At 47.4% G+C, this 576,716-nt stretch overlaps 8 protein-coding genes across 28 annotated transcripts in view; 6 read left to right on the top strand and 2 right to left on the bottom strand.

The window, feature by feature from the left end:
- LOC143425435 (uncharacterized) overlaps positions 1–14,709 on the top strand; it is a 105,590-nt gene extending 90,881 nt beyond the window's left edge. For all 4 annotated transcript variants that reach the window (XM_076898204.1, XM_076898205.1, XM_076898202.1 and 1 more), the window contains exons 18-21: positions 1,858–2,021; positions 4,113–4,314; positions 11,444–11,823; positions 14,340–14,709. In XM_076898204.1, the coding sequence (XP_076754319.1) occupies positions 1,858–2,021; positions 4,113–4,314; positions 11,444–11,823; positions 14,340–14,631 (1,038 nt within the window). In that variant the 3' untranslated portion in view covers positions 14,632–14,709. The remainder of the gene's footprint in view (positions 1–1,857; positions 2,022–4,112; positions 4,315–11,443; positions 11,824–14,339) is intronic.
- An 11,749-nt stretch (positions 14,710–26,458) lies between these two features.
- LOC143425440 (protein trachealess-like) lies at positions 26,459–148,985 on the top strand. 5 transcript variants are annotated; one of them, XM_076898215.1, is made up of 14 exons: positions 26,459–26,833; positions 55,765–55,797; positions 65,971–66,018; positions 74,122–74,151; positions 136,198–136,436; positions 140,993–141,069; positions 141,385–141,474; positions 144,046–144,235; positions 144,545–144,666; positions 144,885–145,078; positions 145,218–145,324; positions 145,409–145,556; positions 145,679–145,803; positions 145,940–148,985. In XM_076898215.1, exons 1-14 carry the CDS (start codon positions 26,517–26,519, stop codon positions 147,226–147,228), a joined length of 3,009 nt encoding a protein of 1,002 aa, XP_076754330.1. In that variant the 5' UTR covers positions 26,459–26,516; the 3' UTR covers positions 147,229–148,985. The 5 variants fall into 5 exon arrangements, with proteins under 5 accessions (XP_076754330.1, XP_076754331.1, XP_076754332.1 ...); XM_076898216.1 differs by lacking the exon at positions 74,122–74,151; XM_076898217.1 differs by lacking the exons at positions 65,971–66,018; positions 74,122–74,151.
- Positions 148,986–150,260: 1,275 nt separating this feature from the next.
- Creg (Cellular Repressor of E1A-stimulated Genes) lies at positions 150,261–152,677 on the top strand. The gene is made up of 5 exons (XM_076898238.1): positions 150,261–150,784; positions 151,279–151,433; positions 151,592–151,711; positions 151,781–151,862; positions 151,947–152,677. Exons 1-5 carry the CDS (start codon positions 150,496–150,498, stop codon positions 152,168–152,170), a joined length of 870 nt encoding a protein of 289 aa, XP_076754353.1. The 5' UTR covers positions 150,261–150,495; the 3' UTR covers positions 152,171–152,677.
- Cog3 (conserved oligomeric Golgi complex subunit 3) lies at positions 152,584–155,515 on the bottom strand. Its single transcript, XM_076898221.1, has one exon. It carries the CDS (start codon positions 155,343–155,345, stop codon positions 152,946–152,948), a length of 2,400 nt encoding a protein of 799 aa, XP_076754336.1. The 5' UTR covers positions 155,346–155,515; the 3' UTR covers positions 152,584–152,945.
- A 444-nt stretch (positions 155,516–155,959) lies between these two features.
- Rpl36 (ribosomal protein L36) lies at positions 155,960–156,619 on the top strand. Its single transcript, XM_076897513.1, has 3 exons — positions 155,960–156,116; positions 156,247–156,381; positions 156,473–156,619. The coding sequence occupies exons 1-3, from the start codon at positions 155,991–155,993 to the stop codon at positions 156,557–156,559; spliced, it is 348 nt and encodes a 115-aa protein (XP_076753628.1). The 5' UTR covers positions 155,960–155,990; the 3' UTR covers positions 156,560–156,619.
- Positions 156,620–157,470: 851 nt separating this feature from the next.
- Positions 157,471–160,381, top strand: Glyrs (glycine--tRNA ligase). The gene is made up of 4 exons (XM_076898224.1): positions 157,471–157,752; positions 157,991–159,671; positions 159,755–159,942; positions 160,024–160,381. The coding sequence occupies exons 1-4, from the start codon at positions 157,510–157,512 to the stop codon at positions 160,132–160,134; spliced, it is 2,223 nt and encodes a 740-aa protein (XP_076754339.1). The 5' UTR covers positions 157,471–157,509; the 3' UTR covers positions 160,135–160,381.
- On the bottom strand, positions 160,350–164,067 carry LOC143425686 (uncharacterized). Its single transcript, XM_076898687.1, has 11 exons — positions 163,916–164,067; positions 163,778–163,858; positions 163,616–163,696; positions 163,453–163,542; positions 163,262–163,372; positions 162,464–162,598; positions 161,950–162,264; positions 161,329–161,492; positions 161,088–161,246; positions 160,571–160,735; positions 160,350–160,504 (listed from the first exon to the last, which is right to left on the bottom strand). The coding sequence occupies exons 1-11, from the start codon at positions 164,065–164,067 to the stop codon at positions 160,350–160,352; spliced, it is 1,608 nt and encodes a 535-aa protein (XP_076754802.1).
- Positions 164,068–205,144: 41,077 nt separating this feature from the next.
- On the top strand, positions 205,145–576,180 carry LOC143425434 (agrin). 14 transcript variants are annotated; one of them, XM_076898188.1, is made up of 29 exons: positions 265,456–265,646; positions 323,737–323,796; positions 326,512–328,064; positions 340,818–340,853; positions 378,587–378,619; positions 467,081–467,290; positions 543,183–543,419; positions 553,493–553,708; positions 554,358–554,599; positions 555,325–555,511; positions 558,317–558,414; positions 561,863–561,992; positions 562,184–562,417; positions 562,670–562,966; positions 563,315–563,464; positions 563,621–563,881; positions 564,068–564,214; positions 564,562–564,798; positions 569,122–569,316; positions 570,208–570,381; positions 570,759–571,098; positions 571,289–571,516; positions 571,606–572,210; positions 572,323–572,734; positions 572,847–573,100; positions 573,182–573,275; positions 573,486–573,593; positions 573,935–574,109; positions 574,199–576,180. In XM_076898188.1, exons 3-29 carry the CDS (start codon positions 326,741–326,743, stop codon positions 574,454–574,456), a joined length of 6,882 nt encoding a protein of 2,293 aa, XP_076754303.1. In that variant the 5' UTR covers positions 265,456–265,646; positions 323,737–323,796; positions 326,512–326,740; the 3' UTR covers positions 574,457–576,180. The 14 variants fall into 14 exon arrangements, with proteins under 14 accessions (XP_076754311.1, XP_076754314.1, XP_076754313.1 ...); XM_076898196.1 differs by lacking the exons at positions 265,456–265,646; positions 326,512–328,064 and adding an exon at positions 205,145–206,573; XM_076898189.1 differs by lacking the exons at positions 265,456–265,646; positions 323,737–323,796 and adding an exon at positions 206,440–206,573.
- Positions 576,181–576,716: the final 536 nt, after the last annotated feature.

Raw genomic sequence — 576,716 nt, 5'->3', positions numbered from 1 at the left:
TTCCTTCCACCTCCTCGCGTCCATCTCCGTCCTCTCCGTCTGGTGGTCTCTTTCACCTGTGCACCCGTCTGGACTGGACGCGGACGGAGTCTCACGCGCGCGTACCGTGATCCAGCCGCTTTTCACGCGTCTGACCTCTTTGACAGCATGCCCGGAATCGCGGCTCCGTGTACGCCGTTCGCTCGTGCACGGATTTGCATCGATTAGCGGGCGACCGCGAGGAATATCGATTGCCGGCTGCGTGTTTCGATTCGAGAGACGGGCTGGAAGGAGGATCGTCCGCACGACTGCTTCTATTTTGTCGCCTCTCGACAGCGCGAGAATAATCGTTTGAAATGGCGGCACACATTTGACGATGAACAATGATGGTTCGCGGTCGGAGTAACCAATGAGGAATTGAACGACGTTCTTATCGCGCAGGGGTAATCTCGAAGTTATAAGATATACCAGCGACACTGTAGTGTTTCATCGACTTCACGATTTATTATGACAGCCCTTTGTCGATATTTCCATTCATATTTGTCATAATTAGTATATAATTTTCTGTAATAGTGTCCAATGCCTCCAATTTAATCAGTTTCGAACATAGAAAGACGTAGATGGTAGTTTTTTGGTGGTCCACGAAATGCTTGTCTCGTACTACTTATAATCAGAGGCAGTTTAAGTAGAACAAGTCGCCAAAACTCAGACCAGCCGTCTCCTTAACTCGCGCGTCTTTGGTTTGTTTAAGTAGAACCGTCCAAACACACAGACTGTGCACACCCGTCTATCTCTTCTACTTTTACGAATTCGTGCAAATCAATGTCTCCTCATTCTCCTGTATCCTCTATTAAAAAAAAAAAACAATTTCTCGAAACCATCTATTCCGCCAACTTTCCATCGTCGTTCGAATCGAGTCGCGAAACTTTCAATTTCCATCGTAGGAAACCAGAGAGACACGGGAGACTTTACCAGCTCCCGGGGATAGATTCCTAGGTGGATCGCCGTGCAATATAAATGCAAGAGAGACGGTGGCGGCGACGAATTCCTTCGTTTCGACGACAGAAATTACTCTGTAGCGGCACGAAGGTGGATGATACGAAACGTGTGTAGTAAGGAGGCGAAATGGTGGATGACCGCAAGGAGAGAGAAAGAGGGAGAGAGAGAGAGAGAGAGAGCGGGTTTACGAGCCGCTCTCGAACTGCGGTGCTCGTCACGCGGGAGAAATGACGCGCGCGCGGGGTAGAAGGGCCGCGCGAGGGTGCGGTTGGTGGACGGAAGCGGAGAAAACGGAGGGGCTCTCGTTTTCGTTCTCTTACGGGCTTGCGTAGCCGTCGTAAAGCTGGGTTTATTTATGCGGCCCTCGTCGGGTCGCCTCCTGCAGTAGGACGACGGGGACGTGACAACGTGACGTGGTTACTCCATCGTCGTCTACCTTGCGCTCTTACAACCCTTATAGTTCGGTTATGTTCTTCCTGATAAACTTGCGCTTATTTCGCTCTTGATGGCGTCCTGCGCTCGATCTCGAGGCCAGGGTTCCTGGATTAACTGGCTTCTTCCGCTTGGTCGCGGTGGCAGGAGATATTCTTAACTTGAAATTTTCATTCCGGATTCTTCAATCGTTATTCTCTTATTCGTACAAGTGGAACAATAGTCGTAAAATATCTGTTGGTGTAGTTCTCTGGCCGAATGATAAAGCATTCTTTATACTTGTTGCAAGATATACAGCTGGCTTCGCTTGGTCTACCGCTGTGACCAGTTTATACATCACCCGCAACCCCAAAGCGGGCCCCCAAGCGCTCTAGCCGCACGAACGGGGCAATTCGTTTGAGTTAGCCGAAGAAGGCAACCACTAAAAATGTATATTTAATGTTACAGACCCAGCTGACTGCGTTGAGGGATCGCAAGCCGGCGATGCTGTCGCTGAACGTCTCGACGCACAGACTGATCACCGATCTCGGTAACTCTGTCTCGTTGATCTTCACGGCGCTAAAGGAAGGCGTGTCGGACTTGTACCACATCTGGGACGAGACCTTCCAAAAGTGAGTAGAAAGAAATCGTGAAACAATAATTCGAGAGAAAGTTAAGCAAGGTAATGTCTATTCTGTGCTCGAAGCGGAGGAACATGCGATAAGGGCGGATTAGTAGCTACAAAACGGCGAGATTAGGCGCTTAACGAAATTTACAATTCCTCGTGGCGTTCTTTCGTGTCGTGAGTGTTCCTTTCCCCGATAAAAGGGGGAGGGTACGAGGTTATCGAGTTTCGGAGCGCGTGGAATAGCTGGTTTAGGATCATCGACTGACCGTTCGCTGGCCGGCGTGTGACGTTGGGCAAATATTATGAGAGGCAATGAAGCCTCGAGAGCAAACACAACGGGAACCGTGGACGCCATTGGTACCGGCGGCGAGGGCTCCTCGGATCTTCGGGATTTCGACCCGTGTCACGGGATTACTAGTTTTAACCGGGATCGCCGAGTTTAATCTCGGACATCTCTAAAGTGACCGCCTGCTCGAAAGAAACGTCTATTTGAATTCTACTTCTATCCTATTACGTAATGCTTTGCGACAATTAAAAACACGAGGATGACTGACAAATTTGTAACATTACCTATTTTAATTCAACGTATTTTTTGTTAATGACAAAGAAGAAACACGTACAATTCCATTTTTTATATGTACTTGAAAGAACAATTCGCAATAGACTCGCTTAGTTTCGAAATTGCGATGCAATCGAGTGATCGCAATGGCTCTAAACGCAGGGGCGTTTCTCGGGCAGGTCAAGCAAATCACGGACCTTGAAATTGATACGTGTCCCGGGCGAGAGGCACGTCGCGGTGGTCCGAGTCGCGTTTTAATTGCCGTATGAGCACTTGATTCCCCCGTCTGATAGGGGTCTGACCCATGCAAAGGGGTTTACCAGTGACCCACTGGGCTTTTGCAAAGGTCAATCCTATCCCTCGGACGCTCCCCAGGAATTTCGCTATTCTTTGCACGACCTGGCGCGCGACTCCTCTGTGCAACGTACAAATCGACCGGTGACGACCAACGCCACGTTCCTCCAAGATGGCTCTCGTACCATGTCCGTCCTTATTTCGATCGACACGATTCGGAAATCTTGATTAGCGTTGCTCAATGGAAATTGATGCACAATTTTTTGAATCTCTTCTCGTTAGAAGTCGCTGAAATTTTTGGATAATTTCTCTATGAACTCTCGATGGATCTGTGCGATTCGAGTTAGGGTGGAGGGTGAGTTTCAGTTCGACGAGAGTGGCGCAAGCGTGCCCACTTCGTCATTTTTATAGTCGCACGCCAATGCGGAAAGCAGACGAGACCAGTCTTCCTGGTTTTATTCGTTTGCGCGTGCCTAGGGCGCTCGGATTGACCTAAAGTGTTCCTGTTTGCTGATACCGGGATCGGGGAGATCCGCTAATAATTTGACGTCTTACTGTTTGCCAAGAGGCTTCGCCCTCGTTCCACTTTTTATTGTGTTGACCCGCCGCGTGATTTTTCCATTCAATTTCTCGCAGCTAAGCTTTCAGCGATTCCGTAAACTGAGAACGACCGGCATTCACGTAGGGTCGCGAGCCGTTCTCATTCGAAAAGGAAACCGTTTGTCCCCAAGTCTGTCCCATCGAACCGCGAATGATAAAATTTATCGTAAATTAGGACGCATTGATTGGCTTAATTCCAATCAACTCTCTTTCCTCCTCTTCTTCGCTGTTGCCTCGCTCCCATGCGCCTTCCCCGCTCCAATGTCTCTGTCAGTTCAAACGGATATGCTTTGTTAACGCTTCGTATAGCGTGCTCTTTAAATATTTAACAAACAGACCGGTTCAAACTTGGGTAGAACGCTTGACACGAATAAGCATTACAGAGTGCGCATAGAGACTTCATTACGAGAATCCAGAATGTAGGCGCGCTTTCTCAATTTTGAATATAATTTCAAATCACCGTTTCGATTCTAGACATCAGTTGTACTAGTCGACAGGTAGAAATTTAATGGATGCCACGCGTGGTAGACCCAATTTCTGTTCAGGTATAGAAGAATTCCCAGGTTACTACCGCGAATCCAGCCCCTAATATAATATACCCCCTCCACTGATGTTGAACCTGGTTCGAACCGTGATTTACAGGGGCAACCAACAATTGTGCGCTCTGCAGACCGTCCAGCAGTTTAGTCTACGTTTCGAGGAGCTCCAGTACGCGTTACGGAAGGACAAGGACACGCTCGCTGTTTTAGACGTGGCCTTAAAAGCCGGTGCCACGTCGGAGGTCGCCTCGTCCGTTCGCCACGTCGCCAGGCTGTTGTCCGAGAAACAAGACATCAACTGCCAGGTAAGATGGCTCGAGCCACTCTCGCAATCTAATTAAAGCCAATTATTTCACAAGTAACATTTCTCGCAACTGTTTCGAAATTCGTTTCATTTGATTTCGCATGGTTTGCCCGATCGTGCTTTCAGTTCCATTTCGTTGCTCGAGAAAAAACAATTCGAGGTACATCTAATACTTGTAAGGGTTTGTTAGGAGGCCTTTTTTCTGCTTTACACGAAGGAACAGTCGGATTAGCAGCAGCGTTCCAACCCGTTCTCATCGGCACAGCGAATCGTTTTACGCTCTCGCGGAACGGGTATTTGTAGAGTACCATTCGATTCATTCAATGGCGCGTTGTAAGCGTCGCGGGAACGAGTGAGGCCAGTAATCGTGGAAAATGGTCGGACAATAAAATTTTTCAGTGCCGCGTGAACAGCGTCGAAAGTGATTTCGCTGAAACTGGGAAATATATCGTAACGTTTTATTTCGCGAACATCTGGGTCTCGATGGTGGCCAACTCAGACATGTAAACAGCCCGTAGATACCCAACATTCTCCATTACTCCCTGTGTTACACGCATTAGAATTAAAAATGAAATCAAGTTCGAAATCAATCGATCGCAAAATGTTCTCAAACAATTCTTTCAGAATTAAAAAAAGAAAAAAAATATACATATATAATCAATTAATACACCTCGAATCTGATATCTCTCACACTTTATGCGAACCCTGAAATCGCATATCCGACGGAACGAACGCGATATATTCATCCAACGGAGGGGAACACGTGCTACGTCGAAAGTTCGCCGTGGATCGGGCAGAAAATCGTGTTCCATTGTGCCGATACTGCGAGCCGCGATCGAATCGGATATTGTTCGATTCCATTACGACGTACGTGGTACGTCCGTTACGTGTGACGATTAGAGGCATTGAGACTGGCTAAAGAGAAGCGGCGAGATGCGAGCGAGGGCCCGCTAAGTGCGCGTCGGCCCCGCCGTTTTGCATCGTGATCCACGTCTTCGCCCTCGGATAATGGTTATCCTCGAGTCCACTCCGACCTCCTCCTTCTCGTCGTCGCTCCTTTTCTTCATTTTCTCTGCAACGCTACCATCCTCGACCCTTCTCTCTTTCTCTGATCGAAGGATCGTCGACGGAATCGCGTTGAACTTTGTTCACCCACGAAACTTACGTACAAATGAATTCCACATAGTTTCTGCGAACATCTGGCAACGTTTCGCAGTAATTAAATTAAGAAGAAATGGGAGAAATTAAGGGTGATTTGAAAGAGGTATTTTTTAAATTTGCAACCCCTTCTGCAAGGCCGCTCGCTGTTTCCTAACCCTCGTTTAGCTAATGGTAACGTTATCAACGGTTATCGAGAGTAGTTGAAACGACGAAATCGTGGTTAAATCGTTTAGCCGATATTCCCACGGCATCCTTGATTTTCAATCGGTTAGATAGCTGGCTAGCAATTATTCAACGTCTTTGGATGGGGTAACGGTTCCCGTGGGCATCACTTGTGTGCATAAGACCATTTCCCCGCTTAGATTGCCTCGCCGGAAGAACTCTGGGGATTCTGTGGGAGGTGAGATTATAAGGCGAATCATGTTTATTGGTTCGTCTTCTGCTCCGTGGAATAGCTTCTCTCCAGCTCTCTGTATCTTGTACTGCGACTCAATCGTCATCATTGCGTTCGTTTTTTCATTAATCGAACGCATCATTCTTAAATGTTGCAATATTAATGTGCAACCAGGTGGTTATAAAAGACGCGATTCGCAACATCGAGCCTCGCGTTTAGTTTCATTCACGCGTAGTCGTTTGATCGAATAATCAAGACGATAGAGAGGAGGGAAAGGAGAGCGAGGAGATCGAAGGGGTGGGCGCCTCGGTAATAAGTCGAGCGATCGCGCGGAACCAGTTATTCTAATCGCGTAGAGGGCAGGCGAAAAATGAGGGACGCCGACGTGGAAATATCGCGCGGCGAGCGGCACGTTTCCCTGACAGGCGGAACACCGGGCCAGGCCAATCGGAAGTCGTGATAACAAACCTGCCACCTGCTTCACCTCGAGCTACTTTTCTCCTTAAGTCCATAAAAGCGCGGAGCGGACGCGAGGAGCCGACCTTGCCAAGAGATTTACTTTATATGCAAATGCAAGACGGATACGGTGGAAATAAGGGGGATGCGATGCCGTTTAACCGAAACACGATATCGACAAGTGTCATCTGTCAAACGTTACCCTCTAATCCGACCCCGTATTTCCCCTTCTGACGGCTCCTTCCGGAAAGTATCACCTATTTATAGAGGCCTGTCTCTCTCTCCTATTTCTTTTTTTCTTGTCCAACAGTTTTCGTTTATTAAGGAAGTTGTTTCTATCTCGACTCGAATCGGCTTTCAACGATCGGTTCGCGATGGATTTTAACGTCGGGAGTGTCTTTTGGAAATACAGGTAGTCCTTGGTTTATGTCGCAATACCGCTGAATCCGCGCAATATTAACCCATATTTACAGTAAGGTATAGGGTTAAATTCTACGTAAGTGTAATATAATACAAAATACATTGTATTATAAATTTAATTTAAAAGAAAAGTATCCAGCTTTAATTCATTAAGAATTTCGGAGAATATACTTGAATGGATGCGAGGGTGGTTGTCGAATAAAAATCTTCGCTTTAACGAATGCACGACGTCACCACTCAGTAAATATGTCAACGTTGAAACGAAAATCAGTCTAGCACAGGGAGGAAACCTAAGAAAGAAGTCTAAGGGCTACCTGTACATAGAAATATCTTAACGTAGAAAAAGCTTTTTCACAGCTACCGATATTATTTATCATCCGCCATCGATACTTAAGCCAGCCAATAAAAAGAAGAAATACTTCCCACCCTCCTTCCCTCGCGAAATCTCCAAACGAACGAACCGACGCAGCCCGGCTACCCACGTGAACGGGATGAAAGGAGAGAAACGACACAAAGTCGAGGAGGCTGTTGCCGTCGTGTCGCAACTTCCAATTGTCCCCGCGCTTATTTCGCCTGTCCGGAAGACGTATGGCTCGCGACGCGATATTTTTACCCTAACAAAGGTAAGAAGGAGCGTCGCTCCAAGCCCGGCTACCCCCGCGGACGTTAACAGCAGGCCCGCAGCCGGTTCTTCCGCGAGCGAACTCCGCTTCGAGCGTATTCAAACTCCCGTCAAGACTCCCATAATCCGATCTACAACACTCGTGGGGATAATTTCATGCACTCGACGTTACGCCTCTCTCTTTCTCCTCGTCCCGATACGACCCTTTACCCGGAGACGCGTTCCGCTCCTCGACAAAGTGCTCGGCATTACGAGCTCGCTTTCTTTCTGCTTCGCACCACCACCCCCCTCCCCAATCGGTGAAGTCTGTTTTTTCCTCGCGTGCGCGAAACGAAACACGTGGATCACGGAAGGGGAGTTTCGAATTGGAGCGATAAAACCAATTCTACGACATGTAACAGCGATGGCTTTAATTTTTGTTACGATTGCCTTTGCGATTTCAACCCTGTTACTAATTCTCACGACGCTGATTCGGTTTTTCTATAGTTTCTCGTTTCTACATTTCCTTCCTTTTCGCTTTCGTTCAACCGTTCACGTGCCAGAATATCCTCGATCGTCTGAAATTCAATTTCAACCCCTTCCCATAGCGTAGCTTGCTTTAAACTAGCGACATTAAAGAAGAGAAACCTCTCCATTTTCCTCGAACACTACGTTCGCGATACATATTTAATCGTTCGGAGGGAGAGGAAGATCGCATTGTTGCACGTTTTTGACCGGAAACGAGACCAAACACTCGTTTTCCACAGGGGGGATGAACATTAAATTCGCTGGTAAACCGTTCGCTCGGCGAGAAATCTATAAATTTTGATAGGCGTTAAATAAAATATTAGCGAATAGGTAGGTTTCCAGTCGACGGAAGGGTGGAGGCGAGTTTTAGGATCACACACGACTCGCCATCCGGGCGGAGGCGGCGTTGGCTACCTCAGAGCCAGCGGACTCCCTAGGGAGCCCGGATCGTTAATCGCCCGAACGATTCCCTTTCGCCTCACGTACGGGAATGGCCCGTGGAATCAGCGTAAAAATACAAATTTAATATCGCTGCTGGATCAGCCGGCTGACCAGTCGTAGCCCGCGGATGTACCCGATGTACGCTTGTCGACGAGCACCGCTTTCCTACGTGGGCTACAAATTAAGACGGCGGTGGGTTCGTTGATTAGCACTTCCCGTCGAACGAATTTGTTTGTTTCTCTTGTTCACTTTCGAGGATTGTTTCTTTATACCTTCCATTTCGATCCTCTGGCGAATCGAGACTCGGTTCTATGGACTTCGATATTGTTACCGCTTCAGCGTATCAAGCATTAATTTAGTACGGAAAATGGTCGATTACAGTTTGCGTCGACGAGTGATAAATGAATATTCGTCGATTTCTATCTGTACAAATCGGAGGGCAACGCGATAAATATTTCCAGTGCGTTCCTGTTAATGATTTATCGCGAAATTTCAGTTATGCCTTGAAAAAGGCACCGGAGAATATTCATTTAAATAGGAGAAGTTGCCTTGAGAGGCCGAGCTAACCGCAAATTTATGTAACGCGATATCACGAATTAACAGGAGACAGGAAAAATTGCCGGACTCGTTGCGTCGTCCAATTATCTCCGTAATTCCTAGTTTTACTTTTCACGTGCAATAACTCAGACTCGCTTTTATAGTCCGGCGATCCCTCCGTCGGTTTCTTCGTAACCCCGTTCGGGATATCGATGCCCGGCAACGATTTTATCGCGCGCCTCCTCTTTTCTATCCGCCTGCCCTTTAAACCGTTACATTAGTTTCATTCCAAGTCGCCAAGTCCTAATTATACGCAACGATCGAATTAGATGGGTCTAATTATAAGATCGGATAGACACAATTCTCATAGCTGGCCGCAACGTCTCGATACATATTATTTCTCCGCTATACATTCAGTCCCAAGACACCCATCCGAGAGAAATCTGATCGATGTTTATTCTCAGAATACTCTACGCTCCTTTAACGATAATTCTATCTGAATTCCATGCTTCCGTCGCTGCAGTTTACGTTGCATTTGCAACATAATCTTGAACCGTGTCGCCATCGTTCAACCGATCACCCTCGTAAGAACACTTGATCGCAGTGCACAAAAGAAAATCACTCGATGAACTCATCTCACAATTTATTTTACAAAAACGGACCATCTTGACGATTGTACACCCTGTACTCAAAAATCTTGTACACGAGCCTCTCTGTGCAGCAGAGATGTCACGCGATATATCCCAAGGTTAGCCGTGCCGTTGTCGAGGAGAGAAAAAAGGGAGGAAGCGACGGCTGGGTACACCGGTACGTCCTACTAGACCAGCCGGAAATAAGGAATTCTCGCAGTTTTCTTCTACGTGATTGGTCCTTCGGGCAACGTGGATTTCTGACTCGAGACTCACTTCGTACCTACTATCCGTTATACAAGAGTGTACCGGCTTATATATAGGTTAGCTCGAAGGTTGCTACTTGGTATGCGGATCGCGCTTTTCATTACCGGAGGCTCTGCCCCTCCGCCCCACGGCCCCGTCGCTGCAACAGCCTAAACCAACCCTCTCCTTCCTCCCTCTCACCGCCGCCACCCCTTACCGCCGCCCCTTTCGCTCTCGCGTCTTCGTTCCCGTCTCGCAATCCTCCGCACCCTGCCACTTTTTTTACTATTACCACCGCTGTCTGGCATCAACGTTTCGTGTCGCGGCCTGGATCAACTTTTTCTCTTTGCCTTTCCTCCATTTTCCGATTTTCCTTTTTTTTACCACCCTCTCTCTCTTTTTTGTTTTGGTTTCTGGAGTCACTTGGAGTACACGAGTTTGTGTCGTGAAACTGGAACAGATTGAAAATCGAATCGAGAAGTTCGGGTTTATTAATTCTGTGATTTCTTGTTTAGTTGAAGTTTCCTCTTTTTATGTAGGTTTTTTAGATGCTTTTGAATTATTTTTTGATTATTGCGAAGATTGTTGAACGTAGCAAAGATGGCTGTAACGAGGCTGTTGAATTTTTTGTTTACTCTGAAGGTAACTTTTAGCTCGACAGATGTAAGTTAAGAGCAATCCCAACGAACACTCGCAACTCATGTATCCCTTGGAAGATTTATTGATTCTCGGTCAGAAGCGAGTGATATATTTCAACCCCGATAAATCCTTCAGCTTCCACCCCTATACGTTAGAAACACGCGATCACAATCTGACGCCCAACATAACGTTGACAAAGTTAGCTGTTATTTTTTCCACGCTGTCGCGTTCGACTAACTAAAAATCTTGCGGAAGACTCGCTTTCAGGTGAGCTTCCGCGCCCTTACGGATTTAATCCGGCTCCTTTCTGCTGCTCGTCTCGACCGTGCTCCCTTCTTCCTCCGTATAATCGTCTTATATACCTTCCGGTTGCCCAGCGGCAATAACCAACACTGGATTATGCAATATTCGATATCGTATTCTCCCGGGGTGTATTTATACCTATCAGCATCCCTCGATCTAATCAGCAGCACTGCTTAAGCACATCCTTTCCTGATCTCCTCTGTTATCGATGGTGCTAGGGAAATTCGTGGCATCGACCTGTTCTCTGATCAACGATAGACGAACTGCCACTGTTAAATTGCTATTTATTAATTACGAAAGCTACAAGGTTAACCTTTCTATAACGCGAGTAAATCGTATATGAAAGCTGTGCTAAAAGAAACTCGGAAGTAAGTGTAAATATAAATCAGTCTGACTCGTTCTGACTTTGGTACCCTGAATAATTTCACTCTCAGAGTACCAGGTTATGAAATTTGATAAATACGAAAAGCAAGATACAACTTAGTACGTATATCAAAATTAGGAAGGCACTTGCAATTTTAGCTACGAGTTAGATGAAGAACCGTGTTAAAAAAGTGCAGCGTTACAGAACAGTCGACTCTATCGAGTCCAATTCTGTTAATCAATATCTCTGCTTCCCAATTACAACCCCGTTGCGTAACCCAAAGTCGCCGCGCCGACGTTCTTTTTTACCCTATCGCGCGCTCGCAACTATATCCGACGGGGAATGCAAAAGGGAGCAAGCGACCCACCCGGCCACACGTATCTCGAGCCGCTCGATTCGTTCCTGTTGCAGAACGGGACGGTGCTGAAAGACTCGACCACGGAGGAAGCGAGCAGCGGGGCGTCGGCGAAGTTCGGCGACTCGTCGCCGATCAGTCTGACGCAGGAAGGCGGCTCGCTGTCCGACAGCGGGATCTCCGACAGCGGCAGCGAGCAAGAGCTGAGCGAACGCGAGCGGAGGCTCGCCGCCCTTCGTCGACTGATCAGGAACCTCGAGAGCCAGCTCGCGCCCGGCTGCGAGGCGCTCGCTGAACTCTGGAAACGCGTCGAGGACGCGGAGACGGACCTGAAGGGCCTGCAGAAGCACTGTCGGGAGCTGATCGTACGCACCGCCGCCAGCGTCGAGGCGCGGACCGCGAAACGAACCGGTGGTCTGGTTCACCATTGCGTCGAGTGAGTACTCTTTTTTTTTTTCTTTCTACGTGTAATTTCTGGTTTTTTACGTTTATTTTGTGGTATACGGGATGGTAGATTTTTTTATGGTAGTTTATTGGTGTTCTTAACCCTTTCACTGCGACACACTCGCAGATTTATCGATATACAGGTTTCTTTGTACAAATTAATTGTTAAATCGGTTTTAGTATGTGTATTCGTTTGTATTATTTTTGTTACTATCGGTAAAGCGCAAGTGAATTAAAGATTGCTTAGAACAACACTTAAAATAGATCATAAATTGGATAGTTTTAATTTACTTGTAATTATAAGCTTGTTGAACTTCTTGGAATGCTATGAAATCTCTGGATACCGTTTTGGTTCGTAGTTGGTGAACCAGTTCCAGCTATTGACATGTGAATATCGTGGCATGCGTATTGATGTCTCGCTGCGAGAGCTTGCCACAGTGAAAGGGTTAATTGAAAGTAATTTATTGTTAGTTCCGTACATCATGAATTACTTACATTACTTCTTTTGCGAGAAAATATATCACAAGGTAACTAATGGTAGAATGAAGTTTAGAAAGAAATAGATAATTGATATATGTGACGGACGATGACAAACATACTTCACGTCAATTCCTCAGAATCCAACAATTGCATGCAACGTAAAACCACTTTGATCCTGAAATTCAATCCACTTGGCGCAAAACGTGAACGCATTCTTTAAACGCATCATTAAAGTCCGTAAATAGTGAATCGAGAAAAGCGACACAATGTGCAACGTGTTCAGTCAGAATTGCTTTCGAAGTCGACAAGACAATTCCCTCGTACGGCGAGCCGTGAAACGCGCGTAGACGCGAGGAGGACAGTACTTTCGAGGTAAACGTACAGTCGCGTGGTTTTTAATTTATTCAGGCGTCCCAAGACTTTCGAGGGAATAAAGAACGTCCTTCTCGACGCGCATTCCATTTGCATAACGTCGAAATGAGAGGCGAAGAATGAAGGCGTCTATTTAGACGCGGAGACAGGAGCCCTTTCGTTCATAGTTCTACTCCCATAACGCGCCTACTCATTTGAATATAAGAAGTTGGCTGTGAATGAACGCCTCTCTTCGACGTTCCCTAGCCACTGTCTCGTTGAAACTACCCCCCGAAGAATTACTCGGATCGCCTCGTTCTTCCTAATTTCTTATCTTGCACGCGAATAATTCCCAGGCAATTCACTGTTACCGATATTTGCGAGAGCAGAACATCGAGGTTAGAGATGGTGGGCATTAAAACGGTTGCCACCCTGTCTTACGGTTTCATCCCCCAACGGAACCGTTTCGAGAGCCGCGCTTTCGATCGCAATTACTCCGAATTCCCATTATCACCGGGCCACCTTATTTAACTTTGTTTGAAGGATGCTTTTTTTATAGTCGCATTTAATCACTGCACGGTGGCAAAGGTAATAGGTTTAGTTTTCGCGGGCATAGAATGCCGTGGCCATATTGCATCATAAAAAAGGTTGTAAAAGCTCCCTCCCCGGCGTCGATTCGTATTTTTCCTCGCCTTTCTCCCGGTTCAATTCTAGAGATGTCTCTGGTTCCATTAATTTTATTTTACTTCTCGACATTAGCAGCGTTTCATTTGTTCTGGTACGAGTATAAAAAAAAAAAAGAATTGAAAAATTTGTCCTCGTTGCTTGAAAGAGTATTGTAAAAGTATCCTCGCTTAAAGAATATTGTTGCCTATTGACATTTGGGGGAATCGTTGTAGTTGTATTCACTGGAAATTCGATCGCGTCGTGTTACAATTAAATACTGCGTGCGATGGTAGCACTAAAAGTTACCTGAAACGCAAGTTCCGAGACACAGAGACGCGCATCCGATTTGATTCCCCGGCGAACTTACCTTTTACCAATTTCGTGGTCTGACTTTCACTCGTGGGACGGTGTAAATTAATTTACGTGATCACTGGATTACCTCGAGGTCCTTCTAGCTACCCGTAGTTCGCGGTTAGTCGACTTTAGGATTAATTTAATCTCAAACACGGAAACTAATCTGATTATCACGTATCCAGCGTCTACCTCGCGATCACGGCGTATGCGTTCATCTTCCTCCCTATATAAACACAATTAACTCTTCAATAAAATGTCGAGCACGCTAACAACCTTGCAACAAGACGTCGTCTCACCGACGATCCAAGTTCCTGAAACCCTGCACCACCTGCAACAAAGCATGCATCGTCCAGCATATCCACGTCGTCCATAACAATCACACCGCTAACCAGAAGATCCATCCTCCTCGAACTCTTCAGCATCTAATACAAACGAAGCGTACCAGTCACCAGACCTTTCTACGAAACACACATCGCCTATCATCACCTCCAACACGCCATCATCCATATCGAGAAGATATCCACCCTTCTCGAACTCCTCAGTACAGACACAAACTACAAGACTGGAAACGAACCGATGTCAGAAAGACGACGAAGACGCGCGTCCAAGCTCGCATCTAAACGAACTCGATCTTCCTTCTGCCCCCCCGTTGTGCAGCAAGCGCAAGAAGGCCAGCGTCGCGGAGATGTCGAAGGAGGGCGCGGAGCGGATCGTCGCGAAGGTCGCGAAGAGCGGCGCCACGGATGGCGGTGACCCGGACAGCGAACCAGACCTGCCGTACAGCCGGGTCTGGCGCATCGTCAAGGCGGTCCTCACCTTCCAATTTTCCGTGTTCGCCGTCCTATACGCCGTCAGCTTCCTCGAACCCCACTGCTGCGAGGCGACCAACACGTTGAACCTGTCGCTGACACCCCAGCTGCGTTACGTCAGAGGGCCGCCGCCTGTCTGAGCGCCGCGACGCGGACCCTTCGGTGATTAAGCCTGACGCGGCGTCGCGCCACCATGGAACCTCCACGGAAGACATCGCTCGAACGAGGACCAGTCGAAGATACCCTCAGTCAAGGGCCATTTGTGCCCTCCACCATTCTCGCTGATCGTGCGTCGCGTGCACGCGCGATCTCGAGTTTTTTGTAGGTTTCGGTAGGTTGCCAGGTACAAATCGTACCACAGCGCACGAGTTTCGGAAATTCGTCGAAGCGAGATCGATTGCCAATGATCCTGTCCTGATGATGTCGAGGTGTTTTTTAATTTAGATATTTAGATTTAAGGAGACTATGGTCACGTTTGGATATGACTGGACTATGTGGGTTCTGTTTCGTTTTTTTGGAGACTAAGTTGGATTTTCAGTTCACTTTTTTGTAGTTATGAACAAAGTATGACGATAGATTTGAACGTAGAATTGTTTTATTGAAGCTGAGATGGTTTGTTGGGTTGGAACAAGTGAAAGTATAATAATGATAATTTTTAATTTTTTCTTGCAATGTTTTTGTCGGAAATAACAGTTCTTTAATTTTATATTACTTTATATATAATTCAGATTATTTCGACCCTACAAACCATCGATACTTTTATGCATGAAAACTGAAAGTGAAAAGGACCTTTGTTTACTTTTCTAAAAATGAATATTCCTGTCGAATGCACAAAAATATCTATCACCAGACACTCGGACTAAACCTTACGGATCGTTGGCACAATCGTTTCTCATTTTATCTCGCGTCTTTCCAAATTTCTATCCTTGCACTGCCATAAGGGATTTCGAGTCAATTAACACGAGAGCTCAAAGTTACGTCGAGACTGCGAATTCGTCCACGTAGAAACATTTCAGACTGTAGTTCCTCTTTTCGAATCGCGTGCGATCGCGCGAACTGAGTCGTACTTAGCGAGAAAATGTGCGCTCGTTCGATGCAAAGAAAAGGAAAAAAAAAGTAAAGAAAAAAACGGAGAAGAGGAAGCTAGAATAAATAAAATATAGATATGACTAAGGCGCGGCGTAGGGAACCAATGAGCACTACGTCAAAAAAAAAGAGAAGTAAAAGAGAAAAACATTTTTTTATACGATTTTACGAGTGAATAGTTAACTGATTAGAAAGAAGGGGTAAGTACAGCTCGTACCACCTGCTCTAGCCACGCGCAAGAACCAAAATGGACGAAGCTCTAGAACGACGATGATAATCATCGAATCGGATGATGAGTCGAAACCTCTTAGCATAATTTTGCGGATCCTTCGAGAACGACGCAAACCTCGAAGCACAGAGACAACGATACGACGATTATTCGGGAAGATAAAGTTAACAGATATTTATAAAAGGAAAAACTTTATCTTTCCCCCAAAGGATTTGCAAGCGAATCGATGATGATCGAACGAATGATTTTTACTCGCCTAGTCGAGTACGAGGTTTCGACACTTTGTTATATAGTATAAATATTTATTTATATATATATATGTTGCAAGTTATATATATATACACATATACGTATTATTGTTTGTAATTTAATGTCGATTGAAAGAGACAAATTTTATGATGATGTTTCCTCGCGAGAGAGGATATAGGAAACGACACGTTCCACGTGTGAACGCTTTTTACGAGGCATCGTGCATGCCAATGTCAAACGACAAAAGTAACACCATCGTTTTATTGTTTTCAGCGATTTTGTTTTCATTTTTTTATGGCTACTCGTAGCTAGCGAGAAAGCGGTTGGTAGCATTGGCTGATGGCCGAATGCTACCGCGGAGGATGCGGAGGAACTTCCTTTGCTGAAATTCTGAACGAATTCCGATTTCCTTTCCGTTTGAACGCTTTTCCGTTCTCGTGTCTCCTCGACGACCCACTGAGAGGAACCGAGTTACGAACAAATCGCGAATTCGCGACTGTAATTTCGTTCAAATTTTGTTGCGCACTCGGAATAACAGCAAATGGACTTCTCTCGCGTATACAATTCTTCAGATTCTCTTTTTGATCGTTCCAATAAAGAAAAAAAAAAGAACGGCTGAAAGTAGCCGTCGATTCAAGTGGAAAAAATGGCGACGCCGAAAAGAGGTCTGAGAAAAGAGACAAGTGCAGCCAAGGCACAGGTTTCTGGAATTCTAATGAAACTAACATCGCGGTCCGACTACGCACACCCACGCGAACGGTCCCCGTAGGTAATTTCATTAAAATGCCAGCGATATCGTGTTTGAGAACCGTAGACGCGGGGCACGGGCTCGTGCTCCCGTGAAATAAAGTCGTCCCGGCTGTTCGCGAACATCTAATTTCGGAGAACACCGAGACGCACTTCTACCACCGAAGCTCCACGTAGAGAGAGCTTCGTTCATCGTTTTATCGGCGCCACGTACGATCGATACACCCACCAGAAAAAGGAGATCGCGTGGACGTCGGATGGTAAATCCTCGTGGCAGAAATCGCTTCGATAAAAATTCGTCCGTGTCGCACGGACGCTGAAAGAGAAGGGGTCGAAGTTGAACGAAAATGCACCCTTAGGCGAGTACGATTCGTCGCTATCGCGATCGTGCCTCGCGCTGATCGGCAGCCATGCTTTGCTGCGCGTCGCTTGACGACTGGAGAAAAAAAGTAGATTCGTGACGAGACGATGACGAGGTGGAAATAAAATGTTCGCACGACGAGAGGAAACGAGTGTGGCCTTCGAATCGAAGAGACTTTCGATCAGGATTCGAAGGTTGAATGTGCGAGTTGGAGTTTGGGAATGATTTTTGTTGCTCGTTCGATGGGGAACCCGGTTCCTCTTCTGTTCTTGCCACGCGCGAACAATGGAATTAATCACCGTTGGACGACCATTCCGTCGATTCCAACGCGAACTGTTGCGATACGTTGACACGGTACAGTTTAAGGAGACCAGGTGGATTTTTTATACATATTGTCGTTGCTTCTATAATTGTCGCTTGAATGACTTTATCTTTCTTGCTGTACGATCGTGGAGTGGATCGTTTCGATTTAATGGCGCGTGTTACGAGGTGTTTCATTTTGACCGAGACAAATCGCATGGAAGAAATTTTGTTGTGAATTAAATGAGGAATTGTTCTTGCACAGATCAGTAAAAATTTCAAAGGAAATTGCAAGTTCCTCTGCGTCGACGTTCGTTCGATTTTTTTCGACTTTGAAATGAAACGCTTCTTACGCGCACTTGTAAAAAAGAAATTGAAATCGAGGGTTTTCACGTTGTCGATGATATTTCCTGAATATTAAACAGTGTAATTATCTCGACTCTCTTCTAAGCTAATTCATCTTCGATAGGGGTAGTCAAATTACATTTTCGTCACACAACCTTTAATTCGATCAGCTTATAATCGATCGCGAAATTTGTGTGACCTAAAGTAATCAGTGGTAAGGAAAAAGTAAAAAAAAAAAAATGGAAAAGGCAAAAAAATCTTCAACTTTATTTTTATACATCCTAGGAGTAATTATTATTTCGTAATAGCGGCGAATGCTTCGCAGCATTTTCTATACGATAGTAATTTTCTAGAGAGTTGCAACAGTTTTCGTGCCACGCAAATTTACAGTCACGAACGACTTATCGAACTAGACTGAATATTTTCGAGCTCAAAATTCTTTTTTAAATTACACTTCGTGTATACTTGTTTGGTATTCCATAGATTTACACGAAAGTAGGACGACTTTGCACAGTTTCGACAGAACTCGTAGAGAGTAAATTTATAATTAGACATGGAATTAGTAATGTAAATACATAAATGTAAAAAGAGTCGATCGCATTAGAAGATCGAGCGATATTTTTTCTATAAACGAAGTTAGAAAGCGAATTCACGCATCTGTTGATTTTCGTAGAGGGGAACGGAATTAGAGATGTCTATTTTATGAAATATTTTGCAAGGGAGAGGGATTTCGTAGACAATAGGGACTTCAATTTCGTTAAACCGCAGTGCAGTTAATCTCGTGCTTCGACGTGAATCGTCCAAATCGCTCTGCATTTCCAATTAGCAACGCAACCAAAAATGAACCATTATCGATCAATTGTTTGACCTGTACAAATTTCTTTGCACCAACGAAAAAGCCGCGTTGCTCACTGGAAACTGAAGCGATCGTGTTAGAGCTTCTTCTTGTAAACTAAAACTAAAAAGAGAAGAAACATACGATTGGTAATCAGCGAGCAAGCGATTCGCCAGAGTTTGTGAGTTGAACAAAATTACGCACCGTGCTTACTGTGTAAGCGTAAGACGAGGTTGGATGAGTGTGTTTGCATTTCGTGGTAGATCGATACACCTCTGTCGAGATGCTGATCGCAGATTTTTCACTTAGGACCAATTGTTGCTACTAAGAAAAACAAAAAAGAAGAGACAAGGTCCTCGAAAAAAAAGACGATTCCAACGCGTCTCGCAGACTTATATAACGTTAGATTTCTACGATTGCACATCGCTGATATCGAGCGTCGATTTTCGAGCACAGTTTGTGTGTTGCGTTAGAGTTTGCATGGGTTTGTTGCGAGAGTAGCGTGATAGAACGTGGCGAGAGAACGGAGCCTGGAATCAGGCGAATCGTCTTGATCGAAGAGAACTGCACATTATAAGCTTGCTACATAATAAGATAAAGAGACATAAAGGCATATCTCGATAAGTTACGAGGGTGAAAAAGAACAGAACGAAGAGAAAAGAGTAAAGGGTTGCAGTGGACGTGAAACGAAGTACACTTCTTTCGATGTTTCGAAGATTGTACGAATTGATTTAAGAGCAAAAGCTCCACGATGCACCCTTCGCATATTGTACTTACGTGTTCACGATGGCGACGACAAACGGTGACATTGCACGTCTACAGACACGCATAATACACACAATTATCCACACACGTACACGCAGAGCGGAGGACTTAGAGAAGACCAGTCGGTCGTGTTCTCTGTATACTTGATTTTTTTCTTTTTTTTTTTTTATTAAATGGATCACCCTGTGGGATCACGTGAAAGTTTTCATTGAGATCCGTTAGACGACGACACCCTTAGGGGTAGTTTCGCGTCAAGGAGGAAGCTTAAATGGCGAAAACCGAGCGATTTTCGTCGGACCAGACAGAGTTCGTCATAATTCTTTGGAATATTCATTGATTCAACGAATTCTTAGTTCGTTCAATATTTACATTTCCTCTGAAACGGTGGTTAAAAAGTTTTCTAAATTTCTCACCCCCTTAAATTGAAATATTGATATCTTTAACTATATTGTGTAAAAATAATTCTGACAGGGATATGAAATTGTAATAATTTAACGAGACAGTAAAGGAAGTTGTAGTTCATAATTCAGCCATCTGACGATAATAATCGCCCAGTTTCCGCCGTTGCAGTGCTCTACATAATAACGCTCCCTGCGGGATCCGTCTCAAAATGTGCTATTTAAACGAATTCGCGATAATATCTATGCATATCCGATCCAACGAAACGATTTTAATCTACCCTTAAATACTACGTTTTGAGGCGAGCTTTGCAGCAACGAGAGTCCCTGTTCATCGAGTTTACGTTTTGCAAAAGCGACGTCGGCGTCGTCTCGACGGCGCGTCGAGCGTCGGAGACTCGAAATGGAAAACTGGAGTCGACGAACACGAGGCCTCCGCCTCGCCTGCCTTCTTTTTACCTATGGTAATGTGTATAAAGTACCTGAGAAATCAAAATATTACTTATATATCTATACGTATGCATAAACATGTACGATTACGAGAGGTATCCACTATTTTTTTTTTTTTTTTTTTTTTCTCTCTCTCCGTTTCATCCATGCATTGTCGTTAACGTCGAGAGCGTGTCTCTGCCCCCGCAGAACAGATGGGGAGGAAAGAAAAGATCAAAGGAGAACGAGATCGTGTCATGCTTTTGTACAAGCTTGATTTGTCGCGAATTGTGTACTCACCTTTGCGTTGCTGTAGCGGCTACTTAGATTATACATTGCATGCGGTTTTACTTTTAACGAGAATCATGACGTACGGCTGCGCGTTCGTCGTATGTCGGGGGAAAAAATGTTAAAAAGCAAAAAAAAAAAGATGTAAGCGAAAGATTGACACGTTTAATTGCAGAATCGAGAGAGACTCGTTCGCAAATTGTGTTATGATAATCGATATTTTAATGGCAGCCTGCAGTTTTGCTTAGCTGATTCCAGTCTTGAGTGTCAGTTGCGAAATTTAAAAAGTTTTATTTTTTTTTTCTTTTATTACTTCTCGTTTCGATTAGTTTTTGATACGAAGACGAAAGCGTTGGAAGAGAGAAACTGCGGGCTATTTTGCGACAAAGCTATCGAATGTATACCTTCGAGAGTATGATGCGTGTTTGTATTAAGTTTTTACTTAAACAAATGCAAGTGAAATTAACCCTCCGTGAACCTACTTCGTTTTTGAGTCTTTCGAATAGTATTATGGATCAGTATGATTTTCGTTCTACCGTCACAAAAGATTTTTTTTTATTTTATTTTTTTTTTTTAACGACAAGTTTTGTGTTCATTTTTTACAGCATTGCGTGATAAAAGCGGACGTGGTTCATGGAGGATTGAACTTGATTTTAGTACTAAGATTTCAATTGAATTCCTCGAAAACGCGATCGAATTCAAGGATCGCGTACTAGTTCTGCGTTATCTTATTATTTGGCGCCGTAACGTCGAACATAAACTTACTAGATGACCATTGGTCGCTCGAAATCAAAAATTTTTTTCATTCTTTTCGAGTTCATCGTCAATTCTCTTTTATGAATTTGTCTCGTAGATTGAGATTATAAATTCGTCCATTACAGCGCCGAATTTATCGACATTTAAACCGTGAAAAAGACACGTTCGTTCAACTGGTAGTATTTGTTTTTTTTATACTTCAATTATTAGTATTTTTGTCGATTTGAAAAATTCATCGGATAATCTTATCGAATTTTTAGTTTCGCAGAAGTATATGAATGATTTCGTTTACGTTGAACGTGTTTTTAAGCGGCGTTCTTACCGTCTCTTATTTCTTTCACTACGTACACGTACCGTTTATTTTATTTGCTCAGACTTGTGCGATTTTGCCATCCACATGATACGCCCTCCCCATTTTCAACAAATTCTCATGCCATTCAATATTCATCGTTCTCACGTCATTGCGTCTAACATGTATACTTATATCCGAACAATACCGATAATATTTTCTACGATTATGGAGTAATCTAGTGTATTTTGGCACTGTGGAGAAATAAATTACAGTTTTGGACGAACGCCGCGTCTACTTTCATTCGAGAGACATTCACCATTCCGCTGATCTACACACTCTTCCTTCATTCACTCGATCATTAGGAATCCAAATGAAATTGAACTCCATATATCCACAATCACGATATTGTACAATTAAAAAATGTATACGATTTGTAGATAAATAAGAGATTACGAAAAGGTGACGACGGACTAGATTTAAGGTTTGCCAAAATTTACAAATGGGACCAATATTGATAGAAATACCCGCAAAATTATTTCACTAAACGTGCTTGAGACAAATAAAATCAGACTCCATATATTCACAATTACAATATTAAACAATCTATAGATAAATAAGAAACTACGAAAAGGTACGATAGGCGAGATTTAAAGTTTGTTAAAATTTACAAATGGCACCAATATCGACAAAAACACCCGCAGAATTACTTAACCGAACGTCTTTCAAACGAATGAAATTGTTGAAAGAACAGAATCGAGGGTGGAAAATAGGAAAGCGAGACTAGAATCGCAGCGAAAGAAGCGAGCATTCCTCGAACCTCGGCGAGGAGGACGCGCTCGAGAACGTGCGCGGTGCCAAAAGTGACGGCGGGGAAAGCGCGATGCTAAGTGTATCCGCAATAATGATCCGCTGGCGATTGATACAGAGAGGCAGAGGATGATTGCGGTGTACCTGGGGCCGATTGTCGGCGGCGTTAGTGAAGTCTGTACGAGGATAGGGATATTAGAGGTTAAAGGGCGCGGCCGCTATGTTATTACGACTCACACCTGTACCCACCAGGTAGGCGAGAGCTCTTGGAGAGGAGGGCGCGCGCTCGCGCTCGCTCGCACCCCTCGCGCAACTTTTCTCCGAGAATTCTACTTTAATGGTTCCAGGATATCGTAAGTCGGAGCTGTAAATAAATTATTACCGCGGCGGTCTTTAATCGGACGCGCATAGATATACCCTTTAATCGCGCGACGTGTGACGTGTTGCAATTTCGAGACGAGATTAGGAACGCGTTCGATTATTCGATCCTTATTGCTACGAATCTATCGACTTTTAAAGCACCAAATCCGTGGCGAACCATGTTATTTTATAAAAAAACTCGTCTGCGTTGCTTTGTTCCCTCTTTTGGAACAATAGAATAATTTTTTTACAGCTTAGAAAATTAGTGTTCTAATGAATCGCTCGGTTTTGTAATAAATTTGATTTTGTACCGAGACTTTCTCGTTTACTGGTAAATAGTAAAGTTTGTCCATAGTCGCGACTTTGGCGAGTATCGTTTCAGTATTAGATTAGATTAGGATAAAGATAGATTCGTTTTTTTCATTGGCTTATCGCGTTGGCCTAGAGACGATACTAAAGCATCGAATAATAACGCGCGACGAACCATAGGCTGGGTCAAATAAATTCTCGTTCGCTCAGAAGGAACAACTTAACAATTCATAAATCGCGATTCGTAATTCACGTTCTTGTACAATTGCACGGCTCTTACCGCAAGATTAAGGTAAAATGAAGAATAACCATGATATTCCTCGAAAGGAGCGATTGAGATAATTCCCTTGAACGCGTCGGTTCTCTCGCCGCGACACACGAGGAACTGGCCCACCCCTGCTCGAGCGTTCAAGACGGCACGTCGACGGGTTCTAATTTGTAATTTACGAGGTGGCGGCGGGTGGGTCGAAGCGAGAGCTGCCCGCGGGCTTAACAGCGGCAAATGAGCGAAGACAAGAAGTATTATTTTTTACGGGGACGAGCCCCGAGCGAGCAAATGGCCTGTGTCGCAGCTACTCCACGACTTCCTACGGGGTTGTTCTTTTTCTCTCCATCGCCACGTGGAACCTCCTCCTCCTCCCCCGAGTGCCTCGCTTCCTTCCACCCTCGACCAGCGAAAGGGTTGGGCCTGGTCGAGCTGTAAATTACCAAGAGGGCATTTTGATTAAATTTTTTATTGTAGCGGCACGGTTACAAACGGGGTGCTCGCGATTTTAACCCTCTCTGCTGTTTAACCTTGCCGTTTTTATACACCCCATTCGCGTACCCGAATCTCTGATTAGAAGTAATAATTCGGGGCTGACGAGCGTCGTCCGCGATAAACGAAAGACCACCAGAGGATGAGAGTGTTCTGTTGCGTTTGGTCTTTGGAAAATGGTGCATGAAATTTGGGTACTTGTCTGGTTTTTCCTTTGTTCAATTTATCGATTCCACTCGCGTCTGTCAAGGATCAAACGAATTGTCAAGGCTGTCGAAGAAACGATATATTCCTGACAGTTTTGGGGTAGTAGGATAGGATTATGAGAACGTGCTCCGCCTCACATATTTCACGTATTGTCCCCAACAGCTCCGTCTGTGCGCGCTGCAATATTTATTTTACCCAGCTGGGGATCTGTGTTGCAGGGACGTTAGACTGCGACGAGTACTGGACGATCCTTCATCTTCTCTGCATTCTTCACCAGGTATCGAAACAAGTTACGTTTTTCATTATTTCCTTGAAACAGTACCTCGCTGTTTCCATTTTCCAAAAGCGTTCTATATATTCTCCTAAAACACTCGAGTTTATTATTTGAAGAACGCGTCTTTCGTCTCAAAAGTGAACAAAACTTAACGATAACAATCGTAAGGGTCGAAGTTACCAACTCTATCGATTTGGTACTTGAAATTCTTTAAGCGCGTTTGATCATCCCCTACGCGAAGGCTCGGAAAGACGAGCATCGTAGGCGAGCACGAAAGTTATCCTGCGAACCGGTCCAGTGGCTGATAACAGAAATTCCTTCGCACATCCACGAGTCGTTTACGAAACGTCCACCGAGGGACAGCCGCGGGGGTGGTGAATCGGCTCAACAAGTGTTACGTCAGAACGAGCTTGCGTCTACGGTTCGGTCGATTCGCGGGGGTGTCGACGTGCTCTCTCGTCCCGCGCCTCGTGATCGGAGGCGGTACCTCGCGGGTTTAGTCGCGTTTCGCGCGTTCCCACCCCGATGCATCCTCTTTTCGTTTCAGTTTATCCATCTCGATCGAATTGTTCTCGATATCATTTTCCACGCGGCCGACACGCGAGAAACTCTGGTCATTAATTTCGAATCACGGTGGAACGGAAAGAAATTGGCGACTCTCGAAGTATACTCGCGAGTATCGTAAAACTCGCAGCAAAACAGTGCATAAGCATTTCATAGGGTTAGACAGTATTGAGGATAATTTGATAATGAACACAACAACAGCGGGAAATGTATAAACCCGCTGATAGATCATTACCGCAGGAATGCGATAAAACACTGTACGCGTCGAGTGAAAGGACGAATATCCATAAGAAGTTTCACCTCGTTTATGCCTGCTTTTTATCAGCCTCGTTATGTACCTGCCGTTTCATACAGAATACGTTCCATCAATAGCCATCGAAGTACCAACAATCCTATACTTGCAGACACCCCTATTAGTTTCAAAAACGTTCTCCAAAATCCATACTCGTCCATACCCGTCGAAAATTCTTCCAAAGAATTACTAGTATACGTCAATATTCCACGAACGATATGCAATACCATAAAATCGACCTAGATAACATTTTGCACCCCTAAAAAGAGAATCATACTCATCGACCTTCACCACTAACGCGTTCAGCAGTAAAAACCAGCCATCAAAACCACCATCCACTGTCCTTCGAGTAACATACGTATACTTTGGCAGCCGAATCGAGGACGGTGTCCAGGTTGCAAGCTTCTGCAGCAGCAGCAGCGGAGGCGGTGGCGGCGACGGTGGTATCGACGTCTGGTGGTGGCGGTGGGTACACGGAGGTGGCTGGTGGAGGCAGCTGGCGCGGAGAGCGTGGATCGTGGTAGCCTCGGTAGGGAGGGTAACGCGGGTCGCTTCGCCAGGAAAGGAGGAGGGCCGTCCGGTGTGTACGGTGCCCGTGGGATGCAGGGGGAGGCGGTGGAGGCGGTAGGTGTCACGTGGTCGCGGGCAGGCCCCGCCTCCGCGAAGTAGCTCGAGGTACCGCGCGTCATTCATGGCCGAGCTAAAGGCTGCGCCACTCTCCGGGTCCGTCCAGCTGCAGCGGCTCGCGAGAGGAACCCACGGGAACACCTGTCTCCCCCGCGTAACCGTGACCATCCGTCGAGGACCGCGGCGGCGACGACGACGACGTCGAGCGTCGCACCCGGGTCGAGCCGCGCGCCGAACGACCGTACGCGACTTAACCGGTTCCACCTCGGCTGGTGGATTCGCGAGAGTGTCCGGTGAGCCGTGTTCCGGGGCCGGTGGCAGGCTCGCGGAGAGGCCGCCGGCTCGCGTCGCGCATGGGACCGAGATCATGTGTCGTCGACGGTGTGTCAAGTGATTATCGTCGCGCGTTACGGGTATTGGTTATTCTTGTGGGTTTGCTGTGTCGAGCGCGGGTAAACAGGAACAACCGGCCCGCCCGAGGAGGAGAGCCGCAGGAGGATTCTGAGTAATCGTTCCCAGGGAGGTGGGAAGGTTCCGCGCGCTTAGAGGCGCGAAAGTGCGCTCCCTCGAATTTCGTATATGAAGTAGAGTGGTGTTCTGTGTGAATCGGATCGCGAGTCAAGCACGACGCGTAACTTGGACGCGATCGCAACGTTAACGTCGTTCGACCTTTTTAGTAACGTACACGGTGTGACCACGGTGTTTCGCAGCACGGACAAGATTGACGTTCGTGGTGGAGGGCTGGCTAATGCACCGCGGCGGCGGTGTCGCCGGGAGCGGTGCTGGTGGAGCCGGTGGTATCGCCGGTGGATCGGCCGGAAGCGCCGCGTTACCGTCCACGAGCCACCGCGGCCTCGAACTGGAACATCCGTCGGCGATGCCCGGTGCACCGGGTTTCCATTGGGGCGCGATGCTCGCCGGGCACCACGCGGCCGCCGCGGCGAGCATGATGCAGCCACCCCTGTCCGCGGCTGGTGAGTACACACCCGCCCCGGCGCACCACGGGCCCACGCACCCGGCTATGCCCATGGACCTTCACGTTCACCAGGGATTCCCTTACTACAGGTTAGTCTATCATCGACTGCTACGACGCGTCTCCTTTATCGCGTTTCGTCCTTTCTTTTAGGGGGTTGTTTTGGTATCTGTTGTTGAGACTGCTTGGCTACTTCTGGCTGCGTTTCGAAGCAGTTCACTCGTGTAGGGGGCTGTTGAAGATTTCGTGGAGAGAATTGACTGAATGGCATTTGTAGATTCTATATTTGTTGGAGGAATACTACATTTTTTTGTAGATGTTTCTTAAAAGCAGTTGCGTGGATGTACGTGTTCATTGAACGACACAATGTACTATGTAATTCGTTCGTTGAGTATGTCTAATATTTCATTGAGGGGCAACGCGTTATTTTCTTATTCGATTCAGACTTTGATCTGAATGGTACCCTGACCTAGTTCAAATCTTCTAGTACACATCTTCGAGGTTGTATTGTAATGTACATATTTATTTCCGTATGTTCCTCGCTTATCGAGCGATTCTTCAATCGATTTCCTTGTTTCCGTATCGGACTCGATGCACGTTCGAGTACACGGGGTGGGCAGTGTCACTCCTCGAAATTTACCTTGTAAATATTTCTTTGCTAAACGAATAGGTACTCCCATGTTTGCCCATTTCGAGCAAACAGCTTGCTTAAATATCCGACCGTCCCTCTGGTCTCTAGTAGACGACCGATCGAGTTCGTTGACGTCTCCCTGATAAGCGTCCGCTATTTCCTACATTCGACTTTGTGATTTACCTAATCTTTTTCACCACAGTCGATCGTCGACACGTAGATTATCTAAACATTGTAACGCACGCCACAGAAGATTCGTAGGAGCCGAAAATGACTAGTTGTAGCTCGAAACTCGAAGAAACTCGCCGCGATCGTCGAGCCTCTGACGATCGTAAATCGCGCGGAAACGTCCGCGGGAATAATTAGACGCGTTTGTTACCCCCTTCACGTCCGCGCGATAAATAATCCTCGAAGATCGGCAAACGTCAGCCAGCTGAATAATTTATGAGGCCAGGATACAATAATTAAATGACCAATAGCTGGTTATGTAGTTCGATGCGTGCCCCGTCGTTTTCACCCCTCGCCCTTCGCACGCGCCTTCACCCTCGCGACTCCTCGCGTCGGTGACGGTTTAATGAAACACGACCGCAAACTTTTCGTACGGTTCCGGGGATGATTACGCGGAATAATATGTCGCTTGTTCGCGCGTAAATTACGCGAAACACGGGGAACACAGTCCCTCTGTCTGCCGGTTTTATTTCGCGGTTGCGCTAAACGAATCCCGCGTCTACCCACCGAGTATGCCCGACACGTAGAGGGCTTTAATGTAATTTGGCGCGCGGCGGAGGAACGCGTACTATACGTAGGAGCCTGCTGGCAAAAATGACGGAAACGTCGCGTTTCCATCGAACCTTTCGCGTTCCTTTCTTCCTTTTGCTCTTTCATCTCTTCTCCTTTCTTCTACGTTCCGTTGGATGCGCTTTATTCATTCTTCTCGCGCATTAGGCGTTGCACACTGATTAGAGAACGCTTAAATCGCGAAGGGTGGACTTATTTGGATGATGAAACATGTGGTATCAAGGAAAATAAATGGCAGAAGAGGTGTTTTTTAAACAATATTGGGGGTGGTACACTTTCTAGAGGTAGAACGCACCCAATGTCTGCTGCAATAGAATAAAACAGTAGAACCAGAGACTAAATTTTCTTCAGTTCAACATGGAGTCTCTCGAAAGACTCTCTGCTACCTGCAAACCACCTTGGAAATACACTATCCACCCTCGATCCCTTAATAAACCATCTTCTACAAGATTAACAACGAATCTACATAAAAAAGTACTTTCCTTCGCCAGAACCCACCCCCTACTCGCTCGAGGACGTTTCGACGACACGTGGCGACCGGATTTTTCATGAAAGCGGAAACGTTCGCGAAGCCGCGTGCGCTGTTTTGAAATGTTTCGAGGACCAGTCGCGGCTTCGACTGGCGTAGGCACAACTGGTTCGCTGATAACGCGACCGCTCGCGGCGAAACCAGTTCGCCGCCGCGTACGCGTGTCCCGGCGTAATATTTGTAGAGCCGATTTCTTCTTTCCCCGAGCCGCGCGCGCGTTAATAAACCCCGGCAGGACAAGTTTATCCTCGTGCTAACCGATTCTATCGGCCGTGAAGCGTTTATCGTTGCTCGCGTGGCGTCCGTCCGAGGATTCAATTAGTTATGACAACTTTAGCGGAGGACGAGCGAGCTCCGTGTGAATTGGAGCGAGGATATGGGGCAGCGGAGGATTTCCTCGTGTACTTTCGGCTCGAGTGTTTCTTTCACTCGAATATTCTTTATTGGACGCATCAGTGCGAAAGCATCACCGTCTACAACCCTTTAGAGGAAGAATTCAAACATTCTCAGCTATCCGAACGATTAATCTCCTGTAATGTCCGCAAATCTTCCGGGACGAACAATCTCGGCGCGGCAAGAATCAACCAAAGGGAAGAGTCGACGCTACGAGCCAACGTCCAGCAGCGGAACGCGGGTTTCAATTTTCCCGCCCCGTAATAGGGCGTTCCGACCGCCGGCACTTCGGTCCGTTATCAATTTTCTAGATTGCCCTAGGAGCGAAGCACGCGAACGATATCGAGTATTGCCGATTCTCCTCCGTCAGCTCGACCAATTACATTTTTCCCTTGCACTTGCTCTCTACACCACCCTCCTCTCTCTCTCTCTCTCTCTCTCTCTCTCTTGCTCCGTTACGTTACAAGCACGCATACACGAACGCGCATGGCGACGTCGTACGTACAATATCATTTCGCGTGGGACGCGTGTTCCACGTAATTTACGCGGTCCCGATATACGATTCCGTGTAATTGACAGGTGGATCGATGGATCCGACGCGAGATCTAATCGAGATAGCCGCCACCGCCTCGATACGAACTCTGCCGCGGACGCTTCCCCTTCGCCGCGCTGCTTTCCGCGGTGGCATCCTCTCGAAAAGTTCTCCGCCGCGGTTCTTCTTTGTTAATCGTCGCGCATCCCCCAACGCCCCTCGCGCCCGCTCGTTCATCGGTTCCACTCGTGTACCGTAATTATTCACACTCCATAACGCAGCGCACGGCGATACGTTAATCCCTGCCGGGGCCCTGTACAGGAAGCGTACGGGCCCCGTTCCCGTGTAATTATACACTCGCCGCGGCTTAATCTCCTAGCAAATTGTATTAACATTTTTTACGGATTTTCGCGCGTTCCGTTCGCCGCCGTAAATCCCTTTCCCGCCAGTCGAATAGGATACGCGGCACGGCGAACAGGCCTCGGCGGTATTCAATGCCCTCGCGATTAATCGTTCCTCTGCAGCATCCTCTCGCCCTTTCCCTCCTCCCCGGCTTTTCATTTACCTTTTTAATCGTCCCTTTCCCAGTTCCTCCTCCTTTTCTCGGAATCGAGGAACCCGCGCGTGATTTACGGCGACCCGCGAGCAATCGGACAATCGCAGGGTGGAGTCGCGAGGTTCCTCCGTCGAAGTGGAGGAACCAGGGGTGATTTCGCAGCGACGCGAATCGGCAGTTGTTGTACTGGCGGTAGTTTCCAGCTGCGTGGCTATTAGGTTCAATTAGAAATTCAGATGATTTCTGTTTATGACGAAGATTGTTAATGTCTAGTGAAATCGTGGATGAGATTCTAATTAACCTGTAACGTCGCTCCAAAAATCCACCCTGCAACGTTCAATCGGTGGAAAGTTAACTGCTCGCGCTTCCCTCGTCTTTCTCTCGACTCGTCTCTGTCTGTACAAATCTCTCCATTATGCGGTTAAAAAGTTCCCTCGCGATTAGCACCGCGTTCGTTATCGCGTTCATGAACGTACGAATTGAATGACTAAGTAATACCGGTTGCCAGGATTTCTTTTCTGAAATCGCACGAACGCTCGAGCGCCGTGATGTCACGCTCTCTCTCGATGGAGTAGAAATTTCAACGAAGCAACTCGAAAGCTGACGTCACTTGAAAATACTCGCTCGTCGAATCGTAAGGTTTTGGCAATATCTTTCGAAATATTAGATCGAAGTGAATTCTTCTGTTCTCTCGACGGCGGAGGACGAATTACCGTTTTAAACGCCTCGTGCGATCCCGTTTCTCGCTGCTCGTAGGGGGTGTAACGAAAAAGCAACCCTTCATTTGTTATACTCCGCTTGGTCGATTAATTAGCATCGGTGCGCCGAGCTGACAGAGGTGATCGGCTGTGACAGCGTTAGCGAGAACAGCGGAGGCCCTGCAAGAAAACAGGCGCGCAAGAAACTTATTATAATCCGAGGCTCGTCCGGGTTATTAGCATTCCGCTATCAATTATCCGGCAGCTACAGACGCTCGGAATAACGAGCTCTCTCCGTTCACCGGCGTTCTTTTCTACGCTCTCTCGCCAACAACGCTCTCGTCCCTCCTTTCTTTTCACCGGCGATACAATCGCGTCGTTTAATCGATCGATACGCTACCTCGATACGGATCGTCGTCCGTCGAATTTATTTCACCTCGAACGGTTCCGTTGGGACAGCCGCTGTCATTTGGAACTGTCTGCGCTTCCGCGTAGCGACAGTTCGATTCGACCGTTCCACGCGCATAACAATGATATCGCCTGGAGAACACTCGCGAGACGTGCAGCGTTGCGATGATTTCAATGAGGATCGTAAGGGGGAACGAAACGATTCGCGTATCCGAGCTACGTCGAGATATTGGAACGAAATTCATCCTCGTACGCGGGATGTTCGGTTCGAAATGTGGCGCGGAGGGAACAGTCGACGGATCTCCGTGGTTTAGCGATCGCTGAGACACGTCTATCTCCGGTGGTTCGAGGTAGACCGTGTTCAGGGAACTCGGGCAACATTTGCCTTTCCCGTAGTGTGCTCCCCGGCGATGTTTGACGGACAGAATCGGAGTGGTGCTCGAAGTATAATGTCACAGAAGTCTAGGCCCGTCTTGGACGCACGAGAACGAGAGTACGGCCGGACGAGCGTGTTGACCCAGCGGCGCGTCGAGCACCACTTGTTGCCGTGTCGTACCTCGAGTACTTCTGTCAGCGTGCTCGACGCTCCGCCGCGTACCGAGGACGGCCTCGAACCTCTATTGACAGATGCAATCGTCCGGTATTTGCATTAGATTAAACAGTTCCGATAATCGTTGCCTGCCCCGGCTCGTCCTAATTGGATTTATCGTGTCTCGCTTGCGTGTACGCGCGCGGATGTTTGAAACACAACCTGCCCCGTACCATCCGACCGCTTCGAAATTCCGCTCGAACGATAACTGTGCGAGTCGGATTCGTTTCGATACTTTACCAGTTGCGCGTTTCAGATTTAAGACGGTGGGACGTTCTCAAGCTGGGACATTTCTGTGAACAAGTCGCGAAAGGGATTTGTAAGGAATTGTAAAAATGATTATCGTGGAATCGATGGTTAAACGATATGTAGACGTGCTGGAGTACTTTATTCGACTTGTGATCGATTTAAGGGTTCGTGCAATAATGCCTTCTTAGGTCGTTCGTATCAATCTCGAGGATACCCCTAACGCCAAGGCTCATCCAAATGTTTAGACAGAGCTGCAGGGAGGGGCGATGCGGTGAGGAAATCCATATGGCCCTCTTTGACCTCTCACTCACTCTGCCATTCGATATTTCTTACATCTCAATGATTGAATCGTCGAACGTTCGAATTTTTTAATTTCCTCGCTTTTAAACGCCTCGCTGAGGAATGCGTCTGGTACACCTGCGTCTAAATAACGTCGTGCGTGGTTACATCTCAACAGAAAGTGACCAAGTCGGGTGAAATTAGCACGACAGACACTACCTTGTACCGACGGTTCATGTGAAGTTGGGGTTATTCCGCAGGTTGTCAGCGAGAAACGGAGCGATTAAGTATCAGAAGTGGTATTCTTGTATCTCCACTCGAGATCGTTAATCATCGTTTTACTTGTAGCCGCTGGTGAGATCTAAGTGGGTCAACGTATGACGAAGTTCATTAAAGTTAATTGTAATATCCTAATGTAGACACCGAGCCCTTCCAGACCTGTTACAGTTTGTGGGAATATCACGCGGCGCGGGAATTGTTGCGGCCATTACGAGAGTACGCGTCGAGAAGTTCGTCCCATTTTTCGTTTACGTTAAAGGTTACGTGTCGCGTGACCAACTCTCTGATAACATTGACAACGCAATAGAAACTCCTTAAGCCATTCACTGCCAGGCAACGAGACTCATCTGTCATATAGACTCGTCTACCAAATTCCAACTCTTCTGGCTTCCTGTATCCACTTGCTCGTTCTGTCCTCTAACCACTGTATTTCAGCTTACCCAATCATACAAATATACCAAGTAATTTCCTACATAGCTTTTAGATTACCATAATCACTAGTAGCGTGCGGAACCTGTGCCAAAATAAAACCTCTGAAAGTCTCTTAATACGTGTTACACCTGATTCCTTCGACTCTATCTAGCTCGGAATCCAACAAGCAAATTATAGATTCATCGTGACGCATCGAAAATAAATACTTGAAACAATTCGTCGTAGATCGGTTGACCTCGATGGTACGATTCAATGATATTCACGCGTGTCTTCAGATAATGAAGATCGAGCGGAATCGGTCTTTTTCCTCGTTCGCCAGGCATTAAGGATACCTTCGAAGTTACACACGTCCGACACCTCATTGTCGCGAAGACGTGTAGCGCTACTGACCGACTTGACAGGCTACTTTCCACTGAAAACTCGAGTAGACCGGGTTTCTTTGATCTTATCGATGATGATGTTACACAGAAGCGTGGCAGGATGTCGAAACCCCGGGCAGCGGTCGCAATGGTAGCCGCGACGTTTCGAGTAAACCCGATTGAGCAACCAGGACTGTCGCTCGCCATCTTCAACGCGATTATTGACTCCTCGACGAAGAATATCCGCGTAACAAAAGTATCGTACGCTCGTTACGTATTCCAGGGCCGTGGGAGGGCGCGAATAATAAACGAAGCAGCGGGGAACGGTCCGCTTCGCGACTCGCTTAATTGCCACGTTGTTGTTCGGCGAGATCGGCGGTGGTTGTTTTCACGAAATTTGTCGAAAAGCGTACACGAGCGAGAACCGGTTACACACGTGCCGACAGTGGCAAAATGATAAATGCTTGGGATTTAATCAGTATTATAAATCACGGTAGTAGCACGCGCAATATCGAATCCGCAATAAGAGCGAACGACCGCAAAACCATCGTCGCTTTGTTCCAGGAGGAAATTAATTGCTCCGCTCGCCTTCTGCAAGTATAATAATCCCCGCGGCGAGATTTTACCTCGCGGTGACACACGGGAACGTCGATAAAACACGAGCGGTTTTTCAATCGGCGCCGTTTCCGATCCCCGATATCAGCGCGCCGATCGATCGGTAATTACAACGCAGTGGGAATCGTTTCGCGCGTACCATCGCCGACCGATCCCATTACGGAGCGATATCTCTGCTCGTGCGTGTAATCGAGCGACGCGGATTCCGAGCCGATCGGCCGGCTGGAAATTAAGATACGCGAGACGTAAATCGTAACCAGACGCACGTAATTCCGGGCGTCGATCGCCGTGCCGCGTTGTTGCATCGCGCGCCTCGAGTCCGGCCGTCCTCGGATCGCGGCTCTTTCGCGCGCACAGATGGTTTCGCTCGACGATGGGTTCGTCTGGAAATTGATGGACGGACCGGAGATATAGCCGCGTTCAATATCATCCGCGCCATTCAACTGTTATCTCTCTCTCTCTGTCTCTCGTCGCGGAAGAAACTGAACCGTTATTTATTAACACTCTCGCGAAGCAGCGATAACGAACCCTCTCGCTTCGCAGCTCGCCTCGATCCTCCCGAGTCGCGGCGGTTCGGCTGGCGCGTTTCGCGCCCAAGGTGGGATTTATTAATAGAAAGGAAAGCTCGCGCGAAAAACGCGAACGGGGGATCGATCGAGCGAAACTGGCGCACGATTATCAGCGGGCACGACGACACGCGCGTCGGCCGCGCACGTACACCGTGCACGCGGGAGAGACACACGGTCGCACAGGCATTGAGAGCGTTATTGAATGATGGCTCGTCCGACTGCTAATGGGGCCGGACGCTCGCGCGACACGCCGTGCAGAGAAAGAGAAAAAGAGTCCCGGGGCTCCTCTTCGAACGGCAGCGAACGCCGCGCAAACGTGACGGAAGGGCGAAGGAGTTGGCGGAGACTGTTGGGGCGTTGGTATGGGGGGGACAGGAAAAAAGGGTTGCGTCTCGTAAGAAACACCCCGCGTCTCGCGCCGTTGTTGCACCGATGCACAACCGATGGATGCATTCTTCCGTCGTTCCTCGAACGATTCGACGCCGCCGGAGAGGAGAACCGAAGAACCGCGAGATACTCTGCCAACCTGGCTTGGCTTGGCCTGGCCTGGTCTGGACCGACTTCTCCTCGCTCGTCTCTTTCCCTCCGACCAGCCGAACGATAGCTTCGCGAGACTCCGAAGGCGTAGCCAGGCTGGCTGCTGACCAACCGATAAATAAAATAACTCGGTTGCGTTTTTATCCAGTCGATGCTGCCCCATCTTCTGTCCCTCTCTCTCCTTCTCTCTCTCTCTCCCCCTCGCTCACCGTTCCTTTCCGTCTGCTTCGAGGGGCCCGATCTCCGCTTCGGAGATTGGAATACGCGTGGAGAACGGCCCGTTGCGAAGTTTGTGCATTGGCGAACCCGGCGGTGCACACCCTCTTGTTAGGGGAAAATCTTTTCATCTTCCGGTGGGAGGCTGTTTTTCTTGCCTGGAGTTTCGCGTGTATCGGTTTTATTGGTCACGGTTTTCTTTTGTAGGAAGGTCTCGAGTCGGTGATCGCGTCGAGGATTCGTAGCGTTACCGATCAGTCGTTTCAGTTGTTTCTTTTTTTCTTTTTTTTCCCGAGGAACGGGAGTTTCTTGCTACTTGGACATGGTATTTAACTACTGTTGCTTACTTAGTCGGAATTAGGATAACGCTGTTCAGAGTTGTTCCTGTTTTTGGATGGCACACAGCTTTCTTTTTCCAACCCTCTCTCGTCTTACTCTCCGAGCTGCCGCGACGCTGTTTAACTACCATCTAATTAGGCTTGTACCGACACGTTTGCAGCACATCGAAAATCGTTGTTGCTTTTGCCGTGTCAATATTAATGAGACTCCGTGCACCAGGTGTACCCAATAAGAATCCATCACACACGCCTGGCGCGTGATACACGGCGAGCGCGTTGAATAATAATGCGACACATTCCCAAAGAAAAGTGTAGACGTCTCGGAAGGTATCAGTCTTAACGACACGGTGTAATAGAACGCGTGAGGCCGGCATCGGATGCATACTGATCCCCGGTAGTGACCTGCCACTCGTGACCTCGCCGCCAATAAACTGTTACCCCCTCGCCCATTAAGGACCAACGCGCGGCTCCAAAGGCAATATTTCATTTCGAATTTTTGTCCGTCCAACCTCCATTATTGAATTAAATCGGCTGAAAAAAAGGACGAAACGCTGAATGAAATGCTGCGCGTACCCATTACTCCTTAACCTCTCGGTATTGCGCGCAATATATACAACCATCCGCGTCTAAGCCGGCGCCACGTTGCGACACTCCGTTACAACGGTTTTCCTCTAATCGACGTTAATTACGCCACCGTACGTACCGTCCCCGTTCTTAATCTCGCATTTTTAGGGCGATACGCTATCACCCACTCGCGGTTAGCCTGATATCGTACAACAGGTGTCTCGCGATCACAACCGGCGCGTATCGTCGCGTCCGGTTCGCCAGTTGTATCCAGGAGCTATCTGAAATCGATTAACTCTGAAAATATAAAAAAAAAAAAGAACCAAGGACGACGGTAAAAGCATCGAGATAAGATATATTCCCAGGGCTAATCTATTTCACGAAACGCATCCTCGGATCCGTGTACCGCGAAAACAAATTTGTACGCCTCTCCTCGTCCAGTGTTCCCATCGCTGTACAGCACTCTCCACCCCAAAATTCGGCTCACCCCGGTGGTTCGTTCCCCTCGGTCCCACCGCGCTTCTTGGGCCCAGCCGTGGTGCCGGGCAGCCCGGTAGTTGGAAGCGCGAACTTTTTTCTCAGCTATCGGGCCGGTGGATCGCGCTGCGATCCCGGACTGCAATCAGAATTGATTATAGCCTGCCGAAACTGCGCCGCGGCCCGGCCGCGTTCATATTATACAACTCGCCCGCGGCCCGCTCGGTCCTCGCGCTCGCACGCCCGCCACCGTCGACCCGATCTCGGTCCCTCGCGCGGGCCCCGGCTCCCCCTCGAGTCAGGATCGTTCGAGGAGAGCCCTGCAGGCCCCCGTTTCTCCCTCGATATGCACGCTGCCCCGTGCCCGACGTCACTGACCCACTCGTGCCGTGCCTCCCGAGGGATCCTCTCCGTCCTTTGTCGGATCGTGCTCACCGACCCCGCGCCCACCCCTTCGCTTCCTTTTTCCCGAATTTCCGAGACCGCCACGGTGAAAAACGCCCGCGGGAGGAAATCGTGCGCGAGCTGTGATGCGAGCTAAATCGGTGGAGATTTTCTTGTTTTTATCCAGACTTGAAGAAACGTTCGCGCGTATCGTTTTTGGGAGATCAGCATCGCGAGGGTTGTTGTTAGCCAGTTTCATGTGTTCTTCTCTTTTGCGACGTGATTACCGTGTTAATTATAAATCAAGTCCGCTGCGAGTGTTGCTGGAAGGTGGTACGTAGTTTGCGGGGTTTTTTGTCAATTTTTGGCTACCTGGCATCCAATCAGAGAAATATCTCGAGAATCTTGGCCGGGGTACGGAGGCGAGTAATATTCTGCAGCATCGGAAACGTTAATTAATGGGTCGTACGTCAGTGAAACCGAAGGGTGTGTGCCGCAGAAGTGATTTAATATCCGCTTTAATTAGTTTGAAAAACGCCCATTGAGAAAAAGGGAGCCCTACGGGTTGCACGCTACTTTGCTACGTTTTATTTCGATGCACTCGGCTATCAAGGCCGCGTGCGGTTTAGAGTTCAGTCTGCCGTTTCAGGAATTCCTCTTAAGGGAAAATTGTTCCCTCGCAATAATCTGTATACATCGATCGCGGTATGGAGTAGAATATTTACAGTTAATTTTTTCTGCAAAATTAATCGATAATAAAATCACTTTTCATTCCTTACAAATTACGCGTTCTACGTTTACGCGCTCGCTTTACATTTTATTCTCGTTTAATTCGCGGAAACCTTTAAAGTGTGCCTCGAAAAACTCTGAAGAAACTGGACCGTTTGAGTCGAGGCTACTGGTATTCCACGGCTGGTTATGTGTAACGCGGACAAGAAAACGAACGTGTAACCGAATAGAGCTTTTTTTACTTTTTTCGTTTTTCTTTTTTATCGCAATGGCCACTAAATTCTCCGATGGAATGCCAGCGGTGTTGACTGGCGATCGTAGCCGTGGCACTCGATATTTCACGTACATCGAGAACTATATCCTGGCCGAAGTCAAGGTCCGACATCGTGGAATGCAATAACGCCGGCGCGTATTTCGCAAACGACCGGGTATTAAGTTTGAGCCACAAAGTACCATATTTGTCGTTATTCGCTGGAAAAGCAGTAAAAGTGGACCCGTGTACGTGCCGCGATGGACAAGCGTGTATTTTAATGGCGATGTAAAGCCACTGTCTCTGCTGTTCGAAACGGTTCCACGTTCACTCGATCCGCCGCGTTGTAATTCGCGTTAAATAGAAATCGATCCGTGGAATTGCTCGCGTAAATCCTTTCGATAGCTCGAACATTTCGAAGATTATTTAATAACGGGAGATCTACGTTTGTCCACGATCGATATATCTATCAACCCACTTCTCGAGAGCAAACATCGTAGCTGGGTTATGACAACGTCGCTTAACCGTAGAATTCTCGCGATTTTTTTCTCGCCTTTTTACGCGTAAAAGTACGTCGAATGATACGCGCCAGCTATGAGCAACGAAACTTATCGAAGCGTGAAACGTTGGTTTTTATCAAACTTTCGCGTTGTGCTTCGCGGCGTTTGGACCAATACCCTTTTTCTGGTCTCATTACGTCAACCTTATTACAGCTTATGCAACTAACGATAGAAAATCGCGGCTCGATATTGCGGTGCGTAGCCGGTCGTTAGTAGAAAGTTCGATCCATTTACGTTACATGAGAATAGCTTTGAGGATCACGAGTTATGAACGCTTTGCGCTCGAGAGGACGGTGATTTTCCTGATATAATCGGTGGTGCTCCTCTGCCTTTTCCGACCACCAAACGCACCTCTATATTTATCTGTTTAACAGTAAAACCCATTATTACTCTCCTCCTGCAAGCCTCGTTCAAAAAGAAAAAATGATATTCTATAAATAACTTGGCGATACTGCAAAGTTCGTTCTTTTTCACTCGACAATCAATTATATTTAAGTAAAAAGAAAAAAAAATGTCACGGGGAGAGAATAAACGTGAAAGAAAATATTGTCAGATCCGGACGATCGCGGGGGTAATTTCTCGTTCGGTCGCCTATAAATCGCGACCGAGCTTTAAGACTCGTTTAATTCTTACACCCTGTTGAAAGTTAATGGGAAGCGGCGAAGGAAGTGTGTAAGTGGCCGATGGGTGTTGCCAGACGTAGTTGGGCGCGCTCGTAGGGGTGGAGGAGGGCGTGAAGAAGAAGAAAAAAAAATGTTTCCGCAACCCCTCGACGGTTCTCGCTGACTCCCTAAAGTCTTCGAAGCGTAACTTAGCATACTTTATTTGATTTTTTGTATTGGATAATAGTCTCAGGTAATAGGGTGGCTGCGGAGCAACCCGGAGAAATGGCAGGGTCGCCGAGCGAATTTTCACGCTCTCCCACCGGCGTTGCATTAACAAATTTACATTTTTTAAATGGAAGGGTCGCGCTCACGGGGTGATAACTCGCGGCCCATTTGTTCCTAGGAGAAACGGAACCGCCTGCGACGTTTCGTCTTAATAAAGAATCGAACTCGTACTCTGCTCGCCAACACGCGACATCTGCTTCTCGATACCTCCCCGTTTCTCAGATGCGGAATTGGAAAACCGTAGTCGCTGAACGAACTCGGTAACGGATTAACATCCGACGCAATAAATTGTTCCCCACCCTGATAATCGCAGAAAAATTTGTAACAAGCAATTAAATCCAGCGGGAACAAACGATTCGATGAGGCCTCGAGAAGGAAACGAACGATCCCGTTCGAGGAGCCCACCGATGACAATTTGCTACGCGTCCCGTTTTCTTTTGCGCTCGCCTTCGCGAGCCACCAGCCGCAAACGAGGCCTCGTTTCGCCGAGTCGGCTCTCTTCATAATTTGTCCGCCGTTGCTCGTCCGGCTCCTTAATGTCCGCGCATTATCTCGCTATCATATTAACCTTTTCGTTTAAAGTACATATTGGGCTACCACCGGTCCATTAGCATTACATGAAACCGTGACGATAAGATCGGCCAGCCCTATTCTATGCGGGTCCCGATACGTTTATACCGGACCTGGTCGACGTCCAGTCACTCAGGCCTCCAAACACGGCCTCATTACCTAATGATTGACTGACTGACTGGTAGCGAGCCGAAGTTAATCGACCTGGAAATGTCAGGGGGGTAGGGTAGGCGGTCCGCGTTAAAAAGTTAAATCATACGGTACATTTTTCGTGATTATTCGCGGATCCAGACTGCGCCATCGGTGGGATTATTACGCGTACCATGGAACCTGTGAATTTCATTGTGCTCCTCGTTGCCTTCTCCTTCTTCCTTCTCCTCCCGTCGTTCGTCGTTCCTTTTTTCTTCGCCTTTTCGGCGCAGAGAGGCAATTACTGAATTCAGGGTAACCATTTATAATGGCTGTTACAGTTTATGAGCGTTATGAGCAAATTGCCCGGTGGGACAAAGGATGCTTTCCGCTCGTCTTTATCTCTCGCGTATGCATTATCGATACTTCAACCATCAAACATCACCAGAACTCCTTGGAACTCTGACAGAACGGTAACTCTCGCTGAGAAAAAGAAACTCACCCCCTCTCGCTGGCTGGTTCCAGCGGATCTACCGCAGCGTCGCGCCAGCTCTAAATCGCGACTGGGCCGCGTCGAAAAAAAAAAGATGATAGCGGGCCACGATATATCTGTCCCGCGGCGTGCAATCTTTAAAACATATGTTTTTCGTAATCGTTCGCGCGGTTCTATTATCGATGCCTCGACGCGCGTGGGGGACGAAACGGCGAGGGACGAAAGGGGGTGGCCGTTGGGCTGGGAGACGGCCGAATCCGAGGGGTGGGAACACGCTCGGGGCGCGAATCTATACATATTTAATGAGAACGCGCAGTTGTAAAAAGCAGCTGGCGAATCGCTCCCCGGCGGAGTGACTCGGCCAGATACTTTTATTCAAATCTCATAGCCGCCGCGCGCGGAGACGCTGTACGCGCGGGAGCCCGCGAGAGAGGCATATCAAAAGAAAAATGCTCTCGCCGCCTTTCCCGCATGCATAAACATAATCCCCCGCATAATGTATATTTCAAAGTCTTCCGCACGGCATCACTGCTCATTACTATTAGATTGATACACAGGCCGGGATCTCCGCCACCCACCCCTCGCGGTTTGCCACCTACCGCATCCTCGCGCCTCGTCCTTCGGCCCCTTACGATCCTTCGGGGCTACTCCACGGTTTTTGTCCTTTCTGGGATCGATGGAATTTTATTTCTACTTGCGTACGTCGTATTAGAGAATTGATATTGGAATATTGGAGCAGGATGCGAAAAAGTAACATTATCGTTTGCATAGCATTTACAATTTGCTAATAGAATAAACGAAGCTTGTGATTTTATGTTATAAATTGATAATTGTTTCCATTGAGGAGTCCTCGACGTTGAATTTATTTTTTAATTTAACATTATCAAGATTTTATATTGCTTGAAATCGGAAGGAAGTGCTAATAGTAGTACCTCGTATTCGATTCTCAATATATATTAATATGTTACGAGGATATCTGATAAAATAACTATTCTCGTTCAATAAATATTCGAACGGGCTGATCGGAAACCAATCGGATATCTCCGTGTACATTCGGAAGCTTAACATTGTTTTAACTTCGGATCGTCGATCGGTAGCAGGTCAAAAGCGCGCAGTTTTGGTACGGGCAGTGTTCCCTCGGTCGCCGTATGACGCGGTTAGCCATTAATTTTCTCGCGAGTGCTCAGCCGTCTGTACACGCTTGTCGAATCTGTTTAACGCGTAAGTGATATGAATCGCAAGCATGATCGTGTTTGTGGTACGCTTTCGAAGTTTCCTTTCTCCCTTTCGAGTGGTGGACGTGAACTCTGCCGAGTTTCCAGTCGACATCCACCACGATGATCGAGTAACCTTCGATTTATAGGGTAAGACTACTTTTACTCTTTGTAAGACGTAATTGAGCGTTGATTGCGTAACATTTAACGTTGATAAAATCATTTCGAATGTTATATCCACGATGATATTTTTTCCTTCACTTTGTGTCGTGTACGCGTGTTCGTTTCACGATTCCATTTGACAAATCGATACCATACATATGTACGATTAGATCCTTCGTTGATAAGCTTTTATAGAGGTCGAGAATTTTAAGATAAGCGATTAAAGGATATATGCACGACATCTCGAGCAACGAATCAACCAGTAATAATACGGCAAAGATGAATAATTTAGATAAACTCGAGATCGAGTAGTGATTACGACGATCGTGATTACTTAATTAAGATAAATCGTTAATAACATACAAAGTAGTCTCTCGTTGTACGATGTGAACAGTAAGAATTCCTATCAGGTAACCAGTTAAACTTTTATTATAACATGTACGTACATACAATGAGTAACAAAACTATTTAATCTTTAGTAATCGATCGACCCTTTGCGCTCGAAAAAAGGAGTAATAACGTTATTATTGAAATAACACGTGATTACGTGATCTGCTAGCAGAATGAATAAAATTGTTATGATATTCTGTTACGAATTGTAAATTATTTGCATCATCTCCATTGAGCAGCCCTCGAGCTTGAAGACAAACTTTAAATGGCTTCTCTCCCTCGAGTGTAATGGATTAACAGGTATAGAGATAAAAAATCAAAACTACTGATTAAGATAACATTAAAAAGCTGGAATAACGATTTTTAAATGAAAATCGTATCACTTTCGTTCTTCGCGTTACGTGTTACGAGGGGGACATTTCTTGAAAAAAAAGGAAAGGGAGGGTAGAAAAAGATAAGAGGGCAAATCAAGAGCAAACGATCGACAAATTTATTTGACAAGTTTTTCTCCCGGCCCGATCGAGAGATTTAGTTAGTCGTGCCGGTAGAACGGGAACGATTTGACGAGCCGAGAATTTCAAGTGTGCTCGGGTGCACCGCGTGAGACGCTCGTGAATCACCGAACAGAACTTCGACATACATAAAAATGAATTACTCGCGCGAAACGAGATAATAATGAGACAGTCGGGGCACCGTTCGACGTCGCCTCGAACGCATACAAATCCGAGAGCACGCTTCCCAGCAGGAGTTGTCGCGATATTTCACGTGACGGTACAAACAAGGGCGCGAGGATTTCTTCGTTAAAACTCGATTCCAACCTGATACCCCATCCCTCTCCCCATACAATTTTACTTCTCCACTGCTCTCGAGACATTAAAAAATGTCAACTCTCGAACCAAGTTATTTCACATTAATTTAAAATTAAACGACGTAATCGATTATAATCGAACGATTACAGGAGCAAACTATTCGATTCCAGCTGTCTCGTGATCGCTTCGAAATTTATAAGAGCATTGCTCCGACATTAAGCTATCCCATTCGACGGCAATCTCCTCGGATAAGTAAACAATAATTTCCAACTGGCGATACTTAAATCAGCAAGTAGCAATCGGTGGCAGCCTCGCGGGCGAACCCGGCTGCGGTTCCTCCTCGCGTTGCACCCCTCGATCGATGCCGGTTCCATATTTATTCAGACCGCGTGAACCAAGAGAGATACGTATTACGGGGCCCCGTGGCGAAACGGCGGAACGTGAATGTAGGTAAGCGGCGCGTCTGCCTTGGAGCAGCATCGGCCCGACACCGGTTAGGTCGAGTTGAATCGAGTTGATAAGGTTAACTGAGAGATACGGGGGCGTAGGGAGGTCAAGTGACTGCGTGGGCGGCGGTGTTCGCCGAGAGCCACATACCGCCGCGATTAACGTCGTGTACGGCCGTGTACGTGCTGGTCCGTGTAAACGCGCCTTTTGGGCGGGAGCGCGAACCTCTGATTAGACTGAACTTCTGATTAAACTGTCCCGAGAACGCATTTAACACTCCGTTCTCGTGTCCTCTCTCGCACCTATACCATCTCGTCTGGTGAATTAGAATAAGAGAGAGGGAGCCTGTGTCTACGTGAGAGAGCGTTTCTCGTTTCGTTAACATTTTTTTCATCAGACCATCGCAAATTGTGCGCTAGCGCTTGTAGATTATTTGCAGCGTTCGATTTGCTCCATTCGAATGGAAAAAATGCGATTTCTGCATAGCAATCACGGTTCTCGTATCATTAACGAGGGTTAATATCGCCAAATAAGAGGTCGGGTATGCACAGTTCGCGATTCACCGGTGCGTAATTAAACTATGTTATACTTGGAGTTAATAATGTTCTTTGGACGGTGAATAAAATAGCAAATTGAATCATAGAAACCTGGGCGTGTTTGTTAGATCTGGCTGGTTATCGTCAGCTGATTCATCGTGGATCCGTCGTGCACGCTCTGAACACGCCGTAGGTTTCCGTGTGAGCGCGACTTAATCGCGAACAATTTTAAACAAGCAGCGCCAATTGAAAGGATGACTGTGACCGAGTTGAACAAGGGCTCTCTCGGCACATCCACTTGGCAATTCTCCGCTGAAAAATGACATTTCCTTATTTAACCGAACGGCTCCGCGGCTTTTGCCCAAAGTATCGAACGAGCCGTTTCGTAAACGCGAATCTCGTCGCCCGTCTTCCGCTACCAGCGCAGCCAGTGGGTCAGTAGTATTCACGTATGAAGTCATTAAGCAATCAGAATACCTATTGTACTTAACGTTGATTAACAACAGCGGTATGGTAAATATCGCGTTCAATGAATACTAATCGTTTCAAGAGTTCATGCACCGTTTATAAATCGCTCCTGCGCTCATCGAGAGACGAACTACCGCTCCTCGTTGGTCCTTTCTTTTTCATCGCGAAACTTGCCTCTTCCTCGGATCCTTCGATTCACCCGTCGATTTATCGACGATCCTCGCGTAATGGAACGTTTTTTCATTCGTCTATTCGCAGTAAGCCAGTGAATCGTAGCGTGGAAGAACTCGTCTCGAGACTGATAATCGAACGACTGCAATCGATCTCTATTTTTTCTCCTCTTTTTTTACCCAGCTTCATTCAATTTACTTTTCTTGCTCTCTCGTAGCATTTAATTCGATCTTTACGATTCTCTATTCAGCTCGTACGTTGTTTCACAAATCGCCTTATCCATCCTTTATGAAAAAGGTCCCCTATTGTATATTGGAAATTTCAATTTCTCGAGCTGAAAATTTACAATAACAAAATTTTTCTATATACATATAACGAATGCAGTGCTAGACACGTAACGCCTCTCAGTCAAAGCAAACTAGTAGATTTATTTAATAAAATTGCAACGATCGATCGACGTCATCCCCTCTCCATCCACCTCGATCTCCTTCGACCATACCCACGGAGTACACAAACGACGATCGAGAGGATCGCATCGACGGATCGACGGAACCGGAGCGCACGGTACGGTTCTTTGCGAGTCTCGCTACCCGCTGCGCGCACCCGTCGTCGATCGGTTTCAGCCAGCGCGGTGGTTGCGCCGCGCCGATCGTTTCTTGCGCCGTGCCAGTCGCCCGTTCCCTGAAGGGTTGATAATTCGCCGATTAAATTGAAAACGGCGAGGCTAATTGCGCCGCGGGCTGTATTATTCATTGGATCCGGCGGGGCCACCGGTTGGTCGCCGATACACCGTCGCTCGGTACACCGCCCGTACGGTATACACCCGAGTACCGTACGCGGTCGCGACGATTCTTTTCATTTTTATTTTTTATTTTTTTTGAAACCCTGCCAGAACACCCCGCCGAATACGGGTCTCCTGCTCCCGCTGCCGCGTTCTTGCCAGCCGTGCACAGCGTTTTCGGCTCGCCCCGTAATTGTGCGCGGTTTTTCGTCCGACCGTCTGCGGGGGTTCACCTTAATGCCGTTGGAAATTTGTTGAGCCCAGGGGCGCGGTGTATATGAGGGAATATGAGCTATGCGCTTTTTATTTGGACGTATTTTATGCCTGCCTAAATAGGCAGAGTTTTGCTCGAGGGTTTTTCTCGTTACACTTCGATTAAGTTGGGATATGGTATCGATCTGACCCGTATTTGTCGCGTACCTATGTATGGTTGTTAGTTCATTGCGTTTACTATTTAGTAATTTATCGTCCAGTGCGAGGGATCGTTTGTATCGCTCGTTTCGTTCGCTTTCTCCGAGAAAGAGCGGGGGAACGAACGAAGAAGAGCATAATTTCACACTTGAGCTTGCAGAGATGCAACGAGACGAACATCACGGTCCCGTACGTCGTATCGAACGGTTCTAAAATACGACAACGATTATCGCCCCTAATAACACACAGCGAACATCAGCTTTAAAACATCAAAAACTGGGGATTACAGTGTCGTCTGGGTAGAATGGTGTGCCCCTCGCAGTCTGCTACATTGAAATCTTCTCGCGAGCCACCGGCAGCAGTTAATTCCGATACAAGCACGCGGTTACGATCGGGAAACGGGAACGCGGACGATGCGACCTGCCGCCACTTTGCATCGAAACGCGCGTCGAAAGACACTGAATCACGCGTCGAAACGAGCCTGTACGCACCTCGTGACGCTAAAACATTTTGTCAGCTATTTTATTAAACGATCATCTCGATGGCTGCCCTCCCGGTTCCCTTCCTCTTCCTTTTTGAGACGCGCCTCCAGTTCTCCCCCCCGTCCGCGATGTCCCCGATGTAACAGGGTAGGCGAAAAATTAGCAATTTCAGGGGCTCGATGGTTATTTTTTTCTTTTTTTTCGAGAGAAAGGCCCGTTTCGAACACCGATACGAACTGTCCGGGCGAACGATGATCCGTTTTATGCATAATTTCCGCCGCGGCGAGTACCGAGAGATCGTACTCGAGATCCGATAAAAATTACATGATATAATGTGGGACGTCGGCAGGGGCCTCGTAGCCCACGGGTGATCGGCGTCGATTCGTATCGTGCCCGTTTTTATCGGGGGCCCCGACGAACGAAACACGATTACGCGGTGCGTCGTGTCTTTAAGCCGCGGTGCCGACGATCTCCTCGTGCCCCTTTCGACGCGTCGCGAGCCTGCCCCTCGTGCCTATAACGGTGACCATAAAAATTCTCCGACCGGATAAGAAGACCGTTAATGGACGCATCGCGGACAAACGTTTTGCAAGAGGAACCGCGAGAATCGAATGGGATCGCGAGGCGATCGCGCGCGATTTTTGGAGCGAGGGGTGCGCTACTGGCGAACTTAATGGCGAACGAAGTTGGTCGACGATGATTACGAGAGACAAATTGAAACGGATGTGTGTGTGTACGGTGGCAAGATTGCGAGAAGTATGAAGTTTGCGAAAAAAGAGTGGAAGAAATAGTAGGTATATCGTTTCGAAGGTTCAACGATGGAATATGCCAAGTCAGTAGGTTTTCAATGGTTTTTCAGCAGCTGAATCTTAGTGTACGGTGTTGGAATAACTGTGACTGTGTTTCGCTGGTAAATTGTTTTATTTCTTGTGGTCTGGCTTGGTATGCATTACCAGAGCGGATGCATAAACGTGTAATTTTTACGCGTTTCTTCGTCGCTTTGTAAAAGCACGGGTTTTTTTTTTATTTGCTATGTTTGATTAGCATAACCAGTGCATATGTTCTTTAGATTACAATCGTTTGTCCTAGGCAACAAAAGTAACACGTCTCCCGACGAGATTGCTTATAATTATTTTAATAAAAATCGCAGCCGTTTGAATTTGGATTACAAGCTTTTCCGACTGATAAAATTAGGGCAATCACCATAAAGCATTTTTCGTGCTGCGTCGCGGTTACATTCTTCGGTTTAGAAAAATTTGTATACGCGATTACGAGTTTTTGTTCTTCGCCCGATAACATCGATAAAATAATAAACGGAAAGTACACATACCATAACTATTCTTCAGCCGTGGTTGTTAATCCGTTGATTATACGTCCGCGAACAATTTGTAAGAGTATTCGTCGCATTTAGTTATACCATTGATTGAAAATTACCCGGTGGGAACGTTTCTTGCGCCAACGGCACGATAGTCTTGCCTTCCTTTTGCATTATTGATGAATACATTTACCCGACCCCAGAAAGTGTCCTGAGAAAGTAATTTTACTATGTGCAACGTGCTCGTTAAGTATTTCAACGGCAATTCTCCCCCCTCGGTGAACTGGATGCAGTTTATGCAATCTCGTTTCTTGCGGCGAGTCCAGCCAGAAATATATAAGAAATTCGCCGGATAGCCGTACAATAAGCCGCTCGCAAGAAACGATATTTATAAACGCGAGAATAAAAGGCGTCGATCGTGGGGAAACTGAAAGAAATAGAGACGTAAGATCGCCGTTGAATATTTATTTTTATGCGACACGGAATGGTAATTAAATCGGCGGAGGTGTCGGCGACGGAAGGATTGTTTCGCAAGGAAAGGCGTGTTTGAAAGGTATGGCGAGAGCGGGAAGAGGGTTGTCTCTCTTATCGGAGCCAGTCAGAGACGTGGCTCGTTTATTATTGCGAAAGTATGTTATCCGTGGAGTCAATTCCATCTCGAGTCGGGAGAAGTTAATTAGGCATCGGCAATTATGCAAAGTGTCGCGACCACTGTCCGGCCTGATAAGTTAACGACATCGATTGTCGCTGTTACAAGATACTTTAAACGCCCTGTCTTTCCATCTCGCATCCTCGCCCCTCCTTTCGCTGCCTTCTCTTTTTCGCCCGATTTCGTTTGCCCGCCTTCAATTTCGATCTCACTTTTTACCGAAATAACGTCGTTTCGCTTAATTAGTAGGCTACCTAAATGAATTCCACCCCTGGTGAAATTGTCGCTCGAGAAGCTTGCGATTATCTTACTCCAGTTACGTCATCGACTTGCTACCCTTATAAATAATCTAATTTTTATCAAGCACCTGTTGCTCTAATTCGAATATTAGCGAACAAGCGAACGCTAAAGTAACAATATCCCTTATTAGTCGAGCAAAATCGAGCCCAAATTCCACGCCATTTCTCACCGCTCTATATATGATACATAAAATACCATTGAACCTCTCGCCAATCCAGAGAGGAGCCCCGGAGAAACGCATTAAGAGACAGCGTCCGTGGAAGGCCGTGGTGGCAATATCGGGAGCAGGATAGATAAGGGAAGAAGAAGGGAGGATGGGTCGATGGAGGAGGAGGATCGAGTCGGATGAGACTGTCCTATTACCGGGCAATACGGTAATGAATCCCGATCGGATGCAAATGAGCTAATTCTCCGTGAATACGGTAGGAGTAGGTCGGAGTAACGCGGTTCCGTCGAGGGCCCGTCGGTGTGCGTCGGCGCGAGTAAAGGGCCGCGGCGGTGAGGCCCCCGGGGGCACGTGCACGCACGCATACATTAACACGCGCGTGCTGCTGCTGCCGCCGCCGCTTCTACCGCTTCTGCTGTTGTTGCTGCTGCTGCTGCTGCTCGTGGTGCTGGTCCTGCTGTAGCTGGTTCTGGTGCTGCTGATGCTGGTGGTGACGGAGCGGGTCGCGAGCGAAACGGAGAGCAAAGCAGCAGAGGGAGAGCCGGGGCGGATCCGAGCAGGCACAACACACGCAGACGTTTTGGCGCCACGGCGCGAATCGGGAGAGAAGCCAATAAATCCACGCTGCCTCATTACTAAGCTTGTCTCTTTAATTGAAATCTCGTGTTTTTCCAAACGCACGACTCCTTTTTGCCGATCGTGTCCCGCACGAGGTACCAACCTCGAACCCCTACCCCAGCCGCGCTGCAGGATTTCGTTTGAAAAGTCTCAAAGCGAGGAGACACCTCGCGATATCTTCTCGAACGCGGTCGAATCCTCGAGGCGTCCCTCGACCGGCTCCTCGTTCTTCTTCGTCGTCTTGTCGTCCCCGCGGGATCCCGCGCGGACGATTTATGCGTCTCGTTTCGATCCGCGGTCTACGCGGCGCTCCGCGATCCGATTCATCGTCGCGTCGCCTAATCGCTTCGTCACGTTCAGGGCGCGCGGGTTTTTCAGCGGGACGCGGCACGCCGGGGACGTCGAACGGTTTCTCCTGCGAGTAGGGTCACCACGCCGCCGGTACCGATGCAGTTCTTGCGGTTCGATCACGATCGAGCCCCGCTCGTGGGATGCTCCCGTTCCGCGCCGTGGGAATAGCCGCTCAGGTTGTTTAGACGCCCGGGAAAATCGTCGTTACGCGGGAAAACTTGTTCGTTTTCTAGCCGCCTAGTTCGAAGAAGCTCGCGTCCAGCCGATTCAAGTGGCGACGATTTGCGGCGAACTTGTTTAAAGAAAGTAGTTTATAGACTTCCTTTATCGTTACACGGGATACATTAGAATTGTCGGTTTAATTTATCGCACGAATGCTTCGAGGACAATTTACACACTTATACGGATACTCGTGTTCGCGAATCGATCTTCGTCCAATTTATTTACCCCGAACATCTCGAAGACACCTGGCTGAGGTTAACCGTCTCCCGTTATTTCGACAAAATGCCGAATCCCACGAACCGTTGTCCCGCCCACGAAGCGCTTCGAGGAGAACCAAGGGTGGTCGGACGACGCGCGTCCATTTTTCCGAGTAACGACGAGGAGTAAAAAAGCTTGTCCGATTAAAGCGTGAAGGTGCGCGGCGGTGACGCAAGTCGTAAGGGGAAAGCGGTACCATTATCGAACGGAACGAAACGGAACGGCACTTCTACGAGCGCTGCGAGCATAGTCGATCTCGATACCATCAATTTTTCTATCACGGCCGCACGATTTTGATCGGCCCAACGCGTGTTTCGCAACTCCCCGGTCCCGGGGAATGTCATAACGCGTGTCAATCGAAAACGTTTCCACGATAGCCGATCGCGTTCGAGCGAGACCGTGGCTCTTTTTATCGGCGGCCAGCGGAGCGTAATCTTAACCAGGTTAACGTAAAAAGACTAATCACCAGGCTGCGAGCCTTTTTCCGTGCTCGGAAAAACGCGCACCCGCGGCAACGCGCCGTGGAATTGGACGATTTCGCGGCGCTGGATTAAGAGCGATACGTTTTTCCGGCGATCGTTGCGTCGATGCGGGGTGAACGTGCGCGATGGAAGCGTGGCCCATTACGCTCACCCTCCCCTGTTCTACGTCCGCGCGAGGCGCGACGACGCGTCCGTCCTTGCACGAATCGTTCTTCGCCTCGCCATTGCAATTTCTTCACCCCTTTTCTTTCACGTCCAAGCGTTCCACAAGAAATTGCAAACTGTAATCGAGTTCGTCCGAGCTTCGAATCGAGGGATGAAAGTTATCGCAACAACCGAGCCATGTGTAACCATAATAATTGCTCAGCAATCGTGTGCGTGTCTTTTTTTAATCGTAAGTTTAAGAGAGACAGAGACAGAGAGAGAGAAAGAGACAAATCGACAGAGACACCCCCGAACGCGGTCGGGTGGTCGGATAAGAAACGCATTCCGGTTTTCGTCCGAAGAGACATCGGCGGAACTGGAAGGCCCCGGGCCCGATGGTATTGGTAGAGTTTTTCAGCGTGCCGCTCGTGTCTCTTCTCCCGACATCCGTGCGAACGTAGGAGCGCAGGGTGTGGTGTGTACCCCGAGTAGGGGCAAGGCTGCGCTACTGGTTCCCTTGGCTGTGTATACGCGGCCGCAAGAATGTCCCCCGTGTTGGTTCGATTAATCAGTCGTTTTTCGTGTCCTCGCTCTGGGCCAATAGAGCGAGAAAAACTTAACGTATGTGATAATGCGCGCCAGCTATGCCTCTCCGCTCTTCGTTCGATCCTGCTGCCCCTACCCAACCCCCGCCACCGAGCCATCGTCTCCCTTTCACTCTCTCTCTTCCCTTCTTCCTTAACCCTGCCCTCTCCTCGTCTTCAACCCGTTTACCGTTGCCTCTTGCTCTCTTTCCATCCACGTACCTGTGTATACATACGCATACACGCGCGCGCGACCTGGAACGTGGACCACGCTGAATATATACGTGCACGTGTGTACAGACGTACGCACACCGAAACACGGCCACGGCCAGAGCCGACGACGACGACGACGACGCCAGGATCACTGACCGGCCGGGATGCTGTCTTGCAGGGGACTCAAACTTTTTTCAACGGCGACAACCACGGGGACACGTAACCAGAAGTACGGCCCTCAAATATACCCGAACGGAACGGGGGACGCGATATTTCAGCTGTGATCTTTAACGAGCGCGCCGCGGAACGCATCGCGAGGAGACGTACCACCAAGAAGGGAAGACGGAAGGAGAAGGTTCGCCTCGCTGGGGCAACGACGATCATTTTCCGATCGGATAAATTGATATGGATCGCTCCTCTCTGGCCTCTCGGTTTTTGCTCCTTTATCGTTATCGGTCGGTCCGCGACGGCGGTCTCGTTGCTCGTTCCCCTCGGTACAGTTTCTTGGGTGGTTCCCGTTTGATTCGGTCGACTGACAGCTCGAGTATGATGACCGGAATTCGGGCTTTCGGCGACTGTTTTGCGACTACCATTGGAATATCTTATAAAATCGCTGTTCCCGTGGATATGTTCCGTGAGAAGATCCTAGTAAAGTATTTCTTTATTCAATTGTACGAGGTAATCATTCCAGAAAATAGATGCAACATTCGCATCTCAGAAAAATCACTCCTGTATAGCTGAGGAAAGGAAACCAATCTTCGCATCAGGGATGAAAAGGAAAGGAAGTCGACTAAAAAATTCGTGTCCCTCGATTTCGCTCCTCGTACAAGGTGTCGCGAGCACGAATGCCACTTGTTATGCCGACACATCGCCCGGTTATTACACGACGCGTCCTCCCCAGCAACGGAGCCGTCGCGCACCGCTTCAGCCGGGGCGTCGTTTCTGCGTTTCACCCAGCGCGAAACTTTCAACCCCCTCCGGAAGGCGGCCTCTCCGGGCAGACATTCCGCGCAGCCGGTGTTAGGCGAAGTTAAAGTTTACACCGGCTCGGATCGAGTACACGTGATCGCGCCATGTGTGGACGCGAACCTCTGGCCCCCGTCCACGTATTATGGCCGCTCGTGGGGCACGTTTGCGGTACGCCCCCGTCACGGAACTCGTCTTCCGATCTGTTTCGTCTTATCGACACGTGGCGCGAACGGGTGATTCCCGACTGTCGGGCTGGAAGTGGTAATTTACAGGGATCGTTTCGAAACGGCCCCTTTCACCTCTGACCGTTGCTTTCTTCTCTATTTTTCTTTTGGCTGTTGTTGCCTCGAAGGGGTGGAACGTAGAAATTTTCTGATGAAATTTAATTCTACACGAAATTTCGAAAGGCGTTGCAGAAGAATGTTAATTGATATTAGTTTTTGTCATCGTAATTCGTAATTTGTTTGATATAATGATGGTTTGTATAAAGTGAAGAATATTCCTGCGCACCGTGTAAAAGCAGAAACGAGCACGATTGGTCGAGCGGTTTGTGTCCAGCCTCGCGCATTCTTCGGGATATTAAATGCTCGGCAATTTTCGGGCATTACCCCAACTGGTTAATTCGTGTTACGTGAAGCGGGAAAAATAAAACCCAACCGCCTATTTCACCTGGGAATCATTTGCATTTACTTGGCGGCGATTACGGAGTTCGTGGCTAATAAAATTTGAGCAGCTCGAAGACTTCATCATCGATATCGCACGCAAATCTACGCGTAACCTTCAATTTGCTGCACGCGATGACGATCATCAGTGTGAATTCTGGTTTCGCCGTGCGAGCAACAAAACTCTACGGGAAACCAGCAAATTTTTTTCTGTAAACCTCGCGAAGACATTTTGTCCTCGAGTGTCCCTATAAATATTTGTCGATCGAAGGTGACTATCGCTAGCAATTTTGCACCTATAAAACCTATAAAACGTTGACGGAAACTCGAATGAATTACCCCTTCCGGGTTCTAAAAGTTAACATTGTAATAAAGAAAATGGTCACGATCTCGATCAAAGAATTTTACCACTGGATGCTGCCACTTTGCTCTTGCAAGTTTTAATAAATATTCAATCCGCCTTCCATCGCGTAGAAAAAAAACGTGAAAATGTATTTAAAAATATTTAATAAGCTAACCCTTTGCAAAATCAGAATATAAAATATCCAAATACTTCCGAAGAAATCGAAACACACAAATCCTACGCAATTCTAACAAAACCATATACCAACCCCTCTCTTACAAACCGCTCTAAAACCACCTAAGTAAGAACACCAAAAACGAACTATCCAAATATTCCAACCGGCGAACCCCAAGTTCCTATCACTTGAAGATGCACGCCACGAGCGATCTACGATCACCAAGCCTTAGCCAAGGAAGGGGTGGCGCGAGCGAGACCGATTTAGTGACATCAAAGTTTAATAAGCGCCATAAGCCGATCCGAAATGCGGCTAAAACTCGTCGAGCAATAAAACCGGCAATAAAGCGTTCGCCTTTCTCACGTCCCGTGGATGGAGAATGTACGGTAGAAGAGAAAGAGAGAGACAGTAGGGTGGGTGTGGGTGTTCCGAAAGGAAGCGTGGCTCGCTTGCATGGTGGTTAACCGAAAGGTTAGAAGGGCGGGAACACATTAGCGGTGGAAGGTGGCGCGCTCATAGAGACGTCCGGTCGCCCAATTACTCCCGCATTAAATCAATGTTCCTTCGGGGCCTGGGCCATTCCGGCATCCCGGTAATAAACCGTGGCCAACATATCTGCACGACTCGCACGGCTCATCCCTCGCGCGCCCAGCCGCCTCGCCACGGCGCAACGGTAGGGTGAGTTCGGGACGGGACGCTCGAGAAATGTGCTTTCTGTCGTAATATTTGGCTTTAAATCATGTCCCGTTGACAGGCCCCAGTTTCTTCGCGCCTTCTGATTCATCCGCGACACCACGCGCAGTTGTTGATCTCGATTCTCTCTTCGTCTAACGGGCTCGCTCCCTTTCCGTCTCCCTTCCGGCGAGATCTCTCTCCCTGTTCATCGTGAATCGACAATTTTCGAGTTCGAGCCTCCTGGAGATGAGGATGGAGGAGGGGTTGTTGTTTTATTCTCAGACTGAGACTTTCGTTTAACTTTTTGTGACTGGTGAAGCACGCAATTTTCTGTCCCGCATGTTTCCACGCTTCAGATTCTAATTGCGAATGTCTTCTGATCGCGATTTCTTGATATTTTAATATCATTCGACGTTGCAATGATTTTTATGTTGTAGTTCTCGACTGCGTGCTCTTAATTTCACCCCCCAAACGTCTTTCTAGCGTTACTATATTTCGGGGACAAAGGCTATCGCTGAGTTGTAGGGGATTAAAACGGGAGCAACCGTGGAGGATGGAGAAGGTGAATTGAAAAGCTTGCAAATTCGTTCGACAGAGAAGTTCTTCGGGGGTTTTCACACGGGGCGAAGTCAAACGGAGCGAAGTCTATGGCCGCGTTCAACCGTGAGATTAGCCTCGCGTACAATTTACGGCGGCGATCTTATTCAGAGCGTAGGCTTTCATATAAAAGCTTTTTCCTGTAAGCTGCGATACGTCGTTTCGACCGTCGAGGCTACTGCAGAGGGGGAGGAGGGATTGCGTGGAGATCGTGCACCATAATAAATTAATACCGTCGATTCTGTTGCACTCGCGGCGATAGCGTTACTCCAGTCGAGCCTGCATCCACAGACTTTTTCTTTTTCGTTGCTACGATGCGCGAATTCTTTTTCAATCGAGGAGTAACTAACAAAGAATATTCTGTTCTCTGTTTCAGGTATCGAGATGACGCTCTCTGTTGGACAGACAGGTAAGAAGTCTGACGTGATTGTCTTATTCTACTTGCGATCGATAAGAAAAATGACTCCGACTTCTTTAAGAACTTTAATTGTCCATAAGGCTCGCGTGATAGAACAAATATCGGTTTTTCTCCACACGTGACCCACTTCCACCAGGAATTATTCCCCCCAAGAGCGCGCGCTCTTACGTACTTTCGTAATACCCCTCGCAAAAAGAGAGCACGCCGGATCGCGACACGTATCGAACGTGGCCCGCGAAACTCGCGTTGCCCAAAACTGATCGAACCGTCTCGTACGCGCACCACGGCTCAATTTATTCGACGCTCGTACCTCGTCCCGTAAACCTTTTCGACAAAATGACAACGCGGTCCCGTTCGGCTGACGCGAACCACCTTGAACCGCTCGGGAGTATCGTTACAGTCGGTATCGAAGACACGTGCCAGCCGATCGCACGCGTCGATCGATCGATCGACCGATCGATCGACCCGCCCCGCCGCGAACCTTGAAGCGATATCCGTGAAATTAGAGCGACCCGTGTGCTGCGAGGCGCTCGAAGACGCACACCGTCGAACGAAGGTGTCAGCTACGAGGCGATGGAAAGAAGCGTGTAACAGCAGCTTCACGAGCGCCCCGCGAAAGAAGCGAGACGAGAAAGAGAAGGCTGGTGGAAGGTTCGGAAACAGTGAACGACTAGAAATATAACGGTGGACAGAAAAAGAGGAGCTCGATGGGTTGCAAAAAAAAAAAAGAGCAACAGGGACCAAGATCGAGAAAGGGGGGGACGAAGGTAGCGAGAACGGGGAACAGCTAGGGTTGTATAAAGGAGAGCAGGAGCGAGGTGAATAATACAGAGAGATTGACGTCGCGACGCAATTCCATTGTTCAAAGTGAGCAGAGAAGGAGAGGGAGAGAGTGAGAAAGGGAGACGAGAGAGGCAAGGAACGATGGAAGCAATGAGCAAGGCAACGAGCCTCAGCTACGAGGTTCTTGCCCACCGGTATAAATCAACTCGCGAGCGGCCGAACCGCTCCGCCGTACGATCCGCCGTATACACCGGCTACATCAAATTAGCGACACTTCTTTCGATCGACATGTCGATGCCGGCTTTTTGCCGTCCAGAGCGGAATACTTTCTCTCCGCTCTGACTATTCGCGCGCCGCTTCGAATCGGCTTCTTCTTCTTCTTCTTCTTCTCCTTTTTTTTCTCTACCCCCTTCCGCTCCTCCGCTCATCCAGGTTAGACGGTCCGCGTTGCGCGTCGTTACGCTCATTTGCGTGTGTAATGCGGTTTCGAATAGGGAAAACAAGCGGTCCACGAGGTGTAACGACGACTGCCTGGCAAGTTAATCCCACGTGGTCGACGACGATCTGGCGCGCGAAAGGTGAGACGGCGGTTAATGGGATCGAGTGTTTGGATAAGGCGATTGATAGCTGGTAGGCTTGTTAGAGGGGTTGTAAACGGGTGTTTTACGGTTCTCACCAGGCACTTGTGCGGAGAACTGTTCAGTTTGAGGTTTGTAGATTGGTACGCGGTGAGGTTTTAGAAATTAGCGTTCGCTTTCTAGATTTCTCATGTCAGGGAGGTTTATATCGTCCTGCGATGGTTTTTGAAGGGTAAAAATGGTGTATCGTACGATCGAGACAGCGATATCGTAATTCTTTGGTCACAGATCTTTTACATATCCCAACCGATATGATCAGCTTTTAATTACGATCGAAGGGATAAATTTCGTTGAAGAAAATTGAAAACCACCCCTCGCTCGTTAAACCTGAATTCCACGGATGTAAATTCGCGAGCCACACGTCGTAACAATGCGAGCGCCATCGTGCATCGCATAATAATTAGGAATTCCCATCGGAATGGAAGCGCGGAACGAAAATATCGGCGAAGGCACCGTCGCGGAGCGGAATAATTTACGAAACCTCGAAGGTCGACCGTGTAATTTGCAACAGCGTGGAAGAATTCCAGGCGATACTCCGGGGAAAGCCATTGTAAATGAATTCAACGGACGATGGGAAGTAATTAATGACGACACTAGCCCCGACGTAATTAACCAAAACTGATCCACCGCTAATTGCGAACAGCCGGACCCGCGGTAATTAATAACTCGCACGCGACGTTATCGGCATACGGGAATCGTATCTTTTCACCCTTCTCTGTCCTCGTGCGTGGAATGCACGAAGACCACGTTTAAAGAAAAGTGTGGCAATAATTGATCCGGTAGGATCTATCGTTGACGTCGTCGCCTTCTTTTGAGATGGTACAAACTTCGCGCGCGCATTGCTACGAAAGTAGTCGAGTATCGATAAAAGTTCGCCATAAGAGGCTGATCGTCTAACGAAATACGAGCGCGTCGCTCGGGATTTACGTGCATGTACGCGGGTAGCTTGCACAGTGGAAATTGATACATTATTATAGACTGACGCAGCCGGTTTTCCGCGACAGGGAACGCAACCGTCCGTCGATCAATCGTGGAGGACGACGAAAATGGTTCGTTTATGATGGGACAAGGACAAGATGGAGGAGTGTACACGTACGATCGGACGATATCGTTGAAATATCGTTGGAATAATTTATACGCGTCGTTAATGAGCCGTTCATCTGAAAGAGATCGTTAGAGACAGGCAATTTATAAAGTCGCGAAACAAAACTATCAGGATGGGAATTCGTAAAGCGGGCAATCTGCTCGGGCCCGTTCCTCTCCCGGGCAGCAGTTAATAATTATTGAACTATCGATTAAATGCATCGGCGAGCTGATTGATCAGCGTTTATATCGCGAATACATCGGCCACGTCCGCTCCCTACAATTTTAAACCGGGCGCCCATCTTTCAAGCGCATCGCGATCCTTTAACTCGTGAAGCGCGCGCGAGTAACTCTTCTGTCCGGGCCTAATGGCGTTGTTCGCCGGAAATTATTGGTAATGAATAAAAAACGTGTCCGGATTACCGACTCCCCGGACGCGGCCTTCACCCTCCGATCAGTTTTTTCTTCGGTTAATGGTTTTAATTAATGCCCCCTAGTCGGACCCGATCGCGATACCGAGGATGAGATTCGCCTCGACGCGGACCGCGCCTAAGTGCTACCCCTGTTTGACATCTCTCGCATCCACTCTCTTATCACCCCTTCGCGCGAACTTAAACTGAGATCGAGTAGACAGCGATCGCGATCCATCGATTCTTTCGAGCCGCAGTTGGCAAAACCTCGATCACTTTTTACGTAGACTCGTCTCCCTCGACGCACGAGAGTAGCTGGCTCGTACCCCGCGATCGATCGCGCACCGATCGAAATCGTATCGCAATAACAGATCCCCGGATGGGTCGTTTGCCGGAAGCCGGATCGTCAGCCTGGGCTGGTATACCCGGTACCAGCCAGGTATAGGCTGTTCTCTTAAACAACCGCGGATTTTTTTGCTGCCGTTCGATTTAACTGGATGTCGTTACTACGCTCGGCATTGTTGTCCGCCGATTCGTTCATCGATTCATCCTTACTTTCCGGCCGAGCGTTGCCCCATCCTCCTCACTCCTCCTCCTTCCTCCTCCTCCTCTCTTTATTTCTCCCTCGGTGTCCTCCTACCGCCGTTAACCCCCTCGCCCGTATCTCCGTCCTCGTCCAGCCTGGCCTGCCGATCCGATCCGATCCGATCCTATATTTATTGTATCGAGGAGACCAGAGCCGCCGCATTCCACGCGCATGCGCCGCCCGTAATGAGCGGTCTCCAGTCCTGTCTGTCTTTCCATCCCGTCCGTCCATGCGTCTGTCCAGCCGACCGGTCGTAGCCCCCCTCGGTCACCCTTTCACCCTACTACCACCGCCCCCACCTCCGCCATGGGCTCCTCCGCCTCCACGCATCTCGTCCTCCTCAGCTTCTTCCTCTATCTTCGTTCGACCTTCCGCAACGCGAATGGTACCATCTCTTTCTTCTTCTACTCCTTCTTCTTCTTCCTCTTCTTCTTCTTCGTCGTCCTCGTCCTCTTCGCCTTCTTCGTCCTCGTCTTCTGTTTCTGCTGCGCGATGCTGATGCTGCCGGTTGCCGTATACTACGGATCGATGGCTTCTGAATCCTCCTAGCGCGTCGAGGAATCGACGATCGCAGGTTTGCGGAAAGCGGCGTTCGTTGGCCTGCTCCCGATCGCTGAGAGGGTCAGGGATTCTTCGATTCGACGGACGACTGTGTGCTTTCCTTTGGGGAGGAATCGAGTTCGTTTCGAGGTTCTGCTAGTTTTTCGGCTGGTTTTAGGGTTGGTTTCAGATTTCATAAAAATTTGATTTTTCGGTATTTCTTGTATTCATTGCAACTACATAGTAACAAATGCTTTAACAGTGATTGCTTCTCACTTGTTCGTGAAATTTTTGGAAACGATTCGTGACTGTCGGTCTTTGGGAAAAGAGTAAAGCAAAGCATTGTTCTTAAGAGAGAAAGACGAATTTCTTTTTCGGGTATAAAATGATGTATTTTCATCCGTGGCGACGGTCGTTTAAGTTTATCTTGAGCTTCGAGCAGGGGGATGAAAAAGGGGGCGAGAGAGTTCCAGTGGCGTCGCGCGGTTAACGCGGCAGCGGCCAGGCCAATAGTAGAGATTCGCTTCCGTGGCTTGCTTATCGATTCAAATCGCGTGCAGCGTGTATGAATGAAGGAATGAGTGGGCGAGTCGAGCCACCGGTTGAATGGGAAGCCCCACGGGTGACCACAAGGCACACGCGCGCGTACAAACTTCTCTCTTTCTTTCGTTCGGTTCTTTTGCACGCTCTCCCTCACCCTGTCTCGCTCCCATCGCGCGTTTCACCGTACCGCCCTCTTTTTCTTGCTACCCGCCGTAGTCTTTCATACGGCTACACTTGACCCTCGCGGCGAGGAACCGATGAAATCGTTGGACGGTATCCACCTTCGCGCTTTCACCGCCGCGCGTCCGCTTTCGTTCGTCCTCGTTGAAATTGAAACGCCGCGATCGAACGACTTTATTGCGAAACAACGGTTCGACGAGCAGCTCTTTTTCTACTTGACAGAATGTCGTCGCACATGTGACGAAAACTAATTTCATCTAAATTACTACAGCTGCCGGACAGTTTCGTCAGTTAATCTCGCTATGCACAAAAAGTGTATTCGATCAAGAGAGAGAAAGAGAGAGACGAGTCGTTGGAAAAGATCTTAGCCGTGAACAGTTAAAAATAGAACGAAACCTCGAATAGAACTACGTTTACTTGTGAGGAGGGAGAAACACGAGTATCTCGGTCCGAAGAAAACACACACTTGACACGGCAGTTCGGTCTTTCCTAGGGAAACGCGAAAATCAGCCGAGCCGATTCTAACCGAGTCCGTCCACGTGCGCGATCGTACACATTTACGATCGTGTAAACGAAAAAATCGTTAACGGGCGTAAAAGCGGTCTTGTTCGGGCCGCGAAACTATCGTTACGAGGGATCGTCCCGGTACAGTTTCCGTTTCTTCTGACAGTTAGCCGGGGCGACAGTTTTACATCCGTTCGTTCGTTCATTAATTCAGAGCTCGTCCGCGCGACGTCTTTTATCGGATCGCTGCCCGATCCGAGGTTAACGATTCCACGTAAGAAACCCTCCTGTTCTTCCACCACCTTCCCCGCCCGCCCCGCGCGCCCCTCCGCTCTAATAGCTTGTATCGGCATTCCGGCGATTCAAAAAATGTGCCAAACCGCATCCCTCGCCCCTACGGCTTTTGCATTCCTGCTTTTTTCGCCCCGTCATCGATATATATTTGCTACGTGGCGATTTTCTTTTCGGTCCGCGCTGGTTTCACGGTATTCGCTAATTAATATAATCGCGCGCCGCTCCTCGCTCTTCTTGCCCTTCGCGCGCCTTTAATGGAAAACGCGCGGCGCGCCACGCGGCTCGGAGGGGCCATCGTTTTCATCTGTTCGCGGCCACACGATGGTTCGTTTCGCGATAACGGTAGACACATATACACGACAAAAACGAAGATCGCGTCCCATTTATCAAAACGAAACATCAAGTAGCGTTCCAAGCCGTCGTCGATGCGTGGAGGTGTAAAAAAACCAAGGAACCCTCCAAGAAGAGAACCGTACGCGATCGCACTTCCCGTTTAAAATCGGGAACTGGCGAACGATAGGGACGAAACAGCGATCGACGCGAGCCCCTGATCGAGAGCGTGGCCAACGTGTGGTGTGCAGGGCGAGGGGGGGTTAAAGGCACACGTGTATCGCGGTTGAAGCCAATTTCGAGATCGCTTTGTGCGGCACGCTGCTAAAAATGCGTGGCGAATCGACAGCGAGGATCACAGGCTGACGAGGCAGCTTCAAGATCCGTCCCGTCCCGGTAGGATCTTGAACGAGGATCGGATCCGGTCAAAGCATTCCATTGTAGTGGCCGTGCTCTTCTAGAAACGATTCCACCGATCCGCTCGGATTCGTGTCTGTTTTTCGCCATCCGGGGCCGGTGCAGCAGCCGCAGCCGCCGCCGCCACAGCCGCCGCAGCCGGTAGCCGCGTAAAGATCCCCCTATGATTGGCTTCTTCTCATCAGCGTAAACGCGACGCCGTTTAACCGGCCCAGAGGGTCGCTTCCTCTTGCGCCCCCATGCGTATTCATGCCAGCGTATCTACGCGTGTATTAATTGACAAATAACTTTTTACGTTCCCACCCTCCACCGTATACGGGTCGCGTTGTCCGCGATTATGTACACTCCTTTGCGCGAGCTTTTCGTCTCGCGTTCTCCTTCTCTAGACACAGCACGCTCTATAGGCGGGTAGGTTACTCTCCGCTGTTCCCTTTTTGTTTCGTTTTTTCGTTTTCTTGATTCTTTTCTCCCGTGTTTTTCTTTTTTTTTTTTGCTTTTTGTTTCCTTCGCATCCCCCCGTCGGCTGGTCGCGGAGCGGCAATGAAATGCTGTTTTCCGAAAATGGCGCTGGAATGAGGACAGGTCTCCGGTAGCGGCGCGCACGACGTCCTATCATTTAATTTGGTATCGGGATACTTACTTCTCTGGCCACCGTTGGAACCCCCTCGGCTTAAAGCCTTTTCTTCTGCGTCCTACCCACACGCGCGCGATGCCGTCCTCCGCGAACTCCTGGAAGGCGCTTCTTTTGCCGCGGCCACACCGAGCCCAGAAATACATTTTTGCACGAAGCGCGCTTAGAGAGAGGCGTTGGGAGGGTTCTGGTACGAACGTCGCGTTTACTTGAAGGGGTGGGTGTAAGTAGAGTTTCGAAGGGAGAATGCGGCTCGAGGATGGAAACGTTTAAAGGTGAAATCATCCGCTGACGCATTGCTCGTTCTTATGAATGGAGTCGCGGCTCGATTATTACGTCTTAATTATCAAAACGCGGAGAAGGGGTAATTATGTCCGCGCGGTGAACGTGTTTACCCGGGACTACTCATACGCGTCCACCGACTTAATGCGGGATTACATTCCGGAATTTATTTGCAAATTTATACGTCCACCGCGGCTACGCACTGGCAAAAACGGCCACGTGCGTCTCGCCCAATTACATATCATTAATATTTGATCACGTCAATTCGACGAGTTTAGTATCCCGCTCTTCAACCTTCCAGCAGCATTAAATCTACATACTTGCACATCTGTATCTTTGAAACCGCGGACGTTCGCGCGTTCGAGCGCACTTTAGACGCGCAAAAACCACGAAACGCGTGCAATATGCAAAACGCACGATGCACCAAAGGGTAACGCGCGTCTTCTGCGCTTCTGTTTCTGCGGTTAAGCTTTGCAAAAGTGACCACTCGGCGGCCATTCGCGGGCAGAATCGCCGCCGCTCCGATCGAGAGGCCGCGAGTTTCTCCGAACCGGCGGAGAAAAATTCCATTACGCGGGGTCGTAGTAAAAAGCAATTAGCCTAATTCGCTCGGTCGAACGTCGTCTTTCTTCCGACGATATCGGGGATATTATTAACGCGGCACGAAATTGAATTGAATCCGCCTCGTTAAAATTCTGCTCGGGCGTGTGATCGATGCCCGATTGAAATCAGAAAAGGATGCAAAACGGATAGAAGAAGCGGCTCATTAGCACTTATACAGCGCGTACATCGTCGGTGGCGATGAGCGTCATCGTGTCGTAACAGCGGACCGCAGGAAACGTCTTCGTAAAAGGTACGCGGCCGATCGGTTAGGCTCGAGCGTCCCTCGTAGACGTCCACCAGCCGGACTAGTTACCGGTTAAGGCGCTATAAAATCTAGCGTAACCAGGCTACGCTTCACTTTTTCTCGCGCAGGAAAAGTATCGCGAGCTTGCTAATGAATCGTTGCCGGGCAATGTCTCGTTATTAAAACCGGCGAAAGTTTTCCATATCGTTCGATATCGATTTTAGACGATTGCTCTTGCTGCTTGGTTTCCGTAAACGAACAGAGACATTTTCATTATCGAAGGAGCAACGATCACGAATATATCGGCGTGATATCGGTTTGTATAAATTTGGCCGCGTCGATACACTCGGAGGATATAATCCCATTGGGTTTTAATCGGCGATCTTCCCTCCTCGACGTCGAGAAGGAAGTTTCGGGTCGAAAGAAGGGGCGACGTTTGCGGCATGGACGCGGATACACAATTCACCGTCGAGATAGGCCGTTTTATTGGCACCGTGGCCCTTCTGATCTCAGGCAAATGAAGATGGAGCACCGACTTCTTGCCTGTCTCGATCAAAAAAACATGATCGCACAGCTTTTCGCCTGGAACATGTGGCAACTGCCGCTCCAACTTCTGTTCTTCATTCTTATTGCGCAAATAAGGAATAAAGAAATGCAAGAATAAATTTAGAGAATATATTTAGTAAAATTGTAGGTATTTAAGTATTTATATAACGAAGAAATAAGTAATGTGGTTTCTTTGAACTGTTACTAAAAAATGAAGTGAACTCCGCTCGGAAATGAGGGTAGTTAAGTCAAAGGTATTAAGCATTCGGTGACCCTTGTAGAGCAGCGGCAAAGAGAACATCCTTGGAGACACGTTAGGGCGCGAGTGGCTAAGGGGTTCGCTTTAACCCCTCTATCCATAGATTAGTACAGCTCTTTTCTCGCTGTACGGAGATAATGCTCTCCCTTCCCTTCGCCCATTCTAACTTCCAACCAAGCGAGACTCTCGAAAAACCTTCTTAACACGAAAATAATCCCTCGAGCAAATCTTAATTCCCACTGCTCTAAACGTAACCCATTCACCTTAACGAAGAACACAAGAAACGATGTTTCTTCTTTCGAACAAATTACTATCGAGATTTAATGAGTATACGATACTTCCTCTTCTCCCTCGTATCCTCGACTCGCTCTAGGACCCACCCTCTGAGTGCCTACAGAACACTGTGTCTCGCTTACGTGGCTGAAACGCGCGGTGAAGGCCACCGTCGACGAGCAGCGGGGGCAAACGTTCGCTCCAGAACCGTGGAAACTCGTCCAGGGGTTAAACAGCCCCTCCGTCGTAGGGGTAGGAAGCGTGGCGCGCGCGAAAGCCGCGCGCAGCACGGTTCTCAGGCTGGTGGGGGTGACGTTTGACGGGGGTGGCTGCGGCAAGGCCGAGCATGAGGCCGACACGCGACTCCACTCGATGACACTTATGCACACGCCCTCAGACCGCGTGCGTGTCGCGCCTGTCAAAAGTCGTGCGGCTCGCTCGTCCTCTTCTTCCACCCTTTCTGTCCCTCCTCTTCCGTCGTCGGGGGTTGCGCCTCCGCGGCGGTCCTGCCAACTCGGTACCGACTCGTGCTTGGACCACGTGCCCGTGACTCGCGCGTGAATCCTTTTGGGACAAGACGACGTAGAAGTTTCCTCGTTTTTATCTCGATTCGATTTTGGTGGTTGCTAGTGATTTTTCTCCAACGACGAATCGACTCGTCGTTCCTCGTCGTGCGAATTGTTCCGCGCGTGGATCGTGACGCGTACGTACGAGGTCTACGTCTCGATGATCAGCGATACTTGTCGAGATAATTTTTTGGTCGAACTGTTCGAATGGTACAATTGTGTATCTCGATTGACGTTTGGCGAAACTCGGGTGTGATTAGAATGGAATGGGGTGTGATTTCGAGGGGTCGGTCTGTGTTTAGGACTGAATAAAGGGGCGGATAAGAAACGATGGACGCGCAAATGTACAGCAGAATGTGGCAAACACCAAATCTGTACAGCACGTATAAATATCCCGCTCTAATGCAGCTGCAGCCGAACAATAACGAATTTCATTCGTGGTTTCATTCTAGGAAACCGTCCATGGACGACGTTGGAAATCCTACCTCTGTCAACGCTCGGTGAGTACGCTTTACTATGATGAGTAATTTGCCGCGAGAATGATTAGTTACCGACGATGTTGCGAACTCGTTGATACGATATCTCTGTTTTAAAAGTTTTAAGAATAATTTTCTGTTTAAAAAAAACTTTGTTCCGAACAACATCGGGTAACGCGCATTAACGCCTTCCTTTTTCACTTGCGAGTTCACAAACAACGTCGACTGAATAAATCGTGACAATTTTAATCGTACGTCAGTAATACTAAGTCGAATTCACCATTAATTTATAATAACAATTCCTAGTATATTAACCTTTCAAACGTTACTTGAGTCGATATTTCATTTCACCTACGCTTCCATAATCATTCTCTTTCAAAATTCTATTTCTAAACTATTCCTCCTCTTCTATCTTCCCCAAAGAATTAACTGCGAATCATATTATTACACATCATATTGACACTAAGTGATTGCTACGTTCCTACTTTCATTAATTCGCTCTTTTTCACTAATAATATGTTCCATGGGTTACAAAGGGTTGGTACACTTCGAATTGTATCAATTAGAAAACAGCGATTAACATTTGCCAACTGAAATTTGATTGTCTCGAACGATGGCCGCGAATATTCCGACAAACAATCCCGTGGACCGTCGAAATGTCGATATCGGTGTCCATCGGGGGCGGATGAGACACGATGGGGCAGGTAAAATCATCCTAGCCGGTGTTATCGGTCGCGATCATCTACCCTCTCTAGTCGGAGGCATCGAGGACGGCCTATCTGCCGCCGTAACAATTGAACCCGTAATAGAATCACATTTATTCTTATTACCCGACGAGGTCAAGCGACCAACGAAACGCAGTTGCCCGATCCGAACTCGGATCAGCTCTTCTCTTAAGGCTATTTCCACAGCCTCTGTTATTTCTCCCTGGGCTCGACCGTAGTACGCACACCGTCGCCACTCTTCCTTTCACCCCACGGTTCAATCCTTCTCTCCTTCTTTTCTTACCGTCTCTGTTAAACCGTGACGACTTTGCTTACTTTCTTTTTCTTTAAACACATCTCGTGGTTAGACAAAGTACAAATTTTTTATTCGTTGAAAGGTAGACAAAGTATTTATTCGTTTAAAAAAGTATATCAGCTTGATGATTGGGTTATTAAGAGACGATTTAGTTAAGAAATTTTTGTTTAATATTCAGAGCCAGTTCGGATAATCGGGTGTAAGGAAATGATCCAGCAGGACAGGTGTTCGGTGGTAGAAGATAAAGCTGTTTTGATTTTATTACAAAATTTGAAAATATCACGGTGGATATAATGTGCCCTCGTGCACAATGCGATGTTCACGTTTCATTCCGTCATTAATTTAAATTACATGATAACCCCTGCGAGTATCAGTGTAAGCCTAATCTACCCCACACGCGTTTAAATCACGAAATTAGCATACCCTCGTACGGGTACGCTCTCAGCCTCGAACACCGGCAACCGGAATCTGTTCCTCAAAAATCTGTTCCCCGAATCAGATGAGTATCTCGCGCAACATCTATAACGTGGAATAAAAACATCGCAAGACGGAGATCCTCGTCCTCTCGTTATCGGAGAACGGTGTACATTTCGCCTTGAGATCATTTTTGCATCTCGTCGCGCGAGGAAAGCTGTCGAAAATTTTACAAAGAACGGAGAGATGGGAGCTCGAATCGGGGAGCTCGTTTCTCAGAGCGAGATAGATGGAGGAAGATCGTAAAGAGAGTTGATTAATAACGAGTTCAACGGGAATAAAGTTTGCTCGTCCCCGCGGCAAGGGATCCTCGCCTCCTCGTGGTTTGTTTAATTAATACGAACGGTGACTCATACACCTATGCGCCACGGTGCGCAACAAAGCATCTGCCACGGTGTATCTTGTCCTCCATCTCGCCACGTTCTTTAGGACTGAACCTACAAGACTATCAAAAACCTTTGCTCGCGTTATGAAGAGATGCCGCCTTGTAGATAGATCTATATATACATATATATGAAATTTCTGCGGAAGGTCCTAACCCATTCTGATGTTGACAATAATTCATCAGCCCCGTATTGTTGTAAACTCAGTGGAGGCTGCCCGGACGACGCGGTTTCTCCTCTTATCTCGCCAGAGATTCCGTCAAAATTTCCGTCCTACGTTTCTTCGCTTGTAGATCATTGTCTGTGGTCCGTGGCGTTGCCGGAATCTCTGTATCAATCCTATTCGTTGCGACGATTAAATTCGCCAACAGATGTCGATCTGATGTAAACAGCCATCTCTACTTCTCTATATTTTATTAAAAAACGGTCTACTTCCTTCCTTATCGCTTTTCATTCATAATTATAGCAACGCTTTGTATTTAAAAAAAAAAATATCGCACGGACGAGAGAATAATTACCAGAAACTCCGTTTCATGGAACGATTAAAATATCTCAGTGAATGGATTGGACGTTCGCACGTACCTACTAATGGCGGTGGAGCAGGTACGGCTGAACGGTTGAACCGCGGAGGCTCGCGTAACGCGGCGTAACGTCGGGTAACCGTGAAGGTGCGATGATAAAGGAAAAGGTACCTACGTGGGAGTAAACGGGCGGCGACCTCGGAGGCGTAGCCAATGCTCCAGGCGACAACCTTATCGAATGGCAAGTATGCCTCTGCTTGGGCTGGCGATCTAACAAGCGGTCGGCTGCTCCCTTTGTACAAGCGGAAACGAGACCATGTCTGGCAGAAGTGGATAAGAAGCAGTGAGAAGATTCGCGTGTTGATTCTCTACGTGATCGCTGAAAGTGGGAGAACTAAATTGAACGTCTCGTCAAGCTTCTGGTACATGAATTTCGCAGGTGTCGAGACTTCCTCTCGCGCACGCCAGTTTTCTCAAACAGAACTCCGTCATTAAAAAAAAACTGTGCAGAAGAACGTGTCTCGCACCGCGAGGAAACGCGGCAGACAAGAAAAATCGGTCGAAACCACACGCTTCTTTCATCGCCAACGCGTCGAACAATCAATTCTTCCCACCTCATTAAAACTGACCCGACACGATCCAGCGGCCAAACAAACCAACCGACAATGAAACGAGAAAAAAGAGGGAAGGCAGAAGGAGATATGGGAGAGAAAAGAAGAGAGAAAAAAAACAGAATGTTCCCGCGAAGCTCGAGATTTCGCCGGTCAGCATCAGAGAGAGCTTTCCTGCAGGAGCGGCTCACCTGACTCCGGCCACCGTTACGGGAGGACTCCTCCGCGGTGCCACTATTAATATTAATGCATTCCGTCGTTCTTGCGGCATTGTACTCGCGTTGACGGTGCTGCTCGTCCGACGTCCAACCTCGTTCTCCAACAATATCCACGCGCGATGCCTGGCCCGCTACCGAGAGAAACACAGAAGGGAGCCAGAGAAAGAGAGAGACCCCAAAGAGAAACTGCGTACGGTGTTTCCGTGCGACGTACCAAGGAAACACCACGGCCACTCGCGCCTCCTTCGCCCCCGGGACCAACCGGGCACACCGCGCGCGTTTCGCCTGATTGTGTCCCGACGACAGTTTTGTCCCGTGCCTCCGCTGAATATTCAACCGGCCGATAAATAACGCTGAAAGGAAGAGGAACGTCCGAAACAATGACGCGGAGGATTTTCACTCGCCACGATACGTCGCGGTACCACCGGCACTTTTCTTCAACACCTTCCACCGGCTCGTTCGTCCTCTGTTAGCCGTGGTACCGGGTATACCCCCTCCATCCCCCGCTCGCTACCCATTGTCGCGCGCGATTTCCTCCCCGGTCTTATGAGACCTCGACAATGCGCGTTTCTACACGCTCTCGCCTACCGTGACCAATTGCCCCGCGTTACGCTCCGGCCCGGTGATCTATACCGAGCATTCTTCTCGCTTCGTCCGTGTCCCGTGCTAGCGGCCACGGACACCGAGGCTACACGGAGTTAGCCTCTCTACTCTTTCCTTTTCTCCCTCCTCTCTTTGTTTTCTAAGCTTTTTACTCTTTGTGGTTTTTCTGGGTTTTTTTCCTTTGGATTTTTTATTTCTTCTTTTTTTTTCGAACGAGTGATGGAAGGCTCTTTAGAGAGGGGCCTCGTCTCTCGATGATGACGAAACGGTTGGGAAGAAGCGTGGATTCGTGATGGGTTTGGCTTAGTCTTGACGTTCTGCGTTGATCATTTGCAGGTTTATTAATTTTATATGAATTTTTGTCTGGAAGTAATCATGACGTATCGATGGATGTCTGTGGGAGATTTTTTGGTGAATAGCGAAATTGAAGAGCGTCGATTTTACGTTGAGTTTTGGTGAAAAAAGTATTCGGAAGGTGTTCCTTTTAATTCTCGACTTCGTCTTTTCTTTCAACCTGCTATTCTTCTCGATCTGTTCTTTGAACGTTTCTTCGAGTTGCTCGTTCACAGTCTGTTTACCGATTTCTAGATTTTACGGAGGGAGTTTGTTCTCCCTCGAGTATATGGTACGCGTAACGCTTAATCATTCGTTTCTTACCTTTCTTCGTCCCCGTTTCTTCAACAACCTTCCCCGACAATTTTTCTGCCAGTTAGACACAGCGATTACTAGCCATTTACACCGCTCGGAATATCCGTTTACGTTGTCGAACGATTTCCATCGGATTCCTCGCGCAGTGAAAAGTAGAACGGAGAATGTTCGACGATACCTTTTTCTTCGTTCGAAGTTCTACGCGTGATTCGTGTAAAAAGAGAAACGCTGGAAATTTGGCTGCATTGTTGCTGAAAGGGGGATAGCAGTAAAAATGGCGCAAGATTTAGAGAGCTACCAAGGGAGAACGCACTCGTAGCCACGGGATGCCGATGCTTCACCGCGAACCTTTTTCCCTTGATCGACCAATATAAAGAAAGGATTATGCGAATATTCGGCTACGATATCTATCATCGTGAATTATCACGCCGTACGTTAGGACATTCGCGGAGACTTATTATCCGACGTGATTTAGGGCTGGCTGAAAAAGTTCCCGCCACGGCCACGAAATAATACGCGGCACCCGCATATTTTTCTGGTATTATGCGATATACCGCGAGAGTATCAATTAAATGATAATGTGGTGATTAATAGCAATGATGCAGCCCGCTGATCGCCCCTACCGTAAAAAACCTACGCCACGGAACTAACCGTTACCAGATTGAAGATATCCCCGATTAAAAACAGAATCGTAGCTTTCGAAGCGGACACGTCGTTCCTAGCTGGCCATGCATTAAACATTAGAGGACATCGATACGAACAGGTGAACCAAAAGTGTATAACGTAATCACCAAATGGTATAAAGAATAGAAGATCGTTTATAACGTTACTGTCGTTACTGCAATTCGTAAATTGCTTCTTTTCGCCGCCATGACGACTATCCGCATGAAAACCAAAAATCCACGCGTTGATCAATCATCGCAACACCCCACGCGAAGACCAGAGCGCATCCACGACACCCGCAGCACCCACAGCACCAAAGCATCGAGAGGGTGAACCGGAGCGACCCGATTCGAACACAGACTCCGTAGACCGGGTGTACGTGGGTTTAAGCAGTCCACCGACGTCTCGCAAATTATAAGAACGTGCGTCCGGCGAGTGCACGTGGCGGAGCCGAATTTCTGCACGTGGGACGGAGCGGAATTCCTAATAAGTCAGCCGACTAGACAGAAGTCGCGCGCGGCCGTGCCCGTGCTCGCGCAACGAAAGGTATCGGGGCTCGTGCAGGTTGCCGCGCGAGGGCCCCGAGATATAGGGGTGACGTCACGGATACGTGGGATTCCTCCCGAGCAGCTGGATCACGTGCTGCCGGCAGGACGTGAGGCTAACTTAAATGCGGATCAGGGAGAAACCGTTCCGAAACCGATCCCCCGAACGAATGCAACCGGCCGCGATTCAAATTGTTTCCACGTCCTACCGTTCGCCCGCGGTATCGACCCGCTTCCGGTTCGGTTCAACGAAGCCTCCTTCGCCCGTTTTTACGGCTTCTGGACGTACTCGAGCGATCCGTGCCTCGAGCAGACGCCGCGAATCGAACTCGAGGCTTTCCACCGCGTTTCCGGGTGTCTTTTGCGAACTTCGACTCGTCAGATGGAATTTTGTGGTCGTCCAAGGATTAAATTGGAAACTTGATTCATCTTCGTTCTTGTTGCTATTTTATTTGGTATCGTTTCTGTTCGACGATAGAGGAAACGAGAAATGTTTTTTCGCCTATAAAATGTGCGTACAATTATTTTTCTTGAATCGAAGTTGTACAATAGATAGGCTGAGGTATATATCGTCTTGAATTCTTCGCCATCGAAGACCTCGCCGTTATCTCTTGGCGGTCGGTCAATTTACAAGGTATTAGGGTCCGCGTAAATAGAGGCACGACTGATTTAATTTCCCGTAATGGCAATTGACTGCGATTGTCGTGGCCCTCGACGCTCCCAACGGGGGCCACGGTTCCTCTTCCGCGGCGAAGCACCTCATTTCCTCGCCATCGAAACCTGTACACCCCTAAATTATCCACCACCTAAAGTATCGAACATTTCTGCGCGCGACACAGAACCGATCACAAGATCGCACGCAGAATCGACACGGCTGTTTTCAAATATCTTTCAACCCCTGAGAACACCCCGCCCCCGTCGGACTCTCCTCGACGTTCGATAGAAAAAGAAAGCGAGAACCGCTCCGGTTGGCAGTTTTCTTTTTTCGATCTCCTCGAATCAATTGAAACGGATCGAGCTCCAAAATAGGAGAACGCAAGTACACCGAACGGTGAAAGGGAGGGGTGGCCAGTTGGTGACGGGAAAAAGAAACTCGCGGTAATTACGCGTTCAGCCTAATACGTCCGGCAGTGAAATGCCGCGCGAGGCCGGGATACTGGGGGCCGAAAATTTCTCGGCGCAAAACCGGCCGGTTAACAATGGGTATTTTCATTAGCCGGGGCCCTGGGGCCCAGGAGCCGAACGGGTCGGATATTTGATTCGGTTTTTATCGGGTTTCGGCCGGCATTCCGGGCCGGGGGCCCCGAGTATCGGAAAAACGACGCCCCCGGGCCTGGCCCCCTCGATCGCGATATCAGAAGAAGTTCCATTTAGGAGAAAAATAACATTGTAAATGCGGCGTGTCGCGGGGTTCGGTTTGTCGCGAGCTCGGAAGTCTCGCGGTGGCAAAAACTTGCCGATCCGATCGACGATTTGCCGGGGTTTGCAAATCGTCGCGAGGAAATCGCGCGGGGTTTGTCACGCGTTTCCTCTTATTCGCACGCGGCTATTCGAAAAGTGTGGATACGTAGATGAAAGGTTGGTGTTTTCTTTTTCTTTTTTTTTTTCTGGAATTCAACGTCCTGGCCATCGCGCGGCATTCATCGTCGAGATTAACGCGATCGATTTAATCCGTAACGATCTTCCCGGGCGACCAACGTATCATCAAACTTACGACAGCCATAGACGTTCCACAAATATGCGGCAAATCACATAGATGCACGCGCAGATGCCTAATACAGGCCCAAATACTTCCAGTCGGACAATGGCCTGGCGCAGGCTTTAGGGGCTGCAAGACTAAACGGGGCCGGTCTTATCTAATCTCAATATAATTGCGAGTGCACGTCATAAAATTGCTTATTATACTATGGAAAAGTTGATTCGGGGACCATAATACGGGGTTTGGAAATTAACCTTACCCGTCTGCCTACCTACGCTGGTGATGATTATGTCTACTTATAGGTATAACTACTTATGTGCACCAAACTACCCGTCTACCGTCTCAAATAATCTTCGCGGTTCTCCTCTCTCCCTCTCACTCTTCTTCTTCTTCTTCTTCTTCTTCTTCATCTCCTTCTTCTTCTTCTTCTTCTTTCTCCCCTCAACTTTTTATCCACCTGAATCTCCATCCAGCTACCCTTCACTTTTGTCCTCCCACCCCCTTCCTTCCTTCCTTCCTTCCTTCCTCCACCTCCTCTCTGTCTTTCTGCCTTTCTTTCTTTCTTTCTTCCCTCTAAACGCGGTTACATCGTTCTCCCTCGCTCTGGAAAGGCTGCTCTAAACTAGTTTATAAAACGGGTCGGGCTAGCACCAATGGCTTTTTTTTCTGATCGAATGACCCCCCGCGCCGGATGATCCTGTACCAATGCTGTGTAGTGACGATGCTTGTTTATGTGTTACAGATTTGACGAGAGACACTACGCTTTCGAAAGGTACGCTAGCATTTCAGTCTGAACGCATGCCGAGTCTCTTCTAGCTTGCTTCTCCATCTTAGTTAGTTTAGTTTTCATTCCTCACGTTTGGTATTGGTTTCTATCCCCCTTGATTTTCCCTTTTCGCCTCCCTGTTTTTTAAATTGCTTCCGCTTGGAGAACGTTCCTTTTATCATAGTCGTTGCTAGATTTCTTTCCGCAGGATTTTCTCTGTTAATCATAAGAATGGACACGGTTCGATTACTCGAGAAAGTCGAGGGAGTAAACGACGTGAAAACGCTTTCGATGTGTCCAGACGACGAGAGTCAACCAGGAAACAATCTAACGCGGGATGACGAACTAATAGCAATTATGTTTTCAAAATTATAATCGATTAAATCGGATTCACGGAATGTCGTAAATCTCGATCGAACTCGTATAATACGTAATTACTCGAGTGCACCTAGTCGACGGTGGTGGACGCGCGAGACGAGGAGCGGATTCGCGGTGCAGCCGCCTAGGGAAGACCCCAGCGAAAGTAATTATTGCGCTACACGACGATTAACTTTTTTTCAGAGCGCTCGGCCCTCGCGCGCCCGCTCGCTGCTCTATGATTTCGCAGCCTGTATCAGCGGGATAATAACGTTCGAATATTCCCGGCTGAAACGGAGCGTCGGGACGGCGTTAGGCCGGGTGCACACGAGCGGCACGTGTCCTTTTTGCGACACTTTTCTTCTAGAGCAAACGCGAACGATCGTACTTGAATTAGTTTATGATCGCGTTAACGTTACGGTTATTTAAATTTTTAATTTAAAATTTACCTCGGATACGTATTTGGTACTGCTGATTATTAGGATTTTAGGCGAAAGAAAGATTCTTGTTAGTATTTAAATGGGAATTTGAAATTAGTTTTCCAGTCTTTACCCTATGAAATACTATGAAACACTGAGTGACTTTTGAAGAGTTCACTTGATCTTTTCTTCACGGGATTCCTCGTCTCATACTCCTAGACGCATTTTATCTAAATCTGGAGTGAACTCACATATTCCTGGAGCAATTCTATGGTTTGATCTGTCTTATAATAACAGATTAATTTTGCTTGCTCTAATACTAATCGTGGGTATCATCGCGTTGCATTCACTTTAGAATTAACCTCGCTAATATATGGTGAATGCATATTCATCCTCGAAAGAGAAACCTCGAATGGCACTTTCATAATTCCTCATTTTCATTCTACTTTGGTATCCTAGAATCGCTTCCTACGATCGTAGCTACTCGCAGCTAAACAATTTCCATCTCTATGTAGACATCAAGTTCTCGTGCGACATAATCTTCACCAGCTATTTATTTCACCCCACGATCCACATCGCCAATCGACTCAGAACACAATTTGCTCGAGCAAATTGCCAGACAATGTGGTTGAAATTTAAAGACAAGTGGATCGCGATGTGCACAGGGCCTTAAGGGCCTCCACCTCGAAGCGGGGAGCCAGCGTTAGCGAGCAGCATGCATTTTTCCTCCGGGCCTCTCGATGGCCCCGAACGAGTCCAATTAGCCGGATAAATCGCCACGATAACCTAATAATGATTCTATTAACAATGTAAATGGGACCAAACTGCGAGGGGGCGCGAGTCGGGCAATCGTGCCGCGTCGCATCGTCGATAATGATCCCCCATCGCCGAAAATTTTCGCTCCGCTCGAGCTTCACTCGTACGGTTCCTGCCCTCGTCACTGTAACGCGTGGTTCCGTCTCTGCGCACGCATAATACAACGCACAATACTCTTCCTATGAATCTCCATAATGGCCGGTTCAAAGACGCCTCGCGGACCACCGTGGTCCAGGCCAATGTCATTGTCGAGCGATCGTTGCTTCAGTTCTGGTTCGCTCTTTTCTCATTTCGCTTGGATCCTTGGAGAGACAGGGGACAAATCGAATCTCGTTGGCAAATTTAATTAATAACGATAACGTGGAGGACGCAGCGATTTTTTTTTCATTATTTCTGCGATGGTTAAGATTAAATTTTTTTGGTGTAAAAGTTTGGTGAGAATTGTGGAAATTTTGACGGAAAAATGCTGAGAATTCTCGAGCAACGTCCTCTAAATTACATTAGACAGAAAAAGCGGAGGTAGTGAAATCGGACGAACGAAGAAACTGATCAAAGCACCGCGTTTTACAGATTTCCATAATGCGCGTGGATTATAGTGCGCCGGCGTGGCCTGCTCAATTATCGTATAAATATTATCCGGCTTTGAAACGCGATTATGTTAAAATTCGAGGTGCAGAGCGGAATTGCAAAGCAGCGCGATTTTAAGTTGCGGGATATGTTTACTGTCGTTGTATTATAATGCGGCGAAACGAGCGCTTTTGTTTCCCGAAGGACCGCTTGGACCCCCTTGTTCGTCTTCCTTTGGGTCGCGCGATGCTTCATTTCCACCCCCAACCCTCTGCACGTTCCCTACCTCCTGCCAATTCGGATTTTCTCTGCTTTCTATTCTTTGAATTATTAAAAAATCGAATAACGATTTGCAACAGTCGTCGACAAAAAATTTTATATTCACAGTTTATCGAAAATACTTGAACAGAAAAGTAGAAATGCTTCTAACATTAAGTGCTAACGTGGAAAAGTTGTTTAATTCGACGATGTAGCGAGAGTTTTTTTTTTCATATAAAAATATCTCCATTCCACTTGCGTTTTTAATGTATAACGAGCGTTACGCTGAATTAAAAGGGAAGCAGAAGACTCGAGCATTCGATCGAAGGGGGCAACTCGAATATTGCTCCTTTCGACGTCGTCAAATCGAGCACGGCTCGTTGCATAAGTATAGACACGAACACGTCGACTTTCTTATTAAGGTAGAAAGTAGGAATGCAACTTAACGGAGCATCAGAGGGTACGGGCGTTGAACGTTCGATTCAGCCGGGCACAATTCCACCAATCCCTACCTAGCTTCTTAAAAGGCATTTTAAATCGGCGTGTCGTGAAAGAATCTCATAGAGATGCGCCGTATAAAGGCATTCCACCAACCCTCCTATTCTTTCCTTTCTTCCTATCCTTCTTTTCTTTCTTATTCTCTCCTTTTCTTCCCTTTCTCGCTTCTTCTTCGCTCGTCGTTCATCGTTTCGATCATCTTCGAGAGCTTTGTCGAGCCTATTCTCTTCCTCCTATTGTACTTAAATACTCCACGGTTTATTAGAAGACAGACGAGATAATTTCAGCGGCTATCGAATTGTTTCTATGCTGTTTTCGATCAATGAAATTTCGTCAGTAGACATTTTTCACGCTGTTCCTGAGTCGTTCGATTGTAATTCCCTTCGTTCGTCCGTGTCGAAACGCTCGAGTCTCCATGGTCGACGCTTCGAGTTTCCTCGAAGACGCTGGCAAACGATACCGCGGCGGAAGGCCAGGATAATGGCGCGGTGGTTGAAGTTCGACAGAGGGGTGAAAATGGCTACAGGCCATGAACGCTCTCCGCCACCGCAAACCCGAGATTCGATAAGCCGACTATGGTCTTTTATTAGGATCCACTCAACGCCGCCAGCGTAAACTCCGCACCCTGTTAGGCCACTCTTTTCAGAAGGCATCCCTCTGACTATATTTCCGCGCTCGAAATTGCCCACGACGAAAGAGGCGATCGTTGGAAAATCTGACTGAACCGATCCGATAATTTCCGTGGAATCAACCAGACATAACCGTCGGAGATGCTTGAATTTGGAATCGACAAGGGAAAATCGAAGCCACCTCGAGTTTGATTGCTGACAAATTTCAGAATTTCTGCTCGCAGTGGTAGCATTTTAAAGGAGACCACCCCCGATTCTAGCCGAACTTGGAAAATATTTATACACGCGTACAGATTCGGTATCGCGTGCGGTGGCATTAATAATAGAGCCAAGGAGAAGAACACATGCACGTGGAGCGAGTGCCACGCGCGCTACTCATTTATTCCATAAATCTGACAATAAATAACGGACATATTGGGGGCGTTGGGTACCGTGGCCGCTTATCGTATCCCGCAAATGCGCCGGAACGCATTTAAAATGTATTGAACTGTCACGGGGCAGCGGTTTTCCCGGATTTTTACATTTTTCATCGCCGCCCGGGACAAGCAGGTCCGCGCGGATTACTGAGTTATTGTTGTTCTAAGTGTGTCGGTCAACGGGGGTAGGAAACGTTGAGCCCCGATACGCGTCGACCCCGTGGGTAATCCTGACCATAACAGTTGGAGGGCCCACCCTTGTTCGCCACCCCGACCTAAGTGCGAGCAGTGGACGAGCGAGAGAAAGAGAGAGAAAGAGAGAGAGAGAGAGTGAGAGGAAGAGGGTGTGGGGTGGAGGAAGCAGCCCTTGGCTAGCACGCGTCCCATGCCAAATAGCTGGTCGTTACGAGGCTTCTGGGCCTTTTACGTCCACGGCTGCATACTTGTGCATCCGCAACTGTCGTTAGTCTTTAAACGACGCGATTCGCCACGGATCCGACGTGCCACGAGCCGCCGCGTACGACATCTGCGGATTATACGACTCGAATTTCTCTCGCCCTCGATAATCGCTACGATGCCGGACTTTGAGTTACGATTTACTGCGGCAACGTGATCGATGCACTTTCGCTAGGATTAGAAATAGACCGTTTAATAACGGTGTATTCGACAGAAGAGGAAACTGATCGGAAACCCCGTCGAGAAGAGAGAGGAAGGGTTGATAAGAATCGCGCTGTTAGAGGGTGGAAGAATATCGGTTTGGGTACGGTTGTACGTTGCAGTGAAGGCGACAGATATGGAGCTTTGAATTTGTACCTCATTTTCATGCATACACGTTGCCATGGCGTTTACGGCGGATTCTTCCGTACCTCTTACGCGATTATTATGTTAAATAAATGTCTGTCTGAACAGCTTCTATTAACGAGAAACTAAAGATCAGGATCTTGTCGAAATTATGAAACTACACGAATCATCTACGTTGGAAATAACTTTTGATTTTCAATTTCTTACGTTCAAAATCAATTCAGTTTCGTACAAAGAATTAAGGAAGAACGCCATATAAATCACAATAGGAACGCAATGGATTCCGTGAAAATCCCAGGAAAATCGAGATCGCCAGAGTGGTCGATTCGCAAAGAATCGGTCGCGAATCGAACTAGGGCCAATTAATCTCGACACGAGAGCCAAGGCATCGACGGCGTAAATCGAGGGACGGGGACGGACAGAGTTCTATCCTAATCTGCATCGGCAGATTGCTCTGAGAATTGACACGGAGGACTTGGCCGGCGCCCTTCGAAGTAGCTACACTTGACGTCTCATCTTAAATCACACCGTCTCTCGCGGCCACAGCTCCTTAGAGTCCCTCTCGCGGCTTCCTCTACGGGACACAGAACTCGATGCATACATTAAGACCGCTTTAATTGAGAAGACTTCCCTTGGATAGGGCCGCTGGCTGGGTGATTGGTTGGTAGAAACGATCACGTCGAATCATTTCCGTGGTCCGCGGCGAATACTTAAACTTAAATTTGAGAAAAATTTTGATTTCATTCGTGCGAACTCTTGTCTCGAGTATCAAATATATACAGTTACGTGTAGCCACTTTCCTCGAAATCTGATTTTTATTTGTTGCCAGGCAGCGTGTGATTATTTTAATAGCGTTCTACCAAACATAGAAATTCATGATAGATATCGTGCACATTTTTCGAATGCGAAAGTGCGCGTATCTAAATGATACACCGTGTTACACGCCGGATTATTCGCGGAACTGTCGAACATTATTACGGAGCGCTGCTCTATAATATACGAGAGGCGGCACTATTTTTTCAATTACGAAGAAACCAACAGAATAAGACAAATCGAATCGGCTGGCAGGGCGATCGACCGTGTATCACGGCGCCGGCGATATTCTAATTGCATAAAAACGAAACAGAACGCGGTCTGCGCGCGAGTAAAAGCAATTAAATGCCTAGCCGTGCAAGGCAAACAAACTAACCCATAAAATAACCGCTTCTATTCAGCCCATAACGCATTAGCAAATCAAATTCATTAGCCATACATTGTGTTCAATTTCCTCGGCTCTATAATTATACCGCATTACGTAACGTACGCCGCGGCTCCCCGCAGATATCAATTTCAGATAACACAGTTATCCGACGAATGCGAAAAGACCGGTGGACAGAGAAAAAAGGGAAAAAGGGCCGGGGAAAGCGTGCATCGCGCGAGCGTTTCAGTGTGTTACGCGCAACATAATAACGTGTCTAGCCGGTAGCTAGCCGATTCACCCGAGCAAATTAGTTTACACGCGAGATACGTGTTCGGCAAATTAATACACGGTCCCGATCGTTTCCCTCCCGGCAGGCGTCCGTGCAATCGGCCCGTGTCGTTCCAATTAAAATGCCTGCTGGCTGCCGAAAAAAAAATTCGAGCCGCGGGTTGAAGCGTGGTGGAAACGGAGAACGAGGAGCGAATAAAGGAAGACGGGAGGGGCGCACAGCGACGAGGAAAATCGGGCGAAATCTAGAAAGAGGAATCGGAGATCGCGACGGGGCGAAATTAAAAGTACAAGGGGGTGAACGCGAGCGCGGGGGCTCCCGCTATGGCGGCAGGAGGGAGTGGAAGCAATTTTCTCGCGCTTGACAAGAGCTAACGACGATTCGAAACGAATGGTTATTAAAACAAGCGCCACTGCCGATTGTAACTTTCCGCGTTCTCCAACGGCCCGCCGGTACGAACCATTTCCACCCCTCCCGCGCGTTCTCCAGCCCCGCGGCGAATTGATAGCGAGCCTGCGTACCGTGAATTTGACAGACGATTAAGCATCGAAGACCTGTAGAGCCCGACGACGTCACTCTGCCTTCTACTTAGGGACCACCGAGTCTCATCGAATTGAACGTTTTGATGCCCCGTTGGAATCTTTCTCCTTTTTTTTTCTCTCTCCCTCTCTCTACTTTCGTGACCCTTCTTGATTCTGTTCTTTCTTCGGCGCCAGTTTGCATGACAATGCGCCCGGCTACGATGCTCTGGCTTCGGGAAATTGTTGACGTACGATTGGGGCGGGTGCCTCGGTTTGTTTGCCGGATTAGATTGGAAATGGCCGAGGTGGATGAAATTTCGAAAACGTAACGATGGTTTCTTCCAATTCGAGATGTTCACCTTTTTCTTTTTTTAATGTCTCTGTTCTGTCGTATAATAATAAGCGGCATTCGGCAACTTTTATCGCTTCGCATCCAGCTGGAAAGGGAACCAGGCTGGTCGTTTAGCAGTGAAAATCGACGTGAAAAAGGAGCATTGTTAGCGGAACGTTGACCGATAACCGCTAATAAGCCTCCCCGCGCTTATTATAACGACAGCGTCATAAAGAGATGCATAATAGAATTGTAAATGTATGGAAATGCTTTCCCGAGCTTTTGAGCGGTCCGACGGGGGGGCCACGTGCATTTTTCTTCAATTGCATGCTCACCTTTTGAATAGAGCAACGCCGTCCCGGGGACCAGCGCGCACACAACCGTGTATTCTTATGCGACGCGGCCATTGTATGTGTATTAACACAATGCAGAATAAACTGAGCGACTGAAACGGATTACACTCTTCCTCCGCGGAGGCCGGCCTCAAAAGGATATGCAAACGACGCGTACGCTCGCGCGCTCAGAATCGGCGTTCGTTCCTCGTTGAAGAAACCCAGCCTCGCCACGGAAATTCTACTCTCGAAAAGTCTCGTCTTTGTCGAACGTCAGCCTCTGTCGCGTCGCTCGAGTTTTCATTTTAAAGACAGCCCAGAGGAAGCTAGAACCTTATTGTTTTAGACTTGTTCGTTACGACCAGTGCCCATATCACCAGTCCACACACGTAAATACTTAAGAGATATTGATTTCTGAACCTCGAAGAAGCTTCGAAACCCAACGCCACGCGTGTTTTCCCGAAAAATCGATTATTTTCAAGCCAACATGGTTAACGGACGCGCACCCCTCTCGAACGCGAAAGAAAGAAACGAGGGTCCGGGTATCGGAGCTTTTAACGCGCTGAACGTTCGGCATTCGAAGCGTCCCGTTTAATTAGCGGGCCGCGCGTTTTCTCGCAGCTCGTAAACGAACGAAACGGACCGGGCAAAGGAGCGGTGTTCAGGAGCGAGTGAAGGAAAAAAAAAATGTCCGCCCGTTTCACGGTAATTAAAAATGTTGTAATAAAGCCCCGGTTGGTTCTTTTAATTCGTAACGGCTTGTATTTATAGCGTCTTGGCGACTAATAATACGCCCTCCCTCGTCGCTCCGCGCACAACAGGTTAGGAGTGCCCGTGCAGCACGGGCCACGCCTCGAGATTCTACGGTTACGCGGTTAATTACCCATCCTGATATATGACCGCGATCGAGAGCGTTTATTAATTGCCCTGCGACTTATTATTCCTCTTACTCGACTGCAGTATCGCTCCCCGACCCTTTAATGAAATCTCGCCGCGACGTTTCACGGCCGTGGACCGCAGCATCTCTCGCTTCGCAACAACGTTCTGTTCAACGTCGAATTGGCGAATCGTGGATAGCTACGAGAACGAGGAACACTAGCCGCGTTGCTCTTCCTCTCAGGTACAAGAGTTCCCGTCTTTGACCGATTTCACGGGGGGGTGGAATACGAATAATCCGGAATGTTGGCGGAAAAAAGAGAAACGACCGCGATATAAATTCCACTTCGGGCCTGGGTTATACGTATGCGTTTCGGATAGAAGCGGTTATTCATAAGCAATGGAGCATAAATAATACAGCAGGCCAGTGCGCCCGTGAAACATTGAAAGTCCTGTAAATATTGTATCGGTTCTAGGGTGAATCTGCATAGTTATCTCCCTTCTGCGGACTCCTCGTTTCCGTGCGGCCATTTTCGGGAATCTCGTTGCAACCACCGCTGTTCTTAAGAAACACAGGATAAAATAAAAAAACGATACACCGCAAAATGCTAAAAGTTCGCGTAAGAAGAGATAAACAAGGTCCAGAAGATAACTATCGCAAAAGTATAAAATTGTAATACCTTCTGGAACCACGTCGAGGCATTAATCAAATATAAAATCGAATTTACGATCACAGGTGCCGCGGCCGTGTAATCGAATTTGCCTCGTTTTATGCAGCCGCGGACGCGTCGCTCGGCGAGCCACCCTTTTTCTTTTTCTTTTAAACGCGGCTGATTTTGCATAAACTTTTGTCCGCGCGGTTACGCAACAGCGTAACAGCGATATTACATCGGAAGTGGTGTCGCGTCGCCGCGGTTATGGCGGGGTGAAAGTAACGAGGGATATTTAGCACATAATGTTACGGGAACTCATGAATTACAAGTGCCCTGTATTCGTTACGGATACCGGGAGACGCTGCTCACGGCTCGGACAAAGCGTGTGCACGCGTACGCTCGCCGTTATAAATTTCGCGTCTTAAGCCGCGCGGCGGTATCATTTTAAAATAGAGGGGAACGCCGTAAATAATGACACGCGCCTTCGGAACGAGTCGCCCCGGTCTCCATAAAGAGGACAATAAAAACGCGCCTCACGCCGCGGACATATTGTTCGGCGAATTATTTAATATCGTTTGCGGATGGCAAAAAGCGGTCGCGTTTGCGGCAGAAGTTCTCGATTGACTATTCTCGATCGTACAGTGGCTTCCTTTAAGTACGGAACTTTTTCGAAAATAGAAAGCAGAGAGCAACTCTATTGCGTTCATTCATATTCTAGTTTCACGTGAGGAGAAAAACTAGTGGTTCTATAAAATTAATAGAGTTCTTTATTCTTATTTCAATCTCGGTTCGATATAACATTGCTCTCTTTTATATCGTCACCGATGCCTCTGAGACTCATTCATTTACTCACTCACACACTACGCCAAATGTTTCGAGGCTTCACATTCTTCAAAATTCTTTAATATTTCAATGCGTCACGCGACATCCAAAGAGTAACGTCTGCATAGAGTATAAAGAAGTTGTAGCTGTGTCGATAAATTTCCCCTCGACATAGTAGTACCAGCGTTCCCAATAATTTCCTTGGGTCTCCGAGAGAGAAAAAAGAAAACGTTCTACATAATACACGAGAAGCGAATTGAATTCGCCTCGATCGATTTCGAGAGGTTCGTTTTAAATCGCGGCGGCGCACGGCTCGCGATAACGCCGAGGGGCATTAATCAGATGGAGAAATGTCATTAGACGGAGCGGTGTTCGCGCGGCAATCTTGTAAAACATTATTCTAACTAAACTGTCATAAACGGGAGGAAATGAAAAGAGCTGCTTAATAGCTTATGTATGCAAATGCGGGACGGCAGATTGCGCGGAGTGCTCTCTCGAGTGAGAGAAATAGCTGGGCGGCCGTGGAAAGCGGTCGAAAGGGTGACTCTCGCTCGCGACTCCCTTCCGTTTCAGTGCTCCTCCAGCTTCCAATGCCGAGACTCTGCCCGCCCGACTTTTGCAAAACTGCTTGCATTTCGTCTAAAACGATCCTTGTACCCTCTCAAAAATCGCTATCGATCAATATCGCTTGATAATACCGTTAAAGTATTTTTTTATTTATTTCTTTCCACTCGAACTCAGGTTTCGCTATAAACGTCTAATAGGTTGGAGTAATGAACGAAGGGGAGGACTCTCCGACATATTTGTAACATTAACATCGAGACCGCGCGACTTTGAATAATGATCCGCGAAAGATATGTAAATTTCGAGCACGTTCCCGAGGTATTCACGGCGCGCTTCTTCGTTTAACGAACGGGCCGGGGATTCAGTTAATAATGCAAAGTTTACATTCGTCGCTGCGCTGTTAGCATTCATCGTCTCGAACTACAACCCGAGCGTTAGAAACCGATAAATCACTTAGAACGCCGCGACTCGAAGCTGATTGCCTCGCGATCTCAAAAAATCCCATCCAATAAAACTGACTCGAGCGAGTCTTATTGGGATCGGCGGAGTTGCAAAAATCGTGGCACGGTTTCAATTCCGATTTAACGACCCACCCATTACGATCCCGCGTGCAATTTTGTATTACTAATCGTTCCTGATCGACGATAATTACACGATCACCGACAGCGACGTATTAACGACAGTTAAGACGAGTAACTATCAATAAGTCGTGGACGGCCTTACCTTCCATCCCCGTCGGTTTCGATTACTAATTATAAACGTAAGAGAAGCGAGCGAGCCGGTCTCCTCGGGATGAATATTCATGCGGCGATCACCGCCTCCTAAAATTGTCGTACCTCGGTTTACGCGCGATCCTTATCCGCGAGATTCATTATAATACTCGTCCGCGGCGTGCAATTTTTCCGCGGACGTTCTCCTCTCGTTCACGACGCTGAAGACGCACCGGCGATTAACGAGCGGAAAAATCGGCGGGATTTTCAACCAGGCCGTTTTTAGGCCGAATTATGCAGATCGGGACGCAGCGAGCGTACAATGTTTAAGAGCCTAATTTCGCCGATCAGCCGACGAACAGAACGACGTCTCGCTCCTTTCACGGAAAATCGTACGCGACTCGCGTGACGCGAGACGGTTATTTACGATAATGATTAACATTATTGCATATATGTCGCCTGGCCTGGGCGGAGCCGTGTTCTCAATTAAGGGACTGGGAGAGCACGTCCGGTTTGATGCCGATGTGATCGCGTGATTGGCCACCCTAGAGACAGGAAAAGTGGACGCGGACAGGATTCGAGACAGTTGTAAAAATTTGTAAACAGTGACAAGAAATATTGAATGTCGGGATTATTTTATGGGAGGTGTAATTCGCGCGTCGAATGGAATTTACGGGGTAAACGATCACCCGTGGAGCAGAATTTTGCTGTAGAAACACAGCGATGTACAGGACGTTAATCGTTTTTTTGGTAGAAAATCTCTTATCATCGGTGTCCAAGTTCCCCGCGAGCGAACGGATAATAATTGGGACGCGTCCCGCGGATTGTATCGCTATTATTGCGACATGCTACGGAACCCGAGAAGCATAATTAAACTAGGGTCGAGTCCCTCGTTGCACGCTGTAGGAGGATCGCTCCTCAATCCGGCTCCTTGATCCAATTAACGCGACGGAATTATCCCCAGGTCCTCGGTGGCTGTCGGCCCAGGTACCGTCTCGACTTCACCGCGGGCCGCCTCTCGTCTTAAACAATTTCATTTGCATGGCAAATAATCAAACAATTCGCTTTGACATTTAAATTAGCGAAAGAAAAGCGAGGCGGCCGCGCCGCGAAACGTCGCGTGGCCCTCTCTTTAATTCTCGAAGACAGCCAACTAACCGTTAGTAATGCCTGATTTACATTTCGTTGCGTTTCAACCGATCCTGCGACGCTGGACAAATTAACTCTGTCAAGGTATTCATTTTTTCTTTTTTTTTTATCCACGTTCGAACGGAAGTTTGCGAACGACGAACAGAATCAGCTTGAGACCAACGAAACGTTGTAGACCATACGATCATAAGGCAAATCAAGTGGTAGATCTGCTAGAAGTGAAAGCGACTATCGAGAAGACTCTTTTAAAACTGAACGAAGAAAAATGCAATTATCCACATCACAGCCTACGATCGATCCCGTCTCGAAACTCTCGTCCCCCACGCGCGACCCTAAAAAGAACTAGCCGCCTCTCTAACCTACCCTTAGACGCGTCCACCTCCCTCCGACGAACCCGAGGAACCATTCCGGGTGAAATTGAAGTTGTATCTCGGCCGAGGAAATTTCGATACAATTGAATGCTGATCCGCCTCGTAGCGGCCTGGTTCTTACGTATGGAATCCACGCGTGCACCACCAAAGACGATGGAGGAAGCACCGGGGACGACAGCGACGCGACGCTGGCCGTCGTATATAGATATTACTGTTATTGCAGCGTGTAAGCGTCGTCCGCGCGACTAGGGTGGCCTCCGGGGGTTGGACGCGCGGCTCTCGACGCAGGGTCGGTCCGCGGCGTCTACTTAGCTACAGGGGTGGGACATCGAGGCAGTTATGCAAAGGAGATGGTCAGCCCTGTGATCCGGGGATACCCGGCGCCCGGTGGACGTCGCATTCCGGACATCTTGCGGAATTGTTTCTGCGAGATTGTCCGCGAGAACCGGACACGGCTCCGGCCGAAAGTCTGACGGATGTTCCGTTATATTGAAAGATATATCTCACGTGAACTAGCTGGACGGCCGTAATGGGCCCCCATCTCCCTTTCTCTCTCTCTTTCTCTTCGTTGCTTCGCGACGAATTGCTTTTAAGGGACAATGTAGCGTGAGAAGGGACACGAGGATCTTTCTGTCCGCGTGGATCGTTCGCGAGAATGGCTTGTTCCATTTTTTTTCTCTTTCTTGGTAACTGATCTTGAAGTATGCAGAGATTTTTATAGAAGTTTGAGTATGGTTCTTTATTTCGTATAGATTTATCAAAACTAAGAAACGTCCTGATATATGTCGCTTCGATTTTAATAAGAAAAACCAAGGATCGCGAAGCTGACGCGAACGGTGTGCCAGCGATCACGGAGAAAGCAGCTCGAGCAAACCCATCGGAGGTCCCATGTGCGAGAACGCGAACGATCAGTCGGCATCCGCGCTGCTAGAGCCTCGATCGATCGGATTTAGCGGCTTAGCCAAAGCACCGATAGAGGAACGCCATCGTGGACTTAGCGCGGAGTCGTAAAAGGTCCGCGCGATGATCGCCCACGCGGTGGCTGCGATCGGGGGCGTGCACCAGCCCCCGAAAGAAACACACGTACCGATATCGAGTCGTATCTAACGTATGGATGAATCATTTATCGGGTCCATAACCCGGGACGGCCCCGGCGAACCGGTCAGTTTTATGCGGCCGCAGTAGAATTTGATCAAAGTTCGTTTTGCGGCCACTCGGGGAGCAATAAGAGGCATCTCCCCTAAAACTACGGCCCCGAAGGTCTCGTACCTTCCGCACCGGCGACGAATCAGCCGTCTGCCCCGCTTCCCCGCATCACTACCCGCCATTTCTCCTCGCGAAACGACGGACCGCATCAGCCACGACCTCGTCATAATTACCAGAACTGTGACACCCCTGTTTCGCGTAGAAGATCTTCGTCTTCATTGAAGAGAGTTCTTAGTCTTTATTGAGGTTACCAGAACGTTGGAACGGTGGTTTTGAAATTGCAAGTGATAGTATCGAAGCAGTAGATACGTCGAAGACACTGGAATGTCTTCCGTGAACCAGTGATAATTTCAAACCCGTATTGTGGTGTCGAATTGGGAATAACAGGAAGCTGAAAGTTTGAAATTGGCTTTCGAGGCTGATACGTGTCCATATTTGATAAAAGTGTATCTTTGAGGCCGAGATGAGAGTTGGGAAAGTTCGCCAGCGCCGTGCGCTATACCCGGAATCTGATAAAACTTCGGAAATGGGACGTTAAGGGAAAAGAATAGAACATAACAGAGGAAGTTGGAGAATTAATAAAATTCTATCGAGTAAGCTCCCCTGAAGAGTGGACAGAGTCGAGCTACCTCGAGACAAACAACTGCGCTCTCGCTGGTAGCTGGAAAGTTTCGAGATATATCTCGAGGTCTCCTCGCAAAATCAGTTTGAAAATCGGCAAAGTTCACCCGAGGAGACCTTCGCCAGTCGTCGAAACAAACTCCCGCGAGCCTTCGGAAGTAACTTAACCGGCTTTAAACTTTACCTCCGTTTTAAAGGATTTCGTTTTTGTAAATTGCCCTACGTCTTCCTCCTTTCGAAAAACTCACCCCCTCGTAATCGCGGGAAGCGGTACGGCTTTTTGTTCGTAGCCGCGTTCATAAAAGATTCACTGCATGTATTGTGGGACGAAGGTGGGTCGTAAACCGGGACTGTGGACGATTCCTTAATTTGTTTACACTGCAAGCGAGTCGAAGGGGGTTGATCCTGGTCCCTTAGAAGTATCGTTTCGCGCCCCAAGGCTGGGCATACGCGACGTAAAACCGCGATAAAAAAAACTTCCTCGCTCGTAACTCGAGCTTATATTCATTCCCGCCGCCTCTGCTCTACCGATCTTCGCATCACGGCGAGTCTCGCGAAATTTTCCCACTTTAGACACATCGAACTCGAACGGAACAATTTTTTATTAAAAATCGTTTACCAGAAGAGCCAGAACTGGAGCTGTTGATCACAGGAAATGAAAATGCTGAGGCATATGATTATAATTTCTTTGAAATTTCCTACAAACTACCCCCTTGCAAATTGAAATTAAAACTCTTTCCATTATTATAATAAAAAGCAACTATTCCATGTAAATGTATACAAAAATACATTGGTAATAAATTACCCCAACCTGAAATTACGAAGAAAAAATCGTTAATCGAGACAGAAACAGTAAAACATGATGCCCAAGAGGAAGAATAGAAAACAGGATGTGTCTCTTGGCATGCACAAGTTCCTCGAACGATTTCGAACAATTATCCCGTTCCTCGCCGTTCGGACGAGTAAGGAAAGGGTTCATCAAACTATTGCGTTTCGCGGAAACGTCGAGAAAAATCCCGATCTGGCAATTACCAAGCGAACGGGAAAAGGAACGTACAGAGAGGAGGGGGGTGGAGAAGGGTGGCGGATGGAGAGGCTAACCAGGGTATCGAATTAAAAATGCAACCCGAGCGCGCATGGTTTCTCTCTCTCTCTCTCTCTCTCTCGCGCGCGCGCAATCATCCGCGCGATTGAATTATTGAGAGATTGCGCGCGGCCACGTGTAATTACGATGCGAAAAGTGATTCCGGGGCCCGGGTGAACAAGTGCGTCCGAGATAAATGAAGTCAAAGAGCGCGAGGGGCTAGGGGGAGGGAGGAAAAGGCGCGCGAGGTGAAACGTTTTTCGCTCGGGCCGCGTTCACCGGAGTAAGATAGATGGCGAACACGCGCGTATGTGTGCGCGGACGAACGAAGAGGAAGAAGAAGGAGCTGATGCTGTCCGTTCCGTACAAACTCATAAATCTCGTGGCAAATAATTACCTGGCTTCGCTCCGCGAGAGTCAGATCGGTGGTGTTGATTTAGCGGTGTTCAGAGGTCACGCGTTTCTCGGCCACGATACGCCGCGATGCGTTCCGCCGGATCGCTCGGCCTCGAACCCGTTACCCCTTTTAAAGAATCCTTTCCGCGGCGGCTGCGCTATTTGTTTGGTCAACGCGAATCGCGGGTTCGAGGAATTAAGCTCGTGGCGAACGTAAACTTTCCAGTGGAATTCTTCTCTGAGACTTCTCGCGATCGTGAGAACCATCGGGGCAAGTTTCGCCATCTTTTCCGAGTGGTGAAAGTCTGGTTGGCACGGTATTGGTAAAATTCACTGGGATTCGACGTATCGTCTCTTCACGTTTTTTTAGATTAGATAGAATTTAGAAAAATTTAGTTCCATTTTTATATAACGCTGTGTCGTCGAATGGAAATTCGTTGATTAGTAGAATAATCTTAATTGTCTAGGCGAATGGGTTGTTCTAATTTCATGTTCATTAATCTTACGGTTACGAGCGCTATAAAAAGATGATCGCGAAAGGGGTGGAAAGGGAAACAACGTGAGAGTGGTCATGGTCGGGGTCGAGGGGGTGATTCCTGAAAATTTCACGCCGTTCCAGAGTGGAACGGGCATACGTCTTCTATGAAATACGATTTCTGAATTTCGCTGGATGGTTTCCGAGAAGCGGTAGCCACAAAGACAACGAGCTCACCACTTTCCTCCCTGAGCAAAGTTTCCGAGCCACTGATGGACACTTCTGCCGCGTTCTAAGAAACGCTGTCGGCCCGGTAAGCGCACTGTCCTCGGTCAGGGACAAAAAAAAAGGAAAAAAAAAGAGAAAAAGGCGCGAGCCAGTCCGTGAAAGTAGAGATGGCATCGAACCAGGCCGGGATCCGCGGGATTTTCGTCCATTTCTTACCATAAACCATAAATTTCCCATAAAAGGAGAGACATTCACTTCGTACCGATATGGAATCACGTCTATCAATTAAATTAATTAAAATATTATTGGAAATAGTAAAACAGTAGATAATAATTGCGATTATTAGGAAATATATGTGTGTATACACACAGCATACTAATTTATATAAAAAATCCCTAATTATCAAATAAGATTTCTCAAATTTTGCAATGGCGTGCATGAAAGCTGTAGAAGAGCCACTTCCCTAGTATTTTCACCATTTTTATTCTCACTTTTATCATTTTTGTATTTGTTTCTAATTTTGATGGAAATACAGCTTCCTTATCAGCAAATATCATCGCACACCACTGAGATTCAACGATTATCCTTCACGAAATAATTAAACGGAAGTCGATAAGTTATCACGATCGAATCAACGTACGATCATAGGAAGGGGCTCAAGTATTAATATTGATGTACAAGCGAATTTCACGCCGTTAATACCCGTCTCGATTCCTCCGCGCGTGATTGTTCGTACCAGCCGGGAGTCGTTCGTCGAACACCGCGCCGACAAGTTCAATATTTGTAATGCTCGAGCGCGCTTCGCACACATGTCGCGAAAATGGTCGAGGGTATTACGTGTCCCCGTGGCGTCAGGGTACCTGAGAATCCGCTGTACTTCGGTAATCGTAGGTCGAACACGGATCTTGACTCGTTTCGTTGGAAAGCAAAGAACTTGCTTTCGATGTCCAGACACGCGAGGAAGATTCAAACACTCGAAGGTATAATTGAAATGTTCGATTTACAAACGTCTGGCTTTCATCAGCTTCGCCTCTAGTTAACAAAATGATAACGCGTTTGCTTAAGAAATTTTATATTTCTTCCGATCATACTAGTTGATTTTTTAGTAACAAAAAGTTTTCATTTATTCAATGATATGGAGTTATCATAGTTTGCAGACTAGGAAATTAAAGAATGTTAGAGCTCTGATTAGTTAGTATTTAAATGCTGAGATGAATATACATAATGGTTCGCGCAAATACTTTTTGTAGCCACTGTAGGTCGCCAGGATGACAATAAGAATTTCAATTCTATTTTCTTCCTTTCTTTCCTTTGGCACGCACATATTTTGCCCACTTCATTTGTCCCCGAGGGAGCATTTCAGCCTATGTTTACCTTCAGGCGACATTGCTGCCTGGAGACCCGGCGTAAAGTGAAATGCAGCCTCGTCTCCGAGTGCAATGGAAAATTTAAGAAACTGCGATGGCTCATATCAAGCCTTCGATAAAGTATCCCTCGAGGTAATTCCTACGTTTTTGGTTAGCTCGTCCATCTGTTAGGAAAAAGTATCAGACATCGAACTAGAAAAAGACAAAAACTGTAATAAATAGCACACCTAAAACGCTTTGCAATTTAGCGGTCGAAAATCTGGAGCAGTGACGATCGATGCTTATAAACGATTGATCATCGTGAATCTTAATTAAACTGAATTGCATTCGCATAACCCAATATGCATGTGAAAATACGTTCGTCTCGATGTAATATCGGAGCTTGTAATTAAAAATTTCAACGTAAACCGTAAGTACAAATTTCTTCTGTTAATTTATAGTTTAAAGGAATAGCTTAATTGGAAACTGTGGCGCGCGATATTCCTGCATCCAAATACGCGTGTTCTCTGGTGAAAAAAGAAGGGAAGAAAGAACGAAAAAAAAAAATGAGAGATGCAAGAAGAAAGTGGAACGTTATTGCATATTCAACGCTTTCACCCCCCTGTCGTGTTACAACCATGCAACCCCGTGCGCGTAAACCGCCCGCGACTTTACGATCCCATATACCGACGAGTTTATTCTTTTATTACGAACATCGTGTTTCCGTCTTGCCACGGCCATGCATCACCCGTTATATTACGCCCGCCTGTCTTCCTTTTGATTTGAATATTACTCGGAAATACACAATGTGTCTTTACGCGGGCTTCTCCGTTCCTCAATAAGTCACACCCTGTCTCGTGCAGCAAATCAGAATAAAAATTTCCCATTTTTCGCCAAACATTTCTGTCATCTTCATACGAGTAAACCAATTCGAATTTTACTTCAAGGTCTTACATCGAAGTTTTAAATTTAAGTTCGAGAATAAAGGGAAAGCTACGTCTTTCCACTTGTTCACGCGCGTTGCACATCTCGAAAGAATACTTGACCAAATATTTCTGTTCTTCTACGTACGAGTAAACCAATTCGAATCTTACTTCGCGGTGTTACATCGAAATTTCAAATTTAAATTCGAGAATAAACGAAAAGCTACGTTGTTCCACTTGTTCACGCGCGTTGCACATCTCGAAAGAATACTTGACCAAATATTTCTGTTCTTCTACGTACGAGTAAACCAATTCGAATCTTACTTCGCGGTGTTACATCGAAATTTCAAATTTAAATTCGAGAATAAACGAAAAGCTACGTTGTTCCACTTGTTCACGCGCGTTGCACATCTCGAAAGAATACTTGACCAAATGTTTCTGTTCTTCTACGTACGAGTAAACCAATTCGAATCTTACTTCGCGGTGTTACATCGAAATTTCAAATTTAAGTTCGAGAATAAACGGAAAGCTACGTTGTTCCACTTGTTCACGCGCGTTGCACATCTCGAAAGAATACTTGACGAACGCGTAGCGGTGATAAGAGTCGGCGCAGACGAAGCCCTCAGTCGGACCGGTATTTCTTTCCCGTGCTAACGTAGATGTCAGCGACGATATCATCTGCCGTGCGTTAAAGTCTCGGGTTACCGCTGCACCGCATGTTGCCTGGCCATTGGGGCTGCGTTTCATCGGAAACCGGGGGCCCCTGCGCTTTTGCTTTCCTCCCTGCATGCCGGCGCAAACGGCGTCGCCGGCGATTTTTATCACCCGGCTAATTCGCCCTTTGATCCTCGCGATACGCGCTCGTCTGACCATTCGAGGTCGCCTCCACTGCGACCGCGTTCACCGTCATTCAAATCCGCGTCTATCACGCGAGCGTGTTATTGCAACGATCATTGCTATCGACTACCATCGAGGCTTATCGCTTCGAGTATTGAAATTAGAAAGTCGAGACGAGAAACAAATTATAGCTGTTTGCACGGCGAAATCGCTGAAGATGTCCAACGCGTTTCAAACGAATGGCTGCCATTTTTAACAGCTAAGTAGGCGAACGTATTGCGCGATTTATCTTGCTCGTGATGGTTCGGAGACTGATTGGTCCAGGAACCGAAATGTTTGACCGTCTCTCAGGACGTTCACATTCAAACAGCTGACAATAAGACAGTTTCATTTTCACGGAAAGATCGCGCGGCCCCGTCCTCTCACCCTTCGTCTCGATTCGCCTCGTCGCCTTCGAGGCAGACAAAAAGATCGGAACACCACGGGTGTTTTCAATCGATCATCCGCGGGGCTCATTAACCAGTGAACTGGATTCGTATCAGTGACGTCACAGGAGCCGTGAAATCGCTGCGGAAGTCGTCTCACGTACCGGCCAGTTCATTCTTCACTCGTAGGCAGACTGGTCGACGTGGTGACGCCCCTTTTACAAAGCTTGTCCCACTGCTCCCTGCGTGTACCTGCACCGTTGGCAAGAAGAGGGCCCCGTTGCCATAACAGGGCCTCTTCTCGGTGCCTACGCCGCAACTATTCCAATGATCATTCACCAATCTCGTCTCTCATCTTCATCTTTTTATATCATCTCCTCCACGCTCGCCCCGGTTCTTCCTAACACCCTCTTTACCCCCCACCCCCTGGTCACCGTTTCAGATCGGATTATCTTCTTTTTCCACGTGCACCTTCTTTTTTTCTTTCCCCGGCCCCGCGGTCTTCCGCGCGCGATGCTCGCCCGATGTCCTTCCAGATAGACCGTCTCGTTTCTCCTCTGCTTCCTGTTTTCGAGATCCGCGGTGGAGGTCCGCCTTTGACGAGTACGCGCGACGTGTTTTTCACCGCCCTAACGAGTGAAACGAGTCATTTTTTCTTTTCTTTCCTGGCTTTTAGTACAGGTTCTCGAATCTCTTCTAGTTCGAATAATCGATCGTGGTATTCCTCGCTGTCGAAGGAAAGTCGTTTCGAATTCCAGAAGTTTGATCCTCGAAGGTGCTTCACCTTTGCGTAGGAATAAGGCCGTGAAATATCGTTCGCCAGTCCCGATGAATCCCGCGATTAACGTAGTTTTGTCACTGTCCGCGTGTGATGCGAAGGGCGGGACCGGTTGCGTGTGATTTAGAGGTTAATATCGCGCATCGAGCGATGACCGCAGATGAGTTTTACGAGCTGCCACAGCCGTCGAACCGTACATTTCAAATTACGCTTTGTAGCGTGAACGTGCTGTGCGTCGTGCGCGCCTCCGACACATTTGTCAGGCAAATGATAATCGCAAGAAACAAGAAACGAACCCTTCCTCCGATTCGTTTTATCTTATTTTATGACTGTATCGGAGCTTCCGCCGAAATTAGAACGCAAACTTTTCGTTCACCACTTGGGATCCATCCGAATAAACGGTTCGAAACTTGGACGAATTCCCTTCGACGAGCATCCATCGAGGCCCCATTAAAAAACACTTACAGCATCCTTAACACCCCTTTCCAACCCCGCAATCGTCCGGCGGTGGAATTAACTCCAGAAATAGAATAAACGTTGGAGCGTGAAATTTAGGGTCTTCCGTGACCGGGACTATCCCATCGGGAATGCATCGAGCGAACCGTGCACGTGTTCATCCTCGCGGAGCGGAGCCTCGCGTTGCATGTTATTATCAGGCCCTATCGAGGTAATGATCAGCCGATCGTCCCGCTTTGTTTATGGCCCGTGGTCTTGCTCGCGATCTTTGCCTCCGCAATTAATTTAACCAGCGCGTTTTCCGTCTATTCCATCGACCGCGCACGGACGAAACGGCGAACGGGGCGCATCGATGGGAGGGCGAGCGCGCGCGTGAATGTGTTCCGCGCCGCGTATGAACGCGCGCGAGATGCAAACCGTTGATCAACCTCTCTTATTCTCTCTCACTTTCTCGTCCGCGTGGCTGACTTACGATGATGCACTGCCTCTTACGCGAATTTATCTGCCCTTTCGCTCCTTACCAAGAAAGAAACTATTAACGGGGACTATCAGCGTCCGACAGGTGAAGTATGAACGCGGCCGCCGAAGGGGGACGGTTACGGGTAGCCGTGGATGAGCGTTCCCGTACCTTTCGGGGAAAAATCAGAAAGCCAATTAGCGGCCCGGATAGTTTGCGCCCGAAAATAGATGTTCCTTTTGAGAGGCGGATGTAAATCAGCTGCAATTAAATTCTTAATCAAGACCGGCCACTGCGCCCGGCCGCTGATGAAGTTCGCAATTAGGCGAGGACCTTCTCCTCTCCTTCGGCCCCGTTACTGCCGGCGATTTGTTTTTTTCTCCTGCTTTTTTCGATTTTTTCTGCTCGCGAAATTCCGAGGGTGCGCGGCTCGCGTCAGGGAAAAATGGTAATAATTAAATACGACGGAGCGCGTAACGTGTGTTTACTTTCGAAGATTGCCAATTCCAGTTGCTGGACGGTATTATCCCGTGTCCAGCGCTCGTCGATGGACCTCTGGCTGAAATTACAACCGCGCGACTCGCCACGGTGGTGCGAAGTGGATTCAAGGTTTCTCCCCAATTTTCCGCGATCTTTCGACTCCGCGTGTTTCGTTTCGTGGCGGAATTAACACGGGGTCGGGTCGCACGTAGCGCGAAAGAGAGCCAGGCGACGATTAGTCACGAGCTATTAACGAAGTATCCGGCTTGTAAACTAAATGACCGCATTACGGGGTATTCTTATATCACGAAGTTGCTGGCGAGGCGTGCGCGGCTGCGCTCGTTACCTAAATCCGGGCGGCGGGCATTAAAGTCTCGGCCCGGCTTAAACAGCGTATTAAAGTTCCCGGAACAAGAAACATTAGTGAAAACTTGCCGTTTAACGGACCAGCCAGCCCCTTGCGCCGTTCCGTCCCTTCCGCTCTCTGGTGTACATCAGAACATTTATTCTTCAACAATTATTATACGCTCTGAGGTCTTTCGATTCTTCTTGGTTACACCATTTTATGTACGATTCGATAATTAGTATTCTATGTCTAAAAAATTGCCATTAGATTATCAGGTAGAATTCGAGAAATTGCGAATAGTCAATCGAAAACTACCCTCTATCGCGAATTATGACGTACCAATGCAATGCGAAGTACGTCGTTGAACGGAACGCGTGTCATTTTTGGCGAGGAAGTCGAAGGAGAGGAGTGTCAGAGGTGAAGGCAAGCGGGGTTGTAGATACGTCGCGTAATTTCGTAGGTATCAGCGGGACGAAGGGTACGTTGCACTATCCAAGGGTCGCTCTCCATCTAATCTAGTAATGCGACACGCCTAGGGACAGGAAAGCGTGTCCAGACGGTGCCGGGACGGAGGGCCCTCATCATGGAATCACTCCAATGGGAATCATCGCGTCGCGTCTTTCCACCTTCTTGCTTAGTCATACTTATAACTTTCTTGCCTTATTGTTCTGCACCTTCGTCCCAGAGGAGCGTGACAGCGCGGCACGCACGCGGTTCGTTTCTCTTGTACCCCTCTTCCTGGTTCTCGTGAATTTTACCGCGAACGTAACTACGTAGAATTGGTTACTCTTGCCGGTTTATCGACCTTTCAAACGCGATCTTATTTCTCCACGATTTTGTAATTACCTCGATACATTTTACTAACAATTATTTCGTCATTGTTCCAGGTAAGTCCTATGTCCGACTTTCTTTCATTGATCTACGGATTTGGTGAGTAATTTCGCAGTTCCATTTCTTACACGAGATCCCACCAAATTTTATAAAAATCTTACGATCCGACTACGCGCCATCAGGTTCGTCCAGATACGGCAACGGTAGTGGAGATTTGTCTCGACGGACGTCTCGCGTCGCGATACTAGTCCGAGCTTGCACCGAGGACCCCACGGAGAGCTGTCGTCGCTATCAGTGACAAGACGCTCGTTTGTATTACTTAAATCGCGATGCACCTTCCCACATACGTGCACAGACGCAGACGCGCGTTACCTGTTCGACGATCGGTCGACGCGGCGCGGCGAAGGCGAACGAATGGACAGGACGAACGTACAAGTAGACAGATTCAGTGAGCGAGCGCGCGATGCCATGCCGAGGCGAACCCGAGCCGCCCCTGTAATCACAATTGAAGGCTATTTTCTCACCGCTCTGATGATGCACTCTGATGATGCCTACCTCTCCCATATAACCTCATAGGATCATCTCCATGGCGAGCATAGAGAAAGAGAGGGACGCGTTGTCGAAGTGTTCGTAACCGGTATATAGACGTAACGGGGTGGGCGGCGAGGAGGAGAGGCGGTGGAGGAGGAGGAGGTCTCTCTGTGTGTGGTGGTTGCGAGAGCAGAAAATAAGTATAGAAGATGATGGACGCTCTCTCCGAGTAATTCCCTCTAATAATTGAAATGTGCCCGCCAGACCGCTTGCCCGGGCCCAGTTTGCGGTGCATGCGTATGGGTTGATACATAATTGCGCGCACTATCAAGTCGAAAACCAATTTCGATTCCGTCCACCGCGCAAAAAGAGCAGAGGATCCAGGCCGGGTATTCCGCTCCGCCCCCGCGTTTCCGTACCGGCTTTGGTCTTCGCGCCAGCTCTCGCGTCGCGAAATGGATCCCAGTTAATCTCTACGCCCTGCGACTCGAGGAGAGAACACCATCCACACGATTCGCGTTCGCGAGACGCAACGCGAAGACGGTCCAATGAAGCTGGTCGCTCGAAAGTCCAGATTCCGTGGTGAAAAACGGGAGCGACGGACGGGAGAGGACTCGTAGTCCCGAAACGGGAACCGGTGGAAGCAGCTGGCGCTGTCTTGTCGGGGGCATTAATCATCGAAGTATCTAAATGACGGGATTCCGATGTATTACCATATAAATGACATCATATTTCTGGTCAGGTTTCCCCAGTTTGTCGGGTCGCCCTCGCGTGATGTATGGACGACGGCATATTGGCGGGGGCGATCCACCCGCTACCGTCACCCCTATCGGCTCGGACTCTTACACTATCGTCTTTCCGATCGTGCTACGTTGTCCAACCTTTACCAAACGCCGTCTAACCTTCCGCCAGTTCCACGTTCCACGAGATATATATATCTATATTGGACGAGCGAAACGATCTGACGCGATGAGAGAACGTCCTTTGCCGTTATTATGTACGCGTCGTTTATTGACTGGAGGATGATGAGGAACTGAATGGTATCCTGGAATGGAGTACTTGGGAATTCGAGTTGGCTAGGGGATGGCGGATGAAAGGGTTGGTGAGTGATTTCGCTTGGTTCCATGAGTGTGTAAGTCTGTAAGTCTAATTGTGCGACCATCGATTCTACGTGTATATAAATAGATAAATTGGTAGAATCGTAATTCATCGACTAAAATATAAGAGAAATTATCATTAAACGCATACAAAAATGATTTTGGAAGAAAATATTTGTGCAACGTGTGTGCTAACTCTACTCGACGACAAAAGTTATGACTTTCTCCACTCAATATATATAATAATTTCTCCACTCAGTCTCACGACGCGTACAATCGTACCGTCATCCCCGTGTGTCCATCAAGCATCAACCGATACCGGAATCGGAAGGCAACGGTGAATTAGATTTGGTCCCGTGCCCAACACTATCGAAAAGCCTAATTGACAGGAATGACGAGACTCCGACTGATCGATCGTCCTGAAAGACGATCGGCCACGATTTCTGTTACCCTTCACGGAACTCGTAAGCGTGACACCCGCTCCACCCTCCATTGGTCACCCTCGAGTCGCTCGATTCGTACCTTTGCCCGTCTTCGCCGTCTCGGCGACGAGCGTTATGGCACCGGCTCATTGGTATTCCGTGGAGGTCGCGGTCTTCGCGGCACTTTGCGAAAAAATTCGAAGTTAATAAGAAAAGCCGGGATGGCTTTCGCCGCGCCACGACTTGCCAGGCCCTTCTGCTCGTGGTGGATGGCTCGTCGCGAGATTTCTCGCCCGCTCCCGTGTCGGGGTGCATCGCGAAAGATTCAGGGGGGATTTGTTGCTATTTTTTACGGCGAAGGGAGATCGATGCCCTCTTGACAGGGATGCTTTGTAGTTTGCTCTCGCGAATGGAGGTGACTGATGCGTTTATGAGTTAAAAGTCGTTTTCTTATTGCGGAATACATTTTCAGTACTGAAATTTTTAGTGAACACCAGAGAAAGTTTAGACTTCTAGTTATATTTTTAAGAATTGTTTTAAATTGTGTTAAACACATAACAGCAGTCAATGGCTCGTTCTTCTGTGATCTCAGTTTTACAATTCTTCTCAGAACAGTTAGTGATTCTTCATGGAACACTATGTTCCGCTGAATACAGTTCAGGAAATGTTGATTTATGAAAATCACAGAATTTCTATGTGAACCTAGCATTGCATCTATGTACAACGAAATAAGTCAACGCAACCCTGGTTTCAAAGTAGGAAACACTGCTTCGAGCGTGCAGACCGATTAAACGGCCATCAAGAGCTTCCCCAAGTTAGAACCACCGGCACAGTCCCTGCAGAGACAGGGCCATTGAACAGGTATTAACGAGGTGCAAAAAATATTATGGCGGCCGTTATCGCGGGCATCGAAAGGCTCGGAAACGGTGAGAAACGACAGTGGCGAAGTTAGCGGGTAATTGTGCGGTTAGGACCCCTCTTGCGGCGTAATGAAGGAGTCGTCAACGAGGCCTATCTGCACTCAATTAGCGTGATTACATGTTCCCTCCTTTCATCGTCCGGAATATCCCGTCGCGACATCAGCCACCACCGGCCCGGTGAGGGGTGTAATTGCGCGACACTTCCGAGATTGAGCTTTCATAAAAGTTCCCGGTCTCGCCTCGCTCTGGTTGACTGCCTCGTCTCCGCTCGGCGTGTACGCGCCGAGAACGGGATCCTCCGCGGAAAAATGCGTTTAACAGCATGCGGGTCATGCGGGTCATTTATGGAACATGTTTGTTTAATGGACCTTAGCTGTAGTACACGTTCGAGTAAATGAACAGGATCATGCGATCAGGGGTAAAGTGGTTAAGCGAGGAGAAGGAAAAATGTCGTGAATAATGTGTAACGTCGGAGGGTTTTTAATGAGAACTTTCTCAGGATCGAATTAAGTACCTCATGTTATAAGTAAGTCATCAATTTGTGTTCTCCTTTTTCAAATTTCCGATAGAATTTATGCTTACGGGGAACGGATTGTTTTTATTCTATTACATTCGATTAAATAGCAGTAGAGTGGAATTTTTTAGTGGAAATTGTGCTCAATATGTTCAGTATGAAGTGGGGTATGTGTATAGTTGTTTTTGTCGAATAATCGCCAAAATTTTCATTGTTTTCGTAACATGGAACATGGAAATGCATTCGAAGAAGTCGCGGTACCTTTAGACTGTAGAATTATCCGCCATCGCACGGAGGGAATCGGTACTCGGAGACTTCGCTGCGATCATTTCGTCGGTATTGCAGGTTCCTTTAAACGTTCGACACCCCATACAAACACACTTATCTTAAAATGTTCAATAACATTAACAGAAACAACATTTATCCATTATAAATGAGAAACAAAAACAGTCCATTTTAATATTTTATTTAAACAATATTTTTTACCATTTTTTTAACGATCCGCTAACACATCATTGCTATAGAAGTTGCACTGTTCAATATTTCTGCAAACTAACAAATTATATACAATTCATAGTCGCGCGTCTTCAAACTGGCACTCGACCGACTGATCAAATTAAATAGCTAATTGAATTGAAGATAGACTGAAATGAATTTTAATTAAAGAACAGGATACACAAAAGGAAATATTTCAATTTCATGTATCGTCTCCTTTAGCGTGATTCCTTTTTGTTACCCTTGAAATCGAATCGAGGATCGAGCACTTTGCGCGAGCCGCGCGAAGCGTCTCGCGCTTCGAAGTCACGCTCTGTTTCTAGACACTTAATTTTCTTAAGAAGCGGCAAAAAAAATCAATCGGCTCCCAAACCATAAACGGTGCGTGCGAAGCCAGCAACCGAAGCGATAAATCGATGATCCGATGTCCAGGGCTGTCGAGTGACGAAGTCGGCTGCGGAATGCGCATGAAAAAGTAGCAAACCGTGATGAATCGCTATCAAAGTGTCACGCTGTCTGGCCACGGAGCTGTCCCTTCCCCTTCGCCCCCCTCGTTTTCTGACTCCGTCGACGTGCTGCGTTTACAACCCGAGTTAGAGCCGAATTTATGCCTCGCATCGTGCTGATTTCTTCTCGAAGATCGTGAAAATCCTGCCAGTGGGAAAAAGGGGTGCAGATCAAGCTGTTTACGGACAAATAAAAACGAAGAATATGCCACAGGGGTGTCCATCGGGAAAAAATAATACTTCTCTTGATATAGAATACTTTTCGAAAGTTCCTCTAATTTTTTAGAAGCTACAAATTAGTCTCTTTACAAACAGATGAAAAGAAAAGACACGCGATAGGGGTGTTTATCAGAAAAAAAATACTCTTCGAAAGGTTCAATGATTTTTTGTAAGTTATAAATTCGATTTGAAAAATAATTACAACTGCGCGGAAGAAAAATGAGAGGACGAAGGGAGGTCTGAAATAACAGGGTTGGTATATAGACGTTCCAAAGCAGTGTCACAGGACGCATTAATTCAACGAGACACGTTTCTGATATTAATGCCGCGCGCGATACAGAAGGGTGGCGACGTATTTATGACTACTTCTTACCTACCACCCCACGCTTCATTAAGATCTTCGTAAATCCTGTTAGGAGCTGACAGACGCGCAATATCGCCGATATTTGCTCGGCAAAGTCCGGCATATGATTCCGGAATTAGCGGAACAATGTAATAAATGATTCTGGATAATTTTCGGGGCCAACCGTCCACATAGATCTCTATTTGGTACCTTTTATTATGATTGTTAGCAGCCTCGGATATTCGTCGATAAATATCGTCTGGCTCGCTCATTCAAAAAATAAACTATATATAAACTTACTATATTTCATCCAATTCAAACCATTGTATCATTGTATAAATTATTAATGTCAAATGAAACTCATTTTCTATATGTAAAAGATAAGTGATAAGTAAAATAACCAAACTTAAATGTGACTGATATCAAATGTTAAAAGGAAGAAGCAAAAAATTCAAACGAATCGCGTCACCAATTTCTAGAACGAATTTGTCACAATGACGTTGTATCTTCCCCTCTAACAACCCCATAAGACACTCGTAGCACGCTAAAAAACGCGAACGCGTCCACGTTCGAAGCCGTATTTATGCGTTCATAAATATCCGCCGATTCTAAACGATGGCACGCGAAACCAGGACGCGCCCCGCGACAAGATATCGGTCGGGAAATACGGAAAGGGCCGTTTTAAGACTGTTACTGCCAGGATCAGCGACGAGAGGGTGTCCCCCGGCGCGTTACATTGGCCGAGCAGTTTAAAAAGCCATTCCGGCGGCGGCCGGGGGTGCATCTGTTTTGAGAATCTCACGATTTTAAAGAGAGAGAGACACGGGCCGTGCCCTCGGGGGAGGACTTGTCAGTCGTTTAAGGGCTCGCGCGGTCCCCCCACGAGTTCACCACGGAAATCGTTGCTTTTACAATGCTCGTAGTCGCGTACGTGTGAGTCCGTGTGGGGTTTTTCGAGTGGTTGCGTCGGGACCGCGAGATGCCAGGAACAAACTCTCGTTGCACGAGCGGGAATCGTCTTTCTCGCGATCGAATCGAGGGTAATTGAAGCAGAAGTCGGAATTTGGTAGACGTTCAGAAGAGGGGTAGTTTTTACGGGAAAGAGGATTGCTTTGCGCAGTGTGAATCGCCTTGAAGATGTTAGAATTTGTTTCTGTAAACTTCTGCTTTGGTATCTATCAAGATTCGTACACAGTTCAATCATTTTCTTTTAAAAAAGGTATAAATTAACATTTTTGAGAGGACGAGGTCGTTACTCCCTCTGTCCTTCGAAACTTCCCATCCCGCCTCATCCGTTGCCTACCATAAATCCACTTTCGATTATGTTATCTAATAGCAGTATTATGCGGCGTGATTGCTGGCTTTAAAGCGACGCTGGGGTGGACTCGGTGTCTTGTAAGAATCATGTATCCATTACGGGGTAATTAGATGAGCAGGAAAAACGGGGAGGGCGAAGAGAAGGAGATGTATGAAAAATGTTGCTACCTCTCGAACAGAAAGTTGAATTTTCCAATGAAGAGATAAAAGCACGATGCCGTGGCTTCTATACTTTACCCTAGACCTTCAATTCGTAGCAACGTTCACGCGCGCAAGCGGAACCTGCATACGGTTCGACGCATACTGGCAGACCTTCGATCTCCTCGTTCTCCCTCGCAACTTTCGAAACTCGACCCGATCGAAAGGTTGCATTCCTCCGCAGCCACGACACCGGGGACCGTATTAGCCAACGTTCTTACGCCGCGATCACCCACGATCGTCGAGATCGAGCGGATCGTCTGCCCGCCAAATAAAGGGGTAATGGCATACTAAATAATGCATACGCCCTGTTCAACCCCGTCATTAATAATCAAGACAAATCGCCGGCTGCGTAACACGTTGCACAATCCTGGCATGCATTCCCCTTCGTTACGCTTCGGACACCCGTGCACACTTTATTGGGCAACTCTCATTCACCGATTCGACGGGTTCGACCGGTGTGGGTGCGCGATTGTTACGATCGATCCGTCGTCTCTTTTCGTCCGGCAGCCATCGGGTCCTCGCTCCTCGTCCCACGCCCTCCCTTCTTCCATCGCGTTCTTCTTCTTCTTCTCTCGCCTGTCCCGTCTGCTATCGCTCCCCCTTTTCCGGTCAATCGAAGCCAGCCGTACGTGTCGTACATTTACGTACTACTAATTTTCTGTTATTTATACCCGGCGAGCTGATATCGCCGTCGATACCTGGTGGGGAGGGCGGTGGCTGTTGAACTTGGGCTCGATGCTGGGCTTTCGTTCAAGTTTTCTACACGATCGACGCTTTGTCTTTATTCCTCCAACTAATTTCGTTGTTTATTCGAACTATCGAGCCATGCTTTCCATATTTTCTCAGATATTTCGCTTTGCGCCATTGCGCTTTTATTGGTGAGATTGAGAGATACGTTTCGTGCATGGACAGACGTTGAATAAAGAAAATAGAAGATGGCAGTGAAGGGGAATCCGCGAGATGGTAATTGAAAAAAGCAACGAAACCAGGACTCGCGACGGCGGTTCGCCTGGTAGACTTAATTAAATGCGCGCGTAGATGTCCGCGGAGCATATAAGGGAGGAAGTAATGCTTATACGTGGATTGAGATTAGCTTGAAGAATTATGAAGCGAGTTAAATCAACTGTGAGATTAGATCGGTAGGTACTGTTATCTACCGCGTTCACCGCCGGTCCCTCCAGTTATTTGCTACATTAAGATAAGAATTCTCTGGCTAACATCGAATTTGCAACAGGCTCGCGAGTGCAGCAACAAGACAGAAGTTAAGGGTGAAACGGGGACAGGATACGTGAAATCCACGACAATTTTTCAATCGTTTCTGATAAACGGACAGTTCTCCATTCCGTTTTGCGAGGATGTCCGTTCGATAATAATACGTTCAAGCGAACAAAAAATATATTCACATTACAGGTAGTTAAGTATACTTAATCGTATCAGTCAGAATGGTTTCACAAAAATGTTACAATCATTCACATTCATCTATAAACGATTCACGATAGCCATGAGTCGTAAATGAAAAAGAGGAGACGAAAACGAGAGTTCACGAATTTGATCAGAGGGACGAATATTATTGTATATGACACCGCTTTATCTACTTTATCGCGATTGTCCCTCATTCGTAGCGGACACGAATAACTCGGAGAATTCCCGTAAGGTCCAACCCTTCGCCTGTCCGGGGATAAATTTCACCCTTTTAAGACCGAAACTTCAATGGCGATAAGTAACTCCAAGAATGATGAAACTTGTTCAAAGATTGACAAATTTCAAATTGATTCCGTGTACATTTTCTTACGTGGCCTCGAAAACTCACCCCATTCCTGAAGAAGATCGGTTCGAAACCCGACGAAATCAAAGCACATCGACGTCCTCCGCGGAACGATCGATCGAGTGGAATTACGATTGGACGGACGGTTGCTCCTTAGTTATTCGGGAAAGGGAGGAAGCCGGTGGGGTCCATTCACGGCCGGGGTAGAAAGGGCTGGCCAGCAGGGCGTCCGAGTGTAAAGGTATTCGAAACGCAAGCGGAACGGTACGGGTGGAAACGGCGCGCGAAAAATCCCCCAAGGGGTGCTGCACGGAGACGCGGAAGGACCCTTCCGGCTTCTTCGCCGGGATAGCTGGCTGCGACACCTCATTTCCTTATCTTTAACAGGCCGTTACGTTTCCTTGCCTCCGTTCACGGTACACTTTTATTTTTCATCCAGCGTCCATCCATCCTCTTTTCCCCGCGAGAGAAGAAACAGTTATCGTATCTTTGCGAAGAAGAGGAACTCTCTGGTCGAAATGCTTCCACGAAGAAATGAGAAATTTAATTTCTCTTTGTCTCAGGCATGATCTACGTATCTGTATACGAATGCTATTGCATTAGGAAATGAGTTTTGGGAATAAAACCAATTTGAAAGCGGTGGGATCAGGTTTCTGGGTAATCAAAGTGAATACCTTTGGAGAACAACGTTTCATTCCAAGTTTTATCACGATTTCCTTCGTGGGAGCACCAAAGTTTGATTATGCCAGCACGGAATGCGGAATTATAAACAGGACGGTGTCACGTGGAGACGTACCTCGTTACTCCATTAGACTCTGATCGCTCGCAACTCGAGACAATCTAAATTATTATACCAGCAAGTCATCTAAGTTACCGAAGCTACGTGGTTTTAAAAAATCTTTCGCTCGTGGCTAATCTCGAGAAGGCAACGAAACCAAGTCGAGCCAACGGCAAATCTACGTCCAGACTGACCTCGAACAAACCTGACAACCATAGAGACCACCTCGAATCTCGATGACAAACCACCGTTTAATCGCAATGGGTACGAAAACGCGGGAGGGTGGAAGAGCAGCAGCTATCCCGTATCGAGGGTTGATCAGCATACAGAGAGCGCGAAAGAGAGTCTCGTAGCGGACGGAGAGCGAGGACCATCAGTCAGGTCGAAGGTCCTCGGGAGGGTGATGTCCGTTTTGGTCTTCAGCCGCCGGCCAATAACGCCGGGCGTCGTTTACCCGCTGCTCCTTCACGGCGTCCCCGTAACCCCCTGGATCCAGAGTCGCTCGTGAAAAATGATCGCCCCTAAATTGCTTGCTTACATGATAAATATACTGTTGGTCCGCGTGCATATTGGCCGCGCGCAGATACGTGTGTCGCCGGCGGTGTGTAACTTCCTTGTAAATTTGAACGGGGCTGCTGGTGGCTCCTACGACGACGTTTCGCGTTCGACTGCGACGAAGAAGCTCGAGGGTTGTCCGAGGGGTGTACTTTGGTGTGCTTTTTACGCGCGTTCTTTTTGCGATGCGGCGATGATAGTGAATTCATATTCTTTGAGAGAGATCAGATGGCTCGATATTCGAGAATATAATGAGAACTGCTGTGGCAACCTCCTACTGGATAAGGACCAATTAAAATATCTTGGATTGTAATATATTTGAACTCTACGTTGAACTCTGTGTGATATATGTTATTTTTATGACAGATCGTAGTACATCGATATTTTCTTCAAACTGAAACTCACTGTCTACGTACACATTCGTTCATCGAGCACTCTAGATCGTTTCATCCGAATTTCCACGCGTTCGCGAACATCGAATTGGCGAAAAAAGTAGACACATTCTACGAATAACATATTCCTCCAGATCCCAGACGATCTCTCCTAATTCCGAAAACAGTCTACCACAGCAGAGACTGACTCACCGATTCCTCCCACCGCGGAACCAAACGGCGCACCCATGCCACGTGCTCCCTTTGCTCAAAGTCTCCACGTGCATTCCGCGAAGCGCGCGCAGTACACGCCATCGAGAACATCATCGCCCGTCTTCGCGAACTCTCCCACTACGCCCCGCCCGATCTCTCTCACCCTCGCGGCGCCGTGAATCAATTTCACCGGTTCAAAAAGTGAGACGGCGGAAAAGCGCGATCGAAGGCGATAGAAAGGCGGCGCGGGATCCAGGAAGCGGCCGCCATCGGGGGTAACAGGTTCAGGTGGCGGACGGTACCGTTAACGGTGAGAACGCTGCGAAGGGGGTGGAACGAGGAAGGGCGAATCTCTGCTCCGATCTTCGGTCGCGCCTAACAGAGACGTTAGGCTCGTCGCGCAAAGTCACGGGTGTGATATATCGCCGGACACCGGTTACCGTTACCTCGCCCTGCGTCTGCTGAAAAATCGAGATCGGGCCATAGATTTCGCCCGGAGCCGTCCGCGTGCCAACCGGCCAACGCTCGATTCCGAAGATCCTCTCTCGCTTTGTCTCCTCGTCCCTCGTCTTCTCTTCTTCTCGCCATCTCGCTCTCTCCGAACTCTACAATGGCCCGGGAAATATACAGTGTCCGGTGTGTTGTCGTGGCTCTGTTTACACGGCCGACTCGATGAAAGATAGGGGCGAGAAATGGTGAATCGCTGATCGAGGACGGCCCTAAGACTTTGCCACGCGTGACGACACTGTGCTTCCTAACGGGACTTGGCTGGTTCCGTTTCTGTCTTAGGGGTTCCGTTCGTATCGTGCGTAGAATATTTTGGGTCACTGTTTTGGGGTGTCGACGGGGGTGGTTGCAGGTATGCGTGAAGGCGTGGCGCGATGTTTGCGGTAGTTAGATTAATTGGTCGGTTCGTGTTGATTTGTAGCCGCGTTCAAACGGTACAGTCGCTACTTTATTCGAATACCTAAGCAACTGTAGCAGCATCTCGTGGTACTTATCGATAATTAACGTTGCAATAAGTCGATCTGCGTGCTGGAAAAAATCGCTCGATCATCGGTAATTCCAATCAATCGTCCGCAGCTAGCAGAAAAAGCCACCGCGAAATCTCAGCGAGCAGAATCAACATAATCAGCGATGCTCCAAAAGGAGAAAAGTAAGAGGGAAGCACGGCCGCGATTGCGAAGTGACCGAAAGGCTCGTCAGACCACCGGCTAGCAAAAACCGGGCAGGACATCGGTTTCTCGGAAGCTGCAATTACACGCAGTCGTTCCCTCGACCACCGTTTCAATTAACCACGGCGAGAAGCTGGTGAGACCGGGATAAACTCGCGCGAAAAGGAGCGAGCAAAGGAGAGGAGAGCAAGGCGAAACGAGTCGAGCAACAAAAGACTGGCAGTCGAACTGCTAACGTTATTTACAATACGTCGAGAGGCGTGAAACGAGGGAAGAAGAAGATGATGACGAACGAGGACAACGACGACAACGACGATCCTCGCGCACCACCCACAAGAACCGCGTTGGCGAGCGCGTCTTCTAGCCAAGCGCGACTCGATCTGCATACCGGAAGTCCGACCAGGAGAAACGCGACAGTCCCACGAGATGCGAACCAGAGAGAGAGAGAGAACGGTTTCGCGTCGAACACGCGTCTAACTCGTCGTCCATTCGGTTCGATTCGAACCCCCGGATCGATCGATCCCTACGGATCGTCGCTCGCCAAGGATGGCCAGCGAGGGTGGCAAAAAGGCCGCGAGCGGAGACAACCGATGGACAAAGAATGAATACGAGTGGTAAATAGAGGCGGTCACCGATAATCTTAATATATAGATGCGAGCAGTGGCAGCAAAGCACCACTGTGCGGTCTGCGGCTGGACGGTCCGATGAGCGATGTAACGAGGGAGCGCGGCTGCAATTTGAAGCCACATACCAACGAGAATAACGCGGTCTCGTAGCCGCGAGACCGCGGCCGGGACACCGACGCGAGAGATGGCCCCCATGTAGATTCTAGTGTGCTTTGTAATTCTCGATTTCCTGCCGGTGATGCGAGCACGGAAACGCGCGGCGTTCATCCCGTTCCACCACCCGCGGCCATCGCGGGCCCATTATCGTTCCGGGGCTACCGATACGGTCGCCTTGTCACCCCTTTTTCGTACGATTCCCCTCGCCCTTTTTACCCGTCTCTTTTCTTGTTCGTCGATCGCGAACACACCACGGGACGTTGTTTGTCGCTCGTGTTACCTGCACCACGCGGGAAAGTTGAAAGTCGATGATCGTCGGCGGATCGACGGGCTCGGCGAGACCAGTAGCAATTTCGCGATGGTTTCGTCGGGGGTGTCTCGTGGGTGGGGAATGCGGAGTTGCTGGAATTCCTTGCCGGTTCGATGATCGGTGAATTACATAGCTTGTAGGATTCCTTGTTCGATATATCAGGGAGTTAATCGTTCGTTTCTTGTTATTGGAAAGTGTGTCGCTAGGAATTTACTCTAGAAAGTTGCCTGAAAATCGCGAGTTCATCGTATCGAGTTATTCTATAAGGTAGTTGAGATAACGATTGTTACCGCAACTGTTAACTAGAGGAAATTAAATGTTGCAATAAATTAAGAACTGAATGTTGTGTACGACTATTTCAGCATCCGAGATCATCTTAGAAAAGCTTGTAAAAATCACACCAGTAACATCCTCGTTCATAATAACAATTGTTCGACAAATTAGAATGATCCTTATCGTCCACAATAAACCGTATCCTGTCGCGTGATCGAAAAACAAGGACAGGAGTAGCTACGCAAATCGAAAGATCGCAGGAATCCGTTCTCGGTCCTCGAGCCACGTTTCGAGGCGGTTTCTTCCGTCAGCAGATTAGTTACGACGAGTCCCACCCCCGTCAGACTGCGAAAATAATAATTTCACGATTATCTACGATCTCCGCGTCGCCCCGGTTGGTATTCCGTTATTTTCAGCGAAAGAAATATGCACCGGGTCTTACTGATAACTTCCCGGTACACGAACGATAAAACGTCGTAATTTAAGCACGCTGAAAGTATCGTGGACCGCCATTAGCCGGCGAACTCTACGGCGATGGGGTTGCAGGGGGTGGCGCGAGATGAATTACAATCGTCGCGACGTTAATTGCGCCCTCTGACGTTTCGATTTGCACGTGTATCTTGAGTCATTAGCGAAACCAATCTCTCTCTTTCTCTCTCTTTCTCTTGCTTTGGTGACAAAATAGAAGAGAAATAAAATGTGTTACACGCGCAGCGGTGGATGACAGTAAAGCGTAGCGACGAAAGAAGGGACTGACGACGCGAGGAATATCGCGTTGAGATATAAAAAAAACCAAGTAACATATTGGATTTTTCTTGATAATTGGATACTCTTTTCACGATTTGTTCCGATTTCCCTCATGGATCGTACGAGATTTTCTTTTTTTCACCCCCGCGCGATGATCATTTGTCTTCGTTTGGACAGTCAGCGTGGATTGTCATTCGTTCAGCCGGGACTAAATTCGGTGGCGGTGTCCGAAAGATAATTTCTACGGCTGAGATGAAAGAATATCGGGGAATATAAAAAAGCAACGCGGAGAATTGTGAGAAGAACGATGGGGAGGGGATGATTAAAGAACGGAGAAGGACAGAAGGGAACGTGACGGGCATGGGACGTAAAAAAAAGCGAGAGCAACGGAGAGAAAACTTCATTGAGCGGGGATCAAAAAACAAACCTGGCGGAATAAAAAGAAATTAAAAAACCGGCGGCAAAACAGGACCATAAAAAAACTGCGTCGCGAGGCATCAATAAAATCCCTCCCCCGAAAATTCAGCGAACTACGTGAACCAATCGCGAAACAACGCATCGGGATTTCCAATATGGCAAATAAAATCGACCGAAAATGCTACCAATCGTGCGATATCGAATAACAAGCCAGGACAAACGACCAAATCAACCGCGCGTCGAAGCGGGTACCAGTCGGCTCGACTTCTAGGTCAAAATCGAATTTTCTGACAAGCGTCAATTATTACCAACGAACGTAGAAGGAGGAAAAACTTTTCTATTAATAAAATATCACCATCTACACTCTTCCAAAATGAATATAAGTCATCCGCGCGAAAGAATGCGATTCCGCTTCGGTTCCCATCAATTACCATGAAACTCAAATAAATTACGAGCGTGGAAAAATCGAAAGGGGTGTCGAGGAGAGGGCGGAAGGGGTTAAGCGCTCGCGCGATGTACGTGCGAGCGTAGCGCACGTCGCGCACACCGACACGGCCGTACAAGCTCATAAACAAAACGGCCGCGTTTTATTGGAATGTCAAAGCAGGAATATTGGTATTCTTCGCGGGGACTCCCCAAAATATGTACGCTCGCGGGTTGCATGTTAATGGCTGCGAAGCCAGAGGAGGGAGGCGAGCAGAGCGTACCCGTGTACCGGTCTCTGTTCTCGCATCCGGTTGTCAGCACCGGTCGTTAGATCACCGGCGCCATCGTCACTCGATAGAGACGACGAAGCTCGGCCTTACCGTTCCACGGTCAGCTTTAAGCGTTGCGGGAGCTTGATTCACGAACGCGACGACGCCACGAGCCTTCCTTTTTCCGCGTTCGCCGACGGAAATCGGCCGTTACAGTTGCCGGCGACCCAGTTAAGATCGAAACCGTGTCGATTTCGAAAATCCGCCGCGACGACCGCGCTGGACGACGAGCTGGAAAAGTACCGCTCGTGTCGTGGGAAATATGGGAAGGCGGGGGAGTAGAAAGGGTGAAGGCGAGAGCGAGTTGGGAGTGAGTCTTTCGAATTGGGCGACTGGGAGATCGATTCGAGGCTTCTTTTTATAGATACAGATAACTTTTGATGGAATTTTGGAATTCTTTGACGTTCCGATTCAATCTTTAAAAATATAAACGTAAAGCATGAAAGATGGAAGAATTATCATAGATATACGATCTGTACGTAGTTCCGATATCTCGTCCGTAGTGTTGAACGTTGTTTAAAACGAAATTTCTCGAATTTACGCATAGAAAGTCGACGGAAATCGCGACGACGGTTAACATCCCCGTGAAGAATGTATATGGTAATGAGCATCGATCGGGTACGATCAGCTGTTGTCCTAATAGCCGTCGTGAATCCTCCCCGAGCGAACGGCACAGATAAACCGAGCCTCCCCCGTCTCAAGGGAACATTCTGCCAGGCTCGTTCTCTTATAAATATTGCAAACGCCTAAATAAACTGGAAAACTGCCGTACCGCCGTATGCCAATCTGCGGATCCGACAAGAGTTGCCGATGCTCACCACGCGAATCCCTAATTCTCCGCGATCATTCACGGTACCATTTCGTACGATTTATCGCGCGAAAAAAATGCCCCCGCCTCTGAAGAATACGAATCGAAACTGTTCGTAGAAAATTCTTACCCTCGAAACATTCAATCGACCACAGCCGAATGTAAATTTTCCAATTGTTCGCGGTTTGAAATTTCCTTTTTTAGCTCGTTCGGAGCGCGAGTCGGCACAAAAAGCAGCGGCTCAGGCGTAAGCGAGGAAAGGCGCACTTATCGCGACGCTGTTAACCGATTTAGTTGGATAGAAGATGTTCGATCAGCCGCGAACGAGGGCCGACGAGGCATCGGTTCGACGGGCGGGATTCTATTAGCGGGTTGAGTCGGATTCGAGCGGTAAAGGGTTCCGCGCGGGAACGGCACGGATACGCATGAAAGTCGCGTCGGAATTCGTAACTCGATTTTCGTAACCCGATCCCGTATGGTAATGCGCGCGCCGCCGAAACCGGGTTAACGTAGGCGAGAGAATGTTTAACCTGGCCGACGTAGGATGCGTATTGTTATTTTAATGGGCATTATTTGATTTTAAAGTTCAGTGAATGCCGGTGTGTTGCTGAAGGGGGATTTGATTGGTTCGCCGATAAGGGTCGTACCCTATTATTTCGTTCTCCAATCCCTAGCTCGTGGCTCGACGAACGCGGCGACGACGACCAGGCGTTTCGCACATTCTGAAACGGCTACTTTTCCTTTAGCCACCCGGAAGGAACGTCGACGCCAGTCGATCGAGGGACTCGAGGCTGAACTTGGTACGACGACTTCGTGCCAGTAGGCCTGCAATGGGGTAAAAGTTGGGGAAAATAAGTCGAATCGAAATCGCGAACTGTACTTTCTGAAGAAAGATCGAAGGTGATGAACGCGTATTATCCAATTTCGAATAGATAAGAGATTAATTAATGAAATCTTTGGCAATAAATTTGAAGCTTTTGACTGTAACGATTGATGTGATCGATGATGGAATGATACACGTCCAACTTATTTCGCTGAAATCGTATCGAAGGCATGGTTTCCCCTTTCCTTTTTTATTCTCATCAAAGGCATTACACTTGATCGAATGTAGCCGCATTTCGGACGGAATTATCGGCGCGCTAGGAAAAACGCACCCGAAGAAGCCAGTGCCTCTGTATGCCGGTTGATTTCCCACAAAGGGGACGAAATAGACTAAAGGGAAGAGGGGTTGAGCCGCTAAACTCGCCTCCAGTAAATAGAGTCTAATCAACTGCGGGCCTTGGCCCGATCGGCCAGATTCCGACCTAAAATGGCCCCATTGTAACGAATTCGTACAGTCCACGCGCTGGTATTTCCGTCTGCTTCGCCTACTTTGTTAAATAACGGCACAGGGGAACGACTTTCTCTTTCTTCTCGAACTTGCGGCTTTTTATCGAGCGTCATCGACGAAGAAAAAAATTGGCTCAAAACACGACCGTATGCAATTTGAAATATGCAAACGCTTTACTTCGTGTCACAATTATTAACGTAATCATTTGCACAATAATTGTAAAATAAGCTGACGAGAAAAATTTTCAACGAATATATCGAACAGTAACCATCATGTCTTAAAATGAAGATAAAGATATATTTATCCGCGTGTCAGCTTTTTCTGGTAGAGTCTAGGATGTTAACAAAATCCTCGGTCCTAGACAAATACCGAGTCGACGATAATTTCAGAGCTGGGGTCGTCGCGAGGCTGCGAAACGAAGTTAGACCGATCGGCTCCTTGCGGGGCGGACAGAGCCAGGCGAAGGATAATTAAGTAACGCAGAGGGATGGCTCGTTGGGGGTTGCTCTCGTGGAGACGCAGCCACGGGACTCCCCGTCTCCTCGAAACTTTTTTTTCACTTCTACTCCCGCCTCTGACGACGTGGAAAAAAAATTACACGATATGTATATCGTGCCGCGCGAACTGGAGGGGACAGAGGATTCATCTTGCTAATCTGTTTCGACGACAGGCGTAATTGGAAAGAGAGTTGATGAGAGCGGTCGCAGTTTGGGAGAGCGAGATAAATTAACGCCAATTTCAAATGAAGATAAAAATGTACAAATACTTTGAGCGTTAAATTAATTGTTTCAAGAGGGAAGTGATGTTGAGTTGGTTTCTGTTTCCGTTTAAACTCGGAAACGGGTGGTTCTCCTTTGCCCTGCGAATTCAGTTGGTAGAATTACATCAAATGATGCTTGGAAAATGTAAATGCAGAAGGGATGCGTGGGTAAATATGCTAATAACGTGACCTATCTGTGCGATAGTCCAGCATTAAATTTACCTTACATTCCCCTGCGCGAAGGGATGTTTAGTAATTCCCTGTAATTCCTAGCTTTCCACGTAAGTGGAACAATTTTTAATTTTCATTTTAACAATCAACAATTAATCGAATTTTCAAAGTTAATAATTTTACACCCGTAAAGCAACACGAAATCAAGATCCTTCTGCAGGACAAAATACTCATCACAATGCCCATCATCCCTTAAAAAGAAACTTAAAGCAACCACTAAACTTCTCTCAACCTTCGTCAAGTAACATTCTTCCCAATCAAACTTGTCTTCTCCAACCCTTCTATCTAGCTGGTACCTCTTTAACCCCGTTTCTTTCGCATTGCTGTTATTATTTATCTGCAGACACGCGGAAGAAAAAGCGCGAGAACGCGCACACCCTCCGGCTAAAGAAGAGCGACGCGCTTAATTTCCAAGAGGGTGCCGGGTAATAATCGCCGACAATAAACGCGAATCGCACTTGATTATTATGATTGTTCGACTCCTTTCTGCAGAACCCTCAAATAACTTCGTTTCTCGTTAGTAGCCGGCTGCCACCCCTTGTGTCGGTGAAAACGTAGGGTGGATCCGTGGGTGGAAATGGGGCGGCGGACGAGGGCAAAGTGGAGGCTCGCCGTTTCCGTCCGCGGGGGCAGAAGGTCGGGGGTTCGATGCAATTTGAAAAATTACAGCCGCCAACGCACCCCCACGCACACGCACGCGCGCGCCCACGGACGTTTGCATTCCTCGTGGCAACGAGGCGAACGTTTCGATATAAAAATGAAAACCATTCCAGCGATGATTCGCGTGGTACTAGTCTCGTACTGACTCAAAATTGAATGACGACGATTTTGAATTTCGTCCACTGTAGATGTTAAACCAAATTAAGGATTGAAAGGATATTGGAGATTAGTCGAGGTTGACAAAAATGTAATTCTCTTATTAATGTAAATTATTTAGTAAATTGGGTTAATTGTTTGCACGGTTTTTCATTTGACAAACAGGTGTCGAATGTAGTCTCCAGTGACGAAGCCGCGTTCAACGTGGTACCCTAACTGTAATTTTACGGGCAATCCCCGATCAACTCAACACCGTCGTACCGCAACCCTCGTATAATCAATCCGTTTAATCGGATTAATTTGTTAGTCGAATAAGACGCAACGATCCGGTTGTTTTCACGGGATCGCTCTCGTCCCTGATTCTTGTTTGTTTTTCCTATAACTTGGTTTGAATAACCGTACACCCTCTCGTGAAATGTCTACAGATACGTTTCCTAATTTGCTCTTGATTTGCCTGACAAGTATCGGACGCTCGTTAAAATATAGAAAACTATATTACTATCAGTTATACCGTACGGTTATTTTACGGAATACGTAAGGATATTTATAACAGTACCAACGTGAAATTTGCATTTCACGATGAATTTTTAAATACGAGCACGGCGTCCTCGTTAAAAAAATTTTACGTCAAACCTTCCACGAGAGCTTCGAAAGTATCTCTTTATCTGTTAGCCCAAGGTACAAGCAAGATTCTTGTTGATACACTTGACATTTCGTAGCAATTATTATCGCGTTGTCCGATCTTGGCCCGAGCAACGAGACTGTATCATACTTCACCACGAAACTTTTACTCCACTCTTCATGGAAGCACGCCATAAATCTGTACGGTTTCCCGATACAGAAGCAACTTTTCTAAAACAACGACGGCAAACTAGTACCTGGAACTTAACCCTTGTCGGGTCACGCTATCGATTGGCTGGCTCAATTTACTAGGATCCTCAAGTGGCCCGATACAATTTTTCATCGCAAAAGTATCTCCAGCAATCTTTTCACCGTTTCAATTACGTATCCTTTCATTTACACGGTGGCCACCCCAACGCCCACTTTTTCATTACCATTCCACGCAACTCGAACGCACCCTCTTTACGGATCCCCGTCGCACCTACCAGAGAAAGCGAATCTTCACCCAAAACACCAGCTTCTCGCTGCGAAAAATCGACGGTAAGTAAAAATTTTCATATCGAGCAGGAGAGCGGTCGCGTCGCGGTCGCCCCGGGAGGACACGTGCGGAAGCGTAACGCTTGTGTTCCGATGGGCCGATCGCAATCTCGGCGATGATGCCGGGACGAAGAGTACGGCGGGCGCAGCGGGTCGCGCGGTACGTGTTTGTCGGAAATTCTCGATTACGCGACGGTGGAGGGCCGGTTTATTACGAGCACGTGGGAGGACCCGCCGCGGCACGTAACGCGGTAGGTAATACGTGTTACCGCGGCTTGGTGGAGTTGTTCGAGCACACCGGCTCGTCCCTGCGCTCTGCGTTCCCTGGGAACGGGCGTAAGATAGGGGTCCTCATTATTGTAGCTGCGGTGCCGTTCGCTAAATTGCCGCCCTAGGCCGACCGTGGCGCGGGGGTGGTTTTAAGCGTCCGCCGCGTTGGCAAACGGTCGGCTCCTCCGCGCGCGACTAAACCGCCGGACCAATTAACTTTCAATTAGAGAACGGAGATAACTCTTATCGCGTCCGCGAGGGCGGATTTTATGGGCCCTTCTTTAGCCCCCGGCCGACGTTTATGCCCGCGCTGATGCATGGGCCACGAAAGGGTTAGATACGGATCGGTCTACGCGTAAAACTGATGTTATCCGAGATTCAAGGATCTAGACGATCTGGTACGCTCTGGATACGATAAAGGGGATCGTGGGTGAATGGATATTTAGACGGGTGGGTTTGGGGGTGTGTTGTGTCAGCTCGATACCACTCTCGACCGGAAACTCCGATAGAAAAACGAAGAGGAACGAGGGAATTTGATTAAAAAAAAATTGGACGTCTCGAGAGAATAGAAGCTGGTACGCTGCCCCGTTTGCTGAACGCTCGATTCTAAACCGCGCGATGGCGTCGGGGAATCGAGCCCGCGGCGTCCACGTACGCGATCGAGAATTTAGAAAGCCCGTTCCCTGGAAGCCGTTCTTCCCGAACTTCTTCGAAACAGCCCCTGTTCCGCCCATATCGTCCTCGCATACCGAATTAACGGGCGAGACCGCGGCGACGCTTAGAAATCGTCCCGTTTTCCCTCGTTACCGATCGCCGTAGCCGCCCGCCGCGGAACAATGCGCCTCGTTCGTATTGTTCACCGCGTAAACAGACACGACGCTGGTCAAGCGGGAGACGACGACGACGACGACGACGACGACGAGCAGCTAGGCGTACGTACACCGGGATATCCATATGTATGATTATGAGGACGGGAGTTATCACCGTACGGCCGGTAGAGAGTGAAAGAGAGGTGGATATAACTACGAGACACGAGGAACGAGCCCGCAGCTAAGTTCATATTTGTGCATTACGCTCACGTGCAACGATACAATAAGGAATCCTTCGTATCGGGGGATGCATGCTAAGTGCCGGCCGCTCGTTGCACCCAGCCAGGGACCTCTGCGCGACGCACCACGATTCTTTCTCGTGCAGAGGCCGCGGACGATCGCCGGTTCCCGGGAAAAGGCTGATTGGATGTTCGATGAATTAATTCCCGGCTGCACGAACCCCTTAACGACGGGACGCTCCCTCGACTCGATTGTTCGCCGCCGATTGAATACCGTTTCGCGGGAAATCGAGGTGCTGAGAAGGTGTTCGTGTTTCCGAGGGTTGTGAATACCAGATGTATATATAGAATTTTCTTCCTAGCGAAAGGAACTCGTACGGGCGAGCTTCTGGATGAGTCATTCGAAAGACAAGTTGATTGCAAATTTTTCAACTTCTTAGCGCAGGATATGATTAATGCTTATCACTCTCCGGAAACCAAATGACTAACTTTCGTGCAGTTGATGAGTCTGTCTTTCGAGTAGTTCCTGCGTAATCCTAGACTGGAAGTTTTAAAGGGTAGAGATTGTTGCGAACGAGGCGGATTGTCTGAAGATTGAAAGGGTTCGTCATTCATGGAAATCAGAATGAGATTTTCATTTCGCTGAGTGATTCGTTTGATAAGAAGACTGCAACGCTTCGACAAGTGTTATCATGTCCCGTAGTAAAGTGAGGTGAGTATCGAGCAGTTGTAGTTGCGATGCGATTAAAGAGAAACATGGCGACCGACAAGGGTGTGGATGGTGCAATCAATTGCACGCGCAATGGGTCCCCCAGCCAGGTGACAGAGGTGCCAAATAACGACGACGTTCGCTATTTTCACCAGTGTCCGACGAGGCGATTTTGCTCGCTCCGTGGGTCGCGTTTCGCGTCGATTTCTCGGCTATTTTATTACGTGTCGCGCATTCTCCGGCGTAATTGCATAAAGACGCTGCGTGAGATAAATGAACGATCGGGGCGGCGATTGAGTAATAGAAAAAGTCGCGGTCTATGAATAACCATGAGACAGGCGATTCGTTGTCTTCTGCCGTTTCACGGCTACCACGGGGTAAACGGAAATAACGACAGGCGTTATTTCTAGCGCTCGATTGCGTTTTCTATTTTCTATTCGACAGCCTTACGGTTTCTATTCCCTGTGCGTGGTGTTGGAAATTTAATAAAACGCGTTGGGATCGTTGCGAACGCTACCGATAGGCGCATCGTTGAGCAATATTTTATGTAATAAAATGAACGACAAAGTTGTTTTGCAAATAAATGAAACAGGTTAATTGCAAATTACACGTGGTCGATCCGATAACAATTAAATTGAACCCGCCGTAGCATTTCTTCGAACAAAAGTCAACGTAACTGGATCCATAATCTTCGGCAGAAGGAATCGAAACGGATCGGCATAAACCAGCAGACGCTTTCAAAACGAAAAGAAAGTCCGGCCGTGATGCAATTTGAGCATCGAACAACTCCCACGTGACAGTTTTAGTAATAGTAGCTAAAGAACCGCGGCCAAAAAAAAAAGAAAGAAAGAAAGAGAAACTACCACGAAAAAGCACGTGATGTCCATTAAAAAAGAAAACACCGTAGCGACACCCGAAAAGAGATCCCGACGCTTCCATTCATCCCCGCGGGGATCGATACGAGCCGTCGAACACCATCCCCGAGCAACGCGAATTCGATTATTCCCAGCCGTTTCTGAAGTCTCCGGTGAACGAAAAACAGGCAGAGACGCGAAGGAAAAAGGTGGCAAAAGCGAAAACAAGTCGGCGAGGGAGGCGAAAACTCCATGATGCGGCGAGGGTTAAGAATCGGCGGGCGCGCACGTGGCTGAGTTTGCGGGCCACTTCCGGGGAACGTCGCCCTTGGCTCGCGACAAGGTAGTAGCCTCTCTCCCCGGCTCGTAGGTGTACGATCCGACCTCTTAACCATCCGGCAAATGTCATTAGCAGGTATGGGCGGGGCTTACGCGGGTGCAGCGGCGGTGCGCGGCTCTCTGCCCGCCGCACGGCCGATCTGTCTGTCAACAAAGGGTGCAAGTGACGCAAGCAGGTCGCCGTAGAGAGAGTGCGCGGCGTCGGCGTCGCGGCGGCGGGTGGTGGGCGTGGCGTGCGGCGCGCGACCCTGCCGTTCGATTCGCCGACCCAGCGTGTCGCGGGCGTGGCCGTGAAAGGCCGCCGTTCGGCGCACGCTCTCGCGCCCTCTTTCTCGCTCCTCTTCCCACCAGCGGGTGCTGTCTCGCTCCCCCCGACGGGAGCCGCGTTGCGGCTCACGTTACACGGCCGGTACAGTCCGGTCTAGTCTGTCGTTCGGTCACGAAGCGGCCGTTTAGCTGTCTGCGACCCCCACGTCCGCGACGCACATCGGGCGCGTGATTCGACCGATCGAAGGGACCCGACCCCGTCGACGGTGGACCCGTAACAGCTGGTCCACGACGCGAGAGTCCGAGCTCCGGAGTTGTTGACACGCACGTGCGCGCGCGTGAGCTCTCGTGTCTAGCTCGACGCGTATATATACGAACGAACCTACGTACGTACACGGTGCACGCACACACGCACACGCGCGCATACGCGCACACGTTCCCGCTGGTGTTTCCACGCGTTTTCTTTCCTTTTTTCGTTTCGCGCTATCTCGGCTCCGTCGGTCTCGTTTCGATCTCGGGTCGGGCGTCGTGCACGCGCGAGGACGCTCGTCGATGCCGGCTAGGTTTCGGTGCTTCGACGAGGATGACGCGGGAAGAGGAGGAGCCGCGCGCGATGGACGATGATACGCGATAAATTATGACTGTTGTTTTGGTGTGACCGTTTGTTCGGGTTGGTGTTGTTCCGGGAACCGGTTGTTCGCTCAGTGGTGCACGCGACACGGACGACACGCGGCTCGGTGTTACGAGCAAACAGTGTTCACTGACGTTATCGACGAGAAACGAGGAACCGCTTGCGTCGAGTGACGGAGAAAGGAGGAGGAGATATTTAAGAGGGAGAGAAGGAAATTTGGAGAGAGGAAGGAAAAGAGGATTTAGAGGAAAAGAGAGAAAAGAGAGATGTTGCCGTATCAGATGGCCATGGATTATGGGGGCTTTCAGCGGCAAAGCCCGGTCGGGGTCGGTGTCGGTGTCGGCGTCGATGTCGGCGGACCCCATCAGGGGGCCGCTGGGGCGCTCAACATCAACCCCGCGTTCACGCACTCCTGGTTCGTACCGGCGGACCTCTGTGTCCCGTACAAACAGAGTCAGGGTCCTCTCCTCGAGCCAGGGCATGTTGTTTCTCTTATACTTATTTCTCTTACTATCGTATTTTAAATAGACTCTATCTCTCTTTCTCTTACATTAGTAGTTAACGTTAGAAATCTGTTCTAATCTGCTCGGCCGTTACGATCTACCTAGCCCTTTCGATGCGACCGGTGGTGTGCGGGGGAGGGCAGTTTTCAGTTTTCGCGTGGCTGGACGAACGACAGGGAGTTATTGAATCTCTGAAATCGGACGACCCTTTGCCGTGGTTGCTACCGCGAACGGAAACGGGGTCGTCGCTCGGGCTGTGATCGTCGTTACTCCCGGGGATGCGAGAGGGTAGCGACGACGTGGATCCGTTCGACGCAACGAGTGGTAATTCCGACGAACAAGAGGGGAAACGTTGTTTTCGATTTGTCGCTTCGCAAGTGACGAGAGCATTAATCGCGAGAGGGGTGAATTCGTGCGTCTGTGTTCGCGGAGGAGGCGCGCACCCTCTCGGTGCAGGTTCAACCCTTTTGAGTCGTTGACGAAGATGTTGGCGGTAGTTTATCGCTCGAGCGATGGGTTTCGTGGATAGAAACGACTCGACACAATGTACTGATCGTGTAGAATTACGTTTCGGTAATGGACGATGGATAATTGCTTTGAATATTCACTGTAAACTAAAGCTTTTAATAGATCAGTTGTATCGTTGATTGTACGACCGATTATACGTCCAACGATCGCTAAAACATTCTTAGAAAGTAGCGTAACAGTGGTTCGCTGCATAGTTGACATTGTAGACGATTATAAATTGTAGCATACACTTGAACGATTAAATTTCCCAACAGTAATGGTAGACCGACGATTCAAGTGCAGTATGTCGCATAAAATAAAGTTTCTCGAGCCTTTTATAACCGCGTCTTTGACAAACGGTTCTGCGAAAGTTCTAAACTGATTTATCGCGTATGATCCACTGTATTTCATCGGCGAGATTATATTTTACATTTGTATTCACTGGCCCCTCGAGGGAAACGCTCGTGTAAACGGGTTATGTTTGTCAACGATGCAAAAGTATTGAACCCCGATTTCTCTCAAACAATTTCGATAAATTTGACAAAAGAAGTATCGTTTAATTATCAACGCTCCACTTTTTAATAATAGACGAAACTTTCTTCGAATAATTATTTATTTGTCCAAACAAGCACCGCTTTAGTAATCGGTATACGTTTCGATGGATAGAAGTATTCCCAAAACAGCGTGCGAAGTATAAAAAAGAGCCTTCGACAAAAAATTCTGTTAGTTCGTCAGGAAATCGTACGATTCATTGCTTTCCAGCAGCGAAAGGGCTAGAGATGCGTGGCAAAATGCTCTCTCGAGGTAGATCGCGACGATTTACTCGATCACTTTAATCATATACTATAAAATACTTCAAGTAACACAAATTTTTACCTTTTTAGGAGAAAACACGATCGTGTCTAAACGATCTCAGCGTAACATATACCTACATACAAATAGAATAACGATGGCGAACAGACTGCTTCCGGTTTCACAAGTAGCCACCGTTCTCCAGACTCTGAAAAATGTACAAAATACTACTTCGTCTCTGCCACACTGATAAATAATTTAATATTAAGTCACGCGAACCGTCGTCAGATTACATTTACGAGTTGTCCGATGCGTTCTGAGGCATGTGGAATACCGAAACCAGAAGCACTTTGTCCCACGTACATCGGATCGACTGAAAAAAATTTCCACTCGCGTCCAGCGCGCGAGCAATGTCTTCCTGGGACAATCGATTTCCCCGCGAAGCGTTCACCTACGTCTTCGAGCATCGTCTCGACGTTACGATTCAAAGAACGGCGGGCATTAATATGTGACGTACGTAGATCGGCCGATGACGTCACTCGAGCCGAAGCTGTAAATAGTGCGCTGTAAAGTTGATGTTATAACTGTAAATCATTCCTCGCGCGCAGGATGTCGAATTTTTATCAGGCTATCAATCACCTTTTTCATTCGGGAGCTAGCACCGTTCGTGATGGCGTTCGAATGTCTATATATATATTATTTTTTCGCTCTTTCCCTCCCCGGCTTCGATCGAACGTTCCGGTTCTTTATTGTCGCCGGGAAAAGAAACGACGGAGAACGCCGGTTAAACAGCAGCTAACTGAATAACGAAACGGCGTAAAACCAAAGGGAAGAGAACTGGTAATAACGAAGGTGAATTTTGCAACGAGAATCGAATATCCGTGGTTTCGTTGCCTCATCCGCCAATTTGCATACGTATCGCTCGTTCTTTTTTTTATTGCCGTACGTGTACCATGATTTCTTGATGGCGGTCGCGCGACAGACGGACGGGACAAAGGAGTACCAGTAAATCCAGTTTTCACCTCGATTAAACGGAATTGCATAACCCCCGCGGCTGCTCGTTCGTCGCGTCAGCGACGCACGAAAGTCGGCGACGGACTCGTTTCCTGTTGGCCCGCGAATTAAAACTCCGCGATGCTGATTAAGGGAGTTGGAGACCGCAAATTGGGGAAGTTCGAACGGCGGGACTGGTTTTCAGATCGGGAACCCGCGAAATTTAAATCTTGATCCGAGAAGTTTGAGAGACTCGATTAGATGGAAGATTCAAGTGCTCGGAAGTTTTAATTGGTGCGAACGTTGTAACAAATTTTGGGGAATTCAAATTGATCTCTACAGTGACGTGAGTTATAGTTGCGCTCCAAACTTTATCCATGATCGTTCGATACTTTTCACCCGCCATTAAAAAGTGAACGTTAAACGCGTTAACATAATTTCAGTCATATCTTACGATGATGCCACGGTTAGCGTATAAAGGCAGTCGCATAATTGGACGGTTATTACCATAAAGCCAGTCATCCTTTTTCCTTACTAATTGGCGGCACGATCTCCGTATAAAGGACCGTGTTTAATATCTCTAAAGCGTGGAAAAGTGACGCGCTCTCTCGATCCCTTAGGATCACAGAACGCGATCTTTCGAAGATTCAGAAATTACAAGCCACTAGCTATTAAAGGTAACTTGGACGGCAGTAATTAATTAGAATTGAACGGTGGACGTTTCTCGTTGGTGAACGGCTTGGATATGGGTTACGAGGAGGGAACGAGATCTCGATTACATTTCGTGCGTACGAACGATTGTAATGAAGCTTTACGACCGTGTAAAAGTGGTCGGAAATATCAGCCGCGTAAGTTTTTTGCCGGTCGAGATATGATTTTATAGGGTAATATTCGCTCCCCTTGTGTTCTTTCGCGCGACCATTATCGAGTCAATAATTCAGGAACTGGCGAGCGAGAGAAAAGCTGCCTCTGCTGCAGCTTGTCTCGCGAGCTACTCAAAAAACTTGTCGTTCTTGTAACTGGAACGAATAAAATGAATTAGACGGGTGCAATTTCAGTCGAATAGATGACAATGGGAGGAAAAAGTGATCGATACGATCGTTCATTTGTATTTATCGAAGAATCATTCGATTGATGAAATTAAGGGGTGGAAAAGATTGAAAAATTTAGAGAAATAGGTGATTCGAAAGGTTTCCACATCGTGCCTGTTTTGTCTCGATCGAGTAACAGACAGGTTGTAGATTCACTCTTCGCTTATATGTAACATGTACAAGAACATCTGCACCGTTTGAAACTTACGGATCGAACAATGAACGATGTTATTTGTATTCAACAGACAAACGGAGTTAATAGGCTCGCGATAAAAAAAAAGACCAATTCAAAGTTAACAAAGTGAAACATGTTACAGTTTTAAGAGATTCAAAAGTGCACGCTTATTTCATCATTTGAAAGCCATTTCATCTCTAATTAACAATGAAATTACTAAATACTCACGGGACTTTTAAACTCAATACGCTACGTAGACACGTAACTCAAGAAAGCAAATTTTACACAAGAAATTCAATTCCAATCGTAATTATTCCGAACGATGTTCAAAGGTCAAGTAGTCACGAATCCTGGAATCAGTCCTCGTCGATCCCTTACTCGAGCTCACGACCATTCCTTCAGTGAACGGGGTCACGTCGAGAGCAAGGGGAAGGATCTCCGCTTTGACGCGTCTCTGTCAAAGTGGACAGGGTGGTCAGGTACATACGTTCCGAAGAAGAATTCCCCCCGATCATCCCGGTGAAATAGCGTCGCCGGTAGCTGGTCCCCGGGGAGCTCTGTCACAGCGAGTGGATAATGGGAATTGTGACGGGCGGCGGTGGTAGCGGCGGCGGCGGCGACGGCGGCGGCGACGGCGATGGGTACAGAGGGTTGAAGGCTGGTAAACCGACGGCACAGATGAGTACGTCACGCCGCGGTAGTAAACCCGATACGATTAGAGAGGAACGCTGATGCTGACGGGGCATCCCGGGGAGCCGTCAACACTACCTTCGTATTTTCAACCCCGCCCTCTTTCCATTATTCCTCGCCGACCGTTCCGTACGGATCCGATCGCTGCGCTCCGTCTCCTTTTCCTGGGCCACCTTCGACGATCGCCCTGCTATTGCGAGCGTAGTTACACGCTGCATTGGACACAGGCGGGATGAAACTGCCTTAATATCGGCCGATGCTCGTCAAGGTTAGCGGAACCGACGCGGCGGAGCTTTCGTTTTGTGGTTTCAGTGGACGTTGGTTTTTTTCCAGAGAAGTTTCAGTGGTCTCTTCGATACCCTAAAGCGATTGGTATCTAATGGAAATTGTTCCTTGGTAGTGATGGTAGAGGGGTTTATCGAAGGCAATTTTTTTAGTGGATTGTAATTGGTATTTTACTTGTTAGATGGTGATTTATTAGGAATGCGATGGGAGGATTGTGGTTGATTTATAGGTTGGAAGTAATTAGGAGTGACAAGTTAAAGATCAATTATATTAATAAATTTAAGGAAGTAAAAGTTTTCAGTGACGTATCCGTATAATCAGATGTGCACATATATCCGTAAGACCAAGTTTAGAGTCCTGTCTGACTAGGTACTGTCACGTTTCACTTTCATATTCCACGTTTACAGAATACCAGAATCGAGGAGAACTACGGATGGCCAATCATTACTACATTCTCTGCCAGTCTCTCTCGAGTCATTCATAAAATCATCGTGAAACACAATTGTCTAATATTTCTTTGTTCGTTTCTTTGTTCATTGCAGTAATAGACGACGACTAGAAAGTAATCTTCGTTCTTCTTTACTCGTACTTTACGAGTTCTTTTAAGAAGCAATTTTTCACGTGCGCGTTAATTATTTTACAGTAGCACACAGAACGAATTTGCAAGCTCGTTTCAGGTTGTTACGTAGCAACAATCGATGAGTTTGTTGTTATCAAATAAAAGCATAGTAGGACAAAGTGCAGTGACCGCAAGCTGTGTCTGGGTTTGGCGAGGGTGTTGCCGTTACGGGCCTCACGTTCCCGGAAGTAGGGACATGAGAATGTCCGGATGCAAGTTGTGAACGTGAGACCCCTAGGAGGCTAGACTCCAGCTTTCCTCGTGCGTCAAACTGTCGATGATTATTCGAGGCAGGAAGTCGAACAGGATTTTTTTCGCATGCATTACGACACTTTGAATTGCTTCTACGATTGCGCCGGCATTTCCATTATCTGAAATCGATGCCGTTCGTCAACTTATTCTTCCGCGTTCCTATATTTAGTATACTAAGAATTCGTCGTAACATTAATATTAACTGCTCCGCGAGCTCTACTCTCCTCTTTACAAATCTTCACGTTTAAGTTCCTCGGATTCTAAAAATATATTGAAAATCCTTGAGTGTTACAAAAATTTGTTTCAATTACAAACAGACTCGAAGAAATCCCTCGAGCACGCTCGATACCAACAAAAATCCTCGATAGACCAAAACAATATCAAAACGTGTAACATAAAGTACCGACGCTGAGACTACACTTGAACCGCTGAACGTACATTTCCTTTCAATCAAAACGAAACTCAACGCGGACATTTCCCCCTCATTCCTTATCGCTCTGATCTCCACCTGAGACCCAAGAAAATCCTCCACAGGAATCATCTCGGGTCGAAAAACCCGCGACAACCCCCGTGATCGCCGGAAGTGACGAGTCGATGGCGGTGGCGGTGGCTGCGGCCGAGTTTTCGGAGGTCAGTGCCGGAGGAGCGATTAAAGCATATCGAGCGTGTGTCAGGCCGGCGTGGCCGGGCCGCTATCGAAAATGCAAAGGGGGTTCTTCCGGCTGAGGGAAGCTACGGCTTCGTCCGCGGCCCCCGAGTACGTTTACCGAAAGTTCTCAGGCTCGACCTCCGCTCGGACACATCGGGAAGCACATCACGTAGACTTTAAGCCCTCCCTTATCTACGCGTCATCAAGAACCAACTTCCCTCTGTCTCTCTATCCGGCCTCTCCGTCTCCTTTTTCCCCGCCGTATCCCCGTTTCTCTACGCGCTCTCCCGTGTTTCTTCTGTGTACACACGCGTCCCGTGTAAAACCGTGGTACCCTCGGCGGTCCGCGCTTTTTCTGTCTCTCGCCCGTACCGCCTTCTCCCGATTTCTTTCTTTATCCTCGCTTGTCTCCTTCATTTTTTCCCTTCGTCTCGCGTACCCTATCCCCGCTCGTCCTTTACCTCCACCCTGGCCGGCGCGCACGGAGTACACATGCGCGCGACTCCGTGATTTACATCGCCGGATGTGCTGGGATAATTTAGTGGTTATCGTATTGTCTCTTCCCTCCCCCCTGTTCCTCCTCCGCCTCATCCACCGCAAAAGGTTTCTTCTACCGCTTCTCTCCGGCCTTTTTCCACGACGACCAGTCCCAGGGACTCGCCCGCTTTCTTCGCGGCCGCCATGGAAGGGTTTCATTGAGACACCGCCACGCCATGGACGAAATATTTTCCCGAAAACGTCGGGACCCTTTGCGGCTATGCTCGCGTGAATACGTTAGAGCCCCGACGAAAGGAAGATTTGCGTTTCCTTGCTGGTCGTCGCTGATTTCTGTCGGCAGATACGTTGAAGGGGGTTGTAGGACGTTACGATGTCGCGGCGGATGGTTTCGCGAGTCTCCGAATTTGCTTCTGGTGCTGTTGCAATCGATTCGCTGGCGAATTGTGTGATTAGGTATAAATTATTGTACGTATATGGCGAATAGAGCTGTTCTGCGATAACACTGCAAACAGTCCAAGTTAGGAGGCACCTATAAGTTCCATCGACGCCGTCCAAATCGTCGAATTTTCCCTCGTTATCGAGCCGGGCACCGGAAATGACATTTTCTTTTGTCGAAGCGGTACAAAAGCCCGGGCATCCGATAGCCAAAAGGGCCGCGAAAGAAAATTATGTCGAAACTGGAGCCGTAACATTAGGAGCATTGTATTGTAGCGCGAGGCTACGGCTCCCCGGGGAACGGGTAAGGGAGCGTTTGGTCCTTCTCCAGCTCACGTTCGCTCCTCCATATCGGCGCACACTCGGACACGGGGGGTGCCACACGGACGCGGCGCAATCGAGAGAGAAGCGCGGACGGGAATGGGACGTGCCCTCAGGTGGTGCTTCGGACCGGCAAATGAATTGTTTAATTGAATTAGCCGACGTACTTGAGCCTACCGCGCCCCCGCCGTCATAATTCCCCCGATGCCTGCTAATTGCCGCCTCTTTTCCGGGATTATTATGTATCGAACCGCTTCCGCGGCGCAGTTTCATTGGATTCCGATGCGTTCGGGGTGTTGACGAGCATCGAGGGCGAATCCCATGGATTTTGATGCTCGTTGACTGCGCCCTGATGAAACGTCGATTACCTTCCGAAATGTGTTACGAATTACTTTAGATTTGTTAGATAATTTTGTTATATTGGAGAGCAATTTTATTGCATATGATTCAAAGATGCTAGAATTAAGGGTTGCTGCGGTATAAGCTGGTTTTAAAAGGGGTCAGTAGGCTGTCTAATAGCGTAAGAGCAAGAAATTGTTTGACGTTCCAGATTGACTGTTCAAATAGAGGTTTGCTTCGAAAGTGATCGCTCGCTTGAATAATTGATGTGTCAAAATGTATTTATAGATCGACTGTCATAGTTTTATGCCGGATCTCGGCAAATAAACTAGGCTTCTCAGGGCAGACACTCTGCAATGGAAAAATTCTATAAATTAATTAGACGGCATTAAATTTAGTTACTATTATTCTATTTTAGTTTTCCAATCAAATCTGCTGACCTACACGTATCATCTTTTTTTCAAAAAATTATCACTCTGATATGTTTGACTCGTACGAGCCCCCCCCAATAATCGCTCACTCGATGTCTGACCAATGATGGACCGTTCCACTTAAAATATCCACATCGCGGATCATACAACCGGCTATACACGTTCTCTTGCAATTTCAATTGCAATAACAACATCTTGGAAGTGATACTACGTCTGCTAACACTGTCATCGCTCAGAATACAATATTACTCGATATTTGAAACCACAAAAACTAACCCAACATCCCTCGCGCACCGACAACCCCATTTCTCATCGAACAGCCCAGCCATGCCACAAATTCCCAGTCAACACCATCGTATTTTAAAAAGGACGAAGCCGCACCCCTTTCCATCCAAGCGTCTATCCATAATTCCCGTGGCGGCTAGAAATCGGCGTACGAAGAATCCAGCGGCGCCTCGATCGAAAGGATCGCCTCGATAACCTCGTCAGGGTCCGCTGCTGAATTATTGATGGCCGGCACTTAGCACGGTCGAGGCACGAGGATCCTTATGTGTCCAAAGGCGCGTTGCCACCCTTCAACGATATGGCTACGGATATAGCGGCGCGCTAGACGCAGGGCAAGAGGGCAGCCTCTATCCCGTGTCCCGTGGGAGCCGCGAGAGCCCCTGCCCCGGCCCCGTTCGCCCAATTTCAACAAATTTCACCGAAAGTTCCGCGTAATTTTATTTTCGCACGTCTTTGCAGAGACGTCGGCGCGCGGGGGTGGTTTTTCTCTCTGGACAGCCGCTTGCTTCTCTCGGGATACCTCTGGGGAGAGACGAACGCGGTGCCCTTGTCCGCTGCCCGTCTGTTCGCGGCCCACCGTCCCTTCGTTTCCTTTATCTTTGCACAATCAGCACCGGAAACCGTCTCTAATCGCACTTTGGCCCGCGTTCCGTGACCAAGCTCACCGTCGATCGCTGGAATCCTGTCGCGAGCGTTCCTCGAGCCTGTGGATTCGTTTCAACCTCTTTACTGACTGTCTTAACGTAAGATATCATTGAAATGAACTGTTGTAGAAAAGAAATAGTTGTTCGTACGACTAGTAAGTGCAGTGCAGTTTATAATTGTTAGGAAAGTATCTGCGGTAACAGTGATATAAAGATCTTTGTATAAAAATCAGTTGTCTTTCGTATCGATGTTTCTGTATAGTACACGTTGTATATAGAATCTCTCCGACGTTTGAGTGATAATTATGAACGGTAGCAAGTGTATTTGTTGGTGTTGAAATATGGTGGTCCCAATTTGGCGCGTGAATCACGTCGAATCGCGTTGACATTTGAAAGAGCGCAGAATTCCAGAAGAGATATAGCAAATATTTTTCCATTTATGTCTTCTTGGTATGTGTCAGTCAAAGTCTCAGACTCCTCGCTCGCAAAAGGTATCGTTCATTTCGTTGCATTAGCACACAACGAGCCGCGGTTAAGGCTGCAGATTTTTTTGCAATTCGAATGCAGGCAACAGTGTTACCTTGGAAGGTGTTAGAACTGTGAACTACGTTTAAAATGAGTTTCGAATAAAATAAGTACGCAGTTTTCAAGGATGAGTCACTTTGGTCTGACGCGACGTTCTAATCAACAACGCAAATGCATCGCGGTTGACAGCATAATTTGCATGATTGAAAAATAAAGCATCAACCGATCTGACATAAAGAAATTATAGTCATCGACTGAGCACGAGCAGAAGCGTTAAAAATATTGTGACAACGCAAATGTCACAACTGTATACATTGCAAAAGCTCAAATTAATTTTCGTACCGTTCACGTGTAATTTAAATGATTTGTCCACGTGTCAAGTATGCTTCCTCCTACTCCATACCGATTCGACGACGTCGAGAAAGAATATAACCCGCATGGAAATGACAGCCTTTCTCATTTCCACTTTCCAATTGATTATTAAAGACGTAGAGAATTTCTCTTCTATACACAATTAGCTGTACAATTACTGTACGATTACTGCATGATTGCTATGCAACGCGTGTAGGCGACTACAATAGAGACGTCTGACAATATATTGTAGCGTTTCACCTGGAAACAGGGGAAAAGTAACCTGAATTGCAGCTCATCTGGAGTATCACGAATAGAGGCAACAGCTTTATCGAGCTTCTTGCTTCGCGTTCGAATGATAAATTAACAAGAAATCAAATTCATGAATCTCAACGATCTAAATTAAAATTAAAAACGTACAGTGGGAGTTCGAAATCGACGGGTCGCCTGAAAATGATGCGTCGACCTCCGCCTTCGAATTTCGAACGCATTTTTGTCCAACTTGATAAACCGGGTCGTTCGTTGAAATTTACAAGCGTCAAGAGTATCGTTTCACAATTTTCCACGGGCAGACGGCTGGAAATTCAACAAGGGACGATCAGATCCGTCGAGGAGCCACCGTTTGACGTAACTCACGACGTACTGCCCGCATTTTAGTAAGCATCGTTGCATACCGTCCCGTATGCGATGCACGTAGAACGCTCGTTTCTGCATTCGCCGTCGTAAAAAGTCCGCGCGCGCGACCGTGTTCCTATCCCAAATTCCAACGGAACCCTTGAACCGATACGAGCAGTAAAAAAAATTCTGCGTTCGCTTATTGCCCGTCCGACAGGCTCGTTTCAACGGTAAAACGATGGAATTCCGTATTAACGAATGATACAGTGCAACGGTGCAGTCGCCGGACACTTCGAATGCATTTCGGTGCACCACGAATTTTAATAATACAGCGAATTTACGTTTACTGCTGTTACATGAAAGAATTCTATAAGCTTTCTCCTCTTTTGTGATTGTTTTAGTTGTTTCTACTAAATTCAATAATTTTTACTACTTTTTCCATTCTTCATTGGTCGATGGATAATTTTCATATCTTTTTATCAAACGATTGTGATTCGAGTGCAATTGGAGTTTCTTATTTAACAACGAATTTATTGTCCTGCACGTCGCAGTTCTCCACCAAACCGTTTCACAGCCGTGAACTGTAATTACGACTAATTACTCCATTAACTCTAATAACCGCAGCCAACTCGACTCAATGTTCTACAAAACTCTCGCAATTCCTCCCTCTTTCATACCTAACCGCTGCGATCTCCCATCACAAATAAACCCAATGAATACCTGCCCAGCCCAACCGAGCCACTTTGACACTCTTTAACTCTTACTCCACCATCGTTCCGTCAATCCAGCCCAGCAAACTCGAATCGCAACCCCATTCTCGATGGAACCTCGCCTCACCCCTCAGGTTGAAACTTTAAATTACCACTCGAGCTCCTCCGAACGCAGAAAAGAATTGCCTTGGGTGGCGTCGATATCAAATGAAATCTCCCCGTGTTTTCGGATTCGCGTTCTCGAGCCATCCGTCGCGTGCTTCCGCGGAGCAAAGGGTGGGGCATCCGTGATTGTCCCCGCGGGACCGGAAACGAGCGGAGCGTCGTCCCGCGCGAGTCTCTCGAGGGCGCGGGAACGGTGGAAAGTCGCGAGACGCTTGTAAAATGCGAAAACAAGACGGTGGCCGAACCGCTAGCCCCGGCTCCTTCCCTCTTTTCCCACTTTTCCCTGGCTCTTTACGACTTTCGAGAGCCGCGCGCGGAATAGACGGCCGTAATGGGGCCGCGTCGCGCGTCCCGGATGGCGTTCGCGCGATCAACGCGCAAAAGGGTTGGGACGGCGGTGCCGTCGTTTTACAGTCGTTAAGCGCGATAGCGGCCTAATAAAAATCCCATCTTGTTTGCAACCCTTCCGGCCGGCTAAATGGCGCGTTTAATTGGCGCGCGTTTCTTCGAACCGTTGATGCCCGTTTCTTCATTAATCGCTTGGGATTGGTGTCCTTGGCGTAGAATACTTCCTCTTTTACTTTTCAAAATCCCGTTCAATCGATGAAGTTGTTTCATTTATGGCGTATCGATAGCTCTGGCGATGCCCAGGATGGTTTAAAATTTGATTTAATTATGAGTTTGTATGCGTGGCGTTATCAAACTTCCATATCAATGTTACGAATAGATTATCCGCGCACCTTTTCGCTGGTGCTTATATATATGATCAATTACGCAATGAAATCTAACGACGAGGGGCACGTGTAAATATTCAGTTTTATGTGTGTCAAGGTGGTTGTTAAGGATCATTCAAGGCTCCAATTGGATTACCGCCCCATGTTTAATTCATTTGGCCGCGCCGGTGGCTCATAAAATTATGAAATTGCAACTTCGTCACTTTTACACCCGTAACAGCTCTTTAATACTGAACTGTGCTACGAGAACGTCTTCTAATTCCTTTTAAGTTGATCGCCAGCCAATGAATATTTACATACATCAAAATCAAATCGGAATGAGTCATAAATTCTTGCTAACTTTGAACCATCGTATTTTATCGCCCGGTCATTTTAATTAAATAACGCTACTTGCACGTGAATCGCATAATGATTGGAAGCACAATTTAATATCGTAGATCAATCTACGTTTCACCTTCGAAAACTATTATTGAATAAAATTACAGTCTCGAGAGATCCAACAACAGTCGAATCGTCGATTGTAAAATTCTCGGAAATTCGAGTAAACCAATCCAAAATTGAATTAATCGTTTCGATAACAATTTCACCTACTCCTGGGCCACCGCCATTTTCAACCCCCGCCACGATTAACGTCAAACCGACGCTCGCCTGTGCCAACGTGAATTCCGGGCGGTTGGAAATTTGGTCGGCGCACAGGTCGATCTGTACACGGGCAGACCTTTTCCTCCCTGGTTAACAAAAGGTTAATGACCGTGACTAGTAGAGGGAGGAACGGGTTTCGAATAATGCGGATTACCTTCCCATTGGTCAGCGTTTAATGTTTAAATGCAAAACCGGAATCGAGGGGCCGTCCACGGGGGCGTGGTTAATGTTACGTCGACATTCACCCAGATACATTCGGCTGGCATGTCAGCAAACACAGGCATGATAGCGTTTGAATAATGTATGCCGGGCCGAGCGGGTGGCCGCTTTTGCCGCGCGTTTGCTCTACGCTCGTGGCCGCTCATCGCCACGCCTATGACTACTGTCTAGCTGCGAATTATCCATAGCTCGTGGATGTAATTAGGTATTTCACTCGAACAGACGCCGATCTAAAATTGATTAATCACCCGTAGAAATGTAATAGAACTGTTTTAGGAAGAGTTGTGTAACTCTGTTGGACAAAATCTCTCTTTCAAAGTGAAATCCTATCTTTACAATTATCTCATCTCTTCGTATATCTATAATGCGTACTGGGATTTTCATAAAAAATTCAACGATGACAAGTATTTTGAATGTCTATCAGTTGAAAATCCTGTAGAATTCATCTTGTAGAATTTCCGCAGAAAGCGTAGCGTAGTTAATCACCTCTGGATCTAGGTCTGGATCTGAAACGTATACGCGCGATCGATTAACCTACATGAAGTTACCGTGGAATCGAAAAGAAACAGTCACCCTGGGGTGCTACGTACTCTAGGTCAATAGCTGTAACGCTGATTCCGGCAGAGCGACTAATTCGTTGCTGGCATATCAACTACGGGGAGTCCTTGCGGAAGGACTACGCGAAACGAATATCTTAAACTGCCAGCAAATAATATAATCGAATTTCGAATCGTGATCGGGGATTGTTTCGATTCTGAGCGCGTGGACGGTTACGCGTTTCAATTTGTCGTAAACTTGTAAAAACACGGAATTTTAAGAACGTTGCGAATTATCGCATTCTGTAAACATTGCGCAGGATTTACTCATCCTTTGCGCTGTATTTATGATACAGTAAAGCTACCATTTTATTTACAGTAAAGCTACCATTTTCTTATATCATATTAATATTTAAATAGATTCCTTGTAACGCTTGAATATCAGAAAATCAATACCAAAATAATTTTGAACAGCACATTTTCACAAAAAGATATCTCGTTGCAAAATTAAGGCTCGCACCTTTCGTTCTACGTCGACTATAAACGAACGTTTTGACACGATCGAAGTTGCGAGACAAAAAGAGGAATAAAAAAATGAAAGGAATTAGGTTTATCCACGCCATGAGATTCCTGCCCGTCTAACCTCCGCTTCTTTTCTCTATCTGTTACAGTATCCTCGAGCTGCGCAAGGAGAAGAGCAGAGACGCTGCCAGGTCTCGAAGGGGGAAGGAGAACTTCGAGTTCTACGAGTTAGCGAAAATGCTGCCATTACCGGCGGCTATTACCTCTCAGTTGGACAAAGCCTCTATAATAAGGCTAACCATCTCGTACCTCAAACTTCGGGAGTTCTCGGGTCACGGAGACCCGCCATGGAATCGGGATGGGCCACCGCCAAATAAATCTGGCAAAGGTAAGGAACTCATTATTAATCCATTGAAATCGCGTCATGCGAAATCTTTGACGAATTAATAAATATCGTCAAAGGAAAGAAAATTTTGCTAAAATTTTGCTATCATCGTAGCTCGTATCAGTTATTTCGATTATCTTGGAACTCGAAAAGAAAGATGATATTCACGGTACCAGGCATGAAGACATCAAAATTCCCAGCATCGATTCTGGATTTAATTAAATATTATCGACTGTTCAACGAACAGGAAAAACGCGATTATTGTCCCTGAGAAACAGATACTCCTTCAACCCTCCTTACGTCCACCAATCCCTCTCCTAACGCGACTGCAACGTGGAAACAACACAGATGATTGGACCCCCGCTTATTAGAAAGTGTATCTGCTGGTGATATCTGCTGATGGATCAGTATTTAACCCCGGTAGGGGAGTCGATTCGCTGTTGAAGATCGACGAGCATAAACTCGCGCGGTGAAATGTCCTATTCGGGGTGAAAGCCACGGGAGAAAGCGAAGCTTTTAACAAAACTAATCTGCCATCAGAACAACTAGTCAAACCATAGGAATATGAAATAATAAATTTCGTTTTCTCATGTTTCCCACTATTTACTTATAATTTTCTGTACGAGTCAATCGTCGTACGGTAGATCAGGCAATACAAATCGAACGGCAAATTCACCATTCGCTAAAATTACTTTACACGTTAAATAAATTTCATATTTATAATAATATTACTCGTCGTAAATCTTTTTTATTAAAAATATAAAGAATTCTAAGAGCAGTAAAAGCAATTTTCACAGCGTAAAATTAACTATATATACGAAATAGAACTACAAACAAGGAAGCTATTTTCACAAACGTTACCATTTAATCAGAGCACCGAGCAGACCGATCTCAGCAGCGTCTCAAATTAATTGCAACGGAGTCGCGCGCTTGAATCGGTCTTCCTATCGTCCGGTCCATCGCGACGAAGGGGGTGAGGGTGGAAGGTTGGACGTTGAATTTCGATGGAAATTCACGGTACACCGGTATCGAATTAACCGGACAAAGGTCTCCTTAAGAATTCGCGTAAGCGGACCGGCAATAGATCGAGCCCGGTGATATCCTTTATAACTGGAGAGTGACCACGCAGCCGGCACGAGATTCCCAGATACATAGTAATAGAGAATTGTCGGCTATAATCGAGCGATACCATCGCCATTGGCTTTCTTCATTTTCGTGGTTCATTTAACGGAAACGGGAGGGCCGGTCATCTTTTCGCCTGGACCAGAGGAACATTGAACCGCCAAAAGAGCTTCTTCGTACCAGTCAATGATCAGAAAGCCGACGGTTCGCGTGTGACACGAAATATCGTACACCTTTCGAATATAGATCCGTATTCTTCAACCCTTCGTAACAAACGTGCAAACATCCTGCCTCGTAACACAATTTCTATTCGATTCTACCACTAATAAAACAATCATCGATCCCAAAAGGAATAACACATAATCTTCCACGAATTCACCCCTTTTCCATCAATCCAATCGTCCAGCGATTCCACAATCGCCACAATGGACTCCAAAATTTCCCCCTAAAAGAGATCCTTCCCGGTTGTAACCTTAATCCACGCTCTTTCTGAAAAAAAATCGCTATCCCCCTTTTCCCATCAACCGTTCGCCACCTCGTTACGACGCGATCCCCCTGGTTCACCTAAAAATTCCACCTAGCCGAACGAATCCCCGCTGCAACGATGCGGAGGAGGAGGATAAAGAAGGTGGCGGTTGTCTGGCGAATTCACTTATTCATCGGCACTACTTTCGGCGAATCTGAGGAAGGGGTGCTCGAGTTGAGTTAATATTTGTCGTGGCGCTGGAGAGAGACAGACGAGAGAGGGTGAGAGGGTGGCGGGCTGGGCGGGCTGCATGTACATATAAAGCGGCAACGCGTAAAGGCTTAGGCGGGTGCACCACTACCTACATGGAAATCTAATCACAGCAACCCCTGCGCGGGGCCTCGCGTTACCAACCGCCAATGTAACTAAACTAACGAAATTGAGTTAGGCACCGTCCGCACATCGCTGCCGCAGCTCCTCGTCAAACTAAATCCACCGCGGCCGAGCTCACCCTCGCCGCATGTCACTGGCACACAACTGGAACGAAAGGCCTCTCGACTTAACGAAGTAAAATGCGTTAAAGATTTCCAGACACGTCGGTTGATTTATTTCCTTTCTTCCCTGTCCGCTCGTTCGGGGGAGGGTAGCAAACTGGCTACGTTTTATCTTTTCCCTTTCTTTTACTTTTTTCAGACGGGAGACGGGTGTCTTTGCGCTTCGTTTGAAGAGGGTGGGAAAGGTATAGCTCCGTTAAAGCACGAAGGTTGGCGTGTAATTGTTGAATACGTGGTATTAACTATTTTGTAGTCGTTTCACACCGAGATTCAATTGCTTCACTCGTTTCAAACAATAACACAAAGACACGAGAGAAACCTGTAGATGGTAATTTCACTTACCAACAGCTCTGATACAGCTCTGTCTCGTTTCCAGTAATAGCAGCCAAAAGTTGGCAAAGCGATCTGAATTGTCGGAGCACATTCTAAATAGAGTGCGTTTTAAAACCTTTGGTCATCACGGAATAGCGAGTGGAATTTTCAATTGATTTTTACACTCCTTGCCTTTCTACAAACCCTTGCGATTTATCTTTTATAATTATTATTACGGAGTGCACAGAACTTAATCCACCCTTTGCTTCGAGAATCGATTCCTTAACGTCGAAACGAAGTTTCGTGCAATAACAAAAGTCGATCGATGCATCGTTCGTTCAACACTCGTCGCCGTGGAAGAATAACGCATTACCAAGGTTGATCTTCGCTAAATTGATCGCGCCGGGAGCGCAGATATTTTTCCATCATCCCCAAGGAAATATCCGCGAGCCAATGTGCCGAACAATCGAACAAATCATCCCCTTAGATATTTATCAAAATATTGTGACGGCCAGGTAACTCCTCTCGAAGGAAAATTAATCTTCCGCCTCCAAATACCGCTCCATCAAATATTACGCAGAAAAATGGACCTTCTTTATCAGAATTCTTCCTTTTCTTCGGAAATCTCGTACTCTCGCTGCGTGACAACGTTCCGTTGCAACAGTTCGTTCGCTCCCTCTGAAGCAACCCTATCGGTTCCACGAATACCAAGGTATCCCACGTTTCCACATATACGAACGTGCGCGAGCCAAAATCAAGGGAGCCCGATCGGTAAAAGTTTAATCAATATTCACGGATCGTCGTCGGAACGAAACGAAACCAAACGAGACGAACCCGTCCGCGGTGTCGTGGGTACGAAGGAAACGCTTTCGTCAGACCGGCGAAAGTCCGGCCGGATTATTCGGGGATCCGGCTCCGAAATATCAGAACGAACTTGTTAACCGAATAGCGAGAGCCAGAGGCTGATCAATCCGACCAGTTAGCTCGGCCACTTGGACTCGTTCCTCGGCTCCGTTGGGGCTTACCAGATTAAGCGGTTCGCGTCGAGTTTGATCGAGTCTTCTAAGTCTTTCATTACTACGTCCTGGCTGCGGAGCGGGTGGCTGGGTTTATTATTACGGGCAAGAACCAGGAGCGTCTTGTTTGTTAAACGAGGGGAGAGAAAGAAGACGCAAAGGGGTCACCGGTGGCACGGTTAGAAACGCTATCTTCGATAGGGGTTTCGGACGTAGAGTGAGTCATAATGGTCAGAATAAACCGTAGGTAGCGAGAGAACGGTGGACGTCAATCAATTCGCTCGAGCAAACGTCTTTATTAACTCTTTGCCGAGCCGCTGGCTAGGATTCTTCGATGAGGGATCATCGGGGAGACTTTTGGATAGCCGTAGTGGTGGTAGATGGTATTAGAATTAGGATAATGTGAGAATTGAGGGATTCTTAGGGTCATAAGGGTATATTTAGCTCGTTTCGCTTTTGGAGAGTTTTTTTTTTAGTTTATGTTTTATTTTTTCGACACGGTTCTCTAATTTCGGAAATAACGTTGTAAAATGGGTTACGTCGAGAGCGGACGGTTTTCAGGTTGAGGTGATGGCTCTTCGTACAAAATAGATGTGCATAAATTTTCCAACGAGGAATCGTTTGTGACGAAACAGTTGTTTGTCAAGTGAAGGATTCATAGAAAATAGATTCACATAAATCTTGTAAGGAAGAATTTTTCGCGATGAGACAATTGTTTGTCGAGTTGACGTAATTTTTTTAAACAAGGTTTATGTCAGAAAATGATCGAGAGGATGATCGAGAGGGAGCCCCATGGAATTTTGATTTATCGAGTTCCGTTTGTTCATTACTATTCATCGTCCGCGATATGCTCGGCAATATGCAATTTGACGCTAGGCGGCGAATACAAATTTATCGCTAACACACATATCGTCGCCGTATTAACTATGGATCTGTCATATTCTTTACGGAAGCGTCTATATTTAGCCGATGAAAAATAGAATAATAAAATCCCTTTGAACTAGGCGGTCGAATCGAAGATCCGCGTATTCGTCGGGGTGTTCAATAATGCAGAATTCACGTACACGATGGGAATATTTCTGATTCCAGGTGCAAATCGAGTGAGGTCATCAGCATCCATTGCGCTGGACCATTTCGACGTACATCAAGGCACCCACATACTTCAAGTAGGTGTACAATATTGTTGAGATATTTTAGTCGTGCTCAAAACACATATAAAAACAACGAAACATTAAGAGAACTTTGATTTTTTTCTATTACCATCCTATTCTAAATACGTAACTACATTGAGAGAAATAAATCCAACGAAGATACCAACGTAGCATCCCGACATCCAACAGCGGGGGTTGAAACTGATCACTTGGATAACAGGGATGCTACGATGGTCTCAGCGTCGAGATGGGAGGAGGAAACTAAAGTAAAAAAAAAACGGGAGATAGAAACAGCCTGGAAAGCGATTGCACCCATATTTTTCGTTTCAGTCGCTGGACGGGTTCGCGATGGCGGTCGCCGCTGATGGACGGTTCCTGTACATATCCGAGACCGTCTCAATTTACCTTGGACTCTCACAGGTGAGTAGGTGCAGCTCTCTCGCAGTACGTTCCCTTTACGAATCGTCGTTGTAAGCGTGACTCGCTCTCGGGGATGTTGATGGAAGCTAGACCAGGAGGAGTCTAAGGTGAACCTATAGCCGGTGAAAGGGGGATAGAAAGTGAGGAAGGGAGGAAAGCGGTGCGCGTCGCAGGGTGGGAAAGCCAGAAGACGTACGAACGAACGAACGAACGAAGCTGGGGCGTAGAAGAGATAGGTGGTAGTTCTGGGGTGGGTGAAATGAAGCGGAAGACATATAAGACACAGGCATGCACGTGAGGCTGGCACGTATAAGCGAGCCGGAAGGGCAAAGATAGCAGCATAGCAAGGGAACACGGTCCGTAAGGAAAGGAAAAAAAAAGAGGAGAGGAGAGAAGTTCGATGAAGAGGAGAGGAAGGGTAGAGGCGAAGGCGGTGGCGCGAGCGGAGGTGGCCACGGCGAACGGCGAAAAGAAGACAGGAGAGAGAGAGAGACAGAGAGAGAAGGGAAAAAGAAACGAGCCAGGCTGTATGGTAGCGTGGCTGTGAAAAGAGGAGGTGGATAAGGACGAAGGAGAGAGAGAGAGGAGGAGGTCAAGGGAGGAAAAGAGGAGAAGGTTGTATGAGTTGGCGGCCATACTGGCTGGCACCAAGCATGATATAGACGAGAGGGAAGGGTGGGTGGTTGGGGGCGGGGGTGGTCGCATGCGGCTCACGTAGCCTCTGCACGGCGGCGTGTTCGCCATTCCTAATGCTCTGCCGGTGAAGGTAGATGGAGAAAAGAGAGAGACAGAGAGACTGTGAGAGGAATAGCTACCAGAGAGGGAAAAGGGAGTGGAACGGAGAAACGGAGGAACAGAGATCGACAGAGAGAGGTAGACGAAAGAAGAGAGATAGATAGATAGAGAGAAAGAGAGAGAGAGGGGGAGAGAGAGAGAGGAACAGGAGGTGTACGGGAGGTGACCGGTGTACCAGCTCGGTTCTGCGAGACTCGTGGAGCAATCAATAGGGTGTTTCGGGGATTCGGGAAACCGGCGCCGACGTTGCCACAAACATGGCCGCCGTGGCAGCCCCTGCGTTCCGGAGGTACGTTTCTTCTTACGAGAGAGAACCGGCCAGCGGAATGCGTAGCCAGAAGAAGACGTTGTTTCCGCCGTGGATATGGAAATCGTTTCGCGTCTACTCTTCGAATCCTCGCGCAGGAATGGTACTGCGTTTTTAGGTACCCTCCTTTCCTTCGCTCGTAAACTGCACCCCCGCGAGGAAGGTAATACGGTTCCATGGCATTCTGCTTGGTACGTTAACGATCTTCGAGTCTGGTTAGCGAGGTTGATTTTTAATGGGTCTGTTGGTCTCCTCTGTTGGCTGGGTTACGAGGGTACTGGTTTTAGTATTATTATTATTCCGTCGAGAAGTTCGATTGAAATTAAAGTTTCCGCGCGCGATGAAATTGACTCCGCCGCTTTCTCTCTCCCTCTCTCTCTCTTCTCTCTCCGTCTTTCACACAGTTGGTTAAGAACTTCCCCCGATTGGAAACTGTGCCCCTCTGAGCTAGTAATCTACCTCGCGGGATTTACATACTCTTACGTGCTTTGTCTTTGCGCGAGCTCCGGGAATCTTGGAATTGAAGGGTAAATCGACGTGTCGGGATTACGCGTGTTTCGATAAGTCCATAGGATCTATAGAGAGAATGCATTAAAGGTAATAATTATTATACGATCAAAAAAGGGACGATAGCTGATAAAATAAAAAGCGTCCTATTATATAGAATACATTTGTACGTATTTACATAACATTAAATAGTGGGAACGCGATACCAGTAAAAAGAAGACATCGTTTAGCTTCCCGTTTCTATTTGCAATGGTCAATATTCCGTTCCCACTTTCACATACAGTTCCAATAAATTGTCAAAGCATTGCTGATATTCAAACAAGCGTCATATGAAGAGAAGAACAATGCTATCGATACAATATCTTCCTCTACTTCGAACCCATTAGAAGAAGTTTAAACAGCCACGTCATAGCATCCACCACATGTCAATTCGATTAAGACTTCAAAGTATAGTTTTTGAGAAACATAACAAAGAATATTATTGGGGAGGATTATACTGTCGGAAAAGTTTCCCAATTCTTAAGAGAAAATTAATCTCAAAAAACGGTAGCCATTCGCGCCGTACGAAAGAAGGCTGGTTCGGTCACGTCGAAGCAGTTTTTCGTGGAAACTATCATATTAAGACCCGCAGAGTTTCCCTGCAGTGTCGCCTCGAGAAAGCTGTTCCCGTCTGCAGTTTTTCCACTAATTAAGTCACCTTTCTGTAACTTGTCAAGGAAACTATTCAAACACACATTTTTCCTCTAAAGTCACGTTCACTTCGTATTCGAACGTATTTTCAAAAAAAATCGTGCAATTATTTCAAACGTAATTACGATATTTTGCAAAAGATACAGAATATATCTAAGAACCAGATCTTTGTTAAATGATAATTGTATGAGTTACACTGCGAGCAAGTTTAACGAGCTTCCCACTTTTCGAACCAATCTATTCTAATTTTAATTCTAATCTTTCGATTCCAGGTAGAAATGACGGGATCAAGCGTTTTCGATTACGTTCATCAGCAAGACCACGTGGAAGTCGCGGAACAATTGGGCCTCGGGCTGACTTCGAGCAGCTCTTCCGGTCCTCACTCGTCCAGCTCTGGGCTGGCATCGCCGAGTAGCGCGGCGTCCGAAGAACACGGTTCGTCTTCCACTGCGAATCCCGACGGTGAGTCCTTCGTAATGTCATTTTTCGCATGGTTCTCGTCGAGTGAACGAGCCGCGATGAGATCATTCGCGTCCAGATCGTTCGTTGATAAACTTTGAGCAGCCGTTAAAGAATTTTGGGCAGATCTGTCGTTCTTGATAGAGTAAGAAGCTGGAGACGTTAAAAGGCAGCGACAGATGTCTGGCCTTTGTTCCGCGATAATTTTGTCATCTTATTTAAATTTTTATTAGCTTGTCTCGAAGACTTCTTGTATACATATGCGCACGTAGATGGATGGTTATTTATTTGTTGGTTTTCATTGAATTGCAGTATCCTCGGTAATGTCGTTATCAGCGACTAGTGTTTACAAAGGGTACGATCGAGCGTTCTGCGTCCGGATGAAATCCACATTAACGAAAAGGGGTTGCCACTTTAAATCTTCTGGTTATAGGGTAAGCATCGTTTCTTTTAGTAAATCGTACAGTTTCTTGAAATAATACAATGAGGGACAGTGTGTTTTTTTTTATAATATTAGAGAGAAAGGTACACTCTTGTGATTCACTTTGCTATCGTGTACTGTGTATTCTCGACTCCATCATTGTGGTGTTTCATGAATCAATCGCGTTCAATCAACGAAACCACAGGTGTTAATAAATGATTATGAATTCAGGTCGTGTTGTTGCTGTGCCGTTTGAGACCGCAGTATACGTTTAGCCATACAAGAAAGTCCGCGCCACCGTTGATAGGCATGGTCGGCCTGGCGATCGCACTTCCTCCGCCGAGTGTGCACGAAATTCGCCTCGAGGCGGACATGTTCGTCACGCGAATCAGCTTCGATTTTCGGATAGCACATTGCGAGCCTAGGTGAGCATCACGAACGGCGATGACCATTTTCAACCTGTTCCATCAGACTTTCGATCGAATCCATAGCCATTTTTAAATGTTTATCTACTTCATATGAACAATATACAATAATATGTTCCGCTTTTATGTCGATTTATAGAGTATCCGAATTATTAGATTATACAGCCGACGAATTAACGGGGAAAAATCTTTATACGTTGTGCCATGGGGAAGACGCGAATCGTCTTCGAAAATCTCACATTGATTGTAAGTACTTTTACCGATTTCCTTTATTAATGATACCAACGAAACGGTGGTCGTTGTTTTATCGGGACGATTTATTTGTTTCAGTGATTAACAAGGGCCAAGTGTTGACACATTATTACAGGCTGATGAACAAAAGCGGAGGGTACACGTGGCTGCAAACGTGCGCCACCGTCGTGTGCAATTCGAAGAACGCCGAGGAACAAAATATCATCTGTGTCAATTATGTTATAAGGTAATAAAATTAAACGCTCCGTTTCAGAAGCATTTTCTAGCGATAAATATAACTCTAAGTTTTCAAACATCGACAGGCAATAATCATGAAATATAAGAAACTGGAATTACCCTTTCTTTCAGCGGTCGTGAATACGAAAATTTAATCATGGACTGTTGTCAACTGGAAGAAGGTGTCATGGGTGTCAAGCGAGAGGATGCTGCTGGAAACGATCCAGAGAATGGATCGCCGGACGCTGATAGAGGAGGTACAGATCATAAAATATTTTACTTCAAACGTTTCCAAATTGTCCAGTATGTCCTGCGCTAATGATAATTAAAGTCTTTATATTCGCCAATAATCAATCCTCTCCATAGTTAAACTGTTGTTATAACATATTGCAGAAGGAAGAAATCACGGCGGGCCATCTAATCAGCACCAGGAGCACCCACACAGGTCGCCACCGGAAGATCGAGAGGACACCCGCGGCTCTGAGAGCGAGAAACGGGGCAGTCGACACCACGACAACATAGCTCAGTTGCAACAAGAACCGCAAACGGCTGTTGGAAATATCAGCACGCTGGTGGTAAAATTGCGCGGTCACAAGCGGAAGTTGCACGCGGAGGACGATAGCAGTTCCAACGAGGAGGAGGACGAGGAGGACGATGCAGCGGTGAAAGCGACGAGTAACGAGAAAACCCACGCTCTGAGTCCAGCACCATCAAACCATTCCATTTCAGGAGGCGAGCAACAAGTATTATGCTCGACCAGTCCGAAATCGAGACGCGTCGAGGATAGAACAAGCAACGCCGACAGTACCGGCACCTCCGTGAAAGATCTGGAGCAGGCGATGTCCAAGCATCTGCCTGTACAAAGTCTGAATAAATCCCATTCACCGACCTTGCATCAGCCCACGGATTTCAGTACCGACGCGTTACTGAAACAGCAACAGCAGAGGAGCACGATACAGTGGATCGGTGCGCATCATCACTTGGGCCATCTAAGCCCACAACAGTCGTCCACCGCGCCATTACCAGCATCCGCGCTTCTGCGACAATTGTACGCCAACAGGGAGAGCGTGATACGGGCCAACGTTCACGGGATCACGTCAAGCGGTACCACGAGAACCCCCTCTTCCGGTGGGACCTACTACGCTGGGGACACGACACCCAGTGGCCCGCTACCTACTCCGCCTGGCTCGGAAGGGTCCAGTACCTATGGCGAACATCAGTTTGTATTAGCGACGCACAATCAGAAAGGTGCCACCGGAACTAGTTGCGCGGAAGCGTTCACCAGCCTGGTCTCCTCCTATTCCACCGCTGGTGGTTACACGGTTGACTATCACTCGGCCATGACACCACCGTCGTCCGTTTCGCCGAGGGACAAGCAACAGCAACAACAACAGCAACAGCTTCATCCGGTGAACGTGATAAGCAGCTACGAGGGCTCGTCCGCTTACACTGACCCTGTGTTACGACATCAGTACGAACCGGCGCAACCGTTGCCTTTGAAACCGCAAGTGTACTCGGCCGCGGTTCATCCAAGCGCGTTGGACGCTGCCGCAGCATACGCCTCGGCTGGGTTAAGCGAGCAGGCGCAATTTTACCATCACCCGGCGGCCGGTGCTGGTTTCCACATTTACCATCCGACGAACAAGTCGACGACGAACGGTTGGTACAGTTCGACGTCCTAGTGGCGTGCGCCGGCACGCGAGAGACGTGTACTTAAGTAACTGAAAATTCTGAGCCCAAAGCCCCCCCCCCCCCCCCCCATCCCCCCTACATGCATATCAGTGATATTCGTATTTCACCCCCGCATCCTCTGTACACCGATTCTCACCCCTTTCTCCTTTCATCTGAACATTTTCTTCGTTCTCGTTTCATTTCGTTCTCTTCCGTTCGCTTTTTTTTGTAGTAAAGGGTACCGATGTAGGTAAGTTGAAAGCACCCTGGCGTTTTTCGGGGATCCAAAACTCTCTCAGACGCGTGTACACTTAGTACCCTGTACTATATTTCCTTCTTTACTTTCACGCATCCTTTCTATACCATATTCCAAGTTAGTCTCTCCTTTCTTTCTTTTTTTATTTTTCATTCTAGTGTCTTTTTTCCATTTCCAGGCGTTCTCCCTCTCATCCCCTCGAACCCAGCGATCGTACGCGCGCATACGATGTGCCAATTGAACTTGTAAAAAATCGCTGCTCTCTATTCTCGACTATGTAGAACGACTTATTGTAATATAACAGAATAAATTATTATGTATGTTGACATTTTCGGAGATATTCGCGCGAGTAAACGGAGGGTAGGAATTTCTTAAAGAAAAAAAAAAGGGGAAAAAACGAGGGAAAGAAAAAGGAAGGGAGGGGAAAAGATGAGACAGAGTATATTCAGTGCAAACGCTCAAAGGGCAAACACGGTGAAACTCGACGACGTGGCGGCTAATTGATTTGCGTAATTAGTCGTCAAGCGTGACGCGAGAACGGCGCACGGATGGATATGGTACACGGAGAAACGAACAAAGGGTTTAATCAGCGTTGTTGCTGTGACGAAAGAATAAAAGACGCTGGCGTGATTGTTGGCGTTAAATTTACTCGAGAAAGCCGTACTTGTCGTAAATTTTTTATACTTGTAACATTTTGTTGCGTAAATAATGACTTTAGTGAAGTCGACAGTGCAATCGTTACACGTTTTTTAGCGTTAATTTAAGAAGATCGGATAGAGAGGAATAATGTTTACCTTTTTGCTTATAACGTAAATGAAACGAACGTTGTTTTTGTACGAACGTGGAAAAGAGAGAAAGTGAGCGAGTGAGTGATTAAAAGAGAGAGCGAGAAAGAGAGAGAGAGAGAAAGAAAGTATGTAACATTTCACGAAGGAAATCGCTATCTCTATTAATATAGAAAAGCGTTTTAACATTGTTAACTTATTTCATTAGTTGTTCGGTTACCTTATCGGTCGTTCTGAAACAGAGTCGCGTTAACTTTTTATCGGTCAAATTCCGGCGTTCGTTTACCGATAACATCGTTCAATACATATCAATTTGTCTGATAACGATAAATCACTGCCTTACTGATTATATATAAAAATAATTCTAGTTACACAACGAAATGAACGCAAGAAAAAAAAAAGTTAGGCTCTTTGCTTTATAAAAAAAATACAAATTAAATATATGCACAGCGCATTCTTTGTAAAGAAACATGGTACATATATGTTGCTAGAGGTAGCGAGTTCTTTCAGAGAGATTATTATGTTTTGTTGTAAATTGATGAATTGTTTTTTGACGAGTACACGTGTAAATACAATTTTATGTGCTGTAAGATTCACCTGTTGAATATTTCTATTCATAATTTCTTGGAACATTTCTACGAAATTTATTTTCGTTGAAGAAACATTGTAAGGCAGTGACTTAAGCATTAAAATATATGCATAATGTCTCCATCTTGGTAAAACGAAACCTTATAATTCAGTACAGTTTTCACCTGTGTGATTTTTAAAAGAAGAAAAGAATAACCATCTACGATTAATAAGGCTAACAGTACAATAATTAATGTCGCAAAATTCTAGCAAAATCCATCATTCTACTGGTTTCATTGGATTTAAAAGGCAACAATATGCGATACATTATAAAAATTCGATTTTGTTGAATTCGTTTCTTGTTTATACTTCTGTTCACAACTTAGGTTTAAAATACATACACAAGTTATATTGTTTTATTATTATTATATTTTGTAAATTTCATTTCATCCTCTGTAATTAACATTTATCTTGGTAATTTAAATTACTCTATGTATATACTTGGAACAGTGTGTATAGAAAAAAAATTCTAATAATAGAAAGTACTTAAAATTGGATGAGAATCAGCTTTTGCCAAATAGCGATGTTCCGCGTATAAATACAACAAATTGGTTTATGTGTAAAAATACTCGACATACATATATATATATAGAAAGTACTTATATTAATTGACAGTCTAAAAATGGGAAAACTGCAATGCACGCAAGAAAATATGCCTTATTCAAATTGTTCTTGGAAAACATACAAACAGATAAAATCATGTGTAAAGTTTATAAGACTGATAATAAATTTGCTTATCCTGTTTTATTGTCCAAGCAAAGGATAGCCTCAATTTAAATTCCACTTAATATCATCGCAAAGGTATTTCATTTTCTGCAGAAATTTTACATCAACTGTGCGTTGAGTAATAAAATTTCAAGCTTTCGTTGTTATAACCATAATAATTATTATCAACGTACTTCATTTATTAGTACAAAAAAGAATGACATTATTTCTTTAATCTATTCGCGTTAATTCCATCATTTTCTAAATTAGATAAATTATATGAGACATTGCTCAGCATTACTACGTATGTAAAATGTTATAATAACCTCTTCCCTATGAAACTCATTACTTTGCTCAAACTTCAACATTTGATGTCAATTTAAAACATGAATTGAAGCAAACAATTATAAAATTACATCTAAAGTGATCAATTTATCGTACTGATAAAATGTTCGAAAACATTAGAAAACCTTTAAATACCATTTGAACCTTTAACTACATTATATTGTATATATATATACACTATATAATAATGTTCAATATTAATATCCAAACAACATCCATCAATTAATGAGTAATGAAAAGACGACACATGTACCTCTTGATGTTTCGCAAATATTAGGTTAGCTTCGACCAGCAAACAGAATCGAGCATTCTCACGTAGCTCGTGATACAAAATGGTTCGATGTTCGATATACTAACCTCGAGCCAACGTACTCGACAGTCATTGGAGCTCGAACGCGCTCGTCATCTCTGGTAATTTTTGCAGATGCACGGCTATATAAGTGATAAATTTCAAAAGAAGAACCGCAAATGTGACGTTACTCGATAGGACACGCCAGAGTGGTCTTCATCGGCTTTTAGTGAACGTTTATCGTCGAAGCGAACGATTACAGACACGAACCATGATTTTGCGATTTGCAATAGTCGTCGGTCTTCTGGCTTTTATGATCGAGGCGAAGAATCCGCAGTTTTCGGCCGAGGAACAGTGGCAAGAGTTTGAGGAGTTTTTGAAATGGAAGAAAGCGAGGGAAGTGCACGAGGACAAGTCGCGAGAAATCAGAAGCGAGAAATGGTATCATGAAAATCACGATATGTACAAACCATCTGAAAAGAACCAGCAAATTCCCGTGGACGATCCTCCGCCTATCGATCAAGCGGCACTAATGGCAAGATACATCGTCAATCAAGGCGGTAAGGAGAATCTGTTTCTCATGGTAATAATTACCTCAATTTAAAATAATCGAGATTACTGTTACTTTGTTCGTCGTGCAACGTTTAAATTGCGCAAACATTTACATTTCAAACAAGGACATCTGATGAATGTCAGATTATATTATGATTCATGTGCTAATAAACGGAACAAGTGGAAAAATAATACTGAACTTCATACTTAGATACGCGTTTAGCGATTATTATGTTCGACGAAAGTTGAATGTTAGGGCCGTGTGCACGATATTGGCGATATTCCAAATTTTCAAAGTGGAATCACATGTGCATCGTTTAAATTTGAACTGGTTGGACTTAAAATCTTCTGATAATATAAAATTCTGGAAATATCGAATCGTAGTTTAATAATTACAAATACATGCGCATTATATGTTATCAATTTGTTCTGCTCTTCGCATACTAGCGAGCAGTTGTATAAAAAATGATGAATTATTAATTTTGTCTACATTTATGTCTAGACTGGGTACCCGTAGCGACAATAAGTACAAGAAAGGACGTCGAGTCATTCCCAATCGCAACCTTAGTATCTTACGCAGACGGACTGTTAGGAAATGGATCAGGGATTCCATATCTCTACCTCACTCCTTTGGATTTTACAGCTCAAGATCTCGCAGTAAGTATCACTATAACTTGTGTACATAATACAATATATATATACATATAGATATTTGTTAATATTACCACCATGTGATAAGATAGCAAGGAATATCGGATATTGATCGTATCGATCGAATAACATCGATTTAATCCTCCTTTTTTTTTCATTCGCAGAAAGATAACCGAGCCTCGTTGTTGTTTAGTTTAGCTCAAGGCGAATATTGCAAAAACAAACGGTGGGATCCTATGGATCCACGATGCGCCAGAGTTATTCTGACCGGCAAAGTCAAACCGGTTAGTAAATTTCTTTATCTAATTTGTAATAGATTAATTGCCAGAACTATCGAGAAAGTTTTTTTACAGTTAAAGAATGAAAGTTCGGAATACGTGATAGCGTCGAAAGCATTTTTCCAACGACATCCAGGATTGGTTAATATGCCACCCGGTAAGAATTTCTCGGATAAGTGATAACACTTGATAAAAAGCGCATTAATTTCTAATTAAAGAGACATTCTGTTTAATGTTACAGACCATCGCTTTTACTTCGCCAAACTGAAAATAATATCGATCGTAGTACTGGACACGTTTGGTGGGCCGAAATATGTTTCTGTAAAAGATTACTTGCACCTACCAGTTCCTAATATTTCCGAAGAATTTAATCGACACTTCCCCTTAGAATCCACCGAAAATGAATCTCAGGAAGAGAAGAACCCAGTTTCTAACAGATTGAACCCTTTTGTCCGTATGGTATAAATTAATGAGAGAAAAGTAACGTAATATCTCAAAATAGTTTTCTATTCGATATTTTGTCGCATAAAGATGCAATATTATTTCAGATCGATTGAGTTGCATAATTCTTGAATTTACTCGATATGTTATCAAATTTAATGACTATCATATCTTCTTTCATAAGTAAAGAAAAAGACGGATTGATACGAATTTTCACGAAGTGGAAATAAGTAGAGAGTTTGAAATGTACATCATTATCATTTATATCTATTAATAGTTAGTTATATTTTCAAGTACACCCGTTAATATATTATCGAAATATGATTCCGCTATATGCTTTTGCTACAAAAATATACAGCTTTATTCATTTCAAACTCATGACAATTTCTGTAAAAATTTATTCAAGATCATAAATCCCGACTAAAGGGGCGTACAAATTTCGTGGTAGTAACTTAATTTAATATTTTGAATATGTACACTTCGTAATATAAAAATTACGCATTTTTTAAAATACATTACAAATGATTAAAATATCATATAATATTCTTTAATACAGGGCGATAAAAATTGCAGCAGCTTTTGTAATTTTGCTTAAATATTCGAACTACTGTACGCGCAGAATTTAATCGTTTATATACATTTTGCATAATTTACTTAAAAGTATAAAATATATTTGTTATATATATATATATATCTATTTTAACAACAAGCAATTGAAAAAATAATAATTTGGCTACGATTCACAGAAATAGCGTTAATGTACAATACCTAATTACAAAAGCTTGCTAATTGATTTTGGCTACGTTTTCCTAACGGTAGCTTGTGTACTCTTTCCATGAGTAAGACTGGACGAACTCAGCATAACTGAAATTTGCTCGGGTAGTGGGCACGCGATCAACAAAAGTTCCTCGGTATTGTAATACTTACTCAATATTTGATATAGTTGTGTAAATGCAGCACAAACATTATTTTTTACCGGTCTAAACAAAATAAACTCTGTCTCCTTATTAGAAAGATACAATTGCATCAACTGTTGAATTTTAGGGCACTTAAATTTAATTATACGCAGTACCTCGCTAATTGCTGCTGCGACATCCTGAGGATTTCCAAGCGCATGCGCTTGGGCTGCATCCGATGCATTACCCTCCAGTTTTTCCTTTTCGAGTAACTTAAAAATCGGATGTATTAATAAGAACGTCGCGTGTTGTATCAGACGTTGGCAAGCGTATTTCAATTTATTATCCACGTGTTTCCTCGAATCGATCAGTTGCTCCTTCATCTGAGGGGCACCCTCCAATAGAAACTCTAGCAGCGCGTTATTCGATAATGTGAAAAGCCTCGAGCTTTTCTCAAACAAGCCGAACGCAGCCGTTTTAACTTTGGAAAAGTCCAAACTGTATTCCTTTATAGTGAAGTCAACTTGAAACGGCGCGATCTGCTCGCGTAATATGAGCAAGTGTTTTATCTGAAACAGTTCCGCGTCCAGAGACGTCGCCTTCTTCTCGATCTCATGTTTGGCATTCTCTATGCTTTGAACGCAAAGCGATATCGCTTCCTGGCTGAGAGATTGAAAAACAGATCTGTCTACGCATCTGTACAATCTTGATAAGCATACCAATGTCCTACGCACAGTAGGATACCACATCCCATGAAGATCGGCCGGCGAATTGCCCATATGCGTTTTCTGATAGATAGAATCCATTTCTATATGATTTCTCGATACTGGTTCCAGGATATTATCATCGTTAGAAGATACGGATATTTTTTTCATCGTTGTTTGTCTGGTTTCCTCTCTTATCGATTCCGCGATGTCCTCCATCATTTTCAGTTTCTCCGGGTACGCCAAATCACCCGGCGATGGATTATAATTCAAAACGTCCGACTGCAAATAGAGATGCGCGCGGAATACAAGCCTCTCTTGTACATCGTGCAGTAGCTGCAGACAAATGTTCCCAAACCCTTCCAAAGGTTCGAAATTATTCTGTACGTGTTCGTCTAACATTTCGATTCTCAATATGCAGCATATTTCTGCTAACGTTTCCAAATGATTAATATGAATTATAAAAGGTCTTAATGTATCGTACAGGGATGTACATAAGCTTTCAAGATACGCCGTTAATCCACTGGATGACTTGGAGAAGAATTCGTAAAATAATTTATACTCGTCCATCGACGCGTGTAGCAACAACGCGCAAGAGTTTCGTACCAAACTACAGTGATCTCCATTGTATTTTTCTTTTACAGACATTAAAGACTTTTGTACACTGTTACCTAACACCAATCCCCTTTGACTCCAATAATATTGATGGCACTCGGACAGCAAGCTGTCGTACTCCTGTCTCTTGTAAGATTTTGATTCGATCTGTTCTATAACTGGTCTAACTTTCGACAAAATTGTTTGAAATCTGCCATAAAAAAGGGCCAAGGCTGCATCCGCATTATCTTGAGAGTCATCATTGTCCCTCAAATTTAAGATACTCTCCGTAGTCTTGCTGAACAGATTAAAAATATAATTTTGTATCATAGATATCGCCTTGGACTGGCAATGCTTGTATTTGATTAAGTAAGTATTGCTTTCTTTAAACGATGGATTATTTTGAACAAAGTCTATGTTGGCGTCAATCTTATCCAGTATGTTAAAGAACATCTCGCTATTAACCGATAACGTTGGCGCTTCTAACTTTTCCATCATCATATCGATATCCTTATAGTACTTCACATATTCCGTAATATTCTCTACAATGGAATTCAATTTCCTTTGATCTGAGTCAAGCTGTTCGCTGGCGTCGTAAAGGGACGTCGTTTTATCTGATACCTCGGAATATTGTTTGTACAACGTAGCAAAGTCTTCCAATGCGTTTTCTATTTGAAGACAAAGATCGTGGCACTCCTGTCTCCGAGCTTTAAGTTCCTTAAGGTACAGTATGTACTTTATGTCTTTCCTATCTATACACTTCTGTTCTAGTCTGGCGTAGTGTCCTAGTAGATCTTGACACCTTTCTATTTGTACTGATTCCGTGATCTCATTGCTCGCAGACACGGTACCCTCCGTTTCTTCAGTCTTGAGCCTGCTGTCAGGGAACAATTCTTCTTCTAAACTTAATAAACATTCTCGTTGACAATTGGTTAAGGGCGCCAGGGAATCCTCTGACAGATCCCATTTGGTTAAGTTATTCGGAATGTTTTTCACTTTCGACATGATCTCCTGTCAGCGAGAACGAATGTTACGAGGCAGACGGTTCTCGAAAAAGTGGAACGACGGCGTACGTCACGCACATACCGTTTTTCAATATGAGTTTGAAAAATCCCTTCGAAAAATTGACACCGCAGCAATTACGAGCCGTAATCGTGAAGTTGAACAAGTTCGTCGATCACGGTGCAGGCTGGCCAACGAACGGGAGACTAACATCTACGCAAGACGCTAATTTCTTGAACGAACGATCAAATGGTATGTATATGTATAATAATTATTATAAAAAATAAACAAAATTACCATAAAGCATGAAACAGATAACCGCGAGGAAATATTTCCGAGATATATTTGTAAATTGGACATGCTGATTTTACAGCGCATGCGCATGCAGAGACTCAAATGTACCATTGAGTACAGGATCTTATTTTTCTTTCATTAAAAAGTAGCATCCAAAACGTGAAGGTCTGTGTCAATTAAAATCTTATAATATTTGTGCAATCTTATGAAAACAATAGTGGTTTTACCGTAATAAATGTTTCTATAAGTCAATAGAGTTGAATACTTTCTATATTGTGATGGAATATGTGAATACTATCGTATTGATGTATTTGGTTAACTAACCTATAAAAGTGATGATATTATTTTTGTAGGATGGCTCCAAGGTACGAATTGGCGGTTGGCCTTAACAGAGGTCACAAGACAACTAAGATCCGCGTGGCTAAAAACAAAAATGAGAAGAAGAAGACGGTGTGTGTTCTGCCAGCAAGATTAAAGGGGGTTAGTACATGTTATTGGAAAAGGAATGTGAATATTTTGGACATTGATACGTTCCTTTGATTTGTATTTTCTAATCAAGAAAACGATGAGAAACAATTGACTTTACTTTAAAATGTAAATATCATTTTAGAGACAAACGAAGCACAGTAAATTCGTCAGGGATTTAATCCGTGAAGTGACTGGCCATGCACCATATGAGAAGCGTGCTATGGAGTTGCTGAAAGTTTCCAAAGACAAACGTGCGCTGAAATTCTTGAAGAGGAGGGTAAGCATGTTAAAAAGTGTTACTTTGTTTAGTTTGTTGCTACGTATATCATGGATCAGTAATAATATGCGTGTATTTAATGACTGTACAGTTGGGTACGCATATCAGAGCTAAGAGGAAGCGTGAAGAACTTGGAAACATCCTTGTCCAGATGAGAAAGGCCGCTGCTCATCATTAAACAACACATTAAATTACATTTTTACAGTAAGTACATAATAAAGATATATGAAAAAATAAATGTTGTTTAATTTCAAAAATATCCTTCACACATTTATTCTTCCAAATGATGTAGAACAAGAAATAGTTAATAGTAAACTTATTGATAAATAAAATTTTAAGTTGATACAATAAGGATTTTATTGATGTTTGTACATGGCTTGGGCTTAGCTCAAATGTAAATACAGGATGGATTTTAATGTATTTTTCAATTCAAGATAGAATTGCATACATAAGAACCCACAAACTGTTCGCCACATATTTATCCATCTTATTACCTTCTGTACTTCCATCTTTATTATTTTCTTAGAAATTTAGTTCCATTTCTCTTCGAAGAGACGGCGCTCCTAGTTACTAGATAGTTTAATTTACTGGTGGCACCATTTCTGTGAAAAGTGTCTTACTTCGCTGTCGATAACGATGTGCGACCAGTTTGAGCACTTTTCGCAGAGATGACACCAGGGGTTCTAGAGTAGGTCACCATCATCTGTCTCACTCTTTCTTATAGCATCTTTTGTTAAAATCGTATATATACATTTTATTGTTGAAAATATTTAAAAATATTCTTTCAAATTGTACTTAACATTCACTTTCAGTTTATTCCAACAATCTGTGTACCTCCTCCCGTTTAAAACTCTTAATTTTTCAAATATTGCAAAAGATAGTTCAATAATGAAATTGTATACTTAAATATTAGCGAAATGTTAGCTATATGCTTAAATTCATAAAATTGTTTACAGGTAAATAATTAAATAGTATAATTTTGTCATTGTACGATTGATATTTTCTTTGCAGTTCGTAGGATGCGAAGTACGTAATATGATTGGTTCATTGTGTACTTTGCTTGTGTTTGCGGTGAACGGTGTGTTAAAGTCGGGCGTTTGCAAGTCGGTAAAGTGAAAAGTAACGCGAATGCAGTTTATCTCGCAGAACTTATACTTTCTTTGCAAACGAACTTCACGAAGTGCATATAAGTATAATTCAGTTATTAAACAGCTGTTTCGAAGATTTACAGTCACCACTAGGTTAACCGATTTCAGTAAGTGGGGTACAAACAAAAAGGATCGAAAAGTACAAATACGGATTATTCAAAACATGTGGGATCCGAAAATCGAAGAAATCTTGTCTCCTCTTCGAAATAGTGTTAAGGAACAAGTGAGTACCATATGGATTAATTATTATGCATTGTGAAATCTACTTACATGTATGACAGGTTTTAACACGTTGTAATGAATGTTTAAACATAAGTTTTGTTGTTACGAATAACCTGCTAGTGAATTTCTTAACTTTATTTTCTATTGTTCTTATGGTTATTGTCAAGCTATTTTATTTAATGGTAACATTAATGTATATTGGTATTGCATCATAATTTTCTTTCGTTTGATATTTAAAGGGCGATTATGTTCGGAAACTTAAATCTGATGGAGCTCCAGATTTGGATGTCAAGAGAGCAGTTGCTGAGCTTAAACTCAGGAAAAAATTGTTGGAGGATAAAGAACTGTCTTTATCGGAGACCACAACATTTGACAGAGCAAGGATGGAAGATCTTTTAAAACGTAGATTTTTCTTTGATCAATCCTTTGCAATTTATGGAGGAATTACTGGCCAATTTGATTTTGGTCCTATGGGTTGTGCATTGAAAACAAATTTGTTGAATGCATGGAGAAATTTCTTTGTTTTGGAAGAACAAATGTTAGAAGTAGATTGCTCCATTTTAACACCAGAACCTGTACTTAAAGCATCTGGACATGTAGAGAGATTCGCCGATTTAATGGTGAAAGATGTAAAGACTGGAGAATGTTTCAGATTAGATCATTTGATTAAATCACATTTAGAGAAAGTGATCGGTGATAAGAAAACTGATGAAAATACACGTGCAGTGTGTAGAGATATTATTATTAAATTAGATGGAATGACTAAAGATGAAATGGCTGAGGTTCTGTCCAAATTTAATATAAAGTCCCCGATTTCTGGAAATGATCTAACAGAACCAATAGAATTTAATTTAATGTTTGGAACACAAATAGGGCCCTCTGGTCTTGTAAAAGGATTTCTAAGACCAGAAACTGCACAAGGTATCTTCGTAAATTTTAAACGATTACTTGCATTTAATCAAGAAAAGTTGCCATTTGCGGCTGCTCAAATAGGAAATGCATTTCGCAATGAAATTTCTCCGAGATCTGGATTAATCAGAGTAAGGGAATTTACTATGGCAGAAATAGAACATTTTTGTGATCCTAGTAACAAGAATCATTCTAAATTTGAAACGGTTAGAGATTTAAGCGTATTACTGTACTCTGCTTGCAATCAAATGGATGGAAAAAGTGCAGAGTACGTAACTTTAGGCGATGCAGTGTTAACTAAACTGATAGCTAATGAAACATTAGGATATTTTATGGGTAGAATTTATTTGTTTTTAATTAAAGTTGGAGTTGATCCAAAAAGATTACGTTTCCGCCAACACATGGGAAATGAAATGGCACATTATGCTTGTGATTGTTGGGACGCAGAATGTTTAACATCTTATGGTTGGATTGAGTGTGTTGGTTGTGCAGATCGTTCTGCTTATGACCTTACACAACATACAAAAGCTACTGGTGTAAAGTTAGTAGCAGAGAAAAAGTTGCCAGAACCAAAAAATGTTGATGTATGCGAAATAGTACCAAATAAAGTATTAATTGGAAAAACGTTTAAGAAAGATAGTAAATTGGTTCAGGATGCCTTAGCAGCATTAAACGAGAGTAATATCAATGCTATGGAAACTGCACTTAATGAAAATGGAGAGACTGAATTAATACTCTCAAATGATGTAGTAGTAAAAATTACGAAAGACATGATTCAAGTAAAACGGTATCAAAAGACTGTGCATGTAGAAGAAATAATTCCCTCTGTAATAGAACCATCTTTTGGTATTGGTCGTATTATGTATGCTGTGTTCGAACATAATTTTAAAGCAAGGGAGGGAGATGAGAAACGAACTTACTTTAGTTTGCCACCAGTTGTGGCTCCTTTAAAGTGTTCAGTGTTACCACTTAGTGGTAACGACGAATTTGTACCATTTGTAAAACAGTTGTGTATGTATATTGGAATTCTCCAATTTTATTAATTTTTAAGATATGTTTAGAGTAGTTATTTTAACGTTGCTTTATACTTACAGCTCAGAATCTCACAAAAGCAGATGTCTCGCACAAGATAGATGATTCTTCTGGTAGCATCGGTCGTAGATACGCACGAACAGATGAAATTGCAATACCATTTGGTATCACCATAGATTTTGATACTCTGAAAACACCTCATAGTGCAACACTCCGTGAACGGGACAGTATGGGCCAAGTTAGAATAAGCGTAAGTAGATATTTAATAGAATCTACAATACAAATATGTTATAAGATTAGCCAAGAATAACAGCTATTATTTCAATTTCAGCTGGACGAAATTCCTGGTGTAGTAAGAGATCTATCTAATGGGAAACTTACATGGACGGAAGTGGAAGACAAATATCCAAAATTTGAGCAGCAAGAATCAACAGAGGCATAATAATATATTTAATAATTAAAACCACTAACTTATTTGCAATACAAAAGTATGAATGAATTGCTACAATGGCAATTTTTATTTTGCATTGGTATAAAATGCATTTTTGAAGCATTTATTTATATGCTGTTTTGCATGGATAATAATTTAAGTGAATAAGTCGGCGAAAATAAAATTTCGACTTTTGGATCTGTTTCGCAACAACCCAAGAGTTTCGATCAAGCACAATAAAAATCGACATCAAACTTGACACCTATTCTGTCAAAATCACACTTGAAACAAGCCATCAAACACCTAATGCTCTTCATCCATCTCTCTCTATCCAAGTTACTACGCATAACATCCTGAAGTTGCATATGTACTCGACAAACATCTGGAAAACATAAAAGCCGATGACCATTGTCACATATAATTTGTATCGCACATTAAAGATAATTACTGCATCTTCCGGATCGTATTTGGCAGCACATGCCACAAACTGTTTTTAACGACTGAATTTCGCCGACGAATTCGAAGACTCTAAGGGACGGTAAGTACAGAAACAGCTTTTTCAATTGATTGTCTAAATGCTGTCGGCTGTGCCATACTTGCAGGCATAAATATACTATGCAATGTAAAAAATGATTATTTTGCACATTGTAGATTAGTTGGAAAATAATCTATAATTCTTGTTTATCTTATTTTTACAAAAATTAAAATATATATCTACGAATATAATTTTATATGATTTGGAATTTAAATAATGCATTATCGATATTAATAATCGAAAAATCGATTATCGATTGAGTTAGTACGTCTAACCATTTATAGGTGGCGCAAAACAGTGATTCACTTTTGAAATTTTAGTCGCGACGGTGACGAACAAAGTTCCGATATAAAATAACAAATATGCGCAAAAAAAACAAATTATTTATAATTTTATACACGTGTTCGCGTTTCTTTGTTACTTTACTTACCTAAAGTATCCGGATACCATGTGCAAAGTGTTTTAATTGTGCAATCGAGATACCATGGTTGTTGGAATCTTAGATCGATACCCGTTGACAGTGTAAACGTATGCACAGGGGTGTTTCTTGTAAAAAATTTCTTGTGAACGTCATATTGTGGTATTCCGACTGAAAATATAGGTAACAAATATTTCTCGCCCCTATTCAGTTTCAGATATTATCGAGGAATGGTTATCAAATTTTCTCATACTAATAGCGTATTGTACTTTCAGTAGTGGTGCCCAGAAATGTACTACCCGCCATGCTTTGTCCGGTATCAAGACTTTGTCAACAATAAAACCATATTCAGCTTTTTCTACAATTTCTTCCTTTAAACACAGCAGCTGCAACCAATGCCAATTTCTTCCAAGTTTTCTACAGTCGTAGAGTAAGTAAATTTCAAAGTCACCCTTAACGATATAATGGGTTATACACAAAAATAGAAAAATCTCATGTCCTTTGGAAGACTATCAATTGCCAACAATTTGCTGTTTGCAATAACGTAAACATTTTACACATGGTTGCTTTTTGTTATATTATATTTTATGTAGTACTTTTTACTTTCTTTATGTTTTTATATATTCCATAGTTTTTCGTTGTTCAAAAATCGGTTCAGAATTGTGGTACGTACAGGATGGATCTTAAAAATTGTAGTACAACCTGTTTGTACGAGAACGCAGAGTAAGATAATTTTTTTTATAGGATGCCTCGTTTTCGAGCAAATTAAGTGTGAAGTTTCGTACCTCCTTTCGAGTTGTACCACGATTTTTGATACACTCTGTACATGGTATGGTACATGGTAATATAGAAAGGGATTAAGTAGTCAATATACTTGGCCAAACTGACGAGTAGATCTCCCGTGGGTGTAGCTATATACGCGTAGTTTACGGACAAGATGGTGAGAAACTCCAAGCAGCCGATCGCGCGAAACCAGTCGCATTTGTTGATTCTTTTGTCCGCGTAAAATCTTGATTCGACGTGACGGTCAGCATCCACCGCGAGGCCTACCATTTTCTCGAATGCACGCCAACAATACACGTATCTCATTGTTTTACGACAGTTGTACAATGCCAATAGCAGCCGTACACCTTCGTCTGGCGTTAATGACAAACCTTCCAGACAAATAGATTCTAGGCTAGTCTGTTTACTACAATGTACGACACGCATATAAAATAAGTCTCGTTCTTTCTGAATATAAATCATCTACTTTGTCGCGTTTTACGATTCTATTCGTGCTGTTGTTCTACGATAAGGTTACACACTTCGAAATTAATAAAATTTAACGCCTCGTGTTCGTCAGATCGTAACTTCGATTTTTGTATATACGTAATATTGTTACAGCTTACGAAATAAGTCGTTCCAGATGAGTTATCAAATTCTTTCGTCCAATTCGATCGAATGTTTGCAAACGTATCAGTTGTTCCCAAACGTTAATACCCTTTTTTCGTCTTTGACTACGTCCAAGTCTAAAAATGGAAAAATTGATTTACCAGAGATATGCCACGAACAAATTCGCAAAAATAATAGATCGAAGAGTAGATTTGCCGTAAACTGTGAAAAAGAGAAAGGAGCAATTTAAAATGCTACACCGCTATTTCGCGGGCTCAACCGATTTTCTTAATTAAGTTCAAATCGAGCCCGATCGTACCAATTATACAAGCATTTAACTTCTCCGATCGAGAATTACGTAATATCGTTGCGATCAAGTCGCTATTAAGATTCTTACTTGGCCAGCGTAACGAGCAGAGCGTGATTCACTTGTTTCTGGTAGGGACGCGAGTTTTTCATTGCGGCCGAGTACAAGTGCCAGTAGAAACGGGCCTGGGTATAATAACTTTTTAATTACCAGCCACCGCACGTTTCCTACCGACCGGCATCCGTAATTGAGTTTTAGCCGTTCGGGTTAATTGAGTTCTCGGCTTTTGAATTCGCTGGGTTTCCTACGGTGATATATACGTACCTCCCTCGAGGGCAGAGGCAAATTCGACGCCGCCCTTGGAAACGCGGCCCTCTCGCAGTGTAGCATCGTTTCCCAGTATCCGTGGTGCTCGCGTCCTGTTCTATGCACCGTAATCGTGCCTTTTTTTAATTCCTCTCCAAACGCTATCGTTCTTCACGCTTCCTTATCGCGATGGAAATATTACCTGGGAAGCTGTTTAAGTAGCTCCTCGACTAGAGGATCCGATTCCTCTACTATGTTGTAACACGTTGAGGGCGGCGTGCAGGTGCATGTTGGTGGTTCATCTGTTTCACAGCTTTCCATACAAATAATTGGATAGATGAATTTATATTGGTTTTTTTGTTAATTTTGTTTGTTACTAATTGTTGATGTTACATTGAGTCGTCTTGTTCAGTGGAAGGTGAACTGGTTTCATTTGATACACTGCTATATACTGATGACGAGCTCTTCTCACAGGTTTCATCTCTGTTGTATGAAATTATGAGAAATGCGTATCACCCTAATTTTGTTTAATGTTGCACTGTTATAGTATCGTTACTTGGTGCAGGGCTCTTTTGGGTAATCAAGGGCGTTGTCACATATTGGTAATGAGTCCACGTTGCAAAGGCAGATTTGACCTCTGTTGAAATATGAGTTAACGAGGAACCATATTTTTCGTTAATTATTGCATTCGTAATGTATTATATTGTGAAAATGTTACTGAGTGTATGGAATTTGTGTGTTATCCCAAATTTTGTCATACACGGACGATGGCTCCTTTTCGCAGACGGAATTCTGGTCTCTGTTAAAATATGAGTTACTAAGAATATGGTACAATTTTTTCAATTATTGTACACACTGTGAAGCGTTGCTATCTGAATTGGATTTATCTGGTTTGTTGTAACAAACAAACTGATCCACGCATGTATTTCTCATACTTGAAAAATCTGATTTCTTTATTACGAAGCCACTTAGTACGTATCCCGAGTATGCAGTCTCACGGGTAGCCATCTTTCGTTCGAAAGTAATAGGTAATATAAAAAAGTGTAAAAAAAATGGAGGTTAGAGTATATTAGATTTATACTTGAAACTATCAACCATAACGTGCCGCGACTGTTTCTTTTTCCAAACGAAATAAATGAACAGATGTTTTTTTATCTGTATAACGCGGACGATCAAATTATTTCAACTTCGATAGCGCCATTTTCACAGTTCTCTCTGTGTTTGGCATTGCACGATTTATCGATGAATCAAAGTAATGCTTTAAAAGACCCTTAATAGGCTAAAAGTTTATCGGCTACATATGTTCCATTATCGTTGACGCTGGAATGTTTCGTGCATTAAAGGGAGCAAAAGACGAATCGACCCGTTATTAACCGAATCTCGCGCAGGCCGATAGAGTGTTACTCACACAGCGACGAAAGATTTTACATTCGAAGATGTAGACGCGCCGAGAGTGTATTGGTGACCCCTTATTTTTCATCTAAAAGGGGTACCCGTTTGGCACGAGTATCGGGCGAAGTGCCGGCACTTTGCGGACTTTTTCTCAAATCTCACGGACCACCCGTGAGTCCCCTTCCAAAGCAAACGCAGAACGAATGACGAAAATAATTTTCTTGCCCGTTTGAATACAAAGGACCTCTATTTTGAGGAGCGTCGCGAGCGCGCTTATTGTTTCAGGGTATTTCGCGGTACCGAGAAAGGACGCGAAATAGGGGAAAAGAGGCGAGAAAGGAAGTACGAAAAAGCGAGACAATCGCGAGGGCTGAGCCTGGACCACGGAGTTCGTGGGTGCGGTTCCAATTATCCACAGTGGCTCTCAGAAAGGAAAAAGGACCAGTGTAGCCCCTAGGCCGTGGAAAGGGTGGGGTCCTCTTACCGTTCCCCTTTTCTTCCTGTTTCTTCGTTTAACCCTCTCGGAGAACGTGTCGAATCGATTCTCCTCGACTCGTTTGCAAGCCGTCCGGCGAGTGACACACCGGATATACGCGGTTGCTGTGCATTATCGTTTTTTATTCCCATTGCGAATGTTTCGCATACTTTTGATCAATCTCATTTCGGTGGACGTTTTCATTCCGTACACAGGGGCGAGACAAAGACTACGTACGTATCTGGATATATACGCGATGGCCTCCAGCGCCAACAGAGGGGACAAGATTGATTTCCACTGTATCTCTTTCGTCCCTCGATTCTGGGTTAGAATAACACCGTTCTATTTCCCGCTCCCTGGCACACGTACCGGCACGATGGTTCTGCTGGGTGTCATTCGGAAGCTTCCACAGGGAATTGTTCCGTTTCCTCGCTTTTTTCTTTTTTACGCGTCTATTTCTTGCTCGAGGCTCATTCGAGTGCAACTCGTCGATAAAACAGTCCGCATCCTGTTCCTCGTTGAAAAAGGAACTCTTTGCTCGCGACGACCGTCCCGAAAATAACTCAACCAGGAAGAAGATCGTCTCTATTTGTGGCGCGACAGGTCCGCGATTTCGTTATTACCGTTAGACGAGCCGTTCTACGCCCCGATGGGACGCGGACGACGTTTTCTCTGGTGAAAACGGTTACTGGAGCGTGGTTAAAAGACTGATTGTCGGACAACCGCTGGTTTGTAAATGAAAAGTCACTCGGCGAGAGTGTCCGGACACGGTCACGAGTTGGAATCCCGGTCCCGCCGAGTTACAGGGTGCAGCTACCTGCGTAGGTGAGCTAGGGATCCGCCGATGTACGCTTCTCGTTTTAAAAAAAATTACAAGGGACCCCTGAGTGGTTCTCTTTTTATCGCGTTTCCCCGCGTTTGCCTCGTACACGTGCCCCTGCAAATTGTGAATTATGTATTAAACAAAAAAATGCGTCACTTACGCGCAGTATCGTTGGAACTAGGCGTGGATCATTCGATATCGTTTTAACTCGGATACGATTATCAATATCGTTCTCCAAATGAACGTTGGAAGAGATAAGTAAGAGATCGCTCGCAGCGCTCCATATTATCGTGCATATGGAATTCAGATAAAATAAGTACTGTGTACTTACAAATTATATTACCACTCTCCACGTACCAACCTCTCCGAGCATTCGAGATTGTATATTTCTTTTCATTAGCATCACTTAGAATCCGTATCGGTGGAAACGAGAAAAATCAATTATCTCCCCGATGTAACGAGTGGCACCGCGTAAGGAACGGCGAGTATCGAGAAATAACGTGTAACGTGGCATTTTTCATTTTCCTGCGGGGAATAACATTATCCACGAGCGAGGGTATCGGCGCGTTCCAAGCCAATAACTTGAATCGAAGCAACACGACCGCTTCGACTCCGAACTCGCGAACGGACAGCGTGCTCGGATAGTTAGAGTAACACCGGCTCTCGCGATTACGAGTAACGCGCCACGAACTCAATACTTAATTCGTCGTGGAGGAAAGAGAGAGAGAGAGAGTGCTCGCGCGGGGGAGAAAAATCGATCGCGTTATCTGCCGCGTACAACGTTCGCAATTAAAAGTGGCTTCCTAGACGCGGTTTCGCGGGAAGCGAAACGGCAACCGTTTCCCCGGTTTACCAGGGGAGCTCGTACGACAGATAGTAAAGCGTACGATAACGACCAGGTAAATTGTATCGGCGAACGTTCTACGCTTTCATTTGCATAAATATTCTTCGGTGTACGCGATCTTATATGACTTTGAGAGCCGTGACGGCCGTTACCAGCCAGCCGCCCGTCCGTTTCCCAACTATTTATTCGGCTCGGCCGCGCTTTTTGCTTTTTACCCGCCCCGTGCAAGAATCCCATATTGCGTCATCGCGTTCGCGCCCCGAGAACTTTGTGTAGGATTTTACGACTGGCCGAGGTGTTCTAAGGTTGCTCTATCCGGTTTCGCCAGCCGTAAAAAACTATTAAACATCCCAGCTCATTAAGTGCATTCGCTTGTAGAAGGTTATCGAATAAATCGCCGATAAGATGATGGGAGTAATTAATGGCGGTATAACCATTATAAATAGTAACGTTGATTTAATTCGTGGCATTTCCGTGAACGTAACCGCCCGTCGTTTTCGCGTGATCCGAGCACCGAGGGCATATTTCTCCCCGTTATGCCGTGATACGTTCTATCCGTCCGTCCCTCGTTCGAGCACCGCGTCGGCTATTAAACGTACACCGCGCGCAATCTCCGCGGATTTCCGAATTAATTGAAAGCTACGTCGTTTACAAGGTTCCGAGGGCATCCAACGGAACTCTTAACTTACCGAGCGGAGTCCAGGCTCTCCGTCTCTAAACGAGCGCGACGCATTCCTGAAATTTTATCGCACCGTCGGAAATCCTCTCGTCCGGTCGCGCGACAGCCTCTCGATCGTTCCCGGTTCTCGTTACCTTTTTTCTTAACCGCGGAACACCGATCGTGGTGTTCCGTTCCGCGGAGGCCGCGCAGATTTATAGGTTTTAATTAAACGCCATCCATTAGGGACGGCCGCGCGAACTTGGTAGCCGAAATTCTCCCGGAACGTCCACGAAAACCACCGATTAGGCTGGGTCCCTATCGTGTTCGTCTCGTTAGGCCACACAGGTAGCCCCTTTGGTTTTCGTCAGCTCGTCAACGACAATTCCGCGCGCATTTCTGATCTGTACGATTTTATCGGGGATCCTTCTGTCCCCTTGATACCCGTTTACGTGTAGAGGTATACCTCGTGAATCGTAATACGAACGCGTTACCATCCTCTTCGACGTTCGCCGAGAAAAATCTTCTTAACTATCATTATTCAATTCCGGGCCAGTGATTTTTTGCTAAGCCGCATTTATCGGACCGGCGTTCGTTGGCCAGCCACCCTTTTATAACTTCTCAAAATGTGAGCTCGATGAAGCGGTCTGATTAGGCAGCTTGATTTATCTTCACCGTCCGCTGCGGCTATAGCTAGTGGGCCAGGTCGTCGTTCCTCGCCGCGTTCTCTTTCTCTCTTTCTGCGGCGTGCAATCTCGTTAAAATTTATTCATGATTCGGTACCGGGGACGCATCTTTAGCGAGACCCCACCGGGGACTGGTCCGACTGGTCGACCGCGGACCAAATATCCGTCGGGACGGCCTATTTTCCGCGTAATGCGATAGGGGCTTAATACCAATCTCGAACCGGTCGCGAGCACTGATTTATTGATCGGCGGTATCGACTTTGTTGTTGCCCCGGCTAATCCCTCGCGTTCAGCCGTTCTTTCCTTCGCGGCGAACAAGGCCGCGCGGCAGGCTCTCTTATTGTCTCGCCGACGCGACAGCGTCACTATGAATCTTAAACACGTTAATGGTAAAATTAGGGTTATCAATAAGCTGCTGCCCGGGAGAGACTGATCGCCTTAATGATAGACCGCGCGCGGACGCGAGAACGTCTGCACTAGGAGCGAGCGGTTTAAATTAAATAAGTAATTTTCGGCGGCGGGTAGCCGAATGCTCGTTTCGTCGGGGAACACGGTGAACCGTGGGGCGGTGTTGCGCGTCGCAGGGGAGAGAACGAGCACCGGGCCGTGTCCGAACGAGAGACGGTGGTGGCGTGGCACGTTACGGTGTAACGGGGAGGGTCCTGAATTAATCGCGGTGAGTCGGGAAATTCGTTGTGGGATTTTTATTCGGGGGAGCTGTTCGCCTTCCAGACCGTTTCGTGTACACCAGGAGTGATGCGCTGGCACCTTGTCAGACTTGTAGGCGTTTCGCCTGCCTCGCTTCATACCTTCAACTTGTACAATGGGGTACAACGACGCGGAGAAAGAGAAGGAGGAAGGAGCATGCTCGCCCACTGGCCGAAACTAATAAGTATTGTCCATCAGGAGCATTGTTTCGATGCCCACGTAGGCCAGCCGACACGTTCGGAACAAGTTACAGTTTAAAGTGCCCGGGTCGTTAGTTAGGCAGAGGGTGACCGTCCGCTTCGTTAGTGCGCGTGCACTCGACTGGGACCGCTTCGTAGGGTGTATCGAGATCTGGTTGCCGTTTCACGAGTTTCAGTCTACCTCTGATGTCGTTTCAACGGTGATTCCATTACGTACACGTGGATGTATCGCGTTCGGAATTCGATCCTCGATACGCTACTCTCGTTTATCAATTACTTACCCCCTTTGTCAGCACTGGTGATTTATTAATTTTTTGAATAGCATAGGAACCCGCTGTATTTTCTACGAATGTATTTTAAAGTTCGCCTCGTGAAAATAGTCAATTTTTCTTCCACAGTTTACATGGACTCGTAAACTGACAACCCTTTAATTACGTATGCATTCTAATCCCATAGTGATTATGCGTTTCCATCGCGGTGTCGTTAATCTTACCCCGGAATATCTCCTCGGGAAACGGGTTCCTTCCCTAAACAGACGCGTTCCTCCGGGCACGAAATATTCAATTGTAGTTAGTCATATCGCTGGTCCCAGGTCGGACAGTCGTTGTCCGTTTTCCATTGGGTCCTGTATTTACATAACACTCGTAAGCGCCACGTTAAGAACCCCCGTTTAGATTTAACTACCACTTCGGGAAATCATATTAACCAAATACTGCAGTCGTTATGCGTGGATCCCGATGCGCTGGAAATAAATTACCGAGGCACCCTTGGAACCTGACTGCGGTGAATGGGACGTAGGTAAGAGAGAAAACGGCCCTCCGTATTCGTTTGCCCGAAGACCCACCGCGCTTCGGAATTCTTTACGATTTCTATTCAAAATCCCTTTATCGAGTCCCTTGACTCGAGAATTCCATTCTCTGACTTGTGCTCGGCTGGTCGTTGACCGTGCTCGCGTTTCGTCTTGCTGGCCATTCTTAATTGCATAATAGACTCGTCATTCTCATTTTCTTTGCGCCGCAGCTTTCGTTTCGAGGTACAAGGTGAGGAAGGAAACGGCATTTCAATATTTTCCCAATTGTTCGACGCTCGTTTCGCGTTTTCGAAGCTTCTCGTTGACGAACTGGCTCGGCAAAAAATTGTAAATTATTCCAAGCAAAAGAGAACCAGGTGGAAACCGATATCGGGACAAGTTGAGAAGTTATTAAACTCTTTCGTGGATATTTAGTCGCCGAGAATGAGCAGAACGGCTCGTGGATTAGCCTCCCGATGTTCGGCATTGTTTTCGCGATAAATCCAACCATTGTACAAAGTTATCGTGTATAAATTTCGCTGCCGTGTTGCGGACTGGTCGACTGAAAAAGGAAGGGTACGACGAGTCGAAAGGGGGATGGAGCGTTTCCTCTCTCTCTTTCTCTCTCTCTCTGTCCCCCTTTCGTTGGTGCGCGTGCGAAATAAATTGGCCTTTATATTAGCACGAGTCGCGGCATAAATCCCGGTTCTCATTGTATCGGCCCCCGTGGGTGGACGACGCTGCACGTGGGCAAAATCCGCTTCCCTCCGCTTCGAAAGTGGCGCGCGTACGTGGGGGTGGAGAGAGAGAGAGAGAAAGAGAGAGAGAGAGAGAGAGAGAGCAAGAGAGAGAAAGAGAGGAAGAAAGAGGAATACCACCGGCGAAGTGGGGGTTCGTAACGCGCGGCGTTAACCCATCGCTGGAGGAAGTCGCCGCGACGAAACTCGTCGGGGTGAGACGCGCGTGTATCCCATGGCCGATAAAACAAATCCGCTTAGAGCGGAATCCGGGGTTGCTGGTCGCTCCGCACGCGGTCCATTTTATAGAGCTGGCTCGCGATAAAAGGCCCACGCTCGCCCGGGAAATAAGAAATCGGCGTAGGAAGCCGAGCGGCGAAATGGAAGCCGAGAGGGCCTCTCGGCAGGTGCGTCTGTTATTGCGACACCGATCGTTTAGATTTCGCGTAGCCACCGTCGTACTCTGCGCTAGCAACTGTTGAGATAGACGGGAAAGGAACCGGGTGCAATTTCTGATAAACGTTCGAATTCAACGGACCGGTCGAAGTGTCGGTGTTTTCTCAGATTTCGTTTAGCAGACGCGAAACTCTCAATGTGCATGTAAGGGACATACAACGAGCAGATAAGCCGGGAGAAGAGAAGAGTATGCGAACGTAATTATCTGTTACCAGCAACGCGACTGACATAATTGTCCGCGATCGCAACAGTCATATTCGACAAAGATACCGCGTAAACGGCTGTATCTCTCATTTTGCGACTTAACGACACCCGGCAACTTCACTCTTGCTCAACCAAGCTTAGCACCTTAGAGGCGTGCGGCTATTTAGTCGTTCGCTGCACACACCAGCGCAACGTTCAGGATCGAGGATCCCGCGGATCGAGTTTATCGGACGAGGGAGTTCGTTTGCGGGCGCCGTGTACGGAATTATGCGTGGAAAATTGCGATTTAAAAGCTGGTGGCGCGATTCGCACAAATCGTTGACGCGGGTGCACACGACCGGTGGCCGCACACGGTGCACCACGTCGCCCCGGATGTACATATGCAACCGCAGTAGGCGGCGATGCGCCCCGTCCACGCGTGTACGTCGCGCGACACGCCGTGAGAATGTCGATTTATATCCAACGATGAATCGCCGCCGTGTGCTCCGGTGCCTGGCGAGCCTGCTCGAAGAAGGGTGATACATGCCACAGCTAGAGGTGGTTTCTCGGAACCACGTTCCCGTCGCCGCGGTCGCCCATCGGGGCGGGAATTGAATTCGTCGGGCATTAAAGCCGCGCGTTGATACGCCGATTTATGGAAATCTTTCGTAACTGCTTTATAAATTGTGCTTGTTATTGTCATTATTCTGGTATCGCGTGTATCTCGGCGTTGTTCTCTCCAAGTTACGTCGATCGGCTTTACTTCTTTCCCCGTCGATTTTCACGCCTTCGAGGCATGGGGGAACAGACGGTGGGGAAGAGAGAGGGAGAGAGAGTGACAGATAGAGAGAAAGGGGGAGTAAGTTTCTAATCCTTTCGCGGGGTGATAGACGCCGACTTGTGCTCGTGGCACGCTTACCACGACGTTTATCGCTCACCTCTGGTTAATACAACAGGCTTAACTTAACGAATCGACAAGATTTACGAAACGTATGTGGCTTCGCGAAGCTGATCATATTTCTTCGTTCACGTGACTCGGCGCCGGTTGTACGTGGAAGTAGTCGTTGTATACTTCTTGATAAATCGAGGCACGTGTATGACGATAAATCTTAGTATACCGCATTAGTGCCGCTACTCCGTATTTGTCTCCATTCCTTTAGTATATTAATAAGTGATAATATATTAGACCGGTGGTGTACAAAAAGAGCAACGCGTTTCATAACGCCGCGGCGCGCCCAACATGGTCACGGTGGACTCGTGTCCGTTGGTTAATTGTTCTACTCGATCCTGTTTCCGTCCGATCGGCACGATGACTCCGGCGGTCGTTTAAATCGGTGCCCGTGGCCTCAGGAACCAAGGAGCCATAGACCAGCCACCGTAGGACGCGCAATCGCATTTACGACAAAGTAATTACGCATTTCCTCGTTACTCGTGGTCGTGTTGTGACTGTTTCTTCACCACGGTCGATGTGAGCGATGACAAGGAGTCGCGGTCCCAGTGGGAGGTCTTAACAATGACCATCCGCCTCCGACTCGGCTACGCCGCTACCTGGAGAACCTCGGCTCGTGGCTCGGCTAACGATGGCTTCCAATCGCTTTAGAGTATCAAACAAATCTACTGGAAATACTTTGTATTGGATGTTATCTCTCGTTTACAAATGTTCATCATATTTCTTCGATTCACGCTCGAAATGTCGTCTTTGTACGTTACACCAATTTCTAGTGAATAGTTTTGGAAACGTTCGATGTACACCGTGTTCATTTACACGAGGTTCGCAGCCAACCCTAGACGAACCGTCTATATCCTCCGCGCGTTTCTCCCGGCGAGATTGTTTCTCTTTTCAATTCATTGGTCTACTCGAATTGAACTCTAAGCTGTTGGTCGTGTTCAAACGAAATCCAAGTGAACTGCTAGCAGTCCGGTCGGTTCAAGCGGTGAGCTCTCTTCTCTTGAAGCGAGACAGACCTCCTTACTGATCGTAGGTGGTCCTCTTCGTCGGGCGCAACGATTTTAAATTAAAATTAAAGTCAAGCGATCTTACGGTTCCCGTGGCCGAGAACGCCGCCACCCGCGTAACAATGTTAATAGCTCCGGTGCTGAAATTGCGGCCCCTGCCGTTCCGAGCCGCCAAAATGCTTGTACATTCTCATGAAAGTAAACCACCGCCCCAAACATCGACCATACCCGCCGCGAGAACGAACGTCTACTCTTTTAAGGAATGCCGTCGCATTCGGGCTCGTTATCGAGAGCATTTAATTGTCAGCATCTCTTATACACCCATCGTGTTACTTAATTTTCCAAGATTTTCTTAATGCAGTCGACCGTTATTATTATTATCGGTTAATTACTTCGGGATACGAGGTACAAGTTTCAGCCTCTTTATTGTGGATAATTAAGAAATCTGGAAATTGGCAAATTTTTATGCCTCGCAGAGGAAGAGAGAGAGAGAGAGAGAGAGAAAGACTCAAGGATGTAACGTTCTTTGGAAATGGCGAAAGTTTTTAGCCGACCTCGAATCGACCACTTCTCATGGCAGCGTTGATATCTCAAGCGTAAGGTGTTTTTATAAGGATCCTCGAGTAATCTTAATTTCACGAAATTACTTCCCACTCGCGGAGATTAAATTTGATGAGTTTATTAAATATTTAAATAAGCACGGTCCATACCTATAGCGTCTTACTTCGAGTGTTACAAGCAGACGTACGATGAAGCGGAATAAATTTTGCGAATCGAATGGTGAACGGTAGCTTTGATGAGCGGAGGGAGGAGACGGAAAATATCCCTCGGCGTTTGTTTTCAGCAGGATAATTGAATCGCGCGAAGAACCAGGGGGGTGTGGTAAACGGTCGTTTAATGAGAAACGGTGATCGTCGTCCGATGCTTAGAGCATTGTAACGGCGTGTCTCGTGTAACGCATTGTTTCTAAATCCAGGCTCCCGGGTCCCGTGGCCCATTGTTGATTTTTGCTCATTGTTCGTTGCGCCGTTCGCGCAACGGCGAGCACTTTATGAGACGGCGTACGTTCGTTCTCACCGGGCGGCAGATAATTGGCTTCGTGTTTTTCGGAGTGTTACGATGTTTATACGCGCGCCAGGCTCGTATCACTATTTCATAATTAGCAAGAAAGTTATTGTTCGTGGAGCACGGCGCGGGTCACGCTGAGAGAGCGCGCGTGAAAAACGAGCGAGAGACCGCTTCGTTATTATTTCATTAATGTCATCCGGATACCTTTCCCTCTGACGCGTATTGTCCGATCGTGGCCGTTATATATTCGCATAATTTATCGCCCGTTCTCGTTTCCGGCTAGTCGAGAATGTTTGCGGCCATTACGTACGTCGACGGAACAGTTTGTACAACGCGCCCCGTGTTAAAAGACGCCGTGTCTCTGTTTCCTGTTTCTTCTCTTACTTCTTCTTCCCCTCCCCTCCCCCCCACCCATTGGCGATTTTTCGTTTGACGATGATCACTGGGAATGTAACGATTCCACGGCTGAAATATTTTAGCCTAATAATCCTGATAACGACCACGCGACACGGACGTCTCGCCGACAACGCGGAAGCTTCCCGCGAGTCCTCGCTCTCTGGTTAAACTCGTTCCCCGTCACGTTCGATCATCGACGCTCGCCTTTTTTCCATTTATACGCCATAAACGCACCTTCGATATGAGCATCGAATCTTTGTTTTATTGCGGACATCAAATCCTGGCCGCGATACCCGGTTCGTGTATCAGAAGAACCGCGGGGCCTCCTAATTGGCAATTAATTTAATAAGCTTGATTAATCATCGAGCCGGGTTCGAGCGTAACGGGAACTCGCGGACGACGAATGGAACTGAGCGCGAATCGGAGGGACGACAAAGTAAGAGAGGGACGCGAGTGGTCGTCGGCAGAGTTTCGAATAAAAGAAAACAGCGAGGGATGAAATGTGTCGGCTGGTTGAAACGTTCTCGCGTATTTCTCCGTGTAATAGTCAACCGTCCCCGGATTTTCTACGGTTTTGAATCTTAAATAAGGTCGAGAAAGCACCGGGTTCGGTGCTCGTCGCTCCTCTTAATCCTTTCTTTTCGTTTTAACGCGAGGATATGCTAATTCGTTGGACGTACAGGTGGCGCGTCAATTTTCTTCCCCCGCCGCGCGATTTCGATGCCGTAAAAATGCCAGCCTAGAATGCCTGGTCCCGGGGGATTCGCGGGTAATGAATTATCTTCTCGGTGGTCTCTACTGATTTTATTTTGATGAATTTCGAAAAGTGGCCCGCGGCAACGAGGCATTAGTCACGGTGTAATTGGCGAAGGGAAGGTTCTACACACGTGGCCTGACTCCTCCGGGAATTTCCACCAACAGGCATCGTTTGGCTTGCCCGAAACCTTTCTTGTAACGAACCGCTTAAATTGACAGGCATTATTAAAACTTTCTCCTTTTTCTCTGAGTTCCTTCGTACGATACAGTTTCCTAAAATTGTTCGCCATATTCAGAGTACACGGAAGGAGACGTACCCAGGGATAGATCGGCACCCCGTGAAACCAAGCGGGCGATCAACTACGACGTTCCAACTCTCCCTTTCTCTCCGTGCACGCCTCGTGAAAAGCGATTCGATAGCGATCCAGCGGTTGTTTCTCAGGAGAACTGCGAATACCGAATAGTCGGCTTCCTGGTCGTAATCGCGGGTACGATGCAATAAATCAGAATGTTTTTAATGAGCGAATTCCAAGGGGGAAAGAGGAGGAAGACGCGCGTATCGGTGCGTATGGTACCAGTTGTTTTGTAACAATAGGATGACTCCGAATTGGATGCTTTCCGATAGTTGGTTTGCTAGACGCAAGAGATAATCGGATAGCTACGAGTAAGGTTCGGCGTGGCATCTCGCGAGAGCCGAAGCGCAAGTTTATTATCATTGCGGAGGACGATGTTCGAGGATTTAATTAGCATAGAATTATAAAATGTCAAAAGGTAGGCGTTTCACGTGAAGAGAGAGAGATCTGACTCGGATCTCCGCGGAAATATTGCACCCGCGGGCAATAATCTGTCCCGTTGGATTATCCGTGCGTCGGCAATCGCGGTTGGTCGTTGTATTTGCATACACGCCCAATATATTTGTCGATTACCTTCGGAACGTTTTCTATCGGTGTTTACATCGTATCTCACCGGACGCGAAAATACACGGTCGTATCAATTGCGCGCGTGTGCAGCTTGTGTTGAGGTGAAATTAACGAGATACGCGCGAAAAAGCAGCAGCGGGAGGAGGAGGAGGAGGAGGAGGAGGACAGAAACGAGAGGAAAAAAGTAAGAAAGAAGAGGAGAGATGCTCGACTGGTAAAAATGTCGAAGTGGCGCCACGATGTTCTCCGGAGCGGTCGATTCTCGTGGAGCCGATCCACGAACGCGAATTCCACGTCCCACACGTTTCCATGGTTTTCAGTTTTGCCGGCGGTGGTCCACGGTCCACGTTTTTTCCGCAAAACCTTTCTTCCTCGTCTCTCTTCCTCTTCTCTCCGTTATCCCTTCGCCTCCTCGGTTCTTACCTTATCCGTGGTTCTTTAATTCGCACGCGTGGGCGCGAATGGACCGCGAAGAACCATTCTGTCCTTCTCCGCGGGCGCAACCCCGCCGATTTCCTCTCTTTTCTTCCCACGGTGGTTCCCGGCGCGAGCGCCAAAACCACGCGCTTTTAAACGCTATAATCGCGTGGCCCTTTGGAAGCTAATGCATTCGATCGTTGATTTATGCACTATCCACGTCGAATATATTGGGACTCACTTCGTGTATGAAATTAATTTCGTACATGCCCCGCTGGCCTCGCGGTCGTGTAACTATCAATAATAAAACCTCTGGGGCTTACATTCTTCTAAGGATCTTCCTTCGACGGCTCTCGCCTGTCCTCGTCCCGCTGTCTCGATTCGTTTTGCTCTTCCCGTCCACCTATCCATCCCGCCATTCTTTTGTAGTTTCATCTCCAATTATAAACGTCGGTTTCTAATTATATTTCACGTCTTCCTTAACGCCGACAAGCCTCGAAACACATGCCACGTAACGTAAGGGACAATGTAAAATGTATACCCGAGAGCGCGCACAAGTGGTACCCACTGCACCACCATACCACCGCGAGTGGTACCTAAAAGAGGCATCGGTCGGTGATTAAGATTAGCGATTAGAGGAAATCTGGTAAAAATACCAGAACCCCGATAAGGATACCGTTGGTTCGCTTCCCACACGGGCGAGGGCAACGAGACGCATAAAACCCGGAGCCCGCGTTGGAGACGACGGGAGAAAGGTTGCGCGGCTCGCGGCGGAAGCATCGAACTTCCACAGAGAGCCGATACACATGTCGCGTTATTAATATTGGCTACACTCCGGCACCGTCAGAATTCTCGATCCCCCCTTTCTCGCCTCCACCTCTCCACCCTTTTCCCCCTTTCTTCCTCTTTTTACGCCCTGGAATCTCGTCCCGAAGTGTATAATCTTGCACGCGAAGTTTGGGGACACGCCGCCACCCGGCAATCTGCATATGCTTATGCCGCTACGCTCCGACACCCGAAATCCCGCCGCGAAAAAGACCAAACAGGGGAAGCTCGTCGATAACGCGGAGCTGTCGTCGGCCTTTCTTCTTTCTCGTAGGAGAACGATCCTCTTATTTTTTTTTTTTTTTTTTTCTCCGGATCGGAAATTCGCCTCTGCGTCATTTAAGGGGGATTCGGATTGGATCGGGTCCGTGATTGGCTGCCGGCCACGGGAGTAGTGTAGGCTGTAACGTACCGACTTGTGGGGTCACAGCTTGACTACGGATCGGTAATGTTTAAAAGGTACGCGTGAAACTATTCGCCCACAATGCATCTCTCTATATCGGGCACGGATCAACTTGTGTTCCCGGCTCGACGTGAAAACGTTCACCACTGATTAATAGAATTCTATTCTTGTCTCGAGCTTGCGGTTGCGAAAGCAAAATGACTTGGAATATGGAGTAACCATAAAAGGAAGATGTTCAGTTTTACGATGGAACCGTCGAGTTTAACGCTCTTCGATCTCCTCTTAACGGCATACATACTTTAATTAAAAGAACATTGTTCCGTTACGAGACGCAGTATCTTTCGTCTGTGTATAATTAAAAGAAACGACTACCTCCTGCGTTACTATCTAATATTTTATACGCGATCGCGCAATTAGTATTTTTTCTCGTGTCAGGCCTCTCGTCAGGATCTCCTCGGTATAAACATTATGGGTTATCGTGTCACGTCCGCGGAGAGCGTCATAAAATAACCATTATCCTTGCTGGATGACCCACGATTCGATCTCGCGATATCTTTAAAAGGGATATTCACGATCGTGCAACGAGCATCAGATCACGCGATACCGTGTCCACTCCGACCAGGCAAAAAGTTTCTCTCACGAGTATCCAGTAAGTGTCGATTACTCTTCACACTCTTTACGTCATGTTCGAGGATCGAGTCTCCCCTGTTCTCCGTTCACGCTCCTTAACGCCTCGTTATCGCGCCTGCGAATGAAAACACCGCCAATATCCAGGAGATTCCACGCAAATCTGAACCCGCAACAACATCTAACTCTGGCCGATTCCACGAAAATATGGCCACCGCTGGTTACGTGGAAAACGATCTCCCACGAGCCGACGCGTTATTAATTTTTCCCACCCTCGTGGCCGGCTGCCTCGGGTCTTGGAGATGGATCAGAAGAGGTCCGAAGCACGGCGAAGTAGGATGTTTTTCTCATGAGCTCACGATGCATCGCGGAGACTCGTTTGGATCGCGTTTGGGAGACTTTACCTCCGCCTTCCATATATGTAATGACCAGGCTCCAAGGGAGACGAACGAGCGAGTGAGAGAGAGAGAGACGGAGAGGGAACCAGAAGTGGAGAACAGGAAAGAGAGAATGGGAGTGAAAAGACGGTTTGGGCCCCCTGGAAGAGCGATCGAGAGGAGACGATAAAGGAACGGTCGAGGAAAGAAAGCGGGAGAAAAAGACGGAGGCTGCGAGAGCAAGACCGAACGACGAAGGGAACACGAGCGGTGAGGCCCGGGAGTATGGGCCCCACCTAGACGCGTGGGACCGACACCCACGATCCTTGCATCAACGTACCGACTCTCATCGCGCACACGCGGCACTTACATATAGCAAGGTTTTACGACGGGGAGACAGCCTGTCGTAGTAATAAGAGGGGCCCTGGCCACGCGCGCCAAGCCTGCCAACCACTCAGAATAGAGGGCCGATCTCCTACGTTCCTACGAATGTTGCTCTTTCGTTTCTGATCTCGCCGATAAGAGGAGCCGATCCGAGTACCGATCGGCTGCTCGCCGTGGAAGATGGATTGCCGGCGTGGAGAGTCGCTCAATTTCCAAACGAATCGAGGCTCCGCGGAGGTAGTTCGAGGAAAGAAAGCTAGCTTTTCCATTGTTCGTTCCTCGTTTAAATCTGTTGTGTAACGAACGATGGTATACACGACGGAGGATCGTGGAAACGTAGAGAGTCGTGTAGCAGGGTTCTGACGAACGATCAACTCGAGGAACTTCTTAAATTTTGGTGTAGGAGAAGAGGAGAGGGTGGCGACTGGAGATAAATGTTCAGATTGCCACTCGGGATCCGGCTATGTTACACCTTCTCTCGTTACACACGAAACCTGGAGGGTTCGATTCGATTATTTTTTCAACGTTTTTCCGAGGATCGTTAGAATTTACGTCGGCTGTCAGCCCGGACGTCGGGGAAATTGCCGTGACTCCGGTAAGAAATTGGAACGGCACCAGAGCGATCGCCGATGGAGTGTATCGGTTTTCCGTTCTCTGAAATTCCTGCGGTGAAGTTCTACTTGACGTGTGCACCGCAACACTTATTATTCAAGCCTGAAAGCCGATATTCTGGGTCTTACACATGTTACCTGTTCGCAACAACGAGCTTCCTGATAGGCAAGATAGATCGCCGCGCGAGAATCGGCGGTGAATTTACAGGAAACGAGTAGGTGGTGGACAGTGGTTGCGGACATTAGAAAGGAACGATTTCACGAAATAACATCCCGCCCTATTAGCAGTACGGTGAATAATCGCGTTAAGGAAATTGCCTGTTAATTAGAGAATAAAGGGGTGTAATGATTAATGGTACGGAGGTGTTAAGTCGCATCGGTATGTATCAACCGGCGATGGTAGTTTGTTACGTTATCGGCGCGTCGTTGCTCGGGCTCATTTTTAAAAGCGGCGACAAGTCGACGCGTAGACAAACTCCCTTTACGAAGGCATAATTATGCCGTTCGATGGACGCGTCGATAAAAAAGCCACATTAATCACGAATCGTACTCCAACACGAGTGGTTCTAACTGGCCGTCGAAGATTTATTTTCTGCTCCTAAATGCGTACGCGGCTGATTGATCTTAATCCTGATCCCTCGCATTTTGTTCCCCTTATCTGCTTTTGAATATCTCACGACCGCCCAGCCGCGCCGGCGTCGTTCGGACAACTAAATTTGTGCTTCGAGAACAATTTCACGTTGCCGGATGATATAGCCGCGTTACGTTCGAAAGAATGCCACTCTTCTCTTCGTGGAGAAGAAGACGTCTCCCTCCCCCCCTCCATCAAGGCATTTACAGATATAACGTATCGCCAATAAATCGATGCGAGTCGGCATTTTTCGGTGTAAAATCGACAATTTATGGAAAGGGGTACACGAAAACGCTTAGATACGACCACTCGTATATCATAATTAAACGCCACGGAAATGCGTCGACCACGGACATCCATAACTCTCCCCGTGACTTCGAAAAGCGAGCGACTTGTTCGCTCCACCTCCGCAATCGTGTTTACGTGTCGCTTCGACTTTTCGAAAATTATTAGATATCGATGTATTACCTGCTCGACAGATCGTAACGGCGCTACGTGCAGATCGCGCGTTCGTGGCGCGTAGGGGCGGACAGAACAACCCCATTAAGCGCGCGGGTGACGTCGAGGTAGAAATGAAAGGAGAAAAAGGAGGAACAATCTGGTCAGGATAAAGTATAGGCTGGTAAAAAAGAAAGAGGAGAAATGGCACGCAGCGTGTAAACAGTAGGCAGTGGTGTGCTTGGAACTCAGGCAACAAAGATGCACCCGGTGTTCTTGAAGGCCGTTCTTACAAATCCTAACACCAGCTCGGACCAACCAGAAGAGAGGACTGATTCACGCCTGTAGATCCCACGGTCAGATTATTCATGTAGTTTCGTTTCAAACCCCGAGGAAGCATCTCGATACCGCGTTAATAAATCTGCCTAATACAAGGGGCGCGGTCCTCGGGGTTCCACGGCTCTAAGGGCTCGTTCGCACCGCGGATCTCGGTGCACGCGTTTTATCGCGTAACCTCGAATAAATCTCGGCACGCACGTCGATTGTGCCCTCTTCTTTTCATCCGGAATCTGCTGCCTCCTCGTCCTCCGTCTGCTCCTGCTCTACCCATCGCCTTTTCTTCCTCCGCTTCTGTTTCTTCCTTTTCTACCCGAGGTTTGTTCATTGGACAAGATCCCGGCTTGTTGTTGCCGAAGATGCGCCACTCCGTGCACAGGCTCGAGTTTCCGGTTCTCCATTGTGCACGCCTTTGCGTGCCCCTCCTTTTCCCTTGTTCCGCCGTCCTTCTGTCTTTCGTTCTCCGCCACCATTGTCTTTCTCCGTCCAACTCAACTTTAGCTCCCAACGGAGGATTCTATAAAGACTAGACTGTAAGCGAGACGGCTCTCTTGTATCAAGTTGTTCCTGAATGCGTGGGCGCACCCCTTGTTCTTTCGCATTGGCCCCTAGAACAGTGTTTCCCAAAGTGCGTGCCGCTTGGTATCCAGTTACCGCCGCTTTTTCATCGTTTAGGGCCAATTTATACGTGTAACGTCATTTTCACTAGATCCTCGCGAAAGGACGCGTTGAATCGATCCTGGCAATTATCATCGGGAGACGCGACGTTTATCTTCGCATCGCGAATCGCCGCGATCATTCGCCGACTTTTAACACTTTCGGCAGGGAAGGATGTGGTGGGCGCAGAAATTGATTTATACATTTTGCGCGTAATTGACGCATTAATCTCTTCGCGCGATTCAAGTTGGAAGACGTGTAAATTTCATATTTTGATGGAAATTGATGGACCGTTGGAAACGAACGAAATTGGCCAATCGAGAGGAACAGAACGAAATCGTAGTGGCTGAAATACACGTTTCTGCGTTGGTCAGAATAAGAGGACCAGCCAGTCGGGCGTACTCGTTTATCTTGAAATACTTCGGGCTGAACAGCGTTTGTTCGCTACCTCGTTTCTCAGAGCCTTATCCTTTTGTTTGTCGATACGGTATCGGCATGGCGTCTCAAAGAACCATTTGAAAAATCCTAATTATTCTTCCCTCCTATCCACTACTATTATAATACAAAATTTTATAATAGGCCCTTAACGCGATCCCTTTTTTCCTTTTCTGGAAAAATCCAATTTTCAGGTTTAACAAGGGCTACTGTTTCATCGAGGCGACGTTCTTTGCTCGAGCAGCTTCTCCAGAACGTTCTTTTGCAAGTCCCTCGATTTATCGTTGATCCTCCGGTGGCTCTCGAAGAAACGACCTTAAAATATAGTGCAGCCGTCGAACGCGTCCGCGGGCTTGACGTATTTTCCGAAAATCAATTTCGCCGTCCCTCCCGGGCAGCCGCGTTATTACCTGGCGAATTTCTTTTCCCGCGTCGGCCACCGAAATCGTCCCCTTTTCAGAATCGTTTCGGCCAGTTAGCGCGAACAGCCTGTAATCTGCGCGCACACGAAGACGGGTTAGGTTTCTTGCACACGATGCCCAATAAATATCGCGCCCACTCTCCTTATTAGCGCGGACCACCATTTTCGGCTTCCTCTTTCGGACGGCCGATTACCCCGTTGTCATCTTCAATTCGTGAACTTTGAGTTACGCGACGTCCCCGTGTCCTCGAGGTAGGAAGGAAGCAGAAAGAAATTTTCTAATCAGCTCAATTCGCTTTGGTAGGACGTGGCTTTAAGTAAAGATTCAGTAGGCGGGATCAAAATGATTTATAGATGCAGCGATTTCAAATTGCTCTGCCCAAATTGTACGACGGTCGTTCGCAGGATGCATAACGAAAAAATTGGATTTGCAAATTGCTAACGTCGATATGAATTTCCAAAACTCGACTGGATCGACCGAACGAAAGCACAAACGATACTCATAATTTTCATCGCGCGACTGACAACCGAACATCGAAGGCGATCCCGCGACGAGCCAGAGTCGCTGAACCGCAGAGTTGCGACGAATATCGAGCGGTTCGAGGCACGAAGACGATACCGTGGTAAGAAAAAGCAGAGTACGAGAGAGAAAGAAGGTGAATATAAATAAAGAGAGGCGCGGCGTCGTTCGCAATATGATTAATGTGGCCGATCGACGGCGAGAGAGAAACAGAACCAGTCGGTCCAGAAAGCCGCCTTCGGCTCGGTTCTTCATGGTGGCTTTCAGTCGAACAGGGAACGGAGGAATCGATCGATTGGGGCGCCAGTCGGTTTCTCGGTTCTTCGTCTCTCTGTGTAAGTACGTACATCGGTGTGTGGAAACGTCATGGATGGACATGCAAATGCTGCGACTTTATTCTCACAGTGTGCGATAAATTTTCAGCTGTTCGACGAGCGACAAATTTTATCGTGTCACTTAAGGCTAAAAATATCGGTACGACTTCGTCGGGGTTTTTGAACGCACGGCAGGCGGACACCGTGTAATTGTTACAACAATTACGCGACGCCTCGATACGATTTCCTGTTTAACGAAATTGATCGTCAGCGTGCCTCGGTTCTATATTTAGCTCGGAGGCTAAAATACAAATCACCGGTTGAACCTTTCTAGGTATCCAGCCCCTGTCATTGACGGCGATGTCCAAGTATGGCGGTTGTAGGGGCTGAGGTTCTCACAGTTCGCCAGGTTTGCTTGTCGAAGCTGGGTTTTATTTGGTTGGTGGATCAGCTCGCTCCTCTTTCTCTTAATCCTCTCTATCCTCGAGGTCCGGCTCGTTTGTTCGCATCATTAGAGGCTCGCGTGCGGCAATTTGCCACGCCCAGATACAAGAATTCGCACCTTCGACCGGCGCGGATGGACCGAAAAGGAAGAGTTCTCGTGACGCGCGGGGTCTTTTCTTATCATCCGCGTTGAAAGAGCACGGGGCTCTCCTGCCCGTCCCTGGCCATCCCCGAAAAAGTTCGTTCGTTTCGAGCTTGCCTTGAATAATGTACCACCGGTGTCCCTTGACCTTCTTGCCGCGGAACGAACCGGCAACGAGATCTCTCTCGGAGTCACGCGAGCCGAGCGTTTCAGGGCGACGCATCGAATAGGCGGCAACAGAAGGTTGTGATTTCGTTGTCGTTCCCAGCCGTGGGCATCCTCTCGTCTCGTTTATAGACGCTCGATTGAAATTGAATGGCGGCAACATCGAAATATCATTTTCATCCAAGACAAAGAGTAATGGCTTTTCTTCGACGGTTTCTTCTTATATGGCGCGACGGATATTTCCGTTACCTTTACGGGGACCAACGATTCCGCCTGTTGGGTTTCACCGTTTACTTCGTCGCCCACCCACGTGAGCCACGCGAGAGAAGCAATTATCCGTAGTAATTCGTCTACCATAGTCGGTAGAACGGGAATTTCATCGTAGGTACGTTAAGTGATATCGTACGGTCGAATATTAATATCTTTTTTACGATCGTTACACGCCTCTCCGCCGCGACGAGATATAAATATTCGATAGCCGTGCATAATAAATCAGTTTCGTTCGGCTCCGCGATTTCATCGTTACCTCGACTCGCGTCGATCGATCGCGCACCCTCGTCGATGCTAATGAATTTTGAGTGGCATAAAAATAGGCACCGCATTTGGCCGGGCACGTCGATGGAAACCGTACAATGTCATTGGCTAATTAATTCGTAAGGTTTATCTGTCACGGGGACACATTAACGATAAAATGCGTGTTCTCAATATTTCGTTATCGACAGCCAGATTGAATATTAATTCGCGTTCGTTCCGATGGGGAGAGTCGGTTCGAAGAAATGGCGGACCGGATCGAAGATCGGCCCGATCGGGTTCGAGCGCCACGAATTCCCGATCATGCGAATCGAGCCATTGCGAAACGTTCCTCAATAATTATTCGTCCGGTTTACCATTTGCATACGTATTTATAGATATTTCAAGTTCTATTTTTTCTTTCTAGCCGCGCTGTCGGCACCTAATAAAAATGCAGTTATTTAAATTTACGTTCCTAACGGCGTTTTTCCGTGGGCAAAGCAACAGACACTTTCTCGAAACATTAAAGCCTTTTATATTTCGTGATAGCGACGCGAGGAATTTAAAGATATTTAGAGTAACCTTTAAAGACGAAGGGAACGATGACGCTGGAGGGGATACCAACCGAGCGAATGTTTATCAAGGATAAGTCTGAAGCGATCCGAAAATCAGCATCCGCAGGGGTGGCGTTCGATCTCTCCTTTTCGCTTTGTGTATCCGTGGACGAGCGTGCAAATATTTGCTCGCGAGAGCAGGATATACTCCTGGCAAACTGAACGCCGCACGGTGAAACCAATAAAGCGGACGAAAAAAAAGGGACGAGGAAACCGAAATCGTGGCGCGGGCACGTCGATGAAAAATTTGTCGGGACGTAAATACGGGAGGGGCACGAGAGTTGGGGAACCGCTAAATGGGAACACGCGATTCACGGTTCACGACGTGAAGTGACGGGAACACTGGTTCCGAATGGCCAGTTCGGGCATTTACCGTCATTCCCGATGTTTGTATTTCTCATCTACCAGTTTCGCCACCCACACTCCGGCGCTGTTGGAATTCCTCATTCTTTTTCTCGTCTTTCGTCCAACGGTGACTAACGTGCCGTGACGAAATGAAATATCTGATTTACACGTCTGATGCCACGGCGTGTCCCGAGTTATTCCGCGTTAATGACTCCACCCCAAAGCCGGACGGGAAGACCAATTCGAGTATTCGGTCGATTCGCCGGTAGAAATTGCCGCGATCAACATCGTCCGTCGAACGCGACTTTATCGTTTCCTGGAGAGGAAACCTCGCGCTGGTTGAATTCCCTCGATCGAGGTAACGTGCTAGGTAGAGCGGATCGAAATATTTTTGCGTGGCTTGCTGTGGGTCGAGGGAATTCTAGGGTAGTGAGACCTAGGTTGTTCGTAAGGCGAACACCTGTAGCGAAATCTCTATAAACCAGTGACACACCACAGGAAACAGGATCGCGTTACGTCCACGTCCTTGCCTTCCTCTTTCGTGGCTTTACTGCCTTCCCTGTTGCCACTCCAGAAGCAGTCCTAGAAAAGGCGCTATCCCACCGAGCGTAACAAATGTTCACGATTAAAAGTCGGGTTGGCGTGGATACGTGAATGGCGTTATTCGATATCCCCGCAGGACTCAACGTCGTTTTATAGTTTCACGGTGCCACGAGGTCCGCTTCGCTGATCCCATTAAATCTCGTTGAGATGCGCAGATAGGGACTCCTTAACGAGGATGCTCGCTTAATCAAAATTAAAAAGGTAATTGGTGGGAGCTGTTACCCTGAAATGAAGTAACACACGCGTGGAACTGAGAACAACTCCGCCTGGTAAAAGGACCAGTTGGTACCGCAGGTTCTAATGTTATTTATGCATCCATCGCGGTATGCTTCATTGAAATTTACAGTTCTGCATTGTCCAGAATTTTTCATTTTCGCCCCGATACCTAATACATAATTGTTCCCTCGTTTATCACCCGACTCGCGCAGTCCGCGTCATAGCCGAGCGAAGAAATAATTCATAGCCTTTCGATCAGCATTCCGTGTGGAATTTACACCTATCCATAATCAAGTATTTATTTTGATCTTTAAACGCGTACCCAGTCAAATCTTTCCTTCAAGTCGATCGATATTTAAGGCGCTTACGAGCGATATCAATCAGCTTCGCTATTTATAAATTTCTCGATCTTATCGTTCCCGTCAGAGCATATGATTAGTGTTCGACTTTAATTACGCAACCCTTTAAGACGCGAGCCGTTCGTTTTCATAAATCGACGTAACGCGGATACCTGGAGAACGTGTTATCGACAAGGCTATACGATTCAAACATTGCTAAAAACTACAAGCCAGAAGTAGAACCCAATCTCTCTCGAGATTCAATGGAATTCCAGTGAACTCGGAAGAGAGAAAGCAAGAGATGTAAGAAAGAAAAAAAGGGGCGGATCGCGTAAATTTGTCCGACGTATCGTCGCGAAACACGAGCGTACAGCGGATACGTTATTTTGACAAGGCGCGCGTGCAGCCGCGCGGCTGCGTCGCGCGTGGACGACCGGAAGAGCGTGAATATTCAAATGCCCCGGCACGGGCATCGCGCGAGTCTTGTCTCCTCGCTACGTGGTAGTCACGAAGCATCCGTGGCTCGGAGGAACGGACACGCAGGAAACCCGTTCGGTCGCGTGGCTCGCCCACGCGTTGCGTGTGTGTACGCCGCCTTACGCCGCGCTTCCCTCGGGTTTCTCCGTGGCGGGATAGCTCGCAAGGTCTTCGATCTTAACGATGAACCACCGACAGGACCGTGTCGATGTCTCTCGTCGTCCGTGGCCCGCCCAACGGTGTATCCTTATCTCCTCCGCGCCGATGGACCTTATTATCGGCTGGCTGCTGCGAGGAGCCGTCTAATGCACTGCCCGATTGGCACTTACGTTTCGCTGCCGTTCGGTACGGCAAGGTGCGATAATACGGTAGGCGGCGTTCGAACGATAGAGTTGTATTCACGGCCGTGTCCTGACGCGCTCATTTGAATCGGCTCCTCTATTCCCGTCCCCGAACGCTTCCTCTTTGCTCGCTCGAACACGCGATCCGAGCGGAGATTCATCATCGGTGTTAATTAACGAGATCATAGACGCACATTTCGAGCGTCGATCAAATTAATTATCGCGGCAGGCTCTTGATCGAGCGATTCAATCGGTGGCGAAACAAAATTCTCGTCTTATCGACGACGTTGGCTGCATAGAAATTATAGGGCTCTCAGACTTGCGAGTCTACGCGATATCCATCATGTGTTCTCAACGAACGCATCACTGTGGATATTTGATACCGCTCTTATGACAACGCTTTTCGAGTTACCTCTGCTTCTGTATCGTCTAGTCGAGTCTCGAAGTTGAGAAATGAGGTCTGAATTTACTTGAGGAAACGAGGACGCGAGGATTCCGCGAGGAGTAAGTAGTATACGTCGACGTAAATCAGTGGAACGAGAAGAAATTGTTTCAGACGCGGCACCCGAATCGATCGATTTTTCTTCCTCGAGCATTGCACGTACGCAGAAGTGATTATTCGTCGAAACGCGACGCGGTTGCCGCGCAATCACGTTCGCGTGGATCGAGCTGCGACAAACAGCACCGTCTGGTCGTTACCAGGTGACACTTACTGCTGGAATGCATCGTTTCTCAATAGGGGACCACGGTGGCGGGAGCTCGAATTCGCCTGAGGTGAGCTCGGCGTCGGTGAACCATACAAGGGCTCGTCGATAGTTATACGAACTAGGGTCCCCCGGGTTGCTCCATATAGGAAAACGATAAACAGTGATCTTCGCGGCGGCAATAAAATCCGGCAGTATGCACGCCGCGCGTACAGGGGCGATCATTTTCGCGGGGTTGATATATACTGGTACGCGGTTTACTACCGCGGTAGCAATATTATAGCTTATAAATTCCTGCGTGTACACCGCTATGCTCCTTGAGATATAAATGGGCCACTTAAGCTGAATGTCGTTCGCACGTAATGACGCCTTCGGAGCTTACCTACCAGTGCACGAGATCTTGAACGTGTCGCTCGAAAAGTCGCGTCGACGACTTTCTCACAGTTTCCAAGCGTACACGCTCGCGTTAAAGGGTGACCACGCGTCGCGTCGAGCTTTCCCTTTCCGCGTACGCGTTGCACAGCTTTCTACGCGCGGAGTTCCCAGTAAAGGTTGGCCAACGAGCGTTGGTCCCGCGGGTTTTCGTTTCAGCCTGGTGCCTCGTCGTTCCGAGTCGAATAACAAACACGGTCTCGACCGGTGGACAGTGTACGCTGGCATTTTTACGAGTATTGCTTTACGCTTAACCGAAGACAATCGGCGCGTCGCTCTGGGGCAGAAGCGTCAGCTTTACGACGGAGTGGGATGGAGACGCGCTTCTGTCGATCGTGCTCGCATAGAGATGATCATTTCTGGCAACGAACGGGCTCTCGTGCTCGTGGCGGTGGAGGAACGGAGAGAAGGAAGGAGCGCGAGGCGCAACAGGCAAGGGAAGTTGGCTGCGCGGGATGGAGGCTGGGAAAAAGAAAGCGAAAAGCAACGCGAGCGGGTCCGTTATCCAAGAGCCGCGTCGTAAAAGACACAGGAGTTACGACGCGAGCTCTCGCGTCCAGCGACTGGCCAATTGGAAAACTTCTTTTTCGGCCTTGCCCATCCTTCTCGCTCTGTTCCACCCTGGCTCTCGTACGTCTCGTTGTTTCATTCTTGTCGCCTCCACCCACGAAACGATTTACGAGCGAGGTGAAAGACACTCGTCTGTCCGTTGCCAGCTTTATATCGAAATAACCATACCCGCGACGCTACTTTACATATTTAATGGAATTCCATGGACGGATCTTTTCCACCTTCGAGCAGCCACCGTAGCGACACGAAACACGTGGCAAACCCCCCGGTTCGGAGATGACGAAAAAATGTTTCCACGTTCCGTTCGTTCCGATTTTCCATGGTAGATACATAAACCGTGTTCGAGGCTCGACGAGCTGTAAAATCGGCTCTCGCGCGCGACCCTCGTCCTTCCATTGTCCGTAAAACGGGGTGGGTGCACCAAAATACCGGGGGATCCAGGGTCGATCCAGAAATTATTCGCGGCCTCGATCGTATCTGCCGGCGTTGGGAAATTTACGGGACGATCGCGCGGACGGTCGAGCTTGAATGTCTTCATCGGGTAGGAGAAGGCAATCGGCGCGGCGTGAGACGATACTCGATCTCCGCGGATGCAACGGTTTCTCGTTCTCTTGTATCGCCGTGAATAAACGACCGGTAGTATCGTAGGACGCCTTGATAAACGGGACGCCTGTACCAAATGCGACGGTTAGCTCGCTAGCCGGCCACCATATCGGGTAGACACGCGTCGTTTACCAGCGCAATTTTGAGAGAACGTCCACTCGCCGGGGAATGTTGCGCGGCGATCGGCGATCGCTACTTTTTCCTTTTCGAAACCGCCGTCCCGGCTCGGTTCCGTGTAATAGGCGTTTATATGTTTTTTAAACGACACGGCCGAGTGTAAAAGTTTCACGGATCCCGGCGCGGAATCCACGATACATATGTTGTTTACACGCTCGATCGTTTTAATTTTATGTCGACGGTACGCCAGCGGAAATTAAGGGCGGCGAGATTCCTACCGGATACTCTGCGCGATCGCAACGATCGCAATAAATTGAATCGCGGAGGGGAACTTTCTCCGCGGGGGTACGCGTAGGTGGTTGTCGAATATTGCTTCGATACTGGTTTGAAACGAGCGGGAAGCGTTCGTTTCGAATACGCCGCGTCGATTTAAGCTTCTTTTTCGAATAGCGCCGCGGCCAACACTCGCGGGCCTCGCTCGTTTCCGTTCGAGTTCAACACGAACGGCACGAGGAGAACGGAGGAGAAAAAGAAAAGGAAATAAAAAAAAGTAAAGGAAGCGGAGGCCAATCGGAGAAACGAGACGAGAAACGAGAGGAAAAAAAGCGGATACAGATATGCTCGCGTTTTCATAAATTTCACGACAGTTAATGTCCATCGAGAGACCATTTGGAAGCCGTACAAGAACGTTCGGACGATGCTCGCGAGAAATTGTTGCGACGAGCAAAGTCTTCCGGGCATCCGGCTCGTGAGCCCACGAATCAGATAATTTCGTGCGCCAATTACGTTATCGTAAAAAAGGTTGCGGGTGCGGGGAGCAAGAAAAGTTGAACGGGACCAGACCCTCGGTTCAAAACTTCATCGAGAGGGTAGAAAAATGTCGGCAGATAGCCGCGGAGTAATAGAGTCGTGTACTCCTTGCGGACATTATCTGATGAGAATTTGCATCCACTCTGGTTTCTCGGTATAAATACTTGGCGTAGACTGCCGGTCCGGACTTGGCGCTCCCCTCTCGGACGATCAGTCGATCGAGGAGTCGATTCTTCGGCATTGTATACCCCTTTTTCCGCGCGCGCGCGCGATCCCTTTTAGCCGGTGCGTCTGCGCGAGAGGACGCGCGCGAACGGCACCGCGCAAACGACAAATTATGTACTCGCATTTGCATATTTGATACGTGGCTACAACGTCCTGGAGGAAACGATCCCGGCACTGAGTTACGTTACGAGGCCGCCGCGATCGGTTCGTGGCGTTCCGTTTCTCGTTCTCCGCTCGAGCGTACACCGCGCGGCGCACGGGCACAACTTTCCTGGCCGTTCGAGCTCGTTAGTCTCACCGGAATCGAAAAATCCGATCGTTCGCGGTCGTTAATAAACCGTGCGGACCGCTGGGTTTCACCGGCGGATTAACCGGTGGACGAAATTATTGAAACAGCGACACACGAATGACTTATGTAACGACGCGAGGGGTACGGTTGAAAAGTTCGGTTCGATTCGTAGATACGGTATCTACACGTGTTTCGCTTGTACCACCTCGCCCCGCGTCTGGTATCGATTAATTTTCGTGCTCGCTTCGGTTCCAGTTAATCTGGCTTTCTAGCACCGCGTAAATGCGGACGGGCTTCTCGTCTCGTTAAACTCCGATTATGTAATTACGTAAGCCGCGGAGTTGTCGCCCTGTTCCTCGGTTAGGCGTCGCGTTTACCAGCCCGCGGATGATGCACTGTAGATTACGATATCGATACGGAATCGGAACTTGTAATTCAGGTAGCCGATCCGTGGAAGCGTGTATCTTAAGTCGATCGGTGTCGTTTCGCCGTCGCGTTTCACAAATGGACGGTCTTAACTCCGCGTTTCCCTCTCGACTATCGCCGATCGGCGGCGATACGCGGGCATTTTTTCCCCTCGCCCGGTATAGCGATCGCCGGTGATCTTAAACCGACAGCGGTCGCGAGAAAACGACAAATTGTACAACGGCATTTGCATATCGAACGCGTGGCTGGCTACGGACACTTTGGAACAAACGTCGCGACGCGAATCGCGGTCAGCGGACCGGATTAGATCATATTTGGAAAACCGGTATGGAACGGTACCGCGGAGGAACGTTATGCGATCGATTCGAACGAAACGTGGTTCCCGCGAAACGACGAGACTTATGCATTCGACTCGTGCGCATAACGTTCGACACGTGGGACGTCGGGTTAAAATACGCATGACTTTCGCGGCCCGCCATTGTACCCGTCTCTCTTCCTCTTCCCGCTTCGGATGCGGCCAGTAAAAAGGACAGATCATACGGCCGCATTTGCATAATTCACACGTGGGTACAGGATGCGCGGCGGTTCGCGAGAGGGTCGAATATTATTTTTCACGTTTACCCGCCCCAACTCTCTCGCAGCTCCGTTTTTTTCCTCTTCTTTTCCCTCCCCTCCCAACTTTTTGCTCCCCGTGTAACTTTGCATTGTTTAACATCGCCGATACCTCCTTCACGATACGCTAACCCGAGGGTGGAACTCGTCCGACTGGACCGCAATGCTCATCGATTCGCCGGGAAGAAACGTAGCCCGTCCGCCTCCGTTCCTCGCGCGTTGCCCCGCGTCTTTAGACAGCCACCCCTGGCCCCCCGAAGTAATCGATGTCCGATATTACGGAAGAAATTCGCGTGGTCGTTAAGGCGCGAGATTATCCTTCTTATCACTCGTTATCGTCCGAGCGTTGCTCCATTATTGCGCGGGATCGTTGTTACGATCGGCATTATTAATATCAGTGATACCGCGTAATATTCGTACTCGTTAAGTTCGGATTAGAGGCGGGTTGCGCGACCAGCCGGAGTGTATTCCACGGTGTAGCGTGAATATACTCAGATAAATTCAATCTCGAGAATCCATTAAGCGCGACGCACTTCTTGGGCCCGCGTTACCCTACCGTGCGTGGGTGCCCGGTAATGGGAAGTGCACATAGAAACCGTCCTGCCCATATTTGTCTACCATTCGTCTTTTTCAACCTCGGTCTCCTTCGTCTCTTGGCGCGTTCGCCACGAACCAAGGATTTTCTGTTCCGTCCTATGCCTCGTCGTCTACCTTCTACGCAGGGTGAGCGCACAGGAGCGCGTGAGACGCGCGGCACGTGTGCGTAGGTCGTGCATTCCTGAATATCCTTCGGGAGTCACAGTGGCATCGGTCCTTTGGGACACCACGGTGTCTGCGCTGTGTCCGCACACGCTCGTCACGTATTACCAACGTGACGAATGGGTACCAGCGATCACGACGTCCGATAAACATATTAAGCCCCGCGTTAAGCTTTCCTACGGGGTAAACGGGGCGAGATCCGAATCGATTTCACCGCAGGCTATCACCTCAGCTTTGGAATTTACTCGATTTCTTCGTCGACTGTAATCTGCCTAGCGGGACGGGCGCACGGTATATAACCTACTCGAATCCGTCTACGCGCCGATCGATCGTATCTGTCAAATTAATGCCGTGTAATTTTAGACACGGTCACCGGAACATCTGCCGTGACATGTATATTAGCCTGGTGAAATCCTCGTTCGAATGCGATTGTACGTACTCCGCTCGTACGTGTTTCCCCTTTATTCTATTTTCAATAGCCAGCCATCCTCGAGCTTTTATTAAGTCCTCTTACGATCGATGCGAATTTAAAGTGGCGATGAACGAGTGTCATACAGCGACTCACTATAAATATTGGCTCAGGCACGCCGAACTGTGCCTGCTATACGTAAACGTTTGCGATTCGAGCACGGCCGACGGTATGCACGACGCGGCAGTAAATTTCGCGTTAAGCCGAAGTCAAGGTGGCTGATTTACGTGAGTACAAAGAGAAAGAGAGAGAGGGAGTGAGAGAGAGAGAGAGAACGAGGGCGGGAGGGTTCCCTTGCCTCGAACCGTCAGCATCCGAATCTTATTGGCTGTCCTTTAGTTTTATGAATTTCGGTTTGCCATACGTTGCAACGTCGAAATATTTCAATCAAATTAAAACTCTATTCTTTATGCCCGCCGTGGCTCCGGGATAGGCGATAAATTCAGTATAATTACAGTTTTAACGAGCACGGGCGTAGTCGGTAGACGCGACACGAGCAACGCAGGATTACGCTGAATTCGACGTTCTCTGTGTAATCGTTCACGTTTCCAAGTTTGGACGCGTCGTTAAACTCTTGCTACGTGTATCCAGAGTATCACTCATCCAACTTGTCAACATCGAGACACTCCTCTGCGTTACTACCGAAACTCGACAAGTCCGACTGTCTCTGTTCGCGGATAATGCCGTGTACCCTTTCGTGAAACGCGAGGAAGTAAGGAATAGGGATAAAGGTGCTAGTACATTTGCCACGCAGCACGCGACGCCTTCGTAACAATAGGATTTTAGTATGCGTGGGTCGGGTGTACGTTTATTTCGCGCAGGACAGCGAGAAATCCCTTGTTTACAGCCGGTCGGTCTTGGACAATCGTGTCTCCTTTAGGCTCTATTCGATTCTCGCTCGATCATTATTTTCACCCATCAACATCCCTGACTTCTTTTCCCTCGACAGGTAGAACCGTACACGTCTCCGCGTTGGTTCCACTGAAATTCGAGACTCGAACGTAAATCACTGAAAAGCTGGACGTAGAAGCAAGAACAATGTCACGGTCGGAACTTGCCACCATGCGTCTTTCTTAATGGATCCCTGTAAGCAGGATCATCATAATTTTCAGCGGCTATAGTTCTTGGTTAAACCGGAAACGTATGTCTAATCTTGGGTACGTTGCGTTGCTCACGCGTGCGATTTCTCTGGCCACCCAAAGAAGCCCGATTCAACAAATACCTCCAGGAGAAATCCTTCGAGACTATCGTGGCGTGCGTTTTCAACTATAAAGAATCAATCGTACGAGAATATTGGATGTTACACGAATGCCAGATTTTCGAATAAGCTTCGATTATTATATGGAGAGACAATGTCGAAACGACGTTTTTATGCCCGCTCCGCGGACTGACAACGGTCGTTGGACGATGTTCGACCGTGTCTGCTTGTCAACTCGCGTTAATTTACGACAATTCGAAGCCCGATTGATTTCGTTTTACAGCTTGAAAATCGACGCGTGTCTGGCCAAGCGACGCGACTTCACTGTCGGCCGATCCCTCGAAGAAGTGCCGCGCGAACCGGAGTCACCGTGGCTGGCTCCACTTCACCTACGAACGATCTTCTTATGAATGCCGCTTACTGTCTGTAACAAGTGCATAATCAGCGGGCATTTGAAAACGACCTCGTTATCGTTGGATCGCGTCGCGTCGTGTTTCGATCAGATTCGAGGACACGCCTCGATTCGTCATCGTCTGAATATACCGGTTCTTAGCGTCGTCCTGGGGCGCGACGAGCCGCGTTTTCATGTTTATTCCGCTGTAACAAGGCTCGTGAAAAGCGTTTCGCCGCGTATAAAACACGAAAGCGCGCATAAACTCGAATTCGTGGAATTTAAAACAGAACCGAACCCGCGCGAGACACGCTAACGATCATTGTCTCCGGCGAGGGGGTGTTTCCGTGTTAAATGTCGCGTCGACGTGGACTCTCGTAGGATCACCTTTTGTTCGGGGGTTCAACGAAGGTGTACGAAATTTTATCACGCAACGGGAGATTTTACGGATCTACGGAATCCGGTTAACCCGTCGCGCGTTCCTAGGTCGTTCGCGTCGGGTTGATTTAAATAAATTGCCCGCGACAGGCTGTCGAAGATCCGTTCCCTGCAATACGAGGCCTTTATCGCGAAGCGTACGGAGTCAGGCTAGACGCGAGGGTACACGCTGGTTTCCCTCGCGAAATTCCTGGCGCTGGGCAATATCAATATTTCACGAGAATAATGCAGTTGTCCTTCGCCGCGGAACGACGCGTTCCTCATACGCGTGACTTTTTTGCGTTATCCGCGCGCGAGGATGGCGGAAGATATTGTTCGAGAACGAGGGTGTGCACACGTGCTGTCGCGAGAACCTGGCCGATAGTTCCTAGCGGCGATCTATATTTTCGCGCGCGAATCGTTCCCCGTTGAAGTTTACGCCCTGCTGGCGTATTTATTAAACAGTCCCCGGGTATCGTGTCGCGCGGGTAAGTGACGTTGGCGCGAGGAAATCGTCCCCTCGTTGTGCACCTGAAAACCGGTCGCATTCCGCTAATTGGTTAAACAGTGTAACTACCCCGACTTATAGTTCGATTTACATCGGCCATAAGAAATTTGTAGTCCCGCTACTTGCCGCGGCTGGTCATAACGTAAGCTATTACTTTAATAGAATGTCGCCGCGCGAAAAGGGGCAGGCGAGAGGTGCGCGGAATCGCTAGGCGTTCGCCGGTGTTCGGGTTCGATACGTCAATCGTTAAAGGAACGTGTTTCCGATCCCCTAACGACTCGGCATCGGTGCCTTTGAGCAACCCCGGCCGTCGTTCCGCGACCGCCCCCTTTGCTCGCTGGCTCGTTTCATCTATAATCCCGCTCCCGCCGTTCAGCCATTTATTAGTTTTCCAATAATATCGACCCGCTCGAGGCAATTTGCAGGCGCAGCGCTGTTTTAGACGTGGTAAGTGTCGCGCGTTTCGTTATTGGCTATCCGTGAAACGGATAGCGGTATCCTTTTAAACGGGGTACAAATTTCACGCCGTCCCGATGTAAGTTAAGACTACGCTATTAGCTGCGAGTAATTGTTTGTCGGTTTTCATCATCGTTGAACAGGCGCGGGTAGGCACGTCAATCGCCGTTAAGGCGATCGTCGGAACGCGGCTGCTCGGCTTGCTCGTGTTTCGTTTCGCAGTTCATTAAAGGGATTTATAGATCCCTGGAGCCCCGACTCGTAGACGCATATTGTTAGTTCTAATGAAGATCTAATCGAGAAGCGCGAAAGGAGCGGAGGAGGAACGGGCAGGGCGCGGGATTAGTTGATCGCTCAGGGCTGACGTAGTTCTCAGCCCCACGAGGATAACACTATTCTATTAATTAGCCGTGTCGAAGCGTCGGGGCCGATTAAATCGAAATGGCGAGCTCGTTCCGCGGAGGCGTTTCTTCGGTCTGTTTAAGGCCGCATTAATTGCCCGTGAAAACGCCCCCGCGCGCGCGCACACGAGACCCGGTTTCGCCACAGTTCATTAAGGTCTGCGGCGCGGGTAACTCCGGTTGAATCTGATCCCGCGAAAATAAATCCTCGCGGATGGACGCCTCTGTTCGTTCAACGAGGCGCCATCTTGAAGGGTAAAGAGAGACCCACGCGGAAGTTTGCCGTGTACCATCCGCTACCATCGCCGTCCCGCTCTGTTCACCGCGCGGTTGTTCAGCTTCCTCTTCTTTTCGCCACATTATCACCGCCCATCCGATCCGCGCGAGAGATCGATTCTCGTCGACGATACCACTGACGCTTCAATTTTCGCCCAATGGCGTAGGCTTGGGCGGTACCGCTCCGATTCGAGCGTGTTTAACCTTTGAAATTCTTTGAGAACCGTACTCGTCCTCTTCTTCTCTAATCGAATGCGGAGAATCGTTTGAATTTGCACACTCTTAATTATTCGTATCCATTTTTCGACGAGATCTGCTACTTAAACTGTAAGAAATGATTGCCAAAATGTAAAGCGAAGTATAAACTGCACGGTTTCGTTATCCTATGCGGGGTACGCGTGTACATTTCGGGAGTAAAAAGTCGAGCGATTCAAATTAATAACCGTTTAACCATCGGCTCAAAACATTTTGATTCTACGTCTGACAACGCGGCGTGAAATAACATATTCGATTCGTTTGAAGCGGTCGCTGCTTTATCGCATTCCGATCACAATAAATTAATAAACGTCCTTTTTTTTCCCCCGTTCGCCAGCGCCACGCGGAGATCGCTCGGCTGCGATATTAGCGGTTTATTAATTTATTTTTTCTTTATTAGCCGGACGAGTCGCGCCCACCGGTAATCAGGGATCTGTAATTAGTCGAACATGCTGTCTGTCCATAGCGATTTATGCCGTGCCCCCGGGGATAACTTCCCCTTTCCCTTTCCCCTTTCGTTCGCCCGTTCCTTCCCTCCACCGACGCCTCTCCCTTCGATTCTCCCGCGACGAACATCGCCGTTTCGCTCGCCCCGGCTACCTTCGTCATCTTCGAATCTACCTCCGAGGAGAGATGAATTCCTCGCCTTCCAAGCATCCGCGCGGCTTATCCCAGAACTCGGTAATTGTTGGTTTTAGACCAGGAAACACGCCGGCGACGCCGGCTGATCGATCGGTCCTTGCATTTTGTTGCCGCGAAATATGCTTCGTTAACGTGAACCGTGCTGCATAACCCGGCCCGAAAATTACACGTTATTCCGCGCACGGATATGTAATTATATCGGATCGTTCGGTAATCACGGATTTCGTTATTCTTTATTAAGATATAACCAACGACGACCGTTTCTCTCTGCGACAGAAAGGTGTCGGAGGATCGACCGCACGGTAGACACTGGTCACTCCTGATCAATTATTGCCTCGAAAGGGAACGTAGATGGAATCGTTCGTTCGTCAGGAAGCCTGAAGGCTTTTGGCGCGTTACTTCGCTTTGCTCTTGTCCCTCTTTCGCGGCTATCCTTAACGATCACCGTCTCACGATAAATACACGCGAGATAAGGATCTTCTGGCGGCAACGTGTTCGTCTTTTGACTAAGTGGTTTACAGGATACGACGAACGCAGACTTTGTCCTGGCGTCTGTCCCTCCGCTCGTCGATGGCAGTCGATGGTCGTCGATGGCCGCGTCTCTACCCCTTTACAGCGTTCCGTTTATTCTTCACGAATGGAGCCTCCTCCCTGGAGGATTCCATCGCTTTCGACGAAAAGCGTCGCCACGGAGAAAAGAACGTTGTCGTCGGACAACGAAAGTTGAGAAAAAAGCTGGGTAATTACACGCTTTATCCGGCGGGTCTCCAGCGGGTAAGATTCGAGGCATCCCGTCGCGTGATCGTTCGATCGCTCAGCAACGGGATCGTCCGCGAGACGTTCCGCCACGGTATTTACATTTCTCGTCGCGCGTACCTCATCGGCCGCAATGAAGGTCCGTGCAATTACCCCTGTGCATTTTTCTTTCGTGAAAGTTTAATTCCATCTTGTCCACGTTTCCCAACGCTCGTTCACGGTTCACCGTTGCCCTAAGCACCAACGCAGCTTATCGTCCGAATGACTTATCGCTTAAACAGCGCCCTTTTGGTCAGCGCCAGTGTACCGGGTCCCACGTAACAACCTAAATTAAGTCCGCGCGTTCGCCTCTCACCCGTATTTCATTTCCATCGGGACGAGCGCGTGCACGCTCGTTTTCTCCGTTCAAGATTACCGCCACGCTACCCTGGCGAACGGCCGCCATTAAAAGAAGAGGGCTCTACCTCGACCACCGTACGACGTCCGCCGTATCCGGCGACGTCGGATATGCCCGTCTGAATATCTGTAATTGGCGCGGACGTCGATTCTAAAACGCGCGATAGTCCGGTTCCGGTGATGGTTTTCGGTCAATCATCCGTTCTTGTTTCCCCCTCCGTTTACGACAACCGTTCGCCTCGTAAAACGAAGGGATCCAGTCGAGGCTAAGAACTCCTCCGAACGGAGCCGCTTCGCGGGTTCGATAACGCGGTATAACAGCGATAGTCGCTACGCCGAGATATTTCTCAAGGGATCGCATTAACATTGAATTGTGGTGCGAACGACCGGAATTTACGATCAATATACGGCTCATTACGGTGAAAAGTAACCATTTACGACAACTATGAAACGGTTTCGAGTTCGAGTTATTTACGGTATCAGCGATCCCCATAGGTGTCGGAGTTAAACTCGCCCGGAGAATTCTTCTCGAACTTTAGCCGATCAAGCTTCGTTTGCGCAGCATTCTGCGTAGATTTATGCAACTGCGCGTTTAATTTCGCGCGCCAGGGCGCGAGCGTTGTTGTCCCCCTCGATAATGATACCATGGAGGAAGGAACGTCAGGGTTAGGCGAATAATCGCGAACCTAACCCAGATGATACGACACTATTTTAAACAGGAAGCGGTTATTTATGAATTACATTGATCCGGTTTAAAAAACGTTCCTCTGTCCGTGTCTGAATTTTTGGAAAAAAGGCGCTGCTCGACGTAAACTATTCGATAGGCAGGCGTATCTCTCGCAAAATTCAGATCGCTACCAGCGATTGATAAGATATTCCCATTTCGTTGCAATGGCTACGTATGATCTTCTTCCCAGGCGATATTCGCTGTCGATAGGGGGCATCGAGAAGATAGAACGCGCATCATCGTTCCACGCGGCACATTGTTCGCACTCCATAAACGCGAGGAGGCGTTACAACGAACGACGTCTATCAGGTGCGCGAACACTATACGCCGACGGTGGGTCTCTCGACTACGTCGTTCGTAGCTCGAATAGACCGTTAATTCCATAATAAGGTAGAAGTGATCGGCAATTCGCGCGACGCGTATGGGTGTCGCGCGCGCGCGCTGTAATTCGCGGGCACTCGAGATCATAATCGGCCGATCGTACGCCGCTCGGCCTCGAACTTTGCCACGGCGGACACGCGCGTCCCCCGGCGATTACTTCGTTATCCAGCAGGGTCGGGCCAGGTGCGCGCGTGTACCTGGAAAATGAAAATGACGAGGAAGAAATAGGAGGCAGAGAGAGAGAGAGAGAGAGAGAGAGAGGAGGACGAGGGAAGCCAGAACGGGTGAGGCGGTCTTTGGGTTGGCGCGCGTATAAGCGTAGCCGGCATGAAATACGATGAGAGAGTGCCTCGGGTGCGAGACTTATGCTAAGTACACGCACACCAGGACGACGGTTGCCTGTGTGTTTAATGCTGGTACCCGCGGCACGGTCCACCCGTTCTCGCCTTCTGTCTTCGTCCAGCCGCAACAACGCTCGACGTATCCCCGTGGTTACAATGTCGTTCGCGGTCGTGTGCGTGCGTGGTCGCGTGTTTCGCGCGTTTGCGTTCCGCTCGCCACGGCTCCCGAGTTCTACCTGCGCCGAGGCCTTTATATGGGATTCCGCGCGCCACGCTGGACCACGGTAGTACCGCTCGCCACGGCCGACAGATCATCCACCTCGAACACGCTCGACGTTCGTTAAATGTCGCTGGGGTTCCTTCGGCTGGCGAATTATCGTGCTGGCTCGCGGTCAGGATTGCTCGGGACGGTGTTAGCAACTCGTACCGGTGTTCAGGACTTTGATTTAGTTTCGTGGACGAAGATTGATCCGCGGGCATGATTCCCATTTCCTTCTAGCAACGAACGCGCCGACGTTTCGTTCGATGCCCCCTTAGAAGGGGTCAGGTCGTCACCCTGCGATGCGAAGTGTCTCGAACGGTCCTGATAATTCGACGACACTCGGACGCGTGGCAAATTGGCTCGTGGTGGTTCGACATCGGTCGAGTCCTACTCCAAATTCCAACCAGTTCGCGTCGTGTCGCCTGCCGATCTCGATCGCTCCTCGAACGGCGGACGATCGTATCGCCGCGCCGCGTTATTACTCAACATTGCTCTTGACAAACACATAAAGGGCCAACGACGTTGGCATTACGGCGTACGCGCACGCGAACATTTATAAGTTGCCGGTGGAACAACGCGGCGGCGGCGACCAAGGGTGGCTCGAGATTGTAACGTAGAGGAGCCAGAGGCGACGCTTGTCATAACTCATCTCCGTCGTGCCGTCATCGGGTCGGTTACTCGCCCGATCTACGGCTCGCCGCTTCGAGATCCGTACATAGCGTGTATACGTATTCTCTGGTTCGGTAAATAAATTCAGCGAAACCTGTGATGGCGATGTAAAGCGCGAATAAACGATAAACTGGACGCTGCTGGTCCCTCTCTCTGTCTTTCTCTCTCTTTCAGCCTCTCGTTCTCTCGCCTTCCTTGGCGAGCGGTGAGACAAATCCGTGGCGTGCAATAACTTCCGATGCTACCGCTCGTTGTAAGATGGGAGAGCTTATAAGATTAGTTTAATCAACCGTACACGTACTTAGCGTCCCGATGGAACAAGGATAATCGGAGGAGGACACGCTTACGCAGGGAAAAGACGAGTTCCAGAGGGTAAACGAGGCTACGAGAGATCTGGTTCCTCTCTTTTTGTTCGTCCGCGACAGCCAGATCGCGGCGAGGTCGTACGAAACAAAGTGGCACATTAGTGTTCCTTACGTGTATTGTTAACGAGCCAGGCAAATCGATCCATTCGTTAGCTGGCGGATCAGTCGGAGCGGTAGCTTGTCTCGTCTTTCCATCGCCATATTTTACTCCCATCGGCCGACGATTTGTCTACTGCGCGGCCCGTGTACTCCGTCTATGTATACACACAGAAACAGGTTGCGTTCGAAAAACCGGGATCGTTTAACGATCGGTTAACGCGGATGTCTTTAACGTTCCCGAGCGATGCGAGCTACGAATTCCCATAACTTATAACCTGTCCGGAATCGTTCCACGTATTTCGCTAGATACGAAACTCACCGCGACGTCTTCATCCTGTAAAATTGATCGGCGCGCTAGGAGAGGGCGCGATAGCGATTGCTGCGATACGAATGGAAAAATGGCGAACGACCGCGGTAGGCGCGTGAAAACGGGGCGAAAGTGTTTGAGGAATGTCCATAACTGTAACGAACAATGTGATATACTCCGGCGGCGAATCGAGTCGTTAGCACTTCGCAGGATATTACGCGTTCGAAAAGTGACGATTCCGATGGAAGATACGGGACAATCCGTGGCGTAACGTCGACACCACGCCCTCGTGGATACGATTCGCAGATGCGGTAAGGACATAGACAAGGACACGACACGGGGAGCCGGAGAACGATCCGCGGTGATATGTCGCGGGAGAGCGTGGGCATCGGCGTGCGATTCGCTTTGCTCGTCGGTGATCGTGCCAGGCCGCGCGTACCCGGGGGACTTAATGCCCCCATAGAAGCGTTTCCAGAGCTGTTCCTTTCGAAAACGATCGCGTGCCAGGGCTCGCGGATCCAGCCCGTTTCAGCCGGACGAGAGAGATCTCGTTTAATCGCCCGCGATACGGTACGGATCTCACCATAAGGCATTCATTAACGTCACCGGTCTCTGCCTATTACTATCGATGCATATTCCTGCAACAATGCCACTAGCTGGGCCCGCATTCCACTGTGTCCACGTGGGCGAACGTCGGCCAGATACGGATCTCTGTTTCATTATCGCATCGCGATAACTGCTCCGGTTCTCCCTCTCTCTCTCTCTCTCTCTCTCCCTCTCTCTGTGTCTGTCTGTGGTGTTATTCAGGATTCCTGACCTATCGAGGTGCCCACGTTTCCCGATGCCCACCGTCCCCAGCTCGTATCGGGCTGGCTAATGAACGAAACGGGGAAAACAAATTGCCGTTTCGGTCGCCAGGGGAAAATTGCTCAATTATAGAAGGTATAAGCAACGAATCATTTTACGACGCGATAAGGAAAGCGCGTGGGTGTCCGGCCCGTTTTTCTCGTCAAAACGGACAGTTCTAGTATCTACTTCCAGGATCGTTTCTGTGAACGTTCGAAACTCGAGACCATATCTGGTTGGCCGGCCGGGAGACAAGAATCTCGTTCCATCCACGCCCAGCTCGCGGTGCTGCATAACATTGTACGCGAGCGTATAAATATCCGCGGAAATTATGATGTACCATAACTGACGACACCGTAGATCAGTCTTGGGTACGTTCCGTTGCACGCAGGGGAAACTATTATCGTAAATAAGCGCGCAAGACCCGCGCCACTTCCCTTGTACGGTGTCACGTCGAACTCGACCCATTAACTTCTTCGACGGACTCGTTAAAGAGGATTCCCACCGTTTCGTGGGTGATGCGCCGTACCAAACCCCCGAACCGACCGCCTGCTATTATCGATCGCCATCAATTACAAACCGGCCGAGATTGTACCTCGTTAAGTCGATATAGATTAGATCGTTTCGTCCGTACGCTCTCCTTCTTTTCTCGTTTTCTCTTCTGCCAGCCGTCACCCACGTTGTCGAAAACCGTGCCCGTCAAGGAGGTGTTAAAACGCGTGGGCCGCACGCAACGGCCACGACGGCCGACTTAAGGGTTGGTACCCTAATACGTCTTCCGGACAGAAGGCGCCTGGAACACGAGGAATCGCGTCCTACGTCTGACATTGATCTATTTGCACCGTCGTTTTCCAACATTTCCCCCAATTTCACACGACTCGAGTCCTCCGTCGGTCGAGTCCTCCTCCACGAGCATCGAACTCGTTCGCGTGTGTGCTTCGTGAGCGGCGATTACGTACGTGAGAATTCTGCGCCGGTATAAGTATAAGTGTGTCAATAGCACCCACATATAATACGCATCTTTGGGTACTCACGTGGTAGACGCCGAAGACGAGGCTGTCTTGGTAAGATTTCTCTCTTCTCTGTCTCCCTTGCTCTCTCTCCCCCTCCGTTTTCCTCGTGAGCTCGCACCGAAAGAGGTAGGAGTCCGTACGGTTGTGTACGTGTGTGTACGCGAGCAGCGTGTGCATACACACGCCCGGCCGGTCATCTCTCTCTCCCTCTTGGGTCCCTTGGTCTAAGGCGACTTACGCCTACACGTTGTAGTTGCAGCATCCACACTTAGCCCTCCTCAGTCCAGCGCGTGCCTCCACGCGACCAACCACCACCTCAACCACTGCTCTCTCACTCTCGCGCAGGATCGCGAATAGTCGTTGGGGCAGTCTGAATCTCGAGCGTGCCGCTAATTTCGCCGTTGACAGTGCTTTTGGCAGCGTTTAATCCCGCTGGTCCGACCGATTGGTTCGACGCGTCCGTCAGAATTGCTCGGCTCCGGTCAAACTCCTCGTCCATCGATCGTCATTCTTCCGCTTCGCGTCACCGAACCGTCCTCGACGTCGTTCAATCATACACGGATGGTACGACGACTCGATCGATACCCCAGCCAATCGCGAGGTATAATGTTCACTTTGTCAGTGGTCAGTGACAGTTGTCGTCGAGTGAGCTACCGAACGTTTACGAAACGTTAAGTGTCTCGTTTTCGCGAGTGTTAACAAGTGCGTCCGTCCGTCCGTCCGTCCGTTCGTTTCCTTTTTCGGCCCGAGGATGTACGAAAGAACTGTAGACGACGGTGAGAAAGTACGGTCTGAGTGAAAGCCGATCGACCGTGTCCACGGACGAGATCGTTTTTCCGAGTTTTCTATCCAGAGTATCGGCTATCAGGGCTTGGCCAGCCGGTCGTTCTCTCAGTTTTCTAAAGATCGAGCGAAGCGGACGGAGGAGTCGGGATTGGCGGACATAAATTGCGTGTTATTGCGCGTTCCATCGTGGCCGATGAATCCGGTAGGACGGGTGAAATTGTCGAAGATCGTATATTTCGTAACAATATCGCGCGGAATCGGCCTCTAGCCTCGTCGGGCAGACGATAAAACGGCGCGAGTACGGCTCGCTGCCGAATCGGCAGTTTATCGATCACGCGATCGAATCTCGAACAGTTTTCGCACTTGCCGCGTCGGTAGAACGGGAAACGAGTCACGCGGATTGGAAATCGGCGAGCGTGGGTCGACACACGGCGCCAACCTGTTGCTCAAGATCACACGCCTCGTAAGATCGGACTCGTTTCCATTTAGAGGGCTCGCGGCTCGAGTGGCCAGGTATCTTTCGAGAAAACGATGCCACGATCGACAGCCGGGAACTAATCAAACCGAGGCGCGGATCCGGGCACGGAGGAATCGTTCGATCGACGCACGGATTGCTCGTTTCTCCTTCGAATGTCCACCGATATCAGTTTCCAGGTATCACAGGAACTTTCCGAACGTCATCCATCATTTCCGTTCGTTCAGATCCCCGATTCCGATTACGTACCACGGTCCGGCCAGGACTTCACCGTGAATTGATCGAAATAATCGATCGAACCGCCGCTAATCGAACCATGAACCGAACGAGGCCGATCGCGCGCGAATAATTACCGGCAATCGAGCACGCTGGCGAAACATTTATAGCGTTTACGCGTCCGTTACAGGTGGATGCCGTGAGGTGATGCTCGTTAACGCGTGACACGGACATAGGAACAAAATGGGCGTCAATTTGAACATTGTATTTCTAACGCTGTGGGCCAGCGCGACGCTGTCCCTCGCGGTCTCGTCCACCAAGGAGCTCCTCGACTGTCGAGCGAATTTGACCGCGGCGATTCGAAACGACACCACGTTCATGAGGAAGGTTCGCCAGGCGGACTACATCTTCACTGGGAAAATCAAGGATCTGCGGCACGGACAGTTGCACGTGCGCGTTAAGAGAGCGATCAAGGGTGTGCTGAACGCCACCCTCGATCTCACGCTGAATGACACATGCGGCCACTACATACGCCGCAGTTACACGGGCATCTTCATGGCGCGGCGCGACTTTGGAATCAACGGCGATCTTCGACACGTGGACAGGATCGTGATGCACTTCGGGCCAGTGCCTCTTACCCTCGCCAATCTGGACAGGCTGAACGCTGCTGTCAGAGGTGAGTGTCGCCCGCGCGTACGCGCCTACCGGGCAGTTTTTCTCGCGCCCGCGCGCCGCGATTTTAAGAAGTCGCGCGGTTCCGTTCCGCGTTAATTGGATAACTCGCGACAATGCGCCGCGCGGCGAAACAAACGCATAAACCGTGTACATAAGTATACGCGTAAAGTTGCCCGTCTATTTAAGTAACGGCAAACAGCCGTGTTCGAGAGAGATAAACTTTACGACCCCCTCCGGATTTTTATGGTGAATCCGTTGCCGCGTTCTGACGCGTTCCTCTGCTCCTTGGGGTAGCGAGCAGCCGGCCGATTCGCGCGACATTTTCGCGTCCATGAAAATTTGTACCCGAGCGACGTTTACTCCTGTTCGCTGTCCTGTTTGAGATCGTTCGGCGAGCGAAGGGCAACCGCCGCCGTCGATGCAATGCACGCGCGCTCCCGAACGACAAGTATCGCCGGCTTCAAGGCCTGCCGGACGGTGTCTCGTGACTAGTCGTCGAACAACGTAACAAAAGTAACGCGACCTTCTATTATTAAAACCGTTACGGGGCACGGCGTTAGACGCGTCCGTTTTTATCGACAATTTACGGCCGTCCGTTGCGCGAGCTTTCGAGTCTCTCGCTCTCTCGATAGGGGAGGAGGTAATGCCGGTTTCGAGTGTCCACGTCGTCGAAGACAAAGCGGTGTCCAGGACTATTAGAGAAATTAATGTAGGAATTATAAGATGAGACTCTGAGATATTGGCCGGACGGCGTAAAGGGTCCAATGATTTATTTAATAAGAAGGGGTTAAACGCGGAGCCGACGGCGCGGCAGTGGTTTTACTCTTTTTCGAAGATCGACTTACAAGCGAAAGACTCGACGATGTCAACGGCGAGGGGTGTCCCCGGGGGACTTTGACGAATAAAAGCGGTCGCTGTTACCACTGGCCACCAGCGTTAGGGATAATCGTTCGATCGCGATAAGTTACGGTATCGTCTATCGACTACGACTGCACTTTATCCCCAGTAATTTGCAAGTCGATCAACGTGAAACGTCGTCCGCGTTTCCTCGAAACGGGTCGCGCAGGGTTGCGCGGGTAATTTGGCGTTTTTCTCGCGGGACGCGCCGCGAGCGAGAATTCAAATTGGTTCGTAGGCGCTCAGGTTCCCGCCAAACGTCAATCAACCGATACGGAAGAGCGTCCGGTGGAAATAATGAAAGGGTTCGGAGCCGACTAGGAAAATCGCCACTCTCGCGCGCGCGGAATGCCGAGCGGCGGACAGGATTGATTAACACGGCTGCTCCTTTCCGCGCGTTTTTTCATCACCGAACTCGATCGTTTTTCTGCCCGGCCGGCCCGTCAATCCGGCGCCTTCGCTAATCACAGTGTCGTTGGCTTTCTGAAACGTTGCCACTGGGTAATGAACGCTCGCGACTCGCGCGACTTGTAACGCGTAATACCTTCTCGGAAGATGAATTTACCTAACGTAAGTACTGGTTAATTAGCGTTTCTCCGAGGGAACGTCCGAGACGTTGAGAAAGAGTCGGCCATTAAGATGTTACTAATATTTGCAAATTAAAAAGGGGAATAGACGTTCGTTCCGCGCTCACGGTAAGCATTAGTACCGACAACCGACGCCTTTTACCCGCGCCACGTCTTCATTCTATCTCCCGTACATGAACTTCGGAGAAGTTACTCTTATCTGCTACCGCAGTTACAATATCGCTCTTCTCATTTCCTGCATCTCTTTACGCTATCTTCATCTACTCCTGGAAGGAGTATCATTAACATATGAAAAGCAAACACGCGAAACAAGTAATGCGCAGCTTTTTAGGAATCGAGTTAATAACGACCGTTCAATACGCGGATAGATACGGGCGCGCCGCGGAATTCGAATCGAAATAAGCAGCACTTCCCGCTGCAGATTGTATAATGCAAATTGACGAGGGTGATTTGCAATTTATAGAAAATCAGTCGAATCGTTTTCAAACCGATACAACTCGTGTTACATGCTCGCTGCTTCTTGCGTAATTGCCTGCCGATAGAGCAGACAATTTTATACGTCAGACTCGATACCATATTTATCTCGCGTTCGCCAAAAATTACCTTCGATCAGGATACAGGCGCGAGACCTGTTCGTTAATTCGTACATAAATCGTTTCATCTAAATCGTATCGCAACATATCTCCCTTCTCCTGGCACTTCCTCGTCAACGCAGTGCCGCGCTCGAGCTGTGCAGAAAAATCTCGTTCGTCGCCGTTGACACGATTTCCAGCGACTCGCGCGGCCAATTTCCTCGGACCTCGCGGCTGAACCGTGGGAATCCGCGGCGGTGGCGGCGATTTTTCGCGGTTCTCGCGTGTCCCGCGTAAATGGCAACCGCTGGCTACCTGCGACACCTGGTCCTCCCGTTGCTCTATACCGTTCGCCCACGTCTACCTATGTACGCGTCACTTGACGCGCGTTTTCAATGCGACAGGCCACGGTATTTCTGCGTGGACCTGGCGAGCGCGCGCCAGCCGCGGCTCTGAAAGTCGATTCGTGGCTCGCGCGCGAGCTCGCCGCTCCGAGTCACTCGGGGGATCAGCATAATACGGGGACGGCCTACGCGTTTTGCCAAGCTGTGCCAACATCGACACGCCCTACCTACATAACGCGGCGGCCCAGGTGTGCCCGATTTCGACCATTTTTCCCAGCAACCCCGCTTGCGTCGCGTACAGTTTCGCCAGGGTCGCCGCCTCTCCCACGCCGCGGATATTTTCCGGGCCGCGACGGGACCCGCGTGAAATATACGCCAGGGGCACGCAACGAGATCGTTACGCAGACGAAACGCGCGTTTTCTATGCGTCCGCGGAACGGCACACGTCCGATAATTTATCGTCCCATCGACGATCGAACGTTTCGCGCGAATCGTAGAAAGCGGTTGTTGCACGGCTCGCGAGCGGACTGTTTACGATAGAATATTGATTATCACCGGTTAGAGCCGCGAGATTCGTTTCGGATAGATCGTGGAATGTTAACGAGGCGCGTTGAGATCGATGGAGATCGGCCGATACGTCGAGAGAGTAGCCAGAGGTAAATAAGTCTGATTGAGTTTGAAGTGATTGCTCACTAGAAAGCGAAGGAAACTGTGCATTTTGGAGCGCGAAATTCCTCCGTGAAAGTGTACAGAAACCTGTGTGCGAAGGAACGCCCGTCGTTTCGAGTATGTTGGTCTTTACTTTGGTATATAAATACCAAGAGATAAAACTCTATTCTGTTACTCTTTTTTTCGTTTCCGTAACACATCGCTCGAGAGAAAAGGGCAGTCAAAAAAAGGACCGTGAGACGTTCAGAATACGAACGCCACGAATGAGAATAATGATTTCGAAGTTCTCTGAGCTAACTGAGGAAGGGAAATACTTTCATCGCGTATTAATTTATTCAAATCGAATGAAAGTACGGTACCCCGTAGCTCCTTCTGGATACAGGATATTAGTCGGGGCAACGCGCATACAATTTCGTGCAGAGTCATCCTAATATGGGGGTTAGGGGGGTGTAAAGGGGAACAATGGATTTTTTCTCGCCGTCTTTCTCGCGTTGTATCTACGATTGAAAAGAAACTGGACAATGAATCGTGTGGATCGGTTTTGCGACTATTGTTGGGACGCCGCGCGGCGGCTCTATCAACGTCCGCGCGTACATACGATTTCAAAACGGTAATTATCTTGCCGCCCACGCACAGGCCGCCACCGGCGCGCGTATAAAATAGGCGGCACGCCGCTGATGATGATTTCCACGATCGATATCTGGCCAAACGGGGAGAGCCACGGACGGAAGCGAGACGAGTTGATCGAATGCGGTTGCTTCCGAGGCCGCGTTCCGTCGAGCTGTTACCTCGCAAACGCACCATGAAATTGCCGCGTTGTAGATTATGATGTATAGTTCGCGGTTACTGCGAAATGGATAATCGAGCGTTGCGCGTGATACAGCTAATTGCACGACTATCCCTGTAAACGTTCGCATTGTCGCGCGCATTACACGAGGGGGTAGTAACGCTAAAACGTTACAAATACTTTAGAGAAATCACGTCCGCGCGTCGCTTTGGTTAATAACGCGCGACAGGTACGGAGGAGAATTTCAATCGAGCTAGTGACAGAGCAATCGAACGATAGAATTGGTAGGAAGATATACTGGACGTATCACTTTCCCTGTAAGCGAACCAGGACTTAAGTTTCACGCGGCTCATGGCACAAGGGACACGCGTCGAACGTTCATCCTCGTGACACGCTTCTCCGTTGAATTACCGGTAACGCGATCGATAAATTTAGCCACAGATCGAGCGTTTGAATAAATTGGCGATCCGGCCGGTTAGAGGGAGCACGGGTGGTGCGTGGTGCACGCTGCTGGAATCCGTTTTGACAGGCGCGACCACGCGAGGGAAAGCGTATTGGAGCGATGCTGTTCCACGGGCCGCGTAGATCGGTAATTGCAATTTATAACCGCTGGATCTTAATGGCGCGTGTCATTTGTCGTTCGGCTGGTAGTAACGTAACGTTCGTGCCCGTTCGAGATCAAAGACCGCCGTGCACGGGCGTAAAAATCGGGCCCCGTTGCTAATCCGATAACCGAACAATCATCCGTGACAGGGAATAAATGTATTACTTTCACCGCGGAGAAATAGTCGGTTACCATTCGGGGTATAAATATTGTGATCTGGATTTACTCCGGAGGATCTCTGATCGAGAGATTGGAGGCGAGCTGAGCCTCTCTTCCGTGTAAGCGCTCTGTAATTTTCTGCTGACGGAACTTTTCGAATCACGGTTCCATTTTATGCGATGCGCCCCTTCGAAATTGTTGTATCGTTTTTCACTTTGTTACAAATTTCACAACGCGTCGAATAATTGATACGTTCGATGCTTCCTTTGAATTCCCGCGTGTCCAGAGTTGTACGAGTAACGCACACCAAAATGTAGCTACGCGCGAACGCAGCGTTGACGATTTAATCCCGGGCGAGAAACTCTCCGTACACAATAGTCGGAGAATCGTGCGTAATAAACGGTTATCACGTCAGCGCGGTAATTGGAAGGTGTTGCGTGATTTTTCCAACGCGAGGACGAGCCGTTGATTAACATAACACCTCGTCTTCGCTCCTCGTGAAAGCGTCGCGATGCTAACAACGTTATTAGATCCAAATGATCGTCTCGAAAATAATTTCTTAGGCAGATTGCGACATGTAATGCGCGTTTTAACGCGTCTGTCACTGCACGACGGTGAGAAATTAGAGGGGAAGGGGGAGGAAGGAACGTGTGTGTACGGAGGCCGATTCCGAGGGATTAGTCGTTGGGTTGTTGCCTCGGTACGGTCTACCAGTATCGTCGTGTTGCTCGTGGCCGTGGTAGGCGGTTGATTGCCACAGCCACGAGTGTGCATCCAGGCCGCGTATTATGCACGCTTTGTAAGGCGAGCTGCTGAAAAATTAGTCGCGGCCCCGCTCCGTTTCACCAGCTTGTCCACCGGGCTAACTTAATACGGGGCAAACGCCGCGTTCGTCGCGAAATCGAAAAAAGAAGCGGACCGTCGCTTGTATCGGGACGAAATTAGGGTAATTTCGTACGAGAAACAATATTTAAATACGCCGCTACGGACATCTTTATTCGACTCGTTTGCATAAGAATCCGACCACAGAGAAGATTCTCCCCTCGCCGTCGTGTCCCTCGGTCGGTGATTCTCACTCGGCCAAAGTTTAACACCATTCCACCGGATGATCGTTACGTTCGACCGGTCGTTTCATCCCCTGCGCGGCATTTTATCGTCGCCCGTGCGTTTCCACGATTATTTTCTCAGCCAGCCGCGAGGCCTGCGACGATCCTCGTTTTCCCTGGTCGTGTGAATGAACAGAGAAAAAAGGCGAGCTCCAGCCACGCGTTTCCGGATGTGCCGGAGTCCACCGTCCTCCCTTCGACTAACCGGGCGATAAAAGCTTTTAACGATGCCACCGCGACCATTCGAGGCGCCGTTGAAGAACAAACAGGTCCGTGGAAAGAATTTCTCGCGGCTGGGCCTGCGCGCGTATCGTCGCGACCAATTTTCAACCCCCGACGACGATAAATCTCGAACGTTTTGAATTTTCACGCGCCACATTCGAACCTGTCCGGACTTGACTGTAATTTACGATCGAGCGAAATGGGTCGTCGCGGCGTTCCTCTCTTTCTCCCCCTCTTTTTTTTTCGAACCCGTGCATTTTGGGCCCGATATCGCGCCATAAATAGAAAAGGCACGTATCGTTTCCTGCCGCATGGCCCATGACGGGTCGGACCGTGGTTCAGGATCAACGAATTGCCCGAGGGCATGGACCCAATCTCTTCCAATTTGCCCGGACTCGAGAAGGACGAGGGGCAACTCATTTACTCGAGCACCAGAGGCAACGTATGGCGAGATCCCCCTGGCTCGAATTGGTCCTAATTAAAAGATTTCACTTGACGCCCGTAGACGTTTCTAGACTTTCTCACGGGCAGCTGTTCACGCGTTCCTTCCTGAAACGGTCAGGCGCCACTCGTCGAGTGAAAGAAAAAAGAAAACGCTCTTGAGACTACTCCTGCAAGCGGTACGCGTGTATTTCTACGATAAGGTTCGCGCGGGGTCCTTGTAAAGCTTCGTAGAATTATCGCGGCTTAATTCGTTACTTCCTGCGAGCAGCGATCGCGCGTACGAGTTCTAAAGTGGCTCCTTTCATATTAACAGAGATTCCAGCTTCGGAGGGCGCGCGGCGATTAATTAAGATCGGTAGATAAAAGTATCGGGGATTTCAATTAGAATTGGTATAAATCGCGCGAACAAGATCCCCAGCAATTAAATTTAACCCCGTAAATCCCGGCGCGGTAGAAATTTCAATTTACTCGTACCCCTCCGCGGCGTGTGCGAGATCCACCTATTAATTTGCGCCGCGTGTCACGGTATTTAGCGGGGTTGCGCCAACACGGATTCCTCTTCTTTTTCCCGTGCCCGGCGTCAATTAGTCTCTCAACGCAACCGAGCTGTTGGTTACCGGCGTGGCACGCTCGTTCGCTATACGTACGCCACCATTCTTTTTCTTGCCTCGACGCCCTCCTCGGCTCGCCGGCCTTCTTCTTCGGCGCTTCGAGCTGCCAGCGCGGCTCGTGTTTTATTTCAAGCGCCCCTTTATCTTCCACGGTGGAACAGCCGTTGCGCCTGGCTCACCGTGACACGAGAGACCTCTCTCGTTTTTCCAGCCACCACCATCCGAGCCAACCAGGCTACCGATCCTTCCTTCGCCCCGAGATCGGTGATTATGTCCCTTCGAGCCGACCCGATCCCTCAACCCGCTCGTCGAAGGTCAAGGAGCTGGAACCTCACCCGCTCCCACCCGATACCACCCCAGGTGCTCATAAAGACGTTATTGCTATTATTATCGTTATTGCCGTCATTATCGATATTATTGTCTCGCCTCGAAGATAGCCTCGTGCCGCACGACCGACAGGAGGGAGAGCCTCGTGCCTCCCTTGTTCGACGTCCACTCGCTGGCTCGTTCTCCAATTGTCTTTCGCGTTTATCTGTGTATCTTGGCTTAACCAGATCCATCCTTTTCTCTTCTTTCGTAATAGCGAGTGATACCTGTTTGGCGAGCAGCCTCGTAAATAACAAGATGTAGGATATCGTCGGTTCGTCCGTGGTTCAGGCTGGCTTCCCTTTCGCGCTTCCTCGACGATAACGAAATATTGCGAGACATCGATCTAATTATCGAGTCGGCTCCACCGTGAGCGTTTGGCGTCCCGCGAGAATCGTCGGAGCGTGGCTACGAAAGGCGAAACGGGGGACGTGGACGGAAAAACACGCGGTGAGTTACGATCGAGCGTACGCCGTTGTTGTTGCTCACCGATCCGGGATATCTTTTTGTTCGCGGTGGTCGATCGGCAAGAACGATCCTCGGTGTAATTTACGAGCTCGATGCCGTACGACCTTCCTATCGTTCGCCACGATTCCGATCGGAATTCCCCGCTGCGGGTTTCGGACACCGCGGAGGGGCAATTAGACAGATCGGAATCTCGTTTTCGCGGCAAGGATCGTTAAGGATGCAACAACGCGGCGGCCACCGCCCGAGGGATGTGGCCAACGGCGGGTTTAACGACGATTTTGATGAATTTAGTCGGATTTAATTAGGAGGCGCGTATTTTCGTGCCCCGTTACTTAAGGCCGGCCCATCCGCGTCGGAGGACCTTAAGAATCGAGTTTTGCATGCCTCGAGGACAAAGCCATAAAATACCAAGCGTAACAGCTTTCAATTACAGGTCCCCGCGCGCGTATGAGCCGCGTATACACCACCAGGCACCGCTCGTCTCGCCTGTCGAGCGGCGGCCGTGGAAAAAACGGTCAAAGGGTGGGACGGGGCTGAGAAAAAGAGGCACACGAACCGAGAAATTCCCCGGTACCCCTTGAAATTGCTCGGTCCTACCGTTCCCGCCAGTATTTGGACCTTCGTACGTGACTGGCACCGATTAATGACGAATCGTATGGTAATCGACGATCGAAACCCCGCCATTATGACACATGATCGAAGCCGCCGAGAGATACGTGTTTCGCATCCGTTAATGCCTTCGATACATTTTTTTCAATGTTGCACATATATAACCGGTCGTGTTCTCACGGTACGATGCGGCCACTTTCACCAGCCAGCATAGACCTTCGCAAAGAAACGGAGTTGTTACACGAAATTTGCTCGGATAAAACGAAATTCGTATCAATCCTCTACCCTTGCTTCGTCGACCCATGTCGCGAACGTTGCGAAGCGGCACAGCCAGCGATGATAGCGAAGAAAAGAGCGCGCGGTACGGGTTGTACGCGAGTTCGCGCGTGATTACCGCGTGATGTATTGTCGCCTGCAGCGATCGTGGACTTTTCTACGAACAGACGAAGATATTACAACGTGTGCAGCGTGCTCGAGTATGATTGGCGTCACCAAGGTTGCCGTGAAGCCGGCGGATGAGAAACGTTCGGGGCGGAGGATGGAAAAAGGAACGCGCGAGTGACGGTTCGTATGGTAATTGGCGATTCATCACGGCGTGACAAGCCACGCGGTCTTGCTCACCGTGTTGGCCACTCGTGGGGACACGGGGACGAGTCACCAGCGACTACGGCCACCGGGAACCCTCGGAGCACCATCGCCGACGAAAACGTTTGATGAAGATAAAACGGCGAAAAAGGAACGCCGCAGTCGGAGGTTGTTTTCGGCCGATGTTTACCTCGGGACATGACTCGCCGTTCCTCTCGCGACATCGTAATTATTTCGTAATTACACGTTCATTACGCGGGGCCAGGGATGGAACGTCGAATTACTCGCGAAAAGAAAGTTTAGAGCGGTTCCGCGCGGCCGGTTCCCGAACGATCGTCGCGTCGCAACGAAAAACGCCGCGGTGGTTTGCGAAACGTTATTACGAACGCGCGTGCTCATATTTGGCGAAGGCGCCAGTTTTGTCTCCCGCGATTCGCTCGCCTCTGGCGATCGTCCGCTTCACCTCGTCGAGGACGTTGACACACATATGTGTACGCTTAGTTTTTTTTTTCTAAAGTAAAATTGTTTCCTACGAGAGAAAGAACGAGAATCTGACGAAACGCTCGTTGTATCGTGGACACAATTTGTACGATAATCCGTTCGGTGATTGCGACATTTTTTCTTTTATTCTCAAACATTCTTTTCGAACATCATCTTCTTGTCACGGTTTTTATGTAACGAATAAAACGACTCGGGTAACGCCACACGCGAGGCGGGACGAAAGGCGACGGCGGGACGATCGTCGCGCAGCATCGAAACGATCGCTTGAGAACCCACCAGTGAGAAATCGCTCTTACGTGCACGGGGACGACTGTGGACGTCGAGCGATTCCGTTGAATAATAATAAATTAAGATCGCGATGAAAATTCATTAGTCGCGCAGGACTCGTCAACTGTTTCAATGGACGCTAGGGTGGAGTCGGAGCAGGTTTTACATTTATTATACAAATCAGAAAACGTGACTAGAAGCGATTGTCGGAGTCACGAACCGATCGATCATCGGAGCCTCGAAAACCGTACGTAAAAGGAACCACCTCTTCGAGTTTCCTGCTCGTGTTTGCCTTCGACACGCGTCATTCTTTTTCACCGGGAACAAACCAAACAGTGGGTGGAATGTCATAGACACATTCGAGGCTCTTCCTCAGCCGAACTTCGAGTGGGTGGAATGCCGTGGATGCACCCGGCTCTCTCTTCCTCCTCGCCATCTCGCCTCGTCTCTCTCCGGCCTGTCTCCTTTCGGCGGCTCCTATAGCTGGAAGAACCAGTTTTTGTTTTCTCGAGAAAATTAAAATTCCACTCGCCGGAATATAAAAAAGCGGCGGTTTTCATCTCGTACAATCAAGATGTGACGTTTCCACGGCCTCTCTCTTTGTCGTGCGAGATGCGCGGAAGAACGAAAAGACGAATCCGGGCCTCGCGAGCTCCATTTCGCCAGGATCCTTTATAGCGTACAATAGGCATTGGCGTAGTCTCGGATCGGACGGCTCGCGCGCCACGCGTATCCTCCGTTTCTCACCCGGTGGATAGCGTTCGTTAGAGATGTTTCTCGATCAAAGGTGGAAGGCAAAGATAGAACGCGTCTCTGCTCACCGGGGCTATTATAAACTTTTCAATCAAATGGCCGTCCACGAAATTCCGTGTCCCGATGAAATCTGATGCAACGCGAAACGTGGCTATCACAGAAACGGGATACCCGAGAGAGTCCGTTCGACGATGGTTAGTTATCTGATTGGGGGTGGCCGCGGCGAATAAAAGAATCCTACTTACGCCACTGATAAATCATTTCCATATAAGGCCGGTGGAAGCGCGCGGTACACGTTACAGATTCAAATTAAAAGCTTGCTCCCTTAAAGGTAACCCGAGCTACGGGGCTCCATTCGGAGAGGTTGGAGCCGCCGCGCGACTCGTGCGCGCCTCTCGAATCCCGAATGAGATATAAAACGTATACCTAATCGGATTCACAACTCGGGAGGATCACTCGGACCGACCGCGCGAGACGATTAAGTGGCTCGCTGATAACCGGCCTTTACCAATCAGCTTTGCCTATATCAAAGGAGATAAGCTAATCGCCGGCCCTTTCGCTCCACGGCTAAACGTTTCCCTCCGTCGAAGGTCCTTCGAACGGGTACCGGTTGCGTCGCGACTGGTCCCACCTGTACGCGTTGACACACGAATCGCTCGATTCCATCTGCATCGCCGATTCTCACCTTTTTCGTTCTAACGCGACGCATCGCCGCGATACCGTGGGAGAGCGATTAGTTTTGCAACCGAGCGTCTTCGCCTCGCGCGGTTACGCTTTCGCGTGGGGCGCGAGGTATGCGGACGATTTCAGGAAGTTCCGGCGCGAGGCTCGCGTGAGAAAAAGTTTCGCGCGATTCGTGACGAGGAATTTCGCGTGCGGCGTTACGAAACGAGGGAAGCAGAGACGCGTACGGTGTATTAGGATTGTTTGCTCAGAAATTCCTTCATTCTTCACATCTGCTCCGAAAAAATACAAGTATAGTACTCGTGATACTTGTATTGGCTAGGTTTATTTTTTATGTGTATCTATACGTAGATATATGGAAACAAAAGAAAATAGTATAGTTTATGAATATTCGTGAACGAGTATCTGCTGCGAAATCGAAGAGTGTGAAATAGTGGACAGGTTAAATTACACTTGACCTCAAAGAACTATTCGAAAGGCCATCAGGAGTACTTAAAGGACGTTTAGTGGTTAGTAGTCGAGGTATTCTTCATTGGTCGGCCCAGGCAAAGGTCAGGACTAATTTATGAAATATAAATCCAAGCGAAACCAACCCCCAACAAATTTGACCACACCCCACCACGCCTCCTCGCGTGGTGATTTCGGCTTTGTCCGCCGTTCAACCCTTCCCTCCTTTTTTCACCCTCTATCCTATTTTCCTGTCTCCGTCTGTTTGCCCAACTCCGTTCGCGTCCTCGAGTTTGTATGCCAGGAGGGTCATTAAAATGGCGGTGCCCGGAGCCGGAGCGAGTCGCAGCGTTGAAAAGGAAACCGGGGGATCAACAGCTGCTGGAATGTGTAGCGCGTAACTGAGTCATTTGTTTGGTGAATCGATTTTCGAGTCTCAAGGCCCCTTCCCTTCTATTCCGGTCCACTGTACGCATCGAAGGCCATCCCTTTTCCGCTTCTTCCCCCCGCTAATTGCCTGCTGTCTCGCGTCCCGTTGCTCCTCATTTTAAAACTTATTCGGTGTAACGTTCGTTATCGGGGATGCCTTCGTACCGAGACGCCTCGGTTGCGAGGCGTATCGCGCGAATCTCGCTTCTATCTCGCGTCGTTCAAGTTTTACGGATTAATAATAGCCATTTTCGAATTCGTAATTATTTTCTGCGGTCGGCAAGAATCGAGCCTGGGTGGCGGCGCCTTCTTCGTAGGAACGGTCATTAATTATTATACCGGACAGAAGAAGGAAGGGAGGTGCGGTGGAAGTAGGAGTGGGTGGAGGAGGACGAGCGGTCGAAGGTGAATAGAAACGAAGAATAACCGTGTTGGATGTAAGGGACGGCCGTAAAAGTATTCGAGGACAGATCCCTCGTATTAGACCCGTCTTGCTCCGATCGTTCTTCCGTCGCCTGCAGAGGACGACCGTGACATCGGGGAGACGTTCGATCAAGAAATTCACGGTTGTATCGTTTAAAAATAATTGAACGTTTCACGGAACGGTACGGAGGATAGCACGATGGTTTTATTTGATCCGGTACCCTTTCTCAGGCTGCAACGCAAATATCTGGGATCGTGTTCCGACAAAGGGGACCCGGGGGCTGATATTTTGACAGACGTAATTACACGGTCCAACGAGCGGCCATAATCAAATTCAATTCGTCTTTATCGCGGTATCTCGTAGCGAGAGTCACGTAGTCCGCGTATAGTTTTCGATTTATCGTAAGATTCCTGGACAGACAATTTTTGGCTGCCTCCTTTCGTTACGCTTTTCTTCTTGAACAAATTTCGATTAACCGGCTTCGGTAAATTTATCCGTTGCTCTCTATTCCGCGATACGATAATAGCTAATGTCGTCGGGCAGTCTGCGCGACTCGACAGGGGATGTCTCGATAATATTGCTGTCAATCTAGCTGTCGTTCCGTCCCCGAACGGTGCGCGCACGCGGGTTATGAGTTTACGCAGAGTGTTGGCAGCGCCGGCGAGAAGCGGAACGCGCGGTATCTCGATTCCTCGAAGAAACTGACAGATCGACAGGTGAATATACAGATTACAAATAGTCCGCAACGAAATTATCGACGAATCTGACATTCACGGTGGCCGAACGGTATCGTCGGAGCCAATCGACAAGAGGACCCACCTCCCTTTCATGAAGAGATCAGACGAAACCAGTTGGCCGTCGCGAAACTGAATCACGGTCAGCCATTTTTTCGCCCTTTTTCGTTCCGCGTCTCTCCATCTGAATACACGTGTTTACCAATACGTCCGCCCGATTTATTTCCAAGCGGACCTCTTTCGTTACGCTGTTCGATTACATTGATTAACGAGGATAACGCGTCGAGATTATTCAAACCCCGCGACGTCCCCCCCTCGCTGTCTCCCTGGCTCGTTCGTCGATGGAATAATGGGAAACGAGTCGCGGTGACGGTGATCTCCTTATTCAAATCGCGGGATGAATTTCAAAGTCGACCGTTGCGATCGAGTCGGCGATGCTCGTAGTCGTGGCGAAAGACGAGGGTGGATCGGTTACCGCGGGGAGAGACGGGGGATTTATCACGGGAGAGAGACGAGCGTAAAAACCGCGAGGAAATATTTTAACAGGGGACACTTTAAACGGGGAACAGGATCGCTTTTAGCCTTATCGTTCTAATAGGACACGTAAGGCGGTCGTTTAACGCTCGAAGGCCGAAACTTTGGAGATAAGCGTTACCGGGGGGATAAGGGGATCCCGTGTTCGCCACGAATTTTTGAATAATTATCCGGATGGTGTTCGCGCGCGGGCGCGTCGTCGGTTAACGACACGCGTGGAACGAAGCGGCGCGCGGTCGAAGAAGTTCAGTGGTACCATCTCCTGTTGGACGGTATAATACGTACGTCCGAGGGCCGTTTCATTCGCGTGGCCCCTCTCCGTTCCTTTTTTTCTTTCTTCGTTTCCATGGACGGCCGATAATGACGTGCTTTTCGACGACTCATTTCGCCGTTGATGGTACACGAACAGTGTGGGACCAAAGGACGCGTACAGCCACCCAAGGACGGGCGAGGTCCTTTACACGTGGAACGGGACAATCTGCCCCGTATGCAAATGCAATTTCGTGGCCCGCGGAGCCGCGCGCCACGTCCCTTACGATTGGCAATATTTCGGGAGTAAGAAATGAGAGGCAATCTATATGTAAGTAAGGCTCGGAAACTATAACGGGGCGAGGCGTCCGGCGAGCCACTTTCCTCCTCTACAGCGGAAAGATACGAAAAGGCAGCCATCGTGAGATAACATCTGAGGGATCGGTAGCCGGCAGAAGCACGGGTATAGATCATACTAATGGCACTCATACTCGAGCAACGAACAGGGTACCCTCTCTATACGGTACCACGGTACCAGGGGTACCGCCAGCGACTGTCGATCGCTATCGATAGATCGTTTGTACTTATGCGTGCACGCCGGTTAGATCCTTTCTGTTCTGACGTTTCGTGCCCGGTGGATCCTCTTGCACGGAACGAGGTCGTGTCGTATTTAGATTGATGATCGGCCCTCCTGTCAATTTCGATATCACGAGTCGATCCGGAGTGCCGGGCTTCCGTGTGACCGGCCCTCCTAATGCCGCCTGACGAACGCAATAATGCGATTACGAGTTATGCAAATGGACGATTCCTCGACGAAAATCGCACGCGTACAGTTTATGATCGATTATGTACGACGGACCGTGTAATCGTTCCGTTCTTTTCGTCGTCGACGGGGAAAAAAGAAAAGAGGAACGGAGCCGGTGGTATACGCAGGAAGAGCCAGGCCGTGCGCAGCCTCTTCCATCAGTCAGATCGGGGCGACGAAATTGCCGGTGTTCAGCGGCATTCGATTATGACATTACCGTTCATTTGTTACGACTGTCATTAAGTCCGGACCTCCGACCTCAACGAGGCGTCGAAGGGGCCGGATCGATCAACTTCGATGCCCGTGAAAGATTCCCGCGTGCCACCGCCTCCTCTCGAGGCTCCCAGCTTGACGGCGGCCCGCGAGGGATCGCTCGAGGGAGGCCGTAACAAATCTCGAAACAAACAGTCACCGCTAGATTCGCCATTTAAAATCACAGCGTGAACGACCCTGCGCGACCCGCCCGCTCTGGCCCTTAATTTGGAAATATGTCGAGCGATTAGAGCTCTCAGAGGGGGGTGTGGTTGCGCACGAACGGACGCAGTACGCAGCCGACCCACCCCATCCGCTTTCCGGAAGGATAATTTATACGCCTCGGGAATTTGCCCTTTAAACGCGAGCTTAATAACGGACTAAACTGTTTGTTAATCTTAATTAGCTGTAAATCAGCTGAGCGACTCTTGCTCTAACCTCGCCGCGATATTCCTGCCGGATTAACCGTCACGCGTAATATTATCATCGGTAATAGCGTGGTTCAGAACGGAACAATGCTCTCGCGTTCGATGCGACGTGGAAAATGAAATTCTTCCAATTATACTCGCAATCTCTGCGTTACAAGGTGCATTCGAAAATTGCCGTGCAACGTTCCGCGAGCGTCTCGAAATAAGGAGGAAAAGAGGAGAAAAGGGTGAAGTATACGAAGCGATCGGAGGAACAGCACCGTGTCGAGCGGCCGCGCGATGTCGTCCATCGATGTCGTAGAAAATTTTTACTTCGTTTTCTCTTCGATTATGGCGGAATCTGGGACGCAGGAGGTAGGATTTTCAACGATCTTGCTCGACCAGAAAGTGCAACACAATTACGGGTCGATGACCGTATTATTCATGTCCTGTCGCGGACCTGTAGTTAACTTATCTCATCTACATAACCTCTTCCCCGGCACCTCGTTCGAAAATTTCACTCGCGGGGATCGAAAAACGTGGCTGCGGCGGTACGCTCGCCGCGTATCGCTCGCTTCGAGACATTATAAATTCATTGAAACCCGAAGCCTCTATTTGCGCGCGGGATTCTCGAAATGCCTGCGCTCCACGCCTGTTTCCGCGTGAACGCGAATCTTTCATCGAGGATAAATACTATAAATCTGCTCTTTGTCGAGTTAATCGCCGCGGCGCGAAAACAAACAAAACCGTTAATTGCCAGCGCGAAGTGAAAGCAACGCGATAAGAATGCACGCGCGCTGGCGCATTGCAACGGGAAGTACTGGCAACGTTAGAGCCGATATTCCAATAGCGCAGCATCATTTTTAATCTGCCCGCAGAAATTGCTCGTAACGTCGTTCGCGTTATCTAGTCGCAATTACTTTCAACGTTCGCATTTTATTATTTGCCTCCGATAATCGTATAGTTATAAGTATTCCGCTCTAGGTCTACCGCTGTTTTTGCTCGTGGAGATCGGAAAATGGGTCAAATTAGAAACACGCGAACATGTGGCTCATTTGCATTTCCTACCATGTCCGCTTAATCATCCCAGTCCCCCTTCTCCTGTTATCCACAGCTTGGAAATTCAGTTACCTCGGACCGACGTATCATCGACAAACGATATCTGGCAATGAAACGTTAAAAAGTTATCGATTTCAAGCGTAACGAATCACCCCGTAACTACCCTTTAGCTTCTTTGAACCGCCTTTCTCAACTATCATCGCGTATATTCGATTACGGAATTGGGATCGTAAAACGTCCCGGGGGGACGTTTGACGCGCCGCGTAAATAGCTGGTACGATAAAATATTGTAGGTGCGATCGCGATGAATGACGCGCATCGCGTAAGGTCAAGGCGTGTCGGTTCTCCGGTTCGCCGGATACGACTTCCCCCGTGTCGTACGTCAGCCAGGAGCGTCTAGTTAGCTTATCTCGCCCCGTAGGCCGGCGAGACTCGCGGATCGCGAGCGGTGTCGAGGCGTCGCGATAAATCCCGTGGTATTCGAACGGGTGTACCGGTGATGCGATCGTGCGGCACGCCATAAGTGCCTCCCGATGGAGGCCCGCGGATGAGGGACCGATGTCGGCGCCGCTCGGCTATTACCAGTTGTAGAAGCAGCAGCGACGAGAAGCCGGCTGTTGCCGTTAGCCACTTTTACGCGAACCGCACGCCTCCTGATTACGTATCGCCTCGTGCGTTATTACATGCTCGCGCGCAACCATAAAGCCGCGATTGCCCGCGTAACCGGGACTTTAAATACGCATCGGGGGCTGCCGCAGCCGCCGCGAGGCGGACTTGCACGAAACACGGAACGTTACGTTTTTCGCCTCGTTCCTCATCCTCCGCCCCGTCGATTCTTGTAATTTTCGCCAAGCGAGCCGCGCGATCGCTCATTTGCGCTCGATACGGTTTGTTGCGCGGATAGGATGCGTCCGCGGTATACGTGTAATTGATAGGAGAGCGGCTGGTTTAGTGCCAGAAACGATTCGATACGGTTGCATTAAACGAAAGTGATTAAAAGAGTCGGACGAGCGGGAAACGGAACGAAGGGAGCGTGGAGAACGCGCGATCGCTTTGGCGGCGCGCAGGAGGAACGCCTCCGAGGATATACAATTATATTGCCGCGTTAAAACCACCGTGGAATTCGTTTTGTCGCTTCTAATCCCTGGTGGAAATTTACGAGTGGCGTACCGCCTGTCGCGTGCGACCCGGCGTCCGCGTACGTCCGCCTTTACCGTGAAACCCGGGAAACGGATGAAATGGAATTTCATGTCCCATTACGGGAGCGCCGAGGGTGTCGTTCGATTAACGACACGGGATTTCCCGCTATTAAACTTACCAGGGGTTTGTAATTGAATCGAGAGCGCTCGAAAAGTGGCCTGGAGGATTGGTATTGCTCGTTGACTTTTGGCTCGTCGTTTTCCTTCTCACCTATCCTCGGTGTTTATCATCCGTTCATCGAGAACGAATTGTTCGAATGGTTGTCGTACAGACGTCCCACGCGTGACGAAATGTTATGCATAAATTAGCAATCGTGGGAATTGTAACGATTAAACATAGGTACCTACAATATTTCCATACGCTCGTACACGCGCGCACGCACAGGCACGAATGCATGATAAACGTTTCCACTTTGTGCGCGAGAAAATTGAGGCGTCCTTGATGTTACGGACACTGCCGACCAGTTCATGAATATTGCCACGATCGCCAATGGCTGAACACTGTACATACTGGACGTCGTTCTTGTACTCATTCAACCGCGGATGACGCTGTCAAGCGATCCGATTGTATGTTTTTAATACAAGTAATCAGAGCGGCGTCGCGCGCATTCGCTTCCTCGAAGGAATCGAGCGACACGAACGTTCGTTAATTATCGACCGGTCTTATATATACCCAAAGGGTTTCGTGTCCATCGAAGACGTTCCAGCTCTTTCGGTCCTTCCGCTTAATAACGATAGCGAAACCCGGAGGATCGTCCTGTTACACGATCCGTGTCCGTGGTACGGGTAGTCGTAACTTGTTGGGCCGCGATGCGTTAGCTCTCAGGATGAGTCCGTTTCGACGTTAGACAGCTTGTTACTTCATTGCCTCGCACCGGCACACAATTAGCATAGCGTACACGGTTGATTGGCTCTGCCGGAAAAATCCACTAATATGACCGCTTCGCTAATTAATTACCCACTTACCTTGAACCTCCGAGGGCTGACCACTCGACTTTTATTGCCTACGTTTAGCCGATGCACAATGGTAAATAGGCGCGCTCGTCAAAGGCGGCGTTAAGACGCGATCATCCGAAGATGAACACCGGTGGCTGGTGCGTTGGTTTTCAATTAAATAGACATGTGACTCGTAGTTTCGATTCGCGTGTCTCTTAGTCTCCTCTGTGAGATTAGACACCCGACAGGGTACGACAGGGTGCTGCTCCCTCGCAGCGCGGTGTTCGCAATAGGGGTGGGGAAAAGGGTGTCCCCGTACGAAGAAGAGGCATAAAGATAACGCGACACCCGGGCGTTTCTTTAATTCGTCGAGGGAGTCGTTAAAGTGGCCCGAGTCCGGCTGAAAATCGCTCTTAAAAATTCCCGCCAGCGATTATCGGGCGCGATCTGTCCGCGCTGGTACCCGCTGCTCGGTGACAACATAATCGCCACGATAACCGAGATATTCCGTTGGAATTGGTCGTTTTGCAATTAACAGATATATCCACGTCGGGGCGATGCCAGGCTACGTCCGCCGGCACGGTTGTTTATTCACCGCGGGAGAAAAATCGTTCGAAATTCCGCCGCCACGTGGTATATTTAACCGGGCATAAATCTTTTCGGACCGGCCCGAACTTTCGTATAATTCTCTCGTTCCCGGTTCGGGTTTAAACTACGAGTTACCGGTCGTTTATCTACTCGTTAGCGGGCCCGCACGATTTCTGTTTGTTACCGTTAACGATACACACCGGCTATTATGAATCGCGCGGGGACGTATCGGCGCGCAGAGTCGCCGGGGCACTACCACGAGCGGCGGTGAATTTTGCGGCGATAGCTGGAACCGAGGCAGCCCCGCGGACGGTGCCTCTCTATGTAAATGAGGGGCCGCAATTAACCGGGAGACAAGGTGAGATGAACGCCACGAGGATCGGTAGAAAGCGACGTCTGTTCGCGGAATTTATCACGGGGCGAGCGCGCGGCACATTTTTCACCGCGTCCTCCTGCCAATCCCTCGATTCGTTTTCACCCTCCGCCGCGCCATCGCTGTTTAAATTAGCCATCCAGCGTCATTTGGAACTTCGAATTCCGATCGTTTCTTAAACGGCGAAAAAGTCGCCTTCGCGTACTTCGACGGTGTCGAGCGAATCGTTTTCCAGATCGACGCGTGTTTCTTAACCGAGTCGTTAAAAATATTAAAGGACGCTCGCTAGGAACGATTAATTGGAAGCTTTTATTGCGCGATATAACGTACGATCGTCGCTCGCGAAATGCTCGCCGAATCGTTGATCAGACATACGAACCGCGTAATAAATAGCGAGGCTCGTGATAAACATCGTAAACATTCTTTATTACAATTATGTAACGTTCTGATGCTCTCGAATGGGGATGTGGATGCAAAGTGAAATCGCTTATTCGCGCGACCCGACAAATTATGGTCGCCGGCCGGTGTGATTAAAACGGTAACGAAACGACTCGATATGTAAATGTATGATAATGCGAAGCAGTCGCACGCAATAATCAGCGCTAATTTATTATTGTTTTTCGCCCGCTGTTAAATCACCGTCGACGATGACCGCTTCGCCGGCCTTTGTATCGCGAAATTAGTTTTTACACGGGGCACCAGCGATCGTCTATGCTAATCGCAGGGTTAACGGCCCCACTCCAGTAACCTAGATGCACGCACGCTGCGTTCTAATTGAAATATCAACGCCAGAGCACAAAGGTGGGAGACGCGAGGGCGGCGCGGATGTCTTTTGGACGTGCATTAATTATGAATAGTTAGGAGGGAAAGGGGACGATCGCAACAGGGTTGCGCGTCCAATTACACCGCGATTGTCTTCGCATACGCGGGAGATTCGTGTTCGCCTGTGTGTGCGTCGCGTACGCGTGCGCGCGACTTGTTAAATGACTATGTTATTATCGTAGACGGTAATTGCGAACGCTCGCAGAAGTCACAGAGGGAACCTGCCGATGGTCGCGTGTAATTAAGATCTGGCTTGTCAGAGGTCCTCGCTTGTTTCTCGTTCCCTTCTACGTGTGTACAAACGCGCCGCTAACGCACGATCCTTTCACGTTCCACGCGTGCTTGCTCGCTCCTTCCACGATTACGGTTCACCCACCGCGGCATTGCTCGACGTTGCTTAATCAATTCCCCAGCCTGGATTCCCCAAGTTCCTACCGAGCTTCTGCTCGGCTACTTGTACGACTTGGGTTCTACGCGCATTTGATAGCCGTTTACCGGTACGCTTGTACAAAATTGATGTACCGTCGACTGACATAATGGAATGATCGAATAACTCGATAACTGACAGTTTACGAGCGTCTATGACAGCCAGCACACTCCTATGCAGCTGCTTACATGGCACCGGTGTACTTATTCAAAATTGACGTATACAGGCGACTAACATAGTCGACAGTTTCATTGCGTTTCGATCAGATGTTACTTTTTGAAGTTAGCTTCGTCTAAACACTCTTACGGTCCCGAGTTTCTTTAGACCCGTACAATATCGCGATTGCAAGTAGCACCATTGGAATTATGTCAATATTTACCTATACCTTGCGTTAGGTTCGAGCAATCCGTGTACCTATTCACGTATCTCGAACCATCGTTCCCGGTCGACGTCGATCGCGATGTCACGGCGTGACTCTGCGCGATGGCTCTTCGAAGAGGGATGGCACGGGCACGCAACAACCTTTAACCTGCCACTGGTGCCGACGCGAGTATCTGTTGTCGGTTCCTGCCACTACCGATCGGCACCGATTTCGTCCGAGCCTTCTTCTTCGACGCCTCCTACCCGATCCTTCGGTTTCCCCACCTGAAAGATGCCCGTCGGCCACGCCAGCCACGGCTCTACCTACCACGGTGGCAACTACCACGCTTACTTCGGCTCACTTAACGCCGTGGTCGCGGCTTCCATTTGTATCTGATCTGTTACAGATACCGAGCGCTGCTTACACGCGCGTGAGACACTTAACTCACGGCCCACCTGACGGTCTCGTTTCGCGGACCGCGCTCTCTACTCGCCAACGAGACACGTATCCTATCGAAACGGCCCCCAGCTATTTTCTGACGAACATTTCGCTCGATCCTTGGCTACGTGTTCTATGAAACAGGATTTTCCAGCGTCAGATTCTTTCTCACGTTTGAAAGAATTTGAAGATATTGGTTGGTGTTAGTTTCTTGCTCCAGTATAGGGCAGTCTTGAAGAAAAGTCTAGCAGGCTTTATTCTGAAATTCGCTGGAGGATCGCATTTATAGAACACTTGGAGCGAATGAGTCTGATTTCCTGAAAATTACTTATCTAGCACTCAGATTCAATGAACCCATTAATGACTCATCGACAAGAATAGTAAGTCTGCAATATCCTCTTCGCAACTACGACCCGGCAAGCATCGCCGTTTCGAATGTTGCCGTCGATGTATATGTCGGTCTCCAAACATCCTGGTTCGAATCTCGATCTACCAGTTCGACGCCGCAATTATCCTCTCTCGAACGGGAACGAAAATCGATTTAACGAACCGGGAAGCGTGTCAGCGATCGAGGCGCCGCTCGCGCTGTCGATGCCCCTCCAGCCGAAGGATTTAAAAGGTACAAATTATTTGGATGGAACGCCAAGGGGGAGGCGTACCGCGAACGCAAATAGGGGAGGGCTGGCTCTGAACGGTCTCGAGGAGCGACGCTTCTCTGCCTCGAAGTAGACTATCGTTTCGTGACCGAGTGGCTGTTTACTCAGGAGGCGAGTTCGTGGTTAAACACTCCAGTAATGCCCCGCCATTAATGCGGGTTATATTGCGAGGATGTCCGAGCGACGGTGCGGAGCGTGCGTTCAACGCCTCGCGACGTAATCCCGGAGATGGAATTTCGCATCCATAAATTGCGACCTATGCCCATCGTGCATGTCGCGCCGTGAACAATGCTCGCGCTAACCTTCGACGATCCCGTCTAACAATCGGCGATTTTTCCGACGCGGTCGTACGTACAACCATCGATGGTCTCGTACCGTGTCGAAGCGTGGTTGACGACTCAATGACGAGGCCGATTGATGTCTCAATAGGGCTGCTCGTAGCTGGGCCCGCGTTTAACCCTGGCGTCCCGCATTGAAAGGGTTAAAGCGTTCCGAGGCACGTATCGAAGACGACCGTCCGTCCGATATTTTATGGTTTTATGGAACCCGGTTATGGATGATGGATGGAGCGTTCATACGTATTTATACTTGCAATAAACTGACCTTCCGCGGGCCTCTTATGTGGACTCCGATACTTGGAAGAGAGTGGCATAAAGTAGAAGAATTGATTTTCGTCGCTGCGATGGCGAATCGCGGGTACGATTGACGCGAAATTTTCAGCGCGACAGTTCGGTGCTCGAGGCCACCGGCTGGAACCAGTCGCGGGAAAGACTCGGGTTCGTGCAAATTTATAGTTAAAAATAACAAAAAAACAAAAAAAAAAACGATCAGGCTGATGACACTGCTAAAAAGCAGCTATCAAAGTACGATTCTACTGGCCGAGGAGCAACAAGAATCTGGTCCCTGAACATTGTAATACGAAGAGTCCTCGTTTCAGTGTTGTAGAGGGGGAAGTTTTCGAGGCAGCCGTTCGGATGGAACCGCGACAAGAAGAAACGAGTAGGTGAGAGGGTTCACCGTCGATACGGCGGGAGAGAGACGGAAAATATAACGTTGTCGTAGTGGTCGGGCAATGGAACAGGTTTCCACACGCGTGTCATAAAAATATATCCACCAGGCGAAGGCCGCATTGGGCCGACTGGTGACTAATGGGGGGCCCGGGGGTTGCTTTTATCCTTTTACGGCGAAAAGCCGGAGTAAAAAATCGTGTACCCGCCGGGGATTAAAGGTCCTTACTTGCCCTAATAGCCCGTAATTGAAAGGGCCTACGTGGTAGGGAAGATTCTTATTCGACATCTTTATGCAACGTAACGCGACAACCGGACCGTTTCCTTTCTCTCCGTAATTGTCCCGCGGAGGAATTTTCGAACGGATGGCAAGAGGGACGCCAAGTGGACGCTACGAACGCGTAGACGTAGAAGACGCTCTGTTAGCGATATCTCGAGTCGTCCGCCACGCTTTCGATCGCCTCGTTCAATCTCCCGATTATAAGTTGCCATTAATTTGACGAGCAGTAAATCAATTCGCCTCTTCTACGTCGTGCTGGCGTCTCGGGGCGAACCGCGTGATAGGAAGCGTGCGCGAGTCCGTTGGCTGAACGAAGAGGCGAACGATTCCGTGAATAAATCTTCCCGATCGCTTGTGCACTCGGAGCCTACCGTTCCACGTGATTTATGAATCAATCATTATCACTTTCGAGATTTACGCTGAACGGCGAGAGTAAAAGGTTGACGGTCGATCGGCGATCGAACGATTTCACCGGAACGTCGCTGGTTCTCTGTCCGTTGGCTCGTTTCCCCGCGAGTGTCATTACGAAAACGAGCCAACCGTGAGTCACCGGCGACGTATTATTCATTCACCGCATCGAGCCACTCGAGATAGAGGCGCGCGTACCCGTTCGCGATGGCTTGAACGGGCCTCTCTGTCCGGTGAAATTTCCCTTCGGTTGAGTCAGTCGCGCGTCATACACGCCAAGGGACGATTACTTTCAGCGCGCGAGCAACTAAACGCGAAATATCTGATAGATAGCGGAAACGCAGTCCTGTCTTTACACCTGATTTCACTTATTAGTCACAGTCTCGCGATATTAATGGCTGATTCTACTCCTATTTCTCATCCGTTTCGTATCCGCTTATTTCACACGTTTTCCCCGGCGTTCGTCCTACACCGAGTTTACGAGGGGGCCCCATTACTCAGCCGCGGTTCGCTCCCCTTAAATCTCGCGCGGTACAGATACATCTCGGAAATGGGAGTAACGCAAATTGGAAGCTTAAACAGTTTGTTGTAACGATATTGTAAACACGAAGCGAGCGTGGCGCGTCCCAAACGACTTAATTAGCGAAGTATTCCAAACGCGATACCCCGAAACACGCCTCGGGTCTATCCATGAATCCTACTCGAGCACTTTCGTTTTCCGTCCGCTCGTTAGGAATTCTCCTCACGCGCGTTCCTCTCGTAATCTCGAGGATGGACGGTGTCCTCGAGCATCGGGACGGTGAAATAAAAGAGAAAAGGATCCCGGTCGTACGTTAAGCGTGCCGCGAAGGCGTGGACGAATACGAGGGATGAACCGGGTGGACGGTTCCGAGACACACGTCGATAGCGTCCGCGCGGGAAGCCGCGCGACGATCGGGTTTTAATGTAGCTTTTACGATCTGTTAATTTCAAAAGCGTCTTAAACGCCGCGCCCCGCGTATTAACATATTAAACGGCGTATCGGTTCGCGGACGTCGGGGCGGCACTCGCCGCGTCCGCCGTTACGCGCGGCTCGTATTTCAAAATTGATTACCAGAAAAGTACGGGAGCCGCGCTAATAAGAACGCATTCGCCAATAACGTAATTGCGCATCGCCGCGTTCGAATGTGTCCGTGGCGTGGATCTAAACGGGCGCCGGTGTAATCGTTTTAATGCACGATCGTAATCATCCGACGAGCGCAAAACGGAAAACCGTCGTTACCATAAATGGCGGAGGCGGCGGGGACGCGGTGGATTCGTCCTCGTTCAGCTTCTTTTCCGCGGGTATAAACTCGAACCGGGGAGAGCAGGCCGTTCGAGCAGGTGTGTCGAGGAAATCGGGTTCGGGTAGTATTCATGGGTTTAGTATCTGCGTTGGTATTCCGGCTACGCCGACAAAAGCGGGTAGTATCGCCGGGACGATACGCTATTATTGCTTCCATTAGTCGTTAATATATGCAAAATATCCTTATTATGTCGGTCGAGTGTGCGCGTGTAGAAAGCGCGCGCCTCGGCTCGCGTACGTACACGATACGAATCTGTCTGGGAACCGCGCCGCGGCGCGCTCGTATCACTGCCCGCGTCAGCCTTGATCGAGTTAAGGCTCGTCTCCTCTAATTATTTCGTGCTCGCCGGAGCTCGTTGGTTATCTGCGAAATTCCCATTGCCACGGTAATTTAACGAGCCGCCGCCGCCGCCTAGGTATCGTGCTTTTCGTTTCCCACCGCGGAATCATCGTCGCCGAGTGATTCGATTTAAAACGCCCTCCCTCCGCCTGCTCTTCCCGTGGCCCGCGAAACGATCCGCGCGCCGCTACACGCTTCCGCCCACCCCGGTTTCTGCCCCGCGAGCGTGGCGCGGCTTTCTTAAACGGGATTATCCGCTTCTACGAGCAAGACCGCGGGGATTTTAATTAAGCCGTGACACTTTCCGCTGACGTACCGTCGTAATAATTTGTCCTTATCTCGGGGCTGAAGCGAGCCGAGCTTTGCGGGTGGCAAGACGGCTTCAGCCGAACGGATAAACGAGACGTTCGATAGAGATTCGATTCTAATGGCGAACAAAACCGACCTGTCGCCGTATCCGCGAAAAATCGCTACCACCGTGTCTATGAATCGGAATGCGCGAACGAGAGGCACGTGCTGTTCGCGTATCAAGACATTACTCGTTTACGACTTAATTAATAGCCTGCGAACGACCGCCTGATAGCGGAGTAATAAAACGGAGTTACGAACGAGTATGTCACTGTGATTCTCGAATTGAAATAATCATTAACTTTGCGGTACCCTCGGAATTACACGAGGCGGCACGCTTTGCTGCTGACGCTCGTTGTAACTAAGGATATCGTGAGCAAACCGAACTCTGAAACGACGTATCCACATTTTTATAGGCGAAACACGCGGGTGCTGTTTCCTATAAACGCCTCGGCCGTGGTGGACGCGGAAGGGCCGGGGATTTCGTGGCGTCCCGCGGCGCGATACAAATACATGAAATACCGCGACAGGTCCGGTGAATAGAATTTGATTTCGTGGTACCTACGCGCTCCTCGGACACCTCGAAGCGCGCACGTTCGCGCCACGGCGCGCACCGCGTATCGCCGGAAAAAAATAACGGCCCCTCCGGTTTAGGGTGCGCGCGGAGGAATTACGAGCGGGCGGAACGCGCGATCGGCTCACCTCGAAGCGCGGAAGCGGACACCGGAATATTTGTGACCGTGCCACTGTCCTCCTACGTGCCGCCATTCGAACGAATGTCTTCCTCGCGACCGCCATTAACGCAGCGGACGCAACCACGCGATGCATTAGTATCTATTGCTTTCTTTGTCTCCACCCTTCGATCATTCCCTCGCCGTTGCTATACGATCGTACCAGCGACCGTAAAACATCGTTCTGATAGATATAGGCGCGTACAGGTACAATGGTTGTACCTCAAACCCACCCTACGTTGTCGACGAGAGGTTTCATCCGCGCACACGTCAGGTTTTTAGAGTATCGTGGTGCCTTGGGACGATCGGCTGTTTGATGTTATTATTCTGTGTACCTGTCTGTTGGTATTCGGTGGTTCGCTTTCCTTGCGCTCTCGCGCGTAATGGATGGACGTTGTAGTTCATAACGCTGTTAATTAATGCCCAGAGCAGTGCGAGCCATTACAAACTAGATACTCTATGTAGCGAGAGTTGAACGGCGCAAGGGTACTTCAACAAGGCGCGGGTATAATCAAACACAATCATTTACAAGGCGAACGTTTAGAGATTCTCACGGAGGGATTCGTCTATCGATTCGCCAGACGGTCGGCTCTCGGTTTATGATCAATAGCGTATATATTTACCGGGTGCAACTTTGCATCCGTACCTGCGGTGCTCTGGACTGCCTGTAACTTTCTATATATGGCGGGTTCGTAAAAGCAGCCGAGCAATAGTCGGGCGAACGTTTAAGGCCTCGAGAGCGTATTGGCATAACGGCACACGAATCCGTGTTGCCCTTAAAAGGTTTAGGAGCAAACGATTCGTCCGCGACCGCTAATCGACGCCTTTTTTTTACCCGCTTTCTCGCTCGTCCTTGCGAAGGAGCCGGTCGATTCACGATTTCAATTTTCCATTTCCCTTTTTTTCTCCCGTTCCGCGTAACCTCGGATGAATCTGGACGAGTGACACCAAAGAATGTCTCGTATGAAATCAAAGCCACGATACATCCTCGTGGAATGAAAATAAAGGGAAAAAAAGGGGACAAGCGAAAAGAGGTGGGTAGAGCAGTTGGTATGTGGCCGGTAGAAGGAGACGGTAAAACGGCAAAGGAATAAAAAGGGCGAGCGGAACGGGAGAGGCTATCTACCGACTGTACGGCCTCGCCCTCGCAAATCACACCGGTGTATGCATTGAAATGCGAAATGGTGCAGACCGCCCAGCTACCATAACTCCGATTAGTTAAGACGCGCTTCGGCAATGTAATGCATGTGCGGGCCCGACCGGCAACATGTGTTATATCCTGTGTCGTCACATATTTACGAGGGCAACGCGTACGCGGCGGTAATCCGAGTCGCGGGACCGATTCTTTTCGGAGCAGTTACCTGGGCCCGTTTAATTAATCGTAGTTCCCACTTAATATACGACAAATATTTACATACATATCGTAAAGCAGGCTGCAATTTTGTGATAGCTTCCACCTATTCCTTAATGTTATTCCATTCTTACGATCCCTCGATATCCTTTAATTGCGCGATGTTGGAATTACGACCGACCGCGTTTAATGGAATCTGTACTAATTATTATTAGAATCCGTCAGACCGTTCCGGGGCTGCGCGGAGAACGCGTTCCTCGAGTTAATTGGAAAATTTCGTTTCTTTTGCGATCCTGAACAGTCGCTGCGCGTAATCGAATTTTAGTTTGTGCTAATTCCGTCGTAAATAAACCACCCGATGCTAATCGGACCGTTATCTGCAGCGGTGAAATACAACAGCGTGACGTTTCTTAAGCGAAGCATCCCTCCGCTGTTCGAAGCTCATCGACAGCGCGTTCTCTCGTTGACAATGGTCGATGAACCCCAGAGAGGGGTTGTTTTTTTTCAAACAACACGGAGAGCCACCCGTGCGGCCTCTCGTCTTCTGCGGAGGCCCCGTACGCCTCCCGCCTCGCCGCTTTTAATGTTCCATAATTGCTTTCCGTTTGCGGCCTGCGGCGAAATATTACATACCGCACTAAAAGGGAAGTAGCAGCGGCTGGTCCGTCCCAGAAGAATCGTCGCGGTCGAGCCACTTGAACGATTCGAGCGGATCCGCGGCGGTTCGGCATTTTTGCCGGCGCGTAAATTCCGAACACGCGATACGAGCGACGACGCGACGTCACGCGGTGATAACGTCGTAAAACCGTTATCTGAAATCTTTGGCAGCTCCTGGCCTCGCCGTTGATTCTCGCTCCGTACGAAGCCACCACGTCACCGTCGTTTCTCACCCGCGATAACGTAATTTCGACGCCAGCTATCTTTATCGGCGGCGAAAATTTGTTTAAAACGCTTCCCACCGATACGCAGGTGGCAAAACACACGCGTACCATTCCGCGCCGTCGCCGAGTCGCGCTTCAAGCCCGTACGAAGGCCTCGATTACACCAACCACGCGCGGTTTATCCTCGCGCTCGTCTGTCATTATCTGCGAACACTTGTGTATCGTTTCGTAGCCGCTGATAACATAATTTCGCGCAGGAGTTGCCGAGGTATTGACGGCTCGCGGAATTTTTTCGCAATCTGCCCCGTAAATTTCGGGCAGAGGGCGCTTGCGAGCGCGGTATTCCTGTCATCCAGGGTCGCTGTTGCTACACGGCCAGGGCACACGGCTTTATCAAATATTTCGTGAATGCCCGTTTTATCTGTCGGTTATCCAGGATTCACGGTACAACGGTGGGAAAGATAAAGGCTGGCCAGAGCATGGAACGGGGGGAGGGTGATGGGGTGGACGTTTTTCCCGTGTCGAAAGATCCCCGTCTCCTCGGGCGGCGCTCGAAATGTGGGTTGCCGGGGGATACTTATGCGGCATAGTACGTTTATAAGGACGCGTGGTCGTTGTCGAATTGTCTCTGGCCGAGATAAAAAGTTGATATGTGTACGTTCCAGCTGAGAGGACGCAGATAAAGGGAGGCCCGTGGAACGTCCGGCGACGGTTCGTGTACACCGCGATCTTAAATTGGTTTTACAAATTTATCACCCCGACCCGGCCCTATACACGAACCCTTCCTACTTGTTGCTAACCGCTCGATTTCCTAGGAAACGCTCATTTTCTTTCGAACCCTCGACCGTGAGATAGGAAACGGCCGGATTTACGATGCGATCGCTGATATCCCTCGATCCGTACACACCGCGTGTACATCTTTGGGAACTAGTTTGAACGCGAGAGGACGTATTCGAGGGACGCGTAGTCGCGTCACGAAACTTTACGCGAACCTCGACGATTTTCGATTTTCAAAGAACCACGAAAGGGTTTTCCAAGTTGTAGCTGGGAAAGTGGAAAGCGTTCGAGTGGAGTTTCATACGTTTACTCGAAATCGTCCCCTTTTATCGACGGGGGAACGATCGAGGACGAGGAAAAGGGGGAAATAAGATCACGAGGCGTGTTGTATCTTCTTCGCGCGACGATATGAAATATTTGAAAGATGTCTTCATCGGTTACAAGGCGGATCGTCGCGGATTTGTTAGGCGAGGCTCGTTTATAGGAGATTTGCTCGGCCGATCGGTTTTAAGATTGATAAAGTCATTCTGCAACTGGTTCCGCGTCAGATTGATGTCGATCTGACATCGAGATCCTCGTTGGCGCGGTGGAACGAGGGCGCGATCAGCCTCGAGCCAAATTCGGCGACACGTCGATTTCGTCGTGCGGGGAGGAAAAAAACGAGAGCGCAGCCGAGGAGGACAAGGTGTTGCGAGGCAGCACCGCGTATGGCGCGGTTGGAGGAACGGTTGGTCGGCTGCTACGTCGTTGGTTAAACATCCAACCGGACGTAAATGTAATATTATCCACGCCCAACTTGGACGCTCTTGGTTCCGCTTTGAACGGAACCGGCGAAGGCTTCTTTTGATTTGTCTCGGGGGGGAAAAAAGTGTTCCACTCCCGTTGGAATCGCGGGAGGCGATGCTTGCAGTAGAAAAAGACGCAACGCGACAGACCGCCTCTGGTCGAGAAGGAGAAATGGGATAGAAAACTGGGACAGGAAGGATCGCAGCGCTGGCGGTGGTAACTCGAGGAAAAGAATAAAACAAGAAACGATCCGTGGAGAAACGGGCATAAATATTGTCCACGCCCAACCGTTGAATTCGCAGCCTTGCCGAGAATTCTCTCCTACCATCGCGGCTTTCTTTCCACGGTCCACGGGCGAGAAGACCCGTGGTCGTCCACCACTACCTGCGCCGTACGCGACCACCGCCACCGTCCTCGTCGTATCACCATCACCGTTGTCCACCGGTGTTTACCACCACTACTGTCCACGGTGTCGATCGTCATCGCCACCATCGCGGACTAAGACCGCGATCGCCATTGCGGCGAAAACCGAACAAAACAAAACGAAAGGAAAGCGACGACGAACGAAGACGACGGCGACGGCTGCGATATGAAGTGACGTCGATGAACAGGGCGAGGCGAGGTGTATAACCGGGAGAAAAGAGAAAGGCCACCGATGGAAAGAGAAAAATCGAATGAAACGAATCGAGCGAGAGGAAGGGAGTTAACCTGCGCGGATGAGAGAGAAAAAGAGAGAGAGAGAGCGTGTTTGGAGGTGGGGGCTGAAATTCTGCCGCGACGGGGGCGAACGGTGCCTTCCGTTGGCGTGGTCCCTATTGAAAGGCGAAGGTAAATTTACAGCCCGGGTGGGAAGGGTGAAAATTTACTACTGGTCGTGGACGCTCGTCTACTGGCTCGCGGACCGAGCCACGGACGGTAAAACTTCGCCGAAAATCGAATAATGATGCACCTCGGACGGTCCGCGGCGAGAAACAGCTCCGTTTGCATTAAGTGAATAAATAACCATCCTCGCGGTCGAACCCTTCGTCGTCGATAGAACCGCCGCGGCACGAAACGATAGGGCTGACGGGGGGGAGGACCCCGGGCCGGGACCAGGGGGCAGATATTTATTTAAATTTTTACTACCCTATAAATAAGGGCTCCGGTATTGTGCGATCGTTATTGCACGACCGGCGCCGGAGATCGACGTGGGATCTGCACACCGCGGCGGGTGAATCGCGCGAATCCACGGTACCAACGGCCGATTATGACGTTCCGTTAAAGAATGCGAACGCGCGAATAGATTTTCTATCACGGAATAGAGTTCCATGCGATTTTCATTACCAGTTTTATAGGCGATTCGACGCGGACGCTTAAAGAGAGTTTAATAGCGCCGCTAATAATAGTCGTGATATCTCGCGTTATCGTTGAAAATAACGATGGAATTCCGTGGCGATCGGTTACCACTCGGTATCGCGACCTAAGGAAATCGTAGACGTTAATATACAACCGTGTCAGTAATCGAATGATTTAGCCGGTTTTCTGGCATGCCAAAGGTTAATTTAAACGTCGATATTCGGGAATTTATTGGATGGCGTAATGTCCGTGTCACAGATTTATCGGTCCGTAGACGCGCATAAATTATAATTTTCAATAAATCCGATACCCGCGCGCGTAACTCACGCGTGGCGTCGTTGCTTGTCCTCGGTGGTTAATTATTTTTTGAGGATCGCGCGGTGTCCGACGGTGTCGCGTGACGAACGCGAGCTCGAGGATATCGAAACCGATCGTTCGATCCTTACCGCGCGGCGGACACTTTCCTCGAGTTCTAAAAATCACCGGCAGATCGGTATCGCGCATACATCCGATACTGGCCAGGGCGTATACAGCATCGATTACCTAATTGGGTAAAAGTTAAACGCGAGTGGAAAGATCACGCGATGTCCTGGAGATCTTAACGATCGAGTCGCTAACGAGATAGGCCAGTTCTAGGTAGTGCCGCGTTAACGACGGGCCCCCATCGTCCGAAATATTTTATATCCGAGATACCTTCGCCGCACCGGATCCACCATTAATTTCCGAGGCACCGTCGTTTCGCGCCTAATAAATGTTCGCTCGAAAGAGTCTTTGGGATCGTCAACGCGCAGTCGATTCGATAATTTACTATTTTAGCCGCCGTAAATAAGCGCATCGGTTCGCGTTTATGTAGGTGTGGGCAACCCCTGTAGAGTGGATCCTGGCGACTCTCGAAAGGATTACCGTGAAATAAGCCGGAATAAAAGCTCGAACTGGGCGCCGTCCGATTATGTCGGTCCCTTTTGCGCGATTTCCCTCCACGTTGTCGCCGTCGTCGCCTTTCGTTGCCCGCCGCTTTTTCTTGCCCCGTTCGTCTTCCCCCGAGAACCCTTTCTTACGCGCGGAAACAAAACGGTCGAGACCGCGTAAAGGATGGCCCGACGATACCATCTTTGTTAGCGCGGTTGACGGTGAAAATGGTAATAAAATGTGCGCTAGGTTCTTTCGTGGCTCCGCGGTGAATTTACGGCCAGATCGGTTGTAAAATATAAGTCGGGGAACGATAACTTTCGATTCGGATTACGTTCGGTAAAATACGCGGAAGTTCCCGTGTAAAGTCACTGATTAACGCTGGCAAAAAGGCCGCTAAGATGTCACGCTTGCGTTAACGATCATTGGTCTCGTTAAGCAAGAGGTACGCGTTGGATCTAAATTGAACACGATCTTTCGGACAAGGCGCGATCGAACTTTCCTTGTCTTTCTTTTCTTTTTTTTTTTTTTTTGTAAATCGTAGTTTTATGCCGCTCTTTAACTCCAGCTTTTTATGGTTACAGTCATTATCCCCCTTCGTATCGTCGGTAGTCGTTAATTCTAACGCGCGCAATGAATCAAACAACGCCTCGTCTCTTACTCCGTTTTATCAAATGTTTGCAATACCGTTACTCGAAGGGATATAACAGTATTACTGGCTCGAACTTTATTATCCTTTAATTATGTCGCCCACAACGGCGATCGTAAATTTCAAGTTGCAGATCTGGTCGCACTCGGATTATACGTTCAACGAGTAAATCTGGCCATACTGGTTTCTGGAAACCACTTAATAAATGAATTACATCGCCGTTCCGTGTTCATTTATTTCTCGTTTAGTCTTTACGAGCTTCGGCGAGGGTTCACACGGGGTTCACTCGAGGTGTTATCGGTCGAGAACGCGGTGTTCGTCGACTCCTCGATACGCTATCGTGAAAATGGAGAAACTAGTTATCCACGGATGTTGGACCCGGCCCGTTGCGAGACGTGATCTTCGTGGACTTTCATAAGTACCCGCCGTCCGTAACGTAGCTGTTTTCAAGCGGTAATGCAGATACCCCCTTTGCCATCGATAGGGAGAACACGAATCCGACGCGGCTCCAAATTTAAAAAAGGGAATTCATTTTTTTTATCGCCGTGAACTTTGCAGGTGAAACAATATATTTTCATTCGCATTATACCATTTCTATTGGAAAAATAATACGCTCTTCTTTCATTTTCGACACTGTGCGCGCGTATAAATATATTTGAACTTTAATCAATCTTTAATCACATATTTAAGGAGTGTACTATAATCACGGCTATTACAGGTAGCTCATAACACGGTTTCGCTTTAATGTGATAGAGCGAACTTATAACATGGTTTCGCTCTAACACGAGAAGAAAATTGCAAAAATCCAAACGGAGAACGTATAGAATAAAAATTGCAAAACGAATTTGTACAACACTGTACTCCTACAGCACTAGATTACATGATTTTGGTTTAATATATTTAAAAACTAAATAATAATTTATTCAGCTTAGCTTTGCTTAGCTCTATTCCGATATTATAGCGGAAAGCGTCATATACAATTTACACGCCATCCGTAACGAGACTTGTTGCCTCAGAGGTACTTTCATATTTCTAATGAAAATTAAGTTATATGAATTATGGGAGGGTTACCTATAAAAGGAGAGCACCCATAAAATCAAATACCTACGAATTTTTTCATTTAACTTTAAATACAAAGAAATAAATCAGTGCGTCATCCACGATTCCGCGTTTCGTATTTACGGTGACGCGTCTCGATATTCGTGAGCATCGATAAAAGCTTGGGTAATCGGTATTTCAATGTTGATACGAAATACACGACGAGCGGTCGTGTTTGCGTTCTATTCGAATCCTTCCGAAGGAGGAGGATATCGCGAGTAACATTCGTTTTGTTCGTATTGACCTGAACATTTATATAAGCCGAAATCGCGCGTGGCCGTTTAGTCAAGTGTTGTCGGTCGGGCTGGTAACAGGTTTGTTATTGGGGCGGTCGCTGCGTCGTTTCGTGCGCGAATTTCGTATCGCGTTGCTTCACTTTGTCGACTGTTGCGTACGGCTCAACGTGGAAGTAATGCAATCTCGCGGCATCCTTCGTCCCATCGAAAAGTGCAGTTTGATGTGTGTCAAGTGCCTGTCTTTAACATCAGATTCTGGCTGAGGCAACGACGCCGTCGCACGACGGGAAGGTATTTTCAGATTCAGCTAAGAAATTGACTTTACTAATAGCGTCCCGCTTTTATGCGCAAGTATACTGCGTTTTCGATCAGTTAAATATACAACGGCGATATGTGGGATAAGTTGAGCAAAGCTGTCGAAATATTTGATTGAGTTAGTGGGAATTAACATATATGCGTAGCGTTTGTTAAGAATATATATGGTGGATTTCAGTCGTTTGTATTCGTATCCCCATTAGCTTCGACAATATAAATAAGTATTGCGAGCAAGAAATTATTTCATTAAATTATCGGAGCTCGTGAAGAACAGATCGTTCCTCCTCTCTATTCGTGTAGAGACAGAGAGAGCAGATATAGGATATTATAAAATAATTTTCGATGGAATTTCGATACGTCCATATTTCGTATATTAATTGAACAAATTTTAGTTTCATCCATTAAATGCATAACGTTCAGTAAGACATCTGGATTCTTTGTTTCCGGTTAAATCCGTTTAAAAGCATTTCTGTTTCACGTATCAGTATCTGACTCGTCTCTTCCGTGTACGTGACGAATGTCAGCCACTGTTCCCGATTTTATTAAATTCTGACAGGTACAGTTTCCGCAATTGTAATATCGCGCAATGAAATTTCAACTGCGTCGCGGCAAAAGCGACTTCTGTGCACAACGAATCATATTGTTTCGCGATTGCGCGAAACTTCCTCCCCGTTTCGAGTAAAATCTTCCAAAACTATCCAAGTGGCAATCACGAAACGCGATAGAGCTTTTTTTTTACCCCGCGCAATCACAGCGTTTCGCAATTTCCATATTGCTGTGCGTGCGTTTCGCGGCGGGAGGAAGACGTTTAATCTGAACGCGTCACCCTTAATCCATCAAGCTTTTATGGCGTATCCTATTCAAAGAGAAGGCAATATTCTTCGGTAATGTAGCATGGCTTGCACCGGGCGGCGACGAATAAAATTTCTGCTGGAACGAAGTATCTTTGCAGGGAGAGAGGAGGTCGTCCAATGTCTTGCGTTGGATCATCGATCATGTCGCACGGAAGGGAACCCTTTCTAGTTTCATACGCCACCCTCTCGTTCATTGTCAGACAATTTCTCTCCTCTTGCTTCTTCATCTCTTCCTCTTGACCGATTCGGGGCAACGTTGACGCCCGATACGATGCGAATAACTCGATCGACGAGTCCTGCGGATTTATTTTTTTCTTGAAAACAGTGTTCCTTCATCGCTGTTCCTCTCTAGCGATATTTGCGATCGTTTCTTTCGTGGTACTTCGTTTTTTAAGAGAATGAAGGTAGACAATTTTATGCGTTTAGTTGATTCGTTCTTTATCGTTGTATCGTTTGTTTCTGTTAATATTCGTGCTTGGAAACAAGCAATATAACAGTCGGATATGATGTAAAATTGTTGGTACATTTCCTGTGCCAGAGAACATCATGATTTTTATACCATATCAGAATTTCGTTCGCAATTTTATTCAATACACGCAGGATCGTCTGCTGGAAATATAATGCTGGAAATGTTTATTACATTGTTAGATTTTAAACATATAATTTATATTACTCTTGTTTAATATACGAGGAAAATATTATCTCTTGTTAACGAACTGTTAACGCTATAAAAATTGTGCGCAAGATTTACATTGAAATGAGATACGATAAATATTTCCACTGTTGCTTAGTTCGTTCGGTGGTTATCCGTCTGTTTGTAAACTCTGTGTATTGTAGAAACGTCGATATTGGAAGTCTATTCATCGAATCAGTTTGCTTTTTGTTATCGTGCGCTCATCATCCGTTCGGCTCGACGGAAACTCGACGGTTGAAATAGATGGTAGAAGCCACGGAAAGATTTACAAACGTAAACGTACGCACAGACAACGAGTTGGAAACGAGAGAGCAGTTTAATCACACTTGATTGGGATAGTTTTCCGATCTTTGAACCTTGACAGACCTTTGGAAAATGTGACACAAAAGAATCTTGTTAGGCAAAGAAAACGCCTCGACCACAATTCCACTTCATAAATTCCCGCCCTCGCTTCTAAACTTCAATTCTCGCACGAAATTAAATACACCCAAGAATTGCTCGCGAATCGTGTTCTCGATATTGGAGAACAACCAATCCCCATCGGTTTTCATCGAGTTTCATCGAGTTTCATCGAGTTGCATTCCCTACTGTTTTTCCCCCTTGTTTTTTCAACCGATACCCGCCCCGTTTCCCGGTGTATTTCCCGAAATAAACAGCGGTCAAGATATAAGATTTATAAGGTGGAGCGATTTGAAGTCTCGAAACAGGGTAACCTGCGTATTTTTCTCGAATTTCGATCGATCACTATGCGACAGTTACCATGTTCAGTTAACAATCATTCGCTACAATTCATCTGATTCCTGGATCGTTGGAATTTTCATTCCACAATTTTGAATCTATCCCTACGCGTAGAACAACTTTCTCGCTGGTTATACATCATCCCTCACGGAGCACTCTGTCCTCCGGTTCCCCGTTGTGTACTTGGCGAGCTGTCTTGAGACTGTTAAAGGCTCGGAACTCTTTCACTCTTTCCACTTTGCCAGCGGCGTTCTTTTACGTTTCCTCGGCGTGGCTGGAGGGAAGGTGGAAAGACGCGAAGTCGCGTGATGGCATCCCCCTAGCACGGTAAATAAATTACTCCGACCTTATCAGAAGTAATAGGAGAGCGCACGACACAGATTGGTCGGTGTCGGACACGCGAATTAAAAGTTACTACCACCCAGCCTGGGGTGGCGTACAGCGCGGAAAAAGCCTCGACGCTTTGTAGAAGTTGTGCGCGCGTCTTACGCCGCCCCGTTTACCAGATACACGGAAGCTATCATGAGGGGTGTTTTGTCAAGTTGTAAACGGTCTTGAGTTGTCTACTGATTTTATCACGAGTTTAATTGATAGATAGTCAAGATGTGAAGATTTTTGGTGCTTCGTAAGTTGATGTTAGATTAAAGAGTCGGATAAATCAGTTGAAATTCATAATGAAACCGATCTAACAGCGTATAAATGCATTTACGTGGATAACGATCTCGGATGTGTTCTATATTTGTCATCGGATACTCTCGCGAGTAGAACAAGCAATCTGTACGCACACACGGAGCTGAAGCTCAACCCTCTCGATACGTCAATCACCATTTCCTCGCGTTAGCCAGCGACGCGTTCGAGAAATCTTTACCCCCGTAAAGGAAATCGAAGCGGTCGCTCTTTCGATTCGTCGCTCCCGATTTCCCACGGATACATTTTACCGTCCAGCCAGCAATGTAGCTACGCAGTTGGCTCGTACCTCACGTGAAACAAGAACCACTTTTCTTCTCTTTTTCATCCACCCACTCCCCTTCTTGCTCGTCATTTCCTTAGCCCGCTCGTAGGCAGAGTCGAGGGGGTGGGCCCCGAAATTTGTTCACGCCTCGTCTCTTTCTCTCGTTTCTCAGCTTTCGTTTCCTTCCTTCGTTCTTTTTCTGCCTTCTAACCCTCCCGCGTTTTTCGCTCCGCTCGCGCGAGAAGATCTCGTCTGAGCGTCGGCCATCCGGCTCGGCCACCGCTTCCGCGAGCGACGCCCAAGCGTTCTCACCGGAACAAGTGAAGAGGAACGACAAAGAAGAGGAAGTTTCGATCGCACTTACTTCTGCTTGATTGATACGATTTTATTGGCCCGCCTCGAGATTTATCGACACGCTCTTCTGCATATGATTGATTCGCGTCGATTCTCTCGTTTCCTCGACGATACCGGATCCTGTTTACCCACTCTTCCCACTATCCCGTTTCGCGCTAGTTCCATTATCGTCTCTGATGCCGCGGTATCGTTTCATCGCAGACATGAATATTGGCTACGAAATAGTAAGACGTATCCGCTGGATGCCATTATCGTTAGGATGATATCACCCCCCAAGCAACATTCGGCCAAATATACCGTGGGAAAATGGAACTCGCTTATAGAATTCCTTTCGTTCCACGCTCGTGTGACTTGTATTTACCCGGAAACCGTGGAGATGAGAATTTACGATCGCTAAGTCAGAACGGATCCGACGTAGATACGTTTCGTAGGCAGGGCTGATGGTTCTTGAATAAATATAGAAGGAATAGTTAACTTCGCACGCTCGCGGAAAACACGTTGCGGGTTCAGCGTGAAAATTCGAAGTCATCGAAAGTTTAATATATAACATTGGGGATTCAAGACCGTGGCAACGTGGTCTTGAAAATACAAGGTTCAAGAGCACGCGAGAGGGCGCAATGTCTAAAGAATTCGAGATCGTAAATCTGTGGTACCAGAAGCTAAAAATTGAGACACTTTTACTTTGAACATTCAATGTGAAGTAGCGTTATTTTTTATACAGGTTGCTGAGAGAGAGAAAGAGAGAGAGAGAGAGAGAGAGAGAGAGAGAGAGAAGGGGAGAGTAATATTCAGTAACGTCGTGTTTGGAATTCGATATTGCCATTTCTTTATTACCTGCGAAATTCAACGCGTTACAAATAGCCGTTAAAAATGGCTAATCGCGAAATGAACGGACCTCGCGTCACGGTGACTAATTCCAGAGAAATGTAAATGTCCGTACTTTTCTGTTTCAGGTGAGTCGGTAAAACAATCGTATTTGTCATCCATGAATTTTTCCGGGACTAATGGAAACTCTTGCGGTAAGACCTCTCCTTGATTTACGAGCTCGGGATATGAATGTGCAGGTGGGAGGTTCGGTAGAAGTGTCGGGTGTGAGTTATTAGCTGAAAAATATGTTTTCGCGGAAACTTCGGATTAAATTGACAAAGGGGCCAAGTTTTCACCGTTGCGAATCGCCCCGGTTCAAAGGTGTGATTTATATTCGAATTAAGGGATTTTAAAAGACGCTTCGACGGGTATCGAATAAATTTGTCGGCTAATAGGAATCGATTTCCCGCTTTTAACGTCGCGAAACGGGGCTCTCGTTCCCCGTGGCTCTCGTTTGCTTAGCTACGCAAACACAGTTAATGTTACAATACGCGATATTATATCCATCTCAATTATAAAATTCCAAACTCCAGCGAGACGTCTGTCGAATGTCAACCTCTTTAATGAATCTTTTTGTCATACCTACCTATTGGAACTCTAATTACATCTGTTTCCTTTCAAAAGATTAACGAATTCAACTAATATCGAGACACGTATAAATATTATTGTATCGTTCGTCGTATTAATCTTGATTCTATATTATTTAGTATTTCGAGATTAACGACTAACGAAAGAGCAACCCCTGAAGATCTCTTTGAAGCGTTGCTCACGCAGGATCCTCATGTACCTCTCCATTCTTTATAATTCCAATTAATATCTGACCGATTCTCCACTCTCATTAGATCCTCAGATTTGATCGTAATCGTAAAGTTCCAGTTGCAACTCGCACACGCGACGGTTTCTAAACAAGTGGCACACCGATAACACTGCTATCTCCGTCTTAAACACAAATTGAATATCTTCCACCCTGTCTTTACCCGGCGAATTAAATCGTATCTTTCCGCCGTGCTTTTAACGACGAAATTAATTTCGTCCTTCTCTCCGTTGCCGGTCTCCGTGGTTTGCTGCGGTCTTTCCTTAATGCCCGTCATATTTAATCGCGCGTTCAACGTAGAGTTACGCGCATAGATACAAACATAGCCTCGCTAATTACACGCGTATTGCCGTCGTGATTAGGATGGCCGGAAATACGTAAATGTTTGTCGGTTAATCTTCGATGCCTATCGATCCGCGCGCCTGATTTTCCTGGTTGCGGTCGTCGACTGTTGAACCAGCGGCGGTCGGCTGCGAAAGAAGCAAAGGGTGCCTGGCAGGGGTGGGAATATCTCGGAGACCCCGGGAAACTTTCGGTGGGGTGGTGGGACGCTAACCTGGTTCGACTAATACCGGTGTGGTCCCGTCTACTTTAACCCAACCTAACTTAGCCTTAGATTAGACCAACGGACCATGTACTTGTTCACTTGCACACCGTCTTTACCGACACGGTCCTCGACATAACCGTACCTTTCCGGTAGCTGCACTTTATACACGCCGTTCACCGGGATTGCGAGGCAAAGATACATGAAAACTTTCGTACAAGAAATTTACCATCCCGTTGCCCTCTTCTTGCCTTCCTCCCTTCGTTTTCCTTCGTCGTTCGATTATTATTTTTTTCTTTTCTTTTCCTCGCCTACGAAATTTGCCCTCGAAAGCGTTCGGTTCGCCGAACGTTCTACGCCAACGAGTAACGATCGTTCGGGGGAATGAAAAATAATACATACGATTACGCGCCGACTTGTAGCCAACGGATTTCACTGTGGGCGATATCATAATTCATGATAACATTTGTACGCGCGCGTTTTGCTTAGCGCCTGTTCGAAATTTCGGTTACGTATTAACTCGAAACTGGGCGGCAAATATTCATGAGGGAGATCGTCGATTGTTTAACTGTTTATTAGCTCGAACTAGGGGATTTCGATCGGTCCGTGTTTGCCCCGTACCCCAATTAATTCCATCCCGTTTATTGGTATATATATATATTCGTTTCGCTGCCCGCGGAGCCGACGATCCACTCTGAGCCTCCGAAGTGAGTATATAACGCCCCTTTGACGGACGCGCCGGATTTGTACCGGATCTTGCTGTGTGTACTTAAGGAATCGACGCCAAATATAATTACAGGTTTCGCTCGTTTGCTCCTGACGAGCCCTTCAGTTAATACGGTCAAACACATTCCTGCGCGCCCACCAGGTTCCGAACTCGACAGTCGAGGGGGTGGGCGAGAGCGCGCGCGCGGCTACGATCATTAAATTGTGTTCGCATCGTTCTATTCTCCATCCCGGAATTTCCACGGATCATTAACGAATTAACAATGGCTGGTTCGCGGTACAGAAAGCTACAAGTAGACAATGGATAGTTCGTTACACGAATTCGAGGAAAGTTTACACGAGAAAGTTGGCAACGCCGAGCACTTGCTTCGGTTTTTCGTCGATTCCGCCTGACGCGTGACTATTTTAAAGGGTAGAAAACAGGCCAGGCGCAGTCTCGACGTGCGTAAACCTCCCGCCGGTTGGCTGGCGTACAATATTTACGTTGAACCGGTGGATTTGCCGAGTTCTCCTCGCAGCGAGGCCGCATAATTAGGTCCTCGGAGGACAGTTCCAGAAAGTCGCGTAACTTCGTAACAGAATTAACCCACTATATCTCATTCTATCTTTCAGCGTACCCGGTAACTCGTTGGCCCTGTTAGGTCGACTTCCTTCCTTAGCCATCCTATAGAATCACTTGGACCCTCTCGCTATGGTGTGACGGGTTCCCGCGCCACGGGCCCGGCTTATTAAATTCCTCGAAGTTTCTTCTCATTTGACACACAAGCACCTCGTGTCTTTACAGGCTGTAGCTGCGTTTCCAGCGGTCCGCATTCTAACCCCCTCCCGCCATTCGCTCTTTATCTCCTTCTACCGTTCACAGCCACCACCGCCTCAGTTCACCGAGGTGCCTACTTGTTCCACGAACTGTGACCTTCCAGCACGTGCTTGACTTAAGCGCAATTTAATATGGTTTAAGTTCGCGTAAGGAGTCGGGACGGAAACAAGTTGCCGCGCCTAATCAAGCCTCGCTTTAGCCCCTGAGAACCTCTCCCGCGAGATGTTCGCAACTACTTGTCCAACTAATAATCGCGGTGGATTCGCAGGCTAAATCTTGTCGAGACGCTAAGAGTGCCGTCTTCGCGTGTGCGCTCGAGCTACCTCGATGACGATTTGCAAGCGTTAATTCACGGGTCTCCGCGGACTCGATCGAGTCGACCTGCAGAAATTGTTTACACGAGAGTTGCGAATTTTGCTGGCTTCATTGTTGATTGAGAACTTGTTCGATTACCTTGTTTCGATGTCACATGGTAGGCAGAGACTGCATTATCGCTCGCCTGTCGCTCAGGGGGATTAGGAAATCTTTCCGTTAGGACGTGGACAGTCTCGTGTAATTAATGTCCAGTCGACTTCACGGTCGTTACGAAGTTTAACGCGAAATTATGGAGAATCCAATCGTGGCTGAGTTTGCTCGCCGGCAATGGTGTGTACGTATACCCCGTCCGTGATATTTACTCCATAAATCTGAGTTAATTAAAGTCGTACCTCGATATCACGCGATTCAGACGGCGGTAACAACGTTACCGTCTCGCATTCTACGTAATCAAGTGCATAGAACAAACTTGATAGAACGGTCTCTGATTAGAGAGTTTGCGAGCAGTCGTTCCGCTTTATCTGCCGTGTGGGAATAGGGCGGAAGTGAATCCATCGGGAGTTGCGCGCGATACTTCCGTTCGGCTTTTTCGCGTCGTATCTTTTTTTCTCGATGGATTATCGATTCGAAACGCGCCGATTGGGCGTCGCGTTTGATTGGCCGCGCATAAATCGCGATGCTTTTTCCACTTCCTCGATTTTGTTCGACGCGCAAGATGTAATAGTCGCTCGACTTCGTTCATAGCTCGCGACGTTTATCGTCGCGGCTGTACAAAATCTACAACAGACAAATGTTGCGGCAAGCAAGTTAAAAATTGAGGAAGATCGACTGTTCGACGGAGAAATACGTTTCGGTCAACTTATGGCTTTCGACGAATTTAAACGCGCCTGATACTTCCTCGCCGATAGGTATCGATTCCTGGGCGCGCCGCCGATGCCGCGACGTCGATATAATCGCGTTATTCCGGAAGTCGCGTCGCCGCGTGCACCTTCCGGCTCCTCGTTCCTCGTATTTGTCTTGTCTTCCGTTCTGCTCACAAAAGCGAGCCAACCGACGAGGGGGCTGAATATCCTTTTCTGAAGGGCGATGTACGCGGAAGAGGGTGGAAGGTGGACAGATAGAGGAGGCGTGGAAGACGGACGTGTACGTGAAGTGCAGGGTGCGAGGCAAAGGGTGCGGAAGAGCGTAGACGGGGAAAAGTGGGATGGAAGGAGGCAATGGAATTTGATATCGTGCGCAAGAGCGGGAAAAGTGGAAAAATTCCATTTGGTCAGACGTATCAAGCTCCATGTCCTCCTGGCGCAAAGGGTAGGGGAATAGGACGACGGTACACGCGGACAACTCGGCCAGACACTCGATACACCTTTCCTCGATTCGCGGCAGAAGCCTCGCTGCGATACTGTAGGGTCGAAACGGAGGGGGTTGAAGATTCATAGCGCCGCGGTGGGTGAAGAATTTATTACGGTTTTGGTGTATGGTCGGGCGTAAAGAATTCGTACGATCGGCTGTTACCATACCGAAAAATTGTTTACGTCTTTCATCTTATATCCCAGGGATGATACCAACGTTTTCGTTTTCGGTTATCCACCTCGCAAACCGACCAACGGTTTTGTAAAGGAACCCTCCCCTCGAGGAATCGTGGTTTGGAAAAGGGCCGCGAAATTTGATTTCGTTCGAGCAAAATAATGTTTACGTTCCGTTTAACTCGAACGATCGATCTCGTGGCAATTTTATCGGAGTCTCGTCTGGTATTCGAGACGTTTAGCCGTTGTTGATTTCATCATCCACTGGGTGTCTCGTTCGTCTCGCCACCCCGTCTCACGGGCCGTTAATTCTCGCAACGGCAAAAAAACGGCGAGCGACGAAACTGGGTGGTCCGTTTCCGGACTGGATGGCGGACGAGCCTCCAGTCCGAGTGTTGGCAAGCGTCGACGTCGTTTGCTGTTTTCGCGTACCGTCCCCGCTGTTCGTCCCTACGTTCGTCCGTTTGTGAAAGTGGAGAACGTCCGGGTCTGGCGAAATTAAAAACATTTACTTTCCGCGAAAGAAACACGGGAAGCGGGAGGGCCGCGGCGCTCTCATAAGCCGGTGACATATCTTGTAGCCAGGGAGAGAGGAGTAGGATGAGTTAAAAAGCTCGCGAAACAGACCGGGGGATGCGGAGGGTGTAGGTGGATGCTTGGTACACACTTTCGAGGTGTACACAGTCTCGTGCCAACGCCGGGCGAAAGTAAGCCCGGGGGATGGAGAGTGGGACGGGAGGAAGGACAAGCCGGGAATACCAGACAACTACGGTCGTGAGAATTAATTTGAGATATTGCGTTTGACGGGAGAACTGCGCACCCGGATATCGGGTGTTCTAAACTCGTTCGCGAGATCGTTTATATCCCGCCGATGAGTCCGATGAATAATACAGGATACGAATCAATTGCGCGCACTTTTCATAGATGGTATCGATACTTCTCTGATCGACCTTCAAGTGGAAGCATTTCGACTAATTCGCCGCTCGATCGCAAATATAGTTTCGAAGGTGACTTCACTCGCGTATGCATAACGAACGGGGGCTGTTCTCGCTACGGTTCCCGAAAATTAAGTTACGCGTCCCATCGAACGGAAAGTGGTTGAAACGATAGTTTGGTCTAAGCCGCTCCCCAAGGGGCGGCTCGTTCCGAAATCGAATGAAACTTTACGCCGTTGCACCCGATCCTCCCCTCCGTTAATCGGTGGCTCTCGTCAAAGCTGGAACAGCATCGAATCCAATTTCTGAATACCGAGCACAAGCACCGCGGGTACAGTCCACGTGACACGAAACAGGAATAGCTCCGGCTTGGAGGAAGCACGGTGATGGAGGCTGCGTAAGCAGATTACGCAACTGTGTAATTGAATGGGCACTCTAAATACCCCGGCCGCTAATTAAGAAGGCGATCAATCGATTATCCCAGCTGGCATCGATACACGGCCCATCCGGCCCTATTCCACCCCTATTCCACCCCCCGAACCCTCCCACACGGCACTCCTGATCCGCTCTTCTAGCAATGTAGCCCGTGACGCCGATCAGGGAATCGTAACATGGTTGCCCACCACCGGAGGGGGTTTTAACCTCTCCACCCCCTCCCATCGCGGCACTTGCCACCCCTGCTAAGTCTGTTATCAGCAAACCCCAGCCTCATCGGAGACTGGCGCTCGGCTAACTGCCGATTATTGCCGGCGGCATAACCTTCGATTAAAATCAACCCCACCCCGGCCCGTTTAACGGTCTCTTTAGGTTTCCCAATCAACGAGCTGCGCGGTAGAAGTACACCGCTCCTGTCTGCCTCCCGAGCTCACCCTCAATACCAAGGATTTTCCAGGTCCTTCGATTTCTCTTTCGCTATATTTGAATAAGGGTTCGTTCAAATATTTTTCTTAAATGCTCGGATCTTGGAGGGGTTAACTCTTTAGTCGTGAAACGGGCGTACTCGTGGGCTGGTCGATGAATGAGAAGTTTAGAGAGGAAATGGAACAAGTGGCGAAATATTTTAGCTGTCTTTCTTTGAATACTGGATCTGCACTTGGCTCGTTTCTGACGTATCCGGGTAACTGGTGAAAGCAGTTTCGATTTGCAAGCCATCGCAGCCAAGGTATAAGCATTGTTAACGAACTCGACGAACGGTTCATTTGCACGGTCTAAAATATAGAGGCGTTGAGCCGGAGCGTTTAGCGTCTTCCGGGGAAGATTATGCCTGGATGCGAATCGCTGATCCCACGGCCAAGGGGGCGAGCTTTCGAGGGATTTAAGAGCCGGATGATAAATATTAAAATAACAATTTGAATTCCACTTTCGTTCGAGCCCCGCTGGAATCCCACGGCGGCCGCGGTGGGTTTTGCAAGAAGGAAGGAAGGAGGTAAACCCTAGAGCGTGCGGATACTGTAGATTCATGCAATAATCATCCCGCGCGCTTAGTCTACGCTTTAGCGCGATCCATTATCATTTTTCCGCCCCCTTTTTATCTTCTCTTTCTATGCGAGAGGGTTCCTCGTGGCGGTAATCAAAGATAACGCTAATTCCATCGAGTAAAACGTGTATTTGTAAAGTTTAACGAGCCGTATCTCAAGTGTAACGTTCAAGCGGAATACTCGACTCGGGCACGTTGAAAGGAAATCGTATAAAGTCGCGGTTTTCACGACAGGTAAATGGAGTTTATAGACAGCGCGATCATACATAACGAACGATGACCGAGGAGGTCAGTGCACCTATGAATCCGCGGTTTTATCACACGGAATCGATCAGCCGGCGCGCAAAGGTTGCCCAGCATAGTTGTAGATTCGAATACGAATCCCATACCACTGCTATCCCTTTACGCGCCCTGTATCCTGCACGCATTCTTGCGCTTGACGCGCATCATTGGTCGCTTTGTGCCGGTCCTGCGCGAACGTGCAACTCGCAAAAGTCCATTCGAAACAAACTTGACCAGCAACCTAATATAGGAAGTGATCGTTCGTTTCTGACCACGGAATTTCCGTTATCGAAATCACGTTCGTTCCATCGCAACTGAACCTGACCGCCAGCGGAAAGTGAATTCATAACGGCTGAAAGCCCCGAACTTTTCGTTAATTAGATTCCCGGGCGAAAGGAGCGAGATCGACGCGGGTAAAATTGATAGGAAATTTTCCGTTTCACTCGAGGCACGATTACAAGCCGGTGGCGCGTTGAAGAGGCTGGTTAGGTGGTTTGGATATTAGCGTATCCCGAGGGTTGAGGGGGCGGAAGGCGAAGATCGGAGAGGTGCGGTGCGATGGTTTTCGAGGGTCGCAGAGGCCGAGGGGGAGGCTGTTGGTCGGGCATTCGCGACAAAGGCTAATTGCAAAACGCGGGAGAACCGCGTCGCAAACGGGAACAAGCCCATATTACGTCGGAACACACAACCAGCGATCGCTACCTTGCGCCGTGCTGCTTTCGGCCTCTTTCCACCGCGTACACCCCTCTGTCGAACATTGCTTTTCACCCTCCCGCCTCTTTTCCGTAACGCGTGTTACCTGCATGCGCTCTGACCGAGTAGGCTAATGGTCGAGGACGAGCCCGAGGTCAGGTGACGCCTCGAACTATGCGTGTATCGCGGAGAAACGATCCAGCATGGTCTACCATAGCTGGAACTATGGTCCATCAGCTCGCTAACCCCGGGCTTGGTATGGTACACGCGCAAAGCATCCCTGCACAGTGCCGCGCGACCAGGTAAACCTCGACCTCGAGACCGCATCGCATACAATTCCTCTCTGCCCCTGCAAGCGGCCCCTTTCACAGCGAATTCAACCTTCGACCGTGTCCCTTCTATTCTCTCTGTCTCCGCCCTTGTCTCTCTCTCTCTCTCTTTCTCTATTGGTATTACACGATCGTTCGTGCCTTCCTCGTTTGTCAGGTGCGTCGATGTTCACGCTTGTACAGCGGGCCGAGCGTCGATGCGCACGCGGTACTTCTCTCGGTCAACGGACGACAGAGGGTACGGCTTTCCGACCGGGTCCCGTACAAAGGTGTTAATTGACAATATCGCGAGAATGCGCGAGAATTGGCCGGAACAACGTATAACGACGTTAGAAAATTCGTTAACTCGATCGGGAAAAATGATCGATCGTAAGCGCCGTGCGCCGCCTTTGCCAGCGATCGCGTTCCGATAGAGCGACGGCCCCTCTGCCGCGTGAAATTTCGCGCCGCCTCGATGCGCGCGGCTAATTCGATCACAATGGAAGCTTTAAACGGGGCTTAATCGAATCGAACTAAATGAAGGTTATTTAGTCAGAATATTCGCGAGCGGCACGTGAAATTGATACGAGCCCTCTCCGGGTGATCGCGCGAGGGCGATCACGATGGAACGATCTTCGTTCCTTATTCCCGACACCGCCGCCCCGTCTGCGCTGAACGCGCGAAGACAAGAGAGAATCTTCGGGGGTCGAGCTTGCTAATGCCCTTGACGATTATGGATCGCCGTTCGTAATTGAATGGATAATTGAAACGATCCTTATCAAAGCTGCGAACGTTATGGAGCACGGTCACGGCAAACACTGGCTCGTCTGGCTGTAACTACGCCGGAACTGTGGCTCTTTCGCCTTCTCTTTGAATCCGCCAAGAACAGTCTCCGGTTCGGTGAATCAGCCGTTAATTAATCGATTAAATATTGATCGAGGAATAACGTTTTCGCGTCTCGAATCAAATTACGCGTTCATTCGTGCGAGAACTGATTTCGAAAACTGAACCAATCTAGAGTTCATAGAATGTTGCTCCGCGAAAATGCGAAGTTTGTACGACGTTCCAGTTTAAAAGTTGATCGGTGCTACCGTATTAACCGTATTTTCGATGTCAAATCTGTTCTTCCACGTGTTTTCGAATCGATACGAGAGTATGAATGCTTGCACCAACGTGGCCACAAGAGACGTCCGAAATTGAATTCCTTTCGCACTTAGCTCTCGATAAGGCTTCGATTACTATCTCGGAATTCTGTGATACTCTATAATGTCGCGAGATTGTATTCCGAACGGTGAGTTCGCGAATAGCGGGTTTTATGACCGTGGATGTCGAACGATGTAGTATACAAATTGTATGCTCACGCATAATTGCATAACCATGCTTGGTGTATATTTTACGGAAAAATAATGGTACATGGAAATTCTATGTATTCCAAACAACGTAGATCATTCCCTGGTGAAATTTCAGTTGTTACTTGTTGGTTTTACATTTAGAGGCAGAATTAGGGGTTGAAAAATTGACGTTGTTGATTAACAGTTATTTAATTTTGCATACAGGTTTTTGTTAAAAATGCACGATAACAATAACGATGGTGAGTAAAAAAAGCCACTCAAGGACCTTCCGCATAATTTATAATAGTTTTCCCCAAAGGGAGGAAAAACAGAGGACCATATTTCAGTCTTAACACGTTGACTGCCGTGGGGGATTTCGGTGACCAGCAACGCGACCAATAGTAAAATATATAGTTAGACTAAATATTGATATTTATAAATTTTTCAGTAATATCATTGTTACTACGATGGTTTAAAGAAATTAATTCCATATAGAATACATAATAATAATTTTATTAACACATCAAAAATTAACATACAATCTGTGTCCAAGTCTAAACAGCCTAGGCGAAAAAAAGGTGGACCGATACAATTTTAGTAAAATTACACACAACACAGTTTCCATTCTTATCCCATACGTTCTTTTTTATTAACTTGTATCGCAAGCAATTAAGTTTTTTTATACATGTAAAGAAATCTCTAACAATTTGCATACAATTATTATTCAAAGATTAAGCAACATCAAGTATAGTCCATGAGCGTCGAGCTTCACACTCTACATTTGTGCATTTCGATCGTTGTAAGCGCATTCGAATGGCTCTCTCCATTCGTCGTTCAATTTCGAGATCGATTATTGTCACCTGGCGTCTCTATCCTTTCCGGTAGACGGGTTTTTAGAAAGAGCCGAGAAAGGTTGGGAAAGCGCAAGATGGGGGTGAGTTACTTGGCATGCAGGACGCGTATACCCGGGGCTGAAATTCTGTATGGATTAAGTAACCCCGTGCGCGTAAGCCCGGATAGAATCGTGTACACGTACAGGGGCCGTCCTTTCGAAGCCTTAGGCGTACATTTTTAAACACCGTGACTATGTGAAAAAATCCTTGATTCACTCGTCGTTTAGCGAAACTCGATTTAACGCGGACTGCGCCGTGTCGCTTTGCACGTTCCCAGATTAAGAGGAATCGTCTTAACGACGTGTCTGGCTAATTTCGCCGCGACTAGCTTTTTCGCTCGGTTGCACTACAAACAGTTCTCCGTTTGCCTTTTCTCTCGTACAACGAAATTATATTCCCCACCCACCCAAAAAAAGAAGAAACTTAATGCCCCAAGTTGAAGTGTATTCTTAACTCGCGTTGCTTGAGAATCTCAAATGTTTAAATGAACGTAATGCACTCACCGCGAAATTGTTTCGCGACTAACTCGCTCGTGTAATGATAATACAAGATGCGAGGTGAAACTCGTCGCTCCCGTATCGCGTCGCGGGTTCTTTCGCGTTCTCTATCCATCGTACCTCTTTCCCCGAGGTTTTTCCTCGCTCGCGGCGTTCTTCTTAGCGAGTTTGCGCCAGCCGGGTGGCGAAAAGCGCGGGACAACGATGCAGGGTGACAACGTAATTCCGCGGCGGGAAACCAGGCCGCGGAAGATGCGTAAAGAGATAGCTGTCTCGCTGTGGGGCCGCTTAAAAATTTGCCAGCCGCGAGACGAACGTATCTGCCGGGGTGTCGTCCGCGGACGACCGTGTGAGAAAGTTCGCAGGGGTTGGTATCGACGTTCCTCGCGCTCTCGCACGGATACTCGGCAACAAGAAGTAACGGCGGTCCCTTGTTACGCCGTGCACGAGATAATAAACCTTTCGTCGAGACGACCATAACCGGTTAGTTGTTTCGCGTGGCTGGGTTATAAACGTGTCCGTTATTCACGATCACATTGGATGAAAGAACGTCGCGATAAAGGGGCGTATAATCGCCGGCCGATTAAATTTTGTTTAACGTCGACACGGAGTTAGGTTCTTCGGTCAGAATTGTGTGGGGAGTCCGCGCTTAACACTCCTGACACGTTTCGCGGGGAAAATAGATCCACGGTGGCGGCTGGATCGGAAATAGAAAGTAGCAACGACGCACGGGCGGGAGAGGGCGCGGGGAAGATGGAGGAACCGCGTATCGACAAAAATGGTTCGCAAATAGGAACGAGCCGAGGTTAAATTCGGCACGAGAGTCTGCTGTAAGTATAATCAATGCTTGCCGTTTTATCCGCTTTCGCGGGTACCGCGAAATAAACGTCGAGCGCGGTACGAGACAGCGAAAGAGGAGAACCGCGGAATAGCAGACGCGACTGGCTCCGCAGCGATATCTTTTCGAAACCGTCGACGTTTACCTCCACGCATATTCCGCGTTCGCTGACTCGTGCATTTTCTTATTTACCCGGCCGCTTCGTTCTGGACGGAACGTCTTCGAGCCCGGTTACCCATCGACTTATCGTCGGGAGTGACGTTTGATTTTGCAGCCGTACCACGCGGTTTCTTGCCGCGATGCCGCACCCGAGAGTATCTTTGCCTCGGCGATCCTCGAGACGGATAGCGAGACGGGAGACTCGAGGGGGAAGCGGTTTTGTTTGAACAGCCAGTTACCTTTGCCTATTAGGAGTCAAAGGGGTGGCTTCTCCCGTTCACTCGCCGATGAAATCTGACGACGCGCAAACTTTCCGACCGATATAATGCGCCGGCGACGTCGAGCGCTCCGCTGTGATCTTGCTTTTAGACCCTAACTACTTTGAATCTACTTGCCTACCGGTTTCGCGATGCGCCGCGATTCTAAGCCGAAGCCACCGGTACTTACCAACTTTCGAGAACGAACGCATTGTTTTCCACTTTTGCCCTGTTACGCGCTGTAAGACACTGGCTATGGTTTCCTCGAGACTAGATTGGATTTTTAATCGTTGATCATTTGATCGTAATTAGAAAATGGGACTGTCGCGGTGACGTTCATTAGATGACAGCATGGATGTAATTTGGTGAATCGCGAATCACTTAGAAATATAGTTCTTTAGCTCCTCTTCGAAATCGACTTTCCATACTTGCAAATTGTTAATCGTATATTTTAATTTCAATTTTACGGATTAAATTTGTTTAAGTGAATCATACGATGGTATAATATTTGACGTGAAGAATGAAGAGGAAGAAAATTAAAACGGAGCTCGAAATAATCGCGTATCTCTAAACGGTTCCCGTTCGCCAGGTTTCCCGATGTCTGCGTCGAAATCCTCGAGTCCTGGTAAAACTATCGACCTTTCCCCTTCCATTTCGTTCACTCGTTAAGGATGCTGTTAGCAACGCGAAATTGTCTTATCGCTAATGATTTCGCGAGCGAGTTAAAGTCGGTGTATCGATCGCGATCGGAGCGTCTCCGGTATCCGTGGCTGGAAATCGCGATAAGGAGCATCAATTTACGTCCGAGCATGTCTGGCTGTTGCTCGATAAAAATTGCAATTGCTGGCGGCTCGAGTAACTCGTCGTCGTACTGCACGCAGACGAAGAAACAAAAATAGACGTTTAACGAGTTTGGTCAGTTACGTGAAATTTCAGTCGTTTCTACACACGAGATGTATTTATCCAAGGTGATCAACAGCAGACGTTAAAGTTTCGTCACTGTAATTGCAACGCGAAATCCGCTGGCTCGATTCGAGGTGAACCGGTCGCATCCGACTGGTTACCGTCTCGAGGCGGTAACGACTCGAGGGTAAGATCGCGCGATCGACATTACGCCGCTGTCTCCGACCATTAATTAACATCGCGACTGGCTGATTAACATATTATCGCGGCAAGACAGCCGCCGGTGTCGGGAGGAAAGCCGAGTTGCTTGCAAGCACGGAAGCGGTGAGATTGCGTGGTCCGGATGAGGAGTAACGGGTGGGAACCGCGCGGGGATGGTAACGGGAAGGTAGAGGAAAGGAGGAAGTAGGGGACTGAATGCTGAGATTCAGCCTTTCAGAAACGAACAATAATGGCGTGGCGGTGGGTGCAGCTAGAGGTTAGAGCAGGAGGCTGGGGGTGGATCGGGGTTGGGACGCGGCGGAGGCGCTGGAGAATCCCTCCAGGCACGTTCGACTATTAACCCCGCCGAGATTCGGAAACGCTCGGCGACTGAAACCACCGTCTCTACATCCAACCCCTTCTAGGACGTTTGAACGAGACTTTCTACCCGGCCGCAGTGTCTCCGTAACAAGGGTGAACTCAATCCACGGACAGGCAGACGCCACCCGTAGTCCCGCGGATCAGTTTCCTCCGCCCCTCCGTTTCGCTCTGTCCCCGGTTTTCTGAACCACCCCGCAGCCCTCGTCCGGCCCTTCAGTTGGCATGATTAAAACAAAGTCGTCATCATTGTCGTCGTTGCAGTTACGGATGCCGTTTGACGATTCGCGAGCGGAATAGAGCCGAGCACGTAGCGACAACGGGGGACGATTTCAATCGCCAGTTGCCTATATATAGACTGGGAACTGTCTTCGACGATTCATCGATAATGCTGCCGTGAGGGGGGTCGGGGTAGTCGCGTACACGACGTCCGAGATTAAAGGAGAGACGTCGTCCTTCGATGCGACGCGTTTGAAAGTTTCATAAGTCGCCGTTCGGACGCGGAAGTGCTCCTTTCACCCGGGATCGATCGGGGTATATCCGCCGGAACAGGATCTCTTGTTCGGCACGGCGAATCGTCCGGGACGATTTTTCAGCGTAACAACTCACTCGCACGGTTTTAACCCGCGAGAGCCTATCGTCCCGGCCGCGCTCAAGTTCCCCAGATGTAGATAGTAAATAATTACGCGTCACGATAAATAAATTACTCTAATGGATCCGTGGCATGTACTGTCGACGGAAGATCGGGAACATGATTTCCAAGACGGTTTATTAATGATCCCCGGGTGTCGTATCATTGTATATTCATTCCTGCGTCCACGCCATCGGCCGGTTCCCTCGGCGGAGTTAGATAAAAGTGGGAAGCGCCGCGAAACAATTTGTTATCGTGAGCAATGATACAGCGCCGGGATATATCTTTACGACGTAGGGAATGGCGAGGTACTTTGCGCTGCGCGTAAGTTTTTTTGCGGCAGTTTCGAGTGATAAAAAAATAAAAAGACAGAAATCTCCGTTTTCACGCGATTATTAAAAATCCATTAAAAATTACCATTAACCGGTACAGATACGGTTCGCAAGTTTCGCGCGATACGGAGAGCCCGATGTAACTCGTTGCGTAACCGGAGCGTCTAAAAAATTTGTATTTACAGTTTCGAGACCCGGCGATATTCGAAAAATATTTTTATCTCGCCGCTCTGCATGCTCCACCGCCGCGATGCTATTCTTTTCGTACATGCGTGTACTGGTCAATATTCAAACGTTTTCCCTATACAACAATGCGGACGTTTTTATGCAGCACTGATATCCGCAGTGACCCAGAAAGATATCGAATGATACACGTTTTTCACCGATATCGAGAGTCATTGAAAATTTATGCGACACCTACGTACGAAATTCGAGATTACAAAATCTGCAGCGCGGTTACGTCGTTGATTGAGAAAATGTACGGACGAACGTACCCGCGGAAATGTATAGAATATTTGCGATCGATTTCGTAGCCATAGGTATAATACGTTTTCGTAAGATTATATTGCAGACTCGATGGGTGCCATTGGCGATAGCCGTATTTCAGACTTAGAGCATTATCATGGTATCGTGTGCACGAGCATGTTGCTGCTATCTATACCTACCTACCCACGGACGTTAACGTGTACTTGCGTTTCTAAATGAAATTCGTACCACCGTATCCCTAAGCAAACTTTCAAAATTCAACAATGCTCCACGGAGATTTTCTTCTCAATGGCCTCGTGTAGCGCGAACAGTTTTCACAGTCTTTTTTTAATGACACATCCGGGGGTGATTAGCAGATATACATGTATACCTGTAGCCTCGTTACTTCGAACCTTAAATCCACGATAATAATTTGATATTCGAGCTTGTATAGTTTACATAAAGGAAGGATTAACGTTTATCATTCCCAACAGTATTCCTCGTCACATTAAGCCCGTAATTCTTCAATGTCCGCCATTCTAAATACCACTCTTCTTACAATTCCGAGCATCGGAACATTAACAACGCTCGAGCAGCAATCGCGAAATGCTCGAACGGTGGAATTTAAAGGAAAAGCGATTTTTCGCGGACGGAGTCGGGGTTAAGCCGGGGAACTCGCTCTTTTTCGCTTATCGGCTCGATCGCGCGGCTCCGGAAGTTCACCTTCGCATGGTCGCGGAACGCGCACACGCGCGCTCGCCTAACCGGCGATTCAACGGCTTTCGCCTTTCGAATTTATTAGCGGGCTCCGCGCATTAACAGGCACGTAACTCGAGCGCGAGTGTTTCCACGTCGGGGCGCGAAGTCGCGCGGCGCCGGTGCCTGCGTTTCGAAACTTCCCCGAACTGCATTGTGTCGGGATACATATTTCGAGTCAGTTGCTTTTGCTTTCGCCCCCACCATTCACTTTTCCGCAGCCAGGCGCCACGATCGCGTACAGGCAGCGTCACATTTCCACGGCGAGGTTATGTACAGAGTTCGAGCAAGTTGGAATTTGTCGTACGTCGGGGCGAACGACGGGGCACCTGGCCGTCGCGGCGGCCGCGAACGCTTCCGCGAGCGCGAACAACGGAGACAGTTTCGACCGAGTCGTTGGAGAACGCGCGAACGAGCCACGTACATCTGCGTGGGCTACGGCTGGCGAAGGCAAACTGGGACAATTTGCTGTAATAATCCGATAACTGATAATATTGCCAATTCGACTGCGGTCGAATTGCTCAGCGTCGTTATCGCGATTATTGTCACGCTTTCTAGGTGGGCTATTGATACTATCCAAAGAATTATGTATAGATATCCGTTCCTTTGGACTTTTTTTTCTTTTGCAACAACGAGGAGGGTTTACAGTTGCGTTGTTGTTCGAATTTTATGATCGTAGGGATTCGTTTGTTCCGTCGCGTCGTGGCGCGAAGTTCTGGTTACGCATAGTTCGAGACTCAGTGATATAGCCCGAATTAATTGAGATCGCTGCGATTCAACAACGTTCTCCGATTTAACTCTCGATGTAACTTTGACTCGATCCACTGTTCTTGCCGCTTCGATTTCCCACCCCCGTTCTAATGCCACGCGCAAAGACTCGTAATTCCAACTTCAAACGTTACAGGCGTCCAATGATATGCCTACTTTATAAGCTCTCGCGCAGCCCTATGTTCTATTTTGTGCCGCAACTAAGTTTAATATCAGCGACATTGAGAGGCAAGATAGAAAAGTTTTATATTAATGAAAAGTAAAGGGAATTACGAGATAATCAATTTCGTCGAATCAAAGAGAACCGGAACGTGGATGAATCGCTGTTCGAAAGAACCTCGAATCAACGCTGGACGGTGAAACGCGTTCGCTAAGTTTCCAGGAATTAGTTTGAGGATTGATTGATTTCCCACGTCGAATCGTCTGTATAGATTGCGAGTATTGCTGCTAATGGTGGCGAAAAAAGAGACGGGACGGCGAGAAGCTAACAAGAGTGGAACTGATATTCCGTCAGTTAGCCACGGAAAAATCCTCGACTGTATTCAAGACGGCGATTCGATTGGTTCGTTATGGTTGACGTCAATTAATTGAAACGGGGATGCCTGGTTCTGTCACAGAATCTCCTATCCCCTTTATGCCTTCTAACAATTAGGTACTCGGGAACAGAATATGCATCTAGTTTCTCTATTCATACCATTCAATCTAGTTGGTTAGAAAATTATGATTCGAACGTAGCTATCGGTTTAATTGCCTGTCCAATCAGTTGATTCGAAAGCTTTATAAATATACGATCGTGCCTGTTCCATCGTTACCGTTCCAGCGGTTTCTAGTAACGTCCATCAGGTTCTAATAATTTCGACGGTTGAAACATGCATAAATTTAATTTCGTCTATAAACGCGATAGGAAACGTCGAGCGTTTCTTGGCACAAGCCACGTTGGTTCGAGTCGGACGATTATAGACGATCGAAAAGAAGAGCCACAGGTAAGAGGTTAATTCCTGGATCGATTAGAACGTTCTCCAGTCGCAGCGTAAACTTCCGTACCGTGTCGTAATTCCTCCTGTGCTCGTACACGCTCGCAGCCCGGATGCCTTCGTCGTAAGACTCGAGCGTCCGCGCGACCTTCCTTCCAGCGGGGGCTTAAAAGATACCGTGGCCGGCTCGCGATTTTTTCTCGTTATCTGTTTCACCTGCACAAGCAGCGCAGGAGTAGCGAATGTCAGGCATAAAGTAGAAGGAAGACTCTCGTCGGCTGATTCACCTGGCGCAGGCGCCGCGTACACCGCCTCCCATCTCTCCCTGCCTCTGTTTATGCCCTCTGCACCCCGAGCCACCCCTTTATCGCAATGGGAAACCGAGGGAGACGGCGAACGCGTACGACGGAGAGGAACCGAGTCGGGTTTCGGGTTTGGGGTCGGCTCATAGTCGAACCGTGGTTCAGTCGGCCGGCGAACTCGCGAGCCGAGCCTTCGTTTCGGTGACGTTGGTCCCTCGTCGTCGACGGCGACGCCGCTACCCGTCGTAACCCTCCGTTCAACCGGCGCGATGCAAACGACGCACCCTCGCCGTCGTGGACGCACGTTTCTTTAACGCTCGCCGTGTCTCGCGAAGTCGCGCGATCGTTCCGTTCACCATTCGTGGCCCTGGTCGTTGACGAGTGCAGAAAATAATTGATTTCGCACGTCGTCGCGCGTACAGATGCTCGAAGGTGCGACCGGTAACGAGGATATGTACAACGGAACAGCGATCGAGGTGGAGATGGTCGATACGAGGAGCATCGTGGATGGAGCTATCGGGGATGCTGAGCAGGATCACGCGGAGACTATGCGAGTGTACAGTGGATGAAGTGGCGTTTACGGGGAGTGTAATGTGTAGTGCGTAGAACATAGAATACGTAGGACCCTCGAAATCGTTACGACTAAATTGCTACGAGGCTAGGAAATCCATTAACTTCTTCTATATTCGGTGCTCGCCGAGATCCGCTCGATTTCCTTCATTAATAATCCAGCGAGTGTCCGGTGGCCGGGGTTCGATGAAACTTTTTCCACGATGTACGATCCTACGATCCATTAAAGTCCATTAAGCGTCTGGTTCTGGCACGGCCGGAAGTTGGAACGATCTCCGCGAGATCCCGATTGCGCTCACGTACCGTGCGTCGCGCGAACGAGAATCGTTATCGGCACACGTATCCGCGAACACATCGGACGCGACGCGACGCAAAAAAATCTAACCTGCAAGAATTTCGACCGGCTTTACGAGCGGGACGGGTCGATAGAAAACTCGCGATGCCTATACCGTTCAACCGGTGGCACGCATTATTCTAGGAGATATCACGTTCGATCTCGAGAGCCTAAGGGAAACGTACGGCCTCCCCTCTTGTTATGGTGGTACCTAGTTTAACGTTTACGAGGAGTGGAGAAGAAACATATCCCGCGGAGGATCGGTGAAACGTGTGCCCAGTGAGAGGACCGGTAGGAATTTTTTCCCTGTTTTTCCGACTTCGTCCTTGGAGAGTGAAGTGTCGCGTAAAAGAGAGGGAAGGATTACAAAGGAAGAGAAACACAACGCGTGTTAATTAAAGGGCAGGAGAGGCCGGAGGGAAACGGACAGCCAGCCTGACAGGTAAATATTTATCAACTCCGTGGCACGGTAAAATCGCAATTTCAGAACCAGCGTTTTTCTTTCCCTCTGCTTCACCTCTGCCCATCGGTAACTCGCTGCGCGTGGACAGCGAGGACGAGCACTGTGGTAAAATGCTGAAGCCTGCGATCCTTCAAAATTCGATGTGGTCGTCGATCGAATTTTTCGGCTACCGATTCATCTTGATCGACGGACTTGTAAAAAGAAAGAAATCGTTCTATCGTCTCGAATGCGCTTACGTTTTCTCTTTTTCTTCTGCTTCTTGGATATGCGAGGATACCACGGGTCTCCCGTACGTTCTTCCTGCCGCGTACGAATTTCTGAATCGTCGTACGTTTACAACTCCCGCGACTGGTTCCTTTTACGTGAAATTGGATTTTCGATCTGTCGCAGTCATCCTTTCATTCGATTTCTCTCGTAAAAAGGGGACGTCGGGTATTTCTGTCTTCCGTCCTTTAAGTCCAGTTCTCTTTAAGTGTCTCAGTTGGAGTGATGCATTACCCCGTTGAATCGGACTTGTTTACCACGTCCAACGTCGGACGACGCGTTTTCCCGTTTTTTAGGAATCGCTGCACTTTTTCTCGATTTTAAATTCTGCTAAAAATCCGGCTATATATATGAAAACGCCAGATTTCTCTCCGTTTCCACGCGTTTCTTCTCGGGCTGATACCGTCGAACAATAGAGAATAGGATTCGGCATGCGAACACGTACCACCGCGCCCGCACGGCACTCGACGTTTTACGTCCTGCTGAATTAGAATCACGGGAAGTCACGTGACCGGACGCGTCGTACACGAGTAATCGATCTGCCAGGAGCCATAATTCTTCCCCACTTTACGTTCGCCACGATTTCTACGTGTGCCCACCACCCCACCGCCCAGCCACGTATCGTTTCGAAACACGACGAATTAATGTTTTTCGTTTGAAACAACCGCAGCGGCAATAAATCATTGAAATTTTTTCCGCGCCTCCCTCCGACCGGATCGCGTCGGGCCGCGCGTTTCGTCGATTCCTTCCGCGACCCGACGTTTTATACGCGGCAATTTGACGCCTCGTTAATACGGGCCGCTGATATTTTTTACGCGGAACCGATTGACCGACGGTATAACATTCGACTGCCGGTCACGAACGTAATAGACGTGATCGGAGTTTTACAGTTAGTTGCGGGAACCGGCGAACTTCTCCCCTGCCGCGCAACCCGGTTGCACGCTGTAAAATCAGGGTCACGGTCGGTTTTCCCGATCGGTTTTTCTCGTGTCGTGGAAAGCTAGTGCGCGTCATATAAGCTTAACGAAATCTGGTACAGCATTGTGCGATGATCCGTCGTTGCATTCCATTCGTGGTAACACCGAATGGTAACTCCGTGAGACGTGTTCATCATCGTGCAGGCTTGACATTGCAGTTTCGTCGCGGCCTTTTTCGTGTATACTATATGAAGTACGACAAGAGAAGCGAACGCCTCTTTACTCTTAGAAAAATATCGATTAACGTTCTGAAATTTGTCTTCTCAAATAGAAACTTTTTCGTTCAGGCTCCGTTACAAGAACCGTCTCGATCGAGCACGTAACGCTCGTCGAGTCGCCGGGCGAGAGGTTTACGATTCGAGTCTTATCTCGCGGCAATTTCGCGAACATTACCGGTCTGAATCCGCGCGAAAGTTTCGTCGGCTATGTTAGCCGGGCGTGTATCCGCTTAAGTTCGCACGGCATTGGCGGAATCGATTGGCAAGCCGAGGCGGTTGTTGTAACGATGACGCTCGAGATAAAATCCTGATTGGACGAGTAACTTGGAAGCGGAACCGTAACGAGGCTTGCTCGTGAATTACGCGAGCTCTATCCGTCGTGCTGATCGTGCGCGGTTCCTCGAACCGCTCGTGACGCTCGTACGGGGGAGCAACGGTTAACGAGCCTCGTCGAGGACGTCTCGTCAGCGTATCCGTGCCGTTCTGAAATTCAATTTGCAAACCGGGACGAACAACAACGATAATCGAATGGAAATATTAGGATTTAAACGATCGCGGCATTTACGCGCGAGGAAAATAAATATTGAACGGCGAGATCGCATTGTTTTCGCCGGTTTAAATACACCGGGAATTATTATCATTGCTGTTACGATTATTTGCGGAATTAACAAAAGGGACGGGGTTTTGTGCGCTCCGTAAACGGGAAAATACTATTCCCCGGCCCGTAGCCGTATCGATATTTATCAGTAATCGTCCCGGTGAGCTTTAATCGTTTGTTATCGTTCATTAATACGGGGGATCTTTTATGAGAGTCAAATGAGCCATCCCTTTTTATCTGTTTTTTGAATCGCGCCCACGCAGATAATCGTGGCTCGGAATTATGATAGGCGTGTAGTTAACGAGGATGGGAGCAAGGGGAACGAGCCCGTAACGAGTCAGACGCGCGCCGCCAGTGGGTAGTATCAACGGTTCGGCGGGCTTGGGATTCTCTTCTCGACGGGTAATTAATTACGCCGTTTCTGTGCGAAACTTTTGTTCTCGTTTGATATCAACGACGCGTTTTCTTTTCCACGGGGAATCGACGGTATTTCAATTTCGTAATTGGCGTACTTTTCAAGCGAATCGCACATGCGTAAGAAATCTTCGATTAAGTCACAGTCGAGTCGTCTTTCAACGATTTTTTATGTTTGAAGGCGACGTTTGGAGTTTGAGGAAATCGAATGGTTCGTAGTCGTTCAGAGGGTACGTTCGTTTCAGAACACGCGATAATGACCAGGTGAAAGAACTATCGCGTTGGTGAATGTAGTTGCATGTAATTACGGCAGCACGCTGATAAAATGAAATTACAATTATCGACGATTGCCAAATGTAATTGTCTTTCGTCTGTCGTCATTTATTTTTAATGAACGCCCATCACTCAAAGAAGTAATGAAACGCTTCCTACTCGTACCTTCGCATCGTGCTTTAAAACACTCCGCGCTTACTTCGCTTACACGAGGCAACGCGTACTGGTTACACGTGGAACTATGATTTATGAATGCCTTGCGTTGTTTGCACGTAGGTGTTAGTTTCTTCATTAATTAAAAACATATTCAACGTTAAATTAAATTCTATACAAAGGAGGTTCCGCAACACATCTGTATCGCATTGTTGCTTCTCTTTAACGTTTATAAAAGTTTCAGTTTCGCAAATTAAGGTGTCGAGTATTTCGTGAAATATGTACAGTGCCGTCGGTTTTGTGCGGTTTCACTGTTGTATTGCGTTCCGTTTTAAAAATTGTACGCGTCGCGCGTCGAAGCGCATTTCACTTTGCCACTCGAACACGAGAATTTCGAAATTATAAAACAATCGATTAAATCGTGGCATAGAGCGTGAAAGTAGTTTGAACAAGCATCCGGACAGAGAGTAAGTGAAAATCTCGATCCATTATCGTAAGTTTCCCGTAAAGTATCCGGCACTCGTTTCATTGTCGCATTTGTTACGCCGCTCGGTTAATCAAGAGGCTGTTCACTTCTCCAACTTCGCCCGGGCTCCCGTTTTATTTTCAATATTCGACAACGTGATGTCGGCCACGTTCTGTTTACGAGCGAAAAGTTCTTGGCAAGCCGCGGGCCCGTGGAATTATTCGGTCCAAGGAACAGAAGTCGCGGCGGTTGTCCACGGTGCTCGTTAACAACAATTCGTAAGTTCGAGCAATTATTCAACGAGGTAATTGGACCGCCCCGAAAATTCCCGGGTCACGTACCTCGAACGTTGACTCGCGGATAAGAAAATAATTTCCTTTGCGCCGTTGCGTTCGTTTCGTCTTGTCTCCGTAGTCGTAACTCGCAACGAGCGGCGTCTGGTTTCCCGTGGAACTTTTCGAAAACCGCGTTTCATTTCCGTCGTAACAAAACGAACGCACGCAAGAACTTTCGACGATAACAAATAAGGTTAACAAGGGTCCGTGTTCATTGTGTTCGATAGTCGGATACGTGGTTACGTGGAACTTTTAATTCAAGTTGGGATTTCCGACGGAATGATCATCTCTTGTTTCACGGGGATACAACTTCGCGGGTATAACAAACGGATGAACAATAACGTTGTCTGAATCTCGTTTCATTTATTTTCTCCTATCGGTTCATTAGCACTTTTGGTAGCGTTATTTCGGGAATAATGACAAGTGGTAACGGTAGTGCGCGCTGTAAAATCAATATTTTTCGAGGAGGATCAACGAGGAGGGGATTTTCATGACCATACTTGAAAACTGGAATGATTTAAATGTTTAATTGATAATTTCACTATTCCATTAATAAATCGATACATCTGGTATATCTTTTATTTAAAAAAAAAAATAATTCTCTGTTCCGAAGATTATGGTTTATCTGTACGTTGATATCTTTCGAAAAGTAGGAAAAGTTACCTTTTGCGAAAGTGCTTCGTTTTACATCGTGTAAAACGCTATTTTGAGAGTCGTCCGTGTAATCGTTTGTGCATCGATGGTATTCGCAAGGGAAGCAAACAAATTCGAATAAATTTTCTCGTTAAAACTTTGTATCGTAGATAAAAGATGAGCGGATAAAAAAAGAAACAAGAGAGGGTAGCAGAGTCTACACTTGCGGTGGTATTAATATCTCAAATAATGGTGTATCAAACTCCGACGGTGGTTTTTCGTAGCTACCTTTGAAAGCGCGGACGGCCGTTGATTAAGTTCTCGTTAAAACTTCCCTTTGACAATATTTATTTCATCAAACCAAAGTAAATAAGTATATAAAACGAGCATGCCGACGACCAAAGCAATTTCATTTCCCGTAGTCGAGTTTCCCCCTTTATTTTTTGCTCCTCCTTCCCTTTGCTCTGTTTGGTGGAACACGATGCATTTACTTATAATTACTTCAACGAAACAACCTGCACGGTTTACAGGCCGTACAATCACGTACAACGCTGAGGAAGGAGGTACGAAATCGTATTCTGCAATGAATCACCCTTCGCCAGGCACGATGTAGGAACGTCGAAATTCTTGGTTCACGGTCAACCAGGGTGTCCCAGCAATTATCGTGTCGAAGGAGCGTAACGCGATTAGTAAACGATATAGACAATGTTTCACGACAAAAACGCGCGGTGCGCGCCGCACCCTGTACAAGCATCAGAGGTAGCCTGTGAAACGTGATTCAAGATGCATTTAAGGTAAATGCCTACTTCCATCTTCCGAGTAGAGGAGCGTCCCCCTCTGACCGCGCAGCGTTCGTCGCGAGGCACCACCTCCGAACCATGGCCTCTCTTACTCTTTCACGGTGAGACCGCAGCCGCAGCTATCAGAGGAATCCGTGCACTTTCAATTAAAGTGACGCAGCTCGGCTGCATTAAGGGCGCTCGAGGCTCTACGGCGTTATGGCTTCAATTAAGGGTTAGAGAGGATGCGATGGAGGCGCGGAGCTTGGGAAACGACAGGGGCGCGCGAGGTGACGATGGTGGGCCTGCCTGCCGGTTTCCCTGGCATTTACTCGAAGGCTCGACGAAAGGCACCGAGCATCGTCGGCCGCGTCTCTCTCAGCGTTCAGGAACAACGACGACGAGCTGCGCGACCGCAAGGCTGAAAAAAGAACGGTCCAAGTATCTACAAGCCGGACAAAGTTCCATTTAAAAAGCTAATTAACTTATCCAATTACCTTCTCGCTAGCTAGGAGGAGGGGTCAGCTGCACTCGCGACGAGCAAGATGGAAGATTCAACGGTCTCGTCCGATTTCTTCCTCCGTTTATTCTCTCTCTCTCTCTCTCTCCCTTCTTTCGTTCTCTGTCTTCTCTCGTGGAATTCCACGGGATTTCTCGCGATCCGCGCAGCGAAAGCGAACCGTTGGCACGACGATAGGACGGTAGGGTAGAAGAGGGCGGACCGTGAAAGAAGGTCGGGATTAAGGGTGGAAGGAGCAGGGGAATCAATTTAGTCGCGACTTACCCGATCTTTTATGAGAAAGTGCACGGATTACGGGGCCGCAAGAAACACAAATCGTCCCCGGGTAACGGCGTGCTGATCCTCTTGATTAATGACTCCCCTTTGCCCGCCCCCTGGCCCCGACGTTTCTTCGGATGCACGCGTTCTCGTAAATCGCGAGCCCTCCGTCCTCGCAGTTGTCGTCGCGTCCACGCTGAAACCCCGCGGCCACGCGTGTAGCGGATGTATATACGTGTGCACCTCGGGTATTCGCGCGGCCCCGTTCCATTCGAGGCCTTCCGGATACGGGAACGTACGAAACGTGCCGCCAGAGATGAGTTATTCGAGACATATTTGTCGATCGTGGTCGCCGGTTGAATTCAAAGCGGGACCGGATTAAACGTGACTATTATAGCTGGATGTTCGATTGATCTGGATTATCCCGTTGCACGGCGATATTTTTTTCCTGGCCCTCTGTCGATGCGCTGACCCTCACCTCCCTCGAATACAGCCGCCCCGCGACCAGGTGCTCCGCGCAAATAATCACGCGGCGGCGTAAACCGGCACAGAGAAAGAGAGAAAGAGAGGGAGAGAGTGAAAGAGAGAGAGAGAGAGAGAGAGAGAGAGGTGGAGAGACCCGTCTGGATTTGCGGCCCTGTATATCCACACGTGAGAAAATATCGTGTTTACTATGCCTGATCAAATAGTGCACGCGCCTATCGTGTACCGGTCGGCGCTGACCAGCGCCTCTTCTTCGATTTATGCCCTCGATTGTTCGTGTGTAAATGCAGCGGCAGAACGTATCGCGAAACACGGTACAAACGTTTGACGAGTGTAGAATCGCGCGATTTTATTCGCTCGGTTCTATATAAATTCGGCTAATTTTCATCCCCTAGTTTCCGTGGATCGAGCCAGAAAACGAGCAATTCCTCTCGTCGATAGAGTCGAGAATAATCTCCACTTTTGTTCCATCGAATCGTACAAAGTGCATCGCGGCAACGACTATCAAGAACGAAACGGCAAAATAATCGGGCGTTGCTCGCTGGGAACGAATGGAGCGTTCAATTTCCCCGGAATAATTGCCAGCTAAATACAAATGACCGTTTCATTCGGCAGCCTCGTAAAGCCCCCCAGCGCGAGCTAACGGATCGCTCCACCCGCTGTCTGACTGAATTCCGACTGGTTCCACTGCGGCCGGTGGAATTTCTTCGTTTCGTCGGGAACGGAAACGATGCCACCGAACGGGGCGCAGATAAGGCCGCGCGCGAACATGCCCACGCGTGTCACCGGAGTATTAACCTTTCCAGGCCAAGACTGCGACCTGACATTCTGGCCCCGACCCGCGCCGATATTTCGTCGGTTACATACCGGCCGTAGAACGAGCGTCGCGTGTACGTGAATCACATTCTCCATCTGCACCTCGATATGCGCCGCGGTTATGCGAGGCTCTCGATGGGGATGCAGCTAGCCAGCTCGACCGCGTTCTTTTTAATCGCGGACGAAATCAGCCGGGAATTCCGTTGTTGGCCCGCGGTATGCGAGTCACTCGGTCACAGGATTCGGGAAAAACGTTTACCTAAATTCCACGTCCACTTCGTTCGTCTTCATTCGATAACCGTTACTTCTCTCACGCGACGGAACGGACACAAGCTTTGACGTACGAATCGGTATCTTGATTTAAGTGGTACAACTCGACGCATCTAATTCTCCGGTGGTACGCACCTTGGCTCTTTTACGTAATCCTCGCCCTGCAATGATCTTCGCAGAGGCACTCCGTCGAGTTTCTCTTTGTGGCGGGGCACTGAAGAGATAAAGACGTCTTGTCTCTACGGAACGATGCGCAGTTTCCTTATTCTCTGTTCGAGAGATTTCCTTCTTGACGAAGCCGCAGCGAGTTGGCTTGGATTAATAGCGCGATCCGCGGGCTCTCGTCGGGACGCGTGAGTAGTGGATTCGTTGGTTGGATATGTGTAGCGAATTCAATCGTGAATTGAACATTAAAATTAATTACACGTAGATAGTACAATCGTATTTTTGACGAGAAGGTTTCATTCGTCGTTACCAGTGTTGGAAATATTTCGATTTTTTTCGATGATATCGAACTCGTTTTTTAACCGTGGTTTCTATTAAGAAGAAATAAAGAATTTTCGAGGGATCGAAGAAATTTCACAGCGCGAAGGAGAAATTTATATCGTCGTAGGTAATATCGCCGCGAATTAACGGGCGATCGCGCATAATTCACCGGTGTCACCGCAAAGTACTCTCCTTGAGCTATGATCGCTTTATTATCTCGCGATTACGCGCACCAGTCCATTTGCATTAATTATCTTCGCTGGCCGCGAAATAGAGCCGCGCTCGCCTGGTTCTGCTGGTGACATACTTAAGCAACTGGTAAAGGATATAATGAATGTACCGGTCAGTCCTTCGCGTCTCGGCAACCGGCCGCAATTATCGTACAATTCCAGATAAGAAAATTCAAACGTAAAAAGAACCCTACGCACCACCTGACTCTGATTTAAATAGCTTCCAACCGGAAAACACGAAGGAAAATATCGAGTGAAAAATATTCCAGTTAAAGAATCTGTTATCTCGATTTACTCTACCTCAAAAGAATTGACGCGAGAAATCTAATGTTTCTCTTTCAGTCTGTTTTGAATACGGCGAATTTTACAGAAGAATGATCGACCCAATCAAATTTTAAGTTACATTGCAATCGAAAATCGTCGAACCAAGAAATATCCGTGGATAAAGGATTAATCCTAGATGACCTTAATCCGTTTTAGGTTTAAATCGCGGGAAACGTTACGCGAGAAACGTTATACCGGTAGAAGCTATAAAAGGGACGATTTTACTAGGATCATAGCGAGCTTTTGGTTCATGGCGCATCGACAGGTTGAAAATAGCTCGCTGGTAAAGGGTATTGTCGTTGGAACGACCGCGTTGGTCACTGGAGAGACCCTTTTATATCCCGACGAAAGACACGAACCTCCAGAGAAAGGGCGATCGAGCCATACTGCAAACTCTCGTGTTATAGTAGAACCAATCTTCGACCGTCTCACTGCCTGAGCAACGGGTAGGCGAGTGGGCAAAGAGGAAGGGCTGGGTGGCGCAGGAAGGCGAAGAGAGAAAGGAGAGAAAGGAAAGAGATTACCTCGCGTAAAATCGAGACGGGGCGACTTTTCGACGTTCGCGAGTCGTCGCGTCGACGAGTTCCTTCCTCACTCTCCTTTCATCGTCCGTAATTCCGTTCGTCGGGCCATCGTATAAGCTACTGGTCCTGACAGACAAAGGACCTCTGTAGCGGATTTTCCTCGGCGAACTACTAACACGTTCGCCCGCAAATAGGGCGCGCATCCTGCACGCGATTCTGGCGACAGCCGAAAGTTGAACGAGGATGCAGGGACAGGCCTCTCTCGAGGGAAACAATTTACACCGATCACGTTTCTTGCTTTCGGTGGCGTCGTCCTCACGGAAACGCCGCGCCGCTCTCCCGTGAGGCTTTAATCATTGTCCAGACTGTATTTCGATGGCGTTCTAGTCGTCCGTATAAAAAGAAAGGAAACGATTTTCGAGCGTTTCATTTTAATTACTTCGAGCACAAGGCGTTCCCTATTTTTTATTTCTTCGTTTTTCCATAAAGTTAGACAAACGTGCGAATCCGTTCAACAGCGCATTAAAGCCCTCCGGAAGGGCAGAAATCGCGAACAACAAGAAGCCGATAACCCCCCACCGCGAAGAATTTCGAGTGAAATTTTATCGTCAGCCACCGACCCAGCCCACTCTGTTGGCGACCCGCCCCTTTCGAGGGTCGGAAACATAAAACCTTTCCATGCAAGATTCCACGGTTGTGCTACCGACGTCGGGAAGCGACACAACAGGGGGTGGTAAACTTTCCTTTTTTTCCTTCTCATCGCCGCTTCACTCCAGCCAGACGTTTCTTCTCTCGTCCGGAGAGGGATTCGTCAAGCAATTTGCGCGGGCGAAAAAAGAAGTCGGAGGACAAAGTTTGTGGTCGAAACGAAGGGGTCGCAGGCTGACGGTAAACCAAATTAAAGGCCACGCGAGGGGGCGGTAAAGCAATTTCGTAGTCCCGCGGCGGGTGAACGCGAAGAAGCGTTTCTACGTCACTGGATAGGAACAGGCGGAGGGTAATGGCGAGAGACAGAGCCGAAGCGAGGGACTCGCAGTCTCTCACCCCCGTCGTTGCGACCCACCACCGCGTCGAATCCCTCGCGCGTGCACGAGGGATGCACGTTTGCGCGTAAACCCTCGTAGACACTTAAGCGCTCACGTACGCCAGCCAGTGCCGGAGTTTTCTCTCAGTCCGGGCGCACGATAGCGAGAAAGTCAATCCTGATCTTGTACTACTGTCTTCTTTCGAGAACGTTCGCCCTGTCGCGATACGAGCTGCGACCCGACGAAAAATAGAACCACCGTGCGCTGGGTTTAATGGAACGTATTCTTACAGACGAATCGGTGGAATCGAGGTGGATTCGTTGGGACGTTCGTGGCAGGGACGTTGATGTTGAAGCCTTGTTTATTGTCACTGCTGCTCGACTAAGCTTTTTTATATTTCATTGTTGCGCAGTTGGAACAAGCGTAAATTTTTTGACACTTCAATTTCACTTTAATTCGTTCATCTGCGCTCGTCGAGACGAACGAGGATTGGTTAAATAGATCGATAGTAGGTGGAGGAACAATTGAATCATGGCTCGCGGTACGCGGATTTATGTGGAATTTATGCGAATAGATCGCGCTACGTTATTGTAAACGCGATCTGGTACGTAAAAGGGGCGGAGGATCGATCCGGTGCACACGCTCTTTCGAGAATGCTTCGAGACAAATTGTTTTCTAGAAATAACGAGTGGCTCGATGTAAAAACGAATGTGGGTCGATCGATAATTCGAGCGCCGTGGAAAAACTTCTCGACAGCCATCGGTTAATCTGCATGGAGGATTTAAATTAAGTTTTTGCCGAGTACCGCGCGCATTCACGTTCGAGAATTAAAGTTATCGATTACAGCGGCCGCGGCAGGACACGGCGAACTTTTAAATTAGAAATTAGCGCATCGAGTGCCGGCATCGATTGCTGGGCGGTCCTAATTTCTCGACCCCTACATTTTTCAATACCGTAGCGAAATCACCGCGTGAAAGCGAGCAGAGTGTGTCGTTGTGAATTCCTCGTTGGTGGTACGCGGAAACGGGTCCTAAATTTAAGAACAGTTGCTTTTCGCGAGCATGAATCTCGCATGATTTTTTGGAAAACTTTTTGTCCAGCGGCCAGGGTTTTAAAATTGATGAAGGCGCAAGAAAGTTTTGCTCGGGTCGGATATGTTCGCAGAGCCAGCGGATTAAAGCGTCGTATCTTGTCCGTGATAAATTATTATAGGTTATGGGGAAACTTATATGGAATTCTGTATTGCGAACCTGACAGCTCGAATTAGAGTGTCCGATAAAATCCGTTTCTCTCTACGTTTCCCTTTTACTCTGTAAGGTTCCGGATGAAAGTAATCACCGAGAAAAATGTACGACCCGAAGCAATCGTTAATTTTCGATGCAGTGAAATAAGCAAGGAAATCGTCTTGGTTAATTCTATCAGCCGTTCACGCGAGGCTCCGTTGCCTCGCCCTTTCCCTGCCCATCCATATAACGTGCCGTTTCATCGTTTACCCTCACGACGTCTTTTCACACTCGTGTGTCAGCGATGATGCCTATATAACCTGTACCCGAGCTCCCTTCCTCGACTCGATTCTCTTATACCTTCTGGCTGGGGCATCGCAGGAAAGCCTTTATTAAGTCTTCAACTTCACGGAACACGCGGCCGTCCATCAGCCACTGATCTCGTTCTCATCGATCGTCATTAATCTTGGCGTTATTGCAGCGAATTGAGATAGAATACGAGAGCCGCGAGCAACAAATTCTTTTCAAGCTTCAACGGATGCTCGAGATTTATCCAGTTGAAGTTATTTTATTTAGGAGACAAACAGTTCGATCTGAAAACTAATGCCCGTCGAAGTTCATTTTTCTTTATGGACAGTCAAACGACAGTATAAAAATGGGGAACGGATAATCTCGATTGTAGACAACTCGCGTGTTAAAAAGGTAAAAGTGTCGGGGGGGTAGCGAGTCGACACTGGAAACGCGAGACGAATCACGACGGAATCCGCTTGACGGAGGGAATTAGAGAAATTTTGCGAGAGGAAAGCAGAGCTAATACCGCTTATCCCGTTAAAATTCTGCGGATAGCGTTTTGCGGGATTGTATCCCGGGGCCATCAGCCCGGCGCGCGATGCTCGTCGAATGTGTACGTATCCAGTGAGACAACGAGGCGGGGTGTTGCTCGTGCACCCTCGCCCTCCGTTCGCCACCTCCGCCTGCTATCCATCGTTCCCTCGTCTCGCCGGGCAAGCATTACGGGAAAGCCTTTATTAAGTCTTCAACTTTGTGGGACGCGTGCCCGTCCATCATCGCGGAATTGAGTTCCCATGCACAGGCTGGCCCGGGCCAACACATCGGCCATTTACTGGCTTGATGTAATTAGAAATCAGGCTGATGTAAAATCCGTTCGCTCGTCGGTTCGCAAAATCGTTGTAGGGCTGGCTCTCAGCCTTTCGAGCTAGGGGGATGGCTCACGGAAATGGGCAAGTAGAACGTTCGTGTCGTGTTACAATTTTAATACGTACGTCGGCTAGTTTTACGATAGACCATTTAAATATCCACAGTTAATAGTATTCCATCGATCGTTGATTTATTATCTTGACTTGTATTAGAACATTCCATTGCAAGAATGAAAGGAGTAGGAGGATATTCGTTTCGAAATTTCGTAACAGAAATAGTATAATAGCAATTCTTAGTATACTGTCAATCGTCTATCTATCATTTCGACGCGTATCAGAATATTCTACAGCAAGAACGGAAGGAGTGGGAAGATATTCGTTTCGAAATTTCGTCATTGGCAAGCCCGATTATTCGTTAGTTGGCAATTATAAAACACGAGCGAACAGTAACAGAAATAGTAGATTAGTGCGCTCGGTGTTGAACACGGGGAGCAGCGAACGAGCATTCGACTAGACCAATCGGTATCTAACCGTAGCCAAAACAGCAATTTTCCATCCTCTGTGTAGTATTTTCATGACTGTCGAATGCGCGTGACGAGCCGGCAATTTTCAGAAATGAAACATTTCTCTCGTTTCGTGTCCCTGGTGAGTGCGCGAATTTGATTTCGCGCCGGCGGCCCCGTATTTGATGAGTTTCATCAGCGCCGGGCCTGATTTTTTTTTCTTTTTTTCGTATTTGTTCTCCAGTCTTTTTTTTTTCCTGCCGTTCGAACGCAAGGTGTACGGGAAAAACGCACGCAAGCAAACTGTCGAGCGTTTCGACGTTTCGAAACGACTGCGTTTCCTGGGGCGCGTGTTCCGAGCGGATCGAAAAAGGCTTTGAGCCCACGCGTGTTTCGATGTTTGGAAACGCTGGATGAAACGTAGCCGATCCATGTTACGAGGTATCGCGTTTGCCTACTGCTTTGCCGGAGCGTCATTTTTGGTTCGATGCTTACAGTTAAGCGCTAGAGTTTTTAGTCACACAGTTGGTTAACGTATAAAGGGATAAGTTTGGAGCTCGCAGGGATTAACTTCCATTTCGACTGGTGCTAAAGCTACTTCGTACTGCTTATGCCGTGCAACGCACAGAATTCTACTACTTTCGCTATTGCATTATCTACTTCAAACTGTTAGTATACCGAAGTATCCCAAGTTTATAATACGGGCGAAGAAATATCTGCTATACTTGAAAATGTAAAATACTTTTTCCACAGCTTGATTTATCATCAAGAGTAGCACTAAATCTTAATTGTCAATTTAGGCGTTTTACCATTGCTGCTCAACAGCAATTGACCTTATTAAAAGATGTCTGACTTCACGCTGACCGACTTATGGACACTAGAAAGAACCGATACTTAAACTTGGACGCACATCCGGATACTCTACAGAGGCTTAAACGATGGACTAATAAATTTCCCATTAAATTGAGGATCTAAGATTTGACATATCAATTTCTCTACTTTTCTGGACTGGACATTAGGGCACACCCTTAGACGGATTCATTATCGTAGTACATAAAATTCATGAACATGGACCTGGATATTCCAGACACGCTATTCAAATTTTGAGATTGCAGTTACATTGATTCATTTAACCGCAAACTTTGAGATCCAGTGCAACAAGAACTCTACTTAGGATTTCGAGTAAGGATTAAGTATTAATAATAGTAGAACTTGTGACTGCGAGTGCAAAGTTACACTCGCTAAATAAACTGCATGTAACAACGTTAGCAGAGCTACACAGACGATAATTGAAGCAACTAATCCTTGAACGAAAGGAACATCCACTCCAGTCTGAATAATACCGCAAAGAAGATTTAGCCAGAAGGATTGAGACACCACACACGCATTGTATCCGAACGGTAGATTTATTACGCGCACAAGAATATCGGGACACGGGGACTCGGGTGCAGAAGCTCGACGGATTGCCTCAAGGGAGGGAAAGTTTCTCGCTGTCGGTGTATTTGTCTCATTGTCGGACGGGATTCAGTTCAGCGTCGTCGAAAGGATCAGTGAAACGTTTCGCCACGGAGAATCGTCGGAAATATTTTCCCGGTGCTTTCATCCGTTCTTCTCGTACCCCAAGCACAACGAGTACAGGAATTATTATCAATCGATCTGGTGACGACGAGATGTATATATAATTAATTGTCCGTAGTACTCGAAAAGCAGTGGCCAATTTCTGAGAAGTCTTTCGTACTGACATTTAGCGTACAATTTGTTAATTCCAACGAAGGAAAAGAGAGAGCTTTGGAGTCGTTAAAATAATCGAGTCCGTCGAGCCAAAATTTCGGCTAGGTAGGACCAGTTAGGTTCTCCTCGCGCAAAGTCTACTTTGTGAAGTAGCAAAAGTCAGCGATGTCGCGGACGTCGTTTTTTCGGGCCGCGGCAAAAGTTTCACGAGCATTCGCCTTCGGAAACTGAAGGAGACGAATCGAAGCCAGTCAACCGGTAAGAAGCAGCGGAAAGAGAGAGAGAGAGAGAGGGCTCGTAACGGAAGACGGGAAGAAAACGGAGAAGTCGAGAGTCGTTGGAATACATTCCTCGGTTGTCTATTGGCCCTCGAGATGCAAAGACGTCTCGAGGAGCAGCGGCGTTTTTCTAATCTCGAGCGAGAGCGAGAAAGCGAGACATGAAAGGAGAAAGTTGGCTGGAAGAGTTAGCCAGTGTAGGGAGGAGAAGAATGAGAGGAAGAAGATGCGGGAAAGTTTCATCAGAGTGCCCCTTCCTTCGTGTACAGTCTCTGATGCTGTTGCGACCCTGGCTTGGGAAACGACACGAGGAGATATTTTATTCAGAAGAGTTATACGAGAATTGCCTATACGAGGCGGTTTTATTATTTAGTTAGTCATCTTTATGTCTTACACGTGCTAACAGGAGTCCTCGCGGTGACGTTCTTCGTGCTTGGCTTTGGGGGAAAGTATATCTGTTGCGTGAGTGAGCGTGATAACGAGCTGTAAAAAAAAAAAGATATTCCCTGCACATGAAATAGTTAATAATACTTATTAAAGCGTAGGCATTAGTCATTGTTTTTATTTCGGTTCATATACAAGCGATCGATGATCTTTTCGCTCGAACCAATTGATATTTTATTATCGAACATGCTCGTTGGTCCCGGTTCGCACATATACAACCGATCGAAGTTTAACAGAGGGAGGGAAGGAAAGAGGTTCGCTGATTTTCGCGCTGAACGTAAACAGGTGTAATTTTTCTTTGGAAACAGGATTCGATACCGGCATGGGGCAGATTGAAAAGCGAGAGAGCTCTCTTTGAACGTCCCTAGAATTCGTCGATTACGGCCATTACGTTCTACGCGTTTCCAAAGCGCGACTTTCATCGCGATTATACACGAGACTCCACTCGAAACTCTGAATCGCGTAACGAGGGTACTGCCAATCCGGATTCCTGAAAGATCGCGCAGTAAAATCTGCTCAGTCGGTGAAACGTGTGTATATATACGGCCGAGGTTGTTCGTTCCCCCACGATTCAGGATACGTCGATTTACTCGAAGCACCGGTAACACCTAAAAAGCGAAAATTCGGTGCGTTTTTCTTTCCATTGGGGGAGAGTACGGGTGAAGGACGTGGAAGAAGGTGAAAGATGGAAGAAACAGAGAAGAAGAGAGAAGAAGAAAGAGGGAGAGAGAGAGAGAGAGAGAAGCGCATTTGCGGCGAGCCGTGGCTTTTTCCGCGAGCATCGCAACCGGCCAGCCTTTGCCATCTATTTCAATCCGGCTTTCCGTCGGTTGACGGCCGCGTTTGAACATTCACGAATGGTCCGCACGGCAAAAGTGCTTAAATCTCGGCCTAAAATGTGCAATCGGGTCACACGAGGCTGCGCCCACGCTTTCTGTACGCAACTTTGAAGCACGTCCGACTTTTCTCATATTGGGCTCTGGCTGCACGGGCCGTGGTCGGTTGGCGCTTAACTTTCCCTTTATTTTTTTCTGCTCGCGTACAGTCACGTCACGGTGTAGGCGTGCTCTCATCGAGATCGATTGGTATTAATCGACGGCTGTGGACAGCTCGCTTTTGTGCATTCTCATTTCGTAGGAAGTGGAAGACGAACGATAAAATGGTAAACGAAACGGGTAACTGTATAGGGTAAAGGTATAAAAATAAAAGGGGATGAATTTTCTCGCTATTTGAATTTCCGGAGATGGTTGCGCGATAGACACGAATCAATTTCCAGCGAGACGCCGGACGAGATGTTTGCAGAAGTGAAAAGTTCGCGGGGAGGCTCTCGTGGCTTGCGGTCCCTTCGATCCGTGGAAAGTTCGCGGACCGCCTCGTTTATGTGGCGCAATTTTTCTACCCCCAACCGCGTACTCCTTCCTCCGCCCTTTCTTCTTTCCCCTTTTTTTTCTTTTCTCCTTCGTTTTCTTATTTATAATTTAGCGACGCTCGGTCTCCCGAGCAGGGCCGCCGATAACGCGCACGCGAGCCGCAATTTCTTACGTGCGCGCAAAAAAGCTGCCCTCACGTGCACATTGGCCGAGTAAGGGAGCAAGAGTAAGGAGGTGGTCCGTTTTACGATCCGTCGCGCGGAAACGAGGCCTCGGAGAAGTGACGCCTTTGTGAACACCGTTCTTCTCTTTCCATCCCCCTCTCTTTCCAGCTTTCCATTTTAGTTTTTCCCTGCCCTTATCCTTCCCTCGACCGAACAATCGTTCGTTACTTTTACGCGAGCGGTGCACGCGCGCGTGCGAACGTACGCGAGCTCGCGCGTAAAACGTACTCCAGGACGGGCTCGCGTGCATTCAGTAGAAGTAGTTCCGCGAAGTCGACCCCGTTTTTTCATTCCGCGCCGTTTTCGTAAACAATACACCAGGGTCGAACAGACTCCAATAAGTAAATGGCTTCTCGACAAGCGTGGCTCGCGGAGCCCGGTGCTTTCTGGCTCAGCAATTCCGCGACCTTTGTGAACTCGTCATATCGCGAACAGTCCCCCCGGGATTTTCAATGCACGTCGATCGACGCTCCGCTATGCAGCTCGCGTGCGCCCTGACTTGGCCTGTGTTGGTAAGAAAATCGTTTTTAGTCGTTCCACCTGAATTTTTAGTCCGCGATTACTCGTACTCCGTAGTAGCGCGTATCTAACCCTTCTCGCATAATACCATCGATAGGCAGCGATACGGTATTAACTCCGTATCGATTAATGGAAACAGCGATTACAAGAGTCCAATAATTGATGGTTACGTGCATGAAAAGTGAGACGGTTATACTGTCGCAGTTTTTTTTACTAAGGAAACGCTTACAGTGGCTCCACAGTTTTTTGTCACGAGTCGAATCGTTCATCCACTCGAGCGTTTACCCCTTTGGTACCCCGTCGCGGCGTAGTTATAGCTTCCGTTTCTACTTCTGTTCCGGTACGTTATGCTGGCTCGATGTGTGTCGCGCGGCGTGCGCTTAAGATCGATCAGCCCGACACAGCAGACGCTTGCGTACGCTTTACCCTCTCATTTTCCAGTATTTACACCCCTTTGCTAAGCCACCCTTGTGTACGAACTTTGATCCCGGCGCATCGGCTCCCTTTCTTCTTTTTTCTCCCCCTCTCTCGTTCCAACCCTCTCCCCTTTCCACCCTCGCGGCGTAACCCTAGTTATGTGACGCGATTTCATCGGTGCACTGGAACACTGTGACCTATCTCACGGAAATCGATACTCAGCCCGAGGATATCGAACTCTAATATCCTCCTCTTCGAGCCGTAGTCACATCGCCGGCTTTGCCGACGCCGAAACGGTTCATTGTACCGTGAGTTTCGGATATAACCGATGTAACCAGCGCGAGGAGCGCGGGTATTACAGGAAATAATCGGTCGACTTCTGTCTCTGCCAACGGTGGATTGAAAGTATTGCAGACTCGGTTATACTCGCCCGCGGCGCGGTCTGTTTTCTCCGTGAAGCAAATTTGATATTGCCCGCTACCTCTCTTATCAGCGAGACTTCTGCCTTCCGATCGCGATTATGGCCGCGTTATTGGAGGCTCCTACCTACGGGGACGTTGAAACGCATCGCGATCGTATTTGTCATGGTCCACGCGCTTCTGATACACGATCTTGTCCCACGTGTAACTAACGTCTCGAATATTTGTATTTCCATGGAAAACCCGCTTCTTACGCGTTGTTACGTTAAGGGCAAATTTTAATAATCAGAAGCGAAGAGTTTGCGGTGTATGCGAACATTTTTTCCAGTCGCTGGACGCATTTGTTACCGCGCGACCTTTTCAACGGCAGTGAATCTAACATATGCGTCTAATGCTGGGAAGGAACAGCTTGGAAAATGTCTTTTATCATCCAAATTATAGCTATTTGCTGTTACGCAATTTGATTCTGTATTCTGTATGTTTTAATTCAAAAATTTCCATTTTATCTAAAGCGATGCATAAAATTGCCAAGTAGTTTCAAACAGTTTTGCAACGGCCTGCTTCGAATTGGGCGACAAAAGATGTTCGTTACCTGCTCGCAGAGGGCAAACCCTGCGCATCTGTTCATTGACCAACCTCGAATGAAACGATCTTCGACATTCGTCGCTCTTCTTTCGTCCAACAGCCTCGCGTATCGCGGAGTCGATCTCTCGATAGCCAGCCGAACCTCGATCGGCCACGTTTCACGCGAGGAATGGGGAGGGAAGGAGAAGAAAGGGTAGAAAGAAACGCCGATGGTCGATGGTACGACGTGAAAGCGTTGAAAAAGTAGCAGGAGGGGGAAATAGATGAGCGAAGGCGACATCGGCGAGGGAAATAGAAGGAGAAGGTGAGAAACGTTTGCCACAGCGTGGCCGTTAAAAAGCGCAGAGGACGGGGAACGGGTGGGTACGAGAAAAAGGTGAGAAAAAGGGGAAGGAGACAGACCGGCGGGTGGCTCGCGCAAACGTGGACCATTGGGAAAAAGAGGGCGCGGGACGGTTGGAAGGGTGGCATCTAAATGGAGATGTCTTGTATGCAGAGCCGCCTCCGTCAGAACGGTAGCAGAAACTCGAAAGCCGTGTCTGCTGGAGGACTAAACGACAAAAGTTGCTAAAAGGTAAATCTATCAAAAGTCCTCCTTGTCTTCTCTCGCTTCCCTTTTTCCCCTTTTTCTATTTTGTTTTTATCTTTCCGCGCGTTCCTCGATCGGAGAGTTCAGTCTGTTTTTCCCGTTGCCTTATCGGCCTCGCGACTTCCGCCCTCGTTCATCCACTTTCGATGTACCCGGTTCGATCGCTGTTTTTCCTCCTTTTTCCCTCCATTCTTTTTCTCCCTCCAGTCCGGTCTCGTCCCCATTCGACGATCCACGCCTCTTCTCGCGCGTCGATCCCCAGACTCGTCGCGATGACGCGTAACTACGATCCGATACTCAGCGGCACCGTACCTGAAACCCTCTCCCCTGGGAAACTTAGCAGTCGTTTCCGAGAGTTCGCGTTCGAGAAATTGCGAAAGCCAAGACCCCCGCGCTCCTGTCGCGGCTCGTCGATCTTCGATTTCGCTCCCCGCGACGGCTTCTCGCTCGCGAGCCAAGTCGCGCCATATCGTTCGCATACTACTGCCGGATGGCTGCGAACGGTCGCGCGATACCCGCGGGCGACGAGAAACAAGGAATTTCCCGGCAATATTGTTTCGAATGGATCTCTTTGCTCGGCAGAGCGATTCAACGACGCAGAAATTTCTCTCGCGGAGAGACAGCGAACCGGGAACGACCGAAAATTAAATTCGACTCGGCAAACAAACTCGAAGAATCGAAGCGGGCGAAGCAGTGGGGGAGCGCGAGGCTCTATTGGGAATCGGTTGTGTTCGCCTCCTTAAGAAATCGCCTTGTTTTCGCGACTGATTGCGCCTGTGTTCGTTCCGAATGGAACGCTCCTCTGATTTCTGTCGACGGTCGGCTCCTCGGAGAGTACCGCGGGAAACGATGCCAAAGAATCGCGACGTAGTCGTTTCTCTTCGTTTTGACTATTGGAAATTAGTCGCGATGCTGGCCAGCGGTGTTCTCGATGCTCGTCGAATTTATTACTTGTTTTGGTCGTCGATAGCAGTCGGCGAACTCGGTCAGGGAAAAGTCGACGTGTATTCGCGCTGAGCATTGATTTTTCCTCGCAGTATCGCCGGCAAGAAGCGTGCCGGTAAAAATAATCGACCGTGTCGGCGGACGGGAGCCTCTTAAAATATTCAATCGCTTCGTTATTGAAACGTGTAAAGCTCCTTGCCTCGATCGGGCCGCCGGCCCTTTAACTATCGTATTCTTCTCCCTGTTATGTATCAACGTCGTTTGCGGTGAACTATTATCGTCCCACTGTGCCAACGTTACGTCCGACTGGCCGGTGATTCTTAAATAATGGCAAATACCACCGGAGCGCATCGATCGGTTACCGTCGAACGTTCTTGCTTGCTTCCGCATTTCTCCTCCTCGCCATTTCCGACTTACGGAACGCAAACGTACCGTTAGATAGCTCGCGTGACACGATTTTTTTAGTATCGCCCGCTATGCAAATTATTATTACGCGTGGCTCGTCGTATACAGCGAGGATATTTCAGGTGCTAATGGCGGCTGACTCGTTCTGCATACATGTATATAAATATAGACGCGTTAAAATGTCCAGCAAGCGATGAGATTTTCATTCAATTCCACGACGTATTTATTTGAACGATGCGAGGGGAGAGAAGAAATAATCTCGGTTTGATACGCGTTTTCCTCCCGTTGCTTTCAATCGAGCGAAGCTACTCTCGATTGAAGGCGTACAGTTTCCCGTTGTCGCTGCCAGGGAAATTCTCGGGTGAAAGTGCGCGTATTAATAGAAGCTCATTTGAGAGGTTCGTACGGACTCGAGTGCAAAGGTGCTTGCTCGGTAGCTTGCCTCTTCTTAAGTTTGTCTCCACCCTATTCCGAGGCCCTATCCAGCGAACGCTTCCCTCCCTCTCTCGTTCCGAATAAGCGACGTTGTTTATCTTCGTATCTCGCCGTCTAGTCCTCCACTCGAAAGAGATAGAACGGGAGGAAGCACTTATTGTCAAACCGGGATTTCTACGCTCGTTTCTTGGCGGCAGCGCCCGACTTGCTGGGTGTCTCATTAACTTGGATGGTGAAGAGAATCGTGCGCGTCGTTAATAAGCGCACTCGTCGAAGATTCGCTACGGAAACCGTCGCGCAAAGTCGATCTCCGGCGTCGTAACTTTGTTCCCTCTGCATCCGTACCAACACGAAGTTGTCGCCAGTTAAACTCGATCGCGTTTCCTAGCTTTTCATCTACTTTCTTTATAGAGAAAAAAAATACTTTTATACAAGATGAACGTCGACGCGTGAACTCCGTGCCGTTGTAATATCGTTCAGATTCGAAGTAATTTTCAAACGAGACATGTACCATAAGCTAGTAGTAGAAGTGAAGAACGCATGTTCTATTTTCTTGTTGCCTCATAATTACGAGGAAGCTTCTCATAGAAGATTCATTTCATCACGTCCCGGCTATCGTTCACCTCGAGCGGCTCGTTGGATCTCGAAAGGGTTTAGGATCCACCGGTGGAACAATGCCGGATTTGTTCGACCCGTAAAGACGGGCGGGCCTGTTTATCTTTGGATCCGACCCGGCAGATACGTTACAAGATCCCTTTTTTCCTAGAGCACTCGAGTCCCAGTTGCTACACACGACGTTCTCGCCTGCCTCATTAAAGTTGGCTGTAGTATCCGTCGAAAGATACCTTGGGCGGTAGACGCGTCCTCGCCGCCAGCAATTCGTCCGTGTCTTGGTCGTCAGCACCTCCTAGACGCCTCTGCCCTTGCGATTCGCCAGCGTCGCGATTTTTCGAGTAACGCTGCGTGTCTAATTAAAACTGTCACTCTCAGCGAGCGATACCCCGGAACCTAGCGTAAGCTACTTATTTCCGGATACAAGCAGCAGATTCCGAAATAATTTCGTGTATCACTCTGAGAGGAGTGAAGGCTCGCAAAGTGTCCTCTTTCAGCGTTTCCAATCCCCTCCTTGGTAAGAAGATCGCGTACATTTTTCATTCGCGACGAACTACTGCTTCACTTTCGTAAAAGTGTCGAGACCCGCGAAGATTTTACAATAAATTCGATTCTTCATCCAGCAACCGCGTACGTGCACGCGTACGTCGATCGCGATTAATCACTTCGTATCCCGTTGCAAGGACGCCGTTCACTCGACGATTTTTTACACGGATTAAACCGTTAGTCTCTTTTCCGTCAGTAGACGACAAAGAGCAATGTCCCACAACACGCGGTGGCAAGTTCTCCATTTTCACTCTCGTCTTTCGTTCGCCACCCCCTTTGCCTTTCCCACCGGAAGAGGGGAGGCGTAGCTGGGCTCGCATAAAGAGAGAATCAAAATAATTTATTTGGCTGCCGGCTCGAGAATTGAAACGGACTCGAGGTCACGGCCGATGGCTCGACTGGCGGAAGGACGTGGATTAAGGGTTGCCCCGCGCCGAATGGAAATTGGGAAACGGCTGGGTATCGATGAATCACCCGTCCACCGCCGACTGTTTCTATCGATTTATCGGGTTGGTTACGGCGCTGGACTGTTGCCCAGGTGATTCGACGGTATTCGTTCCTGGGCCAGTCTTTTTTCGTCCCTCGATCTAGCCTGGTAACACTGGCTTTTGTTCGCCCAGTTTCGTAGGAGAAAATAGCGCGCGGGATCGGTAGGCGGTGGCGTTGGATCGGTTACAAAAGCGGTGAGATTTAGGGTCGTTTTAAATTCTTTGCAAACCTTCGAGGGAGAGAGAGAGAGAGAGAGGGGCTCGTTGATTTCGCGTTTCGCGGTGGAACGCGTTCCCCGTGAAATATCTGCCGTTGCTGCCGCGTCGCTGCCGCGTCGCTGCCGCTTTTGCTGGCCCGTTCTATCGTAGAACGACTGTTATTTAATATTAACGCGCGAAACAGTGGTTCGGCATCGTGCGGTCTGTTCCAACGATACACGCGAACAGTTAATGCTGCGTATTAATATTTATGATATTGTTCCCTCACGGTAACCTATCGCGTATCGAACTCAACTGTTCCCAATTTACGGCCTCGCGCGGCTCTAATTACGAGATTTAATTTCCCGCCAGTTTACTATCACGGGAGAAAAAAAGGATAACCGATATTTGAGACGGTTCGTTGGTTGCTGAAAAATAATTGCGGCTTTCTTTGCTATTCTTTCGCTAGTTCCAGAAGCGTTCAGCGTCTCGCGTATCATCCAAAGCTTTCTAATTCATTTTCCCGCTCCTCTCATAAACTGGCCTGTTTCAAATTGTTTTTAAGTTACAGTTAGTCGGGTGTGTCTGGCACATCTCTCGCAGTTTCCTTTGAAATTATTTTTCCCTCGAATGAGAAATCCTCCAGGGAACCACCGGGCGAAGCCCGGTTTGTTAGTTTACCGACAACTTCTCTTGCCTATTTACGGTTTCGGGATATTTCGTCCAATTACGGTTCTTATTTAACATTTCCCGTCTGAGAGAAATTCTGAATTATCATCCTCTTTGAGAATTTCTTCTCTTGTTTGAAGAGGCCGGCTATTCTCGGGGAACGACCGTCGTATCACGTCGCGACGCGAATGTTGCGATTTACCATCAGCTTCTCTACGACGAGAAAATTTGTTTCGCGGTTGACACATTCGTAAAATTGCCGCGGCTAATGTACATTCTTCAGCGAGCGTCGCGACGTCTTGAAGCTTCAAGGGGTAGATCATCGAGCAACAAATAGTCATATCGCGAATCACGTCGAGACGAAAACCACACCGGCCCCATTTGTATCTTGCGTTTGTCCTCTCGACGTCGTCGACAGCGGTTGGAGTGGATGCTAAGGGAGCCAAACTGCGAGCAGGAATCGTGCCAAGATTCAACGATCCTCCGAGTCTCTCTCCGATCCCAGGCGCATGTCGCGGTGTTGTTTATTCGAATTCGAGGTAAGAACAATCCGTGGTTCCGGTGTTTGTCTTCGGAACGCGAGACCCGCTCCGCTGGCATGCGAGATTGCGGGACCTCCGTAAACGCCGCGGAGAAAGTAACAGTTGCCACTGGCGGGCGACTAGCGAAACCTTCGAAGAATTTCAAGCGCGTTTCCCGTGTTTCCTTGCCGAGTCGATACCTTAATAATCTCCCTCTTTCTTCCCCTCTTTCTTGCCACCCCGCGTGTTTCATTCGGCTGTTAACGGCAAGCTTTTCTCGAGGGTGGCTCGTACGCATCGCGGAGGTAGGGGTGGTAGGTAAGACTGAGTCGTTCGAAACGGTGGAAGCAATCGGGGCGTAAAATCGAACGTATTCAATTTCTGGCTTGATTCGCCGACTTCATTACTACCCTCGCGCGTAGGTGGCTGTATATGTATCCGAGCACTTCATGCATTTACCGGCCTCGCTTTCACCCCTCCGCGTGTCCCGCGGTAGTTGGGATCCGGAGGGTTCTCCAGGGTTGCGCGGCCAATCGCGAGGGCTCGCCTCGACGAGCTCGAGGGAGAAGTCACGGTTAAAATTGAGAGACAGAGAGAGAGAGAGAGAGAGAAAGAGAGGAGGGTCGAACGATCGACGCGGGGGGTGGGTTGGAAAGAACGGGCGTCGTCAGGCCGGGGGGATGCTCGTAGTCGGGGTTAGACTGGGGTAGACTTTTCGAGAGCGGTGAAATTGGATAAGAGAAAGTGAAGGGAACGGTTTGACGAACGAAAGCCGGATAGAAGAGGATAAGAAGGGAGGTGAAAGGGTCTTAATGAAGTGTGACATCCATCTTCTTTTATGCGACGTAAGATTCGCCCGGTGGAACCTCCTTCGACGCGCCTTTATTTACCCTCTCTCTTGGTACATACTAATTTCCCGCCGACGACTAATTAATTTCATTCAGTGCGTTGTTCGAGGGTAATTTTAGAAACGACCGCGCCATTATCATCAACGCTGCTTGATAACACTGTACATTGTGCACTGCTTGGAACTGTGCGTTTACGTCGATTCGAATAATCGTCCGCGACGCGGACTATTCATTCGCATTCGTTTTATACGATTTTGAAATTGAAATATCTTATCGAATACGTAGGTTACAGTATTAAATGTATTCGATCGCGATTATTAAATTAGCGTTTCATAATTATCGAGTTGTCAGTGTCGATATCTTGACTGCTTGGATTGTCTTAATTGGGTCCCACGACCTCGAGATCATATCTCCTGGCTTTCCTAACTCCGAGGTGACTAATATTGGGTTTCTAGATTCGTAATTCATTGGTGTCATATCTCAGATATTCAGTGCAATCGTGTGCATTCTAAAAATTGAGCGCTATATCCTATTACTCTTATTCTTAAAACACATTTTCTTCATTAGGTCTCGTTCAGATCACTCGAGTCTAAAATGGCGTCAAAGAACTCATCAAAACTCCTTTTTTTTCTTTGCAATTCTGTCAAATGGGACACGCAAATTTACCCGTTACCGTTGAAGCGTGTTGTTTCTCTCAGTTATAAGTGTGAGAAGGGAAGAATAGGAAGAAAGGAGAGGGAAGAACGTTTCGTCCTGTGCCTGCTAGTGAACTCGTCAATAAGGCTATCTAGCAGACCCTGCCTTAGACGCGGGGATGTTAGGGACAGGTCAGGAAATTGTTTATATAGAAACGGAGAAGGAAATGTGCATTTTCGGGGAACCGCGGGTGTTCCTCTGGTGGCGAGTGTTGAAGGGCTGCCACACCGTGTTCCAAGTATAGTTCTCGCGAGTCGTCTAATTTCTAGCTGCGAGCTCGTATCCAGCAACAATACGGCTGGCCTCGACGTCTGGCGTTTGATACATTTCCGCTTGTAATCCCAGTCAGTTGAAAGGAGCAAGCCTCCTGCTGATGAATTCAATTTTCGCGTACGTGTGCGCCAATCGAAACGCTGCTTGACTCCGATCGGATGCGTGACTCGTGTGCGACGAGCTGATCAGCGGAAAATATAGTCTCGCTATACACGAGACTGGTTTCGACCCGTTGTCCCGTTCGATTATCGATCTAATCGACTAATTGATCGATCGATCCCTTTTACGCGTCATGCGTTCTTTATTCCTTTCTAATTACAATTTCGATCGTTTAATTCGATATATTTGAACGTTCTTGTAGGTAGATCCGTTCAAATGTTCATGCGAACAATCTTAATTGTTTTAGTATTTCAAGAATACTTGCGTAAAAATTTGTATCAATGTCTCGCTCGATCAGAAGTATTTACTGGTCTTATAAATAGGAGAGCGAAGAGGTTAGAACGTGAAACGTTCTCCAGGAAATCACGAATGCCCGGTAAAGAGGAGAAAAAGGTAGGAGGAAATAGCGGAGGCGGTCCGCATCGGAGAAACGGAGGGGAATACGATTTAATTAAAACAGAAAATATGATTACCAATGTAAAAGATACGTTGGATCAGCGATAAAAATCGGTGAATCGCGTGCACGGTCCGGATGCTGGTATTCGAAGAAAACGAGAAAAAGATAAAAGGCAAACAAGGCGAAAAACGCGGAACAAGCTTGGAAAGCAAGAAGAACGAAAAAATATCGTTTCACGAACGTAGCGAAACAAACTGCTCGTTTATTGGAAAACCCGGGGCTGACGTCGAGCGAGGGAAAAAAAATACAACCGAACATCGTTTCGACGCGGCAAGTCACAAAGGCAGAGACAATTAAGGAGAATCGAAAGAGCCGCTCCGCGAGGGAGAAAAAACAGGGAGGCAATTTAACTAGCGTGTATCATCCGTCTGTTAGTTACCAATTGTAAGTAACAGTCGACTCTAAGTACCCTAACTCATCAGCGACTCCGTCACGTTTTATTATCCGTCCTCCGATCAAGCCCAATCTCGAAACTGCGCGAGCCAAGTCCCGAACAACTCGTTCAAAGATATCCATTAAACGTCGCGTAACCCTTTAAGTTTCCGCTGTTGCGTGTCCAATCCTGGTGCTCCACTTGGAGACTCTCGAGAATCGTCAAAGCGGTTGCGTTACTTCCATTAAGCCGGAAATCAAAGGCGACCATAATTTAATCCCGCGCCTCGACACGGAGCCAAAGCGGTCACGATCCGATGAAACGTTCGACGGCTGTGCACGTGAATCACTCGAATGCTTCATCGAACGAAGTTGCTTTAGTCAGCTTTAACCAGAGGGCTAATTACTCTCCGCCGTTGGGATTGATGTCGATTGTGCCTGGATATTGCAGGGCCCGGGCTGCCGCGATAGGTGTCCACGCGGCTTTCTCATTACGCCCGTCGACGATCGCTATTGATCGTCCAGACGTCGGGCTTATCTCGAAAAATATGCCGTTTCATATCGCCGGACAATAACCGGGACTTGAACGTTCGTTATTGACAGTCGGATTGTCAGCTGTATCGCGGCAAACAGGATTTCTAATTCAAGCGCGGTTATTACAGCCGCGTTCGACTCGACTGATCGCTGAACGTCTAATTCATTCAGAGTTTCCCGCCGCGATATAGAAGACAGTATAATAATTTAATTACCATGAAATGTATACGGTACATTGCACGAAGGTACGGGAAATTTTTGCTGCTCCCAAGAAATTTCTTGCCCTCGACTCCCTTGGACGTTCGCGTAACCCGGTTCTTATCGTGGATATAAAACGCCATGTTTATCGTTTGATCACGTTTATCCAGTCAGCTCCACAGGAGATATCCGCAAGTGGGAAGCTCGTTAAGCTCCCCTCGCTGTCGTCGAGGACTGCCACGATGCGAAAGATTCGAAATGCTCAGGGTAGCTGAGAAGCTTGCCATTAATTTCTGGACACGTCTCTCCGTATTCTTCTTACGGCGGATAGTCGCGAACGATACTTAAAGAGTCGGACAGTTAAGACGGAACGGCGACAGGGGGGTGGAGGCGCGTTTTCTAGCCGGCGTTTCATCTTCTCGACGCTTTCCTCTCCATCTTCCGTTGGGAGCGCGGCGCTCGCGTAAGGCGAGTTAAACATAACTCCTGTCAACTGTAGCCGGAACAAAACAAACAGAAGTTACTTCCCGGGTTGGCCGCGGCGACGGCACCGCCGGATACACCGGATACACCCACCCATCCAACGGAGGCTCTCTTTTACCCCGTCGCATGCCAGCCCCGTCGTCGCCGGGATTAACTTCCTTTGCCGCGCGAAATTAAATTATCAAGTTTTCCGCCGTGGAAGGGCCGGCTGTCCCGCAGCCGGGCCCGAACAGGGGACCGAGCTTTAACCCGATTAGTTATTTAAATCGTCCCGCCTCGCAAACATTACTTCTGCGCCTACGCGACCCCGGCCCCGCTACCCGTTGAATCGCTCGCGGACACCGTAATTTCCCTCCTAATTTCGTTCAATTTCCCTTGGTAAACAGAGTCGAACGATCAAGTGTCCGCGGACGAAATTATTACGTCACCTCGTTCTTGCCCCCATTTTCCGACTACCAATTCCCGGCGATGACGATAACTAGTCGAGTTCCGAGCTGCTTGTTGCCCGAGAGTTGCTACGAAATTTACGACGGAACTCGGATTGGATCGTCAAGTGTTTGATGAGGTGCAAGTTCGCTTCTAATTTTCTTCCTGAGATTGCCGTATCAATTCGACGCTCCAGCCGTTATTGTTCGTCCCTGATCTTATGAATTCTTATTTCCATAGCGTATCAAATAGCGCGAGAAGAGAGGACAGCGTATAATCGTCTGATTGAGAAGTCTCTTCTACTTGCGTCGAAAGTATCGTCAGTAACTGTCCAAGTTACCTTGCGATAACTAGTGTTTGGAGACCATCCATGCGTCTCTCGTCGAAATGTTTGTAATCGATCGCTGTTTGCCCGCGAATCAAACGCGACGACCCGCCGCGCTCCAAGAGAGACGCGTTTAATCAGTCGACACGCTGGCCGCCGGAATATCAACGAATGTATCAACAGGCGCGATACGTTTCGACGGAACGTGAAACAGCGATCTTGGATCGATCGGAAGCGTGTTTAAGGTTCCAATCAACCAGAGCGCGGCTCTCCTCTTCGATAATGTCAAGACCCGGCCATTCGCAGTTGCCGAAGTTAAATAATGGCGTCCGACCATGGGGCGAATATAACTTAAGGGCACATTCATCCTCGTAAACGTTGGACCTTCGGCACGATCCATCACATTGATGAATCGTTCACACCAAATGGATTTACAGCGACTAAGGGTTACTCTCGGCCGGTAAGAGTGGTTCGAGTGAACGGCGGACGTCCGCATAAGTAACCCATCGAAAGAGGCATTTGTTTTAACGAGACATAATGAAGAACCTCCCCGGCCATTATCGTCGCGACGCTCGTTACTCGTGATTGGTTCCCCCTGGCTCCCGTTATAGCCGCATTAGCCACGTTCGACGGTTCTAATTCCAACATCTTAATTGCCCTAACTTACGGTATCCGGATATTTCGCGATTCGATCGGTCGAACGGTTTTTTCGTACGTCGCGTTCCTATCCCGCCGTCTGCTCGGGAATTTAGCGAGGGGCGTCGATTTTCCGATTCGCGCGGCGGTATTCGTACGATTCATCCGTGAATCTCGCGAAGTTTCGACGCGAAATAATCGAAACGGACGTTGAATTTCCCCCCTTGTCATAATTCCGCGCGCGTCCTTCGCCCCAGCGGTGGACGGCTGGAAATTACTCGTCGACGGCGCGGAAGGTGTACACACGGGCGAAACTGCTCAACAACTTCACTCCATTCTCAGGGCCGAACTAGCACTCGGCTGGATGCCTGGATAGACCCACGGCGCGCTGCGGACCCGAACCAGATACTGCACGACAAACTCAGGACTTGCCGCGACAGTTCGGTCGCTCGTGCACGGGATGTGTCGCGGCTCAGGGCTATCCGGAACAAAAGCTGGCAACGGGACGGCCGCTGGGTGGGACGGCCTCGTATTATCACGAAGTGTCAATTGTTCCTGAAAACCGGGAACTTATCGTCCGTTTCGTAATCCTCTGTATTGTGCCGCGGCTAGTTTGCGCGAGAGGGATCGGCTCGAGGACGGCTCGCACCGGGTTATCGCCACGGGAACTTCTTCAATAACCTGTTCTCTCCCACGCCCCTCTATTTTTTTTCCCACGCGCTCGTTTCCCTCGCTTTCGTGGCTTTCTCCCTCGTGCTGACGCCGACCGCTTCGAAAGGAACAATCCCGTTCGTACAATTGGATTGCTACTTTCGTAGCTTGTTAAGGTGCCTGGGATCGATCCGGGAGCTTGTACGTTCTCGGATCCGTTCTCTTTCGTACGAGTCGACAGTTTGCTCCCGTCGGAACGTATTTTTCGCCACTGGCTAAAGATCGGCTAGAATTTCTGCAGCGACGATAAGAGAGCGGCATGGCTACCGGGAGGCGATAAATTTGATTCAGCCTTGTTACGGAAAGCTCCTTGCTCCGTTGGATTAGGTTCGAGAGCAACGCGTACGGGTTCGAGAATCGTCGGTTGGTCCAAGGTTTCTCGATGATCCCGGGTGGGTTCCTCGACGTCGCATATTTTCGAATCCATATCGGAAAGGTCCTAATGCTTATCGATCGCGAGACAGTCGTCTGTCCGTGGAGGTCGATCGATAATTCATCGACGAGAAGGGGCGGCGGGGTTCGCCTCTGCTCGTGCGGTTCGTAAATTTAATTTGTACGCTCGTTCGACGAGGACGGGTTCCGTTTCAAAGACACGAACGATGTCCTCGTCACCTCGTATATATTTCCAATCATCCTCCCCTGTATGCGAGCAGGCCGCAAACGGGAAATAAAATTGCTCGTCTGCTGCATAATTCCGGCTAGGGGGACGCGCAACAACTACATAAAACATCGTCCGATGCTCTCGTTCCGCTGTCGTATGTATTTTTTATCGGCCGTCGAGCTTTCGTCCGTGGAAAAATGCATTTCCGCCTCCTCCTCCTCCTCCTCCCTCCCTCGCCGATCTGCAGCCCCTCGCGCGCACCCACCGTTTGTACGGTTTGCACGCGCACCGTTACGTATGTTAATGTCGTCGTCGTTTCGCGAGACGCGCGGCACCGTCCCCCGGCTACGTGATGGAAATTTTGTACACTAGCCGCGAAAATGCATCTCGACGGGCGAAAGCGTCCCGATTGCCGCGCGTGTGCGATGAAATTCGACCAGACGCGCAATCAATTCCTGGCTTCCTCGCGATGAGCCTCGCATTGTCGCGTTTATGAATATTCACCGGGCGCGCGTTTATATGAAGTCTTTGTCGGGATGAACACTTTCATTGGCATAAAAGATGTTTGCCGAGCGGATGTCGCGCTCTTTCGTAGAAACGCCAGCGTAATTTCGCGTCTATTATATTCGCGTGAATAATTTTCGGCGGATGTCGTACAGCTTCCTTCGTATTCTTGCATACCGAGAGCGCAACATTTCTCGTTTGAAACCGACGCGGTAGCGTCCTCCTGAGACTGAAAACTGCGTGTATCCTTCGTCATAAATCGCGCTCGCTGGTGCAGCTTTTGGATGCACGGAATAATTCCTTCGATCTCTAACGTGCGGTACACGATTAACGATTGACTAGTTAACGATGGCGCCATAAATCGCACTCGATCGTCGGTGTCGAGCGTGTTTAAAGGCTCGAACGAGTGTCGCTCGAAGGTTCCGGATTACAATCCACGATGTCTAAATACCTTGGAAATTGCCGCGCGCGGCGCATCGCTCAGTCTCGCTAACCCTGGCCGTGCACAAGCTACTCGGTTGATCGTAGTTACTTTGACAGTTATGCGGAGGATGTGCATCCCATAATTACGCACACGACGTCACGCTTACCGGAGGGTTCCGTCGGCGTTAATTAAGTAATTTCAATTAAAATTCTTCACGGTTCTCGGTGCTTTATACGCCGGCACGAACCGAGCCGAGGCTCGCAACTTGGACGAACACTCGTCATCGTAAACAAGTTCCACCGCGTGCCGGCTTCTGGAGCCAATTTGTATGCAAAACTCGCGCGTAAGGCTGTGTATCCATGGAAAACCAAGAACGTTCCTGCCGGCCCTCGTCGCTCCTGACAGGACACACTGCTTTGAGGATGACCTTAACAAATTTCAGCCGTTAGCAGACGGGAAACCGTGGCGAAGGGACATTTTTTCGCGAATTTCTTCGCGACGCTGACGAACCGACCGCATACCTACTGTTTTCTTTACAGTTTCCCACTGGCGTATCTTATTTTTCTCGCGGGGATTTAATTTAGAAATTTATTTTAATTAATCTCGCCTCCGTCCCGTTTCCATAGCGGTTAAACTCTTACAGTTAAGAAACAGCTCGAGTGCAGTCGTCTCTTTTTCCAATTCACCATCATCGTCATTTATTAGATAAATAGTCTCGTGTTCAGAAAGTTGCGTTCGTATCGTGAATTTCGAAGATTTCTTGCAGTCATGTAGAGAAAACTTTCGCCGTACTTTGCTTTTTGCCGCAAAGGGCACTCTTCCACGCTCAGTACGAATTTGTATCGGTCCTCTTAATTAGCCGAACGTTTATGCCCTGTCTTTGAAGGTGTTATTTGTTACTACCGAAAGACAAGCCACTGAGAACACTTATAAAACAAGCAACACTGCTATCTGAGCCCTTCTAAGTCCACTCGACTATACCGATGCGTTCCGTAATCAAGAAGACGCCAATTCGAAAACGTAAATTCTCTTTCACCCTTGCGTGCTCCTTAGATCAATGTTATTCCACGTAATTGAACGGTGTTGCTAGGATTTGCTACTATCCTCGTCCCCGTCGAGCTTAACCAGCTATTAATCAGCTTCATTGTTTTACTCGGAGGGAAGGAAACACGTCGAACAAGAAATCGGATCGCGGTTCGGCAACATTCGTTGAACGTAGTCGACTAGATGGCGTGAAAGTGCAATTAATGTCGAAAAATCGATTAGTACGTTGGCTTTGCCGTTGCGTTAATATCTCCAAAGCTGGAGTTGGGGACGCGGGGTTGGTCGAGGCTGCTTTATAAACTTGGCACACGGTCCATTGTCGCGTCGGTTAAGTCCGGCAGCGGTACGCTGTTAACGATAATGCAAGGTAATAGAGTCCGCTTTGACACGGCCGAAATTAAGCGAACTTTAATTGAAATTTATACTCGGCACACAGGTTCGGAGCACGTCTAGCGGTGGTGCTTTGAATGGCGCCCCCCCTCTCTTTCTCTCCCTCTCTCTCTTTGTCTCTCTTTTCGCGTGGCGTTTCTCCATGCTCGCTCGTATACGTCTGGTAAAGAAAGAACGAATTTTCCTACGGCAATTAAACGTGGCCGTGACGTTTAAAATGACGCTTTTTGCCCAACGTTATCTTCCTTTGAGCCTTTAACGCCCGGGACAGGCGGCGTTTTCAGTTTGCGAAAACCGTTCTAAAACGTTTATCCTTCGCCGCCTCGGTGAAATAACTATGTTCCTTGCCACCTTTGTCGAGTTTTGGTTAAAGTAGTTGCCGGGCGGACCGCGTCGGGGATACCAAGTAAAAGGGGTGCGCGTATGTGGCAACTGGTTCTCATTTTATTGTCGCTTTTGCGCTTAATCGCCTCGTTTAATCTCAGGTCGATGATTCTTCTTTCCAGAACAGCTTACGGAGTCTAATATTCCCTTTGTCCTTGCGAACGAGCTTCCTTTCCCGCAGCTGGTCTCACGTATCCAGGATATTTCAGCTTCGATTAGTTCGCGTCGTTTGAACTATTTTTTTCACGATCATTACGATGGTATGCCTCGTAGTTTCATTCTAGGGACATTCCAATTTGTATCGTCAGAGCGAGTGCGCGTACACGATTCTACAAGATACGTATCCGAAATTGATTTGTAGGAACGCGGTACGTCGGCCGAACAAAACCGGCTATATTCTATTCGCGACGGGTCACTGGTTTACGATCTGGCGTTCGTTGTAGTGACAAAGTGGAATTCGGGTATTAGGATCGTAGTGCGAGTTTGGAAAACGGGCAGCAAGGGATGGACGGCGAAGCACGTGGGTATTACGGATCGGTACTCTCGCGAAACCTGCCGCGCACGTACATATGTACACGTTGGTCACTGTTCACTGAACGTATTTCTGCGACTCACAGGTACGTCATACAACGAGCGCGTTCCCTTCGTTCAACCCGACACGTGCCCTCAACTTGGATAATACCAACTCTGTTAATGGAGAAAATTGTTTTGAAGACAGTTGGGTAACTTTATTAGTAGCGTGTAGCGAGGGTTTCGATAGAAATAAAGGAGAAAATTTGGTTAAGAGTAATAAGAGATATTTTTCAACGCGTCACTTTATTAACAACATAGAAAGTTAATGTCTAAGTGACATTTACGTGATCGAGTTAGAACAAGATCGATCGTCGTACACCAAGTCGATCCTCGTTTATCAACGATCGAGCGTTTCGAGGGGCGAAAGTCTGAAAATCCTCGGCATCCTCGACACGGAGGAAAGCAACGCGAGCGCGACGGCGTCGGTCGCCGCGATGGAGCATTGCGATGCGAGGCGTCGTTCCGCATCTGAATCACGTGCCGTTCGTAACTTTCTTTTATAGCGTTACAAATCACGCGGCAGATAGCGGATAAACTGTTAATTATAATTACGCCGCTGCCAGTGCGCATAACGATGACTGATTTGTGCGAGGCAAATACGAGCGGTTATCCGGCTGGTAATAATGTCGACGCTCGTAATATGGAAATACGCGGGGTCGTCGATAAATTATTATAAACCGGCGGAGTCGACTTCGATGGAACGCCGGGAGAAAATATCGCGCGCGACCGGCCAGGAATTTCGAGGGCATCGGCCACGAAAATTAAATCGTTAAACGTTCGCACGGACAGGACATTATTCTGGAATAATCCTGTTGGCTGCGACGTTCAGCTTTTTCCGCGGCGTATCGTACGGGTCGATTAGGTCGCAACCGGTGGATCCTTCTTTCCCCCTTCGTTTTCAGGTGGATCACAGTTTCAATAAGTGGTTAATTGAATTTCGTTCCGACGATCGGACGGGAAGCTCTGCTACGGGTCGGATTAATTTAATTTAATAAAGGTTACTTTATATTTAGATACGCGCGAGATGTTGCCTTTTACGTTTTTCCCTTCATTTAAATGTATGCAGCTTCCGCGGGGAATTCGATAAATTCGCCGTGATAAGTTGAGGCCATTCGAAATGTTCTATAGGTTAAAGTTCACTTGAAACTGAATAATGCAGACCACTTAAAATTCGCGTTCCGAAGTACACGTCTCAGGTCATGAAATTAGGAATTCCGGCACGGTGTGATGCGCCGCATCGCGGTGTTCAAAATTTTAGAACTTGGCTGATCCGATTAAGGAAAGCAGGTCGACGTGTCATTTGTTATTTAATTTCAGTTTTACCCACACCTACGGTCATCTGAAATAAAATATCCAGTTTCCATCGCGTTTAAAGAGCAGCAGTATTAGCAGCGAAGTCACAGTAAGTAGTACAAGTCTGCCTATGATCAGACCGACACGCAGTATTCAAACTCAGAAGCATCGTGGACGTACTTCCAGTTCTCAATCGTATCGCAACATCTTTATATCGCTTCTTAACGATTTTCGCGACACCTTTCTTGCACCTCTCCCTACGGAAGAATTTCATTTGCATAAAAAAGAAACGTAATCGATTCCCTTTAACGGTGTACTAAGTGGCAATAGCAGACGAAGGCATCGAACAGGTGGAACGTGTACAGATTAGGTGATCCTCCCGTGGAAAGAATTAACGAAAGAGGTTCAGGCGGTGGAAAATAATACGAACCATTCATAGAAAGTTTTTGCGTTAACTCCGTGGAGGGTAACGAGCGGCTGCAGCCCGTGTAGATCTTGGCGGTAAAGCGTCGCGATACGCCGTTATCCGGGGGCCCGTGTGGCGTTTGCCGGGTAAATCGTTCTTGTTAAATGCATAAAACAAGGAGGGTTTCGGAATAATTATCTCGGTCGGTGGTCCCGGCTGAGATTCGTGTAAAACTGCAGATTAGAGTGTATCCCCGGCATTTACAGCGTCCCGCTGAAAGTGTCTCGCGGGTTGACCAAAAGGAAGAGCGGCTGGAACGAGAGGCGAAAGGTAGGGAAAGGCGGGTGTAGAAGGAGGTCGGGGGAGTTAAAAAAAAAAAAAAAGTAGGAAAACCGGGGGAGTTTATCGGGCAATTTATCGTCACGACTAACCCTGGGCGCTATCACGGATTGGATTAAAACAGTGATTAGCACGAGAATCGGGCGTGTTAGGTGTGCGTGCTCTCCTCTGTTATCAGAGCCGGCTATACGATAGCGATCGGACATTTAGTACCCTCGATAGTGACGCTAATCCGGAGTTACGAAGGAAGCAAGCAGTGGTTGTCAACCGTTATCCAGGGAGGAACACTGGTTTCGTCCGGTGAACTCGGGCACGCAATCAGAAGGGCATGTGAATTGTAGAATACCGATGGGCTGCTCGACAGCCTCTTTAGCCGATCGTTGTTCGATATTCCGATAGTTAGGAGGAAATTAAAACGTTTATGCTCCGCGTTCCTGGCCCGTGCTACTCGGCTCGTGGAAATCCCTTAGGAAATTACGGATATTAGACGACCGAGTTAACGTTCGAGTGGAGGTAAGAAGGGGAACGAGGAGGATGGTATGAAGAATAGAAAACAGGGAATTTTTAATGGAACCATCACGGAGGAGGGGGGATCGATTTGAATGTCGTCTATCAATTGGATCTAGAAAAACGGCGATAATCCGATTCCCTATCCTTTCGGAACACAAAACTGTGCTTTCAGAATCGGCGCGGCAATGTTTCATTCGAATTTGTATGCACGCGAATTGTTTCCCGTGGTCGCGTTTCAGCGACCAAACAATGGATCTCCGAGCGTTCCTGGTAGATCCGCGATGCGTCGTAATTCACGTGGTTAATCGTGATTTATGGCGATCGCTAATCTCATCAGTCGCGCGGCGCGTATAAGTAGAACGGGCCGGCCGAAAGGACCGCGGTTGAATCTTATTAATGAATGCTTAATGTAACAATGGGGGTATCCGTTTCAAGCGATCGGTCAGCGGCGTGATATACGTTGTTCTGTCATGCGAACGCAGCATCGTTGGGAGCGGGCAGCGTCGGTTTTGCCACGCGTAAAAGTTTCCCTGGCCATTAATCCGTACGTACACATTAATAATTGCCGCTCATCAATCCGACTTCCAATTTGCTGCTATCAGCGATGCCGGTCTGATACGGATCGGACACTGTGTACTTTGCGCGTTCGTGTTTAGCACGGGAAGCGATATTAAGGGGCAGAGGGGGTGGGAATCGGATAGTACGATTGTCGAATGGCTTTCCGTGTCTCTTATAAGCGCGAACGTTGGTTTAATCCGAAGCAGTGCTTTCAACGCGGATCGATACGTGCATGCCACTGTCGCGGTAACGAGTGCTCGGGCACGATATCTTAAGCTCGTTGAAATGAACGGCGCAGCATCCCGGGGAATCGAATTATTGCGAAATATGCGAGTTCTTTAGCAGTCGAGCTCGCTGCTTGTTTCACCCGGCGTAAAAGCTTCTCGAATAGCGGGAATTTTCCAGCGTAACGAGTTTTCAACGGCGCGGCGAGAGCAAGATGGGGCGGACGCGGGGGACGCGCGCGGTACTGTAACGCGTTAAAGAGAAAGGGAACGAGATCGCGGGGAGAAGTGCATTAAGCCGGCAATTAAAACGGAGGCAGGGAATCGGAATTCACCGCGGAGCGAATCCGCGAGGTACGGTTTCCGGTTCTTTCGCGGGGCACGTCCGTCCGGAGCCGGGGTGGAACCTTCGCGTAAGACCGAGCGAAACCGTTTGTAGCTATCCGCGCGCCGGCTAGTTTCGACACTTCAATCCTTTCCTTGCCCGCCCTCTCCGGTGGGGGTTGGCTCGTAAATTCCTTTGAATCGCCGCCGCTTTCCGGTTCATCCTGGGCTTCGGTTAACTTCAGTTAATTAACGAGCAGCGGCAGAAGGGGAACGGCCGTAGCCCAAGAAACGTGGATTAACCGTCGAACAGGCAACTTTTTCAATTCGAGCCCCGCTGTTTCCTTGGCTCGAGTCTTTTCAGCGGACGGTTGGAAATATGTTGCGTTACCTTTGAGCCACTTCACGGTGTTCCTCCCATCCTTTGCGAGACTCCGTTGACTGTACTTTCGTTAGAAGCGTTATCATTTCGAAATGATGAAAGAGACAACCCCGCTCTGCTTATCTACCCTTAAACAACCGCAATTTCCCACGAGCTAGAACGTAACGAAAATGCCAGAAGATTGAATCAACACCGAAGCGTAGACACGTCCCAGCAGCTGTGTCAAAAAGCGGCGCGTAATTTGTGGGCCACTTTGGGGCGGGCGAATTTCCAGGTGCGGATAGAGGTTCGAAGAAGAGAGGAGGAGGTCTGGCTCTCGCGTTAATAGGGCCGAGCATTAGGTTATCTCTCCGGGGGGGTTAGTGGCGGCGTGGCGCGTTGCTGCTGCTGCTGCTGGCGAGGGTGTGTTGCTCGCGCAGAGGATGAACGACGGCGGGTGGCGCCGGTCGTGATTCGGTCGGACGCGCGTATCTCTTTGATATATAGCGTCCAGAGGATGCATTCTCTCTCTCTCTCTCTTTCCTTTTTTTTTCTCTCCCACCTAGGTCCAAAGCCGCGAACCAAGCTTTGCTCAAATCTCTCGTTCAAGTTCTTCTTTTTTCCCTATTTTCCTCTATTTCGCTCTCTGTCTCTCGCTCGCGCTTGTATCTGTGAACTTGGCAGCGAATTACGGCAGCTCGCATCGCGAAAAATATTCCCATGTTCGCGGGAACTTCTTGCCATCCGCGTTCGCCTACGGCTACAATTCCGAATCCACCGGTAATCATACTTTTCTCGGTGACGTTTAAACGATTGCCAACTGGTAATTAAGGATTTCTGTTTCCTTTTTCTCCTTTTTCTAGCGAAAATTATGATCGGGCTTCTTGTTCTTTTTTTTTCTTTTTTTCGTTAAATAAGATATTGTAGTTAAGGATAGCGGTTTAGTAAATTGTATAGATTGCTTCGTTTGTAAAGATATTTTGAATATATACGATATATTAATTGCACAACCACTTTACGTTATGGACCATTATTTCTAACTATTAAATCAGTATCAATGGAACGGAATCAATAACGCTTTTGTCAAAAATACCATTCAATCGTCCATGATATTTGACGTCTCGATGTGCAATAATTCTATTTAACTTACATATTTGCATCAAGTCAACAAAGTGTGGAAGTTGTACGAAATGGTCGAACAGTAATTTTGGCATAAAGTACTCGTTCGGAGAACGTCCATTTATTTATCGTTCGATAGCGCGGTCGGGCCATTCAGCGATCGAATACTCTCCAATTAGCTTGACGGTGGAGCACATCGAACGTTTGAAATCCGGTTGAAATCCGGATGGGGTCGCTTAGGAAAAAAAAGGGGAGGAGGGGCGGCGGGGATAGGTATGGTGGGTGCATTCAGCGTTCACCGAGCGGCCAAGCCATTTTTCATATCGTCGTTCGCACGAAAAATTCCGCAGGGACCGGACTGCGGAGCACTTAAACGATCCAGCGATGACTACGCGAAGTTTTCGCTCGCGATATTATTGGCAAATACCTCCTGCCTGTGTGTCGCGTCGTTTTTCAATGGGAAACAGCGGTGGGACTCGGCGTACGGGGGTGGCGGGCGTTTCTGCTGGTCGAGTTCCACGGGAAAATCAATATCGAAATTTACCACGATTCGTATTCTGCTGGGTAATTTAATCCTTTCCTTTCACCTGGTCTCCGCTCAAGTGCGCGGCTGTTTATTCGAAATTCTGTAAAACGGAAGCTAAAAAGATATCCTTCATGAATGTCAATACGCACAAAAGTGTTAACAATTTATCGGTTGGCGATGGTTCGTTGAATCGAGAATTTTTATCGTGCTGTTACATATAACGATTTCGAGCATGGAAATATTTATCTAAAAAGTTTGATCATCATTACGCACTTCTTACCGCGCTTCTTGCTAGAGTAAATTGCTCGATCCTCGTGCTCTAACCGCAGTGGCGCAAAGTTCGCGAAGTATCATAAAAGAGTCACCCCCGGGCGAAACGCCCAGATAATTTTAAGAATCAACTTCGAATAACTGCAAAGATTTCAGTTTTAATTGCTGAAACGTCCAACTATCTGGTAATTATTGCTAGGAAGTTCCAAGGGACCGCAACGTCCGCTCTCTCCTTATCCAACGGCAAATGTGGCAACGCTATCCCTCTGTTCGCCCACGCGCGGCTATTTCCGATAGGTCGAAGGTTATGCTCCGCGATTTTACGAGGAACGACTGGATCGCGTCCCGTGATTTTACGAAGAACCAAAACTTACTATCTAGTCGTAATCTTCGGCCAGGTATCCCGATAACACTTTTGGCATGCATCGGGGCGAACCTGCCCGCGTACAGCGGCGTATAAAACTCCTCAAGGCTTAGCCTGTTCGACATCGAGTGACCAATATGCATCGCGAAATAATACACTTCTTCTTTTCAATCATCTCGATTTTACAGATTCCCCGATTCTCCGGTTCTATCATCGTCCGTATCTTTCCATAGCGTGCGCGCTTCGTCGAATGAACGACTCTCGAGCGGCATTGCGGCCAAAAGAATTTGTATGTACACACGAAAAACGAGATACGGGATAGATCCGACGTCCAATATACATTTTTATCGGAAGACTCGTGGTTTCGTCAACGCTGATGCTTTTCCGGGATAAAATTAGAAAACTAATAGCATTCCAACGAAGAGTACTTTTCGAACGTTGTGAGACGCTAGTTTTATCTTGTATCTTAGTCATGTTTATACCGGATCGACTACCCAAGACGATGAAAAATACAAGAGACGCCTTCGATGAATAAACGAGAAAGCCATGAAACCGGGACGAGGCTAGTCGTTCCTTTATATCACTCCGAGTCGTTCGAATGCCACGTGGAGACGTCGTAACTCTAACGTGTTCGGTGAACCAACGAATCGTGATGCGCGATTAATGACGATTGAATCATCGAGTCATGAACGACGCGAAATTTGTCGTACTTCGTTCGATACCGTTGCTGGTAGCCTCTTCTCGACGCTCTTTAAGCAGCTTGCAAGTACCTTTTCTTTTTGTCTCCCTCAAACACCACCCTCGTCTCGCGTCCCGTGTCGTTAAATCGCCCATCAGACGCGGAAATTGTGAATTGTCGTGGAGATTGAAAGGAGATCGTTCCAACGCGCGGGCTATTTGTTTTTCATCAAGCGCGGATAAACATTTTTGCAGTTCCGCGACAATGGCTCCCGCGATGGGTGCACAACAGAATGCAGAGGGTGCTGAGGGGCTACCAGCAACGCTTTTAAATGTTATTACTTTAGAATGCGTAGCTCGCTGCCGCGTGTTGTTCGAATTCAAGTTTTTTTGTATGTTTTTAATAACCGCTCCGCAGTGGCATAGAAAAAAACGGGCGGCTAGATCGGCGCGTCGAACGCGCGCTGGGTGCTCGATGGAAGGTTATCGACAAGAATTCGATCGTAAATAGCCGTGAACGGTTCGCGAGTATGAAAATTGGTACGGTGAAACGTGGCGTGGCGAAAATTGAATCGTCGGATTTTCACGGCTCTCCGGTCCATTACCAGCCCGGCTAATTCGAAAAGCGCACGGGTTTCCATTCCGGACTGAGTAGCCGCGCAACAGCAGCCAGCATATTTGCGCGACCGAGATTACCGATTACGGAGAACATTTTAAAGAGCAACAGAGGTGAGATTACACAGGACGCGAGGCGATTTTCAATTTCATTTCTTTCATTTTTTCTTCCTTTTCTCCGTTAAATCTTTTCCCACCATCAAGCTCCCCCTTTTTGTCGTTGACCAGACCCCTCGTTTCAGCCAGGACGGTTCCCGGTCCGCATCTATCTGCATGCAACAGGCGATCCAGCCTCATTCGATTTGTATTTCGATGCGCCTCGATATCCTATAATCCTCTTGCTGCGTTTAAACTCCTATACATTCGTTGTGGACTTTATACAGTGCCGTCGAATCTTTCGTTCGATCTCGTTCCCGTTTCTCTTTGTTCGCTCATGCACAATGGCTCGTGAAAAATGCTCGCCGGAGATTCAGCGTCGAAACGTCGCAGCGTTCGGGATTACGCCAAGAGGTCGATTTCGCGTGAACAAAAATTCCCTCCCCGTGTCGTGAATAATAATCGCTTACAGAGTTGCGAAGCGCGAACATTTATTATTTACGGTAATAAAATTGAACCTTTCTTTGTTTCGCACGTTTCACGTACCGCGGTGGTTTCACGAGTGATATAATAGTTACGGACAGAAAGAGCGTAAAAGTTCAGAGATCTGTGGTTAAAAATGATTGAAATTGAAAGATGGAGTGGTGGAAAGGAAAACGGAGAGATTGGGGAGCTTTCGTTGTACGTAATATAACGCGAGAGATCCGCCATAGAGAGGGTTTGCAAAGGCATCCGCCAAAGTTCCCGGTATGATTTAACTTTTGTTTTCAAATTATTTTCTAAAGTCGACAGTGATAAATGCACGGATGCTCGAGCGTGGATCCGTTGTAAAATGTATACGCTCGAAGCCGCGGTTCAAATGTGCTCACGCACTCGAAACCGAGTGTCACGTGGAAAGTTGACGCCCGATAAACTGGTTTATAGATTGTAAAAGGCCTTACGACGCGCTTCTTCCGCTCGAGTTCGTCCTACATGGCCCGGCCCCGATATCTTCGCGCGAATCTCGGTTCCGGGGTTGTTCTCGCGGCGAAGATTTAAATTTCGCGAAAGTTTCCCTCGCGCGAAGATTACTCCCGCGGGTGCGATTTTTTTCAACCTCCACCACCGTGCGATCTATCGCTTTGACATAAATTCCCGCGAAACTGATGTCGTTGCCGTTCCGTTATCAATGTTTCTCTCGTATTCGCCAGCGCCTGGAGATCCATTTTTTATGCAGGATATACAATCGCGGATGCAACGGTACGATCGTGTTTCGCGACCGCGCGATAATGTCCGCGTACTGCAAATAGGGTGAACTATGCGCGCAACCGTTACGAAAGGTACTCGCGGTACGCGTCGTATTTGTCTAGCCTCTGTAATATATTCTGTCGATTGATTGGATCTAAATATTTCAAATTTGATATCCTGTAACGCGGTGTTTTCTCATGGGGACCGTAAAAAATGTTGCAGGAACGTAAAGAATTGCAATGCGGAACTTTTTCCGATAGCACTTCATCGTGAAACGTAGCCGTGCAATAATTTTTCCAACCGTTGTACATTTCGATATGTAAATCGACTGCTTTTTATAAACGTGACGCGCTGGGTTTAATAAATTAACGGAATTTAATTTCTCGTCGACTCTATATCGTGTATCGTTTATATTCAGTTGATTATTCCTCGATAGAGCTTAAAAAATTTCGTTCCACGATTACACGAATCGTTTGCAATACATTTTCCGCTGGCGCTGTTATTCCGATTGTTGCATTAAAGTCGTCTACGAGGACAAGAAGAGGCGATGGCGATGGTGTCGGACTCCGAAGACGCGCGTCGGTTTTAAGTAAATTACGGAACCGATCTCCTTCGACGGAAAGCGTTACCAAGCGGAAGAGATAAGGGCGTGCCTGGTTAACGATTCTTGTTTTGCGAACTAACACGCAACATTCTATCAATTCGGCCATTAGCCGCTCCTGTGTGCCGATTAGTACCCAGGTATTCAGAACTTTAGCATCCACTGATAAAACGTTGACGCGTGACTGCCTTAAACTCGCTATATACCTTTTCACGTGTCGTTTCCCTGCCCCGATGGCTGGTCTTTAACAGAAACTGTTAAATCGTGGACTAAGTGCTTGAAATGCTTCCGTAGAGCACTTCTGAAAACGTTCCGTCGATATGTTCGAGTATTGTCCGCCGTATCTACGATACGGGAGTGTTCGTCCCTAACTGGAAGCTAATCTTGGCACGTCGGAACTGGGTAAACTCTATCTGGAACAAGGAAACAGCCGGCCATTTCCTGTCCGTGATTTAAACGAGACGAAAAACTGGAAATTTACACGAACACACCGTCCCACCGGTGCGATACGTTCGCACTTTGTCCCACCGCGCTCTCCCGGCATTGGCAAGGACCAGATAAGGGTAATTTTGGACCGGAAGATGGCCGCATTTGTATGCAAGGAGCGCCGCGCGAAGGATAGCGGCGAGGAGGATCGAGACAACGGGGCGGCGGTTGCAACGACGGTGGAACAATGAAGACTGAAAGGGACGAGAGAAAAAGGAGGAAAGGGAGAATCACACCGCGAGGCCGATGTAAAAACAAAGGCCAACGGGAAGTGATTTGTGCGCACGTGAAATCGAGTTTTTCAACGGAGAGAGAGATAGAGAAGGAGAGAGACTTGTGCGAGTCCTTGTGACCTGTACGAGAAGATACTCTTATCCTAAAGAAATACCCGGTTGTTTACTTTGCGCGAGGCTTGCTTCAGAGTATTCATACGCCGACTGGCGGAACGCCTCGCGTCGCATTCCGCCCTTACGTCGCCTCGTTACACGCTGGACTTTTATACCCGCCATTGTGTCCGTTGTGTAATTGAACGCAACGTCGTATCACCGTCTTCTTTGGAACGTTCCACGTTCTCTGCTCCCTTTCCTCGACATGGAAGAACTCTGTGTGCAGCCATTAGTTCGCTGTTCCGCTTGTTTCGAATTGCACCGAGATAACTTGCACGGTTCCAACGGCTGAACGTTCGGCTCATTTATTTCCTTGTTTTAGTCCGACGAAGCGAGGTTTGTGGAGCGAGATACAATTTCTGAGAAATAACGTTTTGGAACGCGTGGTTGCCTTGCGATCGCGTGACGGATGTAGGAAATTACGTGGCTCGGTGATAATGTGTCAATGGTTCCGCGAGGAAGTCAAGCGTTCGACGTTCTACCTTCACGAAGGAACTTCTAAGCGAGCAGATACACGATTGTACGTGGAATCGTGTCTCGACTGTGCGAGTGAATGTGCAATACCGATCGAAATTTTAGCGTCATCACATTTGCTTTTCAAACGGTATGTGAGTGTTCCCCTCGAGGCATGTCAAGGTTATAGTGGATGATTTGGAAGTCGAAGCTCTGCAATTCAGAATACACTCTGGTTTTGCGAGACTCAAAGAGGGAACAATTTAAGGTCATAGAATTTCGATTTTCATAATCCGAACCTCATAAAACGGGTTGAACACGCGAAGATGGAATCGGATCAGCTTTCATAATCCCTGAAAGTATTGTAAAAATGCGGTCGGATTGCAAAGACCTTGGGATCTTACGACACGAGATCTGAAATTTCTATTTCAGTAGGTTACACGTTGTAGATATTGTGTCGCGTTACCAGCGAGTTTGGAAAATTTCGATCATTCTAATCTACGCGATAACGCGATTGGGTAGAGTCTGAGGTTCTGGAAGATTTATTCGTCGAACGTTCCCTGTTTTAGCCGCCGCTAGTTAGGATGAAATGATTAACAAAAGACGCGGAAGTTACGTCGAAAGTTTTCCGCTTGGCGTTATGAAAAAACTTAGTTTCAACAACTTCTTAAAAGTTGGACTCTCGCAAATTGAAGGATATATGCGGAGGTTATTGAACGTGAAAGCGCTAATTAATTTTTCTATCCTCTTCGTAATTATAATGGATTATAATTGTTATAAATGTGGGAAAACCATTTGCGCGAGGTTAAATAATTCTCACGTCCACTACGATGGTATGTATCTAAGTACTTTATTGAACCACAGTCGCTATTCCTCAATTCTATCATTAGTCGCTCTTAACTGAACTCATTCGCCTTGAAGATTCACCCCCTTCCTAATTAAACGCTAGCGCTGACGTCCACGCTAGCCTTATCATTCGCAGTTACACAATTCTGTCGCCAGGTCTTGTCGCTCGGTTCCAAAAACTATTCTTTCGCACCTCGGCCTCTCGAACTCGATTGCACGCAGTCGCTCTATTTATTTCTTTTCAAACATCCTGTCATCCTAAGTAAGTTTTCACGCATACTCAGCTGCACGCCATAAACTCACTCACACTCTACATAATTTCTTAGAAGTTATTGTCAAAATCATATAGAAAGGAATAGTACATTTCTTCAAAGATATGGTTAATTTCTAGAAAAACTTAGGAAAGAAATTTAATCGATCAAAAATTTAGAGTAGTAATCTTCTTCCGCTCATCTTTTCCTTTCATTTACAACTCGAGACTTCACGTCAGCGTCAAATCTGGAGCAGACATCCTTTTTTACGGTTCCCTCGGTTTAGACGTGGCTTAGAAGTCCGAGCGCAGCGGAACGTGGCGTAAATGAACTGTTTCCGCAACAAAACGCTCGTGAAAGTTAAGAAGTTAGGGGATTGCGGAGTTTTTCAAGGCCGCTGACGCAGCTTCCCATTACACGGTTCCAAGCTACAGGACCAGTTCCTTCCTCTTTTTATTTTTATTTTTTTTTATTTCCACCGACTCCCCCTTGCCCATAATCGGTGGGGTATCTTCGTCGGGGATATTTTAAGCCGTCCATTAGAATTCAGTCGCGGCGAACTTTCCTGCACCGCGTGCAACGAAACGGCGCGTTCAACTTTCTTCGTCGTTATTTTCAAGGTTACGAAATTCATCCCGACCCCGTCAGCTGTTTCGCCAGGTCGTTTTTTATGCTAATTTTACTTGTTACAAGGTGAACGTTGTTTTTCCTTTGACACTGATTTATTGGGTGCTGGATTATCAGATCTTTGCGGTTACATCCCTTTAACCTCTAATCTCGTGGGTATTCTTGGTGTTGTTGTTTGCTTTTAAATTAACGTAACTTACAAGCTTTTAATTAATACGGTGTTCTGGATAATCATTTATTTTACACTTTTTAATAAATATTTGAATCGTTTAATGAACATTGAAAACTAGAATTCTCGAAAAGGGGGATGCGTAGGTGACTAAATTTTCCAAGGAACGAGAAACATCGCAACGGTCGGTGAACAGTTTGAATGCATAAATCGAGTTCAATTAAGGGCAATTAGAAAGTTCAACAATTTCCGATCGATCAGAGTAAAGTTGATGCCCGAAGGTGACTGCAAGGTAACGTTCCTCGTTTACCTTTTTCTCTTTTGTGTCACTTCAACGTGATGGAAGATTATCATGATGGACGGGAAGTTTCTTCGCACTTCGCTAATAACAAACATTTTTCCATGAAAATCGATCACGGCGTTGACTATAAATTGCCGCCGTTACGCTTTGACCGAGTTAGAAACTCATAATGTACAGCAGCTGTAAAATGCATCGAGTTCAAACAGAAATACGTTCAATATTCTAACGTTCGAAAATTAAATCGTTCATCATTTCATTCTGTGTTTATCTAAAAATTTATCGCTGTAAAACTATTCTTTACGAGCATTTAGAAAACTTCACATTCTTTAGCTGAAAGTTTCATTGATACGTAGTCACTGTACTTCCACTGGTTACAAATGTCGGTACACACCTCACCCAATATCAGAAGTTAATTAGATACAACCGATGAATCCAAACTGTGAAGCAGCTGTTTACGTGGCGGAAGTTAAATTCAGCGTGGAAACCGGGGATCTCGAGTGCTCGAGCGTATTGGTAATTAAGAAGAAACGTCGAAAGCATCGACGGGGTGGGGGTCTCGAAATTTTCCGCGTCCCCGGAGACGAAATACGAGCGCAGCCACTCTCGCCTGGTTCCGTGCGGACCCCTTCATTCGTTGCCCATCCTTTGTTCGCGGCGAAGTGATCGTCAAAGAGCCACCCTTACCCAGCCTTGACTTTTCCCGCGTCTGGTCATTCGCTTGCTACGTGAAAAACGCGAAACACGTCGAGCCACGAGGAGAGCTGCTGCACCGGGGGATGAAAAAGAGAAAGTCGTGTGCGCGCGGCCGTGCAAAGGAAGGGCGTACTGGCCGTGTGGGAAAGGTTAAAAAGAGTAAGATTCGGGGTGAGAATCAGAAGGAGGAGAAACAGAACCCGAGGGTTCCATTTCAGGATGCACGAACTTGCCTGCGCCATTCCGGGGAATAATCTTCGTCGACCCTTTTACGTCTGGTGTCGTCTCTCGCCCTTTCGCCCTCCCGATGCAAAGCCACCCTTTGCCTTTTTTTTCAACCGTCCCCCCCTTTTCAGCCACCACGGGGACCGTTGCTATCCCCCGTTCTACGTTTCTTCGCCTCCTTTTCATCCACGGCTCCTCGGTGTCTCCTTTTTTTTACCTGCCATCTCCGCTTCCTTCCTTTTCCCTGGCGGCCCTTTGTTTCGCAGGGAAACTAGCGTACTTCGCGGGGGTGGCTAACGCGAAAACGCCGGAGGCCAAGTGGCAGTGGCGTAGAATAATAGAATAATCGAAGGTTCAACGATTGCAATTTTAATCGAGCCGCAAGAGTACTCGAGAAAGAATATTATTTAGCAGAGCATTCGTAGCTTTATTTAAAAATCGTACCTGAAATAGAAAATATGAAGAAACGATGACGGGCGTATCGTTAATACGTCAGAAGACAAAAATAAAGCGAGTGTTAATAAACTGTTTAGAATTCGTTATCGTTCTTATTGACAGAAAATTGACAGGTTAATAGCACCAAAAGTAGTCCAGATTTTGATCGAAGGAAACTGAAACACGCGATATATCAACTGTACAATGCACTCTGACGACGTAGCGAGGTGGCAGGCAGCACGATCGGATCGTTATCGCCAATTACGGGGCTCGTTCGCGTTTTATCAATTCGATAAGACGTTTGATCGACGAGAAGCCACGGGATTAACGTTCTCGCGAAAATACGAGCGATCGTTCGTTTGGACGGTGTTGCAGAAACCGCGCGAACAATGCGCACGCTACAGGAACACCGGCGTATCTGGGAGGGTTCAACGGCTCTATTAGGGAACGTGGAACAGGGCGAGACCGTATTGTTCCACAGGCACTATTGGCGGTAAATGCTTAATATTACATTTCTATGAGCCGCTGTACCGATCCATTGTGTACCACAGAGAGAGAATCGAAGGTATGCCGCGATATTATTGGGATAATCATTTTTGGTGTTTGGATGTTTAGCTGTTGTTACGCAACAATTAACCGGTAATTCGATTCAGCGGATGTCGAGATTTCGATCTTTGATTTTTCTTTCCCGTTGAATAAAACCAATTAATTCACGTTTGTACAATTTGCTTCGAGCGGGGCAAAGTTTCTTATTAATAGGCGACCCGGTTAGAAGATTAAATAAATTGTCTCCAACGAAGTTTGAACAGTGCACCGATTTGACATCCAGGACGATTAATTAAAGGCGATGAGAATGGGGAAACAAGAAATTTGCATTGTTAAGCTTCCGTATCAAGTAAACGCTTCTCGATCTTTCTTTCCGCGTGAAACATCTTTATCGCATGAACAATCCTCCAGGATATGATAAAGAATGTTTCGTTTTCGCGTCAAACGTCGCATCTCCGCTTGGATTTTTCGAGGCGGCGATGTTTTTACGGCCTCTAACAGCGGAATCTTGTCAAAATGGCAATACGAGTCGTCGAACGGCCGAGAATTGAAACTGCGAGCGTAAAAGCGAAACTCATAGAGGTAGTAATCGAAAGATGTCCGCGACGCTTTACGACAGGTCACCGTTGCGATCTCCATTCGTCGCGAGCAGCTCACCGTCTCGCGATTTTACGATTTTAATGCGCGAGAACGAATTTTTTTATATTTCATCGAACGACTCCTGGCCAGCCGTGTCGGTTCCAATAAAATTTTTTTTCACGCGCCAAACCTACCAGCAGTGTCACGTGCACCCGAAGGGCGAAAGGCCGCGCGTGGAAGGGCGACAGGGACGAGGGTGACAACGAGGAACGGGGCGCGAATTGGAACAGCGGATGAGAGAATTCCGTGAATTTTCAGGGTTGGTCACGTGTATTGTTGAAAATTGTACCTGCAGCGCGAAATTTGTAACAGCGGCCGTGTTTCACTGGACGTTTATCATCCGTTCTTTTTAATTACGCCGTAACGAACGTTACAATTATAAAATACGCGAGAAGAAGTCCGGCGACGGAACATTTCGCGCGACTGAACCCAGCTGGACTTTTTTTAACGAACACCTTCGGTTCTTGGCGCGGTGAAAATGCCGCCCGTTTAATTTCAACGAAATGTACCGACGACTATTGCGTTTCACGTTTCGGTTATTGATATCCGCGGGAGGAGGAAGTCCGTTTGCCGAGTTTTCGTGTTTTTGGCGGGTTTCGGAGGAAATACTAGCAAAGTTCGTTCCTGGTTCGACGAAGCATCGGAGATTAAGGTCTTATCGGAGGTAACAGTGGCTCGTGGAGCTAATAATGCCCAACTTCGATTAATATAGCGAAAATTCGGGCTTTTCCCAAAGTTTCCCAGGTAATATTACCGCCTCCTATATCCGAGGTAAGCAGGCTTACTTTTTTGCCCCCTCGATGTTGTATGTGCGAAACTTATTAATTGGTGTGATTTGTTCTTCTACCATCTGACAAACACCACTCTGTGCTTAATACAAGATCTGATTGAAATTTTCATTTGAAAGGTTCTCAAAATTTCTAAAAGGAACGTCGAATGTTTTTACATCCAATGGATTTCGTCAGGTGATCTCAGGCTCGTAAAATTACATCGCGATCCCGCACTCTTATCTCGAAGGGGTAAAGATAAACAGATGTAATTAAATAATAGATGGTGCAGTAGAACGAACATTATCGAAGTTCACGACCAGTGGTGCAGTGTACGTGATCGAGGATATCGTTCGACCGCAAGGCTGAACTGTCGAGACGAAGCTTATCAGGGCTACGCGCCCATCCGATATCAACCCCTTCGCTAACCAAGCATCTCTGCAGCTGATTATCGATGACCGAATTTCGACTAGTGCAATCGGGTGGAAATGATCGATACCAGTCACTTCTGTTCGTCTTCTTTTTCTTCCTTTCGCAATTTCACGGCTCTCGTTTCATTTTCTTTTATAACTCGTTGTATCGATCAACCGGTACATAATCTGGAGAAATTCATAAGGATGCATAATAGAGTTAAATCGTTCCAATAGACATTTTATCAGTTTTTTATCATTGTAATAATTGATTTCACATTTCTTATCAACGTGATAATGGAAAATTTAATAATAAATTAGTGAGCTGTCTCAATAGCAATAATAGTCTACAATTGGAAAGTGCGGTCAACAAAGCGTTTATCGTTTCATTTAATGAAGGTCTTCTCGAGTGTTACTAATTATGCTGGGGTAATTTATGCTACACTTGATTGCTCGCGAAAGTACCTCGTATTATACGGAAAAGGAAATTCTTTCCTGCTTCATTATTGGGTAGCTTTCAGGCGTCGTTTGAGGTTATTTGATATGTGGGTTGTGAAACACGTCTGACCATAGGCGGACCATTTCCACTTGCGGTTTGCGGTTCGCTTAATACACATGGAATATAATATACGTTTGACTGCTCTTTCACACTTTGGTTACATAAAAGGGTCTCTTCTAATTGTTAATCAAAAACAGTAATTATAAGTAGCGCCATTAAGTTGCATAATTGAGGTACAAAATCCGAAGAGCACGAGCTACGCAAAAACGTTAAAGTCGTTCGCCCGTCAGAAACACGCGCTCTGCCAGCATCAAATGTTATTTCGTCCCTTAAAAATCCACTCTTTCGAACTCTGTTTGCGTCTACGGCGTCGTATTAACGAGTCAGCTGGTAAATCGTTAATTTGATGATCGTCAGCGTAATGCAGATTTTATTTACACGGTTCTGTTTGGTCGAGGACGGAGAACGTTTTCTTCTCTGCTCTCCAATCCCCGTCCAGGTCTTTTCTAACCAGAGATAGAACGATCGCTACTGGCCAAGGGATGCGCGGGGATACGTTATCGTCGGACGTTTTTCCACACCACGAAGATCACTCGAGCGGTTCACTCGAAAATGCGCCGTAATTGCAGCTCAGCGAAACTAATTAATTATGCAGGAATGAATCGAAGAAGGGAGTTCCCCTTCCCACGTGACCGTAATTGCCCGCTTTTTCTTCCAGCCCTTTCTGTCTCTCTGTGTTCGTTGAGACAAAAAAAATTTTTTCTTTCCTTCTATTTTTTGAACCGCCCTCATCCATTGGATTTAACAAACGTTTCCACGATCCCTCTTTATATTCCCACCCTCCTCCTGTACCTCTCGCCGATTCTCTTCGTTTTTTCTTGGTCCGAAACCAACTTCCAGCGCTCGGGAAGCTCGTGCAATCGATGGAATCTCTCTGAAATGCTTCGCTGCAGCAAACGCTGAAACTCGCGCCTTTATGAGAACACTTTGGTTCGATCATGTGTGTATATTATATAAAGGAACCGTGTACGTTGCAAGGTTCAACGCTTGGACGCGATCTTCGGCCCCCTCCCGTTTTTCCTAACTCGTCTTCTCGTTTCTGCTTTACAACCACTTCATCGGGAACGAGGTATTAAAAACTCCACTCCAGGGGAAGTTAAGACTAATCTACGTAGTTAGAGGCTTTGCTATACTCTGCTATTGCACCCGAGCTTATCGGCGAGTCTTCGGGTAGCCGTCGCAAGAAACCAGCAATCGACTATAATATAAACAAACCGCGAACACGCTAGAAAATAATTAGCGTGCGCCTAGACGATTGTTAAAAACGCTCTAACAATTCGTCGTTGCATAAATTCCGTTATCAGGGATCTCGCGCATGAAACACGTGACTGGAATTCCAGGAACCCTCACACACACCCCCTTTCCTTCGTATCGTCGTCTTATGACGCGTGCGCACGGACAAACGAGCGGACAAGAGGCGGCAAGGGTTGAGATACGATGCCATGGTCGAAACGGGCAGCGAAAGGGCACCGTCCCGCTCGCGTTCAACTATTTATTTAACGATGAACAACGTGAACGGTGCACGGATGGTCTCTGTACACGGCGAGAAAGGGCGACATCGCGCGAGAAATACGGGCAGGTGGCGCGGTGGAAGCGGCGCACGTGAAACTTCTTCCGGTCGAGACGTCGTAGGGGTACGGAAGTGCCCCCAGGGGCGTACTGCGGACTTTTGCCGGACACAGAAGTGCCATACTGGGGGCCGACTAACGGACACGTACACAACCGGCTCCTACCTGTCGCATTGTGCTCGCACCTTGCTCCTCCCTTCCATCCCCTTTCTTTCTACCCCCTTTCAATGTCGCCACGCCATTCTTCTCCTCTGCACTCGCGCGCAGTCGACACACGTACAACGGTACCGAATGCAGGCTTTCTTAGCCGTGAACCTGGAACGGAAACTCTGGGGAGGAAAAATTCGTGTGGGGTGAAATTACGCGATAACGTCGCGTAGAGATTACTACGTGGCAGAAGTTGAATAATTGTTGGCGGGGTCGGAGCGCGGGTATTTTTACGAGTTTCCGGAGAAAGTCTCTGGAGGAGAATAGGCACGTGGAATGGCGAATTTTCGTCTGCTGGCTGGTTTTGATAGAAGGCAGGCCACGTTTGGTCTCGTGGATCGAATGTCATGTTCGATGTTCGACTTATATTTCGGTGGATGGAATATTTGAAAGGTTCTAGGGGCAGGTGCATTGAATAAATGAATGGAGACGTTCGACACGATATTCTAGTGCCTGTAGGAAAATTGAATCGGGGATTCCATAATTCATTTAAAATAAAAATTTAAAGTGTCCCTCCATTGTTGTTCTTTATAGGAATACGTCATCTCGTATTCTTACCGTCTTTTCCTTTGTTGCTGAAAATTGTTTTCTTGGGAACGTTTCAGGTGGGTAGAATAATTTCATCAATCGTGCTGCTCCGAAAATTATTCACGTTATGAAGTAATGTATGCTTACGTGCGACGAAGATGACAAATAAACATTAACGGTTCTCCTTAGCGTCAATTTTTCACAGTTGATTCGCAGTTCGAGTTTTGGACGAACTCCTTGTGCAGCTGCACGCTCGTTTATGCACCCGACACTGAAACTCTGGGACCAGCACTTTTCGTCGGCCCCCCCTTTTTCCCACCCCCTCGTTTCCGTTCTCCAGCGAACGCTCCACTCGTAATCCTAACGTTTGATTGCACCTATTACGGTTGGAGCACCTAATACGTAACTTTCGAGACTGGTGCGATAGGTCGGCCCACCAGCCCGCTAAAATCGATTTCACCTGTGCTTCACCTTCCCTTCGACCGTTTTGCTCGTCTCCACTACTCCCCTCCGCCTATTTCGCCGCGTTCCCTGTCTCAATTACGAACAAAGACGCGGAGGAGCTGCGCCCCGATCTTTTTGTCTCTCGTTTCTCGTCACGGATCGTGTAATTCGATCATATTTTTTTGTTAGCTGTTTGTCAATTATGCTTTACGCTTTATTCCGCATCGTGCATCTACGGTACACTTTTATTGCATATCTGAGCTGACTCTCTTTGAAATGGTGCAAGTTTCGGAAGCATCGTTCTTCAAGTAAAATTAGCCCTTTAAACTCATTCTACTGCAGATTTTTGAGAAATGCATGTTTCCCTCAAGTTCTCTGAAAAAAATTTGGAAAGAATTTTCTATTTCTAGTAGATGTTAGGAATAAAAACCATTGCTACTATCTTAACAATAGTTTTTATTACTAACATCCAGGAAGGAATCAACTGCATAGGGTTAGAATACCTTTATAACACGTTCGCAGAATCATCCCCTAATCGCGTGGCCGCGTTCAAACAAGTTTATCGATGTTTCTACTCCTTTGCATTCCCAATGTTGCAACGATACACGGTGCCCATCAATTTCGCGCGACGTCAGCCGATTTCGATTAACTTTTAGCCGCTACTGTCCGGCTTGATCGGACCTCGACCGCGTTTAATCGTCGTTCCGTTTATCAGTTTAGGTAATTACGCGTTATGCGAAGCATACGTCAGTGGGATAGAAGTTTCGTAAATGTTCGCAGGTCCCGAACACAGATGAAACGGTGAACGAAGAGGTATCGTTCGCGATGGATGCGTCGCGGACAATTGTACGATCGATAACGGAATGCATTCTTCTTGAGCCGGCTGCCGTTGATTATTGGAGCAATTAAAGCGACCGGTTCGGTCGACCGGTCAGTTTTATGGACACGTGTCGATACGTTAGAACGTTGGACAATAACTGACTTTATTTTTGCTTTTTTCGCACATTTTTCCTAGCCGTTGTTTTTTCCTATCGAATTCCATATTCGTTATTGTTGCAAAAGCGCTGTCGATGCATTTCCATAAAAATTCAACGAGTGTTTTATGAAACATGGAAACGTTTCCACGATCCGTCGCGCGTACACTGGACTCGAAATTTAGCGTTTCGAGGATGAGCGGTCTATGGAAGTGTATTTCGTTTCTCGTAGGTTTCTTTGTGAATATTCTGTACCTCTCACCCAGGAACACGGTCAGGATATTTTGCCAGCGTTACAGTTCTGTCAGGCTTCCGTCGACAAAAATATCGCCGCGCGGATATTGGTCAGCGTTGTTATTTCACGCGCGTAACATCTTTCGATGCTTGCGAAAATGAAATTGCAAAACGTTATTGACTAACCATAGAATTATTAGCATTCTAATTACTAGCTGAAAATAGTGGAGTTTTCGTTAATTGATTTTTCAATTACCAAGTTCTATATTCACGGTTTTCAATCAACGGACGTTAATTTACGTAACTAATATTTCTCATTATCAGGTTTTTCGATCTACCTAAATCAATTATAAGAATCTTACATTATCCCAGCAAGATTTGCACTACAAAACGTTTCTCCATTATCAGAATTAAATGGACCAATCGTCGAAGTAACAAACAATCGATTACCCAGATATCCTACTTATTTCCCAGCTTTTTGAATTCTTTCAAAAACCTGCGAACAATTTCTCCTTCTAATCATCGCAACAACAATTCAACGATTCCCACCATGGATCAGTATACTTTGCATCTCGTATTTCACCCGGCCGTCCCACGGAGAACGCGCGAAGCGACTCGTCGGTCGAGCAACGACGCGGACGAGCGTCGCTGGGCTCTGGCATCAAACATTCAAAGGGTCGGCAAAAAAGAAGGCCGCATTTGCATCCTGCGGCGCAACCGCGGTCTCCTGGAAAAACGTAAATAATTCAACGGTTTTTGCGAGCCCTTCGAAGGGCGAACGGCGCGGCTCGGATTGGCCGGTAGGACGAGCCGATCGGGCCGTGCCAAATTGTCAAATAAATGCATGAAAAATGTTCGCGCGAACAGCGCGGAGAAGGTCGGTGAAGTACGCCGCAGCCCCGAGCCGGAAGCGGCCGCCGGTCGGCTATGAAATTTCCATCGAGAATGACGCTCCTCGGTTCGGCTGTCTGAAATTATCGGGGCCGTGTCCCTGTTCGCCGCCGCGCGAATGGTTTGCCAGCGAAATTGAAAGGCGCCCGATGCGAGTTACGTTGCCGAGCAAACTGCGGATCGCGCCGGCCGGAGAGAGAATTCGCAAGATATATGCATTCGGATATGGGGAAAATGTTAATGCGGGAATGATATAGAGCGGGGGGGATGTTTTGTATGCAAATTCGCAAATAGAATAATTTCACGGGAAAATGTGGAACATTTTTGCCCGGCAGTAGCGTTAATTTTTTTTCTCTTTTTGGGGAGGAGGGGGGGATAATGTATACTCGCGTCAAGATTATGCGACGATAGTGCGGAGTTGTTATTTTTAAATGAAATACCAGGATCCGAGTCACCGATTAAACTCAGCGACTGTTTCAAACGCCGCGTCGTTCATTAACATATTTTTCGTATATTTATCGCGTTCAACTTTTACCGAACCTTCGTCGAGATTTATAGAACGCCAGGCGTTCCGATCGTGCGTAATTCGAGTCGTGGAATGGTCCGACCCCTGACCATTTTCCCACCTGAAAACATTCTACGGTAACCGTCATTCGTCAGATTCAAATTCGCCCTCACGGATGCATTAATCTACTCGTCCATTAGTCCGAGTCTACCGCGTTAAACCGTTATTATCGTGTCATTAAAATTCGTCACCGTTTACCTGATATTGGCTTCTAAAAATATTATTCGCGCTATTAATAACCGGATCGAACGAGAGCAGATCTATATTCAGCGTGCTCGGCGAGGAGGGCACGCGAGAGGGAGCGAGAGATGTGGCGCGCGGGATATCAGTTCTTGAGGTCGTGTGGTAGAACCAGGGGGGAGGGGAAGGTTCGATAAAGTGGTACATAATCCCGACGACGTCGAATGGCCGTAACATACCGAGCCGCAATTATTAGTCGGGATATTCGGCGCGCAGTTTTGGAATATCCGGCGATCGTACGGCGGACAAACGATATATATCGTCTTGGGGGGGCAGGAATCAACCCGTGGCCGGGGTACGGGCCGGCAGTAGGGGTTGAATATCGGGAAAGTTTGAACGGCGCTTCATTAGGGAAAATAGTTTTGGCGCGGTGGTATTCAAGAAGGAAGCGCGCACCGCGAGACGTTGCTAATCCGAAGGCACGGCCGTGGCATAGTTGCAGATGCTCGACGTTCCTCCGTGACAATAATTGCCTGCTGGCTGACGAACGCCCGTACGAATGACAAAAACCAGGAACCGGACGGATTGTCGTTGATGAGTTTGCGTTAAGTGTTTTACGCGCCGCGGTGCATTTCGCGCGCGTAAATTCGACGAGTTGTATATCTTCTTTAGCTGAAAGTTGAAATGAGTAATAGGGAAAGAACGCGAGAAATAGACGCGTTAAAAGTCTGCATTGCTAAGTCTGCTTACTGTAAGAAAATACGCGTTAATGAACACATCCCCTGAATATGCGTTGATCTCTCTGCTTCTAGTGGCGGCGCGTAGGAGAGGACAAAGCCGCGTAAGGAGCTCTGGCCGTGGACAGCTCTGGCGTAAGTGGTACACCGGTAGCTTTCCTCTCGATTCTGTCCACCGACACTTCTCTAATTTCTCTCAATTGCCAACGGGAGTATTCCAGTTGTTAACGGAAATTAAAATAAATTTACAACGATGCTTCTCGCGCGTTATTATTGGAGCGTCAGGCGGGCAATCAACGATGCTGTTTGAAAAACAGGAACGTCGTCCGTTTCGTCGCGGGTCTATTGTCGTAATTACGAGCACGCTTTTTGTCGGCGAACGTCGTTGGTCGCGCGAAAAAGGGGGTGAGGCCAGCGTGGCGCACGGATGGAGCGTTTAACGACTGGCAATCAGGGCGCAGGAAACGACGTTGCCTTTGCTCTGTTCGCGTAACACACAGGACCATTATTCCTCGGTCCGTTGACTAGGCTAGCCTTTTATAATTCTCGGCAAAATATTTTTTTTCTTTTTTTCCTTTGCCCCTCCGCGTCGTTTCCGTTCTGAGAAGCAACCCTCTTCCTTCCTTCCTTCCTCTGCGCGCCCATTCTATACTCCCGGACCCGGGACCCCTCTCACCACGCCCATCCTGTCATCGTTTGCATAAAGTGAGCTATCTGCGCTTTTAATATACGCAAATGAAGTTACGCTCCGGAACTAATCATATTTGCATGGGGAACAGCGATCTCCTTTGAGCCCTTGTCGCACTTATTACTACAGTTTAGTCGACGAGGAACGGTTTACGACGTGGCACCGAGCAGCATGATAATGCCGATTCGATCGGTGGTAGATTTTATTTATTTGGACGTTCGAGTTCGAGGTGATTCGTTCGATCGCGTACGGGTTACGTTTGATCGTGGTCCGACTATGCACGGTGCTATACTACTTGCGAGTCGCTCGCGCTAACTTTATCAGCGTGGACGTCAACGAACGATGGCTAACTGTACGCAGTGATTAATTATCAGTAGCTGTAAACTATTGCTTCGAGAGATATACGATAATCAAATTCAAATCGCATAACTATAGAGGCACGCGCAACAAACGATTATTGAAATTTCCAATCAAAAATGCAATTTCGATGGTAAAAACGGTTTCCGGTATTTGAGGTGAAACGCGTTTAAACTTTCCGCGAACAGTTCACGTCCCGATTCGTCACGTTTCAGCGCGAGACGATCAAATAATTCAAATTGGAATCCCCGGCCGTCCGCGAATCACAGTCCCGATCAAAGATTTTCAATTACGCCAAGGAACTGAAAGTTCTGTTTTATCGGTGGTCCGCGAGCCGGGCCCTCGCCCGGCGGCGGGATTACGCCCGTTACACATTTGCGAAAGCGCCTCAATCGCGTAAGATACGTACGAATGAAAGACAAACGCCGTCGTACCCGCGGGACACTGTTTGCGGAGCAACCATTGTACACCGCTTGAGAAGTTCCTGCAACTACGACGAAACGATATTCTTGCCAGCACCTCTATCGGCCGCCCGCCGCGGAAACTTCTGCCGAGACGTGACATTTTGTCGTTTCTCCGCAATCATGCTTAATTAATTATCGATCGCTCCCCGCCCATTGCTCGTTTCCGTCCGCGAGCTGATAACTCCCCCTTCTTCTTCTTCCGACGATTTCGATTAGCGAACGGTGTATTTATTTTAGAAGTGTATACGCTAAGTGTTTTCCCGTGGTAGATTGTCTGAAATGGATTTATTGCTATCGGTATTAGCGTTTTAATTGCGACTTATTGAAAACTGAGTAATATTAAGATCATTATCAAGAACTGGTAACCCGATTATGGAATTTATCGCGTGCAAACATTAATTTAGAGGCAAATTGAAGAAGTAAATGGAAGATAGTTACAGAAGAGAATCTTCTTCTTTTCGTAAATATGTAAAGCAAAGACCCAGACGCATGGAGTAACTAAAAATGTTCGATCCTGGTTACCTTAGAAATGCTCAGAAAATAACCTACGTTGGTTTTTTAATCGGTAAAAGTCCGAAATAATCCAGGGAACTCGGCATCACCAGGTTGTCCACGAGTACTTGCCAACGTAAAAAAAGGAGTTAGGTTACGATCTGTCCCAAGGTAATCTAATCTAATCTAATTTAACCTGTTGTAACTGTTTTAACACACACTAACCAGTTCTATCTTAAACTGTACTAAATCGTCTAGGACGAATTAAGTTTGGCTAGGTTAAGTTAAGTTAAGTGAACGAACGCAATTGAGGTGCATTAAACGAGGCAAACAATCGCGTGCGTTGCATTCGCGGATAAACAGCTGGAACAGACGAAACATTAATTCGATTTGACACATAGGGCCAGAATTTCCTTGAAATTTAGCTGGCGCACGTGAATACAGGTCTGGTATTATCGTCTGCCGCAACGAACGTTGCATTTCGGTCACGCGCGATCGAGTATTATCGTCGTCATTGTTATATCGACTATTCGTGAGGTAGCGAGCATACGGCTGTAATCGTAGTCTGGAGGAGCGCTTACAGAATACCGCGGTCCTGAACACACTGTATTGAGATACATATATCGATAACGGTATACGGATAAGCACGGTCTAAGAGCTTGGCGAACCGCTGAACCGCCTTGCGTTCGCATTTCCGATACGCGTTCGCGCAGTCGGTGACGTTACATCGCGTCAACGTTTCCTCTCTCTCTTTCTCTCTCTCTCTCTCTCATTCTCTCTAATCTGTTATCTATCAATCCCACTAACACAATAACACGACTAACTCCCTCTCTCTTCTCTCTTTTCCAGATTTTCAGTAACCGACCCACCTAGCTAACTACGCTTCGTCCGCCAACGACCGCCCCGATCTCTGCTAACCGTGCACGAAATGAGTGCTCCATCGATCTGACGGGCAACAGAGATTTACAAGCCGGCCCGCGAACAACGAGTCCCGCGCGAATCGCCGCCGATCGAGTAGCACGAGCCACCGTCGTAGCGGTCGTTCGTCGCTCGGGACCGATCATGCGAATTCCTGAAAATGCGCAGGACGAGCAGCAACGGTTTGAAGCTCGACCTGACGGAGAACACGCCAGGTAGCTCGTTGTCGAGGCTGCCTAACTTGGTCGAGCATGCGGAGACCTGCCAGGCCCTGTCCACCGGAACCGGTGAGAATTTAAGCAGCAAACTGCCGAACGTGGTCGAGGGCTCGATGGACTATGGTAGCGAGCGTAGATCCTCCCGGTACCTCGAATACCAAGACCCGAAACCGTATCAGGATGGCCAGTCGGCCTCCGCCGCGCTGCCCTCCTACGAGCAGGGCTACCACGAGCAGTCGCGGGGCTACAGGGGCTACGATCGGAAACCGTACGAGAGGGAGGATATCGACCGTTACGATAACAGAATTTATCCGGAGGATAACCTGAGGTACGATCACCGGGGGGATCAAAGAACGTATCAGGAGTCGGACTTGGACGCCCCGTACGAGAGGAGCGATGCCCAGAAGCTCACCAGGACTTATCCGACGGAGCTGCAGGAGGCAGGAGGCGGCAGACGGTACTCGAGAGATCTGACCGATTACGATTACGCCTCGAGATACGCGGAGGAGACGTTGAAGCTCGAACCGAAAAAGGATCACCATCACCACCACCATACGGGGAAAGTGTACGAGCCGACCCCGTCCAAGGGCTACGAGTCCGGGGTGAAGACGCACGACTCTGCCTACGAGTTGTCCTGCCCCGCGCAGCAGGATCTCTCCGCCCGGAAGTACGAGAGCAAATATCACTCGGTCAGCAAGATGTACGGGACTCTGCCCAGGTACGAGACTGGCAAGTCCTACGAGCCGCGGTCGTACGAGTACGAGGAACAGGGTTACGAGGCCGGGAGCAAACCGTACGATTCCAAGTACGAGTTGACCAGCTCGAAGAGCTACGAGAGAGCAAAGTATGACGGCTCCTCGTCCTCGAGATATCAGGACAAATCGTACGATCAGACGTTGAAGATCAGCGAGCTGGGCTCCTCCTCGTCCGCAGGCTACGCCAGAAAGACTCAGGATCAAGAGGAGACCAACGCGGAGAAAATGAACGGGTATAGGAAGAACAATTTCGAGGCGTACGGTGTCTATTCGGATCCTGAGGACGACCACGGATTCCTGGCCGAGAAAAAGACGCCCCAATACCCGTACAAAGGGGTAGTGGTGAACGTTAGCGGGGAGTCGAGCGTCATCGACCAGAAACGAGCCAAGGATGGCAGACAGACGGAAGTCGTTGGAAACCCTTGGTGCAGGCCTACCATACTGTTGCTCCTCTTGGTCCTACTTGTCGTTATCTTCGTCTTCGTCGCTGGAATCCTTCTGTATCTAAACTGTGAGTCTCGCTCGCGCTATTTTGTTATTTTAACGTTAAGTGTTCGTCGAAGAGTTCAGAGGCGCTATGGTTTTGAATGAAGTCAGCATGTCGTTAAAGATTCTTTCATCGTGTTGTTCGAGCACGTCTACCCCGGAACGAACGGTACCTATTTAACGCTATAAGTCACGTCCCGCAGAAAACTAATATAACTGCTAATGCCTGTTGCTACGAAGAGTCGCTCCTCCAGTTGTTGGGGCGCCTGCTAATAGTGGATCCGCCTCGTTTAGCCGCGTCTCTTTTTACCTCGTTTTCCGTCATTTCCCTCTTCCGTTTCGCGTCCAAGCGATTCCGGAGGGCTATTTAGTTAATGAGCATCCGATTCCAATTATTTACGGCCGTCCATGTGACCGCCATAGTAATGGGCCACGTCGACGTCCACGACGACGGCGACGGTGGCCCAGGCGACACGTGCTGACGATACGTTAAGCTCGGAACGGTTACTGTCTCCCAGCCAGTTTTATGTGTCGAATTTGACATACCCGGCACGTACCGACTTGCCACTAGCGAACCTGTTCGGTCGGAATTACAATGTGACCGGTAAATGGAAGAAGAGGGTTTTAAAGAATAGCGCTGGACAAGAGTGACGTACACCTTGGGAATCCATTTTGTTCCATACCCGACGCTCGGACGCGCGGCAACCCTCGGCCGAGGCGTATTAAATTTTCCTCCGGACGCGAATGTCGGTTCCCGAAACGATTTTTCAGCGCCCCTCCGTTGGACTCCTCGGGAAATTCTGCCCTTAGCTTGTATTCTTCGTTTCGATGCTTGGACGGTTGTTGTGGTTCGTGTTTCCGAAAATGAATCCAACGTAATAGAAAGTTCGATTCGAAATGAGGAAAACTAAAAAAAAAAAAAAAGAGACGCTCGAGACTGGGGTCCGAATCATAATCACGAAGAAATCCTACGGCGGCCATTCGCAACGGTCTCGCGTCTCCTTTTTGTCGAACGCCGTTCGTTAAAATCATTTCTTCGGCTGCTCCGAGCGGGACGGTTCGTCAACAAAGACAGCGGGAGCGGGAATAGCAAACGAAGTGGCGGCGTTGAAAAGCGTCGCGCCGGGGGAGTTTTCGCAGATTGGGACCAGGCGCATGCACGCTTCCCCAGCGATTTCCGGGCGGTGTCGCGTCGGTACTTTCGTCGATCGCGATGGCCGCGCCGATGAACGGAGAGGCGCCTCTCTCTGGCCGTTACGCCCGCGGAAAATAGCAAGTCGGAAGAGGTGGGCACCAGGTCGGTAGCACGCCCTCCTGTCCTCGGCTATTCCGAGTGGCTGCATTTGGCAGCGGTCGACAGGGACGTTTGAGCGATTCGGTTTATTTTCGGGTCAAGTTTTCGCCCGACCGCTTCGCAATCAGCCGCATTGTCCCGGGGACAATACATTTACGGCGGGCAACGCCGAGCCGTTGGAATTCCTCGAATCTCTGCCCGCCAACGATGTACCCGTCGAACGACGTATTTTCCGAAATTCGATTTAACCGACGACCGTCGCGCCGTTTCGTCTCGTTTCATTTCGCTTTATCGATAGGACGTCCAGTCGATTTTCATAGGATTCCGCAATAATTGTCAGGGCAACGTGGAGTCTTTCGTCCACGTGTCTTGTACGTCGATACACACCCTCTTTGGCAGTTTCTCTCAATAACTAACATGGACGTAACAACGTTTGGTAGAAATACGATTTCATTCGCAGGGGTTCTGTTATAATTTGGAAGGTGTGCGAGCACTGGTGAATCGCAGGGGAATGTATCATACGTCGTTGAACGCGCGAAGATTTGTGTTACGGGTAGATACACGGTGCAGATAGGCGATACTGTTATATGACACGGCATAAATTTTATGCCGCCACTTTGCGACAAACCCTCGCGCTCGAAAGTTGAAATTGACAAAGTTGCTGTGTTTTAACATGTATATCGGAACGGAGCACATATTTAGCTACTTAGCTACTTAGTCTCGGGAATCGGATTCAACGGAAGAAAGCATAATCGCAACCTCGATGACTTGTCCGGTAGTTTATCAAGCAGTGAACGTAACGAAAGGCTAGAACACGAACAGAATCGCTGGTTTGTCAGTTGCATCTCGCGCGACCATCGATTTCTCATCCTGTAACATTACTCTTCGCTCGGTCCAACTTCGCGGAATGGAAGTTCGTGCTCATCGAACCCACCTCCCCTGAAATTGAGTCAACTTCCAGGCATCCAGGAACAAAATCGACCATATCGTCACCGCCCCTCTAAACTGATCGTTCCGCAGCTCGTGCCCGAATTTTCTCACTGTCCCATCTCCCGGAGAAATTCCTCAAAGTCGAGGGTGGAAGTTCAATCTCGACCGAGTCAATCCCTTTAGTCGAGGATAGAACGTCGGCCGCGATGAAATTAGAGACACCGGGTATGCGCGCGGTATACGAGGGGCGTCGCGGGCGTCGCGGGCGTCGCGGGGGCACGCAACGCTCTCGGGCTTTGGCGTAAGATGAGGATTTAGTATGTAAGGCACGTGTTCGCATCTGCCTTTATGAGCGTTCTCCCGCGATTCCGACGCCTCGTCCTCGTTCCGGGGCGAGCCCGCCGCGGCGCCGCCGGCGGGACGTTCGAGGGGGGTGGCGGACGGGCTCTGGGTTTCGGGATTAAGGGCGCCGCTGATCATATTATGGCCGGAGATATCTCATTCGCTCCTTATCCGACGGCGGTACGAGCCCGGCTGGTAAACTCCGCTACGTTTGTTCCACATAAATTACAAGGACTTTACCGGGGCACGCGATGTCGCGCGGTGTGCACGCGGCTTTACTGCCTGCCGGGGTTGTCAAACTTCCTATATCGCCGGCGTGGACGGTTTACGAGATGCCCCGGGTAAACGGATTCTAACCCCGTCGAGCGGCCCTGGGCTCAGGCTCGTTCGACGACCTTGTAATTGCTTTTCGGATTATCACCCGACGAACCGAAACTTCCACTCGTTTTTTCGATTAATTCCCGCACGCCTGATTACGACCGCCGCGTCTCTAGCGTCGTTCGAAGAGGGACCTCGACGAGGTTTCGTCGCGTCGACGGGGATGCAAAGCGAGGCTTTACCGGGCTTCGATTACTAAATTACATTGTTCAAGTAGTGAAAGTGTTGGTAGTCCGCTCCGGTAGAGAATATCTTGGTGTTCGTAGCTGTTCGTTAATAATCACGCGATTGGAAAAACCAGACGGGTGTCCGATATTCGATGAACCGGAGAATTGAAAGGAAACCTCAGGACAAGGGATGTAAATCGAGAGTACTCTGTTATCGAAGGGCAGAGTAGTCTGTTACAGTCCTGGCAGAGCCAGTCTACACGGTCTGCTACGCTCAGTTTCCTGCGACAACAAACTTGGCCGAACTTGCAGTCATTGCTTGCTTCATAACCGCACACGGTCGCTACATTGCTTACAGAAGGATCGAGGAAGCTCTAGTCTCTTCCATTTTCCTCAACTTTTTTAATAACACTCGATCAATCCAATCCGCTGAGAGAATTTTCTTGCCGCCAACAAGTTCCTCTATCGGTTGATCAATCTTTAATTAACGCTGATCCGCATGCGACTCGATCGTGGGAGCCAATTGTTATCTTCCATTCATCGAACGCTGCGTCGCGTAACCGTTCTCGAGGCACCAGAAAATCCGCGCGAAACGGGGGAAAAAAAAGGGGTTCGAGGGATGGACGGTCGTTAATCACGAGGGACGACAGGAGTTTTGGAAAATCCGCGAAAACCGGTCCACTGGCTCGAATTTCCCGTTCTCGGACGGCTGTCAATCCTCTTACATGAGCTGTCAGCCGGCTAGGAAACTATATCCGGTAGGTGATACCAGCGCGCGCGTTCGTGCTCGTTCCACCCCCGTGCGCCATTGGGTTACGTTAACTCGGGCCGTTCGCGCGACGTGTCCCGGGGTACGGGCCGGGAATGTCGAGCGAGGAACAGGGCGACGGACGAAATTGGATCCTCGGCTGCCGTGTAAATTGCGTGCGCGGCCGTTTCGCGCCTTGCCGCGGCCGCGTTTTATGGAACGGCCGTCGTCGCCGGCGCGGAGGGCGCGCCCTCGCGCGCGTGCCTTCCTGAAATTTCACTCTCCCCGCGGTAAACGTTCCGTAACCATCCCAAATTGCACGGCTATCAAGCGTTTTCCCGCACTGGGAGGCTGGATAAAGTCGAGACTGTTTAAAGTGCCGCGAAATTCGACTGTTCCGCGCGCGATGGGGACGCAGTGGTTTTTTTCGACGTCGCGTTGTCCCTTGTAGGACGTCGATCAATCGAACGTTCGTCGATGTTGAGAAACGGAGGGATCTTCCCGTCGAAAATAAATACGCACCCCGCTGCAACGATGAACAAAAAGTAAGCGTCCGCGGTGGAGGCAATTCTACGACAAACGCGAAAGTTACTATAAAATAAAGCGCGCCCCGACGTAAACCGAGTTTCCTAATTTCACGCGCTTAACTTAAACCGCAACAATAAACTTCTTTAATTCACCAGACTACGGAGCAGCTTAACAGCGCACGTATACAGATCCCAGACGAAGCGGACGCGATTTTGTAGCCCCACCTGAATCGTAACTGGGTATATCCGTACTACGCGAGACTATCGCGAAGTCGAGTATTCGCAGACGAAACGATCGCGATACGGTTTCTCGCGAGCAGTTACGCGTTTCTTCGATAATACGATCTCTATCGTTCTTCTTTCGTTCGCCTGGAGCACGGAAACTCCCCCACCTCGTCGGGAAGTTTCTTATACCCATAGAAAGTTCTCGCCGGGAAACGATGTTAAACTGGCAAATGATTCGGCAGCTAGTTGCCGAATATATAATGTCCACGATTCACGCCGGATTAATTCCATGCGAGCGAATCGCGATACACCAGCATTACTGCACAAGTCTCGCACCGACTGCAACGAGTGCGTAAGCAGAAGAGAGGATAGCGTCCCTTTTATTTTACGAACTGTTTCTTGATACAGCTTTTTTGTAGCTGAATTTTTATTCGATACCAATATGACACCTGCAAAATATTTTTCTCACATTCAGACTATTTTTGTCGCAAAATTTCAGTACGTACATTTCTTCGCGAAAGGCGTTAAGAGTAAAATGGCATTTTTCTTAACATTACTTCGAACAGAATTCAAAGTTACCTCCTGAAAACAGCCACAGCAAAAGTTCTTTTACAGTCCCAACCATTGCAATCAAAAGCAATTACATTAGACGCGTTCGCCGATTCTAAAGGTAACGCAGAATCGCAGAAACGTGGCCAGCGGAGTTTCTACGTGTAGCCTCGGCAGGGCCACCGACTTCCGCGTAGACCGACAGGGCGGGAACCGGATGGGAGAAGCCAATAGGGAAAAAGGTCGCAGCAATCGGCGGCGATCGGGATTGTTCGCGAGTTACCGAGTTCGAGTCAAGATTAATGTTAACTTCGCCGTAGGAGTTAATAAGTCCGAGGCCGATAAATCCCGCTAACTCCTCGTCTTGCCCCCCCCCCCCCTCCTCCCTGTCTCGCTCACTCTCGCTCTCGCTCGTTTCTCCCTTTTTCTTTCCTCTCATTCCTCTCGTGCCTGCGCGCAGTTGCCCCTGCTCCATTACAGTCCCCCGGCCGTTCGCCTTCGCACCGAACCGCGTCGTAGAGCTTTGAGAAACTCGAAAACTTTGCCGGCGAGAAAAAGCCGGCCGTATCAGCCGTGGCCCCGGCAAGAAGCTCCGTCCCGGCAGTCCTTCCTCGGGATCATTTCCTGCAGGATTCCTCGAGTTCCTTTTTTTACTGCGATTACTTGCGACAAATAGTTTCCCTGTTACGCGGCAGCAACACTGGTTCTCTGCTACTGGCTTCGACGCTGTGCTCTTGCGTTACGTTCAGTCACGCCGTTTTACCTTTTGGTTGATTTGTCGAACTCGTATGAAATATCATTGGGTTATTGTAATTTTCTCGAGAGGATCAGTAGCGCGATCTTTATACTACCGATCGCGTTGCTTCGTATAGAGTTGTTTATGTATAAAAAGAGAGGGAAGGAAAAAAGTGCTCAGTAAGAGTACCAAAATGGCGCAGTCGCGCTCTAGACGCGGGAATGTTAGGGATATATAAATGACAGTGTGGGACAAGTACTTTAAGAGAATTTGTGTGTGGTGAAGTTGTTGTCCCTTTAGTAGCGAGTGCTGGAACATCGCTAGACTAGCATATATTAAAATGCATACTTTGCGTGGTATAGATAAAAAGTGGTGGAACTGTTCCAATTCGAAGGTCACGCAAGCATAACGGAAACGTGTAGAAGAACGATCGTGTAAGAACGGCGATCCGTGACACGGTCAGCTTTCAGGTTCGCTGCGAGAAGAAATAGGACGGAAGCCGGTCGCTAAGGAGGACTCTCTGGAAAAGCCCTGTCAGGGAAGCTGACGTTTAATTTAATAAATGCCGCGCTGTCGTGCTCTTTCTTTTTCCCTTTGCTACCACCGCGGAGGGGCGTTTCCGCGCCATTTCCTCTCGGCGTCGGTAACTGCCATCCCGTTGCCGTGTAAAATTTCTTCGGAAAAACTGCGCGAGACGAAACGAGGCGCGGCTTATTAAAGGGGTTAAAGTCGTACTCGAGAAGTTTCCCGCAAGTTTCGAATTTCTCCCCTGTACCGACACTCGTTTACTGTTCCCGCCGCCGCGAGCTACTTCTTCTTCCTCTTTTGTTTGTTCCCCCGCGAGTAAGTGTGGAGTTATGAGCTCTGATTAATCGTTGACCACTGCCGGGAAGATTTATGTCGTTACTGTATCTTTTTCCGTTGTAATTCGTTTATCGACCTGCTCGGTTGGATCGTGGACACAGCCTCGGAAATTAAACGTTTCTCTCTTTTCTTCTTCTCTCGCGATTGTCTTGCGGGAGTTTCTTTGTGGCACGGTGGTTTTTAAAGTTGACTTTCCGTCGAGTTTCCGAATGATATACATGTGCGGCAGAACTTACCGATTCAGTTAAGCAAAGCTCGCAGTAATAGAATAATAATAGAATAATGTAGTCTAGCCGATCGCGAAATTCGGTGTCAACCAGTTACAGTTTCAATTATCACCGACGCGCGCTTAACACCATCAGCGTCAATTGTTGTCATGGCTAATTGCAGACGACTTAATGTGATTCCCGGGTAGACGGGAATCACGTAAGCGTAACCGTGACGAATGTCATACGATGTAGACTTACGAATGTCGCTCGAATCTCGAGCAAGCGATTTCGCCTCGCTTCGAGCGTTTCTAATCGATTGGAAGGGTAATAAAATTGTAAAAAATGATCATTTTTTAATTAGACGTAATCTGTACTCCGCAAAGTTCTCGATAAAAGAAATCTCCTTTACGCCCAATCCGTGTCTTTATCACTTCGCATTGGCTCCTCCATCGGTTCTCACGGTTTTTACGGCCGACGTCCGTACGTGTGAAACGCCTCGAAACTGATTCGCAGGCAGCACAGGCCCGCGAGGAACGCAGACAAAGAATCGGGGCAAGTATATCGCGCACGTGGGTGCAGTTACGAAGGACGTGAGCGGCCGGGTGCCGGGTAGAAAACTTTCTTCATTTTTCGCCGGCGCTCGATCGGTCCAAAGTTTTCGCTAAAATATCGCGGGAATCAATCGTCAGCGCGAGTGGCTCCGATCGAACGACCTTTTTCACGCTTCCACGCTGTCGTTTCACTTGGGGAAACTAACCAGCCGGCCTCTGGCCTCTCCGATACTTTGTCCCCGGCTCTTTCCGGGCTCCCAAGGAAATTTGAATGTCCGATTAGTTCCCTCGAAGTTCTTGGAACGCGAGTTTCCCGATTTCCGTCACGATAGAAAGTAAAAATCAGACCAGCGATACTATCCCTTGGCGAGTTTCGTATTTTTTAATTGAATCTCCTCGCGGTAATAACTTTTCCTTCGCCAGAAGACCTAGGAACTAAAAACTTGTCTGCTCTACTAATACCTATTAAAGACAAATAACATCTAATTACATCTGGTGTAGATAATTCCAATTTTTCAAGTATTTTAATTTACAACTTTCCGGTTAAATATTGTTCGAGCCGTAAATTTGTTTGGTAACTGGTAATTAGATTCGACGTTGGTTTGTCTCGTCGACAATGGACTGCAGATACCATGGAAGCTAATCAGACAGTTTAAATAACGTTCTCCCCAGATAGGCAGTAGATGCGGGCGATTTTGGTCGGACAGCGTCGAGCTAGGTTCGTGGCTCGTATTAGGGACAGAGATGATTTCGGTGAACCTTAGGTTTAATCGGCTCAGACCATACTACCGTACGACTAATTCTCGTCCGTGTAGCCTTGTATCGACGTTATCGATAAGGCTGATGTATTTAGTAACTCGATCTCGATCATCGCATCTCCGATCTCTGCGCGATAACGCTACGATATACGGGAAGTTGATACTGGACCAACAATTGTACCTTAACGCTTGCTAAATTTCATAATTTAATTACGACAGTTGTATCGTGGAGCCTACTTTTTTTTATTCGATATCATCAATTTACATATAATCATTCGATTACGTAGGCTCGTAAAACGCTGGATGCTTTCTGAAACAAATTCACAGCAATCCGTTCGGTTGTCGCGCCACCTGACGCCTATTGGTTTATTGGGGGTAGAAAGACGAAAGAGAGAGAGAGAGAGAGAGAGAGTAGAAGAAGGAGCAAAAAGGCAGCTCGCGATATATGTGTGCGTTTCGTCTTCGACGCCGCGTACAGAGCGGAGGAAACGGAAAATCGAAAGTGCTTCACCGCCATTTCCGGCGGCCGCACTCTCACGATTGGCGCACCTCGGGCGTTACTGTCGAATGCAAAAAAGGAGAATGAAATATCGCGTCTACGAGCACGACGCGTGAAATTCTTCCCTCTGAAAATAGCGTCGATATATACGAGAGAGAGAGAGTGAGACGAAACCGGTTTGCATATAGTTGTAAATCCTTTCGATTTAGATGGCACCGCGAAAAATAACAATTTTTCCACCCTCGAATTATTCGTTCCTCCAGTTCCATTCGTTTGTTCGCGCCACTTCCGTCTCGCCTCTATTTTCATCAACGCTTGGTAGTTGAATCGCAAAAGCTCTCTGCCACGCGTTGTCGATACGGGACGACAACTCGAGGAGACAAATCATCTCTGAAATTACAGTCCCTCTCTCTCTCTCTCCTTCTCTCTGTCTATCCCACTTCCTTTTCGGGGTGAGTCCGGTGAATCTCGCGCGAACGGAAACACCATTATCCCCTGTGATTCCGCGTCCCGACTTTTGACACACTTTCAAGCTTGTTATAGACGAAAACAGTGTACAGCATAGAGCTGGCTCGGCAGACACTGTCAATTTTTCAGCTTTCCCACGGTTATACCAGTTCCCAGATCATTTTGAAGTTACTGTCCATCCGCGTACGGTCTGATTCGATTTGATAGGTTTCCTCGGAACTGGAGAGGAAAGTTTTTCGTATGTGGGGCAAGCTGGAGTGTTGGGAAAAATTGGAAAATTTCGAAATATCGAGGGATTATGGTCTCGAAGCAGCAAGATGTAGCAACAACAAATCGAGTTTCGACCTTTACTTGGTTCTTCTACTTAAACAGTAGACATTCTCATTCAAGTTCGAGGAAGGTACCTAATTTTCCTTTGGAATCGCATACTTTGAATGTCTCGCAATAACGAATACAGAGACATCAGTGCGGTTTTCGGTTTTTTTCTTGTCGAATGAAAGCTATCCTGTAAACGTAATCATGTGCACGCACGCTGTACGACTGATCGTGGTGCAACCGTGTTATCCGTCGGTTTGTGGGAGTGGCGACACGTGTTTCTCATGTGTGTCAACCCGCAGTCGTTGGCAGAACGCGGAAGGGGGATATCAGCCCGATATCGGGCTGTACGAGTTCTCATAGAGGCGGGCTGCATACATATCGCCGGTTTGGTAGTGCCGTGTGGCACGAAGTACACGAAACCCTTGCGAAACCGAGCCTTCCTCCCTGTTGCCTCTCTACTTCCATCGTAGGAACCTGCTTCACGTCTCCAAACAATTTTTCATTAGCGATGGCGGTTGTGTCCCTACATGGCTGATATTTCCTCGACTTTTCTACTTACATCTGACGCTGCCACTGATTGGAGTAAGAAACGACGATGTAGCCGTGAATAAGCTGATTACTTCTAGAACAAAAAAGTGCATAAAGAGGCCAAAGAGTTGAATAGTTGGTTTGATATGTACAGCAGACTTTTATCTTCTTCAAAATTGGGAATAATTTCATACATATAGCTCCCGTTGGAAGTTGCTGTTTCAAATTCGAGAAATGCGAAACATAATTCTATATTCTACATGTAAGTGAATCATTCACACGGATATATACAGAATTTAGATTGTTTCACTGCATACTGTAATGTAATTAAATTTTACGGTAGCATTGTTCGTTATATAATGCAGATCTTGATGAAATGTTAATTTCAGCGCATGCATACCGAACTGAATTCTAAAATATGCTTCTTCATTCTGTTTTATTTCATCGTAGTTCGTCCTCTTCGAGAGGAAATAGCTCTGCTTCTAACTGCCGTAGATGATTAATGTCCGTTGCACGATAAAATCCATTTAAACCTTTCGGGAATATTCCATTGAATGGAAATTTTTGGGAGCGGCATGGGGATAGTTAAGAAACGTCGAATTAGACGGTTGTTGGGAACGGTTGAACGAGTTCAATTAATTTTAACCACGGCGACGGAAGCTCGTTTTCAGGATGCTGGATAAAATTCGGTGGTCATCGAACCAGCGCAACGAGATGGCGCAACGACGCGCAATTATGCTCGGGTCCTTTTGAATCGCCGACGCGGCGTAATTACGTCGCGGCTGCAACAAGTAATTCCCGAAACGCGACGCTCGTTTGCAAACCGACGAAATTGCACAGAAAAAGAGCAGAGAAAGAGAGAGAGATAGAGACGAGAAAATAAATAAATAAATAAATAAATAAGACAGCAAAGTAAACGGTGAGAATTAAAAACGATATTTCCGTTCCATTGATTTTTGCATTACCCGGTTTCCCTCGTCTGTTACATCCTCGCCTCTTTCCCCGGCCGTTGTTCGAGCGTCGCGTGGAACGTCGCAGATTTAAAATACATTTGTTCGACTCTTGAAAGCAATTTTTCCCCGACGGTGCCCCCTGTACGAGTGTAGATTACCGTAAATGCATATGCGTGATGAATTACTTGACGGAGGACGAGCGATATTTCCGCGTTAATATATTCCCGTCGCAGTGTGCGAACGCGCGCACGCGTTCACGTGCTCTAACGAAAACCGTCTCTCGCTTTAAAAATCCCGCTGCCGTAACGTATATTTAATTAGAAGAATTATTGCGCGGGCGTCGAGCGGCATTTGTTACAATTCGTATCAATGTCGACAGCGTTTCGACTGGACCCGCGCGGCAATAACGCTCGCTTGTAACCTACATTTGTTTCGCTCTGAATTTCTTGCCTCTCCCGCCGTCCGCTGGAAGTTTGTCAGAGCGAGTGGTAAACGTCGACGAATCTTCCGATTCAATTACTCCGCGAACCTTCGCTCCTCTTTCCTAAACACACGTCCCTCGCACCACCCCGATTCTAAACACAGAGGCGGGCGGGCCTTGTGCAGACACTACAAGCTTGGAATTCGTGCTAGAAACTTGTAATTATTTGGGACGTCATACGTGGCTGTGCGGCGTACGCGGAGCATCTTCATTAAAGGACAGGGCCAGGAAAGGATAATTAAAAGTTTCACGAAGGAAGAAGCTTGTACGGCGCAGAGCGGGCGGGTGGGTGTCGCGCGACTCGGCCACCCCGAATTTCCCTGTTATTTGCTCCTCGAAATTGCCCCGTCTATCTTCCTCGTCCCCCGTTCGCGCGGGTCCTCCTCTCCTCCTCGAATTTCGTTGTTCCAGAAACCTCGGATCGGACTGATCCGCGCCTTGAAACGTTAATTACGCTTGTCCGAGGCCGCGACAAAGTCGGGGAAAGGTTGACGTTTGGTCGCAGACGGGTCGTGGTCCTGTGAAGACACTTTGGTGCCATCGATACGCGAATTCGTTACGCATGCAATTTAAAGCCTTTGAGGCGACGATCGACGTTGAACTTGCGCATTTTTGCGAGATCGTTGCTGAGATTCTGCCGAATTGCGAGAGCGATTTACCGAGTTACGATTAAAATTTCGATTTCAATAAGTATATGTTAAAAACCAGGTTTTATTAAATAACGTCACATTTAGAAATTTTCGCAAGCAGTTAAGAATTTGGTTAATGAATTTCGAAACGTCCAAGCAGGGAAGAGAACGCGAGTACGAAATTTTCTACTTTAGGAAACAGTCCTGTTTTGTTGTTAGTAATAACACTTTTGTTACACGTTTTACGTTAATTATAATTAAGCATAACGAATTTATGGAAAAAGTTGAAGTCGCCCATGACCAGAATTGAAGGGTGAAACTGTGGCGCTTATACTCTAGTGGAGGAGCTGTAAAACCGTTGTACACTTCCAACTTGGAATAAGTTTGCAAGCGTACCGAAGCCCCTTGAAGTTCCTCGAAAACGACTTTTACTTTGTTAAGTAGTCAACCGCATTAATTAATTCATTGATCATTTTTCCGTGCGACGCGCACTAATGGTATTACGGTTCCAAGGATTTCATTTAAGCGTGCTTTTTCCTAAATAAAAAAGCAAAATGTTTAACTTTCCTTACACGTACACATCGTGACTAATGTTACTAATAACTAATCCTTTTCTCTTTCCAGACATGTCCTACAAGCCGCAGCGTCCCATTATCGAGGGTGAGTGTTCGCTTCAATGTCCCTCAAACTCTGGCGCTAAAAATACGCTCGCGACCCTTGCACCTAGACCAGCGTAGCTTAAAGTTGACGTCTTTCGCACCTCGGAGAATTAATAGCAGCGGCGGAACGCGGTAGACGTAGTCGAATATCAAAGTAGCTCGAGCCGGCTCGAAAATAGAGAAAAATGGTAAACGACGTAGCAATCGCGTTCTAATAGCTTGTCAGACGATGGAAATTAGTCGGCACGCGATATTTAAGGGCGAGTTATCCTGCAAGTCGACGGACACGAGAGCCCCGTGTCTTTCGATCCGGCACGCGTCTCAATTACACCCGCGATCGTAGCCATCTGGCGAACTTGAAAATCGCGGTATCGTTTCCGTTCCAACGATCACGCCATCGCGAGGCCAGGACGATGATCTCGCCTCGTCGAGCGTAACCCTCGTACACGCGGACGTTGTTTTTCTCGACGCGATCGCGATTATTCTCCTCGCCATCGCGAGGCTGGCAATTTTTCAGTAGTCGAGGCGCGGCAACGGTCAGGCATAAATAGCCGGAATTACGCGGTACGCGATGCCGTTTCGAGGATCGCGGAATTATTGCGTCATTGCGTGAATTGCCGTGAACCGCGTTCATTGTTGAACGTTTCCGCCTTGTTTCTTTTTGTTTTGTGGAAATGGAAATTTCGCGTGAATATTTATAGGAACGCGTACGAACGCACGCGAGAGAGGATACGAACAGAGAGCGGATCGCGATACAAGGATTCGGGTGATCGTGACCGAGTAATTGTTATCCAGAGATTTCCGGCGTTCACGATTCGATCGGCGGGAGTTATCGCTGTTGAAACTTTCGCGTGCAGCCTGTTTCCCTTTCGACGGATTATCGTTACGTTTCGCGAGCGTCGCGACTAGCTTCATTAGGGATCGAATTAATTATCAGCGTGTCGTTCGGACCTCTGATAAAGCTAGTCGTAATGCTTGCGAAATGTCGAGATAATTATATCAAAAGGGCACAGCTCACACGCGAGAGCGTCTACAGTGGCAACGGTATTATTACTACCAAATATCGTGATATTATTTAGTCGCGTTCCGTTCAAATACTATTGCCTGGGAATTTATATTAATACGATCCTGTATACATTTTTGGTTCGCGTGATTGACGAGATATTTCGTTGCGAACACATCGAAATAATAATGTAAAGTGTTCGCGCGTAATGCATGAACGTGACGGCTACCCCGGACGTAGACTGCTTTTTTTTTCTTTTTTTTTCTTTTTCATAAATCAAGATCGTTGCGATTGTTCGATCGCGGGCTTTTTATGCAGCCAGGGCACGTTTATTGTTCGTACTCGATGCACGCTCTTGATCATTATCTTGTGGAACGCTGAAAAGGTTGCACACTTTTACGGAACGCCGATACAAATCATCCTGTCAAATGCGTTATGCGAGGGCTTTTTCAACCTCTCCTCGCGCGCTTCCTCTCATTGTTGCGCGTACCTATTCGCACATACATTATCGGGGAATTTTGCGCAGAATTTTCCGCGATAACGTTTGCGTTTCGCGGTCATTGTAACGCGCAGAACCGCGGGCATAGTACACATTGCTGCATTGACGCTGTATGAATCGCTGACAGGGCAGTATCGTTGTTTAAGTCAATTGCAACTTTTCCATTATGTGTTGGCAGAACGACCGTCGGGTGAAGGAATCCATTCAAAGCTACGAATTTTTATTACTCTATTTTTATCATTTATATAAAAGCAAGTAGGAAGTACGACGCATGAAATTCTGACAAAGCGCGGAGCGAGAGAAAAGGAAACAGAGGTGAATTAAGGAAACCGCAAGGGGATGCTGGCGCCAGCGTTAATTAGAACGAATTTAAATTCACCGAGCGATGATTAGCGTTGGAACGCGATTTAAGTTCGTTTAGTCTGATTCGTCTGCGCCTAATTCCCGGAATTTCGGTCACTTTAAGCAGCGGACTCGTCGTCGAATCGTCGTTATATCGTACCGCCTTAACAGGCGGAGAAATTAGTTGAACCTGTTTCGGGGGCCGCACGGGGGCCGTGTGAAATTTGTAGCGCGGCGAATGTCGATTATCAATTATTAGGGAAGTTCGCCCGGGCGAAGGACGTAGCCGGACGTTGGGCACAGTTATACCATTATTTGAATAGTTCGCCGATACGATCGTTTCGCCGATGCGCACTGCGGATATCCGAAGTTTCAACATCCGGATATTGAATATGGCCAGGCGGAAATTGGGAACATTCCGGATACTTCGGTCGGCGTTACTTCGGGGCAACGTTAGATGTTTCGATGACAACGGGGCCAGGCCCGGCCAATTAGTTTCGAATACCGCGTAAATCAGCCTCGAAGGGTCGTGTACGCCGCGGAATAATTGGAAACGGTCTCGACACGACGGGATTCGAAGCGATGGCCTGTCAAATTCATGCGCCCGAACTGGCTGATTAGCGGGCTGAATAGACCCGGCACCAGAAAGGGAATATTGGAACAGAGGGAACCGAGTTTAACATTTTAAACCCCGGAATTTATCGCGGCGATACCTTCATCGATCTATGTTGTTGTAGAAATAATCAAATAATTTGAAACTGTTCGTTTACACGCCGCGAATAGTAATCGTAGGAAGACAAAATAACGAAAGTTAAGAAGATGTTTTAGATTTACCTGGGAAAAGGGAAATTCGTACGCGAGCGTCTCGCTTCATTTATAGAAAATTCGTGAGACGTATTATGCTACCATGACCGTGTACGGATCGCAAGGCAAGGGCCCTTGACACTGAAGTCCCTGCTAAGAGTATTATTTATATATAGAGCCATGGTTACCGTAAGTCCTCTCTTTCGCGTTTTCGCGCATAGACGTAACATCCGGCATCCACCGGTTGAAGTGTCTTCACGGAATCGTTCAAACGTTCTACGAAGCTTCGCGTTTTCAAGTACATTCCCGTTGGTAAGGAGAACCGCGAATATCTCCCCGTTTTGGAGCTTCAGGGTGGTCCGACGCCGTATCGAATTTACTCCATTTACGAATGGCTTTTCGACGAATCGTTTTTATCGGTAGTCGTAGCTTCGCCTCGTCTCGCGGGATAATAGGAAATATTCGAATAAATAATGCGGCACGCTAACGAGTAGACCCTCCTGCAGCGTTTGCCTCTCCTTCGCGATGGAACAATGTTCGACTGACTTTATTCAGGGCACACGTAGCATTATATGGCGGCCGGTTTCCCTCTAACTCGGTTACGAACGGCCGTTCGCAAATGTATTCATGGTATCGACTCCCTCGGAACTTAATTGAACAAAGGAATTCTTAGGACCGCGGGGAAAAAAAAAGATCCCGCTGAATGGGAATGGGTGGGGCACGGTTTAAGAGGTTTTCGCCGGGATCGTTAGCAAAGTGGTAGGTACTTTGAAACTTTTTATGAGCTCGGGCAATTTTTTTCTGACGAGCTAAAGAACTGGGACTGATCGAATTGCCGAGCTGAGAATTCAATTCGGATCTGGTATTTCTTAAGCGGATTGAATTAAGTCCTCTTGCTGCATAAGTTGGTTTTTCTATATAGAATAACTTTCTGTTTTCTATCCGAGAATAAAGCCTGAGGTCGTTCATTCGAGATAATTTTCAACATAATATAATATTAAATACATGAAAAGATGATGAATTGTAAGGGAACAGGGAGTGCTAGTGATAGTGGATCGTATATGGTCAGGCATTTCACGTTACAGTTACACAAACCTTTAATTTTTATAAATTTAGTTACACATAACGGAGTGATGACTACCCTTTAAATTTATTGAAAATTTATTTGAGAATAATAACGATCGTACACGTTTTCTGAAAATAAATCTCCCTAAATCGTCTCTACGTGTCGCTGCAGTAAAGATTTGTCTGCGCGAGATGTATCGTGCAAGTCGTGCAGCACGGCACAGCCACGCAAGCCGAAAGGTCACCGATATGCTATTTCGTTATCAGTCGAGGGTGCGCCGCGGCGCGATTCGCATCAGTCACATCACTGTCACTCGAATCGGACGCATCTACGATGAATCGTTTGCGTGCGCTCCGTTGTAACGTCGACGTTCTGTGTGCCCTGACTATTGTTTCGCAATTAAACTTTAAATTGCGCTAATAGACTACTGTCGAGGCTGTTTGCCTTTGAACGCCAACGGTGCGCACCGTGTCCGAGTTGTAACGATGTTTTTCACTCAAATAGATACTAGCCTTGCGATCGTATAACTATAATTACTGCACATATGAGTATCGCAATACTTCAAAGAGATTTCTGCGACATTCTGATTGAAATAAATATTTGTTCGGTACTGGTAAATTTTCTCTTTATTAAGTTGATAGTGGACATGATAGCGGACATGAAAATTGTCTTCGCGAGCACAATTTGTAACACGACGAGATAGGTATTAAATATTGGAAACTGTACACAGGTTTGTTAGCAGCGATGCATTTTTAAATACAGTTCCGAAGTGGATACGGGGGTGTATTTAGGTTTCGGGAAGTTTACGAGAGGGTCAAAGGTTGAATGGAGGCTCGATGCAAAGTACGTGGGCACGATAGGTGGGCAATTTGAACTTGCTCGACTATCGGGCGTTGAATGTTGAATGATGATGTGCCTGGCAAGGAGAAGGTATTGGCGCCAAGTGATTTGGTAGTGCCAATCATTGTTAATTTACGGACGAGAAACTTTCCAGTCGGTGAATTATAAACGACGGGAATTTCGGTTTTCGACTATCCTGATCGGGCCAAGGGAATGAATTAAAACGTGGACAAGGAAATTTCAAAGCAAGCCGGTTTCGAATCGTAAAAACGGCGAGTAGATTTCCCCTCGTTCGGTGTATAAAATTTCTCTCGGGATTGTATCGAATAAATTACACACCGTTCAAATTGAAACCGTCGGTAACATGAAAGTTCGCAGCGCGGAAACGCTCATCGTGCCAGCGGAATTTTTCTTTTCCCGTTCAACTTTTATCCGAACGAGATCTTCGTTTAATGCTATCTCGCTATCGGCGATGGAAAAATGTAATTAGTGAATTTCCGTCGGAACGAGTTCCGCCGGTAAAAACGCGAAATAACTAACCGCGGTAATCAGATGCGCTCGCCGCGGTGGATGCGGTTATCTATACCGTTATTTGAAACGGCGAGGAGACGACGAGAGGAAGTTCCATTTATGCTTTATGGCGGGGTCGAGAAAGGGGTTTCCTGAATAGAAGAGGGGAGGGGGCGAAAGGGGGGGATGGGGGCGTGCGAGAACCCGCTCGGTTCCATAGAGATCAGTGGATGAAAAAGGTAGAGTAGAAATTCCGCCAAAAATATTCTACGACAGCGGGTGCAGTTACTATAAATCGCTGCGTCCTCGTGTTCCATTCCCATCCGAGCGGCCGCGCGGTGGTGTGAATGCGAGTAAGGCGTCGGGGTGAAAGAGACAGAGAAAAAGGGGCAAAGGAACGCGGTGGTCGGTCTGGCGAAGGAAAAAAAGGAGTCTAGTCGATAAATTACACGTGGAAAAAAAGCGTGGCGCAAACGGCGGCGATGGTGGGTGAGGGGTGGATCGAGGTGGGCCGGGGAGACAGATGGAACGAGAAATAAAGAGGGAGAAAGAGGAATAGGGTTGGGAAAGGGGGAATTGTCGGTTCACGTGGTAGAAATGCGGGGTGGTGCGCGGCGTTCGCTTTTTACGGGCTTTCCTGCCGCCTCCTGAAACCGCCTTACACTGCCCGGTATTATCGGGCTGCGAGCTGATATCAGCTACGAAATTCCCTCGAAACATCTTGGTCACCGGTCGATTAAAAGAAACATCGATTCGATCGAAATCAGCGGACTTCGAGGCGACAAAGTCGAAACGGAATATCGTGCGAATGCGGGATTTTTGGAACTAGGTGGTATAGCGAAGCCCGTGAAAGTCACTGACTTTGCTATTCCTCACCGCCGCGACGCGGATATTTCTTGCCACGCCACGTAACTTGCGAGCTGGTCCGCGTCGCTTTGTGTGCTCGGCACATACGCGTCTTTGCACAGACCTGTACGTGGCGTGCAAGCTATACCCGTGGCCAAAGATAAGGTTACGTTAAGAAATTGCTTTCCGTGGGACGAAGCCAAACCAGAAGAAGGAACTCTCCGCGTGCGGCAATCTTTTCTTCCTCCTTTTACTTTCTCCTCGTTCGCCCTCCGACGGCCACCCACCGCAGCACCCGTACGCGCTCGGGGTGCGGTGCCTCGACTACGCTGGTCTTCTCCTCGCGCGTTTCCCTTTTCTTTCGGACGGCGCGCGCTCCCTCCCCCTCTCTCGCGTTTATACCACTTCAGCTTTCGTTTCTGTCCACTTCCTTCCGCGGAGATGCACGCCAACAAAAGACGCCGCGGTCTCAAAGGGACGCGGCCGTGGAACGCGGCGAAGCCGTGCACAGGTCTTTGAGCTTCCCACGAAGCCAGGATCCGCGCGAGTTTCCTCTTCAACGCGAGACCGTGGCTGACACGACGATCATTTTGTTACGATAATGACCGCATTGACGACCCTGCTCCACGCTTCTTGTACGGTGGCATTCTTTTCTCTCGAGTTAATGAGAGCACCCTTTGTTCTTGGTTGACGAGATAATTGCGCTGTTAAATGAAATTAGAAAATTCAGAAGGAAGATATTTGTTATAATACTCTGACTTTCTAAACACTGATAGCACGATTGATTACTCTACTTCCAACGTCAATTTCATTTTGTGAGAGCTGCTTCTCTTCCTTCTGTCAGTAATACTGATTGTGATCAACGAAAGATTTAATTCATAACGACGAGCCGTTGAAATATTCGGCGACTGGTCGACAATACCGACCACATTCGGTGCGTGTATTCAGGATACGCACGGTAACCGCGTAATACGCGGCGTAACTACGCTCGATAACACTTTATTATATTTTATAAACCGGTCAACAGCACCGGTTCGCATTATGAGGGAAAAGTCGATGTCCGTAACGGTGGACAGAGCATGGACGCGGTGGTGGCGGCGTGGCGGGAGGGGTTGGGATTAAAATTAGTCCGTCATATTAACAGCAGCACCGTGCAATTTACATGCTATTTAAACCCTTCCGCTGTAAATAAACGAGAGGGGGGCCAGCGTTAATCTCCTACAAGTTATAATGAAAAGCAAACGCTCCGCTTGTTTAGCCGGGCCGCTTATCAAGTTCTTTGAGCGAAGCTCGTGGTGCTTCCTTTTTTTTTGTTCCTATTCTCTCATTAACATTAACATCGGCCGCGACGGGATGAGATGTTAATTGCAGGTTCTGGAGAACGGCGGCGCTTCTTCTATGGAAACCTGTCGAGATGTTACGCGGCGCGTTGTGTATAGAAATGGTTAACGAGAGATTATTTAGCAATTAAACGGGATACCGAAGAAAGAGTGAACGATATTCTTTTTATTGGACACGGTTAGTATCAGGGAGTTATTCTCTATTTGAACATGAATAAGAATTCGAGAGTTTAACTATGATACTTTTTGGAATTCGTGAACAGGAAGTGAATTTTGAGCATTGTTCGCCACAAACACGAGTTTTAAATGTTTCATACAGTATGTATTAATATTTCCAGCGGATAATATTTTATTACGTGCGATGTTATTCGCGCGAATATCTCGTTGTTATAATTTCATGAAATGTCAAACAATTCTTGTTCATCGTTCATACAACTTTATCATACGTATTGTTTTGTATTACGAATAATGTTGCACGATTTCAATTAACATTTAAATCAACGTTCTACATGTCGTTAGGAAAAAAAAAATATCCATTCGATTGAATCATATAATACGACGAAGTCAGATATTTCCATTTAAATACTTTGCTAATGAATACATTTAATCTCTCTGTGCATGCAAATGGTTATTTCAAGGGCAATTCAACTGGATCGTCCCGTTTTATTTGCGAAACTAGACAGATTTTGTACGCACTAACTGTTTTATATATTTCCATAAACGATAATTAATATGTACGCATTTAAATTCGAATCGTATACGGTGATATGCTTTGTTTTCTGAACAGTATTATAAAAATGTCATGCGACTATTAACAGCGAGAAGATCATTTGACGAAACGTTCAGCTGTCTATTAATGTCGGTTAAATCGATCTGTACGTTTATTGATCGTGCGCGACACGGTGCGATATTATTATTAATTTATCTGCGGACGGGAATTCGATATTAGACAAATACGTCGAAAAACAGCGATTCATTTTCGTTTCGCTCTCCCATTAATCCGTGAGGCTAATTTCGCAGCGATCCAAGTTTTTGGCAGTCGTTCGATAATTCAGCCCACGTCGCTCTCATTCTCTCTCTCTCTCTCTCTCTCTCTCTCTCTCTCTCTCTCTCTCTCTGCCGTTGCGAATTCAATAGCTATCGGCACGCATTAGTTATAAATTGAATCCCGATTATCCTGAAAATTGAATTTAAGACGGGAGGGAATTTTAAGCGCCGGACTTTTCCAAAGAATCCCCTGGAATTTTACAATATTCAATGAATAATATTGGCTCAGAATTTTGTTTTCCTTCTCCTTCTTTAATTTCCATTATTCACACGATAGGAGTTAAAAAATTAGCGTAATTCTTTGAATTACGTTCTGTCGAGAGAATTATGTATTTCACGTTCCGAGTAGTTACAAGGTTAACATAGCGCGATTTTTTGTACGCACTGAAACAGATGGCAACAAGAAATGGTGGAATCTTCGATCACAGCATTTGAAATTACGAAAACAGAGAAGACCGGAGGAGACGGTGGAATTAGTTTCGGTAACGTTATCCGTGGTTTCTGGGTTACACTGACGCAGATGGTCGCAGAAGAAACGACCCCTTTCGCCGGGTGGAAACACGATAATCGATGGCCCCGTATCCACGGCCAATGGATTCGATATCAAGCGGCGCAAAAATGCCAGTACGCTGGCCAGGACCGAGTAAAAAATAGAGACAAAAGCGTCTGTATCCGCGAAACGGCCAGTCACTGAAAATGGGCGGTATGAATTAATCAACTGCGTCGGCTCTCATAGCCCGTCGTTTATCGGGATTCACCCCTTCCCCCTTGATTCTCCAAATTCTGCTTCTATTCTTTTTTTTTTTCCGCCACTATCTATTCCGTTTCCCTTCTCGTCCCTTTGTTTTATTTCCTCTCTGTTTGTTTCCTCTTTTCCCCGCCCCTCCCCCCCGTTTTTTTTATTTCATTTTTCTCTGGTCTTTTTTAAAAGTTGCGCGAAAAAATAGATTTTCGTTCGAACTGATTTGGAAAGAATAGGGGCAATCGCACGAGTAAACGAGAGCCAACGCGGTAACTAAAATATATCAAATACAGTTTGGCCGGGCACGCGTCCATTGTTTTACGATGAGTTTAAATATTGACCCGCTGGAGCGCAGCGCGGACGGTATTTGATGCGTATTTTCTATTATTTTCCGATGCTGTTACCACTCGACGGCCTTTAAAACCACGGCCTTATTTTATCGGAAGATCACGCAGCCCGTTTAAAAGCACAATGAAACGCTGCATTGGCTGGAACATTTAGAACCACTCCACTTGTTTGTATCCATCCTCTCCACTGTCCCATCTAACTTTTTCTTCGCAAAATTTATTCCGCGGCGTAATTGATCCTCTAACAATACTTTTTCCGGTATACATGCACACTTTCGTAAAACTCGAGATCTTTTCTTCCACATACGCACTTCGCACTGTATATCTTCTTGAACGATCCATCATTCTAGCGATATTTATCGATTATTTCCTCTATGCAACCTGTACTAAACATCCTGTCTTATACACTACGATAAATTTCATTAAACATGTATTGCTTCCTCACACTTTTCTCTAAAAAAACGACATAAATAGTCCGTATGCCCTGCAGCTATTTCATGCCCTCGAATCAAAGACGCATTAACGAGATCCAAGCGTCCAGACGTCTCGACGTGAGAACCTCGCGCGTACCCATACGTGCCCTAACCGGAATCCTTTAACACGCGCAATCGCGCGCTGTGACTGAGACATGGGTCTCCAGGGACGACCAGCCGAGATTTACGGACTCGATTCCCTATATCGTTCCCGTGCACGTACCGTGCGCAGACCGGCGCGAGGCGAGCTTGCAAGCACGTGAACCGACGCTCGCTTCCACCAGCCTCTATGGCGACCGCACGCGCGCTTAAGTGCTGCTCGCAGTTGGACGACGCCCGCGTTCGAAAAGTATTCCGATCGTTTCGTTCACCGTGGGATCGAAGTAAATCTTGCCGACTTTTAAACCCGTGCCGCAGGAACGGCCCTTCTTTCGTCAAAACGAACTGTGCCATAGGATTGGGTTAACTAGGGTGGAACACCTTTTTTTGGGGGGTGCGTGTTAGGAGATACGTTTACGGTGAAAGTAAAGAACGTAGTAAACGACAGTCTCGGTGAAACATAGTCTTTGGAATTGTTTGCAAGCTTTGGAATTGTCGAGTTCTGGATACGAGAACACTTCGTTAATCTGGCAATTTTAGCGATCGATTGCGAGACGATTACAATTATTCGAGGGTGGTTGAGATATTACTGGAGACTCGTTAAAATGGATCTTGAGGTTTCGTTAACGTTTGTTCGTTTAATTCGAGTTACCGCAAAGGATTGCAGTACACCGTACACGACCTTTGGATTGTCGGTAGGGAAGCGACAATCGAATTCTGGATAGTAATGATAATAGGCATATTATAGCAGGTTTTGGCGCACCCCGTTGCCCACCTATTGCGAGTGGTGGCTACGGCGGCTGATTGCGACTCAATACCAGGATCTCTCGGTCATCCTGATACGACCTCATATACGTACCTATCTAACTGCACGTTTCAGTAACAATGGCGCATTACGTCGGTTTAATCGATGATAAATCACTCCGCGATATCCGTGACCGATATCCTCCGCTTTTCGAGATGCAACGTTGAGAGAAATATTTATTGTCCGAAATGATCTACGACCGTGCGGTTACACACACCGGATAAAATCGTACTTTCGTCCATTCTCTTGCGCAAAAATGTCTGTCGTATGAATTATCTTACGTCGGGAATTATTTATGTCTCTGGATACGACCATAGATACGATTCTCCCGCCGATACAAACGAAACCATATCCGAAAAAATGTGTTTTAACGAACGCGATCGTTGGAACTACGAATTCGGAAAGCTGAAGTTTTCTCGTTACGGATTCCAATCATCGTACGATATTTCAAGGAGAATAAGGCCTGCGAATTGGCCACGGAATTGGTTAAACTCGCGCGATCTCTAAAACAGTTTCCAAGGCAGTAGAATTCCAAACAGCTGGCGCTGTTAAAAAAAAAGGGGGGGAATGACTAGTAAAAGTTCGAGGTTGAAAAAGGTAGAGAAGCGTCTCAGAGATCGTTAGGTCGACTTCCAACGACATTGTCGTTTCTCTCGATTAACTCGAGCCCGGGACGACGTTGCGTTCCTCCGGACGTGCAAGACGCACCGCGACGAGGGTCGCGCACAGGTGTGAAACGAGCTTTGCAACCCCATCGCCGCGACAACCCTGTCCGTGTGCAACCACGCTGCCACATATACATACGTGCCTACATGCTCCAAATAGCTTCCAACGCCCAGGGGAGAACTCCATAAAGACTGATTTACGCGCAGGATTTATGAAGACCGTTCGGTTTTCTGGCTAGTATTTCACCGATGCGCGTCGTTTATTTTTCACCTTTTTTTTCGCTTTTAAATTTCCTTGTTTTTGTTCCGCCCCGACGTGCTGGAAATCTTCAATTTTCCTCCTCTTTTTTTTGCGTCTGTTTTTTGTTTCCTTTTGGTTTCGTTTCCCTCGGATAACGCAGCGCGACCAAAGCGCGGTCGCCGAAATGACGGAGCGAGAGAGGAAATAAAAGCGTATCGGCTCGTAACGACCGATAATCGCATAATTCAACGCGGACAGCGATTCAGAGTGAACGGGATGTTATCAAGCGGCCGGCTGGAAGGTATTAAAAGGCGGACGCAATTCTATAAAGTCGATAGGGAGTGCAAATTCAGCGTGGCCCTGGCGGGCGAAACTGGTTACGACCTTTCGCGTTCACCGTGGCATGATTAATAGAGAATTGCAGCCGACTTGGCCCGGCGCTCGTCGAGCAGCTGCAAGGGAAGCTTTCCAATATTTCTCGGCCATCGGCGAACTTGTCGATGTAACGGTGGCCGTGATTGGCCTTTAGCGGCGACCCGAGTATCGAATTGACGTTAGAAAAGAAATAGCGTCGCTTTTCTATTTGGCGCCGACGATGCGTTGGTTGGCTCGTAACTTCGCTGCGATACTCGAGAGTCGATTGTTACGCCAAACGTTACATTTACATTTCAAATTCATATTCAATTCAGAAAACTTGTCGTCTACGTGAATTATTTCTCAAAGATCGGCTAATTGAAATTGAGTCCCGGGTGCGCAAGAGCTGTTGGCCAGGGAGTGCTAAAAAAGCGGACCGACGATCAAAATTACTCGTAGGAAAGCTCATTTGCGGGTCCGTTTCGCGTTCGCCACGAAAACGAGAGAAACGAAAAGCGAAAAGGGAGAACACGCGTACATCCGCGGAAAGAGAGTCCGGAAGGCGCAAGGATCGCCAAAGGGTAGAAAAAAGAGCAGCGCGAAGCTGGTCAGGTCCGTGCGGATACCGGGCATGTTTCACGGAGGATCGTTCGGAATATTTCAGGGCTTTGCATGTGTCTCTGGTCGCAATCTACGCGCAGGAAAAGCCGGCGGATCTGGCCAGCGGGCGAGGCAAAGGGAAGGTGGCTTTTACAGAGACCTAGGATTTAACTTTCCAACGGAGTGAGCGGAATAGAGCGCGAGCTGGAGGGGGCTGGTGTAGTTCTAGCGGTGTCTGGACGCGAGGATCGCAAAGGGTCGCGACGGTGGCGAAGTATTCGAGAGGGCGGACAAGGGTAGGGAAAGGCGCGGAATCGAAAGGATGAAGGGGGCACGGTTGGCTACTCTGGCACGAATACTACTCGAAAGGGCGGGGACGACCGGTAGACTGCGGCACGGACAAAAACAGGGTGTCGCGACAGAGTGCTCAACTCGGACAAAGGAACACCGTGGCGGACCGTAGACAAAAGGTTAATCTTCGTTTTTTGCAGAGTTTAACTCCACAGCCTCCCCCGTAAGCGAGCCATTCTTCCTATTTCTACGCTCGCGGATTTACCCGCCTCGTACCCCCTCGTCGAATCGTACCGGATAGCTATAATACTGTTTGGCTACGAACACGGGGAAATTTATACGCTGACTAGCACGCGATTATACGCCGGGGCTATCTCCGGTAGCGGGTGGAACTGGCCTGGCCTACCAAATTACGAGTCGAGTCGAGATCTCTTCGCGTTGAATCTTGACGAGCCCCCTCGTACGGTCGAGGGAATTAATTGAAGCCGTTCGGAATCGCGGGTCGAAAGGCAAGAATATGAGAGCCACTCCGGGTCCCATCGACTTCCCCCGAAGCGTTATCGTGCTCTCTTGGCCGACTTCATCCCGTTCGAGGACGAAAGTCTCTTTTTGCCGGGCCGCTGGCCCGTGCACCCTAAACGAGGTCCGTCTAGCCGTCCAGTGATTAACTGTTCTCCGGTGGCACCGCGAAATAGTAGAAGCGGTAGACGAATAGTCTCGTACTTTGTCCGCGCCAGTGTACATCGTGTACGTTGGTGGATCTTTAAGAGGATACCAGAAGCATACCCTCGTTCGTCGCATTCAATGGTGGAAAAGGACTGCGGAAAACAGAAGAGCGGCTTTATTTCGGCGTGGAGGGCGAGTTAGCCTGCCCCGAAGCGATGAGACGACGCGAGGTATGCCGTAATGAAATTCATCGCGCCGGCGATATTGAATTCAGAATCACGGTTACTTTCGCGACAGTCGAGAATTACCTTGGACGGAATTCCGGGAACGTCCGCAATAATGGAGGGCCATACGGAGGTTAGCCGTACCTGTTTACCGTGGAGCAAGACCTTGATGGCGGTCTTCTGGCTCGTGTACCTGCGGGACCGTCCCGAGGCAGCGTATTTCCTTCGAATCCTGGAGTTCGAGGAATAATTTCGCGCCGGGGAAGCGGCACGAGCCCCCTGGCGTAAGTCGGTTTCACGAGTCGCGGCACGCGCCGGCTCGCTTTCCCCATTAGACTTTATAATAAGGACCGTCCTGGTCTTACGTATGTTAATGCACGTTAAGCCTGATACCGCGACTAGCCAGTGTACCTAACCGTTCCACTTCCACCTTGGGATTTGCATGTCGCTGGAGGGACACACGTCGAAAAATGCGCGGTATACACGCGGACGAGTGACTTGGGTGAAGGATGATGCTCGGGGATTCACGACTTAGGGGTTAGAAGGTGTTTAGCGTTAATGCGGGACTTAACCTCAGATGTGTTACACAAGGTTCGAGGTTCTTCTTGTGTCCTGTACGAAATTCGTTAAGATGATTCGAAATCCATCAAATTATTATAATCGCGTAATTATATATCCTGGCATTAGTACAGTCGTAAACTTGACGCTCACCGTGAATCGACTCCCTCAAGAGCCGTCTTTTCTGGTCGGTCACAAAGTTGAGCAAAATCAATAGCACAGTTTGTATACGAGCGGTTAAACGGATGGGATGCCAGATTCTCTACTAGCAACATATTCACGGACAAAATCGCCGCGTTTAAAGTGTACGTTACCAGCAAAAGGTACCATTTTAATTGGTCCAACCAGTGTCCTCGATTATAGTTACAAAACGGGGGTCAAGTAAGCAGCCGGGGTAGGCAGTGCAAGCTTGTTACCCGGTAACGACCTCTATCTCGGCCCTAATGGGTCCAGATGTTGTTACGTCCGGGGGCGGCTTAAACTACTTCTGGACAGCTTTATCCGGCCGACTCACCGCGACACGAAACGGCCGACCAATCGTGCCGCCTTCCACTCGGATTAACAATGTTGTACGACGAACTGGGAGGGCCGTCTAATTACACTTTATACGCTGTATTACAAGCTGCGATACGTATCAACGAAATTACACCCGTGGCTATCCTCAGATACCAGTCTATCGTACTCTTCGCGATCGACCGATGGCTTAAAGTCGATTTTTTGGGAAGCTAAGGAAGTAGAGCCACAACGGTGATCTCTGAGGGCAGGTTAAAAGCATTAAATGTATCGTACGAAACTTGATCGTGCCGTTTATGTTTAGGGACGTTGATAACCGTAGCGACACGAGTCGAAAGAATCAAATATTCAGTTAGTCTATGAAACTTTTGCAGCGAACATACCCCAAACAGGGTTCGGCTGGTCTTTCACCACCCTCCTCGTCGACTTCATTCCCGAAAAGCCAATGGTACTCAGACTAATTGCACTAACGAAGAACGCCTCGTTACGTCGAGTGAGAAAAGTTCGAACGAATTTCGAGAGATTTTCGACCCGCCTTGGGAGAACGGCGCGCCTTATTTTCAAGTCGACCACCACCCCCAGCCGCCGCCTCCTGTCGCGGCAACTTTTACGACCGCCTCGCGTCTTCTTCCTCTCACGGGCGTGGGTATAAACGTCTTTCATTAAAGCCCGCCATCCGTTCGTGCGAGTCGTAAGACAGATTAGTCTGGAAGTGTCTCCCGGAACTTAATGGTCGTGACAATTAAACGGGAGTTTTGACACAAAACGGTTTGCTCGAGCGAGTAATCACGTTATACTTGCTTTAACAACTGTGCCAGACGTAACGACCGGCCGTTCCTGCGTTTCTACCGGGTGCTCGCGAGTGAATTACAATTTCCAACCTAACAATCTGATAGTACATATTGGAAATCCCCGCAGATTCGTTACACCTAATTATCATCGCATAGTTTTATCATCATCCTTTATTTTAAAGAAATGGTAGAACTTTGGTGTTACCATGTACCGTGCATCTTGTGATGTTAAAATCAAAAAAATTTATTAATCATTATTAATCATTAATAACGATAAAAGATATCAGGTAACCAACTCTAAGCAAGAATTTTTTCATCAACAACGTCACAAAGTCGTTCATCTCAACCCCTGAGTCAACCTCCATCAACCATCCCGCAACACCTATCATCCAGCGAACCCTTCCCATCGATAATTCCATTTTCATTTCATTTTTACCCTTCGTCACTACCCTTCCTTCAGGCCCCACCCTGTACATATACCTTCCGCGTAACGAGGGATAGCTGCCACGAGAAAGGACAGAACAGTATCGATTTCGCCCCAGCAATTCCTGTTAATTAATCATTCGCAAAGAGACCAATAAACGGGCGGGAATCCGTGCTCGTCGGCCAAGGATCATCTCTTACATCCTCCACGGCCATTCTTCTCTCACCCTCGCGTCGTGGCCCTATCCCCCGAGCTTCTTTCGGCCCGTCCGTCCGTCTTCGCCCTCTCTCCCTCGCGGGCCATCCTGCAAGGGAGGATTAATTAACGCGAAGCTCGACTGTACAACGGGCAACGATCTTCGCGTAATTGCCGCGAGTGGCGTTGCTCCTTCGTGGCCGTTCTCACGGCTTATTTTAAATGCGACGTGAAATCAGCTTAATAGCAGTACCACGGAATCGTGGCCGCCTCCTTCGACCGTATCGCGCTTCCCTCCTTTCCCATCCCCCTCCCCGCCAACGCCCGGACGGTGAATCCTAACGGGGCAACGAACTGTGACACTTTTAAGCCGGCCAGGCTGAGACTTAAGGACTTAACGTCGAGCCTCGGCTTTCCTTGTTATCGTCGAGATCGTCCTGGATGATGACGATTATAAATCAAGCCGCGCGCCGGCCACTCGTTAACTTCCACGCCCGCGCCTAGCCGAATAGGCGAATCTAGGACGATGGAATCTCGAGATGAATCCGGGATTTCTCTATTCGGCCGAGTAATTGTTCGCAATCGTCCCCGCCCCGGCGAAAAATTGCCTCTGGAATCTTGGCTACATAAATCAGCCGGAGGATTCTTTTCTGGAATGGCTCCCCACCATTTTTCGGACGCCTTTACTGCTTCATTGTGCTCGAATTAATTTTGATTACGTCTAGTAGAATCTCTACAGTTCGAAGTAGTCGCGAGAGTGATCGCGAACGTGAAAAATATGGTCCTGGGTCCTCGACGCGTTCTCGACTGTTCCAGTAAGATCAACCATTTTCCATCACCGAGCTCGTTACAAATAACACATAATTCACGCGTCCCGCTCCGTATCCTTCCCTCGCGATACAGTCGCGTGGCTATACTGAATTCTGTTCTCGTTCGTACGCCAGTTCCCATAACGCGGAAGTTTTTTAATTAACGCATTGCTGTCAGAAATTTCCGACCGCGATGTATTAATTAAAATTTCAAAACCATTCTCCTCGTTTAAAAATGAATAAACTAATCCCTTACAAGGGAGGGGGTGGCGGTAAAGGGGAGAGAAAACCGAAAAAATCAGCCGGACGAACTCGAGGAGCTTGGGAACGCCCACGAAGTCACACCCCGGACCCGGGGATGTCTGTCGCGAAGCTTTAACAGGCGGGCAAGCCTGATTCTCCGAGATAGAGCCGTCCTGAAGGGAACGAGCTCGTGAAGGGAGAACGAGAATTAGGTGGGACGTCGTGCCCTGCGCGGCGCTATCTTCTTCCCACTTTCTTTATATCTCTCGAGGAAAGAACAAATTACAACGATCCTCTATCTGCCAGGGAAATAGTGAGCGCGACATTACGAGGCGGTAGACCGCAACGCACCGCGTCTTGCCCTCATCGTTCCGCCTATTCGGGATCGTCGGAGTGGGCACAAGTAACGCTTGAAGTTAGAAATTAGTAGCGTTGCCGGGCGTTTAAAAGATAAAAGCAAACTTTTCCCATTAATGCCCGCAGCCCGTGGAGTGCGGAGAGTTCGTGGCATCGCGCTGAGGTGTAGGGAAACAGGGGGGTGGGCGACGGTGCGGAGGCGGTGGGTGCCGCCGCCGCCGCACTATCCGACTCAATTGCAACCCCTCGTTCCGGCACACCTTCCGGCCTGACCCTGGGACGCGGTTCCCTGTAATTATTTAAAAAGTTTTCGCCTCATCCCGAGCCCGTCCCTGTCGAGTACCAGGATCAGGTATCATTATGCAGGTACACACGGGGTGGTTGGTTCCAAACCGACGCGATTCGTTCCTCAATTTGCTGCTCTTGAGGTGAGCTCGCCCTCGCTAATTCTTCGAAACTACCATTCCTCTCGAATGTTAATGAAATTAACCTTTCGTTGTTAATCAATAATTTAGATTTCGTATGTTACGAATAAGATCTCAATCGTAACCATCTATCGATTTTGCAATTTCTCGTAATTGTCTTTTATTAGTAAGTATCTTATGCTCGAAGGTAAATAACGTTGCAGTAGATATTCCGTCGAAATGTTATTGTTACGACGTCTCGGGGAGATTGGAAACGTTTCTTGTGTCTCTGGTCTTGAGTACAGTTCTCCGGAATTATTAATTATTCCTCCCCTGTTGCGGAACAGGTTTATGAAACGCGGAAAGGAAAATATTTCGTAAAGTATTACAGCGTTTGTACGGAGGAAGCAATTTAAGAATCGTAAATGAAATTAATCTTTACAAAAGAAATATCCTCGCAGTAAGTACCGTTTTTTAATTAAAACGCGGCATCATCGGACAGCCGGGCGAGACGGCGTTCGATCCAGAACCCTTTCATTCACGATAACCTTCTTGATCAGAACGATTCATCCGCTCGCCTCTGGTATTGGCATTTAGTAGAGCGCAATACAAGACAATTCTTCAATATCGCCGGCACGCTCGAAAGAATGCAGTGTCGTGGTGTACACATCCTTGCATTGTATAGCGAGGATAATTTGCGACGGCGATGCCTTCGAAAATGCCGTGATGGAACTATTGCGCGAGCCTCTCCGTCCCCTCTCCATCCCCCTTGTTCCATCCTTCGGTGTTCATTGGGTAGAGCCACGCCCGCACGTCCGTTTCCGGCCATTTTTGCCAATTTTCATCCATTCACGTGGCCAAATAATACACGGAGCCGGTGTAGGACTCGCGAGGCCATTTGAAAGGGAAATCGCATTTTCTCGTGGAAGAATTCCGCGATCAACGAAGGGGAAAAAGTCTCGATTATATATCCACGTAAACGTCCGCAGCAACCAACCATCGGATGAACGTCGTATCTGAAATCGTTCTTTTCGCATCTGGATCGTTCCGTGCAATTCGATTATGTCTATTTTTGTCAACTGGTTTTTGCATCTATCGTTGTGTTATCTCAAAGCTAGAATTTGATTCGATTGATCTCGAGCTTGGCATTCCGGGAACTGACTCAATAGAATTACCATTTTAGTTTTCTGTAATATAATTTTCAGTTCGGATGGTTAACGAAAATGATTTATAAGGATCGAAATCCGTAATCGTGGTATATTTCGCGAAAATAGCAAGTTTATTGTTCCACTTTCTTTAACCGCAGCAATTGCTTTACTTCGATCACAATTTCAACCCGATTCCTGGATTGCCCGCGCTCTCAGGCTTGGACCCATTTTTCATTACCGATGCGCTTCATTTCGCGCGCCACGAACGCATAAATTAATCGCTCGAAGCTTTTATTCACGCTGCACATTATGTATCGCGCTCGTCGCAGCGTTTCACTTCCATGCGACTGACTACATTAAACGAAGACAGTTCTAGAGAATGTAAAATACCCGAATGGAAACACAGAGTCGACGTCGCGGCTCCTGTTCTTATTTCCTTTACTCCGCCCAAGAAGCATTCAGCTAACACTCTTTGATCTTGTCGCGATGTCAAGTTTCCGCTGCACCCATTGTATTTTATTAATCCGTTTCGTTCATGCCGGAGAAACATTTCCTTGCGCGGAATCAGTTATGAGCGAGACACGGTTTGAAATTTGCAAATTGAAGTGAAACTCTGAGAATACTTTGTCAGAGTACTTCGCTCGTGCTGGATGATCAACAATTCGCAACGCTCGTCCTGCGTTAAACAAGCGAGCTATTTTTTATTCAATTACAGCCATCATCCGCCGTCGCTTCTCTCAGACTTTATCCGTGGAAGTAACTTTGCACGCGTATCAAAAGGTGAAGGTAAATCAATAGCCCCTATCACGCGTAGACAAAAGAGAGAAGTAAAGCGTTTATCGTGCCTTTCTCTCCGCGAAGCTCCTATTAAAAATAATTGCAGTCTATCACGAGGCGTCTCAGCGAATTAAGCTTATCTTCTGATCCCGCTACGGATGAAAAACGACGAGGACGAACCACCGAAAATTGCCTCCCAGCGTTAAGCCCTCGCACGGTCTCGAATTGCCGGCGCAAGACCCTTTGTATCCTCCTTCCTCCGCCCCTTTGATTCCTTTTCCAGCTTCAACTGTTAACCAGCCCGTAAAGAGTAATTAACGCCGCCAACAGGAGCATTCTGTATTCGTTATGCACGCCGGTTTGCGTTACCGCGCGGCGGTCGCGATATCGTCGAGGCGATTAACGGCTCTGAAAACATCTCCCGTAGTTTCGCCGATCGGTATCGAGCTCTCTACCCGTATCTCGAGTATTAATCCGTTCGCGTTCGCCAGATCGAGCGGTTGATAAAAATACATCGACATAAATTGCAACCGCCTCGAATGGGCTCGACTAGTTGAAATCGAACCGGATCGTGTGAAACTGCTATTGTTCGTATCGAATGATGAATTCTATGTTCCGTGGCTCGAACAGTTTCGTGGTAACTCGAAATATTTCGGCGTTTTCCTTTACGACGATTTTATGGAGAGTTGATCGATTAATTGTACGAGATCGAATTGGATACGAGTTTCACGCGCCAGTCGAGCCATTTTCTTCGTTCTTTAATCCTTTGGCCACTATTGGCAGTTAAAGAGCTTTAAAATGCAAGAATACGGGACGATTCAATGGAGAATACAAAGAAATGAATAATATTGTTTTAATGCTGGAATTCGATGTTTTGATTATTTGAATATACCGAACGAAGAGTTTCACCGTTCACAGTGTACGTCGCGAATGTATTCCCAGCATACGATACGGCTGATGCGTCTCAAAGTCTGCCGTAGTCAAAGGGTTAAGGAGATTTTGCTCTATCGTATTAGTTTCATCCCTGTCATTATTGCTTCTCTTTCGTCGTTAGCAAATATTTGTTGTACTGGTAATGAAAATTATATTAACTGCCTGAGGCGATACTACGTGGTATATATTACTTATCACCCGCAAGGAACCAATTTCTCAGCCAGAATTATTCAATGCCATCGATCGCGCTGCTCAATTTCCTCGCTGCTGCTTCAGGCAAGTGCGACGAGAAGCAAAACGTTAACTTTGTACCCTGAGTTTACCGACGGATTGACGATCCTTTTGAAATGAAAGCGAAAAGTGAGGGGACGCGACGGTTACGCAGCGACGACGGCGACAGCAATGTATTTATTAATTTCATAATAACGTCATTATTTGTCGTTCACTCGCAGTCGTTAATTCGAACATTTCCGTCGTACGCTATATATAAAGTCGCTGCAAGTCAACGAAAGTGTCTCAGTACCTTTAAACGGTCCCGTCGGTATCTCGTCGACGTGATTGGCTGTGCGCCGCGTGCGCCACGTGCAAGACGCGTGTGTGCACGAAATTTAATAGAAAAAATTCTTGCAGTGCATGCCTCGTAAAAGTTTCTTTACGATAAGAGCGCGGCCGGGCGTGTTTGAAAGGAGGAGCCCTCGAACGGGAAGCTCAAACACGAGAGGGGCTATAAGTTGCGGAACCGCGAGCCCGAAAGAACTAATATATTCACCGAGGCAGAAATAAAATTATTCGTTTGAAAGGGTATTATCGATATCCCGCAGATATCGAGGCACGGCCTCTCCGCGGTCTACGCTCCGCTCGGATATTCAAATGAATCGATATCAGCTGTTTTCTTTTTTCGAAATTAATCTCGCCCGAAAAGCGAACCGACCCGGCTCACCCCTCCACCCTCGCCTCTGTAATGTCGTTCCGCCGCTGGAATCCGTTTCCGAGCCGAATTCCAGCCTTATCCGTCGTTTCGGCTTCCGATATTAGAAATAATAATTTCCTTTCCAGCTTCTCGATAAAACTAGGACTCAGTTTGCGACTGCTCGATTAATTCGCTCGCCCTTCCTCGGTGAAATATTATCGCGCCTTCGGCACTGTAGATATTTTCTGTTTTTTATAGATTTATTCTAAAAAAATATCCCCATGGACGAGTTAAAACGATGTTTGCCAGAAGTGTACGTTTTTCGTTTCGTTGTAATGGTAGGAACAGTGATGGAACCTACGTGATGGTAGAAATAGTTCAGTTCGAACTGATTTAGTTGGAAGTTACGAAGCGTAGCAAGGTACAACGGAAAGGCATTAAGAATAAGGGGATATTCTAAGGCGTTAGTCGAAGGTTTATCGTCGTGCGGATTAGGTAGCTAAGAGGCAGCGAGCTTAGAACGGATCGAGTCACTTTAGAATGCTGACGTTTCTTAAAAGTGTGTAGACACTCGAACACGTCTACGAAACTGAAATCGTGAAAGGATAATTCTTCGAACGTATAATTTAATAACCGAGATACCGTAAGAATTTAAGAGTTACTAAAAGGCGTAGAGGAGCGAGGAAGTTTAATAAAATTTTGGAAGGACATCGCAAGAAACATCCCCCGATAATATACTCACACCTTTCAACCACCTATTTCCACGGCTTAATTAAACTTGAACCCTCCGCTCGCTTCCTCTGACAAAATTAGCAATACCAACTCGCCTCGTTATCGGGGAACATCGGTAACGTCCCACCTCTTTCCCCGTCCTTATCGTCCGAACTAATCGCGCGCAATTCCGCCGCGTACCCGCTCCCGCCTGGAACGAGGCTGCCGTTGTAAAAGTCAGCTTCGAGCGTGGCTGAATATTAAAACATCTCGTTGAATAATTCTCCCGCGAGCGGCTGAAAATAGCCAAGAAGGAGGAGAAGAGATCCGCGGAGAGAACAACGCTCGTGCTCCATCGTGGAACCGACGCGCAGCGCAACGAAGGTGGCGGGAACGGCGGAGGGTGGCCGTGCCGGCGCTTGTCCCGGCGAGAAAGACAATTTCAGGTTAGGAAGCACTTCATCACTAATGCATAAAGCCGTGAGAGAGCGAGGGCGGGCGAGCTACGTCGCCGCGCGCGGAGGGGTTAGAGACGCGCAGATGGCGAAGGTGGCGAGGGAAGTCGGCGGCTAGACGGTGCTGGGGGGTTTAACCGACGGCGGCCATGGTTGTATAATATATTCGACTGCAATAATAGAGTCACTTTGGAAGCGGCATTACCTGCTTGCTCTACTACGCTGGCTTCGTAGATTGCAGCAACGACTGTTTGCACTTGCTAAATATAATAAGGCCAGGGGTTCTCAGACGCGCGATCCGCGGGCATCCGGCTGGAAGGGTGGCGAACGATCGCGGTTGTGCTCGCGCGTGGATTTCAGCGGTCGAACTTTACGCGGCACGCCAAACCATTTACTCGCGGCGATACCCCGGGTCCGTCGAACGCGCTCGCTCGGAGAACGGAATTTTGACTGAGGCCACGGAGGAACGTAACACGGCCGGTTTACGATAGCACTTCGCATAATGAACCGACGACGCGGAGGCTTTCGATTCGCAGCTGTGTTCGCGCGTTCGGTAAACCCCCGTAAATTGGGATTGGTTCCGGGCTGACAATTATGGGTCAGGCCGTGACACGGGTTTTAGTTTCCACGAGGTAACATTGTAGGTCCGAAGTGATTTACCAGGGAACTCGGAAACTTGCTGGAATTTGAAAACTTTGCAACTTGACCAGTACTCGGGCGGTATTTATTTAAAAAAATGTTTGGACATCGAATGTTAACGGGGCTAGGAAGCACGGAGTTCGTTTCCACCCTCTCCTGTCGAAGAAGAGGACAGAGCGACAAAATTTAAAGTTTCTCAGGGTAATAACGTTCGAGCGAGTTCAACAGAATGTACAACGAAGATAAGAATTTTTCGAAACTCCCAGTTTGCGTGCTGCTTTTCAGCGTTAAAGGAGGACACGGCCGAAGTTATACCAACGACTTACAGGGGACCGAGAAATACCGTAAAGCGGTTAAAACTAGTATTCGTTTAATATTGTTAATACCAGAACGGTGATCCCGGCTCGGTCCCTTAACTTCCCTTAATCATCAAAGGATTAAGTAAACAGATTATCCTATAACATTTTCGTAGCTGCGAGCTGTTCGAATATCCCCGCGTTTCCCTGGGAAACATCCGCAGTTACACCGAGCTGCAGAATTTTCTAATATTCCTCCGCTTCCCTTAATCATCAAGCCCGGAACATTTTTACGATTTCCACCAGCGAATCTGCAATCTGCTGATCTCCGTCGCGTCTTCCCAGTCTAATTTCCAAGTTCCCCCCGGAGACTAAAAGAACTTCATTTACCGTAACTTTTTTAACACGTCGTAAATCGTACGTAGCCGGGCGAATAGAAAGAGACGAGGCGAGGCGGGGGCCGAAAAGGGTCAGGAGACATTATTCCGACAAGCTTTCCGGCGTACAAAGACACAGTCGAAGGAGACGCAGTGGCACGACGCCAGGGCCGAACTTTGTCGCAGAATCTTCACAAAAGAAACTGGCGTGCACCGTTCAACGTATCGAGATACCTTTTGTAGCGGGCGCGACTAGAAAACGTTCGAAAAAGAAGCACCGCGCTTCCTCGCATTTATTGACTCCGTCCGTTAGACGTGGTCACGGTAACTTGAGCGGAAACCACCCTCCCACCCCTCCCTTCCCCCAAGCGTTTTTAATATCCTCCGCGTACTCGATTAATTACTCGAAGAATAATATTAAATTACGAAATTCCTCCGTCCACTTACCTTCGATATTAGATGCGGAATAAATATCGCCGGATAAATATCACGCGCTGCATCGACTTTCCATATTATTAAACTCCGTGGACGAAACCAGGATACATTATTAATTAACCGTGTCGACCCCGTCCCGTTTTTCCAGCGGCGTTAATAGTTTTTGTTGCCTCGCTCCCGCCGACCCGTTTTCGCGTCTACGAACCGCGGCGTTTTTCGTTTAACGCCCTTTGTCCCGTTGCCCCGTCCGCGTTTCCTTTATTCCGCCCTCCACTCCTCCGCGGTGGTTTCTATTTCTATGCCCGTCGAGAGTGTCCCTCGCCGCCCTTTTTTCGCCCCGCTAAACGGCGAATAATCGTCTGGCCATGAGCCTGATCCTTTTGTTTCTCTTGGAACAATGCGGTCTTCCGCTGTCTCCGCTCGTCCTGCAGCTGCGTCTGACCGCAGCCTGGCCGTTACTACTTGAGAACTTCACTCTGCACTCTTTACCCGCGACCCTGGCTCTTTCCGCCGTTCTCCTCGTCAACTGCTCGACCATACGGTGCTTCTCTAGCGTTCGCCGCACCTGCTCTCGTGGTTTTCCCTTTATTCTGAAAGAACCGAGTTCTATTTTTAATTCAGAAAAAGTGGCGGAAAAAAGGAGGCAAGAGATAATTTTTCATACCGGCAACGTTTGTTTTTTCGTTTCGGCTTGTTGGCACGTTTTTTCTTCGTTCGAAAATAATTACGAGCGAAAGGCAGATTTTGGTTCCGCGGAGAGCGAAAAGTAGACTATTTAAAGCATTAATTAAAATAGGGAACCGCGGTGGATGATGACGCCGTACTTACCGCAATACCGTGCGTTATAATCCCCTCGCGGGGATTACAGTGCCGACTAGTCCAGAAGCGCGAGTGTTACTACTCTCCGAAAAGCAACCCCCTTCCATCCCCGTCCATCGTCTCAATTTATTTTTTAATTCACCCTAATTACACATTCCGTAGGTGTGCCGGGCGTTAATCGTTCCCACCGCTTCGTTCTCATTGAATTTTAATTCGATCGCGACGATCGCCGAACACTTTGATCCTTTATCGTCTTCCGGTTCCGCAAGTTTTAATGAACCAACGGCACGCAACACGCTCGTGGAGGAAGCGGGTCAACCAGGATTCCCGCCTCGCCCGCGCGAAACATACTTTAATATCCTGCCAATTTAATATCGCGCGGCCCGCTGCGTGGCCGCAGTCGCGACTTTTAATAAAGTGTCATTCGCGGCGGAAGGTCCGCGAAAAGTGGATGTCGCGCAATTGCATTTTTCCCCCCCGAGCCCCTCTCCCTCGCGCCGCCCCTTTCATCCACCATTTCGCCTGTCCTTTTTCTGCTTATCGTACCGCGACTTGTCTGCGAGCCTGCGGTCCCCGTATATATTTTCCCGGCTCCTCCCGCGAGCGACGTCGAGAGGCAGCTCGGGAGAGCCCCTGATGTTATTATATTTAACCAGTGCAAATACCAGGCCGCGCCGTAGCAATCTTAAGGCCGGGGCAACGATATGCTCGCGTCTTGATGTAGCAGCCGCGAATACTTCGTTACCGGCCCGCAACGTATAACGAGAATATTAGAAGTTCAGAGCGGCCGTTCGTTCTGCCTCCACGCTCTACGGTCACGGAACGGTTTGATGAAACGCTAGGCAGCCGAGAAATAGCGGCTTTGAAGTCTATTGTTTTCGACGGAATTGAAATATTCCTTTGTCCGGCGAGACGATCCTTTTTTTTTTGTCCCGGTTGGGAAACAATATGATTACGTCTGTACGAGAGGTGGAATAATAGAGATAAACCTTGTATAATGAGTAATGTGATTTCCATTAAATTGTTGAGTACCGTGAAATTGTGTGGGATAAAGACGCGTACGGTTCACTCTGAAGAAGAAACACGGCCTATAAAAGAGTCTCGAATTACGATAAATATCGGATGCTTTTTAATCGAGGGATCGATCGCGAGGATTAATTGCGGCTCGCTTCGAACGATTTTTAAGACGTCCTTGATAACGCGATGTCTTTTAAATTGAAAATCAATCCCGTTACCGAAAAATGTCGCCTTTGCATTCAAACGAGCACACATACAGTCGCCGTATACATATTACAGATCGTACCGTCTCGAGGAGAGTCGTTAAATATTTTAATACGCCATCAAGACCCGGTATAACTCGCTGATCTCGTCGCTTTATCGGATCAAGCACGTGCGGTGATCGCCGTCGAAAATTCACGTTTAACCGGCCGTTTCCGTCCACGTACGGCCTAGCATATATCTAATAACGGTCGTTCCGGGCAATTCTCATCTGTGTCCTTATTGGTTTCCAATATTACGTCAATAATTTCCAGCTTCTATCCCCCGTCTGACAGTCATTTTCGGTTACATGAAAGGGTCGTGGCACAAAAGAAGCCCATCATTGTCGTTTCAATGGAACGCCCGTTCGATCCTGTAACATTTTCGTCCTCAAGATCCTTCGATTCCATTGCGCTTGCCGTGACAGCTTCTTATCGCCGTCTTTTTTCTCCTTGCATTCGATCGAATTGATCGATTATATGTTACAAAGCAAGTGCTTGGAATTAATTCACCCCATATTTTGCATATTAAACATTTTCTTTTTCATACTCTAACCTACTCTTACTTTCACCCCCTTCATTCTTTTACGTTCTCAATCCTTCGTTAAAAATCTGAGAATATCTCGCTTCAACATCGATGAATTGTTTTACCACAAGCATCACATTGCAACCCCTAAGGTGTCCCCGTCGCCGATTTTCCACTTTCCTCTTTGCCCCTTTTCCCTTGGCACACCGAGAACGCGCGTAGTTTCACGTGATACCTTGTGGTTCTACATCATCGTTCGAGGCTGACAAGATTAAGGTCCAGTCCTGGTCAACGGGGCGGTCATATTATTGGAAAATGGAACCGCAGTATCCCTACGTGCGGAGCGTATACGAGGGGCAAGAATTGATTCGAAACGCTCGGACGGCGGTCAACTATTCGTGTCGCCCTCTTCTATTTCAACCCCCTTTCTGCCGTTGCGTCGTGGCCCTCGTTGTTGCTCGCTCCACCAGCGACGCCGCACGAGCGACACTCGTTTCCCACCCCCTTCGCGTTGCTGGCCGTGTCCTAGGCAGAGCGTCGCCAGGGATGCTTCTGCGCTGAGATTAGTGGCTCTAAATCAGCCACGGAAACGTCGCTCCGTGTGGTCGAAGAGGGAGAGCTCTGCCCGTTAGACCAGGGTAGCGGAGGGCCTCCAGCCGTGCAATGGAACCGCGGTAGGGAGGAGAGAGGGATGGGGACAAATAATCTAGCCAACCAACGGCGCGTGGGATTAAGGAAGTCTGTGGTCTGTCGAAAATCTTGGCTATCATCTCCGCGTTGTCTGATTCTAGGAGGAGCGTGGATCGGGGCTGATCGAACGGCCGATATGGTGACGTTGAAAAATCGTCCCGCTTTTTATCGCATAAATTTATGTGCCTGCGGTGATGTATTTTTAAGGACTCTCGGGGTGGCAATATTAGCCTGGCTTCATTTTGGCGTGCAGTTGGAGAAAGTGTTTTTTTCGTAGGAACGAATGAAGGGTTCTGTGAAACGATCGGCGATTTGAAGGGGACGTCGTGTCTGGTAAATTATAACTCTTTTAGTCGAACGTTTAATCACATAATATAACATATATAAAAAAATCATTCGTACTTGTAACTTCCAGCAGCGTGCTGTCTGTCGCGTGTCTCAATATCAGAGTAACACGTACGCGTATTTTCATGCGAATAACATTTCGATCTTTCAATTTCAGCCGTGTCTCCTGCATTAACAATTACCAACAAATGATAATAAATATAACAACGCGTTCGTTCCCATTTCCACTGTCGCCGATTTTTATCGCGTCGACAAACGGAACTCCCCCGGGAGACCGGGTCAGAGTTGAACGTCCCAGACAACTCTTGTTCCAACGATATTTCTCTCCCTCTCTCCCTCTCTCTCTCTCTCTCTCTCTCGCCCTCCCTCTTTCCCCTTGAATTGTTTCGATTTACCAACGAGGGGCAACGTTCGCGTTTCGTTTATTTAAAGACTCCAGCGGAGCGCGTTTCTATTAGTATCAATCATCTGCGGCATTAGCGGGCTGAGAGTGGCGTATGCCCACGGCGAAGCCTCCGCCACCCTCAACCCCATCCCACCGTGCCCGGATTGAAATATCATTTCAGCCAACGTGCACGGTAGATCCGTTGATCCGATGGCTTGGCTGTGAAAATTTTCTTCCTGCCTGCCGGGGCCCGGCGTTGTGAGGATTTATCGGCCCGGATAGAAGGAGCGACGGCAGATTCGCGGCCGCGTCGTCGTCTCTCTTTCGACGTTAGCTCTGGTTCCGACCAGCCGCCGTCTAACGGCCGAAAGAAACGGCGACAGACAGCCTGCGAGGGATAGAGAACACCCAAAAGTGGGAATAATTTTGGAGGAAATACATTTTTCCAGCCCTTATTCGCGAAGAGAGAGAGAGAGAGAGAGAGAGAGAGAGAGAGAGAGAGATACCCATTCGTTTTCTGGACTGTATACCGCGCACGATGGCGCTTGGCGTCACGAGGCAGATATATAAAGCCCCTCTTCTTCGGTAATTTTTTATCTAAATGCTTTCGCCTCCAACGGTCGCTCGTTCGAGCCTGACAATGGCTCCGTATCGTCTCTAGGGGTGGAACGTTGTACGGCGATCCGATGCACCACCGAGAACGAATTCTGGCCGGGATGCTCGCGAGAATTATCGGCCACTTGGCGGTCAACGATAATACGTTTTACTTTTCTTTCTTCTGAATCCGGAATCCTCGATTCTTGGGAGAGCGTGCGGTTGGCTAGCGGATGTTGTATCGCGTTTGCGTTTTAATCGTGTTATTGGTTTACGGTGGGGGTCTATTGGTAAAGGGGATTCGTTTATTTGTGGGATGTTGGTTCGGAAGGGTAGTTTTACGATGTACACGATATTTGTGTGTTTTTTTCAACGGATGATTTGTTATGTTTCGAAGTTGTAGCAATTTAATAACTGCTGTATTCGAAGGTAACAGAATTTCACGTTTTTATTACGCTCCGCAACAATCATTGTGTTTTCCGTTTCGAATTACAATCGAAACGATGAAATTTTATAGTCCATTTTTATAATCCATTTAAATTGTACCTATCAGAAACACGTATGTAAACGACGGTAAACGATATTCGTTACGCAAAAGGGAAAGAGTTACCAGTCAGATTTGAGGAGGCCAAGAGGAGCGGAACGTTCCGTAACGGTCGATTCGCGTGGTGAAACGTTCCGCGATCGTCACGTAACGCATTAAGCCGCTTTGCATTCCGTGTAGGTCGACGGAAACGAAGGGGGTCGCAATATTTTTCTCCGCCTGTATTTGTATCCGGTTTCGCGTCCGTCGAGCCGCCTTCAAACTTAAAGTTTCCAAGGTTTAATTTCGCCGGGACGATAAGACAAACGATCGGTCATAACTTAATATCCGTCTCATTTCCATACGGCGCGGCGCGCTGCTATTTATTACACTTTGGCAACGCCTGCAGACAGCCAATTGCGTGCATCTAAGAATGGCTCGCAGCCCGAGATTTATTTCAACGGCGAATATGATCCCGCCGACAAAATGGATCTGCTTGCGCGCCGGCACGATTCTGCTGGAATTCTGCGATACCGTGAACCTCCGCGATGGAATAGATTAGAGCGAGCGATCTGTTTTCGATCGAACGCCGTTTCGACTCGTTCCTCTAATCGTGTGGATGTTACAAATTGAAAGCATTCGGAATTCTAAGAGCCAACGATCCACACGTGATTTATTCATTCTTCTTCGGAGCGTTCTGTTATTCAGGATCAATGAAATATTCCTCGGCGTTAATTATTTTTATCGCGAGAATCCATTTCCCCGCGAAATGTTTGTTACAGCTAAAATAAAATAGACAGCGTTAGTATTATTCGTACAAACAACCGCTTCTGATCGAATTAAACACGATGCTGGAGAATTTCGCTGACCCTCTAAAATGGTTCAATTTTCGAACGAGCGCCCCGGCTATACAAGAATTAAATTCCATCTGTTGCCGCCTATTGCTCCACCGTCTTGACCCACTTCGTTTCCTTTTACGAGTCCATAAAGAAACTCGACAACGTTTCCGTTCCGTGCATTACGCGCGATTTCACGGTCCTCCGTGTCTCGCCAACCCGCCTCCGCCTCGCGTGTTAATCGAGCAACGACTTTGATCGTTCACCATCCCTTTCTCCCTCTTCCCCCCCCCCCCCCCCTCTCTCTCTCTCTCTCTTTCGCCGCGCAGATGATTTTCAGGAAACTCGACGCTGTTGGCAGAACGCGACGTTCAGATTGAAATCTCTGCCTCGTTCCCGTAGGATCGTATATGTAAACAGTCGTGAAACAGACATCCTGGAAAATCGTCGTGCCGGGGAAAATGGTCGTCGCGGCGGCTTCGATGAAGTTATTTGTTGCGACCTTCTCGTAGCCGTGCGGAATCCAACTGCGGAGCTTAACGAGGTTGTGAAATACAAGCATAGCAGGACGGAAACATAGAGTACACGCTCTAACTACCGTTTCTGTCCCTCTCGTTTCCCTCTCCCTCTATCCTCGTTATACCCTTCACCCTGGCTCTCTCTTTCTCTCTCTCTCTCTTTCCACCTGCTGCCCTTCTCCGCGTTCGCTGTATTCGCTACGAGCTCGCGTTTTCCCTTTGGAGAAAGGAACATTCCGAAGCAACGGGAGAAAATAGTGCGGTGAACCTAGCTGGAAAATTCCCAGGCGCAATGAGTGCTCGATGTAATAATCGAAGTTGAGGAATTCGAGGTATTCTCGCCCCCCGCCCTCTTCTGTCCCCTCAAGAACGAGAGATATTCACTCATCGTGTACGAAATATCGATCGACCCGGGGGAACGGCCCGATGGGGCTCGTCCGCGACTGAGTCTTAATTAGGGAACGCTAAGACGATAGACATTTCGAGCGAGTTCACCGCGAATTGTACAATCGGATTTGGCGATGTTTGGTCGTTAGTGAATTCGAGAGAACGTTCTTATTTTCGCGGTGTACTATGAGCACAAATTTCTCTGTGGAGCACAATGGTAATAACAAATGGAATTCAGTTTAAACGTTTAATTGATACTTTATCATTCGTAAAATGATCATTTTATATGTATTGTCGGCCGACTTGGTATGATACACTCGCAAAAATTACACTCGTACCAGTATCATTGCAACGATTCAGTTATTCGCAATAACGTTGAAATTTGACTGCGCAGGAAAAATGCAGCTCGACGTGGTCCCAATCTTTTCCTGTCTACGAGCACCAGAGAAAAATGGATGCCGAACATATTTTCAATTTTTCATAGCATCGCCATTCGTATTAGAGCAGCGCGCAGCTGGCTTGTGCTTTTACGCGCCATTATGCACTGCTTTGCCAGTCGCAAAAGGCGAACGAGAAGGGAAATATTGCAACCAATTGAGAGAGGAAGCTAATTCCACTTCGATATTTCCGAAAATTTTGTTCCCCTAGCACGCGTAAATTCGTGCATTGTTGCGGAAATTTTGATTCGTTTGCGTGAATAATCAGAATCGAATTAAAAAAACAACAATCCAAGCCAAACGATTACGATAATCTTTTTCCATGCAGCGTACAAAATATTCATCGGAACGTTTCCAAACCTGTTTGCAATACTTTTAATTATTTTCATGTCAGTAACGTAGGGGAAAAAAAGGGACGTGTGTACAATGAAAGCAAAAATAGGGGGAAATTAAACATTGGAATTTGCCGCAGCGGAATTACATGGTCGAAATCGTTGAGAATATTAAACGCGCGTAAAATTCGTTGAATTCGGGACGCGACGCAAAAATATCCTGAGACAGAAATCGTTAAATGTAAAACGCTAGTCAGGTCCTGTCCGCATTGGAATATTCAAGCCTGCCCGGGCCATTTATTTTTTATCCTCTTCCACCGAGCGTTTTGCTGCTTTTTACCTTTTTTTTTTCGTCGTATTCGCGTACGCGGAGACATCCTTCTATTTCCTTCGAACGATCGCTGCCAGAAATAATAAAAATCCATCCATTTAAACCGTATGAAAAGATACGAAGAGAGCAAGAGTGAGAGGGTGAGAGAAAGAGAGAGAGAGATGGTGCATTTGTGGTCCGTCGCCGCGATCCTGGGTACTTAGTGGCCATGGCAACGGGTGCCAACTATTTTTCAGTTTTCTCACCCTTACGAGCGTCCTCCAACCTCTTGCTAACTTCACCCACTATCCACCCCCACCCGCGCACCTCTCGACCTTCGGCCTGAATTCCTTTCGATGGAGGACACATTTCTCCCTTTGTAGAATCCTTTCTGGAACGCCATCGCCTTTGTGGTTCAGACACGACACCCTATTCGCGCAACACTGAATAGTACGATTCTGTTTTCGCTGCTAAGCAGACAATGTTTGATCGGGACTGAATGCTCTTTTATGCTGGCATTGTGTTGGCGGTAGGAAAAGAAGCGGAAGAGTCGTGTGAGCTCCAAAAGCTGTTACCATTGAGACGCGTCGATTCCGTTACATTAGCACTTCACTTTGAAACGATACGCGCACATATCGAAGCGATTTAAAATTCGTTCGCTCCTCCTCCGTTTCAATCATCGCGCGGCGAACCCGCTTTTCATCCCCCGTTACCACGATTCGACACGTAACGCTTGGCCTTCCGCCGTTCTTTTTTCAAACCGAACCTTTTCGAGGTCGCAACAATCGCGCGCTTTCACGCAGTCAATTCGACGCCAGATCCATTCGTCCTGGAAGGGTTGACACTTGATGGGGAGAAGGGTCGCAACTAAGTGGTGGATTCAGAGCGATCGAAAGAGGGATGAGATGGAAAAAAGGTTCTCCTGGAGTGAGCTTAAACTCGCCTCGAGAGCGTTACACGACGATGGCGGAAAGAAAGGAGGCAGGCGTCGATACAAAGTGCTGTTTACACCGTCACCTCTCTTGTAACCTTCGCCTTCCACGCCCCTTTCGATCTCGTTCTTCTCTTATTCGAGTTTTTAACCACCCCACTCTTTGAATATCGGCCCTCCGCGATCGCCCTCGCTCCATCACCAAAGCAGTTCACTCGAATGACCAATTATTCGAATAGCTTTTTTTTCTTACTTCAGAACTTCCGTCCCCTCCCCCTCTGGTAAAGTAAGCAGTCAATTTGCTACGTTTTACGGAGATGAGCTACGCTGCCGTGACAACGCTTTTAATAATATCGAAAGTGCTTGAGACAAGTACAGTTGATTGGACTTGTTTTTAATCAGTGATATTGCAGCCTCGAAACTCTGGCTGCCGCGAACATTATCTTTTGCTGGTCGTAAAAAGCGCGTGAAGCGTTTTTGTTTAATATCGACGCAATTTTTAATTTGCCGGCGTATTCTGGAAATTAGTTTTCAATCGTACAAATAACTTCGCCAGACAAATAGCTCCGCCTGTCGCTGTCCGCGATTATTCAAACGCAATGTATGTAAAATTGATTCGTCGTTAAAAACTGTTCTCCACATCGGATCGTTATTAATTTCTATTAAAATAACAAGTGGAAATGTGCTGCGCTACCGTAAAGCGATTTCACTGTTTGGACAGCTATATGAAGCAACCCATCGCGGAAGTTTTCACCTCAAACAAGTAACATTATGTTTACACTAATTCATACCGATTAGCGGTAACAAATATTGGCGTATCCCGTCAAACAGCACCGGGCAGACGATTTTCCACGCGTAGAATTATCTATACGAGTTCTCCATTGCCGTGGTACTGAATTCCCCTCTTGGGACACCGTGCACGTCACATCCGGACAAAACGCGAGATTTTCCCCCGCCCTCGGGTAGATAAAAGAGAGAGCTTGTAACCAGCCAGCCTGCCAATCGTCGTCCTCGAAAAAATTTACCAGCCACGAGGTACGAGACGCGAATACCTGAAAATGTTACCAGTATCGAGCCGTCGCCCGTGGTATTTCGTTTTCGCATAAAGTTTTATCGTCGGATCGGAACGCTTGCGTGTAATATCTGACAAACGGCGAGAAATACCGACGTCTGATCCGGCATTTTTCTTATTAGATGCGAACGCGACCACCCAGCGAGATATTCTCTCTTTCTCTCTCTTTCTCTCTCTTTCCCACGATCTCCGCCAATTTTCTCCTTTTTCTCTCGTTTTACGGAGGGTTTTTACCCGTAAAAAATGTCGACCTTGCCCCGCGCGATTTTTTTCGCCCTTTTTTCACACGACGAGACCGGAATATAACCCGCCGCTACCGCCGCCCTCGAAATTTGCATTTCTCTCCTTTCCTTCCGTCCCCGTCTACGTCTCCGTCTCCTCTAGCCCTTTAGGATCCCGTGTCGCCTTAGTCTCGGTGATAAAGGATCCTTCTAACGATAAGTGGACGGGCCGAACGGAATAAAGGTGTTCCCGCGATGATCCTCCATTTTGAGCGTAACACACCGATAAATCTTGCCCGGACGAGAGCGATCAATCGACGCCACGCGATCCTCTGCTCTTTTTTTTCGATCGATCAATGGCCAGGTTTTAATATAAGATAGCTTTCGAGCCGATAATTACCTTTGGTTTCTTCAAAAAAAACAATTGCTCAAAGTGGTTCGCATATAAACAGGCTCTCTTCGAGAGAATAGCGTAATTTTCAATTTGGTTCTTAATGGTTTCAGGATTTCACAAGGGTCTCATACGCTTAATGTACGTATAGAATTTAGTACTGACAACGTTCAGGTTTACGTATCAGCGTCGTTTAATAGCGTAATGTTTTAGTATGATTATTTGATACGCACATATCGAACATTGTAACCCATTAATTACGAGCGTTATTATGATCGTGTTATTATCATTACACTCTGTTACTACGGTAGCCATTTACTTATCACATTATGATCAATCATTCCGTGTGCATATCGCGGTTGTTTACACGTGAAAATTTATAATTAAATAGGCAGAGTCTGAGCAAACGTGTAACGTTTCTTCGATATATTTAATGAAAAACGGGGCAGAGAACTCTCCGGTATTTATGCACATTTCCACGTCATCAATCTCACGATTTTTCCATCGCGTTTTGTATTCCCGTTCTCGTTTCCAGAAATTATTTTCGTAAATTCATTGTATCGCCCTTCGAGGTGGCAGTTTAAAAATTCGCGTGCATGTAAGCGACATTCCGAATAAATCACGATCCACCGGATACGCGCGATACGTTTCGTATTGTTTATTCGGTACCAGGCGGCGTGGCGAATAAATTCTACACTTTACACGCAAACTGACGTCATCAAGGTGTGGAAGTACGCGGGAACAGTGCAGAGTAAATGGAGAAAGTCAGCACCGAACATTGATAACGTTTTCAACGCTGCATTCCATGGCATTGTTGCATACAGGGACGAAAAAGGAATTTTGAAACGACATAAATTCGAGCAAATACTGATACAAATGAAACCCCGTGCACGGTGAGATTAATCTCGTTCCCAGTTACGCGGAAACGAATAGCATTAAAAAAATTGGCGTTCAAGCGTTTACAAAAAGGATAACATTCCGTATAACTCGGTACAACAGCATTCTGGTCTATCTGCGCTTGTTATTTTCTCATTCACGAATCACGCTCTGCGGAAGAGAGAAAAATCGTTGATCGGCCACGATCAACTCAATTGTGAGCGGATAAACGTTGGTCGCGTCTTCGCCGCTCGCAGTTTATGCTCGTCGCAACCACGCGCGTACGTGTGCCCCACACGCGCGTTTCCACCGTACGTACGGCTGAATCATGCTATGCATCTCATCCGAGCTATTCCGCGTATTTACGTAGCATCGCGTTCGCGAGATCCTCCGTGGAATTCTTCTCCGCTGAAGCCATATTCAGCCACGCGCGCGCAACCCCTTTCCGCCGAGCGAAATTGCAGTATCGTAACTGACAAACTTTCCTCCGCTGCATTTACATGCGTGCGCGCCGCGATTCCACGTAAAGCGAGTCCGTTGTTACTCGTTAGACGTGTTCCATGGAAATCGCTAAAACCACCGACGGAGAACTGGAAACGGCGCTTCTTCGCGTGGTTCGCTACCCCTGGGGGTGAATCGAGGTTTCTGATTGCGTTTATGCCTTTCACTCGACGACCATAAACCCCGATCCCGCCGCGTTTTTTCTTTTTTTTTTTACGATAACCGTTCCGTTTTTTCGCTCTTAAAATTCCATTCATAATTAACGAGCACATTACGCGTTTGATAAATCCTCTGCTTTTTCCGCGCTGTGTATTTACTGTGCCCGCTGCTCAATAGACCGCACTGTGTTTAAGTACTACGAGGAAGGCTTGACCTGAATATCGCAAATCCATTAGGGTCACCAGCCTCTCTATCTTACGGATTTATGATACGTCAATTGCCATTAAGGCTGAAGGTGTAAGATGCTCAGCCATTTCACCGTCCACATAAATATGAAAGCTTCCCGATGAGAAATAATTATCATCGTAACGACCCGACCCTTTACGAGCTACCGAACGGTCGAGAACTTTATTCATGGCTCTCCTTTGAAACTACTTAAATCGTTGGACAAACGAAATATCGCGAGGGAGCTCGGAGTCGCGTAAATCTAGCTCGATGTGATTCCACGTGGTATCGTTCAATTAACAATGCAGTCGAAGGAATCTCGTGCATCGTGTACACGATAAAAGTGCATCGCGTTTCAACGGGTTCGCCTGCGCGGCAGCAATCGTATCCCCTGCTATTAATATACCTGAAAGGGTTTTCACGTTCGCATCGGATAATTTCATCGTTGGTTAATTTATATACGCCGCCCTAGAGAATTAATTAGTTGCGTGGAATAACGTCCCCCTTTAATGTTATATATTACATCTAGCGCGCTGGCTCAGAATCGATGTCGTTATTATGTTGTATACGATCCTTGACGACACTCGATCATGCTAACAACGTTCGCTTCCTCTGTTTCAGGTAAGGATCTAAATTTCGCCAGTAATAACGCCGGTGAGTGTTCATCTAACAATATAACATTATTACCGTCGCATGCATTTCTCTTTCACGTGTGTCCACTTCGCGCTGTCCTTTTACTTTCACCGACTTAAATGTCGATACTCTGTGTCAATTATCTGACGCTGGAAAGTTCTCGTCATCCGTTTCCCTTTTTGTTTCTCTGCTGCACAATATATATATTAAACTGTATTGAATTGACATTTTTCCTTCGTGTAACGTGAAATACTCCACAGACACCTATAATTATTGAACAGCGCTGCTTTATCGCCGATTGTGGCATGAAGTAACATTCGCGGTCAGATAAATCGCAAATTTTGATATCGCGTTACTTCAATTGATTACATGTTACTGACCCCAACAAATGAGATCAATTTTATTTTGCTTTAGTACGGTTAATTACTGCTTCGATTAGTTTGATTGTTTAATATTGATATTGATACAACGTTAAACGATATTAAACGCATTAATACCAATGTTTGCGAACATGATCTTGATCATTTGACGCTCTTTAAATTATTATTCAATTTGAAAACCACAAGGGTTGATCAGTGGAACTGATCAAAGAGATGCCAATTCAGTTTTTTCATTTATTTTACACATCTGTTTACTTTTGAGTCAACGTTTAGCTGTTATTCTTTGCTATATGTGCTTGCTTTCTACATTCTCACTTTTCATTTCTTTATTGTGTCACTGTATCGTTCAAATCACATTTCATCATTTTTTTCAATTAAATTTAGCGTCTATTTCCCTTATCAGTATCCTAAAATTGCAACCCACAAATCCGCTTGTCCTCATGCTAAAACACATCCACTGGATATTTCACTTTTTAGCAGAAAATACACTCTGATTCATTCTCAATTCATGTTTCGAAACGGCTAACATTAAGTTGTCTGCTGCCGTGCGTTCGTTTAATTCGATTAACGAATGAGCTCGTAGAAAGAGCGAGATTCGTTTCTTATTTATCGCAATCGTAATTTGAACGTGTTCCACGAGGATCGAGCGTATTTCTTCGCTCGCGAGATGGGGACAGGTCCGCGGATGATAAGGCGAATCTATTCAAATCCGCTTCTCCTTTTTTCCGTGTCTCGCGACTGCAATTTCACCCCGAAGATTTGCCGTGCACCCGGGGACAAAGGGGATACGGGGGCGAGGGAAGATTTACGTACATTGCGGGGCGAAAGAAACGGGAGTAGGAGGACGTACGGGCGGAATGAACGAAGCGTGAAAGGTATTCTTTCGAAAAGCCCATTTTCAGTAATGCGTGAAGCTGGCTTCCCCGTGCCACCGGTAGAAATAGATCGTGATTGCGAAATGTACCGAGATAAGGACGGCAAATTGCAGAAACAGTCTGGATGATTAGCTCTTGAGTAGCGAATAATGAGACCGCGATGAATGTCGCGTGCCGTTTATTCGTGCCAATTTATTTCCGTTGGTATGCAATTTTCTGGGCCCTCTTTTAGGTCTTCTCGATCCTAATTTCTAACTATTGTAGCATAGAATTTTCCAGATACGTACTAAACAACAAGTACAATCAAATAAATATATCCACGCAGCCACGTTTTACCACAGTTTCAAATTCGATCTGCCTCGTTGTTAGCCCGACCCTGCCGTGAAAAGAAGAGCGAAGAGTAAAAGGTAGGGCGGGCATAAAGAGGACGCGTAGGTTCGCTCTTGAACGTCTTTCGTAAAGCTCGAAGAATGGAGAGGAGTGCTTCGAGACGCAGCGAAATAAGGTAGGCAAATTGCAGGCAATCTGGCTGATTAGGCTGCACGCTGGTAATCCTGCAGGTTCCACGGGGGAGCCGAGCCACGACCTATAACAGCCTTCAGCTGCCTTCGACTTGTATTAGTCGAAGGAGCGAGGAAGGAAGCGAGACGCGGAAGAAACGGCCGCTAACACAGCCAGCGACGCTACATCCGCCCGGTTCTAAGAGATTAGGGGGATTCTTTGAGCAGACCGGCGAATCAAGTGGATCGAAATCGAGCGACCCTTTTTGCGCTACCAACCCGAACCACTGTCTTTCCTTTCCCTCGTCTTCCTCGTCTTTTTGTCATACACTTATCTCGAATGCATCGTTTCGAGTTTGTGCCAGCATTTCTACACTCGCTACAACGGAGAGATCGCATCGAAACAAGTTTCGGACGTGTCCCCTCGTTCGATTCTTCTGTTACTCTTCGGTTTCAAATCAGTCTCGATACAAACTCGATAAAGTATCTGGTGGATCGATTAGTTAGTTAGACAGTTTCATACTCTCAAGGAGAATGGAACGCGTTTAGCACAGATGAAAAAGAAGTACCGGAAGATTTTGCACCGCATAATCCCGGTCCAAAATCCAGCCGATATTTTAGCAAGATTGAAGTGTACACTTAAAATCCTCTTTTAAAACTACCTCTTTGAGTCTCTTTCCCTCTCCCTGGAATCTCTCTCCTCGCTCTTCATTTACATGTAACGCGGGCATAAAACGTTACTTATCTCGGAGTCTGGTTTTCGTCCCGCCTTCATCAGCCTTATCTTTCAGCTCGACGAGCCATCTCGCACCTCTGTAGTTTATATCAACATGAAAATCAAGCTCCATCGTCCCGCGGAAATTTTTAGTACTTATTTTTAAACCAGACCCTCGATTTTTATGCGTCCCCTGTACACCTGCACGCGCGTGCGCGTGCGCGTCCCTGTTCCTCGTTTAATTTGTTTTAAGCCCGTCGAGGAGTCGATCGTGAAATTAGTACTCGAGTGTCAGGAGCAGATCGTCGACTGCAACTGGCACTCGATAACGAACTGAAAAGAGCTGGAACAGCCGACGGAGGAAAAGAGGGAGACGCGTGTGCGTGAAATCGACGCGTCCCGACAAAATTTCCCGGAGTTTCGAATTCGCCTCGCGTTTCCTAGGATCCGGTGAAAGCGGATAAATCGACTAGAAAATAGACAGAACCGTGCGAAACGAACGGTCTGTCCATAGGATGCGACGATCCAGGAAATATTGGCCAAATGAAAGAAAATTAATTGTTCGAGACGTTTCTGATTGGATACTAAGCGAAACGTTGAATGTGCGTGCGAGTAATTTAATTTATAGCAATTAAACAAAGTATACGGGTACGTATAGTCATTCCATCGTGGCGAACGAATTTTATACTTTGTTTCATATACGCCATTGCGTATTTATATAGTAGAGATAATTGAAATTTCTACCTTCCTGAACATCATCCGCAGAATGAAAATTCGCCGACTCATTGCTTTGATGTCTTTGAAACAGTAAGCACGTGAAAAATTAAAGCTTCTACCGTGTAGTTTCCCGCGCAGGCAAAAAGTGCGGTTGGTTTTTTTGCTTTTACGAGCTATCGTAAGAAATATTGATAATATAAAAATTTCCATCCAATGTTCCTGTACGCGCCGCTTCGGGCGTCACGTGCCAAAGGAAATGAATTTTTAATCGCAGCCAGGAACGATAAAATACACGTGAAATTGTACGAATTACTTTGCGAACGTTTGCAAAACGACATTTAATAACGATCAGAGGCAAAATGATACTACAATAATATACGAAAAATCGGGTTCAGGAATAATACTTGACAGTTTGTCGCATAAATCGTGATTAAATCGTGAACGGGACATGATTATTTGTTCGAGATGCGTCGTGTCGCCACCACCCTCTCGTTTGTCTCGTTAATCGCATTGCTCGGCAACGCTTGACGTGTCGCCGTATCCGGAACGAGAACCAGGGACCTCGCGAATGAATCGCAAGGAAAAATGGTCACTCTGACTCTATTTATATCCTAGGAGGTATAATTGGGATTAAAGTCACCTATAATCTTCCATTAACTCGACCGCGTATCTCTGCTCCTTCCACTTATCTCACGTGGAAAGAAAAAAAAGGGAGAATTAACGGGTATGGGTATCCATAAGAGGAAGTGGTAATAGAATTTCGGAACGGGTAAAACCGGGCGCGAGGGGTGGCGATGGAGAACGGAGAACGAGGGACAACGGCGCGAGAAGGAGAGGGAGAGAGTGGTTGGAGGATGGTCGAGGGGAGAAACATCGTCAACTCGACCACGTCTACCGAGGGATTATCGTGGGTGACAAAGGGATTTGAAAGAGGCGGCACGGAATTGGATTCTGGGAGAATCACAAGAGGCACTCGAAAGCCGCTTTTGTGTCTCTCATACAATAATTATTTGCGAAATTGTCGTGAAGCTGCGAGATATCGAATGGCTTTCGACGAGGGGTATTTCTCCGAGGGTCCGATAGAAATCGTTCACAGCGGCGGATGTCACGTGTCGTATAATTATCCCTATTCCGTGAAACTAGGCTCGCTCTTTCTCTCTTCGCCACCCACCGACCTACTCGCTTCCCAGCCTGGCCGATATTTTATTCTTCCTCAAATCCGCCCTCCGCTATTCTTTCTCCACGCCGCTTGTTCGTTCCCGGTTCTCATCTCTCTCCGCGGTTTCACTCGATCCACCATTCTCGTTTCTGTCGCCGGTTCGTTGCGCGGAACATATGGAAAAATGCCTGCGTGCACCTCTCCTTCTCCTTTCGCTGTTTTTTCTATTCTCCCTCCGTTCTTTGTTTTCGGCGCTTGTGGTTTAATTAGAAGCCGAGGAATTAAAACAAACGAACGCACAGTGACTGCGCGGCTTGCGCTGGCCGTAGCCATTGTTGTTCCTCCATTCGGTTTCCCGTGCAAGCATTGTCGCAGCGATCCGGCAATTTACGAAGAACCTATCCGCCGGTCTGCGGTTCCAGCAGCACGCTTTCAGCTCGATTCATGTTTTTGAAATATTAATGGGCTTGTTGATATTCCCTAGAACTCCGTGCTAGACGCTACGTACTAAATATTTCTTACCCAAAGTACCATAATCGTCCCGAGGTCTGTTCCCAACGTTTTCTATTCCGCGCTCGTAGCCGTCATCGTCGCGACATGGCCAACGATATCCCAGAAGCAGCGAACAGCAATTCCCAGCGTCCGTCCTTTCCTCCGCCTCTACGGAAAACCAGCAGCCCCGCGCAGAGACATACCGAAAATGCATGTGCACCTGAGAATAAAAGGTGGGGTAGAAAAAAAAAAAAGCGAGGAATGTACGACGAAAGCGGTAACAACGCGCGAACGGGGCCGGAACAAATGCGACTTTCAATAAGCGGCGTCGCTTGAAACGGGCGACGCCGTTTCGTCTACCGAAAACTACCCCTTTCCTCTTCGCCGCCGGTACGTTCGCTCGCCGCGCGGTCGTTACGCCAACTGTAACAAGAGAAGCAACAAAAAATCGTTGAAATAAGAGAACGCATCGCTCTTGACACGCGGGCTCGGGGACGGGTGATAGGGTGACGGTTAAGGGTGGAATGGGTGGCCCCCGGTCGTACGCGAGCGTATCGGCCGAATTATCGAACGGTACGTTACGGTTTTATGCAGATTCGCCGGTAGAACGGCCGGCAGTTCCGGAATTAATGCTGGTTGGACAAATGTTTCGCGGTTTTTCTGCTGAATTATCGTACCCCCGGGCGCAACAAAACGTTCCATCCAGTCGCGGTCCAACGTGTACGCGCCCTGTGTACGGACCGGCTTACGGGCTACATGTTTGTGGGCAAGTGGTATAAATAGGTTTTTGTCAAGCGGACGGTACAACTGCTACAAACTTTGACTAGGTAATATCGGTTGGTGGATTCTAGCGATTTAAGAGGAATAAATATTTAACGGTCTTATTGGTAGTGTATCCGTTCTCTCAGTGGTTTAAGCAATATCGTTAAGGATGGTGTTGGGATGTAAAAAATTTATGCGATCGCGTTATTAATATGATGTACGTATTCTATAAGAGAACCGAATTGATTATGAAGTAGTGCAGGCAATATTAATCAGATGGAGGTATACTTAGATGGCAATCGATAACCTTATTAATACTGAGATTTAAGCGAATGTCAGTTGGTCATGTATCATACATGACCGATATAAGTAGAAGTTGTCTGACATATAACGCATATCTTAATATAGCGAGAAATATTCCGCTTTTAAATCAATGGAAAGTTAGAAAAGTAATACGAATCAGTATTTGGTCAGACGTACGCGTATCCACGAGCAAGTAGTACAACACTATGTTCGATCTATCCTTCTGTACGTTCACTAGTCGCTTTTGAAGTGTACAGAATAAAATTCACGAGTAGTCTCGAAAAATCCTACACTTGGAAACTTTCGACAGCATTTCAGCCTCGTCGGTCGAACAAAAACATCCCGTTGTTCCGCTTCAGAAGTTGCACCCCGTACACGCATACATCCGGCGAACGTACGAGCACACGTGACACGCGAAGGGGAGGGGGGGAGGCGAGTTTTAGGAAAATGTTATCTTTCTGCCAGTAGATGTTATCCCTGAAAAATCTTGCTCCTACGATAGATGTAACGTGTACCCGCTGGGATTTCACTCGTACAATAAAACGGGACACACGGACGATACATATCATGCAGGGTGCAAATCACATTGGAATAGCAAACGCATATCTCTACATCAAAGTAAAATGCTGTGTTCTGCACTGTACTCTAAACGAAATTTAATTGACACTAATCTCCCGAATTCGAATTAATTCCAGCTGAACCTGCTTTGACACCCGGAATCTACGATCGTTTAATTCAATTCGTCGCCGACAATCGAGCTGGAACGCACCGTCCTGCAGGTTTCCGTTCTCCATTCGACGCTACCTCCGTCAGATGGCCCTTGTCCTCACTTTTCGCTATTCCGTCGTTTATGCGTTTGGTTCCAACGCGCATTCGTGTTTTAACTTATCCAGTGATATCTACAGATAAGATATTTGAATGTCAAATTACAGGACAATCGGATACTTGTTAATTTATACGTTACAATTGGAAACTGGGGCAAAATAAATATAACGAGGATGCTGAAATATTTCGCGAGAGGCCGATGTCGTTTCTGGGACGGCAACAGCCATTAAAAGATTATACGGAGCTGGAAATATGTATTTGCGGCAAACAAGTTGTCGACCTAACAAACTGAACGTTATTTATTCGAAAAATCGGGTTATTGGTCGGCGCAGATTTACGCGATCTCGGCTGCTACAAAACCCGATACTCGTCTCTACGGCAATTGATCAGAGATCCTTTTTTCATCTTTCATTTGCATACTATTTGAGGGAGGAAACGATAACAAAGGGAGACGGACATAGAAATAACAAAAATACGTATGTATTTATACAAAAAAACGACGTATAAGTATACGTACACATTGTACATATCTCCATTTCAATCAAACAAAAGGAAGAAATTCGGATCAGAGCACGGCCGCGGTGTAATGCAATATGTGGGCGTTGGTTCACGAATAAATTCGGAATATAAAAACAATAAAAGGAATTTATGCGAACATACGGCCAGCACGATTTTATATTCCATTTGTGGCCGTTTTGCCGGTTGCGCGGGGCATTAGCTCGTTTCGAATAAAAAAAAACCGTAAATCTGAAGCTTGTTCGAAAAAACGAAGCTACGTTTCACGATACTATAAACGTTATCTGCGAAACTATTAATCAAAACCAAATTACATTACCGTATAAAAACAACGGGGGAGGAAGCTATAAACTACAGGCTCGTGAATTATTCGAGTCCAAAAACGCACGCGATTTCTATCGTTTGTCTGCTCCGGCTATGATTCCAAAGCGTTCGGACGTTTCGATGCGCTCGTCGGTATCGAAATTCGAGCTTAGAAAAATCCCACCCCTCGGCGTTAAGTTGTCTGAAAAAAGATACCGCGACCAAGGGTGTGGCTGGTAACGATTCCCACGATTTTCGCTGACGTTCCAGCGGAACGTAGCAGGGAAACGCCTGCCCGTTTTTGCGCGTTTTATTTAAGAAGGGCGCGGAGGGTCGCGAGGGCCTCCCATCGGCGGTTCTGTGATTCTTCAAACGGGCAAAGAAGAAACCACCGCCGCCAGTCGATAAACCAGCAAGTTATCGAGATATCGAGCTAGATTTAGGACTCTATAAGTCGGTGGATCCGTGTGTGTTCTCGAGAACGGGATACCCATTTCCGCGCATCCTTATATCTGTCTGCGAGCCCCAATCTCGATCTTCGACGACTTTTGCCGCTTCGGAATAGATACGTAATACAGGGGATCCTGTTAGCGATGGAATCGAACGAGTGTACAGGGGTATGTTCGTGCGATGCGCTTTCATTTTCGTCCACCGGTTATTTCCGTGATCTTGATCTCACGTTGCGTAATCCACCAGAGAATGGAGCGATAAAATGTACGAAATTATGGGAAAGTCGTGTCTTTACTCGTTGTGGTTGCAATTGCCACATCAACAACTTGAATTTACCACGAAGATGAAAGGAAACTTTTCCTCATTTATCTTAATTTTAATTTATCAACGAAATGTTTATACATTAGATTTGCGAACAGAAAGTTTCGTTTAGAACGATCTTTTAAATTCACCCGTTTGTACGTTTTCTGACTATACCTGTTGGCAAGATTAATTGCACGCGATTGTACCTATCCGGAAATTAATTGGAACTGAGCGTGTTGGGGGTCCGACTGATTTATATCGCGGACGGTGTAAGAATGTCGATCGAAACAGAGATAGAAACTATCGCTTGTGATCACTTGGCTTCCTCGCGTTCTCGAGTGTATTAAGCGGATCGCGAATTATTTAGTCAGACTTACTCCTATACGAGCGTTATCGTTTTTTCTTTTTTAAGAGCAGGGGCTTTCGAGCTAGATTGGAGGATAACTATCGGTCTACGTATTTGTGCTAATAGCAAAAGTTCAAATCATAACTTTCGTTCCAACAGTTCGATATCAAATTATTCAATGGGTGCGATTCCGTCGCAAAGTTTCGTATACAATCTTTTTTTCTTTTTTTTTTTTTTGACACAATTGCATTTCGTTACGGCGGACGATCCAACCGAAGTTAATTTGCCGCTATCGTGATGGCCGATCTAAAAGAAGCAACATTTCTCACACGAACAGCGCCGATCGTCGAGTATCGTTTGTACATTTGTAACGGTTCCCACGAAGCATCTCCGGTCGCGGAAAAATCGTGTAACCCGTCCCCGGAAAGCGTCCAATTCCGGGATACGTGCACGATATCACGACGCGAGCAATGGGAGCTCATTGGTGGCCTCTGTGATGGAAAAAGGAGCGATTTGCCGGCGGCCACGGAAACAGTGAGTTTTCAATGCCAAGAAACGAACCTTTTTGCCCGGCGAGCCCCCATTCGTATCCAGCATCCCTACTTTCTCGAATTTAACGTGACTGCAGGGCACGAAGCCCGGCTGCCGGGAACGGTGGAAAGAAACGAGCAGACGGGAACGAAAAAAGAAGATGGCGGTACGGGGGAAGAGGGACGCGCTGGTCCCCATTGATTGCCTGTTCATCGGAAGAAACGCAAAGAAACGGGCCACGAAACGGACAAAAGTGTAAGGGTGACCAATAAGATTACGGCTCCATCTTCGAACGTAAATCCACTCTTCTGCCATTTTCGCGATACCCCGCGCGAAACGATTCCTGAACGATCTCACCTTTCAATCGCGAGATGCTCTCCGCGGAATGGTTAAAAAAAGAAAATAGTAACAACGTTCGCGTTTAGGAAAAATGAAATCGCTGACTGAAAATGGATCGCTGGGATGCGAGATATCGCGTTACTCTGTGTATCTGGAATCTAACAAAAAAAAAAAAAAAAAAAAACGCACGAATGTCGATGCTCTTTTTGATATTTTAACCCCGTTGCGTCCGAAACTATTCGAGATTATTTTTCGCATACAATACATTGACGTTTAATCTTCGCCTCTTCTGTTATTGCCGCGCAGCTACGTTAATGCTAATGTCCCCGTTCGTGAATATTTCCATAAAAAAAAAAGAAGAGAGAACGACGGGAAACAAAGCAAGACAAAAAGGAAGGGGAAGAGAGTTCATCAGAAAGACAATGGGGAAATTCTCCTGCGAGGACTTCGCATCGAAATGTCGCTTTGTCGGGAACAAGTCGAACCGTGGCAACAACGAGCACGTTTCGCGAAAATCTCTCTCTCTCTCTCTCTCCTCTCGTTGCTTTCACGAGGATTCGCGGCGAGACGCGATTTCATCGGTTATTGTTCGACTCTGCGTGGTGGGAGAAAAACGCGCGGCGGGAATTATTTTAGATTTCGTGCGAAATGAATGTCATGTATAAATTCATAAACGGAGAGTGAATATTGCTGTAGTTTTTAATTTAACGCGTTTTCGTTCGACATTACCATTCTCGTGCGCCTGCCCGCGCCGAGGCCAATATGTCGCCGGAAGCTCGTGAATATCGCGAATTTATATAAATTATAAAGTGGCGTATAAATATTCACAATTAATCGAAACGGGATTATAGAAATCGTACTATCCCCGAAGTACATTTCGAGCATCCCTTTTTTTTCCCCCCCACACCAGAATAAATCGAGAGCGTTCGTGTTCCCTGGTATAAACACATTTTTATTCACTGGAATTATGCATTTCACGAGCGTTCCACTATTTAATATTTTATTGGCATGTTTTATTCACGCACTCCGTGAATATATCGCTTAATCACTGTTTAATTTTAATGCGTCCATTTGAATACCCGATAATACGATTTCGTACAGTGACTGTGGAAACGGATAATAATGCGTCTCTGAAAATTCGTCAAAGCAAGAGAGGAAACCATCGATAGGGATAGCAGAGTAATCGTTGAGGGCATTAGCAGCGGAACGATAAGATAAAACAGGGTAAAGGCGGTAAAAGGGGTGCTAAACGGTAGACACGGGTTGTTCGTAAGTCTGGTACGTGACTTGAAAACATTTCCCTGAAAAACACGATCTCCTGCATGTAAGGAATAAGTCGGCGAAGATAGAGGGGTCTCGTGTCGCGTTTAATTAGCGTCCTCGTCTTGATCGATCCCCATCAATCGCGCGTTTTACGTATGCCCGGCTTGATATGTTTATTAAGGTCGACCCTGCATTATCTCTTTCGCGAATATCGACCCCGGTTTAACGAGCTCGAGAACACGCGCACCTATGACGTGTCAACCTCCCTTTATCTGCTTGCTTCAGCCCGGGTCGACGATGCTCGACGCGCTAGCTACATGTGTACCGCCCCTTGTAACGCCTGGTTTGAATTAAAGCGCCAGCATTTATGCGGATTACGACTTATTCCCTAATATTAGTACGATACCAACGCGTACAAGGTGTTCGCGGTACGGATACTCGAGTAACGCGTGCCGTTCCGCAGAATCGATCGTGCAGGGAACTCGAGGCAGTTGTTTTCGAATCGCGAAACGATTGTAACAAAATCGAGGAAAGGATTTTGCCATTCTGCGCTGTACAATTTGGTGTCCTTCGCGAATCAGAAAGTTAAGAACAGAGATTCACCAGGCGACAGCTTTGGGAACCTATTTAGATTTAAAGTACAAATTTGACTTTAAACTCGAAAGTTGAATTTGAATTTACAAATTCAAACGCCGAGTACGGAACTTCGGTTCGGAGCCTGTGGCGCAGCCTTCAGAATCTCAAGGCTACTCCGTTCCATTTACACTCGCGAAACGCGCAGGCTTCAAATACTGACCAAACTTTTTTCCACCCACCCCAATCCTCATTACTGTACTCGCATAAAAAGTTTAAAATTACGACCCGCGCCACAATTTCAAACACCATTTACTCCTTCTCTCCGCAACTCTTCTCAACGTTTAACTGTTTTAATTCAACCACGCGATCTTTTGAAAATTACGATCTTATGTTCAGCGGTGTTCGCGGTATCGCGCGTGACCACGTCCAACGGAAGTCAAATTAACAACATTATTAGCAGAGCTCCGAGCGGCGCGACGGAAATGGAAAAGATCGACGCGCCGCGCGACACGCGGGTTTTCGTTTTCTCGTTTTTTTTTTTTTTTCAACGAGACATACACTCGTTAACGTCCCGACGAGAACGCCATCAGACAGAGTTTTCAGAACGTTCATCTAGCCGGGAACGTTATCCAAAAATTTTTAATGTTTCCCCACTGAAAAAACGGCGTAAAAGGAGCGAAAGCCGGAGAAAGGGGCGTGACGGGGGTGGGAAGCGTGGAAGCCGTTGCAATTTTATCCACTTCCTTTCCTGATGAGATTAATTTTTCTGCTACGAGGCTCGCGTTACTCGTGCAAACGGCTGGTTTGAACTCGAGCGTCCGCGCTACCAGGGATTACAGAGTTCACACATGAGAGACGACGGTCTCGTCGCGACGCCGACGCCCACGTTGCTGAGGCTCGCGCGAAAACTGCGACACACGACGCTGCGTGAGTTTTACGAACGTTATCGATTTTCGATCGCGTATAACGAAGAGTTCCGGACCGAAGTATTATACGTATATATATTTTGGATGTTTCGTATGAAAGTTACCAGAACTTTTTTAATACAAACTTGTGTTCATTGTTTGATGCACTAACGCAGGATAATTGTTAACTATTGTCACAAATTCAAGTTTAGGATATTACTTCGAAAGGGGCGATAACCGTTAATGTACGGGTTTGACAGTATATATTTTATAGACGCCACTCTAGAATTAAATTGTCACACATTGACGCACTTCTGGAGTTCGAATAGACTCGCGAACCACTTCTGTATGAGCGAAATTGAATCGCGTTAATTTTCCGCTGGTAACCACGTGGCGAGTGGAACCAGAAATAGCTTCTGGTTTATTTAACATAAGCCCAGCAGTGTTAATTCCGTCTGTCGTTCAAAATAATTACAGGATTATGCGCTCCAGTGGGTGCATCGTTTGGGTAATGCCCGCGATACTTTGACCGTTCGTTTATCGCTATTCTATGCAAGAGTATCTACCGTGATCGTAAATCGCGTTCTACGATAATTTAATTTGGATGTTACATTTTTTCTCTTGTTTAATACATGTATACCAGTAGCTACTAAATTCATTTTTCAACGGAAGCGCCTGCGCGCGTTTAGTCAGAATTAGTTTCGGCTGAAGAGCAAAGTATACATTGTACGGAAGTACAACGCGTTTGTAATAGGAGAAGGCATCTGGCGCTGGAAGTTGTTGTTCGAATAACAGAATGTTTCGATAGTAGAACTTTCCGATATTAAGGTATTCCACGTTAGAACGGAGGACTCCGCAGCGTAGTGTGTCGAAAGGTAATTCCACAAATTTATGCGAATACCGTAACTGTTTAGCCAGATATGTGATATTTGGTCGTCGTGCACGTTTTAATATCATTAAAATGAAGAACGGAGTAGAAATGCACACTGCGCTGTGAAACATGGGGAACTTTCATTTCCCAACCTACGGAGATATATGTGTGCTTAATTTTTATGCTAAAACCTGGTATAACATAAACGAGAACGGGGATAACAATGTTCAGAGCAAGTATCATAACGTATTACCATTTGTGTAACATAATTTTCTCCAACGTGCGTGCAAAACTTTTTAACATTTTTATTTCGCGCCTAGCGTACGCTTCCTCGCGTTTCGTAATTACACGATGTAGGAAACGAACGTCTGGCAAAGATATTTTGCAACGTGTCCGGTTCCCGAAACCTTCATTGACTTCAAGGCTCGCTCCATGCCCCACCACGAGACTCATGCCACGATCGACGTGTCTGCTATTTTTGAGAAACGTCTTTAGATCTTTATACCATCTGGGTGCCAAGGCTTAGATGGTACGAGCTCCTAGTCTCCACTCTTGTCTCAACAGCATGCACCGTGGCGCAAATCTCACCACTTTCGGGAATCCTTGAGATCGACCAGACAGACTGTGACCACATGGACATTTCTCTTTTCACACTCTCTACTCTTGTGTTCATCCATTCAACTATCTCGACACATCCTCGGACTAGAATTCTTGTTAATCACTGATCTCCAATCTCCACTTCAACAATCCAACCACCCCTGAGAATTTTAATCAAATGCGTATAATTTATTTAATGCATATGATCTTCATTTTGTCAGATTCATTCTAAAAATCATTCAGTCAGGGCATTACTCATACTTTAAATCCTAAGAACTTGTATATAGTACAGATAAGCGTTAATTATAGACTAAAATTTCAAAACAGATTAGTGACTATCGAGTGCGCGAAAACGTCGAGTTTAACACTACATAACGAATGCAATGAAATTGTTCAACCTTTCGTAGAACATTCTATTCCGCTCGACACTGCTCGCGAATGAAATGAACATAGTTTGAAAGAACATCGAAAAGGTAGGAATAATGATCGCGAAGCATATGAATCGCGTTTCAATTGAATCCGTGGAATACGGTTCGGTGAAGAAAGTAAGTCAACCTGGCAGCCGTTTTTAACTAGAATTTTTTCTTTATAAATATTCGGTGAATATCGATTAAGCTTATAAATGCAACGAGATCGTTACTTGTCCGGGTGGGAATCGTTATCAGGTCACGAGCATCGGATATACGTAACGATTCGTGGAGTCAGTACTTCCCGTGGAAATCCTCTCTCTTCTCGCTCCTTCGTTTTTAACCCATTTTTCCAAAAGTCACCTGACAAAATTCTCGTTCTAACGATTTCGCCAATTTAAAGTTTCCTTGCCTTCCGCTCCCCTACCATGAAACCAAGGGAAGCACGAGGAGGCGGAAAAACGAGAACGCGGAGGAGCAAATGGTACTAGGAGGAGGAGAAAAATATGGCTGCGAGAGGTCCTCGGGTTTTTACAGGATGGAAAAATAACGCTCGAAACTCGTCGCGCTACTTTATACGCGTCGCACTTTCGATTCCACTCTTTCGCACCGCCTCCACCTGTTCTTTTAAAAACAGGGAAACGCCAACGTTCGCAAGCGATCGACACCTTCTTCCTTCCGTTTAGAACTGCCGCGTAACGGAGCGATCTTCAAAGAGGAACAGACGCTCAAAGGAGTTTCGCAACGGGCGTGAAAGGAAACTCGAAGCCTGAACCATGCAAGTCGAAAAGAACGCGGACTCCGCGAAGTACGGAATCGCGAGTAAGACGCTCTTGATAGCTCGTGTCGAACGGAATGCCTGCTCCTTTTTTCAAGGACACCAAGATGCTCGACGGTGCTCGAAGAATACGAGAAAGTGACAAAGAAATGATTTATGCACGTGACTTAAGTTCGTTTCTACGATGCTTGAATGTGTTTTGCACTGAAGCTCCTAGTCTTACTCGATGTCTGACTGTAGCGGACCTTTACTACTTAAACTCCGTTCGCATCGTAACTGCACTGCGATAAGTGAAACAGAATTATATAGACGCGATCTGAGGCAATATCAATGGCGATGAAGCAAAGTACGGAGGACACATTTCTCTTAAAGGTTTCAAATTTTTAACGCGAAGAGGAAAAACTGTAACTGTGCGAAATATACATTTAACCGTTGGACAACGTACGAGGTTTCTTTGACGCTGAGATTACGAGCCATTAGCGAGACGTTAGCGTCGACGCTTTGTACCTTGAACAGAACAGCCGAGTTTGCTTTCTCAACAAGTTTCTACTTAAGTCTTGCGGTTCTATTACACGGCTGCGTCGCGATACACGCACTCGATCGTATATTACAAACTTTACTCCTAACTAATGCCGTGCTTTGCCTCCGTTTATTCAGTAAACGACTAAGACCCGGTGTATCAGGCGTGGCACAATTGAGAAAGCACAGACGTAGAACCGGCTCCCAATTTTACTTTCGTTATGAACGATCTTGGCCTGCACGGGGTGCAGCGCGCTGCTGCTAATCGAATTTCCCTCCCTCTTCGTTCTACTGGTTGATTAGTTTAATTGCTTGCCGTTCTATTGCTTTGTTTTCCTCTAAGCAGCTTCTCGTGCTAATGTATCAAACTTGAATACGTGTAGATATATGGCTTTCTGTACTTTTTGGTTTTTCAATTCTCAAATTAGTGAAACGGTTTCAAAGAAATTAATTCACTGGTTATCTGCGTTGGATAACGATCTGAAGAATCGGAATGAGAAGGCATAGTAGAATTTTTGGTTAGTTTTGTTCGGTATATAAAGAGAGAAACGAAATAAAATATAGGAATATAGGAAACAGAAGTGGAATCCTATTATTTCGATTTAAGTCACTCGATTTATATGTACATACCTCTTGCGTTCGTTCCTCGGCCAAGAACTCAACTGCACTACCGGCTGAATTCAGTTCCTGAGATTTACGCTCCCCTTTTTCTCCTCGTCCTTCTGTATCAGACGACCTACCCCCGCAACTTAACCCTCTGCACTCGAGAGATACTTCAGCGTTTCCTCCCAGCAATTCGATGATTAAAAATCGAATCTCTTACAAAAAGAAAGTTTCATTTTTTCTTGTACAAAGGAAACATTACTTTTTCCATTTCTATAGCTATACAGAGTTCTGTGAAAACTCTAGAATCGAAACGAGAACCAGAGAAATGAAACGTCTGAAAGGGGGTAATTAATAAATCTCTGGATGAAAACGCCGCCGACTACAGTGCTAAAACGATCGTTCGTTTAATCATTCCTTCCACGAGCCGTGAAACCGTTTTACTTTTTTCATCTCATTCAATCCCGCGAAACGACCGCGTAAAGCGAAACAATTCGCGTCGAATTAACGGGGCACCATGTGCAATTAACAATATCCCGTGGCGCGGCTGGAATTCCCCCCCTGTCCAGGAACGAATAACAATAAGGGGACATAAATATTTAACGGCTACGAGAGATTCATAGGATCACCCTTGCCACCGTCCAACCCCCGATCCCGTGGCGGCGACGCCGCCGTTCAGCGGCGGATTCAAATATAAATCTCCCGCGCGGAGAGGTCTTCCGGTCAGGGAGCAGCGAGTGGCTCGAGATAAATCAAACGGCCGCGTCATTATTCCCCGGCGAAAGGGTTTCTCGGCCCTCTCCGCGGAGACATTGTCCCGTGTACCATCTGGCTGGCTCCGGGCTGCGCCTCCGCGCGCGCGGCTCCGACGACGGGACGGAAAGGGGTGGGAGACCATCCGGTTTAGGAAACAAAGGAAAGTTGGCGACTAGCACGACGAGTTGGCTCGCGCTAAGAGTATTTGGGCCGAGTTAACCCTTTTTCTACGTTCGACCTGGCCCCTGCGCCCGCCGACACACGGGACGGCCGAACAGCCGCCCCCGGGGGTATGAGTTACCCCTTTATTCACGGCGAACGTTGTCCAACAAGGCGTTCACCACAATGGGACGAACTTTTCATTGTGTCGTCCGGCCTGCACACGCTCACGCCGGATTTGCGCGCCCGCGCACGTCCATAGACACACGGCGTATCGTGAAATATCCTCGTTATCGCCGAGCGGACCGAAGTCTGGACCGATGAATGACGCGGGTGTTGAACGGAAGCCAATTTCTTTTACCTACTGTCTGATTGTTAGTAAGTACACGTCGCTTCGTGCGTTACTTCGAATACCATCGACGGGCAGTTTCGATTTTTTTTTTATTGGAATTTTGAGGATAATGGATTTTATAGGACCGTTGATCCGATGACGATTCTAAGCGCTCGATGACGGATAATAGAATGATTCCATTGTCGCGGAGATTTTCCGCGCGAAGATCCACGAATCTTGTTTCACTGTGACACTCGAAACAACGCGAATCCGTGGATTTCATTGGATTTCGCCGCTGTTAATTCGACGTTGGATTTATCGACCCTTTGCGTTTTGACACCGTGAAAATATAATACGACGTTTAATCGATCATCTCCTTTTGTTCACGAGTATGATACGAATTCCATTATTTTACCGATCATAGACGAGAATACATTTTAATTAATCAGGCGATTATACGTTTGAGCATTGTAAAAATTGATGCGAACGCGCAGCCGATCGGAGACGGAACGGCGGTCGTTGGCGAATGGGGCATAAAATTCCTCAAGCGTCGCAGAGATCGTCGATTCTGATTGTTTGCAGTAGGATACGCGGGATAAATAATTTATGATACGACCGGCATGGTTGTTCGACACGCGTGGAAATTCCCGCACTTATTTCCACGTTGTTGGCGATTTATTATTCACGAGCGACACTGCAAGATCTAATCTCGGTGAGTGCGCGCTTAACCACCGCGAATCTCGGGTCTCGTACTGTGTGCACGGTGTGTTCGAACAATTTATTGATAAATAACCGGTATATCTCACGCGGAAATGGCTATTACTATGTTTCCGACTTCGTACCGTATTCAATTTCCTGCCGCTCTTTTGATTTTTACGCTTGAATATATTTATATATATATACATATTCGGACTTCGTTTCGAATTTAAAACGGAATGCGAAATGTTCCGAACCTCGTTCTGTATTCGAGGAACGTGCAAGAAGAGTGAAACTAGATTCAGTTCGTTTTTAATCGCATTTAAAGCTGATAATAGCGCCCGATTAAGAGTAAGTTTCTTAACTTTCCGGGCACGCGACCGTTTTACGAATTTCCTCGTGGAAAGTTTCCTGATAAAATTGGAACGATTTTACGGCCAATACTGGAGGACTCTTAAGATGGCTCGATTGGAATTTTATGATTATTAAGAATTAAGATCGATCGTTTCTGTTTAAAAATGAAATGCGACTTCTCGGTCACGGATCGGTTAAGCGAGCAGCCTCGGTGTCCAGAATGGAGCCATCGCGAGCGTGTGTTCGCATGTTCGTTTACGTACGACAAGGAACGTATCGGTTCGTCAGGAGATTGTACCCAATTAGAATCAGTCTCGACCTAGTTGTTGCAGAAGGATCAGATTGACGTAACATATTCTCGTGTTTGTGCGAGCGTAGAATCGTGTTCGTATCACGCGTTGAAAATAGAATTCCATCCAGATGATTAATATTACCGGTATATCATCGAGCCGCTCTGATTCTCGAGATTAATCGCGGAAGATAAAATTAAGTAACCTCCTTCACATTCTAAATAAATTACCCTCGTTCGATTTGAATAGATTTGTCTATTCTCATCGAACGCAAGATATGATTAATTAAAATCTTTCATTTTTAATATTTAGTTTCGAGGGAGTAACGTCGTCGATTCGGAGGTATTAAAGTGTTAGGGCGAGTTAATTAACCCCGCTGTTCTTAAAGGGTTGTTCGGAATGTAATATGCTCGAAACTATCGCGAGTGGTAGCATATTTGCCCGTGCATTACAAGCGAGGAGTTGTCGTTGGAAGTTACGACGCAGCTTAGACAGCCTTGATCTTCCGGCACGTCTCATTTCCGCTTTGTCTTTAACCGTGACGCGTTTAGGTGGTATGCCAAGAACGGTAAGCGGTAGTGATAGTTTGCTTTAGTTTGCTAAACCTCAGACGTCTCGGGTTCAAACGTCGCCTCCGCAACTTAGTCGACCCTAAAACCACAAGTGCACCTATGAACCGCTTTACTCGTCAGACGATCAACAGTCCGCGACTCTCTGCCAAGGGTAACTTTCGTTGGAAAAATATGAAAATCCGTCCCCTCGTCGAGAACGTATCGCGTCTCTATCACCGTTCGTAACAGCACCCTGCGATTTTGCTTCCAAAACGTTCGAACGTTTAGATCTAGGAAGGTGTTCGACGCGCGAATGCCGTGAAATTGTCACTGCTCGTTGGATCAGCCGATGTCTAAAATCGAAAAGACGCTTACGGCATATCCGACTAGTAATTAGCGATCGGTGGCATCGGTTAATCATTAACTCATTACCGTAACGCGGATAGAATTCCAGCTGACGGGCTATCGAATATCGACTCGGCTTTCTAGCAACCTAATATTCGCTGTCACACAATAGCCGCTTACCATCCGGCAAACTGGGTTACTATTTACCCCGGTAAAGCGTCGCATATATAATTAAGTTCCCTGGAAGCTCGTGCTGCGTGCAGCATTCACGTGCAGTATCGTCACGACGCCCGGGACAGCCGGTGTACTCAAGCGGGATAATTGAATAGGGTTTTCGGCCTGGTGGCTGCACCTCCTGACCCTGGAGGAATGGACTGTACAGCCATGGATGTATTGTCCGGACGCAGCCACAGGAACGCTCTCGGATGTCGATATATCCAGTCGCTTTTGGATAGCCAATTGTGGAGCTGGCTTAATTAGGGTCAGCCAGATTCCATCGAAATAATTTCGTTAGCCTTCTAACCTTCTTCCTTTCCTCTTTCTTTCTTTTCCGTAGATACCACCGATCCCGTAGTTACTTCTAATTGTACGATCCGTAGAAGTAGAAACTGGAGTCGTTGAACTGGGTTAACGGTTGGCGAAATTAGACTTCGCTGATTTTTTCAATTAATTTTTCTTTCCTTTTGTCGGAATCTACTTAACGTTTAACTTGATGCTAATATAAGGGAATCGTTGGATTCCAATAATAATCGTTTAAACGGAAGTTTTCGAACCTTTTCGACGCTATTAACCCATTTGCTGCTAGCACAAAACTTTGCGATTGCATTGGCATTGCTATTTTCATTTTAAGTTTTCGCCGTTGCTGTATATATGCCTGTGACAAAAAAATGCTTTCCAACGTAGGAAAATTAACATTGAAACAGATTTAAAGTATGACGAGTAAGCTCGTGCTGGCACTCGGTAAAGCTTTGGCCATCGTTGGCCACGAATGGGTTAACGCTTTCGCGATTAGCGCCGATTATAGCGGGCATCCACTAAACGCGGCACAGAGACTAGTGCTGGTTATATCCAGCATAGCAATGAATACGTTGCATTCGCGAGCGCGGATTAAATCTTACATTTACAGTTACGGTTAGCAAGTTGGACACCGCGCACTTGACCAGTATTCATTTTCGATCGCTCTTTGGTTCTTTGGCACATTGATGATCGATTCGATCGACGGTGGATTCCGAAACTTCCGTCTCCGCTCGAAGGAAGGAGAAATAGGAGAAAAGGCGAGTGGATTCGGTTGATTTATAAGCTGGCGGTTTTTACGCGCGCGGCCCGTTCGCGATCCCTCGGCTCAACGATCGCACGTGACGCTTTTAATTAAGGTGAAATTCGCACGCGACATAGTTGGTCGAAACAAAATGCTCGAGCGAGGGCGGGGAGATCGATCGCTGGCGCGCGAGCCACCCCGCGAGTTCGTGTATCGTACATCGTTCCAATCTCGGATGTAAATGAGTAGAAAATCATGCGGCGTCGCGTATATTTAGATAATAATTTGCGGCGACGAAATGCTTGATTACGCGGCGGGCGTCGTGTTGTTTCAATTTTAATGGCCGATGAATTACGGGGGTGGAAATCGCGCGGCCGAGATGCCAGCCGTTATTCGGTATCCTAACGCGTAGCTGAACACATCGATGCGATTCTCGATATGTGGCCGCGCGTATGGCGGTACCCAGTTTCAATTTGGTTAACCTAATCGAAGCCCTTTGATCTAGCCAGAAGTTAATTGCGTTCGGTTCTCTACAAATTACGACGCTCTCGTTCTGTGCGAGCGAACTTTTCAATTGTAACTTTTCGAGTTTTACGCGCATGATGGTTCTTTAGCAAATTCGTGAAATCTTTATGGATTATTGCTTGGAAATACGTAAATGAATCGATCAGGCATTGCACGAGCACAGACTCCGTCATCCTTGTCCCACTGTACATTCTTCTACGCATGCGATATCCTAATGTCAACTACTCAGTCTGAACAGTCTTCTACCAAATTCGTCACAATCAAAATTCCCATCGTCACGATAACGTTATTACCGTTCACAGTTAACGTTCTCTCGCCCCTTTGCCCGTCCTCGCGAACGTTTCCACATTTGTGGATTGGTTGCCTCGAATGTTCATCCAAAAGCAACCGTGTAACGTGGAATGGCGACTAACGAGACTTGGAATCGTTCGCATCGACCTATTTCCGATCCCTTGACTGGGCAAGTGCGCAGCCATTCAGACAAACAGAAGCGAACAGGCGGTATCTCTCTGTATAGAGCCGGGTTACAAATGCCTGTTACGGGTCGCCGTCACGCTGTCTATTCGTGCACGCGTGCGTGCCCGTGTACGTGGCCAATTATGAGCGGGCCTTAATTAACAAGAGGCTCACAAAGCCGTGCACTCCGCGCGCGCGAAGGGCCGTAGCCCTGCTGCATCGCCGAGGTGACACTCGAGCAACCGGATTCGCCCTCTCGGCTGAGAGACGACGCTGATTACGGCTGGTATCCAGGGGTTACCCACGTCGACTCCTCTCTATCCCTTCCCGAAAAATGCACGCGTGCAACGGACGATCGAATCTACCACGAAGCGGGAAGAGACGCGCGAACGCGAGAAATTCTACCGAGGAAACATCGCGTCTTTATTAGAGGAATTCTTGGAACAGAAATCGCCTTGTACGGAAATAATCTCTGGCGACGAAACACCGTCAGTCTGGCTCCAATTGCATGACGCGACTGCATGCATTAACACCGTGCAATAATAATTTAGCGGAGCGCGAAGATATAAATTCGAGCACTTGTAGCGCTTATCAACGGCCGGGTGGTAATAATCGTGCGCGTGCAATGCAGGCGAAGGGCACAGAACAGGCTCGAAACGGAACACGTGGCTCCGAGGGTGAACACCGTGGCGGGATTCACGCCCGGGCATTACAATGCTATCGCGTGTACCGCCATTCGTTTTACTTTTGTCGGAGTCGAACAAAAACCGTGGAGAACGGGACCAATGCGCGACGGGCATGCCACGGGGAGACGCTCCTCGGGTTGTCAAAAAGCCGCGCGGAGGAGACGTCCCCTATTTATTATGTCGTTGCCGCCTGGCGATAAATTCCCGTGAATTTACAGCGGTGGAAAAGCGGCACGGCACGCCGCGAATATTATTCACCGCACGCGGCTGTTATTTGGTGTCGTTCCGTGGCACCGTCCTGTCCTGCCCCGTCCTGGGGAGAACACCGTCTGCAATTCGACCGAGGAATCGTCCAAAGGCGTCGATTATGCTACGCGATGGCTCGCAATACCCTTCGGGTGAATTCTGATCGAACGTAGAAATCGACGGATAATATCGAGGGAACAGACGTCCGTTCGAATACCGCTGTTCGATCGATTCGATCGAACGTATTGCTTTATTCGTAGCAATCTTTCTTTGGAACTAGAATACGAGTTTCTTTCGATATTTAATAGAGCCTGAATTTCTAGATCCACGCGAGAGTACTAATTCCTTTCTCTGTCGAGAAACAAGATGATTATCCGTTTCGAAGTGGAATCACGCAAGGTTAATTATAGTCCAACTGTCGCGATAATATAATAAAACAAAAGCCGGGAAGACGAATGAACAGTTGTAAATCCGACTCATTATACCGTCTGCATTAAAAAGCTATATCAGAACGTTATCACCCCCTGCGATCGAAATTACACGGACGCGAACAGAGTCCAAGGTGGACGCTGGTAGAACGGTGGAAAATCGAAATGCTTCTACGGGTGGTCACGTAATCTACCTTATCAGAAAATCGTATCTCTGCGATCCGGCGGGGAACTTGAAAATTTCGAGCGGGGACCACCGCGGCGACCGGTACAAAAACGTGACCGTTCCTCGCGACGCGACTTCAGCGTCTAGCAATCCGACCGTCGCACGAACACCCGCGCCGGATTCTCGTTCGAATGATTTAAGTCGAGCTTTCTGTGTGTACGTGTGTGTGTGTGTATCTCCCGCGGAATCTAAGTCCAAATCGAGTTTTCAATTTGATCGGACGAAGGTCCGGCGTCGCGACTTCGGAGAGCGCCGGGTCCCTGGCGGTCGGTGGGCTCGTTCGATGAATTTCAAGCAGCCACCTCATACCGGCTGCCATCGTACCTTGCGGATATTAGACGGGCAACGAAGGCGAAGGTGTGGCCAGACGCCTGGCCACAATCACGCTGCGTCCCCATGAATCGAACTTCCCAATCGAATTTGCATGGGACGCGGAAGTTTTGTCCCCTCACGACCGCTGTTTGCTCTCCACCGGTTCCATTTGTACTTTCCAACCGCGCGATCGACACTGAGAGCCTGTAACCGTAACTACGCGCAGCCCTCTTCCTGATTTTTCGAGTAAATACTTACCGTCGAGCTCGAATCCGCGAAAACTGAACTTTCGAAGCGATCCGATTTTTATTTCGAACTCCTTTCGATTTAACTGCAAGCAAAGTTCAATCCGCTTTCATTTCCTTTGCGCGACAACGCATAGAATACGTCGCGAATTGTATAGATACCGTATACTACTAGGTTTAAACTCAAAAATTCGAACGCTCCCAGTCATTCGGCTCGTTTGTATTTTACGGGGCGCGCACGAACTTACCAGTATTGCAAGATAAATGTCCGTGCCACGTGGCCGGAATATTTCGCCCCTTCGGTCGGTTTATTTTATAATTCTCGTATCTCAGTCCGTAGTACTTTGCTGATAGTCCCTATCTCGCGAATATTACTCGCGTAAAATCGAAGGCGCGGATCGTCCCTCCGCTACGTAACGTCCGGCGAAATCGCAGTCGTCCCGCTGGAATTTTGCCTGGAGCAAGCGTTCAGGGACTTCCGCGTATCTTTTCGTGTTCGTCTATGTATACTTTGTGGCTCTCTCGTTTCCACGGACACGTATCCATGTACACGGTGAATCAATAAAAATTACTACCACGCCACAAGGAATGTACGAGTTCTCAGTGACGCGATCTGTACACGGCCAACCGTTTTGGAAGCCGCGAACTTCCTCGTCTGCTCTGTCTGACGAAGTTTCGCGATTTCGAAGGCACGGCCGACGCTTCCGCGGACTTTTAGCATCTCGAATATCGTAATGGCACGTGTGGCATCGGCTCGAAGTTGGAATAGAAGCCGCATTTGTGCGTCGATCGGCCGCGCCACGTTCTTCGCCGCGAACTTTCGGAATAATATTCGGTTACGCGGACCGCTTCCGATGAAATCTCTCGAGTACACGTATGTGCGTTCCACGTGGCTGCGGGGCGGACGGGAGGCCGCGGCGACGGAATTTAAATGCGGAATTTCTGGTGACGCGGAAGAGCGACTAAACTGAAATATTGATTTATGTTAACGCGGCCCGATTTCGTTCTGTTCCGCCGGGCTTAAACGCTCCCGGCATCGTTTAATTCCTTTTAATTGGAATTCATCCTCCGTGTCCGGCCGAAAGTACTACATTTTTCGCGAGCTGCTAATTACGATTATTGTATGCGCCGTGTGTTACAATTTTCAGCCGCGTTTATGAAGAGTGTTTCATTAATATTTCTGTATTAATACGGATTCGGGTTCCATCGGAGAGAGACTGCGTGAATAAACTTTACATCCCGCTTCGATTCGAGCGAAAAAAGGTCGGAATTAGCGAGCTACGCGTCAAGCGGTTCCATACGCGATACAGGGAAAATCAGCGAACTTTCATTTCCCTTAAATCGCAATTTCCGCTTTTCGCTACTCCACACGATTGTCTCGTTCATTATTTTCACCGTGACACGGTCATTATCCTTCCCCAAACGAGTCATGCTAGCAAAACTTTCGATTGGTGCCGTTTAGCCCCACCCCGCCCATAGACTCTTCAAAGCACCGCCGAAATATAATCAAACTTCCGGCACGGGCGTTTTGCCTCGACGAGGCACCACTCGACGCGATCGCGTCTCTCAGGTCGATGTTTACCACCCCGTGGTTCAAAGACTGTCGAACTCCATCGGGGCGTTCCTCGAGTCATCGTCATCCACGGGGCGGGTGCCCTCATCGCGTCGCCACGACCAAGAAATAATTATCCGGCCGCGCAGCGTCATCAGAAAATCAGAGGCGGCTGGTGGCGTTCGATTAGTCTCGATTCGTCCGGCCTAGAAGGAGCTTAAACGCGGCGAGGGCGGCGGAAGAATCTTGCGAGATGCAACTCTGCGGCTTCGGCAAGAGAAGGGCCCTCGAAAGGCCGACCCTCGACTGCACTCGTGCACTCGGAGGGGAGGGCGGGTCCAAGCCGGAAAGAGTGGTTGGCCAGGCACGAGGTTCTTGTCTCCGTCGTTGGAGTGCACTTCCGGCCGCCTCGCGGCATGCAAATATTGACTACGTGCTGCCCTTCCGCCGCTAGCCCCTCGTTCCCGCTGCCCCTGTCCCCGATCCCCTATTCTCTTCTCTTTTTTATCTTGCTCCTTTTTTTCTTCTTTCGCGCCCGCCCTCGCGCACTCGAAACGACGAGACCCACCCTAGGAAAAGTCATAACCGTAATTGCGCGGTCGGCCTTTCGCGATCATTTGCGGGACCGTGGAATATCGCGCGGAGTAATGGCGTCACACCGAGCGTGCATTACGGTTGACCGACGCCGTTGCTTACCATCGATTTTCGAGTCGAGGAACGAAGAAAAATTGCGATCTTGTGTCGAGGGCATACGTTATTGCGGTAGATGAGGGTGCAGCCCGAATTGGATGGTTAGTGCAGATTCGCGTTCAGGATAAGTCGTTCTCGTGCCACCTGAAATCAGAAACGATATATAATTCCATACCGCAGTTGCAAAACCTTGATACAGTTCGAGGGACTTATCAGATGGATACATAATTGGTACGCGAAATTGCAGCAGTGAATAATTGTTACCCAGTCTTGAATCAATTAAAAGAGAGCAAAGTATATGAGATTTAATCCAATTTATGGACACTGATTGTGGGTCAGATAAGTGGATGCATAAATTTGCATGATTAAAATATTTCTCAGTCAAGCGCGACTGTTTACAACGGATACGTTCGTTCTCCTCGCGTTCGGTCGCGCTCGAGAGATAAAAAAATGCGAAACTTAGAGCAAACAGGGTATCGCGTCAGCTGTCAAACGGATGACTGACTGTCGTCGAGCCCGAATGGGGCGCGAAAGTAACGAGTGCGTCGCGGAATAAATGGAGGGCGCGACAAAGGGAGGGATCGCGCGAACAGACACGCGTAACGAGGAGAGAATCACGACGGAGGGGCGCGCAGTCGGTCCACACATTGTTATTATCGCGATCCCTCGACTTCTTCATCTCCTCTCCGGCCACTTCGGGGCGGCTGCAGCCACCCCTGAAGCAGCCGGAAAAATAACGTATAAACCGCACACCATCCAATCTACCGGTAAACCCGTGACACGGCAAGGAGAGAAGGGTGACTCGTCGCAGGGAAACGAAGTCGTCTAGATTCCAGTAAAAAGATGCTTCGTCGACCCGTCATTTTCCAGGATGGTTGGAGACGTTGCGTGCGGACATATTTTACGGCGTCACGCAAGAAACAATCGTATATACGCTTTCGCGACGGTGTTGGTTGCCAGCTTACTATTTCATGAGCCACAGCTATCATCACTAACCTTTGTAAATATCGATTCATCTCAAGCAGTCATATACTTTAAATATAATTCATTCTTAGCGCCACTTTGAACCTATGTCTCATCCTTGATCTTAGGCTATTCCCTCCCAACCTATGAAACTATCCCTTCCCAAGCTTCTTACAAAGTTCCTTAAATACCAGGCTCCAAAAGCCGGAGCAGCTTTCATATTCATAACTCAGAGTTCAACAATTCACGCTAGACTACATACCGCGTACCTTGCGAATAAAATCTTTCTTTGGAATTTAAAGAGTGTTACACTCGATTCCATCGATTCTGTTCAACCCAGTATCCAACAACGGCGCGATGCTCGAGAGAATAGCTAGTAGAATTGACGGAGACATTGGAAGTGTTTAAAACTTAAAATTTGAGAATCTTGAAAGGAGAAATCAAGGGACATCCAAAGTTTCCGCGAAGAATACCACGGAGAGGTATCCAGGTGTCGGTCCTTAGCCTGGCTGGCAATTAATATGGCCTCTTCTAATTAATATAATATATTACCATCGTTCCGTTATAATCTCGCTTAAATTACTCAGGCTTAGTGGGCACCGCGGAACAAAGGAGCCGCTTCGATAATTTATAATTACCCGAAGCCGGAGCCGTGCCTCATGGCGTCGGTTACTCGGTTTTATTCGCGTCTAATGGATGCGCTCGCCCGGCAAACTTCCGCGTTAACTTTTCTTTTAACGCGTCAGCCAGCCCCACTCATCCTTCCTCTAATCTCGTCGACATTGTAAGGACTACAGGCGATGCCGTGTCGTCGCTGAGCCAACTTTAATGCATCCGAAAAGGGTCGAACTTCGGCCTCTACTTCGCAGACCACTTTGCGCTCGTCCGCGAAACGCCGCAGGACTCCTTGCGCCTCTTCTCTTTCTCTTTCTCTTTGTCTCGCTCCCTTCATTACATCACACGGACTCGACCCAATTCCCTGTTACCGTTCTATGTATACCTGCCCGCCCTGGCCAGGCTTCGGATCCGAAACTTGAAGGGTGCGCGACGACGACGCCCCTCGGCTGGGGCGAAAGTTTCCCGCGACCGCGGAACTTCCAGTATCAGAATGGCGGCCACTTACGCGCTCGCTGGTCGTTCGTATTTCCGGGATCGTTCACTGCGAACGGGAGTCAACGGTGACCTTTTCGCGCCTGTTCGCCCTTTGCTCTTTGCTTCTTTCCTCTCGTTCCATTTACATTTTGCAAATTAAATATGAGGACGTTGGCGAAAGGTAAACATATTTGGTTTAAGGCCTTCGTATCCATAGCTACGTCGAGTGGTGCGGTGGCGCGATTTACGAGGACGGGACGAAACCTCCCATGTAGGGGCCAGGAAACTAAAACACTGAAATGGTGCCCATAAATCGTGTCGCCGTAAAGAACGCAGGGAAATCTGTGGCGTGAGATGAAAGGAACTAAAGGCAGGCATTTTTGAGGCTCGAGGACCTAATGTGGTGGAGGTGCGAATCGCCCACTTTTAGATGTAATAAGAGTTCGACGAAGACTACAGTTGGTCAGTTAAATTTTGTAAGTTCAATCGATTAATACGATTTTAGCGTCTATTGGTTAGTATTGTCGAGAGTGTGTATATTACACTTTCAATACAGCGATTGCATCGTTTTATTACTGGCCACTAACTTTAAATGCTTTGGACGCTCAACACTCTTCTTGGATCATCCCCTACAGAAATATTTAAATATCCAATCGTTCAGGTTAATCTCCTTCGATGTCACAAGGCTACAATTTCGCTAAGCCTGTACAAATTAATAGCGTTGCGTTCGTCAAAGTCCAACAGTAGCGTTCGTCCCTTTCCTGGCGGTATCAAGGACTCTCCCGTTGCAACTAACCAAGAGAAGCTTTCATCGCGAGGCTAGCATCGACGAATAAATTGCCTTTGGCATTCGGTCGGCCCTCGAAGTCAATTAGAATGAAATTCGCGATAAAGCCAGCGATACCTGGCCTCGCCACGCCGGGCCCTGATCGAACGTAATCAAAGGAGGAAACTTTATCGACGATGAATTAGCAAAGTTGGTAATTTATGCATGGTGTGCCATCGAGCGTTCCGCGGCTGGCCCGTGGAACTGCGCGGAACAATCAATTTCACTTATTTATCGCGCGGCGATCGTAAAACGGGTGATAGCTTTTTCACCCTCCCTTTCTCTCTCCTCCGCGAACTCGATCCATTGAAACTTTCGTTACGACGTCAGATGGAGGTGATGGTTTTCCAAAGCCGCTGATCGTCGATCGAATTTTCGATCCGACACGCAGCTGCGCAACTCGTATCGTCGAAAGTTCCTTATTGCGGCGATTTTATTCGCCGCTCTCGGATTCGACGCTGGGGAGGGACGCTCTTTCTAAGCAAGGAGTCACGAGTGCGTTTAATTTTTACGCCCGCTCGAAACTCCGGATGGCGGGCGTGCTTTTTCCGTTGCCCTTCAACTCTGCGAGAGGAATGGAATCACCGCGTCACGGTGACGCTTCTCTGTCTTGCGATAATTGCTTCTCTTCGTGGAATGGGTAGAACCGTTCCGTGATTAAGCGAACTCGCGCGGTTTCGAAATTGACAACGACGTCGCCGCCCCGCCGCTGTCAATTATGCAGCCGTCCCTGCAAAGTGGTTATCAATTATGAAGAACAGCGTATGACAGCTCGCGTTTTCTACGCGCGCAAAATGAATTGCTTGGCAACGAGCGAAATTTGCGTGACCGGAGATAGGCATTTTTTTTCTATCTAATTTGTACTTAATGGGATGGCTATTACGCGCTCTGCTGGAGTAACGAGCTGATATATTATGCTCGTTCGAATTTCGCGGAACAGCCTCGACAAAACTCGCGGAATTATTAAACAGCGGATAATGCGGTGCTTCGCGAACACGATGAATAAATAGTTCTGTATCTCTCCTTTCGTTTATCTCTGCGGCCAATATGTTATAACAGGCTTCACCTAATTATTATATTCAGACGGCAACTAAGTGGCTATTGTATTTCGTAGATTGGCTGTTGTTTCGTATGATGTGCTCGTTTATTTAAACGCTTATATAGAGAAATGTAAAGTAGAAAAGAATTTCAATAATTTAGACATTAATAAATATCGTATCATTGCATTCGTAAGAAGGACACAGAAACGACGCGAAGTTGGTGAGGAAAATGATACACGCTGCGTGAACGCGAGTGTATCTGTGCAGTATCCAAGTTTCCGTGGATGGAAGGGCTGAAAATGAAATTTATAATTTTGTTACTAAATTCCACGTGGATGGGCAATAAAAACCGCATTAGGAGTACCTGGATACCCAACTTGTAACTGTAGCGCGAATTACAGGCAAGTTAGCTGGCGGTACGAGTTAATTAACAGCTGTTCGAACTTCAGTCTCCCAGGTATGCAACCTGCGTAACCATCTCCGCGTTTAACTTCACGGGTATTTAATGGCCATTTGGTAACTAGTAAAACGCGCTTTTACTGCCTTTTTTTATATGGACAGAACGTTACACCATAGTTCGTTTGCGGAGGATTTATGTCTTTATTTATTCGTTAAAATTATTTGACACTATTTCCCAAATGTATTATCTCCAGCAACGTGAATAGATCAAATCCTTGAATAAAACCACCTTGGACTTGTCCCATGTCAATCGCAACCTTCAAACTTCAGCTTAAATCTATTACGATATCGGTTTTCAATATCTACGTAAGATTATTAATCTTACAATGTCGATATTTGATTAACTTAGAACTAGAATTAGTTAAAGAGTAAAACTTATTTTAACAATTTTTATATCATTCTGATTATAAGTAATGGTTCAAATACTTTTTAAATAAAGGAGCTGTATGTATACGTACACTTCTCCAAAACTATTTCAATGAACTCTTTCATCGTCCCAAAATGCGAGTAGAATATTTACACAGTTACAACGTCGTTTCTTCTTGAACGTTTAATTTTTAACGTTAATCAAGTATCTGTGACCCCGGAAATGTTTCCATAACGCCGTCAGGGAGGAAGAAGTCAACCCAGAAACACGGCAACAGACAGGCCAAGTGTTATTAATAAACCATCGTCCATTACGTTCCCTCCCGAGGCTTATAAAGGCAAATATCATCCGCTTTTTCATCGCTTCGCTTCGTGAAAAGGATCGTGCTTGCGTCACGCTCCAAGTTGCCCGAACTTCTCCCAGAGCTAGGTTGCGAATCCGCCGTTTGAAACTAAAGTGTGGGAAACGTCGAAGTTTATGGAAGAAAATTAAAGGGTTGCCCGGGACGGCCCGAGCAATTTTATCGAAAGAGTTCGTACACACGGCTAAAAACGTGCCAATCGTTCAAATTGCAAAGTAGTCGGCGTTGCGTTCGAGGAGAAGCCGGCCAACTTTCGTGCCTCCCGACGATTCTGATGTTACCTTTCATTTGTATCACCTTTCGCAGTCGTAACGGAATATTAGTACACAGGGGGGTATAATTTATAGAGCGATTGAGAGACCGGATAATTCCTTTGCACTGTGCAAGATAAAAGCTCTATCTTCGAAATGACCAACTTTCGACTCTTCGTAACTGCTTCCGCACGGTTTCCATAAATTTTTAGGAATCTGCAGTGCGCCTTCTTGGACTTCGAACACTGTACACGCATAGACAAGAAGTGTTCTGCCATTCCTCAAAGCAGAAGTGACTCCTCGAAGTTAAGATCGTGCGATTATTCCTTGTTTTCAGTATTTTCACTCCATTGTATTAATTTAACTCTGACCATGTATCCTCAATACAGATCATAAAGTTATCTGTGCGCGTAAAAATTTGCAATTTTTTTGCACGCAAAGCTGAGCTCATAGCCGAAGGAAAAGTTTTTGTAAAAATCAGGCTGAAACTTACAACGCCCTTCCACTGGAACATGAGTTTGTTACAATATATACGTTATCGATAGAGCGTCGAAATTACGATACGCCACATGGCTGTCTAATTAATTCGAGCCAGCGACGTCGTCTAACGAGCACCCATAGGGACCAATTAAAAATTTCACCGGTGAAACAATTAATATCCTGGTCGTAGAGCGTTCTATATACGGAAGAAGCTGTTCGACGATATCGTAACATTTTCGACTAATGGTTTCTCGTGCGTTCTAACAACAGCATCGTCTGCTATCGAGTACCTATTACTCAGAGTCGCTGCTAGAATAAAAGTAGTATGTTTCCCACTGTTCTCGTTCGCTCCGCGAGAGAATGAATTCCAATCGATGCCACGTTCCGTGTGCGTGGCCAAACAAATGTAATGCAACGTCATAGAAAGAGAGCGGAACAGAACCGTATAAAAGATTCCGTCCCCTTTAGCAGTGGAATTGGTGAAGAATGAACCGGTGGGTGCGTTCACTGTTTCGAAATTCAAATTTTTCTTTGCCCCTTTATTTGCGCGATATCGCCAGCCTTTGTGGTATTGTAACGATAACACGTCTGCTGGAAAACGGTCGCGTAGCGTGAATTGTTTGGAACTTTTCAAGTTTTTCGCCCAGTTTCTTCGAGGAACATTGTTAGGTCTCTTTCCTGGTCGAGGACACGATTTGCTCGGAAACGTGAAAAGCTCGAAGCTCGAAAATAGAAAACAAAAAGTAAGGACGATGATAGCCATTAACGTTCTTGGCGAGATATGTCGTCGCTTAACACCCAAGCTCATTATTTTTCCGCATATAAACAAAACTCCGCACTTTTATAACTGTAGAATCTTGTAAAAGAATACGCAGATGAAACAGTGAAATAGTAAATCTTCGAATTCACGTTAAATTGCAGAATAAAAATACAGAACGGTGTAGCTAAACGTTTCGCGAACAGCGTGCATCACCCTCATGTTCCTTAACGCTAGCCTAACCGTGCAACATTGAACGGATACATCACCGACACCGTTATAAATAAACCTTTAAGGGGTGGCCAAGCTCGAAGAGGGTTTTGAATCACCCTAAATAGAGAATGGTGGGCCAACAGTCGAACGGTTCGCGTACCAACCTCGGTCCGATGTCGCACGTGTCGTCCACGCGGGTTTGAAGTTGAAACCGGGCGAACATTTGCCGTGCCCCGAAACGACAATTCTACGACACAATAATTCGCGCGAGAACCGGCCTCGTCGTAGATCACAATTACCCGAAAATGGTCGGGGACAAGCTCGTTGGAACTCTTGCAGTTACGATCGCGTAGCAGCATCGCCACCTTCTAAAAGCGGACCGGGCACCAAGTAATGGCCACCCACTAAATTCTAATAAATATCAGCAGACACCGCCGCGAGCCCGGTCCCTTCGTGAACGGACCTAAGTGTTATTAATCGCGGCGTGAGTCCTGGGTATAGCGTCTTCGATTTTAAACCGGGCCACGCCGAGAGAATAACACGGTAACGCTCGAGCCGTTATTTTCAATCGCCGAAATGTTTATGAACTTCCACGGTGGGTTACGCGGAAAAGATTCGTGGAGTTACGATTGTTGCGAGCACCGCGACTAGATCGAGCAACGGGGGACGTGATAAAGATTCAATTCTAACCTCGTTTCAGCTGAGAGCAGCCATGAACAGCCGCATTCCTCGCGGCTCTGAACGAGGTTCAACTATAAGGGTTGAAAATGGTACTTTCGTTCCGAGAGCACTCTTCCGATCACTGCGAATTGTCAATTTAGAATGCATAAAGGTATTGGTATTTTGCTAAGAGAATGGGATAAAAATGAAATCGAACCAAAAAGGAACCGTAGACGCTGTTAATCAGCTTAACATCAGGATGAAACGTTGCTCGATTTATTTTTCACGAACGCTCGGAAATCTCCTTAATTCCCGCGTTCGTAAATCTTTCAACCCGTTGATCAAACAGCATCGGGAATTCGTTGGAACGCAAATCGATCCGCGATTCTAACCATGAAAAGTTACACAAATTTCCGGGGAGAATACTCATAGAGTATGCGGTGTCCAATTACCACGCCCCCTCTCGTTTTCCATTTCTATTAGGATTGCCTTCCCTGCACGGTGGATGGAGGTCGGCAGCGAAGATAAAAGGGACGCGAAATTTCCGCCAAAAATCAGCAAACGAGCCCGGCACGGAATAAAGTTTTCAGCACGAGGGTAATACGTTCCGTGTTACGTTCCCTGTTTTCCCTCCAGAGAGGCGTCTGTTTTCGTTTTAATAATCCCAGCTCTCGTGAAATAATTATAATACCTTTCGGGCGGTTTAGAGGGAGGAAAAGGATAGAAGGAGATGAGGAGAAGGACAGTAGAAGCCCTCCCATTGCCCTTCCCTTCCTTCAACCCCTGGCTAAGTTCCGTTTCTTCTCGAAGAGATAGGAGAAGCCCGGACGAGGACGGCGCGGTATACTTCTCTCTCCAGTCGGAATTACTACGAATGAAGTTCTTAATCTTAATAAACTTCAAGGTTCCCGCGCCTTCATCCACTTCCGTTTCCCCTCGCGCCTTTTGCCTCTCGGGTTTATCTGCTGTCAGTTGATTCACAATTCTCGCACCGGATCTTATCGCGCTGGATCCTGTAAAACCGTGTCACAAACGCGAGGGGACGCTCCGGATCTGCCGCGGTGCCGTCCGCCTCGTGAAATATCGTCGTATCTTCACGGCGGACCATTAAAGCGACTGGAATTGCATTCAAAGGGAAGGATCAAGGGAAGACAGGGTAATACGTCGCTGCTATCTTTGCCCGCGACACGTCTTTGACATGGAAATCGTTATGAATGGACCCACCGATCCCAATAAATACCGACTCTGTCTCCATTCTTCGATGCATAGGTTCGTGACCGTTTCTACTTTTGTTTAAACAGTAATTTGACGCATTTCGAACAGAAATATCAGGAATACATCTATGTACATATATCTTCTACTTGGATCGATTCGTTTGGAAGCGAGATATTACATAATTCACATGCCATACCATCGGCTTTGAACATTAATAGGAGCGCAAATTAAATCGTCGAGTGTCATGATGAAAATTGTTCTACAGGTCGCATCTTTCGTCTGACTTGTGGAATGCTTCGTGCAATCCTGAATGTAGGTTGAAACTTCTTATTTCAGTGGCGAGAATACGAGTACCTTGATATTTTTGCTAGTTTTACGAGCCCGCTAAATTCCTTCCAACGTGTCTATTTTCCATCCGTTTTAACGCTTCCCAGATTTTCTTATTTCGCATTCGACGATTGGTAGCTCGCTCGATTACCGAGTCGCGGGCGTCGTCGAAGTTTCATCCGGCAGATTAGATTTGCGGGAGTGTTAAGGATTAGAGGTAGCTACGTTTAACGGGCAACTCCGTCGCTAAATATCGCTGGTTCCCCCCTCGATTCTCCAGCGAAATCCTTCAAACTCGATCACAATATCCTCTCGTCACTCGTGGCTGTACGTCTCGAGTATCCGGGCGAGTAATCCAATCCGATTGTTGCACGCGTCCCGGAAACTCTTGGCGCAGTTCCGAAGTGTCCTCTGGAATCCTAATGGCTCAACATCTGACGTCACGTCTTTCGAGTTTACTCGATACGTGCCGCGCCGAGAGTCAAGGGAATGTTCAGCGAATCCATGGCTCCCATAAAAGCGAACGCGCCCGAGCACGCGTGTCAAACGCCAATAGCACTCTTTTTCCTTCGTCCACGCTCGATCGAATTAGGTTTTACGAACGCTGTTCCTTCTCCTCGTTTCTTACCGTTGGTTGATACTGCTTTCGCCTTCGACGCACAACGCGAAACGTCGATTTAGTAAAAACGAACGGCTCGTTCATTCATTCGACGTATCGTGCTCGAACTCGTGCAGGCTCGCGAGCTCGTCATTCTCGGGGGTTGCAAACGTGCGCGCTGAAAAGTGTTATCCCCGAATAATAGGCGAGAGCTGTCCAGCAGCCGAGAGAAGAGACGTAATTCCGCAAGAGACGACTCATTGGCCCTCTAGCTTACCCGCAGCCACTCTAATTCCCGTTTCCCTCGCGTTAATTGAAAACTTTACGATTCCGTCCCCGAGCAGATATTAACATTCATCAGGGCTCTGAACGCGTTGTCTAACGCTCCGTCCATTAGGAATTACATCCATTTGCCTAACTTCGTCCCGTCCCGATTTGAGACCGGTTTCGCTCCCGTCGTGCCTCTTCATTCTGTCTCACGATATCGTCCAAACGGGAACCGTAACTCGGACCATCGTGTAGCGCTGTTTGTTCCGCCGGAGACGCCGTTGAATCAATCAGACGGACATCGCGAGCATTCTGCTCGTGTGGACAGACACGATGAGCAATTGCTCCGACTTCCGACTAAGTTTCGTTGACGATGAATGAAAGTAAACTTCCGTAGAATCTCTACACTTCCAATTCCAATCAGATCGTAATCAACATTAGTCGGAAGTATGAAATTCCACGAACGGAATTAGTTTCGAAACGCGTACTTAACACAGAGAGACACCCTCTACGCGGGCACAGCACTCGACACCGACGGGAGACATTAATTTGTTACGATATTTTGATGCTCGAATGTTTAAAACGCGACAAGCTTTATTATTCATCCCCCGCGGAATAAATAGTAACGCCACTCATTCGTCAGAGCGGACGATTTTGACGTCAATTACGAGCAGGGACGAAGGGATCGTCGACGAGATCGTTATTTTACGCCGGTAAAGCTGGCCGACACTCGAAACATCTGGTATCGACCGGTCGTCGGAGTTAACGAATTAGCCGGGAACGTAGTCAGAGTGTACTCGAGCGCTTCGATAATTACATGTCAGGGACGAAAGGTTGTTATAATGTAGCGTTTATATATCGCGGCGTTTGTGGCCACGTTAAAGAGTCGAAACGTGACTGGCGTGTGCGCCGTGCGTGCACACACCCTCTGCCAGTGGTTAATTCAGACGCTTTCATCGGGACGGGCGCGCCGCGGCGTGGTATCGACGCCGGTTTTCCGATGAATCATTTATCCGCCGCGAACTATCGCGGAACGTCGAGCCAGACGTTTCAACTTACCTACGGCGCATGGAGACGATATTGTTTGACGTGGTCGTTCATTATTCAGCCCCGCGAGCTTCGAGACGGATCCTCGAAATCTGGAAAAATTCTTTGCCGTCGCAAGGCACGGGGTCCTCGTATCGGTTGCCAGAGGGGGATGAACGTAGCCGAGAAAGAAACGGCACTAAAAACGGGGGGGGAAAGAAAGAGGGATCGTACATCGGAATATCAGAACTGGATTGCACGTTCCATTGTTGACTGTCGCTCGTCGTACCGTTTAACTATTCATCCCATTTCCTTTGGAACGATACTGAAACACTTGACACGATTCTGGGCCGTTCTCTCGTTGCTTATGCAGGAACCGGAGGTATTTTAACTCTTTTAACTCCGCCCGCCCTCTTTCCGCTGGCTTCCCCGCCCGCCTCCACTCGATGTTAATTTCGAGTGGATCTTTCGCCCATCGTTTTTCACGACAGTGACAATCACGTTATTTCGCTTCGCGTGATCTTTTGTCGGTTGGTTTTCGGTTTCCCTTCGGGTTCTATCGGAACGGCCTGGCATTTTTTTTTTTGTTCTGCATCTCCTTCAAAAATAGAGGTATTAACAGATACTGGAGCAACCGGGCAGAGTATTGGAAACGTTGATAGTCTCGTGACACGAGATATCGAGATGTCTGACAGTTTTTTGAAATTCCAGTTATTGAATTTTCGATTATTCTGTACTTTTCTGTGTTATCGCGGATTTCATTTATAATTGGTGGTCTCTACCGTGAGCGAGATATCCGTGGAAATGTTGCAGACAGCTTTGAACTTGTAATTACGATTAAAAGTATCGATCGTAATAGTACGGTAATGCTGCGTAGAAAACATGCGATTGCCATTTAATGGCGTCCCTTCCTTTGTTTCCTTTTTCTCGTCGTTCGCCACGCGATTCTTAATCTTCCTCCCACCCTTCCGCTCATTTACGCCGGATCACCGAAGACTGTCGCGAGGTCGTCCCGTGAAGCGACGCAAGGATTACGCGCGCCCCGACTGGAAGGGGTGGCTTTTTGTCAGCGGAAGTATTTGCGTTCGCAGCGCGAGAAATACGACATCGTCTGGCCGTAATTACGTCGAAACGTCGTAGGCGACGCGCTTTAGAGCGCGAGGAGGAGCGAAATATTCGCCGGAAGACGGCACCTGTCGCTTCGCCGTGCAGAATTTCCGGAGGGAAGAAGATATGTGTTGCGTTCCAACGCGAGAATTGAGGAGCTCGCGAGGAAGGGACGGGCACCAGAAATGATAAGGACGAGGACGACAAACCGAGAGCAGGAAGGCCCTCGTTCGTTCGTTCGTTCGTTCGCCACCCTCGAACCTGATACCCCCACGAAAATTAACTTTTAAAGTGCTTTAGCAGGTCGGACCCCCAGGAAGGCGGGCTTTATTACTCAATTTGGATGATAGACGAACCGCGTGGAGAACGTTGAACCACGTGCGAGGCACATATTCTCGGCCCAGACAGGAATATTTGGAAATTAATGAGACAATGTTCTTGCGGTTGTAAGAAAAAAATTCGCTCGCTTTTGCACGCGAAGCAATTTGATCCATTTCCGGAAGAAACGCAAACGTTACATGCACAGGATTGTAACGGGGAAGATAAATTTATCGTTTCAAAAATAATGAAGTTTAACCGTGAACTCGAAGTGGCAACAAAATTTTCTTCTTCAAAGTTGAGGTAACTTAAAGGAATTGATAAAATTCTCATCAATTAAAGATAATCATAGATGTCTATGTATACGTCTGGAAGATTTAAGTTCGTGTCGTAAAACTTTAGAGACGGTGTCGAACAAACGTGTCCGAATAATAGTTTAGTCTGCATGTATGAGCCAGAGGATGAGAGAGAAATGAGAGAGATTTTGGAGAACAAATGGAAAGTGTCAAATGCAGGAAAAGGGAAGCTTCAACGGCGAGTGAAAGACATTCTCATCAAGCCTGAGACAGAGGGCAGACCGTTCCTTTGACTCAGAGATTCGTTTGTGCAACCTAAGCTCTGCTCGTCAGCATTTCGAGTCACAGGATCCGTCCATATTTTTAAACACCTATCCTACTTTTTCTGAACCGTGCTCGCGGTAATGAGGGAAAACATAGATAAGCTACCATAAGAAGCGGCATCACGACATTTCCGTCGGTTTCACAAAGTTGTACGTTCCCAAGGAACGTGTTCCTTCAGAATTAATTGATGTTCCAGCAAAATGATGATAGCCTGATTGGCAAACGTTGTCATCCTTATCCCACGTAAATGATCATCGCATACTTTCCTCCCGGTTAATTCGCTCGCCTTGAACTTCAATCTCGCCGCGTACGTACCGCAGATATCCTCCAATATATTAAATCGACGAGCATCGAGCAAGATATCTACGGTCCTAATGATTTTTCCATTTCCAGATGCCATTTATCGAAACCGGACGCCGGTTTCCACGGATAATTAGACCGACTCTCGCGTCGTTAATTAAAGATACCGCTCTAACGACTGGTTCGATACGTGTGTACCGTTCACCGACAAACGCGGCGCGACGGCTGTCCGTCGATCGGGTCCTCGGGTTCTAGACGCTTAGAAAGAGCAAACTGAAATCGCTCGGCGTAAATTCAGAACGGCCGATACCGATTGCACAGGCAGCCTCGCCTCATTTGCGAGCATAAGTGCCGGTATGATTATCGAGCTGCATTATAGTCTGCACTCAACAGTAATTGCCATCCATTACCGCTCGATCCATAATCGAGCGAGAAACGGTCTACCCGTGCGGGCTCTTTGTCCTACCCGTTCCGATGCGCAGCGGACACCGTCTTTCCTATCGCCAACGCCTACCGACTGCTACCGTTGCCCGCCATCTTCATTACCCGGCTGACTTAATTAACCGGACGTTTCGTGACGCATAATGTATCCCGCGAGGAGGGATACGTATATAGCCGAGCATCGACGATATCGAGCACGCTTGTTACCCCTATCGGATTATAGGATAATGAAAAATGTCCGTCGCCAAAGTGGACGTCGTTTGATCGAGCGTATCAACCGTGTCACGAAATTATCGTCGAATGGCGAAATTAATAACGCGACCCTGTATCTATATATTATGTATTACGCGTTCGATTCATCTACGTTCTTTCCTCCCGTTTTTACCCCGAATTATCGCGCATTATCGAAGGTGAAACTGTGGGTCGCGTAATGTGATTCCAGATGCATTTTTCGGAACCGCCGCTCTCGATGCTAACTGTCCTCCATTGGACGCATCAATCGACGATATCGTTCTGCCATTAGTTCGATATCTCGGCGAGTGCTGTTCGTCGGAGGTTAATGTGGCCCGAGCGTCAAAGGAAATCGTGAATCCTATTTTCTCCCGACGGCAATTACGCCGGGATCGATCTATAACCAAGCGAGAAATGGTCCCCAGGCGGGGAGCTCCTCTTTGTCTCCGTTCTAGGCATCTTCGAGCTAACTTCGTTAATGTACCACTCGGTCTGTTTCGACTACGGTTCTTTACGATCGGTATTATTAGACGAGCAAGGACGCTCGACGATCTGACGTTAATTAATGGCCATTGAGAATATTTCCTGCCGAGCACGAGTGTCTCCGTTCTTGGTTTCTTAATTAACAAATGTCGAATTGTGGTCCCTTTGAAATTTCATTCATTTCGCATCGTTACGTTAGAAGATAAATAGTTTCAAGTTTTGTTTACTTATCGTTAATAATATAATTTGAATCCGCAGTCATTTTAATATTCATTCATTCGCGCGAGCAATCGTGCGTGTCAAGCAAAAATGATATTCGTTTTGAGGGATGGTACACGTCAGATCGTGTCCCATCGCAGATGTTATGCACCTACGGGCCGCGTTACACGGTCGTAATAAAGATAGCGTGGAGGACATGGCCCTTCGGGAGGTAATGGCAGTTCTGAAAGGGTCCCCTGTGTGCTGAACCATGCTAACATTAGCGTCTTTGTCCAGGGTTCATTAGCTTATGGCTTGCACTCGGTGAACTTGTTGGATATTATTAGCAGAAAAGGCAATAGGGAACCCAGACGTTCGATGTAGTAACTGAAAGTGTGCACGGAACCGGCTCGAAGGAGCAGAGAGAAGCGAATCAACTATTAAATAGCAAGCTCGCTTAATAGTTTCGTGCAGCTGCGAGAGAAAATCGTAGTAACTGTTCGAAGATTTGTATTTGCTTGATCGGTTACTTTGATGGAATTAACCTATCGGTTTAAGCGGGCCTCCAGCCATTTTTCTTAAGCCAGAGGGCTTCAGATTTTCTATCGAGTGCCCTTACAGTTCGTGTAACTCTCGTAGCGTACAGGCAATCTTTCGAGTTAAAGCATAAAGAATTTTCCTTTGAAGAATTCTGAGAAACTTTTATTTCATACATCCATTTTCAACAGATACGAACAAGAACGATGGACGAACGATATAGGGTGTGATGAAAAAATGAATCGATTATCAAAGCAATTAGAAGTTTGTACAGAATGCAAGTAACGATCACGATCGATCGTACAAGAACAAGAAGAGAAGTACATACGTGGAGACTTTAACTTCGACACGAGAAAACGTCCGCGCGGGAAATTGCGTGGCAGACAGTTTAAAGGTTCCGCATATTTCGACGGTGAAACGCGAAGACAGATATTTCGCGACAGCGTTCAAAACAAGATGACCGTAGCGCGGCGTCAAGAGCATCTGTTAGACGGGTTGCAAAATTCTCGGTCGGAAAAATTCTCGGAGCCCGCTGCGAAATATCGAAGGGCTGCCTCGATTTGTGTCAATAGCGGCGGCGTCATTTCTGACAAGACAGAATGCACGTACCGAAGTTGTTATATTTTATCCACGGACGACTCGTAACTTAAAGAGAAACGTAGGAAGAATGGAAAGGCGACAGAAGGGGCGCCTTCGAACGCAGCTGTTCGCAGCGACGCAATTTTCCGTGGAACTGCACCCGAGTAATAAAGATGGCTGACGTGCTTCCCAAGTATCGAGCTACCTCGCGCGCCTCGCGTAATTAATATAGAACGGATACTTTGGCACGCTGGTAACGTAGGTTAGCTATCCAGCATACGATTTGTAATCGAAAGACAAGATCGATAGGCGAACGAATATGCGTGGTTGCAAATTTTGTACACCCAAGACATCTTTGTTTCAACGATAGATACAATTTTCGATTTTAAAATTAAATTATAAGAAATTATTTAGAACTTTAAGATGTCACTTTTGCACCCTGCCGATAAAATTCAATTTAATCCGCCCGATTGAAGAATAAAGCGACTCGATTAATTCCCCGCTCGTTCTAGACAGATCGTACAACTTTCGACTTCGTTATCGGCAGGAATAACTTAATTTCCGATCACTCTAGAACGTAATGGATTTCAGCGACGCGAGTCTGTTCTTTTTTTTTCTCGCGAATCACCAGCATACCGCTGTAACAAAAATCGGCTCGCGTCTCCAAGGAGATTCGCGAATGCTCGATCAATTAGCCGCGTGTCACGCTCGCGACTCCTCGGGGGTTGATCCTTTTACGCGTGCATTATATCGACGGCGCTCAAAGCGGACAACGTAAACTATCGACGTAGCGGGTTCAATTAAATCGACTTTGTAGGTGAGGCACGAGCCCGGATGTGTAGATCAAAGCAGGCACTGGCACGACCCGAGTGCCCCCACGGAAAATGGAATCTTTGCGCGGGCTAAATTTCATTGCAATTATCCAGCGTCACCGTTTTCATGAAATTTTTAAATGGCCACACGTCCCGTATCGCCGTTATCGGCCATTCGAAACTGTTCCATTTTCCGAACAGAAGTTAATAGGCGGAGGTGTGAAACAAAAGGCTCGCAATTGAATCGCACGGCTTATTAAGTGTTTATATTTAAATAGAATGCATTTGCTGGGATGGTTGGTATGCAGGAACGCACCGCGCACGGAATATTCTGCAAAATCGAGTTACCTTTTTATACGTCACGGTCCGACGAGTCTTTATTAGCTTTAGTTCCATGTGATTTGAACTATCCGTTAACGAGACTGGTTATTCGAGTTATTCTTGACACGGATATTTCTATCGCGCGAAAAGCTTCGTGTTAATTGAGTATCGCTCGAAAGTGTTGAAAACGCTCTCTTCTCGTTATCAGTCCAGGTTATTTCACGCGTGTACACGTTCTGTCGTGCAGAAAGTTCAAAGTCATTCCCTAACACGCCAATTGCGAGAATCTGTCCCGTCAGAGCACGAAATCGCAGAGCTCGATCGATTCGGTGCGAGCTGAAACCGTGCGGATCATCCAGCCGATGGGGCCGGTGTAAAAGGGACCGGGTGGAAAATCAAGTTTTCCCTTCCGCCGCGTCACGTAGCCGATGCCTTCCAACACGTATGATTCACCGTTGAAGAAGGTCTCGTTGGAAAACACACCGTGGAGGAGACAAGCGGGAGAGAAACGGATCCTGAGGGAAAGGCGAGAGAAAGAGAGGGAGACGGACATAAAGCCCAGAGGAAAAAGGGTGCCAAGTCCTCCGGGACAGGGAGCCCCTTATATCTTGTCCTGACAGGACGTCCGGTCGGCCATATTGCCGAGCCTCTTTCTTCATCCCTCCGCAAGGTTTCATCCCCGTTCCACATCTCCTCCTCCTCCTCCTTTCTTCTTATCATAGCCGACGATTGTCCATCCTTTTCAGGCGTCGTTTCCGCGATAGAGGAAAGACGAACGATCAGAAGCGGGGGGAGGTGTAGAAGGGGTACGTCGAGAAGAAAGAAGGAAATAGAGTGAACGGGGCGGAGACGGAGGGTTAGTTTGGCTTTTGTACGGACAAACTGCTTGGTATTCGTAGCGGAAAGTCCGAAATTTAATTTCTAGACTTCGGTCCTATGTCCGAAGTCTATGTCTACGGAGGAAAATGGCGGCCGGATTGCGCCTCGGGCGAGTCTTTGAAGCCTTCTGTCCCATTGTCGGATCATCTTTAAAAAGAATGCAAATGAACGCTACGCGAACGGACGACCGTGGAAAATTTCCACGATTATTAAAGAATCACCTCGTATAGACGTTGAGAGATTTCAGAGTTTCGAGACGAATAGCTGGTGGTATTATAACGCTATACTGTCTGTACCGTACGTACAAAGAGGACTGTACAACTTGAAACACTGTCTTACACGCTTTTGCTATATTACTTCTACTTTATATCTCTCGTCCCTATCTCGACGTTTCTTTGCGCCTCTATTTTTCTCGTTCCGCCACAGAAGAAAGTTTCTCCCGCGCTACATCCGACACGTGATATAGAATCGAATAACGTTACGCAAAAAGAGCACCATCAATCTTTGTAAGTACATGTTTCAGAGATTCAGAAAATTGAAACAGCAGCACCGTTAACAGCCTAAGCTAATTGATGATCGTGCACGTCCCGGTATTCTGAAATTAATGTTACAATGCGTTCAGCTTCACGGGGTAGCGGCGTTCTCGCGGCGAGATAGGCAATGCGGTGTCTAAAATCACAAACACCGGCGCCTGGTGGTGGAATCAAGTAGCGAGAGGGTGTAGTAGGCGGAAGAAACGAGGGGGTGGTTCGATTCGAGACCCTCGACGCTGACGTCCGGATAGACTGTAGATGCACTCATAGCTTGACGCTAATTAGATGGGCTCACGGTCGACTAGGGTGGGTGTTGGGGCGTCGAGAGACGGCTGATTCCACGTCATGGAAATAATAAATCACAGCCCGAGCCGATGGAACGATCCGAAATTCGCATCGCGCTCCCTGGTTATATTTGCGTGTTATTGTACTATTACTGTCGCGTACTGTTGGGTAGATATCACGTGTTCGGGAAACTAAACTTTGACGTCGAATTAGGGGGTTGCGCTCGCGTCGCACAGAACGATGTTATCGTCGCGACTGAACGTCGTAAGAAAGTTGCGGTGCTCTGCGTATGGTTAAAGACTGGCGAACACTTATCGAATGTAATTGAAAGAGACGAAGAATTAGCGTACCCACGGGAAAATTCAAGTCAGAAAAAGCTCTTACTACTGGCTGTATCGATAAGAAAAAAAAAACTGGATACGATGATTCAGATTTGAAATGGACGCTCGGACTTGGGGTAACTTGCGTATATGGGAACGGACGATGCACTGATATACGTAAAACCGTTGTTCGAGCACCCTTTTCAGCAATTCCACGAGATCACTTTGAAAACTCCAATTCGTGCGGTAGCAAAGAAAATCACAAATCAACGCAGAAACCAAACGAACTCTTGGCGATACGCCTCCCCTCTTCTCGTCTCTCTCTCTCTCTCACCCCTGAATCAGCAGGGAACAAATAAATCCAGGTAGCACGCACTTCGTCAAAGCCCCGGCCGGCGTACTCGTTTCGGTGCGATTGCACTCGGGGGCATTGTGCATCGGCGGCACTTCGTCATCCGGGGACCTGTCGTTGACGTTTAATGGCCGCCGCGACGGTTCTCCGGTGGAGATAGATAAAAGGGGTCGGCGCGGGAGGGCGAACGAGGAAACGCAACGAAGGGAAGAGGCAGAGTGGCCTGTCGAATTCCATTTCGAGCGATCGGCCGGGCCACCGGACGGCCATGGATTCAGGTCGAAATTCGTATACGCGCCGCGCGACCGGATGTCACGCACAGGAATCGCTTTCCCGTGGCCCCTGCTCTGTCACCGAGCGTCATCGTCCACGTGACATCGAGAGGGACGAAATGTGTGTCCCCGTGATATCGAACGCGCCGCGGCGTCTCGATCATGATGGTATGCAGGCTTGTTTTTTTTAGTTAGCTGCTTGGACCGCGATCCGCTCGAGCCGGATCGCTCGTGAAACTCGAGCACACACTCTGTTATACTCAATTAATTGGTTCCCGTCAGCTAGTCCGGGCGAAGGGAAACGCCTGTTGTTGTTTGCCTTGCTCGCTCGGGACGCCGGATACTCGTCCCTTTTTCCGGAGGGTGGTCGACGGTGGACCCTGTTATCGTTGGCTCTTACGATTCGAGGGTTTTAGGGTCACACTGGTCAATACGTACCTTTTCTATCTCTCATCACCATCCAACTCATTTTTTCTTCACTTTTTCCATCTCTTTTATCTCTCACTCGTGTGAAATACAAACGTATTCGCTCGATCATAATCGTTTTTCGCGACGAGTGAATGAAATTTCTGATTGGAAGAAATTTCCGTCGGTGGCGTTGGGTCAATTTGAACCGATACCGCGTTAAGGAAAAACAGAGGACCGTCGAATCGATACGCGAGCCGGTCGACATCGGGGCTGTCGAAATTATTGACAGAACGCGGTGCCAAGCGTGGACAGCGGCTGTTTAGGACGATATACCACAATTAGTCCCGTCACGCTATCCGGAAGCCCTTCACGTCGCATCCTCCGAAGATTGTCAGCGGTCGGACAATTCAGCCGAGCACGGCGGCCCACTCGTCCTCTGGTTCGAGCGTTTCAAGAGTTTTCACGCGCTGATTCCTGCTGGCGCGTATGACACGCCCGCGATGCCGTTGACACGTCAAGTAGCGTGCGTTTCACCGGTTTTTTACGGCACACGCGGAAGGATTTTTCAACGCGCAACCCCGATGCTGTCGTCGACACGCGTGCGACTGATCCGATTCGCGACAGCCCGTGGAAAGCACTTTGGCAACGCACGCGCTAAGCACGGACGTCGTTCGTGACGTCGATAACGCCGGGGAGATTATTTCGGTAAAATGATGGGGTAATTATTGTTCGAGGGGTTCGGCTGTCGAGAGTGTCGTCCGACGCGGTAAAATTGAGTTCCGTTGAACGGTGATCGCGAAAGGAGAAGAAATTAGCTCATCCTTCTCGGTTGATGGCTCGATCGGCGGTTAAGAGGCGGCGGCGGCGGCAACGCGTATCCGTTCTTTCTCATTAAAAAGCAATCAACGCTAACCATAAATTATAAAAGAATATCCGGACAATGAATACAGATACGAACCCGTTACGGCCCAACGAGTTACACTGCACTTTCGAAGGGGGGAACAAAAGCGCAAACACGTAACAATGACTCGATGCATCAACCGTCAACGGTGGAACGATGATTACAGCGTAAAGCGATTGCTACGTCATTTCGTCGGTGTTTACAGGGACAAAAGGAGAAACGAGGCAGGGGTAGGATCCGTGGCGCGCTCTGAATAAATCGTTGAATAAATGGAAACGCTGATACAGGTCGCATGTTAGATGTGTGTCCCCGCAGATGGAGTTGACGACGTTGATTCAAGAAATGCAACGTGGGGGTGGAGAAAAAAAAAAAAACAGAAAAATAAAAAGGAAAGACGAGAAGAGAGTAGCCGCTTTCCTGGTCCCCTGTAACGACTCGCGGCAAACGAGACGTATTGGAGGGAACGCATGCCCGCGAATCAATATTTTCAATTATCGACTGTGCCTCCGAGGCGGGGTCTTGGAATAGCACAAAGAATCCTTCGTCAGGAGACCGTTGTTAGCCGGCTAAAGCACGGATAGCTATTGATTTTCCGGGCAATCCTGAAAATCGCTCCTTCGAGTCTTCCACCGGCTCTGCTCACGTTTCCACGCCGGGATTTTCAAGAAGTAATTTCCTTAGCCCATCGTACTTTCATCCCCTGTCAATACCCCGCGACCCGCACGGCGAACCCCCGATGTTTATCGGATTTTAGAAATTAGCCCGAGGACACGCGACGGGAAAAGAAAATCCCTCCCAGATTGCGATACATGGACTCGTTTCGCGTTTACTCTTCGGTACGATCCCGTTCACGTTGGTCACCGGTCACTTTATCGAACATTCCCGGAATTCTCCGCCGTGTCTCGAATTCGATATTACTTTATTGCAGTGACGTCGAAAACCTCGCCGTGCCCCGCCTGGCGATGAAAAATTCTCTTTTAATCACTCGCTCGAACAATTACGGCCTGGTGGCGAATATAGGGTTCGCAGAGGGATAGGGATCCGTGAAAGAAAAAAAAAAAATTGCTATCCCTCGGGTATTTCGTAACTTTATAGAGGCGGAAATAAAGGCATTGCCCGTGCGCGCGGAAGGGTTTACCGTCGTTTCGAGTAGCGTGTAAAGCTCGTCTGAAACGTAAGACGTAAAGGAAGAGCAGCCGCTTTCGCAGGAAACTTTCGAGTGTTTTTACGCTTTCTTCTCGCCGTCGGTACGCGTGGCGATGCGTACGTTTTCGGCGGTGAACGCGTAAAGAAATACGTAACGGTTTACTCGACACCGTTGTAAAACGCGGCAAGGAACGATAAAAAAACGGTTTACGCGGATGGTGGACCGTCTAGACTAGTTACGAAAACGTCGACGATAAAATAGAGAGCGGGAAGACGTAAAGGTAGACGTCGTTTTTCGAACGTGGAATCGCTTCCTCGAGTTACGCTGCCCCCGTCTGACAATGAAATGACCCGACTACTTAAAATACTCGGCGCAGTTTATTGCGCGGCTGTCCCGCGGAACAATTTGTTACTTCCTTCGTTTGTAATTACTTTCACGCTACGCCGCGAACGAACGAGCGGCCCGTGCCTGTAATAACACGTAACATAAACAGCATTACAGCTTCGAGATGTACGGGTACGAACGAGTGGCGTGTTTTTGAAACGGCATTGTTCCGTCGTGGAATATTTCTGCCCAATGTAGGGAGCGGAAGGAATGAAAAAACTTTATTAGCACACTTTCGCGAGTTCGCAGCCACTTTTGGCGTATAAAATTTTTCTATAATGCGCGTATTTGCGGGGCAAAATAGCGAGGCGCTTGCGACGCGTGCTACTTTATGCATTCGAGGGCGAAGGATTAAATGAAAAATCTCTCGACCGAAACGAAGTGTGAAGAACTTCTCCTCTTTAGTTAATAGTTGGAATGGTAATGGACCCTCTTTATTGTACGGACGTGAAGGAGAAATGTGCTCTGCAGCTGCACGAGGTCGCAGCTCGATACAACTTTCTGGAAGTAGAACGGAAAATTGTGGGAAACAAAGAGGGTGGAATTTAAAGCGGAGCTTTGAAATTGCTAATGTAAAAGATTCCTCGGGCGGTTTGATCAATTTCACGCGCATCCCTGAGATACTTTACCACCTGTCCGAAAGCGTTGGTAAATACGAAACAGGGCCGTCTATAAATCACAATTTGAGGGTGATCATTTTATTTGGTAAAGTCGAACAACGAGAAACACTTCTTCATCGTTCCTCTTGAATACTCTGCAGCGGGAAAGATTAATGAAACGCTAGAGCAGTTCGAGTAGAATCATTTCGTACGAGCAGGAGTCGTTGTCAAAGTTTATCTCGTTGCAGAAATTTATGATGGTTCGGGGAACTTTTCTTTAGACTTGACGGTAGTTTTTCTTGGTCGATTAACCGACGAGGCTGCATGGTCTTTCGTATCGATTCCGTTCGACAGTGATGGATGTCGATCTTAATAGTTCGACTCGGAACACGTACGTCGCGGCGGGACGAACCGCAGAACTGTAACGAAAGTTCCACGGGAAACGTTCCAAGTTGGCGATATCGTCGCGCGATAAAATGGGAAAATGAGCGCGTCGCCACTCGGCCCGATGTTTTGATGATACTCGCGGACAAAGAATGGGGCGGCTGTCGAGATACGCAGCGATAGCCTCCTTTCTTTCTCCTCTCCTTTTTTTTTCACTCTGTTAAATGTTTCGGGGGAAGCTGCAACAATACCCGTGGAATCTGGACCACCGCTGACCCGATTTCTAATATCACACTGTTCCAGATGTTAAACTGGAAATAGAGAACTGTGACGAGGGGTTCTGACTTCTGTTATGCATAAAAAATGGTTGCGGATATTTCCTGCTGGGATATTTTCTCTCCCGGTCTCTCCCGATCGTTGATCTAAACGGTAGAGTATCCCGAGTTACTTATAGATGCAGCAATTCTCTGAATAATTAGATTATGTTAAAAACATTTTATATTCGAGCAGATGGCCTTGTTTTATTTTAGCAATCAGCGTCAAACACTTTATTTCTTCTGTATATTTGATAAAAATCAAAAAACTGGAGCACAGTTTTTAGAGTTGCCAAGAATTTGAATACGTATTTGAAAAGTTTCCTAATCACCGCCAATGTTCCTCCTCTTGAATGGCGAAAGAAAAAAGCTAGACAAGCCGTTCGAAAATTTTAATATAGACGTTCGATAATACTAATCAGTTCATTTCTAACCACTTTCGTTTCGCTTTATTTCAATCTCGAGCGAATCGGGCAAAGTTTAAAAATTAGACCAATCGTCGTAATAGAACGACGGAAGCTGGCTCGTGGCCTCGCGATCCGAGTGCTACTTGCCAGATCGGTCGATTGTGCGGAATAATTGACGGCGATTTCAAGCGTCCCGCGCAATTCCATCCGACGATGAAATCCATTCTGCGCCCTGGCCTCTGTTGACGATTCGCGCGTAGGCCCGACCGACGACAGCAGCGTGGAAGAAGGTCGGAGGTGACAACAGACAGAACCCAACCCACGGTGGTTGCACGACAATGCCTTTTTGTCCCGCTCCCCCAATACGTCTCTATCTGGTGTCCTCAATGCTTGACTGATGCCTAGCCATTTTACACCTCTTTCTTTCCATCCCTTTCCGAGTTCCATGTTCGCGCACATCCCCCACTTCGACAGGGTGTTCTCCTGGCTTTCACTCGGACACCCGATGCTACTGCCACCGTGTAAAATCGAACTCCCTATATTTTTCGGGGACCTCTGCTCCGCTGCTTTATTAACATCCATGCTTGTGGACAATGGCGATTTAATCGAGCGAGAATTCGCGTAATTAAATCTCGAAATGCGAACAGAGCGGAATTTTTCATATTTGCTAAATAGAACTTGAAGAATTGTGAGAAATGTCGTTCTTAATATCGTCATCTCGTCGACGGCCCGCGGCGAAGATAAGAAAGTGAGAGAGGGAAGGAAGCTGAAACGAGAATTGACACCGCGGGTAGCATTTCGAATCCAGAATGCCAGCGTAACCATCCACTTGCGGATAATGAAGAATTGCCACGAGCGCCGCGCGACGACAGAATCAAGCGCCTGGCAAATTGCTTAGGTAAATTTCCAATTTTCCGCTGTTAGAAACGGCGACGTCCAATCTCCCACGTCTCCGCCACATACTTCGTTGTAATCGAATCGAGATTTCATAAAGTCCATCGCAGGGAAGAGGGTTAATTGCCAATTGATCCGAGGTACCGGTGACGACCCGATTTTCGTCAGCCTGTTTATCACTCGCGTCGAACTTTCGACGGGTCGGAAGGTGATTTTCTAACTGCGCGTTTATAGATTAGCCAAAGTTCGCCCGAGTCGCGTCCATAAAATTGCTGATATTCGATGCTTTTATACAACCGCGCGAAGAGGAGCGCGTCTATGGAAATCGATTTACTTTAATTCGATCGCTCTAAACTCCTTCCGGTTATTGAAAGCGATAAATTTGCGACGAGATAAGATATCGAACGCAATATTCCATCTAGGAGTGCAGGGTCAACAGTTCGAAAAATGCTGTCAAGGAACGTTTCCCCCGTATTAATAACGAGTTAATACGCTCGGCGTGGTGTCGCGGCGGCGCGCACCGTGAACTACCTGCCGCGTCGCATCGTCGAACTTAATTGGAAATTTATAGCCGCGCGAAGGATTTTACGGGCGATTCGTTTTTGACAACAACTGGCCGCGCGTGTTTTCGCGTCCCGGGACTTCGGGACGTCAGTTCGCTCGTTACGGGGCCAAGTAACGAGCGTTTCGAATTGCCGGAGCCATTTTTCTCGCGAACGCATCTAATTGATTGGACGCCTCTATACCATTGTTCGTTTCTTGATTTATGGCCCTCGTTGACCCGGCCCTGGGAACGAGGGACGTTCAATCGTTCGAAACTGTGCCGCGTCGCGTCCTCCGCCGCTGGATATCTCCACGTGAAACTGTCTTTGTCCCTTATCGTTCGATTGTTAATTGTCCCCGATCGTTGACACGAGCGTCCACGCGAACGTCCAAGCTTCCGAGCGAACTCGCGTTTAACAATTCAATATAATTGTACGACACCCGGGCAATTTTTTATTTCGATGATTACAGTGTCAGTGGTTAATTCGATTTAAGAATAGTAACGGTAGCGGAGAGTTTTCAACGGCGAATACGTGGGAGAAAGAGTTGCACGCACGACGGACGCTTCTGAAAATATACCCCCGGTGGCGATGAATATTGCTCGAAGAATTATCCGAACCAGTCTGAACGGATATCGAAGCATTGAAACGTGAAATGCAGTTATTTTGCCCGAAGAGCGGCGCACAACCGCGAGCAAATCGTTTTTCCCCCGAGCGATCTTAATTAGAACAATAGGGGTGCGCGCACGCACTAACCCCGCGAGCCACGCGCGGCTAAATATTTATGCGATCGTCGGGGTGCAATTCGCACTTAAAAACGATACGATCGCCTGTTCGGATTTCGACGGGTTAACGTCTGTTTCGGTCCGGCCGAGCACAGGTGAATTTATACGGAAACACCGCTCCCTGGCAGGGACGTTATCGATCCCATTAAACGTCCTCTCGTCGCGAAACCTGGCCAGTACCAGGGTCCAAGTTTTGATTGGATACCAAATTCACGCGATTCGTTCCGCTCGTAAAATTAACACGTCAACTTAATTATTTCGCGCCGCCTCTATTTATTGTCGCTGACAGCTACTTATTATCGAAGTCGAACAACGCGGTCGTGGTAGCCGACAGTTAATTACCCGACTATTTTGTAATTCTCCGCCATGTGTTATTAGGCAGTTCGCGTGTCGTTCAGGAGTAATTATAATTCTCACTGTATACCTGCGTTACTTACCATGGTTCGTAGAACTAACGTTCGTTGAATGCTAGTGGTTTTCCGTTCGATTGTAAAGTCGAGCGAAACGCCTCGAAATAATAATGATACTTGGAGCGATTCGACCAACGGTAAAAAGGACTCTGCGCGGATTTATTGCTCGGACACGAGAGCCGAACGATCGTAGTTTGCATTCTACGGAGGCGCAACGGTATCGTCGAACTCCGGTTGTTTCGAACGAAAAAATGCTCAGCCGTTTACTCCGCCACGCGGAAAACGATTCGTCGGCAATTTTCGTCCCGTAGACGATCCATGCCCGGTTCATAATGCCCGGCCGAATGTTCTTCCGGCTGCCGGCTTACACGGAGGCCGTCCCATTAAATCCGTACCGTTTAAACTTTCCCGCATAAAATCCGCATTCAACCCCCGACGGAGCCGCTTCCGCATCAACATCGCCCAAACAATACCGGAGTCACGACCATGAATGCCGGATTTTAATGCGACGATCGCCCGTCGAGCTTATTACCGGCTACGCATCGGTAAACGTTAATCGACCGCTTCGAAATCGCGAGAGGATGCGACTCGATTGTCAGCCGTTGACTCGTTCTACTTGTCGTTCTTTTAATCAGACGGTGGGTTACCATTGCGTTGCGATTAGCGTAGACTACCAGCTGGTCTATGGCGATGGCTGTTTGTGACATCGAATTAACGAGGAACCTGGAATTTGTTAGAATTTACAAGATATTAGTTAGCAATTTATTGTTAATCGAAAGATATTTATATTGTGAATCTTACAGATATTTTTATGCGGTCGCAAAGTGTTTTTGCTTTATACGATAAAGTAACAACACTTGCCACCGAAACTTCATCGTGGAACAGCAATAATGTTCGTATGTTTCCATTGAAAACTTGACGAAGTTAACTTGCCACTACCAAGTGCGGTTTGCTATGTCTGGTACTTCCAGTGTGAATAGTTGTCAAAAGTGGGATGCAACGACGAAACAGTGATCCGAATGTGGATCGTGAAATAACAAGAAGCTCCTTCCCTTTCGCAGTGAAGTCACGCGAAAGTTAACTTTACAATATCAATTACTGTCTGATATCCCACGGTGAAGTGTTAAACACGTTTTGTGCGAATGTTTTCTTAATGATGTCGGAAGCGTGAACTGCGATGTTTAAGTGTGCACCAAAACTCGAATATGTTTTGTCTAGTCTCTGAATTCTGTCTAGGTCTAAGTACACTTCCTGCCTTCCATGTTGGTAATTACTCTGCTAGTGGTATAAATCGGTACTTAAGCATTCGAGTATTTTTTACTATAATTTAACGGAGAACGAATCTGGACTCGGCGATGAATGCGTTCTCGTAGGATTTTTCAGGGGGATCTTTGGCGCATAAATATTGCAGCTATTCGAGAATGGCAGAATTAACAAAAAGAATAGCGATCGACGTCGTAATTAAGCCAGCCGATTGTCTGGCGGCCCACCGATATTAATTACCGTTCGATCGGCTGTTCTTTTATCAACGATGAAGCTTTTTATCCCGTTCACTGTGGAAGCAACGCATTGAATACCTTTTTCTTGCCGCTGTTACCAGCTTTCAGGACATTCATCCGATATTTTTAGAGCTTGCCACTCGAAATAAACGGACGATGTTTCGTCGTTTTATTTACTCCATAGAACAGAATACCGCTTCTTTTATCGAATTATGTTAAGCTTTTTGCTTCCAATTATCGAGCTTGTAAATTTCAACCATGTTTTACGATCGAATATTCGAATTGACGTACAATGGTATCTACGTAAATAATTAACCTCCGAATGGCTTGCGATCGGTAAGTGCTTTCGCTTCGTTACGAACTAATTCGAAATCACCGACTCGCAACTCTTTCAAGGATTAAACGTTCATCGCGTTCGATTATTCAACTGGTCGACAGAAATAGCGGGTTCGACATTATTTATCGAGGAGCGGGAATATCGACGAACGGCCTGCTGGTACGGTTGCGCGACCATCCACCAAAGGGACCGGCCACTTAAACTCGTCGGTCGTTACGTCGGTCTCAGCGAAATTCCCTGAAGACGATCGAAGTCGAGAGCAGGTGCGAGCACAAGGGCTCGAATGACGTAATCGTTTTACAGTCGATGGGAAAAGCTGGCGAAGTCAGCCTATACAAGCGGTAACGGGGGAATAAGGCAAGTTTTCCGTTGTGCTTTCGTCCGGCTGTTAAACGGAATTATTATGCCGATTACTCGATACGAAGCTCGTCGCCGTCGCTGCGACAGAAGACGTTAAAAACCGAGGTCCCGAGAATTTGACGACAGAACTGAATCTTATTCATCGTCTACTAATGGAATAGATTGCGTGAATTCGATTTGCGATTTTAGACTGATCACCATTAAGCTTCCATTTACGGATATCCGAGGACGATGAATATTGCATAATTCGATATTGAATTCGCGGCGATTACAAACTTTTTGACACAATGGAACCTTGATTATCGGAAGATCGATCGATCGGAAAAACGTTGCCAACTCAGTGTTCGAGGCTCTTCGTTTAATATCGATATTTATGAAATGTTTCTGAAGATATTCGATTATTCTCGCGGACTGTATCAATAGGGGCATAATGGTATAATCGAGGCTCTACTGCAATAAATTCAACTTTGGTAATCACTCGATTTGCCGCGATAAATTCGAATCTGAATCAAATTCGTTTGCGCCACGGGTGCACCGAGCAATTTGGTTCTCGGAGCCATCGATCTTCCCAACCTCCGACCGGGCGGACGTTCTAATAGCCACCTTTCGCTGGACGTACACCGTGCATGATGTGTCGTTGTTCCAGAAACACCATTATCATGCTAATAAATGCTGATACTGATGAAATTCTTTGTGACGCGGCGCTCGTTACTATGTATACCGTAGGAAGTTCACGTAGCCATGGAGTATCTGGACTGGAGAGCGCCTTTCCATACGATCCATGCCGAGTAAAACGTTCCGAAGTAAAAACACCCTTAAAGCTGCGTACTAATCAGAGAGAAACGCCGACTTCCCTGTCGCGTCTCTATGAATATTAAGCGATCAGGCCTCTATTCTCGTTTCGACTTGCTCGTTGCTCGGATTAACGCGGAAAATTGAGTTCAACTCCCCGGATTTTTATCTACCCTATATCGTTTGTCCATTGCTGCGTAACTCCACGATCGCGTAACTCCTCTACGCTCTCGTGTGTACGATTCATGAATTTTCTTTTGCTCCATCGATGGATATCAGACGGAAATAGACGAGTCGGAATTCTTGTCTGTTATTTCATAGTTTTGAGATATTTTTGTCGCGCTTCGTTTTTATTGTACCCCGCGCACGCTGGTACGGTTTCTATTGTGCGAAACGGTGAAACAGTTGGAAGTGCACGATACGAAGTGAAAAGAATTCGGATAACGAGTGAATTGTGAGTGTAACGGTGAAAGAAAAGGGGAGGCATTTAACGTGTACATGACAATTTAGCCGGGGACGGATGCGCGTTCCCGTGTTCACCCTTCAAACATTTTCCATTTAGTAACCCGCGCATGCCTTGAATTTGGCATCTCGTTGATAGATCTGAATACAGCCGTATTGTGTCTCTGTTTAGATGGAACTGATAGAATATCGAATTGAAACGTGCTGCAATATTCGAATTTTGTATCCCCACACATCTTCTTTTTTATTAAACATTTTGTAAACATTCCAACTTACAAATTGCTTTCTGAACCAAAACTAAACAAATAATTAAAAAATATAATTAAAACGTGGTAAAAATCTTTTACCAAAGCTGCTTTGTAAGCGTTCATCCAGGCTACGTCGTAAATTTGACTGATCCATTACCTACGAGAGCTCACGATCAACCCTTTCACAAGGCAAGTCGTAGCGAGTCAGAGCTTCTGCGCATCGCGATATTCGTCGTGAAACGATTCTCAGCGAATCGTTAATCCATCACGAGGTATAAACCGATACCGGAATAGCTGGTAGTGATTCTCACTTGTGCAACTCGAGGAACGGATCGTAGGGGGTGGTGCCAACCGCGTAAACGACGAACGCATGTTACCGCGGCGTACGGATTATCTAACGCAGCCGAGAATCCTTCGACGAGCCGCGCGTATCGGTTTCCAATTCCCCGTCCAAGCATCTTTGCCTCGTTAAATTTCAATCCAGCCAATCTGCTTAACGATAATTAGTTCGTGATCGCGTAGCGCGATCGGCGCGTGATACTCGGAACGGGAACACCGTGTCTTCGCGAGCGATTACTCGACGAAAACGTCGATAACTTTGTAATCCCCGCTTTACCTTGGGTAATAGGGAGGGATTGATCCAGATTTCGCGGGAGTTGCAAGTTTTTAGCGCGTTTTACGTTACTTAAACAGAAGGGATGAAGCGGGCGCGGGATATTTCAAACTTATTATAAAGTTTCGAAACGCGGGAGGAAGAATAATAGTGCTAGAGGGAAATTGTGTAAAGATCTTACGCGAAAAATAAATTTTCTAATTTATATTCGCTCAAACTTTTCAACAAGTGTTTCAGACAAATTAAAGAATGAACGCGAGAAACGTAAAATACGAGTTGTAAAAACATCCCCGTTCTACTTCGTCCCGTTACAACACTTTTACATTACTTATTTCGTATCGCGTAGCTATCATCTCGTTCGCATTTCGGATCCCGAGCCTTCGTTCTCCGAACGCGTCTCATTATACGAATCGTGATTTCTTTGATGTCGAAGGCCGTGAAGAGGGGAGGCAGGAGGCGCGGTAGAAAAGGGTGCGGCAGGCTGTGTGCTGTCAGCGATCGTGTCAAATAGTGCGCAAGGTAGAAAGATAGAAGGATTTCCTCTTTTCCTGGTTCGCTGCTTTTATACGGGGGACTATCGCGCGACACAGATCTCTATTCAAAGAAATATCAAAGTGCTGAGTTGGACCATCCAGACACTGGTTACCGGAGGAGCTATCCTGCATTAAGCGTGTCCCACGGCGTTAACGAAATTCACCGGCTTTGAATATCCTCGCCACTCCATTTACGTCCTATCGCGACATCTTTCGCAGATTAACCACCCCAGTGTAAATAAGGGAAAAACTTGGCGACGTTGGTATTCCCGCTTCGTCTTAATTCTGTTTGTTCTTCATTTTATTACAGCCAACGCTTCTTCCTACCGTGTTAATAATTCTATTTCACGTGTAACTATTCTTTTTTCTATTTACCTTTTTAAAATGCTTAACGCAGGATATTTATTCGATAACAAAAATACAGACACGTGTTCACTCGTACGTCTGTTCCCAAGCTCTAACTAAACTCGACACGCTTTCAGTCTTTCGAGCGGAAACTGCAAAATCAGCGTCAGGGTAATCACTTTCCGGGGCTTCCTTATTGCCCGTTCCAGCCTCGTCTGATAAATATCAGACAGCTATCAGAGGCTTCAGCTCTCGGAGCACGAGCGCGAATAAACAAAGGCGAGATTAAATACCATTGACGGGGGTTCGATTAATTCACGGTTTCGCGAACGCGCAGAAGTACGCGTCTACGGGGGATGATCGCTGGGGGAGGGTGGCGGTGGACGTCAGTTTTTTCCCCCGACGAAAACCTGCTCTCGACGAATTCTCAAATGCGATCATCGACTGTCATCTCTGACAATCGACGCTCGGAGCCACGCTTTGAACGTCAGCGCCCCTTTGTCATCCAGCACTACGCTTTTCGATATTCGTCCTGCGTCCCGAAGAATGCCACGCGGACGCGGCTGATCCGCGATAGTCACGCACGAGTCGTTCGTTCAGTCGTACGGAAATAACCGAGCAATAAAAGACGCACTTCCGGCCGCTCCGCGCACCCCCGCGCGCTCCGACCAAACCATTGCCGTCCTCGAATCTCTTTAGCGGAGGCTTCCACCGCGTTTTTCCACTCGAAAATAATTGGTCTCCCTCCCGAAGTGCGCCGCGAGTTCGGCACACCTACCTCGCATGTAGCTTTCCGCGAAAACGCCATTGAGCCGGCGCGCCACCTCGTTCCCAACCCCCGTTCGTTCTCTCCTCGGTATTATTCCGCGCCTCTCTGCCTCTTCCTCCCTTTCCTCTTTTTTTCCTTCCTATCGCCGTGCTGGCGAATCGAGCCAGCGATTCCTCGCCGCGGTTTCCACGATTGACGGCGAAGGAACCGTCACGCGGGAGGCAAACAATGGGAAAAATAGATTTCACGGATGCCTGGATGGCGACGTAACTCGAAAAGGCACGATCGATCTCCGTCGTGATTCGTGTGTACAAGTCTCGCGCGCGGTGAGTAAAGGCTTGTGGAACCGAGAGATGGAGATTCGATGTAGATTCGCGGAAGGAACGAGAGAAGCGAAAGGATAATGGGTTCTCTTCTTTTGTTCCTCGTCGAAACTTGACTGTGTACTCTTCTCGTGATTAACAGGGAATAAATGAAATGTTCGTATTCGTCAGATGAGATTAATATTTTCGATACTCTGTCTTCGGTGACTTTAGTAACCGTATCGCTAACAGTTCGAAAGAGAAGGGAAAATTGAGGGCTCGTTGCGAGAAATCTGTTAGTTGCAACGGGAGGCCTGGAATCGAAGCGGCTCGATTTACGACCGGTTTCATTGCGAGGGTGCAGGTTTCATTCCACTACCGCGCGGCTGTCTCAAAATCTATCGATGTTCAGCAATTATTGGCGTCTGATAAATCTATCGGCTGACACGTGGCAAGCGTGAAAAAGTAGCTATTTACACCCGACATCATGGATACAAAATACTGGGCCATTTTTCCACGTATCCCCCGTAGAATCCAACCCCATGGTGGTCGCACACTTTCCTCCAAAGCCATTTTTTATCCCGCAAATCATCACTCACGCTCGGAAATTCTATAACCTGGGGATCGCTTATGCGTGAAGCTGAAGGGGAGTTGCTCTTCGAGCGTAAAGTGTCGAAGCGTCGAGAGAACGCAGTCACCGCAGTAATAAAAATCCCTGATGAATTTTAGGGACGTCTCTAAAGGTGACCACAAATTTCATCTCACCCTCGTTCCGCGCGAGTCGATACAATTTTCTGCCGTCAAATTGTTCCGCATCCGATCGCAAAGGAAAAACGGGAAACGCGATTTCTCCGGAACGACAACCTACTTGACACGATCAGCCGAAGCGGCGGGGAAATTTGGTTGATCGATCGCGCGCGGTTGCCGGAACGATAACGCCTCCGGTTCGAGGTGGAGTTCACCGTGTAATACAAAAGTCATCGATCGAGCGAAGGAGGCTCGGTTTTAACAGGGCTCGATCGGTCCCGATCCGCGCGGCGCGACGTGTCAGCGCGCAGATCGCTGGGAAACGTCTTCTCCGCCGCGTCCCGTCAGCTTCCGCGGAAAGTCGGAAGAACGATGGAGTCGGCTGTGCGCAAACAGCAAGGGAAGACGATTCACCGTCTACCGATACGTCGGCCACGGTTTACGTAACACGCCTGTGGGGTTGCGAGGCAACCGAGGGAAATGGAACGACGGTACAGGCTGTTTCCTAATGCGCCTCGGTGCGTTCTGACGTCGCTTCAGGACCAATAAACGAGGGCACCGGAGTCTATAACTATCCGGAGTCGCGATTTTCTCCCCCTCATCTACCATTTCACCTACCCCGTGTCGCTGTTGCGTTCGTTCTAGAGCTCTTATTTCAGAATCCGGTGCTCTCGTGTTCATTTCAAAGTGCCGGCTCTCTAGAGCAGCTATCGTTTTCAGTATGAGTTCGGAAAGAGGGTTTAAAGTTTAAAGTGGGATTAAAGGGGATTGACTGCTGTTCTTATTGAATGTTGCTGCTCCTACTGTGGCTACGAGGCAAGATTTCTTAGCTTCTTAGGCAATTATTAACAGGTTTAAACTGGAACAAGGAATCGTTGAAACAACAGGAATGTCGCGAGACATATAAATGGTACAAACTGTATTATCGATTTCTAAATCTTAATTAATCTCCGCTACGACATTCGCGTACCAACGAACAGGGATGCTTTATCTGTATTTTTAATTTGATTTGCCCGATACGAGCCGAGCCGAGAAGCAACGCACGAACTGTTCATTTGCAAATGTCAACCGACGAGACGATCGGACCGATTAAACCGCGACTATCGTTCGCGTTAATCGAACAATTACATTTGTTCGTCAATTTCTATCTCGCTCGTTCGCGTTTTCCTTTTCTCGATCGCGCACACGCACTGTCGACGGTTGCTTGATTAATGAAGCCTTCGGTTAGGGGGAACGATGCTCTTGTTCCGATTGTACGCTTGTTCGTGACATTTCGCGACTGGCTCAATTTTTTCTTTCTACTTGACTTCAAACGATACGACTTTGAAAACGTACCTGTGATTTTCTTATGCACATGTATACCCTGTAATGTGCTCCATTTCCTCCGTCGCGATTCCTCGCAAGTGGTTGTTGAAAAATTAATATTCACTCACTGCGCAACGATACGTGCAATTTATTGAACTGTATATACGAAGAGAAATAAGAAGCAGTCCGCTCTCTGCCGCTGCTACGTACCAACTGTTATACTTCCTTCTCTGCAGCGATCGCTGCGCGTCATGAAAATACGAGTACGTTTAGCCGATGGCGTCCAACAAGATAACGCTGGCTCTCAGTTCCCGGAATTTACCGACAAATATTTGGCCGCGATAACTAATAGGGCGTTCATCGAGGTGAGTCGCGTCCGGCCTCTGTCAACACGGGCCCACGGCGGGTCCGAAATTCTGTTTGCGTTACGAAAGAAAGTAGTGTAGTTCCGGCTGCCGAGCTGGATGGTTGTTTCGCGTCGTCCTACCGGTTACTGCGGTTTCGCGAGACTCCATAGTGCCGCGTATTTACGTTGTACTTGGAGGCCCGTGCTCGTAAACAGCGTCACATGTCACCCGTCGTATACACTCGTATAACAGAAAAATAACATCATATATAAAGACGAGATGGTTTTACGTAGAGGCGCGGCCGGAAACGGAGAATTTACGTCGATTCGTGCGCGGAATATATTCTACGCTAAATGCGAGCATCGCGTTATTCCTCTCGGTATTATGTGTCGTGGAAAACAATGGGGCGACCTGGAATTGGAGAAACGACAGGAAGAAGGTGTTTACGAGTGCTGCGCGTAAGTACTATCATTATTTCCGTATTTCTGCGTTCCCTTCAAGGAGTTCTCTGATTGAGCGAAATTGGTTCGTTAGGTTCGATCGAACGTTCGTTTTCGTCGCTCGCGAGACAAAGTCGGTCGCAGCAGTCGTTTCCTTGGTTTCTAATAAAGTTCGCGAACGAAACGAACGTGGAAGTGTACTAGAAACAGAGGGTGAAATAAACGGAAGGTGTGCGACGTCTCTGCGACGGTATTGGCGAGCAGGTTGCGTGGTTCCCGTAATAATTCCGCGTTAGAGCATCACGCGGAGTGGAGCGTCTTCTTCGTGCTCCGACAGGACGTATTAAAGGGACACCGAGCGGAAACAGCTGTTGCGATCGTTACGTCCAAACGAGCTGCTTCGGATTTAATGTAACATTCATAAGGTGCGGGTAATAAAGGACTCGATCGTTATCCGCGGAATAATTGTTATCCGCTACTCTCCCGGTGAGGATTTATCGGGACGAATGAAAACAATTATGCATAGCGTATCGACGGTTCCGTTGAAATCGCCGGGTCGACCAGTATCGCCGGCAAACGAGCCGCGAAAAATATTCCCTTTTATTTATCGACCCGTGCGACAATACGATATTTAATGCATTCGGGTGTGCGCTGTTCGCTCTATAGCTTTACATGGATTTTTATGGAGTTCCGGTTTATATTCCATAGTTTTCCGTATTCCGCACGTTTTGCGCATTTCACATCCCGTACGTTGCATACAATGCATTTTGTATGCGTATGCGGCTACCTATCGGACTCTGTACTTTATGCAGACGTACACCCACTGCGCGCCCCTCATCTTTATTCGTGCATCGGACATCCTATACTCTAATTACACGCGCAGGCGTCGTACACTTGGAAGTTTCGAAGAGGAAATTGGCTTAAACGACGAGCAAGTAGCGCGATCCACTCGCGAGTAGTGGTAAACGGCGCTCGAGGGTGCGAGAGGGAGAGGAAAACGCAAAAATGCTGGATCTCATTCGGTAGGTCGTTTGTTACTGACGGAACGGTAGGCGGAATCGAAAAATCACGTGGTTTGCCCGGACTGAGACAAAAGAGCGAGGATGGATTGAAGGCTGAAGAGGCGCGGAGGGATGGGGGTGGTCGGTGAAAAAAGCTCATTTTCGTGGCGTTTATCGAGTAAAAGCACCTCTTCCCACCATATTGCAGCGGAGACCATATGTTCCGGTCGCTCCGCACTCCTCTTTGCTCTCCGGCAAATACGATCGTTTTTATCTCCATTCTTCGCCGTTTCCTTCGTGCTCCGCGCCACCATCGTGCCGTCTGCTATGGTGGCTGCTACGTTTTATAAAGTACGTGACTTCCTTGCACCGATGCGTCCTTGTATCCACGAACTGGTTCTTACTTTCCTATCCCCCGAACCACTCCCTCCCGTCCTCCATTCCCAGCTGCGTTACCCAGTTGAATCATTGTTTCCCATCGTCTTCGTATTCCCGAAGGTCCATCGGGGTCCGTGTTGCATTCCAATTGCTGCTCGTCGCGACTAATACCACAATATCGACTGTAGAACTGTCGCTATGATATCGAGTCTCGACAGACACCGGAGAATACTTGGTAGACTCGCGTTTGCTTTCGCTGCTTTTCCGTGGCTAAATCTGAGAAAAAGAGAGAAGCGAATCACTGAAAATTGCATCAACTTTTAGCTGTCAGGGTCTGGTTGCGCGGATAAGCTTTTAAAGCTTAACCAGATAACTCGAGAGACCTCTTACCACTCCGTGCTCTCGTGACTATCATAATCTTCGAGGTTCCACGTGAGAACCTACGGGACACGCGTAACTTTGGACATTCGTGAGATCCTTGCTAGTACAGTCCCGAAATTCCTATAACCCAAAGATCTCCGTATTAGATAACGCGAATCCAGGGAGTCTGTGGTAGGTTTCAGTTTAGGAATTTCGTGTTCCTCCGTTCATAGCCTTCTATATCAAAATCTGCGAGTACGAAGTTACCTGTACCCTATTCCATCAATATTACCGACATTAGGTTCAACAGTATACGAAGAATTCGAAGAACTCAGCCGCTGCATCCGATCGCGGAAGCATTCGCGGATGTTTAAAGCACCGAACAGCGATTCGATAACGAACCTGAAGAGCACTGGCGCTAAGGGCGAGATCGCGGTAATGTAAAGACCAGGAAACGGAGGTATTACTGGGACAACAAAAGGTCGTTGAATTCGAGGAGTTTTTGTTCGACCGCGGAACAACCTGGGCCAAACCAACCATTAGCCGAGACGCGTGCTTTTTGTCCGCGGTCGCGACCCGACAGAACGGATAATGGATACTTAACCGGCTTGTTACGCATCGAGCCAACCCCTATCAGCCAACCCTTGCAATATTCGAGGCTACAGGGGAACCTCGCGACCCTCCACCCGGTCGGAGAACACGATGTCAACCTTGCTCGTTTAGCAGAGCTCGTCTCCGCGAGCAATACCCGCTCGAGTTTTGTCAAATGAATCTGTTTTGTGCGATTTAATTGCGCCCGCCCCAATTTTCCAGGCTGCAACGAGGACTACGTATTCGGTCCCCGACAGAACTTCAGCCGGATGTTTTCCTCGGCTTTCTTCTCCCTGGTTTCCCCGCAAAGAACCCCTACAATTGTTTATAAAGAGTCGAGATTGGGTTGTTTGAGGCTTGAAGATTGTGTATTTAGACGGGAAGAAAAAGGGATGTAAAACATACTGGGAACGAACGGTTCCGCGAAATAACATGATTAACATTCTTTGAAGAAAGGACGAATGCATCGGATATTAATTTAACATGGAAATTCCTTGGGTTGGTACGGAACCTCCGGATATTAAGCTCAGTATCGGCAACGCAGCTTTTTTTTGTACAGCGCATTGTACGATTTTTTATCCGGGCAGGATTTAAAAAAAATATTTTTCATTGTATAATAAAAGTTCAGAAATGTTCAGCCATGGAAAATATCGCGGCATTGGCAAACAACGATATTCGTTTTCAAATTAAATCACAGAAAACTATTGTAACGGTTAGTCTCTGTAAACGTAGAGGAGAAAAAAAAACAGAATTCCATGGAAGATTGATATTGTTGCTAAATAAAACTATGTCACGGAAAAATGAATAAACATCAGCCGTATCAAAATCCTGCCGCGCGAAAGCGCGATAACCGAAGTTTAAATAAACGATGCGTAAGAAAAAATTCCTTTTACACAAATGTGAGATAAAATCAAACCAAGAGTCTGACCTAAAAGAACACATTAAGAGCATATTTAATCACATTTTCCTCATCCACCACCTTGCCTAGCCTACTTCTCCTCGCTCTTCGACCATTTTTCGTGTCCACTGTTAGCTTACTTCGCATATTTACTATCGCACGCATTTCACTCTCCATGCAAATACGTATAACAAGTAATCAACATTGTTACTCTTATATTTATTATCGTAAACATCATCGCGTCTGAAAACAACTTCGAATCAGTACGCGTTGCGAGAACGCTCGGATGTGCAAAATGAATTATTGAATCGTTTGCGTCGCGTTACCGATCGCGGGACGAAAACAGATAGCAGAAGATACCCAACCGAATTCAGCTGGCAGTTTGTTTCGGCGGGATGCACCGGTTGCAAGTTAGACTTCGTTAAAATTTCACGGTGCGCCTGCCGTGGACACGGCGTCGAGGCTGCCAGCTAGACGAAATACCGATTCGCGCGACCGACTACGAAAAGTACTTGTGAAAAATGGATGCGATTCAAAAGAGGCCAGGATACCCCTGTTCTGCCTCTCCTGGAATTTCACCGGAAACGGTGAACCCATTCTGTCTGTCGGTTTCAGACGGCGAAACGTTCCGGCTCACTTTGTCGAACAGCCTGAGCAAAGTTTATGCGAGCTGCAGCCTGGTTTTTGAAGATGACCGAGTCAAAGGGATCAACCGTTTCCTCGGGGCTGTGCTGGCTCTTCTTTTTTTTTGTCTTTATCGTCGCTTTGATCCCTATGCGCGTAAAGAATTTTAATTAATTCCGTAGAATGTCATATTCTCCTTTCAAGTGGAAGTAATATATCTACGATATAGCATATCGTAGTAATATACAGCAGTTTTTGACGATGGAGTGGATAGATGTAATTTTTCTTCTTCGTAGGTGAAATATAGAACGATAGTATGTATATGCACGAAGGTTTATAGTGCAATTACGCTCGACATTCTTATATATTCCCTTTGCGCGGTATTTATACTGCGTGTTTATTCCTTGATGGCGCTTTTAATTTCCTTACATACACAGCCTAGTTCTGGCTCTTTAATTTGCGATTCTCGTTTATCTATGTTTAGTCGTACGATCGTCCCAGTTTTCGCCTCCCTGTCTTTAAGTCGTTCTATACCATCTTATTATCTTGCTGACGCATTTGAGTACATATATTCCTCTCTAGAATACTCCTATAAGTCCTTGTCAGATCACTAACCTTACAAGCTGTTCCTTTCACTTATTTCGACGAAAATTCTTTTCATACCTTTCCCGCTGGTACCTCGATTCGTCGCCTTTTACCAACAATATCTGCAATTGAGACAATCGTTACTTTCAAGATAAGAAATTGTACAATTTATAAAACCAACTCGAAGATGTTGTTTAGAGCAATCCCACGAATTGAATTGCAGGCGCTTGAAATCGTGCGTTAGAACGTATGCATAGGAGAGGCGTCGAACCGAGGGGCGGCGGATTCTCGCCCCCGGATGAATCGATGATGACTTTTGAGCACCTCGAAACAAGAAGGGTGGGTTGCAATGGAAGTCGTACGTTTCCGTGGCGCGCGTCCTCAAAGGCATCCCTCTGACACAATAGGTCCCGTGCATAATAGAGTACCTAGGTTTAGTTTCGGCGCAATGGCTTTAGGGTCGACGGGGGCGAATGAGACGGTTAATTACCCCGGCAAATTAAGTGGAAACAGTCTGATTAGTGGTAGCTGTCTGGCTCCTGACGGTATTCCGCAAGTGGCCGTGCACCCAATCCTCTCCCACCCCGACCAGCCCGCTCCTTCTGTTGTATGCACATCCTTTATAGGCGTGCGAGGGGGATCAAGGGGTGAGGGCTAGATGGTCGAGTGGTCGGAACTCTAGGAGCTCAATTTCGTGGTTGATGCTCTGCTCGAGCGCAAATCGGAGTGCGCGCTCGGCCTCGATATTTCAAGTAGATACTGGTGAGACTCGGTCTGTCAGCTATAAGTTTGTGGTCTGGCATTCTGCATCGAACAATCTGTATCAGACTGTTGCAATTTGGGAAGGTGAAAATTAAGGGACGAACCTCCATTGCGTTCCATATACTTGTGTCAATATCTTATTCGTTTTATTTTTAATCAAATTCTGGTATTCCTGAATTAATCCTTTGCGCTACTTTGTCAAGAGCGTCTTCGTATCAATAAATAAAGGAAGAAAAGCTAATATAAGTTTAAATATAAATATAAATTACAACAAAGCTTGAGAGCTACATTTAATGGAATTAGTAAACAAAACTGTTTACAAGTAACAGTTGAGAAATAGTAGGAAGTTGACAACGAAATTGAAAAATATATAAAATACTTGGAGTATTTCGGTCATCGACGAAACTACTGTCCAAACAATTACCAAAGTGCGATAACGACGACCAGGCGGTCGTGTAAACCGAAATTGTCAGCCCAAATGTCGCGCGACACGCTATCCAGGATAATAGGATCGTATTTCGCGGTTTTCGAAGACAGTATCATCGATACCACGATTTCGGAAGACGGTATCGCCGACAGGAAGATACGTGGAACCGAAGCACGTGCGACCGAGTTGAACCCCGTCAACTGCGAATTTGTAGAAGACGTCAGCTCCAAACTCGAGTCAATCGATAACCATTACGAGTTTCTACGATTCAAGCCAACGATTACTGGGATATACTAATCATCGAAATGGATCGAAGGAGTCCGCGAGTCAATAGCGACCAGCTTTCAGTTTCAGCGGACGGACCGGACTTCGTAGTCATTCAGATCGATATCGAAGACCTCGCGATGATCGCGGGACCCGCTGACGACAACGTTAGACTGGTTCTAATCGATAACAAGAACCTTATGGTCGCAGGATCGGATGGCTACGATCCCAGATGACAGTGAAATTTCTCCTATCGGACTCGATCCGCTCAGGGATCATCAATATCAGCTGTCGTCAATCGCGAGGTCATTTGTACCGTAACTTGTCACCCTGCCGCTAACAATATGGGCTTTCGAGACTTGAGACGAGAAAGAGATCTTTCGAGGGGACTCAAAAGTAACCAATTAGAACTAGAAGATACGAATCTCTGAACTAGCGCTGGTAAAACATCGAAGCTTTTTTTTTAACGCGTTTAAACAGTCATTCATCAAGTGTCAAAGAAACTCGCATCATAAACTATCTCAATAATTAACCGATCCATCGCACGACCGTGGTTCCATCTGCGCGATAAGAATCTCTCGAGACGAAATTAATTCACCGATGCATTATAAAACTTGTCCGTCTTTCGTACCGGGCTAACCTACTAACCGAGGAATCATTAATTCATGCGACCGCGAGAGGAGCCTCTCCCTGAATAGATGCAACACCCTTTCTTATCTCAATAAATCATCGCGGACGGTGGATGTACTCGTCCGGCGTGGAAGTAAACGGGTCCCGAAATAACCGAGCGGACAGGGCGAACCGCGATGGTGGTACCGCTCCTCCGCGCTATCCGCGTACCTTTGAATATCATCGCGCTCCGCCGGTCGGGGAGGCGGCGGGCGAAACCCAGTTAGGAGCGAAACCCGTTGAATAAGTAAAGCGGCGGGTGAATCGAAGCATCCGTCCCGGGGATATTAATTTTCCATGAGGCGCCTTAAAGACACGGCCGCGGATCGTCGTCGACGGTGTCGTTGCGACGAAATTACCGCTGCTATCAATATTCCACGCTCCGTTAATACCGTGGTGTCGATTATTACCGAGTTAGGTATCCAATTGAATATTCCGTGCCCGGATGTAATTACGGTATCCCGTCGGCTGTCAGCCGTTACATAATCGGTGGATAGGTTACGCGTACACCCTCCGCCCGGACTAATTAATTAGGCGTTTCGATGTCTCCGTTTGGGTCCTGGCGGTGGGCCGTGGCGCGCGGCGCGATCGACGCTTCGACACTTTTCGACGCTCTCGTCCCGGCTCGAAAGCCTATCGATCCAGACGTAGATGGACGGCGAAACGGGCGGTATCGAGGGGGCGGATTCGGATGGCTCGCGGAAATGTGCATGTTGCCGCGTTATGCAACGTGACACGCGGCCCATTGTGCATCTCTATAAAGGAATATAATATGAGGACGCGGACGATGCCGGGTGTGACGCAACCCCTCGGACACGGTGTTACGTAAAGCGAGACGTCACATTGCATTGTTGTAACGAGATATTAATAGCCGAGCATTTGCCGGCGAAAGAAAAGAGCCGCGCGAGCTTTTTACCGACGGTAATGCTAATGTTGTTGCGGGATAAACAGCGCGGACGTTTCATTTTATTTCGCGCGTTGTTCGTCAGGATCCGAGGCCGGATAAAGGAAACCAGCGAGAGTTGTGGCGAATTTAAACTTGTTACACATGTTTTTAAATCCGAAGAGAGCTGCTGCAGACGATTCCGTAGCCTTCGACGGATGACAGTTCCTTCAGTTCATTCGAGATTGGATACCAGGGTAAAGGGATGGAACGATGATTTCTAGTTATCCGATTACCGTGGATTCATCACGGGTTCGAACGTTAACTTGCGTGTGTGAGCTTAAGAGCGGATTAAACACTTTTGAAACGAAGATCTACGTTAATACTAAAAAAGAAGAACGAGTAAAGAGAAAGAAGTCGTACAATCATCCCTCCAATTATTATATTTCATCGTTTCGCAGCATCGCAACGTTCATTACAATTAATCGACTGCGATCGAAACGGATCGCTTGCTCGCAGAAAGATGAATGCTAAATAAGTAAAACAAGGCTTGTTTTCATAGGAACGAAACGGGCCGCTTACACCGCCGTTACCCTCGCGTCGGAGCGTGTCAGGTGGCCGCGAGGGGTGAGTTTAACGCTCGTTAACGGCACTTGTCGCGGAATTTTGCAGGACCCGCGTTGCGTGCACGCGGCCCATACCCGGGGGCACGCGATAATCGCGGGGTCCCGCGATAGCGATGTGGCCTGCGGACAAAGAAAATCGCGCGACGATTAACCGTGCGAGGCCCTCCACCACCCCTCGGTACGTCGGAATTAGCATTGTAATTGCGGAGAGTGAGGTTGCGGTTCGGCCAGTTCCCGCGAACCACCTTCGTCTCACACCCCCTTCCGACCAACCTGATCCTACTACCACTTTCCACGCCGGGTAGGCGACCGCTGTCGCGCCGCCGTCGTAAAACGCAGCCCGTCGTACGCGGCCCGATCGACCTCGGCTGACCTAGCCTAACCCGTTGCGGCTTGACCTAACCCTCCCGTCCCGAAGGGGAAAGCTCGATGACCGGGCGGTCCGCGGATGCTTGAGTCTGGCTCGTTTGCAGCCGGCGTATCGTGATTTTCATCGCCGCCGCCGCCGCCGCCGCCGTCGATCGATACCGTAAGGACATTTTCAAGTGGCAAGCGACGTTTAGTAGCCGTCGTTGTCGATCACTCGCCGCGATACCGCTGCCACCTTCTCGCTGGACTTGTTTATGCAAATTCACATTTTTACAAACTACACTTTTAACCAGCGGAAAAGAGAAAAATCTGGCACAGCATCCTAATTATCAGAAGCACTTTGCTTTCGACGTTTTGGTTATTTTCGCATATTACGCGCGGCAGATTTTGTATAACACTTTTTTGCATATTTAAATTTTCCATGAATGCATAAATATCCACTTACGGCCAGGATGATTGAAATATGTTGGTTGATACTCTTGGCTCGCGGATTTAGCGGGTTGTTAAGGACCTTTTCTGATCATTTTCTCTGAATGTTACTATGATACTTTGGAAAATGTTAATGAAATTTCCGGCGAAGGTGATGGAATCTTGTACAATGTGGTAATTTCTGCGTGATTCGTTTTAGATCGAATAAAGCAGTGCTTGATAAACATACCGGTATAATGTATAAAGGCGAAACTGTATTATTATAAGTACGTTACAGTCTCCTTCTTTTTGCAGCGAGCACAGAAGAACCAACTAGTTCTTACGAGCCAGAAATATCGATCCGGCTCAAAGGGTCTCATTTAAAATGCATTAGCGATTAGTCGTGTTCATAGACCTTACGGTACAGAATTACAAACTTGTACTGCACTTTCAAGGCACCAGTAAATTTCTCGAATTAAAAGTCTACTTTTGGTGCTTGCTTCCAGGAACCCGAAACGGTATTAACATTATTACGTTACCTTATTTCTTTCTTTTCGAGCACAAGTTCTTGGTATTTAATTTAAAAAGAGAACGTCTCATAACTCATCCACGTTCTTCCATCAAATCAAAATTACAACCGTTCCAAGAAACAACTTCCTAATCGACCAACCACGATGCTAAACAGAGAAAGACCGCGGTAATTGCTTAAGACATTAAGCTTGGAACGAAGAGAGAAGGATATTTGTAAAAAATATCATACAAAACCGTATAATCCTATGCTCAGTGGAGCATCTCCCTTCTTTCCGGTTGTTTGGTGAAACACGCGCGTTCCAAGCCGCAAGAAGCGATTTCCCTCGGTCAAGCAATACGTCTTAGTAACGACGTATCGGATCTTGCTGGATCGAATTGGTAATTAGCCCCAGTTGGCAACTTCCTGCAACGATGCTTCCACGATACTGGTTCCATAGTCACGACGTGTCATGTCGGACAGCTGGATAGCATCCGGGTTAAACGAGAGGCGGTTGCACGTGTACGCTTGAATTAACGCCCATCCTCGAGAGGAGCGACGCGTCTAGCCGTACGCGCGTGGTAAATCTCGAAAAAGTGTCGCGTTGTCGCTACCCGCTCGCTTTCCGTTCACCCGGTGTGTTTGCACAGCTTTATAAACCGCTTTGAAAGTAACGCTCCGAGGTATCGGAATTCTTCCACCCCGCCCCCCAATCCACCCTTTCCGCCGCTCCCGCATAAAGTGCAAGATGCCTCGCGAGCATCGCGGCGAACCGTACCGCGTATCTGGCTTCCTTCTTTCCGCAAATATGTAGGTTACTCCTTTCGCCTGGTTATTTCTTCGGCGAACTCGATCCGTGGAACTTTCGAATCCGCTGTTTCGCGCACCCTGTGGTTCCCACTGAGGGATTGTTTAGACGGAACGTTGAGCTGCGCGGGGACGGGGATGGTACACGTGTATACGGTTCGCGTTATCTTTAAGGGACGATGCTTTTAGGTACTTCAAGGATTAGGAAGAAACTCGTTAACCTTCCGTGGAGCAATGTCGATTTGAAAGTTGCATCAACTTCTACAGACTTTCTGTACTTTTGCATTACTGTTTCATTGTTTAAATTGATACGCTTCTTGAGTTTATTAGTTGTTGCAGTCCGAGGGTGCATTTAGTATCTGCAGATGACCAACGATGGGGGGCGCAAAGAGTTTCTTTACGTTCAATCAGTTTTAATGTTCATTTCCCTTACCAAAATTCAATAATAGTAAAGTAGTATTGCATTATATGTGTGGCAGCCCTTCGATTAGGTTACGGTGAATAGAAACATGTATTGTATATTTCTGGATTTAATCCTTCTTTCGAATTGCTCTTCGTATGTATAAAATGTTGTATACAAAATTGTTTGAGAGGAAGTATATTTCACGCCACGATTTATCGTGCAACGTGTTGAAAAATTGTAGTAGAAAGCTTTTCGCGATAGTATTTCCCCGACGTTTTATTTTCCAGTTTCGGATACTTCTTTTTCGAGGTTGTTGTATTTCATTATTCCCTTTACCGACTAGTTCTCGCGAACATAATACCCTCTATTGATACTTCGTCAGTGGTAAAGCCATAAACATCGGTGAACCTTTTATTGGCGTGTGTGTACCTCGGCCGATATTGGATTTCGTTCGCAGGTTTCGGATGTTACACGAGTTACTTCTGATGTACCCTGTACGTGCAAGTTTGGTTTCCCCGTTTGGGCAATGGCGGTGACGCGAAAGTGTGTACGTGCAGTTCCTCGCGTGAATACGCGCACGTACGCTAATTACGAGCCAGTGTGCATCGATCACTCTACCTGTTTCCCTCCCCTAAAGTAATTAGCGTAAATAGAACCCTCCGCGATAATTAACTATATAACACTGCTCCGAATTTCGGCTATTCGGTTGATCCCGTGTTTGGCAGACTTATCCGCGAATGTAATTCTTAACTTTTCCAATTACGCTCGCGCGAAGATTACGGTTGAATGAAGGTAAATACTACATACTAGCAGCGTGACTTTCCGCAGCTACGAAATTGAGCATTCTTTGAAAAGGTTGTCGAGAATGCGGGAAAAAACCCGGTAAACTCTGCAAATACAATTCCGAGCCCTGCTTTCCGCGGAGTTTGAAATTTTATACAAAATTGCGTTTCACAAAAATGGAAAACTCTTTGATACTTTTGCACTCCCTCGCGCGTGTTGTTTCGAATGAAAATATTCAAAGTCCAATTTCTTTTAAACGCGATCAACTCTATTTGATCAGACTGAAAGACTATGTAAATTAGAAGATAGAATATTATCGAACCATCGAAGTGTCTGCGAATCATGTCAGCTTCCTCGATTTCAGTATCTCGTATCGTACCCGTCCATTAGGGATCGATTTCCGGCGAGTCGAGGCGCGAAACGAATATTCGCGTCGCTCGCCACGAGTAATTAAGTCGAGCTGGCAGTCGAAGCACGGACCGATTGTCATGGGAGACGGCGAAAAGGATGCTGGCCTAAGGACAAGGATGTCTTCAGCAACCCTCTACTTCGAGGATAATTTCATGAGCCCGCCGTCTCGTCTAGAGGAGTTTTTAAAAACGATTAAACTTGAAGCGGCATCGTTGCCCGGGCTCGGGCTTTTTCATCCCTTTTCCACTTCAGTCCCACTTTCCTTCTTTCGACCAGCTTGGCCCTTGCCTGGAGACGAAACGAGAGCAGAGGAAGAGAGAGAGAGAGAGAGAGAGAGAGAGTTTTTTATACTACCTTGAAGGATTAATGCCGGTTGAAATGCGAAGAAGGAAGTTGCACGAGCGGTTCGCCGGTTTTTACGATACACGGACCTTCTGTGCCCCCTGTTTCCCTCCGTTTCTCGTTCCCACCGGCTTTAGAATGTCATAACCGGATCGCTCAGCCACGGCTACTGCTGTCATTAGGCGGCGAGCTGTCTAAACGCTTCCTCGGAATGCCAGAAGTTTCTCTTCCCGCCCCGTAATTGCAACGTTCCCTATTTTCAGTTTACCCTCTTTTGCTTCATCGAAGATATCCTCGGTACCGTTCGATTCGCTGTTATCGAGGTTTCTAACGAAATTTAAGATAAGCCGTACAACGATTGTAGGTATTGGTAATTGAACGAACGATCGTGTCTTTCTATCGCGCAGTTTTCCCAACAGTTTCATTTCATTCGATGAAATAATTTATACGAACTTATCGAGTTTCGTTTGAACACAACCGTCTAGCCACTCGATGTCTTATTAATTCGCAATTAGCGTCTCCGTGCATCCTTGCATCAGACGCTATATATTTCTGCACCCCGAATTCCCACTATCCTAACCGAGAGCTTTCCCCCCTCGCTCGACGGCCAAGATTGGATCCCGAAGCCACGACATTCCACGAATACAGACAGCCGATCTTAAAATTAGACGACCCACGATCCTGGCATTCGAACCAGCCTCAACAACGATTCCAGGGGTTCGCGGTTAACGTTTGACGTCAAGGCTCGTTCTAATTCGAGACCTGTTAAACGAGACATCGATTCCATTCCGATAGAAAATAATTCACAATCGGACGAGACGAACAGAGTCTTTTTCGACGAACGAATCCACGCAGTCCAAACAATTATACTACTCGCCTCTGGCCTCGTATTTAAATCGAATCATTAACGGTATAACAGCCCGCGAATGATCCACTTGAACGGGATAATTGGCCGTGGAAACGAGCTGGCGGCGGTTCGAAGCTAATAAATGATCACTGCCGGATTCGATCCGAGGAAACGGAGCGATTCCGCGCGGCGTCGTTTCGCTTGGATGAAGAGTACGGGCCGCATCGTCAGCCCAGGCTCCCTGATCAAAGGGATCGAAGTTGGCCGGGTGGCGCGGAAGAAATGGGGTCGGAGGAGAACAGTGGGATGAAACCGAGGCGAAAGACTCGGCAGAGGGTGATCGCTGCGCGAGCTAGTCCGTGGTATGAGAAGTCAGATCGAGGGGATAATTACCTGGCGAGCTTCCCTTGACAAGATCCCTCTACAGGAGGAAGAAAATGGCACGCTCGATGGGTGTACCGTGCTCGAGTGGTGACGGGGTGGCGGAGCGATCGTCGATGAAGGATTAAGTGAAAATTGTGGACTCGAGTCGTTGCGATCCGCGTGATTTGTTCGCGAGGACCTTCGCTGGATCCTTATCGATTTTCCTCAATGGTCTACTTTTAATACTTTTAGTTTCTTGGGATAGTTCTTCTATCGATTCACTTTTTCAGTGCAGATATTTTATCGGCTGTGCATTTTTTTTTGTGCCATTCTGCACGTTCTTTCTATGCGCTAAGAAAATGGTTAATTTATTGCGCGCAGAATTGCAGCTAAATTTTGTCGCAGTCGAATTTGAACTCACTTAGTCGGCCAATTTATATCGTTGGCTGCATGGCAGGCTGACGCTTGGTACGCGCAATTGAGGATATTGGAAAGCTTTGAAGTATTTAATATTAATTAGCAAAAGAGTGGAATTTTTAACGTTTCTTTGAACGTTTGACGATGCATTTTCTGGTACGCTCGCTCGTCACCATGGTTTTTTTAAAACTGTTTTTCCGCCGAATGCAACTTGTAATTTTGAAAACCGAGTGCCGCATTGCAGAGAAATTGACACGGAATGACATTTAAACGCTAATTACATTTCCAATTATACGTAATTTTCTGCAACTGCCACACAAACGTTACGAATAGCTCTTCAAAAAATAAGAGATCGGTAATCAGTCTTTTTTTAATGTGTTTATCGTCGTTCCATTTTCGCAACGGTAAACCATCTGTTGCCTGCCAATTATTCTACTAACCATTATCGACAAAACAATTCGAGTATTTCTTCCGATGCGTTCGCGTTACATTAAGACCGCTATTCCCCACTGGGTTATTCCCAGTGAGGGCAATGTAACGGGAGTAAGGAACCACACTCGACCTTTTTGCCCACAATTTAATATAAAACAATCAACAACAGTTAACAATAGCGAAACAATAATAAAACAATAGTTCTTAATGTTGGGGGCGGTGCTACGGCTACGATTTCTTTTACGTCGCTACGCGACTCTAGTGAAACTCAACTTGACCTCACAATTCTTGACGAATATGGAGGCTGCTCTAACGAACAGGGTGTTCTCGCCGAACTGTTCTAACCGAACTATATGCTAGCGTTGTTCTAACAGAACTATGTGCTTGCGTCGTTCTAACCGAACTGTCCGAATCGAACTGTCGCGAGGACGAAAATGTCGTCCCTTAAAAATGCGTATAGAAAAGGATGGGAAATCCCAGTATGAAAAGGATGGATGCACAGACGAGGAGAGTGAACGTTTCCACGAAACGTAACGGACGGAAATTGGTCATAAATAAACCACGTTCAAGGATCTATCGTACGCGACTGGCAATGCTCAGTCGCGACGAAATCTTAAGGGAAACAATTGCTTGGCCCAGATGATGGACACAAACCAGACGGGTATCGGGTTTAGGAAACGCGCGGGCCTGGTCGCCAAGTGCTAACCCGCGGTGGCCAGACCTGCGCTGTGTCGTAGGAACGCATTGTTATTTCTTTAGAGAATTTACGACTCGAAAATACCAGGAATCGTAGCCGCCACATCACCCCCCTGCCAGTGATTGATCCAATCACGATAATTGTAGACGATCGGGGAAACGAACGCGTCTCCCGGATCGTGTCGTCCTGAGTGGTGCCTCCGGGACGGTTGCCGCTGACGGGGTCCGTGGTTCTTCGGGCGGCGTGTGGTACGTTGGCCTATCATCCGCGTCCTGGATGACGTAGGCTGGCTTCAGGCGGTCAATACTGACCGTTGACCGCTTGCCCCTGATGTCCAGGGTGTAGAATTTCTCGGTCCTTGACAGGACCTTGAACGGTCCATCGTACGGCGGTTGCAGGATCCCTTTAACCGCGTCGTTGCGTAAGAAGACGTAGTCCGCCTCCGGTAGATTTTTAAAGATGAAAGTACGGCGTGTGCCGTGTCGACTGCCAGCAGCCGGAGCGATGCTGCGGAAATGCTGGCGCAGTCGTTGGACGAAGTCCTCTGGACGGTGGTCCGCTCCTTCCGGATGTGGGGCGAGGAATTCGCCGGGCAGGCGTAGAGACTCGCCGTATAGAAGGTCCGCCGATGTCGCGTGGAGGTCCTCTCGCCATGCTGCCCTGATGCCCAGCAGGATGGTTGGTAGCACCTCCGTCCATGTGGTGTTGGCGTGGCAGCGGATCGCTGCCTTCAGTTGTCGGTGGAAACGTTCCACCATGCCATTGGCTGCCGGGTGGTAGGCCGTGGTCCTCCAGTGGGTCGTACCTGTCAACTCCGTAAGGTGTTTAAAAAGGTGCGACTCAAATTGCCTACCTTGATCGGTGGTGATCCTCGCGGGCGTGCCGAACCGGCTGATCCAACCCTCGTAAAATGCCCGCGCCACGGTGGCTGCCTCCTGGTCCCTCAGGGGTATCGCCTCAGGCCAACGGCTGAAGCGGTCGATGCAGGTGAGGCAATACCTGAAACCTTCAGACATCGGTAAAATTACAATGTCCAAATGTACATGTTCGAACCTCCCTGAGGGCGTTGCGAAGTTGCCTGGCGGTGCTTGCACGTGCCGTGTCACCTTGCACCGTTGGCATTCCAGGCAACTTCGAGCCCACTCTCGGCAGTCCTTCTTGATGGACGGCCAAACGTAACGCTCCGTTACGAGTTTGACCGTCGCGTTGATTCCGGGATGCGCCAGGCGGTGGACGGCGTTGAAGGCCGCTCGTCTAAATGGTCCAGTGATGTAAGGCCTCATGGTCTCCGTTGATGCGTCACAATAGACGCTGGTACTGGTCCCTGGCAGGGTCACCTTCTTCAGGTGGAGCGTGGTCCCGGTGTTGTCACGCAGGTATGCCTGCAGCTCTTCGTCGCTGCTCTGCGATTGCGCTAGCGCGTCGTAGTCCAACGCTTCCTCTAGCGTTTCCACTCTGGATAGGGCGTCAGCGACGATGTTATCCTTGCCGGCGATATGACGTATATCCGTCGTGAACTGGCTTATAAAGTCCAGGTAGCGAAATTGCCTGGGCGTGCATTTCTCCGGCTTCTGCCTGAACGCGAACGTGATGGGTTTGTGATCAGTAAACACCGTGAACGTTCGCGCCTCCACCATGTGGCGGAAATGTTTAATAGCCAGGTAGATCGCCAGCAGCTCTCGGTCGTAGGCCCCGTAATTCTTCTCGGTGGGGCTGAGTTTTTTCGAGAAGAAGGCTAACGGCTCCCAATGATCGCCGTTGCGTTGTTGGAGGACCCCACCAACGGTGAAGTCTGATGCGTCGCATGTCAGCGACAGAGGCGCGTCCGCCTTAGGATGTGCTAGCAGCGCGGCTTGTGCAAGGCCTTGCTTGCACTCTTCGAAAGCCGCTGCTGCTTCGGGGGTCCAGTTGACCGGCGCCCGACCCTTGACGCCATCGTGTAACAGGTCGTTCAGGGGCGCCTGCACCTGTGCGGCCCTAGGTATAAACCTTCTATAAAAGTTTAGCATACCTAGGAACTGCCGTAGCTGCTTCGCTGTGGTAGGCTGCGGGTATCTCGCGATGGCCTCCACCTTGTCTTCTAACGGCCGAGAACCTTCGCCGTTAACGAGGTAGCCCAAAAACTTAACCTCGGACTTTCCGAAGTGGCATTTCGACGGGTTAACCACCACGCCGTATTGCTTCAGCCGCTTAAACAGCTCCTCCAGGTGCTGTCGGTGCTCCTCTTCGGACGATGAGGCGACGAGGATGTCATCGATGTACGCATAACAAAAGTCCAACCCGCGTAACACTTCATCGATGAATCGTTGGAAAGTCTGTGCCGCGTTACGTAGTCCGAACGACATGAACGGGAACTCAAACAGCCCGAACGGTGTCGTTATCGCGGTCTTATGCACGTCTTCCGCGGCGACGGGAATCTGATTGTATGCACGCACTAAGTCGATGGTAGAGAATATCGTCTTACCATGAAGTGCCTGCGCGAAGTCCTCGATATGCCGCACCGGGTATCTATCGGGCAGCGTCCGTGCGTTGAGACCCCTGTAATCGCCACAGGGTCTCCATTCGTCCTCTCCTTTCTTCGGCACCATGTGCAACGGAGAAGACCAGCTGCTCTCCGACGGTCGAACGATGCCTAGCTGCATCATAGTTTCGAACTCCTTTTTCGCCGCCTTCAGCCGATCAGGTGCGAGTCGGCGGGGTTTGCTTGTCACTGGCGGCCCCGGTGTCGTGCGGATGTAATGCACGGTCGAATGTGCAGTCTGCGACGGTGATCCCTCTGGCCGAGTGATCTCCGGGAATTTTTGCAGCACCTCGTGGAACATCGAACCGCCAAGCACGGTTTTAATGCTCGGAATCGACGAGGCCTGCTTGGTCGTCCAACCGGACACTGATATTGACGTCGTCTGATCCAACAGACGACGATTTCGCACATCGACTAGTAACCCATAATGGTACAAAAAGTCCACACCAATTATGGGTTTTCTTACCTCGGCTACCACAAAACGCCAGGTGAACGCGCGGCGTAGCCCGAGGTCTAAGGTTATCGTCACTGTCCCGTACGTAGGGATCTCCGTCCCGTTCGCCGCGTAGAGAAGATACTGCGACTTTTCCCGATTGCCACGAGCCATCGCTCTCGGGATTACACAGAGGTCGGCGCCTGTGTCGACCAAAAACTGCGTCTTCGTCGCGTAATCGACTACAAATAGACGGCGATTCGTCGGGGCAGCGTCGTCCGCCGTCATTAACGACTGCCCTTGGCGTTTCCCGACGAGTGCCAGTTGCACGGCGGTGTGCAGATATGGGCCTGCGAGCCGAATTTCCAATGGTAGTAACACCTACCTCCTCGTAGCTCGAGGCGTCGTCGGGCAGCTGAACCGGATCGCGAACGTCGAGGTGATCTTCCCCGCTCTCCGTCACGTCGCGAAGGCCTTCCCCGGTTCACTTCTCTGCGGAGGGTCGCGATTTCTTCTCGCAGCTGACTAATACACTCGTGAACCGAGGCGTCAGCGCTACCGCTTCCATGTGTATTTCCGTCGGCCGCTCCGGCGGTGGCGGAAGCTACCGCGATCTTGGCGCTGCCGTGGTAGGTTTCGGACACGGCGTCCGCCACTTCCGCAATGCGGTCCAACTCCGCGTCCCGCATCGTGGCGAGAATCAGCTGCAGGCTCGCAGGTAGCCGACCCATCCACAGGGTCTTCAGCACGTTGTCCGATACGGTCGTACCGGCCAGGTTTCGGAGGTGGCGCAGAAATTGCGACGGTCTTCTGTCGCCCATTTCCTCGGATTCCAGGAGGCGCCGGGTCTTCTGCTCCTGCGACGAGCTCAACCGGCGGATCAGCTCCGTCTTCAGCTTCTGGTACGGCGTGGCGGCGGGTGGATTCATGATAATGTCTCTCACCTCCATGGAGTACTGCGTTGGCAACGCACCGAGGATATAGCCGTACCTGGTGTGCTCCGTGGTTACTCCTGCGGCCTCGAAACTGCGTTCCGCGATAGTAAACCACATCTCCGGATCCGCTGCGTAAAAATCCGGTAGACGGACGGCCACGCGATCCACGGAGGCACCGGAGTGAGATGGTGTAGCCATAATGATGTTACGCACCAACCAAAAAAACGTTCCGCACTACTGTTATATGTTACGACGGATCACTACCGCACTACACGTTCGGTGATCACGTCGGGGTCACCAATAATTGAGGGCAATGTAACGGGAGTAAGGAACCACACTCGACCTTTTTGCCCACAATTTAATATAAAACAATCAACAACAGTTAACAATAGCGAAACAATAATAAAACAATAGTTCTTAATGTTGGGGGCGGTGCTACGGCTACGATTTCTTTTACGTCGCTACGCGACTCTAGTGAAACTCAACTTGACCTCACAATTCTTGACGAATATGGAGGCTGCTCTAACGAACAGGGTGTTCTCGCCGAACTGTTCTAACCGAACTATATGCTAGCGTTGTTCTAACAGAACTATGTGCTTGCGTCGTTCTAACCGAACTGTCCGAATCGAACTGTCGCGAGGACGAAAATGTCGTCCCTTAAAAATGCGTATAGAAAAGGATGGGAAATCCCAGTATGAAAAGGATGGATGCACAGACGAGGAGAGTGAACGTTTCCACGAAACGTAACGGACGGAAATTGGTCATAAATAAACCACGTTCAAGGATCTATCGTACGCGACTGGCAATGCTCAGTCGCGACGAAATCTTAAGGGAAACAATTGCTTGGCCCAGATGATGGACACAAACCAGACGGGTATCGGGTTTAGGAAACGCGCGGGCCTGGTCGCCAAGTGCTAACCCGCGGTGGCCAGACCTGCGCTGTGTCGTAGGAACGCATTGTTATTTCTTTAGAGAATTTACGACTCGAAAATACCAGGAATCGTAGCCGCCACACCAGCATCGGTTCACGATCGTAAAAGCCCCATCCCCGTCAAAATTTCATTTACTATTATCCCTCAGAAAGATTCTCACCCTCGTCTCTTTAACTCAACATCTCATTTGTGCGTCGCTTAGCGACTAAATTTTCTGTTAATTCCTCTCGTATTCGTAAAACACGTACGCTGGTTACAACCGCGTGTTTTTCCTGTCATCTCATTAACCGGAAGGTTCCTCGGACAACGGCAATCGTGCAACGAAAGAACGTGGCTGGGATCGTCGCCGCGAGGCAGGGAAGAACGCGCGATACCCCAGGCGAACGGTTAACGCGAGTAATTAGCCGAGTTTATTCGAATAATTTGTATTCGTATGGAGTGTCCACGAGTCCTGGATGAAAGTTGAAACGACGGCGTATCCTGGCCAGAATCACTTGTGTACCTACCTATGGCGCGACGTGGCCGAGCTCAGAGCTGGGCGAACTCGTAGGGACTAATCAAGTGGCATGCGGAATAATTACGCTGACTCTCGCGACGTGGAAATCCGCGGTCGAATCGAGTTTGCCCTTTCAACAATAGGATAATAATTGTCCTGGTTAATGAACCGCGGAGGAATGCGCCGCTTCCCGCTGTTATTGGGTTTACTGTTTCGCCGCGGTGCTTCTTGTTCTCGACGACCCCAGTCTCGGCTGAACGCGCTGACGTTTCAAGTGAAACGAAGTGCTTCGGTTTGCTGTAGAATGGAAGAGGAAAGGAGGAAAGAAAAGAGAGGGGAAGAACGTTTTGTCCTGGGCCTGCTAGTGGACTCATCAGTAAGGCTACCTAGCAGGCCCTGCCTTAGACGCTGGGATATTAGGGACAGGTCAGAACTTCTATGTATTGGAAAGGATAGGTATTCGCGTACTATCGGGAAACTGTTAGTGATGCTGTCCCTCGAGTGACGAGTGTCGGAAGGCCACCACACAAGATAATCCGGACCGCGATGTCGAAAGGTGTCATGGAGGATTTATAAAAATAAAGCGTTCTGTAATCGACTTATCCGGACAGTTTGTTTTTATAGCAGAAATTGCCGTTTTAACGGTGTAAAGCTCATTTGGGATTATACCTTTGGGTACACTGCGATAATTCCGTTAGAGTTTCTGCGTGTTAATTTCGATTCGATAATAGCCCACGGATTAGCGGTTATTAATACGCGAAAGTGACGCGTCTAACTCGATAGCCGTTACTCTTCCGGAACACGTACGCGTACGCGATCCGGACGACTTCTCCGAAGAAACGTAGCTGTTCCATTTTATGGCCGAGCAAGATGGATCATGACAGATGATCAGGTTGCCGGGAAAAATGCGAGCCAGCGGCAAAAACGCCGACTCGTGGCTCGAATCGTGGCAACCGAAACGACGCTTCCGCTCGCGCGAACAGCTACTCCCGATATTTTTCTATCGAATATCGGTATCGTAAGAAGAAAGTTGACAGCTGGCATGCAAAAATCGGGGTAACGGTGTGTTGAAGTTGAGGCAAAAAAACAGAACGGATCGATATTTACCTGAAATGTTCCGACACGTGGAGGTAGCCTGTCAGATTGTTACGCGTGTTTAACGTATATAGATCGGAATCGGTATTCAAATGCGCTATCAAATCAAATAACGTTAGATTCAACTTCCGCCTGTGTTGGCGAGAAATTAATCGAAATTCTACGATGCGTTTAATATGAAACCGTATCGCGAGGTCTTGTTTGCGCGTATGAATTTCCAAATTTCATTCGCGCGCGGATCGTATGGACGGTCTCCCTTTTGAGAAGCCGGAATACGATTCGTGTCACTTGAAACCATCGCTATCAGCGCGACTAAAATTCTGAATCGATATTACATTTCATCTAGGAAAATCACGTGTTCGGATAATGAAATATAAACGATCGCATGCTCGCAAATTATCGCCCCACCATAGAACGGTTTACACGATAATCTTCACCGGCGCTATTCGGCAAATACGATATTTAATTAACTTAAAGGATAATCTCGTTTACGATGTCCTATAAATTGCCACCCCTTTCGCGGTTATTATCGTTGCGATGAACGAACCTTTTCAACGGCAATGTTTATTTACGTCATTAGCGTACCGTGACGTGCACTTATTAATTTCTCGTGAAAATGTTATTTAATTAAACGCCGCTGCTAATGGCGTGTACACGAAATATATCCAACCTTGGGGAGAATTAGCACGTTATCGGCGAGTAAAATCTCAGCTGTAAGGGCGCCTCGGCGCTACCCCGTGGTAGATACACCGTTATCTGCCAGGCCCTTATCTCGATACGACTGCCTAGTTATGCACTGTCGACCTTACACAGGGCGTAGCGGTACTTTAAAATGATCGCCAACGACGATGTAGAAGGTGTTCGTACCGTATGGGTAATGACTGTTCTTCGATGCTTGTCGATTCTCTTCGCGCTCTTAATGCAGCTTTCATTTTTTTATAGTTACTGCCCTGGGGGCGAATCGCCATGAAAATGCAGTAGTACATTCGAACGAATACCGTTTTATTCCGTCGTAATTCATTTACGAGTAGATTCCACTTGTCTAGAGTAGAAAACGTTAAAAACCGTTTCGTAGTAAAATTGATCGTAAATAGAGTCCAGCTGGGAGCGCGAAATTATTATGCGCTTCCTGAAGCGAATTCTGCATCCTCGGCCCTCTCACTTCGGTGATAATGAACGCTCCGTCACGGCCGGCTCATGCATTAATGCATCATTTTAATACAGGCGATCGTAATTTCGAGTAGAAGCTCATCGAGTACATTGAATTTTCGACGCGTTTCACGGAAAACTGCCTTTGAATCGACCGATACACGGTCGCTCGTAAATGCCCACGGTCGAATGGTCTCCGCGAATCGCGCCCTACCCTTCCGACCTCACCCTCGTCCCTTACTGCACGGGCCCGCTCGATGTACAGCGAAACGAAATGTCGTTCGATTGACATCAAAGCGACCGCTGTCGAAAAATTCATGAGGTCCGCGCGCGCGTGGTATTTGCCAGCGATTAACTTCGACGGGCGCGCAGCTTGGTAATCGTTAGTGTAGATATATTGAAATTTAGCGCGAGCCACCGTGTATATTACTTCCGGATCACCGTTGACGAGAGTTCATTTCGAATCAGCACCCGAAAACCACGGTGCCGTTCGATGTTTCGCAAGACTCGCGGTTGAAATTCCTCGGTTACTTCGCGTACACCTTGTACAGTGCTACGATAATGGAAAGGATGCTTAAAGAACAGGATATAGAAATCCATTGTGTACAGGTGCGCGTATCCGTAGCACACGGAGAGATTGCAAATAAATGGGATTTACGACGTAATTCGTGGCTGAGAAAATGGCTTCCAGTTATCATTAGATTGTAAACAGGCTGTAAACGTTTCTCGTGCTATCGACAGTATATCTTCATGTTTCAGGCAGAAACGATCGCGTAAACGATCGCGTATACAGTTTAGCATTTCATGGAAAGAATCATCGCGTTTATATTCGTTTCTCTTCGCGGTACCAGCGATCCTGTATCTCGTATCTATCCCCCCCTCCCCCGTTTTAAATTCATCGAAGGCAGTAAAAAAGGGGCGATCGCGAAGGAAGCGGGCAACAAGAACGACGAGCGTTAACGCGAATCCACCTAGGAACAGGATCGAATGCCACGGAGCGTTGACCCTTACTACTGGCTGACTATAAGCGGTACGTTGCTACTTAATGTGGAGCTGTTTACCGTGACGTAGTAAAGGGCCCCTTCCCCGCTGTTATAAACTACGTGAAATATGGATCGTACCGAGGCGATTGCATCAGCGTGCATGGCAAGAAAGGAGCTAACCCCATTCTTGGAATATCTACGACCCGAAGAAGGCGGACGAAGATCCTCCGGCGATACGTATTTCGTCGTTAAGCTTAAACGAATTCCCGCGCAGCCCAAAGTCTACGTTAATTAATTTCTGAATTATTCTCCCACGCTCACTTTCTCACGGCCGGATTAATGAAAAGTATTAAGTTCCATCGGGACCTCTCGCGAAACTTCCGATACGATTTCGTTTTCTAGTTCATTAAAGAATGCTCCGTTGATCGCTGTTGCGAAATGTTAAATGTTCGATTTTGGCAGTAATTAATACCCGATAATTCACGCGTTTAGTGTAATTCCGATTATAAAATAAATCAGAGGTATTAGAGGGTTTGCAGTTCAGTTGCAAAGAAGATTATCCGAGCTTGGATATGAAGTTATTTACCAGCGCGTTTCGATAATGAAATGGCACGGTTCGACGCGGACAATTGGCCGAGAGTGCGGAATTGATTCTGTTACGACTGCGCATAGCCCAGTGGAGTCTTTTAACGACAAAACCGGCGAAAGTGAAACGTATTTATTACGGCGGTGACTTGTTTCCAGCTCTAATCGAACAACGAGCGTAATGGCGTTACACTGGCCATTTGAACCGGTTCGAGAAACTACGTGAAACCAATTAAAGTCGCATTCAACGTACCGTTTACGCGTTTTGTCGGATTCGACAGGATTTCTCTCTCTGCAGCGAAAAAAGTTTTTTTTTTCGTTTAGAAAATCTACAAATATTTGTCAGGGGTTTAGACTCTGCTGGTATAGAGAAGGACTGCAAACATTTTACGATAACTGAAATAAATTGAACTGCGAAATTTGCCGGTCAAACAAATTGGAAACGTAAAAAGGGGTCATCAGTGTCGCTGACGCTGCGACGGGACAAGAAATACAGATGTAATCGCTGCGTCGAAAGCAAATGTTGTCGCGCGATCTGGTCTATCGCCAAAGAATATATTACACTTTATGCGTCGCGATGAACTATCGAAAGATCATTTCGTCACTGAGAAAATAACAAGAACACTAGAGAGAACTAGATATTTCCACAATTACAGTCCACTCCAGCGTCCCCGACACGACCCATTTAATCCATCCAGTCAAAGACACGGTGGGAGAAGTTTCTTCAGAAGTCGTCACCCTCGACGCTTTGAAATATCAGCGAAATCTGCGTCATCCACGGAAATAAAGGAAACGTGGTAAAGGTAACGGTGAAACGTTACACACCGGGGTACGCTTTGTGCGCGTCACGGCGACGCGCCCAGGGGTGCTTTCAGCGGGGCCGGTTTCTCCGGCTGGGAAACCTCAAATACGCGTCAATTCGCGTCCAGCTGAAGCGGAAAAGGGGTCGCGTACCGAATGGCAAAAACGGCTCTTTATCAGGTCGCGTTCCGTTCGCTTCGGCGCGGACGTCGTCCATCTCGACCGCACCCCTCGTCCTACGACCGTTTCGACGAGAACTCGGCCCGCGTCATCCAAGTCCACGAGGATAAGAAGAAAGCCCGAGCGTCCTGAAGAGCCAGGAGCGATTGACCCGAGAGGATAGAAGGAGTAGGGCGATTTTTTCACGGAGGATCAACTTGTCCGCCATATTAATGACCAGGGGTGGTCGGATTATCCGTCGAGGTTACCCAGCGGTCTCCTTTCGGGCTGAAGCCAACTTTCCTGGAAAATTGATTGCGCTTCCTCGAACCTCCCCTTCCTTTCGCTCTCTTTTTCGCCCTTCTTCCTCTTCTCTCCCGCGTACGGGAAAAAGGGAGCCACGGTCGGTGGGAAGAAGAAAAAAGGGAGAAGGGAGAAACAGGAGGTGTCGTCAAAGGAGAGAGCGGTGACGTAGTCGTCGTCGAGAATTCCTTTCTATGCGGTATGATCAGCTGAAACTAATTATTTTCGCCGAGTAGCTCCCTTTAATTGGTGTTTTCTTACCGGCTGTCCCCAACGGCGCGAGAACGACAAAGGCTTCGAAACACGAATTTTCGCTCCCGTCGTTGCAGTAATTCAGTTCTCGAAGTTTCTTTTGCGCTCTGTCCACCCTCCGCTCTGTCCGAACCGGAACTTTGCTACGAACGTCTCTTCGTTTCTCCCCGTTTAAGAATGTTTTGCGAACTTCGTTAAAGAGGATCGTTAAAGGTACGGGTTCTCGAAATAATCGACATCTCCGAGGGACACCACGCGCTTTGGGATTTGTACCGCGTAGAAATTAGACACGAGACATTTATGTATCGTAAATCTCGGTACGTTACGCGCGTGGAATCGTTTCGACTGTGGATTTTACGAACGTCGAAGGAAATGGCGATGAGATCTTAATAATGCTTCTTTAATATTAGTGATTTGCGTCATATTATGTACAGTCGTATGAATATAGAATTGACAAAAGATTGAACGAAACTCGACACTTATCTGGAATTCTAATTCTTGTTTAATTTTCACGTTCGATAGTGATGTATTTTCACTGATATCAAGCAGCTTGCTGTCAGCGAAATCAATTTCTATATCTGTTCCATTAGATTGTGACAGCCAGCTTTGAATAAGACGTGAAATATCGAATTGATATTTAAAACGTGGCGCTTCTTCACCTTCAACGCTATTGCATTTCGATGCACAGTTATCGATAGCACGCTCGAAATGGTTATACGTTTCGCAAATTTAAACCGTGCGAAACTTAATCCTGGCTCAGATTCAATTTATTTGATTAAAATCAGGGTAAATTGCATATTCGGGTCCGAATAAATAATTCGACAAGATCAGTCGTCCCAATTGACATTTAGAAAGAATTTAAGACACTATTCCGATACGAATAATTTAATCTTCATGACAATACTGCATGATATGAAAAAGTAGAATTCCAGAAGGTCGCCAGAAAAGGTGATCGAGGCTGTGTAATAATTTCTAAGACAACCTGCTATTTCTTTTGTCCTTGTTTCGTCCATCTATCGTCTAACGCACGATCAGCCAGTATCTCATTCTCTACAAATTAGTCACATTCTCTTTTCAGAGCCTTGCGAGAAGACCTACTGCGCTTGGGGTGCGACGTGCGTCGTAGCAGAGAACGGGAAACCTTTATGTCAGTGTCCTACCGATTGCCCCACGACTTCTGAACCCGTCTGCGGTGCTGACAACGTGACCTACATCAACTATTGCCATCTAAGGAAGACTAGCTGCCTCGAGAGAAGAAATACGCGAGTGAAGAATCAGGGCGCCTGTGGTAAGTACCGTTTCCCTTATACCGATTTTCGCCTTGCTGACCTTCGAAATCCCCGAATAAATCGGCCGGATATCGGGGAAACTGCGATTGGATAGCAGAAATAAAACGTAACACGCTGATAAGCCAACGGAAAAATGTCGCCAAGAGTAATGTCTTAAGATAATTCTTCCCACCTGCTCTAATTACGCTCAGTCTCTGTCGGTATTATTAAATACAGGAAGTCCATCGGAGACGCGATGGAATGCAAATAGAAATCGGAGCGATTCCTCCATAGATGACAGAGGCACGAGGAAACTAGTTCCATCTTATCGTTCCGTCGCTCTTCCTTTTCCCATTACCACCACTCTCTTTCGGAAAATGGAGACGACGCGACGAGATTCCCGTGTACGCAAATATTTCCTGCCGCGTAACGGCCGCATTCGCGTCTCCCGTTTTCGATTCCCTAATGGCGTACGCCGGGACTCTCTCCGCGCGAAAATTTCCACTGGCGGCGGCGCACGGTAGATCTGTCGATGCAAAACGGAAACTTATTCCGCGATATCCTGCAATAATGATAATGCCCCGATATCGGGACGCGTTCCGCGGCGTCGCTTCATATTATTCGCGTTCGGATATCGTCGGCCGCGAAAATAGAGACGCAGCCTCTCGATACGTCGCATCCGGCTGCTTCGACACGCGTCACGGCTAAAATGCGCGATGGATATAAACGAGGAGTTACGGGTCGGCTACCTGGGAATCAGGATTGACGTGAAACCATTTGTCGCGTTTGTAATTCGCGAAGAAACGCGTCTGGCGTATCCGTTATTTATTCCCGCCGACGAATGATGAAACGGTTCTCGGCTTTCCGTTCGCATTCCGTCGAGACACTGTCCGAGTTTCCCATTCGACGGTTAATATTCGTTATTAGTCTTCGACGAGACGCTCTCTCCTGCGCGAACACCAGCGTTTCCTCTAAACTAAAACGTAACAGAAGGGCCAAACGAGGAACTCGGGCCAAAGGTATCAGAAATTCGATCGATGCAGCGCGCTGGCAGCTTTTATTTCGAAAGTAGAACGTTTCGAAGCTTAGCCAACACACGATCTATATCGCATCGCTACGTCCGGACAATGTTATTTACATTTAATTATTTCACCTCGTTCGAGGGAGCTTAAACTCCATAAAGCGGCGGCACCTGTGTAATACCCCGGGCCCCTGGTTTATTTAGACTTTGAAATTTCCTCGAAACTTCGCCGCGAATCGGACGAAGCGGCGGACGCGTGTATCGTCGCGGTGGACGCGCGACCCGGCGAATTCGAGGACGCTGATGGCGTCGAAGGGAGAAGAGAAGGCAGGGGCGCGCGCCAACCACCACGCCTCGAAATGTATTTCATCGCTCACGGGTCTCTTTTTACCCGTGGCCCGGTCCGGCGGGATCTTGCCACCATGAATTAACCATCATCCGATACCTGATTTTTGCCCACGATGGAAAGCTCGCCCCGCGGCTCGTCGCTACGCTGATTCTCGAAACGATCTTTTATTCAAACGAGCCTACACGCGTTTTGTATCGACACGTAGCGGAGCCAGCGGCTGTATGGTACCGTGGGTGAAAATCTTACGACCCTCGCGGTACCGAATGTATTACGTGGATTGAGAGGAGAACGGCTGGCGGACGGTGCGTGTTCATGGAAATTACTTGGAATTCTTTCAAGTTCCCGCAATTGCCTCGAATCGACCGGCTTTTCGATCCAGAGGAAATTGAACGGTTTTATGATAAGGATGGCGCGGACAGTTTTGCATAATCGACGCTCGAAACGCCTCGGAAGGTTTCGCGTGATACGGTTTCGAAGCGGGTAATTTCGACGAGAGGAAAGATTGAGAGATAGGCGTGTAACGTACGCGTGGTGTTAATTAGAAGGGGATCTGATTTATTTCGAACGCGTGGAGAACTCGATTCGAGCGAGTATTATGTTCGAACGATATTTTAAACGTAGATTGATACTTGGTAATATTTCAGATATCGAATTAAACTTGGTTGCAACCGATGCAATCCAACTTTACTGAATGCAAAAGTTTCAATAATTGGTGCAATAGCTCGAATAATAAGAGGCGAACGGAACCCCGGTAAATCGAGCATTGAATTACATTTCGTTACAATGAACGGGGTTCTATTGTTGCAAGCAAATCTTATCGAGCAAACTGTTTATTGGTCGCCTGTTCCCGAAAGGAAATACGCGAATAAATGATCCGGTAGACGTGGAAGTTTTTGTTAACGCAGCTTTCGCAAAGATTCGGGTAATTACGCGGGAACGGAGTTAGAAACTCTCCTCCCCTACACAGAATATAAATAAACCGGATATCTATTAGCAAAAACCCTGTCTAGTTTTGCGAGCCAACTTGAAGTTTAATCGAGTTAAATTATACAAGTTCTTGGTTACACAAGTCACCCTCCTCTGTGCTAGGAGTGCTCGAAGTTGTGACAGTACGTTTCATCAACGTCTGCAGTATTTTACTTGCAATTGTGCGTGGTTATTATAACTATTAAACAGGCTGCCTAACATGTTACCTAACAGGCTAATTTCGAGTAACTAACGGAAATAGGACAGCGCTTAGGAAGAGTTAAAAATAAAAGAATTTCGAGATTAAACAAAATATTTTATGGAGACTAGGGAACGATATTCATGAAATTTTGAGAATATTTTTGGAATCTAGGGAAATCAAGGTTATTGAAATATCGCTCGTTGGTCTCTACGACAGGCTGTCAAGCATTGTTAGACCCTTTTATCGCGCAAATTAATTTCGTTCGTCGACCATGAAATTCCATATTACACGCAACGACCTCGCACGCACAATTTCCACCGCGTAGCTCGTAACTCTCGTTGAAGGTCTCTCGAAAGCTTTGAACAAATTTGCAGTTAGCTTGTTCCTCGTCTTTCTTCCTGCGCTTTCGATTACCCTCGCGCGGCGGAAAAATCCTGAAAAGTCTACGAATGACACGCGGGGTCAGAATCGTTCGAGATCTCGCAAGGATCTACGTTTACGGAAGCACTCTACCGGGCTTATATAACAATTTATTCGTTACGCAGCCGCAGCGCTTACATTCTGAAAGCTTCAACGGAACTGTTGTGGATTATTTTGAAATTTACTCGCGATACGTTTCGTTTGGTTTTATTCTAAAACGTTGCATCGCGACAGCGCAAGCCCTGTTATACGCGACAAATGAATATAAAAAGTTGACATTAAAAATTCAGATCGTGTATAATGAGTTTGTATAACATAAGTAGAGTGTAGTAATTAATGTTAAAAATTTCAGAACAGGGCAGGGTGACATATATCAAATTTTGATAATTGAAATAAATGCAGGATATATAGATGCATTGAAGAATGCATATGTACGTACAATTTTTCAAAATACTTCGAAGTCATTGAAAATAATCGCGTGACAGACGTAATTACGCAACTCAGGATGTTCCTACAGTTAATAAATAGCGACAAGCGAAGGTGTTTAAATGCCAGGAACGTAGGATATCGATCTGAGAAAAAGCGTGTCCCGAAGGAAGTTACAAAGAGATTCATTCACGTTCGTAACCTGCTCTCGAAAGTCGAAGTCGGACTCCGGAGTACGCGTATTATCACGTCCGGGCCGTTTCCCTTATTCTCTCCCCTTACCCAGCTACTTTCCTCTTTTTCTCGTTCTTATCTTATCTGGAGTAGTTCTGGTTCATTGCAAGCCCATGCTGTGCGCGCGGCTCGCAAAAGACGGCGTCGGGCTTCCGTGTTATTAAACAAAACTGTTCGAGGAACGAGAACGGCCGGAGCAGATTTAACATCCGCCTCTATCGTCGAAGTCAGAAGCTTTTTATATTTTTATCGCCTCGTAACCGCGAGATTCATCGCGAGTGCCAGCGAGGAACTACTATCTTCAGACGTTGCCTTTACGAGCTCGAACCGCCGTCCGTGAAAATGACCAACATCCAGCGAGTAACGTACCGGCTCTCTTAGACACTGTTCCGCGAGTATTCGACCAACCATCGCAAAATTCTATCATTTAATTGCAAACGTACCTTCCGCGGTTACGCGTACGGGGAGAGCTCTCTTCTTATTCGACCGGGCCACCGCCTCTCTAACAGCTTTCCCATGTGCTGGTAAATTATTATGCGAGCAAACAATGCGGTACCAGCGCCGAGCAGCATCGTATAAAATGGCTCGAGTGTCCCTGGTGGTTTCCTCGGACGAGTTTTCCTTCTGATGTTCTTCCCTCCTTTTACTCGCCTCTCGCCGGTTACTCGTTCACGTGCTCCTCCTGTTGTTTAAAGTATCCTCTCCGCCGCGCACATTCAAGTTTACACGCCTTGAACGCCGTTGTCTCTCATTCTTATTCCTCATCGCGTGTGTACATTCAATTTTCCTCCGCCCACCACCGCCCATCTCGCGTACCAAGTCTTTAGAACGCGCGGCACTTTCCTTCGAAAGTGTTCAGACACCCGCCTGATTGTAACAAATGCTCGAGAGAAGTAGTAAAAATAATTCCCGCTCCCCTTTTTTCGTCGCTCCTTTTTCCTTTCCCTCGATTAGCGCGCACTTGGAACTCGTCGAAACGCGCCTCGTCGACGACGCCTCCACGGTCCGCCTGCACGATCGGCGACGATATCCGAGGCGAAACGTATTCGTCGTCGGAGTAAAACGGATAAACGAAACAGCCAGGTAGATAAGGGAATGAAAAAGGGGGAACGAATGATAAGCGCGGTCTTAAGCGCTGGCTTTCAAACGCATTCCATCCCGACGTTGTTTCGCCGGCTCTACGCCCCGCTTTATCCGCTTCCTTCCAACTACGTGCCACGAATTTATCGATTTATTTAATGTATTTTCACGGTGGCGTGATTCGCCATGAAATTCACCCGATATGGAAATCGCGGAGCTTCCCTGTGAAATTGTCGATAAATTGCTGGATACGATTCGCGCGAGAGCCACGCGCATATTTAATTGCTGATTCCTTATTGTACCCGGTATTGTGCGCCGCGAGGGTTTTTGTCGCCTTGCCTCGGGGATTGGACGCGACAGACATTTCGAGGGGGGACGGTCAGTCGCGAGCGGAATGACGGGAAGCTTTTGAAATGCACTCACGCAACTCTCGTCGGGGCTGGGAGGAATGCGGCGGATAGAATCAGGAAATTGTCCACTGTAATTGAATTCTTTCCTCTGATTCGGCTGACGTCTCCAGATTTCGAACGGCGGCGCGTATTTTTTTTTTTCCTTTTCTTCCTCTTCTTTTTCGCGCCGAGCAGCCATTATTAATTTCGACTGTGCACCTCAGAACGATTGGAAAATGTTCCGGGGAATCGATTATTCCGAATCAAAATTGAATTTCAAGCTGCGACGTAATTTGGAGACTAATATTATTCTCCGGTATTTCTTCAGCGTAATCGTTTACACACTTGGACGAAAGCAACTTGAAATTAAATTAATCTTATCAGCTTAGGCAGGTCCCTTCCGATCTAAATACTAATTCTGATCCTTCCGCTTCCGACTCACGTCACCCCACTGGAAATGCTACTGTTCCTGTTTCATCCGCGATGGGGTATCCTCTTACCACGCGCAGTTTAAGTCTACCAACATCCTTTGCATACATTTTGCAATGTTATCCTAGTAAACGATTTTCTTAATAAATAATCTTCCTCGTTGACTCGAATTTCACAGTAATTTCATGACGTAAAAGTGTTCAGAAGAATTAAAAGCTGTTTTATATCGAACGTTAGATGTGTCTGACTATAGGCAGACCAATTTCCCTTGCGTACTCTTCCGTCCTTTATTACATCTTCATTCGATGGTTTAAAAAACATTATCGATAGAAACGTCATTGAAGGAACGATAGTTCGATTTGCCAAAGCGTAAAGAGATGTCCTGCTGCTAATCGAATACCTTAACCGAATCTCTGGTTGCGAGCCGTTTCTTTAATTGACTCCGGACAATTTGCATCACGAACAAAGTGGATACACGAAGACTCCCTCGATGTAAATCGAAGGAACATTAAGTTAATTACCGATCCAAATTGGATTCCGATCGAATCCGCGAAGGTGCTCGACGGTATCGTTACCCGGAACAATTCGAGCGGCATTAATAAGTTAGACGAGCGATCGACGATTTTTCCAATGTTAGACGTCGTCGCAGGCTACGTCAAAGGCAATGGGATGTGATTAAGATAATTGGGGACTATCTCCTCGGTACACTTCATTACATCCTCAAATCGGAGCTTGCTCGTGCTCGGTCAACTTTTATCCAACTTTCTAGCGACGATAAATCGTCGATATCGCCTGTCCCCTCCCTATCCGGCCATTCCCAGAATCGGCTCGACAGAATGGAACGAAAGAAGCACGCTTTCCGTTCCGAATGCTGCCTTTTCATCCGAAAAGAAGAAGCCCCCGCCCTGTAATTTGTTAATTACGAAATAAATGCGGATCCATTCCGCTTCGACGCGACATCTACGGTTCTCCATTAACGACACCGCAAATATAATTTGGTAATTCCGAATTTCAATTAAAACGCTGATTGGATATTGCTCGCCGTGAATAGCGTGTAATTAAATTATTTAGCAGAAGGTTATGAAACACGAATAATGACTAGCCGTTCGTTGGCCATTTTACTCGATACTCAAAGGTATCGACGGCTCCATACGATCCGTTATTCTTCTCAATATATAATATCTAGAATATTCAATCGTCGATCGAAACGTCGCGTTTTTGCTAATTAATGCATTCCCCTTCGAAACCATGTTCGATTTCAGACACTTTCGTCGCGCGTTCAACCAGACATCCTAATGTGCCTATCAACGACACCAACGCAACAATGTTCTATATGCTCTACCTGAAAGACGCTCGATATCCACCGCATACATCTTCATTCCACGGAATGGCGGCAATCCGTCTTCCTTTCTGGCTGCTCTCGATTTCTTGCAGGGGTTGATTGGTCGCGACGCGACGGTTGTACCATTTCGTGCAGCTCTCTTTCTCTCTCTCTCTCCCCGGAGAGAAGGCCGCGGGAACGACGAGGTCGTATTCGCGGCATTTCGCGAGCCTTACAAAAATATAAGGATATAAATCCGATCGAAGTACCCGCGAGAATCCCTCGGCGGTGATTTAGGCGAATCCGATGAAGGGTGAACGTCTAATGTGTTCCGTTGGAGCGTCGTTATGATATAGGACACCCGCGCCGCGTATTTCTCACGAATGGCAATACGCTCGGACAGCTTTAGAGGCGGGATTCTCGTATTGGGAAATGTAAAGAAAGGAGCGGTGCCGTTTCACGGAATGCATTGCTTTAATCCCCCATTTACATACCAGGTCATTTTCGCCTGCGAATATTTGAACCGAACCGGCCATTTGTCGAATCATTTTGCTCTTTCAATTCCTTTCCGCAAAATTGTCCCGTATTTTTGGGAGGAATAATTATGAGCAGGGTCGTCGTTCGTGTGACAAGAATATTTACAAACGATCAGAGCGTTGCGCTCTGAACGGTGGAAATTGATTTTTTGTTCTGCTAGGCATTTATCGATAAAGAAGGGCAGGAATCTGCGCGTGTTTCTGAAACGCTGAAGGTGTCATTAGCGAAACGCATCGCATTATTTATGCGCAATTCGACAGCATTATACTTGGACGTTCAGGCGATTAATGACCAGCTCGTATATCATTTATGAGAAATTGATATGCCGATACTGGTGTTATTAAATAATAATCAATATTAATTATCAAGGAATATGTACATGTGCTCAACCGGCGTTAGCAACGAGCTTTAACGACTACAGCGTATTACGAGCACAGGTAACCCTACTATAACACAGTGAGTAGGTTGCTTTAAAATGCCGTGTTATGCGAAAGCGTGTTATATGAGACCTGGATCCCGTACAAAAACAGGGGCTGCTTTTCCGAAACTTATTAAAGACAAACATTTTTTTTAAATTCATAAGATGTCGTGCTACAGGAGGGCTATTACTGTGTTATTAATCATTTCATGGTGTCGAGTTGGATTTCTTGAAATATTAAAATATAAATTTTCCTTTCCGACGTTACATGCATACTATCGATTAGCATATTCCTCGCATTTACATTTACATTTATTACACGACGGATCACAATTTCGCATTCGTTTCGCGAAAGTAATCAACTAGTCTCCTTTGATAATGGTAATGGAGGGAAATATTTTCCTCTCCACTCTCAACTGAAATTAAAAAGGTGCATAACGAGTGTGAATGCGTCAGTATCGCTCCCTCGAGGATCATTTATTCTCCTGGTAAGCGCGAATTCCAGCCAGACAATGCAACTGCTTCCGCTTTTACAATTAGCTTAAGATGAATGACACTAGCCATTTCGTAGTCTGTCGGGCAACATGCAGCGTAAAGAACGGGGTACAAGCTTTCGCATTACCAGGCCCGTTACATGGGTATTTATCGTTTCTGTAAATAAACGCAATCGCGAATGCGTCTTTTTAGGCATAATACTTTCCAAATGGCCCAAGGTAAAGCATACTACGACCAGCGTTTCCTATTTCTCAGCCGTTTCTTCATATACAATCCTCTTCTACTCGCTTGGCCACGCACGATCTTCATTCTATTTATCTGGACGTGTACCATTCTATTCTATTTATATAGCGACCGTGTAGAGCGACGTACTACTTGTCCGGGGCACAGAGAACACACGTTTCTTCTCGTCCGACCACATACGGGCTTGTACTACTTGTCGGGTCTCGCGCTCGTCGTCCCTAATTATTTCGCACTTATCCGGCAAATCTGATTGTACCTCGCGCTGAGAAGCATATGAAATACGATTGCGTGGAGGAGTAATTGGTTAGAATAATTCTGTGTACCTTCCCTTGCGAACTTCACGCGGTAGCATTGTTTCACAGCGCTCTCCGAGCACCTTAATTCTTTAATATCAGTGTTTTTCTCGCGCGATGCGTTTAATAATTAGTTTTCTCGCTGCGCAGAATTATGAAAGTTTCACGAAATTTATGTCCGAGGTGCAGAAATAAGGGGTTGGCACAGCTGCGAGAGTATTCTTAACTAGCGCTAGGTATCGAGTCAGAGGCGTAAGCCCAACGGATTTTCAGAGGTGGCAATTTAACGAGCCTCGACCCAGGCGTAAGGTCTCATACGCGGGAACTAATATCACTCCTCCCTTAATTCAAGGCCGGCTCTCCATTTACCTCTCTCAATTTCGAGGCGTCTCCCGTGCACGCTCCCGCCTGCCACGCGAACCTCTTCAATTATTAGGGCCACGAAGCCTGTGGTATTTTCAGGGTGTTTTGACGATAACTGATGGGGCTGGCAAGTTCCACTGCTACCGCCACCGTCGCTAGACGTTTATACAACGATCCGCACGCGCGCGGTCCACACACGTACACGCACACGCACACTCGTGGTTGTACACTCGCCGTGGAACATTGTTTTCCGCGCTCGCGCGCGTACCACCGCCGCTTTTCCGCCCTCGTAGCTTTCCAACCACGTCGCGCGTTGCTCTCGACGAAATTTAATTCCACCACCGACATTCTTACCCGGTCGCTCGCTCACTCGCTCGCGCGTACCACCGCATGATTTATAACGACATTGAACTGGCGCAACAAACGTATAGAACGCACGGTTACGCGTGTTATAAGTTGCACTGATATCACCGTGAAATATTGTCCCTGATGGTTCTTGTTCGCGGAACGTACTTTCTCCGTGCTCGATCAGCTGTTCCGCTGGCTGTTTACCGCTGGTTGTAACGCTGCGCACTGAAACCACCCCATCGTTGGTTCTCCACTTATCCGTGATGAATTTCGGTATTCATTAGATCCTCGTTCCAAGGTGCTTATGTTCCCCGCCTCGTCCATTCGTTTCGCGAACTTTTCGCCAGTTTAGAGTTTAACGAGTTACGGGTTTAGTTTGATAGACGATTCCTGGGTGTTTTTTTTCTTTTTTTTTTTTGTAATACGTTGAATCATTTTATCATTTGACTCGAAAGCAGAGATGCTTACTTTCCTTTGGTATACGTACGCCAGTAGTGCTCTAAGTAATTGCATAGCCGGTTTTTGCGGCAGGTATACGTGTACATATATACGAGTGGTACAAACACGGATAATCAAGGCGGTAGCATTGTTTATGCCCGTCGGCAGGTTCTTGCCGGACTCGACCACCATTTTTCCTTCTGCGCCTTATCTGTATGGGTCTATTCACGCGCGATGGAAGCAGGCCACGCGTGTGAAATTTAATTCGCGCATCCGCGTTCCACTCTACGATTGGGCTTCGCCGGGATTGATAACGACATTGAATCAGTAGACTCGCTTATACGGCAGATACGTTTCGGTATTGTTGCTGATACAATGCGTGCTATTACCGTGAAATACTATAGCTGGTACATTACGTACTATCCGCTGGCATTTACGCACAAGTATTTCTCACGATTGCCATGCACTAGCCGAGCTTTACGTAATACACTCTTGACGATACAGTATGGAATACTGTGTAGAAAACAATGCTTAATTGTACTTTTAGAATGGCTCCGTTTGAAGATAAAAGAAAGCTTCATAATTATTCCAATTCCAAGCGTCCAGTTATATTAAGATATCAACTATTTTCGTGTGAAAACAATTTCGCATGATGGCAACCGGGGACAGAGAAACTCTCGTCGCGCGACGTTGGCGCGTCTGCGGAAAGCCCAGCAGCTGCCAAGTAAAATTCTCGCCGTTCGATCCGGCCTTTATGCGTGCACGGAATATGAAATTCCTCAACGGTGTCGCCTGTTACACGCGTTTACACGCGACTACCGGTGAAAGTAGACGCGGACCGCCGTAAACAGAGCCGTGCAGAACGCGAGCAACGCGGAAACGCGCGGCCTTACGGGCGAGGACACGGTTGCGCGGAAACATGTAACCAAGCAGAATCGCACGCAGGGGAATTCGATGGCGCACGGTTCTTGGTTCCCAAGGCTACCTGCCCGCTGGAGGACTCGGTATGGGTGTCACGTGGCGGAAACACGACAAGCATGTCGTTCACGCGGCAGCGTCACGCAATTTCATATCCCGCCCGAAATGCACCTCCGTTCCCCTTCTTTTCTTCCCTTTTCTCCTTCTGGCTGCTCCGCCTGTTTCCCGGTAGCACGTGTGCGCCGGTAGAGAAAGCGTCCGCACAGAAATGAAAAGCGGGCGTGGACAGGGGATCTGTAACGCGTGACTGAAAAATATTCTGCATCCTTTCGTTTTTTAGACTGCCTATTTCGTAACCGATGCATTAATTTAAGTGCGATTGCCTATCTCTTCGTCTGGAATTTCTTACTTTAATTTCAGTGTCTGTTCGACTTGTGAGAGTTCGTAACGCAATTGTCTGATCGGATATTGAGCTGTTCTACTGCGTTCATTTACGTGTTACGTACAGTGCCAGTTTTAACGCATTTATTGTTACGCGTTTTTCATTTTTATGACTCAGAATGATGTACGTTGTCATTTTCTATATATGTTATTAGTCTCTTAGAAATTTTTGAAACGAGACTCACGGAGTTACCAACAAATATCCGTACGCTGCTGAGGAAAGTTAACGTTACGAAGTTTAACGCAAGTATTACATATAATATCGCTCGAATCCAGGGTGATAGGGGCAGATGTTCTCGCTGGGGGAAAGTGACACGATACGGCTGAAAATCCTCGACGATATTAGACGGTAGGCAGACGAATAGCCGTGCGCGTGTGAGGCACATACGTAATCATAGAAAGAAACGTACAAGTCGTCCGGGAAGAATTTAGCATTGAGACATATTGAATTCTTCCTCGCACGGGTTCCATGCGAATTTCGTCTGAAACATCAGACCATTGCTTATGAAAATTTCCTACGTTTCGAAGGTAATGTCCAGCCCCATGGTTAAATCGGTTCATTTCTCAAGGCAATATATCCATTTGCCGCTCGAACGGGAATTGAGAACCGAATGCGAATTCACTGTTGCGAATTAAACAAATTTACGGAACCATCTGCAAAGCAATTACTTTCGATTGTCCTCCGCTAACACCGAATACGTTAATATCGAAGCCTTTAAAATCCTATAAACTTTATCCCGGCCTGATCAAAGACAAACGGGGACGCGCGACCGAAACTGGCAATAGAGAACGCCGAATCGGGCGCGTTTATTTAATAGCTTCGCGACTGGTTTCCGCGCTTCGTTTGCCGACGATGCGTCACGATGGAATCGCGAAATATGCACGAAACACAACGCGCCCCTTCCAGCCTCCTCCCCCAAACTCACTATCCCCGTCACCTGTACAGTCGTGTATACCTACGCGTGTTTACGCGATAGAGATTGCACAAACTGGATGTAAAGTAAATAACAACATCCGCTATGATTGCATGCAGGCGATACAGCAACGGGCTCATAGACTGGGTGTTTCATTGTCGCGTATGGATTACGGAACAGCTATGCGCGCTTTATAATCCGAGCGCGAGGATATTCCGCGGGTCGAGCTACGCTCCCTGTACCGGTTCGTAATTAGAAGGACGTGCGAAAGCTGAACATGCAATGAAAAATATTATGCTAAGATAATGACGGTGCAAAATTAAACTCGAGTTTTAATCCACGGGGAATTTAGGAAGATGTTTAGAATTAAATTGGATAACTTGGGGGTGTTGGCGCGCACAGCGCGGTGGCGCGCGAGAATCGGTTTCGCTCGACTCGTTCATTCCGCGCTAAGTGGATACCCGGATAGAGAAGTTTCGGGGGAAATTAATAAGAGCGCGACGAATCGAGTGTTTAATTAATTTATTTATCATTTTAAAAGACGTTGAAGGAAATTTTCCCTAGAGATTATATTACCGTTTTATATTACGCGATTCTTAGATAGTCGCTAACAATGAGAAAAGGAAAGAGAGTGATGAGAAGGTCCTAGGTTTTCCAGAGGCAGAGCCGAGCTGAGAATAAATTACGGGACCCGGAAATTTCGACAAATTTCGTACGAGCCGTCTTAATCCATTCCCAAGCGGAAGTTTCAATAAGAGCCATGAGTTATGCGTCGCCATAAAGACTTCTCTATTTTCCTCCTAACGTACCTTTCTGTAAATCTTCCGCCCTCTTTTCCCATTGCTCTGACGCTATCCTCTTTTCCTTATTCTGTATTACCGCCTCTCGCGCTAGCCATTCGATCAAACGCACATATACATACTCGTTCACCATTCTTCCACTAAGTCTTCTCGACGTGCGATACAATTCATATTACACTCTTTAAAGCCTTTATGCTCTTCGAATACTTGTATTTTTTTTTTATATGATTTATAATTGGTTAGAAAGATTTCATACGAGAATTTCCCTGTTTCGTATGAATTATACTCGCAATCAATTAGAGTGACCAGCAGGTTGAAGACGCGTGCACAATGAAATAACAAATAACGGGATAAATCCGGTTCTTAGCAACAGCATATCGCGGCCGTCCCTTTATTTATCTGCCCCGTTTTTCATCTTTTGTCCGGCAAGCGGACCCTAAAATCTCTCTTCGTTCCGCCATCCTCCGCTTCCGCCTTCTATCCGTAACCGGCCGAGCTAATCCTGAAGAATAGCGCGCGGCATTTTTCACAGGATTCGAAGTAACAATCTGTAACAGAGCAGCCGAGGATACTGGCCGCTTCGGTCTCCGGTACACGAAACATCGATACTCGACAAGTATAGAAAATACGAGGAGTTATTTGCCGCTTCGTATCCTAAGGCGATCGAAATGAAAATTCTTCGCGCACGCACAATAAAGAACAGACAAATTTAATTTGTACATACGATGATACTGAGAAACCCACCTGAAGTCACGTGCCACAGATCGAATACAGCCGTTGCCAAGTACGCGCGCAGATACTCGAGCCCTCGAATTATCCAAGTGGTCGTCGTTCCGAGGTCTCGAAGAGCACGGTCCCAATTATGAAGTTTCACCCTGAAACCCGCGGAACTTATCGTTTCCTTTCGCGTCCGACGGGCTTGAAAAGCGAGTTCCGGTGGGCTGTCGATAAGCCGGAGGCCGCGTCGGGCCAGGGGTTGGACGGGGCGGGAAAGTAACAACGGGCGAAAGAAAAGTCGAACGCGGGGCAGGCCGAGGTAAGGAAGGCGCGCGGTAACAAGGCGAAGGTTCGCAAGTATTGCCGATGGCAGGTATTAAAGCATTTGTCAGCCGGCTGAATATTAGCGGCCGGCGTAGCTGCTACACTTATTAGCGTGCGCCTCTATGCATGGCTCGGTGCCAACTAGTTACGAACCGGAGGTGAAGTCCGAACGCGTACTTCGTGCCCCAGGAACGGGGCTATGCATACTTAGTGTCTCGCTTGCGATCGACGCGGCTGCTCCTCCCTCTTGCAGGAAACGGGGCTGGAAAAGCGGACACTGGCTGAAGGAAAATAGTCGAACGGGAGACGAAGAAATTATGTTGCTTTTCGAACGTTTTATTTAGGCCAACGATTCCGAAACCGTGGTCCACGGAACACAGACGCCACAAACGGTCGCTGAGTGTTCTGTGAAGAATTATGAAATCGAGGATTAGAGAACAGTGAAACATTGCCTCTTCTATATGTTCAACGTAATTTAAAACAAGTTTTTGAAAGAGTTATACTGAGACGCCAAATTTACTTTAGTGTTCTTTAGAGATTCTTAAACTTAAAGAATGTTTCGCAATGAGAAAAGTTTGGGTAACACTGATTTAGAGAATTACCATGCTGGTAATGAAGTCTCACTGATGAGCACTCGAGACTATTGGATTACTGGTTTCACGATTTCGCGAACGAGGACAATCGCTGCGTAACACAATCCCAGTCGTACTTGGCTACCATCTAATTTCCTCGTTATTATGAACGAGGTTTAGGCAGCGACGGCGTGCTCCGCGGGCACGTGAGGAACAGGAAATAAGAAACGGATTGAAAACGCGGCCGAGTAATTGACGTGGCTGACAAATCACGACGGACATGCAACTCCATTCGCGACGACGGGACGGTTCCGTGCATTCTAAACAAACTCGTATAAACCACCACAATTTCCGGGTCGCGCGAAATTGCAGTCTCTATAGCGGGCCCTCTCATTCGTCTCCCTCGCACCGGCTTTATCTCCACGCCTCTCTCTCTCTCCACGTGTTTCACAGGGACTCTGTAAAGCCGGTGCGTTCTTTTTTTTTTTTTTCTCCTACGTTTACACAAACTCGACACCGGGGCTCGCGCAAATTTCCTTTGTCCGCGCGTGTGCTCTCTCTTTCCACGATCTCGATCGTTTTATTGAAATTTCCCACGTGCTTCGGATTTCGAGAATCCGGGGGCTCAGGGGGGGAAGCAAAAACACAGCGGTCCGTGATTGAACTATCGATCGCAACCGGTGGACACTTTCCTAGTTTCTACGGGAAATCCTGAAGCCCGCCAAAATTGCGCGAAATACCATCCCCTCGTCGCTTCGATTCCCGTTCGCCGAACGGAATTGCCGCGAAATGAACGACGTTGAAAAGTGCCCCCTTTTCCCGGTATTTGCTAATTGTTAAATAGCAAATAGAAGCGAAACGATTGCGCATCGACGGTGCACACGAATATCTTTGCCCGCGTTATTCGATAATAACCGTCGCGAAACGCGGGAGACGTTTTGTCAATATTGGTAACACGGTTTAATTTCTATCTTCCATGTCCGCGAACAATACGCGCTGTCTATATGGTGGTTGAACGTACGCGTAGAATTTCATTTTACACGTCTGAGCACGTGCGACGTTATTACGTACATATTTACTACGTCGCGCTGACCACATGTTGTACCTATATTACTTGTCTGATGACATACGAACTTGTTCCATTTGTCTGGCCTGACCTGTGGTTGATTCTACTTATCTGGACGTGCACCGGCCATTCATTTGCCTGACAATATAGGTCTTATTCTACTTGCGAGGCCGCATATGGTTCGCGCTACTATTCTTGTCGCATACAACGATGTTTCTTGCCCGATGCAGTGACATTAATTTCACGGGAGGACCTACGTTATTAAATTATTTCCTATGCGAAATACTATAATATATGGTACTATAAATCGTAGGATTCCCAAAGGAACTTGTTATATAAAACGACAGATGAAGCGAACCGTTACTTCTCGCCAAATTAATTATTCGTCATACGTCGAATCGAATATGTCTGACTGTTCACGGTACTCGACTACTTTTCGATTGCCATCTGTCAAACGATACTGAATAATTTAAAGCGAAAGTGCAGCGAGCATCGACGATTCCCTTTCTCGTTCCCGATTTTCACTGTTGGTTCTGGTCCAATTCTTGCTTCGTTTTTTGCCGCGCACTCTGCCCGCTGGTATATCGAGATTCTAGCGAAACTTTCGACCATCTTGACGCGACTACCTCGACGAAGCGAAAGCAGACGCGCGCAAAGGTTCCGCGAAATCCCCTCAGGAGGAAGTTGGACGCAACCATAAGGCAGAGTCGAGGGTGGAAAAGGCGGAAATGGGTGAGGCGTCTTATCTTTAGTGACCTGAATTCTTTTTTACTTTGATCCTTGCCGGGTTTGAGACAGCCGACGATTCGACAGCGCCACTTTAAGCCGAAAGGAGAACTAATTACACCAAGGTGCGGGCCACGGGGTTGGAAGAAAAGTTCTTGCGCCCCTAACGAAGAACCCGAGCAGGTGGGAGCCGGCGTTTTTTCAAATCAAACTACTTTTTTCCCAGCGTCCGCCACTTTGAGCTCGAGTTGTTCGTTAAATTTCGGCCCACCCAGGCTCTTGTCTCGTGCACCCGCGATAACAGAAAATTCTCTTTACGACGATATCGCGGAGCTAAAAGTTCGCTCGTAGGTTAATTACACAACCAAAGTAATACTTTTTGCCGCGTTAATGAAATATTTGATATCGCTTTGACTCGTGTCAAAGCGCTGAAGAATTTAATTTAAATACCCCTCTTTTATCCTATAAATTTCTCTTGATCGTTAATTTATATCTTGAGCGAAATAAAAATTCCCCCGTTAAAGCTTCCATTTGAAGTGAAAATTTACTTTCGAAACGAGCAGAACGGATGTACAAAAAAATCCTATTTCTACATCGACCCACGGGGCATCAAGTATTTCGAAAAAACGATCCATCCTCCGTTCCTCTGTCAATTACTTCCAACCGTTATCGCGCACTTCAAAAAAAACCAAAAAAAAAAAACGTGAAAATCAATATTGAAGGAAAGGAAGAAAAGAGAACCTGGTCTACCATTCGACGCAGATTCCGTCGAGAATCTGAATTTCCGTCCATTGTCCGTTCATTGTGCCCACGGTCTCCAGTTTCTTCGTTAATATGCGCGTAGCTTCTCCGATTCTTTCCATTATACGTTGTACCTGCGCGGAACGAAATTTTTATGCCACGCGCGGGATACGCGTACAGTGGCTCCATTCTCTTTCCACGACACGAAGGGGTAGAGAAGAGAGAACGAGACGATGGTCACGGGCGAAGGGATGGCAACGCGCGAGGGGCGAAAGAACGAACAACCTCGGTACCGCACGCGAAAATATCAATTTCAAATTGACCGTCTACCGCGGTGCCGGCTGACTATCGACTTTTATGGAATAAAACCGACCCAGTTTCCAGTGGACGCGCACGCCCGCGCGTCGCGCCCATAGTGGCCAGTAATATCGGCAAACACGAGCCCCATTTTCATAAAGATTCAACGACGTCGTAGCGGAGTAGGAACGGTCACCACGCGCGGAGCCCGACTCATCCCGCATTCATGTATTTACCACCTAACTGTCCGGTCCCAGCTATGTTTTACCTGCTCGTTTGAAAATGGCAGCATGGCCAGAGGATAGTTACCCCCTTTAGACGGCCGAGTACGGATGCTCTCGTGGACGTGGTCGCCGGCGAATGCGCCCAGGAAATGGGTTTTGCGCCGTGAGTGTAGAGTTCTAAAATTAGAACGAGGAAAGAAATCGACGCACATTCCTGGGAACAAGCTGGCAAGTAGTTAGAGGGAAAGGGATAGCGAGGGAGGGAGGGAGGACTTCCCCTGCAGTCAGACGTGCCAGTCTTGCAAGTGGCTCTGCAGTGGCCGGAAGCTGGGTCAAGCTGGGACCAGACGACGCCACGGCGTCGTTCCATTCCGTACACCCCCTTTAGAATCTAAATTTTATGGTAGAGAAAAGCGACACCCGAGATCGTCCCATCCGCGACCGGTGTCTCGGAAAGGGACACTTTTGGGGTTGAATCGAGCCATCCTAACTTTCGAAAAAATGACACCGCTTCGTTCCTACCTTTTCGTACGAAATTGTGCTCGCGTTACGATCGGGATTTCACGTGAAATTTTATATTTGTATTCCCTTTTTGCATACCGCTCTGCTTGCTAATTCCATTCTGCAATAAATCCATCGTATTTACTATCAGGTTGGTGGGAATATTTAAAAATTTTCAAAGCTCCGCTGCACAGTGAATATCTCGTCGTTGCCATTTTTTCTATCTCTTCTTTTCCTGCTTTTTTCTTCTTTTTTTTTTTTTTTTTGTTCGATACACCGGGAAACGTAGAAACACATTCATCGTTTGACGATGCGTCTCGGAAGTGTGTAAAATCGACCGTGCTACTGGCAGCTGTCGCCATTGCCGAGTCATCGTGCACGCGTTCCTCTGGCGCCTCGTGTTTTTGACACGACGATTTGCGTTGATCCGCTGGTACGATACTCCGCGATTGATTATTTATCAATTCGACGCCGCGAGCATCAATCTACACCGCATTATTTATTCCGAGCGGACAAATCTGCTCGCGAGGTTGTCCAGTCTAATTATTCACGACCGTTTTGAAAAAAGCATGAGGCAGAAACATGATGCCGTCTATGGTACGCGTGCTATCCATCTACGAACGAAAATCCTCTCTTTAAAAAAAAAAGCTCGTCCATCTTTTGACGCTCGTTAATTTCGATTTGAAATTTACTAAATAGTCATTCGCGAACATCTCACTTCCTTCCTCTGAGAGTTAAAATATCTTTTTTTTTTTTTTCAAAGAAGGAAAGCTCGCCAGTTTCATCACTTTCCTAAAGAGGAGAGATCTTCCTACAGAAAACATTCCACGTCCCTTGTATGAATATTTTGGACCTGCCATTAAAAAGGATTATACGCTTCAAGCCTAGAGAGTTCTAACGACAGACTGAGCCTGCAAACGCGTTTCACGTCTCTCGGATTACGAAACTCTCGTTGTTAAGACGACTTTGCCTATCGCGAAGAAACGTGTGCTTTCGGTCGTACTGTTGCACCGAGACATAATTGTTTGCTGTAAATTTGTCTAACAGATCACGCACGAGGTAAAGGAATATTTCGTCGAATAAATCGATACTGTATGTGTAAGCGGAGCATTAAAACCAGACAATAGTGTTCTTTCGTTCGAAGGGGCTTTCATTATTCTCGTCGGCATTGTAGAACCGAAAGTACAGACCACGCGAAACAATTCGACGCCGTAAATCGTGCAACTGTTGCCAGCCAATGACTCCTTGGGCCGAAATAATAGGTATGTGGCTCACGTATACATGCCCCGAACGTAGGATGCTGGCCACCTATCGAAATGCTTCGCGTAAGTGGCAGGAACCAGCTTGGACAATTATTGGCACGCCTCCCAGAATTTCCGAACGCCAGCTAATTTAAATTCCACGGTCCTAACGTTCGATCGAGCACCAAGTGAAATTTTCCCAAGTATTTAGTCAAAAACTGATTACGACTGTTTCCTGGCCATGGAATATAAATAACTGACGATAACTTTTACTTAATCCCAACATCGATCACCCTGTGATCGGTTCCTATTATTTTATTAGAATATATAATTCGATACGATTAAGATGAGGCGCCACGTGTAGAATTTTTTCTAGAGAATACAAGAATCTGATATTTTTGTTAGCTGAAACGGTAACTCGCGAGAATGTTTAAATTTCCAAGTTCTGTAATATAGTCGCAGACACGTCTGACTATGCGCTGACCCTTACCACTGACTCGACGTCTCCATGGCGCGTTGCGTGACCGTACGCGTTCCTCTACAGATGCATTGCCGCCATATGTGTGGTTCCGTGCCTTTTGCATCCACTTGCATGCGATTCACGACGACAGACTACGGGGATGCATTATGAATGTAATTTCATGCGACTACAACCACTGATAATCCTGTAATGCTTCTACTTGAAGCTACGCCGTCGTCTACTTTCTCATTCGGCCGCGGAATAATTAAATTGGTGCATTTACATAGTTTCGCCAACGTCGCCGTGCAATTATGTAGGAAAACTGTAAACGCTCTTTCGCCTTTTGTGCAATTAGTGGAAGGGACGCGGTTTCTCATTGAAGCCGTTACCGTTTGTTCGAGGCGTCGTTCTTTTCTCCCGACATTTCACGGGAATCATTTTCGCCCCGCGAAAATAAAAAAGTCTGCGCGAGCCACGGTCTAGCGTAGAAACATCTCCACGTCCACCGCGTCCCTCAGTTCGTTCCGAGTAAGTCGTTCGGATTTTGTAAATACATCCGGCCACCGATAACAATCCAATCATATTAGAGAATTTCATCAAACTCCGAACTCTCGGAAAAATACTCGTGGCGCACGGAAACAATTCGTATCGCGGCCGCACGTGCTGCAAACGAGTTCACGCGACGCAGCCTGTCGCCGTTATCCGGTTCAATCAGTCCAGAATTCAGCGTGCCGACGCGGAAACAGCAAATTCCTACGGCGTCCAGCGTTTCACGGACGCGTTTCAACCGTCGCTGGTGTCCGTTCATCGACTTACGCGTGTCGCGATGGCCGATCGAAAGGCTAGCAGAACGCTCAGGAATTTCGATTTCACGAATGCGAATTCGAAAATGATCCGCTTCATCGAAAGTATTCGAGAGTCGAGGAGAGTCTAATCGGTAGAGGATACCTACGTCACTCAGAGCTGTTGTCAGAGGTATTTACGTTTAATTATTGGTATAAATGGAGCTTTACACGTTACGAAGGTGTGAAGACCACCAGTGGCAGGAATTTCGTGACCCACCTGCGGATTCGAGGATATCCAGTTCGTTCGAGGGAATAATCCGAAAGGTAAGGATTCTTCTCGTGAACGTAGCAGTCGGTAACAGCTACGAGACACCACGCTGGGTCCTCGGTGGTTGACGACGTGGCCGTGGAATGTTCGGATTGTAGCTTGCAAAATTGGTGGAGAAAGACCGTTCGCGCAAGTAGGAAATCACGATGTCACGAATCAAAGCAAATTAAACGGACCTTGGACGCGTCAGCAATGTGGGTGAAAGGATTTAAATATAATTGGAATGAACAGAGTCGACCAAGTCGGTGTACCGCGATATCCGCAATGATAACGCCTTGTGAACGATGAACGACTGGCCCTTACTTTTCGAACTTGTATCATGTGCGTTGAAAAACCATCGCTCTTATCGATCTTTTCCCTATCTGTCTCCACGTTGTTTCGACGACTCGAGGGATGTTCTGGGAAATCATCGCGCGGAACTTTGAATCGAAGCTCGCGCGATTGTCTCATTATCTTCAAAACTAAATTTCGTGGCAACTTTTGAAAGATAGGTGCATTGTGAATTAGATTTTAGTGATCGTTTAAATTCATAGTGATTCGAGGTTGGTTTATTTAAAGAGGAATAGAATAGGTATTCTCAGTGGACAGAATGATTTGCGAGCGTTTTATTTAGCCACCAAAAAATTTGGCTGGCACGGACGAGAAGCTAACAAGATTGTAGCTGCAGGAAGTTATCGCAAACTCATTCAAATCCACCCAGAATTTCCTCGCCCGGAAATTCATTACCCGCTTCTGAACCGTGAACTTCATCTTTCGCGACAATGACCAAGAAGCTCCGGTAACTTTTCCTGAGAGCAAAGTTTTAAGTCGCAGGACTGTAATGACGGAATGATAAGAGTGTATAGGACAGACGAACTGTTATTAACTCCCCGCTTCCTTCGAGTATCCGCGACGCACTCTGATAATGCTGTAATATTTCGTAACGGGGCGAAGTTACGACCATCCGCACTGTGAAATATAACAATACATCGCATTCACGAAATACTACGTACAGCCGTTGGTTGTTCTTGCAACGCGTTGGGTACACGGCATTTCAGCGAGACATTTTCAAGGTATGAGAAACTCGCAGACAAGACGTTCCGCTTTCAGAGGAGTCGTTGGATACGGATCGGATCGTGAAAGCGAACAGCGTATTATCCGATGAATCGTAGAAAGAGTCTTAGCTTTTAATCGAGGATTAAAATGATCTCTGATAAGCGCGTTTATTGGCTCATTAATTACGCTCGCACTTGATATTCCGGCTTTCAACCTCTCCGCAGCGGTTCCCAGCCGAATGGCCGGGCTAACTTGCCCTGGCCGAGGCCGAACGATTTGTTACGAGCTTAATTGATAATTTACTGGGCGCATAAGCGCGCACCGCAACAAATTATTTCGATATTGGCGCGGTGGCAATAAATACCGGTGCCATGGACGTAACCGGCGTTCGTAATTAAATTACGACTTATCGATCTGTCTGACCGCGAAACGTAACCGTTTCCTGGACGCGAGACGGTTTCAAGGTTGCCTTTCCGTTCGTGGCGGATGCTCGATCCCGCGGGTTGTCTGGTCCCCGATGCGTTCGCGTTGCTTCCGGTTGTGAAATGTTAATGACTCGGTTAACAGGACAACGGAGGCGAGTCGAAACTCGAATGGACTTGTCGATACACCGCGACGGGTGTTTATCGAAGAAGGTATCGACGCGCGAATCGAGAGACGAACGATCCTCGTTGTTATTAGTTAGATACCTGGTGGATCGCGAATGGTGATTAGTAGAACTGATGAAAATCAGTCGTAGCGTAAAAATGTGGATATTTTGTATTTAAAAACTCTCTACTCGGGTGATTAATACCTGGAGCTGAACGTGAAGCTTGGTTTATGCTTGCTCATTCAAAGGTCTGGTCTCGGTTGTACGTACATCTATATTAATTAAAATCGTCCGGTATTACGCGTATTCATCTTCGTTACGATGTTCTAATTGGATTTGAAATATGTAATTAAAAGGTAACCGTACTGATACGAAGAACGTCTGGTACAGAAAGGATCATCTACGCTTGTTTTTTTTTTTTTTTTTTAATTTTGTTACGAACTTCGAATCTATCATTGTTAATTAAGCATCGTGATCGAATCGTAACAGAAGATTTGTCTTTAAATACTTTTTCTTCCTCGTCGCTCGAGGAAACATACTAATCTATTCAGGGGCTCGGAAATTATGGAACGCTTCCATTCTGGCGCTTTCACAAAAACACATTCGTTTCAGTTCGTTCGCGACGGCGACACGAATCCGGTTAAACATTTCTACTCGCGCGCGAATACGTTTTAAAGCATTCGTTCAACCGGGATACGTGCACGTACATACACGACCGGATAGGAGAATAGAAGGGGCGCGATGGTGGAGAGGGTTCGGTGCTGGCCGTCGCTAAAATTCATTTCAAATTTTGTTTGATGTTAAACAGATTGACGCTCCGGCGCGAAACAAATTCTGAGCGGAACGTAATTTCGGTGGCGGCGATGCAGTTAGTCGGAATTTGCCGGGAGTTATAATAAATTACAGAAATTCGTCGGCACTAAGCGTCGGTTAAAATAAATACCGAAAAATTTCCCGCCGTCTATCGAACGAACGCGTCGAGGGCGGGTGTAATTAAAAAAGCGTGTTTACGTGGTAACCGATGTTGAGATATTTACGATCGCCATTAAAAATGTCGAATTGTAGCGCGGCACGGCGCGAATCGAATATTCGATGAACTCGAAAAATATGTCCGGCAATATCGCCTAATTAATAGGGAAACGGCGTGCGAGAGCATCGTTTATGGTTCACAATTGCGAAAATACGGCTTATGCCTGGAACGTTGTACGATTTCAGGATTATATTGTTACCAACGAAATATATGTGTTCCTGAAGCTAACTTTGCCACGGTTCTGTTTAGCGCGAAGCTCTAATTTTAATTCCCCGTGACGCATTGCGTTTGGCTGCGATGCGTAAAGTCCTTTATTCCCTGATTTATCGCTGGTACATCGATTATTTCTCATTTGTTAATCGTTTTTATTATTCACCGATTTAATAAATTATATCGTAATCCCCGTGCCTTGTGTTCTACGCATTTAATACGGAACGGACGATATAGCAGTCGCGGAAACGTAGAAGAACAGCTCGGTCGATTTCATAAATTTCTATCGAGAGGAAAAACGAGAAACGTTAACGGCACGTGATCCGTTGAAATACAAGCTCTTTGCAGATAAAGTTTCCTTTCGCAACAGCTTCAAACGGATCAATTTCTTCCCGAGATAGTTTCGCAATTATAATTCATCCGATGCAACGCGATATCGAGCAGAGCAAGCGAGTTATATCAGCGGCGTTCATATAAAGCTGGGGCCAATAATAGCCTGGAACAATGAAGTCTGTACAAGTTCCGGGAACAACGGAATGGAACACTGTTCAACTCGGCCTGTTTCCCTTTGCGCCTTACGCGTTCAACCCCGGGAAAAGTTCCCGGACGAAGTTGCGCGGCGCTCACACTTTTCCAGCCGCAAATCCGTTCCCAAGGGCGAGGCAAAGTTTCGCGTCGGACTCGTCGCCGACCCCTTCGCAACCACCACCGCAGACAAGTCCCGGACTGACGACACAGGATGCTCACCTTTGTGCTCGCGGGGAATTACTTATGGATGTCAAAACGACCGCTGGAATCGTTTGTCGAAGAGTTGCGCGCGCGTGACAAATATCGACAATCTAGCGCGTCGAAAGGGTGAATTTTAATATGGTACGCCTTCTTTGGAAACAACGAATTAACTTCAGCATTGTAATCATTGTTGTCTAATCGATTCTCGAAATATATATTCTCGAATATTGGAAGAAAGTTGAAGCAAAGAATTAGTTTCGAGGAACATGATATACTAATACCGTAATAAATGGTAGTCCTCGACTCACCCCATGAAACCAGCCAGAACAAATTATTTATGAACGTCGAAACTGTTGGCTGGGTGTTTGCGAAAAAGTTGCGGTTCCGCGAAGGGAATCCGCGGGTCGTTTAGCATCTGGACGTCGTTCACGGAAAAGTTGCAGACGTCGCGGGGGTGAATTCGCCCCCCAGTCGTTCCACCACTTGCTCGTTGGACCTCGTTCGCAACATTTCCGGAAAAGTTTCGCGAGCGTGGTCGGCCGCGAACGTTCGACGACGTGATTAGTCGACGACGCGAGGGTAATTTACAGGGGTGTCGGCGCCCGAATTCCAAAGAGAAAATTCCGGACGACGGAAAAATAATGTTCCGCGCGACAGGAATATCGAATTGATGCAATTACTCTCTCTCTCTCTCTTTCTCTCTCTTCAGCATTCTCTCCCGCTCCGTCCTTCTTTTCTCTTTTCATTTCGGAGGAAAAGAATCGAATGGTTCCGGGTTAGTTTCGAGAACCCTGTTACTTCTTATTGCCGTAATATTGAGAAGTTTTCTCCAATATTCCCTGTTACGACATCCTTTTTCGTCACGCGTAAAAAACGGCCATAAAACTGTTCGTCATACCTGAGTGAACTGGCTGTAAAATTTAGTATGATAAAAATACCGTATCTCCGGGCTCCTTCGCTGAAGGATTTTCAAGGATTCCGGGTTGAACCAATGTAAGAATTTCAATACCCGGATGATGAAATGCATGCGCACTCTGCTCCACGGGGTGAAACGAAAATAATAGAGATCGATTATTTACCGTTTCTTCAAAAATGGATAATTCAATCATTTATCTGATGGAAACCAAAAAAAAGTGGAAAGTTTAAATTTGATCCAACTCGTTTCTCAAACATATATATCCGCTAATTTCATTTCTGTGGGCCCCGCTCTCCATCATCCATCGCTCTGGATTTATCCTTAAACATCTATTCTCGTCACACCCAGTAGTTCTCCCGACGAGGGAAGAATGGCGGTAAAACCAGGCCCCGTCTGGCAGCAACTTGGCGAAGTATCGCGAAACGACGACGACGCGCGCGGCTGTTCTAAGCTATTCATGACACGCAGGCAACTTTATCCGGCGGTTACGCCGCGAGTCGTTACTGGCCTGTAAAAAGTTCGACGACGGAATTAACCCCCGCGGACAGGATGCGCGGCTACAACTATTCGACCGGGCCCTCGCGTCGGCGCCGCGGAATTTTCGACATTCCGGCCGCAGTCGCGTCAGCGGCGGCGACGTAAGTTCCCGCGGACGAAAGTTCGAGCCGCGTTTCCGGTCCGATGACCGGTCCGGCGGCCGCGCGCCTCGAACAATGAGTCCCGTGACATTTCAGGCCGCGGCTGTTCGCTTCCGCTTTTACGAGGCGCCGCGCCCGTCCCCGTCCCCCGCGGAAAATCGCGCGTTGTTAGCCCGTTTCACGGCGCCTCGTAAAACCGCTCGCGGGCGTACTTGAAATACGCCGCCGCTTCTGCGCCGCTACGCCTCGGTTACGTTGCACTCGTGCGATTGTACGGGGTAACGCGCGTTGAGAAATTCCACGGGAAACGGTGAACTGGGTTTTTCTGTGAGACGCGTGCTCGAGGGTTCGCGAAGATGTCGGATCGTTCGAGTTCTGTTAGAAGATACGATGGGATTTTTTTTAAATTTATGGTATCATTATATTATATATAGTGAATGGAATTAATAATTATCGGTGCGTTAGGTGCAAGCGCAAGTATAGAGCCGTTCGTGAGTTAAATCCCAACGTTGCTACTTGGCACGTGGAAATTTAGTACCACCAACGAAATCGGACGGTGAGAGGGAGTCGTTCCCGCATCGAACTTCTTCATTTGTCAGCTGGAGAACCAAAGAAGAAGAAGAAGTAGGGTGGAAGCAGACAACAACGAAAAAAAAGTCTAGACGATGGGGGATCGTGGGAACGAACTCCCGCGGGAAAAATTAGAATTCCTCTCTCACTTTCCTTCTCTCTTTCGCCCTATAGAAAGATCGTGGAAACGAGCAGGAGGCAGAGAAACACAGGTGAGAGAAGAGAAATAACGGAAGTTCGGGAGCAACTGCAGCTGACGTGCCAGATATTAAAAAGGGTTCCCAGCGTCGTCGATTTTCAAGCTATTGATAATTCAGTCGTTACCCGTGCCGGGACCAACCGCGATCGGCATTGCCTGTCGCCATACTTTCGCCATTTTTGCCTATCACACGCGTGATTTCGGCTTTACGGCAGTTTTACGGCCGACGGGAAATTAATTTTCGTGCCGCGGCCACGAAAACGAGCGACGTACCCGCCACCTTCCACGTTCAACCACCTTCCGCGTCGTTTCAGTCCATCCTTCTTCGCCTCGACGCCTTTTCACCTTACCTATCCCCACGCTCTCGAGCCCTTTAACGTTCTTTATAACCGCGCTATTCGCGTTAAGCGTTATCTTTACTACCCTCGTGTACATTCCGCCTGCAGCGTGACGATCCCACCAACCGATAAATTATCGCGGGAGTACGAAGTATTATTGTTACACCCTTTCTCTCACTGCGACGCCTTCGCTTCCACCTTTTTTCCTGGGGTCATTTAAAGAATCTGATTTATAATAGAAACGACTATAATCTGCTATTTCTGAAAGGTCTATTACGGAGAATGTTTTTCTAGCGCTTAACGGTTTAAGATCGAAGATTACAGATGTGAAAGTCACTTCAGTTGCACATAACTGGGCAAACTCGCCATTACAACCTCAGTAATAGAAATGCAGTTGCCTGAATTGGCCAGATTAAAATCATGACAATCGTGCAATATCTAGTTAGCGCGCAACAGTGCAACAGTTCAACTTCGCCGCGTAGCAGCATCGATATTTGCGTTAACACGTATTCACTTTCTCTCTTTCTCTCTCTCTCTCCCAGTTTCTTAGTTGGTACACTGGGGAGTAATTACCTCTGCATAAACGCGGAGTCGTATTTACGTCTGTCGACCGATGAAATATTCACGAGCAGGTGCGCCACGAGGTAGTCCTTAGCCTAATTTGTCCCGGTCGGATACAAATCGCGCGGACTTCGCCGAGAAGAAAAGCGGATTCGACCGAGGGAGAACTGGGTCGCTCTCTCTCGATATTACTCGAGTGTACTCCCGAGTTAATCTTCGTACGGGCCTGGTCGAAGCTTACGCTTCATCGGTCCGTGCATTGAATTCGGATTAAATTCGAGCGGCAACGCAGCTCGCAAATGAATTTCTATTTTTCCCTTTTTTTTTTTTTACTTTGCACCGACGTGCCTGGGTCCCCGAGACATCGAAGATTACTGCGTGCTCATAGCTGCGCGTCGCGTATTATATTTCCGTGGAAATTTTTACGATTTATAAGGCTCGCTTTTCGTTACGTCGCTGCGTTATAATTGGATTTGCCCGACTGTACGCGGGATTGTTATCGGGTAGCCGATGGTAGAATGGAAGAGGAATGATTTCAGATGGAAAATAAGTCAGTGTAACCTTTATTTCCGGCCAGATTGCGATCGAGGATCTACATAGTATTTTTGCATTTTTATTAGACACTCGCGGTAACAATTCTTGCATTAATAGAAAGCAATAAAGTTGGTCGTTCTTCGTTAATTAATTCGTTGCACACACGAGGAGCAGTGGAAGTAGTCCGACGCCACATTGGTCAGACTACCGTAAACGACGCTACGTGCAAGTTGCGACATCAATTTCCTTGAACTCAAAGCTTTCTATGGAAAAGCGTCGTTCCATCGTACTCGTAATAACGCTTCATTATCCTCGACCTACATGTGTTATCAGCATCAGACTCAACGACACCCCATTTTTTGCGCACAGGTGTATATAAAAAAAAAAAAATTCCTTCGACCTTCCCCCGTTCTAACCTTTAAAAAAGATTGATCACGTAAAAAAAATAGTCGACATTTCGCCGAGCCGCGCGTTATCCACGGGTGTTTCGCCATCGACACGCCGCCGATAAGGTGTCGTTATCGTCATTGTCGTCATCACGGTCGTTAACCGTCAGCGACGCGGACGGTGTTATTAGTCTCACGCGATGGTTGATTTACAGTGGCCGATCGCAGGGACCGATTATCACGGTCGAAGTTAGACGCGGCGATGCTGCGGCCACCGAAATTAAAAGGTGGTCCCGTGGCATTATATATCGTGGACACCACACGGCGTGCCTCCATGAATATGTATTACGAAACGGACGTGTGTAACAACGTCCTTTCCACCGGTTACGTATTCACGAATTTATAACGGTGGAACATGCTGCCGCAGGGTCGGGGTCCCCACCGTGTCGATTGTCGGTCCCGCTGCGAGGACGTGTTGCGTTTCGTAGCGATTTTTAAAGACAACAGCCCGGAAGCGTGTTGCTTATAATTAGGGACATGGCAGGGGGAATCATCGTTGAGATACGAGGGACAGCTTCTGGGAGTAGCACCAGGAAGCGGTGACCAGTATGCTTTTAATAAATACGTTCGTTAAAAACAAATGTAATATTTATATCGAGAACAGATACGATAATGTAGTTTATATCCGATAGATATTTTGTAACTTATCGCGTTATTGCCCTCGATTACCGCCATTTTCGATACCTCTTCTACTTAAAATCATAACCGTCGAAATAAAACGAGATTCGCTTCGTTTTATCACATTTTATTCGATCATATCGCAGAGTACCGCTCGAAACACCTCGAACAGAGGATTATAGGGAGATAATTAATCGTTTGATCGCTTAATTGCGCGTGTAGCGGTCGTTTTAATATTTTACTCGCACGGGCCACCGCGTGCCGATAATACAACATAATTTTTCATAAGCAGGAAACAAATTATCCCTGCGCCAGTCGTTTGATATTTTCCCGTTACGGTAGAAAGTGCGGTGAAATTGGCGTGTGGATACAAATTGGTTAATATTTTAATAAAATCACCGGGGCGAAGCGGTGGCCATTGGACGATCGCTAACCCGATTTCCATATTCCGCCGAGTTAATTTTATAACGGTATCGCGACAAATGATCGTAGAAATATTTACTATACGTTATAGAATTTAATAACACCTGATGCATTAACGCGACGTATAAACCACGCTGCTCGCCGTTATCGCGTGCGATGGTTGTTCGACTATTTTGTCGCGCCGCTACCACGTTCCTCTCGCTTGCCGTTTTATTACATTTTCTCTCACGGTTGTCCCCGCAGTCTTTCATTCGCCGTGGAAGTCGCAAAAATTATCTTCTCGCTTGCGACGATTATGGAAATCAGCGGTCGCGGATGCTACGGATTGGAACGAGCGAACTTTTGCATTCCACGCCCGATCAGAATCGAACCGGGCGAAAAAGTTGTTGCCTTCGTCGAATCGAATTGAATCTGAAATTCTCGCCTGCTCTGGAGCCAAGATTAACGAAGTTTAATTTCGTTCCCACAGTAAACAGGGGGCGATGATTAATTGGAAGAAATTTAAATAAACGAATCGCTTCTCTCTCGATTTCTTAACACTCGAAATTATATTATTTCAATTTCGCAACGACCACGTGGCTCGTAATAAATGTAGAAGATACCCGCAACATGTTTCACTTGGAATTACGGGTTTCGCTTTTAATTAGACGCTTCAGTGCGTCACGTTTCGAGTCTCTATTAATAAAAGGTTAATAAAAGTTTGTTGAAATGTTAATTATTTTGTTTCTGAATCGTTGAGGTCCGTATAACAGCCGCGCAAAATTGAAGAATCAAGTCGAACCGTACCGACCGATTTCCCGGATATTTTCATTGTTAACGATGAAAAGCAGCAGACGTAACGTTCAAGCGCAAATTCGACAGAGGAAATGTTACTCGCCGAACGTTACCGCGCGTTTTTGCGCGAATAACAACAATCGGGGACAGGGATATGAATTTCGACTTGCGCGTCGGTGAATATTACGCGAATATTTGTCGTTTTTAATCAACGTTCAGAGGAATGAGCGGTACGAAGGGGTCGATCGCGCCGCCCCGCCATGGAAGCGCCCGGTTAACTTCCACTTAAAAAGCAATACATTTCGTTAAAGGAAAAGCATCGTTCCCAAAATGAACTTTTTTACGAACGAACGGGACGCGAATGCAAAAATTACGTTCCCTCTGGGTGACGCAATAATAACACGATAAAAGAGGGTAGTGAAACGATGGTACATTGTTGAATGAAAGTCGCGCGAATACGCGGTACGTTTATTTAGCCAATTCAATATTCAAATTTCTGAAATGGTTTTAATTCCTTATTTATACAAATGCTGGTTCTAAATTAACGTTATAAACTAATCGAAATAAAAAAAAAACTCACATACGATGAAATTTAGACTAACAGATTTGTAATTTCACTTCCCTCTTTTAATTAACTGGAAACACCAAATCTCTAATTTCTTGTGCCTTTAAAAAGCGAGAGAGCACCATTTGGAGATCCCTTGTGTCGTTTACCACGAAGGTATGAATCGTAATATATAAAAAAGAAATGCTCGCGGGGCAAACGAACGTGTTAAAACACCCGCTGGCGTTACGTGCCAAACCTACCTCCAGACTGATCTCAGGTGACAATGATCAACTGCCGTGACCCATTACACCAGTGTAATTCGACGTCATAAATATTGATACCCGGTGTCGAAGTGGAAGGAGGCGAAAAAAAGAAAAAAACTGCGGAAGAAAGAAGATGCTCGCGTTCGATTTACATGAGGAGTCCATTTATCCTGGTCGCGCGAACCCGGTCACGCACACGGTTGTACACGTGCACGTACACGAGTCCGGTCTAATGGGCAATTTGAATAAATACGATATTAAAGCCGCGGAGCGGCGTTGTCGACGGCGTGTAACCGGTCGTACAGCGTGGTCACTCTCGAATCAGGAAGAGGCGAAAGAAAAATAGCCGACAGCCGGGGGCGAGACACGGGCCATTAGCGTTCCCATCGATTCGCGTGCACCGCGTTACGACGTATTGTCAACCGGGCACGGGACCGTGTATCGAACGCGTTTCCTGATTACGCCGTTGACTCGCGTTTGCCTCGCGGTCGTAAATTAATATCTCGCCGCTGACGAAGGAACCGGACGATTTTCTCTTTTTTCCCCCACGCACCGTCCAGATAGAACAGCTTTTACAGTTTCAGCGCGAAACAGTAACGTTTTAATACACGCGGTCTCGTTTTATGGCGCGCGACGCTCGTTGTTCCGGTTTGCCTGTAGTTGCTGGAGAAAAAGCGTCGTCTAAAGCAGTGCCTCGCAGTCTAAGCTGGGAGAGCTTCGCATACTACGGCTTCGTTACCGCAGAATAGAGCCGCTGAACTAACTTCGCCGCCGTGCGTCGTCATTAAGACACACTAGCAGTTTAACTTTAAACTATCTCTGGCTCTTAATGGCAGTGCGTGATAGGGAACTAAGCGCCGCGAGACGCCCTACCCTCGAACAGCGCCTACCGGTCCTAAAACGTAACCTCTGCGCGAGGCCGTTTCGTGCCTGCTTTCGCTACCCCCCATCGTCGTCCCTTCTTTCTCTGAGCGCGCCACGGCTGCGCTGACGCTTCTGTAATTAGAGAACACGCAGGGCGAACTGTGAAGTGCATACGTCTTATATTTTGTTACGGTTTAAGTACGGGTAAGATTCCGATCGCGTGTCACGATAAGTCGGGTAGAACGGAGGGCGCGTGTAACGCCAAGCTGGAAGTAGTAATGGGGGAATATGTATGTAAATGGTTGATTAAAGGGGGAATGTTACGGAATTTGCATTTAAACGCGAATCGATGCACCTTGAAAGGGTGCGTGATACACGTCGGGAAGATTGAAAACGGTTTATGATTACGGGTCCGGTTAATTGGATCATGGCGGAATCCGGTTGAGTTGTCATATTACGCGACATCGACTCATCCATTGTACCATTGAAACGAAGGGAGAAAAAAGATACGAGTTCATTGAAGAATTCATATCGCAAAGAACGCACAAAGGAAGACCATCATCCCTTCCAGGAGCGCAACCGTCCAAGACCACCCCATAAATCGCCACGAAGACAGATTTAATAACGCTGGGTCATTACATCAGGGAACCGTTCGAACGAATAATAATATTCCATTAACGAACGAATACTAATTAGGAAATTAACCCTTTGAACAAGAGATCCGGCGCGCTTTAACGTTACTGTGTACGCTCCACCTCTACCAGGCTTATCCTCGGCAGAATCGCGAACGGGTCACGCAGACGTTGACGTCTCGCGAACACACCGTCGACATCGACGCTTATCCCCTCGCTCGTGTGCGAGCGGGTGGCCGCGCGAACGCTACGCGCGCGTTGGCTAATTAAATCCGGTCGAGCCTTACGTGGCAGGCTGGAAACAGATACGGGAAGCCCATATACGTGTATACGTGTGCACGCGGACGGCAAATAGAATTTGGTAGGCGACGCAGGGCTAGGAGCGCACTGCGCTCCGACAGGATGTTCAATCGGAATAGGACGCGCTCAATGTCCCGAAAGGCTATCTGCCTCGATATACATACGCGCCGCGCGTTTCCACGCGTATGCCGCGTCTACGTGCCCCGTCGCATGACGTTCGTAATGCGGTGACAATGAGGGACCATATTAAACCGGTAATAGCGCCGTTCGAGTGCGCGATAACCGATGTCGGCGTTGTAATCTCGCCCAGCGACTCGTTTCGACGATCAACCAGACGTTGCCCGGGAAACACCCGCTCCGATTTACTTTTATCTGTTTTTCCTACTGCCTCGACCGACCGCTTTTATCGACCTCGACGCGGTCAGTTTTTCCAGAACGCTCGCCGATTCGCGATCGGCGGATGCTTGATTTACGGGTCGGACGGGAAGAGCCGAACGGAACTTCCGAAGAGGACGGTGAATGCGTGCTTGTCGGTCGAGTGTTGATATCTTCTGGTACGTATGCGCGTAGCTACGGGTTATCTGAAAACGATTACCAAAGTGCAGAGATGAAACCGGTTCCTCTGATATTTCTTCAAATCGAACCCTTGAAACAGCACGCTTCTAATCGATTGAGAAGCGATTTAAATAAAACCCTCTGTTAAAGTTAAATCAGCTATCTGCGAGCCTTTGAAACGTATCATTTGGCTGATCGTTCATCTGTACATAAACGAAGTGAATGTCTACAATGGAACGATGGAGGGAATCGAAGATCGAGCGTACTCCGCCATCCGTTCATTGATAAATTCAATTACCTCCTCCGGGTTTTCGTAAAAGTCAGAATGTAAAAATCGGTTACCGTGATTCCTATCGATATAGACAGTTAAAACGAACGTTAAGAAGAACCGGCAAGACGATCGCCCGTTCTCGCGCCCGTGAGAATCGAGGAACGAGCGAATGAACGAGCAGCACCCGACGTCGCCTTATTATCAAGCTCTTTAATTCGAAAATATTGCTTTCCACAGCCAGATGGGGTGAATACGATCGGATTAGCTTTCGTCATCGCGATTTCACATCACGATCCGTGCCTCCGTTCAATCCCCGTGCTCTTTCGTTGAGCAAGACCCTAACCAAGATACCTCGTAACGCTCACGGAAAAGCGAACGTAGCCCGACAGGATGCGATCCAGGATGCACTTCCACCGGCACTGATTCCGCCGACCAATCCCAGCCCCTGCTCTCCCGCATGCACACGATCGCCCGATGCACCCGCCAGGGAAACGGAACCCGCGACCAAATATCGGAGTCAGGTCTTCCTCCATCCCGTTTCGTGCCCGTCTTCCTGTCCCCAAGCCCTCCCATCGAATTTACCAGAGAAGAATATGAGGCGGCCATGTATGTACATCCACGCACCGTCCAGCGGATATTGAACGGCCCAGGACGGCTCTGGCCGACGATTTGCGCTCGAATACGATCGAACGATTAAACCGTTTTAAAGAACCTGGATGGGGGCGGTAGCCAGGACGAAACGCAGAGAAAACAATGGTCGTTATTTATAATCGCCAATTGGTTATCGATAATAAACAAATGGACTCGATAAAGCGGGCGTGTGCGATGTTTTATTTAAAATATTTAGCTCGCGAGCAATCAGTATTTTTCCAAGAATTTATGAAGGGCGAGATTGTTCCAGCGGGAACGTTTCTACCGTCGCTCTCTCGATCCTAATACCAACGTTTACAGAGCCCTCCTTCCTATCCTCTCGAATAGCCCACGAACAAAGTGCCTCGATGGAGTGCGCGAGCTCACGTTTGATCCTGTCCATCGAACCGTTCCAGAGAACGAACCATAAAAATAAAGGCAACAATAGCGCGGAAGTGCTCCTTTCCACGCCCAAACGATCGCCGCGGCGAACAGTTCGTCGCTTAGCAGTTTCGAGCCGGCTCGCACGGGCCTTCCCCGTGAACGGAGCTTTGTTCGATTCCTGCATAATCGAATCGAGTCGTCAAATCGAGCGGAGAAGCCAGCAAAGCACAACTCGTGTAAATTTACGGCAGCGGAAATTCAGGCTACAGGCGTTCGTTTCCGACTGGTCAGCCGGATTCGCACGTACGGCCGTGCTGATTGGTTAATTAGACTGACCAGCAGACGGAGATAGAGGGAGAGGGAGAGGGAGAGGGAGAGAGAGAGAGAGAGAGAGAGAGAGAGGGATGGAGAGCAAGAGAAACTGTGAAAATAGTTTCGCGAAACTTTGTGGCTCATTAAGCGACATTCCTATGTGTCGCAACCAGTTCACCAGTGCGTGTTCCGGTTCCGACCAGGGACGATTCGACAATCGCTGTGAAACAACGATTAAAACTTTCACGCCTATAATGGCGGGCGAGATCACGCGAGCCACGGTATAATGGCGAGAGGTGTTCTGTGTTTACGAGAACCTTGGCGATACAGGTCCCCATCTCGCGGTCTCGTAATCGTTATTGTGTAGAAGGGTATCGCGATACGTTTACTCAGAAAAATCTCTGAAGAAGTCCAGCAATTTGAGGGTTATTCATAGTTTCAGTGAATTAAATGTGTACTTGTTTTCGATACTTATTTTCGGATGAGAGAGAGAAAGACAGGGATACCCTAAATATATCTTATTCTCATGGAAATATGTTAAAATCGCATGGAGGGTTGCTGTTCAAGGATTCTTGTCCGTAAAAATTCCCAAACGCCCCAGGATAGATACAAAAAATATTTTCTACTATTTTTTAATCGCTCAGAGCCTTAACCACGACGATTTTCATTCGTAACACCGTGTTACTATTGTGCAGACGTATTCGCGCGAATCTGCCGTGCTGGATGGAAGCGTGATGAATCATTGGAGAGTAATTAACGTTTTTCCCGTTAAACATGGTAGGATGGATTCTGTGCACGTCAACACCGGAATACGATAATGTGAAATTCGATTTGGACGTTTTATTTTCGTAATCGGTAACAAACTTCTCGATATTTAGATATCGCGAGATAATTGGAGTAATTGAAACGTAAAATATGAAAGAAGTTCGTATGAATTCATTCGAGGAATCCAAAGAGAAAACGAAAAATTTATGCAAATAAAATGTATGGTTAGCAACCCTTTCGTTATATGGCCATCTAGGGACACCACGGTACGGTTTAATAGTCGCTGTAAGTGGTCACTATACGGATTAAAGGGTTTCCCAGGCTGATGTAGATATATCTGAACAATGAAGGGGACTTTTGGTCGACCACGAACACGTTTTCGTGCTATTCCCATACTATTACGTACTTTAGTTTATTTTTTAATTTGTTCAATTCGAGTCGCCGTTTAAAAACTAACAGGATTCCCATAGTTTCGCTAATTACAAACTGCTTTCCGCGTATCCAATTAAAAGTCGCAAACCACGAAGCGGGATCAGAATAAAAAAAAAAATTAAAAAGCAATTTATTCACCGCGCGGAAGTGCGGAAAGTGTGAAACGTTCCCCTTCGAAATTTGCCAAAATCTCTGGACAAAAGTGGTCGCGCGCGCGCGTCCACGCGGACGCTCGCTGCCCTCCAGGCAAAGCTGAAAATTCATTTTGCTTGTCCGCGGCTACGGAACAGCCCGAGACCGCACTGTCGCGCCGGTAAAATCACGCGAGCGAGCCGCGCACCACGATTTTCCCGTGCGCGTTCGCGGTTTTACAGCGGCGCGATTTAATCATCGCTGTAAATGCCAGCTCCAAGGGTTTTCCCATCGATGCTGAGGAGGGGTACGCGCGAAGAGGATCAGCCTGACCGCGAAAACGTTTCCGGTCTGGCTGTTACTCTCGTCGCGAATCGTCCCAACCGCGTCTCCCGCGCGGTGTTACGAATTCATTCGTTACAATTAAACGCGAGGCGTCGCCGATGATGCGGAAGTGGAAGTGCATTTCGCGCTCGATTTATAACGGTATTACGTTCTCTATAACGTTAGAGGCACTTTTTTTCGAACGCAATACCGGAATCCGTTCTTGGCTCCTGAATGGTGCACGCAGCGACGGTCGTAACCTCGTTGAAGTGCGGAACAGGGGAAGCCAGGCATCGACGTGCCGGTGACATCCGATCGGCGAACGGAACGACGTTAGCCCAGGGAAACTTCGTTAAGCGGGGCGATGCTCGTCGTCGATTTAACGATACACCGCGGCGGGACTTTATATTCCTCTCCGGTTCGTTTGCGTTTCGAGTACGAGTACCAGTAGCGAGGAGATGTCGTCGAAACGGTGCCGCCATCATCCTGGGGGCCGATTCGACGAAGCGCGAGAATCGGTTTTCGTCGTCGAATCATTTCGGCCTCGTTATTACCACGGATACACCCCCTCGTCGCGTCCGTAAATTGTATTTGCGGCTTCGATCCAGACATAAACCGACTGTTTATCGGCCTTCGCGGAAACCACTTGCCCTCTCCGTCCCTCCGCGAACGCGGCCAGAGACGGTTTTCCAGGCTAGGAGTCGATTCTCTCCGCTGCTCCACTCGGATTCTCATCCATCCACTTTCCCGGCGAAACAACCGGTACGGAAGCTTGATTCAGCTGGCTACCTCTCCCGCCGCTGCAGCTAGACAGTTTTATTCACAGTGCTTACTATCGTGGGAGAGAGAAAAAGAGAGAAAGAGTGAGAGAGAGAGAAAGGAAGGCACGAGAGCGGTCGATATCGACGTTCCCGGTGGAAAGAATGAAATTGGCAAATTGGACGAGTCGCAGACAGAAAGTCAGGTCGGATCGTTGGCAGGGAACAGTCTGCGACCAGTGTGGCAGCGATTTACCAACGAATTCGTGACGAGAGACCGTGGAGGGAACGTCGAGGGGACGTCGAAGCCGGGGAGCGATCGCGGAGATGATACGCCCAACGATTTTTCTATTTCCTGGTATCAACCGCGCGACGATTCCGATCGGCGACAGGCGGTGCTAGATCGGGACGCTCGGGATACCGGACAGATTGGGACGGTGCGTTCTCGCGAATATCGAAAGTGCGACGGCGGATCCTGAGGAACGGCGACGCGCGAGACCAATGGTTCGGTTTTTGGGGCGACCGGAAAGGGGCGGAAAGAGGACTGCGGCGCGGTCTGGAAATCCGACGGGGGCGGCATAGGCGGTGGGGTGGAGGCGTTGGGCGGTCAGGATACCCGAGATTCATGGGACAGGCCACTAAATTTCCCGTCCAATTTAGGTGTACACGATTCGTGCGCTGTTGTGCCGGTCGTCCTCTATCCCCTGGCAGTCCGCGCGACGCTTTACACCGGCATGGATCAGCCGACGTGTGTACGGCCGATCGAGCTCGCGGTGGTATCGTTCCGTGAACCCGCATATCCGCGTCCTTATGCGAGCGACCTGCGCGCGGCTACCGTTCGACTCCTGTCCCATAAACTCGCAGCTTGTAAACGCGTCGAGACTGGCCAGTGGCCGTGATTCCGATTTCTGAACCGATCGGAGGAACGCCGGACGCGGATTCCTCCCGAATACGGAGAGACGCATCTCGACCAATAGAATCGACGCGTTTTCGAGCCCACGCGTTTTACCCTGAAAGTGTACAGCGTTGGGACGATGGGATTTTTCGAACGAACCAGCAATGTTTCGTCTGTAGAATCGAGTAGAACGAGTTTCTAGTTTAAACGTAGTCGGGGTATCGGTAGTAGCTCGTAGCGTTACTACTGTTCGTTAAACCCTGGCACGGTGCGCAACGTTAATGGATTTATCGATAATGGAGACAACCTATCAGAGCAGACGCGCCATTTTAAGCACCATGAATCAATTTTACGGATTACAGATTGAGGATTCGTTCGATAATTTTGTAAAAGCTGCCGCGAATTAATGAAACGTTCGATATTGATATCGAATGATCGTTCCGATTGATAGCGGATAGATTCATTACAGGCGCGAAGATGTGTGCGCGCTTACATGTACGTTTCATTTAACGTGCTCGACTATTAGCACGTATCGCTCACTCACCGATAAAACGATCATTTAATTCAAGTCCCCGACGTTACTTATCGCTACGCGCGCATGTACCGGATTACCGGAAATGACGGCGTGTTTCTTTAAAGATTAATCGCACAGAAAATCCCGGTGGATTTATTGGACATTAGCCATATCCGTACGGACGCATGCTAACCTGTAAACCCGCATATCCGATTCCTTTAGTTAGGTATACGTGTACCCAGTTTGGAACATAAACGCGTATTATGGAACAGGTGCCGGGTATGTAGACACATAGGCGATGGATGTATTTGCAGATCAATTCGGAGACCAATGAATATCCGATCATGCATCTTCGCACGATAGAACGCGCTAACTGAAACCGTGCGTGTTGATCGCTAAGAGAGTGGAAGCAGAAACTTGTCGTTCGACTGGAACTATTATCCGTAGAAATGACAGATAGACGAAATTAATTATTTTATCGACGCGCGATATCGTCTCGTTTAAATTCATTACGCACGGCTCGTATAAATAATTATTCATCGATTCCGTGTAGATTGGCCGCGGGAATTCCACTCGATATCGACGAGCTCGATGCTTCCGATATTTTTTATTCGAGGGACACGAAATCATTTTTGCCAGGGAATTCCTGGTCGCTCCCACGGAATATGTCCCGGGGCATTGTTCGTCCATCGCATTTCCGTTTCTTTGCGAAACGGCTGCATCAGGATCTGTCCTATGACCGTGGTCCAATTGCGAAGCGCGAGGCTTTGAATACGAAATTTCGCCCGCGAGAAGAAATCAATAGACCGAAGTTGGAGCCAGAGTCAGCCGCAATCTGCACCTACGATACCAATTCACAATCAAGCCACGGTGAACCCGGCCTCCCCCCCCAAAACCGATGGATAACCGCATGTAACTTTATATCATAGCCAACTTAATCAACGTCCAGCACATCTGCAACCTACGTCTATTCCGCCTTTAAATCGAGCTCAGCCTCGAACCGCATTCGACCGCATCGGCTCCATTTCGAGGCCACCGTTCGATTTCACCTCTCTCGCGGCCTATAAAACATTTTATTCGGGTCCCTCGTGATACGTGTGAACGCGGACCTTCGCTACCTTCCCTATGGCTGACGACGTTTCCCTCAAATTGGAAAATTTAGTAGACACTGATAAAGCAACAAAGACGCGTTTGATCCATTATTACGTCACCTTGCAGCTTAATATTTGATACACGATTCTCTTGGTAGAGTCCACGAAATTGCACGCGTTATATCGATTGATTCCCGATTCGGTTGATTCGCCTAAGGGACGCGTCGATTTTATCGGATTGTCGATGCTTCGAGCGTTTAATCCGGCGAATGCTGAACAGGAGGATAGGTGATGGCGAATCTTCGTGGAGCAAATCGATCGTGGCTGTTAGCTGACCGAGCGAACGGACGAAACCGCAAACGCGGTCCCCTTGATATGCCGGCGATACGACTATGGAAGCCGGATAGTTGGTCTCAAAACTACCGAAAGCCGGTGGAACTGCAGCAAATATGCGAGTGATCCAGGCTTCTAGTTGGCTATTAGTCCAACTGTACGCTGGGCGTTAAATCCCATTACATTCGTGAAGGTCCGGCTGGCTCGATCAGGGCGGTCTATTAACGGTCGATTATTTAATGGCCCGCTCGATGAGAATCTTCGACACCGCGGTGCTACCGTTACGCATCGTTATAATGAAATTTTGTAAAGGTTACGCGGTATTACCGATTACGGAATTTCAGGGCTCGATAACCTCATTAAAACGGATTAAATGAACCGGCTGTTTGAAGCAGCTCCGATTGCCGCGGCAATGTGTTCGTTCCCGATCGTTTGGTATTAATCTGCGTACTTAACTGACATGTAGCTCATTATTCGACGCTGTTAAATGGCATTCGATCGCGTGCGAAATAAGAATCGTCGTTCTGTCCTTATTGTTACGATTATTGAACGAAATTTTTCTGATAACTAGTTCACACTTGAATATCTCGACTTTAACATAAATGGACTTGGGACACTTTCAAAATAAACGCCTCGTGCTTATGTGAAGCGTTTATACGTGGAATGAGAAGTATAGAACGCGAGTGTTTCAGCGAAAGTTATTTGATACGAAATGAGTAACCACGTTTACAAAGCAATATTTGAACGGTATCGAGAATGTAGAAGCAAGACCGCGAACGTAGACACTTGAAGAGACGCGCGGTGCCATTTTCTTTTACGTGAGACGCGTACCGCGCGCACTTCGATGTAACCACCTGTTGCAGATGACAAAGCATTAGGTATGTATATCAGCACGCGTCTAATAATGCTAATTCATTGCTCGGCCGAATGCCACAAACGCAGCGTTAACTCGGGCAATCGTGCCGCGGCGGCGAGTCGGTGGAAAAGGTAATTCGGCGCGAGACTGCGAACCGTGGGACCTCGCGCGTTTAAAATCCACCGTAATCTCTATTAGATTCGCAATTCGTGTAATTTACAGGGCCGTGGGTCCTCCACTTACGAGAACGCGATAAGGCGCGCGATACCGATTACCTTTCTGGTGAAACTGCACTCGCCGTGGACCACTTCTCGACATTCTCCGCGTGCTGTACGCTCGTGCAGCGATGCTGGATCATAATTCGAGCCGCAGGAATTATCGATGCGTCCAGTATAATCCCGGATAGATCGATCGCGAGCATGTAAAGTATATATTAAACCACCACAAGCGGATTGAACAGCGAACAAGGACGCCGGACGGATCCGTAGCTTGCAACGCTTTTCGTTCGGCGCAAATTGAAAAACACGTCGAACCTCGAAAAGCACTTGGAACGCTAATGGAGGATCTTGTTACCGTAGCAGCGATGATACATTGGGCAAACTCGGACGACGCTCGCGTTAATCGCCGTGCACACGGATAATATCCGCGGATCGGGCGAAACTTGTTTCGTTACCGCGGGAGCGGCACAGAAGATGCGCCCCGTGCAAATTGAAACCGCCTGCGCGCGCGAAACGGTCCGATGGTACCGTCGGTTATAAACGCCTTCGCCGACGCCCATTCGGGAACGGCAGACTCTCTCGTGTCTTCGAGTCGTAAACCGTGCCGCGTCTAATTCACCTACAGTCCCACGCTAATTGTATGTATGAACGAGTCGTGACTAAGGGACCCGGGGTGACTTCGTGTCCGGCCACGGCAAAAACGGTGAAATAAAACCGGGCAAACAGAGTGGGTGGGAATAACGGCCGTCTTGTTATTCGACTTTCGCGAACGGCTTTAATTTCGAAACGCTCGCCGCGCCGTGTCACGAATTTTATTAAACTATAAACCCGCCTCGTCCCACCGTCCACGCTGACACGTCGGCCTTTTATCGCCTCGCTTCTTGATACTAATAGCGCTCCGTTCTCTGATAGCCGCTCGTTTCGCTTACATCGCACTTTTCAGCCCTCTCCGTTCGGCGATCCCGAGCGTTCATTGTCCACCTTCGACGCTTGTCGATAGCTACGAATTATTATGACTATTGTAGAAGCGATTTGACAGAGAAATCTAGAACGTTGGATGAGAGAAGAGAGAAATGGAACGCATGCTCGCGCAGCAGGAACGCTTCTAGGCACGCCAGGATTGCGCAAATGAAAAAGAACGAAATGGAATACAGAGAGAATTTGCGAATGCTAGAATATAGAGCGAGTGAATTTATAAGGATGTTGAGAACGAAAGCAACAAAGTTAAGCTTCTTTTAAGCTTTGAATTTGAAGTATTGTATTGTTCTACGTTCCTATTAGTGCAGAAACAATATTCGGGACAGAAGGATTACAGAAATAGTAATGAACGAAATGGATGGATGCACTCGAAACTCTTAATTGAAAAGTACGGTTGGAGAGCTGCGATTACGAACAGACGATGAAGAAATTATCGAGCCGCTTCAGGTGGAACGAGTAATCGCGGTATTCCCAGAAGGAGCGCGCGCATCCGACGCGGTTGATTAGAAACCGAGCCGTGCAACAATATTAACTTCTTCGACGAGCGTGCGACGCGGGTGATACGTGGTTACTCTAATGCAGATTGACACGCTATATCGACATCACTGGTTAAATCCGTCGTTAATACCGATCGCGTTCGACCGTGGCTCTTAATTCACGGGGCAACCACCGCGCGCGAAATGTAATTAACAATAATGACCGGTATATCGCCCACGGTAATTAACCTCCAAGCGTTTCGTTGCAGAAGCTCCCGCGATTCCTTCGATTAATTTCGAAACGATCGAACGCTTTATCGTTCGGCTATTAGCGAGCCGAATCAATGTTTGAATTACGATCGTCGAACTCGAAGCCCTGTAAAACTTCCAGGAAACTTCGCCTGTTGGTGGTCCTCCGTCATTTCTGCGCTGGTCCTTCAACACTCGTCGCTAGACAAACAGCAACTTTAACGAGCACAATACAGTTATCCGAAAGCATTCAATTTCGCCTCCGTTTCCATATAATAGAATTTCTAACCTGTCCCTAACGTCGTCGCGTCTAAAGCACGACTCCGCCATTTTGGTAGCCTTGCTGATGAATTTGCTAGCAGGCTGAGAGCGAAACGTCCTTCTCTCTCACTCCCCTTTGCTTCTCTTCCTTTTTACGTACACAAGTCTGCGCAAAGCAAGCGACTTCGTTCCTGTCTTTTAATCACCTTTAGATTTCCAGTTCCTTGTCGTTCTGTCTTTTCACTGTTAACCATTTTATGTAGAGAGCGTAGCGTTCTATTCTAATTGGACGATTTCGCGAATTTCGAAATTCGTGGCCATAAATCCTCGAGCGTGGGTTGAGATTGGAAAATCGGAGAGATTATCGGTTCGTGCAAGATGATAGGTCTGGCCGGTTCGTTCGATGGAAAAATTATGGCGCGTACCGGGTACCCGATCGAAAGCGGCTAGAAATTAGAAGCAGTCAGGCTAGGATCGGATTACGGACTTCGAACTTTTGGATTGCCCCGTTCAATTCGTTCCCCGTATATTTATCGTGCCGGTTCACGCACCTCCTGATGATTCGTGCACTGGGCTATTAAGTGGTCGAACGATAGCAGCCGTAACGCGATTCCACGCGCTTTGATGGATGCTACCAGCTGTCTGCTATCGTTACTGTTTTATAGTTACTGCTGCCGTTCAAAGTTGTTTCATTTTTCTCTACATTCGCGTTATAGAGACGTTTCGAGGTTAGTTCAGGTGCTCTTTACGTCGTTATACATTTATTTCGTAATCAACCTCGCATTTTCCAAAGAAAACTCTTGGAAGAAATAATACTCGATGTAACTTGTTTGGCATGCATTAAGAATGAATCGTGCAAAGTGATTTAAAGCGAGACCAACCTGCAGCCCGCGTGGAGTTCCTTAGAAGAAGAGAAACTCGAGTACGCGGTACATAAATATCTAAAATCTTTACGTACTGTCTTGTCGCAGTTTAATATTTAAGAATGAACTGTAAATTTGCCGTGAAATTCTGGCTCGTTCTTTACGAAGATTGCCTACGCGATAGGGAATAGCGAGGGTAATGGATGAAGCAGACAAGTTGAAAAATTTGTGGTGGAACGATATGAAGATATCTCCTTGGTCTCTTGAGAAATATTGACGTGATGGATGAGTTTCTTTGCGCTGCCACGTATTTTTTCGCAACACGGCTTCCCTTCTCGGTGCAGTAAACACGGTTCGTGTCTCGGTTCGGCGATAATATTTTAACTGGCTAGAAACGAAGCAGAGAAATATTTAATATAACGTCGATAAAAGTATACAAGTATAAAACGGACGAACGATGGATTCTGGCACGAGCAACGCAAAATCTCGCGGTCTTTATACCTTGAACAACGTTTGCGGAGACACGCCGCGAGCATCCCGCAAATCACAGCTAGAAAAATCTCAAATCGAAAATTCCAATCGTTTTCCTCTGTTCTTTCCGTATACAAGAGGTTTGACAGTCGCTCGTGGGAAATTTAAAGGATGGCCCTACATGAAGCAAAATGGGGCGAGAAGCAAGGATAACAACAATCGCGTTCGCGAGACTTCGTTTTCGATGAAATCAGGTTTGAGAATCTGTCAGCTAAGAGCTCTTTACAAGCGCGACGCGTGATGGAAACGTTACGTAGGTAGCGAGCGAGTACCAACGTCGCGTCGCGCCAGTGATAGACTCTTACTACTAGCGCGCGTACACTCGACGGATTCTAAAAGTCTCCTCGAAACGGGAACCACAAGTGCAAAATTTTCATGCCTCTCATTTTGATCTTAGTTCGATCCGTAGAATCGTCTCTCAAATTCCACGGTGCGCGTATATATTATATGCAGATATATATATGTGTACGAAAGAATTCGTTGCGAAGGATTTGCGAGCGTTGCCCGCGAAAAATGAAAGCGTTCCAGTGTCATCAAAAAGAGTTTTACGGGAATCGTGGGTCTAGCATAAAGTTTCCCCGTATACGTTTCCGGCTGCATCAATCTTCCATGTCCGCCGGGCGTTCCTCCTCCGTGCCGAGTATCCGCGTGTCGTTCTCGCCGCTTCCGTTGCGCCCTGAATATTTAACTAAATCCCACCTGTATCTGTCGGTGATTCCTCTCGAAGCCCCGGAACAGGAATAAGGAGGAGAGAATATGGCCGGATGGCAGGGGAGATGGCTTGCGGAGATTCCCGCGAAAGGGGGAAAATGGAATCAAAGAGTTGAAACTGATTCCCGAACGAGCGTGCCTGCACCCTCTGTTGATCTTCGGTTGATTTCAGCTGAAACGTATCGTCGACCTTGAGAGCTTTCGGTTTTGCGTTTCCACTGCCGCTGCAATATCGTCTCTGGCTCTCGCTTATCAATTTAACGGACGGAAAGTGCAACCCCGTGGATGTCGATTAATAATGGAACCAGACTGCGTCTGAAAGGGACGCGAGGTGTAACGCGCGCTCGCTGGATGGAGCTTTCATTTCGATTGTGCCGTGAAACATTTAGCTTGAACACGCGCGACGTAACGCAGAGAGAAGCGTACCGTGGGCGGAAAACGCGTGGAAATGGCGCGGACGATAATTTCACGGAATCGGCGTCGAAACAATGCAGGAATAATAGAAGGTTTCGGAAGGCACGAACAGGCGAGCCGAGGCCGGGGTTGATTGTAGGGTGGGAATGGAACGAAGTTGGTATCGTCGGAGAAATTGAATCGGGGCATTAGATCGCCTTTAACAAAGCCTCATTTGCGAGTAAAGGAGCTTATCGAATAACGAAACAAAGATCCCCGGGCAAACAGATCTAAAAGGCTATTCCCAATTAGGTATGAAAGTAGCCGAGCCCTTTGAACAATCGCTGAAAGTATGTCTTTGATCAGGCTAACAAAGAAATAACGTTTTCAGCTACACGCGATCACTTTGTGTAACAGGACTCGTTAAATCGAGTTCTCGGTTACTCACATTTCCACCAACTTGTCAAAGCTGTCCCGGTACAAAAGCCTCTCGCGCCGGCTAGCCTCACTCTGCAATTTCAATCTATTTTCCATCGAGGAGTTGCTCTCTTCTTACCTGTTATTAATCTTCCTTTGCCAGCCATCCCCGCGGGACATTTTATAAAACAAATTGTACGCGATCGTTCGTTCCGCGGCGGTCCAGAGCTTTCTTGGCTTGTCCTCGTCGAAGGTCAGATACTCTCGAACGATTTTATCCCTCGCCAGGCCACGGACAATCGTATTCAGGGTATTTGCAAAATGGAGGAGAGAGGAAGAGACAAATGTATACGACTCGTTAAGGCGAGGACGAGTAAAATTACTTGGAGCTTTGGAGCAGCGGGAGAGAGGTCAAGAGGTCGCGGCTCGCTGCTCGCTAACAAATAAGTCGAGGGAAAATATTTCGAGCATTTATCCAGCGTTCGGTAATAAAAGACGGGACAAAGGTCGAACGGTCCGCGGAACATCTGTCGGGTCAGAGATGAATAAAACCGATGAGAACAAGAGGTGAGCCTGTTTGTACCCGGGTTTTATTCATTCGAATCGAACACAGGCAATCGGGATAATTCGATTGCTGCTGCCATATCTGTCCGCGATATTCACTGCCTTGACCAATTAATCGTATAAACTTGCGAGGAAAATTGAATGAAACTCTCTGATCCTGTATTGAGTAATAATATCCTATGAATTCTGCAAACGGATCTATTGTCATGGCTAATAGTACGATACATGTGATCTCAAATTTTAAAAGAAGAACGTACGTAGAAGTTTTTTGAAGTAACACAAAGTTCATTGTCCGCTAAGAAATTTTAGCCACAAATACATGAATAAATATTTGCTTTCGTATCATTTTTAATACTGTTGCATAAAGATAAATTGTGTAAATTGACACCAAAACCATTTTGTCAATAGAGAGTCCAGTTTTCGGTACGAAATGCTGAAACACTGCGTTGGCAATAAAAATCTAATAGATACATGTCTATTAGGCTAGTAGAAAAAGAAAAAATTGTAGAGAGAGAGAGAGAGAGAGAAGAAAAAACGGGTCGTTGCTTTTGCACGTGTCGTTGATCTCTCCCCTTTATCCATCGCGTTTGTGAATATGTACACGCGGAAACTCGTTCCCATCTGAACCGGGACGACTGAAAAGAACCAGGTCACACCGTGCGAACGTCTTCCTGATGCATCGGGAAAGAAGTTGGCTCTTGCGCCGGCTGCTCGACGGGCAGCTTCCAAAAGAAACAGAGGGAAAAGAGGCGAAAAGAAAACAACGGGGCAAAAGAAAAACGCCGGTTGCTGAGCTTTACATGGTTTCATCCCGTTTCACCTGCAGTTTCGAGCATTTTCTGCGCGAGCCACGGCCAGAAAATCGAGCCGCAAAAATTACAAAGCCAATTGAACGTGAGAGGAAGCCCGGATGCGCGTACCTGCGGATTTATAATGGTTATCGTCGGGCTTGTGAGCGGTTCTCGAATGTCGTTCGTCTTAAAAATTCTTCCGCCTTAAAGCAGTTTATCTGTTAGTAATTTCTGGGAGTAATAATAAAATTCGAGCAATACGTATGAAGATACCTGTAATAGATACTATGACCGCTGAACTCATCGAACGAAATCAAACATTTGTGTCTTGAAACGTGAAATAAATTAACTGTCCGACCAATACTAATCTCTCCTACTTAAAAATGCTATTACTGTGAACTATTTACTCGCGAGCAGATTCGCGTATGTATTTTGAACGAGATTGTAGAACGACTTCAGCGTATAAATAGTGACTACGTCCTGTTCGGTTGTTAACCTCTCAGCCACTTATGAATGCTATCTTATCGTATGCTAATAGGCATAGAAAATTGATATCATTCCTTGAGAACAAAGACTGTTTAGCATAATAGGTACTTTACAGTCCGTCAGTGCATCAATACAATATTCTACTTAATTCGAAACGCCATCAAACATTTACGCGACAACAGCTTCTATCTTATCTTAAAAAAGATCTTCAGAACTATTCCTGTCGCTACTCTTGAGACGGTATGATTTAAATATCGCGCTGCGACGTCGAGATACATCACAATTACTATGTTATAAACCGTACAACAGAATACGTAAGAGGTAAAGCCAGATGTTTCGAAACAAACTTCCCCTACAGATATCACCAATACGGTGGCGGCCATTCGAAGAAAAATACGCCCAACTACTATCATCAACCACTCTTATCCTCGCCCAAACGTTCACGAAATAGCCGACCATAAAAGCGCAGTCTATACCGTCCCCCTTCCCACCTTTTATTTCCATTCTCACCCTTGCACCGCGAATTCGCGTACTGTATCAACACCGTTTCCATCCCCGAACCCTTCCACGACTAGCCAGCCCCGTTCGCATCGGCGATGCCGAGTCACCCGGTCGGTAGCATATCATAGGCACACCTCTATTCTGTTTCCCCCCGGAAAATCAATATCGGAGGTCGGCAGCGCCTCTCGGGGGTGGCTCACGCCGGAGACAAATCTCAGTGTCCGGAAAATCCGTGGCTGGCGCCAACCGAACCGTCGCGAAATTCCGCCGATAAGTGGACCGTTCGAGAGTTCCTGAACGTCCAGGTTGGCCCTAGGAAACGGTCAGCCTTGCGGTGAATATACTCCAGTCCGATTTCGCAAAGGGTCGAGGGGAAGCAGCGCACGGTAGGTCAGCGAGGAAGGTCGGCGTTGCTGCGGGTCTACGGCGTCTGGGCTGCGAGGGAAGGACCTAACCTCTCGTGGTAACCTCGTGTTTGTCTGTGTGTCCGACGAAGGAGTCTGTGACGTAAGAGGGAGAGAAGCAGCGAGCAGGAGAGTGTTCGGTCGCCATATTGAGCGACACCAGCACCGCCAACGTTGCCCAGTCGCGCCATTTTTCGGTTCGCATGAAAATTGTCGCCTGAGAATAATTTCTCGCCAATTTCTCGAATCTTCTCGATTCGAGGAGACGAGGCAGCGGTAGTTGATGGTAAAAGAAACGAGATTACGACTGACAGTGTGGACGAAGGGACGACGAGAGCCGTGGAACAGTCGGGGGTATGAAAGTTCAGTAGCAGGAGTAGCGGAACCACGCCGGAATTTATGCGGCAGGGAAATACGGCTAATCGCGTTAACCTTGCGAGCCGGCTTAAACTACTCGCGAGTACCAGCCGTGGTTATATCCGACTTCGCGGCACTGTTGTTCCGCCGTCGCTTTTTTCTTACGGAAACGTTCGCTGTTCGCGGATTACACGCTCGTTTCATTGTTTCAGCCGTGGAAATTACGGGTGTAATATCTGAGCACGGTTGCGCGGCCGCGTGCCACCGTGTGCACGAGACACGTGTCAGTTTTCTGTAATCCCCGAGACCGAACCGCAACATACTCACGCGTGGTAAACGTTAATGCGTACGCGTTGGTTCGATACCCTTAAACTGTCTACGGTGTATTCGTATGATTGTTCGACACGCGCGGAGTTCCGGGGAGGTTCTGGGTACAGCAGCACCCTTTGCCAGTGCGCTCACCAGCGAACAACACGGCCGAGAGGTCCTCTGTAACGCGTCCGTGTACAAATGCTTTATTGCGCGCGTGAAATATGAAATGTGTAAATTTGCATCCGCGTGCAAATAATATAGCGATAAAACGAAGATATGAAATGTGACGGGGATGACAGGCGAACTTACTCTTAACGTAGTGTAGAGCCGAAGTAGATGAATAATGGCCACGCTTTATAGAAATGCAACCTGGATTTATTGAATTAACGTTTCATTTGTCAGATAAATTCAACGATATATCGATGTTGAGCTTGTTGAACCGATAAAACTGACTAACTCTGAAATTTCATAAGTATATGCAATATCGATGCGCGTATTAAATTTATTATACAAACGAGTTATTAATTCATCAGTTCCAGGTATCGATTGTGAGATTATTCATTTATCTACTCTCGCTCTGTATTATTTTACTAGTAAGATCGCCAGATATTTCTCAAATTTCATGTTTTTCTCACAGCTTGTTAACAAAACATTTATGGGTACCTTCTGTTACGTATCAATTTGATTTTAACTAGTAATTTTTGTGCACAAATATTCACGCGGATACACTTATTTAAAATTGGTCGTAGCTAGTTCGAGACGTAGCTCTAATTCTCCTCTTTGCCCACGCGGTGAGTTTAATTAATCGATCATCCCGCCTTTAATTGCGGCGTAAAGCAACCAGTTCAATATTGACTTTGTTAATTGGCCGTAAACGGTGGATCGCGAGCTGTAAAATATTAACGATAAGTTGCGTTCCGTAGCCTCGACGGTCAACCAAGCAGCAGCTTCTTAAGTTCCACCGACCCTTTGACGTACCCACCTTTGAAGTTTTAAAGGCCTTTCCATCTACTCTGGCTGACCCCGTCTTCGTATCCGTATTTAGATTATGAGAGCACAGAGGGATACGCAACTAAGCCCCTTTTTTTGTCGGCACTCTACTCTTCCGCCGGTGCTTTTTGGCGAAAAAAAAAACGCTGACCCGGCCTCTCTTTCCAAACGGCTCCGGAATTTTTGGTCTATCGAATCCAGTTAAAATCGAAACTTAATACTATTTCTCATTTTTTGATGTTCGTACAGTTTGGTTCGCGTGTTCATAAAATTCGAACGAATCAACGTTGCACAGAGATAATCGAGAAATGGCAAGAAAATTGGAAATTTAGGAGCGAATGATCGAATTGTTTTTATTTCTTCCCGCGACAATTAACTTCTTTTATTAAATTATTGGTAATTAACTGAGTTTTTCAAGACGCAGAACTTCGATAAAGCACTCGATTACGAATACAGGCTTTTCGCGTTACTGAACATTCCTCCCTCACCGAGGACAATTTGTCTCGCGAAAGAAACGCTGCTCCGTAATCAGCTGAAAATCTTTCGTCGGCCACTGTGTACGATACACGATGTACCTAACTTCTACAACCACCAGCAAAGTTAACAAGATTCAATTTCCCGTTGAACAAGAATTTAATTATCGCACCCGCGCGACAAGAAATGGCTACGGTAACGTTCTCTTGAACCACGACGCGCAGGGGGCAGCTTAATTTTCCGCGGTAATTTCAAAACAACGCGTGTTCCCGCCTGAAATTTCCCGTCGAAAACGAGAAGGTTGCTACACCCGCAAATCCCGGATCACCATTGCGTCCTGAGACGCGCGACAGATAAAAACCCAAGGGGATAGTTTATTCCGTGACACAGGATAATTGGCGGGTATGCAACGGAGCGCGTTGTTTAATCGGACGTGTGCGCGCGCGCAGGGATTCTCACTTCGAATTCGATGCCGGTTTAATTTATTCCTTTATAAATCTGTTTTCACCGAGCCGACAACCCTCTCTCGCGTCGTTTCGGATTTAGTCCGCGAACTGAAAATTGCATCAAACGTGTATCAAGCGTGATCCAACTAGAATCTCGATGAGACGCGGAGAGTGTTTTAGGATAAATGGTAATGTACAACGATCCCGCGTCTATTGCGAGGATATATTGAATCCGTTCGGTTTACCAAATTTCAAACTCGCGTGTCGTAATTCGAACGCGCAAAGGCAGAAACGTTTCCCGCGTTGTTAGGAGACACTAGCCTGGCGGCCGATGGAAACGATTTCGACAAATAAGGGAATCCGTACAAATCTCATTAATGGATCCCCGATGGAAATCATTCGACATTGTTTTATGACGACGGCATTGTCATTTTCCAGCGGCGGTAGCGAAATCCAATTAGGGAGCGACGGGAAATTTCGGCGGCGCCTGCCGCGCGGTTCGCGAGAACGGGCAAATAAATGAGCTTGGAATGAGCGAGAATTATAAATGAGATGCGCCGCGTTACTGGCCAGGCAAACGTTCAAACGCTCGTTCAAACGTTCATAATTAATCGACGAAATGTTTGGCCCCGTGTAATCGATTTTTTTTCGGCTGGGAAGGAAGCGGACGCGTTCGTGGCGATCGTTCGAACGAAACGTGCCGGGCTAACGAGAGTTCGTCGATGGAATCGACTCTAAGAACTTGGAAATTGAACGAACATTTATTCGAACACTTCTAACTATATTCGGTGTTCTTTAATTATATATGAAACTTTTGAGAGAGAATCCATGAATATTACATGACATCTACGTTGATACTATATCATATATACGCTTTAATTTCAGAAGTCAATTATGAAATTAGATTTACTTTAACTTAATCGTACAATCTATCAAATTACCACCTCGAGTCTCCCGCAACGTTAAATACTGATTTCCATGTTAGCAAATCCTCGAATCATCGTTAAAGAGTGATACCAGCCGCGAACGAAATTAGATATTTAAACGAATCTACGTTAAACACAAATTAAACATCCTCGAAGCAACCGTAGGAAATGTTCCCTCTCGCAGTAAGCGAGAGCAGGCTCCTCTCCCGTTTCTCCGAGTCGGGTAGCTCGGCCGACCGAATCATAGTAAGTCACTGTCATCTCCACGGCGCTGAAAGGGTCTCGCAGCGGCGAGGAGCGTCGCCGGCAAAGCGGGCAAAGTAAATGAAACGTCGAATAAGACAGAAGGAACAGACGTCTGAGCAACGCTGCGTCGAGGCGGAAAAACGTCGACGGGGCACGACGAGCTTAACTCGCTGAAACGCGTTTCAGAAACAATTTCCAACGAGCCGTCCCGCGCAGACAGTCCGCCCGTTGCTCGCTCGCTCGCGCGTTCGCACGTGCGAACGGTCAAAGCTTTGAGGCTCGTCTGCGAGTTCGCGGCACCGAGGCTCTTAGCCAAATACGTGAGATTTCTAATGAGACGACCGAACGTGTGCTTTCGTGCGCTTTCAACGGTAGCTCGCGGAAACGTTTGCCCGTAGGCGGCGACCTTTCGAGGCCTTCGCTCGCGAATAATTCGCGCGTTTTCTTCCATGGAACACCCGCGCGTGTCGCCGTCGAACTTCGCCGTAATGGACGCGCGGCCGCCCGCTTTAAAGCGCGGGGAGGACTCTCGACCGAGAACTCTTGCGCGACCGTTTCGAAGCCGAAGCTCCAAGTTGAACATTTCTGCCGGAAGACAGGTAGCCTCGCGACGGAACAGAACTTGTATCGCGATTTCCTCTCGCAAAGGAGACGCTCTTCCGGCTGGGTGGCTCTTGTCGCGTTTCGACGAGTTTAATGCTTCGTGGGACAATTGGGAGACGCGAGAAACACGCGTGGACTTTTCGAATCAACAAAATTAACTGATCTCTTGCGCGATAATTAACCGTCTGAATCGTTCTTCTTTTTAGAAGCTACTGAAAAGGAATAGCAGTTGAATTTGAAAGACTCGCAATGTCCTTGTAAAATCAGCCCCGCTCCTTATCGTGGTCGCCAGCCTCGTTTAAATCCGGTCAAACACACCGCTCTCCACTCTCTATCGTCTACCTCCAATAAACCGAATCAGCGTTATTTCCAATAAAAGCAAGCTCGTTGAACGGCCGTGGTGAAATCACTGCGATACGATCCCGTATAAGGAACGGGAGGCAAAGCGTGTGATTGAGACAGTGCGCGGCGGCGGAAGTGACGGCGAGATTGCGCGGCGCTCAATACAATAAATCGGCCGGGATGCACTCCGGGTGGTTTGTTCGCGGCTACGAGGCCGTGGAATGGCTGGAAGAGAGGCGTACGAGAAGGCGAAGCAAGAAACCGGCGAAGTCGTTCGCTGGCTGGTGGGCTCGGATAAGCCATAAATAAACGAGCGCACCCGGTATAAGCGAGAACGTTTATGGCGGCCGCATACACGGCTTGCAGGGCCTCCTCGCGCAGCCGACCTAGACACAAAGTAGTTTAAAGTTGCACGAGACGAGATATAAGGGGTGCGTAACTTCGTTTCCGTGTGTTTTCCGTTCTTTTTTCTTTCTTTTTTTTTCTGTTGCTCGCAGTATATGCTTTTGTCGCGAATTAAAATGTTCCGAGAGTTTGGAACGTACGGTATATCAACACGATGTTCAGAGGAAACGCGCGTGTCATCTCGTTCCGTGTAACGACACCGGAACAGTACGATCTTTCGGTAATCTGACATTATTTCGAAGATTTCGGGGCATCGAGAAGAGTCGGGACAGGAAAGTAGGTGATATTTCGCGTCGACGCGTTTCATATTTTGTAGCGACGATTCGAGGCTAGCCATGGCAATATCGTTTCCGTTATTATTGAACACGGATACGGACGCGGATAAAGCCTGAATGAAAATCCAGACTGAACGTCCACCGAGCTCGTTCCGCTTTTATCCACCGCGGTTCCCCGACACAAAACAACGTTTCCATTCATATTCGATAATAACAATTTCTTGCGGGGTGGTTGTAATTGAATTTTTAAAAACGCTTCCCAGCCCTTTCATTTTTAAAAACCGCCCTCCCTGTAACACCCGCGTACAGCGCGCCGCGAATTGTTATTGCCCGCGTTTGCTCGCAGCGCCCTGTTACCTTTGCCATTACGCCATTGTTACACGATTAAAAGATGCAACGGCAACATTGGTCCAATCGTGAACGCGTGAATAAAAAAAGAAGACGGACACGCTGCTCGGCCGCGCGGCGGGAAATAATTCGAGGCTGGCGGCGTGGATGCGTCTGAATGCGAGATGAAATGAAAACGTTCGTCGTTTACATTCACTCCCGACTTTTATCGCGGAAATCCATGGATATCCGCCGACACGGCCCGCGAAGCCTTTATGAATTTTCGCCCCGTTTCTACGATTTCTGTCCCGCGTCTCCTCTCCGCTCGCTTTCGCCTTTTCAAGCCGCTCGTTGCGGAGGAGGCGCACCTGATTGCCGCACGCTGGTAAACGTCATCGTATAATTTCCGGTAATCGCAGAGCCCGATGAAACTTCCTCCCCTTTCGCTTGTTTCGTGTCTCGGCAGGAACAACAGCAACTCGCCTCCTTTCCTCTTTACCTTGTTACCAATATCGCTGGCAAACTTTCGTTACTCGATTTTTAAAGCGAGAGGCTTAAGAGAAAGCCTCGCGACGCGACGTTCTGTGACACGCAAGAATAGATCGTCCACGATACTCTAATTTAATAAATCGAGAATAACGATTCTCTCTTCTATCGGGATAAGGAAGATATAAATGATAAGGTATGTAGCTATTCGGGCGATGCGATAAATATCCTCGATTCCGCGGGATATTGAAGTCCCGACAGCCATCGAGCAGTTAATTCCGACTGCGAGTAATTGAAAAAGTTTTTTAAATTTTAATGCAATAATGCGCATTTAAAACGGCCTGAAGTTCACGGCGGGGCCGATCAATTTATCACTGTCGGTGTGCTCGCGCTGCAATTCCACGCAGTCAATAGGGCCGCTTTATTACCATTTCGAGCCGGCGCGCGAAAGAGGGATAAAAATTAATCGCGCGCGAGATCGCGCGCGGCCGTACAGAACCGCGGCCAGGCGCAACCGGGAAAAGCTTCAAAATCCCACGGAACGATAAATTTTAATTACTCCCAAGAAGGCTCAGGGGGGTGGCCACGAGACGGTATAACGATGATTTTCCCCGCTGGCCGGTTGTAAAAACCCGATGGATTGTCGGATCTCGAGGCAAACGTCACGCACCCGGGGTTCTAACCAGCGAAGATTTCTTCCGTGCCACGGTTTTATCGATCCTCGAAAGAAACCCGCGATGGAGGGGTGAAGGAAGAACGAAACAGAGAATGGCGAACGAGCCATGTCGGTGGTTAGGGTGAAATGCAAAAATAATCATCGGCCGCGTTTCTTTGTTCGAGCCGGGATCGATCGTTCTCGGGGCAGCACGGACTGGTTAAAATTAAGCAGACTCACGCGACCCTTTGGCTTGGCCACGATATTACGCGCCTCCGGGACCGTATTATCGAATTAAACCGGGAACCCAGCTGAACCCTCGTCGTCGGACTAGGAAAAATTACGGGAAATCGCGTGACTGGAATGAGAACTGGTGTTAATTGTAATCCGAGTCGCGTCTCGAGTCTATTGCTCTTCCTTCGTGCTACGATCGCTTCTGATTTATGAACTGCTCGTGGCGATCGACTGAGAAACGTGCTTATTTCTTTGGGAATCTTGCGCGCACCTGCATTCGCGTTCCTGCGATTCCCTCTCGCTCTCTGCGTCTCGCGCAAATGTTAGTTGAGACGCGTACGCGTGGGATGTAAATCGGGTATTGATTTTCAAGCAGCTCCCCCCGTGGAATTCATTATCGATTAATCTTGCTCTTAACGAGGCGCTGCGCGTCACTCTATTATTACAGGTTTAATTAATATTGCTCGCTCTGGTAGAACCACTTTTATTATACGGCTGTTCAAAAAATCGATCACTAATTTACTACAATGCTGTCTGCGATATTTTTTTTTTTATTCCTCGTATGATCGTCCATCCGGACTTCGCGCGCGTTATGTACTAATGACTCTTCAGAAAATTCGCTCGCACCTCGGAAAAGATTCCCATTTTATCACCTCGTTAAAGAATACCGCACGTTCTATCTTCAATTCGCTACCAAGTCGCTAATGCATCCGCAAAGGAACAAGTTGGAATCTCTGCCTGCGAGACGAGAAACAAAGGAACATTCGCCATTATACGCGCCGAACCACCCTCGAACACGTTCAACGAGATACCATCCGCAATGTTGATTGTTTATCGTATTAAAGCGTAGCCCACGGCGCGTTCTTTCGCAGGACAGAGATCGCGTGCAAACGATAGGAGCGGCGGACAAATCGCGGCCCCGGAATCGTACGATTGACCTGTCGAAATCACGTGAGGGTGTAAACTGCCGGGATGTATCGCGTCCATCGGCAGCGTCCATGTAACGGGGAGCGATTAATGCGATATTAATCCGACGTTACGTGACTCCGTTGGAACGGTTCGTGCGCGGATACGGTATGGTATCGATCGGCACTTGTCTTTGCACTCGTACTTGGCGCACTCGCGCGTGTAAGAAATTCAGCAGCCATTATCGATTGGTTAGAGCGGTGTACATAGTGGTGTGTACGTGTGTACGATACAATATCGACGGAGGGATTAACGGAACGGTACGTCGAGGCGGAATCCTTGATGGGGAAACGGCAATTCATTCCGAATACGTTACGTGCACTCGATCCGATCGCATGTGTACCTTTTGCTGGTCGTGTTCTCGCGACTGTTTGTTGCCCCGATTCTATCGATCCGATCCTACTTTCTAATATATTATGATAAGCTCGTACGACGTCGTTGCTCGCGAAATTCTGCGGATTTTAATTTCTCGATGGAATATTAGAAAATATGCGATACTTTCAGCTCTTCTGATACTTTAATATTGGAAAATTTGAAATTTAAGAAACACGTGAAAGGCGTCAAAGTTTTATCGTTTGCTAGTTCAATCAGATCAATCTACTATAAGTGTAACAGTTTTGGAAGCCGAATTTCTGCGTCGCCTCTCTCAATTTACCATTATTATTATTATAATTATATAATCCGGTTTAAATTAATTGTTTAAACTGATTGTTCGTTAATGCAAGGAACCATCCGACGGCGGGGGGGTATTCTGATATTCACCAATTACCGAAGGAATTAATTGCACGAATAATTAATGAATTAAATACTTACGGAATGTTTCAATCATGGATAAAAACAATATCGGCGTCATATCAGTTAATTAACACGAATATGTTAAGCCGGGCCACGGTTAAAGCGGCTGCCGTGATATTAAACACAATGAGAGGAAATAACCGATGCAATTTCATACAAAGGGAACCGGATCTACCGGCGCACACAATTGACTCAATTATGTCCTTTTTGTTCGGCCTTAATTGGCAGACAAGCTGACGCTGTGCATGTCCGCGAAGAATCAGACGAGCATTCGAGTAATGAATGTAAATAATTTATAACAATACCCCCGCACAAAAGTACTACGTTTCGAGCAAATTGAGGTATCGCGATCGTAATACGAATATATCACGGTTAATTAACGTTGTATTACATAACCGGAGAAGAATGAAACGTTCCTTTCCATCGCACGAAATATCGCGCCCCACGGAGTCTGACTGTTAAGCGAGATTCACATTTTACTCGAATCGTACAGACGGGTTGTTCAAAATTTCAAGTTCCAACAACCGCACGATGATTTCGCATCGAGTCGCGATTACGCAAGCTGCCAACTTCGTTCTTCTCATTCAAACCGATTTATCACCGCCAACAGATCTCTCTCTCTCTCTCTCTCCAACTTTATCCCGCAATTCCGACTTACTTCGTCGAAAAGAATTCGTGCCGCGATTACCGGACCATCCCGCGCGATAACACGGCCATACATCCGACCGGTATCTCGCTAAACGATCCCGCGGAACGTTCTCGAAGACCTTGCAAAGAAACGCGGCAGTTTCCCCGTCAGGGGTGGTTGCTCGCGCTCTACCTTGTCCCAGGTACCAAGCCGGAAGAAACATTACAATTAGTTCGCCGTGGTTAAAGCGTGTCGCGCAGCGCTTAAGGGCGCGTACACGACCGGCTGGGGGTGGGCCCAGCCTTAATGCGGCGTTTCGCGGTTGGAAATAAATTAACGAAACACAGGCCGCGTATCCCGACTCGTTATCGTCACGGTGTGCGAACGCCCGGTACACGCGTGCACACGTCCCGATTGCATCGAAATTTATCTCTGGCGGGCGTGATTAATACCGCGGCCCCACCGGCCGCTATATATCACGCGTAATGATGTAATAACCGGTCTGCACTTTCGAGTGCCGGACCTCTTTTCTTATCCCCCGCCCGCATCTTTCGCCGTTGTTAATAACAGCGAAAGAAACGGAGGGGGCCTCGTATGATGGACGAGAGCCGCGGTCCCGTTCGCTTCGATCGTATTAAATAAACATCGGCATCGAGCGGCCACGCCGATTCGCAAAGCTAACGATCCGGCAATTTGCATGGGCGATGGAGGCGATCGATACCACCGCTCGCTCGCGCACTTCCCGTTCTCGCCTCTCTCTCTTTCTCTCTCTTTATCTATCGCTGTCCCTCTCTAACTGGCTGTCACCGGCCACGGTCGTGTTAACGACGCTATTGAAATACAATGCTCCGAGCTAGAGGCTGATTTTATAGAGATCGCTATGATTCTTAATTGCGGGCCCGCGCGGTAACCGATGCTGCGGCTCGTTCACTGGCATCGCCGGTTTTACGATTTACGCGTGCAGTCGCGAGATAAACCTGCTTCCTGATTAGTTTCAGAGGCGAGCTCGTGTTGGCGATTTTTCCCGCGTACGATACATTAGTTTGGGGGTATTAGTTCGAGTGTGTTACGCGACGCGTTTCGAATGTTTTTATCGGAAGATTTATTCACGGATTTAAAGAATTCGAGGATATTCGAGATCGTGAAGTTTCTCAATAGAGTGGTGAGTCGTAATTTGTAAAAATTGTCGAGATCGAACACAGTTTACACGGCTAAAGAGTTGCTAGTAAATAAAACAATGAAACAGACAGCCGGAGCCGAGTTCTCGAGCGACCGTAGCGTTCGTCGGGATCATCCGAGGCGTCCCATTGAAACTAACGAGATAATTACCGATTCGCGACCCGCTCGGAATCCATCCATTATCGAAGGCCGAACGATTCTTTTGTACGGCACTCGAATCGGCCGGGACAATAGGGTTTTAAAATGCGAGTTCAGTCCTTACGCCGGTACCAGCGGCTGTAATTACTTCGCTCGATAAACGTTTTCAGAAGCAGCGGGCGAGAGGCTCGGAAAAGTGCCGCTTTTCTTTGAATCCTCGCGTTTCCCCCGTCGCGCGCAACGCGTGCATGTTATTTCTAAAACTCATCGCTCCGCAACCCCCATGCTCCGTGCGCCCCGCTTTTTCTTTCGCTCTCTCCCCTTCGTTCCCTTCTTCTTTTCTGTTCCTGTTTTTTTTTTTTATTTCTGCACCTTCTTCCCCTGTAGCCGCATCGAGCACCTTTTAACGACATGTCGGACACGCGTACGCTTCCATGAATTATACATTCGGTTTACCTTACCAGTTCTCGTGTAAATTCACGTCGTTAAATTGCTCGCGCGCATAAACTTCATCGCTTTTCAACGCGTATCCTTCTGCGAGGCAGCGGATACCGTCGTTACCTTACGCACGCAACCCACCCCTGTCTCGAGCCGTGTTTGTTTGTCCAAAGTGCTCGACGATTGTTACGGGATAAAAGAGTGGAGAGGGCAGAAGTATCGTTACAAAGCTGTAAGAAGTAGGATCGTTTTAACGAACGGTCGTAATTGAAAGCCGCATTGAAATTGTAATCCGGATGCATCCAATTCTTCGCCGCCTTTAAGAATTATCCAGCGCTTCGGTTCAGCTCAGTTCTCCGCTTGTTGCTCTTTTTCCTCGCCATTCCACTTCATTGTTTTATACGTTGCCTCGGCGAAAGAAACAGGCTTCCGACTAGCGAGCTGACAGGGAGGGGTAGGTAAGAGGAAAACGTGCCCACTCTTTGCTTCATTGCTGACGCTTTGTATTCGCGTTTCGTAGCCATCTTTCGTCCTTCTTATTCGAAAAAGTTGTGCAGAATTAAAAGGAAGTAGTCGTTCACCGTACGCAGCCGGATAGTATTCTTTGTCCGCGAAATAACTCGTCGTTCTTTCTCTCAGTTGAAAATTCCGCTGTCGCATCTTCTGTTACGGTCCTATTAGTAGTCGTATAATGGGGTGTACCCAGGTATTCGTTCAATTCGTGCTGTAGCGATCCGTCTCGTTCCTCGTACTCCGTGTCACGTTAAACATCGAGGGCCCCGTAACTAGCTTGAGTCAACGCAGTTTTCCGCAGTTTCGTCAAATTGGTGTAGACACAGCGGCCCCCGTAGCCCCCCATAAAAAGAATACTTTTAATTCATTTGTATAAACTTCCAATTGAAACTTACCCAAGAGATGTTCACAGTTTCCGGAACAAAACTAGTTAAAAATCTTGATCCTCGTTTCAACCGCTTCTCCCTCGCAGCCACCCACATTCAAACGCTAGACATCCCACGCGGCGAAGAGAGACGAGCGAGGAACGCAGCTGGAAAGGGAGTCGGCGCAAATGGCTGAAGTAGGGGTGGAAAAAAATCGAGATTCTCACTTCTCCCGGGGGAGTCGGTCAGCCTTGACAGAAATGGAACCAAGCGTGCAGTTAAACCTGCACCGTCCTATCCCGCGCGGAACGCTTTCTTCCAACCATCCCCGTTTTATTATTTTGTTTTCATCGCGGCTGGTAAATTCCCGCGGCGAAGAAACCCTTACCGCGAACCACCGGCAACGGACGCTAAGTATGCAGATGAAAAATACACCACTTTCCGCCGGTCCACGCGCGTCCATTCTCTCGCGTCTCTGATCTGAACCAGACGAATCACCGTCTGACGCGACAAACGAGCCGCGCATTATTTTTACGGGACACCACGCGTATTTCCCCGGAGATGTCAGAGGGCCGTTATCCGCGCCATTCTTTTCCTCTTTTTTTTCTTCTCCTCTCCCTCTTTCACCGTCGCAACTTATGCGCCCCGTCGCTCCGCACGCCTCAGATTTCCGCGATTCTCCAGCCGCCTCAGATTTCCCGGCGTGTTTTTCATACGCTTCCTTTCCCTCTACCTTTTTCGTTCAATCGTGCAACGAGCCGTGCAAGAATTTTTGCGTTCGAATAACGAAACGATGGTTCGAAATGGGAGATTTATTTTCACGCTCGAGAGTAGAAGCTTGTCAATGGGGTAGAAATAGAAATCGAACAGTCGTCCGATGGAGAAGTGGACTACGGTTTGCGATCGATCGCTTCCGACGGGCGTTCGGGGATGTTTTGCCGGCACGACGCGCGATAAATCGATGGAACGGCGATAAAAGTCAGCGGAGGGGAAGAAGTTAACCAGCCGCCTTAAATAAGAGGATTTAAAGTGTTCACCAGGGTAATGGAACGGACGATTTCTTTTCTTGCCGGCTCTCCTTCGTGTTACGGTCTCAATCCGGCAAGAAAACACTCCTATAGTTAACGAGCTCGATGTACAGCCAGCTGCAAAAGTGCTCGGATGCTTTATAAGTTTCACTTATAAAGCTATACAATCGTGGTCCTTTTACCTAGTTTTCGTATCTCAATACAAATACATTTCGAAAGACTTTGCATTTTAAAAATCATCTTTCTTTTTTTTATAATAGTTTAATTACCAGTTTTATCATTATAACCTTCGCGAATCGATCGTACTTACCACAGAAACACGAAGACTCTTTCCGGAAGGAGCACTGCGAACCGTACACTGGCATAATGAAAGTAACTATGACGGCTTCCCGTTAACGCGCGTGTATTTATCTCGCAATTACTCGCGTTCGCACGCCACGCGTTGCACCGTGTTACGAGGGACGCGCAACAGTGCACGCGTGCACGATGTTGAGCTTACTGTTGCTGCCTGGTGTGCAGTAAATTGCGTTTAACATACACGGTTCCAAAAGAGTTGACTGCCGTAGTTGGTGAAGAAAGTTGGCGAATCGTGCGTTCATTTTCATTTAAGCGTAGACGAGCAGACACTTGAAGCGAATCGTCTTGTTCCCTCGCGTCGTTCGTGAAACTTTCAAACTGCAAGTTCTCCCGCGAAAAAATGACATCCTCGAGGAAGCTGAAACGAGTTTGCTGTACCTTTAACCAGTCGCGCGATCAACGCGGTTTGGAACGTTGAATTTTAACTGTTCCAGGCTGCTGGGACCAAATGGGGTTTCATTTCATCGCTGGAGACATTTTCCCCCTTCTGACCGAGAATTCCAGGAATTCTGGGTTCGTTTCGAAAATTCATACAGGCATAATTCCGCGGGAAATTGGGCGCGCGAGAATGTTCCCGGTGACATTCGTAGAAGATATGCGCGAAATCGGGCGAATTCGTTGGGACGATACCAGCGGCAATAGGGGGTCGCGAACCGATTTTGTAAATTTTACGGATTCTTCGAATTTCACGCGGCAAGGAATCCCGCAAATTAAAACCTTCCCCAGTTCGCGGAGAACTCCCGTCGAAATCAAAACTAGCGAGCGCTAGGAAACGGGATGGCGGTGGTAATAGCGCGGAATGTCGCGAATTTCTGAAATTCCCCCGTGATTCCACCGGACGATGTCGCGAATTAAAACTTTTCAGATGTTCCCTGGCAGTGCCCTACGTGAAATCGATACGCTGTATTGGAAAAGTAACGTAGCCGCGATGATGTCATGCAATTTCGTCGATCCTCCGAAAGCCTGAACTTCCGAGCAATTACAGTCGGAATACGTTCGGTAGCTTTCGAACGTAAGACCTGTTCCTTGTGGAGTACCGTTCGGATACTTCTTATTTCGCAAGAAATTTGTCAATCGAAACTCGAGTGAAAGAAAGACAAATTTTGTATAATTTTTTAAGTAATTTTCTTTCCCTCAACAGTCGAGAGTTTATATCGCCATTTTTCAGTTTTGTAAATAATAATAATTCATTGAATATTGATAGAAGAGCTTTACTTAGTATCTGATATATCGAGAAAGGAAATTCGATACGAATGTCAACGAGTAACAACTTATCGCGATACAGATGCTCTAAAGTGCTTCTATGATATTAATTTGTACTGCAGAGCTGTCTGTACCAAGCAGCGACCAAGTAATAGCCGCGTATAACCATCGATCTACCATTAAATCCTCTATAAAGCTGTAACTCTTGTAACGCTGCTGAAATCCGAAACACTTTTCGACTTACACTAAGATCCTTTCAGCTGCATCAACTTCGCAACTTAACCTTTGAAGCCCTATCAAATCTCACTTTACGAACCTTCGTTGGCTTCTGTATTACAAATTGTACGAAACGTTACCCAATAATGCATGAAATATTAAAACTAAAGGCACACGAGTTGAAGTAAAAATTAAGCGTACGCGAAACATGGTCACACGTTCAATTCGCTTCCCACAAAATCCATTTACACACGCGTATGTCACACATGCACGACACATGGAACGTTATCCGCACGCTCGAGCCAAGATCGAATCTCGCGATCGAATGATTCGAGCTGTTGGAAAATATTAATCTTCCCGCGAAACGAATCACAAGCCTGTCTTCCCATCCAAAAATCACACGGATAGCTCTCGTGTCTGAATCAGATAACGGTGTAATTGGCCTTTATCGGTACGAGGCGCGCGTCAGTGAGTTCCTCGTCCACCCTCTTTAACCCTTGCCGCCCTTCTTACGCAACCATAGCACTGATCTTCGGAGTGTCCCAGGCCAAGGGGTCGGCGCTACGTTAATTAGCATAGATAATGGACTATCCGCGGTGTACACGCGTGCAAGCGAGCTTCTGGCACGCTTTTCGAACAAAAGCGCCTTCGGTCGGGAAGACAGATAAGTGGAACGTGTCCGTACGCGGTCAGCCGGCCAGATAAGTGGATCTAGGATGCCACTGGCTGGACGATCATTGGCTAAGATTAAGGGATCCTGTGTCCTTTCAAGGTTACAGTCACTCGGAGAATGTCCTAGCTTAGTCCTTGTAACAGATGTTGGTCTAGTTTCTGAGAGTCACGGCGAGGAAGAAATCAGATGCAACGCGATGGAAAATTGTTGCGCCGTTACCCGTGTACGTGAGACCCGCGGAAATTTCGCTCGGGACGAAAGGGAAGAATGATGACTTGGTTACGCTGTTTTATTATATTTACCTGAGAGTTAACATACGAGAGATTTAAGTTTAATTTAGAATATAGTAACAGATACGATCTGAATTTAGAAATGAACGTCTAGCTTAGATTGGATTGCATTTCCAACGTAGACAGGACGTGTTATATTACTGAGCTGGAAGATAAAGCTTCTTAAAAATGTAGTTTAATTTCTCCGCTTTATACGTTACTGTTATTAAATTTTTATTTCGTTAGTACGAAAAATCCTGTTTCTCTTCTCCTTCCGGAGCCATTAGCCTTAATGAAATTCTTTATGCGTTCTGTTATGCCACGCTTGTATTAGCCTAATGCATTTCCATCCGCATCTGGTAATTTTATATTCCCTGTGTCCTCCGTTCCTGAAAATGGCGCCGATAGTAATTATCGATAACTAATATTATTTACATTTAACTCAACGTTGAAGACCACTAAAAGCGTCCCGTTCGATCGTGTCAATTTTCATAATTCGTTCGGCCACTTTGCCCGCGAAATTGAAATTTCGCGTGCGTCTATCCGACTGCGCGGCCCGCGTTCTGTGTTAAATTTCGTTACAACGTATGAAGGCCCGTAGACTGGATAATGTTCGATCCAGTGCGCGATTATGCGTAGAGTATTAAACCCATTACTGGTTCCGCATGGTTACATTTCATTATATTTGTTACCAGCTGCATCGAAATGTTTTATCGTATTGCAACTTTGCCACGTCGTTTACCGTTCCCACGCGGCATGCGAAGACCACGCAGCATATAAACCGTTCGATCCGATAGTCTACAAATCATAATAGTTTACCATCGCTGACTCGAAGTGAATTTATTTTCAAGTGAAATACCATATTTTGATGAATTATTAATATTTGACTGTAACCATTTTAATATTGGTACGTCTAATGGCGAGAAAAATATACGCGTTAGAGAAATCAATTTGTTGCTAATTTGATTTTTCTATACAAGCTCGCATACATGTGAATCCGTACCACCGAGAGGGTTAATTACTGTAGCATTATACAATATTAGAGGCAGACGTTGTCGTTGTCTAGATTGGGGTTACCGTTCTCCTTTCTTCCGAACAGGGCACAGATAAGTGGAACGAGGACAGCAGTGGTTAGCCAACCAGATAAGCGACTGAAACAGTTTAGAATCGATTATGTATCTAAAATTATCCGACCGTAGTCCTTTTGTTATTTCAGCGGACCGCGATGAAAGAGGTGAATAATTGTACTGGTGGAAATCGGATAAAGCCACTTCGACCGCTTTACCCTTGTTGCCGATAACATTTCGAACGTTCGAAAATAATTTGGAGGAAATGACTTTTTAAATAATTCTGGAAGTTAATTGAGACAGATTCGGCGATGAGTGCGTTAACTGCGGAGAGCGGCATCGATTTTGTACTGTAATTAATAAAGCGAAATTTGCAGTGGCGAATACAGTTAATAATTAAACGAAGAATAATTTTATGATCGTATCAAAAGAAGGAGAGAAATGCAGGTGATATTTAATGAAACTTTGAAAACAATTAATTTCGCTGGGACCATGCTACGCAATACGAGGCGGTTCATGTTATAGAATTAATTTATTGTTAATAATGAGAAGACACACGCGTTCATTCGTTATTCAAAGCAGATTACGAATATATACGGTTGAAATTAATAACGACACCGATCGATCGGCAAAGGTAAACGAAAATCGAGCGGAATTTTTCATTTAGCTAAAACTAACGATTCGTATAATGCACGAGCAACTTCTGAAACGTTCTGCACCCGTAACCAGTCAACAGATCCATTAGTTGCACGATCACAGATCCAAACCGCGAACAATTACATCCTACGATAATTTGCCCTGTTACGCTTTAATTGTAATGATGATTCGTCATTAATGCACTAACGGTGACCAATCACGTTGCATACCTGCAACAATATCAACCGAGTCGGACAATTAATTGCAATAATCAGAGAAAATATCCCTTAAAAATCAAAGAGTTGCGAACATTATCTATCCCATAAGAAAATTTAAAAAACATCTATATTGCTTGAATTTGGGAAAATTTATATTTCAACGAGCCTTAGATGAAATCATCGACACGCGTCGTAAGAAAGTAGCTTGATTTACGTAAAATGAATTACCCTAAAATTGATACGTCTCTATCTTTTATCGACGAGCGTTCGCTGCGCAAAAGTCCTCGGCTATTCGAAATATCGGACGACGATGTAAGCCACGTCGTAGAACGTCGTGCGAGGCTGGGAAACGAGCGACCTAGAGCCGACAGCGTTTACCCATGGGCCGGTTGGGTTCGATCGCCGGTGCGTTGTTACGTGATTACACCGGGCGGCTTGAATTCCGCGGGAAGATACGAGCTGGAAGAGCACCCTCGGTCGCTGGAGGCGGTGTCCTCGCGCGAGGATTGTATTCGCATTTTCGAACACGCCGGGAAATGGAACGGAATACAATACGGACTACGCCGGGATCTCGTCTGAAAGTTATGCTACGGATAGGCTCTCCAGGGGTGGTTTAACGTCGTTCTCGTTATTATACTGCGACCGGATTGTCGTGTTTCTGAAAATCGAACCGCGATAACACGGAGTTTTAACGTCGGATGGATAGCGTTATTTTCGAAACCTGATGCACGCTCGATGACACGAGGAGGGTGGGGTGCTGGGATCGGATTGTTTAAGGGTGCACCATAATGTCGATAGCGACAGCTAGACCTGGATTTGATAAGAAATGAAAGAAACCAGGCGTGTCTCTGGTAATGCAAGCCAGTGGTATCTAAACCTGGATTTAGATACCATTTTCCCTCTTTTCGAACATCAATTTCACAGCAGTAGATTGAAAAGAACGCGACTATATAAAATGTTGAATGGTACACAATAATATTGAAGCTTAAACGGGGACAATAATTGATCAATCTCGAAGTATTTTATGGACATTGTGAAACAAATTCTTTCTCGTTTGTCTTAATGGTAGAATGGTCCTGGTAAGCTTTGATTATCACGCTTGAAAAGCCAAGCGATGTCATGGCGAAGCGTTGCGAAGGAGAAAGGGGAGAGGTAGACAGCGGAAAGAGGAGATTTTCGTTGGAGAACGACGAGGAAAAGGGAAAAACGAAGAGAAGCCGCTGATGTTACAAGAGTCTCGTAATTAAGCCTCGCGATAATTGCGCTTTTAATACCTCTTCCGTCGACCTCATCCGTTTTCCTCTCTTTTCCTGCGACGATGTTAGGATCAGCCGAATAGAGACGGCGCGGAGCACGACGGGAACGAAGTCCATTGTTCCCGTTGAATGAGGCGAGAATTGATTAGTGATTTGATCCGTTAATGATACCGTGACAAAAGAACGATCCTTCCGCCTGTAAAAATGTTCGTCACGCTTGTCGTGTTTGTAACCAATAAAATCGTAATTGGATTGCGTGGTTTCTCGTTGAACTGGCCGAGTACATTGAACTCTCGTTTCAAAAGTAACACAAACTGTAGACTGACATTTAAAAAAACAAAGGTTAAAATAGCATGTTTGCAAAAGAGAGTGCGAGTCAACTGCGCTAATAAGGGCAAATCTTTAATCCCTAAAACATCTCTAAACCCCAAAATGTTTATCTTTCGCCTAGAAAGAAATGAATATCTGACATTTTTACGGAAATTATAATTTATATTCTTGGAATTAGACGTATTAAAACGAAGCTCAACTGAGTCTTCTTAAAATCCGATTATACATGCATATCCCCAATCCCCCCAAGTCAAGGGAGCTCAATGGAATTAGTATCTTCCTCTATGAACGGGACGCATTACGCAGAGCAAATCTTTCTCTCATTCCTTTAAAGTAGAATATGGTTTCGAGTTTTCGAAGCATGTTGGACACGACAGAAGATTTCAAAGAAACAATTACACCAAGATATTCAGACAGTTCACTTCTTTTCGCTATACGAACGCACGACAACTACTTTAAACAAGATTAAATATATACCGCCACTTCTGTACTGATTTCCATCGATCCAGACACCACGTTACTTCTCGAATACACGCGATTTAAAGTTGTACAGGCATCCCGTCTAACTTTTTCACGCGCCGGACATGGAGGGACGTCCCATTGTCGGGGCACAGACGGTACACGACAGACATGGGATTGCCGGGGACGTGTTCACATAATTTCGCAGGCAGGTCTTATCAGGAACGACGTAGCACGTCATCCTCTCTATCCTTTCACATACCGGAGCTCAATCCCGAATTCAATCTGATGCCTTTACTACCGACGCACTCTGACCGAACAGCCCATATCCGCTTACGACCATAGAAACGTCCGCCTGACAGGCGAAACTCGCTCGTTAATCACTACTGTCGGATTCCTCCCTCCTTCGATCTCGTTTATGCCGATCTAATGCGGTGCCCTATTGTACCTCTCTGCAACCCGCGCGTTCGAATAATTTGTTCTCCGACGTCTCTTCGGAACACATTTGACCAGGCCTCGAGTCGAATGGAAAATGGTTCCGCTGCGTTTGCAACAGATATGAGATATAATCGTAGTTTACGATCAAGGTTCAAGTTGTTTATAAATCTATTCTGATGTTTCCCTCCTTAAATTTTGTTTCGCACAGCAAATATTCGCGTACGCATTTCTTTGGAGTTTCTAACAAGATTTCAATTATCAGCTAAGGTATGCGAAACGTATGATTCCCTTTCATGAGATTCAAGCACGATTTTAATTAAGAATTAATGGATAGAAGACATTGAAAATCGTGTAACGTTGCTCCGTTTGAAAGATCCACTTTGGTTGAAAATTCGGTCAGGTATATAGGATAAGCGAGCTGGCTCACGACGAGTTAAAGGCCGTGGAAAATTGATGACGTTCGCGGGAATCAGCTCGCGAGATTAACGGCACGCATCGAGCAAGGATTGATTAACAGCCGGCCGGCGGAATCGAAATGAAAAATATCGGTTTCCTTCTTCCACTCGTGGCGGCAACCGGCCGCGAGAATTTGTAACGTTGTCGCGTCAAAATTCCCGCGCGGCGGAAGTTGCGGCCGCCACGCGAATTATAAGCGGCGACCCAGTTCTCGACGCGTCGTGTATCTTTCGAACCCTTCTGATATCGGTCGCGACGAGATTTATTTCCGAGCTGGCCGTGCTAATAACTTTGATTCGAGCACAGTCTGAACCGGCGTAGCTGTTATTCAATGGGGAAAGGTACGACACGGAGGAAAGGTTCGACGCGCAAACTATTTCAAAACGATAATAGCTATCCCAGAAACTAATTTGTCACTTCGTCCTAGATAAGCTAGATAAGCGTAAATAAGATTTGTCTGTATTACAATGGATTATAATTCGCTTCTAATTTATGGTCCATTATAATGGTCCAGTCATCCAATTATTAGACGGTACGACGAATGAATGGAATAAATAAAACTCCGCTGGCTGAAATCCGTCAGTCACAGGTAACCAATAAAAAGGCCGTAACAGTCCGTGGCCATAAGTGGCGGCCATTAAGGTGGATTAATGGGCTCTTATACATTACGATGGTCAGATTATTGAATAAGGCGGGCCAAGAAAGGGGCGAATTCTTATCTGGAACGACCCTCGTCATCATTCACCCAGCCGAGTCCACTTCTCTGTTTCCTGGTCGAACAATATCCGGGCTGTTCTCAAAGTTTGCCTAACGAGGCTCATTTGACACGGTCCGACTCTGCCGGCCATACACACAGGCGACCCTTCGATCCCATTATTCCCTCCTCTTGATCCTCCCCTTTCATCTTCTCCACCGTTATCTGCCAAAACGTTCTGCCCCAGCCTCTGCGCAAGCCACGTACGTTTCGATAATGACGTACTAATTGGCAATCATCGGTACGTAAACTGCTAATCCGATCATCGATCATTTCGTCATCATCTTTGGACGTTTACTTGAAGAAGTGCTGCTGCAAGTGGCCTAATAATCTCGATTCGGGGAATCCCATTTAGTGAACGGAGATTATATTATGGCGGTCCTTTAGCACTCGCTATTAGAAGGACAGCAAACCTTAACATACGTAATACAGTTCCCCGAAGGTACTACTCGATTCCGTCTCCATTTTCATATAATAGAATTTCTGATCTGTCCTTAATATACCCGCGTCTAAGGCACGACTCCGTCATTTAGGTAGCTTTACTGATAAGTCTACTAGCAGGCTCAGGACGAAATCCTTCCCTCTCTTCCCTCTTATATATGTATACACAGTTCTATATCGAGTATCGCGCTTCAATATTAAACTGGCAAAGATTAGTGGTATTTATGACAAAAGACAAGAAATACAAATGCAAACACTGTAACCAAGATATGAGACGTTGTGTAATATGAGACGTGTATTTTTGAAAGTGGTATAAGTCTAGTTTTGGGAAAAAATTAGTTAATGGTAGTTCTAGTGAAATATAGATCTCTTTTTATATTTAAATAAAATGTTAACGCACAAATGTCATTTTTGAAAATGGAAAAAGTCCATTAGTAATAGAAGAGTATGTAGAAGAAAATGGCGAAATGGTATTGGCGAGGATGCAGTCATCGATCATGCTTTACCAGACGACCCATAACGAGAAGCTGTCATATTGTAGGCAGAACTGTCGGGAAGCAAACGTTTTTCCAATTGCTACGATAGTTGTGTATTAGCATTTAACTAAGGTGTTACAAACAGTTATCAGTAATTTCTTTTAAAATGGCCCAGGAACGTCATACAAGAATACCGTAACGGATCGAATAGAATTTGCACGAAAATTAACACGTTGCTCGTTTCATTTCTTCCGGAACGAAAAATCAAATTTTCAAGTCTGTCTGAGGAGATACGACAAAATATATTACGGTGAAATCGTGGTATAAGCGTATCACGAGGCGGATCGAAAAAAGAAGACGTAGAGTTGGCGAGCGATAGCCATCGACGCTTGACAGACCTTCCGACGAGCATTAACGAAGAACCTGGCGTGGATGTACACCGGGATAATGCGGTGCTCGCCGATAATAAATTATCCGTAAGCGGCGAGCTGCGACGGTCAGGTGCGCCGGCAAAAACCGGCAAAATGGATTATTAATTACGATATCACGTCGACACCCTCGCGAAGAGGTCGTACGAAACGAGAGGGAGGAACTTCGCCGAGTTTTTCGCCCGCTTCGAAATTCGATCCACGCGGAACTGGACGAATATATTTCGGATGAATATTCCGGCGCGGATTAAGAGGCGTTAGAAAAAGTTGCGAAGGTATCAGCGGCGGAATTCATTTTGGAGATATACGTTTAAATTAGTTTTTCCCTCTCCGATGAAGTAACTGTACATTTCGATGTGGAGTCTCTATTAAAAATTGCATTCTGAGGCATCCATTTTTAAGCTGTGCTATCAAACGCTGCTCAAAGTATCGCGTGAAGCTTTCAAAAAGATTCCATCGCGCAATATTAATTATTCCAGGATAAAGTTATCCGGATAGATAGAAAAGTAAAAACTACATATTTAATAAACGAGTTGGACATTTCCAAACCTGTTCAACTGTTTTTTATTAATCTCGTTGAAAACGGACGCTCGTGCGCCGTTGAAATGGTAATTGGACATATTCTATAAGAAAGGAGACTGGGATTATATATTTAACGGACGTCACGGCGGTACTTTTCATCGTTCGAATCGGTTATTCAATTTTTCACGTGCGTCCGACAAAACCAGCGTTCGGACAAGATTGGTTCGCGAGCTCGATTAAGTTGGCTTTTCGATTCTATTCCGTACGCGACTAACTGATATCCAATGTTATTTCGCTCGGCGAATGGCCGCGCGATACTTTCCGAGGGAATGTTAATCTCCCGTTCGCTAAATGAACGAACGCGACGGATTAAACGATGGATTCGGCTGTCTAAAAAAAGACGGCAATTTAAAAGCTGATTGATTGTTTCTGCTTGTCGACGGCCGATAAACTTCCAGATGGTTTTTCATTTGGATACGTTATTTATTTTCAATTCTTCGGCCTCCCGACGTGAACGCTTCGACGGCCAAATATTTTTTCGAACAGCCACGCGGTACGATTTTTATTTAGTTTCGTTTAGCTCGTAACATTTTCGATCAGCTTAGTCAATGGCATTCTTCGTGCTTCATTTCGTCGAACGTTCCAGCCAGCATAATTCAGTTTCGAAGTCCAATCGAAATAGGGGAAACTTCTTTCGTAATCTCGATTAACCCCGTAGAATTAACCCCGTGGAACGTGTTAAATTCAAATCAATCAAACTTTCAAGTTAATCCGATAAAAATTCTTTTTAATCGTCTCTACCCGTACAGCCATTCCGGCGCTGCCCTGTTCCTCGCGATTTCAACTTTTACCTCGGCCACGAGTTTCTACCGTGGCCACCACCGTTAATATCAACCATTGAAACGTACCATGAAATTCCCGATTCCCGGTGGTTTCTATTTCGGCAAAACTATCCAAATCCAAGAACAATGAATCCCCAAATTGTGGCCGTTCATTTTATAAGGCGAAAAGGAGGGAGGAGGCCTGGCGTAACGAGGTGGAATACTTGGGACGATCCCTAGCAGGAATATTCCCGGGCTGGCGTAAAATTCGTTTCAGCCGCCGTGAAAATGCTCGCCGAAATTCCAACTGGAGCCAGTTCGAAACTCGGCGGGATATCTCCGGTGCTGGGGCGCTCGTCATTCCGATTTATTAGGTTCCCCGGCTGGTTACATTAGGAGAATTCGTTCCATTAGGAGGATTGCGCGACTGAGGAGGGGACAAATTCGTGCGGCGGGGGTGGCACCCGCCGCCGCCGCCGGATAACCGACCGCTAATTGCGTTTGTCATGCCGATAATTAATAATGCATCGATCGGGACGGGGCGACGATGAGTGGCCGGCGAATTAAATGCGTTAACGACGATAATCGGGTTGCGGTGAATGGCAAATCGAAAATACACCGGGACGGGAGTTATTGAATGCAAACGAGGCCGCGATCCATCATCCGGCTGAACTGCTGGCTGTCGGCGCCGGCACAAACGTTTACCGCCACCACTGTCAATCGTGGCTGAACGGGGGAGTAACGACGACGAAACAATTCTCGGCTGACGATCGAACGCGCGCGTCTTCCGAAGACTGATTACTTTCGAACCCAATATGGTTCCCGGTCGGTTTTATTGTCTTTCTAATCCATTAGTCACGTTGGTTTGTTAGTTAAAAGGACGCGTTGCGTGCGCTCGATATGGCGGTCGTGGAAATATGAGGATTATTGATCGATGTAAATGGTTATTTTGTTTAACACGTCCCGTGTTGCGGGATTGAAACGTTGAATTTTCCATTAGGACCAAAAAATGCTAGCAAATGTGTAATGCAAACTCCTCTACGTCCATTTCTTGATTAATATGGTTTTTATACTATTGTAAAAATTGTAAAGTGTACGCCGGAAGCAAAACTATTTAATTGTAAAGCGGTGTATACCCAAAAATCGGTCCCACATGGAACGTGTTAATGGATTGACAATTAAACGAAGTGGTTGCAGATTTCGTTACGGCTGATCAAGTAGATTATTCGAGCTGGCATTAACAACGGCGAGATGCATGATGGTCGGTTTAATTTGCAGAAGGGACGCCAAACGGGGTGATAGACAATGATAGAGAAAGCCGTGTTGATACTGTGCGGGGTGTTGACGATCTCCCAGTGCTGCTACGTTTTCCCAAAAGGTACTTGAGCGCAAATAACGAGCGAAACAGCGTCGCCTCGGCCTCTCCGTATTCTCTTCCCGGTCAACGAGACCCAATTCGTATATTCACGGGGACACGTAACGAAACTCGAGAAGAAAAAACTCGCGTCCATGGTCCTCCGAAGTGTTCCGTGGCATAAAATATTCAAAACTACTTGTACGGGTCAACTTCCATCCTTCCTAAAACTCTCCACCGATTTTCTTCCTTGTAATTTTCTTCCTTTCCTTGGTGTACATAATTTTTGAATAAAAATACACTTATCGCTTTACAGAAGGAATCGCATTCACGGTTAACCCTAGCCAGAAAAAGAGACTTCTCTGCCCGTGTCTGGCGCCCTCTACCCCAAAATGAGGGTCGCGGATTTCGTGGCCGAAAGACTGTTTTAATTGGACTTAGCGTTGCCCCGTTCCGTCGCGGCTGGTCCCATTAAAAATTCTCACCGGATTAGCCGCGGCTGAATATTCTCACGGACGGGTTTTATCTGTCCAAATCCCGGGAAGAAAGGAGACGCAGGAGCGCGGTCACCTCTCGCGCGGTGTACTTTATCGCGACGGCTAAATCCCACGGCAGGCGATACTTTATTCATCGTGAATCACGCGGATTTAATTTCACGCTGCTTTACGGCGCTGGCTCTGTTTACGGTTTGTAATTACGTTTGATGCCGGAACGACCGTGACGTCGAAGAAAAAAATTATTGATTAAACGTGCCCGCCGCGGTTCTTGCCATCCACCGAACCGTACCTCGAAGGGATGATGATATTCTTTTCCATTTCCCCCTGGGATATTGTAATCCTTACGATCTCCGTAGACGTAGCCGTAAGACTTCTTTTTATGCTTCTTTACGTCCGTTGGCTTAATCAGTGTTAAGATGTAAAATTTTACAATATAATTAAATATCCAATGTACCTGGTACAAACTTTTCGCAACGATGTATACTGTGTACCATAGTTTTTTTTTTTTTTTTTTTTTTTTTTTAGTATTAAAACAATTTTTAATCGAAAGTACGACGATTAATTTTTTGTTACAGAAATCAAGGATCCGTGTGCGAAACTAAATTGCACTCAGGGCTCGCAATGCGTGCGGAGCAGAGACGGCAGCGAGGCCACCTGCGAGTGTCTGGAATCCTGTCCGAATTTAGGGGATCACGAGGGATCGAGCCCTGTCTGCGGCACAGATGGGATCGACTACCCGTCCCTCTGCGAACTGAACAGAGCAGCCTGCGCGAAGGGTGCTAATATCACAGTGGCGTTCCAAGGCAAATGTGGTGGGTATTCTTCCACGGACTGCTACACGACACATTGACGCGTTGTCCTCCGCATTCCTCGAGTCGTGGAGCGAACGAAAGCGTCGAAGGCGAGTGGAGAGTGTACGAGAATGTACTCGAGACGTTATTGACTCGGTCAAGGCGATCGGATCTATTTAGGCAAATTCACTCTTCGCGATGTTTCGTTGGAGACCTCTTTCATGTAGTACCATTTTATACAAATATTCTTTTTCCTTCTTCGACAAAATAAGTCTCACCCGTGCAAAAACGCGGCGAGCTCCTTTAATCATCCCATCCTTTCGCGAAAGTTAGCTTGATTACAGCTCGTTAGAAAGCAAGGAACCAAACCGAGACCTAATCCCGGTGAAGCGGAGGAATTTTACATTCTTCGACCTGATTTCTAGATTCCATCGAGTTCGCGTTCTTTCATCCCCGTGGGATTGATCGTGGGTCTTGAAATTGAGGCGGGATGATGAGAAAGTATCGATCCACGCAGAAATTAACGAAGGCGAGCGAGACGGGTGCGGCGTAAACACTTAAGGGTAGACGTCTGAGGTACGCGCGTTCCTGGGAGAGATTATTTATCGAAATGGAAACCGTGCTCGGACTGCGCTGTAATACGGCAACGAGGATTCCCGGGTGGAACAAATATTTGCCGAATCGAAGTCGAGCGGGGGCTTAAGCGGTGCGGTTTGTCAGTACGTATTTACTTGCGCCTTTATGCACGCGATCGAGATTACTTCCGAGCAGATGCGCTCGTTTACATTCGCGACGTTCCGCGCGACGTGTGCACTGATGATATCGTTGGATTTCTTATTCGCGAGATCCGTAGCCATAAAGCGTTCCATTATTCCACTGGGATCGATCCGCTTCGGTTAAATTGCTTTCCGGATATGAATAGAACAGACGAATATCGTACCCGCAGACTTATACGGATTACAAACGTCTCTATTGTTGCACGGGACTTAATTACAATCGACTTATAACGTTCACTTGAATCTTAAAATTATTCCAAGCAAACATCCGCTATCGTATAATCAACCGAGACGGTTATTGAAATAATCGCTAATAGTTCATCCCCATCATCCCTCGAATAAAGGCCTTGAATCCGAGAACAATCCTTAGCTTTCTCGCGGAATTAATCAGCGGTCGGTTTATACAGTCGCCGACAATGGGGAATCGCGAAAATAGCGACGAATTAAACGAAAAGCCGACAAAAGGCGGACAGACTCGTGAAAGGCCGCGAAAGAATAGGAAAGGGGTGGCGGGGGCGGGGGCGGGACGCGAAATCGGCGGGTGTCCGCAACATTGGCCCGGAAGCAACGGAAAGACAGTGATAAATTAGCGGCATGCGAGCAGCATGGATAGCCGTTTCCCTACCCTCCAGGCCACGCACCCCTCGCTCGTTTCACACGTATTTACTCAGGCACACGTTAAATCGTTTGTATACACGTTCACCAGGGAGGAAAATACACGGTCGTGCAGGTGAATTCCACGCTAACCGACGAGCAGTAGGATGAAACGCGCGATACTTGGAATTTCCTGTCTGGAACGCACCGATCCTTTTCTACCGAAGAGAAGAATCCTGCGCTACCTCCGCTGTAACTGCTGTCTGCCTTCCCCGTTTAGGATTAAAGACGATTAATCAGGAACTGAAGAAAGAGGAGATTCTTCGCGCTGCATCTTTTCTCCTCCAGTTTGTTCTTAGTTGTACCTGTGCGTTAATCTCTTTATAATCGCGAAGGCTGTCCTGTTTAATTTTCGCTTTGTTCGTGTTCCTCGTCATATTTTATTCTCTGATACAGCTTTTAAGGTTTTCCTTTGTTTTTTGCTCGCGATGCTTTACTCTTTAGCTTTGACTCGCGCGTTTCTTTGCTTATAGCTCCTTTTTCCTTTTCTTGGAACAACACACCTCCGTAACACACCTTCGCGTTTGTCCGCGCCTTTCTACTCGTTAAAACAATTTCCCTCCCTTCCGTATTCCATTTTCTACTTTTGATCAAGTTTCTGTTTCTCTGATTTTAGCCGCGTTACGTTCACGCGACGTATTAGATTTCCTTTTCATACACAGATTTCATTTCGAAGCACCTTCCTCTCTAATCAACCCTCTACTCGTTTCTATCTTTCATACAGCTTTGCCGTGTACTTCGTTTCGACAGATCTTCCGTTCTCTTCGTCCTCGATCTTCAATTTCTGCAACGCTCTGTTTCATTTTTAACCATTTCTTTCTATCATTCATCTCTCGACTCCCTCTGTGATACGCTCCTTCTATTAATCACGTTCCATATACTCTCGCACCGTTTCCTCGCGGACCTCGTCTCCGCGTTCAACAAAATTTTCTATTCATAAATAGATTTCGTAACTCACCAACGATGCTTTAATTGTATCCTTCCCTCGCTTTGCACGCAGCCTCAATTTTTTCTTCCTTTGCATTCTCTCCATGAGCTATCATTTTAATATTCCATCTTATATTCTCTCTCTCGTTTCATCGATCGTTCGATTTCGTATCCTGCCTTTAATACCACTTTGTACATCACCTCGCCCACGTCTTTGTTTCACTTCTTTGTCGCTGAATTTACTTAACGTCGACGTATGCACGACTACGACAAAGTATCGGGTTCGCGTTGTGGACTCGAAGGCTGTTTACACTGGATAATACCGTACACACTTAACGAGCGTTTAAACACGCGAGGCGTTAATATGAGTCTCCCATCTATTTACTCATTTCCGTTCGTATCAACCATTTCCCTATCCCCTCGACGCATCTCACGTACCAGCTACTCCCGTCCGTCAGAATCCTCATCATCGAGTTTCCACCCTTCAGATTTCTTGCCCGACTGTTTATCCCCTGTCCGACACGGTCGCTCCGTGTCCTCTCGCCGAAGGCTCGAACGCAGTACAAACTTGGCGGGCGTTTAATCAACCGAGTGGTAAAGACAAATGTTTGATCAGACGGGTACCTTCGAGCGAAGGTGGCGGCGTTTACTTAGGATTAGGCAAGTCCATTCGTCGCAACCCCTTCCTTCGGCATCCGCGCACGGTTGCTGCTTCTTATTCTTCGAACAAACGTGGCGGTAATCGTAGGCAACGCTTAACGAACGTCGTTACGCTACCCTCCTCCTGGAGAGTCTTCCACGTGTCGCAGTTGCCGTTGGTCTTCGATGAAATCGAGCGCCAGGAAGTAGTTGGACGAACGTGAACCGAAACGAAATTTCAGAACGTTTCTTCGCCCCTTTATTGCTGGGGTAATTGTACAATTAACGAGTTTACGAGAGTTCATTCTTGGCTTCGTACTAATTGCTGTCTGCATTAAGCGAAGTTGTTCAATGGGAAAATTAAATAATTTGTAATCCACTTGCAAGATTCATCGAAAACAATGAGACATAATAACCCACAAATAGATTGCTCGAGAGGTCCCTGTAAACATCGACGAGAATAGTCTTCACCCTCTCTGCCGCGGTCCTCGACGCGGAACGAATCGCGACGGAGGACGAACGAGAGAGAAAATATGGAGAGAAAGTCAAAGGTGTCCTTTATCAATCGCATCCAGTCGATCCGCAACGTTGAAACGGCGAAATCAATAACAGATTCCAGCGGCAGCGGACTGGCTGGTCTCTCCCTCGGCTACGGCCCAGCCAGCCCATCCCTGACCCTTCCCAATTTCTTCGGCAACGAGGCCGCCGAGTCAAGGGGTGGAACGAGCCGGGTCGCGAATCTCAAGTGGCTGCGACGATAAATCAAATTAGCTCGAAAACTTTCGAGACTTTCCGATCGTCACCCACCCCGTTTCCGCCTCCGGGCCGACCGTGGAGCCCTCGCCGTTCCTGCTGACAGGGACGATTGGCCCGAGGGTAAATTGAAAGAAAAAAAAAAAGAAGAAACGAGGGCGGATGGTGGGGGAAATGAGTTTTCGAGGCAGACGAACTTTTTCAATGATTGAAAGTAGCAGCGGCAGCGACGGGTGGTAAGCGGGGCGCGAGAGGCGGAAGGGTTGGGGGGTGGACGCGATTTTCGCGATGAAGCGCGGAGGTCGGAAGGGCGGCTCGCGATTAAAAGTGTGCCAGGCTTTCCTCCGGTGTTAATGTTATTGAATCGCAGGGTGGTCGGCCGAGGGGACAGTGGGTGGGTAGTTGCTTCATTGCCGGAGGCGGTATGAAGTTGCGTTATTGGTTATCGAGTGAATGAGAATCCCGGGGAAAAGTTCGCGGGAGCACGCTCGAGAAGGATTAATCTTCCCTTCGACGGATGCGAGGAGCTTCAAGTAGAGACGGCCAAGTAACTCCGCTCCTTTCTAGACACCGAAACGCTGTTGTGATTTCGAGTTAATAACCGTTGAAACTGATCGATGTCAGACTTCAAAGGATTATGAATGATTTCTGTTTTCGATTCAATTTTTGATGTCGTTTGTTGCTGAAATATTGTTTTATACCACTTCGCTATTGTACTGTTTTTCTCAAGAATGGCCAAGATCAACTTTGAAAATAATTTTCTATAGAGGGTTAAATATAAAGATACTGAATACATAAAAAAAAACAATTAATTATAATAGTTCGGTACAGCGATTCTGTGATTCGTCCTGTTTGGTTTTACAATTACCCATGTACATACAGTACGATCGTTAAGTAATCATTCCAAAAGAAGTCTGAGGGATAAGCATGGTTTTATTCCAGCTCTCTCTCTCTCTTTCTCTCTCTTTCTCCGATCGTATTCCTTCCGTCTCAAGCCAGAGAGATTCGCTTCGTTTCGCGTTCCTCGCTTCGTTCCTCGCGAATATCCAGCCCCGAAACGGAGGCGGGCGTGCCGTTTTCTTCACGCTCCACTGTGTCGAAATAAGGGTCTTCTATGGGGAACGGGTAGATCTGCGAAATGTTAACTTCGAGGAGTCTGGCTCCCCCGAAATGGGCTCAACTAAATTCTCACACTGCTCGATTCGTGGGATTTTCGCGACGTGCCGCGCGCCCAGAAGACCCGGAATACCGTCTCGAATCCGCTCGGCTTTGAACGTGTGCAGCTGATCGTTCGCGTGCCTGTTCCGGGGTGGACGAAACGGTGGATTATCACGTGGAAAGAGGGGAGCAGAATTAAACGGTGAAACGAGAGGTTTCGCTTTCGAAATACTTTTTCACTTTTTAATAAGATTCAAACGTTTAAGGAAAATATGATCGATCGCAATTTCATAGATTTTGCACTATTCGTGGTTGTGTAATTTAAAGGTCCCTTTTGAGTAATTTCATTTGGTACACGGTGTTCGGAGCGTGTATAGATCCAGGATTCCAATTTAACACGAAGCTGTTACCACTTAAGAGACTCCCGTGCATACGAAGCCGAAGTACTTTCGGAACATTGGCGCAAGATGAACCAGCACTGACGAAGCAAATCCAGACCTCGAACACCGATGGAGATTTTGCTTCCTCGATTTTTCCTCGACAGAATCCCAAATTCGCGGGGGAAGAAATCGATGCCGATAGAACGTACAGAAGTAGCGCGTGGGAATTTCGTCAGAATGCATTCGCGATTCGCTGATTCATACTTAGAATCGATAACATCTTATAAGAGTCGCGAAATGGACTTTCGTCGGAGCATTGCTCGCACGAAAAAATATCGTAATTCGAATTGCAACGATTTGATCTTGAGCCGTCGATACGATTTCATAGTCTCAAGTACATATCCAGAGCAGACTCGTGGCCCCTAAAAGAGCCAGCCCATAAATTATCTTCAAACGGTTACACCGTAATTGCATCGTAATGAAATCAAACCGCGAATCTCTGCATGCAAATTGAAACGGCGCGAGCGCAGAGCGGCCGGCGTATCCATCTGCATTCATCCGTGTAATCACTTATAATTTACCGACGACACGTGCTACGGCGGCCTCTTTGGAACGATCCACCATCGAACAACCCAACGCACCGACTCCGCTTCGCAAAGTACCCCCGTTTACGATGCAACGTGTACAGGCAAACCATCCCGTCGCCCCCACCCGTTCATCAACGGGAGGCTTCCGGTCCCCCGTAACCACCCCTGGTAAATTACCATCGCTCCACCTAAGCGGATGCTCTTACGCGCTTATGTTTACGCGCCTCGGGCCTAAGTGACTGCCACCACCCCCTCCAACGTTCCGCCCGTTAAGGGATGAAGTTGCATGGGTTTCCGTACGCTTCAGGGATGCCGCGGATCGAATGAAAGTGGCTCGCTGGCGGCGTTCGCGAAGCCGCTGTTAACGTGAATTCAGTCATTGCTCCTCGAACATAACTCTGCCTCTCCTTCGCATAATTCCGATGTCCCGAGTGGTCTTGTAACGGGTGAACACGATATGCGCCGAGAGGGCAGAAAGGAGGGTGTCGCCGTTTCAGTCGCTCGTTTAAGATCTGGTTTGGCTGGAGTGGTGAGGGTTGCTCAGAGTGGATCTTGTGTTGATCGAGGAAGTTTGGATTTCGTGGGTAACCGGAAGCTTGCGGTAATTGAATGGTGTTTTGTTATTATGGTGTTTGGTTGAAGTTTCTTTCGTTAGTTAGTGGACGATGCAATTTTGGTTGGTAGTAATATATTGATCGTTGGTAAAATTAATTTCGCTTATTTATAAGTCACATAGCCGAGGGGGCAAGTGTGCTGCTTAACGTGTAACTTTAAATTGAACGGCGGACGTTGACATTTAATCTGACGTATCTTGCGAATTTATCACCGTCACTCATTTACATAAGTAGCTCACTCGGTTTGCAGATCGCGTAATAATTGTGCCAATGCTGTCACAGATGTCGGTGGAATTAATTCGCTATGAAATACCTGACGGTCGAGCTATGTATTCAATTGTCTAATTCGCTAATTGCCTTTCGGTGCGCGAATCTCTATCTATTTCGCGCATGCCAGGTCTCTCTGTGCGATGACGAATGCTTGAAATAACCTGATTGACTAACACAGTTCGAGAACTTTGCGACGTTGAAAATTGTGCAGAAAAGAAACGATAGATTTGCGATAATTTTTAGAAAAGAAATCCTACTTACTTTTCCCCGTCTATCTGCTGGCGATGCATTAGCCTTCGCCTCATAACTGCAGCGAAACTTTCACGTAGCTTCTCGCTTAACCTTCGATAGGACTCCAGGTAAACTTCAGTCGTACTTGAAGTTACCGAAATGTCCAGGACCGCGCGCGACTACGCAAAATTACCGAAACTACTGAACCTATTGGAGTTACGCAAAACTAGCAATTCCACTGGAGCTAACGACGACAGGGAAAGCACCTGAAACTAATGTCAAGTCTCGAGGCACGCCGCGTAGACTATAAACTATAACAGTGAAACAAAACTTCGAAGAACTCGCGGTTCAAGAAGAAAAAAAAAATGTACGATTCTTGGCTCACTAAATACGACAAGCGATTCGCTGAACCAAGTAGAATTGCAAACGGAAATATAAGCCCCCGCGTGAAAGGGAGAAACCGTTGGGAACAATAACGAGACACGAAATAGAGAACGCGGCGGTGAAACGCGGCGAACGGCGAGAAGAAGTTAGCGATCTTTCAATTCGTTGACCAAACTCAATTCCGTTCCCTTTATCCGCCACTTACCCTTCCCGACAACTTCTTCCGTATTCCGTGCCCTCGGCCGCGTATTATTCCTTTCTGAAACTTATTCCGCGAGAATGCAAAATACGCGCGGCACGGCGCGTCGTGTCGAGAACCACGGTGGCTGAGGTCAGGGGGACGGGGGTGAGCGTCGGTTGGGGTAGGCAGAGGGGCGTGGAAAAAAGTAACCCGGCTACGTGGAAAGTTTCGCGTAACTCGGGAGATTAGACAAGGCTGATGTTGCCGTGGGAGACAGCCGTTGAAAGGGACGCCGCGAGGGGCGGCGAGGAAGAAGGAACGGCGAACCGATGAGACTCCGAGGGGTGAGTAAGTAAAAGGGTGGGCGAGGAGGGCCGATGGTGGCTCTTAGCGACGGACTTAAAAACAATTGCCTCGTGGCGACGCGGGAATTTTAAACACACTTTTATCGCCGGTCCTGGATGGCTTTTGTTCGCTTAAAATCGCCCGACGGGGAACTGGAACGGGATGAGAATCGAGGACCCGACGCACTCTGTCCACGATCGATAGGCTTTAAGGCAATTTACGAGGGGTTTTACGGTTTCGAGTGACACCAGCCTGTCGTGATCCTTCTCCATTCTTCTACGAATTTCTTACGCATCTTCTTCCTCGCTGCTTCTTACGGCTTGCGATCGCTCTATCGAATTCCATCCGCATTTATTAAAAACAGAAGACGTGGAAATAAATATACAAAGGGTTTCTGGTTAAATGTCATCGCTATGAGGAGTAGTTTTCTGGATAACCGACAATCATCCATCGGTTCAGAGGTTCCTCGAGGCTCCTCTTCTGATAGCACAAAGAAATTCGCATCGGAGTAATGTCGCGGAAAGGTAGAGCGTCGGTTCCGTGTCCAGCGCTGCCTTTGAGGGTGAGTCGAGCGATATTTTGAGGAAACGCGGGAATTCGAGGAGAAGAAAAGTTTTTGATGCTTCTAACGGTTGGTACGCGGAAAGTGGAATAGAAGAATAGAACATTTTAATCTGAAATTGAAATTATCATGAAACTTAATCGTATGCAAACGCGAAATGCAGATTTATAAACCTGAAAGTTTCCAAATTAGGTACGTCGATGATTGCTATTTTTCTATTAAGGCGTAGAGAAGCAAAGTTATATTCCAGTTGAAAACAAGTCTCGAAAGGGTAAATTTTACACGAGTATTTTAATATCTTGTTCATCCAACTTTAGAATTGCCCAACTTTACACCTGCATTTCTTTGATTGCTTTTAAAATAACGTTATGTAAATTGGTTCGATTTTCCACGTTTTACATTCTTAATCAATTCAAAATTCATGATCTAAGCGCATTTGTTGTTAAAAACTCATAAGCCTGAAATTCTAACAACAATCTGGGTGCGCTGATACCATCATTCCGATTCATTACTCGAAACACGGAACGTCCTTCCGGTACGCAGCCGACAAACAATACTACGCGAAGAAGAGAAATCGTACCTTGCATTTACCTGGTCATAAATCGTCGTTTACAAAGGAGGTGGACCCCTGGGCGAAAACGAAACTGCCACGAGCTGTACAGGAATATTTGCGTAACAGAAAAGGGTTTGCGGGGCGGGATACTTCGATTACAACTCTGGACGAGCCACTAAACTGGCGGTGGGCGAGGAAGAAACGAGGGTGGTTGCGGAAGGGTCGAGTTTAGCCGCTCCACTGGGCTGTAACTCCAACTAACCCCGAGAAACACCGCCGCCCCGGGAACTTGCCGCGTCAGCCCGGCTATAAGGTCGAAACCTACCGCCTACGGACAGGAAACGGAATCCAACTTCCTTCCCTGGTCGAGGGCGAAGATTAATCTCGACGCAACCATGCCTCTACCTGCGCGCCACGGTAACCTCGTGCTCGGCCAACCTGCCCCCTCTTTTTCACCCCTTGTCCCTTTCCGTTCGCGAGATCTTCCTATACTTTTCATCTAGCTCTTCCTCTCTCTTCACCTATGGTATCTGAGTTACATTTGAACTAATTGAACGAAGATCAATTGTATTACCAGTCTGATTTCTGTGAATATATCGAGTGGGATCGAAGTTCTTTGAGCGTTTTTATTAATATTCAGATCGATATGACCTGAATTCGAAAAATTTAATTTCATTCGTCGTATCTTCATTTTTCATTCGCTTCACGCTCTGTTCCTCCGTTCGATGGAATGCCATAGAGTACTGTACATTTTATTATATTTAATTTCGATATCATTAGTTGCGATAAGGGATATAGGGATTTCGCTTAATTTCGAATACGTCACACTTATCACCAGCACTATCTTTGTATGCCAGCAAACCAACGTAATTAACCATAACGAATGCAGTGCGATCCACGGAATAAATACGTGACAAGCTACTTTGCAACGGAGATAAGAACAAGACACAGTGCCCGCGTTATCTCGGCACGCAGAGATACACGATCGCGTCAGACGTTTGATTAACGAACAACGCATGTCCGCTTAACGCGAATTGAGCACGATATCAAGCGGCGCCGTACCGCAATTTAATTTTCCAGATCCTTGCGGTAACGTGGAATGCGTGGAGCCGGAAATCTGTCAGCTGGACGACTCGAGGCAGCCGGGTTGTCGTTGCGGCGAGCAGTGCGGCCTTGAGTTTGCACCGGTTTGCGGGAGCGACGGTAAAACATACTCGAATGAATGCAGCCTCAGGCAGGAAGCTTGCAGATCGAGATTATCGCTTAGGAAAGTCTACAACGGCGCGTGCAGCTCAGGTAATTTGAAATTCACCCCCGTACTCGACCAAGTTCCTTCGAGATGCTTGTACCTATTATACCGAAACGTAATAAACCTGCTACATTCTTTTCAACCGAGGGAACCAGAGAACTTCGCGGTCTTGTACGTCGCGTTCATTGTTAAACGTAAATATACACTAGTCACAATAATCATGATAAAATAACATTTTATTTATCATTTTAAATTTAATCCTCACAATCTGGTACCTCTCTCAACGATTCTTTGCTCATAAAATATAGTCGACCCCGAACATGGCACGATCCTCATCGAATCCATCGCTATTCCCAACTACAATACAAACGATGAATAGCTTGCCAACACAATTATCAAACCGAAACTCAATCAAACTCCCCGGAGTATCCGAGAGTTCCCAACACTTTCTCTCCTCTGTGCAAACGAAAATTCCATATTCCTAACGGAAGATCCGAAAACCAAACGGTTCCGCGCCACCGCGACTCTGTTTCTCCAACGCCAGCCTGAAACGGAAACGCGCCAGCCCAGAATAAGCGATTCGTAACGCCCCTCCGCAGCGCCTGGTCGCGCTCGAAGGGTAGCAACTTCGATCGCTTTGGCGTGGCGCGTTTTTCAACTGAACAGTTTCTAATCCCAGCGATCGCGTGGGTGCAGGCGTGAATCCGTGCAACGAGGCGAAGTGCGGCTCGGACGAGCAATGCGTGATCAACCGGCAGGGTATCGCGAGCTGCGAGTGCGGACCGGAATGCGAGCCTGTGATGAGGCCTGTGTGCGCGCGGGGCGGCAAGACGTACACCTCGTTGTGCGAGCTGAAGAGGCAGGCCTGTTTGACGAAGGCCAACATCGAGGTCGCCTACGCGGGAACCTGTGGCTCGAAGGGGCCCTGCTCCGAGAAGGTCAGTCGAGCTTAACGGCTACTAGGTGCCACCCGCGTCACGGAAAGGGGCAGTGGCAAATATTTGAACGCGAGTGCGCAAACAAACACGCGCTACGTGACGGAAATTGTGTCGCGAATGTAGGGTGCGCGATGTAGAGACGACGATGAGTACCGCTCGACTTGGATGCCTCGGTTCGCGCGTTTCAGAGTACTGTACACGTTTCTGTGTCTCGTAACGAGAATAACCTTCGATTAAAAAAAGTGAAGGAACGAGATGATGAGCGCGTTCGTTGAAAATCGGAAGTCGAGTATCAAAATTTTATCCGTCTACCTCGACGATGCGCGATTATTACACTTTATTATGCTTATTAATCTCAACGAGTACAGCTTTCTGTCGTCGTTTGTCTTGAGAAGCGTGTTTGTTCATTTGGCCGGGTTAAATTCCGGGAAATAAAGTGGGGCGTAAATAGCGCGTCGCGATAAAATATTGTCGAAGATAAATTATCAGCTTTGCGCGAACCGGAAGATCCCGCGACAAAGGGGCTGCTGTCGCCACGAGGTGATGCTTTGAAAAAGCAAACGACGATCCGCCGCGATTAATCTTTTTCTTTTTGTCTTTTTATTGTTTTCTTTTCTTACTCGGTGTCAACGAAAAAGAAAGAATGGGAATGAAAAGAGTCGTCACGTCTGCGCTCGAAACTGTCCAACGGAGGAAAGTCGAACCGATAGGAGTTTCTTTTGCAGATCTGCCATTGGGGCGCGATTTGCGCGGAAATCGGTGGCACTGCGATTTGCGAGTGTCCGACCTGTCCGGCGGAATTTCAACCAGTTTGCGGTAACGACGGTATCAGCTACGGAAACGAGTGCAAGCTTCGCCTCGAGGGTTGTAAACATCGACGTGAGATCGGCGTGCTCTACCAGGGACTCTGCAGTGAGTACCACAATTCCAAACCCTGTGAAACTTCCATCGCGATCTTTAATTCTTTGGAACCTGTATCGATAATTCGTCGAATCCATCTCATCTCAAAACTTAATTTTAACGTTCGAAACCATTATCATTGCCTAAATTTGATCCAACTATTTGTACATATTTAATAATAGATTGAGTGACTTAAATTTCAGAATGAATACTATTACTGCAACTGTCGTGGCATTTTTATTTTAAAATATTTCAAGTCTATTTTATATCATTCGAATTACACATCGAAGCTTTCTCGTTTATGACGTTGACGTCCCGTATCAGAGTGCGTTTAAAATATCTTGGAAAGCACGGAGTATCAATTGGAATATAATCTTAATATAATTGGCAATTGAGGGACGTCGAGAATTGATTTCTCAGTGAAAATGGAGCATCACGGTTGAGCTTAAATCAATCCTTCCGAGTCAATCATCGCAGAGAACGTGCCTGAAGTTATCGTAATCTAGCGGATGCGTTATTACGTCGATGCTAGATGTCTAATGAGAGAAACGAGTGATATAGGTCAAGTAATACGAATAAATTGTTCATTATCGATGATCGCTTTGAAACGAGATTAAGGATGAAATTTTCGAACCGTCCAATTGAATTACGAGTCATTTAAAGTCCATTTGCGAAATAATTTAACTTTACTCTTCGTTCGTTCGAAGAGCGTTCGTTCATTTGTAACTTTGTTCCAGCTCTGAAAACGCCAGCAGATTAAGATTTTTTTTCCCCTCCTCCGCGCGAAATTCGTTGATTGAGTATCGATCGGCCAGGGAACAGAGCAATTAGAACGATGGTACCGGGTAAATAATTATGGGAACTTTATTATGAAACAGGACCGGTAGGAAGGCGAAAAGCGGACGATGATTAATTTCAACCGACTCGGTTCGTTATATCGAGCTCATTACGATAGAGATTCGCGTAATTAGATTCGATCTGAGGCGAAGATCTCTTCTGCGAAATCAATGGGGGACGTACGACGATTTTGCAGGCATTCGATCCGCCGCGGGACAAATTTGCATACAATACATAAAACCGTTTTACCCACTACCCTCCCCCGGTATCATAATCGTATTTGCATACCGAACAACCACGGACCTTTATGCCTTAAGAATTCTTCGTTAACGGCATTTGCATGTTTACCGAAAAATCCTTTATGTAAATAACCTGGCAACCGAAACGAAATCTCATTTAAATATATCACGATCGATAGGCCCCCGATAGAGTGCAATAGATGAAACGTTTACAAAGTTGTAGCATACACTTTTCGCGTAGCTCTCAAGTATAACTAACTGTATATTAATGGCTAAGCAAAAAATGTACCGGTAGATACGCGTATAAAATTTGCATCGTGAAAAGGCCAACCAGCGTTGTCAAAGAATACAAAGAATCACTTTAACGAATGCTCCGCGCCACAAAGCCGCATTGAAAGCAAATTTTCCTGCGTGGTGCCGAGAGCCGTTCTTAGATCCCTCGGAAGAGCCCATCGTGGAGCGATCGAGGGAAACTTTTCTCATAAGCCAACCGGTGACGCGTAACCACTCGTTTCGAGCGCATCCGGCAAAGAAATCCCGGCGAATCCGTCGAGAGGTGCCGAATCAACCCCTCCCACCGTCCCAGGATAATTTGCATGGTGTAAAATCGCGTGAAACTTCTGAAACGTACTGCTGGGATTCAGTTCCATGCATATCACGGCACAGGCGACTTTGCTCTTCGGTGAAATTGTATGACTTGTTACCCTACGGCATGCACGTTGCATATGCATGCGGTGCACCCATCCGACCCCTCTACCACCTTCGATCCACAAACCACCGCCACTCGCGTTCCCAGGTTTCCATCCTTGGATTCGACTCGGTATACGATGTATACGTGTACCGATCGCTCGCGAGCAGTCGGATTCTAGCACCGTGGAAAACCAGAAACCACTCTCCGCCATCGTCCCACGTTCACCAATCCCACCGTCTAGGTTAGATCTTCCAGCGAACGCAGCCTTCGACGGCTTGTTACCCCCGTCTCTGGTAGCGTCGTCGACACGTCGCCGAAGAGAGGTAGTAAGGTAGAGGCGCGGTAGCAAGCCGATGCCCCTTTCCTCTCGGATTTCAATGAATTCTAAAGATAACTTCTCGACTGCAAATCCCTGCATCAATGGGAACCCTGGCACCCCCAACCCCGTCCATCCGCGCTCGCCGCGCTTCTCCGCTACCTTGTTGCACCCCTTTTCGGCCTTCACGCCCCTGCCAGCGCCCACCCTGTCCCCGTTCCTCGCGCTTTGTTCGACCAGACCACGGGATTCGCGCGCGGTCCAACCGGTGGCAGGCCAGATAATTTCCCTCGAAACGGACGCAGTTATGCAAATACCTTGGCGGGAATCTTTATTAATGCCGGGTTGAACGTCGGCCAGAAGGCGGGTGGTACTGCAACAGGGCGGTCGTGGCCGTTTTGTATGCGCGTCGATGCCACGGAATCACGGAAACGGAAGGAACGAGGCGAGGTAGAGAAAGAGAGAGAGAGAGAGAGTCGTCCTAAACAATTCAACCGGCCACGGGTGGTGAATTAGCGGCCCGTGCGAGATATCGCGGCATCTGCGATTTCCGACGGGCCTCCTAGAACCCCGCGATGACGAATGGCCTGTCTTGCCGGGGCTTTTTGCCACGCGAGCAATTACAGAGGGAGATAGATTGTCAGGGTTGTGCTCGGTGTTGCGTTTCGAGCGACGACCCGTGTGGTGACGGGGATGATCGTTAATTGGGAATGTCTCGCTGTTTGTGTTCGCAGATGGCTGCGAGAATAAGAAGTGCGACTTTTACGCGGAATGCGAGAGCGACAGCGCCGGGGAAGCCAAGTGTGTCTGCCCCAGCAAGTGCGAGAGCTCGGTAAGTCCTTGCTGCTGATTGCTTTTCGATTACTTTCTTTCAGGTGATGGATTGATCAGATTATCGTTGAAAGTGCAATTTGTCGGCCGGGTCTGTGTCGAATCACATTTACATGTTATTTGAAGCAACCAGAGCGCGATGGCTAAACTCGAGAACCACTAAGAGAATTTGATTTCCCTTCATAGAATTTCGGCCACCCGTTCCACCGATTATCTTAATTAGATCGCAAAATTGTTTTCTTCGCATAACAATAGCCAAGGCCCACCAAGTGTTCAATGAAATGCAAAGAGCTCGAACTGAGGTATAATTTCGAAGACGATGCTCCTCGTCCACGAGCTCTGCTTAACCTTCGCCCTGAAATGCGAGTACACTCCTACAGATTAATCCCCAACTCGTATTGGAGTAATTAAGTTAATCCTTATCAAGTGAATTGGCGCGCATCTTCAGAGGCTTGGTTAGCCAATCCCAATTTTTCGACGCGCAAATCCGTTCGTGAAATGATAATTTTTATCTCGTTTGCCAACCACCGCTTCAATTTCTTTTAACGACAAAGCAGCGGGACTAAGAAAGGGAAATGGTGGCTGGTAAATTCGCGATCGAAAATTTAATAACAGACGCTCGCTGATTTCTTCTTCGTTTGACGTTGCTACGAGTATCAATTAAATATAGAAGCCAAAAAGGAAATCATATTAATCGATCCGATGCGCAAAATGATCATGTTTAAACGTAATAAAGCATCGAACTTTATGTACCAGCCGCTGTTATATAGATCGTTAAGCCCGCTCGTTAGCACGGCCTAAGTAAAATATTCATACCATGATGGATATGCCGTCTGGTATACACACATAGCGGAGCCAGAATACGCCGGTCGTGAACGATATTTCGCATTTCCGGTACACTACGCCACGTTACGCGACCGCGTAATGAACCGCTCGTTTCATCGATACCGAGCCACCTTTTCAGATCGGCCACCGTGCACGCCATTTTCATTAAAGCCTCCCTATCAATTTTTCCCCTCCGCCCTATCCACGATTCCACTCCTTCCTCCTTTCTAATTTTGTCGGGCTGCCTTTCTTGAAGATTCGCTTTCAGCGACTCATTAGCGTTAACAAGTTTTTCGTCCATTTGGATCCTGTTTTCGAGAATTAAATATATTTCTGTCGAATTTGTACTTCTGCAAGCACTTAGAATCGACAGTCCAAGAGAAGGTTTCTCTCGCATGTAACCAACTTCCTCGAACAGACCGAAGTACAAATAGATACATGCATTTCCTCGTTTCGAAGCGACAGAGATCCGAAAGCAAGAAATTCGACACTTTACCGTAAAACCCTATTCTAACAAAATTTGTCGGCGCTTTCCCCGCGATCCACCGGAACGAAACGTTCCGACACCTCGCTCGCAACAATCAATCTTTCAGCGGATCGGGGCTACCGGGTATCGCGTCGATTCTCCTCGAAATCCCGTGTGCGCCAGAGGAACGAGTACGTGCAGCCGCGAGACAGAAAGAAAAAAAATAGAAAAAGAGAGAGAGAGAGAGAGAAGAAGAGGAGAGAGACGGCGGCGCGGGGGCTTTATCGCGAGTAATCCGCGATGGTTCCCCAGGAAGCTCACCCGGAGCGAAATTTCTCCGAGCAGAAATATTCATTGGGAATGGAGAGCACGTCACGGTTCCCCGAGATAGCGTCCGCTATCGGGTAAGAGACTTCTTCTTCGATCCGGACCGGGACACATAGCCGGTTCGGAAATTCACGGATTCGTGGGACGTCCTGCTGACAAAACCACGAACAATTCCGCTTGGTCTGCCTCTCCCGGCTGGTGCGCAACGCGCTGCTGTTCCTGCCCGTTCGGGTAACTGCCCGCGGACGCATTCTTCTTTTCCCGAAGGGGATCGGAAAAGTGGTCGAACGATGTAGCAGGGGCGGGTAGCTACGCGAGTTAACCCCGAAGCTATTCGAAATTCTACGACGTCCATGTTAGGGGACGCTTATGGCCGGTCAGCCATCAAGCGGAACGACTACTCCACGCCACGGAACACGCCGGAGTATCGTCGAGCTACCGCGCGACACGCGTTTGTGGCTGATCGAATAAGTGGCAATGCGTGAAATTGATCAATTTCTGTCTTCTTCATATCGATTGAGAATAATTGCATTTTCGTAAAGAGGAAAAGGAGAAGGCGAAACCTAGTGGACTGACTGGACGAGACATCTACTTGAGGCATAGCAGAGAAATTACGTCTTCCTCGCGTGAACGCACAGTGCCCCCGTGAATTCGACATGTCAGCGTTTCACGGGTATAGAAATGGGGACAGGGGGACTTTCGAGAAAAGATGGGGTGAAAAGGACTGAATCGGTGGCGCGGAGAAAGAGATGAGGGTTAGGGGCATTGTTTGAACTGCAAACGAGGAATATCGGGGTGTCCCAGCCGTTCCACGGAGCCCTCTGAATCCCCTCGTAATTGTCACGTAAATTAGAATAAGAACGAGCCAAGGTGTGTATCATCGAGTTGTCGTAGGAACTAATTAAAACGCATCGACCGGCCATGAATATTTTCCCCTGACGGCTAATTCGGTGAACCATTACCCTTTATCATGGAAATAGAACTGCTGTACTTATCAGTCTGCGGAAGGAAATGTTCAGCGAAACTCGATATACGATGTGAAATATTAAATAGAAAATGTAATTGGATGTTCAATCGAGCTATGAAATATGTTCGCGTTTCTTCGTCTGTGTAAAAATAGAATTCGCACAATTTCGCGCGTCTTCGAGGAGAACGGCCCCGTAGATACGTAACGAGGGACACGGAACGATGCTGAGCAGTAACGCGTGCGTGATACGCGTGTAATAAGCGAACGACGGGGCAAATGAATACACCATGGCCAGGCTCGTTAAGTTTCATTCTTTCGCGTATTATTTTCTCACCCGTGCACGTTACCCATCCCAGAGCGCCGTGATGTACGTCAGAATGCCGTCCCGACTCTGCGACTTGGCAGCGTGCAACAAGTGCGAAACGCGTGCAACCTCGCGTTTTTCTGCTGTTCTCCCTTGCGACCTCCTCCGGGTACACATAAATACGCGGGGCGAAAAAGTATTTCGCCATGGAGGTGTCTTTGATGTGCCATTTGGTCCCAGAGATATGCATGCGCTTGTACGCGTGGCATGCTGAAAAATGAAAATGAGTTGACTCTTTAATCCGTTATCGCGCGACCATCCATTTTCGATGCACCGATGGCAATTTCTCCTAGCCAGTCTGTGATTTATAAATAAGCTACGTTTAATATAAATTTGTTGCTCGGCTGTAAATTATCGAAGCCATTATGGAATTCGGTCAATCGAGTCGAGCGTGAATTTTTAATTTCCGCGTTTGTTTGTTCGGTTGATTCCGCTGTGGATTATTTAATCGACCGACTAATTATTAAGTTGGATTAACCCACTCCACTTTTTAATTGCAGGGAAAAGAACCTGCAGACGCGGAGAAAGTTTGCGGCTCTGATGGAGTAACTTATGCAAACGAATGCTCTTTAAAAATGGCGTCCTGCACTTCTCAAGTACACATCAGTCTCAGCTACATAGGCGACTGCGGTAAGCTCCTTTCACCTTTTTCATCATTCACGATCCTTACGCGTCTACGGTTATGTAACGTCTAAAACCGTAGTAATAACAGCGATTTAATATTAAGCAACAAGTATCCTCAGAATAAAAGCATTCACTGTGAGAAAAGATTCGAGAGGCATATCGTAAAATTGAGGAGAGGAAAAAACGAATGGTTTCAGAGCTTTGCGCGAGGGTGGAATGCGAGTATGGGGCTCACTGCATGGCTGGGGTATGCGTGTGTCCGGACGAGTGTCCCGAGAGCAACGGAAAACCTGTGTGCGGCAGCGATGTCAAGACCTATCCATCAGAATGCGAGTTGCAAAAGGCAGCCTGCGGAAGAGATCCCAAGTTGCCTGTCTTGCACGTGATATTCAACGGCGATTGCGGCGAACGACTCGCCGTAGCAGCACTCAGTACGTGGTTTATTCGTCTTCATCGAATAAAATATTCTTTCCAGACTGAAATGCTTGCACAGATCTCAGAATCTTCCACGGTCAGAGAGGTGATTGGTCGCCTAGCGTCGCTAAAAAACACTTAACTAACTCGTAACCGAACCGCTCGCAGTCTGCCTTCCAAAAACGTCCCCTTAACGAAACTAACTAGCTAACTATGTCCTCGCGCAACAGCGCTAACGATTTTAACCGTCCCTTAACCGCTTCTAATAGCCACGATGTCGACGCCCGCGGTGGTTCGATTGGCCACCACGACGGTTGACGTGACCAGCACCGAGGTACGCGAGGGGTGCAAGAACATCAACTGCGACTTCGAGGCGACCTGCGAGCTAGGCCCGGACAAGTATCCAAGGTGCAGCTGCAAGTTCGACTGCGCATCGATTTCCCAGGAAAATATGCGGCCCGTTTGTGGCAACGACATAAGGATGTACTCGTCCCTCTGCGCGATGAAAATGGAGGCCTGTCAGAGGCAGCAAGAGATCAGACCTAGACCCCTCGACCTTTGCCAAGGTTCGCACCACCCTTCCAGACCCCGAACCATCCACCCCGATTCGAGTGCCTCGATTTTGCTTTCCGGCCAGAGTGATCGTTCCACCTCTTGCTTCTCTGTTTCGCCTTCTTATCACCGGATTAATTAATTGCCCTTTATTATTTCGTCGTATCTACGCTTTATTCTGTTTTCATTTTTTTTTTAATTTTTTTCTGTTTCGTTTAGACCGCAGCGATTTAGCTTTTCTTTCTAGGAATGCTGTTCTAATTATTTCTATATCTCTGTAGTTTAATTATCTGTGCAATTCTCTTAGATAAAGAAATGAAATTTTATCGATGACTACAGTAAACCGAGAACTTTTAACGCAGGTATGGAGGTGAAGCCTTGCAACGGTGATCCTCCATTGGTGGATGCCGATGGGAAAGAGTACGATTGCGGTAATGGTCCAGAACGCAGGGATTGTCCCAGCAACAGTTACTGTCATCAGACTACACGAATAGCTCGTTGCTGCAAGAAAGGTCAGTCAGTCTTATAATGGTATTCTTCAAGTCCCTCTTTCATTTATACATTATCGCCCCCAAACACTCCGTTTTTAATTCTCATAATTTCTTACGAAGAAATGAGATATCGTTTAAACGAAGAGCTATAACGAACGTATGTTATCGATTGTCTAGCTCAAGGAACTCAAGTCGTAAAATGTTCGGACTCCTGGCACGGGTGCTGTCCAGACGGCAAAACAGCAGCGCGGGGACCCAACGGTGCAGGTTGCCCGAGCCTGTGCAATTGCAACAGGTTGGGCAGTGTTTCTGATACCTGCAATCCCGAGACCGGACAATGCGAGTGTAAACCGGGCGTAGGCGGTCTAAAATGCGATAGATGCATGCCTGGTTACTGGGGTTTACCTAAAATCAGCGAGGGACATCAAGGATGTATACGTACGACCGCTCACGATTTCATTTAGAGTACCATCCTATACGAATGATAGAAGTTGAAGAAGTTACTGTACTCATTAGTCAGTCGCACCAATTATTCACATCGAAACTACTGAATTTTTTAAAAGAAATTCCCAGGTAAGATGAGATTCATACGGGGCACCAATGGTATCTTTCTGATTGCTTCAGCATGCGGTTGCTCGCTCTTCGGTTCCGTCAGGGAGGACTGCGAACAAATGACAGGTCGCTGCGTTTGCAAACCGGATATCCAGGGGCAGAAGTGTACCATTTGCACCGACCACAACAAGATATTAACGCGCACTGGCTGTTACTCAGGTATCGCGTAAAAGAAACCACCACCAACTACTCCAAATACCAATCTTTATTATCATCTTCTTCGTAATTTCCTCTATCGATGCATAGGTTACATAGGAAAAGTTACATAGGAAATCGAAAGAGTTTCTATGTATTAGAAGTTTCGTCGCATCTGAAAAATGTTCAACGTTCGATTTAAAGTGATGACCTTGCGTTAAAAAATCGCCCCTACACGCTTTCTGCTCGTTTCTGCACGGAGAGTAGAATCGCACCGTAACCAGGACACCCTGTACAAACCATGCGCCGATAACCAATAATCCAATGGGTTCGATTGACCGATTTAACGAGATCGTTCTGTCTGCTTGCAGCGGACATTAATCCGCCGGCGCCGATGTCCTGCAACGAGCTGGAATGCTATTCCGGCGGTCAGTGCTCGGAGATCAGCGGTCCGCACTGCGTTTGTCCGTCCTCCTGTCCATCGGACATACCGTCCGTGCCGGTTTGCGGTAGCGATGGACAGACATACGACAACGAGTGCGAGCTAAGGCTGTACGCTTGTCACCATCAGGCGGACGTGGTCACGCAGGCCTTTGGCCACTGCAGAGGTGGGTTCACTGAACGTACGCCGTACAGGTCGCCTTACATCCTCCGTTACTAGACGATCTGAACCGTTCGGACAAACGCTTTTAACCGCGTTTCGTGCTGCCGAGGAGCCGATCCTCCCGGAGTAGCTTAGATACGAGTCTAATCGGTCCTCTAACGAACTTGTCAACGGTCTAGAATAAATTGTTCTTAAACAAGCTAGTTAATTTCCAGAGCATTCCGTTCGCACGTCACGTGGATGCCATTTACGAGTAAGGTTAATATGTCTGTGGAAAATAGGCGACGAGCAGCGAATAGAACGTGTAAGGCGTTGAGGATAGTCGACGAGGAGGGTTTCATTGAACCATGAGTAATTTTGCCGTAACGATTTCGAGGGTTCACGAATTTTAGAAAGTTGTAGGAGCGTTAACGATACAGTATTCGATGTTGCTGCGCTCGATCGAGACTAGGAATAACATCTAATCTGTTCCTTTGTATCCATTACGTGATAATAAACTCAGCAAGTTTCTACTAACATGTATACACATATGTTTATAACCCCCTTACACCCGATGCGCTTCTCTACTTCACTACTTTGCTTGCTTTCTTGACTAACGCATCGTGGCTAACCTTCTACAACATTCACAGCGTAGCTCGTTCGTCGGAAACGCAACGAGCTACCGATTCAACTGGAAAGAAAGCAAAGTGAGTCATTCACGGTTACTGGAATAAAAGAGAAAAAATTGACGAGAAACTATTGTTTCTCCTTTTAAGTAGATCGAAGTTCTTCGAGCGAGATAAGAGAATCGAAAGGTACGAAAGATTGAAGGATCCAGAGTCCAAGTACGGATTGGTGGAATTTACCTTTGTCCTGGGAGTGCTCTATCTCACTCGTAGGTAAATTCCAGGAAAGTTGGTGACGTTAACTCGCGAAACTAACCGGCAAAGGTGGATTTAACTAAATCACCGTCGACTTCGAAGCGAAGTCCCCGTCTTAAGTGGTCCCAGTGAGATATGCCCGGCCGGAACTTAACATCGGAACCTTAAGAAACGGCAACGAAACCCGTCTTCCGTCGGCCGTTAAGCGCGGCTCCGCCGTCAAAATAAATTAGCCAGCGCGAGAGAGCTAAAACCCCCCCTCGAACTTCGAACGATCGCTCTACCGACTGCTTTTTGATACCGTTGTCCTCCATAAATTCACCGTTGGAGATCCATTCCGTCCCGTGGTCGTCGAATCGACGGCCGCCCCCATAAATCTGTCCGCGGGAGAATTCTTTTTGCATCGCGCCCCAATGAATCCTCGCGAACCCGCGCAGACCTAGTAATCAAGGGAACGACTCGAGCCGCGGATTCTCAGATCATGCGTTTCATTTTCACTTTCTAACGGAGCGTTCGCTATTACGAATTGGACGAATGAACGAACTACGTTTACAGTAAGTAAATACGATTACTTTATTCAATTAAACACTCATCTCAGCTTGTAGCGAGTTTTTACTGCAATTAAAAATATACAAATTAAAAGCAACTGAAAATCTATATACAGATAAGTGGAAGCGTACCTTTGTTAAGTAGTGGAATATAAAATGCTAGAATCTATGTAATATCTAGCTAGCCAATTCCTCTCAACAATTTTGTCACCGTCTCGATATGAAATCATCGGACAGGCCGAACGAGCATAATTCTCGCGGTATCTCAAATCGACTAGGGATTCGCGGGTGATCGATAGACTTGTCGAAGGAAGCTACGCGTCTCGCCCGAGGAGGATGAAGCCGAAGGAAAAAAGCATCCCCAGCTGTCGCCTCAAAGTATTCCACATCCGCTGGCGGCGAAGTTCGCGGAGCGAAACGTCGGAATCTATTAAAGTCTGCCGTAACCTCTCACCCCTTATTTTCGATTGCTCAGCTACCCTCGAAGCCCCGCCCTGGTTTCACCCCGCAAACCGCGTCGCCGTGGTCCTCTGCGTTCGGTGGAAGTCAATCTCTTAAAAAGTTCCTCTTCCTCGCGACTCGTCCCGTGAAGTCAAACGTAAATCAGATTACTTAGAGCACGCGACCCACGCCCTCCCCATCACCCTGTTCCCCATTCGCCGCTGTGTCTCGAAGCTTTATACACGACCAGCTTTTTCCCTCCTTCGACTACTTCTTTTTCATCGCGTTTCACATTTTTTTGTTTCCTCTGTTTTTTTTCTTCTCCTGCTTCTCCTTTACCGTCCTCTGTTCGAGCGCGACGCACGGGAGGCTCCGCGAGCGGGAGAACGTCGAGCCGCGTACGCGGTCGACGCCGCTTTGAACCCCGTAAATATTGCATACCGCAATTTCTTCGACGTTCCTCGCGTGATCGTTTCCTCGTGTCGAGAAAAACAGCCGCGCTGTTTGAAAGATGAATATCCCGCCTTAAGTGGACGATCTGCTGTGACGCGGAGGTTTATTAGGGAGGAGGGTGCGCGTGATGGATGTGGTCCAAGGAAAAGAGGGCGCGAGACGATTAATTGCGCTGTTTGAGACGAACCAACGCAGCTGTATTGGAGTGTCGTGATTTTGAAAAAGTTTGGGGAGTTCAGGATCGACTGTTTGCCTGTTAAACGAGGGGGAAACTTAATGGTTCGGGGTAACTTTTGAAGAGAACTTGGCGGTATTATGGTTAAAAATTTCCTGGTTAAATCAATTTTCCAATAAACGGATGCCAATCGTATCGAGAAAAATAGTCGAACGTTGCTCTACGTATTTCAGCGTCACGCCTCGATGTAGCTGAAAACAATAAAGAACGACAGAAGACCATTATTCAAATCAGCTGCGGTCGTGAGAGAATTACCTGGTAGCCTGGTCAGAAAACATTTACGCTGGCATCAACCGTGTCGCGACATGTCGCTCCCGAAATTCAATTACACGTCGCCGGCTCTTTCGCCTCGGAACTAATTGGCGAAACTTATTTTCCGCCCGAGAGCGGGCATCGTCGACGATTCGTGGAAGAATAAACGGGAATAAACGTTAAACCAGAAAGTAGCTGCGCGACATCCACCGCCACCCCCCGCCTCCGTCGCCTATCGGAACTTCCAACTTCATTGAAATTCCACGCTTTCAACGGATAAATATGAGGCTAATCCCACTTCGGTTCTTCGGTGCTCTTTGTAAAATAAACAGGAAGGGAATGAAATAATGGAACATCCATTCGGTAACGGTAACGTCGATAAAGTCTCTGCCCCTCTCCCGTTACCCCGTCGATGAAAAGGCCAATCGGCGAAGAGTGGACCGGGAAAGAAATTCTCTCGGTTCGTAAATGTCAACTCGTATTTCCCGTCAGATTCTGCTCTCCGCCAATCGTCCAACTCTTAAATTGACTAAATCCATCCCCGTCCCCTCTTCGATCGTTCGCCCCTTCCTCCCTACCTCCTCTTATATCGTTCCGACTCACTTCGCGTCGAGTTTCAGGGCGGAAAATATTTTCATTGGGGACTGAAAAGTTCCGTTGCTCGGTTTGTCTCGCAGTCGATAAAAGAGTCGATTATATTGAGAGGAATACTGCGAGCCAACGTAGCGAGGGGTTGCAAGGGTGGGAAGGGTGTTCGGAGCGAGCGAGCGTGCTATATAAAACTGGGAGGGAAAAAACAATGAAGAAATTAGCGTACAGCCGGAAGTCGTCGATACAAAATAATAGCAAGCAACGTTGCAATTGGAAAGTAATTAAAATCCCATCAAGCCGTCTTCAGTGCTTGTTACCAGGCTGGAGTTATCGGTTTCGATGAAATTAGCTTTTCGGTACTCATTATTTAGAGGAATTCAGACGCGTTTCCGTCACTTTGACCATGCTCGGAAATTCCCCCTTCGCTCGTGTCGACGTCGACGGTAGTACACTACACGTTGCTATATTGCCGAGGACAAAGATGAAATTCGTTGCGAAATTTGAGCGGTGAAAGGTTCAAATTGTCTGCAAATAGTAAATTAATTAGATTGATACGTACTAGGATAATTGCAGTTCTAATTAGTCAACGATTACTCTGTCAACTTTAAAATTGATGGATGCGAATCTGTCGCCTCAATTGCTGCACTTTACATCGGAATAATAAATTGTAGCTAAAACGCGTCACAGTATGATTAATTAGCAAAAATACCGAGCGGACATATATTTTCGTACACGTGTCTGGATAGCAGAAAATATGTTTGAAGTACCGTGAAAAAAACACGCGTCCCTCGAGAAGGTAAAGAGAAGGATGAAATACAGCGGTTCGTTGCTCGTCAAAAGCCAGTTTCTCCCACAAGGCTATTTACTAAACAATCGTAACCTTATTCTTTCGATACTCTTCCCAAGCGAACAATAGGAGAAATATGGAACGCTCGTAAAATTTTCAGACGACCCCATGGTGAACACGGACTTCCCCGTTAAAAGGTACACGGCGGTGCAATACACCCAGCCAGCGGCCGCCATTTCTCCGTTATCAAAATCTACCAGGCATCTGTTGGTGCCGGAACCGGATCCACGCTATTATTACACTCACCGGGCGCATCAAGAAACCATCACGATCGACAGGGACAATTTAAAGCACGGTAAAAATCGAGCCCAATACCATTCTACACTCGTCCGCGTCGATATTTCATCCAATATGGACGTACCGCGTCTACGGGAACCACTTCCACGCTATCCTATACCTTATTGTTGGATATCTATTTAGATTCATGCATTCGCATTTATTTTTCTATGAATACCTATCCGAAAATGTAACGGTACAATATATTCACCAGAAAAATGTAGATAATATTGAAAATTCAGGACATTAAAATTGCATTCAGATAAATTTTCTACGCCCCATAGGCGTCCATTATTAAATTCCAAAAATATATATTGTAAATGTAAAAGTATTAAACGTTGATAACTATCTTAATGGATATCGACGTTCAAAGAACTTTTTCAACTCGTTTCTACGTACTGATCTAATCGAATCGCGCGACGCGACCGTCTAATTAGAACTGTCCATCGTATCCATCGTCGTAATTTCATATTGGTCGCTCGAGTCGCGCGTTTGTTCCACTGATACCGGTGCACAGCAGGTTCGCCGTGCGCTTTACGTTATACGTGCCAAAATCGATCGCATTTCGTTTTAAATGTTAGCTTCCATAACCGGTGCTTTGTAATTTCGTCGTCGCGATAACACTCGCCGGTCTGCGATAATTAATAGTTTCTGTACAGCGCTAGATAAATGGAACGAATTATATGTTCGCGGCCACGCTTGTCGCTTCGAAGAGGAATCCGCTTGGCGGTTGATTCTGGATCAGCTCGGCGCCCGTAATCGGATCGATATCGTTCGGAATGTTCGCGCGAGAAATGCTTTTTCCTCGAGAGAGAGAGAGAGAGAGAGAGAGAGAGAGAGAGAGAGAGAGAGAGAGAGAGAGCCGAGGCAACCGTTGGACATCGATTTATCCGGCGATTCTGTTTTACAGGAGTGGCAGCGGCGTACCGACCAACCCCGGCTACGATCCGCGTGGTCACCGCGCTGCTCGGTGATCTCTGCACCGACGACAAAGATTGCACCATCCCCAACAGCGAGTGCTCGAACGGGGGCTGCATTTGTTCCGACGGATACGCTGAGACCAGCGACAGACAGGAGTGCTTTGGTAACTAATCGAATATCGTTACTCGACAACGGATTATTCGAGCTCGTCTGACAATTACTGGGATCTTTCACTGTATCGCGTTCACCAATTGATCGGTAACGGGTATTCAAAATGTTCGTCGCATCGTTGGTAATTTTGTTACGCTGAATTTATTACGCTCGTACACGGTACGAAATCTCGTCGCGCGGTAGAATGTTCGTTAAAAACGTGGCTGAAAAATGATCGACTCAACGGTACTTCGTAAACGTTTAAGTGGGACGGGGAAGAAAAAGAGGGCGGAAGTGGCTAAAGAGGGGAGCCTTATTTTTCTTCAATGGAAACGACGTTTCTTGCATCCTTCGTAGGCCGCGAAAAGAATCTAATTGACCCGTTTCCAGCTAATTACGTGCCCGTTACACCGACCGAAGAATTTCGTGCCTGCCTGTCGTATCCGTGTCACGCGACATCGACGTGCATCGATCTGCCCAGCGCGACGTTCGTCTGCATCTGTCGTCCGAATTACACCGGTTTATTATGCGACGAAGAGATCAACAAAAGGGATTACGAGGTGCCGTCGTTCGACGGCAAGAGCTACGTCAGGATGAACAGATTGAAGGCTTACCACAAGTTCAGCGTCGAGGTCGAGTTCAAGACGTACGCTGACAACGGGATTATACTTTACAACCAACAGAAGAGCGACGGGACCGGGGACTTCGTCTCGTTAGCCATCGTCGACGGGTCTGTCTACTCGCTATCTTGCGAATTACTTTACTTTAGTTCGGCTACGATAATATTTTGGTACATTGCTCGGAAGATTTCTCAACGCACAGAATTATTCATTTCAAGAGCTACGTATTCGTGCGCTTAGAATAAATATTTTTCTATTGATTTAATCGAAACTGGTACTACATCGCGTTCCCTTTTACAGGCACATACAGTTCCGATACAACTTGGGAAACGGTCCTGTAATCCTGACATCGCCCGAGAGGGTCACCATGAAAACGTTCCATCGCGTGGCAGCAAAACGGTACCACAAAGATGGCGTTTTAATCTTCAACGACGGCGAGGACGTGGCTGGTCAGAGTCAGGGGATGCTGAAATCCCTGGACTTGAATCAAGAGACGTATGTTGGGAATATGCCAACGAATTACACAAAGTATGCGCATACTTCTCTTAATAACACGTTAAAAATACGATTAAAAGAACTACAAAATTGACTCGAACAAAATTCTTTTGCACGCACAGAGTGTACGACAACATCGGTACCAACCACGGTTTCCTTGGCTGCATAAGAAAGTTGAAGATCAATCGGAACTTCGTCGATCTCCACGTGGGCCACAACAAGGAAGTCCTGGAGACGTACCGCGTGAAGGAGTGCGGTGAGAACGCGTGCGCGAATCTGCCTTGCCAAAACGGCGCAACCTGTCAGCCGATCTTCGAGGAGGACCTCTGCAACGGTCGCGAGTGCAGACGGGTGCAGAAGCGAGGTAGAGGCAAGAACAAGAACGGGATGAACATCGTCAGGTGCAAAGGGTCGCATTGCACCTCGATCGATCAGCGTAGATCGAAGAAGAACGCGAAGAAACGGTGCGCGACTCCGAAATGCGATTACGATTACGACGTCGATTACGAGACCAGCTTCGAGCACGGTAACTACGCGGTGGAGAAGTACGACCCGCCTGATTATAGGTGCATTTGCCCACCTCAATTCACGGGCAGAAACTGCGAGGAATCGTTGGATCCGTGCATAGGCGAGCCCTGCCAACACGGTGCCACCTGCGATATTCTGCCGCAAGGTGGTTACGTTTGCAAATGTCCGCCTGGGAGGACGGGAGAGCACTGCGAGATCCGTGAGTGGAATTATTTTTAAATTAGCATTTCGAGAGATCGCTGTCACATGGTCTAGTCGACGAGAGTGAGGAAATTAAAATATGCAATCATTCGTTAATTGATTAATTACAGTTGACGCTGAATTAACGGAGCTGTTGATTCCCGAGATGTCTGGCGACGGTTTCTTGGAGTTACCGTGCTTGGAAGGCGTTGCGAAAGCGTTCTCCATCGAGCTGTGGTTCCTGACGCACGCCAGCGATGGCCTGCTACTCTACAATGGCCAACTCAACAACGGCCGGGGTGATTTCATTAGTCTGAACCTGGTCCACGGCAAGCTGGAGTTTAGATTCAATCTTGGAAGTGGTATAGCTAATATCACTTCTCCAGACCCGGTTACGCTCGACACGTGGCACTGTGTACGAATCAGCAGGCTTGGCAGAGAAGGTGTTCTTCAATTGGATGATGGAACCGTTGCCAGAGGATTATCCGGAAGTCCTTTAACGGAACTAAACCTAGAAATGCCTCTTTACGTCGGTGGCGTCAAGTAAGTTTTCGAAACGTATCCAGCGTTGGAATTGCAACGTTTCATAGTCTACGCGAGAACAGAGAAGAGCTAATTATTAAACGTATTAACGTACAAACTGTTCGCTTCTCAGACATTGGCGGGAGGTTCATCGACTAGCTGGTGCTTGGACTGGATTGGTGGGCGCGGTGCAAAGACTGATGGTAAACGGAAAAACGTATCAAAATCTAGCCGTGAACGTTACCCAACACAATACAGAGATCTACGACGGCCTACCGTGTCCTAGCAACGAAAATCCTTGCCACAACGGAGGAGTATGTCTACCTCTGCTGAACAGTTACCTGTGCAAATGTGCTAGCGGTTACAATGGCCTTCACTGCGAATTTTGTGAGTTCCACTACTTACATTATAGTAGCTCTCTTCGGTTATCATTAAATAATAATAATAATAATAATAATGTCTCTTCAGTCATGGGCTACGACGTGTCTACGGAATTCACCGAGAGGCCGGTGCGCTTCAAAGGCGACAACTTTTTACAGTTCAGACATCGAAACGGAAGAAGGTAGGTCGGGTCGATAAACGATCAGACGCGAACATTTTCAAAACATTTGATCGCATACTCGTAAGCCACTGCATCACACCTCTTAAGGTCTACTATTCCAAATTAGGAGCACCAAGTTAGGTTGTTCAATAATATTAGTAACGGTAGACTAATTAGCTTCCTTGTTCAATCAAAGTTTCACTAACCTTCTGATTGTGTAACACCGGCTAGTACTAACTCGACTAATACTACCCTCGGCGAGTACTTTGAGGAGTCCTACTCCGACTACGACTTGGAGGAGGACGTCGACTACGATTACGACAGTTACGATTACACGGAGTAAGTTTCTAGGAAGAATAGCTGTGGTGTACTCGTTTGAGGGGGAGGGCCTCGCTCTCTGTGCCCGTGCATCGCCGTGTCTGCTACCCTTGTTCGTTCTAAAGTAAAAAAACGTCGATATCGCACCCTTCGAACCAAACCAAAGATTCATATCTTCCGAGAATTATTCGTAACGTCCTAAAAGACAATCGTGTCGATTCATTGATTCAACGGGGTTGATATCGTACGATTTTCATTCATTTGCTTGCTTGTATGGGTTATGTCTTTGTTCTATGGCACTGTAGTTCGATGTTCGAAACGATCGCCCTAGAGAACGAAGATTAAAAGAGACGATGTTTTAGACGCAAAGGGCAGCAATCGAACAAGTTCGAGTTGAAATTACGAACAACGCATCCGGATGGACTGATCGCCTGGATTGGAAGAGGGAAGATCGAACATCTTATCCTATCGTTACACGGTGGCCAAGTGCTTCTCACGTACAAAAGCAAGAACGAGCAGATATCTCTTACAAGCAGGGTTGGTATCTTATATTTCTTTGCGATCATACAGCTCGTTCGGTGATTTGCAATTTCATGGGATCCGTGTGCGCGAAAATCACTTTGCAGGAGCGAGTGGACGACGGCGTCTTCCACCACATCAGAGCGTCCAGGAGGCGGCGAACATCGATGGTGCAGATCGACGACTTCGCCCCGACCAAGATATCGACGGAGACTACATTGTTGACCACGAACGGCAAGCTGTTCGTCGGCGGCAAACCAGGCCACCGCGGCATCAAGGGCTGCGTGTCGGACTTCGTGGTGGACAAACGGCGTCTCCAACTGGCCAGGCGGAAGATCGAGTACTGTCACGACAACGATGTATGATAACGAATCCCGGAAACGACGACGATCGTCAACGTGACGTCGCCTCTGGCCACGCTCGTCGACTGGACGACGACGGTTCTGTCCTCGACGAGTTAGCACCAGCCTAAAAACGAACGAAGACAGACAGGAGTGAACGGGGGAGCGGATGGGGTAGCTGGTGTTCGTTTCTGGGTAACGTAGGAAACAAGGCGCGTGGCCTGGAACGATCGTAAAGGAAACGGGGGATTAAGGGACAGGACGAGGGAACGGAACTAGGGTCGAAGTCGATGAGGAGAGACACGTGATTCCTGCCAAAGCCATACGAAGGGATTCCGTGGGAAGAGAACGTCGATCGTGCGCTACAGGAAGTAACGGAGCGCGGATCCAGTAATCGTAGCAAGCTAACTCGTATATTTATTTTTCGTTCGAGATTAGTGTAGAGAGGAGGAGAGTCGCGTTTGTCGTTCGTTGGCATAACGACGGTCGTGCAGACGGGTTAAGAGGAGTAAATAAAACGGAGAAGAAGAAGAAGAAGAAGAAGAAGCATCGCGTTAAAATGCTGGACGTTCTCATCTAAGGACAATAATATATTTTTAAGGTGACGAGATTAAATATACATATGAATATATATATATATGTATGTATGAAATTTAACGCGTATACGTATAAACGAGGGGTTGAAACGATGTAAAGCTTTGATTCTGAAGTCGTGCGTCGGGAGGAGTGCGTGGCAGGGAGAGTTTACAGCGGCGAAAACGGGTGTGAAAGGGGATGAAACTCATCGATAATCGTTAGACGTTATTCTATAAGTTAATATTACGTATCGAAGCACCTATAAATGTTTTACGATGCCAAGACTGATTAAGGAGAACCAGAGGGGACGGAAGAGGTAGAACCGAGCAGGAGTTAAAGAGAGATAGAGAGAGAGAGAAAGAGAGAGAGAAAGAGAGAAAAATAGTTAAAAGAGAAAATGAAAAACAGAAAAAACAAAGCGATAAATCGGTGTTATGTTTGAGTGTTTCGGTAGAGAGATTTAAATGATCGTGCATTATCAGAATATAGAAGAATGTATTTTAAAGGACTTGTTGATTTATGCCAGTAGAGGAAAACGATTAAAAAGAAAAAAAAATGAATAACGAACAGATGAAAGGGAAGGCGAACGAATAAAATACATACACATGTACACAGATTCGCGTACATACGCGGAACACACGCAACACGCATAAGTAAGAATTATACGAACAAAATACGCTGTACAACGTTGTTTCTAGACAAAACAAGGCTTTTTACAAATGCGCAAAGGAATAGATATATATATTATATTATTATGATTATTATATATACATATATATATTATACATACTATGCAGATTACATTCCATTTAATGGACACCAACGCGACGAAAATTTAAACTGGTACACCACGATGAACGTGTACCGTCGGTCGATCGTCGATGATCTGTTACATTTCGATCTGGTACCAGAGAAAATGCATCGAACTTGCCTCGAAGACACTCCGTTACCGTTCGACAATCCGCAACACTCTCGCGCGAGTAAACTTTAGAGAGAAAAAGCTTAAATTACCGACCATAGGTTTCACCGTTAACCCTTTCACATCCACAGACTAGATGTCACTCGAACCGATTTTTGCTCCGACCTCTCGGACGAGACCATTCGCTTCCTCTCTTTCTCTACTTAAGACCGATTACGATCGATCCACGAGTCAAAACGGATATCTCGTCTGTAGAGTGGAACGGGTAAATGTTCGTGCGCTGTTAGTTCTTGATGTTTTGTCGAATACTAGACTTTCAATTAAAATTCATTCTACTTCAACCTTTAATCGACGAGGTACGATTCGATCTCCGAAATCGACGAGGAAAGAAATCATCTTGATGAAAACGCCCCTTGTGTGTAATCGAACGATAAACGAGAAGGAGTGTCTGAATGAAAGCTGACGTATGCGTGAAAAAAAAAAGAGAGACGTGGTTACCGTTTCGAGATATACACTACTTGTAAATATAATTAACATACGCTGGATCTACGGTTTGATTATCGTTTCGTTATCGCGTGCCGCAAGCTCGCGTGAACGCGCCACGGGCGCGACTGCACGCGTTGGACCTAAAATGAATTCGTCAAGACGACCTAATTGTAATCGTAATGGTTCATCGAGAATCAGCCTTTCTCGACGAATATCTTCGTTTTCTTTTTTCCCCTCCGTCGCTCGCGGCAAAATCAGTCCGCGTCAACGTGTTCTTCCCCTGCTCGTTAACGATCGCGGCGA

This window comes from Xylocopa sonorina, chromosome 7 (assembly GCF_050948175.1).
Source record: "Xylocopa sonorina isolate GNS202 chromosome 7, iyXylSono1_principal, whole genome shotgun sequence".
NCBI lineage: Eukaryota > Metazoa > Arthropoda > Insecta > Hymenoptera > Apidae > Xylocopa > Xylocopa sonorina.
Note: the sequence above shows the minus strand (reverse complement) of the source record. Positions and strands in the feature narration are given on the sequence as shown.

Coding starts and splice junctions, on each gene's coding strand:
- Rpl36 (XM_076897513.1), top strand. CDS start 155,991: ATGGCTCCAAGGTACGAATTGGCGGTTGGCCTTAACAGAGGTCACAAG. Junction 156,117..156,246: donor TGCCAGCAAGATTAAAGGGG/GTTAGTACATGT, acceptor ATATCATTTTAG/AGACAAACGAAGCACAGTAA. Junction 156,382..156,472: donor TGAAATTCTTGAAGAGGAGG/GTAAGCATGTTA, acceptor ATGACTGTACAG/TTGGGTACGCATATCAGAGC.
- Glyrs (XM_076898224.1), top strand. CDS start 157,510: ATGCAGTTTATCTCGCAGAACTTATACTTTCTTTGCAAACGAACTTCA. Junction 157,753..157,990: donor GAAATAGTGTTAAGGAACAA/GTGAGTACCATA, acceptor TGATATTTAAAG/GGCGATTATGTTCGGAAACT. Junction 159,943..160,023: donor TGGGCCAAGTTAGAATAAGC/GTAAGTAGATAT, acceptor TTTCAATTTCAG/CTGGACGAAATTCCTGGTGT.
- LOC143425440 (XM_076898215.1), top strand. CDS start 26,517: ATGCACCGCGGCGGCGGTGTCGCCGGGAGCGGTGCTGGTGGAGCCGGT. Junction 144,667..144,884: donor TTAAATCTTCTGGTTATAGG/GTAAGCATCGTT, acceptor TTATGAATTCAG/GTCGTGTTGTTGCTGTGCCG. Junction 145,079..145,217: donor ATAGCACATTGCGAGCCTAG/GTGAGCATCACG, acceptor GTCGATTTATAG/AGTATCCGAATTATTAGATT.
- Cog3 (XM_076898221.1), bottom strand. CDS start 155,345: ATGTCGAAAGTGAAAAACATTCCGAATAACTTAACCAAATGGGATCTG.
- LOC143425686 (XM_076898687.1), bottom strand. CDS start 164,067: ATGGCTACCCGTGAGACTGCATACTCGGGATACGTACTAAGTGGCTTC. Junction 163,859..163,915: donor TCAGATAGCAACGCTTCACA/GTGTGTACAATA, acceptor ATATTTTAACAG/AGACCAGAATTCCGTCTGCG. Junction 162,265..162,463: donor CATCTGGAACGACTTATTTC/GTAAGCTGTAAC, acceptor CGTACATTGTAG/TAAACAGACTAGCCTAGAAT.
- Creg (XM_076898238.1), top strand. CDS start 150,496: ATGATTTTGCGATTTGCAATAGTCGTCGGTCTTCTGGCTTTTATGATC. Junction 151,434..151,591: donor TTACAGCTCAAGATCTCGCA/GTAAGTATCACT, acceptor TTTCATTCGCAG/AAAGATAACCGAGCCTCGTT. Junction 151,712..151,780: donor TGACCGGCAAAGTCAAACCG/GTTAGTAAATTT, acceptor GTTTTTTTACAG/TTAAAGAATGAAAGTTCGGA.
- LOC143425434 (XM_076898189.1), top strand. CDS start 326,741: ATGCGCAGGACGAGCAGCAACGGTTTGAAGCTCGACCTGACGGAGAAC. Junction 553,709..554,357: donor CAACGGCGCGTGCAGCTCAG/GTAATTTGAAAT, acceptor GCGTGGGTGCAG/GCGTGAATCCGTGCAACGAG. Junction 572,735..572,846: donor CTTTACGTCGGTGGCGTCAA/GTAAGTTTTCGA, acceptor TTCGCTTCTCAG/ACATTGGCGGGAGGTTCATC.